Source organism: Falco cherrug, chromosome 2 (genome assembly GCF_023634085.1).
Source record: "Falco cherrug isolate bFalChe1 chromosome 2, bFalChe1.pri, whole genome shotgun sequence".
NCBI lineage: Eukaryota > Metazoa > Chordata > Aves > Falconiformes > Falconidae > Falco > Falco cherrug.
This window is the reverse complement of record NC_073698.1, coordinates 91,628,024-92,204,739: the sequence shown is the minus strand read 5'-3', so window position 1 is coordinate 92,204,739 and position 576,716 is coordinate 91,628,024. Positions and strand designations below refer to the sequence as shown.

Below are 576,716 nucleotides of genomic sequence, written 5' to 3'. Positions count from 1 at the left end.
ACTTCTGTGTCCTTGGAGAGGGAGTGAGGTTTACTTCAAACATTTTTAATAAAAGAAAATGATGATAAGCCATTCTCCAGGCAAGAGATGTAAACGCCGCTGTGTATATTGGCTTTTGAAGTAGAGACATTAGCCAGAATATCTCAGGCTGTGTAATTTAGGGTCTTTTATCATTTCATCTTCCAGTTACAGAATACCAAAAGAAGCCTGGAAGATAAATCTCACATGTGGAAGAAAATCCCTCACTTAAAATATATTTAATACTTGAATGGTGTAATAGAAAGGCCTGTTTTATTGTTTTTCCAAAAAAAGACTTAAAAACTGAGTACCTCCTGCAAAATGGCTGAAGTTTTGAAAATCATCTAAGCTTTTATGAGCTTCAGATCATTCCCTTCTTCAACATCATAGGGAGCAAAGTTATTGCAGTCTGAGAATCCCAGTATATTTTTCATGACACATCGGTGTGCAGCAATGCATTAAGCAGTGGGTTACAGCAATGCCTATTTCCCAGTAGAATGGAGGATGCAGACTTCACAAGTGTCTGAGGTTAAATTACAACAATGACTTTGACTGGTCTTCAAGCTCTTGTACTGAAGCAGATGTTCATACTTTACCTCCATGCGTGATATAGCTATTGAACAAAATGAAATGGCAGAGCAGATGCAGTCGATATGTGACGTGTGCGATTTGGTGACCTTATGGAAGCAGGGAGGAAATCAGACTTCACAACTTCGTGGTCTGTTCATTGCTTGTAGAAGGTTAACACCAAAACAGGTGAAAAAAACAGGGAGGCTGTATTGAAAACGGGGTAGTGTGAATGAAAGAAACATAGTCTCTGCCGTGCAATCTATAGGTAACCTGTAATTATCAAAATGGAAACCTGCTTTTCACATGGCATGTAGGCAACAGACCATCACAGAAAGCAAGGAGTATGGCAGCTCTGCATTTGTATTTCACCTAAAGAAAACATACAATTAAGCCAGCCCTAGCAGAAAAGTGCATGGCAAATTAACCTTCTCTCAGAGACAAGAAAAATCATCCCAGGGACTGACCAGCTCAGCCATGCCTGTGTGTTCTGGAGGATGATCAGATGTGCAGAGGCACAGTGGGTGAAGATAAGGCCAACCAGCAGGACCCAGGAGGTACTCTGGCCATCCTGTGTTCAGGAAGACTCACCAGGGAGAGTGCTGAGGCACCAAAAAATCCTTTACCTTATGACATACACTTCATGATGTGCGAGTGCATAAATCATCCAGGGAGAAATTTGTTCCTCCGATCTGCCATGCAAATCACAGTCAAGAGGCAGGAGTGCAACGTTTTCTTGGCTGCAGAGCATGAAGGGGACTGAGTCCTCCACACCTCCCAGCTTGGTGGGCCAGGAGCCATTTCCTTCCCACCACCCCATCTGGTTAGGTATCAGCGCTGCAGGCAGCATTTGCCTTTGCTCTGAGAAGCCAGCTTCCCTGTTTGCAGTAGGGCTATATATACGCCCTGACTGGTCCTGTGCTGGTACCTGTCCTCACTCTTGATCATCCTGGCCAGACCTACATGCCCCAGCAGACTGACCTGTGCATCAGCTTATTGGCGTTAGGCACCTGAACCACAGAGGAGACGTCTGAAAATCTACGTGAAGATGCCCTTTGTCCATACAACGCAAGTGGCCTGGGGTGCTTCATTCCCTAGTCCCTCCACCCCACCCAGAGATGCCTTGAAGAGAGTGGGGGGTGTGTGTGTGTGTGTGTGCGCGCGCGCACGCGCGTGCATGTGGAGGAGCTCCATACTGAGTGAAGACAACAGATTTTTGTCCTGCACGCTGCTGTTGGAGACATATGGGTTTCATAGGAGAAATCATGCTTCTGTGAGCCTAGAGGTAAAAAAATTCCCCATAGGTAGGTGTAACCAGAACTATAACACATCCCCTAGATGTTGTCTCACTTACACATGGGACAGCAGCATTGCTATTTTGCCAGTTCCGCTGGAAACACCTTTCCTACCACTTCTTGGAACAGCACCAGCACTTGGTACCAGTGACACCCAGCCATCCTGTGCCTGATCAGCCCTCCCAGGCTCTTCTGCCCGATTTATAATATCTCACACAGAGCTTCCATCTTATGTCAGCAGTGCTTGTTCAGTCCCTGAGAGCAAGACCTTCGGTACTACTGAATTTTATTTGCTTTCTTACTCTGGCTATCAAGGCCACCCAGGGTTTCCCACGTGGTTGAGCGCTGCACCCGACCAGGGTGCTCATTCCTGCCAATGGGAACACATTTTTTTGAGACTACTGAGAATGATTAGGAGCACGTTTCAGGAAATGACACCAGTTCCCAGTGTATCTCCCCAGGCCCACAGCGTTAGCTCTAGCCCACAGAGCAATCAACTCAGATAGTGCTTCTGGAGCACAGGTTTACCCCAAAATGCAGTTTTCTGCCCAAAAAGGGCTCTCCTGCCACAGCAAGAATGTTGAGCCAGCAAGCAGGCAGTGGAGCCAGCTGATGAAGACCTCATCCTACACCCAGCTGAGGTGAAATGGATGTTATACTCTTCAGGAGAGTTCGTTTTTCACCGAGTATTTTCCAAAATCATGTTGATGGATGACTGACAGGGCATCTCCCCCCTCCATCTGTACCCACATGTGCTGTGGGAGGAGGTTGGAGTCCTTGCCTGCAGTGCCATTTCAGGGTCCACATGTGGGAATGCTGGCATTTTGGTCAGCCATTTTCAGCACAGGTGTAAAAATCCTGATTTTAGACTAATTATGGCAAAGTAATTATTTCTGAGCCACAATGGCAGGCAGTCCCAATTAGCTCTAAATAGGATATAAGTAGCAGGGGGGAGAAAACCTTCTGTCAGGGGGATCTAAGCTAGAAGGGGCCGAGGAGAGCCCAGACGCAAGAAAAATAAATAGGAATCTTCTTAAGCAGAGGATTAGGTTGTGTTATTGCTTCTCAGTTTCCAATAACCCCGAGTCCTGGAAAGAAGGCAGGCAGAAGGTTGGGCTTTCTCTGCCCTGCTGCAGATGGGGAATGGCCTCTCAGTAGACCCTGCCAAATAAAAAATTAATAAATTACCTTTATCAGGGTAATTTTCTGAAGGGCAGCTCTACTGTTGTTGCCAGCACCCATATCCTGGTAGCTGCGTCTACAGCTTTTCATGTTCGGCACATTTTATGTGCTCAACAGAAACCCATCAGACAGCATTTCCTTCGGCCAGCCAAAGGAAATCCTGCTTGATTCCTCCCCAGTTTATTCCAGGCGCAGCCTTATGGCGAGCATCTCATGCCTTTGGGTTTCCTCCTGATCAATAGACCCAGGCTGCTGGGCAGCTGCATTTTCAAGAGCTAAACGTAAAGATGTTCAAGAGGATTTCAGACTCATTAATAATGTTTTACAGTGTTATCTCAAAAAAATATTTACAGCTTTCCTTAAACGTTACAACTAACTTTCTGATTTTAATATACATTTGTCCCATGGGGTTTTCACCCATTAAGATAGATTAAGTGACTATTCTAATGTACAATAGCAGATTTTGCCCTGTGGTTTAGTGGCTGGCTGTGGTTGACTGATACCCAGCCCTCTGAATCCCTGCTGAGTTTCTAAGCTCTATGAGCTGCAGTGAATGCATTTAATCTACATAAAAAGAACACAAATTGCATGTTAGCCTTTTTGAGCCCAGTAATCAGTTTTACAGTTTACTTGGTATGCTTCTCTGCAGTCCTAGTGGCTCCAAGGAGGTTCCAAGGATTCTTCCTCTTTTTTTTTCCCCTTACCCGTTCCACATAGAAGAAAAGTGTTTGCATTTTGATTGTGCTCATTCCCTGACCCCTGTAATTTAACCATTGTTCATATTTAGTGCCGACTGGAGTCCTGCGGGGCAGCTGATAACAATAATTTGTAATAAAGCATACGCAGGCTCCATTTTTTTAATCCTTGTTTTCCCTAATAATGCAAAATTAAATTTGTTAATTAAAACAGATGAAATCAAATAGGATTCTGGAGCTTCAAAAATACATGGATTATCCCGGCCTCACATTTAGGATGATTATAATATTTGGCATGTATATAGTGCTTCAAAATGGCATCACAGTTAATCCTCACCCTACCGCCCCTCTGAAGTGTGTTGTTATTCCTTGGTTTGCCGATGAGGATGCCCAAGCAAAGAGGTTAACTCCAGAATTAGCCAAAGCCTGCACAGGCACGAGTGGCTTGCTGCAGCTCCCTGCCCCCGCCTCACCCCCCACTCCCTGAAGCCTGATTTTGGATGATCAGGAAATTACCAGGGAAGCCCACAGGTCCCCCGAGCTTCTGCGGGGCCGGGGATTTGGAGGCAACGATGCAAAACAGGGCTCAGAGGCTGCAGGTTCAGCCAGCGCGCTCCGAGCCGGAGGCACCGGGCACGTCCTGCCGATCCTGTCGCAGCGGCATCGTGTGCAGACCACAAGGTGCAAACTGAGTTGCTCATCTGCCAGCTGTTGCCCAGCGTGGCATGCAAATGAGAAGCTCGTCCCAAAATTATTGTAAGCCCAAACACACACATGCTTTTTGGAACTCAGAAAAAAAGCAAAACTAAACTAACAACCAGGGGGGGTGGGGGGGTGGGGAGGAGTAAAAAATACCCTTTTGACCAAACAGTTCTCTGGCAAAATGCAGTTTCAGCTGAATATTTTGTAAAGCGATGTTGATACTAGTGTTGGCAGACAAGAAAATATTTTAACCTTCCATCTTGACTCAATTCCAGTTCAGGTCATTTTGATGTTTTTTTGCGTTACCGTTTTCATACACAAATATTCTTTGGTGTGCAAGGGGAAACAAAAAGGAAATTAAACAGACCAAAACATGATGTCTTGGCAGCTCTGCAATTTATTTTGGAGGAGAGCTGGATTTTCTGGGGCACTGCAGGACATGGCATTCCCTGCTAGGGCTCAGTGCTATTCCCTCCCTCTGCACCATGAATTCCTGAATGGCAAAATCCTGGTTCCTGAGCAGCTCTGGTGGAGATAATGTGTGAGATGATGGGAGTGTACACAAGCTGGGGTTAAGAATGGTGGTGGCCCGTTTTCTCCTTATGACTCACGGGCTATAAAAGTTCTCTGCAACTTGGTGGGAGCGGAGCCACAGCCTTCAGCTTCTTCTGCAGCGAGCTTGCTGGGGTGGGAGCTGGTTCTTCCTAGAAGGCTCGGGTTTGCCCTGTTGTGGGGGAATAAAGGGTAACCCTGAAGCTGTGGCCCTCTGGTGAGTTTGCCGAGAGGGCAGGTGGCCAGCACTGCCCCACTGCCCGCAGGGCTGGGAAGGAGGCATGGGGCATCTCAAACAGAGACATGAGTTGGTGGCAGGTGACAGGGCTATCCCAGAGAGATCAGCCTGGGTATTCCTGATGCGCTGCCAGCTACCCGACGGGGTGGGGAGACACGGGGTATCCTTGCTGAAGGGGACGGTCATAAATCAGCCCGTGACATGAGCTAATGAGGAACGTGATGAGGGGTGAAAATCTGAGGGTGGCTGATAGCAGACAAAGCTGAGGCGGCTGGGAACGTCTTGTACAGCCGGGAAAGTGGCTTGTAGCCTCTGTTGGCTGTAACAGGCAAGGTTAAAAGGATCATCTCCACATTCTCCCCAAAAACATGTACCTTCAGCAGACAGTAAATTCTGGCAGCTTGAAAGGGTGAACTCTGCAGAAAGCCGTGAGGACATCGGAAACTGATTACATCTTTTTTCCTTAGAGGAAATCTCCAGGACATCTGGAGGACAGCTATAAAATTTTCCTGTTTTATGTTTTAATTACATTTTGAGATTGTTAGGGTAAGCATCCTGTGATTTAAAAAGAGCAAACTTCGTGCTCAAAGTATACAGAAAATTAGAAGATCTACCGAGAATTGTAGCTATGTTTTGGTTAGTTGTCACTTGTAACTCAGTGTATTATAAATAATGGAAGAGGGAACATTAAAACATGAGCTCCAACAATTTTCACCAAGAGTTCAACAAAGAAACAGACTATAGGTGTTGACAAGAATTGTTTGGTGGAGAATCATATTGCATATTGCAGAGCCTGTGAACATCAGCTTTACATAAACTTCTTCCATATGAGACGTTAATCAGGACAGAGAACTGAAGGATCTGAAAACAATCAACATTGCTCCTTTTAAACCCCCTAATGCTCAGCGTGAGGAGTTCATGGTACCCCTGTGCAGTGGGAATGCAGGAGGACCTAGGGGAGCCATGGGCTAGTCAGAGCTGGGTGCCTCTTGTGAGGAGTGCGGGCAGGTCCTGAGCCAAGACCCCTGCGCCACCCGGCCTGAGCCAGCCAAAGGAAGGGGCTTCCATGGGGTAGGGGTGCAATAAACTTCCAAACTAGGGCAAACCAGACCTGAATGAGCCTGGGACAGGTGTTTCAGTGGTAAAAATAGAAGGAGGAGTAGAAAGTGCCTGGGAGGTTTTCACTTTAAAAGAATAAATGCAAGGGGGAAGCCAGCAGCAAAAGAGACAGCTGTGGATGTACACACACAGCTTAGATAAATAGATGGATTACTGTCGTTCCTACAAATTAACTTTGGTGATAAGTGGAAGTATTCACAAAGTTAATGGAATAGCTATATGCAAAATATGACTATATTGTCAAATACACAGATATGAATATATTTCATATGTCTATGACTATATGAAAATCTATAAGCGTGGTTTGCATATCTTTTGAACCAGAATTTGGAAGGAAGGAGTAATTTTCAGAAAAGTAAACAACTGTATTCGACAGTTTCTAAGCCAGAGTGCAATTTTGCATTTTCAAATTACATTTTCGTTTTCATAAATGCAAAATGTATTTGGAAAAAAAGGAAGGGGCTGGTTGCCCTATTTACCTTTGTATAAAGATCTAGTGTTGGGATATGGTTTGATTGCAAAATATATGCTGTTCCCAAGGGAACTGCTGCTTTAAAGGACTCACTAGCCGTGATTAGACTGATCAGGCAATGATTTGCTCTCAGCTTAAGCTGGTGTAAAGCCAGAGAAAGTCAATTGGCTTGAAGAACCTGTGTTACAGTCACATGGCAAGCTTCTCTTCCTTGAGCAAAAACAAAGTTATTATGACCAGAGTAGTGCTCGTAGCTCAGAGCAGCACCCCAGCTGAATTCAAGGGCCGGATCTGCAAATGCGGTTGATAGTGCCTTGTGATGTGCTCACACCATGCCCTTTTAAACGAGCAGTGACTTCATCAGTTTGCGTTAGGGGCAAACCTCACCTCAAACCACGGGGTACAGCAAGTTCCTAACAATAATGACTCTGGGGTTTTGGTGCTAAAATGATCAAGGGACCACCCCCCTAGGAATGTTCAGGGGGCCACCATCCCCAGATCCCTTGCACCTGCTGTCAGTCTGACTTGTCCATCAACTCTAGCCCCTAGCAGGGAAGGGCGCCGGGCCATGCGTGCCCTGTGCTCCCAGCGCCTGGCACAGGGATGCTCTGGAGGCTGGCAGGACCTCTCTCCCTCCCTCGCTTCCTCCCAGCCCTCCCCACTGGGGCTGGATCGCCTCTCTGCTTACAGCTGTGTATCAAGTGGGTCAGATCTTCAGCAAGCACAACATGGAAATGCACCATTAAGCGCGATACTCCAAATTATCTGCACTTTTTTCATTTTTTCTTTTTCGGTCCCTCTAAATGCTCTTGGGGGATATTTGTGGAGTTTTAGTTGTTGTTTTTTTTACCTGCAAAATGAATCTGAAAGATTAATGCAAAGTCAAGCAACCTTCTTTTACTTAAACAAAGTCACTCACACATACTCTTTCACTCCCCGCTTCTTGGGGAGCAAATATTTATACATTGAATTCTGCAATAATAATTTAACTCCAGTGTGCCCACTGCCCACCAGAAATCCAGCGCTGCACTTACTCTTCCAAGTAACACAGCATCTTTGGGACTTTAAGTGAGTCAGGCTGGAACAATGCCAAAATCAGAGTGTTTAATCCCACAAGTAACTACACAGAGCTAGGTGGGAGTGCCTCTGGAGAGCTGCAAGTGTCTGTGCTCTGCAGGATGAGGCTTGGGATCAGAAAGAGAAGAGAAAATCTCTTGGTCGTGTGCCCAGCTTCCCTCTCCCACTCTCAGGGCTGTCACCATGCAACCCCAACCCATGGTCTTTCTCATCTTGCGCAGCCACAGAGATGTGCCTTGGCCTCTGGTCTCTGCAACTGTGCTACATACCAGGTACTTTCCCCCCTCAAAAGTCTAAACTAAGTTTTCCTTTCCTTGACCTTTGGCCAGCACTCACTGTCCTACTATAAATAATTCCCCACCTTTGTTTAAACTGTTAAACTGAAAGTATTTATTGCTTGTCATCATATTCCCCAGGATTTTCCGCTCTCTCTGCTAAACATACTGGTGATCTGTGGTCACTCTTCTTAAGCCCTATCCTTCTGTCTGTCTGTCCTTCCATCTGTCCCTCCTGACTTGACCCCACAAACAAGTAACGTGTTTTCAGCCAACCTACAGGGAAGACAAACTTGTCTCTGGAGGGATGGAGAAGGAAGGACATGGTGGCGGCACAGAGGGCAGGCTTGTCATGCACAGCTTTCAGAGCCCACTGCATCGTCACCCTTGTCACTTGATGAATAGTGACTGATCCCATGTAACCCTGCTCCCAAACAAGGCTGTTATACCCAAGCTGCAGGACAGTCAAATTTCATTATCCCTTCTGCAAAACATATGGAGGAAACAAAATATTGGAAGATACTCCAGTGACAGCTAATGACATTACCGAAATTACTATAAATATCATCTTTAATCTAATCAAAAACAGTATATCAAAGGCATTAAAGCTGCAGATGCTTACTGTGCCAGGGGGGAACCAAATGAAGCTTTACAGATGTGTCATACTGTGAAGTTATATTTGCATAATAGAAAATGAATGCTGGTTGTATCTGGTATTTCTGCTGCTTTTTAAACTGGGGGGATCTGAATGTTACATTCAGTGAAGATCTTTTTAGGTAGCCCAAGGTTCAGGCAGACAAACAAAAAATACAAATCAGCTGCAGGCCTGACAAAAAAATTCCCAATGAACGGTCACTTCATCCCTTGCTAATTATTACCTGGGCTACTCTGTCATGTATTTAATTAGCATCATTTCTCTTGAAAGCACATTTTGCTGAACTGATGCTGCCTGTAGGGTGAGAACCAACTAAGCAACATCAATCAGTTAATTAACTGGTTAACACATTTCCTTCCTTCTTAATTTCTGCTTTTGATTTTCATTTAGCTGCTTTTAGGATCTGAATTTTCAGGAGGTTTGTTTCTGGGCAGCTGGAGATAGTGATGGGTGAGAGGGGCCCTACCGACATGACCTTTGTGATATTTTGCTGCTGTAGGGAGAGGATGCTTTTGTGCCCTCGTGGGGTCTCTAGCACCACGGTGAACACTTCTGGGAAATAAAATAACAGGTGTACATTTATTAAACACAGGCACAATCCTGCTAACCGCTGGAGAAATGAACAGAGACAGCACACCTCCCACTGCTGGGCTCAGGTTTCCCCTCCAGTGCATGCAAAAGCAGGAGATGCTCCCGGATTTCAGCACAGCGCTGCCTGCTGAACCGGAATATTGCCAAAATGGCAGAGCTACAACTACTTTGGACTTCTACGAGCATGAACCAAGACGGACTGACTGACCTGGGTGATGCACTGCTTCCCTCATGGCGTGCTCTCCTATGTCAACCAAGAGCACTACATTGTCAGGACTATTGAAATCTCATTAAAACAGAGTCTAATAACACATTCATGTGACCTTATTCCAGCAGAAGGTACAGAGCTAAGAAAAGAAGAACGTGGTAGGGGGTTTTGTTTTGCTTTAGGTTGTTATCTGCTCCTTTCTTTGGTCACCCTGCTCAGCAACGCCTCCCTCCAAAGACTGTTTAAACCGAAACCATGTCCTTGCCTGAGCTGTTCTGGTCTCCCAGCAGCCCTGCCTCCAGCTGCCCTGGCTTCAGTCACACTCCAGCTTCTCTCTTTGGTGGGATGAGAATAGCACTTTCTTTTCTCATAGAGCAATCCAGTTCTATGTTACATATGTGTGATGCTGGTATAAAGGACCAGCCAAGTGTTCCCTAGCCAGCTTGTGCAGTTGGGCTACGGAGGTGTGGGTCCATCAGCAACGTGTTTTGTCTCCACACACACACACACACCCCAGCTCTTTGGAAGAAGATTTTGGGGTTGTCCTAATTGGACCACGGTGGGAATATGCATTATCAGGGCAGAAAAAGGTGAATTGTCCTGGTAACTCAGCATGAGCTTTGTGGAGTTCTGTGGTCACCCCTGTGTTCATAAACCCCAGTTAGGAGCATTGCATTGAGCAGGACAGCAGAGCTCTGTCTTCATGGGGTGGCTAAGGATGGATTTCACTAGACTACACACTAGACTTTATCTGGCATGGGGCCCACATGTGGTCTCTACCGGAAAAAATGGATTTTGCCCTAAAAGATTATGTGCCTGGATTTATTTAGGCTGCAACTTGCATGAAGATATTAGTTTTAAAATTAGTCCCCCAAAAGCACAGGAAAAGAAAGAGGTTGGCTGGGAAAGGGATTTCTGTTCAGCCTTAATTTAAAGCGGAAAATAATGTTTGTACTGCTGCATGCCAAATATATTAGAAGGATTTGAGATTATAATATAGAGTAGGTTAATGGCAGTTTCGTAATCTAATCTGCTGTTGAATTCTGATTTTAGCAACCATCTTTCCTCCTCGGGCTTAGAAGGTCTTTGTGTTTCTGTAAACTCCAGCAGATTGAGAGAGTTCAGAGTTGAAAGCTCAGTGATTTAAATCCACCATGCTGCTAAATGCTAAGGCTTAAGAGCAGTGAATAACTGCAGTGCGGAGTCTGCTATACACCAGGACTACTCCCGCTCCCTGAGCCAGCGATCAAATCCATCCCAGAGATTTGCACCTTGGTCCCCCGCAGGATGCTGCCCATGGAGTGCCATATGCTTCTGCCTCTTTTGCAATGGTGCTCACCAGGAGTGCCTGCACACCTGCACTCGGATAAATCCTTGGAGGCAGGACACACCAACAATTTCACTTGTAAACATAGCTGGTTTTTTTCACCTTCAGTGGACAAGGATGTCAAAAAGCAAGCCCTGGAAACACAGGCCATGTTGCATGGTGCTCCTGGGCATTCTCTTCTCTGAGGGGAGATGGGCTGCAGGCAGCTAAATTCCTCTTGGTGCCTGTTTTCTCAGAGAAGACAGCAGGCAGGGAAGGAGATCTGCTGGTGTGGACTTCATGGGGACCCCTGGTATGTGAATCTGACCCAGCAGCAGGGCCCACAGGTGCTGGGCGCATTGTGCTCCATTAGGAGCAGATCTGAGGTGCAGAAGCATTGGGTTTTTCCAGCTGCGTCAGAGGACATGAGCTGGCTGTGCCTCTTAAATGATGCTTTGAACTCAGCTCAACAGAAAATGTTGACAGCCACAACATGGATTTAGTACTTTGATACTTATAGGGAAGGAACTAGGGAAGGAGGAGGGGGATGTCCGGCTGTTCAGAAGGGGAATATTTAAGGAAGATGCAGAAGAAGAAGCAGTCAGCAACTGGTACGCCTAACCTACAAATGTCGGCTTTACAGAGTGAGTCAGTCTAAAAATAACCTCCAATTGTCTCCCAGCTACTCCAGCAGCACAGCGAAAGTGCAAGTGGTTGAGAAAAATCACCAGAGGGGAGAAGAAGGATTCTCTGGCTTTTTTAAAAAAAGCCTATGCTTTTGGAAATTTCTGATTTAAAAATGAACCAAATACCGCCTTCCAGAAGTCTAGATACCAGTTAACCTTGTTTCATTGTGTTCACTCTATTTATTTTGCCTTTATTTATTTTACCTCTGAAAGGCAGCAGAGGCTGAATTCCAGATATTCCCCGGCACCCTGTAAATGCAGAATTGCACGAAAACATATCCCGCTCATCCAGACTAGACTGCCTTTCTAGACTCAATATTTTAAATGAGAGTATTGAATATCTCTCCCTATAATTTGCATACTTTCTTTTTTAGCAGTCTCCTTGTTCGTTTACGCCCTAGGAACTATTCCTTTCTTTTTTCAGTGATCATTGTAACACAGTCTGTCTACAGCAGCATTGAATTAATCCATGATAGTATTTCAAAATTATATTTAATGCATGATCCAGAAATCTGTAGATGCTCTGTTTCCCCCCTGCCTCCCCAAAGCCATTGCTTCACAACAGGTGCATATTGGCTTCAGATGTAGTAAGAGCCAGAATAATGCCAGCACCATTCCATCCCTATGTACTGCCATTTGGTACAGTAAAACAACCAACAAACCCAAAAGGAAAGACCTAAAACATGTGACATTGTAAACAAACAAGCAAAACTGCTTTTGAAAGGCATGAAAGCTAAATACCTCTCCAATGATGCATAGGACTGCTGCCTATCTGTAAATGTTCCTGAGATGTAACGCACTGCTGGAGGTTAGAGGACCTGTTTCTCCTATTAATGCTACGTAATTCTCCGATTTAAGGTCTTCCTCCCAGCTGGGAATGAAGATACCATGGGGTCTGTCCACCCTGGAATGGGAGATTTTCCAGAAGCTGAGCTTTTAAACAGTTACTCCTGGAAAACACCATGTTTTGACTTAATACATTCCTCATCTACTCTGTGATATTTCTCTTTTCTACTCTGTAAATTGAAAAAAAAACTGGTGGGGTTCCTAATATAGACTCCCAATGTCTTGTGGACCCCAGTGGTACATGTACTGACATAGTCAGCGCAGACCAAAAAAGGCCAGGCTTGCTTCTGGTGATGCTGGTCCTCAGGAAAGATCAGCCACGAGGATGTGGAGAAGCATACAATGAGGGAGGTGAGGTACCAGGAGGAGGGATGATGCACTGAGAATACACTGTGCCCAGGGTGGGACTATGGCAGGGGCTGGTGTCCCTCTGGGACCAGTTCCTCAGATGACATGTAGTCATGCTGCTCCATGATGGATTTGTACCAGTGGTAAGACCAGTCCCTCTCCTCCTAACACTGCGTGGGCAGGTCAGGTAAGAAGGACATGGATGATAATGTCACACAAGTGACTCTTCCTCATGGGGAAGCAGTGTGAGGCACCTTCACACATTTGCCCTTACTTGAGCTGTACCAGGCTTTAATGCCCCATGGTAGTGTGCCGAATGTATTAGAGCCTGGGAACACAAGGACAGTGCAGAACTGGTGGCAGTCAATCACACATATGGGCACACTGGAAAGAAGTGTCACAAAGCACTGCAAAGCTGTTAATCGATTATTTGAATTTTCCCCAGATTCACTGGAATCAGCCCCAGAAACGGACTCACACCATGGAAATAACGCTAGGCTTGGGCAGACCACCAGGTGTGGGCTTCAATCATTCAACATTTCAATGTTGCAGGAGCTCCATATGTGGCTCAAACATGCCAGATGGCTTAAAACACACACTGTCCCAAATACTCCAACACCTCTCCCACCCTGCAAAGCCACTGAACACCAGGCACGTAGTAAACACAGGACTGAATCCCCTCGGATGTGAGCTAGCAACAGCAAAATCGAGTACTCAGTTCAAGAGACCTGTTCTCCAGTTTGTGTGGCAAATTGATTTGTTTTACTCACTGATGCCCACTTCCCTAGTTCATTTAAATAACACCTCTCTGGGAGGGCTGATGGCAGGAGGCTTTGGTGACCGAGAGCCAGAGCTGTTTATATTTACATCATTGGTCTGAATCCAACAGAGACTGATAGTGAAAGACAATATTAGCCATCTGCCCAATGCTTGTCAGCCTTGCTAGCAATAAAACCAAGAACAGACTAGATACAGAGGTCGTCTGAATATCCCTTGCTATGGTTGGCCTTCCAGCTTGGAGGGGGCCTTCCTTGACAAAGCGGAGCCTTCAGTCTTCTTGCCACCCTTACCACCTGCTGTCAGACCAGCCAGCAGCGCTGGCAGCATCCACCAGAGCCTCAGCTTTTCTGAGCATTGACTTGTTACAAATATTGAAGGAAAAATATTGAAGAGGGGGAAAAAATGTCTCTGTATAAGCCATTGCTCTTTCTGGTGATGCATCACACTGTTTATGAACTAACAGATGCCACATAATGTCCAGTATTTATGGCAGCGCTTACAAAGGCACAGTTGGAAGGTAGACTTTGCCCATAACTATGTTATTGCAACATTCTTCTGTGCCAAAACAGAGCCCTGTATTTTAATATTTCCTACTTGCAACTGGATGTTACCACATACTATAATGCTTTAGCTGTAGAGATAATACCTTATGGCCTTAGGCCTGAGGTGTAGGTAGCTGCCATACTCAAAGTGTCAGCACCACCAGCGGATGCCCCGGAGCTGGAAGGCAGCTGCCTATGGCTCTGTTTCCCCTTTGCAGCTGCAGTTACAGCAGAGGGACTGCCTTATCATGGGGGTTACGTCTCTGCCTAAGAGACTGCCTGTGGGACTGCTGTTGGTAATAAAAGACTAGTGGGGCCACATCTCACTAGTTAAAACCTCCCTTCTTGGTTTGGCTAAGTAGGTAAAATATCTCAAACCCCATTCAGACAGGGGGGGTACACCTAAGAATAGATGGTGCTTTGCACCCTCACAAGCTGTTGGGCTTGTAGCTGAATCCAGCAGCAAGGATGGGGTAAGGAGAAGATGATGTTCCCATGCATGGATGGACAACATGGTCCATCTCCCCTCCTTGGCTAGACCACGCTGCTTGCCTGGGAAGCAAGGGGAAGGGCAGTATGCCATGCTATGACCCAGGAGTTTAGTGCCCTTTGTCCCCTGGTCTCCAGGCAGAGACCCCCAGCCCATGTCTGTGCATGTGTGTTGGGAGGGCACACATGTGCGCTGGGGTTGCAGGCCCAGTCCTTTGCAACGTGCCGAGTAAAGTGGGCAGGAGGAGCTGCAAAACGGCTTGCTCCCAGTGCAGCTGGCCTCCCCCAGCGCGGAGTGCAGTGGGCAGCACCGTGCTCACAAGCAAAGCATTTCAGCTGCGAGCAGTCGTTGGGTGGCAATGTATTTGTCCCTGTGTCAGGGCCAGTGAGTTTCAACAAATAATATGCCTTGCTTCTCACACAGCATTCCTGTGGCAAAACGTCTGCACCAGTTTGCCTTCATTGTGTGTCTCAGCAAGAAAGGTCCCTACCACAAATGATGGACTTATCTCGTACCGGCTGCACATTATCACATAAGGCAGTAATAAATGCATGGAGAAGTATCACGCCTCAGGACAATTTGGGCACTGTGCAAAGGTCACTCTCTTCAGACCCCAATTGCTGCACACAAGTGACATTTAAAATGCATATCATTAAAATCATAACAAATTTATTTACCTCCTCCCTTACTAGGATTGTTTTTGCATACATGTTTGATATATTGCATGCTATGGAGGTCAGAGTGTGTTTGCATCATAAAATAATGTCTCGTGGAATCACGATGACACAGGGTGCCAGGCTCTGAACATTACTTATGCACTGACTGCTCTTGTAGGAGCTGTCACAGAATCCCAACAGCTGGAGCGGGGCCAATGCTCTCTGAGCTTTGTAGGAAGACAGTATGGCAGCTGTTTTAAGAAGAACAGGTAATATTGCAAACAGCGGGCAAATAATATGGTGAACTCTTTTGGACAGTGAAAAGAAACTTGCAGCAAGAAGCACATGTTAAAACATGTGCGTGTGCATCTCTGACTCAGTCCTGAAACATTTCTTCAGTACTAGCATTGACTTACATATATACATATGTCAATATCTATGTATCTTGCTTTGTGCCACCTGTATATATGTGTGTATCTTTACACATATATATATATATATATTTCTGTCTCAGAAACCAGCGTTCAAGCCAATATTTTTTAGGAACTGGATACATTGCTCATCTAACATGTCTAATAGTTGTTTCCTCTCTTGCGTCCCATTAGACTTCAAACACTGCATTTTAGCTTCATCAGCCCGAAAACTGCATTCGCCAGGAGAGCTGTTATCACAGCACCTCTATGTTCCTATTTGCTATAATATGATTAGTTGAAGGCAGACAAGATAAAAGCAAGTTCAAATAAGACAGAATTATTTCAGGCAGCCTCAGTGTTCTCTATTTCACTTATGTGCATTCATTTATTTTGTTGATGGGGTTATTTACTTACCTTTTAATGTACTTTGGGACACTTGCAGTTGTCTACCGTGTAAGAGAAAAAAGGTTTTGAGACTATAACGTTGACAGCCTGATGTCAGTGCCAGAGGCTAAAGGAGATCTGGCTTGCCTTCTTAACTGAATATGAAATAAACCTAACTAGGTATTTGTCCATGTGTTTAACATTCTTCTTCTACACAGAGACTGTGGAGATCCGAGGAGTCGTATGCTCCCCTAAAGCATGCAGAAACTTTGTTTGCTGCTTTAAAAGGCCTGAACCAAAGCCTACTGGACTCTTTCCAGTCCATTGAATTTTGTTTGGGGTTTTTTTTGTTTGGTTTGGTTGTTGTTGTTTGTTTTTTTTAATAAAGCTGGGAGAGTGTTTTTGGCAAATAACAAATTCGTCAAAAAATGTAGTTTTGAAGAAGCAGCTTGCAGAATTGAGTCCAACTTGGTAACCAGATTTAGCTGGGAAAGAAATAGAAAACATTCATAAGAATATAGCTGAGACTTTCCATGCTTTTCTTTGGAAATGATATATTTATTCTACGTGTGACATTATTTAAAAGCTACAAAAAAGGGACTAGGGTGGTTAGAACCTGTAGAAAAATCTTTTTCTTTGGTTTTCCAGACTGGCCACTGAACAGATGTATCCCTTGTGAATTTCTTACTCCTTTCCATCCCACCTTCTCTGTTCGTATCACTTTTGCTTGCTGCTTGCTTCTTGCTGCCTGTCTTTGTAATTTCCAATGCTCCTGCCCGGTATGGATTCAGCTGAAAAGATTCTAAATTACTAATCTCCAGATTTATTGCAAGCCAGATATGCCACCATTGGCTGGCAGCAACTCCTCATATTATAGCTTATGCAAAATATAGCAAACACTGGTGGCTTGCTGTGCTTTCCCATATCGATGTCAAAGCACACTGTAAAGTAGACTAGAGGTAAAATCTGTAACACGTGCAAGATTTGCCAATAGGCCAAGGTATTATCTCCCCTTCAGTACGTATAGGGAACAGTGAAGAGCCAAAATGGCCTAGTCTCTCACCCACAACAGAGCCTTCAAAGTCTTCAATGTTGCTGCCAGGTAAACTTACAGGATAATATCCCGCGTCTCTGTCAGGCAGGATTCCCTCTGATCAAAGCCAGCCAAGGCAGCGAGGGCTGCATTTTTCATTCCCCTGTTGGCCTGTTGCTGATCCTGGAAGATGTGTGAAGAATATTCCAGTCTGAGACCAGGATCAGACCCCAAATTCTTGGGTTTTCTGGATACCCCCTTTCTGAGGTCCCCAGTCCACCACCCAGGTGAGCCTTGCAGGGGCTGGATGTGTGTGTGTGGTGGCAGGGGTTTGCTTCTGCAGGTGGGAAGGGTGATGTGCAGACTGGCATCCTTCTGCCAGTCCAGCTGCCATACTCCTGGCAAGATCACTTGGTGATGCCAGCTTGCCGCTCCCGTGCTGCATGGAAAGTGGGAGCAGAGGAGCAGCTCCCCATGGGGTGGTTTGGCTTGCACTGCAAACTAGGAGCAAGCTCTGGAGCTGGCTGCCCTGCTGGTTTTGATTGACTGCAGCTGCTTGTTTGCTCTCAGCTAGGTCGCTTCTGGAAAGCCTGTCCGTTTGACCTGTCTGCCTCCTTCCTGATGCTGAGCTTCTTCTCAGCTGCCTCATTTCCTCCCTGCGAGCATAACAGAGGCAGCCTGAAATCTCTGCCCGTTGGGCTTCCAAGTGACTTTCCATCTATTTAATCTATCATTAAAACTTAATGCAAGGACTTCCTTTCAGAAAAAAAAATAAAAAAATAAAAGGAACAGAGCATTCCTTTCCTTTTATGATGTTGCCTGATTTTTAGCAACTACGCCCAGACACTTGTTTGACAGCTATAAATCAGGAACTCAATCAAATGCCCATACCAACCATGCACAGGAGCTTCCCTGGGACATTGTGCTCTCTTTCTTCCCTTTTTTTTCTTCTGCACAGCAGGAGTGAATGGCATAATAGTGGATATTGGAAATAAACTCTTGAGCAGTAGAAGGGCCATCATTAGTGCTGACAAAAGCAGCTTTTGAGGCTGAGCCAAGATCAAATAAATGAAAACTGGTAGGAGAAGCTGTTGTGTTTATGAAGAGCTTGTGAATGTGAGGTTCAAGTTATCACTTTTTTTTTAATCAATTAGGTTTTGTGATATTCTGTATAGATGGGTCTAAGCTGAGGGTGTCCCTTTGATTTAAGCAGAGATACCTTTGTCCTGAATTATTAATTATTTCTCCTCGGGTGGAGCAAGAGGCTTCTGCTAATTTACTTCCAAGCTGTCTAACTCTAGTCATCACTGTCCTTTCTCTCCCCTCTTTCACAGCTCTCCCACACGCAGACTTCCCCTCTGAAAGCACCTGACAGGCCGACCTCACCCCGGAAGGACAAGGACACACTTATTTTCCTGCAAAAACACAAGAGGAAAGGGCTGTATTACTCTTTTCAGAAGCACATTTGTTATGATATCCCTGCTTCCCACAGCCAAAATGTGCACTGACCACAAGGACCCTACTTTCACCTTCACCCATGGAAGAATTTAATTAATCTTTCCATATTGGCAGGCAAACAACATTTCCTGAAGAGAAAAATAAATGTTAATTTCCAGAGGTAATTAACAGTCACTGAATGAGACTAAAGGGCTTTCATCAAAATTACCAATCAGCTCAAATTTGAAGAGATTCTCTCTTCCTCATTGCTTCTTCATCTCATTGAGCCAGTCCTGCTGAATTAGTGCCTAATAGAGTCTCAGACATATTCATATCCTGTCAAATTCCCATCCTCCCAAGGAACTGTCCCTTTCAAATGGTAATACAGAGGGCGTGTGATGTGCGCTCGTTGCTATTTCGGATTTAACAGCTGGCTGCATTGCACCAAGGGTAGCTGTGGAAACTTAAATAAGGGATGTGTGCACGCATGTGTGTACACGTGTGTGTGTGTAAACGCCTACTCTTTTGAAATTATACCCTTTATATGAAATAATACTCTCTTTATAACTCTTCCCAAGCTAATTCTCTTTTTAGACCACCACGGCTGCCGAAGGAGAGCATGGTTCAGCTCTACAGCAACCAAGAGCATGGTGTCACCCCGGGACTCAGCTGTGCAACCCCTTTCTCGCACAGGTCCCACCCAGCTGATGACTAGCGCCATCATCAGTACTGGGTCGCTGGTGGCCCTCATCAAGATCTGAGGGTTTAAGAAAGGCTCTCCTCAGGCTATCCTCACCTTGGCTAAGCGCAGGACAGCTCCAGGGGATTCCTTTTTATAACATGGCTTCAGATGTTCTCAACACAGCTCAACACACATGCATCAGGGTGCCTGGACGAAGGGACAGATGGTCTCAGGGCTGGTCTCCACAGAGCAGTATGAAGACAGAAAGCAGGAGTGCTCCCAGGTCACTGTAATATAGAAGGTTCCCTCCTCCTGCTTTATTAAATATTTTGGGTCGGAGCCAAGGACCCATGGTAGTCGTAAGGACACTTCCACTGACTCCAGCTGGATCTGGCCCTGTAATACGGACATACTGGGGGACCCCATGGTGACAACCAACTGGCAGAATTTCTAGTGAAACCTTTTTGTGTGCTGTACTAGGGCACTTCTGGAGACAGCAGTAGATGGGCAGAGTATGACCTCTGTTAGCAATATACACTACATGAAAGCTAATAATTCTGGCTAAAGCATATTCAAAATAGGATGCTTGAAGCAAAACTAATGCATTATTCACTGCTTGTTGGGAATACAAGAACATAGAGATAGACATCTGAGCCTTGGGCCTTTTCTGAGATGTACTGTACATGGGCTCAGTGGGCTTATGGCAGTACAGCGACTCTCACTGCCATAGATTTTTCATTACTAATAGTATTTAAAATCTTGCCCTGTGATCAATCAAAACCAAAAATGTGTGTATTCAGCCTTGTTTTCCAGTCATATACAGTGATGAGAGATGTTTCTAGTGCTGTATTCATTTCCTTGGTGTAAAATATGCCCTTCTTCCACCTTTACATTAAATCAGATAAGTATTTGGCGAAAGTCACAGGGTAAAATAGTGTAAAAATTGTCAATTTCTCAGAAGGCAGCTGCAAACAGTTTTGAACACAGCACTAACATGATCAACTTCAACACAACATGCAGGCCCTGCTAATGTAACGCTTCTCAAAAATAAAGACTGTAAAAGGAGAAAAACATGTCGTTTTATGTGCTCGCGATACACAAATAAAAATCTTTGTAAAGCGCTTCAACAGCCATCGTGAGAGCAGCATTGTAGAAAAATCGGTTTGAGATTTGCCTAATTGCATGTGGACAGCCTGCAATATAGGCACCTGCCTCTGAACTAATCACTCTCTGGTCCTTTTGTGGTCAACAGAGAAACACAGGCACTTGGGGGAGTGATTTATCTCTTCCTAAAGTAGATGTCTAAGAAAGGTCAAACGAATTGCATCCTAGAAGTGCCTATTTCTCTCCGCTGACCATTAAGGTTGAGGAGTGACTAGCTCAGATGTAAATTAATACACTGTAGACATGTAAGTCTGTGGGTTGGTGGGGCGGTGGGGGATGCTGAAGTGCACCCCTATACCCCCATCTGCCACAGATGAAAGGTCTGTAGAATAAAGACAGACAACTCCTCTTCCTCTTCCACAAAGACAGATATCCAAGTTTTCATCAGATGGGATATTTTTGGTTCATTTTTCTGCACACCAGCTGAAATGGTATTGTATGCCCAGACCTGCCCCACCATACCATGTCAGACAGATAAACTCCTTTAGCGGGTGCTGCAGAATCTCACGCAGTTTTGGATCCCAGCAGTTCCACCAAGCAAGCCTGATTCACAGCACTGGTAAAGCCGCCTTGGAGCCAGAAGCCTGCTCAACTGGATCCCAGTTACTGTTTTACAAGGTATCCCTTGTCAAAAGGGTTTTGAGGCCAGCTTCTGATCCTAGCCAATCTTTAAGTGCAACTGCAAATTGGCTTCAGTAGCACATCTTTTTTGTGGCAAATTCTCTTTAAGATCTCTTGCAGTGCTGACATGGGCCCCTCTTTCTGCAGGAAAACAGACTGAACTGTAAAAAACAATATAATTATATGCATTACGGTTATCCAAAATTCTCACTTGTCGTTAGCTTCCCTATGGCTCATCCTTTTAAAAAGCCACATAGTAATGTACCTGACTCACCTGTAATGTCTTTGCTCTTCTCTATAACTGCTTTCAGGATAATCAGATTACAATACAATTTCTAATGAATGCTTGCACATTTCATTGAAAAGAGAAACAATTGTGAGAACGGTGTTACCTGAAGACACCGTGCTTGATTTCAATATCTTTGAGTTCATATTTTTCATGTTTGATGCCAGAAACGTTGCCTAAAAACCCAGCACTTGAAGTTCAGATGACCTCAGAAAAAGGTAACTTTTAAATGTAAAAGAAAAGCCAAAATAGGTTCATCTCTGTTAGGGTGTGCTCTTATTATAAAGTAATTTTAAAAATACAGCCAGATCAGGCTGACAATCACTGCATCAAAAATCAGTAGGTACTATGGTCACATTACAAGCAAAAAAGCTGAGCTTGGTGATTTATGATAATATCACTAAAACCTCTTGATATATTTAGCAAGTGGTAATGGTAAAGGTTATAATTCCTCTGAGGGACAACAGTGATGAAATAAACCACGAGGGTCAAGTGGATTATGACCTCGTGAAAACTCAAATAATGGAGATGGAGCTTTATAAACTTCCTTATAATAGATAATGCCTTAAACAATTTTAAAGCTGCGTAGTACTCAATTTAGACTTGCCACGGGCTTCCTACTGCCTGTATATTATTAAAGGAAAAACTGAAAATTACTTCTGTCCCTGTGAATCTTGCATCTGCTCAGAACCCCCATTTTTGGGTGCAATGAGCACTCCTGCTGCGCTCTGAAAGTTCACAACAGATAGTGTGTGTGCACCCATCTGTCGGTTCCCCCCACCCAGCGTTTGTAGTGTGGGTGCTTATATGGAATTTTTGATTCCAATTTAAAGCTTGCAATGCACCCTGCACTGCTATGTTAATAACCACACCTGGAAGCACTAATTTTACTACTGTATGGCATTGTCACGGGATCAAAGTGTTTCTACAAGATCAAGTAATGGGGCAAAATAAATGGTACTGCCAACTGTTTTACATGCTTCGCAAAAGGAAGTGTAACAGCCCATTGGTATGCTTATCAGCACAGGCAATGCACAAAGTCCATGCAAATCCTCTCCATATAGTTAGTTACTTTAGCCACCCAGCTCTAGAACAAAGCTTATATTGGAGTTCGTAAGTGCCACATGCCTGGATCTGTGTTGAGATTCAGGTGGAGATGGGGCGACCTGACAGGCAGATGGTGACTATCCTGATCTACCTGAACATGTTTTCCTGCGTAAACACTGTGAAAACAGTATGTGGGGTCAGTCCCATAAAGGGTTATGTCCATGAGTCACTCGTACACAGTTTGGGCTCCTTCATTTGCGTTCTTGGTGTAGTTTGCCTCCTGTATTGTCAAGCCACCTCACCAGGGCAAGTTTTCCTCCTGGCATTGTATCATGACACAAACTGTTGAACTGGTAAATTATGGAGAAGCTGCATGGATAAAGCAGTCATGCTAAGGCACACCTGTACAGTATTTATAAACTAATGCACAGACAAAATTCCTCTGTCAGAAACACAGGGAAGTATCTGAGGCCAGGCTATCTCAACTTCAAAGACATGGAGGAAGAGAGGAGACAGGAAGGCGATACAATGCTACCCACTTGTGTAACAGCACTGACGATGGCAGGCCTGGGAGAGCATCAGCCTGAGATGCAAACAGGGCAATCAGTTGCCATTGACAGAGGGATTTTTGATTGATTTTAAATTAAGGTCACTGTCCCCAGGCCACAGATAGATTTGATTATTTCTGTCACATTTTAGAAGGGTGAGAGAAGCTTGTTTGCAACCAGTGACTCTCTCTTCAGTGGCTCAATGCATAATGATGGTTTTTCCAGTGGGCTTTGACACTTAAAACTTCCACAACGTGCTGTGCGTTGGTACAGTGTTGCCACTCTCTCACTGAAATGAGCAGACAGCTTCTTCAAAAACTGAATTTTGAATTACAAGTTTACACTGTTAAAAGCTTATGACATCAGCACCAAGGTCATCCTCTCTGCTCCTTCCCAAGAGCATAAAACAACAGGCCCATGATTTGATATCTGTACACATTCCAGTCCACACATGATGTCACATGGTCTACACATGCCTTAATGAATACATTTGACAACATCATTTCCAGTTCTTGCTGAGAAGGTGGTAATGTAATCCAAGCACTCATGTGACAACTGACAGTCCTGAAACAGTAACCCCTCCATTCTTCCAAACCAGAACCTTTTTCCACTCTTAAATAAAACTTTTAAAACCTGTTTTGCTCTTGTGCATTTGAGTCACCACCTCCCCGTCACGTTCCTGACCACTGTCCCAAGCAGCCCACTTGGCTGACATCATTCCCAGTTGCTTCTCTGCTTGCTTACAAGATTCCTCTACCTTACTGTCCTGGTACGTTCCAGAAAGCACTCACCCCTTTTAGTACTCCATTCTATGCAATATGGGCATTAGGAATGCTGTGGGCAGCACAAAATTAACCCAGATGTGTCATTAAACCTGAGAGGTGTATTCACTGCCGGCAGGTAAACGGTAGCTATCAATGGCCCAGGGGAGACTGCAAGAACAGAGCAAGCCCAGCCACGAACCGTTCGGGATGGAGGACCTTCCTCAGCCAGCTGTGATTTGGCTGCCCTCTGTGGATTTCTGTTCTGTAAGTTCATCCATTCTCCCCTCAAAATGACAACAGCTGCCAGCTCTCAGATGGCAAGGGGCTCCACAGTTGTGTTTGTATGAAGAAACGCCTCCGCACGGTCACGTGAAGCGTCTGCCCGTTACCTTAATTTCATGGCCTTTGCTTCTTGTGCTGGAAGTCAGGGCCAGCAGTGCCTGCTCACGCTCTGCGCCGCTCGAGAGTTGCAGGACATTTGTCACATCTGCCCTCAGGAGCCTCTTGCCAGGCTGCAGGAACCTGACTGGAAAGCCATTTCAAACCATGGATCATCACTGCTGCCTCCTCCAAACTTTTTCCAGCTCTACCATGCCCTTTTTGGTATGGTGAGACCAGAGCTCTGGCAGGATTCAGGGCACAGGTGAACCACGGGTTTACAGAGTGGTGTAAAATCCGTTTTTCTCTCCATGGCTCTCCTAACAAGTCGTGACACTGAGCACAGAGATGACATTTTCTCAGCTGTGCTTGTCCCTGGGCTCTCAACCTGGGCAAAGTGATGGCCAAAATCTCTCCGTGCTGATGGGCAAGAAAGAAATGAATGAGTACAACCGCACAGTTGTGCTGTTTGGGAGAAAAAACCCTCCTTGGAATAACAGCAGTGGATGTTAAATCCCGAGATACTACAAAATTCATTCTCAGGCAGCTTGACCTAAATTCCTATGGGTGATGAGGAAGCCACATATTTGGAGCATTTGAAAGAAAACTAGACAAATGCCCATAAATTATCCTAAGGGGGACATTCCTACTCTCCTTCAGAAGATGGATTAGGCAGATGACCTACTAAGTATTTTTTTTTTCTTCTTTCACTAATTCCTACGATGTCATGAGTGCGTGTGCTTTACCCTTTCTTAAATCATAATCTGTTTGATCCAGCACCAGTCAAAGGTTTTGAAAAGCCCATTAAACCGCAAGAGGAAATCTCGAGCAGTTTGCTAATATCAACAGAAATCCAGATGGAATTACAATCATCTTTTATGTACATTCGAGGGCATATTATGTAATACTAGCCACAGATTTAGTTTAATGCACCGCACCTTCCAATAAGCTGCTGGCAACAGTAATAGCGATTTGGAACCTACCAAAAACTCTTGTGCCCTCGACAAAACCATTTTCAAGCCCAGAGTCTGTGGTCGAGCGGCTTGGGAGATTCAGAGTCTTATGGGAAAGCGGGGACAAGGGAGGTCAAGGGTGGAAAAGATGGGGGAAAATTTTTTTTTAAAGAGGGGGAAATAAAAACAAAAAAAGAAAATTTGAAAATGTGAGATAGCAGCAGAGGAGACGAGGTCAAAACTTCAAGCAAGCGGGGAGCAAAAAATCCATCCGATTTATCAAGGATGGCGCTGCCTGCCGCAGCATCCTCCCGGGCGCCGGGCTTGTTCCCGCAAAGGCTGCGGCGGCTCGGCGGGACCCCCAGCGGGCCCTACCCCACGCATCCCTCCCCTGCACGCCGGCCCCCCCACCCGCGCCCCCACGGAGCTCCGTGGGGGCGCGGGTGGGGGGGGGCGACGTGCCGGCGGGAGGGCGGAGCGAGCGGTGGTGGGCGTGGTACAGTGTGGGCCGGCCCCGCCCCCCGCCCCTCGCCCCGCCCCGCCCCTCCCGGCGCGGGGGGGAGCGGGACGCGGTACCGGGCAGGGCAGGGCGGCGCGTCCCCGGCGGCGGCGGCGACGGCGGCCGGGTTTGACAGAGGCGGGCGGCGGCTGCGGTCCCCATGGAGCCCAGCTAGGGGCTGCCGCACCCTCCACCGGAGGTAGGTGCCGCGGAGCGGCTGCGCACCGACAACCCCGGGCGGGCGGAGCGGTGACAGGTTGGCCGGGGCGGCGGCGTTTTGCGAGAATCCCCTCCGCCGCCCCCGCCTTGCCACCGGCGGCCGGGCTCTGCGGTACCGCGGGGAGGGCGGCGGCGGTTCCGCCGTCCCCGCTTCGGCCCGTGACTATTGTTTCTGGTGGCGCCGAGCGGGCGCAGCGAGACCCCGGCGGCGGCTTTGTGCGGGTTGTCCCGGCAGTGGGGCTGCGGCGGTGGGGGGGCGCGGAGGACCGAGGCGGGGAGAGGGACGGGGCGAGACCGTGGCCACACGGGCAGAGCAACCCCCCCACCCCCATCCCTCCTCCTTCTCCTCCTCCTCCTCCTGCTGCCTGCGCAACTTCTCCAGAATCACGCCCGTGGGTGCGCGGCGGGGAGCGGTGCGGGCGGCGGGGAGGCATCGCCCCCCGCGGCTTGGGGCTCCTGCCCCACGGGCAGCAACACCCGGCGGGTCACAGCGGCTTCGGGCGCCCGGCTCCGCGCTCGGGAGGGAGGAGAGCGGAGGCGCAGGGTGGGTTTCAAGATGGGCGGGAGTGGGATGCTTTGGGGTCCCCCCCTCGTAGCCGATCACGGGCGAGAAGGCGGATTTACCCTTCCGAAGTTGGGGCTGAAATTCCTCCCGCTGCCGCCCGGCTTCTCGGCCGAGGCTGCCAGGGGGGTGAGCTGTCACCTGCGTCCCCCTTAATGGCTTTTTCTGGATGAGGCTGTCGCGGGGCGTGGGGCATTGCGCCGGCGTCGCGGCGCTCGGGGCGTGCGTGGCGGGGCGCTCGGTGAGCGCCGGGTGCCCCAAGTTCTGCGTCCCCCGGGGGTGCCGCGGGGTGCGGGCGCCCTGCGCAGGGGGTGCAGGGCAGTCGCTCGCCTTCTCTTATTTCCCCCCTGTTTTTTTAAGAGATTGGCTTGGATTTAGCCGCTGTTGTGGGCGATAGTTTTCTCGCATGCCTTTCTCCATCAGAAGTCATCTTTTAAAATAACGCTTCAAATGCAGAACTGAAAATAAATATAGTCTAATAGGGGTATGGCGTTCGAGAGGAAGGAGTATCTGGTTGCCCATTAATTCTTCAGGTATTTTCCGTTTAAACTTGATGAGGAAATATTCTTAGTTTTTTCTAAGCAACCTTTCATGTTGTTTATCACCAGCAAATTGGCTTAACATTTAAAGTAAAGATTTCCTCACCAATATGCTGCTGATTGGAGTGTTTCAGGCATAAGGCGAGTATAGGATGGAAAAATCAGCACGCTTCCATTTTTTTTATATGTAAATTTGGAAAAGCCTTTCCTTCCTTGTCATGACTCTGTGAGCGGCCCTGGCTGATCAGATGTAACTACAGTAACTAGTGCAGGAGGCTGCTGGTAGCCTGCACATTTTCCTGTGCAGCTCTGCTAAAGCAGCCTGTTTAATTAATGCACCCTCACTATTTTGTCCTTGGCGTCTCTGATGAATTTGTGGCATTTCTGTGGTAAGCTCCAATGGGACTCTCGTGAAGAGACACTGAAATCGCTTTCACCTTGAGAGATGATTGAAGCCAAATTTGAAGAGGGGATAACTGCTTGAATTAACTGGAGAGTGATGCTGAATTTCCATGTATACATTAAATTCTGGAGGTGCTCCAGTAGCCAGAGCTATCCGGGTCAGACTGGGAATCACCCCAGGGATGGGTTTTGCAGGCTCCTGATCGCTTCCTGCCAAAAATGCAAGCGATAAGCTTTTGCAACACACGTGCATTGCATTGCAAGCGCGGGCTGGAGGACGGAGCTAGTCATGTAGCAGGCATGGTGTGTAGTGAGCAGGTCACGCTGAACGCGCTACAACTTTGGGAAGCTGGCGTTTGCTGTGCTGAGCCTGCAGCGGTGTGAATTACAGGGAAAAAATACATTTGCATGTAACAAAGGCGGCTGGCTCATCTCCTGTGCAAGGAACTAATTTTTTTAGAAAATCTGGCTCTTGTTTCTGCCTCTGCCACAAATTGCCCGTGTAGCTTTGGGCAAATCATTTAATGTTTCCCTGCCTCCCCCTCCTCATTTTTGCCCGTGACCCACCAAGGGCTTGCCTGTACTGGGCTGTCAGTTCAGACCCTCATTCCTTTACCTTTCCGAACTGCTTTGCACACAACCCTCTGAAGCCTGCAATAGGTGGTACCTAGCTGCTCTGAGGGCATACGGTTTGACATTCAAATGCTGCTGCTGGAGCCAGTAATACAGACGCAGCAACCTCACAGCGATTCATCAGTCTCTAATCCTATCCCTATTCTAATCCAGTCATTCTCTGCTGCTAATCAAATCGCCAGGCATCACTTGAGAGGTGTTTGGCTGCGTGCTCGCCCTCGTGTCGTCTAGCCTACGTCAAGGCAGGGAAGCGGTGGCATGAAGATGGGCTGAGTATCACTGGCTCTTCAGGACAGAGACCGTCTGTCACTTTAGGTTTGCAAAACCCGTGTCACGAGAGAGGGCCAGTGTGATTTAGTAATACAAATCATAGCTGGAGGGTAAATTGCAGCAACATCACAGAAAAATGGCCAGAAAACGGCATCTCGGGCATTCCTGCGCAGCCAGCTGTGAGCACGTTGGGAGGGAACGGAGGTGGAAGGGTGCAGCTTCTCGGCGTAACAACAGCATTCTTATTTTAGCATGGAAGACAGCCAAAGATAAGGAGTGGTTGTCATCCGGCTGGTTGGAGGATAAAAAAAAAAAAAAAAAAGAAAAAGAAAAGAAAAGCTGTGTGGAAATAGAAGTATTTTGATGTAGGTACTAAAGGAAAAAAAAAAGCAGATAACCTTGCAAGTGATGGACTAGCCACATAAAGCTGGCAGTACAAGATTTCTCCCATAAAATCCAGAATGATCCTAATTAAGCCCAGACCCTGTTAAATGACACATGGCTTTATTTATTTCAGATGTTTCTAGGTCCTAAAGATGGGGCCAAATGTGAAGAGTTTGATGTGGCAGATAGTTTAACCCCAATTACTTCTACATAAATCACGTGATTGTTACAGGAGCTGAGTACATCTGATGGGTGCCCCAGGGCTACTGATAAAAAAATGTATGTATTTAAAAAAAAAAAATCCCTTGAAAAGTCTGTGGTGGTGCAGGCAAAGGTCTGGGCGAGAGGGGTGGCCACCCTATCCACAGGCAGAAGGATGGAGATACAGGAGCTGTTGTGGCGCAGTGTGCCCACGGGTCTGTATGCACAGGCAGCTGAAATGGTGGCTTTGTAGGGCAGGCAGCTGGAGAAAGGGAAGCAAAATGGGAGCTGACAAATATTCTCGTTATGAAACTGGGATGGATGAATGATTTATGGGGGTACTTGCCTTTTTTTTTTTTTTAATATATTTTATTTTGAATGGAAGGAGTAGGTTGGCAATGTGTGGTGCTAGCCACGAATGGCTTTGTTTTGAGATCAGGCTGTGCTGGGTCACGCCTCCAGAAATGGCATCTACAGAATAACAATACAGTAAAACACTTTTCAGCATTGCTTGGGTTTCATGGACTGTCTTCAGGAAGAGAATTTTTCCTTATTTTTTGTTCAAAGCCCTAGGCTAAATTCTCCCAGCGGACTCTAGATTTCAAAAAGAAGGTGGCTGCGTGAGAGGTCCTAGGCTGCGAGGGGTCACTGTTAACCTCAGAACTGAGAACTGTCTCAGTTCTCCTCAGGAATTTCTGTTCCTGGGTTTGCAATATTGCCCATCCCTCCCAGGGCACCAAGCAGCTCTGTAAATAGACCACTCTGTGGAGGAGTTGGTCTGCCAGACGATTTAATGTTTCTTGTTAGTTCTGGCTTTCCCTCCCTCCTCCCTGCACCCCCCTGGCCCCCAGCAGGTCTATCCATGCTGTCCTTTAAGGTGCAGAGCAGCACTGTGACATGGGTGGGGTGAGTTTACAGGGTCCAGTCCCAGAGTGGCCGGGTGTACTGGGGGACCCCTGCGGCAGCTGCCGCTCTGCACTCAAGTGCTGGCTTTGGGTGCGAGTGACTGGAACCCTCTGAGCTGGACCTGTTTCCAGTACCCTTTTATTTTTGCTGGTTAATAGAGTCATAGAATAGTTTGGGTTGGAAGGGACCTTTAAAGGTCATGTAGTCCAACCCCCCTGCAATGAGCAGGGACATCTTCAACTAGGGTCAGGTTATTTGGAGGCCAATCCAGCCTGACCTTGAATGTTTCCAGGGATGGGGCATCTACCACCTTTCTGGGCAACCTGCTCCAGTGTTTCACCACCCGCATCATAAAAAAGGTTTCCTTCTTATATCTAGTCTAAATGTACCCTCTTTTAGTTTAAAACCATTACCCCTTGTCCTATTGCAATAGGCCCTACTAAAACATCTGTCCCTGTCTTTCTTACAACTCCCCTTCAGTATTGAAGGGCCACAGTAAAGTCTCCCTGGAGAACTTCTGCTCTCCAGGCTGAACAACCCCAACTCCCTCAGCCTGTCTTCATAGAAGAGGTGCCTCAGCCCTCTGATCACCTTTTTGGCCTCCTCTGGGCTCACTCCAACAGGTCCATGTCTTTCCTGTGCTAAGGACCCCAGAGCTGGACACAGCACTCCAGGTGGGGTCTCACCAGAGGGGAGTAGAGGGGGAGAATCACCCCCCTCGATCTGCTGGTCACGCTTCTTTTGGCACAGACCGGGATACAGTTGGCTTTCAGGGCTGCGAGCACACATTGCTGGCTCAGGTCCAGATTTTCATCCACCAGTACCCACAAGTCCTACTCCGCAGTGCTGCTCAGTCCTTTCATCCCCCAGCCTGTAGTGACACTGAGAGTTGCCCCAGGTACAAGACCTTGCACTTGGCCTTGTTGAACCTCATGAGATACATCATATAGGTCCACTTCTCGAGCTTGTCCAGGTCCCCCTGGATGGTATCCCATCCCTCAGGTGCACAACTTAGCTTGGAGTCATCTGAAAAAGCTTGCTGAGAGTGCACTTTATCCTACTGTCAATGTCATTGATGAAGATATTAAACAGTACTGGTCCCAGTACAGACCCCGGAGGGACACCACTTGTCACTGATTTCCATCTGTGCATGTAGTTGTTTGGAAACGCTTCTATGAGACATCAGATATGGAGTTAAGAGTTCTCAAGAATTAACCAAAGAGCCTAGGACAGGTGTCCTGTCCTCTTCATGCTTTTCAGAAAAAAAGCGTCCTTCAGCTTAGTGGCTAACAGGTCCCTGTATTGCTTGCACTACCCTTAAAGTGGCTAGAGAGCAGCCGCTATAGCAGGAGAAAGGTGGCTGCTGTTGGCTTGATGGGCAAGCTGGGCTTAGGTTTGGATTCCCCCCCACCTCCCCTATGGCAGGTGCAAAGATCTCAAAACAAGCCCCTGGGCTGACCAGGTCTATTAGTGTCTTAATTATCTTGTTGTCTTTGAGCCAGTGACAGGGGGTCAGCTCTGATGGGCAGGATCGTCAGAGGGAGTTTGTCACTGAGCTTCAGTGGGGCTACTGAGGGCAAGCGCCCCCCTGAACATCCTAGGCTGTAGCTCCAAATTCAGTTGGTCAGGCTTACTGTTGAGGAGCAATCTCTTCTCTAACGTCTGCATGTGCTTCAGCCTTTAAATTATTTCTCTGCTTTTCTTGTGGCATAGAAACAAAGAGCTGGGAGAAGTGCAGTGGCCACCAGGAGGGCCAAGAGGACAATGGCCCTTGCCTACCCCGGCAGACAGTGTGCTCCTCATGCCAAAGGAGTGCAGGTCTTGTATGCCAGTGAAAAATAATTCGTTAATGGCCAGAGAATAATCACTTTACTCCATAAAGCCTCTCCAGCTGCATTGCACCAACGTTCTTTTTCAGCCTCTGAATCCTTAATGACAGTAGCAGCTAATTTCTCTTTCTGTGTGTTTCTAGCTGCAATGTCCTATTTTCTCTGAGTTTATTGAGAAAATAATAGAAGTCATTACATAGCTACTTGTCACCTTTCAAAGATGAAAACTTCTCCCTGGTTGAATGGCCAAGTTAGTTACTTGGTGACTGACTCAGACAATAGCGACTTTTTGTAGCTCATCAGTTATTCATCTGTGCTTAGTGAATAAACTAATTAGCTAGAGAAGTGTTACTTAACTTACAGTCCATGAATATCAGAAGATGGTGAATAAACCAGTCACAAGCAGTATAACAACAGCACGTGTGCATTCTGTGGCATGCAAGCAAAAACCCCAAAATACAGGGTCGTGAGTGGCAAAGAGAGACGTGTGTATTCATTGTGTTTATTTTTATTAAAATTTGATTGTCTTTGAAAGCTTATGTGACAATACTGCACAAAATGGTCCTTGGTTTAAAAAATAATTAGGTAGTCCATATATATACACATATATATATATTTAGATATATATATAAATAAGGTAAAGAAAATATATTGAGGAGCGTTGAACTGGATGATGCAGAAGGGCAGTGAGAATGGAAGATACGGGAAACTAAGTGAAATATGAAGTATTTTTGTGGCTGTATAATATGCATCTTTCTGGTTGTTGGTGATAGATCACCTGCTGTAGAGGTGGATCCACGGAAGGCCACTGCAAAGCAAACAGGAAGGGCAACGTGTTGTTTTTAAATCACGATTTTTCCTAATGGAGCACTCAGGCATCACTGTCTGCATAATAGATGCCCTCATCTCTGGCCTTGGTGATGGGGCTGGAGATCAGGAGACAGCTCTCGGCCAGGAGGTCTGCCCCGCAGAAAGGTGGGGGAAGACAACTGCTCACATGGCTGAACTTGCTCTCTAGACTGTGGAATACTGGGGGGATGCCAGAAGGAATTAGGAACGTATATACAGATATGTGTTATTGTACTTTCCCCCCCCCCCGCCTCCAAAGCATTGTGTACTTCCCAGGGAAGAAAATGAGAAGGAGCGTTCCTTGTTTGGAAGATTCTTGTCTGTGTTACTGTCTTGGGCAGCTGTCTTTGGGGTCCTCAGAGACAGTTGCTGCAGGTGCCAGGCCCGTTGGACCCACTATGTAAAAAGCGTGGCCTTGGGGGAGAGTTTTCCACAAGCCCCATGGCAGAGAAGTTGGATCAGATTGCTTCACCCAGAAGATCAGTCAAAGCATGGGTCTGCAGCCCTGGAGGGTATCCTGTTGCAAGAGCAAAAGGTCCCTTTGGCACAGGATGCTCTTTATTGGAGAGAGCGTGTAATCTGTAGTTGTAAATAAATATCCAGATGCACAGGCAGATGTATGCATTTGTACTTGAACAAGTGGATCCTAGAAGAAGAACACGTGGAAGAGCCTCGCTGTTGTAGCTGTGATGTGCTGCTAATTCATCTCTGGTCTCTGGGGGGTGGATGGAGTTACCTCTTGTCATTCCACCACTGGAGGAATCACGTATGGTTAGGGTGGATTCACAAGGCTTCCATGATGGAAAAAGCTGGGCTCTGGGTTAGAGCTCTTCTGTGTTGTGCGTGCAGGACACATGAAAGGGTGTCGTTCTCTCATGGGGCTGGTGGTGCCAAGCTTGATTATCTTGTGTCTCCCCCCACTGTTGTACTCAAGCGGGTGTTCAGTTTGTGGAAGACTGCTTGGCCATGCTCCTGTTGTGCTGGAACCAAAGTAATTAGAAGTAAATGGTAGGTGGAAGAAATCAGCTGCAAGGAGTTACACTTCCCCACTCACTCAAGGAATGCATCTGCCTTTGGTTTGGCTTTGCCATTTAGATCCTTAAGCGATTTTTTTGGATGCTAGGGTAGCGGCTGTGTTTAGCTGCAAAACTGTCCCATCACTTGTCTTTTAGGATACATTTTGGCTGTCACGATAGCTTTCTGTCTTCTAAAGGGGGTTATTAAATTGATGGGGGTATCCCTGGATGCCATCAGATGCTACAGAAAATAAAGTGAAAGCAGCATATGGCTGTGTGCCATGGATCTCCACATTCATAGCGTGTAACTGCAGAGGAACCTAGTATAGCTTCCCACCTGAAATGGTTAAGTCAACAGTCAGGCGGATGCCCTTGATCACGAGCAGGCTCCAGACATTTTAGGTTTGCTTTGGTTACTGGAGAGGCTCGTTATCACTCTTGCTTCTTATTTGCTTTCTGGTGGAACTGAAGAGCTCTTTGCTTTGAAGCGTAAAGGCCTGAATATTGTGGGACCTGGTGCTTCTGAAACCACTTTTCTTGAGAAGAGGTGCCACTGCATTTCCAAAGAGCTGGGGTTCTCAAGCTAGCAGCCTTTTATTTTTAAAAAGGAAGGAAGTGTTTTTATTAGAGTTTCCTGTTTTGAACTCTTTGGTTAAAGGGTATGAAGTGGTCAGAGGTGGGAGAGTTATCATTTAGGTCAGGGTTGTCTCTTTGTATTTTCATACTTGTATATGTAGTGCACGTATATGAATTATTTTCTTATTTACATTATATACTTTGTGCAGTTTTTTCCAGTTCTATTTAAGGCTGCTACTTTAAGGAAGTCTAAGTAAGGTTTCCTGTGAGGAATGGTTTGGAGAGAGCTGGTCCTGCCTGGGGCAGAAGGATGGGTTAGGTGACTTCTCAAGGTCTTCTTCAGGACCTTTTCTGTGGTTCTAGGCAGTTAGCCAATAAAAAAAAATCATGGTAGGTTGTGCTGGCTGTGCTGATGGGGTTTTGCTATAGCATTTAACGTGGCTTTTGAAAAGGAAATAATAGCTAGTTGTAGCATAGTTACTGCTGCAGCATCGAACAAATGTTACTTGAAATTAAAGAGGAAAACAACTGATGTTACATTTTTAGACTAGCATCGTGATATGGCTATGATTAATTTTTCCAGGAGCTTTGTGGTTTTTATATCTGCTTAAGTGTATTAACATTTTAAAAGGTCAAAGGTAAGCTTTAAAATGGATGCCAAATTAAGATGGATGGGAGGAAAATGACATTTACTTCTTGTTACTGCACATTGTTTGAATTTGACCAAAGGCAAAACCAAAGAACAGCCCTCCTCCCCATACACACACACACGCACGCACGCATGTGTGCATGCACAGACAGACAGACACGTTCCTGCCACCTGCCTTCCCTGCACACCTGGTCTGGGAAAACCTTGTTCATCTAGGCAAATCATCATCCTAACAAAATCAGTAGTCCAATATCTTGATTTCCAGACAGCTTAACTATCCTTTTTGAAGTATCTAACTAGTGTGAATGGGCTCCATAAATAGAAGTAGCTAAAATATTTATATTAGAAAAAATACGGCTAATGGGAACCATAACCACGTTATCATTTCCTGTCCTTGCTGGGTTTGAGATGATGATTTCATCAGGGAAGGGACTGTACCCTCGTCCCTGTTCCTGCAGCTCCTGGCACACTGAGTCCCTGCGAAAACAGAAAATAAAATATGGTGGAAATGATGCATTTGCTTCCAGTGGGAACGGTGACTAGTCCCAGCGAAACACAAGGCTTTAGCGGAGCTGCTGGGTGAACATGCCAGTGTACAATAACTTTGGTTTTGGAGAAAGCAGCATAGCTTGAGGGAGGGACCAAATCAGATTTGTGTCTGTCATTTCCACTCTTGCCCTGAAATGATGACGAGGAGCTAGGCCAGCAATGCGCCCCGTGCCTCGGGAGTCACAGCCACTCTCTCCTTCAAGGGACCTAGCCCGGTTTTGTGGATGTTTCACAAGATAGATTTGCTCCCAATCACTTCATGACACTTACTAATTCAATGTTTTAAAAAAAAAAATGTAGGGAAAAAATCCTGTAATTTCTTAAAATCCTTCTTCCCGCTGGTGGCTCATCAGTGAGAATTCAGGCTGCCTCATCCCTGTGCTGTAGCGCGGAGCACATACCCACCGCCTGTGGGCTGTAGGGGCTGTGCCACTCTGGGAAGAGCCACACGGTGCATGGGGTCATTGTTGGTTTTTTGATAGGCAGTTGTAAATCGTTACAGCTGTGGAAGATTCAAGGCAGTTGCTTCATCCAGACCCAGGTGCTCAGTGTGGGAGTACTCTTGTCTCCCAGGTCCGTGGGTAGCTTCAGCCTCCTCTGTAAAGCATGTGTGCACCTCCCTCCCACCTGAAACCCACTGAAGTGTCCCCTGAAGCACTGAAGAAGGAAGATGTTTCAGTGTAGGTGGCTGAAAGAGGGAGACAGAGGCAGCCCTGCCTCTGAGAGGAGCACGCATCTTGCAGTGCCTGGGGTACCGGGGTCATGACTCCCCAAGGTTTCTCCAACCCTCTTCTTCTTCAGCCTGATCTCTGTGGGTTTAGTCCTTTTATTCTAGTCGGCTTTTTAATTTTATCACTAACTTTCCTGAGATCAGAACTGTCCTTCCCCAAAACCAGCGGCCAGATAATCAACCTCATTAGCTGTTGGTTCAAAATATCACGAGTGTAAGCGGGATGAAGCTTTGGCCCGGTATCAGTGAGGTTGCTTAGATGTGTAAGCTGTGCCTGGGCTACCGGTAAGCAAGAGATGGTGACGCTGCTGTCCCTGTAGCTGTACCCGCCCGGCACCCTTTGGCACCACGGGGGAGAGCAGGAAGGTTCCGCTTGGGCTCCCGGAGCTGGGGGCTGCCCAGAGCGTGGCGCCTGGCAGCAGGGAAGCAAAGGGTGGCGGTGGCTTCCTCAGGGAAGAAAGCTGAGTGCTCAATCCTGCCCTGGCAAGAAGGCCTGAGATGTGTCTGAGGTTAGGATAAGGGATGGTCAGATCCTTTCCTTCCTCCCCCAGCAAACAGTAAGCTCTCCAAAGCATCCCTTTCTGGGTGCTGAAAGTGTTTGTCTGACAAAAAATGAAAGGAAAAATGTCAAATGCGCAAACACTTTGTTTCGTTGTGAAAATGTATTTTTCATTTCACACTGAATGGATTCTGTCAAGGCTTTGCTGCCCTCTGAGTGGAACAAACAAAACAATTCTATTTTTTCATTTTACCAAAAAAGAAAAAATGGTTCTTAAATGGCTCAACCCAAACACTTCTTTTTAGGTTTCTTTTTTTTCACCAGCCTGGCCACCATAGCAAACAATTTCATTATTTGCATAGCTCTAATTGCAGTGATTAAACAAACACAGCAAACACTGACCCTTCACAGAGCCTCATCACAGCCCCACAGCCAACTTGGTCTGTATTTTGTCAGCAGAGAGGGAGATCGCTGTGGCTTTGTGCTAGACTGAAAATAAATTATCGAATTTTTTTTTTTTTTTCCTCTTCCAAACAGATACACTATCAGTTCAAAGCCAGAATAATTTTACCCGTTCTCTTGCTAGCAGGCTGAGGGATATCACCATCTTGTACATTTTAAAACCTAGTACAGTTTAAAAAACATTTGGATTTTGAATGTCTTGTTTATGTGTTACTTTTAAGTTGCCACCTCTGTTGCTGTTATTAGAGCAACATGTAGGGTTGATAATCCATTAGCGATACCCATATTAACATAGAGGAATGAGAAACAAACATCTACAGGTCTTTATTTTTTTGTTGTGAAGATGGCAGATACCTGAACACATGGTGAAGGAAATTTTTTGTCTGGCTGCGGTTCCATCAAATAGGAACAAACAATTTTTTGGACATTTTTAAATGACATTTATTTATAGCAGGTAGCGCGCAGGCAGCTGCTATTTCTCAGCGTGCTGGAAGAATGTTCTCCAGATGGTGCTCACTGTTTATGCTTTTATTCACTTCGCTTGAACACAGCAGCACTCTACGCAAAACATGGAAAATTGGAAAATAAAAACAATTATGTTTTTACAAAGTGCCATGTGATTTGCTGAAATGTCTTAGTTGACTGATGAGCGATGCTCGGGTGCAGTGTGGGGGATCATGCCTGTCACAGAAACCCTGCGCCTGAGTCCTCAGATGGGTCATGGGCATCGCCCCAGCTTGAGAGGGATGCACCCTTCTCTCGGCGAAAGGTGGGTTTGCTCAGGGCTGCTCATCCTACCCTCCTGTCTGAGCCTCTTCTGCCTCCCTTTTGCCTCGCAGCGATGTGAGTGAATGTAGGAAAGGGGTTATCATGGCAGTATTTTTGTTGGGTTTTCTGTGGCTGTGCAGCCCCAAGGTGGAGGAGACACGAGACAAAGCATTTCATAAGCCTCGCCTGTGCTGTCGCGTTCCTTTGGCTTCTAATCTCAATGAAAAATAAAATACTGAGGCCTTCAGCTAGTCCAGCTGAAAGAAATAGCAAAAGTCAAAACTGGTTTCCAAAGGACCGCTCTGGTCCATGATTTCTGCTGGTTACAGTGGTGAAAATACATATCCAAATGGTGGGCATACTCTTGCAGGCTTTTGTTATGCAGCTTCTGCAGGACTACTCACACAAAACATTTGCAGGCTGGAAGCTTTAAATAAAAGACTCTGGAATCTAAAGAATTGTTTTTATTAAAAATCCTTAGGAAAATTGGAAAATAATTTAATTCTTTCAATTTTATTATAAAAAGAGAAAAAAGAAGGCAATCATCAAAATAGATGTCAACAAGCAGGAAAAAAAAGTGGTTTTTTTGGTTTTTTAATGTATTTTACATACATATATATAAGTACATGTATAAAAGAAATAAACATTTCTGGCTTCTATTAAAAAAACAGAACGAGAAACAACAAACCTACAGCACATCAGAACAGTTTTTCAAATAGCAAAAACCGTATCATGTTTAAACTTTCAAACAGGACACAATTATTATTTCTTTGTAAACAGGAGCCTTCAGATTCTTTCAAAATTGAGTTTGAAGCCAGTAATACTTTTAGTGAAATTAAATTTCAAGAAATTAATGTATAAACAGTTGTTCAGCTGGTTTGGGGGATTTCTTTGCTACATGGGCAATGCTGCACGGTGCTTTGGTTTCTTTCCCTTGCCCGTTACCCAAGAGACAGCCCTTTCCCAAGCAGAATTCTTGCTACATCAGCTCCATGCTGTTTATCTTCCGTTGCTCCCTTGGCAGTTATTATTTCTTAATGTGTTAATTGTAGTTCCTGGACCCTCGCGTGTGAGCGTGTGTAATGTTCATGGTAATGATGCCGACACGTTCTCTAGTTCCTGGAATTGCAGAGAGAAAACCTTACATACGGTTTGGGTGCAGGGCATCCAGTAAGAGAAACCAATTACAAGAATTCAAATAGCATAAAAAGAATAAAGCAAGTAATTGGGGAGAGTAGGCATTGGGTTGAGGAAGAGGGTTTTTTTGCTTTTTCGGTTATGATTCCTTCTATGGCTCTGGCTTTGTGATATATATGTTTTTTAATTAAAACTTGAATTATGTCACTTGCTTTCCACCTTTTAACAGTATTTCACAGTAAATTCATTCCTAATAGCAAGTAGTCAGGGGTAAGGAATGGCTTTGCTGAGCGATGGGGACTGTTAATTATTAAAAAGAAACCTATGGATTTAAAACAAATTAGACCTCATTAAGCCTAGGTCTGTTTCCACACAGACCAGCTGACATGAAAAAGCCCATCTATGAGTGTGGAAAATCACACTTTTAGCCAACACAGCCCTAGCAGAGATGAGTCTGGGCTGGCACAGGGTGCGTTTGCTCTTTTGGTTTGTGTCAGAGATGTCCAGTCTCTGATCCCACTTCAAAACCTGCAGCTTTCTTGCATCTTTCCCCTTTTCCTTCCATCTCTCCTGCCACCCTCAGCCGCCCACCACGATGCCACCCAAGCTCGTGTGCACACAGGAGTCTCACCTTGCTCCTGGAGGTGCTGCTGGCCATCAGCAGCTGGAGGCCACCAGGCTGGCTGGGTGGGTGAGCTGGCTCCTGGATGATCTTGGTGCTAAGCCCAGCCAAACAGGTTGGCAGCTCCAGGCTGCAAAAGAAGAAACACAGGAGAACTCCTTTTTTCTTCCTTGGTTTTGGAGGGGAGAGAGATCTTTGACTTCTGCCATGGGGCTCTTGCCGTGGCTGGGCTGACAAACTCTCTAGGATAGATCTGCTTAGTCTCCTTTAGAGACGGGGGGGTGGGGGGTAGGGTGGATGTTTGTTTGGGCCTATTTTGTTACCCAGACTTGGCTGTGACTCTTCAGTTGTTTGTACTTAGAGGCTTTCTGTGGGACCTTAGGGAAGATCCAAAGGGCTGAGGTGGTTGCTGGAGATTGTACACTCAAACCTACGTAACTGCGGCATGTTTTAAGCTGCTTGTCTGAAATTTTTTGGAGGCAAGGGGTAAGTGCATCCATAGAAGAATCCTAATAAGGAGAGTGAAAGGTGGCCTGTAACAAGCATTTTAATTATATGTTCACAGGCATGCCATGTATGGACTTTGCTGTCTTGCTGAGACATCCCCCAGATCTTCTCTGGCATTACAGGCAGTGACAGACTTGTATCGGGAGAAGAAACGCCCATTCTGCTGGCTAGAAATCAGCAATAACATTTTGACATCTGTGCAACAGTTTAAAATGAATTATTCAGCACATAGATCGTGCTGTTTGAGCAGCCAGCACATCTCTGCCCATTTACTACTGTCAGTCCGTGGTGGAGATATCATTGATGCCAGTGGGAACTGAGCACATGGACTGGGGGTAGGTTTTGGCCCATAGCCTGGAACAGCATTTGACAGCACCCCTGCAGAATATGATAGGAATAATCTGCTTTGCCACCAGCAAAAGACTGAAAGACAATGCCAGTCTGTTTCTTCTCTCAGAGTATTTTAAACACATGCAGAAGAAGGACCTTAAGAATTTAAGAAATCATTAACCATCTGAATGTTTAAGTTCAGCTTTAGAGTGAGACTTGCATATAATTTTGATAATCAATGTGTTGCACATGACTCTCCAGAAGTCCTGAGCATCTACTGCCTGCTGGGAGTAGACCCAGAGCACAAACTGGCAGCAGGTCCAGGCCAGTCTCCAGCTTCTGCCCAGTTAGAGGGTTAAAGTCAAGCAGTTGCTAATTCCTATCAGCAAAGAAAATTCATGAGGTTCACAATGTAAGCAGCATTTGATTTGGAAATACAAGCCTAACTTCTGTAAGAACGCACTTTGGGGAGCTGCAGATGGGGAACTGGGAGGAAACACACATCAGCCAAATGCCAGCAAAACCAGGTTTGCTCAAGACAGGCATTCAGGAGAGAAGGTGAACATTTGTCTTGTATTTAGCTTCCTAATTCAGCAAGGTCGTCTGAATTAAAGCAGTGTATGTGCGGTGAGAGTCTAACATCTGTTATTTCACAGGACGCCTGTTCCCTGTAGCTGCATTTTAAATATAAAATGCAGAACACAGTATGGAAATGTTCTGTGCTATGGGTTATTGTCCTTTCCTCACCTTCCTTTATGGACTATGTTATAGCTGTCCGCTGATGCTTATCTAGTGGGCAAAAATTTAGGAGCACTCGGATAACATTGCAGTGTGGAGCGGTATCATCTGCCCATCATTGTCCATGTTTTTCAGGTGGCTAACTAAAAATCCAGCCTGCCTCAGTTCCTGCCTGCTCTTCTGTTTACGTGTGACAAAGTACAGCCCAGTGCTGTACTTGGAAAGGCAAGACATATTATCCAGGTAATTATGAAACAAATGGCTAGTATATATTAAAGTTCTTGTGTAGGAAAGCATATCTATTGCAAAAAGACACTTAAGCACATCATGAAAGTTAAGCAGATCCGTATGTCCCACCGAAGTCAGTAGAATTTAAACATGTAGTTAAATCTTACATGCAGTAAGGACATACGCTGTGATAGTAACACCATAGCTGTAAGGTTTTTGAACCCGTGTGTGTGTGTATGGCTTTATTTTCAGAGTCCCCAAGAGCTTTGCAATTAGCAGAAAGATGTGAAATCGTGATGAATTCCAGGCAGCTCTGGATACTCAGGTGTGGTGCTTCAGCAGGAGGTGGGACCTGGCTTCCTCAGCCAGTCCTTGACAAGAGCAGTTCTGCAGCTGCTGCTGCTGCAGCTGGATGCAGGCCGGAGTTTGCATCCACGGTCGCTGTGCAGTCAGCACCACCTGCGTGCGGGTACGCGTGTGTGGTATTTTCCTATGGACTAAAGTCTGTTCCAGCCTTTGTAGGGCTGCCATCACCCAAGTGTCTGAACTGTCTTGCCATCTTTGATCTGCTCACCATCACTGCGCTCCGCTGGAGCAGGAGGATATTATCCCCCTTGGGCAGAGAGTAAAAGAGGCACAGAGAGATGTCAAGCCCAATTTGAATAGTTACTTTCGTGTCTGCATGTGTGGAGACATCTCAGGGTGTGGGGATGTGGGGGTGTGGGGAGTTCCAGACCTCCTGTCGGTGTAGTTTGTAACCTGTCTGCCATTACAAACCTGGCTCGGAGGGGCTCACTCTGCCCCACGTGGGAAGCTCTTGAGCGGGGACATGAGTGTGCACATCCCTGATCCCGGAGCAATGGAATATCATTTTGCTAGTGTAGGTGTGGGGTGGTGAGAGGAGTGGGGGTGTGCAGCAGTCCGAAAATGAAGGGAGGAGGGTAAAGAGCTGAAGTAATATATGCATGAGGGTGAAGAAGGCTACCTGGTTTTATTGCCACTTGATTGGAAGGATGTGTGTAGCTTGTGAGCATCCATTAATTAGTCATGCAGTTGCTCTGTGCTGGTATCAATAAAACCTTAATAGTACATGATACCAGCCTGTGATTGCTTCCTTTTTTCCACATCCCCTTGTGAGGATGCATGTGTATCAGCGCAGCTGTGCACTGTATACAGTGTATATGTGCTGTGGCTGCTTACGTAAGAAAGGGACAGTAAAATCATTTAGTGGCTAGTTACCTCTCATGTGATTTTCCCAAGCGTTTATAAAAGGATCTTTGATACGCAGCACTCTCTCATGTGCACAAAATAGCCAACGTGGTTTTCTTCCTTTTGCTGAGACATACTAATTCTTAAAATGGCTCCTGAGCAGGCATTCCTAGGTACATGTAGCGACTGCAGCCTGATGGGTTAGCAACAACAACAACAAAACAGGCTCTCCTTCATTTCCTTTATATGCACATCGTGCAGCTTTTCAAACAGTGCATCAAACACTGCCGGCTGGAAATTTCCAGGCCCATTTCCTGCCTGGTGCATGCTCATAAAGCAAGATTGTCTGTACGGTCCGTAGCTGCAGTACTGCAGAAAGTCAATAAAGAGCTGACCACCTCACCTCTATCAAAAGCAGTTGAGAAGCCCTGCCTCATCTGCCTTATTAAAACCACACTTGACTCCCGCCGAGAAACCTAGCTGGGAACCTTGAAGAGAGGGATAAAAAAGGAGGCTGAAATTGCAGTGAGTATTCTACAGCTAGGTCTTGCAGTAAGGTTAAAGAGTGCTTATTGTAAAATAAACCAAAAAGGCAGCTTCATTAAAACAAGGAGGATGCCTGCGTTTAATGCAATGAACTTCTGACTCTCCCTCCTACAGTACGGCACAGAGATGATTAGTTATTGCAGCAATGAGCAAATTTAAGTAGCTCCCTAATGGATTTGTATTTTGAATTTAAATATGTATATGCTTATATAGGTGCATGCGTGTATGTACTTTAATTTTTGCAAGAAAAGGCATGATGTAGAAATAGATGCAAGAGCTAGAATTTGTACTGCAAAATGTATTTTCATATGTGTTTGAAAGGATGCTTCTTTTTTTCTTGCCTTTATATAAGAGTAATTGATTGAATGTTTGCCAAGCTTTCAGTAGTATCCATCGGGAATCCCCACCCCCACCTTCCCCGGGCCCACCAGCTTTTTCTCACCTTAAAATGAAAAAAGAAAGAACTTTAACAGAAAGATCGTTGCTCTAGCTTAATATTGTAAGATTTCAGAGATTGAATTTTCTGATAGTAATGAAATGAACCCTGAGCTGTGCCATGAATTTGATTGCAGTTAATTTGATTTTTGAGATGCTCAACAAAGCTAGCCCATTAGCTTTAACCTCACATAGTTTGGATTTGTACAAAATGGTATTTTTATATATATATGGGTATAGATAATACGAAAATCTCTCTTTGCTAATCCAGTTGTTTGTAACACTTACTGTCGATGAGTACTTGCTAACTATAGCACTGTGGGAAGTGGTATCTGGTGAGTTGCTGACCACTAATCGCACTACGTTTATTGCTTTGGTGGTACAGGGTTTGTTTTCCTTTTCACAAGGAAAAATACAGCTGAACAGCTCAGTTAGGAGAAACATGCACACTCTGTCCTGCAGCTTTTTCCATTTCTCATTGATCTTAATGAGACTAGTCATATGAATAGGGGTGACTCTTGTCAGAAAGGATTTTTTTGGCTGAAACTCACAATTTCTATTTATTTGATTTGCTTCTGCAGGCTTCAGAATGAAAGTGCTCCTCTTCATAGTATTTGCCAAGAGGCAACAACTGTGGGGTGGGGCATCCCCCAAGGTGGTCCCAGTGCCTGGCCTTTTCTCCTTACACAGTTTATTCTTGGTCAGCAGTTAATAAGATGGTGGAAGATGGCCTTATATATGTATATGTATACATATGTGTATTATTATACCAGCTTGAGATAAGAAAGTATTTGGTGATGTCAGAAAACTAATGACACAAGGCTGCAGATAACTGGGAATAGTGTTAAGGAGCTGATTGTGTGTGGGAAAAACAGGAGGGGAATTCTGCAGCTGGGAGGAGATTGGTCGCTATGGGAAAAAAAATACAGAGCATGAAGTTTCCAGAAGAGGGGAAAAACAAGACTGGGGAGGGAGGAGATGAATGGTGGGGCTGTGCAAGTTGGGAGTGATATTGAAAGTTTTCCAGGCAATGGGCAGAGGTTGAGCTGCAAAGGAGATAACTGCCATGAGCTGCTTGTGGGAGGTCCTGTAAGCAGGGGGGTGCAAAATCTCACCAAAAGTCAGGGGATGTATGGCTTAGCAATGTGTGGGAGGGAGGGTGCCCATAGGTGGGAAGAGGGTTGGACACATGGCTGGAGGCAAGGTGTTTTGTCTGGATCCGTGCCACTGAAGTAGTGCACTGAAGTGAAGTGCATTTGTGGAGCCAGGAGCAGGGCTGCCTCCCTCCAGCTCCATCATCCCCAGCAAACCTGCTGGAGGGTTGTCTCCTGGTTCCAGTGCAGAGGGGCCTGGGGCAACCCTACTTCTCTCTTGGGTGCTTCTGCCTGTGTTCCATGGAGGGCTCCTTGAGGTCACAGCCAGCTGCCTATGGGAGCAAGAGCAGGGCATGCACGCACAGGTACCCTCCTGCCTGCCTGAAGCGTTCAGACATCGAGCCTGGGGTAGAGCTGGGGACTCGTATTGGGAGTGATCCAGAAGGTCCCTGGTTTGGGCCCAGTGAGGAGCCAGGTACTAGGATGTCTCGCGGCAGGGAGCTGCTGGAGTTCTGGAGGATGCTCGCATGCCCACACCTCTGCAGCATCTTCTTGGGTCCTGCCAAGCCATAGTCCAGGTGTCTCCCTTGCTTGTTACAGGGCAAGGAGAGGTTTTATTATTCCTAACTTACTATTTTAGAGGGTTTGGGTTGGTTCTTTTAATTCTCTTTTCTTCATGCTGTTTTTGGTGGCCCAGTCTGAAGGCAAGGTGCCCAGTTATTTTGGCAGGAGTTAGTCAAGCCCATTCAGCAGCAGCGGAAGGGGGGGAAAAACATTAAAGAGAAAGCAGTGAGGACCTCACCAGAGTCCCATAGTGCCAAATTTAGGACCAAAAATCAAGGGAGGGAGCAGAAACCTCGTCTCTATCTTCAGGCAGTGCTGAAACAGTGCCCTGGAAACGCTGAGGCCACAGAGACCATTAAAACACACTCCTGGCATGGGGCTGCCCTGTGACACCGGCTGTTTTGCTCCACAGCAGATGATGCTTGCTGTTCCGTGGGAATCGATATCCATAGGTTCCTTGCTGCCAGCCTGCGCCCAGCGCAGCAGAGACGTGGGTCCACACGCTCCCCAGAGGGATGCCCCTTTCGCCATGGCCAAGGCTGCAAGTGGTGTGAATCCTCACCAAAAATGATGATGCAGTTCCCATACTACCACTAAGTTAGACTAATTCAGGGGGTAGTGTCTGATGTTTCTCAGCCAATGCTCGCTAGAAAGGAAACAATTTTACACATCAGCAATTTTTTATGATTAATAATATTATCCTGCCTTAATTGAAAAATGGGCTGGTGCCCTTAAGAAAAAATTAAGCTGCAGGAATTAGTATCTAACCTCTTTATGATGAATGTGTATTTTTACACACTGCATATTACTGTCAGTGCTTTTAGAAGTAATAGTGCTGCATATTGTAATAAAAAATTGTCCTGTGTTGTTTGTAGTTGCGTGGCACCATTCTGTCTGGCTGACTTGGCTTTAAGAGTCTGAACGCTTGGGAAGAAGCAGCGTGAGGATGCCGGAATCCTTTTAAAGGGAATTTATGTACAAACAGGAGGATGATGTGTAGGCTCTGAGCTCTGCTATCAGTTGTTATTGCTGAGAGATATTCACGGGGAGTCAATGCCAGACGGAGCATTAGCGATTGCCGGCCTCGGTGCCTTCGTGGGAAGTCGGTCATAAAGTCGGTGAGGGCTCCTGTTTGTGGGATTTTTAAACACCAGTGAATCATTTTACGTAGTAAGGCGGTTGTCGTTAGGGTGAGTTTGTACAAAGGTCTTTGTGAACCACTTTCTCTGCCCAAACAAAGCCTGAGAAGGAGAGAGAGCCGATGCTGAAGGACAGGGGTATTTGTTATGGCCAGCAGAGAGCCAGCTGCTGGGCTTTGCCGAGGTTTGCCAGGCAGCATGCGGGACTGGGGGGGTTGTTGCCTGCCTCTGCTCATCTGCCTGTGATTGCAGGCGGTCCTGGAGATGGGACAAGTCCTGACTTCAAGGCGTCGTGCTCCTTCCATGTGTCTGGCCCCAGGACTTTGTCTTGTGCGAAGCAGCCCAAGAAAGCTGAGATTACAGAAGGTGAGAAGGTCTGAGTCTCTGATAAGGACAGCTGAGGACAAAACAAAGTCAATAAAATCCCTTTTGGCCATACTGCTGTCCTGGCATTGTCCATCTCCTGCAGGCTTCTTGGAGGACCAAGGCTTCAGCAGCAGGCTCAGAACAAAACCATGTACACGTGAAGGATGTGAATGTGGTGTGTTACAAATGCCTTATTCCCCCAACCTAGAGTTCTTAAATGCTCTCATCAGCTTAAATATTGCTCACCCAAACATTTGAACATTGTGAGTCAAATCTCCCTGGAAACGTGCGGTGAAAAATAGATGCCTGTGGTGGGATCACCAGTGCTTTCCAGTGTCCCTGGCTGGCAGGGTGCGAGGAGCCCTCTCCTCTTCTCCTTCCTGGGAGGGTGGGAGGGCCCTGGTGGGGAAAGAAATGCTCTGGCAGTGCCATCTTCCTCAGAGGGCAACCTGCCCGCGGTTTGGGACTGGGGAGGGAGGAGGAGGGTCTGGTGAAGGAGCCAGGACCATCCCCAGGTGGGGGGGACACGCTGGCTCTGTGGGGGCATGTGGTAACGCAGTGGGAGCAGCCCAGGGAGGCTCTCCTTCCCTGTGCCTTCTCTGCCTTCGGTCTGTGCCCACCCAGAGAGGACCCCGGATCCTGCCTGACCCTGCCGAGGAGGCAGCAGCGGGTGGGCTGGTGGTGGTGGCATGCCATGCCGCATCCCAAATCTGTTGTCCCTGCCTGTGTAGGCTGGCCCTGGTGAGTCCTCACACCCATTCTCTGGTGTCTTTAAATTTGTAGTAAAGGTCTTTTTAGCTATCTCTTCCTTTGTATTTCAGCCAGGGTCCCTATTAAAGCAGGCCATGAGGAAGTCTGCATTAAAATGCTTCCTTCCATCCCTCCGTCCTCCCCCCGCTCCCAGCCCCATCCTCCTCGTCCCTGGAGGAAACGCTTGTCTCTGCCAAGATCCTGCCTCGCAAAAGTAAACAATATGAAATTACAATAAAATGTTTTGATTTGCTGGGCCTGACATTCAGGAGCTACATAACAGAGACTTATAAAAAGGATCTTCTATAGATAGCCAGTGTGAGAAAAAAATAATTTCTCATTTGGGGCATGTTTTGGAACCAAGCATCAGGGCAGCGTAGATGGAGAACGGGATTTCTTCGCCAAACCTGAAGGATATTGGGAGGTTTATACTGCAGCATCCGTCAGCAGCTTTCTGCCTGGTGTCTGTGGGTGACTGGCCTATCGCACAGTAATGCCAATATTTGGGACTCTGTGTGTGTGTGTGTGCATGGGCTGTTGTTACTTGATGCTTTAAGACTGGTTAGTGGACTGAAAGCCTTGAGAAGGAAATAGATGAGCTGAAACTTGTTTCCTCCAGGGCTCTTCCAAATAATTCAGAGGAAGGCAAACCTAAATGGAGGTATAATCCCTAGGAGATGAGTTTCCTTGGGCGCTTGCCAGTTTAGCAGGCTGAGTAATCTGCACTGTCATCAAGATTTGCGGATTAGCTGTAGTGAAGCTAGTTGGCTTTGACATTTCATTAGAGAAGTTTTCCGTAGTTTTTCATCCCCAGTCTTGATGCTGTGAAATATGGATGATGTAGCTTTGCTATCCTTACACCTTCTAACATTTGTGCAAGTTGATGCTGAGACTGCAAACATCTCTTATCCGCTGAGGATTTTTTAAATCATTGCTTGTTTATGAAAGACTAACTGGGTCAAAGGCTAATTTTGGAAAAGATCTGCTTTCCCCAGTGCTAACCAATAAATTTTCGTCTGGGTAACGTAAGTTACCGAACTGTTATCTCCCAAACATATCCCAAAAGGGATAAAAGCAGACACTATTTATCCTATAATCTGCAAATATTTTGAAAAGTGAACTGGAATATCAATAAAACAGCTTATCATCAAGGTCTTTTTAGAGGTCTAAAGGACATTTATTTAGAAATTGAAATGTTATATTTAGAGGCAAGAACTGTGCAGATGAGGAGGGAGTGTGTACGAGTGACAGCATTGTAAATTGTCTGGGGGGTTCAAGGGACTGGGGAAGGACACTGTGTCCTGAAGTCACTCCTTCCCAGAGACGTCTCTGCTGATAAGAGCCAGTTTGTTGTTCCTGGTGACAATGATCGAGTGGGACAAGGCAAAGGATCACCCTGTGGGTTCCTGTGGTAGTGTACAGAAACAGGGATGTGGCCTGGTTTATTTATCACAGCGAGACGTGCCCTCACTCTTCCTGCCGCAGAGGATGAGTGTGTGTCCTTGGAGCTTCTGTTGTCACCGCTATAATCCTCTCCCGACCCTTTTCTGATGTCCCTCCAGAGGCTTGCAGCCCCAGGGGCTGTGGAGGATGTGCTGCAGAGGCATGGCCAGCCCGGCACCGAGTCTGTGCCGTGGAGGAGTGCTGGTGGCCGCCCAGGCTGCAGTGCCCACCAGCTTTGGGGTTCCCCTTGCTCTCAGCTCCCCCGGCACTGCAGGGTGTGTTGTGGGACCTTGAATGTCTTTGCCACCTAAGGTGACCATCCTGAAGTCTAACCTCGGTGCTGTGGGGAAAAAGGGAGGAATAACCAGGGCAGGACTTTTGGGGACAGCCAGGAAGGATGCATGGCACCAGGTGTGCAAGGGGGGTTGACAGGGACAACATGCTAGGTTCCACCTTGCAGAGGGACATCCTTGTCCCTCTCTGGCCACGTTGCCTTCTCACTTCTACCTGTCTCTCCTTCGCTGATGCCATCTGGCATCCTTTGCTTCCCTGTCAGACTCCTTGCATGGATGCTGTAGGTAGTGGCACATGGGCTTTGGTACCTGAAATCTACCTTAACATGCTGCTTTGTACTTCTGTTGCAAAATTGTGAGTGAAAAGTAAGGTTTAGTTAAAAAATTATTTACTATGCTGTAGTCCGACTGAATAATACAAATAGTGTTAACGTAAGTGTTGGACTGCATGTTTTAGGGCTTCAGTGATTTATCCATCAATTATGTCATTGTAAACTGAAGGTGAAGTTACGCCTTCGTAGGTCTGGCATAACAAATGGTTGAACTTAACCTCTGCTGGGTACTTCTGAATTTATTTTACAATAGAATTTATTTTAGTGAGGGAAATGGGTACAATTAGCAGAAATGTCCTATGTGAAGGGCTGGGCGCCTCGCAGCTGCATAGATCTTGGTTTGGGATAAAGCAGCAGTTCCTGTAGCTTGTATTGCGGTGAGCCAAAAGATGAAATATTCAGAATACAAGTGTGTGTGTGTGTGTGCGTGTGCACATGTAGATATACATACACATGCTGTTCCTGTAGAAAGTAAATATCAATCTTGATTATCTGAATATCGATGTAGCAATTTAGAAATAGCTTTCCAAGAGAAGGTGTCTGCACTGTTATATTGACCAGCATAATGAAATCAGACAACCTTTCAATCCATAAATCACGGTACAGTATTTGCCGTTACAAGCTCTGTGGTTGTACTGAGCGAGCAACACTGTCCAAAGAATTTTATTAAGTCAAAGTAATAAAATTGAAAATCCGTATTGACTCTTTTACATTTTGGCCTGAGAATGTATTTTGTTTGTTTTTCAGACTCCATTTTATTTACTTTAGTTACTTTATTTCTCAGATTGGAGGCCGTCTGTTAAATCACAGTAATCTTTTGTTGTGAAGCCCGGGATGTTCTCCTTGGTGTTTACTGACGGCAGCGTAACGCACATTTCCTAATCATCTTTGTTATTGTGCTGATTGAGAATTTGAAGGACAAAGTGGGTCTGAGCAGGCCACAGGAATCTGTGGCTTCAGGGGAATGATGAGAAATTTCTTAATGGCTTACTAAATGACAACATGCATTGAAAGTTGGTTTTCAGTCATCTCAAGATATGTTACTGCTTAAGAATGGCTTCAGTGTAATATTCCTCCTTCTAGAAGACAAAATGCAAGGGGATTTGTACTTGCTGAAGAAAAACATTCTATTTTCTGTCTGCAACAACCCTAAACATTATCCTCAATATATTTTCACTCCACACAAATTCAGCTCCTGCAATTTTAGCTGAGAATAGTTTTGCAGACCTTACTGTGGAGGTGGCCTGGGACTCCACTGCTTGCCAGTCACTTCCATCAGGCATTTGATTCAGATCAGATCTTCACACCCAGACTGCGGGGAGCCCATGGAGGTCAGTAAAAGAGAGCATGGATCTAGCCAAGGACACCTGTTTGCATGACCTGGCTTTCTGTGATATGATCAAGACACCCCAGTTCTTGTCCAGCTTTCAAAGTTACGGAAAGAGATTGCTTCCTCAGTTGTGGTCAGAGGAGTTTTTCATCCATCTTTGGCAACTATTGTAGAAAGACAGTAGATGTCCCTCAACAACTCTTTTTTGCAAGCTAAGGGCACTGCGCAGTAGCTCTTTATTTGTCACTGCTTTCTGTATCTTCCACCTACTCTGCTTCAGGTGTTCTCTGAAGCTTCGTTCATCTTATCCCTTGTGTCAGCAGCTCTAGGTTTTTCTCCTTCATTCTCCTCTTCACCTTCCCTACAGCAGTTGTACATTTTTTTTCTGGGTGTTTTGTTTTGTTTTTTTTTTTGTTTGTTTGGGTGTTTTGTTTTTTTTAATGCCCAGAACTCTCTGTGTCTTGTAGCCTGCACCATCTCCACTTTTTGCAGCAGTACCGTGTGTGTCCCCAGAACTGGATCCCCCAATCTCTCTGCCAGTGCCAGTGCCAGGTCTCCATGTGCTACCACTTCCTTCCTTTGCAGCTACTACTGGGAATAAATCACGCAGCGTGTCAACATAGTGGCCTCTTTTGGGAAGATGTGCAAAGGATGAGGTGAATGGTGGTGTTCTGCTAGAAGGCGTTTGGTGACTGCTATCAAGTTGTCCTTTGATCTGGAGACAACTCAGAGGTCCTTGCAGTTCTGCGAGACAGATGTCAGAAGCTCTGCATCCTGCCCTCCTTCCCTCTCTTTTTGCCCCTTGCTTCAGTTTTTTGGGGCAAGCTCCTGGTCACCAGTGGGACCTGTTTGCAGAAGTATCTGCATTACTGGGATTGATCCAATACAGCTCTCTGAAGCTGTTGCATCAAAATGCCACCATGTTGAATGTAGGGCTTCACAACCTGCAGGACCTAATGTTAGAGCTAAATGCATTTTTCTGTACAGACCAGTGGCAGACTTCCAAGGAGCTTGAGGAGAAAGTGATCATGCCTAGGTGTGTAAACCCCTACCCAACATTTAATTACTTGTTATAGCCATATTTTCAAGGGGTTCCAGTGATCTCAGATCATCTGAAGAATGACATGGCAACTTGATCTTGTAAATATGTCAAACAACGCTTGTGTTCAGTCACTTGTTCAGACACTCATCAGCATAGTGATCATCTTTGGCTTAAAAATAGCTCCTTTTTTCTTTATTTATCCCCCAAATTTACCCTCTGGTGGAAACCATGCCTGTCACATGTTTAAAACAGATTTTCTTCACTGTGCTTATGAAGGAAGGTAAAGGAAGTGATAAATCTCCAAAAACAGTATGATAAAATAAATCCTCTCTAACTAAGGGGCCAGATACTGAGTCTTTTACTCCTTTGGGATCTTGATCTATAGCTGGCCCCACTGACTGTGAGATGACTTCTGCTGCAGCAGGGCTGGGAGTGCCAGAAGCTGCCCCCTTGCAATCAAATGGGAACTCCAAGGACTGAAGTCATAGATCACTGTATCCAGTGAATAGCTGGTGTGCTGCCTGTCAGCAAGGAATAGATTGAGGGAACTGAAAAAAACAAAAAAGCAACCCTCCAAAAACTGGAAAAAATCTGCTGCATTTGAAAAAAACTAAGTAAAAACTTTGGGGCTTTGAGAATTTATGACTTTCCTTTTTTTTGCCCCCAATAATCCGAAGAAAATCCATCATCCTTCCTCCCTGTTTCTGACACGGGAAATAGTTTACAGTTAGTTATTTCCCTCTGTTAGCATTGAATCGATAACAGGATCAGACTACCGACTACACACTTGTCCCTTTCCTCCCCATGTTTCTGCTGTTTGGATATGGGGAATAAATAACTGCAGGTCACGGTGATGCGGCTGCTGTAACCTAAAGCGTCCGTCACACCAACACCCTACTGATGGATGGACAGTTGTTCTGTCATAGAGAGCATGGGGCACGTTGGGCCAGGCACTGGGCACCTCATCCTGCTCCACTGCCGTGCCAGGTCTCCGCTGGCTGCGGTTCGGCAGCGGCAATGACAGCTATTTCCTCGCCTGCCCTCCTCCATCGACTAGAAGAAAGGGAAAAGAAGAGAAAGGCTTTTGTTCCTGGGGGATGAACTGCTCCAGCAGCGGCCGCAGGATGCGGTGCGGATGCTTTCTGCTTGCAGTCCTCCTGCTCCACCACAGATGGGCTTCAGCTAAAATAAACCAGCCTTCCATGAACCTTTGAAGTGTGCTCATCTTCTGAGTCACTTCCCTGTCACCCGACGGGCAGCGTGATGCTGAGAGGGATGTTCTCGCATCACACAGGCGTGCTCAGACTTTTATCTCGCGGTGGCCGTGCAGCCTCCCACGTCATTTCCCATGCGAGTGGCAGCTTCGCCTTTCCTGAACAACATCTTCCTTTCTTCTGGCATTTTCCAAGTCAGTGGAAAGCTAGGACCATTGGAGACACACAGAGACTATGTTAGGTGCCTCTCCTGGCCTCCGAATGTGTCCCCCTGCTTTCTTCTGTCTGCAGAGTATTTGTATCTTAGTGGAAGGGTCTGGGAGCAGTGCCTTCAACTTTTCCCCCCATCTTCCATGTTGGCCACTACATGGCAAAGAAGTGCAGCCTCTCAGGGCAAACCGACATGCACACTGGCACTGTTCCATGTACGTCAGATAGACCACCATGATCAGGAATCACGTTCTTCCATCATTTGTAATTTTACATCATACCATTCAGGAAAATCCTGATGTTGCAACGCTCGTGGTTCTCTTTTCTATACCTGAAATTGCCAATTACATGAAATAATTTGTGACGAGCCAAAAAGCCCCAAAACACTGAGAGCCTTTTGAATTAAATTGCCCAGAGGTCTTTTTTTTTTTTTTTCTTGAATCAGTCCAAAGACTTTAATTGATAATGTTGAGATTTTTACCTTCCAAACAATGTAATTCTTTTGGTTTTAATTAAAGAATTCTTCTCCTTTGCACTAGACTGATGCTAAACTGGCTTCACTAAATCTTCTTATGCTGTAAGTAGCAGTGACCCAGATAAACACGTTTGAAAATGCGACTACTGAAACTACGGTATGTTGCCTTTGTAGGACACAGCAAGAGAAAGACTAAAATAATTCTATAAATTTATGAGTGTAGCAGGTAGCATCATATCATTAAAAGCAGATTCAAAGACCAGTTTATTTTTTTTAGATTATATGTGCAAATCTGTGTGAAAAAAAGTACGTAATTTGGAGTCAGAAGCTTGAAAGTTACAAAGAGGCCTATGAAAAAATAACTTTTTCCTTTTGTGTATGTCCTTTTGCAGCATAACAAGGCCTTTTGGAAAAGAGGGGATAACTGTATTTAAGAATGCATTGTAATGCAGCCCCACAGAGTCAGGAGCATGCAGGTAACCAGGAGAAGGTTGCATTTCAATTCTCCTCAGCACCTGAGTTTGCAGCTTTGGTGGCTTTTTAATGTAAAGGCTGAGCTCTTGTCCCAGCCAAACCCACTCAGTCCCCAGGGCCTACCTGAAGCCAAGGCCTGGAGGAGAGCCCTGTCCTCCACTGGCCGTATGAAAGACATAGACATTGCCAAAGGGCCTTGTGTAACTATATTTAGGTAAACCCTTTCTAGAACCCCCAAAATTGTGGTTAAGGGGACACTGCCCATTGTTCCAGATGCACATTTTGTGTCTGTGTGTGTGTGTGTACGAGCGCTGCCCAGGATGCTCTGGTAAGGACTTCACACTGCTGTTGGAGTGCACTTGCTCCAATACTTCATTAAGCTCTGATTATACGTAACTACTGCTGCTCTGAGAGCGAGTCCTTCAGCCAAACCTTCTCTTCTTGGTAGCTATTGCCCAAGTCACGACCGGCATGGAAGAAATGGATGGAGCGCAGTGCTCAGCCTGGCACAAGTGGCTGCAAGTGCCTGTGGCTGCCGGCCGGGGGGAGCTGGGTGCTGGCAGCATGGGCTGCAGGGTGTCCCTTGCACCCCATAACTTGCTCAAATGTGGACCTTTCCACGCCTTTTGGTTTTGTGGGCTTTTTTAGACATCAGCATCAGCTGTGTTTACACATAGAAGAAATATACGCTATCAGGAACAATCGATAATAAGCAACCTTTAATTAGCGCCAGAGGTGCAAAGGGACCTGATCCCTCAGTGCCTGTTTAGACAACTAAACCCAAACAGCCGGCCTCCAGCACCCCATTGCCAGTGCCCTGTGACACTATGCCCGGTGCTGCTGCTGCTGCGCATTGGTGGCTTTGGTGCCACCAGCACCATGGGGGGTTGGGGGTGCCCACCACCCCCAGGCTGCTCCTCTTCCTGCCCCTTGGCCTCTGCCAGCTTGTGCTGGTGGCTGGGTCCTGGTGAAAGCTTCATCCCAGAGCAGGGGCCGAATCATCCTTGATCACTGTAAGGATAGTACAGGATTTACTAGGTGTTCAACATACTGGGTGACTTTGGGATCTTCAGAGATCCACCCCACCTTTAATTAATTTTTGGTAGCAGCATGGTCTGCTGCTTACTCTGGTTAGCATTAAGCTGTAAAATTGCTAATGTCAGACAAAAAGCCAATGGAGTCTTATTGATTTTTCATGCTTTTGCAACATGCTGCAGGAGCCTTTTCACTGGACATGGAGGACACCCGGGGATGGCGAGATGGGTGTGTGCTGACCCACTCTCACGTACTCTGTGAAGCCATGGGCACCAGCGCTGATTTTGCCAGTGGGGTCCAGCCAAGAGCCCTTGCCTGAACAGAGGCAAGGGCTGTACCCACCCGAGCTGGCTGCCACCCCTTGAAATTACTGGAGTTAACCTGTGTGAAGTGTCCTCTGGGAAATGCACAACATGGAGGTGGCCCTTTTAGTTGTACAAGGCAGCCAACGAAATGCAGGTTGGTCATTGCAGCCTGTCCCATCCTCCTCACTGTAAAAATTATGGATGCTGAGTTTTGGGCAGCTCTGGCACCCTTTTGGTGTGGAGCACATCTTGGCAGAGAGCTCAGCTCCTGGTTTGTGGTCACACTTGCCTGTCCTGGTGGCCACCCTGCCAGTGCAGCTGTGGCCAGCAGCTCTCTGGTTTCTCAAACTGCAGATCATGACACTTTTTTGGGGAAGATTCATTTGGGGTCGCAAAGGATTTGTGCCTACCAGGGGACCGCTTGGATTTGGCTTGTGCTATTCAGATGTTTACCCAGCTTGGCCAGCAGTTTGGCATATGCGCACATCTGCCAACATGTGGTAAAAACAGAGGTTTTTCTTGGTTGGTGCCTTAGCTCTCTGGGCTTCTTTTGCAACCCCTGTTGCAGTGCAGCTTGTTTCTGATGTGCCTCTTCTATTACAGACTCCTCTGATTTCCCTCATCTGCCATCCCGGGCAAAGACTGGCCAGCGGTGGCCCCCGGGAACCCAGTGGCCTGGCATGCACTGCTTTGGCACCTCGCAGACCTCCCAGCTGCACGTGGAGTGCATGGGCAGGACAGCCCAGCTGGAGCCATAGAGGTTCTTGGGGTAGTGTGGGGCAGACCCACGTTCTGCATGCAGGAGGAGCTGAAAGGTGCAGCAGCCCCTCTGTCCAGCAATGGCTTAGTCCCCTGAGCAGGGGCAAGTGCAGAGACTTGATGTTGACTGCCCCGCTGGAGGGATGGTGCAGAGCTTTTTCAGGAGGCAAGGGCTGGGGGCATTTGCCCTCCCACTTTGCCAACAGCAAGCTCTTAAATGAGCATGGTTGTTTTCTCTAACACCCCGCCAAGAAAATACTGAATATTTTGTACTTCTTGGGTGCTCTTGCTGTTTCTATCTGCGAGAAAGGGTGTAATTTTTGTAGCTGAGCTAGTCTACCGACATATGGATTTGCCTGAGGCAAGACAAGCGTGTGCTGTTTTTCACGACTTATGCAGGCTATAGGCAGTTTTTATTCCCTGAAATCATTATGTAGTTAAAACTACTTCCTCCTTGTTTTGCTAATCTCCCAAACTCCATTGTGCTCCCTTCTGGTTACTATCAGGTACTCGCTGCTGCAGGAGCTGCAGTAGTTCAAGCTGTCGGTCTCCATCCCCACGCCTCTGGCCAAACCCAGTGCACCCATACTGAGACAGTGGGAGGGGTTGGTCACCCTGGGAACAAGGAGCTTAAGGACTGGTGCATGGGCATGGGGAGGGTTCGATAGGCGTGGGCAGCACCCCAAGGCTGTCTCCATTTCAGGGGCATGTATGGTGGTGGCCCCATCCTGGTGGGGACAGACGTTGGTGTTGATGCCCTTCCTTGCATTGGGTACCTGGGGCGAGGGAGGAGGATCACGCATGTCGTCTGTGGCGTTGGGCAGGTGTGGGGTAGTGTGGGTTGGGTGGTGAAAGCTGGTGCCTAATGGAAGAAAGGACTCGAAACAGTTAAGCCTGGGAGTAACAATGCTGTGGCAGATCCTTACCCCCAGTACTGCACCAGGAAATACTTAGCTCCAGCTACGCGAATGGTGTATCAGGAAAATATATCATTGCCTGAAACAGAATATACGCAAAGTGGGAGAGACAAAAGTGCCCTCGGACCCACTCGCTCGCTGCTGCCTCTCAAAAGGGCTTTGTTGGGACTGACCTTCCCCTCCGCCTGCTCTTACGCTGCTCCTGTATTTGCATTAGCACGAGAGATGAGGAGAGACAGCCTCAGGTCCTATTCTCCTGTTATTACAAGGATAAGCTAGGACATGGTACAGCCATAGAGGATTTTATTTGTTTGGTTTTCCTGAAGGAAGAGCCTGTGAGAAGTATGTTCTTCACTAATAGAGCGTCACCTTACATTATCATGGCAGACAGTCTGCTCTACCTGCTGAGGTGGCCTGAAGAATCAAGAAGATTGACAGCAAAAAAATGTCCTTCAGAGCCACACCAGTCTGCTGGCAGGTATTTCTTTTTATCTGTTAGTTTTGTTCTTCTTTATTTTTTATTTCCTTTTCTTTGTTGTTGTTGGTAAAGCAATGAAGCTGCACAGTCAGCCTTCTTCCTTTGCAGTCTATGATCTGCGTACCGAAATTCAGTTATTTGAAGAGCCAGCCGTGTGGGGAATTAATACCAGGCTGTAGCCCTGTGTGCCCTTCCATGTTGGTGTGCAGGTCCTTCTACATCCAGAGCTTCACGGCTGTAGAGCAACATCACCTCAGCAGGAGACCTGAGCCGTAGTCACGCTGCAGAGTGTGTTGCTAAACTGCTTCCGAAGGCTGAGCTGCACAGCCAAATATGAAATCTCCCAGTCAGATTTATTGGAGTGGCCTGGTGACGTTCCCCAGAGGACTTGCAATCTATGGTGATGGATGATGCCGATCCATTAACGTAGTAGTCTCATCTGGGAAAGATGTAATTGTCGTTCTGCATCCTGCAGTTTCCCTAAGTTTTTCTGAACACATAATAGCACGCAGCACAGCGGAAATTGCTGGTGAAAAATGCTGCAGTAAATATGTCAGGCGCTCTGTATCCTATGGCAGTGCACTCCTCTTCTGGAACCATGCGGCCATCATTAAGATAGGGGAGGTGATAATAACAAAATTTGGTATACTGCATTCATCATGATGTATGTGCTCTCCAAAGGTTTGATGGAAAAGTATGGGTAGGCCTGACCTTGTTTCCTCTTGCAATACACGTCTGCGAAATAAGTTCATGTTGACTGGTTCGTAGTATCAGGAAAATAATATTTACTTTTACCTGCAATAGCAGCACTATTTTTGCAGCACTGGTTGCCCTGCCTGCATTTCCTGAAATACAGCCCTTTTGTTCTGAGTGGTCAGAGTCTGCATCCATGATGACAAAAAGCATTCTTACTTTTTTGTGTAGAGTTTGGAATAGTCTTACCTCCACGCAGTGCGAGCAGTGTATCGGTTGGAGTCAGGGTACCTGGCTGGAGAAGACTCCTTTGAACTGGCTGGAAGGTTTCTGTTCATATGCCATCAAATTATTAAAATTCATACATTAACATTCACACTTAGGCAAACTGTAAGTGCTCCGGCAGCAGAGAAACATGAAGAGGGAGGAAAAGGTACACTGGAGGAACACAACCACAAAGTAGTGTCCAGGAGCTAGGGAAGGCAGCCTTGTGCCACCTCGGTGAGTGTGTGTGCCTGTGCCCTCTCATCCTCAAGAGTGATGGATAATCTAGATTGTAGCGGTAACCGGAGTCCCAGATGAGGCCTATTCTTTGTGCTAATCGTGTGCCAAAATGATCGCTGCCCAGCAGATGTCACAGCCAAATGGATGAGGCAAAAGGCACTAGAGAAGAAGTACTTGCAGATGTGCATGTGGGGCATTTGTAGATGTTACAGGTACTGGACAGCAGTAACCTCAGTGGCACTGAAATGCAACAAGATTTTCAATATTTTCTGTCATTTACAGATATATATTACTTGAGGTCAGAGGCATCTGTACTTCACAGTTCAGAATGGGGTCTTCTAGGAAGGCAAAATTGGTCTTTGTGGGTGAAAACCTGCTGAAAAGTTGTGAGGTCTTCACACTACATCCATCAGCACAATTGTGCTGCACCTTATGCTGGCATTATCCTCTATTCAGTCAGAAAGCTGACAACTCGCGCATCATGGCACAACAGAGAGGAGGTCATCTCTCTGCCCCTCAAAGTCAAACCAGGAAACACTTGGTACAGATGCTGTGATGAAAGCGAGCATGTAAAAGGATGTGAAATTCAAAGAAAAAATGCTGCCTTTTCCGTCAGATCACGGGAGTACTACATTTTTCTGGCTCTTTTAAACAAAATCCTTGCAGCTGCTTACAAATTTTGCAAGGATGAAAACAAGGGGCTATTTTTGCTTGGAAGTTTTTTCCATCCACACATTTTTAGATAAGGTGGTGCAAGAATAGGGCATGCTTTCTGCTGAGGATTAGTGCTGTCATGTAGCTGATGACATGTTTGGCTTGGTTTATCAAAGTGATGGGGTTTGAGAGAAGGAGAATCAGTCTAATAAATCTGAAGCTGTGAACATAAAACTTGATCTTGAGGTGGCGAGCTGCAGAAGCATTTGATTACTTGTGCCAGTGGGAAAGAATGAAGTATTAAATAACCCCATTTTGCACCAAGGAAGACTCCTCTACCTTTTTGCTCCCCAAGCAGCACCCCAATGCTCCTGCACCTTTGTATCTGCCTGTGCTCCCAAGTGAGACCCTGTCCCACAAGAGAAGAGAAGTTGACGAGTCTGGTTTTGGTCCCCAGCATTTTGGGCCATCCCTAAATCTTGTCATTTGGGACAATATCTGTGCCACTGAGTACAGGCAGGAGTAGGGGTTTGCCCTTTTTGGCCCGCCATGGCAAGCTGGGTGGCACATGTGCGTGTGGTGAATCACCTGCATGTCCTTACCTGTGGCCTTAGATAGGATTTGTACCTCACCAAAAAGGATCTGTGAGCTGGAAGGTTCCTTTTTTTTTACTTGGTTTTGCTGTTCTCATTATTTATTTATTTAAGCCAGACTATGTTAGGACAATGAGAGGTTATGTGAAAATTTGGCTTTCAGTTCATTTAAGATGAGTTACAGAAGCATCAGGATTTGCTATTCTAACCCCATGGCTTTAAAATACAATAAAACTGGTTGCTGCTTCTTCCTCTCTGTCTCAAGAAGTTCTAGAAAGCAAGACAAGCTTAAGAGGAGTCCCCTCAACGGTGCTGAGGCTAGCCCTATTCCGGCCTTGTCTGCACCGAGGAAAAGTGGTTTTTGACTAGAGCTGGCGGACTGAAAGGAGGGGGTGGGGAAGGGTTTGCAGCACGCCTGAGGGACCGGGGCTCTCAGGGGGCATGTGGTGCCAGTGGCACCTCACTTTGTTTATGGGTTTTGAGCTGGTGAAGCTGGTTTACCCCTCGAGGGGTACTCTGGTGTGCTTCTCCTGCATGCTAGCCGGGAGACAGCCAAAGTGGTTGAAACCACATTGGTGTAATGGGGCAAAGTCAGATGTTCCACCTGAAAAAGTGCCGTAGCAGTTTAAAAACTGATTTTAAACTTTACCTCACTAAGCTGTTGGCTGAAACTTGGTAACTGGTCCATGAGGAGTCCCTGTCCCTTGTAACCAGGCGTGAGACAGATCCATGTAGGCAAGAGGAGACGAGCAATGGATGGCGGCCTTTGCCACACCAATACCAGTTCTCATCTGGATGTCGGAAAAGATCAAATGAATGTAATAAAAATATCTGAGCCCGGGATCAGTTCAGAGGGTCAAGACAAAATAGCAAGCCAAGTGTCTCTGAGCAGAGAACAAACCTCCGCCGGGGAACTAATGAGGCTTTGAAGTCGTTTCACTGATATCAAACTTGGAAATCCTTTGTAAGAACTGAGATGCTTTAAGGTCTGTTTAATAAAGCTCTTGACTGGGAAAGGAGCAAATATTTTATCAGGCTGACAGTGAGTGCTTTTTGTTTCAGGTTTTGGGGGAAGTGGGGCTGGCAATTATGTTTAATTGGTCTCCTTTTCCTCTTGTTATCATTGGTGTATCGATTGCTGGGAAAACAAAATGCATGATTTTTAGAATTTACTGTAAAGTAATGGCTCTCTTGTTTGTTTTGTTTAGCTCTGTGTTCTCGAAACAGCTCATTTTTCTTTGCTTTGCTGGCGAATATAATGTTTTGATTGAAAATGATACTAAATAATCAGTTAAATGGGATATTTAATGACAGGAAAAATTGTTTAAAATATTTTTTCCCATAGGAAAATCATGCACTTTACTTTTCAAGCCTACGAGGTCTTTTAATGATAGCGTGACTCTGCATTCTTCCTACAATCTCGCTCTGAAAGTAAACATGTGGGTGCACCACATGTGTGAAAACCATGGAAGTCAAGGTATAGTAAATCTCAGGAGCTCTGATGCAAGAGGGATCCCCGGAGTAAGTCAAATTTTTCTCTGATATCATTTTAATTTAGACTTTCTTAGACTCTCAAGCCACTGCTAGTTTGCCTTCCCCATGGGAAGCTGACCAACTGTATGAGAAGCAAGCCTCATGGATGAGAGGAGAGCAGTGGATATTGTTTACATGGACTTCAGGAAGGCCTTTGACAGCGTCTCCCATAAGATACTCACAGACAAGCTGCTGATGGATGGGCTGGAGAAGCAGACGCTTGCGTAGAAAACCGGCTGAATGGCCAGGCCCAGAGGATGATGACCAATGGCACAAAGCCTAGCTGGAGGCCAGTCACTAGCACAGCACCCCGGGGGGCAGTACTGGGTTCAGTCCTGTTCAGCATCTTCATTAATGATGTAGTAGTGGGCAGAGCATCCTCAGCAAGTCTGCAGATGACACCAGACCGGCAGGAGGGGCTGATACATCAGAGGGTCATGCTGCCACCCAGAATGACCTTGACACCCAGGAGAATGGGCAGACAGGAACCTTAGGAAGTTCAACAAGGGGAAATGCAAAGCCCTGCACCTGGGGAGGAACAAACCCAGGCACCAGTATGTGCTGGCAGCACCCAGTTGGAAAGCAGCTTGGCAGGAAAGGCCCTGGCACGTCCTAGAGGACACCAAGTTGAACATGAGCCAGCAATGTGGCCTTGCCACAAAAAAGCCTCACGGTACCCTGGACTGCATGAGCAGGAGCGTTGCCAGCAGGCTGGTGGAGGTGATCCTTGCGCTCTGCTCAGCACTGGTGAGGCCACACTTGGGAGCGCTGGGTCCAGCGCCGGGCTCCCCAGTATGACAGGCACAGCCATACTGAAGAAAGTCCAACAAAGAGCCACAAAGATAATGAAGGGACTGGCGCATCTCTCCTGCGAGGAAAGGTTGAGAGAGCTGGGACTGTTCAGCCTGGACAAGAGAAGCCTTGGGAGCATCTCACTAATGTACAGAAATACCTGAGGGCAAGAGCCAGACTCTTCTCAGTGGTGACCAGAGACAATGGGCACAAACTGAAACACAGGACATTCCTACTGAATTCCCATCAGGAAACACTTTTTCACTGTGAAGTGACCGAACCCTGGCACAGGTTGCCCAGGGAGGCTGTGGAGTCTCCATCCTTGGAGACACTCAAAAGCTGTCTGGCCATGGTCCAGGAAACCGGCTGTAGGTGGCCCTTCTTGATCAGGGCAGCTGGACGAGATGACCTCCAGGGGTTCCTTTCAGCCTCAGCCTGTGATTCAGTGATTTTGAGCAGGCAGAGGTGCTTTATGGGGCTGAGAGGTGGGGAGGGGAGTGCAGCAGGGCTTTCCCTGGAGCGAGCAGCCCTCCAGTTTGACTTTTGGGAAGCTGCTGGTAAGAAGATGCTCCCCCAGGGCCACACAAGCAGCACCTCTCCACATGCTCAGGGTGGGGATGTGATTGCTGGACCACTGACACGCCCACCCCAACACAGCACTGCAGCTGCCCACATCCCCATCCTAAGGGACTACATCACACTTTGAGAGGAGACACCTGCATGCGGCCAGCAGCATTGAGGGGAAGCTGATTTAAACAGATACTTCTGCAGTCACAAAAGCGGTAACTTGTCCTCCCCGTTCAAACATAATTTTGGAGCGCAAGAGTGGCACTGAGTCAGAAGAGCCTGCTGCGTTGAAGGGACGTCACTGAACTGGGCGGGACATGACTCAGCAGTAATTACGGCTGGCAAATTTATATTTGTCCTTCACATGTCAGGTGTAATACATCAGATTTCCATGCACTGTGTCCACCTCAGAGTGTATGTGCAGCTTACTGCAGGCTAAGGAAAATGCTGCTGTTCAGGCAGTTCTGTACTACGCCAAGGAAAAAAAATAAACCACTGTTCAAAAGTTTTTATTTTTGGAAACTTGCTGCAAAGTTCCTCCAAGCGTGCCAGTTTAGAGACCCCAGGAACTGGGATGTGCTGCAAATATGAGAAATTTGAGTATTTGGCAATAGCAAGATCAGCCTCAAATAATTTCAAAGTAGCCCTGTTTTTATAGCACCTGCTGATATGTAATACTATATATCGCATGAGCAGTGGTCCTTTTGAAAGTAGGAGACTGTCATTTAAGTGTGATACCCTTAGTGGGATAGTTGGTGAATGGAACAGAGGAAGGGAAAAAGCAGTATGGAGGCTTGTGCTATCTCCCTTACACTTGGGGTATGTCGCAGTTTCTGCTGCAAATGTAGGGTTTTTTCGTGAGGCTTTCAAACTGGGTATAAAAATTCACTACAGGTTGAAATTTGTCAGGCAAATGCTCTATTCCTTCCACAGCATGTATCGTCTGTCTTGTATATATTGCCCTTGGGAGTAAAGACACTGGTTTCAGGCCCATGACAGGATTTTTTTTTTTTTTCCAATTGGTCTGATTTGTTTTTAAATGAGAAGAAAGTGAGTTCTCTCCTCCCAGGAATGGATTGCTAACTACAAGCTGTTGACAACAGCAATATAGTTAGCAAATATATGACTCTAACGTGGCTCTTTGCAGGCGATTAGCCTGTGCAATAGGCAGACGGCCATGGTATTTCTCAACTGAACTGTTGTAAAGACCAGAGTACGATCAGCCAGTCAAGCTGCTGCATTTGCGGGCGATCATGCTGGGTGCCAAAGCAATGTATACATATAGTGTCCCATCTATAATGTGCCATTTTGCGCTGCTGTAATGATTTCCCTTCCCCCCTTGTTCCCCCAGGGCTTAACAGTCTGGATGGGAGCCTTGACACAAATAGGTTTGCCTCCCAGAAGGTTCCATAATGCAGTGGTGGAAAATAAAATAGTGCCTGTTGCATGAGCTGTGTTGGAACCTTATTATTCCTCCGGCATCTTCTGACGTTGTCTGTGGAGATGCTCTTTATTTTAACTCTCCTCGCAGCACCCAGCTCACCCTCCATGGCATAGCTCTCATAGAATGAGAAGTAATGTGGGGCAGCATGTAGGTGCATGGTGAGCAGGGGACGTTGGTGGAGGGCTGGGGAGCAAAGGCTGCGGGTGTAGCTTTCATACTGGCGAGGATACCCCGCTGCAGCCCTCTCTCCTCTCTCTGTCTGGAACCAGAGTGAATCCTGCCCATCTTTCCAATGTCTTTCTCACCTTGCCCTGGGTCACTTTTGAATGGTGCCTCCGAAATTTTAACAGGGAGTTGCTGGGTATTTGAGTCAAGGGAACAAGGGGAGAGTTGCAGGCTTAAACTGGGATGTTTTCTCAGTGCCTCTTGGAGGGGTCAGAGCAGTGCATCCCCAGTGGTTCCCCTTTGGTGGGGGTTCAAGCCACAGATGAGACTGCATTTGGGGTCCGACTGTGAGCCGGCAGGAGAGTGAAGGGCTGGTTGCCTTAATAAACGTCCTGTGGGTCTCCTCTGCTCTGCCTGCCTCATACCTTGGAGGGGGTCACTGTCAGCCCTCCTGCGAGCAGAGAGGGGACAGAGCCCACCAGCCCTCCTGGTGCCTCTGCACCTGCCAAGGTGTGTGTGGTCTATCAAACGCAGCGCCACGAATGGCGAAACACAGGGGAGAAGGCTAGTTCACCATTAGCTTTGAGTTGGTTACTTCTTTGCCCTTTGGTGCTGGAGGATTACACTACTAAAAGGGTATGCAGGATGGCCAAGATTGTCAGTCCAAGGTGCCTGAATATGTGAATCAGTGGAAAATGTGAGAGGCAAACGCTGCTGAAATCATCTGTGCTTTGTGTCTATGAGAGAGCCCACCTGTACATTACTTGTGCAGTAATAGCTCCACGTATTTGGTGAATGAAAGCTCACTTCATTCAAATACATCTTTTCTCTTCTAGCAACAAAACACCAATAACAATATGGTAAAACGTTTATTTGTGTGTGGCTTGAACTATACAAACATTTTGTAGGATGGACGATGATTTATAGTGGGTTGGTCTGTGTCAGTATGTGTCCTTGCTGCCCACTTGCATATCTACTGCAGAAAGATGCAGAAAGACGGGTCGGGCTTCGGCTGCTGAGACTGCTGAGGACAGGCAGGCCCAACCCCGAGCTCCTTCAGCAACCCATGTCTCAGTAGGACGCAGGTTGGGTGCATGGTTTCATGGTGCATTGAGGGTGATGGGGCGTGCTGCCATGTGGTGGCAGGACCAGCCCGCCTGGTCCCCAGCGTGGTGCCCCGATTGGGTGCGTGCTGCCGGTGGTGCTCGGCAGGCTTGCTGCTCTCCGAAGGGGTGGCGGGCCCTCCCGACTGGGATGCTCTCACCGTGGCCCTTGTCAATGGGCTTCTGCAGAGCAAAAATCAAACAAGTGGCTTTGAGCAGGAGGATCGGTGACAGCAAGCAGTGAGTTCTGGCAAAACACTGAGGCACAAATCTATCCATAGTTTTGTCCCCAAGCTGTTCCATTAAGTCAAGATGTCTAATTTTGGTTTGTGTTTCATACTGTATTTAGAAAGAAGGGAAAAGGGAAAACCTTTTTTTTCCAGGAGATACTGAGCAGGGTGTCCCACAAAGGGAGCTTCTGAGTCCCTTCCCATAGTGTGCAGAGCATAATTTGAATTCTGTGTAGATAGCGAGGTACAAGCTGTGGCACGGACAAGCGAGCAGAGCGTGGGGATAGCTGAACACGGTACAGTGCCGCGATCCCACAGGAAGGCACGCAACAGCCCTGAGAAAAGTCTGTTGCACGGCCATCAGCAGGAGATAAAAAAAATAAGCTAGAGTTATCACCACCCCTTTCATTGGCATTTCTGTATAGCTAACATACCATTTCCTGTACAGTTACACACATCATTGCATAGTGCCATGAACTTAACTTATATCAGCACCCTGGTGAGAAAGCCCGGTTTATTTACAGTAGGGCTTATTTCAGTGTTGCAAGCTTCTTTTCAATTAAAACAAACAGCAAATTAAATATTAAATAGATAAGTAGGGAAAGGGAAATTAATTGATTTTCCAGCACTGAGGTGTGGTAGACAAAGGAAACTTAAGGCAATCTCAGTGAATTATATTACCTTCATTTGTGTATATTAGGTACAGGAAACTTGTTTTAAAAACTGTATAACTCTGAATAATTTATGTGCAATGAAGCAGCAATCTTCAAAAAACCCCAACAAAAACCTCAAATCCAGCACATACTTCAGGTTGATTTTTATAAAAGGAGAACTATAGTATAGCTATCGCTGTTAATACCAACACTGAAAATTTACTTTAGTTTAGGTCATCTCCATGTTGACTTAACGGTTTTGTACCACATACTTGGTGTACATAGTATAAAAAAGGAGTCCAGGAACAACAAAACACCTCTTTGGACAACTTCATCCTGTCTCTTGATCCCAGATATTCAAATGTTTCTTCTTTTGAGGCTTGGGGACTTGGAACCTTTTCACTCTGTCTGCTTACTGACCTTGATAATAGATGTTTAGTGTAATTCATGTTAGGCAGCCCTGGCATTGCCTCTCGGGTGAAACGGAAAATTGCTTTACAGGGCATAGGAGGCAGTTGCTCTGGGACTCCGCTGTACCTGGCAGCCAGCTACCACCAAGCTGCAGGCTGCAGGCAGGATCATGAAATATTTTTAAGGAGAAATGTATGTGTGTGTGTGTGTATATTTGTATGTTGGGTTTTTTTTTCATTCAAGAAGCAGGTGCATGGGAAATATGGGAGGGTACATTTCCACATAGGAAAGGTGAGGGAGGAAAAACCCCACCCCAAATCCATAAACCTGAGTCCAAGGGCTGTACCTCACCCTTCTGACCTCCTTCCCCTTGCACAGTGGAGCTCTCCTGGAGGCAATGTAGGACCATGAGCTCAACAATACATATTTATAGATCCCAGAAACATAGAGGATTCAGTGTGGGAAAAAAAATGTTTGACTATGCTTTAAAAAAACAGCCCAGCCAAGGGCACAGGCATTTCGTCAAGGTGTCTAATGGCGATAGATGAGCTCTTCTTCCCTTCATCTAGCTATTTCCTCTGCCTCCAGCCCTGTTGCCTTTTAAAGCAGCAATGGGGGATTTTACTATGTTTTATACTTTCATCTTCAGCAGTGATCTGTCGTTCTCTCCATGGGTTTGTACAGCATGCTAATCCCTCAAGTCTCTTACGCAGCATAATTTTCATCTTAATTTTTCTATTTCTCAATGTTAAATGAGTTTGCCAGGGGAACAGGGGGTCATTTCCTGTCCCAGCCAGACCATTAATTCTCTATGAAAACACCACAATCTCACGCTTCTCAAGCAAACAGAAATGTCGGGAAGAGTCAGTGTCCTGTGCAAAATACTCGGCTGTGCTGCAGCCTCTGGAGGAGCAAAGATGCTGGTGTACAGCAGAGAACACAGGGGTTTAAAATGGTCATTTTAAAAAGAGGGAGGGAGAGGTTATATAAGAGCAGTAGAAGTGGCTTTTTAATTCCTTAACAGAAAAAACATAATCTTTTTTTGGTTTTGTTTTTTTTTTTAGCTTGAATCTGCGGAGCAGTCTCCTCATTGTCTTTATTTTTAGAAACAATTGCTCTTTGCTCTTCTGGTTGTAGGTTTTTTTCCAACATAAGACAGACCCAATTTTTTTGGTACCAGTACTTGTCATTTTCTGAATAAGGGATTTGATATTTGCTCCTGGTTTTTGGTGCTTGGGCATCTCTGCCTGCCTGTAGTCTGTCTCAGCTGAGGCTGGGAAAGGAAACAAACAAAAAAAACCCCCTCAACCCTGTATTTGTGAATGTTTTTTGCAGAACATTTCATAAGTTGAGAAAAATCCAGAATTATTCTTCTTAAGCCAGCAGCAGGAGGAGAAAAGAAATGACTCATCTGTTTACTTTTAAAAATCCTTTTTAAGAACTCCGATGCGCCTGTTAAATTATTAGTGTTTTACCCAAGCAGTCTCCGCTATTAACTTGTGGCATTTCTGTAGTCTTGTGCTTGCTGTAGCATCTCTCTGCCAAATCCAAGGATTTACAATTCTCAGGAGAGACTTGGGAGATTTCTCGCTTCCCTGCCTTGGCTGTTTTTTAGCCTTTGTAGTGTTTGGGTTTTTTCCCCTTTTCCTCCCATCCCTTTTGCAGGTTTTTGTTGGTCCTACAAACACTTATGCAACTAAATCATTTCTGTAAGTGCCAGAGCTGGCGGAGGTCTTTGCGTGCTCTCAGACACAGATACATCCCCAGGCTGGGACTCCTCAGCCATCTAGTTTCAGTGGCATTGCCCTCCGTATCGTCCCAATGCCGGCATGCCTGTGGGACGTGGGGACGCGCCGCACTCCCACCAGCCAGGCCAGCCGGGCAGCAGCAGTGGCACACATTTTGCTCATAGGGAGCAGGATTCGGCTGTATGCAGGTGAAAAATGTAAATTTGGGGGTTGTTGGTGCTTTCCCATGGTAACAGAGTTGAAACTGGACAAGTTTCCATGGTGATTATTACCACGGCAGGATACACCACACACTTTGGGAGAGGCATGGGCAGTGCCAGGTGGAGCGGCCAGCCCCCAGCCAAAGTCTGCCAGCGGCAGCTCTCAGGAAGGAAATTATCCTTCTAAATAAATGGGTGTCGAGCACCATTAATGAGCTGCTTTTTTTTTTTTTTCAGGGGTAAGGGGCTGTTAATCTTTTTAGGAAATAAGCTGCAAATTTCACTGCGATCATGAATGGAAACCATCGCTGCCCTTTTCTAATTGCCATTTGCTTGGTTGATATGAAGGGTTGGGCTGTCAAAATAAATTTGAAGAAGCTTTGATTTTTTGTTATCTTTAATGTCTTCTTTAATGAGTCAGGTGCCTGGTTCATGTTACTGTGTCTGTCTATCACTGTGGCAGGGTGTTTGGTTTGGGTTTTTTTGCTTTGCCATTGCCTGGCCACGTTTCTTTCTCACCCTGCCCACAGCAGTTTCAGAGGTGCTGTACTCACTGTGCAGTGGTCGCCTGCTTGCCTTTAGTAAGTCCCACCAGGATGAAAAAGGGATGAGTATTGTAGGGGTATCAAGTACCCTTTGCCCATGGCTGAATATTTCTTAACCGCGATATTTTTAGAAATGTTTGTTTTGGGGGCTTTTGTGGAGTTAAAACAGTGCACTGTTGCTTGGCTCTGCCATGCAGTGTCATTACATGAAGCTTTGTTTAAAAACGTGAAATGGATGGCCTGAGTCCCTGTTGCAGGCTGCGTACCAGGGTGGGTGGGGGTTGGCTGTAGGCAGTCCTCGATTCCTTTTAAATTATCTGTGTTTACGGCTAAATATAAGTTCCTCAAAACTCTTCGTACAACACTCACGGTTGTATGTATATCCAGCATCTCTGTATATACAGTACACTGTACTGTGGAGCCATTACCCTGAAGCGTGGAAATGTTTAACGACTTTTCTTTGGTGGTGGGGTCTTTAAAGGCAATTGCAAATATTATTTTAAGGAGGAGATTTATGCTGTGCCTAAAATATGTTTCTGGCTTGCAGGCCAAATTATGTTGGTGCTGATGCTCCTGGCAGCCTGGAGCCGCCGCGGGTCCCGCTGACGGCAATGTAGAGACAGCGCTGGCAGAGCCGGAGAAGCCCTGCGACATGGAGGAGCTGTACAAGGACGCCCCAAACCTGCCCATGGATGTTACCAGCTCGCCCTCAGCGATGGCCAACAACAAGCTGGAGAATGGGGTGGCCCAGCTGATCACGGCAGAGGCCTGGAACATCAACTCAGCCGACCTGATGAAGAAGGCCCTCTCCCCTCTGGTGACAGTCCCCGCGCCCTCCATCCTGACGCCGCCAGCCGAGTCGCAGAGCGGGGTTGCCCTGAAGGTGGCGGCCACCGTGCTGCAGCCCATCTGCCTGGGTGACAGCCCTGTCGTCCTGCCCATCCACCTGCAGGTCGCTGGCAGTGCCGCCCCGCAGATGCCGGCCACCAATGCCACCACCCCCTATGTCATGACCACCCAGGGTCCCGTTCCACTGCCTGTCCTCCTGGAGCAGCATGTCTTCCAGCACCTGAACTCACCCCTGGTGCTGCCCCCGGGGGCCACGTGCCCCGCCAGCCCGCTGCACACCGGCCTCTTCCCCGGTGCTGCCGCCCCCGTCGGGCAGCCCCAGCTCCTGGACCCCAAGCCCTCTGGCCAAGCCCAGGAGCCCGTCCTGCCCCCTGTCTTTCAGACGCCGGGGTTCGCTGCCGTCCTCCAGGACCTGTTTCCCTCACAGGGTGCCCTGGGCTCTGCCCCCTGCCAGCCGCCCCCTGACTATGCTGCCCTCCCACCCCAGGCCTTCAGCTCGCCCCTCTCCCCGCTGGTGCCCCCCGCCACGCTGCTGGTGCCCTACCCCGTCATAGTGCCCCTGCCCGTCCCTGTCCCCATCCCCATCCCCGTGCCCATCCCCGTGCCCCACGGCGCTGAGGCCAAGGCAGCCCCCGACCCGCCCAAGCCGCCGCTTTTCACCCCCAACTCCTGCAAGGGCACCCAGACCCCCCTGGAGAAGGAGGAGACCAAGCCCTTCGACCTCCTCCACCCACGGGAGTTTCCCCAGCTGAGCCGTCACACCGTCATCAAGATGAGCGGCGAGAACGAGGCGCTGGACCTCTCCATGAAAGGGCCACCTGCACCCCGGGCTGGCGAGGCTGCCCCACCAGCTGAGGACGGGGCCCTGGACCTGTCCCTGGCCTCCTGCCGCAAGCCGGGGGGACCCCACGGGGAGACAGCTGGCCCTGGCCCTGCCACCTCTGCCGAGGCCGGCGCTCACCCTGTGCCGGACAAGCTGTCCCCAGGCCCAGCCGCCCCCTTCTCCCCCTGCAAGCCCCAGGAGGCGCTGGGCAAGGCGGAGGGCAGGGTGGCAGGCGGCGGGCCGGCCGAGCTGCTGCGGCAGCCGCAGAAGTGGCTGGTGGAGCAGGCGGGCAGGGCGGGCTGCGAGCCCAAGGCCGGCAACAACATCGAGATCGTCAGCACCTCGCAGACAGCCAAAGTCATCGTCTCCGTCAAGGACGCCGTGCCCACCATCTTCTGTGGCAAGATCAAGGGCCTGTCAGGGGTCTCCACCAAAAACTTTTCCTTCAAAAGGGACCTGCCCCAGGACTCGGTGCTGCAGTGCTACGACGTGAAGAGCCCGCCCGAGCCCCGGGACAGCGCTGAGGCCCTCAGGAAACCCGTCAAAAACAGGAGCGTAAAGCTAAAGAAAATGAACTCGCCGGAGATACATATTCTTCCAATCAAGAAGCAACGGCTCGCTGCCTTTTTTCCAAGAAAGTAAATTATGGGTTTTTAGAATTTTAAGATTATTATGAGAAGAAGAAGAAGAAAAAATAATAAAAAAGATGCACTTGGTTTTAAACTCATTTAAAACTTTAAACTATCTTTGTAAGTTATTTTTGGGGGAAGGGGGAGAGGATCGGATGTAGAGTCCCTATAAGCTGGGTTGGTTTTGTGTTTTTTTTCCTTTTGGTATTTTTGTTATCAAATTTTGACTTTTCATGGGAAACTGAATAAAAAGCAACCTATTTTTCAAGCAGATTGCACATTTTGCAGCTTTAATGGAGTAATGGATGAGTCAGAGGGGTAAGAGCTATTTTCACTGCCATAAAGTGCTTTGATGATGTAATTCTTCATAACAGTCAGAATGGAAATTTCAAAATAAATGTTTGTACGTGCTAATTGGTTGCGGCATTTTTTGTCATTTCTGAATTGCTTTCAGTGTACAGAAAAGGCTTGGCAAAAAGTCTGTAAACTGTAAAGCACCGCAACTGACTTGTGATGAACCTAAAATGTTAAGAAAAAATAGCAGGCTAAGAAAAATTATATTGTCCCGCAGCACTGTCGGAGAGAACGTCGCAACAGCCCCTAACGATGCACCCAAATGAGCTTCTGGAGAAGCAAGAGCAAGCGAGCGGTACAGCCCAGTGCACACCTTCATTGCAAGAGACCCATAGGAAACCATCTTAATTAAGTAATGTTATCAGTCATTTAAAAGAGAAAAGTGTAAAAGCCAGGGGAATTTGGCTGGCGGGGGGCAGGAGGGGAAGGAAAAGTCGCATAATTTTTCCCAGCCTGACTACAGATATATGGAAAAGTTGTTTATTGTTAGTTTTCTAAGTTTCTTTGATGGCTGAAATCAATGCACAGGAAAGAGCAGAACTGTGTAACTTTATCACTTGGCAGTGTACAAGCCGCCCACGTCAATGGAGAAATGTGAATGTACAATTAAAATAAAAGTTCTGGTAGGTCATGGTTTTGCACTTGTGTATGGAAAGGAGCTGGAGACACATTACTTTGTCTGCTGGCTTTTAAGTTCACATCTCACTTGTAAAAACCTGTCCTGATGGAAGGACCAACGTGAGAGCAGAATAATTTTCAGTGGGCGCTGTGGGTTTTTTTGGCTATACCTGTTACATAGAAAAACTTTTTCGTTATATTTCAAATGACATGTTCCCAGCACCGCACCAGTACTGTCTAAATAAAAAAAAGCCATTGTAAGCCCATCAGCTGGATGCCATCGCACACTAACTGTGCCTTCCTTTACCCATCTGCAGCCAAGCTACTTCCAAGACTCTTCTTGGATAGTTTTGGGAAGGTTTTTGCGGTTGTTCGTGCAATGAGAAATTGCCCAGAGAAGTGGCTTCAGGGTTAGAAGTCTAATCACACCTTCAGGCACAGGTATCGTGCTGAAATCTGTTGAAACTTTTGACGCCAGCAGACACACCAATTCACTATTCAGAAAATGCATCTGCATTAGGTTAGGAAAGGCATGCTGTTTCTCTTTTCCTGGGCTGAAGGATCACTGCCCTCTTGCCTAATGTGAAAATGGAGGGCTTTCACGTAAGCGTTGCATCGAATTCTGTCAAACTCTTGCTTGTAAGTATTTTTAAAGCCTTTTATTTTTTCCCAAAGCTGGCAGAACTGACAATGTTCAGAAGCGCGTAAAGTGTTGATGGATTCATTAATGTTTAGTCATCTGACTGTATTTTTTTAAATATTTTTTTTTCTTAATTAAAAATACTCTGCTACTTTGTTTTGCTCCTTCCAAGAAACTGTGTTGATGAAATGTGTCATCTTCTGGTTATTGCAGTGCAGAAGCTCAGGATTTCAGCATCCCTTGGGATGGCCATCCCAGTTGTCACTGCTCCACTCTGTTTCAGCTGGGCCTGTTCCAGTGTCAAAAAACCTTCTGAAAATGTAGTTTTCCCCAGGGCTTCACCAGATTATTTGAAAAGGAGGAGGTCACAGCATTAGCTGCTGACGTTTTTATTTTGCAGTTGACAGAACAAGTTCAAAAGAAGCTGGGATTGCTTTATTTTTTTATTTATTTTAAAAGTATGTTTCTCACACTGGTGGTTACATCTGTAACTGGGGTTACAGCCCCAGTCCCCGCCGTCTTTGTGCAAGCATCGTCCCCTGCAGCATCCTCAGCAGGCGGAGGGAGGGCGTCCAGCCAAAGGCGCACCCCTCCTGCCAGCGCAGGGCACCTGTGGCAGGCAGAGCAGCCAGCACCTCTTGGGGACACTGGCTGCAGGTGCCGAGGTTTTCCCTCCTCTCCTTTGCAGGCCTTTACTGGGAGCTATCCGTGCTCCCAGGTTACCTTCAATACCCAGGCTACCTCCTGCCCGGCTCTGCACGCAGTGGTCTGGTTTAACTGCATTTAGACCGCAAGCCCCAGAAACCCTGACAACAAATTAGGCTAAATCAGCTTTATGCCATTATAAACCCGTACAAGCACTGTCAAAACACCCGATGCCTACAGGCTACTCATTCAGCTTAAAGCCAACTGGTACCGGTTATAAAGGCAGACCAGACCAGCAGCCTCTGTGGCTGCATCTTCCTCCAGACCGTCACAAGAGTAACTGCAACCTCCCCGCTCTGAAACAGGGCTGAGGAAAACCAGAGCAGGCTCCAAATACCCTAGCGACCTCCTTTACATCCCCAGCTTTACGGGGCTCTCTCCAGAACGGCCAAGCTCCCTGGTACTGCTGGTCACCACCACCATCCCCACTGCCACAAGGCAACACAGGCTGGAGCCACCCCACTAGAAACGGACGGGCAGAGCAGACTAGGTCACCCACCCAGTGCCTGGCTTTCCCATTACTTAAACGGCAATGGCAGGGGGGAAAATTCTGATCGGCACCTTTCCAGGAAGGCTTAGGGCAGCTCCTGCTCCCACCCCTGCTACGCTTTCCTGCGACCCCAGCCTTCAAGGCTGCGCACGGGAAGAGAAGCCACACACTGGCACCTCTCCTGAGGCTTAACTGCTGGGCAAACAACACTAAGTAGGGACCATTTGCCTCCCACCATCCCTCGTGTGTGAAGCACAAATCCTACATCCCACTGACACACGGGAGAAGTGGCCACAGAACAAGGTACTTAATTATACCAAGACTGAGCATTTCCACCTCCTCACCTCTAGCAGCAATTACAGATTTTGTATATTGGGCCATTAATTTTCTACAGGGCTACATTTTAACTGCTTCTGAAACTTCTGTATGAGGAGAAGGACGTGTAGCTGCGCTCGTGATATATGGAGCTTCCATTCCTGGCGGCTGTTAATGCAGACATTAATACCTCCTGTGAAGTTGAAGGGAAAGTCATTAAGCCGTAATGGTAGGAGGACAATGTTTGACAATGCTGAGTATATGCAAGGTGGAGAGGAAGGAGCAGTGCAGACCCTCAGGGCACCCCTTGGCTCCAAGCTTCCTTTGGCTTGGACTTTGTCTTGGGCTTTTATTAGGGGGCGGGTGAGAGGGGAGAGGGTTGCAGGGGTGAGTTACCTTCCCCTCTGCTCTCTTCCCCGCATCAGGCAGGGGCTTCACAGGGAGCCAGACCCCGAATCCAAGGAGGGGAGCAGGGCTGTGCGTCTCGGGTGAAGGCCACGGTTCGTGGCAGCCTCGGGGGTGGGAGAGCTCAGATGTTCCAGCCTGGAGCTTTCCTCCGTGGGGCAGCCGGTCCCGTTCCCCTACGCTGCCCAAGGCACAGCCCTGCAGCCAGGGGTGCATGGCTAAGGCTTTGGCACATGGGGCCAGCTGTTAGCAACAGAAATGAATGCAAAGGAAGCGTGAGCAGCTTCTCGGCCAGAGAACTCACCTGGATTAGGCAGTTTTTAGGCTGAGAGAACAGACAAGCAGTCAGGTGAGCAGCAGACAATTAGGAGCACAAGGAAAAGGTGGAAAACACAGAGATGAAAGCAGGCAGTGGAAGCAGAGATAAAAGCCACCTCCAGGCCTGTTAGCATCACACCTTTATTAAAGTTAGCAAGCAGCCAGCCAGAGAATGAAAGCGAGAAGCTCAGCTGCAGCCCTTGGCCATAGGCAGATGACAGACAGCGAAAAGGAAGGTGTGGGCTTCAAAGATAAGGCTCTTGGGCCAGTCGGCTTAGTGAGAGCAGGAAGAAAGGTGAGCACTGCGTGCTGGGAGGGTAACACTTCCTTGGGCTGAAGGCAGCTGAGAAGCAAGGGCCAGGGGAGACTCTACATCAAATCCCACTCATGCAGAGCATGCAAGGCAGCGTGGCCTCCCTGCTCCTGCCCGGGCACAGCAGGTGACGGGGAAGAGCAGCAGCAAACCCAGCTGGGCGGGAAGGGGAGGGGAAGGAGAGCAGCAAAGGCGCCCATTTCTGCATGTCATGGGCCTGAAGTAACGTGTGTGACTTAGGCTTTCCTACCACCCATGCTCCTATCTGCTGTAACATTGATATGCCAATATGTCTCCTGATCAGTGCCAACTTTTTTAACCATTTCTACCCATTTTCTGCTCAGCTGCCCCAGAGCACTGGCATTCTTACACCACCTTGCAGACATATCCCTCTAAGGGTTTGACCCACAGGGGCTCAAAGAGCAGCTTCACACACTTCTTGCATGTGAAAGCTTTCAGGGGAAACTGAGTGGCTCAGAAGTGGCCACTGAGCACTATAGAGAGTGATTGTCCACGCCCCTTCACTTGCACAGAGGCACCTCAGGACAGTGATCTGACAACAATAAGCAACTCATTAACAGCCCTCATGAAGAATCTTAGACAATGAAAACAGCATAAAACAACATTGCATAATATCCTGGCGCCAAATGTTTTAGTTTCTTTTTGTGCTCAAGTTTGTAAAAATATGCTGAAGGTCTCAGTCAAAGATCTTGTTCTCTGGCTGGGATTGATTCCTGCCTTCCCAAATGCAGCCAGCCTGCCATCATGACATTAATGGCATTAATTTGTGCAGTTTGCTTTTTTCACTCATCTTTCACTTTTTTTCCCCGATGCTTCCCCATCCTCTCATTTAAACTTGCATTTCTCTTAGGCTACACCACAAACCCTTAACACTGAAGTTTGCAACTCAGCATACTGTGGGGCAGTCCTACACACACAAGCAAATCCCCCAATTTTAGTGCGGAAAACATATTTTCCACAGTTGTTAAAATCCTGGTATTGCAGCCCTGCTAGGAGAATCCATTCTGTTGTTGAACCATCTGAAACATTTCTTCATGTTTGGGAAGAAAAATTACTAATAGCTAAAATATTTAGCACTACTCCTAGAATAATAGCATAATATCCTGGTACTGAAATTATTAGGATACTTTCAAACTAAGAGGGGAAAATCAAAAGAGCAGACTGCAGGGCACAATCTAATGAAATATCAGGAAGGGAGCACTATTCTCCAGGTAAAACGTTAGTTTTCACTGTTAAGACACATGTGTTTCCAGTGAAGCACTGGTAACAGACACATCGCATCCCTGTGTCAGCCTGTGTTCAGCCTCCCCAAGCTCCTGGGATTACTAATGTTCCTTAGACCACAGCTGTCTCAAAATGTTCACATTTTCTGCATTGTTTCAATATCATCCTTTCCACCACATCCTCATCAACAGAGTTCCCATCTTTCTTTGCTTAAGAACTGAAGCTAGGCAACATTTTGTCCTAGTCTGGCATCTCGCAGACCAAGGGTGTGTCACTGTGACACAAAACAAGGAGGTCCTTCTTTCTGGAGTTTACTTATGGCAAGGAAACCCCTAAAAGTCCCGTTATTAAGCTTTAAGGCTTCTGGTACACAAGTAATTTCTTGCTTATTGAGAAAAATCCCCAACCCTACCTGCATGCACATTTATGAAGGTATCAAGTGGATTTATCATTCTTAAAACTAAAGTTTCAAAACAAGTACCTTGAAAGCTTGGTCCACAGAGCACAGCCCAGCATAAGCGAGCGCATGCCTGCCCTTCAAAGACCCTCCACAACTCAACTATGATGGCATAAAGCCGCCACACTCTATTTTAAAGCCTGATGACGCATGTGCCACACTCATGTGTGTGGCATGTGCGCTCATCACGCTAGCACGCTCTGTATTAGTGTACAAGGGGGGTCAGAGCAAGGTTAAAAAAAGACCAACAGAATATTTACATGTTCTTGTCCACCTTTTGCCACTTTACAAGAGATATGCAACAATGCTCTAACTGTGCAACAATGAAGATCTAATATTCTCCATGGATACGCTTTTTGGGCTAGATTGATGAGTTTCACATTGTGTCCACTCGTCCAAATCCAGGTCAAAGACGTACCAGCTGGAGGCTCAACGTTGACATGCAGCATTGCCTTGGCAGGCACCTTGCAAATGCTAGCAGACATAAGCACTGCAGAAACAGGACCTCTTTCAGAAAACTGCAGGTGGGGCATTTGCTCAGCACCAGACACGTAGACGTGGTGATTAGCAACATGGTTTAGAGGCAGACTTCGCAGTGTTAGGTTTACAGTTGGACTATATAACCTTAAGCGTCTTTTCCAACCTAAATGATTCTATGACATCTGGACTTTTGAGTGAGATCCCTTGTGTGGCAGACCATAGGATCTAGCCAGCATTTCTTGGTTAGTACAAAGTGCACCTGAACATTTCCTTCTGAACACCATGAAGGGCTCAAGTAAGGAGATTGTTCCATCTTACTTGCAACAAACGGCACTTTAGGTGGGGAATTAGCTCACATGCTGAAATGAGATGGGTATCGAGGCTCCCACGGTAGATACTGGAAATCTAGTCAATCAAACCAATAGAGTCAAGAGAGCTATTCATCTCTTTGTAAAGCAGATGTTGCTTGGTATCTGGTCAGAGCACTCATACCCTCAAGTCGGTCAGTAGACCTCCACGGACTACCATGAAAGGGTCTGGACAACTGATATAAACACATGAAGTTACATGAAATTAAACCAAATCCTGTATTCCTAATTTTGGCTCCCCAACTGGTCTGTGTTTAAGACATCACATCAAAAGGGAGTTGGTAGTAGCAGTGCATTCAATTAGGAAAAAACAATTTAAGGACAGAGGGAAGATGCCCCAAGAATTGGGTAGGGAATTACAAGGATTCAGACCACGTTTTCAAATGAAATCATGTTAAGATAAAATACTTCATATACCTGGCATGGTTCAAAATGTTAATTTCTAACTTTCCTCTTTAAAATCCAAGCTCAACACAAAGACTCAAAGACACTAGTCATGACTCAACAGTCTGAAGCATCCAAATCTGAAACAGTTTAAGTTAGCATATCCACCCGGTTTTCTCCTTTCTGATTTTCCATTACTTCCTTCTTCATATATTTTCCTTCCCTTGTTGTTTATTGCACACAAACCCTATCACTCATCCCAGGCTTCCATTTCTGTTTTCTTTCAAAACATTTAAACTTTCCCCAACCTGTTCATTTCCCGTAGCCAAACACCACCCAGACAAAGAGAGTTTACAATTAATACACTATGGTGAATACATGGTGAATACAAAGAGGTATGAAAGTAATATGCTTCCTTTGGCTGAGCTGGTCTCTTGAAAATAAACAGCTGATGGTATTCAGGTAAAAAAACCCAAACAAAACACACACACACACCCCCCAACCTGAAACCAACCAACCACTAAAACCCCTAACCCTGCTACGTTGCCCATTGAGCCCAATAAGCAGCATCTCCCATGTACATTACAATGACCTAGCTAGGACCGCACCCCTAAAGCACAAGCATAAACCAAGGGCATACTAAAACTGAGCCATTTATTTATTAATTTCTCCGTCCTTGCTATTTTGTTCATGCAAGCACAGAGACTTAAAAAGAGAGAGACAGGCTGACAGACAGAAAAGCACTTTGCAGACCACACATTGAGTGGCATTGCCCAGGTGATGGGCATCTGTTCATAACGGAGCACCACCACCATTCCCAGGCAAGGACTGAGATCAGTAGCAATAGTTGGTTGCAAAGGTAAGTCAGCAAGCTGCAAAGTCCTTTTCTTGTTTTTCGAAACATGCAGGAGTAAGAAGCAGATGCAAAGACCCTTCCCTCAAAAGGGTCTCCAATAAGATGACCAGCTGTTTGGCAGCACTGGTTTGAATAGACGGACGTTTAGGGAAGAAGAGCCCAGACCTGGCTGAAAACCCCCACTCTTAGGGATCCGGACAGCATTAGCACAAGTGCTTGGGAAAACAGAGTGCCTCCATAACTGCTGAAAAAACCCTAAATATGAGAAAGGGAGAAATCTAGTAAAATTATGGCCTTTTGCAGTTGAACACCAGACTTTCTAAGATGTGCCACCATTCATAAAGATTTTTCCCAGTGCCCTGCCAATTGCCTCAGCTTCCACCTGTAGATGAGTCTTTGCCTTTCTAGTTCTTGACCTCAGTGCTGAGACTGCCAATGCAGGATAACAGCAATTACCATGGTGGTTTTGTGGTGTATTCATTTTCTTCCAGCTGTCATAACTAGAAAGGAACCATTGGCAAAGAGGGTTTCTGCCAGCTTCAAGCTGCACATCTGTTCGTATTTGTCTGTTCACACAACATGGGATGCAATCTCCCTTTCCTCTTGTGCTGGCATCTGTTTGCTCATACTGTTTGTCCTGGAAGGGCTTTGATTTTAGAGGCTGAAAAGTGAATCTCTGTGGATGAAAATGTCTTAATATATTTTAAAAAGAAGAGAAGCCAAGGTGCGCAGCCTTCACTGTCAGCACTTAACAGTTCCTCTGCAGATAATGAAAGCTGAAATAAAACTAGCAGTGGTCCATAAAGCTACGATGAGAAGCAGCTCATGCAGGACTCCTCAGCTTGTACAGCAGAGCTGGGAGATTCTCGAGCTGGTAGAAGCTAATTCTGATTCAAATGGGACAAATTACAACTAATCAAAATGATCTGCTAGGACAGGGATGGATGATTCATGTAAGTGAGGGATTTAAAAGCCTATTGGACCACTGTGATAGCATAGTTTAAGTACACATAGGACTCCCATCATCTACACAGCCACAGTAATGAGATTTTATTTAGGACAAACCATCAGAGAAGAAAGTAGCAAAATATTTTGGTATTTAAAATAAAAACAAACCCCCTCTGAAGTACTCACTGTAAAAAGAAAATGACAAGATTTTATAAAATGCCTCATAGTTTGCAGACTCAACATACAGTGCGTTTACAACAGACTGTTCAGATCTTAAGAAGATAGTCTCAAAATAGCTCTGTGTGACCTTTGAAACAACAGGAACACTGACAGTTGGGGAACACAATCCCAGGATTATGGACTAGCTAGCAAGCTTTACAGAGCAAAAGATTATCAACAAAGCTTGAGAAAAAAGCAGCTATCATTTCACTACTGAAATGGACATGAAATCAGCTTCTGCCTCCCTGCATCACTCTTAGGCAGTTCCAAACGAGCACTTTTTGCTCACTCCAATAGTTTTACATGTAATAAAAAAGAGAGGAGGAATATATGACCTTTGAAATTGATCTCAAGGGAATCTCTTTTTTCTCACCACCACCCCTCCCCTTTAAACTAAACCAGCCTAACTCTACACAGCTTCAACTCAGCAGAAAGAGCAGCAGAAAGATGAAGATGCTCATAACATTTAGAACAGGTTCACACATCTAATGTTGGAATTAAATGTTCATTTACTCTATTACATAACTAGCTAGCCAATCACAGGAAAAATACTTCTATCCTCTTTTAAAAATGTGTTTTGTTACGTGACACTGCATTAAATCAGACTACGCTCTATAGGTGACAAATGGAAGACGGGAAAATGTGGGCCCACTGCTGCATGAGATGGAGGACCTTGTTATTACAGGAGCTGGAAAAGGCTGAGGCGCTTTTTGACTGCTCTGCCTCAGTCTTTACTAGAAAGACTAGGCTCCAGGAATCCCAGAGACCAGACGGAAAGGCTGGAGCAAGAATGATGGACACTTGGTGGAAAAGGATCAGGTCAGGGAATACTTCGGCAAACTTGACATACACAAGTCTAAGGGGCCTGATGGGATGCACCCATGAGTGCTGAAGGAACTGGCAGATGACATTGCAAGGCCGCTCCATAGGTTTTGTTTGATCATGGTGAATAGCAGAAGTGCCTGGAGAGCAGAGGAAAGCAGATGTCCATCCTATCTTGAAGGGCAAGGAGGAGGACTCAGGGAACTACTAGCTGGTCAGCCATACCTCATGATGATCATCAGTAATAGTCAGCATAGCTTCACCAAGAGGAAGTCATGCTTGCCCAGCCTGATAAACTTCCATGATTAAATGACCAGCCTAGCAGATGAGAGGAGAGCAGTGGATATTGTCTACGTGGACTTCAGGAAGGCCTTTGACAGCGTCTCCCATAAGATACTCACAGACAAGCTGCTGATGGATGGGCTGGAGAAGCAGACGCTTGCGTAGAAAACCGGCTGAATGGCCAGGCCCAGAGGATGATGACCAATGGCACAAAGCCTAGCTGGAGGCCAGTCACTAGCACAGCACCCCGGGGGGCAGTACTGGGTTCAGTCCTGTTCAGCATCTTCATTAATGATGTAGTAGTGGGCAGAGCATCCTCAGCAAGTCTGCAGATGACACCAGACCGGCAGGAGGGGCTGATACATCAGAGGGTCATGCTGCCACCCAGAATGACCTTGACACCCAGGAGAATGGGCAGACAGGAACCTTAGGAAGTTCAACAAGGGGAAATGCAAAGCCCTGCACCTGGGGAGGAACAAACCCAGGCACCAGTATGTGCTGGCAGCACCCAGTTGGAAAGCAGCTTGGCAGGAAAGGCCCTGGCACGTCCTAGAGGACACCAAGTTGAAAATGAGCCAGCAATGTGGCCTTGCCACGAAAAAGCCTCACGGTACCCTGGACTGCATGAGCAGGAGCGTTGCCAGCAGGCTGGTGGAGGTGATCCTTGCGCTCTGCTCAGCACTGGTGAGGCCACACTTGGGAGCGCTGGGTCCAGCGCCGGGCTCCCCAGTATGACAGGCACAGCCATACTGAAGAAAGTCCAACAAAGAGCCACAAAGATAATGAAGGGACTGGCGCATCTCTCCTGCGAGGAAAGGTTGAGAGAGCTGGGACTGTTCAGCCTGGACAAGAGAAGCCTTGCGAGCATCTCACTAATGTACAGAAATACCTGAGGGCAAGGGGCAAAAAAGAACAGAGCCAGGCTCTATGAAGTGACCGGACCAGAGGCAACGGGCACAAACTGAAACACAGGAGGTTCTCGCTGAACATCAGGAAACACTTCTTCACTGCGAGGGTGACTGAGCCCTGGCACAGGTTGTCCAGGGAGGCTGCAGAGTCTCCATCCTTAAAGACACTCAAAAGCCATCTGGTCCAGAACACCCAGCTCTAGGTGGACCTGCTTGAGCAGGGGGTTAGAGCAGATCACTTCCAGAGGTATCTTTAAACCTCAGCTAGTCCTTGATTCTGCGATGCACTCCTCAACTCTTACTTAGAACAGGGCAAATTCAAGACAAACCTAGAAACACAAAAAGCTGCAGATACAAAACCTGCTATATTTAATTTGAAAACTCTCGCATCCATGCTGAGCAGTATTTTTGGTTTTCCATGTAGCATTGTTTTCTATACACTCCTCACTTCCAGTTACTATTTTAAGTCTATTACAGAAAAAGCTTTAAAAAATTATATCGTTTCAGAGTAACTGGTATAGAGAACCATGAATAAAAGTTTTGTAAGTGTCCTAGACAAAAACACCAAGCAGACTTAAGATAAACTTTGATAATGCAGAAGAGAAAAAAACCCCAACAGTCAGCTCAAAATGGAAACAAAATAGATAAATAGTATAACCTAAATTTTCTTAAAACTGGGACTACCAGCTTCTGCTTCAAGGTGGCTGGACACAGGCTGCTCTGACTGCTTGATTCTGGATGTCAGGCCATTTAAATTAAAAACCATTTACATTATAGAGTCAAATATACAAACATATGAATAGACTTTTATTAGTTACTCATAATTAAAAGGAAAACATGATCCTGAGTTGGCCCACCAGAATAACGCATGAACAGGAAAAGGTGACTGGAGCCCTTCGAGTTAAGGAGGAAGAGAAACTATTCATTCAACAGTGTACCCATGTTTCAGTTCTCTGACTTTCACCTCCAATTAAAGGGAAGATAAGCATAAAGAACCACGTGTTTCATCTGACCGGGTTCAAACATCAAGATTTTGGTCACCCTTACCCAGGGCTTCATTCCTCCCCTACAGGAATACTCGAGACAATCAAATGCAGAATTTTTGTATCACATTCAGGGCATAAATGATCACATCCACAGACTCACATAAACTTGACAGAGTTACAGAGAAGGTTAACATTGCTTTTCAGCAAATTACATCCCTGAGTGACTGGAAAGGAAGAATACCATGGGCATTCAGCTGAACATCTTTGTCCCTGTGTCTACCACCTGAAGTAAGAAATGGTGTGCCTTTATTAAAAGCAATAAAAAAAGGGGAAGAGGATCCTTGATCCTTTGAGCCAACATTTATAACATGATGTTGCTGTCTTTCACTGTCATTCCCGAGAAAGTCCTACAACATGTATACAGCCACAACAAACTTGCTAGAAGTGTAGTGATGGCAACTGCAACATGCATTCACCTTGCCATACAGCACTCTTCAATTTCAATATTGCATAGGTCTTCTGTGACAAGAATCGTGAGAGCTGCTAGTCCTCCCAGACATCAGTATTTTAATTTCAAACAGAAGAAATCTTATGACGTACTGAGGAGTTACGGCACTGTCTTGCAAGATGACTGAAAGATACAGAACCAGATAAGCAGATGAATTCCTGTTGATAAAAAAGCAACTCAGAGAAACAAAGAGAATACATCACGTTGTCATCTTCATTAAATATGCACCAAAAAGATAATTCAGTATCTTCTGAGAGATATCGGATGCAAAATGCCTCTGGACTATTGTCATTACCAACTTCCAAGTTCCATACTTTGTCTCTGAGGGATTTGAAGTTACCATTAACCCAATTTAAGTTGCTTCTCAAGTGAACAGCCACTGGAACAGATTTCTGTATCACAGAAATAAAAAAGCATGAAGTGTATGAAGTTGAAACCTATTGCCATCAACTGCTTTGATTTAAAATACTGCAGGTCTTCCTCTGAACACAGGAAAATCAGTTTTTAGCAGTCTCTTCCCCTGAGTGGTTATATAAGAATCCTGTAAGATATATAAGCGGCAAAATGCTATATGTGAAACTAAATAGTTGAATATATTCCTATACTGTTATTTTGAAAGCACAGACCAACCCAAGTTCAAACATTGCTTCAGATAAACAGCGTTAGAATGATTTTACCCTTTTGATTAAAACTTCCTTACATCAGATGTTTACATGAACTGTCAAGAGCTGCCAAATGCCAGATAAGATAGCTACCCTTGCCTACCCAAACAGCGCTCACACATATGCACAATGTCAAACAAAAAAGACAGTTACAACAATGAACAAACCATTTTATTTTTGTTGATAGATAAGAACATCCCATTGAAAATAAAGAATAAAAATTATATTCTGCTACAAATTTTGAATGCCTGAATCTCACTCTATAGCACAAGGTGAAATTCTGGTACTGCAACAGCACAGTAATCCTTGTGCACACGGGTGCACAGAAAGCCTCGAACAAATATTTATACCCATAATAGTGCCATGTAAAAAAATGTCATTCCATAAAGGCAAAACACAAAACTTAAAACATCTTTGTTTTTCCTATGCTAGTGGCAACATAAAAAATGAAAACTGTTTTCAGTCAATTATTTCCACTTAAATTGTATGAGATCTCTTTGCGCTAAAGAACTCTGAAATTCAGCATAATAAAGTGTGGAAGAAATAAGGTATAAATAATACACTGAACATGTGGGGCATGCTGTTTTCCTCAATATGTAACTAACTTTCATATGGTTACACCAACAATCAAGTCAGTATTTTCCCAACACAAAGAGAAAATATTCTGTTTCTTCAGTCAATGCTCTGACCTTTTCTTACTATAAAGAACACCCTTGTATTATTCATCTAAGCACACATGCACCACAAAAGATATGCAAAACAAACAGATATAGATAACCTTTAGTGTCAAATGTCTAATGATGTAACAATAAAACCAATTCTCAAAGTCCAAATGACTTGCTAAATTAAAATTGCACTGCAGTCACTTAAACTAACAAAATACTCGGACGCTTATGAGCCACAAAATTTATTATTTTGCAGCAGTATCTCTGCTGAAACCTGAGGAGTATCAGACTATTGGTAAAGCAAGGCATTTTCAGAAAAGGAATTTGTAAGAAATATATTTATACTATATGCTTTCACATAAAAAGGCAGTAAGAAATACAATAAAACCTACCATTTTAGGACTACACCTTCCCTAGGAAACAGTTTTTATCACTTGCACTATTACATATAGTACATTCAGTTTCCTACACAGAAAGTGTATTTTCTTGTCCCTGATGTATATTACAATTGGCAGTGACAACAAACTGCTTTATTATCACCACTCGTTCATGCAGCTTATAGAAACAGCACTGATTTTACCCCAAAAGGGCATATCGGTTACATAGTAGCACTTTCTTCTAGGAAATACAAGCCCAAAGCATCAGAACCAAATGTGTCTTTCCAGAAATATACCAGAATATATGGCTCAGAGTTAAGGGATGAATAACCAAGAGTATTGCATAGTACAGGGATCTTACCTGTATGAATAAAGCCACCTTTTGATTGTTTGTCACCTTCTGACTGGACAACAAATTAAACAGGTGCTAATGAAAGTAGTACACAACTAAATTTACTGGTAAAAAACCAACATGAAATTGTACAGTTCTTTCTGGCACAGTGCAAAGTACACGTTAAAAAACTGAATACATATGTACAGTGTGTATATATATTTTTATATATATATATAGTATGTATTTCCCGACACATACACATGTATATATAAAAAAGCATGAACACACATATCCATGCCAAACTCAGCAAAAAGATGGAATGTTTAAAATGTGGATGCATTGTTCCAGTTAAATTAGTCTGTCCCAGAAATGGCTGTTTATACAGCCAATATGCCCTTCCATGAAACAGAAATATTTATTGTCTGCATAAATTGACAATATACCGTACATTTGTCCTCATAACTTACCAAAGGACTGATAATCACACTTTATAAAAGCTTATATTTGTATTAAACCCTCTCCTCCATAACCCTTCCCTCCCCTCACCTCCATCCCCCATGACCAATTCATATGGCTATTCCCTTTATGGAAATCTAGGAAGAATCATCTAGAATAATATACTAGAGTACTACTCTGCTGGAGGACCAGACACAGTATTTTCACTACAGAGATGAGATCTTCTATTTTAAATTTTTCTTGCAATATAAAAGTTTACAATCACCCCTATAAAAAGTATTAACACCTGATGCTGGTTTGTTTTATTACTTTCATTTGGGATTCAGCTGTTTTGGTTCTGAATATGAACACATTGGCTGAAGTCTGTAACGGAGAATGCACTTTCCAGAATTCAGAGAGCACTGTTACCTCACCTGCCCGCCCCCAGTACGATCAACTGTCCTTCCCTGAAAACTTCCTGAAATAGTTCGCAAAACACTAAAATCATAGAATAGTTTGGGTTGGAAGGGACATTAAAGATCACCTAGTTCCAAGCCCCTGCCACGGGCAGGGACACCTTCCACTAGACCAGGTTGCTCAAAGCCCCATCCAACCCAGCCTTGAACACTTCTAAGATGTCATACAGATTCCCCGGACCCCCCCTCTTTATCCTGAATGTCTTTTTTCCATTTTGAGAACACTTTCAAAAAATAAAGATTATTTATATCAGCAAAATAAGTTTCAAATAAAGGCAATGGCTGTGAACCTGAGAGCTTAGTGCGATACAAACACACATATTTGCAGTATCCCCGCTGGCTAGTACTTTCCTTGTTTAAGTCTTTCAATGTGGTAGCACAACTTTAGGGCAGGCCCCAGCTTCAGTCCCATATATTTCATTATCATATCACTCCTCAGTAAGAGTAGTGCCTTCCCATCAATTTCCTGCAGAAGGAAGAGAATAAACACAACAACATACAACTACTTTAACAAGCTGCATGGTAAAACTGGACAGTACATTCTATTTGTTTATACTGTAGTAAAAACTTATCTAATATATATATAAACAGTAACTCAGTATAATTTGATATTTACAAATGGCCACTGAAATTTAGTTTATTTTAGCATTTTTTAATGTATGATTAAGGCATTTGAGATGTTAAAGAGAACTATAGTAAGTAAAAGAAACAACCAAACTGCCCTCAAAATTAGATACTGGCTGGGAAAAAAAAGTGAATGGGTCAAGGGAAAAAAAAAAGAAGCTGCAAAGGAAGGTCTGTGCAGTTAGAGATTAAATGATCCAAGCACTGAGGCCTTGCACTGAACCTTGAACACAGCTGTGGGAGGATTCTGGCATGTGCGTGCAAACAGGCACACAGAGGAAGGGGTTACAGACCAACTAAATCTGTGAAATAAGACAGATCTAAGTCCAGGTTAAACCAGACAGATTGTTAGTATCAAGACCAAGGACAACTTAGATTTCAAGTGCCTGCCTGAAAAGCTGCTGAAATTTGACAGTCCTAAGGTCTTAGTAGCATTACATACTGTAAACAGGCAATCAGTTCCCTAAAACACCTTAAGGAAATCCAACCTGTTTTGGGGGGTTTGTTTGGTTTTTTGTTTGTTTTGTTTTTTGTTTAAACACAAACCTGACAAAACAAGTCACATTTAGTCTTGTTGTACAACTAAAAATAAAACATAAGACAGGAAGTTATTTTGAGTTTTCATTCCAATCCAGCTTACCCTGATATTTAACTGTTCGTAGGAGCTGGCACAAAACGAGGGTGAAATACTACTAAAGAGAAAGCAGACCTCTTTTTGGAGTGCCATATATACAATGAAATAAGAAAGCAGCTCTTTGCTGAGCAACCTGCCATAGAAAAGCACAGTGAGAAGGAAGAGGGGAGACCAAAAACAGCACAGAGAAATTGACACAGTTTATCTCTCGAAATACAACAACTAGTTAGAGCTTATGAAACCCTACACACTGTCTTTCAAAACAGATCAACATTTCAACTGATTCTCTGAATTTTAGTATTAAAGACAAAGAGGAAAGCTTACAAGGTATAACAGCATCTCTACTTCAGGATAATCAGTCTCCAAAACAGATTGTCTTAGAGAGGTGTCATCTATGTAGGCCAAATGCCCCAGACCGTACATGAGAATGCCATCTTCTTCTCTAGAGGTACCGGGGACGACAGGGTACCATGGATGTTAGCCATTAGAACTTGTATACTTCCAGTATTGGCGTTATTCCATATAAGCTGGAACAGTGGGTATTTACTTGAGTCTAACAAGAGTGGAACACTGAGAAAATATACTGCAGGAAGAGTTTCAGAAAACATACTGCAGGAGTGGAAAAATAATTTTCAGCCTCCCTCTAATGTATGAGTAGAGTCTATTCTACCTTCAATTGCAAATAGTGATAGACACGAAAGCTGTATTTTAAGAGATTAACGTGACACACAATCTACTAGAACAGAATGGATATGCATCGTACATGTCTCCTAAAGAGTTCTGCATGTGGAGCTAGTGCCTGTGGATCAGCTTCTTTCACAAAACGCATTACTTCCTCTATTGACCAGGTGGAAGGATCCTTATTCAGTATTCTTGAAGGTTCCCTTTTTAGTGAATTCAAATCCGGTCCAGTTGTGGAACTTGCAGCTTTTAGTACAAAAATATTGTGAAAGGAAGAAGTATCACTAGTCTATACAAGGATAACACATTCCATTTTATGAAAGACATTCTTAATATTAACATGCAGCTTTTATTATGCATTCTTTGCAATATATTAAAATGAAAGATGGTTTATTTTCCTCCAAATAATATTGAACTGTTCCAGTTGACTCTAAATGCCTTATATAACTGCAAATATTTACAGCAGCATAAACACTAGCACTATGACATACCTAGAGGGATTAGTTCAACTTGTACTTGGCTCCTGTATCCCAAGATGCCATTAAGTGGGAATGTGGCAAAGGCAAAAGTTAGGCTGTGCAGACAGAGGGAGGGACAGGAGGAAACTTTATCCCCATATTTCAGCACCACGGTAATAGTTAATAAGATGCTCAGGAGGTGAGCTGCATATAGTTAGCCCCCTCTGGTCTGGCTTGCTGCAGGGTCCACAACAGCAGTGAGAGGAAGGTGCAGCAGGCACGACCTCCCTAGCTTGCACCACAGTATTAGTTCTAACAAGCTTAAGTTCTGCATTTGCAGTTATGTTAGCAAGCTTGACGTGCTTGGCAACAGCACAACATTTCACTCCGTATGCAAGTTTTTCTATGGCAAAGAGCTTCTTTATGCATAACTCACAGACTTTGTATGTTAATAAAAAAGTCACATATTTTTGGCAAGTTTAATTATATAGCATACCTTCAATCCGCCCCTGTATTCGATTCCTACTAACTTCATAGTAACCACTGCTCCCAGCGGAGCTCAAGGACAGCCTGCGCAGGACTGGGGCTGAATTTGAGGTAGCAGTCACTGGCTGAAGGGAATTTCTGTAATACGCTGCACTTCCTGAAGTACGATATTCAGTAGAATTTCGACGGGTCGGGCTTGAAGGATTTACAGAATTAAGTGCAGAATCCATAGAGTCCTCAGGAAATCGGTGTTCTTTGGAAGTGCTGTTTTCCTCTATAGGTAATGTTTCTGCTACAGAAAAAGCAAGTATCAATATGTTCAGAGTGATGGACATTATACCTTTGTTATTTAACTCCTTGCTGTGTTCTCCCCTGAAGATACTGACAGCCTGTAAGCCTATTAACAAATCTCCTGTGAGGCAATCACTGCTGCTGAATGTTTGCCCCTTTTCCTCAAGTAATCGTTGCACTCTTACTGTATTTTTAAAACTTTTTTTTTTTTTTATGTTTTAGAAGAAGCAGAAGATTTAATATGTCAAGTTTGGGAATCTTCCATAAATCATTTCAGCTGTATTTGTTAACTACTACGAACCGGGAAATGACAGAGGAAATTTTTTTAGGGGTAAAACTGTCCGATGTTAATATTGATACATCAAACAACCTTAGTCAAGCATTTTCATTACCTTTTAAAAAATATATTCTCAAAAAGCTAACCAGTAGGAATGCTTTACATTTGTCTTGCAAGAAAATATTAATACAAACAAAACCTCAAAAAATTGTTAACAATTGTTTAATTTGCTCTAAACAGCAGAGGGAGTCAGTAACTTCACGAACAAAAGAAGTGGGCAATTATCATCGATAGATCCCAATACATTCAGACACAGAGGTCATCATTAAAAATTGAACAGGTTGCAGGCAAAGCCACAGAAGGCTGTGAGTGCCAGGTATGGCACAGTAATGTAACATGTTTTGACCACAATGCTGTATCTACATACAGTTAGTTCTTTGCACAGGGCAGGGTCTACGAGCACAGACTCTGGAAAGCTGAAGATACACGTAAATTATTGAACCCACTGAGCAAGCTAGAAAAATAAAAACGGGTCTCAGGAAGGGAGTGTAACATTCCCCTTTTTAGTTCTTTCTGCAAAACACAAACAATGCCCACTTAGAAGACTGAAGAATTTTTAGAGCCTGTCAATACTGTTTCTAAGCCAGATGAGCAGAGTTCAGCAGGTCCCTTTTCCCGGTGCCATGAGACAGGAGTCAGGTTTGCTTGATTACTGAAAATTCCACTGTTGGTCAACCAAATTCAGGTTTGATTGGCAGAAACATGCTATGTGAGATTAAAAAAACAAACAAACCAAGCCCAAATCAATGAGAACACTGCTCCATTCCCTAGCAATCACATGTATTCTGCTCTGTTTGCACCAGACCAATATCTAGCCCAAGAAAGAAGTTGGAAGCATGATGTACAAATCTGTATGAAACAAATGCTGCTTTGGCATGAGACTTAAGAGCTGGAAAATACAGATAACAGGTTCACAGAAGTGTAAAACCCACACTACCATCTTGAAAATTACTCTAGTGAAGTTATAAAACATATGCTAGTAAAGCAGCATATTCTTTGGAATAAGAACTGGTAAGTTCTGTAAAACAAGTTCCTGAAATAAGCTTTTACTACCCTCCTTATATGACAACTTTCAAGAATTTCTTGGGTGAATACCCAATTAAAACTAAAGGAAGAGCATTTTCCTAAAAAACCCAGTTAGCTTCTCAAGTGGAATGTGGTGAAGAACTGTTAAGCATATTTTGGTCTTCAGACAGCGTAATTCTCAAAGGGAACAAAAGCACTCAGAGCGCCAGCTTGCTACTCTAGTGAATTTGGTAAGGCAAGTTCTGCAACACAAGGTAACATCTTTTACTAAACTTGACAGTCATGAAATAAAGAAGCTTTTATGGACACAAGTCCTTCTCTTTCATATACGCAACCCTGAAAACAACCATGGCCACACTTAGTCTGTTACATTTTAATCACAAAAGCAAAGAAGCAGCTACTGAGGTTTTCAAAGAAAACAAGAAAATTAACTTCTTTACATTTGTCAGCTTGAAGTAGCTGCAGCAACTTACCAAAATGAAAAACAAAAGCCAGCACTCTATATAATTTAGAGAGACTTTAAGAGATGTAGTCAACAATACATACTATAAAATTAAAGGGTAGCCAGCCAAGGGAAAATTATAGCTGTAGAGAACAAAATCACCAACAGAAATCTCAGTCCAAGACCAAAAGGCACAGGTGGTATCTTTAAATACTTACAGCAAAGCTATACGAAGGAGCCTAAGGGTTAACTGACTGAACCTGTAGCTTCAGTTTTCGAAAGACTTAAAAGGTAGGATGAAATAATGGAGCCAACAGTCCCCAGCAGAAAATTTCAACTAGAGTATTTAAGCATATACTGGACAACTCCATGTATTGTATTACAAAAAAAATTTTGTAGTTTTTATAGTAAACAGAGGTCCCAAATACAGGTTGTTGTTTTTTAAAAAATGTTTACATAATCCTTGTCAAGGTATCTGAGGACAAAAATATTTTTTTTAATTGACTATATTACAAAGGAATTTAGTTTTATTTATTCCAATTATATCCCACATTTCTGTCTGAGGATATATATCCTAAAGAAAACAATAGTAAATAGGGCTGGGAAAGATGAACTCTGCTGTTTTTCCCCCAGGTACCAGCATTTGAATTTATCTTACTGTAAATTCTGAATTCACATACAGAAGGTGGAAAAGCTGGCATATTTCATCTTTTAGAGAAGGTGTTTCCATTAAGCAACTATGGTGCCCAATCCACTTTCCTTTCTATTCATCTAACCTCTCTACAAACAAAAAGCAGCTGCAATCTGGTTGAAAAAGTGGTCAACAGCTGATTCAAAATTGGCATCTAGCAAATGGAGCTTTGCAATCCATGCAGCAATGAATGACACACTCCTGCCTTGACATTTTGAGCAGTTGTGGGTAACAGTGGTATGGAAAGAGACAGGAGGTTCCACAACAGAGTACCTGATCTCTGGGTAGATTAATAAAAGGCCAATAAAAGGCCTTATGTTTCAAGTCTAAGGACGACAACAGACTGTTTAAACACTGAAGGCCTTAGCAGGAATCAGATGTTTTGCTTTCTTGAAGCTCTTCTGGGAATTAGAAGCCAGTTGTTCTGCCTCATACATAAACAGGAATGATGTAATCAGCTGCAGCAGTAAGAACACTGTTTTCAGGGGGAGGGAGATGAGTTAGCCCCTATTCGCTCCTCCTTTATCTTTCATAACTTTAGGAAAAAATTGTTAGCGAGCAGGAAAGACAGCAAAACCTGCAAAACACATCCATGAGCAGATCAGAAGGAAAATGAGCTGTTTAAAAGACCCTTTCCCACAATTATTCCATTTTGCCTTTAAATGGTATTTCAAAACAACTACTTCAAGACAACCGTGTCTTGATGGAACCAGAACTTTTTTGGGGCAGATCCTTCTTGCTAACCAGCCCATGACTGACTTATAAAATTGTCTCCAGATTTTCAGAGGACCTTGCCCTAATGTGAAACACATAACTCTACAGAACACTTTGCCTCCTGAAATGCACAAATTCAAAGCTCTGAAACTATGAAAAAACTGTTATTATTTTTTTAATCCAAGTAACTTTACTTTATAATGAACTATTGATCTTAAGATGTATTTCAAAGACTACACTGACTTCATCTGTAAAAGGGTTACATTGGCAAACAAGGATTAAAAAGCAGTATGTGCACACGTTTACTTTGAGGAAGTTTTCTTACAAGATAATGCAGATCTACTCAAACATTTGTTTTGCTCCAACTGAAACTACTCAATTTGAGTATAATCAAGTGCTCCACACTTATTAAGTTTCCTACCAGAAATATCTGACTTAGGTGTACAATATATCAGGGGAATGAAGCCAGTACTTCTTTTGGAAAGACATAGAAATCAATAATCAATGCAGAACTGTATTTCCTGCAGCTGTTATTACAAAGACATGAATGTGCTGCACATATATAACATAATAAGATGTAGCATTTAAAACAAGCTATTGTTGTGAGCTTTTTAACTTTATACCCTTTTGGCCTTAACTGTAGTCCTATGACTTTTTAATCTGCATAGAAGAGATAATTCTGCCCCGATGATGCTAATAGACACAAAATGACCCCAGGATCTCCAAAAAGAAGAAAAAAAAATTAATATGAAGGAAAAAATAACTAATCCTCATCGTATTTCAAAAAAGCCTTTGAAAATGCTGTGCAAATGTTTTGCAGCAAGAGAAAGTATGTATCAGACAGGACAAGTCAACATCGACAAGTCAACATCAAGAAGTTACTGTGGCTTAACCAGTTAAGTAGCAAATGCAGGGTAAAAAAACCAACATGTTTTCCTAAGTCTCTCTCACTGAGGTTTAAACCTAGATGCTTTACTTCACATCTGTGGCAGCCTAAGACTAGACACATGCTCAGTTACTGCAGCTGAGCTGCAGTGCAGGAAAAGGTGCTATTCATCAGTGACCTAAATCAATCTAACAGTCAGCTGCCACAGGGAGGCTACAGTGCTACCCAGGCCACAGCTGCATTTTATTCAGCTCTTCCCTGCGCTCATCCAAGTCCATGGTGCATCAGTCCAGAGAAGTAAACTGCAAATGACTCTGCACTTCACTAAAATGTTTTCTGTGCTTTTGCTCACTGGTTCAGCTCACCACCCAGCCAGGGACCCACTGCAGGAACAAGGAGGCAAGGAAAGCAGGAGCAGCACAGCTTCCACTGGCAGCTAGCCATAAACTCAGCCGCACTGTATCATGAAGCTACACCCTTACTTAATGCCCCCAGCCTACAGTTATTAAGAGTTGCTTCCAATTTGTCTCCTAATCCATTTCAGGGCAGTTGGTTTTCTGCTAAATAGCCATATATGAAGCAGGAGGCTTCATCTGTCACCTATTTGCCTGAGCCTCTTCACAAAAAAGGCTAGCAGGTTTAGGAGAAGGACTGCTGGAACTTGCAGTAGATCCTTCCTAAGTGCAAAATCTGTGCCAGTGATCAATAATTAACATACTTTCACCCTGACCTGTCAAAGGCTAGAGACAAACCAGACACATATGTTGTACTCGGTCCTTTTTGACTGGAAATACTGAAGCCATAAATAATCCTCATATATAATCCCGACATAATGTAATTACCTTCAGATGGATGAGCATCATTTCTGGGAAGCTTAGGGGAAAGAGGAGCAGTATATGGTGGAGAGTCCTGAGAGTATCGTTTAGCACTCCTGTTTTCAGGTATTTCTTCTTTTGCTGTGAAGAGGAAAGTCACCGCCTATTATTCTAGCATAAAGCTGTTCATGGGGAAAGTCCAGGGACAAAAGCAAAGACATACATCAGCCATTCACTAGGTTACAGTTCATTTTCTTGTGTCACACAGACTCAGTCATTTTGACACAAACTTTCAAAGCTGAAGTACAGAAGTACAGCTTAGTTTATACTGTCATCACCCAAATTACCCTGATCCTGTCTACTTTTCTGAAAAGAGTTAAAACTAAAGATTTTTATATGACAGACGTAATTATAAACATAATTTCTCCATTGGAAAAGGGGCAGGAGGACTATTTTATTTTCGAAAGCAGCACCCAGAAGGCAGACTTAGCTATCAGACAGCTGTGAGGAAGGTTCACACCCAGTATGAATCTTCTGAATCTACCCCAACATCAAGGTTTTCTCAGTTATGGCTCCTGGTAACCCTTGGGCTGGGACTTGCAATACCAGGCCCTGCAAACAACCCGATTAAAGATCCTGTGCAAGTCATTTCATTTCTCCCTCGCTCTACACTCCCACCGCAGCAGACAAACATATTGGCCTCAAACAAAACATCACAAGCAGCCACCCGCAACCCCCACCTTTTCTACTAGAAGACTGGATGGTACATAGCAGGATGCAAAATTTTTGGAGCCGTCACTGAGTAAGGTGAATAAAGCGGGAAGGAAGGACCTTTTACCGGTGCAGGAAGGGCTCTCAGGGCAAGCCCCTTCTCATAAGGCATTAACTATCTTTTTGTAAGTTTATTTTATGATCCAAACATTAATTTAACAAAAGAAATGTGAAGTTTTGAGCTTGTCCTTTTGGTGGTATCACAGTGGTACAATACATACGTTTCCTGGCTTGGCTACAAGGAGGAGTTTCCTGAACAAAATGATTTCTGCACATGTGGTATGAGCTATTCCATCCTGTCAAAGCACTACCACACTGGAACCAATTCACTAAGAACTTAAGCATATTCATTTCAATCAATTCATGTCACAGAAAGACAGATTTAAAAGTTACATTTCAGAAAGTCATCACACTTCTCAAAAACGTCAGCACTTGAAAATAACAGCTGTTTAACAGTACCTGGTTTGTTCCTATCATATTCTGTAGGACTATGTGCACATCCCCTGTAAGGGCTGAAAGGTTGGCTACTGAAGAGATTATCACACTGCAGGCTGTGGCAGAGTTTCTCCAAGAAGCGCAGGACAAACGATGCACTGTTTACAGAAGGAAGATTGATGGCATGCTTTTCCCCATCAAAGGAAGCTGTGAATAAGAAGATGATGTCAAACACCTCCTAAGCATCATGTAGTAAAACACCATCATTAACTTAAAAGGAGAAGACGTCCAGATTTGATTTAAACTACACATGAGAAGATTAAACAATCATTCTGGTAGTTTAACAAATTTACATCCAAAGGACTGATTTTACCTTGCATTGGATACATGCTAGTTTAAATTTGCTCTATGGGCACTTATTTTAATGAAATAATTTTGGATTCACACCAGCATAACAAAACTTGCAACTATTCCCTCATCACCAAAACCTTATGCATAATTTCTGTTGTTCACTTATAAACCAGCAAGCTCTCTGCCACCTATTTGCAGCAGATTACACAGAAAAGACCATTTACAGTACTTGCCAGAAAAAAATTACAACATTTTTTTTTTTTAAAAAAAAAGGAAGGAAACAACTGTAAGATTTTTTTTTCTCAGTTTCTAACTGAACTGAGAACAGTTTTGGTAATATGCTGGCATCCGTCACCATTGAAATTCTGACTACAGAACCTGTTTTGCCATTTGCTATTTTATCACTAGAGAAATCTATCCTGCTGTCAGCACTACAGTGGTCAAGCTCCCTTTTTTTTCAACAGGAGCTAGATGGCAGAGATACCACAACAGCCACAAATGGATCTGGTGTCTTTTAAACTGAGTGATCACAAAAAAGCCTGGACATGTGCCTATGTCTTTTACTTGCTGACCTCCCTCCTTGCCCCCCAGAGTGTTGCAGTTGATGGTACTTTCCTTTTTTGTGAAAACTAGTAAGATTTTGAAAAGACTCAATACTGCTCAATACTAACAGATGAATAATTACCATTACATTAGCTGAAACTTTTAGTTACTTCTGATTAGAAAGACATTACAACAAAGCAGGAACAAACTTGTAAGGTAATCCTAGGGCTAGAAAGAAGTGACATAAACACCAGGTTTATGCATCAATTTGTCTTCTTGATTTTCAGCCTGTCATGCAGCTTTCTGTTGTTAACATGTTTCCAAATGATAAGTAGAGCTTTAAAGGATCACATTTTGTTGGTAGCAGATGCATTTAAAAACAAAAACCAAAACCCAGAAGTGTCAAGAAAGCCTTTATTCACAGATCTGAATTAAGGAACATTTCCATATTGTGTTACAAAAGAGATAGATAATATACACAAAACCAAAGAAAACACCCAAGTTTAGCATATTTTAGGCTTCCTTAGGAAATCAGAAGTGTCAGTTACTTACACTGTTGATGTAAGGAAGCTTCTGATTAGAGTTAACGCAAGCTAACCAGCTGGCATCAACAACTTTTCTCATCTCCTTCATGACATCCAGTGCAAGTGCTTAAGGTTTAAGAGTCAGTACTACAGAGACAAATCCCAGACCAATGTGTTTCCATGGCCCATTCAGTTTTTCCAGGCTTCAGCGTTCAAATGAAATGCTAATGATTCACAGTCCCACATGTGGCTCAGACACAAGGTCTTCTACCTCCTGTTAGGGGAAGGGGTCTCTGAAGGCAAATTTTTGCTTGGAACTCAACCAGCTCTGGAGAGCAAATGGGCTGTGAGACCTAGCATGGCCCGATCTCCTGACAAATTTACTGCAAGGTAGTAGTCAGCTACAGCAAACATTTAAAATGCTTTATAATAGCCTTATGGATCTTCTTATATGACCTTGGGGAAATCACTTATTCTCCATGCCTTAATTTCTCATTTTGAAAAGAAGCATTGAAAAGAACAATATTATCCTAGAGCTGTCAGGAGGATAAAGCAAGAAACAGCTGAGGCAATGTGACTGCCCCAGCAAGACATACCATGGGAAAAATCCACAAATAAAAATTCAGTGCAAACACAGCTCCCTTGTACTCTGAACACCTGAGGACAACCATACGAACTCCAAGGGTGTAGGACCCAGATCCATAGGCTCAACTGTCTGCTCTGCTTGGGGACAACATAAGCCTCTTACTTCCCAGATAAATGCTAGGGGGAAAAATAAAAAGGATTACTTCTGAGGTGCAATAACCTCAACCTTTAATGACAAATAAACAGAGGCTGGAGCTTGCACATGCAATCCCAGTCCCTGGGGTGAAGAGTCACTCTCATTTCTTCACCTGCCGTTCATTGTATAAGCATGTTTTAGATACCAACTTCAAGCCAGGACAAAGGCTGAGAACTAAACTATCAGAGAAATGCATTTGTCTGACAGTAAAGAAACTCACCCAAGAGTCTGATTTTAATTCTCTGCTTGAGAAGATTTATCTGAGTCTATTTCATCCCACTGAACACCATAGTCTCTGCACTACAAGGAGAAAAAAGGGGCTGACACCACCACCACCATTACTGGCTTGCTAATCAAGCCTTTAATTTCCTTTCAATTATATTTGCCTGAATTGAACCATTATGCATCAAGCAAAAATAAAATGGTTTGTGCTTTTGTTTGAGTACTAAAAGGTGGAAAAATCCTAAAATCTATTCTATTCAAAACAATTATTTTCTTTGGCAGCTGAACCAAAAGAACCACTATTTATTCACATGTATTCAAGCAAGATTATTTTATCCACAACCTCATTAGCATACAGTTTCCTCCTAAAGCAGGTATAATACTTGTCATGAAAGTATCAGTCCACAAAAGATTTAGATTGCTCATTCTCTGCTGCAACCTTTTTTTCCTGCCAGTCTAAAAACAAACAACCATCACCTGAATAACAAACCACACTCCAAAGCCAGTTTCAAACAAAAACTCTACAGGAAAACGCTCTCACAACTTCATTCTGTAATTTCTCGTTTTATTCTACTGTAGCTTTCCTCTTCTTCCTTACTGTTCATGTGCACAGCTGGTTGTAATGTGCTACATTAACCTAAGTCACATTTTTGTGCTTCTCAAAATAGTTCACAAATTTCTGATAACATGACAGGGAGTGTTTGCTCACCCACTTCTCAGCGACCTGTTTGACAAACTGATGAGAAGGCAAGAGCTCAAGAACACTGGAAACCCACTGGCATCTTGTGGCTCACTATCACCTGGACCAGGACCCTGCTTCAGGAGCAATCCACATTGCCAAGTCCCTCAAACCCAGGGCTACAGAGCTGGCTGCTCCGAATCCAGGCCTTGGGGTGAAGCCAGGTGCAGAACAGTAATTTCTTTTTGTACAGAATTTTTGAATGTAAACAAATCACAATACATAAGGGCTCTGAAATTTCTCTCTCCTCTGTGAAATAATTATTTTCAACTACTCAGTCACAGATATGCCACTGGCCTACGATTTACTCCATGATAAACAATCACAAACAGAATACTGGTGATATACATCTCTGCATTTTGTTCTAGAAAATTGACTTGTCTGAATTAGGTACAGCAAGATATTAATAATGTAATAAGTTTTCACATATCTTGTAAAAATAAAGCAATGAGTTCCAAACCCACACATACACAATGCCATTAAACCTTTACTACGCAGCAGAGAAGTAGCATCCATTTTGTGAACAAACTCACGGGGATGCATAAGCAAAGCTTACTGTAGTTCTGCTATACGCAGGTTGGGGTGCTGCTCTTTAAATATTGTTAGCAATATCTTTATGAGGATTTAATTGAACCTGTATTCCACTAATCATCTTTCACATCTGGTGTTAAAGTAAGGAGATTAGAGTAACAGAAAGTCTTTTTATCGCCAGTGATAGAATTATGAATTGATGTGCTAACTGCTATATGGATACTTCCCAGCCTAGGAGGAAGAGAAATGTCAAGCAGCAGTTACTCGGTTTAAGATACAGATAATTTATCTATAAACCTGCCATTAATATGTAATAGAAATAAACCCATTCCATAATAGGGGACATTGGTGGATGAACACTGACCTAAGATACTGCTACAATTCTGGGAAACAAGGGAAGGGAAGAAGCAGCTACTTTAACATGTGGAATCACTTGCCTGGAAGCTGAACAGATTAGTTGGAAACTTTTCACTCACTTGGTTAAGGCATCAAGAATACAAGCACTACGTATGGATAGGATTATGTGAATGACTTGACTTAAAGCTGATTATTTCACTTGTACTAAGTTTACTTGACAAATGTTTGGCTACAGCTACTAAACGAGGCACATGAGCTCCACTTAAGAATCTAACTGTACTGCGTATATGTAATCTAATGCTGCTATTGCCAAATTCTAATTTAAAGAATTGTTCAAATCATCCTGGACTCCAAGTGAGACAAATCACATCCGCCAATACTCCCTTAGAAAAGGAGTTCACAAGTATATGTTCTTGACTGTGCTTAAATAGTTAGAGAAGTGATACAAACTCATTGCAGCTACTTCAGTTCTGCCCTACCTCAAATTTGCAACCAAGTGAAGAAACAGAAAAAACAAATCATCTTCACATACCAGTTATCATTTCCCCTCCATGATGGCCAGATCTCAGAAATCCAAAGACTGTTTTGGATTGATAGGCACAATCCACACAAGCCTGTACAGCCTGCTGAAGTACCACATTGACAGGACCTGGTCCAAAGTGATCTGGAAGCTGCTGAACCTTCTTCTTATCCAGGTGAGGCCCAGAATTTCCATGCTTGTTGACATAAACACACACTGAAAAAGAAGAAGCCATGTTTACTGCCAGGGAAAAAAAGACATGTTTCCAAGCTAGAACTGCAAACTGTCTTCATAGTTTTTAAATTTTGAGGAAAAGATTTACTGATCAACTCAAGAAGCTGAACACACATATATACTTTCAGAGCATGCAAAAAGTGCTCTGTCTTCTGTTCTCATGCCTGAGTCCTAAACCCACTTCTTTCTGGTCTCTAAAGCCCTTCTACATCTCACTAATGTAACAAAGCTGTCATAATCTGTGCTTACCTTTTAATTTGACTAATCTCTGTTCATACACTAGTTCTAATAAAGGAGAAATTTCTGGCAGGTACTCTAAACTACGATGCCATGGTTCTTAAAAGCTGGCCTTACCAAGTTACTGCCCTAATTCTGCTCCTGTTTGAGAAGCTGCAACAAAGTCAACCCTATGGTATACACCTACCACTGATGCTCAGTTCTGAAGCACACATATAACGCTAACTTGTGCATGTGTAATGGCTACTGAAGGTCTGTACTTTCAGAAGCCCCAAATCACTCATGTATGATTTCCACACTGCAACTTGGCCTTCTCTGCTAAATAAAATTAACATATTTCTCTAAAAAAACTGTAAGGTGGTTTAAAGCTTAGCACAAAACAATCAAATAGAACTTTTGAAATTACTTTTTATAGAGACTATGCAAAACTGTCTTTCAAAAGGAATGGCGAGGCAGAAAAAGCATGGGAAAAAGCCCTAAGTGAAGATTTTTTCCTTTTTGGCCTTGGCTGTCACAGGACCAGGAATGCACCCAAGACATTATCACAGCTTCATGAAAAAACGTGTCCCTGTGGTAATTAAGCAGACAATCTAAGCATTCTGTTATACAAAAGACTGCCATAATTTCTGAACTGTGGTATTATTTGGGCTTAGTTAAAACTCTGTCGTTAAAAATGAAATATTTCTGTAAGGTTTTTAATGATCTTATGTCTTCATGCATATCTGCTTACTCTCTGATGTCTGCAAGCTGAAAGAACCTACTTGTACAAATAAAGATACAAATCAGCAAAAACAGTTTTCATGGCATCTTCAGCCTGGCCTCAGCGACAACTGCCTCTTTACAGGTTTATTTTCCTAGGAAACATACATATTTTCCTGTCATCCATGACTGAAGTTGGGTGTGAGAAGAGCCTGACAACTTCTATTGTTAATACAGGTTTTAAATGTAAAAAACACCCCAAACAAAATTATCATAATTTATGGAGTTTTTAGAAAGTTCTGAGATTTCAGTTGACAACAAACAACTTGCTTCACTACAGGGTTACAAGTTCTTCAATGAGTTAGTTCATGTACTAGCTTACTTTTCTTTCGCCAAACCCTTCCAAGACACATTTCATTATATATCAAAACCAAGCAAACATAAGAGGAAGGAGGAATGTATTTCCTCTGATTGCCTTCACTTCATTTAAACAGTCCGAGTTGTTTCTTTTAATGTAAGGCTATACAGAGATAAAATCTCCATTTTGTTATATTATAGTACAGCCTGCACGATATCAGACTATCATATGGGGTTTTAGCTACATCTATTCCCATTTCATACATTAAGGAGTGGGACAGACATGAAAGAGCTGTACAATTTCCTTCTTCAGGCAGGAACAACTGCCAGGTCTAGCAGATCTATCAAAAGCCCCTGTGCTCCAGCACTTCCTGCTATAACGCAGGCATCAAAATACTAGTTCTGCAAAGTAACACTAGCACCTGCAAGTATATTTAAAAAATAAGGTAGCTGGATAATGACTTACAGTAATAAGTTTGCAGCACATTTTCCATAAAATGACACTGCTAGTTTGCTTGAAATGGAAGCCATTTCACACTAAAAATGTAATTATTTTTTTTCTTTTCCTTTTACCTGTGGATATAACTGCTGCAGTTGCACCAGTCAAACCAATTCCACTTTTAAGTATCTGTGTAGTGCCACTGTCCCCCTCAGGAGAAGAATGAGGAGAAGGAGATGCAGGAGTCAGTTGTTCCAGTAAGACTTTTTTCTGTTTAGAGGAAAAAAAAAAAAAAAAAAGAAAAAAGAGAAGTCAAAATGTTTAATGTTGTTTAGGGAGTCTGCAAATCCTTTTTTGCTATCAGTTACCATCTTACTGAATATGTGGGGTTTCTTATTACAAAATTAATACACACAGCAGAGAAGATATTGTCCAGGAAAGGAAGACCAGAAACTGTCAGTTTGCATTTACAGCTACTTAAGTAAAGCAGTGGAAGAAAAAGGACTTAAAAAAAGAACCCACCTCTATCTAAAGAGTAGGAAAAGAATGAGCTTTATATATCAATTCACAATGTTTCTAAATCCTAGGAAGCACAGAAGAGGTGTTTTAGATTATTTTCCTGTCCATACCTTCCCAATCATCTGGGTTTATCACAACTCAAATCAATTAGTTGGGCTGTGTATTTATTCCCATATAAAATTTGAGTCACATTTAGGTGTCAACTTTACAGTGTACCCAGATATTCCCTCAGCTCGTTTCAAAGAGGCTGAAATTCTCAAGTAATCACTTTCAGGAATTGGTGCTTTACAGAAAATATCAAATAAACGAGTAGTTACAATCCAGTTACATGGCTTGCCAAAACCTTTTCCTTTCCCAGGTCAGACTTACTTGCAGCTTATTATACAACAGACAACCAGAGTTCTCAGCACAGATTTAGAAATTGGTCAGTGTGCTTTACCTTCCGCCTGAGAAAGGGAGAGTTTTCTTGCAATTTGGTTTGGACTGGGTTTTAGAAAAGAGACATGAACAAGGAAGGCATTTCTAATGTGCTTTGACATGCTATGAAAATATATGGAAATAAAAGAAATAATGAATTGAAGAAAAGTTCATCACCTCTCCCTTCACCATTTATTCTTGCATGAGAACAGATTACATTCTCATTTTCTTACCTATCAAAAAAAATTAGGAATATAAGAGATTACCCAAGGTCTTGGCACTGCTGAAGGCAGCAGTGACTTGGCTACTCATATGGTAAGGATATACTGCAAAAATTGATCTATAGTGAAGTGAAAATTCAGTCAAGTTGCTAAGGGAAGCTAAGCCCTCTTCCACTTAGCAGTATTCATCCTTCACACTTTTAGAAGCAGCATATTTTCCAAATAATATATTAAAAAACATGTTGAAAGCAAACAAAACATACAACTTCTTAACAGTTAAGCAGTGCTTAACTTCTTGACAACACCTATGAAGAATAAATTAACTTTCTTCTGAAATACAAGGCACTTCTATGAAAATTTCTGTGCCCCTTTCCAGTTCAGAGAAAATAGGCGTGGCTGGAGAAACTACTTGACAATATGGCACTGCATGGAATCATCATGAACCTAAGGAGCAGACTGCCAAGGCTACTGCGAATGAGACGAGGTGGCTCAGGTCAGACACCGAACCAAGCTGTGATGTATTACTTGTCAGGAATTGCCTATGTATCTTAACGTTGGGTGACAGAAAGGTCTCCATCCTTAATACAGAGAGCAAAAATGCACTTGGGAAGACTCAGCTTTTGATCGGAAGTCTGACATTCCTGAAGGCCCCTCTAGAGCAGGGACTTTTTTTTTTTTTTGGGGTGGGCACAGTTGCCTGTCACTGCACTACAAAAATATGGGTGGTCAAGTTGAAGGGAAAGAGGAAATGGGAGAAATGGAAATACAAAAACAAAAAGACAAACACTAAACTGTAAGGCACCCTCCACACCCACACTCACACATCAGTGTGGTGAGGCTACCCAGCCATCTTCTACCTTCTCCTTCAGAAGCAAGAAGGAGCACCTATTTTAGAGATACATCGTGTTATGCTCAGCTGAGGTTCTCATTTTGCAACCCCAAACTGAAGAGCAGCAAATTGCGATCCCAAAGCCATGTTGTTTCACAAGGCAGCCCATGTTCCCAGCAGGACTCAGCACATTTGCTTGGTCAGGGTGTCCTGGCTGGCCCCTGCCAGCTGGGAGGGCATGCCAGCTCTGTTTGCCCACATAAAGCAATGCTCACAGTCTGGCACCACATGGCCAACTTCACAGGCTTTACCCTGATGCTTAAAATTCTCTTCTTGTGGGGTCGAATTTAGGGCTATGATCCACACTTAGACAAGGCACCTCTTCAAGAAATTCTGGAAGGATGTATTTGCATTGTTATGCAAAGTATACTTTAAAAATAATGAAAGAGATTCAAAGAGATTTCTTCTCCATTATGACACAGTAAAACATACAGTGCAAACTGGGGGAGACAAACAGAAAACAAAACCCAACATGCATCTCATGCTTACAGAGAAGCTTAGAAAACTTAGAAAACTAGAAAAATAAAGGAGAAAAATGACAACGGCTCAACATTCCCACTGTATAACAGAAGTTAATACCTGCACAATGATAAACAATGCAACGTAACAAACATAAAAGGGCAAGGAAAGTCAAACAGCTCTACAGAGTATCAGGCATTGACCAATCTCCCTAAATACACAGGTTTTGAACTACCACAAAGCCAGCTCACACTTGAAGCACAATTACTTAGCCTGAAATCTGGAGGGTTTTTCTGGATCAGTATTGGAAAAGAGAGAGGAAAAAAAAAAAAGGCACTTTCAAATCTCTAGGCGCATACCACTTGCATTATATTTGCATATGTATTGTGAGGTATATAGGCTCTATGGCACTCCATGTCAGATATACCCTGTGTGTGCAGAACTCCCACAAAGCCCCATTTCTTCTTTTTACCCTCATGGTAACAGGTGTAACAGTCCAATGAAGACCTTGCAATAAGATCTTAGCAATTTAACCATGTACCAAAGCAATAACAACCTCCCGTGGATTCTCAAAAGGAGCTTGTTTTTTTCGAGTTTTTAATGCAAAACTTAATGTAGTAAAACTCCCAAGTTAGATTTATCAAACATAGATTCTGCAAAACCTAACTTTGAGTTGCCTGGTCCCACAGGAGAAATCAGGAGTGAGTAGAGGTACTTCAGATTCACTGCCTCAAGACATGGAGTGTCAGCAGTAACCCCCATTACCAAATCAAATCCCCACAAGCACCTCACACAGATCAGGTGCCAAATGCAGTGCTCCAAGCAGACACTTTCAGACACCCAGTGTTTAAAGCCCAGAAGCCTCCTCTAAGGGTGACATACCTCTAACTATTCTTTCAAAGGATATGCAAAGCCTCTCAATTTCTTTTTCATCAAACACGGAGGACAAAACTCTTACATGAAAGTGTGCATCCTGCCATACCTGAGTACATCCTGAAGATATGAAAGTCCTGTGTTCGGTGCTCTCCTTTAAAGACCCCCAAAGACTTACAGAGAATACCCCATCCACAAGCTGTGTCTGGATGGGAGCACCTTTATCCCCTTAATCTGTGTCTCTGTGCACTTCTATACACCAAGCATGAAATAAAGCTGGAGACCACTTGTATCAGTAGCCTACCAGTCTGGATGCCCAACTGGAAGGGGCAGGCAGCAGAGGAGACAGTGCTTGCCTTTCAATTTCTGGTTCCCAGAATAATTTCTTACTTTGTGGTCAACATTTCAACAAAGTGCCTGCTTCCAGTTTTGTGCTAGAGCCTTCTGGGTATACTCCAACAATGTTATTTCCCTAGCACTTTACACTGATCAGCACTATCACTGAAGGGAGAAGTCCCCCTGTGCCATGACTTCACCCCTTCCCTCATACCACTAGCAATAGATCCCATAGCCCAGTGATCCAGACTGGAGGAGAAACCCCCCCAAACTTCAACTTTTTGAAACTTGAGGGTGAAGGAAAAAAAAAAACAACAAACCCCAGAGAAAACAGTGCCTCCTACTCTCCCATTGGTGCTAATGCAAAGGATGAGGAGCACAGGGACAGACAACTTGTCTGGGGAAAGACACTGCAGGATTGCTACTCCTGACAGCCTGCAGTGGGTGAGCCAGCCTCAGAAAATAGATTTTACTTCCACAGCAATTCAAATTGCCTTAAATCTGCCCTGCTGTGATCCTATCCTTCTCTGCAGCAGCCACAGCACTTGTGCTTTTTTGGGGTGGAGCAGACACAGAAAGAAGTAAGAGGGATGGATGCTGGGTTAGCTGTCTGGCAGTTCAGCTCCTCGAACTAGCTTGCTCTGGGATTGTTTACCCACCAGTGGTGGCATCATGAGGGAGTGGGAAGAGGGGGGTTTACAGCAGTGCCAATTCATACCTGATCTAACAGCTCCAGAGGAGCTGAAGCTAGAGGCAGCTGCCAATACTCCAGGTCTGACTCAGCTTGGCAGGGAGAAAAAGCAGAAAGGCATCATGGCTTTCAGACCAGGGCAGAATTAGGCCCACACCTGCAGAAATGTATTGCCTGGAAAGAAGCTTCCTGCATCATGCCAGTACCTCAAGGATTAGGGTGTATCTAACAGATTTCGTTCGGCAAATCCAGACGTATGCTTAAAATGCCTAAACTCTGCAACAAAGCCCTCACTGTTCCTAAGCCTTTGTTTCTAAACATGAAACAGAAAAAAAAAAGAAAAAAAAAACAACACCAAAACCGCAAACTATACATATGGTTCAGTAACAAAATAACCCAGACTAAAAAGCCTAAAGGCTTCCCTGGCTTATGCAATTTCACTGGAAATAGCTGTCCCAGAATAGTATTCTTCAACATCAACAACTCACCCATAAATAAATCAGTAATCTTGTTCTGGAATAAAATAATCCACAGAAGTTTATACTGAAATATTCCAGAATATTTATTCTAGACTTTTTCTTGTAATCAGTTGCTGAAAACAGTAAAGCCCTGAAGGCTGAAGACAGAAAATTAAATAATAATTAAAAAAAAAATCTCACTACGAAATTTTGCAACATAAAATAAAGTAGTAGATAAGAACTAACCTTTTTTCCAGGTTTTAAACTTTTTTTCCTTGTTTTAAGATTTTCAGTATGAGAGGTGCTTTTTGTCAGGGGAATGTTTTTAGGAGACCTGCCCTTCTTGGGAACTGCAGACTGTCCAGGGGGTTTGCCCCGACCTGGTTTCCTGCCCCGTTGCGCTGGTACTGGAGCAGATTTCTGTGGAGACTGCATTGAACGCCGGGTCACTTTGGAAGGGGAAGATTGGATTTTTGCACTGCTCTTTGTAATGGAAACTGAAGAAAAACAAAAACAAAAGGGAAGGGGGGGAAAACCTCAAAATGAACGATGGAAAGCAACTTTTCTAACAAAGGCTTAAAAAAAAAAAAAAGTAGTGCACAATTTACATGGTAAAATAAATATACTGGATATTTTGAACTTAAGTGGTTGGCATGAAACTATGTAACTTCATTAAAGCCAAAGAGAACTCTTCATAATCGATTTTTAAGAGGGGCTTTCCTAAGAGAAAAACATTCAAATGAAAATTAAAAAAAGAATCCACTCACCTTATAAATGCTTCCCATAATTTAATTACAATAAGATATTTCTAAAGTGCCATTCATCAAGAAGGCCTTCAAAATACTTCACAAATTATACAGCCCATAATACATCTGTTCTCCTCTAAGAGCAGTTTTCACAATTACAAGACATGTCAACTACATCTAGGGAGCTACAAACCAGTTTTAAGTAGCAAAGAAAATCCCCCCACTGAAAAGGAGAAACCAATGATAGGCAAAGTATCATTGATGAGCATTTGTCCGAGATGCCAGTTTAGAAAGTTAAGTTCACATATAACTATACCTAGATTTTTCTACCTGGAGCCATCCAGATATAACATTTTATTTGGAAGAAGGACTTCCAAAAGTCAAACACAAAGTATTTTTTTTATGCATTCTTAACACTGAAGTGCTTCTCTGTTGAATATCCCATCCCAAAACAAAATTGATCCAGTATGTATATGATCTGACTGTTTTATAATGTGGTGTGAAGCTGCAAGATGTTACCAGATTTCATTGAACAGAACTTTCTAGTCAGCAATGTTTTCCAACCAATTCACTCTTCCCTGAAGTAATAATGATAATTTTATTTTAACAACCTGTTTTGCAATGGACAGTTTAGAACACCAGAAGGATGCCAAACAGAACCTAAAGATAAGGATGTATCTTCAATGTCCTGCATCCTTCAATGAAAAGATGGACCACACCATGCTACAGTAGCATCTGTATCCAACAAAAAGCAATTACTAAGTCCAAAACTCCAATAAATATTCTGTTTTGTTGGTGTGATTGCTGGCAGGTAGACAGATGCATAAATTGTGGAAAAGGTAAGCAGAAGATGAAAATGGGAGATTTTGTGACTTCAAACCACCCTTGTGAGCGGTGTGGGAAAGGCACATGCAACGTATATGAAATAATTTGAAGGCTTTACACTAAAATTAGATGGCTTTCTAGTATAGCACTGCCCCTACCACAGCCTTTTACATCTCACTGATGAAACTCTTGTGATTCACCCTAACCTTAGATACTACGAACTAAATGTGACACAGCTTAGAAGCATTAAAAGTTAGGGTTCAAATGGGCTTTGACTATGCCAGTCATCGGTGTCTGAATCAAAGTGCTACTACAGACTTAAAGTGGAGTGTAAGGGGCTGCTACTATTTAATTTCCTGGATCTTTGTGAATTTGGAATATTTCTTCTCCTAAAATACTACGATGTTGAGGCTTACTGGTAAGCATATAAAACATGAAATAAAACACAAAGATACATTTGAAATGAGATCTTGAGAGACGAACATACTTAAAGGTAGAGTAACAGTTTTAATGTCTAGCTCTATGAGTGATATTTACCTTAACAGTCCAGCACCTAGCTTTACAACTGTTACTTTAGCTCTGAATTTTTATTCAGGAATTAACTGTTATTAAGTATTTGCAATAGAAAATGTCACAGTAAGATGAAATACACACTGCAAACTGACTTCTTATAAAATACAAGTACTACTGACACACATTTTTAAAGCTGCAGAAACATTTACATACATTGCTATTTGTCTGATTCAGTTACTAATCTAATACTCCTAAATGGCAGTTCAGAACAAGTCTCTTCATTATGGCTGCTTGCAATCCTAATACATCAAATACAGACATGATATCCCTTGGTATTTGAAAAGGACCACCTTCTGGATGTGCAAAGTGATCACTTCCCTTTTATTTATGTATGCTGAAACTTATTTTCATGTGCAATGACAACTTAAAATAAAATGAACAGAACTTTAACCAAATGCTGGCATAGCATTACTTTTATGTCTCTGAATTGCTGAATGACATCTTGCATTAAGCTGTACATCTGGAAAGCAAAACACTATCAACTGTATGCTGTACAATACAGCTCTACATACTGCATCCTGTATTATGCTTACACCAATGTAAAATGCAGCTATTTTTTTATTTATTTTGCCACACAACTAACTATATATTTAACGAAACAATCATGACCTCATAAAGAAATGTTCTTTCACAAATTCTTTGTGCCTCTGCCTACGCTGAAATCTAGCAAATGCATTTCTACTCTCACACAGTAAAGACACAGCTAAGGTTAAATACACAGCTAATTGCAATGTCAACAGGTTCTAGGAGCACAGGTATGAGTGTTGGGATACTGGGCAATCCCTACTCCCTTACAGAAGGACATTTACTGGACAAAGAGCAACAATGCAAACAGCTCCAATCACAGGCTGCCCTCTTGAACCACACACACCAAGTACACTTATGTCACCATCTTCCTACCTGTATACGCCAGAGGACCAAATATTAGCAGCATTAACCATTAAGGGGAGGGTCAGGTCCCATTTGGTATTTTTCCTTCTGCCTAGGGCTGAAGCTGCTCTTTTCAATAGGCAGGACTGCAACAAAGCCCATGCTGCCTGGGCAGGCTCCTGGAGATAGCAGCAAATGAGGAGACTGCTATTTGCATTTGTTGATTTAAGAGAGGATGGGGGGAGCGCAAGGGAGTGGGAGACTGCTAAAGTAATTCCCATATTGTCTGCAGGCTGTATTGACAGTGATCATCAGTCACCTGCTCATACTTCCTTCACCCGGGCCTTCAGAAGGAGACCAAAGGTTACACTGGGTCACAGGATCTGGAGGGAAATGAAAAGACATGCAAAATGGAGCTGCCAACCCACTGCATCTGTAGACAGAGTTATCCCCACTAGGCCACATGTTCCAAAAACTAAGACATTTTAATAGTCTCATGAGAACTTGTTAAAATATAACGATGAAGAGAATAGAGAGAAAAAATGCCAAGCTCTGCTTGCAATTACTGCAGTATTTAGCTGGGATATTTACAACCAAAAAAGCACATTTGCCTTTTCAGGATGCTGCTTTGCATCACAAAGGCCTTCTCATTTGCACAAACAAAATCAAGCATTTGTGTCATGTTGCTCTTCCACACAAATATCCACTGCTCCAGCTTCAGGAACAGGATGCATTGCATGGCACTCTTGTTTACACCCAAAAACTGTACTGGCATCCTTAATAACTGAAGAGCACAGATTACACTACACAAACACACTTTAACATAGTAATGTTAGCAACGGCATTGCTAATGTTTAATGCAGTTAAACACCATTTTCAAAGTTCAGAGCTCTAGTTATACTGTCACATTAATGAGGGCTATAGGTGACTACCTCTATGCAACACACAAACGGCTTTCATACTTTCAATTATTGCTTATTCAGAACATTCTCATTTTCCCCCCAAACTGTTCCATGAGAATTCCAATACCCACAAACTTTGTATCCAACACATGTAAGAGAAACCCCAAATCCAGTACATTGGAACTCACAGCCTAAAGATGCTTTGCCACAACTCAGTCCTGGTTCGAACTAGCAGATCCACTGGAGTCAAACAAGCTCATTTGCATGAGAAGGACATGAAAGCTTAGACAGCCAAATTCTGCTTGTAGAAGCAGAAAAACTGCCCAGACACATGCAGAACTGCAAAATTTGACCCCAGAATGTTATCCCTGATATCTCTTGCCAGAATAAGTCAGATATTTAAGACAACTGTGAAATCTGAAGCCACTGAAACCTCCAGCGCTTGGGAAGGGGATGGGACAAGATGACAGCTCAAAAGCCTGAATTCTCATGCAATTCTAATTAGTAAAATACCCTCAGATAATCCACAGTGATGGTTTAGCTCCCTATTTTTACAGAAAGTGAGGGAAAAGAGGTTCAGATTTTTAATATTTAAACATTAGAAATCTACATTCAGGTAGTGTTACAGAGCAGCAATTACAAGACAAGACTTTAAAACGCTTTTACTTTTTAGTGAAATTACATGCAGCAAGGTAGAGACCGATTTTGCCATACATTTTGTGAACACAGCATTGCTACCTTAGGTGAAGGTGCCAATTAGGACAGTAAAAACAGTAATCCAGTGTTTAAACCAGCATTGCTTTCAAGACAGAAACAATTCTAATTGTATGTCAGTATTGCTCCTATGCTCCCACTGAGACACAAGCCAAATGTTCTTCTGAGAATAAAAAAACCTGGCTGTTCTCTCACCTACAGATAAAAAAAAGAGGCTAAGAGATTTAGCAACCTACCCTAAATCCATGTGAGTATTCCACAGCAGAAGTAATGGAAACTTACCTCCTGACTTTTAGCCTGGGATTTTAACTGTAAAATTCACTTTCCTTAATACAGTAAGTTATTATCATGATAGTTTTGACAACTGGCAAAGGAGGTGGAAAAGATTAGCAATTTTTCAAAACAGCTTACTGCCAAGGATTATAAAAATTTATGCCCTTATGTCTCAATTGAACAAGAAAGCCATACAAAAGCGTAAATATCTGTAATACATGCCACCTCTTTCTATCTGTGTTTGGATTACTTCCGATTAAGAGGTAGCTGCAAGATCCTAATTGATATGTTGCTATGATACAAAATCAGTTGTAAGTCATCGTTTTGCCATCTAAAAAGCAACATTGCATTTGGAAGCTTCAATATCAACCTTGGCAAGACATGGACGTTACGGCTTACAATTTTCTTCTTTCTAGGTTTTAGTTTCTGCTACCAGTACAACAGAAGGGAAAAAGGAGGAAAGAAAAAAGGAAAGGAAAGGAAAAGAAGTCTCTTGCTACCTTCTGTGAAAAACCCTAGCCTTCCTTTCACAGCCCTGAAAGGTGAAATGGAGGGCTCCAAGCAACATAAGACCAAACCAGAGGAAAGGAAAGCATTGCTTTGCTAGTGACTTCCCCAGGCAGCGCTGTAGCACCACCTTTGGTCCGTCACCCCACCCCAGCCTCCCACATTTTGTTTCAAGAGCTAGGCAAGACAGCACTTATGGAACAGACCTGTGAAAATACTAGTTATGCTCCATCAAAACCCACTGCTAACCAAACTAGCGTGCATTACTTCCAAAAAATCTACTTTTAATAGCTCAGCTGGAGCAGGGGGTGTGAGGGAGTGCAGGGTACAAGCAAAACAAAAGAAAGACTCCTTGGAAGATCTCTCCAGTTAATCTCAAGAAGTGTGAAAAGCCAGCTTCTAAATCTCACCCTTCAACAAAGCATTCCTTTTGCAAATTAACTAAATTAACTGTATTTTGTTGATAAGCTGAGAAGGAAGAGAGCAAGTAATTACCCAATAAACTATCAAAGCAGCACAAACTTGAGTTAACTTAAGACGATTTAGGTGTGCTAATGATGAATCTGTCAATAAGCCTGGCAAAGCCTAGCTCTACACATCAGGTAAGAGTTTTAACACGCCGATTCTTCGCCCCACCATTACTGATTCTGACCAGGTTTTGCCATCATTTTTCCCCAAATAGCATCAGCAGGATGAAACGAGGGGCCAAAATGAAACAACAAAATGCAACAAGCTTCAGGGGAAGAAAAAAAAGAAACAAAGAGCATGGGTAGTGCAATGCCACAATTTGTTTCATCTTGATATCTGAATGACAGAACCCATATTCTTAACATAGCTTATAAGTACTAACCACGTATTTCAAAAAAATCCACTCAATCCCATCCACTAGTTGGGCAACACAACTACTGTTGGTATTAGTATACACAAGACCTGAAAAAGAGCAAATAAAAAAAAATTTCTCCATGTAACAGTTAAAAATACATGTGTTGCAGTACTTCTAATTCAAAAGAAAATTACAACTACCTTATAAATAAACATGGTAAGATGGTGAGGAAACCAGACTTACAGTAAGGTCACAGCTCTGGGAAAGGCAAAACCTTTATTTTTTCTTAAGTGATTACTGCCCTGTAGCAGCACCATCCAGGCCTTGCTGCAAGATGCCAAGAAACATTAATACCAAATAAAAAAAGCTTAACATGTGAGAGAATGTGGCAAACCAGATTTTAGCCTGAAGCACTCGAGGAGTGTTTCATGTACAATTCTGAAGACAGCATAAATCTGCTTACTGTACGTGCCTGATTTAACTACTGTGACCTGCTCATGAAAAGACGCTGGCTGCACTGAGAGAAAAATGAAACCTTCAGCAGTAAGAAATTGTACCATTTACCAACATTTGGTTTTTTCTTTGATGAAACTTAAGAATAACCATGCTTATCTGATTTTTTTTTTTGGCTACTTTAAGCAACGCGGAGTCTTTTCACAGATCTAACTGTAGCTCCATCTAAAGTTTCAATACTTCTTTTGTTTCACCTGCAAACATATGAGTAGTACTTATGTTTATATTGATGTTGCACATTTGTGTACAGTTCAGCTGAAAATACAGCACAGCTATTTTGACATAATTTCATTCTCAGTAACAGAGAAGTGCATCTCCAGTATCTAGCTTGGAAAAATCTGCACAAAGTAAGCATTGAGAGCACGCTGAAAATTAAATAGAACTAAACTAAGAAATCATAAAACAGAAAAATGAGATACTTTTTAATCTCTGCTTGAGCCTGTTACTCTTATTGTTGCAGACGGCTTTTGAAGGAGACCTTTAACATCATAGGCTGATTAGCGTAATGAAAGAAGATTGCTCTCACCGACAACAAATGCATTGAATTGGGAGAAGAGCAATGAGGGGACACACAATGTGGAAGGGATGGGAGACAGAGGACAAGGACGGAAGGAAGGACGGATGGAAGGCAAGCCACCAAGGATAAAAGCTACAGTGTACCACTGTTTTTATGGAGATTACTACAATATCTTCCTTTGGTTACCCAAATTCTCTCCTGTACAGCGCAGACAGCAGTTCCTCCTTCGTGAGTTCTTGTATCACCTTTATCCATCAAAGATCCAGCTTCATAAGACTGTGGGGATCAAGGATATACAGAAACTGATCCCTCTCCAGACGCTGTTCACATCCAAATGGTAGATACTATTTTATACTGAAATCAATCTTTGCAGGTGAAACTACTTATTTCCCACATGGCTTGTCACCAGTTGTTCTTTTGTTTTCTCTCTTTTATGGAAAAGGTTGTACTTCTATTATAAATAAAAAGGTGGGTTGCCTGAGTAACTACCATTGACATGTAATGACTAAACAGTAAAATGAATTTATATAGAAAAGGCAAACGGAAACTGCTCTGACAATATTCAGTCATCTGCCATCTACTTCAATCATAAGCCTCAGATACGACTAGCTACAGTGCAATACAAGAATATTCTTAGGCATAGTAACAGCTTTATATTATTCAATTGAGTAAAATAAAAATTACAATCTATGGTGATTAAACAGAAAAGCATAATATGTTTGGCCTGGAAAAAGAGTTAATAGAAAAACATCCAAAAGATATCAAACTTTAAAAGCCTTTTTAAAGCATATCAAAAGCAGTGCAGAAGTTACATGGACCCAACAAATGGTCAAATTTCAGAATGAACAAATGTGGAAGATAACACTACAGCAACAAGATTAAATGGGGTTTTTGTGTTCATACTCACTCAAGGAAACTCATCCCATCAGTTCCCATATCAGAACTTCTCCTCACAGGGATTTGAAACAAGCGCCCTGACATGAAGTACCAGTGGGAGAGGTCAGGAAACAGAGATAAAACAAGCAGTAAAGAGATGGCAGGACATATAGCACTTAGGAGTTTTAAGGAATTGAAAAAATGGAACGTCTAACCTACCGATGGTACTGTGCAAGTTTGCGCTTAAAACTGCCTCAAGTTCAGAGGCTTAAAAAGGTGGTTAATGTGATGCCAACAGTTTAGCCAGCAAGGTATGGACAGGACAGCTTATGTTTGTACTGGCCAAACGGCTAAAAGCACTTGTACAGAACAGAGGTAATGAACCCAAAGATAAATACAACGTATTGGGAGAGAGCCAATCATAGCTTTTGTAGAGAAAAGTCACATTTTGCAAATGTATTATTGATCTTTTTTTTAAAGGAGTCAATAAGCAAGCAGATAATGGAAAGTCAATTGATGTAGTCTCTGGATTTGCACTTGTCAAGATCTCACACCACGATCTTTTAAAAAAGTCCTTAGCTGGCAATGGATATGAGGGAAGATACTCATGATCATTCTAAAGAATTTCTTGGAAAATACCAAATGGTGGCCAGGAATAAACACGTTTCCACAGTCAAGAGAAGACTCTAGAAAATCCTGATGAGATCTCTGCTTGGGCTTGTGCCATTCAGTTCATATATGATCTAGGACAAGAGTAAAGCATAAGATGGCAACAACTGCTGAACAATTACTTGAGTCAGTAAATATGTATAAAAAGATCTTGCAACCAGTAGAGCAAGTAAAAGATTAAATTCAATGTCAAGCTAGATCCTGTGATCAATGATGGGCTATTAGCTGATGTATACAAAAATGACATCTTAGCATTAAAATAAGTATTTCTATGACAGTATTAATTCACTACTCAGTAGTAGTCCAAAAATCCCAAATCCAATTCATAAATAACTACAGAAAGAACAGAAAATAAAACAGAAACCACCACTATGCCACTAAGCCTTAAATACCTCATGCACTTCTGTTTCCAGTTGCTCAAAAATGCCAGAGCTGAAATGGAAACTGTACAAAAGAACAAGGGTGATCACAGGAATTAAACTATGTAAAAATAAAAAACAAAACAGAACAGGATTTTAGAAGTTTGAAATACAAACAGGTGAGGGAAGCTAGAATAGAGGTCTAGAAAATTGTGATGAAAAATTGAGAAGGCAATTAGGGAATGACTATTTACTGTCTCTTCCTGTACAAGTACTGGAAGTACAAGAAGCTATTTTAGTACAAGAACACAAGGGCACAAGTGAAACTACCAGAAAGAAAAAGGATATCTCCTTTTCCACAGAATATATACTCAAGTACACAATTCCTTAACTACAGGATGTTTTAGGTGCTAAAAGTTCAGATGGATCCAAAATCTAACTGAACAAAATAGATCAAGCTCCTGCAGGAGGTACTCAAAAGCATTATTTTGGGCTTGGGTGGTGCTGGGTTGTAGACGGCCAGATATTAGGAATACTTCTGCAAACCTCTCTCCTATGTGCTTATGCTTTTCTTCAGACATCTTTCAACCACCGCTGGAGAAAGCCTGCTTGAGCAGATGGTCCTTCAGACTGATCCAGCATAGACATTATCATGTCAACTTTTTTCACCAGCTATAGTTCACAATTATGTTCCTGAGTGACAAGTAATCTCTAAAAGCACTTAAGTGACTGAGGAGCCAACTGAGAGCTTACGGGTCAGTATCAAAGCAAGGGCAGGGACAGGTGACATTATACTGGGAGTCTGCTATAGGCCACCCAACCTGGAAGACCGGGCAGATGAGGCCCACTATAGACAAGACAGGAGCAGTCTCACATTCACATGCCTTGGTCCTCATGGGGTACTTCAACCACCCCGGTATCTGTTGGAGGGACAGCATAGCAGGGCATAAGCAATCCAGGAGGTTCCTGGAACGTGATGATAACAGCTTCCTTCTCCAAGTGTTCTATGGTTCTATGACCAAAAGACACAGAATATTAACCTTGGGCCAGAAGGCCAAGCCAACATCAAGCACTGTTGTCAAACCATACCTAACATAAATTACTTCTATCAGAGTATTTCTAAGAAAATGAGCTACAATATTAGCTAACTGAACACTATATCGCACACCACTGTACACATACCCTGACACCCAGCCAGGTCCACTTAAGTCACACCATCTAATAAGGACCAGAGACAAAACATCAACATGAAAATTAAGAATGCTAAAAACAGTTTCTCCGAAAGAACTTTTCACCTATCCTCTCCATTTTATCTGCTATTAATTGCATCTTAGTTCCTGACCTTATGTGTCTAAAGCAGTTAGACAGATAGTGAGTTACAGAAGGAAAGGCTATAAAGACTAAACATTCCACATAATCTGGTCTGAATACATTCATCCACATCTAAGAAGCCTGTGTTTAAACTGTTCTTAAAAACATTCCATGACAGAGGTCCTACATTCTCTCCAGGCATCCTAAACTGCTAAGATAGTAAACTGCTGAAATAAAATCTTGCCTGCCATCTTCTCTCCCTTACTGCATTTCATGTCTCTTTCAAAAGGTTAAATCAGACCCCAAAATATAAGTCTCAAGGCAGGGAATTGTTGTCCTAGGTATGGATGAAATTTAAAGCATCCTTTATCATTTTCATACTTGGATTGCAGGATATTGGTTTTGCTTGTCCCCTAAAATCTGAGGGAGTGTGTTCCCCCCCACCCCAGTCCTTTAACTAATGATTAAACACATTTAAATGCTTTCAGGAGAGGTAGTTAGAAGAATCAAGAATACTTCTCATTAGATTCACTCTGAAATTTAAGCCACACTCAGTCAATTATTTTCACTTTCTATTGCAGAAATTCAAGGCACAAATACTAAATTAACCTACAGGAAAAAAAGTCCAGGCCAGAATAATACTGTAATATTTCAAGCGAATCCCTACAACACAGTATCTGTCATACATTTCTTCCTTAACAGGAGTAGTCAATGTTAATGTGACTTAATGAAGAATCCTGACAACATCATCATATTTCTGAATTGAAATGACTTGATTACACTTTACATCTTAATAAAGGACTATCATTACAGTGCTTTAATGGCTCAAAAGCTATAAAGTAACAGTGAAAAACATAACCTGAGAGCAAAAAATATTTCATCTAGCTATGTCAATTTGACTTGTATGTGTATGACATGCACAAACACCACAAAAAATAAGCACATGAAGCAAAATTCGAAGAACAAATTCTTCATGCTCTGAACAGGGGAAGAAGGAGCATATGCAATTTTAATAAAACTGCAGTTAACTTTGGGCTCACTTGTAGATTTAAAAACAACAAAACCCCCAGTCTGCACCTCTCTGCACTCTGTTTCTACCACACGTCCAAAATTCTCAGTTTTGACTACAAGTCTGTAAGACCCTTGCTTCAAGTTTTATTAATGCCTAGCATTATTGTTTTGCATAACAAAGCAATGGAATCCATAAAAGTACCTGGGAAGGTATTTCAAGTATTCAGCAAATTTGAACATAGGCAAGAATATTGTTTTATTACATATTCCAGTTGTTCAGGTAATCAACTTTACTAACTAATTGTTAAACAACTCTTTGATCTCTATCAAGCCCTAATCAGGCAAGAAAAATTCTGTATGTATTATCTCAAAATATTGCTGGTTTTCCAGCTGGAAAACTGGAGTAGACTAAACAATTTAATAATACATCTTTCCAGAAGATGCAATTGGACTCAGCCACCTAAACTGTCACAAAAATATCTTCTAAAATTTTAATTTTACGCCACTTATTTAGACAATCTCTTTTGTACAAAGCCATTTTATTTCACCACAATTAATGTAATTAACTTACCATAATAACACATCTCATCATGATTTCTCGAGACAAGGTCAACCTTCTGAAGAAGCTGAGACAGTTTCCAGGTTGGGAGCACAGAAACATTAAGACTGAGGTCAGCTTGGTACCTATTAGATGCCTTCTGATCAAATGCAGATTGCCCTCACCTGCCTTCCCCCTGCAGGTTTGTACTGGCAGGTCATCCCGGATCTGCCAGTACAGCTACACGCAGAGTTGCTCCCTTGCTAAAATCCACCAAAACAGACTAAACTACATTACAGGTACTATGACCACTGGCAGTAACTGTAGACAGTAAATACAGACAGGCAGATGAGGGCAAAGATGCAGAGGTACACTTAACTCAATTTCATTTAGATTTTCCATATGGTTCTCGACCTGCTGGCAAGAGATTGAGAAAAACAATGGGGATGGAGAGGGCAGTAAACATGACTGATTTCTTGCCTTCTTGCTTCTGTTCATTTAGTAGTTCCAGTGAGAGTTCTGTGATACTGGTCTGCTAGTTCCTTGCTCACCTAACACCAGCTGTGAAAATGCTCACCATAAGAACAATTATTCTGGTCCACGATATTAAAGTAATTAACTAAAATATGGTACCCCTTTTTAAAAACCTCTCTTTCTGTCAAATTTGAAAGGAATGGAAGAACTCAAACAGCTTGAGAGAAAAAATGCCTTATAGTACAGAAACATGACAAGAGGTCCCTAGAGTAGCAGAGGGGTTGCATTCAGGGATACCCTTCTTTATGCCATTTCCCTTCTTCCTAAGGTAGATAGCTGTGTATTATAAAGCACAGTGGCCATTAGTTAAAGGGGCTCTGTAACTCTATGTACAAACCTCCTTAAAGGCATGAGGATGATAACGCATTCAGAATAGGCAGCTTCAAGACAGAATTTTTTGAGTATGAAGGAAGAAACACTAAATATATAGTTTAAACTTGCAATCATCACAGAGGCAAAGACTACGTTCTTAAAGTGCTGCTGGAGCCAATATATTAGTATCATTAAACAGCAGCAGTTAACTAACTAGAATACAAACAGCAAAATCTTGTTTGAGTCCCAGATTCTTCATAAGCACACAAAAAATAAAGATTATCAAAAGCCCTCCTAACAGTATTAAATCAAACATGTTCTCAGAGTTACTATGAACAAAATTGTTTCCCAAAAACTACCCTATTAGCTTTAAACTTCATAAAGAAAATTTAACAACATTTCATCCTCATCAGCTACTCACAAATCAAATCTTCAGTCTTATCTGCATACAGCCAGCTGGTTTTTACAATTCTGCTGTAATTGAGGAGGAAATAATTAAGCAATATTATTAGTCCTCTTACCATTGTTCCCTGGTGGTTGTAATGCATCTCCTGTCAAGCTACACCATCCAACGGGGAAAATATCTCGAGAATCACATCTGCACCAATAGTCAAATGCTCCTCTCCAGCCATCAAATGTAACAAAAACTTCATCTCCTTTAACATCTCCAATGGTTGCTGGGCAAATCAAGTATGGGTTTTTTCTATCTATAGCTTCAAGTTTCATTCCAACTTTAAAGCAGTTTGGCACAGGTTTTGGTGGTTCCTACAAAAGTAAAGAGTAGTAGAATATTTGTATTTCTATGGCCTCTTAAAAATAAAAAAACAAACCTCTATTTATCTTCAAATCCTTACTTCTTACACCCACTACTCTCAAAAAGTTATAGTAGACATTCAAGGACACCTACTCATATTTCAAATTTGGTTTTGCTCTTCTGTGCTATAAAAAATCCAGATTCTGTTCCCAAAAACACAGCTGGGATAATTAGCAAAATTCTCCATGACAGAAAGACCCTGCTAGAAGTATTTACATAAGCAGTAGGTTGCACCCCATACATTATGTCGGAGCAGCAAGACAGCAAAGACACTAAAATGAAATTATTACATGCTAATAAAGAAGAGAAGGTTTGCAGGGAATGGATATTTCTGGGGACTGATAACTGCCTGGTAAAAGCTTCACCTCTCAATTAATCCATGAAAAATTCATTAGCATTGGACATTATTTACAGGCCTCTGTTAACTCAGTTGGCCTGAGACCAATTCCAAGTGGACAAAAGAAAAACAAAAATCAAGTCAATGTGACCAGCATAAGTGTACCCCCACAGCAGGAGTTGTGACCTGATGGAACGTGAATTACCACCTCAGTCTCAGGAGCCTCATTACCCAAAAGCCACCTCAAACATGCTGGTAGGCTAGCACTGGGAAGCGAGGCTCATCACGCCTCAGGAAATTTATATAATCTTACATAAAAAGAAAGTATATAATTATATAAAGTTAACACGCAAGCAATGTAATTGCAGGTCTGAACCCAAGTGTTTGATTTGCTGACATACTTGTCAGTGTCACTCTCAGTATCAAAAATGAAGTCACTCAATGTGACAGCAGGGTTTTACCACCTCGACAAAAAAATGAATCAACTAGTCATTTTAATATTACTGTTAGTTTTGTATAATTTTCCATGTTTTACACTAACTTACTGAAGAGACATGTTTAAAAAACTGAAGAGCTTTTTCTGCTGTTTTCAACTACTTTCTCACTACATTTAAATTATGACTATGTGCCCAATGAAAACATTTAATAGAAGCACCACTGTATTCCAATGACTCTTATTCCCCATTAATTTTTTTTTTACTCCTGTGCGCAATCACATTAATATGGTGCTATTAAGAAATACGATATACGTAGTATCTTAAATCTACAAGACACAAAAAATGAGCTAACACGATTTTTCTAAATAATACACCATACTTTGAAGTCTCAGCTCAGGAAAAGAGATGCCTATCTCAATGGAGTAGAAGCAGATCACTTCCTGTCCAGCTTTGTAGCTTGCCAATCCAGTTCAAAGTAATTTCAAATAATAGTCTTGCCTTCCCGTGCTGCAGACAACAGAGTAACATCTTGGAATCCTCATTAAAAAATGTAGCTATGGACCAATTGATCAAAACTTGTTTACTAGCAGTCCCTTTCTTCTTACCTTCTTAAAGAATGCTGCAGGTGCCATTTCAGCTCCATTGAGAGTTCTTAAGAGAAACATTGGCCAAGAAGATGCATTCATCTGGAACCCTGAGTAACAAACAAACAAATAGCTCTACTTTCAATATGTAAAATAAAATAGGAGGATATAAAGTCTATTTTACTAACACCTCATTCCTTCTATTTTGGACTGGGCCAAAATGAAAGTAGCCAAGAAGGAAGAAACAGGGTTGCTGCCAGTGCAGAAAGCTATTCGATGCATTTCCATTCTGAGTGATTTGCCTGCAGAATCACTCACCATAATTTGTGATATTACAGATAAACATCTAGGACTTAATGACACGCCAGTTCTAGTACTGGAGATCATAAGGTTGTCCCACATGATCTCTGGTCCAGTGAAACTTGCCCAGCACAAGCATCTGGCTTACTTTTCATGTCTGTTTTTTGCTCTCATTCTAAAATAACGTCCTCCACTCCAGCTCCTCTCATTTATTGAGAAGATACCTTTTTATTTTCAAGACACTTTTAATTCTTTCACCAGACCACAGACAAAAGAAAATCATTTCTTCTCCCTTCCACATCAAATAAAACAAAAAAATAAATAGCCTTACAAACCAAGGAACATATATGAGGGAAAAACAAAAATACAATTATTTTAATAAATGCATGTATCATATTCAAAAACATAAACAGGAAAATGTTTCCACTTTAATATTCTTCATTAACAAGTGAATAAAAAGCACAAATGATAATCAAATTTGTTTAGATGAACTACCCTATTCAAGCAGAACAAAGGTTTGGCTGAAAACATTCTCGTTCCAGATAATCTTCCCTTACGATCAACTACTTTCCAGTTAAATTAAAAAAAAAAAAAAAAATCCCTCTCATTTTGCTTTCTGTGCTTTCCAGATGGATGTTTCAAAGTAATGAGTAAGATAACAGACATAGTGGACATTTTTTCTGTGTCTTTAGTAGTTATATGTCTGGCACAGTTCTACAGAAAAACAGACATAATACAGCAAATTGGAAATTTTTCCACAAAGCAAATAGTACCAGAATCTGCCAGGAACTGATGAGTTCTCTCATAACTGAGCCTCAACAATTCAACTCAAAAAATGTAACTAGAAAGGTGCAACATATCTGCAATTCTTGATCCTTTTAATCATTAAGTTATCTAAGATTGGATTATATGCTATAATGGTTCTTTATTAGTAGCTTTAAGCTATCTTCAGTTGAATAAACAGTTTTCAGGTTTTAAGTATCTATGCAACACCTAAATGAATACAAAGCTCCTATTTGATAAATGGTGTCAATCTGAGGACTGCTGAGCTCATTGATTATCAGTCCTGGTCTGACACCAGTCTTTACACAACCTAAACACATGTGGTTACTGAAACACAATATTCCTAACCAGCCAGCCCAGAAGAGACATATACGCAAAACAAAGAAATGACAACTAAACAACAGTTTCTATTAACTTCATTTGGCCTTTAAGTTGTTCTGGTAAAGCCAGAGAAAATGTTATCTTCAACAGAATTTGTTGAGAACATTAAGCTCTCAACAACAGAGAAGCTCACCTATGAAAAACAGAGGCTGAAACAGGAACCCGTTGCTACATTAATCACTTTCTCAAAACCCTTATGCAACATGCATAATTAAACCTATGTAAAAATCAGGTAGGAGGGGCTATTTTAGCTTGTTATTATGATAGAAGCGGAACATTAGTATCCAGAAGGTTCCCTACTACTCAGAAAAAAAAAATTAAAAATCAGTTGCTTAAATGTCTAACAGGAGGTAATTATACACCCAATTAGCTCCCAGCTTTGCCCAGGAACAGGATGCTGTAAAACTGCCAAAAAGGCTTTTTCAAAAATTTATCTAGGTATGCCAGAACGTTTGATTGCTGGAACTTAGCCTATCTCTAGAAAAATCTAGGGCTGGAAGGACAAAATAATGGCACTCACATTCTTTTCTGAATAACCAGCAATTGTTCTGAGGGCAGGTAAACTTACATGCTGGGGTGCAGGGAAACAGCTTTAGGTGCTGCACTACAAGCAGCCTGAACAAATAGGAGTAAGAAACAGCACCCAAAGAAGAAGGCATCAACCTTTACTGACAATCATGGAAAGTTTATCTTCTTAATGCATCAACTGCCCCCATTATACATAACCAGAGCTGTTTTATTCAGACTGGTTTAGAAACACCTTTTAAAAAAGCATTAAGCTCCTGAACTGAAGCCATATATTTAACATTGATGAAGGTGCCGCTGAAGGAACAGGTATACTCTTCTCTGTTACAGCCCTCTTGCATACTGGTATCACTGCATTCATTTTACAAGGTTATACCAAGAACTTCAGAGAGGTTAAACTGAGTAACTTAAAAAAAAAAATAAAAATCAGAATCTTTTCCCCCCAGGTCAAGACTATCCAGTGCTTTCATTCAAAACCTCTATATATCCACAGGAAAGAACGAAAAAAGCCCTTCTGGGCTCAAACCACATCTATCTATCCCAAATAATATTCTTCTAGACTGGCACCCTGGTTGCACAGCTTTCCTTGTGTTTCTAAAGCAGCACAACAGCACAAAAGAATCTACCCTTATAATCTATGTGAAGTGCCTTAACGGTTACATCAATTGCTCCTGTGTCTGTCTGCCTCTCTACAAGCAAATCAGGTTTCATGCTGTAGTGAAGTGATACTTTTCACTTCATCTTTCAAACAGAAGAACTGAAAGTGGTTAACAAATTGGAATGACAAGTTTTTTCAGATGCTACTAAGAGAAAGCATACCTATGTTCACCAAACCTCTAATGAGAAATCTGTAAGTTACTGATAACCCCAAACCAGAAGCAGGTTCATAACGATACAATGGGAAACTAGCAGTAACCAGTTCTGCTTACAGTTTGTTTTTTATATTAAGAACATTATTTCTTGCGTCTTCTAAAAATTACAGAAGATAACAGGAAACAGGGGAGGGGGTGTTGCTGCTGTGGAGGTTTTAAGATAGATTTTTATCATTTTTTTCCTCCTTTTTAAAAGCAGACCTATTTTCAGACTAATGTGAAAACTGTGTTTCTTTAAAGATTTCCACACCTAGAAGTTTCCCTACAACAAATATCACAGAATCATAGAATGGTTTGGGTTGGAAGGGACCTTAAGGATCATTAGTTCCAACCCCCCCTGCCCTGGGCAGGGACACCTTCCACTAGACCAGGTTGCTCAAAGCCCCATCCAGCCTGGCCTTGAACGCTTTCAGGGATGGGGCATCCACAGCTTCTCTGGGCAGCCTGTTCCAGTGCCTGACCACCCTCACTGTGAAGAATTTCTTCCCAATACCCAACCTAAATCTACCCTCTTTCTGCTTAAAGACATTACCCCTTGTCCTATCACTACATGCCCTTGTAAAAATCCCTGGTACAAAAATGCAGATCTAAATATACAGGACAATCACAGCAAGGTGATACCACACTTCATTATCCCTAGCAGTCAGTCAGAGTTACCTCTGACTATTCCTTGTATAGCAAGGAACTGTTTGTACGGTTCCCCGTTTAATAAACTTCCTCAGTAAGACTAAGACCATGCATTATATCTCAGTTTCGGAAGACACGTGATGTTGTCCCCCATATTGCTCACAGAAGGCAAAAGAAATTCTGTGTACTATTTCTAAGCATAGGAAAGCTACACCTTGTTCACGAGCATTACTTGTGCTCACACACTAGTCATGAAAAACTGAGCAGATGTTCCCCAACATGTGTTCCTTTGAGGAAATGAGAATCACACACAATATAAGCTTGTAGTTTCCTACAGCTCTGGAATGCTGTTTCTCCTATCTTAGAGCAGAAGGCTGCAATATCACCACTAACACACCCTATCCTGCCTTTCCCAGACCTCAACCCATTTGCCCAGTGCCCAAGAAATCATTCAGGCTGTCCTGAACTGCTGCACCTTCCGCCGAGGGCTGCACAGGTTGGCTAACAGCGAGCACCTTCTACTGAGCTGCTCTCCCAGTCACCAAAGAGGAACCAGGCAGGTCAGCTTTCCCCAGCTCTTACCAAGGTCTACTCAAAGGAGCACACACAGCATCAAGCAAGAAAACATGGTATCTGTACACACTCCAAAGACAGGGCGTGTATGAGGGAACATTTATAAAATGTGCACGACAGTGTATCTCATCGTCAACAAAGCTGTCAGACACTCCCATTTAATGTTAAGGGACTACTTTAAAAACCCCAAACACAACTCAAACTAATTATTCTGCTCATTCTTATGTCAGAGGAATCCAAAAAGAAGAAAAAGCCACAATGCAATTAGCCTGAATCAGTTTGCTTACATCTTTTTCAATTAAATAATAGTTTGGTGAAATGTTTCACCAAGACAAAAAGGTAAAATCAACTTGTCAAAGCAGTACTCCACGCACATTAGTTCAGAAGTTTTGTTTCTTACCAAGTGGAGGCTGGAGCATGCCCCCTTTCTTTTCGCAGGTCCCAATGGGCTGTATGTCTGAGGAATCCACAAGCCTCCAAAAATCATTTTTGTTGTCACTTCCATCCAGCCGCAACCTTAGCCTGGCACCAGTGATTCCAATTACCGTAGCTATACAAACCGAGGTAACATTGCGAGGATCATGGGCTTCCAGTTTCATACCAACTTTGAAATCGTTTGTAGGTGGAATTCTAGACTACAATAAAAGGTAAAATTAGTACAGATAAATTTACCAGCCAGTTCAATATACAGCTTTCATTCATCCAAACATATACAAATGGTAAATATAAAGAAGCCTTTGAACTTGTGTTCACCAGCACGTGTTTAATGTTTAGCAGCAAGTCAGAAAAGCCAGCCAACAGCTACCATTTCAGATACTTGATGTTCCTACTGAATAAACATGACTGATTTCTAAAACAAGACTTACGCTAAGAAGGGTAACAAGGGAATCTGGATGAAGATATGAACATAAAGATGGGGGAGCAGCGATTAATACTTGAAGTGAATGGAAAACAAGGACATCCGGAAACATGCCAGTCAACTGAAAAAAGCCTCCAAACCAACTCACACAAAAAAAACAAAAACAAACAAACAAACCAAACTCAGAAGCCCTTTTCTGCAGCTCTTCCAGAACAAAGCTGCTCTTGAACACAGATGCCAAGAATTGTAGGCAGCCTTCCTCCTGACACTTAAACCCCATAGCTATCCCACACAGACTAATACAATCTGAATCCTAATATGGGAGGCAGGTAGAAAAACCAAAACCATGGGCATTCATGCTCACAAGATTCACATGTTCCTTCTCCTGCCTGCCTGACCAGGTCAGGTGGGGATCCCATAGTAAGTAGACAAGGGTGGGCTTATTTGTCTGGGTACACAGAAAAAGGCTGAAGAAATCTGCTACCGTAATAAGTGTTAGTTTGTCTCCACCACATTTAATTTTTTTAAATACATCTTGCTCTATTTGCTGTGGTGTGCAGGTGCACTACTTACAACACACCCTAGATCAATAGCAGTAGCCCTGGAGGAGCCCAAGCCCAAAAACAGAGGAGAGTAATATTCAGTGAACACTGAGTGTAGCATCTGCCAATGCTGCATTTAGACAGCAGGCTGTCTGAAAGGGGAGCCTAAGCATATTAAATTTAAAGGGCAATTCAATTTCAGAATATTGCTTGTCAACCTGTTATTTTCTACAACCATGAAAAGCAACTGAAACTGAGAAACTGGGGAGTTTGTTTGTTTGTAGAAAAGGTGAGCTTGTTTAAATAACAATAACTCAAGGCATTCTACTCAAAAGGTAACTCCCCCATGCCTGTCCATCCTTTCAGCAAAATAACAAAATCCACTCAGTGTTTTAAGCTCTGTTCAAACCACAAGGGACCGAGTTTTTTAATTTAAAATTTTCAACTGCTTGAAAAAACTTTCAGGGTGAGAGAAAGGGATGTGGAATGCACCAAAATTGTAAGTAGTAATTAAAAACAACTTAGAGCAACAGATAAAATACCTTCTAAATTAAGATAAATACTTTAATCAATTTCCATTAGCTGTCTGTGCTTGTATCTTAATTTATGGTAGAGACTTTAATTTATGGCTCCCTCAGTCATTTTTAATTACTACAAAATTAAAACTTTGTAGAATTCCCACAGGTCACAAATTCTGGATATAATTGTCAAATTAAGCTTCTCTCTGCTATTTGTTTTCTGGGTGGCCACAGCAGTATATTTCTTTGCATTACACAGAGTGATAATGACATGTAGAATTCATGTGTAACCCAATAAAAGTCAAATTAGTCCTACAGAAATCTCAAGCACTTTAGTTTCTAAAATCTGCAAACACTGTGTAGTGAGAGGAGCTAGCTCTGCACTAATTAACTTTGCATATCACTTTCTACTTAAAGGTCAACTCTTAGAAAAACTGAAAGTCTGCATATGTAAATTGTTTTGAAATTTTCTATGCACAAAAATTAAAGCTTTTCCTTCCAAACCACACGCTTCTTAAGCAATCCAGGTCACTTGATTTTATCTAGCTCCAGTCAATGCATGTCACTTAAGCATCTTTATTTAAGGTGTTACTCAGTTGCCCAGTTTGGACCTCTTGAGCAGTAGTAGAGAAAAGGAAGGTGCAAGAAAGGCACAAAGAAAGGCTTCTGAGCGGCTTTCTGCAGTAGCTACATCTCTCAGGAACATACACACTCTGGTCATGGTGGTCTATGGTCTGCGAGTATGGCATTGACCTCAGAATGATCCAGGGGTACACTACTGCCCTCTGCCCCTACCCAAGCAGAGTTTGAGGTCTCTGCCTTGAGCTGCTATCCACTGTGAAAAACACGCGCTGTAGAATTAATTTCTGAAGCTGCACTCAAACAGAGCTTTGGGCACTACTATTCTTAGCCATCTCTCATCAAAAGCAGCACGTGAGGGGCTCTTTGACCTTCCTCATCTGCAAACAGCAAGCTGAGATTCAAGATCTACTACAAGGAAATGCTCCCACCTGCATTTCTCTCTCCCTGTTCTCCATTCCTGCAACAACTACAGATTCACTGAGTGATGGTTCCTCTCCTGAGACTATTCCATTTGCGTTGCTTTTTGTTTGGTCGCCAATGGAGGCCAGTAAGATTTACAATATCATCAGACTACCAATGAACCCTAGAAGATACCTTTCTGAACACGTCCAATCCACTAAACTAGACATGCACCGCTTGTCACACCTATTACAGTTCTATCAACCTGAACTATCCAATTCCTTCAGCATCTATTTTCCTAACACAGTGAAGGCATACAGACCAAAATTCATCCTATTTAACTTTACGCAGCTAAGATGCTCCTCAGATTGGAAAAACAGTGGCCCCAGCTCCTTCAATAGTGAAAAAGATGCCTGCAGAGGTCGACTCAGTCTCCAGAGAGCCGAATAACCGGAGGTCATTAGCTCACACAAGATGGTAGATTTAAACTGCACCTGCAACTACATACCAAACCATTGCGGGGAGGGCAGGGAAACCAAACTTGTAGGGCACAGCATAGAATATGAAAATAGTACATTAAACACCCTTCATTATAAATCCAGTATTTCCTTTGTATTCCCATATATTCCTCTTGATTTATTTTTTTTAACTTCAGTATCTGTTACTCCTTTGAAAAAAGCACTGTGCTCAGAAAGAGACAAAATTAAAACGTATTTGAGAGATCCAGAAAAGTGGTGAATAAACTCCACTACACACCCACATACATCTTGTAGCTAGCCAGAACTGAAAGGACTCTTTCAAAAATGGGGCAGGAGAAAGGCTCCTCTGATGATCAGCCAAATTAATTTTCACTAAAACTATGGTACCTCTAAGATTACTGGAAAAAGTAGAAAATACTTTTGAACTCTGATAAGCCTAGCGGTTTTCATTAACTAGTCTTTTTTTAAAAAGAAAACAGAGTCCAAAGCTACAATTTTAATGAAACCCTCAAAGTTTGGCTTGAGGCGGACACCAAGTATGAAAAACTTCAGCAGCTAGCATCTGCCAAAACTGTAAGCTAGTGATAACTCCAGATCAAAAGAAGTCAAATGGGAAGTTTGCAATCAGTCTGAACATAAAAATTGCTCTAGGATCACCCTGTAACACACACGTACACACACTTGCAAAATAGTATCAGGCATACCTGTCTGAAACAATGTAGAGGAGCAGCCACTGATTCAGTTTCTTTCAGATAATCATCCCAATTAAACTGTTCTGGAAGACATAAGAAAAAAAAAAAAAAAAAAAAGACCACACAGACCATTTTTAAAGGCAACTTAAGTTAAAAGGGGAGTTAGGGAAAGAAAGGGACAGAAAACCCCAACTATCTTATAGAATAATCTTTTTTTTTCAAGAACAGGATTACTCTCAAATGGAAAACCCCCCACCTTTGAAAAACATTCAACCCTTGAAAGAATTTTAAGAGCACCGTTAATTCATAGGTGCAATCACACAATAGGCAAAATCAATATAAACCTTCCAGATTATTTTTTTGTGGGGTTTTTGTTGTTGTCCACATACAAAGATAAACGTCAGGGTACCTAGATTCAATTCTCTGCATAAGGACGTTCCAAGCATCCTCGTACAAATCATGTTACCCTTTCTGTATTAGATCCCCTAACAGCAGGACTGATAGGATAACCTGATAGGAATACTGAGATGATATATGTTGAAAAACATGGACATGTAGATTCTGTTGAAATGTATTTATTTCTATATATACTACCCCAGTCCACTAGAAAGCAAAAGGATTAGCACAGCCTTCCAACTGCATCTTTGCCTCTTTTCATCTAAAGTCTGGTAAAGGTTTCTTTTGGTCCAGTAAATATTATTGCAATGTTCAGCAACAGAATCATGGTATTTTTTCCAGTGTTAATATTGTCATTGTTTATGTGCATGGGTGAGTGTAATCTGCATTTAAGTTAATCGGTGTTATCAGTTTTGCATGAATGGAACAGTATGAAGTACTAACGTCAAAGATATAAGCAAGCATTACTTACATTAATATGAAGCACAAGAGAAAAACTACAACGGAGCAGCTCATGTTTTTGTTCCTAAATTATCTAAGTGAGCTCTTTTGCTTATTTTTCTTGTTTGGACAGCTGGCATCTTGCTGATGTTCCTGAACAGTAAAACATCCATGAACCCCAAAATGATGCAGCGATGCCACCCAGTGGCCCAGCAATGACCACTCACACAGCCTGTCGCAAGATCCTCCGTGACAATGGAGGGACCGCACCAGGCATATCAGTAATTTTCCAAAACGCCACTGGGTACAGGAGAGAGAAGCAAAGAAACAACCAGAAAATGGCAGCATTTTCCAGCACTCGCACACTGCTTCTCTGAAGGATGCGCGGTGGCTCGAACCCAGTCTGCCTGCATTAGCAGAGCACTGAGTTGAAAATACATAGTGCCTCAAGCAGAAGGGAACTACTCCCTTGGCCTGCCGAGATCCTCTTTTTTTGGCTTAACAGACTCAAAAGTGTACGAGTGATTTGTCCTTGGCACTGCAGAGGCCATGGGGTTGTTAGCTATGTAACAAGTCAGTATAATCACAAAAGCTGTTAATTTGCTGGTCTGAACTGTACGTAGGCTGGTAACAAAGACATTTCCATACAGTATCTTGGAAATCCACTTATTTTGGAATGGAAATTTTATTCACACATTTATACAGTTACAGTTACATCAAATTTGTATTACTTGCAAAAGGCAGGGCAAATTAACTTAAACATATGTTATATATTTGTATTTCAGGAAGGCATGCTCAGGAAAACGACTCTTCAGAGCTTTCTCCAGAAAGCAGCCTCAAGATCCATTGCTCTTTTCACTGACAGGCTAAGGAGGCTGCCAAAATTAGATACAATTAATTGCTAGCAAAGTTTCATCTTCTAAAAAGTCTTCTTTGAGTCTAATAATGCAGTTTCCACTTCAGGTTGACTTCTGTTGTGGGTTGTTTTTTTTTAAAAAAGTTGTTTTTTAAATTTTACCAAGGTAAAACTCTGATTAAAGTAAAACTAAATCTAGCCAAAAAAACCCCACGTTAGCCACATCCCAGCTGTCTCGGATCTAACATGACGTAAAAGCTGTAATCACAAATCACAGCCTCACTGTGTTAAGGACCATATAAATGTAGATACTTCAGAGACAGCAGCTTTCACCAGGAGAAACCCCATTCACCTTCTCCAAAAAAATTATCTCTATATACCAGCATTTCCCAAATGATCTCAATTATTACAACAGGACTGTAAATTTGGTGGGATGACTCCAGAGGGAAACAAAATAGTGGCTTTTTTTTTCCAGGGAACATTTACTAGAAAGACACATAAGGTAACATAAGCGGTCAGCTGCACATAAAGCCAAAAGGAAAACAGCATTGCCTGGCTCCCTGCTTTAAATCCTGAGTATCAAAACCTCTTTCATCAGGCAGAAATGACCTGAAGTTTAAATTAGAACCTCTCCACCTGTGAAGATACGCTGTATTAAATTAAAGCCAGGCTCTCAGAGATGGTGCTAATTATCATTTAATTACTGCAGTCATAGAAATAGGAGATGAATGTATGCTTGCAACATGTAAGATGCATGTCTAGGAAGATAATCACATTGAAAAAAATCTCTATGCAGAAAGCTTCTCTGTATTCTCCATGTGCACATGTAAAGAAGCAGTTGTTTTATATATATTTCTAATTCTAAAGCTCCTGAAAACATGTGATTTTTGAGAAATAGAAATCCTTAAGAAAATAAGCTCCCACTAAGTGACGTAACATGCAGTCCTCTTCCCACTCAAACCTGCAGGCTGAATTAAACAGCTTACAAAAAAATCCATTATGCAACAAGCAAAACTTTATAACCCACCAGTGAAGTATAAACTAGAGAGAGAAAGGAATTTTCACAGTGAAGAACAAATCAGCATATACAAGAAACAGGGAATACCTGTTGACCCATGGGTCAACAAACCTTGTTGCCTGCAATGTTGTATAAATACCCTATTGCTTCTTGTCAGACCTGCCAATCACAAAGTAACTCAAGCTAAAAGGGACCCCAGGAGGTCTATAGTTCAGCCTTCTGCTCCTTCAGGGTTCCATCACCCTCAAAGTGAAGATTTTTTTTTTCTTCCATCAAGTGTGAATTTCTTGTGCTCCAAGCCAGTGTTTGCTGCTTCTCATCCTTTCACTGCACTTCTGAGAGAAGCCTGGCTCTGAACCCTCTACAGCTGCCTGTCAGGTAACTGAAGATAGCAAGACAATCTCCCATGAGCTTTCTCTTCTTTTGGCTGAAGAAATCATTTTTCTAGTTTCAGTACCAGTTTTCTGCTTACATATTGCATTCCAGCTCCTTCATTTTTTTCGTGGACTGCCAGCCAGTTTGCTCCAGTATAGCAGTGCCTTCCTTGTTCTGGGGAGCTCAAAAATGAACACAGTACTCCAGATACAGTCTCACAAATACGAAAAAGCAGCAAATCCCGGCTCAGCCTGCCGCCTACAGTCTTGCTGACAGGACCCAGTATGCAGTTGACGTATTTCACCACAAGAGCACACTGCTGGCCCATACTCAGCTTGCTGCCTGCCAGGATTCCAGGGCCTTCCCTGCAAAAGTGCTTTCCAGGCAGCCAGCTTCCCTCCTGGGCTGCTAACAGGGCTCCAGTCTGCCCAGGAGTGGGAGAGGCTCTCTATTTGCCTTTGAATCTTACAGGGATCCTGCCAGCCCATTTCTCCAGCGGGGGGTGTGGTGTGTGTGTGTGTGTCCATCTGAAGAGCAGCTCTGCCTTCCAGCCTACAAGCTACACCTCACAGTTAGATGCTGCCCACAAACTAGCTGACAGCAATTCCTGTCCAACCATCCCCGTCTGCCAGTACACCATAAAATAGCATCAGCCCAAACGCTGACTTCTGAGAAACGCCACTAGCTATCAGCTGCCAGGTGGACCTTGTACTGTCTGGCAGTTCAGTCAATTTCCATCCACCTATCCAAACCACAGCTCACAAATCTGGCTGAAAAGACACTACAGAAACTATACCGCAAGCCTTGCTAAAGTCGAGGTGAACCACTGCTCTGCCCTTGTTTACAGAATCACTTACCACAAAAGGCAATCAGTCATGCATGGTTCACACTCAGCAAATCTATCTCAGCTGTTCCTAACCTCATCTTTGTCCTTTTTTTGCTTGGAAATGACTTCCACAAGGATTTTCTCCATAGTTTTCCTGAAGACTGAGGTCAGGCAGACCAGCCTGTAATTCCCCGGGTGCTCGCTTCTTGTCCTTCTTGACACTGGGCATACAGTTTGTCCTTTTCCAGTCACCATGAAACTGCCCCTATCACTATGACCAAATGAGAGAAGCCTCACAGTGACAACAGTCAACTACCACAGCACCCTTGGAGGCATCCCATCTGCTCCCATGATTATATGAAAGGCCAGTTTGTTGAACCGGTCCCTGTCTTCTACTGTACTTAATGCCTCATCTTCATTTAAGTCAAAGTTTTACAAAATTTAAATTGAAAATTTAAGCTCTGAGTTAAGCGTCACTTGTAGGTAGGCAGAATTTAAGGTTCTGGTTTATTTAGGTTAGTTTAATACAGTATCACCATAGCCTAAACACTGTTAAAGCTGACAGAGCACCCTGTGTCTTCTCATCTCATCCTTAGGTTCCCCTGGCATGCATCTGAGACTTCTGACGCAGAGATGTACCTTTTCTAGTCTTTATCCCACAGTCTCTCTTGGTCAGAGATGAGGTTTCCTTTTAATTTTGGTTTACATACTCTTGCACACATAGTACTTTAACTGTAAGGTACTTCATACCCTGCTTTATACCATGTACCTCCTTCTATATGTTGTGATCATTCAATTAGAGTTTTTCTCCTCCTCCTGTCTTTCTCTGCCTTAGTTTCCTTTTTCACCAGTTCTCATATCTCTGTATCTCCCCTTCTCTTTAACTTTTCCTGTCACACATCCCCCTGAAAACTCTGGAGATTTCCTGTTAGCATTGTATTGCATCTTTCTTCATCCAGCATCAAGACACTCGCTCCTCTTCCTTGCCGCTAACAAGCAAAAACACAGGATAAAAATCTCTGTCTCATCTATAGACAAATCAGAGATCTTGGATGATCTTGAGCAAGGCACTCATCTAAGTGTTTGACAGAGCCTGGACTAGAATTCATGAGTAAATTCAATGCTCAGACACCAGATTAACAGCATAGTCCTGAGCGGAATAACAGATGATAGAATAAGTCTTGCCTGCTTAGCCCCGCTTTTCCACAAAGCTTTTTCAACACCTTGCTCTCTACCACAGGAGGCAGGGGTGTCTTCCAGTGACTCATAAAATATTGTTATCTATGTATGAAAAGCACTTTGCTGGTGGGGGATGTCTTATGGGGCTCTGTCATGTCAGACAACATTATTTTAAAACACAGACATGCTACCTGAGTCCAGTTTGACTTGGAGCTCCTCCTACACCGCAGAAGAGCAAAACCAAGACACAAATACACTTCCTTTCCTGTCTCAAAGTAACAAGGAAAAATAACAAAGATGACTGCTAGGATCCCAAGAAACAGAAGAACTAAGTCTGGCAAATGTAACAGCTGAAAGCTGTACTACAGCTGGCGGTAACAGGATAATGTATCTTTTATGCAAAGCCATCACCCCAACTACCCAGCCATGGTGTCAGTATCTCAGCACATTTGTCCAGTGACTACACTATTTGTAAGGACTCCTCTGTCACTACTCAAGAAAAGCTCTGAATCACACCATCTATTCGGAGTCTGAGGGCATGGAAATGTAAGCAGAGTAAGAGTTTAAGCAACCCAGTGATATTGAGAACTAATTAACAACTCTAAGAGATTTCTGCTTCCGTCAACAGTACTCATGACACTTCTTACTGCTGCTGCTCTCTCACTGCAGCCCACAAAAGCTAAACTGCCAGCGATTCAATGTATAGGCTTGCCTTGTTGCACCTGTTGAGGATAGTAGGGGCTAAGTTTGATAAGAAGCTGGATCATTTCTGGCAAGTGTGTAGTTTCCTCAGGTTATTATAATAAACACAACTGATTTGAAGACAGAATTTGTTTAAAGTAAAACTAAAATCCTTGACAATTCAGTCCAGTTAGCAATCCTAAAAACTCAGACTTTGGGTTTCTTTGGTGCCAGCAAACATATTAAGGAAAGAGAAGATAATTGCAGCAGAAAAGGCATGCAACTGGGAAACACATGATGAGAAGAACAGAAAAATCAGTAATGAGCTAAAAAAAAAATAATCATGTTTACACAGCATCTTTGATTATATACCCAAAAGCTACTTGTTTTGACTAGTAAAAGTATGAGGCTCAAGTCAAGCAGTTTCAACCATCATTTTCTGTACCAAAACATACTTTCTTAACAGTTAGACAAAAGCAATGTTATAACTACTAACATCTAGAGATGGAAAAAGAAAAAAAAAAGCAGCTTCAGGAAATACAAAGTACAAAGATTTGGTGCAATCCAAATACACACTTTTTCTTTTAGGATACCTTAACTAATAACCTGACAGCTGCAATACCTACCACTTTTTAAAGATGTGTTGTTTCCCTGCTGATTCTGTCCATCTTTCTCTTTTTTAATATTCTTTGAATCTAAAAGACAAGATTCCATTACATAATAAATGTAATATTCACATCATAACGATGTCCAGCATAACACAGAATGCTTTCAAACAATACAAAATGCCTTATTCCAAATACTGACTTTTATTCATTTCAGTGCATAGTCAAAAAGGTATTTGTACTATAAATTTAATCAGTGCGCTATTTTTCTTTCAAAACATATTGAGAAGTACAGCATGAAAAAGCAGAGCTTTTGTCGACTTATATTACATTATCAGAATAAATCTAGCTGCAGAAAATGTAGTATTAGCTCCACAAAGAGCAACCCTGCCCTAATTTTTTAACAGCTTTACTCAAGCTACATGCAATTTGAGATCCTGAAGATCACTGGATATCTTTTTAAATCTTGCCTAGACCACTATGAACTGAGAAACAAGAAAAAAAAACAAATCCAACCCACGCTCAAAGCGTATTTCTGAGTTAAAGATTCCATTCTATATTTAAATTCTTCAATATTCAAATGCAAGCAACACAGTGCAAGTCAGTTATTTATAAAAAAAAAAAAAATCAGAAGAATCTATCTTCTCTGTCATTCATCTCCCCACACATACAGAAAGGAGTCAGTCATATTTCTTTTTTTGTCATATTTCAGCATGAATAAAACACATAGGGATACAGGGAGGCCAGAATGGAGAGAATTGAGGGAGTCAGTTCCACATGTTCCTTTCAGTCTTTAAAATACACTGGGGTTTGGTGACCTGCTTTTGACGCTCATGGGCTCAAGCACAATTAAAATATGACACCGAGTTGGCAACCAAATGCAAGTACATTTTCAGATTTAAAAATGTTATCAGCCTCTGTGTGTCAGAATAACTCTCTTGGTTTGCGAACGCCTCAGCATCGGGAATGGGGCTGCTCCTCTGGGAAGCCATACGCCTCAGCTCATGCCTTGGGTCATCCTAGTTAGCCTGAACTGTTACATGTGAAGGGCTGGCTCGCTTGTATCCAAAGATCATGTTGATAGCTGATTCCTGGATTTACTCACATTTAAGTCTTTAGCTATCGATTGGGTTGCTTTGAGCAGGGTGGGGAGAGGCCCCAGGTGGGGTTGGTCAGGGACATTAAAGCCTGTTGGTGTACTCAGAGTCAAGACACCTTTCAGGAATAATCCAGGTCCCACAGCCCTAGAAAATATACCTCCAGCTACATACCTGCTCAAAATATGCTGCAAAAATATTAACCTGTTAATATTAATATCTCCTAAAGCAGGCATGGAGAGTACCACAGTTCCTTTGAAAAGAAAAAAAATGCTATGTCTACTCCTTGACAGTCTTCTTTCTTGAGTTACAGGCTCTTTCTTTTGGAAAAAGCTTGCTTTGCAACATTTTCTGCTTGATAGGTTCCCAAAGAAAAATTCTTCAGATGGACCCGATGAAATGCTTCTGGATGACACGCACAGAGCTCTGATCCCAGTACTTACTCAGGAGTAGGGCATTAACACACCCAAGCGGACACCCTTTGTCCTCACAACTACTGCCAGTGGGAATCTGAGAAAGGGGTAGTGTTAAAGCTAGCTCAGTAACAACAACAAGACACAAGGTTAACATGCACCTCTCCTTCAGCCTCTTTAGGATTGAACTGAATCCAGCTAGTTTTCTACTGAGCAGTGGCAATCACCAGCAGAGCCTTTTGTGATGTTCTACAAGCTGAGTTAGTCAGGCTTTCCCTGAAACAGTCATGAGACCATTGCACACATGAGGCTGACAGTTCACAGAATAGATAACTTCCCAATCCACTTATTTCAGAAGAGGAAATCCAATGGAGACCCACATAAGAGACTTACTGAAGAAAAGAACTAATAACTGTTTCCTGTGAACACCCAAAACTTGAAAGGACAGTCATGAACAATGCCAGATTTCAAACCAGATCACAGCCTTTCACGAGACATCAAGAACAGGTGAAAGAATGAAAAACCACAGCCTGGACACCAGATGAGTTCTCGCCGACAGCCACCACCCAAATTATTTATTTCCTGTACTAGTTTGGTTTAGTGCCTGTCCCACAAATATCACAGCAAACATGAATGTTGAAATAGAACACCCTTGAAAACACGTTTTTCTTATCATCAGCCATTAGAAAATTATGAGAACAAGAAGAGATGATGACATTAATGAGAAGAAATGGATTCCTCAATAGCACTTTAAAAATCTATTTCATTTGAGGTGGAGGCATCCTCAGCCATATAATGAACTCAAAGTACCATCACTACTGCTTGTTTTTGATGGCCAGAAATTTACTCTCAAAACACTCAAGTACAACTTACCCAGCTCATGCAGAAGCATTCAAAACTAAGTCTGAATAAAACCAAGACTGTTTTTTTCAAAGAGTCCACTTGCTTTTCTGCATTCCAGTCTTCAACACTGGGAAGACTGTTACAAAGCTGGAGTGTTTTGTCTAAGCAGGTGAAAAACTACTAGCAACAAGAAGTACTAACCTGTTTTCACATGAGATACCCTGTATCTACTATCACCTCAGAAAACTTTCCTGCCCTCTATACTTCACAGTTGCTATGATGTCTTGGCCTGGTGTGCCTCTTCCAATGTCAGTTGTTAGGGTGAATAAGAACGTAAGGTTTATTTCCAAAAGCAACATTAAAGAAAATAAGATTTTATTAAAATCAAATTTTATAAATATTAAATACATTGCATTTTTCAAAAATGTGTACCAATCTATATTTGAAATTTTGATATTCTAAATTCTAGTAAATTTAGTTTCAAAAGATCACTGAAAACAAAATTAAGACATGGAAGACATATTGAATCACTGATTACTTCTTCAGCATATGACCCTCAGCTTGGTCAAACCTCAAAAATGAGGTTATGAAAGAGGGAAATACTTCTGCAGGTACAAAGAGTATTTTCTTTTCATCTCCTTCACCTAGCCATATTCGATGACTATTCCTTGAAACCTGAAAAGTGGTCCTGAAAATGGGAACTTTCTTTTTTCATGTTAGAGACAGAAGAGATTATTAGTTCTAGTCTTGAAGCTCATGATGACAAAAAAAATGTCAGTTTAATTCATTATCTATCTTCCTCTGTTCATGAAGTCCATTTTGAAAGAGACAAGTTTCAGTCTACTTTCCAACGTAAAACACACTATGCTTTAGATCATTTATCAGAATATGAACAAAAATGAAATGCTACTTAATCACATGCTACTCAGCTCTCTGAAAAAAAAAAAAAAGAACAAAAAATAGGATACCATTTTCAAAGAAAGCTTTTAAAATACAGTAATACATAAAAGTATATAGAGTTTATATATTTGCTATGTAAATATATATATTCAGCCTGTAATACATACAAGCTAAATACTTATTTCAAAGCTTCATGAGGTAGTGATTAGAATACAGGACATACCGAAATTACAAAAGCAGCACATTCTATTGTTCACCAACTAACCATTTTTGTGCAGTGCACTTCATAAACTAAAGCTGTAGATACAAAACAAGATTAGAGTATTTAACACAGTGCTTTCTGCTTACCAATTCAAAACCCCATGTGTTTACATTACTCCCACCCCATCTGTAACTACAGAATTCTTCTGGCTGATAAGATTACTCAATAGAAGACAGGCAAGGGCAACCACATCTATCGTGCAAGAAATTGGAGACAAGGAAGGAAAAAAGCTATCTCGACTGACTTGTGAATGCCAAAAAAAAAACCCAACCCAAACACCACCAAAGAAAGCCAACAATCAGAAAAGGCACCTTTAGAATATAAGGTCTGGTACAGATAATCCAGTGTACAGTTCCTCTTACAAACTCCCATGTTGAACTCCAGCTTCTTGTCCGAGATGCTTTAAAAATCCACAACGCTTCTTTCTGGGAAGAGTTAACCTTTCAACAAACAAGGTAATTCCTTTGTTCATGTGCTGGCAAGCATCATGTCTTTCCCACAGAATGGTGTGCTACATAAGGAGGCACATGTGTTATCTTCTCAGATTTGCTGTTTGCTTGCTGTCAAATGTGGGGAAAAAGCAGTTCAGTCGTGCTTCCAATATTTTTGCAGCTATTTCTTAGCCACCTTAATGTCTTCAACTTTGATGAGTGTTCAAAAAATAGCAGGAAACCACGTTTTTCAAAGAAAACCTTTGTCTCTTCCTGATGGACGTGAAACACCTTTGGGTGACAGAACATTTGCTCTTCCATGCCACAGAGTTGCTCACTTTCAGATGAGGTTTATTAAGACAAGCCCAAGACTTACCATCGCTCAGGAAGGGGCCTTCTTAACTCCCTACCACACAAGGTTGTGAGCACCTTTTAGCTACCCTTCACAAGCCTCAGTCCACATAGTTGAGGATATCAAGACAGAGTGAATATGAAATGACTCCTTTCCCTTCTTTTTGTGATTCCCTAGTGAGATCCTTATCTTATCTGCCCAGAACAGGGTGTCTCTTTTCATATATTTAGACAACAGCCATGCAGAAAACCTGCAAAAGAAGGAGATAGGCTTCCTCCATAAACTCTGGGTGCAACAATTAAATGGATGACTCCTGCCATTACAGAAAATCTATTACAGCAAAAGACAATTATTTACCAAGGGAGCACACAAGCACATAAAGCATCTTGAGCTGAAGGTGGAAAGCTCAAGAAAAGTACAAAAGTGTTAGCAGCCTTTTATGGGGGAGGACTACCCATCTGAAAGCTTTGAAAAGCAACAGCAACCTGGTTTCAGACAGTGGGTCTTTCTTCACATTCTCTTTGTTTCACGAACTCAAACACCCTTGTTTCTTCTTTAGTCTCACTATTTTAGCACTTAACTCACAATTAACTTCTGCAGACATGACACAGCAAAAATCACACCTTCGTAGTACACTGTGCATTTGTGGATAAATTTCTTTAAAAAGGATTATTTCATCTTGAAGAGACAGCTGCTAATGCCATTCACTGTGATAAAATTTGATTCCCTGTACTACTCTGTTATCATCCTGCTAAATTATATGCAGTTACAGAATAAAGCACTACATTTTATTTAATATCACATCTAGACATATTCTTCAATTTAGAGTAGAATAATAGCTTCAAGGCTGTCACAGGACAAAATCTCTTTGCCTGAACTTGTAGAATTCCAGGATAAGCCAAATTTAGCATACTTACTCTAAAACAATGTGAAGTTTAAATTTACCTGTATTCAGTACGTATCATAAACTGTCTTCTTTAATCTAACAGCACAGTAATTGTCAAGTAATATACTACCACCTTCAAAAAGATAATGTAGCAGGTTTCCTATTTTCTTTCCTCTTGGATAAAAGCTACCAGGCCTTACCTTTAGCTGCTGTTCTCCCCATGGTAACACTTCTGTGATCTCCTCTCTCACAATAAAAAGGCTGAAGTTGAAAGACCAGTTAATTCTTCCTTTCAGCACAACAGTTTCCTGTGGAGTAGTAATACAACAAGTTAGGGGGGAGGCTGTTGTTGGGGTTTGGGTTTTCTTTTTTTGGAAAGAAGGATTTTTTTGTATTGGTGTATAATGATCTTGCTGCTTTCAAGTTGCGAACGTTTAACAAACTGTGTGTGGAAGAACAGCATGTAAACAGTCGATATTTCAAAGTAGCAAGAGAACCCAAACTCTTATTTCATTTAGACAGTTAATTCTATAATTATTCGCATTCTCTGTGGATTACTAATAAAAAGAAGGATATCAAATGTGCTTTATTCCTTTTTCCCCAACAAACAACACTGAAAAATGGAAGAAAGAAGACTTTTATACATAACCCACATGTACTGCCTCACTTGTACAGGGTTAAATAATCATCAATTTAAACATCTTCAGGCAAAACACACTATCTTGTACAACTACAGTGGAAGGGGGAACAAAACAGCCATGTAAGAAATCCACACAAAGGCCCAAGTGCACACTGATACCCCTGCCCACTAGGACTTGTAACAGCGCAGAGAACTTTTTAAGGAAACGCTAACTGCAGATAAAAGCAGCAAAACACATTCTTGTAGCATTTAGAAACCAGAAGGGCCAGATTAGTTAACTATTGTAAAACAGCAAAACAAACTTGTGTGTGTTACTGTGATTTTCTACTCCACCATCTAGGTTTTTTGAATTTTGACTATTTTCAATTCAAGTCAAACTCATTTGAAGCTTTCTAGCCTTGAAGTAACAAAGCTAGCAAGTTTATTATCCTTTTCCATCAACTTTTCAAGTAATAATGGGTAAAAATACATTCAAATTCCTGAATTATCTTCTTTGATAATTTCCTTTCAAGGAACTCTCGTGAGGTTAAAATTTACTTCAACAAAAAAATCAAGATTTATTAAAAAAATGTTATATAGGTGCATACTTTTCCCAAAATAAATTTTGCCAAAGGTAACATTTTTAGAAGCTACAGCTTTGCTGTGTTATTTAAAAAAGTTGAAAAACAAGTTATCAACACAGAATTTCTTGAATCTTGTATTCGCATGCCAAAAAAATACATGTACATGTTACATATAACAAGATAGGTATCATACAGCTGAGCATTTTCCTGAAACTGTGACATTTCAGTGAAATTTCTAGGAACTTGCACACTATGGTGATGGATTGCATGTTGAAAACTTTATACAGTGCATGTATACCATGACTGAAATTAATTAAATATGGTTTTAAAAATGCCAGTGACTGAAGAATTAATTTAGGGTCTGTGTGCTGTGTGTGAACATGCTGGATGGTTACTACAAAAACTCTCAAGACTGAGACTTGGAAACAATTATAAATAAAACTGAATATTACCATAAAATAAGCAAGTTTTGCTACACAATAGCATTCATAGCATAAGTGATCATCAGGATTAAGAATAGAAATCCTTTTAAGCAATCAAATTTTAAATACTTGATACTTTAATAGACTAAAAAAAAAATTCAAAGCTTTTCCATTGCAAGTTACAAATTGTGAAAGGTGATGCAGCGTCAAAGTTACTGTTTTTACAGATTACTTCAAAACAGTGCATGGTTTTTATCTTTTTGTTCGAAGTACCAGATTGCACTTGGTGCAGTAATAAAGATTCCAACCCCGCAGTGATAGTCATCAAGTTTAGCACAACCGGAGTGTCTGTCAGAACATAAAAAGGATTCCAGCTTTTCATTAGCTTGTGTTGTACCAGATCGGCTATTTACAGCATGCCCACCAGCCTGTTAAAAATATAAGACAACTGAAAGTTCTGAAGGCACTACTTAAAATGAGGCAATCCCAACTGCAGGAATACAGTATATCACTGTTTCAAAGAGGTGCTACTTAAAACTCAGTTACACCTAAGTATTCAGTAGATAGCGTTGTCACAGAAGACATTCAAAACTAGTATTTCTGAGCCTCTATCTAGCAACTGCTACATGCTGCTCAGTTACAGCAATCTGGAAACTAGTTACCACCAAAACAGAGCCAGATCAGTCTGAAACAAAGTGGAACTTCTTTTGCAGGAACAAACCTAGAAAGAGCTTTCCATCGCCTTGCGTAATTCAGCTGCAAACCGTAAGCAAGGCAGTTATGTCCTTTGCTAACCAAGAAAGACTCCTCTTAGGCTGTGCTCACCATCACCAGCCTGGCTCAACCCACAGCACACCCATCACAGAAGAGGAGAAAACAGGGAATACAGGGAAGAAACCTCCAGGGACATTTTGGCAAAATTACGCAGAAAGGACAGAGTTCAAGGCATTTGTGCATGCTCACCTTGACAAGCAAGTCAAGTGAGTGATACAGAAAGCCGGAGTTCAGAAATGAATCTAGCAGCTTCTAGAAACAAAGGGGGTAAAATGAAACAAAACAAGGTCAGGTATATGTAAGCAAACAAAGAAATGCAATGGCAAGGATGAAGCATAATGGCATTAGGGTGCACAAAGCAGCAGGATGAAAACCAAAGTTACAAAGACTAAGCTAAGCACAGTGATTGTCAGTTACAGACAGAAAACTGCCAAAACCTACTGATTTAGGGAATGGTGGTAAAGAATCCATATCAGACACCAGTAAGAAACTGTTTGCTATAAATTAAGGAAACTGAAAAAGCTGAGAAAAAAAATAATACATGAACCTAGGACAGTATTGAATTCATCATCAAAATATCTTCAATTTAAGGAGCCACGGAGGATCTCCACACTCATGAGGTCTATTATTTACATCATTTCATCACTTACATCTCAGTTCATCCTGTAAACTGAATTTTATCTGTGATTAGCACCCCCTACATCAGTTACATTTTCAAAAAAACAGATGGAAAGCATTCATTCTGCCTTTAATTCCTTACTGAAGTTTTTATTGTTAATCCCCAAATCACTTCTACTAGCCACCTCCCACTGTGTGAGCCCTTCCTTTGTCAGAAGGCAGCATATTAGTAGACAAGCCTAAGCCTTCACCCTCTCTGTGCTGCTACTACATACTACTAGGTGTCAGAAAACAGGATGGAAAACAATTTTCCTGTCTAACCTTACTCTTCTCATTTTGAAAGAATTACTCAACGGACATGTATTGCTGCATTTCAAATAAGCTAGTAATCTCAGAAAATGTCAAAATCATTCTGTTTTGCCTGCTACGCATCTGCATTATCCTTCCCACTGTAAAGCAAGCACTCAAGTAAGCCAAATATCCTGAAAAAAATCATGCACATTTAGGGCTTCCCAATGCAAGTTCATCTTGACAGCATGCCTGCTCATAAAAATACATACTACAGAATTATGGAGATAAATATAACAATCAAAAGAAGCCTAAGCAACCACTAGATTCTGGGTTAGTCCCCACCAAAGAGATTAAGGTTTTTCTGTCAATGATGCCCCCAGAGGTAAGACAAAGACACCAATTTTAAAGCCAGTTTGCTTTATTTATAAATGCAGTAACTCAGACCTCATCACTGCTGTCCTCAGGGGAGGAAGGGACAGTTGTCAAAGGGCAGTCTCCACTGGATAAGGACTGAGGCTATTCTTTTAGAGAGATAAACAGCACAGAAGAGGAGTCTAACAAAACATCCACTTTGAAGCATCACTTAAGTTCTTCTTAATTTTAGCTTGAAATACAGGCAGTCATTTTTCAGGCTTAGTCCAAAAAAGGAGTTATACTTCCCCCTCTCTTCATTCTTTTTCTTTTACAAATGCTTCCAGGTCAAATTTCCATACACAAGTGGGGAAAAGAACTACACATAGTTTGAACAGCAAAACCAGTTATAGACAGAGAATAGGTGCAATGTAAGCAAACAAATATTCCCCCACAACTCTTTCGTATAGTACGAGACCTACATTTGCTTTCACCACCAGCATTCATGTGCTGTTACCTTTAGAAACATAAGACACCAGTTACAACTGCTGGCCAGTATCACCATACTCCCATCGCTGCTATTGCTCCTCACCTCCTTCTTGCTGTTTGTTACAGACAATACTGCAGACAGCCCTTCAAGAAAAGGACCTACAGAGCCTCCTCCATGGACAGACACACAGTCCAGCAGCTGCGGTTCCCACTCCAGCTTCCATGCATGGGTAACATGTACCCACAAGCACCAGTCGCTTCCCAAACAACTGTGACTTCACTGCATTCCTTCAAAGTTATCCTTCATGAATCTGGAATACATTTTTTAAACCTAATCATCTATTAATCTGTTATCTCTTACATAAAAACCCTATTTCATATCATTTCCACAAGCCTTTAAGGGGTTGAAAAGAAGCAAATAAAGAGAGTAAGACTTAAAAGGAATATTTCTATAAGGTGCAATACTTCCAGATCTCGAATACTTGAAAATTTACTTTCCAGGATATCAGCCAGTGTGTAGACTCATTTAGTATACTTCAAGACACAAGAGCATATACTTACTTATTTCTGCAATAGAGATAATCACTTTACACCTTTTAAACATACTGTGGCATCACTATAGAAAAGTAAAGTCTCAAAGGCTAAAATAAAAAGAAAATACTTAAATGAACATAATCAGAAGTTCATAAAATGTAACACAAGCTTATCAATATTATTTAGCGTTACACTTATATGATTTCAAAACAAAACATAAGATCAGGTCTTCTTTCATTTATGCACACAAAATATAACCAGTTGGTGTTGTGACAAGAAACCTGACCCAATTCACAATCCCTTTTAGTTCACATTCTTTGTAAAGAAAAAAAAAAAAAAAGAAAAAGAAAAAAGTTTTTTGCTTTCCTTGAAAGAATATAACTTCCATGTTTTCATACAACAGAACTTTAATAAGCTGATATGTCTGAATTTCTAGAGACATCTCTTCTCTCTAGAGATATATCTTCTTTTTTAGTTGATAAAAACCAAGCTAGGAGAGAAAGGCTTTTGTCAAGTTAACAGGCTTTCAAAAGACCAAATATTAGCTAGCCATATGTATTATTACGACAACTAAGTTTGAATATTTCTTAATTTGTTAAAGGAAGAGAGGGGATACTTAGTGCTTTACAAACATAATTTTGTAATGTCATTTTCCTTAACATCAAGAAGAAATTTTCTGCACTTGCAAAATTCCTCAGAAAGTCACCAACAGTGTACTGCTCACTATTTATGAAGTGATTAGCATAAACAAACATTTAAGCTGTCAACAGTAAAATACTGCCTGTAAATGTTCTACCCTCTCTCCAGGTAAGTTTACGATCTGCTTTAGAATATGAGCAACTGTAATTACATTAAGTCATACATTTCAAGACTACAGAAATCTCTCTAAGCTCTCAAACAGTACTAAGTGTATTATTCAGTACAGAGCAAGGCATTGTGTATTTTAAAAAGCAACACTAACAAGGTTTAGACCAAAGATTTAACAAGGTTTAGACCAAATATTTGTCCCCAAAATTCCTGAAACAAGAAATAAATACTTATAAATGAGAAGAGCAGATAAATAAGGTCTCCAAATTAAACAGCATAGCTTGTATCAATGCACAACAGAAAGAAATCTGTCATGTAGATTCAACATTTACTAATTTGAAAGCAGTAAGTTTAGAGCTGCTCTTTGGCTACTAGTGGAAAATAAAAATAGTTTTTCTCCTCTTTCCCTCCCTCCCCATCCTGCTTTAAAAGTCAGAAGATGTGGGGTTGTAAAAACCTGAAAAAGGAAATGGTATGTGTGAAGTCAGCAGTTCAGCAAAGCGGCTGACTGGCCATTAACAGCTCTAAATATTCTTAAAATGCCAGTCTTCCCACATGAAAGAGCATTTTAATGTTATATTCAAATAAATCAAAAATACAGCTTGCAGCGCATTTCTGTCTTAAGTAAAACTGCCAGTTATAGTAGTTTACTAGTATATATTTACAGTAGCACAACAGTTTGACAAATTGTTTAAACGTTTTGGTGAATTCAGCTCACTGAAACCTCTGCTGTTTTCCACTTCCCCCTTCAAGCCTGGAGTACTCTTCCTGAAAACATTCATCATCATCATTCAACCTGGCTTTGTTCAAATGCCTAACTCAAATTTCTTTCATAAAGCAAAAGAACTATATTATGCACAAACCCCCCCAACAATTCTGTATGATTAGCACTAGCTAAGGGCTACATACCTGCATGAAATATTCTCTACAGCCCAATGCATCTCCTCTGCCTTCAGCTCAGCCTCCTTTGACACAGAAGAGAGCTCTTGAACTATTTGTTCTGTGAGGCACTGAGCATGCTTTCAGCACAGAGTAAATACAGCAGGTAAGGGAGAAAAGAAATTGCTGTTGCAAACACAGGAAGAGATGCCCAGATGCTAGAGATCCCCATAGAGCTTTTCTGTGCTTGTCTTTGGCACACAACAAGCAATACCAGCAGCTTTAAAAGCAGCAGTCAGAGTATGTGTAGATAAGTGGACAGGGGGGAAAAAGACAATTAGAGGAGGGATGGTGGAAAAGGGGATTTTACAGCCTCTTAGGCAACTTTGGCTTCCTCCCATCTACATTACCTCCAAACTTGAAAAGAGCTGAGGAAGCTCTGTTCAGATATGATCTAACAGAGCTCTCTCCACATACTGTGTAGCCGACAAAACCATCCCTGTGGTCCTGATTTTTATTCATCCTACAGAATATCTAGAGAAATACAAACAACTTCAGTCTAACGCAGAAATCTATGGAAGTCAAACAGTGTGCACAATTTATTTTTTTCTTTGAAGGAATGGAGAACAGCCTTGGGACATTTCTGCACAGGATCAGTCTGCAGCCAGCACCCCAGGTGGAGTTAGCTTTTTTCAGAGCAATACGCTTGCCTCCCCTTGCTGTCAGCAGCAACATACCCCTGCTATCATGCTCTTAACAGCACTTAACATATCTGTTTCTCTCTCCCCACTTGAGAATCCAAACAACATAATGCTGGCTGGGACTCCCTGCCACTGTATATTAACAAAGACAAGAACTTGCCTCACCACATCTGTCTGCTGCTGCAACACTGCAGTGTACCCTGGCTCACATAATGGGACAACTACACTGGTCCCACACACTAATAACGTGTCTAATCAAGGCACAAAACCAAACCAACCAGTCTTAAAAAACCCTTAAGCAATTTCCCAATAGCTCCTCCTTCCAGAGGATGTTTCTGAAGGGATAAAACCCCATAAAGCTGCTTACAGTCTCCAGGCACACATCCCTGTACTGGACTCACCTGTGCTGTTGGTACTGATGGCTGTGCTGTTTCCCCAACTTTTTATTTCTCTGACTAAAAAGGAAAAGCCTTCTTTAATCCCCTTACACAGGAAGGGAGTTCATCCTCCATACAGATGCCACCCAAAATATTTATTCATCTATTTGGACAAACATTCATAAGCACCACTCAGTGCTGCTAGACATTTCTGCAATTAAAATGCTGACAGGTCAGAAAAGACAACTCCTAAGTGCTCAAAGGCCTAGACAGCTGCAAAGACTCAGCTGTAGTATTTGCTACATTCTTCAAAAATGGAAGAAGATGAAAGACCCAAAGCATCAGGAACATCCAGAGCAAATCTGTATCGCTTTTTCACTTCCCAGGACAACTTTCAGACTATATAAAAAAAAAAAAAACAAAAACAAACAAACAACCAAAAAACAAGTGAAACAGGCTGTAACAGCGCAACCTCCTCTACCTCTTCAGCACAGCTGTCACTGGTTTTGTGCAGCTCTAGCCCAGGACAGACGCAGAACATCTCGCTTTCTGCTGCTTCTGGAGATCACGTTTCTGCTACTTCTAGAGATCACCTTTCTGGAAGCAATCCCTGCCCCCCCCCCGCCCCCCCCCCCCTCCCCTCCACCCAGTGCCTACACCATTAAGCACTGGAGAATATTCAGACAAGGACCTGGGTAACATTTACCTACGAGCTGAAAATAAAAAATTACATGTCACATACAAAGTTTCCCAGCTAATTATAACACTGTTTATGTACTGGATTTAATCATGAAATATCTTCTGACCTTTCCAGAAAACTGCTGTCTGCCTCTTTATAGCACTCCAGGGCAAAGTACACATACATGAGATTTGGTATGACAAGTGCCATCAAACATGCTACAGCTCTTTTAATCTCTGAGCCTCTGACACGGTAGTGACAATAAGGAGCTCCACCAAATTTAGCAGCTCTGATACCCTTTCACATTCCTCCACGCACAAGACTCACTTTTACAAACTGTGCTTTTTAAATGGGCTTTTAAAAGTACCCTAAGAACTGCACTCCTTCCACTGAACCTTCCAGCATTAATCTCTGATAGATTCCATACAGTACATAAATAACGGTACGTGCTTCATTTTAGGTACGCACCTCATTAAAATGGTGTTACCCTCTTAAAGGATGAAAGGCTAAACTTCATCTTTGCCCTATCCTAAAAGGAATCATATTACCTTGAGAAGACCACAGACTTAAGACTTCCATCAAAGAAGTTCATCCCTTTCATGAAAAGGCTGAATTTCCTTTGTATCTTAAATAGAATTTGACATGATTTGTGAAGCTGAAAGCCTAGAATCAAATTATTTAACCAGGACATCTACCTTTAATGCAACGTCTTGCTTGCTTTAGATGATGACATACAAATGAGGAGCTGCACAGAAAATATACCATTTAAGGGTAAAAAAAATAACAGTCCAAAACTCTGTTCATAGTTAAACTGCATATAGCATTATTCTAAAAAAAAAATCCAAAAAAAGAAAGAGTACTTTAGGATTGGTTTGGGCATAAGATACCTCCTTGTGGAACAGAAAGGCTACTACCCCACTGCTAAAAGAAATGAAACAGCACTAGAATTCTGTTGAAGGTTTTAGTATATCAGAAAGATTTTGGTATTAGGCTCTGCAAGTAATTCAAAAAGGCAGGAAGAGAGTACATGGAAGAACCACTAAGGACACACTTAGTATTGCACCAATTTGGATCCTAAAATTATCAACCACTATCCCTAAAGCAGGCGCCTTTGTTAAAGAAACTATGTCCAGAACTATGAATCAGTCTTGAATCTCCACTGCTGAAATGAGAGACATGTAACTTCCCATCACAAAGAAGCGTATACTTCTTCAATTTATATAGATCTAAGATACGAAAGTACTGGATTTTTTGGTCCTATTCCAAGGACACCTGCTGCAGATAAAAGGGGAGCCTGCTTACTGTTGGCTCAGGTACCTGAAGCCACCCTTCCCCTCCTGCAAGCCCCCCGTGCCCATTCCAAAAAACAATACACTTGAGGAGATCACAGATACAAGTTTTAGGCAATGTGAGGAATTTAAACAGATTCCCACACATGGACTGAGCTGGTCACTTGCCAAATCATCTCTTGCTGCTCCCAGGAGCAAGAGGCAACACTGCTGCTCCATGGCTATTGCTGCTGCAGGAGGGAGAGGTGGCAGAAGCTGGGTACACATGGTCAGCCCTCACTGGCCATGCAGGTCAAGTCAGCTGGCAGGCGTGTGAAGGTACAAAACTGGTATTTACACAGAAATATACTCTTAAAATAAACTACAACTCACTTAAGGACTTAACTGTTGCACTTTTAAATGGCTTCATCTGAAGCAAATTGATTGCTTCTCCACTTAGACATTGTAAGTAAAGCTGTTCACACACATCATGTACCTCACCATCATCAGTCATGGCTACAATGCAAAAATAAACTTAATTGCATATAAAACTAAAGCTTCCTACCACACCAAGGTATCACCAAATTATAGAACACTCGGGTCTTGAAAGAAGTCTCCAAAGAAGCCACACAAATTGTATTAGTAAAAACACTCTTCTATACCAAAACACAAAGAACAGGAAAAGTAATTCACCAAATCCTATCAGAACGTTAACAAATATTCTGGGACTTCAAATTACATTGAGCAGCCAAATTAAAAATCAAAAGTATTTGCAAAAATACCAGGACTACTACATGTCATGAAAACACCACTAACATTCAAGCACAAATAATTTTCCATTTAACATTTCCATTGCTTCATATTTACAAACTGCTCTATTAAGTCTCAATAACTTCATACAGGACTTGCTGGCTTTTCTCACATGCTAGGAAAATCTTTTGAGTTCTAGGCCACTTATGTTGCATGTCTTACACTTTAGAGATCACAAATGGTATAGTCCTTTACGTTTAAGATTTTAATCTCTGGAAGAAGCAATCAGCACTAATGCTGGGTGCCTAAGGCTATTTCTTTCAAGTGGGAATGAACAGAACTTTAAATGTCCTGCAGAGGTCAAGGAGTTGGTTAACAACCCCCCTTGTGTAGACTCTTTGAAGCAGCATCCCTGTCTCTACCTGTAGTATGTTTGTTCTATATTTACACTTAGAAAATATTACAGTAGACTGTCAAATGATATTTTCAAAGACTGTCTTAAAACATTCAAGAATAACTGTGTATTTCACCCATCCCTGTTTCAGGTCGGTGTATCCAGACAAGTAAGAAAGCCAGCTGCAGTGTCCTGGACAGTTAATGACAAATGTCTTTTCCTGATACTATTTAATGTCCAGGGATAATTGCTTCATTTCTCCCCACACATCCACTCCATTATGGATCAACTGCAACAGTGAAGGGAGTAAACAAGGCTTGCTCAGAGCTCACAATCCCATTGGAACAGCAAAAAAACAATGAAGCAAAATCATGAGAAAGACATCCGTGGCCAGAAACGGCTATCTACATTTGCCTCAGGCTTTTGGACATTCTCTCTTAAGTAAAGCTTCGTCATTGTTTTAGACTGACATTGGAATTAATACTTTCTCAGTGCTACAAATTTCACACTAGTGAAAACAAAGTTACACTTGCTTTTCTAAAGGAAACACTCCGCAATGCTGCTTTTGACCTCGAGCAGCTACTGCATAAAACTGTACCTCTGCCTTACGAAAGCACCATATCTGGATGCAGCAAGGACAGCCACAAAGGAAAAAAAGGCATCTGCGCATCCAAAGTAGGAATATACAGTCTGAGGAAACATTTTAGAGGACTGTCATTGCTTCTTCCCTCACCTTTCTACATCAAGATCAACACTTAACATATGACCCAACTTTAAAAACAATTTAGAGACATTCGTTTGTATATCTACACAGCTTCTAGTTCATACTCGCAGCTACAACACATAAATCAAAAGCCAGCATTTTTTTTTGCTGAATATGAACATTAATATAAAAATATACAACACTAAGCAACCTGAAAGATATTATACAAATATTGCTGCCAATTCACACCAAATTGAAAACTACAGCAATAACTCCAAAAGGTGTCTCCAACAAAAAACCAGTAAACATTACTTTGATACTCAAGACCAGACCATTTAAAAGTTAAAAGTTACAAGTACTTCCAGATCTCAATTTCATTTTTACCATATACTCTTTCCCGCTCCCACTCGCATTACTGTGAAAATTCCAAAAAACAACCAACAGCAGTGCCTTCAATGTGTTTTTTCTTTACATCAATTCAAGTAATATCATCCCTAAACAGTACTTACATTTTATGATACCTTAAGGGAGAAAACCAGCTCCCCCTGCCCCCAAGCACGCAGCCTGGTTGTACAAGTAACTTCCCTGGACACGCTACCAGTGAGCCCACTCGGTTGCTGTGGACTGAGCAGCACTTGACGGTGGTCCGTGGAGAACTGGTATGCTGCAACGCTTCACTTTCCTGTTTACTACCCAATGTTAATATGACATCTTAAAACATAACTGTAACACAGCGAATGCTTTCCTGCCGTTACTCCTCCCATCTGCCCAAGTGCCACAGATGTTACTGACCCCAAGCGCCTGCCTCACTGACTGCTTTTTCTCTGCCACTTCCAAAGAGTAAGGTGCAGTACAAAAGCTTTACAAATCCGAAGGTTTATGACTGCTACTCCGAATAATAAAAAATTCATAACCAGTCAGACTTGAAGAGCTGTTTACAGGTCAGACATAGGATGGTCTGAAAAGCTACCATTATACCCACAAAGTCTACGCTTTTAAAGTTTTAATCACAAAGCAAACATTAGCTAGAACATGCATGTTATAAGTAAGGTTCACATTACTAGAACTCAGTAAGTTATCAGTATTTCACCTCTTCATTAAATCTTCTGGGCTTTAGAATTATTTTTGGCTGTCTCCTATAGCCTAATTAATCAGTGAGAAACAGAAAATAACCGTAGGGAAATGTTTCAGCTTTAAATTGCAATAAGTAATTAGTCTGCAATTTTTAAAAACACTTAAGGTGTCTCTCTACTCATAAAGAATAACTGAGCATAAAATTTAACTTGAATATCGATGTCATTACGACAGCACTGCACTCGGCTTTGCAGGTTGTCCCAGCAGCTAAAGACAGTGATGATACACAACACTAAGAAAAGAACTCTTCGTACCTTAACGACCTCATTTGGACCATGCCACATCTACGGAAAACACAATTCCCCGTGCAAGGTACTCCCAAGTCGGCTGCCCATGTACGACCATATACGCAGTTTAACTGTAAAGAAAACGGGAATGGTGCCGCAGCGCAAGCCAAGTGCCCCCCAAACTGGCCACCCCCATCACCCCGCAACCACAAAGCGGCACCCCCAACCCCCTTACCAAACACCAGGGAACGCTCCGAACTACTCAGTTTTTAACGTGCATCCCGGGTTTCAGGTTAACAACAGCTTCCCAGGACCCCGCCAGCCTCAGGGCTCTGCCCGCGGTACCGAGGAGCTGGGCGGGCGCAGCCCCGCCGCCCCGGCCGGGAGGGCGGGCGGCCGGAGAGCGGAGACGGCGGCGCCGGGGGAGGCAGCGGGGCCGCCCGGCCGGGGGAGGCGTGTCCTCCCGGCGCTCCTGTCAAACACCGCCGGCTCCGCTGCGCCGGCGGGCGGCAGGGAGCGGGGCCCGTCCCGGCAGCAGCCCCGCCACGGAGGCACCGGCGGGGCGAGCAGGCGGCGGGTCGGGGACCTCCTGAGCCGCCCTGGCTGCGCGTCCGGGGAGCGGAGCTTTGTCGGTGCCGGGAGGCTGAGCCGCCCCGCTCCCCTCGCCCGGGGAGCGGGTCCCGCCGCGTCCGCCCTCGCAGCTGCGCCCCTGCCCCCGCGACCGGCGGGATCCCTCGGGCGGGGGGCGGCGGGACCCGCGGCGCCAGGAGCTCAGCCCGCCGAGGAGGGGAGCGGGCAGCTCCGAGAGGCCGGGACGCGGCGCCTGAGCCCGGGGCGGCCCCGGCCGGAGCCGCTGCCGCCTCCAGCGCGGCGGGGCTGGCGGCGGCCGGCAGCCGGAGACTCTCCGGAAAGGAAGAAAGGGCACAGTGACGAGGGGACGGGGCCGCCGCCGCTCTCCTTTCCCCGCGGCGCCCGGTGCGGCCACGGCGGGCAGAGGTCGCGGTGGGAGCCCGGGGAGGGGGGCACGACCCCCGTTCTCGCCTCCCCTTCTGTCCCCGCCGCTGCGGGCGGCACCGCCGCCGCCACTCACCGGGCGGGCGGGAAGCGGGTCCCCAGCCTCCCGCGGCGGCTCGCGTGCCTGTCAAGCCGCTCCTGCCATCGCCCGCCTCACGCCGCCGCCATGTTCTGGGGGCACCGCGCATGCCCGGCAGCGGCACCGGGGGCGCGGGCCTCCCCCCCGCCGCCCCCCTTCCGCTCGCCACGGGGGAAAGCGGCTCCCGTGGCGCGACCGGAGGTCTGGAGCCCCTCACCGGGGCCACCACGTGCCGCGGGGCTGCCGACATACCCGCACCTCTCCCGTGTCTGCGGGAGGCGGCCCCGCAGGAGCGGGCACGTTAGGGGCTGAACCGCCCCCTGAGAGGGAGCCGTGAGGCGGCGCCGAGCGCAGCGCGGCCGGCGTTGCCCCCGCCGTTCCCCTCCGCTGCCTCCCGTCGCCCTCCCGCCGCCCTCCCGCCTTCACACCTGGCGCCGTCCGCTGGCGGGGCGAGGCGAAGGCAAGGGGCGCCCCGGGAGCCATCTTGCGGCGGGGTAGGGGCCGGCCCGCGCCCAGCCGCCCTTCTCGGGGAGGGCGGCAGGCGGCGTTGGGGGGCTTCGGTGGCGACGGCAGCCGCGGCGGCACCTGTCCCCCTGCCCTTGCTGCGGCGGGAAGCGGCGACACTTCGGGGGGCGGCCGGCTGCGGAGGGTTGGGGTCGGCGGGGTTCCGCGGTCCTGTGCCTGCGGGCGGGGCCGCCTGCTGAGGCGGGAAGGTTTCCCCATGGCAGGTGTTTCTGTGGGAGACTTGGGTGCCAGCAGTTAATGTCTGGAAGATGCGTGAGGGATTAAAGACAAAAGTTTTCTGCTGGGACGCGTAAGGCGACGCGCTGCAGCCGCGTGTGCGGTGCCGGCGTGAGGGTGCAGCCGCGCACACCGCACCGGCCGCCTCAAGGAGCAGCCCACGTTAACGTGCGCGAATGGCCACAGCTGTATAATGCGTATTGCAGTCGGTGCACGTCTACTTCAGAGGTTTTACACAATTACTTTACAGAGAACCGTGCTTATAAATACCGCGTAATCGCTGAAAAGCACTTCCTTGGCTTTTTTGGAGGGTATGTTCTCGGTTTATAAGCGCTAGGTGTTCTAGTTCAGACCCCAAGAGGCGTGTAAGCCTAAGTATGTCTGGTGAGAAATCATCTTTAAAATACTACCAACGTTCAGGACTTTCCATGCCCAAGTTTCATCTCCGGTACTTGAAAGTGACATTTTAAATTCAAAACTAAGGTTGTGAGAGTGAGATTCTGGGAGGGTTTTGTTTTGTTGGTGGTTTTTTTGGTTTTTTTAATGGGAAGAAAAAAGGAAAAGGAAACTCAAATGTATAAAAAACCCAATAAAACCACCTCAAACTCTTCTATATGAAAGGGAAATTCATATAGCCTGCTTCAGTATCCTGCATGTATTGCAAGTTGCTGCTAACAATTTATTTTAGGCACTCTCATAAGCAGAAAATGGTTCTTTGGAAGGAAGGAAAATGAGTCTTTGCCATAAATTATAAATATTTAATATTTAGACAACATGAGAGAAACAAGTAAAAATATGCTAATCCAAGTGAGTAAAAAATATACAAGAGAAAGACAAAGAAATACGGAAACATGCTTGCCATAAGTCATGATGGCCAAGTGTGTGGTACACTCATAGCCAGTGCAGATGGATGCTGCTTAATTTGAAGTATTTTCTCCTTTCTGTCATACTGAACTTCTGCAGGAAATCGAGAGATTATGTTCATATAGAGATGGATACAGAAATGTGCCAAGTGTTACAGAATAAGTCATTGGGAGACAGAGAAGAAACAAAAACATATTTTAAAGATATCGTTTAAACCCAAGCCAGTGCTAGATATAACATCGGAGGAATTTGTTTGCTGTGAGCCAGTGGGACACCGTACCGTTGGTTTCTATCGCTATTGTTGCAGATCTTGTCAAATAAGAGCTGGTGCAGTCCTCTACCTGCTTGTAATTTTCCCAGGAGGCTGAAATCAGGAAGCATGGCCAGCATTAATCCAGCTTCTTAGAACCCTGACATGGTGAAACTGAGAATAAACAATAGACATAAGAATAAATGTCTACAACATCACAGATAAATCACCAGTAAAAAGAGCAGCATAGAAGAAAACTTTTAACACTTTTCTAATCCAGGAGCTAAATGCCTTCACATGTGTTCTTCACCTATGAGCTACAGCTGATGTAAAGCAAAAATTTTCTTTACAGCATTATTAGAAAAGGAATAAGAAGTCCTGCCTGCTTCCATTTTTCAGCAGAATGATGAATTTGTTTTCTGGTGACTCGCACATCATCTTTCATTTTCTTTTGTCAGTATTAAACTTAATTATTTGGGTCAGAAAAGCCAGGCAATTTCTAAGTTCTTACTGTTCTTCACAAAGAGCAACATAAACATGTGTGATGTGTATATATGTATGTACGTATACATCTGTGTGGCTTTCCAGTTTTTTTGCAAGGAAAGTCCATGATTTTAGAAAGAAGCAACAACATCAAAACAAAGCCAAGATGTTTCATGGAGCTAGACCCCAATGAACTCATACCACCAGTTAGTATGATATTCTGGGAGGCTGATGCAGTTGAAAAAAGATGTTTAAGAGAGCTGGCAGGTCCTCCAAGTAGTAATGTTAAGGGTGTAAGTAACTGAACAATCCATGCAGAAGAGGTAAGGGGCACAGTAAAAGATCAGCCTGGCTGTTACAAGCTCTTCCTGAACCTCAGATGGGAATGAAGCATGCGGAAAAGAGAAGCTCGGTCAGGTTACTTGGGAGAGCTATGAAAGTGTAGTCAGATTGTGCAGGGATGAAATCAGAAAAGGCAGCAGAAAATGAGATGCAACTAGCAAGGGATATCAGGAGTAACCTGAAATCGTTAAGTACATTACCAGAAATGGAACAGAATCAAGCAAATGATTACTCCAGTATCAAGCAGAACTGGAAAGTTTTTGACAGATAACACTGAGAAAGCCAAGCTTCTTAATATTTTTGCATCTAATTTTGATTTTTTTTAAAAAAAGCAGGCATTATTGATACTTGGGAAAACAGATGGATATCAGACTTGACTCAAAAAACCAAGTGAGAAATTATCCAGACAAAATTTGCTGCTTTTCCATCAGCTGGACTTAAAGGACTGGCTGGTGAAATCTCAGTTACTAGTGGTTATCTGTGAGAGTTCACAGTGGAGGGATATTACAGGACAGAAAGGGACAAAGAATATTGTTGAAAGGAAAGAAGGAAATAGGGAGTTGTATACCAATCTAATTTCAGTGCCCAGAAAAGATACTGGAGCAAGTAAACAAGCTATTTTTAAGAACTTGTAACAAGAAACAGCCAACATAGCTTTGTCAAGAACAAAAGATGTCAAACAAATCTATTCTCTCTTGCAACAAACTAAGAGGAATCGTCAGTGGAGGAGGAACATTGGGTGTCATGTTGGATGTCAGTTTAGTTGGATTTTTGATATGGTTTCATATGATATTCTTCAAGTAAACAAGGGAAACAATGTAGATGAAGGTATTTAGGGAGCTGGTACAAGCACCTTGTTGTCAGAAGGATGTTAATGAACTCAGCGATGGTTTAGAAAACTTGTTTACATAACTGCAGATTTTATCAAACTGGGAGACTTTAGCATGCTGGAAGACAGATGCAGGATTTAGAAGGATTTTCACACGCTAGAGATTGGGTCTGAAAAAAGGAGGATACTATTCAACAGGGATAATTGCACACTACTGGGTGGAGGCAGATATGATCAGCTATACAAACAGGAAGAGGGAACTACTGGGTGTTCTGCAGGGAAAAAAAGCTGCAATTATGTGAAAAAGAAAAAAAGAAAGAAAAAAGAAAAATCACAATCTGTACAAAGGGGATAATGTCAGAGAGGTGCAGTGAGAAAGTCAAATCACATAAAAAAATACAGAAAGAGAAGCACAAACATTTTGTGAAATAGCCTGATTTACACAGCCCTAGAAAAGCTCAGTAGCTGTGGTCTGTCTGGCTTCAGTAAATGTAGCCCATGAAGAGAGCAGAAAAGAACATTCATATCTATAAAATATCCCCTATAAGGGAATTCTAAAAGAACCCAACAGGGATTTAGGTTGAAGGGGGTAAAGCAGAAGAAGAGAAAATAGCATACATAGCTATACAGTACAGATAGGAATGTGTATTAAATATGTGAAAGATTGCTGTAAAGAGAAAAGGATGGATTTGCTCTCTGGTTCCATAGTGGATGAGTCAAGAAAGAACAGGTTTAAAACAGAGCAAGAAAGACTTGAACATACAAGTTATGAGGATAGGGAAGAAGATGGGCTGGGTGGTTGTGCAGCTTCCAACCTCAGACGCTTCAAGAAAAGCTGGGCACCACTGGTCAGAGCTGGCACAGGTAGACTGGCCCTCACATGGAGGGTGGACTCAGTCACCTTTCCATGGTCCCTTGCCAGCAATACGATGCAATGAATGCAAGCTATCTTTAAGGCCATTGGAAAGTATCAGCTTCCTCAGAGAAAGGATTTTATTGTTTCTGCAATGAGCATGCCACTAGCTTCTAAAAATGAATTGTTTCAGTAAGAATTTTAAACTTCCTATTTTCTGAGTCCTCCTTCTTTCAAGCTGTCACAATATGGTTGTCCTATGTAACTAAGTATATTATAGATACATGAGAGGATGCACAGTTTCACTACCTGAGGGGAGCCGTAATTCAGACATAAATAGGTCTGCCTTCTACTCTCAGTTATGTGAATTCAACAGATATTGTAGATTTTTATCTGACAGCAAGTTAACATTCTGTTCTTTCCCAAGAATTAATCTACCTTTTCCAGAACAGCCTCAGAAGTCCTTCAAGACCTGAAGTGTGACAATGACATATTCTTTTAATAACTTTTTTCTTTTTTTTTTTCTTTTCTGCTTGCTTGTAGGAAATGCCATCACCTCCTTCACAATTTTTAAACTGTGTAGATTAAGAAGAGGAATAATTACAGATGACAAGTGTAAAGAACACTCACTGTGACTATATTAAGTAAAAATATTCAGACATTCTATATGTTTCCTATAATCCTATAACATTACAGGATATACATAAGGTGTTTCAACATGCATGTAGGAACTGGTAACACTGAAAGAAAAGGAGTTAATATTATTTTCATTTGCATCTCTCAAACCTGAAAATAAATTCTCTGAGGTACGGGAAGCTCACAGAAATAAGTGGGAACAGAATATTGGCCACACAACTTGTTAAAATATTTTGCTGTATTAGTTAGGAATTGATTTGTAGGGGAAAAGCAGTGAGGAACCAATTTCAGGTAAGATGGACTTAAGCTATGGGTAATCTTTTGCCTTTGGATGGATAGTGATTAAAATTGCACCAGCAAGGGAAAACAGTTTTGTTTTATCTGGTTTTCTATTATCTAAAGTGAATGCTTCCTGCAGAGTGATAAGCAAAAAGAACAAAATGCTTACCCCCAGAATGTTTGGGACAAAAATTTGCAATAGATTTGTAATACCAAAAAAGATAAAATATGAGATGATAAGGGGGCTCTTTTCCCTGCATCTGTCAAGTTCTCTGGAGCTTCAGGCTGCCCCTTGGTTGAATAAATAATATGCAGGGCTGGACAGAAAATGTTTTTTCCTTCCCTACAACTTTTCCATTTCTATGGTATTTTTTCCATAGCTGAAATATCAAAATCCTGAACATGTTCATATGCGGACTGAGTAAAACTGTTTCAGTAAATGGAAATGTTTTGATTCAGTATGTATAACTCCTCTGTTTTGACCCTTTTTTTTCCTCATAAATTGCATTGTATTTGAATTGAAATATGGTGAATCAAACATTTTCAGAACTTTTAGCTCTAAATATCCTATTTTGAGAGTTAAAATAGCCAACCTTAGGGTTTTTTTTTCTTTGGATCTAGGAATGGCAGAAAAATCATCCCTTTACTGGAGGCAATTTCAGTGAAGCACAACTACTTGTGTGAACATAGTAGGAAGCTTTCCAACTAGTTTAAAGTCCATGAATAAAATGGGAGAAAACATTTTATGGAATGGATATGAACATGAGTTTTGAAATAAAGCAGCAGCACCAGAAAACAAAACTTCTCCTTTTGGGTTACAATAATCTGGATCAGTGATTTGTATTAGGGGGCCAAATGCAAAAGCTGTTATGCACGTGCTAAGTCACCGATCCTGATGCATCAACAAATATTTTAGCAATGTATTTGACCCAAATTCCAATGAATTTTGCAGCAGTTAAAATTCACGATTAATTGTTCTCATTCGGTTGAGGCACGCCACAAAACAGTATGGAAGGTGGTATGACTTACCCCTTTTCCCTTAATGCAGTTGATTTCTCTGCATACCTAGGTAAGGATGGATCTCTTCAAGGGATACTGCAAGTGTCATCCAACAGGAGGGTAATGAATGGTTGAGCTTTTTAGTTACCACAGAGGAACTGTTCTGGCTCCAGGTTCACATTCTGGCAAACAAAAGCATAGTCTCCTTTAATGTACTAACATTGTTCCTTTGGATGCTCTTTAAAAGTGGAAAAGAAATTCAAGTAAAATAGAGCACCCTCTTCCCTAAGGTGCTAATAATCCCTGCCTTTGAATTCAGCGGTTGGAGCCAATGCTGCCATATCCGTGCCACTGGGGCTTATCCAGCTGTCCGGGAGGATCACTGCCCAGTTCAGTCCCAGGCATGCAGCAGGAGGTCTGTCTGGCAAGGTTTGACAGCTCTGTGGGTGGTTAACAAAAAATAAAAATTGAGCTCTTCTGTCTGTGCAAAAGCTTGCAGAAAATGAACAAATTTAAGCAAGTGCACTGCTCTCTCCCAAATTTTTTAGGCAATCTGGCATGGTCATACAGGTACTTGTGAGGGGTGAATTTCTCTCCTATGCAGCCTTTGGAACTCGTGATCCCACAGCTTCCAAATCCAGTATGGTTTCTGTCATGCCACTGAACGGAGCACTTCTGCCACGGGATTTGCCAGTTGCTACCAATAACTCCTTGACATTTTCTTTTGTCTCCCCGCTTCACCAGCGCCTGCTGGCAGCCTCCTGTGGCCCCTCAGCTCTGCTGGGGCTGGAGGAAGGCAAAAGGGAGGCAAGACACAGAGAGATTGAGGCAGTGAGGGGGAGCCCAGCTGGTGAGTGGGAAGGGGGAGCAAGCCAGAAGCTCAAGCTGGCCACTGCCTGGGCTGACTTTGGGGCAGGGCAGCAGCTGTGACCTGAGGGAGCCATGGAAAGGAGTCACTCTGGTTGGCAATGGGATCCCAAATTTGCCATCAAATGAGTCAGGCCTCTGAATTACGGCTGTATAAGTCCTGCTTGTGCTATACCCCGTGGTGAACATGTCCCAGATGAAATGCAGGTGGTAGGGAGTGCCATGGGTGGGTGAGTGGCTAACTGCTAAATAAATGTGCTGCATAAGAATAAAACCAAATTGTGCTTTTCCTGAAGCTGGGTGTTATCAGGGTGTTTGAACCAGGCTGCTATGTCTTTCAATTAGCACCCTAAGACCCAAAGAAGAATTAACTGATAATAACAGCGTTAAAGCACTCTTGAAAGTTTAGTTTCAAGTCAAACATTGTTTGGCATGACGTGACTGACCACGTACACCCTGAGAGGCCACTGCAGGCATGAATAATATAATAAATGCCATTCTTCGTGTGAACAGCACTTATTTCCATTTCAGTGCAATGAAACCTGAGATGCCAAAGTGGTTAATCCTGTTTAGTGCTACCGTCAAGTCAGAGATCTGTCAGCGTTGTGTTTTCAAATGATGACAGAGGCAGTTTGCTTGCAGCTCCGGGCTTGCGAGCTCACAAGCACCAGCAGCTTCTGTTTTCCTTAAAATGATATTCTTTGTAAAGAGAATAGCTTGGTTAAAATAGAATACATAAAGCGCTATTTAATTTATTCAGTTTCTCAATCACTTGTCGTTTAGTTCATTCAGCTATATTAGGAATAACGCTTCTGCCCATGAGGGTGCTCAACACCCACCTTTGGAGCAACGCAGGCGCCGGTGGTGGTGGTGGGGGGTCTCTGCCAGGCACAGCCTTTCTCAGCTTTCTGGGGACAGAGCCCCACCGAGCGCAGAAGACCCCAGGGTGTACTCTTGCTGCTGGAAGGTGTGGAAGGAGAGCGAGAGGGCAGGTGGCTGGGGAAAGGCTGTAGGACAAGGGCCAGGAGCACAAGCGGTGGCTGCCAGCACCTCTGTCTTTCCCTTTCTGGAAGGTAAGAGTAGTCACCTCCTGCCACCCGTCCCTGTCCTTTGGGCTTGCACCTCATCTGCACAGTGACAAGACCGAGCCAGGGAGGGACAGGGAATGTCTCAAGCTGTGGAGCAGAATAACAGAGCCAAATGGAGCATTCTTATTAATATTCATAAGTAAGGATTATTTTTCCCAGGGCAACTGTTTGAATTAACAATAGACAGCCCTGAATCAGCAGTACATAGAGGTAATGTTTTTTTTTTTTTTCTCTGTGTCAAAACATTACTGTTAAATACTTTGAACATATATATAGTTTAGTTTGTTAGTGTAAGAAACGATGTTACAGCCATTGAAGTATTTCTTAAAAAGATACAAAAATTATGTGCTTTTCCATTCTCATACATATACACCACCTTACCTTCAGCTTTCAGCATTTGGGTGAAGAAAATGAAGTGTTTCAACTATTTTAGCTAGCTTTCCATTTTAACAAGATTTACTCTTGTTACATAGTTAAAAAAACAATAACAAGATTTTCTCTTGTGTAACATTTTTTTAATATGTAAATGTTCTTCATTAAAAATATAAGAATATGAGTAAAATTTAGGTGTGAAGGAGGGTAGAGACAGTAAGAAAATGTCAGAATAGCCCTACACCATTTCTGTTCTACCTCCCGGTAGTAAAGATGAAGTTTGAGGAACTGGAGGGAGAGGTGTTGAAACAGCAGGATAAAGTGAAGGACAAGTCCTCACGGTTAAATGGTACATTCAGAGAGTTTTGAAATGAATGGTGGAACTGCTAAAATAATATGCTCTCACTCTTAGGCAAAACAAAGAGATAACTTCTCAGGACCTTGGTAGGAATACTTTTTCTGCCTAAGGGTTTTTTCCAAATGTTTCTCAACAAGGGGTCAAAGATGCCACTGGTCCCTAAGGCAAATCATACCACACTGGAATTGTCTCTGTAAAAGGATTATTATCAAGCTAGGCCTACAAGCAACACAAAAATAACAGTGACTATATGCAAGCATTATTTAAATCAGAGTTGTATTTTCTATTGTGTTTAGTTTTATTCTTTCTGTCTCAAAACAATGCAAATCAAATTATTTCAAAAACAGATGATGAAACAAATTGGGAATTCTCTTGAGTCTTTCATACAAGGAGAGACTATATACATGGGGCTGTTTAATGTAGAGATGAATGAGGGGCAATAAATAAATACTAAAAAGAAAATAAATACAAAGAATGTAAACTTATATAGTCTTTTGTTCCAAGCGTAAGAACATACACTGAACTTGAATATCAGGAAATGTGAAGAGTTAAGGTAGAATAATTCTGAAAACCCTTACCACAATATAAAGTTGCTATCAAGAATTAAGAGGATATCACAAAGGAATAGACCTGTAGAGGTTAAAATAGTCCTGACCATGATTTATGGTGATAATAATAGAGATAATTTTAAATAGGGAGCATCCCTTCAGGTTTTTCTTTTGCAGCTGACAGCTGTTGAGGTTAAGAAAGAAAATTCTTTTTTTTTGCCTGTAACAATTACTTGTTCCTTTTTTTGCAATCAGTTGGGTTGTCATTGTTAAAGGAAAGTCATGGGACTGCATGAAACTCTGATCTTATAAAGTACAAAAATTCCTTTGTTCTTAAAGATGAAAAACTGTCATGACCAAAATACCAGCTGAACAGGAGGCAGGGAAGGAGAATCATATTTCTAATGGAAACACCAGGGACGTAAAGAAAATTAGTTGCATAAGAAGTAAGATACCAAATATCTGAATTATCAGAGTATAGTGTTTTTCTTTCTAGTAGTTCTTTTTTTGTGAGTGTAACTTCTTGCCCACTTGGCATTAACAGCTTTTTCTTTATTCTTTCACTATGTCTTTATTCTTGTGCTATGTCTTTACTCTTGTTCAGTTGCTTGTGAAATCATTCCCAAAATAACTGCACAAAGTGAGCTCTAATGGAGAAATTCTCATGTATTCAAAATAAAGGAGGATATAAGCACAGTGACAGAGCCAAAACCTTTTCAAATTAAGCCCTCTGTGCTTGCACCCAGTTGTTGGTGCAAAGGCTGATGTTCCCATCACAAGTGGAGTATTTCTATACATGCAATAAGGATCCTTCAGCTCCACTACTGACTGTGCTTGGGTAGAGAATTCTTTACAACAGGATACTGCTGCCGCCTGGGAGAGCAGCAGTGCTATATAGATATGTACATATCAGATATATGTATACGCAGTGTAACACATACTTTTTATGTATGTAAATTATATATAAAATTGGAGGGAGCTGCGAGATTGGAATTGGAAATGGCTGGAAGGCAAAATGGAAACTGAGAAACGGAGAAAGTACAGTACGAGTACACCATGTGACCATGTAATCTGACATGAAATAAGATGCAATACCAGTTCTGCAGTGCTAAATCTGTGCTCCACTCCGGGTGGCGTTACCTGGTGTGTGCAGCCCGTCGGAGGCTGTTAGCCACTTTTGCCTGTTATGGCAAACTGTATGAGCTGCATGAGTATCAAAGCACCCCTAAACTATAACTACCTGCTGGTCAGTGCTCTCCTCTCCAGATGGGAGCTCCAGCTAGGATCTGGACCCACTGATCTGGCATTTCTTTGTGTATATGAGAGGAGTTTTGCCCATTGCTTGTTTAAAGTACCCCAACCTCTTAAAAGGAATGTGAAGTATTAGCCCCTTGGCCCCAAGCTGGTCAGAAATGCCTCAGTGTCATTAGTCTTGCCAGCCACCTGTGTAAAACTGTCTTAGCGGGAGCTGAGCATGTCTGAACACAGTTTGGACATTTTTGTGCTAGAAATTGTCTAATCCAGTCAAGAGGCAGTGTACTGAAGGGGTTCCTGCTGACTGAAGTGGCAGGTGTGATCCTATACCTGTTACAGGTCTTTTCTTACCTCTGTGGAACACACGGAGTTAATTTCTGCACGTCTTCTTACTCAGATTAAAGATGCCAGTAGCTAAGGAAGGAAAAATGATTTACCTTCAAATAGTTCAGCTGACCTTACACATATATCACTTTACAGGATTTAATTTTTCAAAAGAGTCTATTGTTTCAACACCATTACCTCCACTTTAAGCAAAGACAATTACAGGGCATTTATTTATACACCAGAGACACATTGCTTAGATTCTTACATTCTTTTCACCTGAAATAGTGCTGTCACAAAACACTTGTTTGTCTCAAGCAAATATTTTTTCTCTCAAAGTTGTACTTAGAAATACTCAAATGTCTTTTTATTTGCACAAGACAAAGACTTTTTTTACTGACTGTGACAACTTAAGAACAAGTTGCAGTAATATACTGACAAGACATGGATTGCTTAGCTAATGTCATACCGTTGCACGGACAGACTTTGTTTGAGGGTTGATGGGGTTTCTCCCTCTCTTAGTTGGGCTAAAAATTATCTTTCTGTCAGACTGCTCATGTAAACAAATAGCAAATGACTAATGTCCTACTTACAACAGCTTTGTCACAAGGAAAAATATAGTTATTTTGGATTTCCAAAATATTTCATAAAACTTTCCACTCCTCCCCAGTCCCCTGCCACCAGCACTGCTATAAATAGTGAATGTGTATGGCCACCTAAATAATTTGAAGATTAAAAACCCCACTGTTTTGTTTGTGGTTTTTTTGTTACAAAGTGGCATGTTTCCGTGTGTGGAACAGGGCTTTCTATGCCCCTGACTTGCGTTCACAGTGGACCTTTGCAGTTCATTGCACCATTGCTGTATTCGTGCCATCTACCACTCTTTTGGCCATGGCCAGCTAGCTGTGGTGATGCTCTGATCAGACACACCACAGCAGCAGAGTTACAGTACCCTCTTAATTCATAATGTTTGGCTAACAGCTGTCCCTTAAATACATTTATAAAATCCCACATATGGTGGAAGTGTGCCAGGATATTAGCCCATAGAAATCATGGGGACAGTAATCAATTTTTCTTGTGGACCTGAGCCCACATTTTGGGGTGTTTTATGCTTCCAGCTGGAAAGAGCCCACCACAGAATAGCATATATCTGTGATTTATCTGGTTGACTTTTCTCATCTGAGCCAATAAAGGAGGGATGTTGAAGGACAGAGAGCTAGCTGTAATGCCCAAGTAGTGCTTCTGAGATCATGGGTTAGGAAAACAGTAATGCCACTGCACTGTCCCCATCCATGTATCACTACTCCGTCCAGTCCTGGTCACAGGAAACTCCTTTTGAAGACAGAAAGTTTTCACTACTGAAGAGACTGTAACTCAGTTTATTTCAGTACACAAAGTCAGGAACATTTATTTTTGATGTTTCTTGATGTTCGCTCAGTAATAAAACATCCTTTGCAAAATGATGCCCTAGAATTTTTTGTTAGGCCAAGTTTAATAAATTGACATTCCAAGATGCCTGAGGCATTTTGAGAAATGACTACTGCATAAAGATGACACAAAGAAGTGATGGTTTCTGTTCTTTGGGTTATAATTAAACTCCTGTACTGCCCTTTAATGAAATCTGCTCTTTTGTGCACATTTTCAGTGCTTCAGTAGCTTTAGGAAAAAATGTTCTAAAGAAAACATAGCAGTAGGACATAAAATTGCATTAGTCTGAAAAGGCAAAGTAGCTATGAAGGAAGTGGGAAGGTAAACACTAAACCTGAAGATTGGGCTACAAGCTCTTGTGAGAGGGTGCACGGTCCAGCAGAAGAAAGAAGCAGCAGACTGAATGGAATCAAAAGGAACTGCTGTTCTCGTTTTGCAGCTTTGGAAATCCACCGCTTTAGCTTTACACATGCTAAAAAAAAAAAGAGGTAAACTAGGACCAAAATGAAAATCAGATACCAAATTCGATTAAAGGATGCTTATATTCCGACAAAGATATATTCACAGGGAGAATAATAGGATTCAGCCCATATTAATTTTCTCTCGTGAGTCAGGACTATGGTAGCATGGCCTCAAATAACATTGAATCTGAATCATATTGCTCTGAACAACTCCCACGTAATATCAGCCCTGACATGCACGATGTTACAGGTCCCAGTGACCCCACCTTCGGTCTATCTTCAGTCTGAGTATAAGCAAACCCATAAAAAAGGCAGATTTATACATGGTTTTAATTTGTTTGTTTTTTCTTTTAGCTACATTTGAAGTTTATGCACCACAGCAGATTTATATAAATATCAACAATTTTATTATATTTATCAAGACACTTCATGTTTTCATTAGATAGTGTGTGTACAACGATGTGCTGCATTAATTCTTAGGGTTGAAAAATTATTATACTGACTGTTAAATTACATGGCTAGCCAGTATGTGGGGCTTTGTTGTGTATTTCCACTAGGAAGAAAGCTAATTACATCAGTCATTGATTCCATGAGTATTTCTTCGGTTCAGTACAGAGACTTTTTGCATATCCGTGTTGCCCTAAACACAGGAGTCGTCAAATAGGAGGAAGGTCTCCTCCACAGTTCCAAGCCTGCCTTTCCCAAAAGCAACCTGATAAAGCCTCCTGGCTCTATCATGCGCCAGTGTTTCTTTTACTGTCCCCTAGTTCTACATGGGCTTTTCAGCTGCCATCACCAGTCTCAGCAGAATACAATGCCTTATGTCTGGCTCTGTCCTTCAGTGGTGCCTCCAGTTCTGAAGCTACTCTTATGCAAATAAGTTTCTTTCAACTCTGTGCATCATACCCAACATATTCAAATAAATCTGCAACCCCCAGACAAAGATATACCTGTTCAGAGCTATTAATGTCATCTATAACCCAGAATTCTTAACAACGACTTTAAATCCAGCATTGTGCAGATTAACTGGGACATTTATTACTACAGGCTGACTGACTTCTCCATGTTCAGCACCTCCTACATACTTTCTTCCCTCTGTTCACATAGCAATATATTACAGAATAACAATGCTTAAAATTTTAACATATACTTGATTTGGCCACTTTAGTTCTCACAGGAGTCAAAAGTTAGAAAATGCTTCAAAAATGAACTAAATTTGACAATCTTTCTTTAACGGCTTTTAGACTATTTTACTACATCACCACAAAATCCCTCCAGAATGCAAGAAGCTAATGCAAAATGAATGTTCCATTGAAGGTGCAATTACAATTGCTAAAAGTAAGGCATGAAAGAGAGCATCAGAAACATCAATCAATGTATAACTCAAGTCAAATAGAAAGAAATCTTCCTGTTTATGGGAAAAAATGACAGACATAAAATGAAAATTTCTCCACATTGGTTGTGCTAAACATAAAAGAAAGCTCCAGAACTGTAATAATACTACTACTAACAATAATTATAATAACAACAACAATAATAACAAAAATAATAGTAGGGAGCTAAGGTGCTGAAAAGGGCTTAGCAGCTACCTAGAAACATTCCAACCTCATCAAAATTACCAGGAGCAAAAATTTTAATTCAAACCATCATAATGCAACCGCGGCAGTAATTTTTAACTTTTTAAGCAAAGAAAAATAGTTGGGAGAATCAAACAAGCCGTATTTCAGAGGGCAGGTCTGCATAAGGGAGTCACCATGGCAGAAACTTCAATAGCCACTGCCTTTAGGTACAAAATACAAGACAACATATAGTGCAGAATCCTGTTGAGCAAATGCTGAAGGAGGTTTCACATATGACATGGGCAGAACCTTTCACAGCTTTTTACACTGAGGTGGACTGAAGCTGGATCTTCCATGAAATGGGCACACAATATAAGGAATGTGAATCAGGCTGATGGTGTTTGCAAAGTTACTAAGCATTTTCAATATGCTGTATGCAGTGAATCAGCAAAACAATGGAAAAGCAGAAAACTGAGGAAGATGCATATGATACTGGCATGAAATAAATAAGGTGCAATCTATGCAAACTGTGTAGCTAAAAGGTTCATCCAACACATGGTTTTCCATGAGAAGGGCACCATCAAAAGTGACACCTAAGATTTTCGACCCAGTATTTAACATGACTCCATATGAAGAAAAGAAAAGCAAAGCAAAGAGAAGGTAGCCTTATAAAAAATATCCTGATCCAACAACATTTCTGTTTTCCTGCAGTCGAGGACAAGATGGCTCAGAAATGTTCATCTACCAGCATCACTTTGGCATTCCTCCCAGAACTTTCAGAGTCCACTTGGCAGAAAATATGAAGCTGAATAATTTTAGTATACTCAACATCTCTCATCCCATGGTTCACAGCCACCTTCGTGGAAGCTATGCTTAAGCTTAAGGTGTGTAACCACCAGCACCCTCTGTATTTCAGCTTCCTCAGTGAAGAAGAGGAATCACTGACAGACTCTGTGGCTACTGCTTTGCACGGCAGGCTAAGATAAGCGTTAAACAGCCTGAATCATGCATGTGTGAGTGCAAAGAGGAAGGAATACCATTGTGGTTTAACCCCGGCTGGCAACCAAGCATCACACAGCTGTTCACTCACTCCCCCTCATGCAGGGGGATGGGGAGGAGAATCGGAAAGGAATGTAAAACTTGAGGGTTGAGATGAGAACAATTTAGGGGACAGGTAAAGCAAAAGCTGTGCATGCAAGCAAAGCAAAACAAGGAATTCATTCACCACTTCCCATGGGCAGGCAGGTGTTCAGCCATCCCCAGGGAAGCCGGGCTCCATCGTGTGTAATGGTTACTTGGGAACACAAACGCCATAATGCCAGATGTCCCCCCCTTTCTTCTTCCCCCAGTTTATATACTCAGCATGACATCATACGGCATGGAATATCCCTTTGGCTAGTTTGGGTCACCTGTCCTGGCTGTGTCCCCTCCCAATTTCCCGTGTCCCTCCAGCCCTCTTGCTGGCAGGGGCCAAAAAAATGAGAAGTCCTTGATTTAGTATAAACATCACCCAGCAACAATGAAAAACATCAGTGTGCTGTCAGCATTATTCTCACACCAAATCCAAAACACAGCACTGCACTGGTGACTAAGAAGAAAATTAACTTTATCCCAGCTGAAACCAGGACAGATACACATATGTCACACCAGAAACAGTGACTCTGATCATTTGACCTTGATAATGAATGCTAGGGAGGATTATGATCAATACAAACAGTACCAAGAATGCAGAGACCTCCAGCTTTTTAAATAAGAGATCATGATCAGCAATATCAGTATCAATTGCAAAGTCCATCATACCCAAATAAATTTACTGATCTTAGAGTAACATGTAGCCAGTACTCAGGACCAGCATGATCTTGGTTCTTCAGCAAAACCGAAACTGAGCTTGAAATATAACCCAACTGTAGCAGAGGTCAAGTGCCTCAGGACTGAAGGAGACCTACCCCCCCGCCCAATCCCTCTGAAAATGAGCACGTGGAGAGGTAAAAGTAGTTGGTGAGGACCCCACACTCAAGGTCATAATATTTTTTTCAGAAAAGGTCACACGTCTTCCTTCCTTGGGCAAGGCATGACAGCAGGCGTGCCAGCCTTGGCAATACTGCCTTGTCTAACTGGCACGGTGGTAACAGACCAGGGTTAGAATTAGGAAATCCAGAATATCCAAAACATCTTCGTCAGAGACCAGATTAAACCCAGGAAAAGGAAGAAGTCTGTTGTAACTTTTGGCTTCTCATGATAACCAGGTAAGTTAGTCCATGCTTTGTATTTCCTCAGTGAGTCCTTTCTGCTCTTCGATCTGTCTATGCTGTTCGTTGAGATTTAGACCCTTTTTGTGATGCTAGTTTGCATGATTTTCTGTTTCTCTCACACAAAAACTCTTCCTTTACTGCTCTTCGCCCAAGAAGATATCCTCACCTTGTTCATGCTGCAGGAGAACCCTCACACCAGGGTGGGCAGTATGCATTCCCCACCGTGGGATCAGGTCCTGCATGTGCAGAAATTTGCACCAAGATCCTCCTCAGGAACGAAACTGAGTGTTGTATCAGGACTTCCCCCTGCACACCTCAGCCAAGGTTTATAAAATGGCATTTCAGCAGCTTCTGTTTCTCTGAATATTAATTTCCTCGTCTTTCCATATGACCTGCTTAAGGGGATCAGTTAAGATATTGAATCTGTTCAATTTAGAAAGTCTTCCTTCTCAAAATTAAGGATAGCTGTGGCACAGAAACTCCTTGTGTGATTCCTGGGGTGTGCGTCAGACAATCGTACCATGGCCAGTACCTGGGGCACATCCAGACTGTTTCCAGAGCTAGCCTACAAGAAAGTCAAGTGGATGCTTTCTCAGAAGATGTCCATATGCTAGATGGAGTAGATTTTAAACTGAGTTTAATACCACTGCTCTCCCCTGTGATTAAATAATACAACTTTAAAAATAAAGTAATGGTCACAAAAAGAAAATAGTTTGGGAAAAGAGGAAACTAAGCAAAAAGGAACTTAAAGGAAATGTTCTAAGGAAGTTGATGGCTTCCATATAGTCAATGCTTAAAAAATTTCAAAGCTGAAAAGCACTTTGCAGGCCTCAATGCTAGGTAAATAACATGGCAATGCTCCTTTTTTTTCATAACAGTTTGGAAGATCTAATCATCAGTAGAAGGACAACAGAGTTGTGTTATTGTTTCACAAACACAAATTATTTGAAGAGTTGATGGATGTTTACATATTGGGCGTAATCCACAAGCTACAGGCAAGTCATGGTTAATTCGTATGACGAGGTTTATTTCCTCATTTCACTGTTCAAGACTGTTACAGAGGGTTTGCATGTTTTTATTTCTTTCCACACCTTTCCACCTCCTCACTGCCAGTTTAGGAGCTGTTAGTCTCAGTTCATATTAATTGTGAGAAAATAAAATTCCATCTGTTTCTGTCAGGAAAAGGAAAGATAGGGAAGGGAATGAGAGAATCAACAGAAAATTCCACTCGCTAGACGTTATTTGCTGCTAGCTATTACTTTTCTAAGGGATGCCTTGCTCAGTTGTATTGCACAAAGTACCTACCACTTAGCATATGCACAGTACTTTAATTTTATATATGTCCTTAAATTCAGCACTTCCAAGAATATCATGTCAAGCACTAATCTTCCACTGTTCATCTAAATCCGAAAATATGGCTCCCATGTGCAGACAGTGCCATATAGAACTATTTAACTAATAAGCAGCCTGAAGCCCATTTTTCCCTCACTGGGTTTTCGGCTCCAGACATATTTTTATATAGGAATGTGTAGGAACTCGTGCCAGAGTTGTTGAGCATAATAGCAAAATTCAGGCTTCTGTCTTTGCAATCTGTCTTTCCAATAGCTTTGGAATGGCTTAAAGGTGAACAAATAATGAGAGAGAGAGACAGAGAGCGGGAAGGGGACACACACACTCAGAGAGAAGCAGAGAAAGATTTAGACTAAAAAGCCATTAAGAGTTAAATGATTTGCAGAGAGGAAAGCCTTGAAATTAAATTTCACTCAACTTCAAATAGGAGATTTAAGAGTGGTATGTTAGAAGAGGCTCCTTTCATGAAAATGCAAATAGCAGCAAGCTGTTTTAATTATAGGCTGTAAGTGTTGCATGCTGGGAGACTAGAAAAAAAATGCAGAAGAGAGAAGAACGATAAAACCTTCCCATCACTGTTTTCAGGTCTTTTTCAAACAACAGTAATCTCAATCGAGCAAAATTTTGCACCTACATTATTCTTTTTTTCTAGCTCATTGATGGTTTGGCACATGCATACACTGATGGATTTTCTTCTGCTTGGAAGTATCCCTTCAAGAAGGGTCTTGCAACAGAAAGGACAAGATGCTATCTGCTTCAGAAGTAGAGGTGCAGGCAGGAATCCCACTTTCCTCCTGATCCAGAGACCTGCAACCACTGCTGCCAGTGGCAGGAAGGTTAGAGCCCATAATCCAGCCCCCTGGAAGAAAAAGATGGAAGTATCCAGGTAGGGCAGCTACAGACCACAAACCTTCCCCAGCAAACAAGGTGGATCTTGCCTACAAGCAGCTATACGTAACACAAGTCATTAGTCAATAAAAACAGGGGTTCAGTTTAATGTCCGGTAAAACCAGTGCTTGTTGGCAAGAGGAAAGCATAAAGAAAACATGTCATCAAATACTTTCTAGATAAATGGAATGCAAGTACAAGCAGTTCACCTTAATAGCAAAATTTTTGTCCTTTCCACCTCTTCCCAACAGCTGAGGAATGCAGGTCACAGCCAGCTCTGTCTGAACACCTTGTAGACTTGCCAGCCCCAAAATTCTCATGTCTTCCCTCTTTCAGTGCAAAAAAAATGCCTTCACTTCCATTTTCAAATGGAGAACAAACACAGTCTTTCAGGAATCAAATATATTTTGCATACAAAACAAGTTGCAGGATACATTAGTTAGGTATGTGTGTGATGATGGGTTCTGAGTAACGATCAGATGATAATAGCTCTGAAATATTCAACAGAAAAAAAACCACCTCGATATTTAAAAAATATTAAAGCTTTAAAATGATTGCATTTATGTTTTGAGTCCAACGCTGCTTTCCTAAGGCTTTTTTCGCTTTTCTTCAGTAGATGTCACTGCAGTACAGGATAACTAGTTCCAACACAGTTTTGGGGAAAAGGGTAACATTAGTTTCACCAGGGAGTGTGGTCCACAACTGAGAACTGAAGCCTTATGCTTTCAGATTTTCAGCAGCACTGAGTATCAGTCCTCAATCCAAAATTTTTTCTTAAGCTTTTGCGTCTTGGTTGGGACCAAACACAAGAAACTATTTGCTGTCATGGTCGGATGCAGCTGAAATCACATCATGGAAGCTAATGGGGACTGATCATTCTGAACCAAAACCAGCTTTTGTGCACTTCGCTTATTTTGCTTCTAAGGACTCAAATCACAACCTTCTTTCTGATGCAGTCTCCAATCAAATCCTTAAGCCCGTGTATGCATTATTCTGATGAAGATATGAAGCCTTCTCTCTGCATTTCTTGATATAACTTGAAAGCAAAATGTCTACCAGATTATTTTTTTCATATTTCTGATTTCATGTATTTCACTTTTAAGATGGCTTTGCTGATAATACAGTAAAACAAAATGTTGCTTTTAACCAGGGTCGAGGGGTTTTACTTAAAACAAGAAATCTTCAGACATTAGGCAACAGTGAAAATATTCAAACATAATAAGTTTACTAAGTTGAAAAAATCCATTTTAAAATATTCCTGGAAATACCTGTATGTCAAACACAGAAGGACTGAAGCTATAAAGGGAAAATAACAGAATGTGTGTGAGAAGCAACATCGGAAACTGAGGAGGGTTTTACAAGATTAAAAACATACTTTCAGCAAGCTCATGTACAGTTAAATAAATGCGGTTGCTAACAAAGTCATCAGAAATGACTCCTCCTCTCTTAGTCATTCCTAGAAAACAAACCAGAACCGCAGTCCGTGGCTCCCCAAGCCTAACAACCAAATCCCTTTTCAAAAACAGAAGGGAGAAAGCTTATCTTGGAAACAGGCTTTGTAGCTTCAGGCTCTTTTGCAGACATAATGAATGAAATACTAATGCTGTTCAAGAGCACCTTCATGAGCACGAAAGGTATGAGATCAACAGATCTTTCCCTGGTATGAGAGAAAGCAGAACCCCTTCACCTGAAGAACCTCAGTTGCTGAGTTATTGCGAGGAGTGAGTGGTGTATTTTGATCGAGAGAGATCCTGTCCCAAAGATTTGCAGCGCATGTAAAAACACACGTTTTGAATTTCACAGGAGCCAAGGCTGCCTGCTGGGAACATTACAAGGAACTCACTTAGCCAGTGGGCATTCTGCGCTCGTGTATTCTCTTTTGATTTCTGAGCATGGTTTTATGGAGCACTCTCTGCAAAAACCCAAACTCCAGGTGACAGAAGCACGGAGAAGTGGCAAGGCCTGCACTGAGGAAAAAAAGTATCTACTTCCAAGCAAAGCTCTCACTGAAATAAGTTTTCATGGCTGCTGCTACTTTGCAGAAGCAGCTGGAGAAATAGGAAAGTCCCTAAGACAGAAAGGAACACCATCATCAAGCAGCAGAGCCCTCCAGTGCAGACTGCTGAGGTAAACCTGGTCTCAGCCATTCAGACCGCATTCAAGCTGAAGTCCATCTTAAGCATTAATACAGACATCATCCAACCAGACCTGCCACATGTGATGAAACAGAAAGATCTAAATTTGTTTAGGAATGATGCTGTTAACATCTGTGCCTTCTCTCAGCTAAATCAATCACCTGCTGCCTAATTAACAATGGTTTCTATCAGCCTTTTCACCAGCGTAAATGAACACATTGAACAGGAGAGAGCAGGAATCAGTAGTTCATTTCCCTCTGCCCTCTCCAGAAGAAAGCCCGCACTATTTGCAGATGATCTCTTGAAAGAAAAGTGATAAATGTTTTGAGGGGACTATGCTTTAAAGCCACTTTCTATTGACATGACTGAACAGAATTGAGGACCATTATTTTTACCACCCAAGTTGGAAAATTTTGTCTTACCTTATGCTACATCTTCCTGTCTTGCTGCTTCTACCTGTCTTGTTTCAGAGCTTCAAAATTCACACCCACACCCTTCTTTCCTCCCACTCTCTTTGTCTCTGTAAAAAAAACCCTGTCACCCATGACTTCTTCATATGTCGCTCCTTTCAGCCTCACCAAGTCCTGGATCCTTTTGTTTCTCTTCCCTCTCTTTCAGAGGTCTCTTAAATGTATCTTGCCCCTCAGCTTCATTTCACGGCAGTCACACTGGGCTTCTGCTCTCTCCCTGCCTGTGCTCCTCCCTGGCTACATCCCTTACACTCTTTCTCCATTTTCAGCAGCGTATGACCCTTCTCCACTCCCCCCTATCATTTTCTTGCTGTCTGCTCTCCATGCAGCTGTTCTTCTATTTCAACTCAATGCATTTTTATCTTCACTGTACGCCTTGTAAGTCTGTGCTGATCCATCCATTCTCTTTACTGGAGTCCCACATCTCCCTTCTGGGTTCAGTGGCCATTCCTCCTTCAGTTCACCCTATGCCAAAGCCAACTGTACTGCAATGATTTTCATCAGCCATATTCTCAGGTCTCTGATGTGATGTTCCTCCCTTTTAAACAATGGTCGTGTATCTTTCAGCTTCATACTTAAGGTCTCCTTCCCCCTCATGCTATGTCACCCAGTCTTTCCACAATTTCCAGTTCGTCGATATTTATCAGTATTTGTCTCCCCTCTCTTTTCCTACATTCATTTTCTGTCTGCTTCATTCTTCACCCTTTTCACCCAAGAGCTGTCTTTTGCCGCTACAAGTCTGTTTTTTCCACCTTCAGTTCTTCCAGTTTCCTAGTTAAGTAATTCTCCATTCTCCAGTTGGAGAATATCTGTCACTTCAAGGAGGTTTTTTGTAAATTTATGATTTATAAATTATAAATTTATAATTTAAATGATTTACCCTAAATCATCCTCCCGCTTAGCCTGCTCCTGCATTTCCTTCACTCTCCACTTTGGGATCTCACCCATGTCTTGTACATGAAGACATCTGCTTTCCATCACTTCCCTTTCTGTAACTCCTTTCCTTCTTCCATGTCACATATTAAGAATTTCTCTTTTCCAACTCCTCCGTTTGCCTCAGTTCTTTCATCCTGAGCAAACTGTTGTTCACTCCTCCTTCAGTTCTCACACTCCCAGCAAAAACATTCTTTTTCTGATCCCCTTTTCTCACCAGCTACAGACTGCTCTGCTCCTCTTTCCCATCTCCAAGCTCATTAAACATAGCTATTCTCCAGTTTCATGCCAGAACCTCTGTAAACTAGCCTTCTCCCCTTAGACACAACATAGTCCGGTCTTACCTGTGTCTCTCATTGGTTTTGAACTGAGCCAAAGTTGAAAAATAATAATCCACCATCAAAATCTTGTCCTCCTTAAGTTCCCATGTCTGTCCTTTTTTTTTGTTGGTTTTTTTTGTTGTTTTTTTTTTGTTTTCCCTCTGTGCATCTGTCCATTACCACTTTATGCCATTTGGAGCTCTTTCAAGACCCACCTCCAGCATTTATGATGATCTAAGCTTATATTGATTTAGTTATTATTTTGAATATTCATCCCTTCACTCCAGATCTGTCTGTTTTTATTCAAAGGAAAGTCTCAAAAAATCTGGCTCAGATTTATTCTTCAGGGACATGACCCCAAGAACAGTATGTTTGAAACAACATTTTCAGTTGCATCTCCTTTGCAGTCACCATGACAAATCATATCTAGCCTGCCACTTATCTGCACTTTCCACCTCCATCTTTTTTCTCATAGCCAAATTATGCCATAATCCTAACACGACTTTCTTCTAGCATTTCTAGTAGAAGGCTTTGTGCATTCATCTGCATACTAAAATCTCATCCGAATTTTCATTATGCCACACACTGATAGCTGCAACATCTGTTTCCTTACCCTTGCCATGCACTACCTTAATAATTCATCACCCTTCAGGGAGATGGTAAGTTCTAAATCTTCCTCCCTTACAATCCTTTCTTTGTTCTCCCAATCTTTATGGCATCAGTATATACTGTCTTAATTTTCAAGTCCATTTGCAATCTATTCCCACCATATCATCTCTCAAGCTCTTACAGCCAGCCTACTCAGGATGACAGTTATCATCTGCTTGTTAAAATTCCAGGTAGGCACATCCACATTATCTCCCATACTGCTCCCACGTGCTCTTGCCAAATTTCTCATAAATATCAACAAAGGTACTTCAGTATTTTGCTTAAGAAACTCTATTTGAAATCACCTCTGCCACAATGCTACAGATTTGGATCTAGCCAACTATCCATCATGCTGTGTGAACTACCTTGTCCTTTCCCAATGCTGTCACCTGTTACCTTGTAGTGGGTTTGCGTGGCAAGGTTTGGGGGTGGGGCACTACAGGGGTGGCTGCTGTGAGAAGATGCCAGAAGCTTCCCCCATGTCCAACGGAGCCAACGCCAACCGGCTGCAGGATGGAGCTGCCGCTGGCCAAGGCCAAGTTAATCGGCGGTGGTGGTAGCACCTCTGTGATAGCATGTTACGAAGGAGAAAAACAATAATGATCTGCAGCAGTGGGAGAGAGGAGTGAGACTACGTGAGAGCAGCAACTGTCTGCAGACACCAGGGTCAGTGCAGAAGGAGGCAGGAGGGGCTCCAGGCGCTGGAGCAGAGATTCCCCTGCAGCCCGTGGCAAAGACCATGGTGAGTCAGGCTGTGCCCCTCAGCCCATGGAGGTCCACACTGGAGCAGATATCCACCTGCAGCTTGTGGAGGACCCCACAGTGGAGCAGGTGGGTGCCCAAAGGAGGTGACTGTGACCCCAGGGGCAGCCCGCACTGGAGCAGGCTCCTGGCAGGACCTGCGGCCCCATGGAGAGAGGAGCCCAGGCTGGAGCAGGTTTGCTGGCAGGATTTGTAGCCCCATGGGGGACGCACACTGGAGCAGCCTGCTCCTGAGGGGCTGCACCATGAGTGAAGAACTGCAGCCTGTGGGAAGAACTCACACTGCAGAAGTTCATGGAAGACTCTCTCCTGTGAGAGGGACCCCAGGTTGGAACAGGGAAAGAATGTGAGGAGGAAGGAGCGGCAGAGACAATGTGTGGTGAACTGTCCATAACTCCCGTTCCCCTGCGCTAGTCAGGGAGAAGTAGAGAAATCAGGAATTAAGTTAAGCCACTGAAGATGGGATGGGTTGGGGGAAAGTGTTTTTTCTGATTTGACTGGTAATAAATTAAACTAATTTCCCTGAGCTGAGTCTGTTTTGCCCATGATGGTAACTGCCGAGTGATCTCCCTGTCCTTATCTCGACACACGAGCCTTTCGTTATATTTCTCCCACCTGTCCTGTTGAGGAGGGGAGTGACAGAACAGTTTTGGTGGGCACCTGGCATCCAGCCAGGGTCAAACCACTACATACCTCTTGAACAATGAGGTTTTGGGGGCAGGGATCATCTTATTTTGTGTTTGTACAACACCTGATCCACCTAAATAAGAATTATGACCAAGAACAGGACTCTTTTAAGTACCATAGTGATGATAATACATGTTTCAATAGGTAGAAATTGTAACATCTCAGCCATGTTGGTATTGTGCAACTCCTCTCTCTCTTCTACATTAAAATTCGTATTTTAGAACATAATCTTCTATATGTCAGACTACAAAAAATATACACATCTTTTCCCTTGTTAAAAATATATTAAAACCAAGTTACAGCTTTGATTTAATTTAAGATTACATTTAGCAGGACAATGTCAGCCTAGATGCAATATTTCATATATTACTGTTTTGTACATAAAGTTTTGGGGTTCTCTATGCAGATGCTCTACATCAAGCTTGGCTTAGTAAGACAGTTCATAAATTCTAATTCTTCTAGAGAGGAAGGGTGATTCTTCTTTCTTATGGAAACCTATTCTCTTAGAAAATAGGTCAAAAGAGCTCCAAGTTGGGGATACTGCTGGTATAGCTGAAATCAATAGTAACTAAGTTTAAATGCAACTAAAAGAGAAAGGAGTGTGAGGGACAAGTCAGACAGAGAAGGAAAACAGAATACATAAACATAATGAGAGGGGCATGCTTTGAGAAACTATTTATGGAAAGTTACAAATGTTCTGAAAACAAAACTCGTCTTAAGAAAATAATAAACAGAAAAAATACTTAGCTATCCTATCTAATCTGCTTTCTTTCTGACATCATTGCTAGGGAGACCAGAGCTCCATGGGGGGAAAAAAAGAGGTAGAAGGCAATGTGATCTATGAGACTATAATATTGTATGTCAGTACCATTATTCTGAGATGGGCTGAGAACTGAGGCACTGGTGGTCTAGACATACAGGAATTGCCCTCAAGAGCTTAAGACACAGACTGCTGCAACAGAAAGCCACCCTACAATCATGTCGTCTTACCCCTTGTCTTGTTCCAACGAAATGCTGACATAAAACTGTGAATTATACTCAAGGATGGAATACTTCACGGGCAAAGCTACCTACGTGCACACAGAAGGTGCCTATTACACACAGTAAGAGATATTAGGATGAATGAAATCCATTAACCATAACTAGTCATTATTATTGAAATAAAGGTGTATAGTTCTTTGAAATGTCAGATTTTCTAAATTACTGTAGTCTGGAAAGAAATATTATTTAACTTTATTCTGTGTACTATTTTCTTGTCATGGAGAAGTTATAAAACCACACTGGCTTTAGAATCATAAAAGAACAATTGAAGTGTTTTTACTTTGCTAGAAGTCCATTTACTTCATTGGAAATACAATGCAAATGATGGCTTGCATAGATAGGTCATTTTTATCAGGTATCAGCACTGTCATAAACACAATAAATTACAGTAAAAAGTGGACTGAGCTCAGAATGTCTAAACAAAGTAAATGTCAACAACTCAATTATTCATCTTTGCTTCTGCAAGTCAAAACAGTCACATCCTGATCTTGCAGGTTATAATTAGGCTGAGTCCTGGCTCTGTAAAAGCAGAATATGTATCTTGCAATCTACCCACATATGTTTAGGAAGCCAGAAGAAAGGGCAGTGGTAATGCATAAGAGGAGAATACAGCAGGTGGCTAAGCAGCACAGAAAACCTATTTTTAAACCAAGAGGCAGAGAGTAGGTAAGCTCTAGATCATTGGTACTTTTCATAGCCTAAACAAGTCTTGTTAAATAAGACAGTAAAACTATTTCTTATAGACTAAGGACTATTTCTTCTGTTAGTTCCTCTCTCCTGGAAGGGGTGTTTGGCTTAAAAGTGCTGGGCAGACCAGCCTGCAGTTCTGTGGTGGGGATGCACAGAAAACCCTCATCCCTATTGAATCCCCACAAATACTCATACCAGGCACATCCTGTGGAGTGAACCACTTTCTGTTTCGGTGAAGGATGGTTGCAGCACCCACCAAAAGAAGGAGGAAAAAATTCGTTTGTAGCCCTTGCACAGAAATGATTGCACAGGGAGGAATAAAGCTGTAACTCTGATCATGAGCCCTATCTTCAAAATTAAATAATCCCATTCAGGAGCTATACTTGCAAATTACACGTTTTAAAATACATGTTTTAAGAAAAGCTTTGTAAAAGCATGTCAGTGCTGTTATAGAAGACTCCACCACCTGAGAATTGCTACTGTTGGCCTTTATTGCTTGTATTAAATATGCAATGCTGTATAGGAAACTAATGATAAAATTATTTTTAAATTATTTCTTGTTCAACTGAGAGCTTGGTTCCTGGGAAAGGAAGAGTGAGTTTGTAGAGAATAATAATAAAATCAGCATCACTCCCTTTTGTTACATTGTTTTCTCTCAAGACTCTAGGAAAGAAACAATATCTATTCACTTCTTCATGGGTTTTGTTTCCTCTGTATGTAATGAAATGTCACTGCAAGAAAGAAGAAATGAATAATCTGCTCCTATCCATGTGCCAATTTCTGCACTTTTCAGCTAGGCAAAACTCCCATTGATTTTTGCCTGTTAAAAGGCTCTTATGCTGTGGTACTATCTTGCCCTATGTATTTACATTTCTATCTGCCTAAACTGTGTGGGTAATGCTACTTACTCAGTATCCTCTTGCCATCCACTTCTACTGATGCTTACATTAAGTTTATTCCTACTTCACTCTTGGAGTCAGTGGCTTGATACAGATGCAGTGGGTAAGCAGCTCTTTCCTACCGAGACTGTGTTACACTGGTTAGCCATCAAACTGGTAGCTGCCTGTATGCCTAGCTGATACAATGACTCATAGGCACTCCTAGAGAAGACGTGCATAGGACTTGGCACTTCACGCCGTTTCCAGCAGAACAGATCAGACTGCTCTGATCTGCACTGGAGGGCCAGCCTGACACTGAGCCAGTTAGTTTGTGGGACCAAAAAAGGAAGCCAAGACAATCTGGCTGCTGCCTTCAAGTGCTTGTCTCTGGCCTGGATTACTCCACAACCCCCTTCGGAGTCCCTGGAAAAAAACCACAGGTGGCCCAAACTTTGGCATTTCCCCTCCATGGGAAAAAAATGTCTAAAAATGGTATCTTGTTATGAATGAGATCTGCTGCTTATTTGTATTCAGAGTCATATATGCTTGTTTTACCTGGTAAATAATATTTTTTCCTGTATTTTATTTTAGTGACTTGGTGGAGTCTAGTCTAGCTTCTTAAAACAAATTATCTATTATAGACCATGATGTGCATGTCAGAAAAAAAGGGCTTGGCCTCCACAGCCATGCCTGGTTTGCAAGGGTTCATGTTAGAAAATGCCATCTTTATAGTTGAGTGAAATTAGCCTTAAACTTTTGGATGCAGTAAACAAAAATCTGTTGTACTCTAACAATTCTGTTACAACCACAAGATGGGAGAGAAAAATATTATGAATACTGAAGAAATCCAGAAGACAAGCTATGAGGTTTGATTTCAGGCATGTAATGTTATGGACTATTGTCCTTATTGAAGCAAAGCTCAAGATTAAAATGTATTATAAAGTGTTCTATCTTCCCTATCACATATTGTATGAGAAATAATAAAAAAAAAGGCAGATCTCAGTAAAAAGAATAACTATACCATGTTAGCATGTGAAACTGGCTACTTGTGAGAAGCACTGTTGGAAAAGGAAATTGATTTTGTATAGGTTATAACAAAAAATGCACGGTTCTCTGCTCAGATTTTGCCACAGCAGTGGTTCTGTCTATGCCTTCTCACAAAAATTCAACATGTACTACATCACTTACAATCTGGCCTCATATTAAAATGACAAGATACACTGACAGCAAAAAATTGTTTTAATTGCTAGCATATGTTGCTCAAAATTAATTTTGTTATTTTTAAGCATTAAAGCATTACCCAGTCATTTATCTTGATTTTTAACATGTAGCACCTCTGCCTTCTATCCTGGACTCAGTTACAGGCATAGGGAGGTAATTAAGGACTACAAAATCCATTGACAATATCTAGAGTAGCAACACTGGTAGCACCTTTTCTACCATTTAGACACAGCATTGTATCTTGAACTTCAGTTCAAGTTGTCCTTATTGCTATGGGTGATATGTTGTACTCCTGACAGAACTACATAGGAAGATTCATGTGAAAACTGCAAGTTTTGGCAGACTTTTAAGCATCAAAGTTTCAGAAGATCAGTTCACCTGCCTGCCGTGAACCATGAATCAGATCTTTCAGATGTTACATTAGAAATCTTCTGGGACCTTCCGAACTACAAAGCTCCAAGTCTTTGACTATACTGGCAAGCACCATGGCCTAACAGAAGACCTGTAGAGTGCAACAGTTGGTGTTGAGGGCCTGATCTCTAAGCTAAACTAATTTCAGGGATCCCTAGTGTTCAACTAGTTCAGTTTGAGTCCTGCTGAGTGCTCATTTGTGGCTGGAACGCATTAGGTGCACTCCTGGAGCACCTCTGCCAGTTTAGCTTCGTCCTAAAGGGACCTACTTCATTGCACTCCAACACCACATCACACTGTGAAGCAAAGCACTGTAAGCAGACATGATGACAGCATTTACTTCAAAATTGCATCCCTGATCCAAACTAAAACACTTAAGTGCCCCAAGGCTCATGAAGCAGTTTGTGTGGAACGACAAATGAAAATGAGAAGCCTGATTTTTATGCACTGCAATGCCTTAAGCTCTGTTATCTGTCTACGCAGATTTTTTTTAAGGTTCATAGCCTTTCAAATGAAATACACTTTCAGCTAGTGTTAGATTAGCAATCCTCAGCTATCACTGAGCCCTACGGCATGTTATGTCCAGTGGGCTTCATAAGACTTTTCTAATTTAAATAAGCATTCAAGCATATCAAGAAAATGGAAGCTAAGTTCAAGCATTCATAACTTGCAGAACTGCATTTTGCCATGATGCCTATCTGATAGTCGATGTTTGCCTGAAAGTGGCTTCAGTTTTTAACTGTCTTTTTGTGTGAGCAAACCTGGGAAGTGCAAGCCTTACAGCTGCTTGCAACACAATCTGCAAGCCGGGGTTATGGTTTTCTAAAGGTGGGAGAAACGTTTGCATGCTGGAGACATTTTCACCGTTTCAGGAGGTGATCTGAGGAAACAAGGAGATACTGATTGTTGACTGCCCGTCTTTGCATCCAGCCAGCAAAAGCAGCATCAGTTCCTACTGCCCTTCTGCACCCCCTCCCTGTTCCCCACACGGGTGACTAACGGCTCTGCGTGCCGGGGGCGTGGGCCAGTTTCCACGCCAAAAAAAAAAAAAAAAAAAAAAGAAAAAAAAAGAAAGAAAAGGAAGAAGAGCCCACCAGTTAGGCGAAATCCCCTCGAACCAGAAGCCACCTGGCCTTCCTGCCTGTCCAGCGAGGGCCACGTCCCTCACAGCCCTCGCTGCTGCCGGAGGCCGACACCCCGCACCTCCACCTGCCTGCGCTGCCAGCAGCGGGGCTGTCACCCGTGACTGCTGCCGCCCCTCCCGAAGCCCGACCTGCCCTCAGCCGCCGCCTCTCCCCCGACGCTACCCCCGCGGCCCGGGCCCGCCGCCGCCCGCAGCCCAGCGTCCGTTTCTCGGCGTCTGCGAGGCAACCGAACCGAGGCTGGGGGCGGTGCTAGTGGGGGTTGGCGGGGCAGGATCACGGCCAGCTTCTATTGGTCGAGGAGGTTGTAGGCGTAGCCTGAGGCCGGCTCATTCCTTTGCTATTGGTGAGAGGGGATGTCAGTGCGGGCTTGAGGGCGGGGCCGGGTGGCTAGTGGCATCGGTTGAGCGCCGCGCTAGGGAGGGATCGCGGCGGGCGGGGGAGCGGAGTGAGGGGGCGGCGGCGGCGGGCGAGTGAGCGCGCGCCGCCGGGTGTAACGAGAGCAGCGGCGGCGCCGGAGCGGAGGTAGGGGAGCTGCGCGGGGCCGGGCGAGCGCCGGCAGGTCGCCCCTTGCCCTCCGCTGCCCTCACCTGTCACCTGCCGGGCTGTTGCTGCGGCGGCGGGGCGGTCCCGCGCCTCACCCCGTTCCCTCGGCTCCGTCCCTACTACCCCACCGCCGCCCGGCCGCGCGACCGCCGCCGCTCGCGCCCCCGCCGCCGTTGGGCGGCCGCCGCCCACCCCCCTCCCCCCGCCGTCCCGCCGGGAGCCGTTCGCTGGCGCTGCCCCGGTGGGCGTGGGGCCGGTGGGTGTCCCCGCCGGTGGGGGTCTCCGCCGGCGGGGGTCTCCGCCGGCGGGCAGGGAAGCGCCGCAGCCCAGGTGCGCCCGGCCCGGGGCCGAGGGGGCGAGGGAGCGGGGTCTGGCGGCGGCACCGTGTCCGCTCGCCGCCCCTCTCGTCCGGGGCAGAGCCGGCGGGCGCGGCCCCTCTTCGGTCCCGCTGGCCGGGGTTGCACTGAGGTGCCCCGGGAGCGGGGCGGGGGGGGGGGGCGGCCGCCTGTGGGATTCCGCCCGTGCTCCCCGCCTGGCGCTGGCCGTGCCCGCTTCCTCCCCGTGTTCCCTTCCGCCGCGCTGCGGGCTCGGGCTTTTGCTGTAACGATACTCCCGAGGTTACTGCCATCGGGGGGAGGGAGTGTTTCCCTGCGGGTTTCTGTGTTGGTTTTTTTTGTGTTGGTGGCGGTGGGTTTTTTGGTTGGTTTTTGCCTTTTTTTTTTTTTTTTTATCAGTCGCACTGTCGACGGGCTTGTGTATTTTCTGTGCCAGTTATGAGAAAATATAGCTGGCTGTTACCCGGCGGGTGAGCGGTGATGGAGAGCGTGAGAGGGGCCAACACCCAGGAGGGAAGGCTGCTCCTCGGCCGGAGCCGCTAGGAGGAAGAGGGATGCCGGGATTCCCGTTGCTGGGCTATTCCTTGATTCTCCTCTCAGGTTTCATCTTCAGTATTGCTCGGTGAGCAGGGAGAACTCGGTTGCTATCCTCGGACTTGAGCGTATGGAAAAGAAAAGGATTTTTTTACAAGCAGGGTTTTGTGTGGTTTGTGTGCGATGCCTCTTTCCTGGGCTGGAGGAGCGAGCAGCTCTGCTCCTGTTCGGTTCCCTTTGGTGTATGTGAGGGCTCTGCGTGCTGTTGCTGAACTACTCCAGCCTCCCTCTCCGAGATCCTCCTCCTGTCTGCATCGTGTGCTGCTGCTGCGGCAGGTACTGCCTGAGACAGCAACAGCCTGAAACTGCCATAGTGAAATTAGTAATGATCATGCAAATTCCTGTGTGCCATGCCTTGGTTGAGGGAAGCTGTTACCTGACTTCTACCCAGTAGGTTTGTCAAGATGGTAATGCATTAGTTGCGGTTCTACCTGGAAGAGTTCTTATTTATTGCAAATATGTGTTTATTTAGCAAAGCTTCAGACCTTTCAAACAGGCTATGGGAGAATATAAAACAGCAGGGCTAGGAAAATCCTTTGGCATACTGATAGATTGCACATCATGAATGGCTTTCAGGTCCTGCAGTATTGCAGGACAGAAGTTTTAAATTGTCCTGTTAGTTTCTTTTGTTGTTCTCATGTCTCTCTGCTGTTGAGCACTACCAGCTTCCAGTATAATGAGCGATCAAATTGTATATTGCCAGTTGATAATGGTTTCTTGGCTAGCACAACCTACAATTCCCTCTTGATTTTACTGTCTATGAGAACACTTAATTATTTTTTTCCAGAGATCTCAGTGCAAGAATGTCAAATCTAACATTTCAAATAGTCTGATGGGTTTACGTGAAACAACATGATCTTTAAGATTTTTCTTGGTTTTGGTGTGTGTGCTGACTTAATAGTGAAGATGTCTGCAGTTGCAAAAAAAAAAAAAAAAAAAAAGGCAAGCTTTTTATAAAATACATACCTGCCTGTAGTAGAAATAAAAAGCGCCATTTTAACAGGTAGATTGAAGAATAGAAGTATTGGCTTTTTTTATTGTACAGACTTAAATACTACCTCTAGTTGTGTGGGTGTTCAAAGATTTCTTTCATTTTGCTCATTTGGCAATAGGAAGGAAAATCTCCCCCTTTGTACTTCTGGCAAGATGTTCTGCTAGGAGAGAGCTCTCTGCCTAAAGAAGCCTCCACATTAAATAACACACAGGAGCATGGCCTTGTTTGTCAGTATTTACCTAAAACTGTAGTGTTTAAGGATTTAAATAATTGTATCGGAATTTTTGTAGCCATGTTTTAGCCCCTTAGATTTTTCTGGCAGGTCAAAAAACGGGATCATATATTACAATGGGTGAAAGACCGTAGTTTGTAGGAAAGGCGAGAAATCTTAAACTGTAGCAATCAAGTGCTGCAAGGAGCAAGTGCTATACCATATTTTGGAACAAAATCTTTTTAATTAATTTCAGCCAGTGCTTAGACCTGTAGTTGAAAGCAGTTACCACGCAAGTATTTTTTCCATCTGTGTTTTTGAATTACGGCTGATTTTTAACTATAATTGAATGTTAACAATTTTAATTAACTTGATACATAATCCATTGTTGGTTTATGTTAAAGATTATTTTTTTAAATGCTTTAAATTTGAACTTTATGGAAGCTAGAACTAGGTGATTCCTTTTGCCTGACCTTATAGTGAGAGTTGTAACAAACCTGTTGTAGCTGATCTGCTCTGGCTTAGTGTTCAAAACCTGAGGTGTTGAAACAAAGAAATTGCAGATCCATTTCAATGTTCTCGTAGATCCTTTCAGTTTAATAATAATGAAAAAATACACTTTGCGATTTAAATACTGAAATGTTTACTGTAGATCCATATTCCTAACTAAATCATTGGGAATATCCATTTCATGAGCCTTTTTTAGTAGTGAAATAGCCATAGGTAAATAAAGAAATAAAAAGTGTGGTCTGTATAGAGAGAGCCTCTTTATAAAAAGAGGTTTGGGCTAGTCTGTTGGAAAGTATTATTGGCCCACTGCTATAGTTAACACCATGTTCCAGTATTAAAAGGGTGGTTACAAAGAATATGGAGACTCCCTTTTTTTACAGGGAGTCACATGGGAAAGATGAGGGGTAACAGGTACAAGTTACTCCTGAGGAGATTCCAACTGGACACAAGAGGAAAATTTTTCACAATGAGAACAATCAGCCACTGGGATAATCTCCAGCGTTGGACACTTTCAAGATTCAGCTGGACAGGGTGCTGGGCCATCTTGTTTAGACTGTGCTTTTGCCAAGAAAGGTTGGACCAGGTGATCCCTGAGGTCCCTTTGACTCTGGTATTTATGATTCTATGAACTATAGTGCCAGTGTGGTTTGACACTGGCAGTGGCTAGTTCTGTTGTATGGAGCAGGACTACGTGAGTGGGAGGAGAGTTAAGACAGCAAGTACAAGGTAGAATAAGAGAATAATTTCTGTATGCAGAGAACACCCTCTCTCTATATATAACAAAAAGTCAGTTCAGTGCTGTTACAAAAATAGCTATTTATAATGCTGACTATATATGGATGCTCTTGAAAACTGTTCACATATAAGCATTAGCTTTCTCTCTCACTCGAACACACAACGTTTCAGCAGTAGAAATCTGAAAAGAAAGAACTAACCAGCAGTTTCCCTAGGTATTATTTAAGCTCTGGATAAGATATGAATTCTTATTTTTGAGAATTTTCTTGAGCTTATACGCTTACCCTGAGCAGAGCATAAACATGGGTCATGGAACAGTAATGAGAGGGAGCCACCCTGAAAACGTGTTGACATGGAGGCTAAATAAGTCATTGTGAACTGTGTGCTCATCGTGTGAAAGGAACAAGAATGGCTTACATTTGTCATAACTTCTGTTTGAGACTTTTGGCACTACTCGAGCTAAATCTAGCAACTTAGATTTTTTTTGTCTTGATTTTTCACATCAGAACATCAAGGCATGAGAATGATCAGTTACTTGCTATCACTAAAGAATGTATGTAATATAATGAGTAATAGAGTTTATTTCCTGGTTCCAAATTTTGTATTGTAACTATAATACTTAGTTTCTAGAAGAAGATTTGTTTGTGAATGGTAATACTGGCTTTCTGCATCAGAAGCAATAAGAATTAATTTCATAGTATGTATTGTTTTAATGCTCACTAATTTATAAGTAAACTAAGGAAATAGCTGTTACATCAGCCCTCTTGCTGAGTCTGTGCAATTTCAGAATATTAAATATGGATGAAGAAAAAATGTTAATTTTCTGAATGTTCACAACACTAATGTATGCAGCTTTTAAAAATAAGGGAGTTTTATTTAGAATGTGGTAATATGTTTCCTTGTCACTGTGTTAAGATACTTTAGCATAGCAGAAATAATTATGTTAAGATCTTGATGAAATCATGATGAAAGAACAAAATAAATTTAAAAGGTTCTACGTGTCTTAAACTGTGTTGCTATAGAAATATTGCATTTTTTCCCCCTTCTCTTTGCTGAGGCAACCATGAGAATTCTATAGGAATAGGCTAGCCTTCAGAGAACTTCCATGATTGTTTCTTTTAGGCAAAATAACTTTCAGAAATGAATGTATGGGCTCTCAAGTTAGAGTTGGGTTCTGCTTCTCTGTTCATTTGAAAGTTCATACCTAAGTTCTATTTAGTTGCTGTAGAGTCAAAATAATCTGTTGCTGTGTCTTAAAATGAGGAAAATGTGTATGAAATAAGTAGGTATAGTTAATATATGATGCTATGATACTTACCTGGTATACTGAAGTATTTAGGTCTTCAGAAGCTTTTAATTCTAGCTTTAGTGCAGTTAGATTTATTTTTCTAACATCACTTCAGAAGAGATATTAGTGTGTTTCAGTTTGGCTTCGAAATTTGTGTTCCTAATCTAAGAGGGTTGGAATTGCCTGTTGATGTCTTGCAAATTAATCCTTTAGTTGATTTATTTTTAACAATAGGATAAATTAATTTATCACTGACACTTATTTTGGGAAAAGAAGATAGTCATGGTGTGGATGGCATTCACAAGAAATAATTGCATGGCAATATTTAAAAAAAAAGGTGGGGAGGGAAGCCCCCAAATTGCTTCTCTGAAAAAACCAAAATGCGAATCAGTTCTTAACTGAATTCGCATTATGCCATCCACATAGAGCTCTCTTATTCTGGTTAGTTGTAGCACTGTCTGTTAACTTTTTTTTACAGATGACTATAGAAGTACAGATGTTAATGGTAACACAGTGCTTCATTCAGCTGAAGGAAAGGGAGGATATGGCTGTAAGCTTCAGTAGAATAAAATATTTATCCAACTATTAAGTATAAAAAAAATGTAAAATTCTTGGGACTTGAATATGAAACCAAAACTTTTTTCACCCCTTCCTCCACTTTTCTTCATAATTAGATATCGGTGTTTAAAAGTTGTCGTGTGTTGTAGGAACTGTACATTTCCTAGTGAATTCAAAGAAATGGTTAACACTTACAATGATTTATTTGTAGGACAGAGTTCTTACTTAGCTTGGTTCCTTAGAACTATGTTTTGGTTGATCTCATGGTCTAACAACTAATTGTGAAGCCCTTGTGTTTGTGAGGAAACAGTTTTCAAACTCATAGAATTTGTGATCTTTAAATGGATTTTTTAAAGTTTCTACTGAACTGATAATTATGTAGGGTAACTATCTGGCATAGAATCAGTATGTCTGGTTTACTTTGAGCTTAATGCTTATGAAGTGAGCAACTACTCAGCTGTGAAGTCCCACTTACATATGAAGTAAGTGAATAGCTACTTGAATGTACATCAGTCTACATGAGCTTTACAGTCTTATCCCTTTATGACCTTGAGAAGGTGGATATTTGTTTAGTCTGTATGTGATAGACTGGGTGACGTTTTAACTTGTTAAATTACCTGATTTCATGGCCAGAAAATAACTGCCAGCTGGTAGCTTTTTTAAGCTTTGTACCAGCAAGTGGGACTTTGTACTTTGTATATTTATCTTTAAAGCATAGAAACTTTTGAATTAAACTTGAGGGCACAGTAAATTTATGTTTATAAGCTTTCTACTTGTTGCTACATTTCCCCATCTTAAGAAGGCCATATTTGTGTGTAATTCACATCTCACAAACCCCCTGCATTTGCCTGTGTGTGCATCAGCCCTATGCTGGTGTTGGTAGAAAAAGAAGTTCCAGTATGCCCTGAATGTTGCAGACTCAGGATGCTTGGTGGTGTGCACTACTCTTTTTCTCTCTCCTCTCCCTTTTCATGTGGACAACATTTCTAGATGATGGTGAAGAGGAAAATGTGTTCTGGTGGGAGTCCTGTTGTAGATAAGCCCCAAATGCTTGCTGGAATGATTTGGATGTTACTCTCTGCTGGTTGTTACTCTTACAACAAAATTCAGTATGCCTGGTATCTTGCTTGCTGCAGCCTGTCATGTTAATTGCAGGTTCATCAGAGTGGTTTTCCATGAATAAACGTAATGTAGTTTGATTGTTCTGCATCTTTCAGGATGGTGGGGTTTTTTTGTAGATTGCATTTTTGGCCGTTAACTTAAATAGTAATAGCAAAACTGAGGTCCATGGAAGTTGAGGATATGTCATAGCCAGCTCTTGTAAAGCTGCTCTTGTTAGAGCTATTACACTAAATTCCTGTTAACCTGCTGTGATCAGTAAAAACTTTACAGTAGCTGAAAACAAATTACAGGAAAAGTTTCCTCTTCTGTTTTCTATTTTGAACACTTGGCAACATTTTGTTTATTCCCTGGAGCCACTTAAGACCTCTCTACAAACATTTGTGCACATGTAATGAGTTAAATGTATGTTTAGCTTCAGTTGTATTGTGTATGGAGAAGTGTATGCAGGGTTGGGGCCCAGCTAACTTCAGTTTTAGTGACCCCCTTCAGAGGTGAAGAAATCTTAAAACTGTCAAAACATACAGCACCTTATATAGTATATTAAACTGTTTTTATTCTCACATCTTAATTGATATTTCAAATTTGTGTTGTTCAAAATAGTTGGTAGATATACTGGCAGCTCTTTAAGTGTTTTCTGTGTTAGAATATATTTTGAGTTTGAGAAACAGGGGATGGGCATAGATCTATGATAACTTAGATTAAGTTTAGATTTTATGTTATGTACCATTTGAGATCAAAAAAGTTTAATTTGCTTATGGGCTACTTATGTATAGAACTATTCATCCAAAAGTTAAAGCTGCTTATTAGTCTAAGAGTAGGCAATTGTCATAGCAGTGACAGTAGATGTTAATAATTTTCAGCTGTGAACCTCAGAACATACACTTTTTAAAATTATATCTTTTTTTATTGCAAGATGGAAGTTTGCTGAAGTGAGGCTGAATCTATTAACAAATATAGAATACCCCCTCCTTGACTTTCTGCTGCTGTTTTTAATAGGGTTGCTTAGGGATTTTGAAGTGATAATTGACATCGAGGATGTAAGAGAGGCCTCAGGAGCTTGCCTGGTTAGACCTTCTGCTCAAAAGCAGTATTTTCCTAAAAATATGTTTATTCCTAAAATGTCACTAGGAAAAAGTTGTATAAAATGAAGTTATTCTTCTCTTACCAGGGCACCTTTTTCTTCCCCTGACAGTGCTCAACTAATTTTAATGACACTGCCTGCATTATCTTATTTTGAGCACTTGAAAAGAGAATTCCAGCTAAAAGGAAGCAAAAGGTCTTTGATGCAAGCAGATGTGTTTTGGTTTTTTTCTCCTCTTTTTGGCTCTGATCTTCCCCCCCCTTTTTTTTTTTGTTTCTACTCTTAATCTGCCACATCAACAATGTTGCCATATGGTTGTTCGCTTAACCTCTGCAAAAATGCTTCCACCCTTCTTTGCCTTACCATCAGACAAGGATGGAGTTGCAGTATCCCAGAATCCACCATTCCAGACATGCACACATGGTTATGCTGTTATCTACCTACATCTATAAGTTTTAAAAAAAAAACTCTAAAAGAAAACCCCCAAATCCCTTACCTTAACTAATCCTTGTATGAAAAAACCTACAATCAGTCTATGCTTGCTTCAGAAGTTTTGTGCTTTAAAAACTTGAGTCTACCTTATGGACCTCTTCACACTTTCCTGATCCATCTGTTCATCTAGCACAGCTTTTTCTTTCATCCCTTCACACAATCTTAGGCTGTTGAAATGCAAGACGCCTTTGCAGATCCTTTAATTGGTAGTAGTCTTTATTTTTACTTCTCTACATCTTTTTGTATTTCTAAAAAAAGAACCAAACAAACAAACCAACACCCCCCCAGCCCAACACAAAAAACCCCACCCCGGAAGTCTTGTTTCCTTTCTCCTTTTCTTTTTTGACATTATTATTATTACAAAGGATGTTTTCAATTAGATGTCATTATAATGTTTTTATGCAACCATTCCTTTTCTACTTGACTGAAATCTTGTTTGGGTGCAGCTTGCATTTAAAGACAGTTATTTATGGAGAACTTTAGCTGTACATCGTGATGTACAGTCAGTAATGAGTTGATCCGGTAAGTCTATAGACTGAAGCTACTACTTTATGCAGTATAACCTATTATAAAACAGAAAACCTTGAAGTGGGGAGCGGTAAGAGCTGATGAAATTTTTTGTGGAACAGGTGGGACTTCAAAGTTTTATTTTAGTTTGAGGGAAGGTTGCTTATGCAATTGTTCCATCTGTCCATCCATCTGTCCATTAGCCTGTCCTCCCACGATGCCAGTAACTTCTGAACCACTTGCTCAATTCCTAGTCAACTTTGGCAGAGGGACAGCGTTCTCCAGGTCTGTTGCAGACATACAGGTCTTACAGAAACAGGCAGATGGTACAGAAGAGGCTGAGCAAGAAATGGGGAACCGTTCAGTGTCTCTGTGGTCAGCCTGTAGTAACACCTATAATGGCATTTGTGCCTTTTGCCAAGGTATAGTGTGCAAAGTCAAGGTAGTATGAAAAGTAGGAGAAACATCAAGCTGACAGGATAGGTTATTGCATTGTGCGTAATGGGGTGGGGTGGGCATGCCATTGAGGGCAATAATTTGGGGAAGTTATTCTAGGAGGGAAGTAAGGGTGTTCTTATGATTGGACATGGGACGCAGAGGTGTCATGGGAGACTTGTTTGACAGCGCCTTGTGTAGGTTACGCAGGAGTGTAACATGTTTTTTAAAGAATTTCCTATCTTTAAAAGAATTGGGGGAAGAGCTGCTCTGTTTAAACCTTTGGTAAAGAGCAAAGCAAAAAGGAGGGAGTTGTAGGTGGAATAGAAAACATGTCATCTGATGTATGTGGGTAAGAGTTTGTACATATCTTACGAAGTCACTGACAGAAATATGGACTTGATGCAGGAAGAAGAGTGGCAGCCAGCCAGGAGGAACTTCAAACATAGAACTTCATGTGTCAAACATAGGGGGATTACAGAGAAAAGAGGGGCTGTAGTACAGGAAAACAAATCAAAATCACGGAAATATTTCTTGAAAAACTGGGAGGGTGGAAATGGTCTTTCAGTTTAGGATTTCAAGAATTCTGCAATTTCAACAGAACAAATGTGTTGCTTGACTTTCTTTAAAAACTGTACTACTGCTATAAATAAAACCAGATTTTGGTATGAAGGTGACGATGTGGGATGCCCATGGTAATAGTAACAAAACGGTATTTTCAGAAGGTGAACCTTGACTCTGCTTTTCCTAACCAAATAGCTATTGCTGTCATTTGGAGATCATTAAATCTGTTTCAGTAAACTCTTTACACATTGACATTTTAGTTGCCTAAAGCTCTGTGAGTGAACACTATATTTGAAAAACAACAACAAAAAATGCTTTTCTTCTGTTAACCTAAATGTTTTTTCGGTTCCTTCTGCAGACTCAAATTATGTGATGTAATTCACAGCAAAAAATCAATGTATATTTGTAATAAATGTATTTGAAACTTAAAATTGGTTTATGTATAAGTTTGGATGCAGGGAGATGTTTGTATTTTTTTCCTGTGGGATAAATCAAATTTGTTTATACAAGTCACTGTAAAATACAGTGGCTAAATTGTGTTGCAAATACTATGTATGAATGAGGGGAGATAAGAAGATACTTGTATTAAGGCCAAAGTCCACTTGCCTTTGATCATAGAAAGTACTGAACAGCCCTGGGAGGGTAGGAGGCCCATACTGTATTTTTCCACACCAGTAAAATGGGTGACCTTTTGTTTGACTGTTCCAGTTACATTCACTTAAAATAACATTTGAGCTATTGTTGGCTATTTCATTGAAAATGGAATGGCAGATCAAGCTCGTTAGTTTGCTGCTCTTCAAAGAAATTAACAAAGAGGAAGTATGCTGTCCTTTTAAATAGACTACATAAAGCTTCAATGCTAGTGGAAAAAAGATTGTTAAATTACATAAAATATGAATAAACAGTTTTATTCTAGTAAACTTACTTTTCCACTGTAAAAGCAGTGGGTTTTTTTTAATGCTAGTTCTTACATTCTTTTAATATCTCAGATTTTTAATTTATTAACAATAGTTGTAACTGTGCCTTTGTGACCATCAAACTATTTTCTGGATTTTTTTCTTACATTTCTTAGTTTAATATAACTTCTCTTGCTCACTTTCTGATTTTGATCATTAGTTTTAATTTTAATGTCTTTTTACTTTGTGAAGTACAGCATTAGTTAGAACATTCCCCATCAAAATGCACAAGTTGCCAAGCCCCATGCACCTTTACTGTCCAACAGGCATACATACCCCCAAATTTGGGGAATAATTTGTAGTATTCAAATGTACAAGGGTGATGGTGTAGGGCATGTAACGCATGAAAATAAGAGTCTTGAGGGTAGGGGATGTATGATGAGACCCCCATCCTAATTTGTGCTTATGGAATTTGCTGTACAGATAAATGCCACTTCAGTTTCTTCCACCTGTTGTGCGTGTAACTAATACTTAGGAAAATACGGCATCTTTCCTGTCCTTAAAGCTGGGTTTGCATATGATCCTGAGAATTAAGAAATGGAAGCAGGGATGAAAATGAGGCTCTTGTTGAGCATATTTACAGATTTTTCATCTGCTGTAGAGCCCTCACATTGACAGACCTGTGTGCTGGGTCTGATGGAAAGCTGCCTTGTGCTGGGCTGTGTAACCGAGAAGGCTGCGGCACAGGGCTGTGGTGAGAGGTTGCCCCTGTGGATAGGGCTCCCACTAGCCTTGAGTCTTCCTGCTTGAGGTGAAACACTGCGTGGGCAAGCTGTGCTGCCCAGGTGTGGCATTATTCAGTGGACAGCAGTCCCTGTGCTGTGCTACTGATGGCTCAGAGGGTATGTCATGCTAAAGGTTTAAACTGGGGAGCTGAGGATTCTGTTTAATGTTCAAGGTGTGGAGTTTGAAAGCTTTGTATGTAGCATGTGTATTTGTGTGATGTTAATTTATGGGCTTTTTTATCATTTCATCGCTCACTCTTATCTCTCAGGATGAAAATCTAGTCTGCCTATGAAGCTGAAATAATTGGGTTTTTTTTCAGGTGCAATGATAGATGAAGATTAAAATGGACCTGTAGAATCAATTACCTTTCTGATATGGGTGGTGAATTTTCCCTGCTTCCTTTTCCAATAGACTTTTACTATTTTATTGAGGAACTGCAGGACAGATTAAAAGAAATTGTAGGCTTTAATTTTCATTATGTATGGCAGACTGTGGTGGTGAAGTTCCTCTGGTGAAAACCAGCAATAAATTTGAATGTGATGTGGATTGCTTAATGTCTTTTAATGCCTGATAGTTACATAGGACAGATTTTCATCATGATACCATAGCAGAAGTGGCATTAGTGTGCTTTAGCTTGGAGTTTAAATCTAGAAGCAAAATATCAAAAGCCAAGATTGTTTTAATGTGTAATAACGCTTACATGAAAATGCTTTTGTCTAGTTGTGTTCTGCAAAACAAATCACAAGTATATTACTGCAGCATAGTAGGTGCTCATGTTTAGGTTGTGTAGGACTAGTGGTAGAACAGCAAATGGTGCTGGGCACGTAAGTGTTTGTAGACTAGAGAATTCCCTGTGATGCTTGCTTTAAATCTGACTCTTAAGGAGTACAAAAATGTCCAAAATAGACCATTAATGCTCTACAGTTTTATTATGAATCAAATTATTTGTTACAAAATCAAATTTAATGTTACAAAAGTCTTATTTCATATTGTACTTAATCTAGCTTGGCTAAGAAGTAGCTCTTAGGGTTGTCTTGCTGCTGTTTCTAGTATTCCTGCATGCCCCCGACATGAGCCACTTCTGTAGTCATTTATGATGTGGGACTGCCAATGGTGATGTATTGATAGTGGGGAAAATACTGGATTTCTTGTTTGTTTGTTTGTCTTTGTTGTATAATATTTAAGGAATGGAGAAAATGAGAGCATACTAAACAAGCTTATTTTCTTCCGATTGTTTGTTTGTTGGTTTTTTTTTTTTTTGAAAACTGAAAGCACTTGCACAAAGGCTACAGATTATATTGGAACTTTTCTCCTGTAAATATGCTTCCAAAATACATGAACTGGAGAGAAATTATCTAAAAGATATATGGAACACTAGAATATGAAGGAATGTTTTAAAATAATTTTCAAGAAAGTAGTCTTCTGGAATATGTGCCTACTATATTACTTTTTTCCAGTAACATCTTCAGTTTGATATGTCTTTTTCCATTTTCTGATTCAATGAAGACAAGTAGACAGTCTTTCAAACATTGTTCCTTAACAATACAGAACAATGTATGTCGTGCTTGTCAGTTTTATAGTTGTTATAGCTCGCTAAGATGCTTTCTAATAATTCCACCTGAGGAAAATACTGTTATTTAATTAATAGCAAAAACAAATAATTGGAGAAGGAGAAACATAGCTCAAACTAATCTAAAAAAAGAGATGAAAGTAAGTGTTGAGCAATTGCACTGCAGTACTAAAGAGAAATGTAATCCTCTTGAAGGAGAAACATAAGTTTCCAAATTGATTTTAGGTAAGATGTCAGTAGTGGGGTGAGAGAATACTGTGCATGTGCCAGTGCTAGCTGTATACGGTACAGCTGTGACCAGAGGGCAAAAAAAAGTGGAACATAAGTTAAGGTAGCAATTGGACTAAATTCCAGGTAAGTAAGGGTTCTGGTGTGCAGCTGTTGACTAACATTTATTTTGTACATTACTCTGCTTCTACAATGCTATGAACGAGTCATACCTGAATTAAAATCTAAACATATTAAACATATGTCCTTATGACCCTTCTCTTTCCGTTAGGTAAAAATAGGACTTGGTCCTTGTGTAGTGTGAAACTGATTACTTAAATTGCCAGATAACAAATGCAGGTTAAGTAATTCTTAATTATACGTTGAAAGCTGTATCTCTTCTGTCAGCACTTTTGAGAGTCAGTTTTTGCAAACAAGTAGTCTGAGCTTTTTGGTTAAAATCTACCAGAATTATGGGACATCAAGTAAGTATAGTATATGTGTTTTTAAATTGCCTTCGTGCCTTTGAGGAGTTTAGACAATAAAGCATTGTGCAGCATGGTATAAATGACTATAAACAATTGTTCAAAGATAGTAAGTGGAGTAAATATTGAATTTGGAAAGAGTGGAAAAATATATGTGGTTTTAAAAATCTGTGCTGTATAAGGAGTTGTGCTGAGCATGACCTCAAACAATACTTTGAGTTTCATGAATGAGCCTATTTAATTGCCTTGTGTTGCATGTCTTATTTTAAGAGGTTTGTGAAACAAATTGGAGAAATACAAATTTGAGCAAAACTTGAGAAAACAGAAATCTGTAGCATGCTTATGCCTTTTGGTAGAAACTGAATGTTCTGGGCTGTATCTGAACTTGCTATGTGGTTTTCACTGTCATTGCTTGGCTCTGTTCAGGGTGGTGTCTTTGTTCTTTCATGCACTACTATTCACATGCCATTGTTTGTACGTAAGGTAGAAAAGTGGTCAGTGTTTTCTTTGACATTTACTTGTAATGATTCTCTCAGTTAAAGAGTATAATTACCAAGTAGTCCTTTTGCAAAATATCAAACGTGATTTCCCCCTCCTCTAATTATATGGTAATACTATAAGCTATCCCTATATTCTGTTCTCTGCAGTTGAGGCACAGCTTAATTGAATCAGAGCTGGAGGATGTGAACAACAAAAGTTTTCATCTATTCTACTTAAGAAACCTAAAGACAGAGCTTATGTGGAAATGAATTTTGCTGGTGTATATACTGCGGATGTAGATGTTGCAGCTTTGCCAGTGACATGAGGTGGGGTGTTCTGGGCAGACCTCAGAGTGTTACTGCTCCTATTTCTGAATATAAAAAGTTGTTTGGAACTTGTTCATTTTCTTGTTTTGAATTATAGGTATTTTATATAGAGTTCTTGGCTCAGCATTTGAGATTGCTGAACAGGAACAGAAACAAAAAAAGACTCCCTGGGCTGTAGACTGCTTTTAAGATAGAACACTGTAATATGCTGAGCTCTTTTATTGAGCGATAATTGTCATTTCTCCTAGAATTTCCGGTAATATGCCCTTCACTTTGTCCATTTCTATTATAAAGTTATGAAAGGTTAGGATGTTGCTTCAGGGGATTTGCTTGTAATTAGTGTATGTTTTAAATTGTTTTGGTTGGTTTGTTGTTTTTTGATTTTATTTTTTTTTTTTTTTTCCTCTCTGTTGCAATTTAATGGAATCTTGCAGGCTGCCATTCTTGTTGGGAAATACTGCTCAAATTATGAATGGCGAGCTGCTTAGTGATGCATTTTAATGAATATCACCATTTTATGCTGTGATCTGCTTCGAATAAATTTGCTTATTTGTAGGACATTGGTGTGTCTTCCAGTGAGCCTCTAGAAGGTATGATGAAGATCAGTGGTAGAAATGGTTCTTTTTTGTCATGCTTCTTTTAGGACTGCTGCCGTGGAGGGTGGATGTTGAATAGGGTAAGTTTAGGAAGTGAATGGGGATTGTTTTGTCTAGTAACAATTATTTTAATGTGACAGTGAAGGTGTTACTTGTCACACTTCTCTAGTTTTGTTTGTTATGGCTTTTTTATGTGCTTTTCAGTAGCCTAACCATTGACTTCTAGAAATGATTAAGACTATTGATTGTTGAAGGAAATTTGTGGATGGTAGTCCTTTTTTTAGAAAATAAGCAGTTCTTGTAGGATCTAGCTAAGTTTTTTTGATAAGCCTTTGTCTTTGATATCGTAATGTATATTTATTGAATATTAACCTCAAAACGTTTGAGTTCTTTTTTAACAACTGTATTTGCAGTGGGTGTTTAATAAGTAAATGTAGCAAATGTTAGGAGTTGGATCTCATAGCTCTTCTGTATCCAGATTCTCTGTACGGAGAGAAATTAAGAAATTTATTACCTAATTTATGCTGGTTTGCAAAAGAGATTAATAACCCCCAGCACCATAATGAAATCAAGTTGGAGTCCTAAATCTATATAGTGTTGGAAAGTTGTTATTTATTTGGAAGTTACAATACTCTCATCTTCTGCAAAGGTAAAAGCGTTTATTTTGTGACTGTGTTTAGATAGTGGCTTAATATAATTTACTGTGAGAGGCAAGGTGTTTGTTTTGGTCTGTATGATGACCTAAAATGTGAGCTGTCCTTTAGATAAGTCATTCAAGTGTAGGAAAAAAAATCCACATTTAGTATGAGCTGTTCAACTGCATAATGCGTTTTTTTGTTCATGCATTTAACAGTTTTGTTCTTCTAATTAGGATGCAAAAAACCACTATGAAGTTGGTAATTTTTTTTCTTGAAGAGTAGAGGCCTGGTAGTAATTAAGTTAGTTGCATAAACTACATTTTTAGCTCTCCAGTTTTGTTGTACTCTTGTATATGAGACAGTAAAACAAATGAAGTTTAAGAGTTTGTCTTATAAAGGTAGTGTATGTTTGGGTTTAAGCAATAATTAACGAATGAGGTGATAAGATGTGGAAGTACCAAGAGGGGAAGCATTGATTGTGAGACTGGGGGAGGAGGGGGTAGCGTTTTGCTGTAGTACAGCTATAAACACATTTTACAAATACTGTATTTCAGGAACAGCAGGCTAATTTGCTTTTTCAACAGTGGGAAATACATCTTTGGTGAGATCTGGTCTTATACTCTGTTTTACAGACAGTTTAATCTCTACAGTTCTTGAATTTTCCAGTGTGGGTTATTCTGTTTGGTAGGCTTTTAAGGTTTTGTAGTTTTTTTTGGACTTCTGCAAATGTTGCAGTAAATTAGGGAGACTAAGAAAAAGAAGTCTTCGTGTGGATAAAATCCTGGTGAAATATCAAACTCAACACTTCTGTGTTTATTTTAGCAATAAAATTTAAGAACTTAATGCTTAGATGCCAGTTGTGTCTTGTGTCAACCTCAAATAGGGAAAAAAAAAAAGTCAGCCTGCACAGCACATACATTCATTTTCACTAGAGCAAAAAATACACATGTGAACTTGATTCAGTCCATTTCTGTTTCTCTGAAGTTTTATGGTTTTTGACAGTCTGAAGTGAAGCCTAGTTGTTTTTTTAACTTTTAAATAGAATTGCATTGAATTTTGTAATACACAGTATTAAATTAGGTTAGATGATTACATTCTTACAAATAGGCCACTTGTATGATATAGAAATAGTATGTGTGTAGTTTATAAATGGAAGATGATCTTCTTAAAGGAAGAAGTCTTTTGTGTGGTATATGGGTTTTTAATCTTTTTGGTTTTGTCTTACATAGCCCACTTTTCTTCCCCAAGTATGGTTTTGAAGCTCTTCAGTTGTAATAAGAAAATGTCTTTGAAAAATCACAGTGAACTGTTTTATCAAATAAATGAATAAAAAAAAAAAGGGACTGAAACTAGTTAGCTAATTGTGTTTTATTCCTGCTGCTTTTTTGGCAGTTACCTTTAGATATTTACAATACACAGCCAAATTTTTAAGAATTAAAAACCTCTAGGCATACTATTTTTGTTTAAAGATGTGGCTATGATAGCTTATCTGTAATGGCAATGGTAACGAAATGAAATACTGAACTAGAACTATTCTACAAAGCCTTACTTACTGTCAGATATCCCTGAAAACACAGAATGATGCAAGGTGTTGTAATAGTAAAACATATTTTGTTTATAGGAAGTCTATCCCCAATTATCTGGAAAAGCTGATGCTTGTTTTCTTGTTCCAGATGACACAATAATGCATTGATCAGGTACATTGAGAGAGGGGAAGAAACAAGAGTTCATTCACCTCTAGAAGACTGATAGGCATACATAAAATTGACACTAATTAATAGGTTCTGCTAGTGGGTATTATGTTTAGCAAGTTCTGTTTTGTTAATGATCTTCTACAAATGGAAGCTCTGTTGTTACTCTGCTGCGCTTCCGTGTGGCTAACATCTTGATACATGGTTGTATTAATGAGGTTTTTAACAGCAGCCTTTAACGTTTTGAATTCTGATTATTTTTTTATCAAGGTATATTTCATAACTGGAACTCATATACATATGATCTCTTACTTTCTTTTACTTGCCTGAGAATAAAAATTCACTGTTACTGCCTATAGGGTTTGCTTTACAGCGTAAGATCATGTGACAGTGTCTTCAATATTAGTGCTTTATTGACGTTTTTCTGCAACTGGGTCTGTATAATACTTGTTCACTCTGCATATTTATGACAGATAAGATATAGTAAAGAAAATGTGTATTGTTAAGGATCAACTCTTTTTACAAGACATAGTTTGTCTGTAGTGAGTATAAGATTCTGTTTGTCATGTATTTGTGTGCTAATCAATGGAAACAGATTGAAGGAGATCAGAAAATATTTAGAGTGGCAACTCCATATTGTTTCATGTTCTTGTATCAGTTAGAATTGCTTTTAAACCAGAAAGAGCAAGTGTATCTTCCTTTTCAGGAAGACTTTAATATGTTTTGCTTACAATTTCTAAATATAAACAACAGTATTTCTAAAAAGAGAAATTAAAGCAATTTAATTACAATCCTTAATGAGTGTTGAGATGAATGGATCAAGTAATTTAAACTTATCAAAGTACTGAAAACACACCCTATTCTATTTCCATTCTAATTCCATTTAATTGATAAAAGAAATGGAGAGTCAAAGAAGAACACATAGGACTGCTGCTGTGTACTAACTTGATGCTAGTGTCAGGATTCCATACTCAAATGGGATTTGCACCTAATAGCTATTAGAAAAGTGTAACAGTAGTGTATTTCAAAGGACAATGGTCAAAAGCCACTTACTGTTGTTTGGATGTCACAAATCTGCAAAAAACCAAAGGGGCAAAGAATTCTTAGAAGATGTAAGTAGGTAAGGAATGTTCTGTTTCTGTTAGTAGACTGAAATGAGAATTTCACCGTATTGAAATTGCTGAATTTTTAAACAATTGAGAGGAAGAAAGGGAAATCTTTTTTACTTGAAACACAATTCTACAAAAGTGTGCAATAAGTGTGCTATTTTTCCTTCTCTTCCTGCCTTGGTCAGCTCCCTTCTTGGGGTACAAGTTCTAATTCATTGTTATAGCTGAATTGCTGCACTTAATAGCACTGACTGATAAAATGAGAATAATCACTTCTGACTAGATGCAGTTGTAAGAACACAGATAAACTGACTACAGCTATAACTTAATAATTTTTGAAATTTCTAGGTTCCTTTGTTCTTTCAGACAGTTACCACTAAGCACTATTTTCAATATTCAGTGAAAGTAATCTAAAGACATGGTAGAACTGGAGTGTTCTACTGCATTTCATGTGGGCTGTTGCCAGTGAAAAATAGTATAGCCCTTTGTTCATTTATCTGGGATCCTCACCTTTTTTGCTGACCCTTGGGTGTAACCAGTTAGGTTCTTCAAACAAGCTACATGCTTTGTGGCCTTTTAATAATGCATGTGATGTTTTTAGGAAAAAATACTTTGAACATATGGCTGAATTATTACTCAGTCTTTTTGGATTAGCTGCTGTGACTCTTGGTTAGCTAAGGCAGTTTGGTTTTTTAGCTTGCTCTGTTCCTTAGACCTATGGTCTTTTTACCACAGGGTAAGGCTAATAGGTTTTAAGTCCTGGAGTAACTGCCTCAGTCTGCTACAAATTAGTTTATAAAACTCCATCCAGTAACTTGTGTGTGTAAGTATGATAACATCACATTTGAGCAAAACTAGTCTTTACTTGCTAATCCATATTTGGTAAGTTATTCTTGTATTAAATTACTCTTGTTATAACTGTCTTACTGTCATATATGGCATGAAATTATGCCCTTTTTAGCTTTTGGGCTGTGTTGTTAAATAGATACTATTTTGTCAAAGTATGCAAAACAGGACTGTACTGAAATCTAGATCCGAGGAAGAGATTATCTGACTTGAATACAAGGACAATAGGATGTTTAGGGATGTGTGTGTGTGTGTATGGGGCAGTGTCTTCAGGAGAATATTTAGGGTTGTCTTTACATGCTTATACCATTCCTATAGTGTACTCTGTATTCCCTTCTGGCTGTTGTCAGAAACCACGTGCTGGATTTGCAAGACCTGTAGTCAAACAAGTATAGCTATTGTAATGTTCTTGAAAGATTGGATCTTAGTAAAGATCCATTTTTTTAGGCAGATGGGAATACTACATATAGACTTATACGATGTCATCAGTTCCACGTATCTTTGAAATACCTATGGCCTCCAGGTCTCACTAGTGTTAATGATTTACCTCTGGTTTTTAAAAAAAAAACAAACAACCTACTACTCTAGGAGCATCTACAGATATCCAGCCTCCACCCCTTCTTTTACAAGAACAAATCCTATGCTTAGGAAAAATGCATAACACTTTTTGAACACGCTGCCTGTGTTCTTTCTTGACTGGGGGCCTGGGGTGGGATTTTTAAAAGAAAAATTTGCTAACCTAGATTGATTAGATATTGGGTCCCTAGTTTGATTCTGTATTTAGGCAGACCTTTTTTAGTGTTACAGATAGGATTTTTACTTTCTTAACTTAAAATCTGAACTGGTAGCTGTGAGGAAACCTTTTGACTTGTGTAGAACACAAGGTGACTCTCAAGGAAAGTGGAATACCCCTACTAGAAGCAAATGGAAGAGGAAAGAGTAACAGTATCTTTCCCTGGTCGTTAACTGGCAAGAGGGCAGTAAATAAGCTTTTTATTTTATTGTTTTCATTAACATATTTGGAAGTGCCAATCTTAACCTTTGCTTAAGCTGCGAGTCTTATGCTTAACTGTTCCCTGCCTGTATTACTGGTTTTATGATTGTTTTGTTTTAAATGAGAAGATCTGGGTGTTTGTGCCTATCTCTTCCAAATATTTGAATGATTGCTTGTGGTAGCAAGACATTTTGCATTCTCTAATAGTGAAAGTAGTGTATCTGCCTTCAAAAAATTCAAGAAATTCACTAACTGAAGTTATGTAGATCTTTATTCCATGTCATAAATGCAGTAGGAAAAAAAAATTAAGCAAAGTGTTTTGGATAGATTAATAAATTGGGATCATGAGAGGAGGTTTTTATTGGTGCCTCTATCTGCTCTTGCATGATTTTGTATTGTATCAGGAGCAGGTTATGCTGAAGTAACTTCTCTAATACTATCCTCTCGGTCAGCAATTTAGTAGAGGAATTTAGAGGATATCATCAGTAGATCACATTTTATTGTGAACAGGATGGAGGAATTTGAGGCTACTGAAAACTTCAGGAACTCTGAGAGATGGTTTTGATTTAATCCATCATAATGGATTAAAAATTGTGATGGAAAAGCCTTCAGCAGGTCAGAGGCAATGGTTTCAATGTCAGTTATACTCAAACTACATACCTGGGAGAAGGACCTCAAACAGAATCTCTCTCTCAGTTTATATTGTTTTATTTGATGTATTAAATGTTATAATAGGCATGTGATGTGTATAAATGGACAATACTTGGACTTTTTCCTCCCCTAGTGCGCCTCTGTGGAGAAGAGCGTTTAAGCGGTTCTTTGGTACGTGGATGTGATTTGATAGCCTTTGAGCTGTGCCTTGGCAGTCTAATTGTAAAAGGCAAGTAGTGCAGGCATCAGTTTCAAAACAAAGTTAAGAAGCTTAGAATCTGTTTCCTTAGAGCTGTATCTTGCGCTGAGTGCCAAGCTGGCTGTTGCCATATGCTGAAATGGGAGAGGGATATTAGAGAGGAGGGACCTTCTAAGCGAAGAGTTTTCTCTGGATTCCCGGCTTACTCGGTGTGGCAAGTAGATGAGACTATAGAAGCCAGTCTTCCTTCCTTGATTATGTGTGGCTGTCTTTTCTAATTTGGAAAAACTATTGCTTAATCAGCACTGGTACACTCCAGAGAAATCATAAATACAGTTACAGTTAAGCAAGGAATGGAAAGACAAAAACCTGTTGTTCTTGTGGGAACAAAAAGTTTGGTCCCTTTCAGTAACTTCTCACTGGAATCTTTTCTCCTCTTTGGTGGTCCAAATAGTAAACTTTCACCCATTGTTCTGGATTTCCAAAGCAAATTAGAAAGACGAAAATCCTAAGGAGAATCTGAGATGGTGTCACATTTTTGCATGTTTGGTTCATGGTTTGATCAATGTCCTGCTTGTAGGCCTGACGTTTTATAGCATTATGTCATAGTACTTTCTGAGTTCTACTCCAGTGTTCTGTTACAGCTTTTTAGACTTGATAGTCTTCTCTTTGTAGTACGAAGTCGAGAATTTAAGCAGCTAAGTCATTTACTATGCAAATAAAATCACTAAGGTGGGATAATCCCCTGGTGAAGCAAACACTGGTAACCTAGAATATCTTGAAGAGTCGTTTCAGGCTGTGTGCAGCATCTTCAGGGGAAGTTAAAGTTCATCTTAAATCTCTGTTTTACTTTATGATCCTGAAGGACGATGGCACAGCTCCTATTGCTTCTTCCAACATAGGAAGTTAACAGAGTGAGATCATTCCATTCCTGGGGGCCTCTGATAGGGATTGTAAGTGAATAATCTATTACCTTAATTTTATTACCATTTTGGTGATGGATCATTGAAACTATTTTAAAACAAAAGTTGCGATTGCTGAACCATCCCTGAAGTTCACAGGCATTTGTGAATTTCTGTTTGCCAAAGTAACTGTTCCTGTTGTGGTATGCACAACAGTTATCAACTGCCCTTTACTATACAAGTTAACAAATTGATTTATTTAATGTAGAAGATATAAGGAGTAAAGAAGCAAAGCTATCAGGTGTTTTTTTTCGTTCGTTTAATGGGAAGCTATGAAGACGTCTGAACAGTCAGGAGACACTTTGTGTTGAAAGAACAGGCAATTCACCTTTGGCAGAATAGGTATCTGAGCCAACATTAGCAACACTTGAGTTTAAGAACTGTCTTAATTTAGGTGCATCTGAAGGGATTGCAGATAACATCATGTTTAGAAAACTGCTGGCTGCCTTGAAGTGAGGGCAGGAGCAAAGGAACATCTCAGGGCTAAGGGGGATTATGGCAAATAACAATGTGGGAGTTAACCATGGACCAGGACACTGCAGGAAAAGAAAGGGATAACATGAAGTTTTACACTCTTGTTGAACTGGATTTGGGAAATGCATTCCTGTTGTCATATAACATCATGTGTTTCTGTTCTCCAGCTTGAGATGAACCCTGCTAATTTTGCTTGTATTCTGAAAGTGCTTTGAATGATGGAGGACCATGTTGAGAATTTTCTTCTTTCTTGGCCATCAGTGAAGTTCACAGATGTTGCTTATGCGGTTATAAACAATGTTGCTCAGCAGCTTGTAATCTGATCACAAGACACTGCCATCTTTTTTCAGTCTCATGAAAAAAAGTTCAACCTGCAGCTGGTTAATTATCTCTTAAGCAGTTCTTCTCTAGTTAATTGGTAAACTTTTTATTTTCTATTTCTGTGAATTAAGCTTCTGAATGGCAATCTTATTGATACAATCATAATGATGAAAGCGAATGGGTTAGTCCATGGCAGTGTGCTTTTCATGCTGATTTTTCATCTCAGAGGTGAGAGTTGCTAAAGATTCTAGTCATGAGCGAGCGGTGTTATTTATTGTGAGATTGCCATGGTGATCAGGTAGGTTGTGGAGTGCACTGAAGAAATAGCTTTTTTTCAATTTATGAGCCTATGAGAAAGGGGAAATTTGGGAACCCCTGTTAATCTGAAGCTGTCAGGATTTTTCATGTCCTGCCAGTACCATTCTACCATTGTTAAAACTGCAAGGGGCAGAGCACAATAGCCCTAATGTTGTTCTGCCAGTGTGAAACTGGCTAGCTGATGCTTGCTAGCTTTTGAGCTGATGGAGTATCCTTAGTCTGCAGGTGCTGGTGGTGCATGCCTGAGTAACTAGGTAACCTCAGGAGCCTTCTGTTAAGTGTCTTTTGTCACAGGACTTTCTAGTCATTGCTGGAATTGTGAAGTTTCTATATAATTTTTTTACCTTTTCAGCACTCTGCTGAACATTTTTTAGTGGTCTCCTCTTACTGCTACGTCAGTTGGTCCAAGAACTTTTATGCTGTTATTGCAACTTGCTTGCTATTACCGAGGCTGACTCGTAAGGTATTATGTTTGTCTCTACAAACCACAGTGTATTTGCAGTGATCACTGTTATTGTGGGATAGTATAGATTAAAGCAGTACTCTTTTTATCAGTACAGACAGAAGTAACTCCTAGTTTTCTGACTGTAATGTGGCATTATGAATCTGTGTAGATGTCCATTTATTCTTGCAATGATCTGCTGTGTAGTCCCTAAAGTAGGAGTTAAAGATGTGTAGAACTGGATCATGTGGAAGGGGACTTAAAACAGTAAAAGTGCTATGTATATATGTGTATATAAAGCAATGAATTAGACTTAAGTGAGACTGTGCTAGAGTTGCTGCAGAGAATATTACATGTATTATAAAATCCATTGTTATTGCTCTGTATAGACAAGCTCAGCACCTGTGGTAGAGACATAAGCCTTCTAACAGTGGTTTCATTTCTTCATAATGAGTTAATGAAAACTTAGTGTCTTCTCTTGGAATTTTATAGTTTGGCCTGTAAAATGACTATGGACAGTACTGAAATAATGAGGTGACTGACTTCTTATATACTGGGTTTTAAAGGTAAAAATCCTGCCAGAGCGGGACAATTTGTAGTTATTTTGAAGAAGATAGGTGATTATTCATATTCCTCAATTTTTATTTTGTTCTCCCAGGGTAAAGCAGTGTAGAGAAAAGTATTAATGCTGAAAAAACCTAATAACTGGATGGAATGCAGGCTTAGTGCCCTTCTTGTGTGGTCGGATGCAAACTGATTTGCCTACCAAATTGTAGTGGCCCAAGAGATAGGAATAAGAGAGACAGCATTGCAGTACAGTGTTTGAGATACAAATGAAACTCAGGATTTTGCCAAAATCTTGGTTTCTGGAAAACTGTATTACCGGTAATTAACCAGTGATCAAAAATAACTTTTGTTTTTCTCCAAGGCTGCAATTTCTAGCTTCAGTTTAACTAAGCTGCAAAACAGGTTCCATGATTAATATTTAAACAGTATTTATCTGCTGAGGATGCTGGTCCCAAATACTATTCTCTACTTCATTGTGTAACATTTCCCTCTTCACAGGAATGCAAAGTAGTTCCAAAATTGAATCTGATAACTTTAAGTTTTATAATTACAAGCAGAATTTCTCAATTATATTAGGAAAATGTGTTGTTACAATTAAGCATTACTTTGTAACTTGTTCATTTACTGTAGCAATACTCTTCATGTGGTCCCCACTAACCATGCGGATACAGTGAGTGATGCTCAGACTTAAGAGAAGTAAGTATTGTTAATGAACATTGAATCACATTTTCCTGGCAGAGTGATAAATCAAATTATCAAATATTAATCTGCAGTGTTAATCCAGGAAGCAGAATTTGTTAATGTTTTTCATGGTAGTGAAATGACAACGTAACATCATCCAGAAAAATGAGTTTTGAAGGCTCTGGTAAGAGTATGCAGTCTTTACTTAGTACAAAATAATATGAAACACTTAAAATGTGTCTTCTCAAGCTGTAGACTTTTCCTTGTTGTGACAAAACCAAAACACTTTAGAAAGCCCAAGTAAGAAGAAACTGTGATAAAAATGGGTATAAAAGGCTAGGGTTTGAGGGGTTTTATCCCAGTTGCCATTCCAGAAGATGCCAGTTTTACTAACGAAACTTCTGCTCCCTTCAGGTAATCCTGAAAATGTCCTACTGAGTAAGCAATTGGCAGTCTTCAGCTTGAATTACATTCACATCTGTTTTAAGTCTTATCAGTTTACTGATCTAAGTTTTGTGGTAAAGAAATTATACCCATGCAATAGCTAATGAATTGCAGTACTTCAGAAGGGAGTGGTTCCTCCATCCCATATGTAGGATTTAAAACACTTTGCTTGAGTAATTGCCTTTAATTTTGTAGCCAATTATCTTTCCCTCTTTTTCTGTTGTATTCTGAGCTTTTGTGTTGTTACAGTTCTCCTTTATTTCAGCCTTGCCTGTTTCACCAGCAGCAACCCATCTGTTCTTGATTGCAGGTCTCTCCTTTATTAGACCTAGCAGAAGTCTATTGTATTCATGATTTTGCATGAACTGCTTTTTTGATTTAACTCCTGTTTTGTTTCATTTCACTGAGAGAAACTTACGAAGAAGCAGGATTATGCTGGAAAGAAATGCTTGGGTAACTGATGGGCTTCTTGGTACAGTTTTAAGCTTGTAGCAGAGCAGAAGATAGTTTAAGAAATTAAAAAAAAAAACCAACAAAAACTCAAAACAAAAAACCCAGATCCTGGTTTAATGCTTGTGCAAAGATGTGGAGTTTTTTAGTTTGGGTTTTTTTGAGACCACTGGCTGCTCTGTTTATGATTTGCTGTCCTTAAGCTCATTTTAAGAACTTATAAAGATTATAGTATATACATTTAAAGCAACCTTGTTTATCTTGCAGTGTCAATTTTATTTGTCACTAAGAGCAAGGAAACCACCAGTTCCATACTATATGGTGAATGCATCCCATTGTCTCAGATATCTGCTCTGAATTGAGCAAAGCCTTCATCAATATCATTGTCAGCTTGAAATTTATAAATTTGGTAATTGAATACTGCAACTGTACTTGTATCCTGTGATATATACAGATTTGGAGACAAAATGTGAAATGAACATTGAATTGCATTTTCTTGGCAGATATATAAATCCAATTATCAATATTAATATGCAGTGTTAGTCCAGAAAGCAGAATTTGTTAATGCTTTTCATGGTAATGGAATGACAACTAGCATCATATAGAATTTTATTAAAAAGTTATTTAAATCCTATTAGTTTGGAACAGATATTGAAATATATGGGAGTTTCTAAGCTTATTTAAAAGAAGATGTTTCTTTACTAAATGCAGGAAAAGAAGAAATTGATACATCTGATCATACTAGCTTTTTGGTGTGTTTTTTTTTTGTGGTTTTTTTTTTGTTGTTGTTGTTAAGTAGACAGATCTGGAACTGCTATCTATAATTAAGGTTCCCAAAGCTTCCCCTTTAAGACCTAGCTTTTAAATTGCTTATAGCTTTTGCCAAATGTGTCTGGGCTGAATTTTTTTTTTTCCTCTTCTCTCCACCCTCCCTATACTGGATGACTGCCTCAGCCTGATTATTTTATGGATTTGCATGTGGTTTGGTTCTGACTCTCTTATTTAATTCAAGCCAAAGCAGTTATTTGGTGAGAAAGAAGCTACTTCAGAAGAAAAAATTAGAAGGTTTCTTTTAAACACCTTCAGTGCTGTTACAATATTTAATAAGGAACAGAAGGATCACCTTCTCATGGGTTTGTATTTGGTCAAGTTTTCACTAATAATGGTTAAAAACCGGCCAGGTTTCATGCACTTGAATATATGTTTGTGTGTGTATAGAATTCCTATTTGAGTGGACTTATTAGAATTTAGCAGTGACCTGGATCCAAAGATGAAAAGCCTGAGGACAGAAGAAAATTGATCTGACTTGATATGAAGACAGGGCTTAGCCTATAGGATAATGGCGTGGGAAGGGGAAGGAGAAGAAGGTGTTTGAGGACAACGTAGAGATAGATTATCGAGAATGGAATAGAAGACAAAAAAGTTGGGAGAAAAGGGTGGTGATTGGAGGCTGCTGGAATGCCAGATTTTGGAAGGGAGTCTCTTCAGTCTGCATCTGCTGTGACCAGAGGCAAGGTATGTCTTTTATTCCTGTCTAGCGCTGTTTCTTCACAGCATCACAGACTGATTGAACTTGGAAGGGAATTCTAGAGGTGATCTGGTCTAACCCCCCCTGCTCAAGCAGGGCCACCTAGAGTCAGTTGCTCAGGACCATGTCCAGGTGACTTCTGAGTTATCTTCAAGGATGGAGACTGCAGTCTCCCTGGGCAACCTGTGGAGGGCTTGGTCACCGTCACAGTGAGAAAGTGTTTCCTGGCGTTCACATGGCACCTCCTGTTTTTCAGTCTGTGCCCATTGCCTCTGGTTCTGCTGCTGGGCACCACTGAGAAGCTGCTTGTGAAAGCTCACTTTTCAGTGGGTGCAATGATTGCTTGAATGTCAATGATATGTCTGGGACAGTCAGAGGTTCTGACTAGCCTTTGAACTATCTACAAGCTTCATGCAAAATGACTTAATCTGCTCTTTGAGTTTTTGCACATGGTCTAGAGAACCTACATAAAGCTATGCCTGTGTGCACGTAGGCAAATTGTTAAAAATACTAGTGTAGCAAAATAGACTATTCAGTTAAGAAATGAGAAAATTGAGGTGCCAGTGTCATCTGAATTTGTGGTCTACTGTATTTGCTTTTCAGTAATTGTATGGTTGCATACCCACACCAAACAGGAGTAAAAAAAATGAAATCTTGAATAACTGATTATTAAATGAGCATTGTATATTGCACAGAGTGAGCAAAATGGTAAAGAAAACAGTATTTACAGTGTTTGAACACTGGTGGGAAAGCAGATTTGCTTGCTTTCTTATAGGCTCGGAGTGTCTTGATCACTGTATGGTATGAGCACTTGGTACAATTCTCTGATTTTGTGTTCTACTTGGAAAGGTGGGTGTTCCCATTTGACCAGACTTGAGTGGGCACAAAGTTTAAAATATTTTTTAGTATTTAGTGTCTTATTTTAGATATTTAGTTTTTAATATTTAGTTTAGTATTTCATACTTTAGTTTTATTCTTCCTGAGATCAGTTGCAGCTGTGAATGGTGTACATGCTTGGAAAAACCTGCTTAAGCTATCAAGGTGGGAACCCAGGGAAGAATGACAGAAGAGTTTTTCCATGCTGTACAGATTTTTTTGGTAGCATTTGTTTTACAGAGCTTCAGTGCAGTCCATTTAGAAATAATTAAATTTATTGACTTGTTTGTCTTGTGTAGAGCTTCTTGAACTTAATTCCAGAAACTTCCTGGCTGGCCATGTAACTGGCTTATTTGTGCTGACTTCCTTTGTTTATTAGAGAGTATAGTTAATCCGTGGGAGGATGAAGATAATTTAATTTTTCTTAGATGATATTCAGGAAATTTGGCTCTTCCTTAATAGCTTGCCTGTACTAGAGTAATTCCTTTAACTGAATAGGCAAGGGTCCTAATACGGGTTCTTCAAATGTTTAAATATATTTTCAGTCATGGTAAGTTAAACTTCCACTTCTTGGAATGCTGTAGGGGTTTTAAGAAAAAATATATCTATTTTCTCAGAATGATTCTTAATGCTTCAGTTTGTTTATATCATTCTAAAAGTCTTAAATTTTGAACTTATAAGAATGTTCTACCTCAAGTACTAGACTAATGTTATCCTTCACACTAGGAAGAGAGGGATGGATACTACATCTTTATGACAGTTACCTTGTAGACACGTATTCTTGTATAGGTTTATGGAGATGCTCATCAGTTATGTTTTCTTTTCCTTTGTCCAGTTCCCTCATCACGGTACCTTAATGATCTATATTTAGTATCCGCAGGCATTGAATTAAACAGCATGGAGTAGTGATATACCCAGATCTAAGTATGTGACATAGGAAACACATTTGTAGCTGTTAAAACTAAGTGAATTTACTGCTTTTAAAAGTACTTCTGTCTTTCTTAATCTTTGTTCAAGCTAATCAGTGTTGCATTGGAACAGAAACATTCAATTATTTTTTTAAACAGGTATGATTTTTACCATTGCAGTTGTCATGCTACTGAAAAAAAATTGTCATGCTACTAATCTGTATCTAACAGTAGCGATTAAGTCTCCACTACATCATTAACAGAACTAGAAGACAACCATGAATGTATTTGTAGTGTTGAAATATTAATGTTAACCTAGGCTGGGTTAAGAGTAGGTGTGTGGGAATCCATGTATTCTAGGTAGCTTGATCTGTGAATTGCCTGTAGTGATACGAGGCTGGAATTGTCATCTAGCAAGAGAAAACAATGGCAGGATACTCCCAACAGCTTTGATCTCTTTGCTTAGAGTCATTGTATGGAACAGCATTATTAACCTGGATCCTGTCGGATCTAGATGGCAAAGCTATTCCCAAGAGTCCCCTTGAGCCTGCTTTGATGGTGGCGTAAAGGGAGAGCAAAACTTTGGGAGGGGCAGGGAATCTGCTCTCTTATCTTCATTGTGTAATATCTTCTGGACTGAAAAAAAAATATAAATTTTATACTAGGTTTATTGCAAAGGTTTTTGGAAATAGTATCTAATTTCAAAGAAGAAAGCCTAATAAGTGTATGGGGATTTCTTCCTTTTAAAAATAATTACATATACTTGTTAAAACAAATAAATTAGTGTAAAAACTTAAACTAGAACAGCTGCGCTTTGCGCCCAGAGTGGTAGAGCTGGTAGAAATAGGGATTTGCAGTCAGCAATGGATACTTGGATTTGCTGATGATTTTACATGGATCTGTAGCAGCTAGAATTGAGTATCTGATTGTATCCTAAAACATTTTACTATTGTTTCGCAAATATTTGTGGACACTTATTTTTGTTATTTTTATTTTTCAGTTCTATGACCTTCTATAAACTCAGCCAAAAAAGCTAGTGTACTGTACAGGCTTCTTAATGCTTACATAAAGAAAAAAAAAATCCCTGCTCAAACATCATAAAATAATATTAGGGTGTTTTAACCTTTCAAACACATGCTGGTCTTACCATGGTAGAGACTGGTTTTTAATGATGAGGTGTTGGCCAACTTCTGTTATGTTCTTTCTGAGTGGGCTGACCCTTGCAAGTATTGGTTTTGCAAAACAACAAACTCAGTTTTCTGTGTCTGCAAGGTTCATAGATTTTTGTTAATGTTCTTCTTTGAATAAAGATGAAGGCTTTTTAGGTGGGGATTTTTTTTTTCCTTTAAGGAATAAATAATGTAGTCCTGTGGGTTATTTTTGATGCTACATGAAAATTTTCATATACTAGAGCCCTGAAGTACTTTAACTAGAAAGTATATTAGGGAAAGGGGAGAGGAACTGACAAAGGTGATGACATGAAAATAAATTATACCAAATTTACATAGACAATACTTAACCTCACCTGAAGAATCTGTTACATTACCTGAGAGTTAATACTAATTAATTCTAATAAGTAAACTTGGAAATATCCTTGAAATGACTGCAAGTGTAGATTTGAATCAAAACCTGCATAAACTGATATCTGAGGAGAATAATCAGTAGGTTCCTTCGTATGTGTTCTCATGTAAAAATTAGGAATATTGAAAATTGTAAGGTCTTGGAACACTTTCTGCTTAGATGAAGTCAACAAGGATAATTGAAGTCCAGATGGAATCTGTTGCTGATGTTATTTTGCACCTTTTTGCCTGCACTGTACTGGCCTGTCAGTCATTACAGCAGTCCCAAAGCCAGTTATCTGTTGCTGTTTCATGTATAATGTGATTTTTGCAAAATTTGATTGATACTCAAAAAGAAGCATGTGTTTGCATATGGCATTTTTTCCTTCTATGTCTGAATTCAGTGTTGCTTTTTTGTGAAAACTTAACTCTTTTTTTAAAGGTGCACTGTATAGCTGTACGTATACTGAATACTTCTTTCCATGTACAGTATGTTAATGATTTGAAAAATACAGTCAAAACTTTTGTAACAGCAAACCTAAATGTTAAGCTGTATAAAATTAATACCAGCAAGGCACCTCAACATAAAACACTGTGCTATTTCCAAGAAAAATAAAATCTGTAGTATTATTATATGACTTAATGTCTAAAAATAAATACCATATGTCTTGCAAAATATCATCTGTTCTCTGGAAAAGAAACTTTGTCAATGCCTTTTGCTTACTGTACTTAGTTGACTGTAGTCCCTTATTACAGTCATTGTTCTGGATACTGATGAAGCTATTTTAGAGCACAGTTCTTCAAAGTTCTTTTAAGTAGACAAAAATATTAGCTTTAAAAAAGTTACTTTTTCTTAGGGCTGAACAACATGAAAATACTAAAGGCAAATTATTTTTCTTGGGCCTGGAGAAAGTACATGCTTTATAAAATTTTCTGTGCGGAATTTCCAATCAACTGTTACTGTTCTGGTTTATTCAGATGGGTGGAGCAGATGGGTGGAGCTGTAAGTTCTGTGGAAAATTTTGCTAGCAGTGGTGGAACACCTGAAAAAGCACCCCACGATCTCAGTTGACCTTGTTTGATTGTTCAACTCATCTGGGCCCTGCCTTCTCCTTCTGGAACATGGTGATTGTGTACTGAACTCACTTAAAAAGGAGAAACCAAGTAAGCACAGGGCTTTTCAGAATGGTAATTTTGAGGATTGACAAGCACCTTTTCTTTCTGCGTCTTGATTTGTGGGCTTGGAGGGGTTCCCAGTTGGGTACTGGGGTTTTACCTGAGTATGAAAAAGAAGCTAATTGGCCAGAATGACACTAAAGAAAAGAAGAGATTTCATTTCTGTTCACTGCACATAAGAAAATTTTAGTTTTCCTTTAGAGATTTTTCAAGACTAATTGGATGCCATTAGAGAAGCTTTTAAGAGGAGGAGATGGAATCAAATTTAGAAGTACTTTTGTAGACTTCAGTTTTCCTAGCATAGGCATATTGCAATAGGTTGGTGTGATACTGGGAGATAGTGCGAACAATTTAAAAAAAAAAAAGAAAAAGCAAAACAACAAAACCCCAACAATCTTTGGACAGTTCAGTGAGCTTTTTTGTTAAATGTAAATGTGTGAATAGAAGAATGCTAAGTGCAGAAGCTCCCTTGAGACTGAATAATTGTCTGCTTCTCCTTGCACTCTTAAATTTGTTTTGGTTTTATGTGGATTGTTTTCTTGTTGTTACTGATTTGGCTGTAAATGTGTTACAGGTTTATTTTTTTGCTTCAGAAACTACGATCGAAGCACTTTGTCACCTTGTTGTTCTAGCTTGTCTTGTTAGAAATGCTCAGCAATCCTAGTAAGAATTATAGGCTAAGGCTTGAGCAACCTAATTGAATGCCTTTGTCCTGCTTTGAACAAGAGCAGACCGGGCATTCTCGTTTGGTTCCTTCCAGCCAGAATGATTGTTTGATTCCAATCTGGTGCACCTCCTTCTTCATAGCTCTGCTGCTCGCTTCTGGAAACCAGTTTTGTTGTTTTGTTTTTGTTTTTTTTTTTTTTTTTCACGGGCTGGGTGTGTTTATTGGTATGCCGTGCAGACATTCTCAAAGACAAATGCTTCTTTGCATTTTCCCTCCTATTATTTTTCCTTATAACTAGGTATACTGTATAGTGTATATATATTTATAAATATACGTGCATCTATAAAACTATATACTGTATGACAAGTGGCATGTTTCTGGCTGCTAAGACTTGGATGATGTGTCTAGAGCTTCTTGCATCTTTGCCTCTACTGTCTGACAAGTTATGTGGTGTCAAGAGTTTATTACATGAAAGCTGATACTGGCAGCTTCAGTTACGTGTGTTTAGAAGCTGGTTAGTAAATTGGTCAGTGCTTTCCAGTGAATTAAATTACATGCTATAAAGGTGAGCATTTTTAATTAAGATAGTGCATTTGAGTGTAGCTGGTTTACACGCTGATGCCAAATAACCTATGAGTGTTCAAAAGCATGCTGATCTAAGTTACATGTTGAAAGAGAAGCTCAGTGTAGGTGTAGCTTTGCTGGAAGCCAAGCCCTTAGCAAATGTTGATTCCTTCCTTCCAGCTGTAAAAACTCTTCTCTGGGTTGTCTACTCTTTTCAGATCAGATGAGCTGTTGAAGCTGTGTTGTTGTTACAGGCACGAACGTAAACACTTGTTTTACTCCTAGTGGAGATGTCCTTGGCAGGTTGACATTTCTCTGGTGTGGCCTCTGTTGTTTTTCCTTTTCTTGTGTCTACGTGTGGAGATAACTAGAAAGACTTTCCTGTTTGAGGGGAAAATGTGTGTCGCTATCTTGCTGAAATGGTGGGTTGTTACCTGTTGTGCCCTAATGACATGAGGTTAGATTGGACAGTATCTCTAAAGGCGCTGTAAAACTGTACTACTGTTGTACTCCCACCACCCAAAACCTCTGTTATATTTCACTTTTAGAGTAACTTACTTGGGGGAATATTAAGATTGTATGGCTCTTCTGAGCTAGGTTTTTGAAGTTGGTTTTCCTTACTGCAGCAATTTTTTTGGTATGGAGGTTAGAGCCCTAGTAGGATGTTGGGACTGAGACCCTGCATGTCTAGTGAAGGCAATGGAGAGGACTAGAGCCTTGTGCTCATATTTCGTGTTGTCTTGAGTTGCTATGTGAAAGTTGGTTGGTGTTAATTGAAGGCTTGTCAAGGCTTTGGCTTCATTTCTCTGTGGAATTTAAAAAACATTAGAGCGTCTAGACTTGGCTGTGCTTTGCTCTTCATTTCTCAGTGGTCTTTTGCTGATTTATGTGTAGAGTTGGTGTAACACTCTGGAGAAGACTTTTTTTGAGGATGAAATGTACTTATCTCAAACTGACTTGGATTAGATTTAAAAGAAAAGTTGAAGTAATCTTAGGGGGTTTCTTTTGTTTGTACTTGGGGTGAGGAGAAAGTGTTCTGAGATCAACATGGTCATATACTTTGGTGGGTGCTGGGGTCATTACTCTTACCAGTTAGGTAGCTTGCTGGTGAGGGTAGTGAATGCTGTACTTCTATGGCTGTGAATGAACTGGATCACCACACCAGTGGCTGATGCTTTGTATTGTGGTGGCTTTGGTTTGTAGAGTTTTCCTAAGTAGTTTACATAATCTTACTATAAAGAATATTTTCAGTACTAGGCAGATTTGACTTTTCATAGCAGTAGATTATCTTTAAAAAAAGCTTCATACCTTTAAATATTGTATAAATGTTATTGGGGGAGATCTTGACTTTTAGTTTAGCGTAAATCTGCCATCAAAAAACTTTATTTTAACTAATTAGGTTAGAATTTAAAATACATCAGGCTTTATGTATTAAAAGTATGTTTTCCTTGCCAAATTCAAACTGGCACATTCTGTGTCCAAACAGTTTACATAAACTAAGGTGGATAAATTTAGATCAGGCAAAGAACTGCTAAAAGGACATAAATTAAATTAATTCTGGGTTTTTGTACGAGTTACACTTGCTTAATGGGCACCTCTAACGGTACCTCTGTTACAACTGAAATGTGTGGTATTATAACTTAACTTTTAGTCTCTTAAATTCTTGTACCTTGAAAGTTTAATGGTTTGCTATTTTAATTGGGTGCTTGAGACAGGGTTAAATACTATTTCACCTTTTTATTGTTACATTTGCTGAGGAAGTAGACACAAGTTTACAAACAGCTTTGAGGAGAGCTTACCTGTGTACAGTGTGTCTGGGGAGAAGATTTTCCTTTTCCCACACAAAAGAAGTGGATGCAAATTTTTGATGGCATGGCGCATTTAAAAAGCGAGTGAAGATAGTTTTTCAGTTCCACTTTTGGAATCAAGTATTGCAAGATCTCATTGCTTCAGGTTTGTGTGCAAATATATTTGTCTTCCTAATAATGACATACCATTTAAAAATTATTAACAAAACTATGTACTGAACACAAATTAATGTAACCTTATTTAGAGAAAGTCCATCAGCACTTCTCTCAGCAGACTTAACATAGTTGCTTTTGTTTGCAGTATGAATATCTGTGAATTTTGGATTAAATATTTCACTGATCTTTTTCTTGTGTGATGGATATAGGTGTTAATGTGTGCTGGGGAATCTTTCAGAATCCCTGAAGTTAACTGCATTCCATGTTCTATTTCTAGTGTTACTTAGCTGCTGCTGCTGCTTACAGGCTAAATTAGAAGTAAGATCATTGCATTTCACCACCACTAGAGCTAAGGGTACAAAATTATTTAAGTTTTTAGTTGGCCAAGTGCTCAGCTTGCCAAGAAACAAGTCTCTAATAGCTGGAAAATGTGCTGATGGATTCCTCGCCCCCTACCCCCAATTAATTGAAGTTCATGAGATAGAATATATTTCTGAAGTTAATTGAGAGTTTATTATTGGAGCAGATTCAAGTACTATAAGAAGTTCTTGTAAGGAAAGAGGGGGGAAAAAAAAAAAGCGGCTTGCTTTTACATAAGTAAAAGAAAAGTGCTGTTACCTCCCCCTCACACCCCCAAACAAGATGAGAATGGTATTAGATTTTGCATCTCTGTTTTTAATTGCAAATTAATAAAAATGGCAGTATAATCTGCTTTCACATCTCAGGGCAATAATGACAGACTTCATATTTTGAGAAGTTGCCTCAGTGCAGGAGACAGTTGATGTTTTTCTTAGTTGTCTTCATTAAAGTGGATATTATTCTCCAGTGTGCTGGGCAAATCTGCTACTCGGATTGTGGTAGATCCTGGTGTGATCTGTGTCTCTGTTAAACCCTTATGCAGGTGCAGTTCCTTTGTTAATGCATAAGCTGCTGTCTTTACAGGTTTGTAAATACATTATTTCTTCAGTCCAAAGCGTTGCTTTATTTTAGAAGTGTGTTCTATGCACACCTTTCAGAAAACAGTTGTCTGTATCAGTCTTCCAATCCATAGGTGTGGGATCTGGTTTTCTCTTGTTTTCCTCATGCTTTTCCTGCACTGGAAATTGTCGTGCATTACTGTAATGGTTTAGCCTTTTATAACAGATCTTCCAGCCATGGCAGAAGATATTCATCGGACCCCTTCTTCATTCTTGTAGAGTTCAACTTGTGAACTTACACTATAAAAAAATGAAATAAATGTTCTTTTTCTTGCTTGGGCAACTTGGGATCTGTTTAAAAGTGCTAAAAATAATGTCTTGATTTGACAGTAAGTTAAGATTTTGGCTTATGTATGATTCATTTCTAGAAAGTAGAGAGTAGAAGTAGTAATCAAATTTATTCACATTCCTTTTCAATAAAGAAAAGAAAGGTGATAAAAAAAATTTAGCTGAAGTTCTAAGAAAATAAATTTGCTGGAAGGAGTAATTTGTCGCCTGTCATTAAAAATAGGTGCATGCATATGTACATTTCTCTGAATGTGTGTGTATATATATATCTGCAGAGATAAAAACCCCTATAACTGTATATCTGTATAGCTACTTGTGGGTGTATTTGTGAGGGGTTTTTGGCCATTGGTTTGCATGAGAACCAGTTACAAAACTTTCCAGTTGTATTTCTAGGAATAAATTGGACAAACGATCATTTTTGTCAAGCTGAGTGAAGTGTAATCATGTTTTCAAGACCCATGATGGCAAAAGATGTTGCATTATAACTTTTTCTTGTTGAATTTCTTGAAAAAGGCATAGCTATTGCATACACACCTCCCTGCCAATGACTGCAGTGACAGTCTTCAAAAGTTACTTTTACTCCCTCTCTTCCCCTCACCCCCCACCTTCAATTAGCATGTTAGACTGTTTTATCCTCATCCTAGTGAAGTTTAGTTTTCTTCCAGATGAAGTAATTTAAAGGTATTGGTTTAAGTTTTCCTGCGAGCCAGGGTCGGGGAGAAGAATAACAGAAATCAGGTAACACAACTAAAATTCTGAAATTTTACTAAATATGAAAATTGTCATTACTCTCTATTTTTTCTGTGTTCTGGCTTTCTGCAAGTACATATCCATAAGGTGACAATAACAAATTTTATGTCCATTTTACATTACAGGCAGCTAATTAGATTTATTCTTCTAAAAATTAAGACAGCATGCAGGGAATATAGCCTACTTTACCATTATTCAGTATTAACAATGGAGAAGAGAAGGTGGTTTCTAAAGTTGGGTACTTAATGCAAATTCATTCTCTTGCATAAGCTACAGAGCAATAGAACATTGTCATTAAAACTGACTCATAGCATTCAACAGAAGGTGTGTTTCAAGCTTTAAAAGTGCTAAGAGAATTACTAGACTACTAAGTGCAGTCTAGTAAATACCTTGCAGTGGGAAAAAAATACTTTAGCTGGTTTTTGTTGCAAAATGCTGTTGTGCCAATTGTCTGGCAAGTATTTTGCTTTTTTAATAAAATCTGAGCATGTAAGCAGAGAAATCGAGTTATTCTACGCTACTGAGTATTTTGATCAGTTTAAAAATGGATGCAAATAGGCTATGAAATGTGTTTAACATCCATGTTTGAAAGTCTAGCTCAGGATGGAGACTCTTACATTACTTGATTGTCTTTTAGTTCTGTTCATTGGGGATAGGAGGAATGTCTCCTGTACATAAAAAAGTCTCTCTAGCAGTAGGTATTCAGTTCTGTAGAGTGGTGGGTTGGGTTTGATTGGGTTGGTTTGGTTTTTTTTTTTTTGAGATACGAGTAGACAGGAACAGGAAACGCCTATCTAGTACCACGAGAGGCTGAAGTGTTAAACTTGCATGTAAAGTGGTTTAGTATGCAGTCTCAGCAGCAAAGTGGTATAAATTAGATAATAAGAATTATTTCTGACTTTTTATCTGAGTACATAGTGTATCCCCCGTTCTACCTGGGTTGCAAAGGAAAGCGGAGATGATTCTTCCAGTGTTAGAAAGGCACAGAGAAAGAGAATGTTAGTGGAAAGAAATAATGTGGTGCAGTTAAAACTGTAATCTTGCATGTTGTCTCCCTACCTGTTGGGCAGTGGCTTCTTTGGTTGCATGTGCTGGGTTAGGCACGGGGTCAGTATGCTGTTGCTTTGTGATTACTGCCTGTGGTGGATGATGAAATGTTTCAGTATGCACCCATTCAGTTATAGTTTCTTGATGACTGATATTTAGGTCTGCCATTATATGTGTATGGTTTTGTACAACTTGCTTACCACAAGCAAGAGGTGGCTCTTTCATCTTTTTGATTTGAGCCTTTCACCTCAGAAGCTCCCTAGCAGCTTTCATCACTAGGTATAACTGAAATTCGGGAAGTTCTTAATCCTCTGAGACATGGTATGCCTCATACAGTTGCCAGCCCTTATTTTCTTAGATTTTGTTACTTGACTTTTACAGGAAGTAAATAATAATGATTTGCTGGGAGCAGACTTTTGCGTTCAGATCTCCCAAATTACTTGTGTTTCTCTTAATGTTACAGGACTATGTGTATGAGAAGAAACTAAATATATTACAAACAGGAAAGTCAGTTATGCAAATATTGACTTTTGGGTGCTGCAGATCTGTTTTGTTGGGTTTGGGTTGGCTAAAATATATCTCAAATCTCATTATGAACTTGTTTATGCCTGAAACATCTTCTTAAATTTTTGTTTTCATCTTTTCTTTCATTCCAGAACTTCCCTATATGCCAACCTTTCACCGTTGTCTTCCATGACTCCATGGAGTAGCTTCCTTTCCCTTCCTCCCTCACCCACCCTTCTTGCCCTTTGCTGGGGCACTGCATTCCTTCTTCTTCCCCCTTCTCCTGCCACCCTCCCCACGCTATAATTAAACTTAAAAGAGTCAAAGAATAGAGAAACACGTGAAGGATGAAAATCAGGATTACGAGCTTTTTTTATTACCTTTCTTTTGGTAAGCCTGCCAACATTGTTTACTGTTTAGATGCATCTGCCTTTTCTCAAGACCTGTTTTTCAGGTCCTCTTTTGGGTCATTTACATATCCAGACATGCTTTTGCTGCCATGGGAATCTCCCATGCAAGAAGCCGTCAGCATACCAGAGAAAAACTCTGTTGGCGCTTGTGAAGCAGTCTGCTTGGAAGAAAGGTCATGCACCTGCCATTTCTTACGTATGTTTAAAAAATTTTCCATTGAAACATAAACTTCTAATCTAGATGATTCTTCACTTTAGATTATAGTGAGAAACTTGTAAATACTAGTCTTTCACTTTTTTTTTTTGAGGTAGCTCATGCCTTTTAGTTTCTCTTTAATAGAAGAGAACTCTTTAGTTTAGAGACCATTTTGCGAGAATAATAATGTTGACTAGGGCTGTGGCATTCTTTCATTGGGCTTTTATTTTAAATACTAAACTTTTGACAAAAATACTAGTTAGCTGTGGTTTGTTGGATATGTATGTTTTGCCAGTAGATTGATGGTGGTAGATGAAGGTATAGAACAAGCAAAGGCTGCATTTGTGTTAAGGAAGTTTGTGTGAACATTCATATTCACAATTATTGGGATAGTTTCCTTGTTACGTGAGATTGAAAATATCTTTTTTTTCTTTTAACTATTAAATGGAAACTGCTAGGCTGGTATAGCAAGTGAAGCTATTACTTGATTTTATTTTTTAAAGTCATTATGGAGGCTGGCATTGAAACAGTGTTGTTTATTATTAGAAAAAAAAAATTATTACCACATCCTGTTCCCAGAGATGAATCAAATTGCCTTTGAATGTTTTTGATGTTTTTTTTCCCTGAGTCATCTGGTGAGGCTTTCATTTACCTCAAGACTTACATTTTACCACAATTGTGTTCATGCAAAGAACCATAGCATGGTTTTAAACATTGCACCTTCATACATTATTTTATATACAACACCCAGAGGCTTATCAACACAGAAAAAAAGTTTCTTTATCAAAGAACTTAATACCTAATGAAAGGCAAGACCCAACTAATTAAAGGCAAGACCCAAGAATGTATCTAATAGTTGAAATAAGCAGGAGAGGAAAAGTGAACCTCCTAAGTGATTAAAGTCTTTGCAGTTAGGCTTCTGTGGTGGGTTGACCCTGGCTGGACGCCAGGAGCCCACCAAAGCTGCTGTATTGCCCCCCTCCTCAGCTGGAGGGGGAGAGAAAAATATAATGAAAGGCTCATGGATCGAGACAAGGACAGGGATAGATCATTCGCCGATTACTGTCATGGGCAAAATAGACTCGACTCGGGGAAATTAATTTATTACCAGTCAAATCAGAGTAGGATAATGAGAAACAAAACCAAATCTTAAAGCACCCCCACAGTCTTGTCTTCCTGGGCTCAACTTCACTCCCAGATTCTCTACCTCCTCCTGCTGGCAGCGAGGGGGACAGGAATGGGGTTGGGTCAGTCCATCACAGCTGTCTCTGCTGCTCCTTCCTCCTCAGGGGGAGGCTCCTCACACTCCTCCCCTCCTCCAGCGTGGGGTCCTTCCCATGGGAAACAGTCCTCTATGACCTTCTACAATGTGAGTCCTTCCCACGGGCTGCAGTTCTTCACGAACTGCTCCAGTGTGTGTCCCTTCCATGGGGTGCAGCCCCTCAGGAGCAGGCTGCTCCAGCGTGGGTCCCCCATGGGGTCACAAGTCCTGCCAGCAAACCTGCTCCAGCCTGGGCTCCTCTCTCCATGGGGCCGCAGGTCCTGCCAGGAGCCTGCTCCAGTGCGGGCTGCCCCTGGGGTCACAGTCATGTCCTTTTGGGCACCCACCTGCTCCAGTGTGGGGTCCTCCACGAGCTGCAGGTGTGGACCTCCATGGGCTGAGGGGCACAGCCTGACTCACCATGGTCTTTGCCACGGGCTACAGGGGAATCTCTGCTCCAGCGCCTGGAGCCCCTCCTGCCTCCTTCTGCACTGACCCTGGTGTCTGCAGACAGTTGCTGCTCTCACGTAGTCTCACTCCTCTCTCCCGCTGCTGCAGATCATTATTGTTTTTCTCCTTCGTAACATGCTATCACAGAGGTGCTACCACCGCCGCCGATTAACTTGGCCTTGGCCAGCGGCAGCTCCATCCTGCAGCCGGTTGGCGTTGGCTCCGTTGGACATGGGGGAAGCTTCTGGCATCTTCTCACAGCAGCCACCCCTGTAGTGCCCCACCCCCAAACCTTGCCACGCAAACCCAGTACAGCTTGATAGTAGGGGTTATGGAGTCATTTAATTTTGAGAAATAAAATAATAGTAAGAATGTAGTCTGTTTTAATATAAATTACGGATACCAAGTTTAGAAATGGCAAATAATTTTTCCACTGTAGATTAAATTCATAATGTACGGGAAAGGTATACAAGGGGAAGTATTCTATGTATTTCAGTATTCTCAAACGGTCTCATTAAGGGAGTAAGTCTCTCCAGTGCTCCAAGCCTGTTTGCAGGGTTCATGTTCAGCCTTGCTGTGATCCACCTCTATTCTTGGATGGTGTGTACAGGATGGCAGACCATCAGCCTTCATAATTATGTCACTGGTTTCTCAGTTTCCTTTCGTCTTCATGGAAGGTAGTTCTTCTACCTGTTTCCTTGTAGCAGAACTGCTCCCTGCCTTATAACATACTAATACAATATGTGTCTTCCAACCTGGAACTCACCTGCAGCTTTGCAGTAGGGAGCACAATGGTAGATTTTTTTTTTTTTTTCCTTCCAGAAAAAGTACTTCTGTTTTGGCTAATGCTCTAATTACGTTAAATCTACAACCACTAGATTTTATAATTTTTAAGCTGCTAGATTTTATAATTTTTAAGCTGCCAAGCTCTGAACTGTCCTGATTGTAGTAGTTTTATTTTATGCTGTATGAGATGAAACTGGATCTTTTGATCATTGAAGAGATTTTTGAGTACAAATATTCAAAAGCTGATAAAAATCACAACAGCCTGTTTTCTCCACCACAGCTCAGTTTCACTATAATTTCAATGGAATTTAAATGTTGTGTTTAGGTAAAACAAATGGTACGTGAATGAGTATGAGCAAGTGTTGCTTCCAGCATGTTTTTTCTTGTATACAGATGAACTTTTCATTAGTATCCATTCACTGGTGCAGTTAGCAGTAGTGGACATAAGCATATGATCTTGTGCAGAAGATAATATTCTGGTCTTTGTTGCTTTTGCCTGATTATTTCCAAGTTGATTTTTGCTGCTTTTAGATGACATCACTAAATTAAATTTGTGGGTTTGTTTCTGTATTTTTTTTTCTTTGCTGGAAAACTGTTTACACGTTTTCCAAATAAACTTGATCACCTTAATACATCTTCCAAATATATTTACAGTATTTATGTAGCAGACTGAAGTTCCCTTACCTGACGATGTTCTAGGTGGCCTAGCATGAGGGCATCTGTCGTAACAGCACAAGTTGATTGCTCTGTTGCTGTACTTTCTCTGTAGTGGATTTGCATTGAACATGAAGTTTATTTCAGAGTTTTCAGTTTAATGTTCAGAGTTCATGCTAGAGAATCTGATACATTGATGCTGCCCCATCTATGGCATGGCATTCCAGAAGACTCAAAGCTCTATTCTGAATCCTCTGTTTCAAGGAAGCTTATGTTAATTGAGAGGAATTGTTGAATTTTGCTCTCCTGTTCGGTCTCCAGAATGTGAACCTCTTTTATTGAACTTCAGCTTACTGTAATGGTTATAAGATCTTAATGCAATCAGGGCCACTTTGGTGTTCTGTCTTCTTGACTTGGGTTTCACTTAAACTTACCCAGATAAGTAAATCAATTAACAGGTTGGTTTTTTTCATCTACAAAGCGTGGCAAAACTCACCTTTTCTTTAAACATGGTTAGTTTTAATTTCTTTAATAGACATCAAAACAAAAAAAATCTATGAAGTGTTAAAATAAGCACGTGCAAACGTTTTCAGTATTGTACATGCTGTTATCTCTGAAATCTGTAGAATTGGAGCAAACATCTTGTAATAGACTTTTACACATTGAAATAGTAGCAATACCTTCAAATTCAGATGAAACTTTGTATGGAGAGATGTTTCTGTAGGTTTCAATTTCTTTATGTTTTTTGAAGCAAGCCGCTTTGAGGTTGGTGGAGTTAGAGAATTTTTCTAATTAAAAAAAAAGCAAACTCAAACAAAACAAACCCCAGCACTCCCCCCAAAACCCTCCACTATACTATTTGCCCACCATGTGATTTAATCACTTGTAATGACTTTTGTGAAAAACTGCCAGTGATGAAAAGCCTTTGAGTTGTTTCTTTAAGTATGTTTCCTCCACATGTGCTTGTGTACTAATGTGAATTTATTCTTGAAATTACCTGTCTTTGGGTGCTAGGACAGTTAGTAATTGAGTGGCTTCTTTTTGTCTTTTGTTGAAAATTTCTTTCCAAGGTTCACTTTGTGAAAGATGGATTGGTATTATTTAAATAAAATGCTTCCGACTATTTGTCTGGAAAACACATCAAGAAGGAATGATAATTAATTTTTGTAGTGTAGTTAGAATATAATTCTGTTCAGTTGCATGTATTATATTTTCATATTAATTTATTATAAAATTCTGGAGGACACCTCCGTCATATTTTTATGTTTGTTCTATATCTTTGGTATGCACTTTTAAAGGAAAAAGTGATTTTTTTTTTTTCTTTTTTTTCTCTTCAGAGAGTGAACCAGTAATCTGTATTTAATTACATGTTTGAAGTTTACAAGTCATTGCGGTTATTTTGATCTGCATTAGAATGCCCACAGAATTTAATTTCGGCATTCATTTCAGATTTATAAATACTTTATATTCACCTTTACTTTTCTATTCTCTTATGAGAAAGCTCTATCCCAGCCAAAGCCAGTGCAGAGAGGAACATCTGACTTTTAGAATGTGAATGGGAGTTATTTTTAGAACAATGAAGACAAAACTGGGTTGGTCGGAGGGAGAAGGTTTGTCAGATCAGAAAAAAAATCAGTCTTTTTTGTGTGTGTTAGGAGTCTTTAAATCACCAGTATGCTTTGTATGTATGTAGGAAAGATGTGGTGGTTGATCCAATTAGGAATGCACCAGAGGATTTTTTTTTTTTTTTTTTTTTTTTTTTTCCGAAATGGCCAGGTCTTTTCCACTTGTTTTGTCTGCTGACAGCGTGGTGGCATAGGTTTGCTGATGCGCAGTTTGTGGCTGCTGCCCTTGTGCAGAGGAACCTAGCAGTGCGCTCGTTGACAGTAGGCTGCTGGAGAACAGAAGGACTGGAAACCATGATGGAAGAACTGGAGAGGCCCTTTCTTTCCACAAATACCCTGCTGAGCTAAAATTTAGAACAGTCCTTCAGCTGACTTGCTGCTCAGTGCTTCGAAGTTGTTCCCTTAAAGGTAATATATTGTACTTTTCTTGGACAGGAACTCCCTCTGCTCAAGACTATAAATGTGCTGCTTTTTTTTTTTTTTTTTGTGGTAAAGGAGGAAGACTTTTATGTTCAACATTATTATTTATTTTTTTCTTTTAAGCATAAATCTTCAAACAAAAATGTGGAAATTGAGTCAGAAAGTGGGTCTTAATGTGTAACTCTATTCAAAGAGTAGGGGGTTTTGGTAATCATTAAAGATGGGAAAGATATGCCTGTAATATTATTTTGTAGCCTAGGGCTTTACAGTCTGTGGCAAATTGTCAAAGATAATAAGGGACTAAATAGTAAGCAACATGACAAATGAGTATAGGATATTACTGGAGACTGGTGTTCCGAGAAGAGAAAAGGAAAGATTAAAATGACAAAACCAACTTCTAAGGAGACCACTACAAATACTGTGTAGATAAAGAAATATTTAGCTCCTTCCACAGGAAGATATTCTGTTATGCAATAAGACCTTCTATCTAAAAAAAATAAGCTGGTTTTTTCCTTGCCCCCCTTTGCCTAACAGTATCTCAGTAAGCAGAAGTGTGGTTTTGCTTTAACTACAAATGTTGGGCGCTTCTGTGTGATAGAAGTGAATGCTCCTTGTGCCAGATGAGACTGCAAAGGCTTTGGTTTTAGCAGATTGCTGTTGAGAGCATTGTCCTCTGAACAGTGGTTGTTTTTCTTCAGAGCTGCTGCAGGTATGGCGAAGACAGCCTAGCATGCGTAAGGACCAGCATAAACTGCGTAAGAAGCTGTCACACCCCCAACAGACACATTTGTTAAGGTTCTTATTGGAGAGGAAGACTAAAATGGAAGCAAAATTCTTTCCTGTCCTCCTGTTATGACTCATGGGAGCTGCTTTTGTGCTCAATGCTTTGATAATCAGTCTGCTTATTTGTCAGTATGGTCTTAGAAGCATCGTGCTAAGCACCCACTCTTTTTGAGTTGGCCACAGCTGTTAGAGAAGCTCATGAATCCTGCGTTTTAACTATGAGAAGTGAATTCAGTTCATATATGCAAGATGAGATGAATTTATTTTTGAATTGTTACTTGCATACAAAAGGAAGAACAAGATTTTTAAAAAAACCCAAATCGTTAGTGGTGCCCTGGTCCTCAAGCTGAGTGTTCCTTTAGGAATTTAACCAAACGGGTATCACTAATAGTTGGGACCTGATTCAATCCCTTTATTTGTTGTGTGCTTGCTGCGTGATAGGAACTTTGTTCGGGTTCTTCCCCCCATACACCCCTGGCCCTTGCTGCCATGGAGTCATTCTCCCTTTTAGGCCAGTTATGTGACAGTGAGTTCCTTTGATGTATAAATTACTCAGATAAGTTTGCAGGTTTCAGTATATCAACAGCTATTAAAAAAAAAAACAACCAAGCAACAAAACCAAAGGTGAAAACAAGTCCTCCGAAACCCAACAACAATGAAGTTAAGTTCCAGTGATGATATTAGCAATGTCAATAAAAGCTTTCTGGAACTGAATTTTAAAAGCTGTGAGCTTGTGCAAGCAACCTTGGTGTTTTGCTTTTCCATAATTTGTTCAAGTTTGACAGTTTTCTAAATTTTGTATTTATTTTCACCAGCTGTTCTTTTCATTCCTAATTTTTTTTTTTTATGAGCAGAGGAGGATAGATTGAAGCTTGGAGTATGAAAAATGACTTGCTTAATTGCAAGTTCTTGTTGTTTTTATCTCTTTTTCAAACTTTTCTTTTTTCAACTTCCACTTTGTGGGTTTCTTCATATTATGAAATCTTGATGGCTCTTCCTGCAGAACTGTGTCCCATTAGAAGGTCTACTGTCCCTCTACAAAATGGAAAAACAACAAATGGTAGCTTTTTTCCATATGCAAGAGCAAGACTGGCAAAACTTCACTAGCAATTTAATTACATTTTTTTCCCCTCTTCATTCTTAAAGTTAGAATATTACTACTAGCTTCCTTACAGCTGTTTAGATACTGAATTTGTTCTTTCTAATCTGTAATCCCTCATAATACTCCTGGCACATTCTTCTATATCAGTAAATCCAGAAAATTTTCTCCAACTATTTTCTTAACTCTGTCATTTGTATATTCTGGTATAACACTGGATCAGGTGCTTATAACTCTAACTGAAGTTTTCTGGAAAATCTCAAGAAATAGACCTACACATACAAAGGGGAGAAAGAAAGATACTGTAGTAGTAGTAAATCATGACTGATAGAGGTAGCTAAGCATCCTTTCACGTGTGCAGCTTGTACGATAGATGATGTGCCAGGGTTTGCATTAATGTGTAAACATCAAAGATAGATACTTACGTGGTATAAGTTCTTTACATCTGTTTACTAACCCACTGTTTTGTTAGTGAATGGATGAAAATGTACCCAGCCCCTAGAAATCCTTAGTTGTATCTTCTCAGTAAGTAAAAAATAATAGATAAAAAGACTGAATTTACTACTTGTGTTAGGAGAGCAATAGGGGGTGAGTGTATTAACTCCTAGCAAGAAGCTTGTTTGAAAGCTAATGGATGACTTTGAAGTCAATTAGAAGTTTGTAACTAACTTCAGGGTGCAAATTGCATTCTGTCTTGACATATGAATTGAACTGTATGCTTGATATACATTATACTGATACACAAATATAACTGTATATTTATGGAACAGCTTTATTTCTCCAAATTTTGTGAAGACAAATGTCTGTGTCAAGTTTTTTATAATTCTCACTCGATGTCTTAAAATCTAACTATGTAAAAGGTGCTTCATCCCTCCAGCTATCGATGATTATAAAACAATGACGAGCATTTTTATTTAGGATTGCGACCTTGGAGTGAGTGCTTAAGTGGGATCCTTTTGGGTGATGCTTTAGGATTCCTAATGGTCATGAAGGAAAAAGGAAGTGGGGAACAGCTGGAGTTTTCCCCATTGTTTTATTTTAAATGAAATGATCATATACCATAATGTTGTAGTAGTTTGTATGTTCATTCCTAGAATGTTTATACAGTTTTTGCTTTGCACAGATAAGCCTTACATGCTATTGCAAAACAACTACATTTGTATTAAAATCTCACGTTATTGTAGTTCTACATTAAGTAAAACTAACTTGTTCTTGTTCATTTCCTGATGTTTCATTTTGCTGAATTGGCTCTGCATTTTGTAGAATGCTACGGTAACATTGAGACCATTTCAGAGATCTGTTGGTTTAATTCATAAGTTGTTGATGTATTGAGGCAGCCAGATTCACAAAAAGGGCTGTTAGGAGAACGAGTGCTATTTCCCTACTGAGAACCTCTGAGCGGTAAAGAATGGCCTTATTTCCTCTTCTGCAAGTGTTATCATTCTAGCCAGCAGGCAACTTATTAAAACAGACCTATATGGTACTCCGTGCAAAGAACAAAATTGTGGTTGCCATTAATATGATTTTCCTTGCTATTTCCAGTATTCAGCTTGAAAGAACCCAAGCTATCTTCACTAAGTTATGGAATAATGTTATTCTTGCTATGGATCAGTTCCTTGAAATAACTTTTTTTCGTTTAAACTTCTAGATTTTTTTCTTTTTTTATTGTTGTTACTCTGCTGTTTGCAAGACTGTGTTGTTTATGGAGTTTGATTTCACGTTACCAGATTTCCTACAAGAGTCAGTGATTTCAAAAATAGTCTGAACAAGGCCAGTGCCATTCAAAAAGCAGAAAAATCCCTAAAAGTTCAGGGGGTGCTGCCACTCAGCAAGTATTTTCAGCAGTTTATCTTCAATCTTTCAGGAGCTTTTGAAAGCAAAGATCTCAAATAAGTGTATACTTCTTGTCTAGGTATTAGGTGGGTCTAGCTAGTCTGGGTTCACTAATGTTGCAGGAGAGAACTAGTTTGAATTATTGCCTTGCTTGAGGAGATGTGGCAAAAGGAGTTTGGGTATGAATCCATGCTATTGCTGCATGTCACTTGTCATCTTTTCATTAGCTTTCCCTAGGTCAAGATTAGGTTCTCATAAAATGCTCTCTGCAGAGGAGTTGTGCAGGAACTCTGGAGTGAGCATAGAAGAGGTGGGTCACTCAAGTGTAGTTTTCTTTTGGGAGTCCCCCTGTATCCATATTACCTTTGCTGTCAGTCATGATGCATTTTGGAGAGAATTCAAGAAGCTGGTTTGTGTGTTTTTGGGAGTTACATATGAATGCTGCTCCAGATGCCACATGTCCAAGGAGCACCACTGTAACAAGTGGGTCAGCTTTCTGTGGCTCTTAATTTTTATGGAGTGAAAAGGGAAAACTGTATTGTTGGTGCGGAGAAGATGTGTAGTACCGAATTTCAGAGAGGTGGGTTAGCTGCTTGCAAATCTAACCTTTATTCCCAGTTAAAAAGTAGCGTATGTACTGAATACACTTACAGACTCTTTAAAAATAGAAAAATAAAAATAACGGATCACAAGCTGTCGGCGTGTATAGCTTTAAGTAGTTTGTGAGAAATTTAGAAATTATGAATGAGGGACAGGAAACTGCATCTAAATTTCTTGTTTGGTTTTTAGTATGTTATCTCATAAGCTTCTTCACTTTTGTCATAGATCCAAACAGTTTTGCATACATAGTAAGGTAGAAAGACAATGTATGGTAATAACATTAGCAGATTAAGTAACAAATGTTATCACAAACTGCTTTTAAGAAAGACGTGTCAGCGAATAATGTTGGGAACTGAAGTAGCAAATTCGTTGATGTTATTGAATGCTGCTAATAGAAAACAGAATATATGTTTCCTGACCGTTCCTTTCTTCCTGGCAAGTATTTTCGCTGCTTTCAATGTGACTGAGGTGGTTTTTTGTGTCTTGCTTATGTTATGGCATTAATGGTTCCTTAAAGGTCTCTGCAGCAGTAGCTCTGTCACTCGGCTGCAGCGTAGGGACAGCCAGCTGTGCCCGTGTGCCTGGTACCAGCCGGTTTCGGTAGAAAGCCAGAGCAGCTCAGTGTGGGCTCTGTTCTCATGTTGATGGGTGCGACTGAACAGATGCTCCTGTTTTTCTAGAAAGCCTGGACAAATAACACAAAGGCTTTTGTGAGAAGGAGATGCCGAGTGAGATAGGAGAAGATTATATGGAAGGGAAAGGAAAGAGTATTTTATAAAATACACAAGAGAAGAAAAAATTATTAATTAAAACAGTAAATTAAACCACTGAAATAATCCATTAAGGAGTGGGTAACTGGTAACTCCTAACTCTTCGTTTAATTCAGAAGTCACTGATCTATTTTCAAAGTTTGTTTCCAAAGTACTGTGGTTGATTAACTCTGAAGTTGCTTCTAAAATAAGTCTCTCCTCAAAAAATTGTCTCCCTGTGTCTTGCTGGAGGCTAGTGCTGTTTCCTTCCACCCTTGAGTCATCCTTTTTGTTATGTGTGACTTGGTCAACACAGGTCTTTTGGCCATCACCCCTAGTTTATAGTGAAATCCCATCTGTGTAAGCTGAACTCAGTATTGTTAAGTCACACTTGCCCATTACACGTAAGTTAGTGAAATGAATTCAGTTCTACCCTGCCATCTCACTTCTCGTGAGCAGTCCCGTTCTTGGAGCACCGAACTGTGGAAATGACATATTTCCAGTTTGTGGTGAAGCTGCTTTAGGTTTTCGCCTATTTTGGAATGTGGGTTGTATGCCTTTAATATTAGGGGGGGAAATGAAAATTAGCATGAATTAGCAAAACTGAACTTTGATGTGTTTAGTTTGCAGAGTTCTAAGATTATAGGAGAGATGTGGTGAGCGTAAAACAGGCACAAAAAAATTTGTTCTTCTGCCTGTGTATAGTTGCTTGATTTGACAAATTACTTCAGTGTTTGGGAAACATGAAAAAAAATCCTGCAAAAACATTTTCTTTCTGTTTATTACATTTACATTAAATAAGTTGATGATAGAAATAATTTTCTAAATCTGATTGCTAGTCAGTCTAGCTAGTAATTTCCTTTATTTTCTTTATACAGGCACAGAAAATAATAGTAGAAGAGTATTTTCTATTGTTTAGTGTTGTTTCTGCCTTACCCTTTTTGTCATTACGGTGGACAAATAATAAATTGATTAAACACAATTTGTTTTTTATACCTAGCTGTCAGCATTTACCAAACTGAGAACACAAGGAGTTATAGGTGTTTTTTTGCTCACTGTGGTAGTTCCTATGGACATTTTTGTTTGCTTCTGTCCTGTAGAAAATGTCTGTTACAGTAATAACTTATTTACATAGTTATCCTACGTATGGGATTACAAGGCCAGCTGTTCTGTCAGATATGTTCTCAATAGGTTCTGTCCATTATACACGCTGCTAAGCTCTCTTGACCTTAAAATGTGGAAGTTAGTAGTCTGTTACAATTGTTGGACAGTATATGTGTGATGTATATGTACCACTGCTTTCTTACCGAAATAAAACAAAGTACTAATTACTTTATTTTTCTCTTTTTTTTTTTCCCCAGGAAGCTACTGACTGCCTAGAAATTAAAAAAGGGCGTGACAAGTCTGGTTGACCAAGGTGTAGTCTTGTTTTCCAAGAGCCTTTTCACAATTGCCTTTTGCAAAATCTTTGGACGCTCCCTATTGTGCCATGTTTTGTGGCTCTCACCGTAAGAGGAATTTGTCTTGATGAAGATTCCTAACATTGGTAATGTGATGAATAAATTTGAGATCCTTGGGGTTGTAGGTGAAGGTAAGTAGTATCTTTAATAAAAAATAAATTAGAATTTTATGTAGATTTGACTTAGTCCTCTTAATGGTACTAAGTTTTCATTTGCAAAATACTGCTTGTATGCAGATCTTAAGAAACATCAGTTTATTATCTGCAGCACCTTCTAATTCCATTCTCAGGTGGAAGGAGAAGTTTGGAAGATAAAGGGAATAGAAATGAGATGGTTTGGGGGGGTTTTGATTTTTTGTTTGATTGGGTTTTTGTTTAATGTATTGCATTTCTCTGTAGTGATACTGGAGAGATGCAACTTAACAAAATTCTCTGCAAGTATACTTAAAATAATTTCAGCACTATTCAAGCAATTTTTATAAAATTATTTCAGTGCACAGAAATTTAGTCCAAGTTCCTATATGTGCAAGTTCTGAATAATAATACTTAGAACTATAATATTTCTATAGCCAGAAGGTGACTGAAGACTGCTTTGTCTTTTTGCTTTTTACTTCTGCTTTGAGATGGTTTATCTCCTTTCTTCTTTGTTTCAGGAGCCTATGGCGTTGTACTTAAATGCAGACACAAGGTAAGTAAATTGCTTTAAGTCAGAGATTAATATTAGTATTTGTTTGAAACAACTTTTGATGAGAGCTGAAATGTTACTAATTATGAGCTGTGGCAGCTGGGGTGGGCTTTTCCCTGCTGTCAGTTACTCAGTTTTCCTAATTGCAATACTGTCGAAGGAAATGGCTACGTCTAGTACCAAACCTCCATTTTTTGGTGTTTAATATTTGTCTGAAATTAATCACAACTAAGATGTTTTAAAAAAAGGGGGAAAAAAATGTTGCTTTGGAAGGCACTTTACACTCAAGCAGTCTCAATTAGAATGTCAAATTAATTGCCAAATACTGCTGTATAAGCACTTACCTGTCTTGGTGGGAGGAAGGAGTGAGATCCCTGTGGAATTTCCACAACTGTTGGACAGTCAAACTGTAGAAAGAAAGCACTGACTTTTATGCTTATTTATTTTTAATTTGGAAGAGGAAGAAGCAAAAAAGGAAAGGAAAAACGCTGTTTCAGATTAAAATGAAGTCTGGCAGCCTGTCTACACTATTTTAACTACTGTGTAAGTTAGGTGTATCTGAACTTACTGGTCATCAACAGGGAACTGGCATGAACTACTTTGCTGTTGTTGGAGCTGCAGTGTAGTCATATAACAAAATAACTTCTACTTCTCTGAGGCAAAACGCTTCCGAATCATGGAATTATTCATTTGTAGTGACCCAGCAACAAAGGAAAGTTTTTCTATGTAGTTCATACCTCTTTCTAGAAAAAGTTAACACTATGCAGAGGGCCTGTGTTCCTGTGGTGGCTTTTGTAGCATGTACACAGAAGGACTTTTGCCTAGGACATAGTTATATTTTGAGTGACTTGCGCTATTGTACTGACTTAAAGTTAAAAAACGAAAAAAGAAAATTAGAACTTGGAAAGATCCTATCTGAAGCTGAAGCAGTGTCAGGCTTCGGGGAGACTGTTATGCTCAATAGAATGGCTTTGGTAAATTGGATATTTTTTGGATAGTTACAGAATAATAATTCAGGGTGAATAGTTTGAGGACAATACAGTTTATACTGGGCAGCTCTCTTTATGGAAGGTAACCTCACCAGTATCAAGAAGTTTCTAGGATTTCCTGCATTGCTGAGTGAAATTTAAGCTCTGCCTGTCTTCAGTCATGTCGTCGTTCTAAAGAGGTTGGTACTCTAAGAATATAGTATAATGGCAGGGTAATCTGTTGTCTGAGTTCCTATAAGAATACTTTATAATATACCAGATGACTAGAAAGGAAAGGCTTTCCTTTAGCAGAGGGAGGTGCTTCTTCCTACAGCCTGTGTGATGATGCTAAACTGCTTGTGAAGCTCTAAATTTTTAGGTAGTTGCATCATTTTTTTCTGCAGCTTCAAGCTTAATTGAAACAACTGTATTGAACTTCTAAAACAAAGTGGTATTTATTAAAGCTTCTAGCAAGTGAGTTTGCTAAGACCTAGGGTTTCCAGTATTTGGAGATATGAAGAAAAGGCAAGGTATGTTGCAATTTTAGACTTATTGATTTATGATTTTCGCTTACTTAAAACAAGCTGCACCCACCCTCTAAGAGCAGATGACTTTAGGGGCTGCCTGTTTTATTAAAAAGAATAACTATCTAAAAGTTAAACTTTGACATGCATCTTTTTTCTCATCCTTCCCCTGGCTGTATGTCATCTTAACTTTTTCCTTTTATGCCTTGGTAAAATATGCTGAGAAACACCTGTCCGCAGCTCTTTTGCAAGGTACTGCACAGATTCAGCAGACATGTCCCGCTTGTTGCCTAGATAGACAAAGTTCGTTAAGAAAACATTTGATAATTGCTGCAAGAGTTTTGTTAGTGTTCAATTGTAAGCATCATAATAAGTAGAATTATTTATTAGTTTCTACATTTTTAATTGATTTATTTTTTAATTTGGTTTATTCCTTTTAAATATGGAGGTGAAGTGGCTATGAAGGAAGAGAGTTGGAGGGACAGTATGAGTTGGAGCTTTAAGTAAAGTGAAAAAATGCTGCCTGTTTGCTCCAGATTTTCATTTCCCTTAAGACAGAAAAGTTTCAAATTATAGACAGAAATTGTAAGGCTCTGATGTTAATCATTGACTAGAGTGTACATGATAGAATTGTAGTTGTAAGAAACACCCTTCTAATAAGAAGGCAAGGGGAGGAAGAAAAGGGGAGAAGATTCTAATTCTTGTGACATCAAAGATGTTATAAACTAAAAGGGTGGGTTTTAGGTGAAGCCTAAAACCAGTCACTAATTAGCTAAAAATGGGGATGAAGTCCACACAGAATTACCTGGAAATGCAAATGCAAGGATATGTGTTGGGTTTTTTTGGTTTTTTTTTTTTTTTTTTGGCTGCTGATGGGCATGCATATTTTAGTATAGACGAAGAGTTAAGTTCTTCTACATATCTGACTGCAGGTAGCACAGCTGAACTTTGAGTGCATTACATAGTAAGTCTATTCAGCACCACATAAGAAGTCCAGAAACAAAATGAAAACATAGAGGATGTTGCAGTATTTTTGATGTATGTGTGGTATATAACAAGCCATCCTTGGTCATGTACTCTCAGCATGTACTGCTTTTCTTTTTGTGCAAAGTTAGCAATTATGTATAAGATTTGAATGTAGAAGTATTTATATTCATCTTTAGAATAGTGGTAACATGCTAGGGAACAAATTATCAGGTATTGTAAGTCAGTGTATTGGTGGTGAGAGGGTAAATACAATGGATTGTATTGGTGAGAAGGTAAATTTTGTGTGAAGAACTGACTCCTAATTGCAACAATTTTCCAACATATAATCCACTAGTGCTTCAATAAATATGTAGCTTTTTGCCCCAGTGCATTTTGTTGGCATCTGTGTATGGATTTAAATTAGAGGGAATGGCATAAGGAACAAATACCTTGCCATTATTATATGTGTTTTTTCTTTGCTAAGGAAACATTATCAGAAAAGCTAAAGTAGCTTCTCTAGAATGTGTGTGTTATTATACAGCGAGTTTTTATCACAAATCCTTTATGGCTAATTGTGGATTGTGCATAAAGATTACTTGTTTATCTGTGTTGGTTTTGTTTTGTGTTTTTTTTTTCCTGATGTTAAGCTAATACAAATAATGTTCAGATAAAGCATATCTGATGTTTTGCAAGGCTTTTTCCTTCTTTTTTTCTTTTGATGAGAGGACTTTTCATAAGGAAATATAATGGAGTACATTGTGTCTGAAAATATTTGAAAGGTATTTTATATTCACAAACTCTAAAAGTATGTTTTCTTAAAAGAAAAACACTTGAGCAGTTCAGCAGTGTCAGAGATCATGGCTGAGGAAAAGAATCTTTGCTTATGTTCAAGACTTGTCAGATATTTGCCCTTTCAATAAAACCACTACCCCCTTTACTTTGCAACGTGTGTTTGAGCTTCATGTGAAGTTATCCTTTGCTAATAGAGACTTAATGCACAAATGTTAAGAGGACTCTGACATTAGATACAAAATTAATAGGACAATATTGTGACTTAAAATCAATAAAATGATAGGAAGGTGCTGTGGGAAAGCCATAGGTGTCCAGAGACAGGCACACTGAAGAAGGAAGCCTAGAGGAAAAAATTAAGCCAAAAGTCAGTGTGAAAAGGGAATGTATTCATATACTGTAGGGTAATAAACTGTATATAGAGGAAACATTGAAAATTGTAGCTGCAAGTAGGAGGAGTTTTTGGAAATTGGGTGAATACATCCTTGCATGACTGAGATAAGTGAAAACTCTAAGTAGACAAGACGATGACACTGGAACAGGGGGTCATTCATTAGAATGAGGCAGAGCTCACCACCAAGCCAGGCTAGAGAGGCAGCAGGATTCGTACTAGCAGGCAGTCAAACCATAGCTGTTCTACCGATGCTTTGAAAGCAGTGTTTCGAACTTCTGCTTTAGTTCCCATCCACAGAGCATGCATAGTGGTTTGCTTTATCTAACCAGGGTTTTATCAATGTTCAGTTAAATGTTTGAGAAGGACACAGATGCAAGTCTGTAAAAAATAAGGTCTTTTTTTTTTTTTCAGAGCAGAATTTCATTATTATTTGGTAAATAAGGAATAGACTGCATCTTAAGAAATGAGCGTGAAACACCTAGACACCTAAAGCTGATTGTTATATAAATAACAAAGCATGGTAGCTGATGGTTTTCTGCTTTTAGACTTGTCGATGTGGGGAGTTGGCAGAAACTTGCAGGAAAAAAACGCAGAAGGGAAGATGACTATATATGTGTATCTGTATGTATAAATTTGAGTTTTGTTTTAGGTCAGCTAGGTGTGCAGGAAGATGTGTGGTGATGCAAGTTCTCTAAAAGCACAGTAGAAATTTATGAATTCTCCTAGAGTTATCCTTTCTCTTGCTCTGTGCTGTGTGTTAGCAGAGTCCTTGAGCCTGAGGGGATACATTTTAATGATTTAGAAATTTAATGCCAGTTGTTCTTATGTGTACATAATCTCCTGCCTAATAAGATGTTTTTTTCTGGTTTTCTGTTTTACATGTGTGTCTGGTTTTGGTTGTTCTTTATGGTACAAGATATCTTTAGACCTTTTTGTTTAAGATAAACACCACTGAATTCCCTTATTAAAAACAAAGAAGAAGAAATGTTAGTTTACAGAATTATTTGGCCACTTCAGTGCACTGAAGAATAATGGAAAATAACCTTTCTAAGAGGTTTAATACTTCCAAGCAATTTCCTCTTTGCCTAGTATTTAATTTTGTCTTGTTTGAGCCAAGTAATACTCTTGCATTGTCTCCTGGTGAGTTTTGTGTGTGTCTCAAAGTATCTGAAGGAAACATTTACTGACCTCTTAAAAGAAAGGAATAGTTTACTCATTAGAAAATATAATGGATATGCATATGTAACAGAATAATTAATTTCATTTGAGTATTTCAGTCTTTTCCATGTCTTTTATCCCTAGATCCCTTACTGATCAGCAGGGTCACAGTTTCCTTAGTTTTCCCTTTGAAACCAATGTTTTTCTGTTCTTCCAGGCAGCTCACTTCTGCTCTCTTTGCACTCTGTTTGTGTTTGAGCTCAGTCAGGAATCCCCTGTTTAGCAATGCTGGCTAACTCAAGAAACTTGTCCCAGCTTTCTGTGTGTGGGAGCAGGCCGTTCTGGTGCTTTGGGGAAGTCATCTGTGTAGACCAGCCCTCCTAGATCCCTTTACCCTTTAGAGCTGTCTCTAAGCAGATCCTTGAACAAGATGAAACCTGTTCTGTTGAAGGGCCAGGATTGTAATTCTACTGTCCTTCTTCCTTAATTCTTTCAGGATCCTAAATTCCACTGTATCATGGTGTTTTGCATCAGGAGATGCTGGTCTGTTGTAATCCCAGTAAGAAAGACATTCAGACTCCGTAAAATGTTGTTTTAAAGTGCTATTTCCTTGTAGTACTAGCTTCAGTAAAGTAAAAACAGTACAGGTAATCTTACATCCCTTTAGACGCTGGGAACCTTGAGTTGTGCAGCATCAAATGGGCCTCTCATCAGGGTGCAGCCTGCTGTGCAGACAGCGTCTGTAAGAAGGGGTTACTCCATTTTCATTATTCAAGCAATTACAGGTTTTTCTACAAGGAAACTATTAATCATTTCTGCTGTCAAACAAAATGGATCTTCATATGCAAACGTCTTGATGCGCTTTTAGATTAGGCAAGGCCAGGCAGGTGATGTGACTGGGGGTGCTGGGTGGGAGCACCTCTGCTACAGCCTCAGCTGGCCAAGCTTGTCCTGTGGCCAAGGGAGCTGTGCCGCACAGTCCTGGGCCTCCTCAGGTGAACTCTGATGTGGATCACCACCTCTTCAATGTGCAATGGTCTTCTAGTCAGGGTGACTACACATTGTCACTGCCTCTGAGGTTACTATCAGCCTTCACATTCCTGTTGGTTCAATGGTCAGTTGTGTCAGGAAATTGCCTTCTCAGTCTTCCAAAAATCTCCTGATTGTCTCCATCATGCTGTATTAACCATGCAGCAGATGCTGGAGTGCTCCAAGTCCTATGTGAAAACTGGACTTTATGGTGAGGCTTCCCTTAAGGCGGCTTTATCTATTTCACTCTCCTGATCAGGTGCTTTGAAGCAGACATCCACCCTAATGTCACCTGTGTTGTTCTGTCTTCTAACCCTCATACATGTACTGCAAAACAAATGTCCGTGCATTCAAGCCTCCCTTTCCTTTGCAAGAAACTCCTTGCCTAAGATCTTAGCTAGGCTTCCCCAAAATATCCTGAATCTGGTTTTGGAAGTGCTCTGGTCATGCAAGCTATATTACCACACTTTCTGTAATCCTAATGAGTGATTTCATCACCTGGGATGACGGGTAGTTCAGACAGCACATATTACTATTAGCTGTGCATGGACGCTTAGTTCTTCCTGTTTATTTCCTGTGACACCTGCATTTTGTGTACAGGCACTTGGGACCTGGTCATGTTGCTTTCACAGAGGGAATGAGAGCTTCATACTCAGAAAATTTGGGGCATCTCTGATGTTATAAAAACAAAACTCTGAATTTGCCTGGTGGAAGTTACAATCCCTTCTCTAACTTGTATATCTGCTGATACTATTGTCTTACTTGTCTCACTGGAAATCTGCTAATCCTTCTTTTTATGTTGATGAGTTTCTTTTTAGTGTCAAAATTATAAGGTAAGTGTACTTGTTTGTAAAAGTTGCATTTATCTTCAGTGTTGCGTTTTCTGACATTCTTGCTTTAGATCTGGCTTTCAAGTTTCCTTAGCTCTCCAGCATGTTTTAAGCCAAGTGCTTGGACTGAAGAATACAGTCTTAATTGCAATTTATCTGCGGCTTTTTTGGGGTATTAGCTTCTATACTGAAAGGGATACAACTTTTTTTTTTTTTTTTTTTTGACTTTGGATTTGACAGTCATTCTTGTTTGGATGACTGAGAAACGGAATGATGAGTAAATGAAAAATCTGAGTTCCCAAAACAAGCACCAGTTGCTGTCTGCATTTTCCCCCCTCAATATTTTTTTTGTATAGTAGAGGTAGTATGAGCTTATTTCAGATTTTGACTACTCAGCTAGCGATTAAGCTAGCACTGTCTGGTATTTGAACCATAGAACACTAGCTGTGTGTGTTTAGTAGTTTCTAGGTTTTGATGTTTGTATTTCACTAAACTTTTTCTAATACGGTGAGTCAAGGAGACTTGCTTTTGACAGAGATACTAGGTAGAATATTGCTATTCAACATTTTAATGACTGATCTGAAAGTAAATATGAAAGTATTGCTGTTAAGTTACGGAAACAGACTGCAGTGGTAAGCAATAGAAGATAATGCAGAGCATTTAGCGTTACATGACAAGTGATTAAATTCAGGCAAAGGATATTTTAAATATTTATCTTCATATACTATTGACTTTCAAAATTAGAACCTTCCAGCAAAACTTGAATTATGTTAAAGTATTTTGAGCACTCAGTTTTTTCGTTTTGGAGTGAAGTGGAAAGCTGAGTAATGCATAGCCTTCTTCCAATCTAATACCCTGATATACACAAGGATGGTCCTTTTGAGTCAGATGAGTTCAGCTAGCTCAGGATCTTAAAAGTGACTTTGTTAGAGGTAAACAATGGGTTAAGAACAGGGCAGGCATGTCGTTATACTCCTCACAGTATTCACAGTTTCTAATTGTACAGTGCTACTGGAAGGTCATTATCACCAAATATTCTAGCACGTACTATGCCAGCATTTTGTTTTTAACCACATCCTGTAGCTAAAGCCATCTTCCTTTCAGTCTTCTACTTGCCTGCACATACTGTTTGAAGTATTCACCAATTTTTTTTGGTACACTGTGTAAAGTGTTCTGTGCTTATGCGTTTTTATATATACCATCCATTTACGTATAACTATCCTTTACCTAAAATGAGGTAAAAAATACAGTGCCAAATCCTATTGATCTATGTTTGAGATGTCACACATTCTCTCATTGCTACTATTGCTATCTTGTTGCTTTCTCTATTTGGTTACATCTTCACATTTTTTTGCCAATCTTTTTCATTGGTATTTTTTTAATGTAATTTAAAGCAGCATTGTTAATTTTCTCTTCTAATGAAGTATGTTTTTGCTCTCTGGCAAGATTTTTGGGTTTAGTCATGGCCAAGGGCAAATCCCTGTGCAGAATACCATTTTCTTTCAGTAATGGCAGCTTACCTATGGAGGATTATTACACTTAATGCTGTTGTTCCTCAGGCTAAAGTACCAACTCACTAATGTGTATTTGTGCCAGAACTTTTTGAAATACATACAGTAAACATAAGACCTGTATTGGATTTCTGAAGTAAATAGTGTGCCAGTAGAAAATGTTTACAGTAGTCAGTGCTGAGATCTGTCTTTGAGTATTGTGTGAGGGGAAATAGAGCTATTAGGCAAGATGTAGTGCTGAAAATTGTATTAACTCTTTAATAGCCATTTTCTTCAACTTCATCATTAGGCCATGTATAACATTTTTGAATTCCTTACAGAATTCTGGTTTGAAATATTAGGTATATAGTATTTCTTTCCTGGGCTTCCATATTCTGCTCCATGGCATTCCCATGAGAGGCAAGCTCGATTAGTGCTAATTCACTTCAGTTAGCACTTTCCTATACGTATAAATAAATTACATGCAATAAACATCTGTAACTACTTGCTATGCAGGGTAGATGCTAATGTGGTATTGAAAGTTTCTAAACCTTTCATTTTTCTTGTCTATACCTGAACCTGAGCCTCTTCCATAGTCCTCTCTGTTTCCTGTGGTGGGGGAAACAGGCAATCATATTAGCATTAAAGTAATATGTTTTGGATGTCATTGATGTCACTGAAGTCCTGATTAAGTGGAAGATTCATATGTGTACTGTTTCTGCTTCAAAGTTCAGGTAGTTGTGCAGCAGAATGGAGGGTAGAAACTTGAGTTGCTGAGATCCCACAGGTTGAGAAGACAGCTGACCAGTCTCTCTTCCTCTCCCGCCCTCAAGGTGGGCTATAATGTATAATTATATAATAATATCACAAGACTGCTGACTTTTTTCCCCTCAAAGTCTAATTCTCAAGTCTGTCTCTGCAGTTTTTTAAAAGCCTTTTTTGATAAGGTATCTCTTAATAAAAACCATTAAAGCACTAATTTTGAGGAAGCTATCCAACTCTACAATGACTTACCCACTCCAGTGGAAAAAAAAAACAAACTAATAAAATTAGATCTGTTTGGTGTTGTCCCAGTTTCCTACATGTCTGAGTCCTAGGACAACAAAACTAAACATTTGCTTTTCACACTTTAAGGCTACATAGGTTGAGAGGATAAAGTAAGATAGTCCCAGGTGTCCTTTGATTACTTTTGTTGCATTTGCTGTCTTTTGTGGCTGTTACTTCTGCTACAGATTGCTATATTAAGGATTTAAATTTTTCATATTTAAGGATTTTAATTTTTTTTTTCATATGAATCCTTGTTATCTTTTCCAGTCACATACAATGTTTTCTTTGAGGACCTGGCCAGGCTGCATGAAACGGGCATGAAATAAATGCATTAAATATAATAGTTTTCGTTGGTCAGTCTGTCTATAGCTGTATCGGTGGAACAGTGCTGCTTTGATGTTTGCAGTTGTGGTGTTTCCCTTTGAGTCATTTATGACAATCCAGACTGCTGTATGAAAGGTCCCTTGTAGGATACTCCATTCCCTTACCTCCTTTTTTTGTACTTGTCATGTCACGAACCCTGCTCAGATGTGGGTGATATTCAGTATTCAAAAGTCATTCCCTCTCTCCTTTCTCCCCAAAGGTTAATTTAGAAATGGAAGTTGCAGGGGAAAGATGAGAGTGTGCTTTCAGAGGGAAGAAACTAACTTGCTGTGGAAGGGAATATTAAGATTATATATTATTTTTTTTTCAGTTTAAAGCAGTGCAATGTGAAGGTATTACTTTCAGTGCCACAAATTAGGATGGCTTTAGTTTGGCCATTATAACATTGGGTAACAATTTCATGGAGCACAAAACTGGGCTGCAGAGAGACCTGATGCTGCAGAACATCTTCAAAAGAAGGGGGAGAGAAACAGGTGATCACCTTTATACTTCAGTAATGCAGGTAACTGAAGGAGGCATAGAAGCCTGAGTTAAAAATAGCAGGAGTGGTTCATCATATCTTGGGAAGGATATGTGAAACATATCACTGATGGTCTTCCATGTACATTAAGTCAAAGGTAAGTAACTTGTTACAGTCACAGTATCTCAGATCAGTATTTCTTTTGGTCACACAGTTTCTTCCAGTTTGTCACACTGATGGCTCTAGATTAACCAGACATCTGTTACACTTTTTCTTTTGTTTCTTAAAGAAACTTCTTTTTCATAGTCTTTTACATAATATATTGCATGAATTCCTGCTGTGGGTACTGGTTTGACTAAGTGAAAGGTTACTGCTTATGCCACAAACAAATGCCAATAAATAAACATGCTCCTTAGTAGTTGCTGCACACTCCCATCTGCAAAGGGTTTATGTATCATTACACTTGTAATAATAGAGGAATCATATGCAGACCTGCAGCAGTGTGTTCTGTGGCTGCCCCTAATGGCTCTTAATTTCAAACAGCTTGTAGTGCTAGATCTCATGCTAATGCACTTGTACATGAAATCTTATTTTTAAGTGTAGACGCAATGAGCACACAAAGCAAGACTACTCATACAAATTGTTCCTTCTTGCAAAAAGTTGAAAATTTTATGCTGAAAATTAAAGTTTAAGGGTATGACTACAGTATTTTGTAGAAGCAGCAGCACAATAAATTGAAATAAATGAGGATTTGAGACCTGATGTACGGTCTTGGATCATTAGGAAAGTAGTGGTGCAGGCTAGGGAATTTATAGTTAATGCAAATTAATATATGGGAGAAGAAACAACATATGGCTAATTATAGGACTACATCTGTAGTAGTATGAAATTGCTTGAATATTGGATTACAGTCTAGTCTTGTCATCAAACTGCAAATTACTGCATAGCGTAACTGATGCAAAGAAAATTGTGTTTTTGAATTTTTAGGCTAATTGTTTTCCTGTGAGGGATTCTTGTGGACTTTAAACTTTTGTAGGACATGTGAGCAGCTCTAAGAGCATTAGTTTAATTGCTGATCTCTGGACACTCCGTGTATTTAAATGAAGGCCAGTAAAACAGAGCACAGTTCAGTGTTTGAGAAGATTGTTAATGTAGATTACTAAATGTACCATGGTAAAAATGGATCGGGATCATCTAGCTGCTTTCAGAATTTTTTGTAGAAGCCAAGTTGATAGAAAATGTTACTACACTAAAGTCTCTTGAATATACCATTACATTAACTTTTCTTAATTGTTTTTGTGAATTTAAAACAGTTTTTTTTTTAAGCCAGGAGTCCTGGAAAAGGAACACTTGACAGTGTAGGTAAAATACAGACAATAATAATGAAAACTTTCCCAGCATTTCACTTTATCTGAAAGCTATAGCTCTTCTTGACACATGTTATCTTTTCATCCTTAAGGATTACAGTGTGTTTTTTAAATACTGAGTTGTCCTTCAGAATGTCTTGGTTAAAGTAATTTAATTTTCCGTGATTACTCAGTTCTATGTAACTCCTAATTGGTGGAATACCCTCCTAAAAATATTGAAAACTTTCTATTGTCCTTGAATAAAAATTCCTGCAATATATAACTTCTTCTCAAGTGAGTATTTACTTCTCATTCAAAGCTGGATAACAATAAATGGGGGAGGGGGGAAGGAAAACACTTTCCATTTATAACATTACAGCTGTTTAAAATGTGTACAAATGTGTGAAGTTTCATGTAAAGAACTTAATAATTTCACTTAACAGTGTGTGGTGTTTGATCTCAGCTAAAAGCCTAAGGGACTGGACAAGCCTGGCATCAAGAGTACATTGGATACAGTGGGAGGCCAGATTGGGCTCTGGAGTAGAGGCTGTATTTTTTTAAGACTGCATAGTGCTCAGTCTTTCTTCAACTGATAGCAATTGTTACAGGTTTGCACAGAACTAGAAGCATCCTTTACACTGTATGTCCCTTCTTACGTATATTACGATTCTGAAACTCTCCAGAATACATACTCCTGTTTTGCTGTATTTAGCTGGTATGATATGGTACCTGGACCACAAAGTTCAATGAGTCTGCTGCTTGCTTGTGATAAATAGTCCAATTGCATGCTATCTTCTCCTGTTCTAAAGGGAATTTATTTAAGCTTCTTCAAGTTTAAAAGGAAAACCAGAACACCCTCTGGATTTATGAAGTATTTGCATTTTTATTATATTATCCCTAAATTATGTTAGCTTAGACTGCTAAATTAGACCAGTCTTCATGCAAGTCCCTTTTAAATCCTAACACCTTACAACATAATGACTTGACTTTGCCCATTATGAAAAATCACCCACTTTTTGGAATTCTATTTTTATTTTTCCAGATGTGTACCAAAGTGTGGGTTTGTATCTGAACAGCACAGGTAACTTTTGTTTGAAGTGGATACCTCTCTCTGGTTTATAGTTGCTTGTGCCTTAAAAACTTTGAGAAAGCATCTTCTATTCTTATTCCATGTGAATACTTCTGTATTCCAGTATATCCATGTGAGTAATTTCTGTAGAGTACTGCAGCACAGAATGATTAGTGTAACAAAATTCAGTGTAAATCTTATGGAGGGGGAAGATGAATATTTGCAGGATCTTGAAGTGGAACAATTGTACTCAGACGCCCATTTTTTCATGATTTCATTCACTTGTACCCTCATACCCACACTCCTAAAAGTATTAAGGCATGAGTGTGGCTGTGTGGGCGGTATCTGATTTCAGCAGTCTCTCTAACATGCAGGATGGAGGACAAGGGTATGTAGCTGTCAAGTCCCCGCTACATCTCTGGAGTTCCTCTTGGTGGTGATGGCAAACGAGTTCTTAGATCTTTTTGTATATATTTAATGTTTAGAAGCTGTCCGTTGTTATGGAATGGTCCTTAGCCTCATCGTGCTTACTTCAACTTCCATGAGCCTCTTACGTGTTTTCTCGTTTGGAATTTGTTTGAAATGTGTGTCTGTAATTGGTTTCCCTGATGGGCTAGCAGGAGAAAGGCTTGCATGTGTTCTAAGCTGCAACCTTGTTGCTGTTCTCCAGTAGTTAGGATGCAAGGTCTGCTTATGAGCCAGCTGTGCTGCAACCTTCTTGGCTTGGCATAATATTTCACGCAGTTTTCCTATTGGGAACGCTATCCGAGGAACAGTTATTTCTTGTTACCAATAAAAATTGTTCTTGAAAACTTGTGCAGTTTCTCCTCGTGCTTGTGCATGCTTGTCTGCATACTCTCTCAGTGCCTCCCCCAATATCCTACCCATACTTACCCTGCTCTGTTACATACTTCTGCAGCAGAAACAAGGTGCAGAAGTGCATATGCCCTCCGAGAGGTCTGTTATTCTGTTCTTGCTGTAGAATTGTGCTGCTTTATTAAACTAAGTATCAGTTGACCATAAAATGCTTTGAGAGAGAAAGCTTAGTTTGGGTGATGCTATATCCTGACTTTTCAGTCTTGTAATGGCAAATGGCCTTTATAATATTTAGAAGAATTCCTTCCCAAATGTGTTATGAAGCGTATTTTTACATACTGTTCTAATAACAAAAGATTACTGCAGATTCCAGTGTGCTGAAAATTAATTGCAAAGCATTTTTCTTAGACTTAACGTTGGCTGAACAAGGTTACCATCATTATCAATTTTCCTTCTGGCTGTAGAGAGAGACTTTTTCTAAGTTGTGAGGTTTGCAGGTATAGCAGAGGTAGTTGACATTTGTGAGTGTAATCACGCACTGAGGTGTGGAAAGATGCAGTTCTATAGGACCAAAAAACCCCTTGGTTGGCTGGTTGCACCTACCTCTTTTGACAGTATACATTTTGACCAGGAGGCAAGCTATCTTCTTGAAATCAATTAACATTTCCAACAGAGATGGAGTAATGCCATGTTTATGCACAGAAATATGTTGCAGGCAATGCCATCTGCAGACTAAAGCTGAGTAGCTGATGCTTCTACAGGATCAAATTTCCTGTGACTGTTTGTGTGAAAAATTCATCGTAGTGGTGCATACCTTCTCTCCCTGCCCCTCTTAAAGCATCAGCTAGTGAAAACTGGTGTTACAAGATAGTATCTGGTGGAATTGCAGCCTGGGCTCTGAACCTGCTTTAATTTTGTAAGCGTCTTTATGCGTTCACTGCTACACATGTTGCTGTAGTGCTAAGGAATCAAAACTATTTGGGGAGCTGAAGAGAATCAGTCAGAATTTCACTAGTGGCCTTTAAGAATACTTAAGAGATGCCAAACAACATCTATCCTATGGACTGTAGGACGTTCAACCCCCCTCCCCCCCCCCAAAAAAAACCCCCCACAACCAAAAAACCAAAACCAAACAAAAAACCCCCACCAAAACCAACCCCCACCCCCCAAAAAAAACAGGTGGTGGTGGTATTTCTCTTTAGAAACTCTGGGGTGTAGCTCCCCATTCATCCAGGTTCCCCAGATCACATAAAACAGAAACTGCAAGCCAGATCTCTCAGATGTCAATATCAGAGACGCAAATGAAATTTCAAAGCAATGTCAAGGGAGATCGGCCTGTCTATAGTATTTCTCATTTTCTATTCATGTGGTTCTCAGTGAAATTATGGTTTTTCATTTGTTACTGAAGATTAGCTTATTTTGCTTGACCAGCATCCTTTCAGTTTCACGTGCGTATGTGTACAGAGCCGTACACAAAGTGTATACACACACACATTTGTTTTGTTAATGAGTTAGAGCAAGTGGTCTCTTCTGGTCAGTTTTCTAAAACTGATACTTGCCCATTCCTTCTGTTGCCTCTTAGCAGCTTTTTGTATGTACTAGTTAGCATGCTGTTAGGCTGATCCTTTTTATTTTTGTGAATATGAGAACTGAATGTTTGTGCCTCAATATGACATACAAATGCAATGATTGTTGCTTTATTAAAGTATTTAGCAGGAGTGTACAAGTCTTTAACCAGAATCTGAATAAAAGTCACAACTGAAGTCTTGCGATTATATTTTCTCAGCTTTCACTTGTCCCTTTGTCTGAAGACCATGTTTCAGGAACTTTCTGAAAAATTATCTGCATTGCTGAAGCATCTTGTGCTTTTTTCCCTAGACATGTTGGCGTTCTGAGCTATTAAAAAAAAGAAATGAAGTTGAAGAGTCTATTCAATATTGATAGCTCTATTTCTACAGTAAACACTAAATGCCAGAATTTTTCAATGGGAGAACACGCCTTTTCTGAAAATATCTGGCTAGGAAAAGAATTATGAGGAGATAGTTTATTCTTGCAAAGAATAAATCTGTGGAAAGACAAAAATAAAGGAATAATAATGTCCAGGGATCTTTTTTCCATGGATTTGTTTGCTTTTTTTTCCTCTTCATTTTTAGATTATGGTAGGTTAAGGATTAACATTCTGCAAGGGCACCTTTTTCTTATTTGAGGAGGTGATGATAATTGACTACTCACACTGTGGTACCTGAGTGAAACCTGTGTGAGGAGACCGATTCATTTTTTTTTCAATGAGGATTTTAACTGGATTTAGAATAATTGATTCACTTGTTAATGTTCTTTTATATTACTCATCACACCCAGAGCTTTGGCTAGATAATCTTATATTGTAATGTCATTAAAAAAAAATCACATCCAGAATCATGTTCTAATGAAACTAGATCAGATTTAGTACACTCAAACATAAACGCTGGTCAACAAACTGCTGTTGGAGCTATTGTTCATGCTCTGTACCACCAGAAGGCTTGCTACTGTATCAGTTTACAAAGGACAGAAGGCAACCTTTCTCTGAAGAAGCTTTGTTTAGACCAAGTACTGCCATAAAGCTCCAAACATTACAGATTTTAGCTTTTGGATTTTTGCAGTGCTCTCAAATGTTTCGTATCACTCCCCCTAATCAAATCTGAAGTGAGAGTACTATGAGCTATTAGTGAGAAATTTTACTAAGTAGAAGACTTGAAACCTTTATTCCAGGAAGAATCCTAAAGCTTTTCCAGTTGTTACTTTTTCTTTTGCTTCCATTTAAATGAATCTTTATAGTGCCTTGGAACTGAGAGAAATATAGCTCGAAGAGATCAATATATATCATACATTCTAAATCCATATTTTTCCTATGACAACCTCTCATGTTAATCTTTGTGCTCTTACTTAAGGATCTTATCTGAAATGTTCTCCTGGAAGCTTAACATAAAGAAGGGAGCTACTTCTAATGGGGCCTTCCCTGCAAGTTATTTAAAGCTATTGATCTCAGGTAGTACCTTCAATTATACCAGGAAATGGAATGCTTGTAGCAAAGATATTTATAGCTTCCTGAAGATACTTGCCAGAGAAGATTTAAATTATTCTCTAATGTGCAGGTTAAAGAAGGATGAGCTTCAGAAATTCTGGTCTTGCTGCTAGTTATGCCAGATTGCTTTGTGGGATGTGAGAATTGATGCTGCACAGTTACATTGGCAATGGAGACGTTCTTACTTCGGTAGCAGAGCTGGGAATACTTTATTTGTGTATTACAAACACAATCCAATGGACTGTGATATTAATGTAGCAATGGAACTCAAAAGAATACTGATACAGAGAAGTTAATACCTCTGAAATTACTAGTGTTGACCACTATTTCTGAAATGTACCTTAAAAGCACATACATGCATGTAAGTTTCTGCATCTGTGAAAAAATAAAACATACAAAGGGCTGCAAAGTCAAGTAACTTGGGTGGAATTAATCTCACTCACTGCTGCACTGTGTAGGTCTTGTATAACCAGTCTCCCTAGTTTGTATGAATTGAGAGAGCCCAGCATCTGAAAAGCCATTCTTGTCATCTGGAAATGATTAATTTCAGCATCCTTCTGGCTGAATCTTCTCTGCCTCCCCTGCTATTAGTAGCTGTGGGGAAGGCCTTGACAAACACACACGAGATATGTAACTCGGAGCTGGCTAAAGCTAAATGAGATGGACTCTAACTTAGGAAATATTTGAGGCTTTCTGTAGATTTGTTGAGTCTTTTTAAACACAGAATATACTTGTTCTTAGTTTAAATTTAGCTTTGGGGATTGCTGTTTCTATTTTAGACCTGGAGAAGGGCTTCAGATTCTTTTGCATGCACCAGTAGTTCTAATAAAAGAATGCTACCTTTTCCCCTCAAATACTGCCTTGCTTACATACACTGTGATAAACCAACTTCGTTGCACATAATTTTCTAGGCTTCTCAAATAAAAAATTCATCATATAACACCATATGGGTACCCACGCAGTTGTCACACAGCTGTTGGCTTCTAGTATTTGAGATGGTGTAGCTAGTAACCTGTTGCCTTCATCCCCCATGCATCCGGAACATTGTGAAATGAGAGTCATCTGTGGTTTTAGGGGGTTTGCAGCTATCTTTGAATTCTCACTGATACTCTTTTTTTAGGTGTTTTAGGTGTTCAGATTCATTTATTTGTTATGCTGGTTTTAATACTAACTTCTGAGTCCAGGTGCCTTATCCCAGTTCTCTTCCAATCTCTTCAGTTTGCATTTGTCCGCCACCTTTTCTTAGTCTCTTTAGCCCAGGTATTCCTGGCCCTCGGCTCTTCTTTCTGAACTTTTTTATACCCTCTTGCCACATACTGTTTCCAGTGTTTGGGACAATAAACTTGGTGAGATCAAGATGCTATTTTCCTTCCCCTTTTCCCAAGAAGTATTCATTTATCACATTTGGGCAACCTTTCACAGTGAACTTAAATTCTGCATATCTTTTTTTTCCTGGCTCCAAAGCACATGTGTGTGTGCGAGATCTAAAAGTGGGATGTGTTAGAGTTAGTGTTATCAGTAGGGGCAATTTTTATTGGAACAGCTTTATTTAATCTTCCTGGAGCTTGTGTGATGTTTAGACTTCTTTTCTTTTTAAGATATAAGAGAAATTACACTGATTTAGTCATGAGTCTTCAGATGCTGCAGAAAGTGCCTGAAATAAGTCTGCAAACTCTCCTTCTCAATTTAGCTCCAAAACTGAATTTTCATTTCTAGAAATGCTATTTTTGTGAAGACTTAGCTGCCATTTCATCTTCTTCTATTAGTAGTAACAGAAGCCTTCCTTGGGTGCAGATTCCTATATTTTGTCATCTACATTCTGCTTCTCAAGTTAACTAAATTACCATGCAGCTTGTGCAGAGGCAGCCCTCCTGTTCCTCTGACCTCTGCAACAGCGATCAGTAAAATCTGAATGTGTCTGAGGTATGAACTTTGCCTGCTGTCTTCTTTTAAGTAGCTTGAGTTGAATTTTAATCCTTGATGCCATTCTATAAAGAAAACTGGCAGAGCAAAATGGCAGTTTTCTTAAGAGGCAAGAATTTATCTCTTATTATCTAAGGAATGCACTGTCCATATAATCCTAGACAAGAAAAGCCTTTCTTTCTCTGCAAACCTGAATGTAGAAACTTTGAGAAGAAATTAAGGTGTCCATTGAAACCCATATCGATATACAGACTGGAAAAAACTTTTTTGTAAAAATAGCTAAATGGAAAGGGAAGTAGGAAGAAGCATTGATTTAGGATTCTGTAGAACATCCATCAGGGTCGTAGGGAAGGAGTCAGAAGTGAGGAGAACTGATCAATAAAGCACCAGGAAAAATGATCCTGCTGTATTGTAATGCTGAACCAAAAAATCGAGGACAAGAAAATAGTACCAACTTGCAACTGTAGAGCTTGCGCTATTACCAGGTTGCCCTAGGATTTTGCTTTGCTAAGAGCATAATGTCAGCAAAAATACCTCTTGAGGTGAAAAAACGCAACAACTTAGAGAGCAAAAAGTATTTTTTGTAAAAAACAAACCCAAAATCCTTGGCGGGGCAGGGGGAGGCAGATTATTTTCTCTTCATATTACTGTTGTCCGATGGAAGAAGTAGCCAAAGAACTTAAGCTAGAAAGCAGGAGTGACAATTCCTGTTCAAATTTATCATCCCTTCATTAGAGAACAACACAAAAATATTGTCATTAAAGATCTGAAAGAAGTGAAAGGGGAGTTCATGAGCCTTAGTGCTACTTGAGGAGATGAGAGAAGAGAAACCATGTGATGGAGAGGACATGGAATAGCAGATTCTTAGGGTTAATGTAGACATCTATGAAATGTTCCATAGCCAAACCTATCAATGAGCTGAGACCAGATTATCAAAGGTGTTGGTTACATTCAATAACACCCTTTATCTCCTAAATGGCATGGACAACACTGTTATACTATTTGGGTGCCCAAAATGATGGGTGGGGGGAACAGTTTTCAGTTTAAAAGATTTTATTTTTTTAATTGGAAACACTAAACATAGACCTTCTCATCTTTAGGATTCTAGACAAGAAGAACCTTGTAGCTTGGGCTTTTCTCCAGAGGTAGAAAGCTTGTCATTGCTAACACATACTCTTTCAAATTAATGTATTAAAAAATAACCCCAGCCATGTCTCTGGCTTCTGCTCCAGAGCAGATCGGAATGGCGGTTTGGTATCTGAATAGATGATTACCACCTCTGGTGATTTAAGGCCCACTCCAGAACACAGAGGAGTCGTTGCTGCCATTTGCACGAGAGGAAAAGTTAAAGTTAGGGCAAACCTCATGTGCAAGTCTGCAGCATGGAAATGACAGTACCTGCTGCTGCTATTAATTATTTATTTTCATCCAGCAGCAAGATAGACAATTTTTCTTTCTAAGGTAATGGTAAACTGAGCAAAGTAAGCTTGAGCAATCTCTAGCTTGCATTCTGAAATGCAAATTTACTTAGTATTTAAAATTGTTGAAACAACATTGGAGCTTTATGGTGGATGGATACAAGGTATTCAGGAAAGATGGGCTCAAAAGACAAAGAAAGGTGAATTTTCCCTTTGTGTGAAGAAGTGTCTCAGATACATGGAGGATTTTTTGGGGTGGATGACAGTGTGGGTGAAAGCCTGTGGTTCAGAATCAGAGGCAAGGCCAGTAACTGTGGCATTGTGTTGGGACTTTGTTGTAGACCACCTGATCAGAGGGAAGAAGTGGGCAAAACCTTTTTTTAAACAGCTGATTAAGTTTGTGAATCACACCCCCTAGTTTTCGTGGGGGACTTTAACTTCCTTGGCATCTGCTGAAATGGTGAAATGTAAGCAGTCCTAGAGATTTATGGAGAATGTCGGGGAAAATTTCTTGATACAGGTGCTGGAAGGGCCAACCAGATTATTACAATAATTGGTTACAATGGCTGTGAAATAGTGGAGTACAAGTTCACGAGTACACTGATGGGGAAAAAAGTAACAGAGCACAGACCTTCAGCAGAGAGTATTCAAGAAACTGGTAGGTGGGGAGCTCGTGGGCAGCAGCTCTAAAAGGCGAGGGAACCTTTTAGAACTTAGAAGTCCTCAACAAGAACAGTCCGTCTCAGTGCTCAGGAAAGCAAGCAGCTAGCTGGAGACTGACTTGGCTAAGCAGGGAGTTCATAATGGAGCTCCAAGGCAAAAAAAGCAGCATACAGGAGGTGGAAGCCACACATAGGCTGCAAAGGAGGAACTGAGAAACGTTGCTTGGCTCGATCTGAGTGGTGTCAGGAAGGCTGATGCTCAGCTGGGAGTTAAGACTTGCAAGGGCAGCAGGAGGGGTTTCTACTGCTACTTTGTTAGTGAAGGGCTGAACAAGAAAAGTATGGGCCCACTGCTCAGTGGGGCAGGCAATTTAGTGACAGCAGAGCCCGATGAAGTCTGAGGTGCTCAGTACCACCTTTGCCTTGGTTTTCACCAGCAAAGTCTCACAGGTCTCTACACTTAATGAGGAAGGAGATGAATTGCCACCAGTGGGTGAGGATTGAGCTGGGAGTTACTCAGGAGAACTCAGCCCATACAGTTTAATGGGACCAGATGGGGAGCATCCAAAGGTACTGAGTCCTTGCAGCAGGACAGCTCTTGATTGTCTTTGAAAGGTTCTGGAGACTAGGAGAGATGCTTAATAAGAAGAGAAGGGACCAACATTTTTATTTAAATGAAAGAAACAAAAAAACCCCCACCAAACTAACACTCCAACTGATTTTACCTGTGATTAGAAAATCCAAATGTGATTTCCATGCATTTCTCATACATGCTTAAGGTGAATGTGTGCTTTGCTTTGATTTTCTTTTCATGTGCTGGTGGACCTGGAAAGATGACATGATTAAGATACAAATTTAGGTATGTGCTTTAGACCTGTACAAGTGTCTGAACTCCCACTATAGTCAATGGAAATCTGGTCAAGGGATAGAGGGAAGTTCAATTCATGCTTCCTTAGGAATGAAAGGTGCACTTTTGCCTAAGCATAAGCTCCTATTGCTGTTGGTGATATCTGGCATGCTATGTCTTACCTCTAACTTCTGCTCTAAGACATCCACATTTCTATAAATCCTCTGTCATTTCTGCCAATACTGTGTGAGTGTTGTAGATATCTAGGGAATCTTAAATGCTACTAGATGTCTATGATTAGGTTATTGAATCGTGTGTTGAGTGACTGGTAAACTTAGAGCTCTCTGGCTCTGCTTGTTGTAGTAGAAGCTTGAACGAACAACTTGCGTGCCTCTGAATTTAGGTGTCTTAATCTGAAACTGAATTCCACCTGAAGAGTTTTGGCCTCGAGAACCTGCCTGGCAAGTCTGCCTCTGGTTCGTAGCAGATCTTGTTTTACAGATTAAAGAAAATGCCTGTCAGACTGTTGATAAGTAAAAAGGTAAAAATTAAAAATATGAAAGTACAAGATAAAAAAATAAATTGTATCAGTTGCAGAAGTGAAGATCTCAAAATTAAGGCTTGAACTGTTATGAACTTTAGAAGTTTAGCCAATCATGCTAAAACCTTGTTGATGCTTAAGGTTTGGATAGTAACAGTGAACTTTGGTGCTGATGCATGTTTAAAAAACCAAACAAACAAAACAAAGAAACATTTTCCAATAATTTCTACCTACTCTTAAGGTAAAAGGTGCTCAGGGAAGGAGCATTAGATAGTAGCAACAAAGAATTAAGAAATACAATGTAATTATAAATGTCTTGCTGACCTCTGTATCTATGGAACCAGCAATATCTTAAAGGAAGCCATAAAGGTAGTACAGGTTGTCTTCCTGCTTTTACCACTTTATCACCACTTGTATTCCAAGTGTCAAGGTTATGCTGTAAGTAATTAAATAAAGCCCATATCTGCCCAGTGCAGTATTATGCTATTTATATCTTTATTTTTATTCCCCAGAATTTTCACAGTTTTCAGCATTTACAGGCCAAACAGAACTGAAAGAGGACTGAGGTCTGAAACTGAAATGACTTATTCACATTTCGATATCGGAAAAATTTTATAGCATTTAGTGAATTTGGGTTCTGTTTTACATCTAGTGTTGGGATTAAACTGCTGTCAAATTGTAAAATGATATAGGTTAGTACTACCGTAAGATGAAATGGAGGCCATTTTATTTTTAAAAATTGCTACAATAATGCTAGTTCACCATGAAAAGCCAGAATAGCTGCATTTATAGTGTTTAAAAGCTGCTTTTTATTCCAGATACTTTCCATTACACTGTTGTACAAATTCTTTGGGAATACATATTTACTTTTTTGCTTGAAGAAAATTGTGAATAAATATGGAACAATGGAGGTTTCAATGCTAAGCACTGTCATCAGCCAAGCAGTTAGCAGAAAGTACTGAGTGGGTTCACTTCCTTCAAGTGTTCTTTTCAGGGTAGTATTTTAGGGGGTGTAGGACTGTTCAGATGGTAATGTTACTACCTTGGGTTAAAGAAACTACTAATTCCCAATGTATATGAAGAGCCAACATTCAGTGTAACATAAAAGAGGAGGCAGGGAGAATTTGCACAGAGCCAACTTCACTCTAGAGAGATGAGGCCCCCTAGGCTTCCTTGGGAGTCTAGGGAAGTCGTGTCCTCCATTTATGTGGAGGTGACTGAGAGCACCTTAACTGTAGTCCTGCTCTGAATCACTGCAGTGGGGTTGACCTTGGCTGGACACCAGGTGCCCACCACTAACCCCCCCCCTATCACTCCTGTCCTCAGCAGAACAGGGGCGAAGAAAATAAGATGGAAAAAAAAACCTTGTGGGTCAAGATAAAGGCAGTTTAATGAAACAATAGCAAAAGTTGCACTCATGGAAGCGAAGGAAAACAAAAGATGTCCTTCCCTATTTCCCATCAGCAGGTGATGTTCAGCCACTTCCCGGGAAGCCGGGCTTCAGTATGTGTAGCGGTTGCTCTGGGAGGCAAATGTAAATAGCAAATGCCTCCACCCCTCCCTCCTCCTTTCTCTTAGCTTTTATTGCTGAGCAGACACCATATGGTATGGAATATGCTCACTTTGAGTCAGCTGTCCTGGTTGTGTCCCTCCTGAGATCTGGCCCACCCCCAGCCTGCTGGTGAGGGGGGAAGGTTGGAGAGACAGCCCTGGTGCCGTGCAAGCACCGCCCAGCAGCAGCCAAACCCCTGGTGTGTTACCAGCACCTTCCTAGCTACCAATGCAAGCACAGCACTGAGGGATGCTATGGGGCTCAGCCAGACCCCATACAGTCACTCTTTGCGCCTCTGCCGATCTTAAACGAAAGTGGCAGGGACTAGCCTCCAAGGCTAAGATTAGTCTTTGTAACTTCTGTGGAAAGTAGAAGGAAAAAAACCCCAAAGAAACTATAAAGTGGTAGATTTCAAGTTTTTTAAGAGTATAAAATGCATGCATTGTAATGCGCTCCTCAGGATTCAGGTGTGCCTCCTAATAACTGCTCAAAGCAGGTTGCTCCACATCTTGACCTGGTGGATTCTGAATATCTCAGAGGCTATTCAGAATATCTCCAGGGCTGGGGACATTCTAGATGGGTTGAGAGGTGCCTTCCAGCTGTGTAATTGTCCTGTGAGCATGTAAACTTGGTGCAGTCTGGAGAGCCTCTGCTGCCCGTGGAGCGGGGGTGGGGGTGTCGGGGTGTCTTTCAGTCTCTCCTGCACCCGCCGCTCAGGGCTGGGGCAGTTCGAAGGGGTGCGCCCCGATCTGTGAGCCTGGGGCTACGGGTGGGCCACTGACTTGGTGTACAGATTTGTTGAATGGCTGGGTGAGTAATAATGCACTGTTTATGATTCCCTTAAATTACACTTTTATTTAAACCAGATTGGTAAAATTGTAACATCTGAAGGACAACACGGTTGTTGCAAGTGTTTATGACAGACTTAGATAAAGAAATAAGAGAAACTGTTTCAATCTGCTTGCATTTTTTTCTTTTGCAAAATCTTGGTTTCTGTCATTGCACACACTTAGTGGTCACTTCCTGACAAACGGGTGGCTGAAGGTTTCAGCCTTTTCTTATGCATCTTTCCCCCAGTGGAATAGCTGAGCTTTTATAGCTGTTCCTCCTTGGAAATCTTCCAGTGGGTCCTCCTTTTGTTCTTCCCCACCTAGGAGACAGTAGGGCCATGTTCTTTCAAATGGGCATCAGAAGTACATACATCTTTGTTCCATTAAGTCTCCTCCTACACTTAGCTGGTTAGTAAATAACATTCTGCTTTCAAAAGATAAAAAATTGATTTGTGGTGATTCATTCTAGAGGCTTCTTCTCAAGTAATCTGTAACATGTATGTGTTGGAAAAATTCTAATCAGTTTCTCCAGTAAAGGCATTGTGATAACCCAGACATACTGTTCTGTCATTATTTACCAGAGGTTCAATCTCTTCCTAAAAATAAATAGGACACTTGAATTAGGAAGTAATTTCCTGAAAGTGCTGCTGTGCTAAGTGATATTTTCTAGATAAACTAAGTGTGAGGGGGTTTTTAATTGAAAAGTAGGAGTATTACAATTTTCTCAAAGGAGAGAGAGAAGTTTAAAATAGAGAAACACCTCTTGAGGGAAATTTCTCAAAGCATTGTAGATGTACAAGAATACACAGTGCTATGACCTATACTTCCCGATGTCAAACTGTTTGAAAAAATAAATTGAATCCATCATCTCGCACATCTCTCTTTCTACAGAGAATATTCTAAGGTACTCTACTAGATTTTTAAAGTGATGTTGCAAAGTTGCCAGAACAATAGTAGAAGTCTTGAGAAGACAGGAGGCTGTGTTCTGATCTGTCAGTACTGTCCAAAGGTAGCAGCATTTTAAGGCAGAATGTAAATGGAGTCAGGACAGTGTCTGAGTAATGCCTTAAGGACCTGATTCACATGCAGGTAACGATGCCTGTTACCTCTCAGAACTTCCATTGCGAGGTAGATTGGCCGAAGTTTAAAGACTTTTGCAAAGACACATGTAACATTTATGCTACATTGATCAATACAGAGTTGTTTTGATACTGTTCTTGCTTTTAGAGTAACTTTGAAAAATGAATTTGTGGGTTTTTTAAAAGTTTCATTTTAAATGATTCATGAAAAATAAATGCTTTACTATCTTGTAATGGTTCCATGGACTTCTGTTGCCATGTCAGTGATTGCTTAATGTTCTGTGATTTTTGCTAGAATCAAGATTATTGAAAAATCTAATCTAAACACTTAAATGTTGAAGAACATAATAATGCTTATGCAAGTTGAAGTAAAACTGTACTACTTTGTTCAGAAAAGATATTAGCCATAGGATATGTTTGGCTGAATTTTGTTGATTTATTTATTTTTTTTTTAATGTGTGTCTTTTTTTGTGGTAAACTAAATAGTATGGATGTAATTATGGATCGGTGAGGATCAAATAACAGTTTCTTGCTTGCTTCTGAATTATGTTTATAAAATGTAAATATTATCTGTGAGTAGAGAATGCAAATGATTTAACTTTATGTAGCAGAAGTTAAGCATGCATTTATCTTTGGGTCTTATAGCCTCATACTTGTAGAGACAGAAAACATGAGCCAATCACAGAACATGCCATATCATATCTTCATATACCACTTAATATATCAGTATAAAACCTTGATGTGATGTACTAGATATTGCTTGAGTGGCACTGCCTGAGTAGAGGGAGCAACATGCTGCTTCTGCATGGCACGTGCTCTGTAGTGACTACTGCTGTCTCTACTAAGGTTTGTTGATTTTTATAAACACTTATTCTTTTGGTTGCTTAAAAAATCCTACTTGAGAAATTCTTGTAATCATACAGGGTGAGGCAGTAAAATTATAGCTCAATGATGTAACTTTCTAAAGGACATAATTTTATTTTTCAAGAATCTTTTTTTATCACATGATATTTTGAAGAACAGCATATAATTTGGTAGGCTATGTTTCTCTTTCCAGAGAAGAATGTTATAGTTCTAGGATCTTGAGTTATGATGAGGGAGCACCTTTGTCCTTGAGTATTCCCATCACTAACATCAAAGATTTTTCTAGAAAACAACAGAGGTACTTCACGGTTTTGGAAAAACACTGTCATGTCATATATATTACGTAGAGGTAACGGAAAGATAGGGGACCTCTGTCCTTTAAACGAGATAAAATGAAATGCTTTTGAAGTGGGGAACCCCCTTAGTTTGATACTGGTGACAGGAAATACCAGCTGCTACAATCTTGTGACGAAACCTGGGACACAGATCTCTGGGTGGATAACAGAAGGGCTGTGAGAGCAGCTGTGCAAGCATAAGGATACTTGCCTCTCATCTGTGGCTAAGTGGACAGACAGCAAATCACATGTTTTCTTCAGATGCAATTGCCACGCATATTTTGCGGGAAAGGAAAGGATTGAGCTCTAGCATGAAGTCATTCCCATCTCCAGGACTGGAGATATCTTCTTCCCATGAACAGAACAGATATCTCCTTCTTCCTCTCTTTCTAAATATTTTTATATAAAGCAAATAGAACAGACATGGATTAAGAAAATTGTCTTGCTCTTATTAAATGGTATTAGCAGGTGTGTACATGGAGAAGAGACATGTTTTGCCCCATTTTAGACACATGAAATTATGGGGTCTGAATCATCACTTTCTGTATGTCCTTAACTTTTACGTAGTGTTTTCAATAACATTCATTTGTTGTTGCATGCTTAACTGTAAAACAGTGGTTTTCCTATAGTTTTATAACGCATTATGTTTATCATATGTGTGCTCAATAAGCAGAGGAAATACCAATCCTAAGAGAGGCTTGACTTGTTCATTTGCAAATTTGCCTTTGCCTCAGAATGTAAAGTGAAATATTGAGGCCAGAATTTTTTAGTAGACCAAGATAATGAGATGCTTAGTAATAAATGTAGCTGAGTGAAGCAAAACTACAGCTGAGTGAACTCAAATTTTCATACTTCATGATGTAAGCTAGTAGTAGTAAGTAGCAGAGATCAGAAAGAATATTCTGGCTTCCATAAAGAGCACAGAATATTTAGGATTGCTGAGTTTTTTTCTTTCCTTGACATTCATTGAAATCTCGAACACTGAATCAACTAGTAACAGCCTATCTAGCTAGAAGATACTTTAACTGAATATGAGAAATTTCCATGCTAGGAGCTGGATACTGAGCTATTGTCTTGAGGAGGGGTTCCACAATTAGACTGAACATTGTTTTCAGTAATGTTCTGTTTCAGAGTACATTCTTGAAAAGAACCTTTTGAAATGCAAAAAAAATATATTTTAGAGAATGGCAATTCTATTTTGGAGAATTGTAATTTGTTCTGGTTGTAAGGAGCAGAGAACCAGATCCACAAAAGAGCTTGAATTTCCAAAAGGACATTTAAGTAAAGGTTTAAGTAACAAAGTCTAAATTTGATCTGTAAAGAACCTTTCAGATTCCCACAGGAGTCTGAATTTTTACTGTTGAATCCCCTCTTTGCTCAAAGCTCTGCTATTCTTTGTATCCCCAATTCTGTCAGTCTTCTTAGGGCTTAGCAATGTGGTATCTGTTTGCTTTATACCTCGTGTGTGTCAGTACTTGTATGAAACTTCAGGTTTGCCCTGCATCATCTGACATCTCTAGCATCTGTCTCCTAACCCAGGAAGCGTGCTCTTACCACCCCTACTATACACCTGCTGAACTGGGCCATATACAAAATGTATTCCATGTTTACCAATCTCATTCTGCATTAGTTTGTGTAAATGACAGTTATGTGCAATGGCTGATACAAAAGCTCTGAGTGTTAGTTCTTTGCACAGTCTACATATGCTGCTTGTCTGCAACAGCATACAGTGTATAGGAGATTGACTTCTTACTGCTTTCTTCCCCCAAGGAAGGATATTCTATATATGGCTGACAAGTTTAAGAAATCTTTTTTAAAGTTTCTCATTTTTAAAACTCACATTTCTCTGTAAAATTTGGTTGAAATTGGCTATCTAGTTCAAAATCACTGGCAGTGATGGCAAAACGTGAAACAGGGCATTTCAGATGAATTCTTCCTTTGTAAACTAGTTTAAAAAATGATTGATGAGGAGCTACTATTTTTTATGTCACCTCATATAAACTATTTAGTTGGTTTAGAGCACTTGACCAAGAAGTGGGAAATATGCACTCCGCTTCAGGTTTCTGTTCTGCCTGATGGAGCACTCTGAAACCCTACTGTTTTGGAGGTGTTCCACATCAAAGGAAAGTTACAGACCTTTTGTCAAGCAAAAGATTTAAAAATCTATGAACAGTAATGTTCAGTATCCTTGTATCCATTTCAGCTTTGGCTTGACTGCTGCACCGGTAGCTGATTCTTAGAGAAAACCATTTGGATAGAATGAGGTCCTCCAGGAAACCTAGACAGGAATGTCCCTTCCTAAGGAGGAGCAACACGTTACTAGTGCGACTCCTCAAAGCACCTATTGTCTGGTCTCATTTTAGTGGTGTTTCTCTTGAGCTTATTTACATGTATTATTTGTTGGGTTTTTTAAGATCGGGAATATGTCATGTATAAATTCTTGGTTGCTCAATTATGACACCATTAATTAGTTTAATGAAATAATACAAATAATAAATGATAAAGCTTTTCAAATGACAATTTCTTAAATGTTACAGAATTTTGAACTGTTTCTTTTCTTGGTAACTTTTTCTTTCGTATGCGTGTTGCTGAAATCTTTATGTTCCTGTTCTTCATAGAGCCACTCAGGCTTTAAATACTGTGAATAGTCAAAATCCTACAGGACATTTGATAGCGTATCTTACATAAGTCTTTGCAATGCTGTGACCCAAGAAGTTTTAAAACTTAATTTCCAAATTATCATATTCACTGTACACGTCAGGGACAGCAGCATATGGCAGAGAATTCACGTGGACTAGATTTCTTGAATGGTGCAGAATTGCTGTCTGTGTGAGGCAACAGCTTTTAACTCCTACATTTATTTCAGTGTACTTAGCCATTACTTTGAGAATAAAATACAGCCTTTCGATGGCTGCTGAAACATCTACACTTTTCTTCTTTTCTTTCATGTGAAATAGGAGTGTAATGCTAATGGATAAATTTGGCTCTTTTCTGAAGTGGCGTATGCGTATGTCTAAACACAGGCATATTACAGTTAGCAGAGGCTTTTGAGGGCAATTAGGATGTTCCTTTTCTGAAAAACCTTTCAGAGGCTTAATTAGCCGGAGCACCTAACAGTAGATACCAGAAGTCAAGCTAAATTTGCTCACCTTCTTAGCTCTGTTCCTTCATAGTGCTCGTAACTATTACTATACTTAGAGTTAATAAGTATAAAAATACTATAACTTAGCAGTAACAATACAATTAGTAAAATAGTCTGTTCAGTTTGGGTTAGACCATTCAGTTTGTAAGTGTCCAGAAACAAAAATATTTAGGAACTGTATTTGACATAAAAACTATAGACAAGCCTTTCAGAATCACTCAGAACTTGAAATGCATATTATCTTCCCAGTTCTGACATCTATTCCTTTGCTGTTGTGTAAACTGGTTCAGCAAAAAGGGTAGTGCTTGGACTTCTGTGGTATCTCAGCTGAATTTATGCAATGTATCAGCCTTCTGATTAGGCCAGGGTATACGAAGGGTAGATCTCAGTAGCAGAAAAGCAATGCAAGTCCTCTCTAAGAGTTAGTAGCATGTGCTGCTTCTGCTGAACTAACTTTCTTCAATACAAGGAAGATAAAATTTGGCCACTTAAAACAATACAAAACATGTTTCCAAGTTTTTCTGATAGATTTTATAAGTGATGATCAATTGATTGTTTTTATTTTTTTTAAAACATGCACATTTTGTACACACATATATATACTTAAGTTTGTTTGCAAACTCATTTTAATTGATTTTTATTCATAGTGGTATTCATTTTCATTTGAAAGGCATTACTCACTATCCACAGTAGTTCTTTCCAGGTGCTTTTATTTTAGATGGTTTAGATGTTTTTTTACAGGTTCATTTGTTATGATGATTTGAAATTAAAAATTGAGTAAATGAGTGTGTTACTCAGTACTTGGTTATGCACATGTCTTCGGGTATTCCTGAATGGCTTTGCTTTTTTATTGCTGTTCTCCAGTCCAGCTCCTGTATGTTGTTAATAATGGAATATTGTTTGGGGTTTTTTAAGTGGTGATATTTGGAAAAGGTGTGTAATCTACATCTAGGTCATCAAGTAACCCAAGTGCCTGTCTGCTCATATGCCCTTGTTCTGTGACCCTTAAAGCTTCTTCCCCATCATGTTACTAAAATTCAGGTGCTGCATCATTGCATGAACAGACCTGCACTAGTCATGTCACCCTGGCTACATTTTGGCTAAATGCATTCCTGCTCACACAAGAGAAATGTCTTTATTTAAGAGAAAAATGTGACCTATGATGATCAGGTTTGGTGAGAATAGAGAATAATAGAGGCATGCCAAAGCATGCAGGCATTAAGAAATTATCACCTATGACCATATAGTAATCATGGATTAAGACTTTGAAATGCAATTGGTGATTCTGGTTTTAGATAGGCTCCCCTTAAGACAACAACTTTTTTTTAAGGAGCCACAGAGAATTTCCTAAAATTGTGTTCTTTATGGATATTTGAACTTTGAAATCCAAAAACTTTTGGCAACTAAAATTACAGGTCTCATTGTAAGCCTTATCCACATGCTAGTACACTATTTTCATTTCAGCTCACAAAGACAAGCACCCACACTCATACTTTGGTAAGATAAAAGACTGTTTGACTTTCAGAGTAACTAAGCAACAAGAGTCACAGGAACAACTCTTCTGAAAATTTAATTTTCAGAATTTTTATATATATTTTACATATATTCAGGTATTTTATATATATATATATATGTTGGGCATTTAACTTTGTTTCTTCATACTGGGATTCCTAATTGTGAGGTATCTGCTACATGTGGTTTTCTATTGCATTTGGCCTGATCACTGAGGTGTTTGCCAGATTTTTAATTCATTTTGTTTTGCATTGTGAACTTTTTCTGGATGCTTTTGTTTTTCTTTGTCTGATGCTCAGAGGGAAAAAAAAACCACAAGAGAAAACACACAACAGATCTTGCTCATTTCCCTTTCTTCATTTTTGTTTTACAGGAGACACATGAAATTGTGGCGATCAAGAAATTCAAAGACAGTGAAGGTAACCTTTTCTGCTGCATAATCTTTCATGTCAATAAGTACGTTGTTAATATCTCCCCAGTTAAAGTAAAATGTCTCATATATCAAGACATGATTTTAAAATTATAATGACTTACTAGCTCTCTGAATATTCAAGGCACTTGATCCTTCATAGCTGCCATGGGGACTGCATTATACACTCCAACTGGATAACTGCTTTCTTTCTTGGGGCATCTATCTTAATATAGCTAAGGTTGTGGTGCTGTATGTGGTGGTAAGATCTACCACTTGGAGATGGGATGTGATAAGTAAATGGCAAAAATTCCTCTTGTAGTAGTGGCTTACAGAGTCTTTGGGGCTTTATCACCCTCATCTGTAGGAGGGGATCTAAATGGGGGGGACAGACAGGGGGACATGAAGGAGTAAATGGAGGAGACCGGGAGAAGTCACCGAGAAGTTCAGTGTTATGAAGAGGAATCAGGGAGCTCTCGGGAATCTGTGGGAGAATTTGAGGGAGCCGTGTGGTGAGGCAGCAGCTCTGCCCTCCCTTCAGCAGGCTCCACTCTCCAGAGGAAACTTGCTCTTCGCCCCCAGAGCAGCCTCTGTGTGCTCTCCCATGTTGCCCAGTTCACTGCGAGGCGGGAAGAGCTGGCTCCTGCGAGGCTCACTGATGCTGGCAAAGGGAGTAGTGGCTGAAGGCAGGACACATGGAAATCATTGCCAGTGCTGCACACGCTTATTTCTGACCCAGCAGTAATAAACCCAAAGATCTGTACAAGATGACACTAGCTCTCTGACCTGAGCTTGTTGGCGGACAGTGAATCCCAGCATCCTATCATAGGCAAAACTGGCAATCAACCGTGAGAGCAGCTGCCTGCCTTGCGTACAGCAGAAGTTAACCCTGACCTTAATGACCTAGCACAAACAGAAGCCAAGTATGAAGTAATAAGAGGCATCATCCCAGTCTGAGGCAATGCAGCTATGATTTACCATATACCGTGTTGTTTTATGCAATGGAAACTCTTTGCTTTGCAGCTGATTTTGCCAGACACTTCAAGAGTATATTTGATGAATTTTTTAGCTCTGCTGTTAAGAAATCTGTTTTAAATCTCTGTTAAGGAATGTAGGAGGTAATGTAATTGTGGTGACCATCTTGACCAGATTGCGAGAGTACTTTAGAACTGCTTTTAGGAATTGATATGGCTATTCCGTACAGATCCTAGGTGATGAAGCTCAGTATTAAGACCTAAATAGATTTATTATATTAGCCTGTCTACCCCAAAAAAATGAAAACAAAAAATGCAACATTGCCATTAGGTCTGGCTTTCAAAAAGTATTGCATAATACCAGTTTACATGACTGATGGCTGCTTTTCAGAGTTGTAGCTAGTTGTTTACAAGTTTCTGGAAATAAGACACAAGTTCTTTTGATGGATTTGATTCAGCCCATTTCACATCTGTGTCGTTAATATGGTAGTTCATTAGGAATCTGAATGTACTGTAATTGTTTCTATTACCATTTTTGTTTCGCTGAATTTTTGCTGTTGTTTGACATATGCATGCTAAATGCGCTGGAAAGAGTGTGTCTAGTTATAGATGAAATTATGTAATCAGGCTGATGTAAGCCAACACCGAGCACTCAGTTTTAAAAAGAAATTATTTAGATTGCACTAAATTATATATTTTTTAATCAAAACATTTGGGTTGATAGTATTTTGTTTTCCCCTTTCCTCTTTCTACACTCCAGTTTTTTATTTTTAGTTTTTCCCCTCTTCTGATGACAATTATATGCATTTGTATGACCTGTGTTATTCTCTCTCCCCTGCAAACCTGTTCTTGCCTTTTGCTTGCTTGGGAAAAGAGTTTCTCTTCCTTGTTCCTTCTTCTTCTGTCTCTGACTGTCTTTGTGGTACCTGACCTGCAAAAGTGATTCAGCTTTGCATTTATGCAGTCATATCCCATTTTATATCCCTCTGTTGTGGATAATACTTGTAAGAGTTTCAGAACCCTGCTTCTACATGTGCATGGAAAAAAATTGCTGAATTAATGGATTTCATTTTACAAAATGAAAAATAAAACTTAATATAGTCTGCTTTACTTGACGTTTTGTTGGTAGTATCCTTTAGAACCCAGTCAGTTCAGGGCCCCTTGATGCTAAGTAGTGTACAAAGCGTTAGTGAAACATTCCTCCTTTCTTGAACAACTTTCAGACAACCAAATTGTCAAAACACAGTTAAATTTCTTGACTGCTCAGAATCAGATTCAAGGCTTTGTTGAATCAATACTTGCTCTACCGCCCTCCATGGCTGCTACACTGACCTGCATTTCAATGGCAATTCATTGAAAGCCATGTGGGGAAACATAGGATTTACAAATTCTGCTTCAGTCTTAAAATCTGTCATCGCTTTTGAAGAATAAAATTATTTTAGAATCAAATAGAGTTCTTTGACATTGATCAAACATGAGCTTTGCATTCCAGTGTTTCATCTGAGTATATATTAGCCTTGCCAGTGTTTCATGCATGTGACATGTATTTATGGGGTGGAGGGTATGTCTGTACACATACATGCACGTTTTTGGTAGTATATTAGTGCTCTTCATAATGAAAAAGATAGAAATGCAAATGATTTGTTTCTTATGACTTTTTCTGCCACTGAAAACCTAGATGGTAGAGATGATAGTCTGTGAGGGTTGCATAATGATAGCACAGTCACCAGTTACCTCTCTTTCAGTGCAGAAGCATCCAGGCAGCAGAGAGAGTCCCATACTGGAAAATAAGCCTTTTTCTCTGTAATATCTAGAAACAGAACTTAATCATGGGTTCAAAATAAAAAAATACAACACTTGTTACTTGGGGGTTTTGTTTTGTTTTGTAATAAATTTGTCACTTTTACTTTGCACTCTAGAAAATGAAGAAGTCAAAGAAACCACTTTACGAGAGCTTAAAATGCTTCGCACTTTGAAACAGGAGAACATAGTGGAGCTGAAGGAAGCCTTCAGAAGAAGAGGAAAATTATACTTAGTTTTTGAATATGTGGAAAAAGTGAGTTGAGTTTGTACTGTCCTTGCCACAGTTAAATCATCAGCTTACTGGAAAAATCTTTAAAATTGCTTTTACTTGTAAAAATTAAACTATACTAATCTATAAAGAGGAACTGTAGAAATTTTAATACGGTCTGAATTGTAGTAATTAGACATTCATTGTGAGAAAGCCACACTGATAACTTCACTATTGTTTTTACTTCATGTGTTGGTATTTAAAAAAAAGTTCTTCCATATATGAACACAAACATGTTCAAATTATGTAGACTGGAAAAGATGTCATTTGAAGAAAAATTTCCATCCAAATGCGATAGTCCAGTTTAATTGTGAACCTGATTAACTGTTCTGTGTTGTGTTGTGTAATAAATCTTGACGTAGTCTTTCAAAACAAGATCATAGTCTTTTGACCTTGGAATCTGTTTCAACTTTCTCCATCCTTCCCTGTTAAAAATAGGATTTATTTGTATATTTCTGTTACAAGGCCAGTATCAATAGTTGCTTAGAAGGATTTGGCAAAGATCACTGTCATTATCTCCAATCCTGACCTCATTTGAAACAATTCCAGAATTTCCTTAGATTGGTGTGCTACTGCCAAGCATTCTGGTCTGTTTCCAGGGAGAAACAACCTAGAACAGATTGGTCTTTTCTTATTTTTGCAACCTTCATGATGAAGGTAGGCCTTCCCTCTGAATTCTAACCATTTAGCATTTCTTCATGGAAATAATTAGATGGTATTCAGATACACACAGTAAAAATAAACAGAAGCTTAAATATATATATCTCTAGCTTTCATGAGATATTATTGTTCCCTTGACTGAAGTTTTCATTTAATATCCTGCCAGTGTGATGTTGCAGTCTAGCTGAGTGCTAGTGGTTTTCACTCAATTCTCTGTCGCATAAAGATTCCTCATACTGTCCTAAATACTGTCTCCTTGACCTCAGTTTACAATTTATTATGTCATATAATTTTATAGCATAATGTGAAGTGACCCATATTAGCCCACAGTTTGGCAGAAATCAGTTTTTGCCAGCAGATCAGTGGCTTCTTATGGGGTAGATCATACTTAGATCAAACATCCAAAGCTTTAATTGTTCCATTCATGTTTCTTGTCATTGATCCAGGCACGTGGAATGTCTTTGATCATATACCAACTCAGAACATACGTTTAATTTTCTATTGTAGTTGACTTGGCTAAGCTCTCCATAGTAGTGGGTTGGAAGAGCAGCCTAAGTAAAAAACATTTAATTGATCTGATGAGGAGTGTGCTTCAAAAATTAATATTGGTAGAAACACCAGGTTGCAATATCTAACATTATTTGCATCAGAATAAAGGAATATAATGATAAAGGTAGCCGTCATGTATAGTCGGTGCCTAATGTCATTTCCATATTAATGGTCACCTTTGGTATTGGTTACATTTTATAGTCCATGAATGTTTCTCATTTTCAGGTATGTCAGTTTCCACAATAATTTATTTGAGGACCAGGATGATTTCTGTGTTTTTGGATGGGGGAAAGGTAGAAGGAATTAAATAAAATATGGTATAGTAGGCTAATTTTTGTTTTAACTGGTGATGAGCACCTTATGTCCTTTAGGAAGTCTTAGTTCTGCACTGCTCAAATCCAGATTACTTAAATTCACATTTAGTCTAATCTCCTTTATTCATCATCCCCTTAGTTAATGTCTTCATATAGGATTATGTCTTGCTGTGTTGATACTACTATTTTGGTTCGTATTTGTAACACTAACTCCTTGATTTACTTATCCAGACCCACAAGCTTCTGTGTGGACAAAAGTCTAACTAAAATCAATATGATTCCTTAACAGAAAATTCCTTTTCTTGGATCTGAGGTGTATTTCTAAGGAAACTTATACTCAAGCACATAAGTTCCAGTATTCAGTCAAGATTGCAAAACTTAGAAATGTTTTCAAATATTACCAAAGTCTCCATTTGTTTTGTCTTATATTTGTGTTCATTAAAATACCTTACAAGACAAACCTTAAAGATTTTACTGTACTGCTAAAGAAAGTGTTTGTTACAGACAAGATAAATGAAAAACCTACAAACGTTCAAATGCATAATTAAATGAGTTGTGTAAGGCAATATAGCCAAAATACTTATTTCTATTTGAGTGTTCATTAAAAGAGACATTCCTCTCTTCAAGTGGGCTGCTGCAGCCCATTATTCATGCAGGATTCAGAGTACAAACTCCAGTATACATCTAATTGTGCAAAATTGGAGACATTTGCTAACATGATGGGGTTCTAAGTGTCCTTTTCCAAAGAGGAAATTTATTGGTATAAACAATCAGTTTATTTTCTTCACTAGGTACAGCCATAAAACAGTTAATAGGGCCATAGTTACTGTAGTGCAAATGTCTAAGATCAATATAGCTGATATATAGCTATGGGATACTCCCTAGCTGCTATTTATGCTCCTGTGAGACATTTTTGTACCTGTTACTTCATTTGCACTAGCAGGCTTGAGTTGCTTTAACTATAGCCATTCCTGTACAGACACGGTTTGTCATTAATCATGGCCCTGCTATGCTGAAGCAGCAGCAGCAGCTTAATAATGAAGAAAACAGTATGTTAAAGCACAGTCAGATATTTACAAAACCCTGTGTTCTGCTAAACACTTTATATAGCCATACTGAACCGACGTTTCTGTTTAAGCAACTTTTTGGAACTAAATGGCATTTTAGAAGTTTTAGGGTAAGTGGCTTGATGACAGTCTTTTAAGCACTTGTGGTATGTTTGTGGTTCACCTTTAAGGATTATTGTCTTCACAAGTGCTCTAGAATGAAAACAGCTAGTAGTATGCTTATGATTAAAATACACTCCTTAAATGTTAAACTACTAATTTTGCATAGCTAGGCTCAGTGGTGCAAGCATATCGCTTCATAATGCTGAAAGCATGTTCTCTTCTAGCAGCTACAGTATAACTCTTTTAAATAATGTATCTTTTAAACATCTAGAATATGCTTGAATTGCTAGAAGAAATGCCAAATGGAGTTCCACCAGAAAAAGTGAAAAGCTATATCTATCAGCTAATTAAAGCAATTCATTGGTGCCATAAGAATGACATTGTTCATAGAGGTGAGTAGTTCTCCACATGGAAGTAAGTAGGAATTTGCTTTCTAAAGGGAAAGATGTTGCAGCATGAAGTATTTTGCTGTTCGCATAAATACAAGTAATTGCTTTATATCAGCAGAAAAAAAAGTCAGTAAATTTGGCTGGGTCTTAACTCAGCTGCGTGAGTTCAGAATGTTTTAAAACTAAATTGATCTGCATATACAGCTTGTTGTCCACTGTCTTTGGGGTATTATATAAAGATTGTATCATATGCACAGCGAAGTGTAACTGCAGTACAGATGTTGCCAAAGGAAAGGGAATATTTTTAAACATTTCATGATGCTCAGTCATTTCACTTTTGAATCTGATAATAGAATATTAGAAGAAAAATAACCCAAAACTTAAAGCTTGGTCTCCTGTGTTTTACTACTTAAGGCAGTTCCTCCAGCTCCCATGAGTTCAGCTCTGTATATTTACTTTCTCCTTTAAGCTTCAAGCACTTGGAGTACATATCTTGATGTGTGACTTTATCTAGTTTCCTGTCTTTTTTCCTGATTTAATAAAACTGTATTTTGCTTTATGGCTTTGCAAGGGTAACATCTCTAATTAATGTTTCCAATAAATTAAAATTCTCTACAGTATGTAATTTATATTTAAGGTTGATCAAACATAAGTAAGAGTCTGAAAATATTTTGTAAAATATAGTTTGAAAAATGTACCATATATGGATACCATAATATCCATACAGGAATTAAAAAAACAGGCTTAAAACTAGACAACACATTTGTTTCTAAACAAATGACAAGAGGTGATCAGGAGCAGCATCATAACTGAAAATGCTGAGCACAACACATTTAACATTTTATTGGTTAACTGGGTAATTAAATGTCAGTTCTTTGTATTATTTTGCGATATGCAGTATTCTGCATATTGGTTTGCTGCCCAGGGATATCTGTAAGCACCTTTTATCTTTCTGTATTTTGTTGGGAGACGCTTTAAAAGACTTTGAAAGGCAGAAAATTAATTCTGCATGTTTACAAACTGAATTGCTGGAAGCTGTTTCAGCAGTTGCTCTCGTAATGTTTCATTTATGGTTGCATGAATATCTCTAAATATGTTATAATGAAATAATATTTGTTGACAAAGTTCAAAATTAAAAAGAGAAGTTTAACAGCATTTTTTTTTTCCTCTCTCACTCTGATACTCTAGATATCAAGCCAGAGAATCTCTTAATAAGCCACAATGATGTTCTGAAGTTGTGTGACTTTGGTAAGTTCAATACCTGCCTGGAATTTTGCCTTGTTCTTGTAACAGTTCTACAGTATGTACTGTTTAAAACCCATTTAGTTGTCAGAATTGATTACTTCCTCAGGCTTGTGGCTAGTACTTTCATTTGAAAGATCTCTGGGCTTGATTTGCACACCCTGTGAAATACCTGTATTAACATGTCAGTAGAAAAGCTGCAATTATCTCTTCCTATATTCAACAAGGTTTTTACCAGTGGTGCTGTTGGCACCCAGCTGAGAACAGTACGGATGATAAGCTGATTAGGAAGCTAGCAAAACTGTAGGTTTATCTGCCCTGCATATTAAATGAAAAGGTAATTCTTCCTTGTTTAGCAAAGATGCAAAAAAATTACACTTTTTCTATATTTTTTGGAAAAAGTGGCTTTCATGGACTGTTATATGTGTAGTTGTAGGTTAGCTTTTACTGTTATTTATGTTAATTAAGGACTCATATGTCCACATATTATTAGCGACTGAATGTCTGGAGGTTAAGAGTCAGCACTGTACATGTAACGTTAACTGATGTTTCCTAACCTATCAATATTGTTTATTGTCAGCTTTAAGACTTTGAAGAATCAGCACCCAAGCACGAGGCGAACTTTGCCCATGTTGCATAATCCTCAGAAGACGAGAGGGCAGAGTATATACATGGTTCCAACAATCTTTGTTTTTATACTAAATGCAACATAAACAAAGAATAAAATATTGTTCCCTCTAAAAAGCTTACAGTTTGGCCTGGCAAATAAAAACCAATTCCGTAATGCTACCCAAGTACACTTTTCAATGACAGCAGTTTGAAAGCTGTCTTTTCAAATCTCTGCAATTTTGAATGAGAAGAAGAACTGCTAAGAAATAGATTAGAATAGGCTTTTGTGAACACAAAAAAGCCTTTTCTCATTTGCAGTGCTGCTAAATTCTTTTAATCCTAAAGGCATTTGTGCTTAAGCATTCAGAAACAATAACTGTTTTAGGAAAAGCCTTAGAGGTTTTGGTCCATACGAGTTCTTTGAATTAAGAGCAATTTATTCTACCCTGTAAGGAACTGCACAGCTCCGACAGAACACCAGGGTGCTGTTGCACGGCACCCTCAGTTTTTTCACTATCCACAGGCCTCCTGTCTGCGCTGCTGTGGCCACCCTTCCCTGGCAGCTCCGTGCTCAGGCTGCCCCAGCGCCGTTGCCCAGAGCTGGTGGGGCAGGATTGTTCCCTTGCCCTACACGTATTTTCAGGGCCCTGCCCCTGCAAAGCAAACCCGCCCGGCAGCACTCTCCCAGGCTGCGGAGAGGCCTGGTGCAGGTGCCCCTTGCTCCCCATCCACCCCTTTGTCCCACCCCCGCGGAGCTAATCAACCAATCAGCTGGCAGTGCCTGCCCCTGACCTACATCTGCTCCAATCGGGGCTGACGGCACCACAAGCAGGAGCAGCCAATGGGGGCGTGGGTAGGTCCTGATGGCAGGGGCCATGGGGCAAGGGGCAAGGGCCAAAGGCCAGCCCTGCTCCTCACCCTGCTCCCTCCTGGGTTGTTGTTTGTTTTTTGGAGGAGGGGGATGTCCCCCCTTGAAAGTAACGTTCACCATTAGAGTTGACACACGCCATCAGCTGACAGATCTTTGCGTGTGGACTTGTCTCAGCGTCCTCTGTGCAGCAATATTACAGGAAAATAAAAAAGCTGAGCAAATGGTACAGTTGTGTTCTCGGCATTGTTTTTCCCGCTAGGGATAGGTGGTGTGAATTCTGTTGGCGGTGGTGTTGGTGTGGTCCCTTGGCTTGCTCACACTGTAAGCGCCAGCTTCATTCTCTTTCTACTGTTGGAAAAGACATGCAATCACAATATACTCGCAGTGCTCAGCACAACCTTGAGGAGGCAAATGAAGCTGTGGGAATTTCTGTTGTTCTTACTGTTCATGGGGGTTAGTTTGAATTTTGGTCAATGTTTCAGATTTAGTGGAATTTAAAATTCCAAGCAATTCTGATAATTTTGGGTCAATTTTAGTTTTTCAGCCTTATTGCTGCAAAGTGGAACAGGCTGCCTAGGGAAGAGGTTGACTTGCTGTCCCTGGTGGTTTTTAAAAGATGTGTAGATGTGGCACTTAGGGAGATGATTTAGTGGTGGATTTGGCAGTGCCAGGTTAATGGTTGGACTTGATCTTAAAGGTCTTTTCCAACCTAAACGATTCTATGGTTCTATGACATTATTGCTGGTTGCTTAAGCTATTACAGTAAAATGTCGGTCAAAATGGTATTAGCCACAAGTGTTTCCTGAACATGTAGAGATTAGGATATAAGAATTTGCCTTTTAACATGATTTAATGTATGCTGTCTGCCTACCTAACCTCATGTTCTGGACCACAGGTACTTGTCACATACAGCGCCACATTCCTTATGTGATAACAAATGCAAAGAAAAGATCTATGCATGTCCCAATGCAGATACTGAAGTAACTGGATGTTTCCAATGTTCCCAGTGGACAAAACAGTTTGAATAGAAAAGTTCATAATTTTTTAACAAGATAGTTCTTCATAATCCTTGTGCCATGTGTTCTGTACATATCGTGCTAGATAAAAATGAGATTGAATGTGGTGGTTGCCTGGACACATGTTGTGTGGGTGTCATTTCTGCCAATAGAAGTGGAAAAAGAACAGTACAAAATGCCAATTACAGCAGATGCATCTGACTGTTGGAAATAGTTGGGCTTTCTGACTAGTATATGCTGTTTCAACACGAGGGCTTCAAAATTACTTGTTTTAGCAATCTCTTAATCTCTGTATGATGTGTAAGCATAGAAGTCATGAAACACAGGACTGGAAAAGACCTCAAGAAATTCTCTATTTCTCCCACCTACTCAAAGAAAGGATTAAGCACGTCTGTGTCATTCTTGACAGGTGTTTGCTTAGTGTATTCTTAAAATTCTGGTAATGGAGGTTCCCCAGTGTTCCCAGGCGTCTATTAAAGTACTTACATGCCATTAATGTTAGAATGCTTTACTTTGTCTAGCTTAAATTTACCTTATTTCTCTATAAGAAACTGACAGTCTTCTCCTTTTTTCCTTACACCTTTGCCCTTGACACCTCCTCTACCATGTTCTGAGTTGTTTAAAGTCCCTTTTAAATTTTTTTTGGCTTGCTCTCCCTTCTTGCATCATGATGCATTTGCAAACACTTTTGCTTTCATAGTTGCTCTCATTCAGATCACCTTCTGTTTTCATCTTTTAATCTATTCCTTCTCACTGTTTAGAGTTTGGTCTAACCTTCTCCCTAGTTACCTTCTCTTATTTTTTATCAAAATATTATTCCTGATACCTCAGCACAATTTGGAGGAAGGCGCTATAAGCTAACTCCACCACGAAGAAAGAAAAAAAAAAGTTATTGTGTTCTCAGAAAGGTATTATGCTTTCATGAATTCTGTCCATCGTCTTTCAGCATGGTGTCACAGAGTCAGAGCAGCAGTGAATCCATAAAATGGTTTCTTACATCACCCAACAATATATAGATGACACTGAAGCCCATGACAATAATTTTCCTTTCTGTGTTGCCACATCAAATCTGTACTGTGCCTAGCCTGTAAAGCTGAGGGATGATTTTTCAGACTACGTTAGCTGCTGCTTGTTGCTGGACACTTAATACCTGGCTGTGACCAAGTTCCAATAGACTGGCCTGGAAGGAGGAGGATGCATCCTTGACTTGTTAATTCTTCTGGTGCACGTGGGCTCATGGGCTGCTAGGCTTATGTGTTACATTAGGACATGTGTTTATTTATATCAGGCAACACCTCTTCTTTTCTTTCTTTCTTTCTCCCCATGCCTCCTCCCCGCCCCCCCCCCCCCCCCCCCCCCTTTGTGGGGCTTCCTACTGTTCATTTTGGCCATCCCTGATTTTTATAAGTGTAGCTCCTGGTTATCTTCCCTCGCTTCTTTAAATACATGAATGAAGGACTTTTCACTGACAAGATTAATCAGATAGGTCATGTAATTTGAAACAGAAACAGAGCTGCCTAAGTAGTTCTAAGTATAGTAACGTTTAGAAATTTACTCAGTCCTAACATTGAAAGTAATAAAAAATTACTTTCCAGCTTTTCTCCAGCAGCATCAGTAGTGTTCATTAGACTTTATGGGAACAGATCAGATTTATTATTATTTTGGTTCAGCTTTGAAATATGTGTTCCTCAGCACACATGCCTTTTAGTTTACCAAGTCTTGAAAGTAGAGGTATCTTGCAAAAAGTAACAGGAGTAACCTATGTCATTAACAAGTTTATCAGTGTTTTCTCAAGTCACTAATCTAATAGTAATAATAATCTGCATCCAAACTTTTACTTCAGTTTAGAGTAAATTAGCGTTCAACAGGGGTGCGTGGGGCTGGGTGCATTCACACTAAGCTGCCAAATGGGATACACTTTCAGAATACTGGAAAAAAAAATATCAAAAATTTACAACTTTACAAGCATAGTTGTGTGGGAAAATCAATTTTGGCAGCTTCTGCATAAGAACTGTGATATGAAGAAAATTTACTGTTGGACTTAAGTAGCACTTATTGATTCTGAAAATGAAATTATACCTTAACTCTGCAACACTCTGGAATTCTTATACTTTCTTCATCATTCATGAAGTAATGGAAAGACTCATAGTGATTTCACTGAAGTAAATTTTGGACCAAGTTTTAATGCCACATCCCAGTAAGAAAGCATTTTTATAATGTTGCTTCTGCATTTCAGTCCCAAAAACTCATCTAATTTTGAGCTCTAGTAAGGAGCCTACACATCTGGAGTCTTACTGCCGAGATCCATCTGTCCTGTCTGGCCTTATTATTAATTATTTGTTTGAGAACAATAAGACACTACTTTTTCTGAAAACAGTGCCAGCATCTGCCCTAGAGTACTTCTACATGAAGAATCCAGTAACATCATTACTGTGGGGCTCAGCTGAATTTTTGTAGATGAAGGAGAACAAAAACAAAAATTAAATTATTACTACATCTGGGTTTTCCAGTATATGCACTCTTCTCTCAGTCAGTGGTGTTAATTGTTATGCCTTAGGACAGGACTTAAGTTTTGATATAATTGCAAATAAGTATACTTTTTATTATTATTTATTCTTAACAAAATGATGAGGAAGTTAATTTGGACTTGGTTTCTGATCCTAATTCATTAAGAGCCTTGTTATGAATGTGATGCTAAAGCAGGTGGGAGGCTGACATATGGAGTGAGCCAAATGCAAATATAAAGCAGTTTTGCTGATATTTGGGAGACTCCTGCATTTTGTAGTTTTAGGGAGATGACCCTGTTCCTTTCCAGGTCAGGGAGGGAGTGCTCTTAAATGAGGATAATACATAGTTTCTTAGCTAGTTTAAAAAAATTAAGGCAGTAAGACTGTAGTAGTTGGGCTCAATGACTGGAGAAGTCTGCTCCCCATGCACGTGTTACGTTTCTGATGTTATGACTCTTCTGCAAACAGTATCTCTGTAAAACTTAGTGGCAGTAGTTCAATAGATTGCATGATATACTGTCAGGTAACTTTTATCAATCTTTTTTTATTTTGGCAAGGTCCAAAAGTAATAGCAAAACCCCGTAGACTAATGAGGAGAGTATACAAGTGAAGTAGTCATTAAAGCAGACATGCTGACTTGCACTGTCGTATCAATAAAAGCTTGCATTTCAGTAGACAAGCAATTTTTGGAGGCATCATTCTGTACTAGGGATTGTAAACAATTTGCTTCTATATAAATAGGTGTGACCTCTTGCTGCAAAAATCAGTGGTGATATGCATATTGCATTTAAAATAGGGTATAATCTTTCACACTGTTGCTTTGACAGGCTTTGCTCGTAATCTCTCTGAAGGAAGCAATGCTAACTACACAGAATATGTGGCTACCAGATGGTACCGCTCACCTGAACTCTTGCTTGGGTAAGTACAGTACAGTTTGTAGAACTGACACAATAAATCTTGACTGTTTACATTTTTTCAAGTGCCTTTTGTAAGATTGACCCATGGAGAACTGTGATTGATTAAAGGGAAGATTTCAAGAGGCTTCCAGATTTTCGTTGATTTTTGTTCATTTCCAGTACGTCAGCATGAATCATTGATGTGTTGACCTCTCTCGAGGTGAACCGTGTTTAAGTGATTAAAATATGAAGCTGAATTATAACAGATACACTTCACGTTCCTGCCTCCTCCACCCCAATTCCTTTCAGAAGAGGTTTTCATGATAGTCCTGTGGCCTGAAATGTTCCATCAGCCTTGTGGTGGACATCACGTAGCCATGGCAGTGCCTCTTACACCATGCTATGCTCCTAGTTGTCTTCATTCTTTGGGTCAAAACTGTGATTTGGTTTTCATTCCCAGTTGCCCTGTACCAGCACTGCTGAAGTGGCTCAGAAGGATGGTGTTAGCTTTGTACTAGTCCAGAAGAATTTCTTGAAGGAAGCTGTATGAATCATTTCAATAAAGCAGAGAAGTCAGTGTTCCATTACCTGTGAAAGCAGTAGTTTACATGAGTAGGTTGAGCCAGACAATTTAGTTTTACTTTTTCATTAATCTCTAAAATGAGTGTTTTACTACCTCACAGGGTTAAACAGATTCTCAGATACTATATGAAGAAATTCATAGGACCCAAAAGGGCAAAGGAAGAGACAAAAATAACTGGAGATCTACTATATGTGATCTTCCCATTGTATTAATTTTAACACTGCATTATTCTAAACCACAAGAACACTCTCACAGAACACATTTTCTGTAGGCATAACATAGATGTATTTGTATACACATATTCTAGAAATAAGAAATTGGTAGCCACAGAATGAATCAAAAAAGTACTGGTCATTCCTAAGATTCTTTAAGCAACATGTTTCACGCTGCTGAGAAACAAGTCTTTGTTTCTTTTGATTAACAATGAACTAGACATTTCTTGAATAGGTAAAGCATTAGTCAGTAAAGTCACCCCAGTATTCCCAGAGCTGTGCTACTCTTAACCAGATTGGTAGGCAGTTGTGTTATTATGTGCAGAATAGTATGTAAAGTTGCCATTAAAAATGTAAAAGCTCAGGTTTTCGTATTTTGGAGAAAACAGATATTATTAAACTTCCAAGAAAGTGTGTGTGTGTGTGTGTATATATATAAGTATGAAAAAAGACTTGTAAAGAGAGCATCCGTTTGGCCTTTTTAGTTACACATTTTACTCTTTTGTCTCTAGTAGTAATGAGGATTTAGGAGGAAAGGCATGGAAAGCTTGACAGACTTATCGTTAATCTAACCTGCAGTTTTCAAAACTGTTTCATTACCAAAGGAAATTTAACAGGAATTATGTCTGTTTGTAATTGACTAAATTTGTTTGATTAGCTTGTAGCGGAAGGGAGAGGGTATGTGTATTTAATGCATATCATTCATAAAGGAATGCTGGTGTATTCTTTTAATGCCAAGTTTTTCGGGCACGAAGTGATGTATGTTTCTTGGCAATCCCATTCTATTTCCCAGACACTCATCTTACCCATTCCCCCTTCCCCTGCATTTATCAAATCTTCATAAGCATCTAATATTCAAGAGCCTTGCCAGGATTATTAAATATATACATTTTAATGAATACGGGTTTATTTTTAATTTTTTTAAATGCTCTGTTTTGCAATAAAGTTCAAGACTTAAATTTCAAGGGAGGAAGGAAATAGCTGCCTAATTATTCACAGAACATCCAAAATCTACTCACTTTGGAGAGCCTCAGGTAACTGTTAGTGGAGTACTCTGTAGCCTTTGGTGACAAAATATTGCTAAAAGCCAGTAGATTTTAAGGCATACCAAATTACTAGATGAAAACATGTTTTGGAGAATCTAATTTGTGTGGGAATAGACTATAGTACTTCTGAACTGTGGTCTCTCTGACCTACAGGAGTTATTTCCTTTATCCAGCCACAGCACTCTTGCGTTGTTTGCTGGTTGTGATCTGACAAGACCAATCCGAGCAGTCAGCAGGAGTTCTGAGCATGCCTTTTTAAACAAAAAAGTTGCAGTTTACCATGCCACTGCCTTAAGAAATGGGTATTTTCAGAGTTGTTTCTGTTTGACTACAGAGCGGAAACTTCTTAAACTGTGATTCAGCTTCCTTTATTCTTGTGAGCAAGGAAAGATAACTGTCCTTGCCTTAAAGAAGTTTTAGCCCATTCCTCAGTTGTAACTGTAGCTTGTTCTCCAATGCCCCAGCCTACTGCAACCTTTCCCCCATTTTACATTTTAGTGGAGAAACCTGCCTATTAAAGGGGTTGCAAAAAAAGATGTGCTTGTTTTTCTGTCATAATGAAAAGGTAGGTTTATTCAGTTGTACTCTCAACAAACTGTTTTGCTAACAGAGCCTCAGTTTTCCAGGACAGCACAGAGTATCTTCAGAGCAGATCCTTGGCTTTGGAGTCTGTTCTTGTTGTGTTGCCTTTTGCAGTGTGGAGAAAAACCCGTCCTTTTTTCACACTCAGACATGACCTAATAGGTGGGTTGGACTAGCAGCATCACAGAAAGGACCAACACTGAGTCTCTCAGCAAATCCATGAGCAGTCACTATGTGAGATTAGTAAGGGAATTATGAACCCACAGAGACATTGTAGTAGTACTTGGGGAGTTTTGGCATGCTCTGCTTTGCCACTGGTGGTTTCTTGTCAGCAGTCTATTCCAATGGGGCAAACTTTGATTTTGTGGTGGTTGTTTATGAAGGGACTGCAGTGTCTCATGGCAGATTCTGAAAGGCAAATGGTTCCTGAAATTTTGGTGTCCTACTGTAGCTTTACTGGCTACTGCAGACTCCTGCACTAGGCATCTCAGTGGGTATAGTTTCACTCAGGCCAGTCCAGCTAGAAATGCTTTCTCACCTTCACCTAACTAAATCATCATAGGGATTACAGAGTCCTCTGGCCAAGTGTCCTCTAACTAATCATGAGTAGTTAATGGGGAAGTGTCAGATATTTTTGTCTTTAGTCTGAGGGTGTTCTCTCTCTAAACATCCAATCAGCAGCGTAAGGAAGGGATGAAGGGAACAGGTTTAGGATACAGTTTCTCACCTGCAGTTCCTGGTGCTGTCTTATTCCAGAAATCGGCAAGCCAGCTGTAACTTAAAAACTTCTTGAGAGGTTGAGTTGTTGGATTACAAGTTTCAAAAAGAAGAGACACAGCAAAATATGTTTTCAGTTCAATCTTTATCCCAGTCTTCTTTTTATATGCTTTTTCTTTGACACAAGAATTTTCTGGTTGTTCTGCTCAAAATCTAAACATCTAAAGGAGATTCTTGGAGTAAGTTGGATGTTTACAAAAATTTTTTACAAATTCAACAAGCAGGCATACAGAGTTGCTTCAGTCTACAGTAGGAACAATGAAAAGCCAAAAGTGTGTAGTGCATTAACTGTTGCATAGTTGAGGTGAGCCGCTAAGAAAGCTTGCTGAGGCACAGAAACTTAGAGTGCAAATCAGAAACTGTCCAAAAGGATTCTGTGTTCCTTCAGTGTTCATGCCTTTAGATTGAATGTTTCAGTGGTCTACCACTCTTTTCTTTTCATACAAAACTTCTGCTCTCTACATCCCAATTTTCTGTCCTATGTGTCTTACAAACCATCCTCAAGCCCGTAGTCTCTCCCGGCTAGAGTATCCATATTGCCTCTTCTTACATTAAATACCCTCATATATAGTCTCAAGAAAAGCTGGTATATCTCTTGCTGGTGTAACACTCACATCACTCTAGTTTTATTTCTGATGAATTCCCTACACGGCTCCATTGCTGACCTATCTTCTTTTGGCACTAGTAAAGTACCAGGTGCTATCCTCCCCACCACACAACATTGCTTGCAAACACAGAGGCCACCCATCAGAATTTCTCCCCAAAACCCCACCTGGGGCTTTTGTGATGCTTTTGTTGCTTCTTCACCTGTGTTTTTTAAGGAATATTTTTCAGGGGCATTCTGTTTTCAATTAAAATTTCACTGTGTGAATACTGAAAGAAAGATTTCATATGATTTCTGTCCTCCCATTGGCCAGACCCCGTATGCCTATTCATATGTTAAGCACAATGAAAAAAACAAATATAATGCAAAAACAGAGCACAGTCATTTACTCCTAGAGAGAAGGGAAGTTATTGCTGGTTTAACTGGGAATGATTACTGCTTCGCAGTCAAAAAGATTATTCTTGTACGTAAGATTTTTCACGAAGGTAACCAGATCCTTGGGGGTACTTGAGAATTCCTCTCCTGGCTTTTCAGCAGCAGCGGTACATCAGACAATCCAGGGGAGAAAAAGTGAGCTTGGTATTTGAAGTAGTTCCTTTAATATCAAAGTTTATTTGTCTTTGTGCTAAGGAAGCGGGCCGTAGGAAATATGGCAAATAAATTGAAACAGCTCAGTAAGAAAACAGTGTCAATGGGTGAAAGACATTGTATGTTCACTTTACAGAGCCCCTTACGGGAAGGCTGTGGATATGTGGTCTGTAGGCTGTATCTTGGGAGAGCTGAGTGATGGGCAACCCTTGTTTCCTGGCGAGAGTGAGATTGACCAACTCTTTACCATTCAGAAGGTGCTAGGCCCACTGCCAGCTGAGCAGATGAAGCTCTTCTACAGCAACCCACGCTTCCATGGCTTGCGGGTAAGAGAAAGCTTTGTTCTTTTTTTTTTCATTTTATTTACTGACACAGTATTTACAGGATTGTCGTTGTTGCTGTGAAGGTTCTTCTCATTTACATTGTACATTATCTATTGCATGTGTTTCTGTGTAAATATAGGATATTTAGATTATAAGGCTTTCATAATTCAAAGTAAAATTCTGATTACACCAGTATTGAGTTTTATAAATATGTTTGTTTTACTGTTAAAAGTCGATTAAAATTTTCTTTTATTTCTTTGACTTTTTTGGCTTGCAGGTTAGCATTTATACCCAGCTTAGCATTGCCCTGCCAGATTTGCACTGTGAAGTTTAGTGGCATAGCTCTGTCAGTTCAGGGTGTGGAAAATTCATGCCTGCCATTTCAGGCTACTCTTACGGAAAAATCTGACTCGTAGATCATGGCAGAAGAGCTTTTTGCCTTTTGACTTGCATTCCTGGGGAGTTGGTGTTGGCCACGTGAGTAAAAAAGCTCTTCCTGCTGACGGCATTGTTCTCCTTTCAGGGGTTTGCCAATACCATGTAATGACTTACTAGTGTGGAGAAGCTGCTCAAGTTGGGACATGCAATATGGCAAAATCCCAGGAGCAATATATAATAGCTCTGTTATCTTTAACAATACCTGGTCATTGATTGTACTCATGTTTCCTTGTCGTTCAGTTTTGATTGTCATTTTTTTATTAGTGAATATTGCTTAGAAAGGTGAATTTGTGATCTTGATAAATGGTCTGAAACTGTTAGTGTAAAATCCTATAATGAGAGATACAGAGGATTTAGGAGACGTGATATGTGCTAAAGGCTCGAGATTTGAGTTTTACTCTGTAAAAGAGAAAACTCAGACAATGAGAAAGGGAAAGAGGAGGGTCCTAGTTATGTTAAAATGTGTTAAAAGTTGCCATAAATTGAGTTTAGCTGATGATGGTAAGAAAAGAAATAGTCGTCTTAAAGCGTTAGGATAATTATTTTAACTACAAGGATAGCCAACGCATAAGAGATTTTGTTGAAGTTTGTAGAGCCTTCACCAGTGGAGGGTTTAAAAAAATGCTTAGACAAGCATTTCTTGCAAGGTCCTATTTGTATTTGATCCTATTTAGAACAATGGGCTGGGTGGGATTTTCTGTTTTAAAAAATTTATAACCCCTTATCAGGAAAGCAATGCTTTAAAAGTTGTAAGCAAAGTAAGTCCACTGCCTGTTCAACATTATTTTGCAGCAGTTCTAGTTGTGCAGTGTAATCTTATTTGGATAAATACTCTGTAATATCTTAGAATGAGAAGGAAGTATCTTTGTTGCTTTAAAATACAGTAATTGAAAAAGACAGTGTGGACCTAATGTAATTAGCATGGGTTTAAAGTTTTGAGTCTCTGTTATCCTGGATCTGGTTTATTACTTGGCCTCAGACATGTTGCTGCCTTCGTAGCCCCATCTGTAAAGTCAGAATACTAATGATGACGACAGTGACATATGCCTTCCAATAGAGAGTAGTTTTTGAATAGTGAAGCGCAGTCTGAATAATGGCTTAAACATGAAAAATACTTCAAAAAATACTGGTTCAGAATGTGATATTCATTAGTTAATTCATAGGAAAAAATTATTTCGTGGTATAAGACAACCTTAAAAGTACATTTTTCTGAATGTAGCATAGTGCTTAATAGTGGAAGATTATCTGTTGCATAGCAGATCATGCAACATATTATTTACGAGCTGGATCTGGCTCTGGATATTCACAAGATAGAAACTAGTCCATGATGTAGAATTGTTTATCCATATGTTTGGGCTTTGTGATTTTCTGCATTACGGTAACTGTGAGTACAGTGTTGTAGCACAGGATTTTAAAATTTCTAATATGAACATTCCAGCACCACATACACATGTATACAGATGAACATTTGCAAACTTTCTATCATCTCTTCCTTCTAGTTTCCTCCATGCATATATATAGACACAGTTTTCCTCACTGCTGAGGTTTAGGGAGTATTTAGTGATCTCCTTTCAGCCCTTTTAAGGAAGAAAACATCCATGGTATGTTGAAGGCCCAAGGAAATAAAATAATATGGGATCAGAAAGTACCAATAGGCTCATGCTTTTATGGAAAATGTAAGTGGTAATATAGGGCTGCAAATATTGTTCTACAATAAAGTTATAAATAAGCTGGAGAATCTGAACAGTTCCAGTGACTAGCCATCTCTTATTACTGTTTTGCATGGCTTTGGCACATTTTCATGTTGCCCTGATCATTCTAGTTGTAAAATCTTCTTTATTATGGTCATTCTACATGAAGACAAGAATATTTTGCCATTTGGTTTATGCAAAAAGCGGAGGAAACATAGAAGCCTTGGTTCATCTAAGTCACTATCCAAAATCAACGTAGTAGACTTGGACTTAAAATAATTCTTAATTGTTAGTAAAGCACTTCAAAGGAAAGCACAGTAAAAAGAAAAATACAGAGACAATTTAGGAACAAACACATTCAAACTAATGTTCTTTCATTTTCCTTCAAAGCTCACATAGTGTAATTGATGAAAAGTAATGCTAGTACAAACAATGGGCAACAATCCGTAGTGGTCGAACGCTTACCCCTATACAGTGAATATGCAGTGCATTTTGCTTCCAAATAAAATGCATTTTTGGAAATGAGTGTTTGTACTAGGTTGCTCTTTAAAGCATAGGTTTGAAGCTACTGTTTAATCTGAGGGTGAACATGTAAATATATGCACCTGACTAACAATCCCTAGAGGTAAGGGAGAGCTGGAAAATGTACAAGTGAAAGTAAAGGAATAAAGGTCTTTAAGACTCCCTGCTCATTGACACTTTAGACCAAACATCTAGTTCTCACATGTTTGTATACTATAACAAACTTCCACATAAAATGTTTATCTTCAAGTTTGTTGATTTTTTTGTTGCTGTTGTCTGTCTTAATCACTGACTTGAACTTTGTTGTTTTCTTGTATTTGCAGTGATTTTTAACTATAATTGAGTATTTTATGTGGGTATATTTTGTGTATGACTGGAGCCCATATGGACATACAGTGATGGCTTTTATGTGCCAGTAGACAAGAACATTGCATGCTTCCTATTGTTAGTATTCTTTGATGTCTTAGCTTAAGAGGGCTTTTTAGAAAATGCATGGGATGTGGGATCAAGCCAGGCTGCAGCTGAAACACTTGCATAGTATTAGGCAAATTCCACAACTCTGGGAACTGCTAACAAAGTCTCTGGATCTCAGTTGTGTACATTGGGATAAACTGTAATTAATGCTAATAGGCTAGCTGATCATTTGTTTTATTTGTTTTGTGTTTTTTTTTTCCAGAGGCTTCTCTGGTATTCAAATACATAATTTTCTCTAATTCTCTAAAATCGGCATAAGTTGGATCCATGAGGGTTTTTTTATATCTCTGTTGGAAATCCAGCCTTTCTTTCTAATTCTGAAAACATTGGCGTATGTGTTTAGTTTTGAAATTTGAATTTACCTCACTGAAATCTGTTTGTTCTCTGTCAATTCAATATATGATATGGTCTGGAAATGGTTCTTTGTTATGTTTCTTTTCAACTGGTTGTACTAGACATTACATTATAGTAATGAAATATTGAGCAACTTTTCTTTCATTTGATAAAAAGAAAAGATTCTGTCTTCATTTTATTCGACTGTTGCCTTGTTTACAAAGCAAGCAAAAACCCCCAATTCTGTGGTTTTTTTTTTTTTTCTTTCTTCAAATCATCCCTGCCTGTCCTGTTCTTTCTAGACAGGGCTAGTTTAAAATACTGCCTTCATCAGGTTTTGTCTAGACTCCAGTTGACAAAAGAAGCCCTCCAGCCATGTGCGCTATGCCTCGTGGTGTTGCCAGTTCTTAACTACAGCATGACCACAAGAGTAATCCTTAACCTTAAACCTTTGACAGACAATTCCAAAATTTTTAGTGAAAAACCCAGTCTTTGGTATTTCATCAGTACTGTGTTTGCACTCTCAAATTCTCTCAAAGCTATTTTTAATCTTTCTCTAAAGTATGTATTACTTCTGTTATTTCTGAATCTATTTTAAACCTCCCACTTCTTGTCAGTCATAATGCCACAAACACATTTATAGATCTAAGTTGATTATTTCTCATTTAAGAGATGTTCCTTGACTGCCCTACTAATCAAGTATACTTTGTCTGGTTGACTGGATGCAAATCATACACCAACAGTTATTTGTTTCATTATAATGTTTTATAACGTTTCATAAACCAGTAACTTTTTCAGTGCATATGATTCCCATTAATTACATGCTTTGATTCACTATGGAGTTCCTTTTTTTTTTTTTAAACATTATATTCATGTATACCTTGTTTACATTCTCAGTATATTTGTGCTGTATTATTTTTACAGTTTCCAGCAGTCAATCATCCACAGTCTTTAGAGAGAAGATACTTGGGAATTTTAAGTGGTGTATTGCTTGATCTTATGAAGGTAGGAAAATGTATTTTATTTTCTGTCTGTAATATGTAGGAAAAATGTAAGTGACACTTTTTTTTTTTCCTAATATAATACGTCTTAAAGTACTTGTGAACTTCCTTTTGAAATGTTTTTGATATCACCATTGCTTGTAGCAAGGATTGATATTTCCTAGAAATCAGGAAAATACCCTTTGCAAATGTCAGGAGAGTCTGTTCAAATTTTGATAATTTGATAAACAGTACATAGTCCAGACAAAAGAATCACCATCATTTGCAGCAATAGGCATTCACACTGACAAACATTCAGATAGATGCACAGGTTGCCTTTGTAATGGAGCATGAGCTCTCAACCCATAATAAATTTAGATAAATCCACAGAGTATTAAGATAACCTGAGTTGTTTTTCATTTGTTGTTGGATAAACATGAAGATGTGGACAGTTGTCAAAGACAAAGTTGATGCACCATAGTATTTTTTTAACCCAAGCCTTTAATCTGCTTGCTATCACTCACCTCTATACAGTGTGTATATTATGTTACTCTTCAGTCCTGTTTTGGAACAAGTCAGCTAGTTACCCATGGCCAAACTGGGATGTGGTCCTGAGATGGTTTCTTACAGGGGATCAGTAGAAGCTGGCTCCCCTCAAAATGGCCAAACACTGTAAAGCATTGTGCTATGCATTTTTTGTACCTTATTCCTGGGTGTGCAACACCTATTGTCCTTGTTGTACTATAAAAACATCACCATGGTAAGATGCAGTACAACCCTCCAATTATTTCATCCACAGTAAGCTGAAAAAAGAAGTCATAGTGTCAAAAATTAGGTTTAGAGTCACAGAAATGTCACCTAAGAATTCAAGGTGATCGGGACTAAATATGAAGAGTGGATATGGTTAATGAACTCTACATGAATTGTGTGGTGCCAAGTCCATCTGCACCAGTTGTCTTGGAAACCAGAGGTCATTTTATTTGGGCTATACTTTGCTATTTACTTTGTTGATGTAGCTAGCAGAAACTCACCACATTTGCTCTGCTCTTCTTAAATGCAACTGGTTCAAATCACTTCCATTTAATCTCCCTGCATTATGAAGAGAGTCAGCATAACTTTTATCTTGGTTTCATGGAGTCCACAAAATTAGGTACCTCGGTGCATGTAATTGCTTGGTTTGATATTTTCTATTCACAGAATTCCTATTTCTATTTTCTAATTCACAGACACTTTTTCTGGTTATCATAGTTAGCTGTAGCTCAAGCTGTAGTAGCATAATTTGCAGAACAGCAGTTTCAAGATCATTCTTCAGGCCATTGTTACACGTGCTGGGGCAGGGTTTTTCATTTTATCCTGATTTTTATGTTATATTTCAATGTCTTTTGGGTTCTTTTGGTGTGATTTAGAAGTTATAAAGTTGTAAACATAGCACTTGAATTTTAGGGAAACACAGGTTTCCAAATAATTCCATTCCACTTCAAATAATTCTTTTCAACCTTTCTGTCTGTATTTCTCCCTACAAGGTGAAAAAGGTCAAGGATTCTGTAGAGAAAATATTTTGTGTTTGACTTACATAATTCAGGAATTGGAACATTGTTAAAGAATGAGCAAAAGACTGCAGGAAGAGAACAGAAGAGATCTGTGGTTAAGTTGCGTGCTGCAAATGCTGCACATACTTTGCTGTTTGCCTGTCTCTTCTCCAGGCACTGGACAGTCTGGCATATGTCCCTGCTTGGTGTGTTCCTCATTATCTGCATTCCCAGGGATCTCAGGTCTGGTTACTAGATTGCTGAATAACCCACACTTCAACTTATGCCAGCTAAAGTAGTGAGTTATTGATATTTAGAGAGCATTTCTGAACTGAATTAATGAAGAGGCACCCGTTTGGCCCTGTGGCTTTGTTGCTCCTCTCTTCCCCTCTCCTTCACAAATCATGCTGTTTTGTAAGCACGCATTTCGGAGTTGGGAGCTGGTTCTGCATGTGGTGTCTTGGGCAAAAAAGATGTTGAGTATTTCAGTCTTTTTCATATCATGTGTCATTCAGTTGTCTTCTCCCATTCAGCAGCAGACGTGCATTTTCTCTGACCTTCTGTTTACTGCTAGAATACTTGTAGAATACCTTCTTTTTACCCTTGATGTTCTTCAGATGCCTTAGCTCCAGCTGGACTTTGGCCTTCCAAAGTGGTCTAACCTTTGTGCTAATGCAGTGCTTTTAAAGTCCTCCTTTGTATCCTGTCCTTGACTCTAGCTCATGCACACTCCCATTTTGCATTCTTGTTCATTAAGAAACTCCCTGTTTAGCCAGCCTGGCCTTATGCAAAATGTTGTGGTCATTTGTACAGTAAGATGCTTTGTTCCTGAACTCTCAAGAAATTTTCTTTAAAAATCAGATGGCTCTCCTGTACTTTACTGCTGGTGAGCAGCAGGTCGAGTCAAGTCCTACCCTTGGCTGATTCTTCAGCAGCTGCACTAGTAATTGCCACCAACATAGTCTAGAAATCTCCTGAATTGTCTATACAGGCTGGGTGTCTGGATAGTTGAAGTCTGGCGTGAGGATGAGGACCTGTGATCAGGAGGCTTCTGCTTGTTGTTGTAGAGAGTTGTCATCTTCATCTCCTTCATGCTTTTCAGTGCATGGTTTAACCCCCAGCATAACGTCACAAATGTTGCTTTCCCTTCTAATCCTGACCTAGAGACTGTCAATGGATAGACCTTCTGTTTCATGCTAGCAGTTGATACCATCTAGGAACTCAATTATATGGAGTACCAACTCTTTTGCCTCCACACCTCCTTCCTTCTGAAGCCAGCTCTACCCATCAATGATCATGCCTCAGCCATGAGCCCTGTCCCACTACTTCTCCGTGACTCCAGGCAGGTTCACAGCCTTGTGCTTCCCTATGGACTTCTGGTTAGCCATGCTCATGGTTCAGGCTCCGCAACTTAGTGTACAGGCACTTGAGGGAAGCCTCTGGACATCCTCTTTTCTGAGGAGGAAATGTGGGTATCACTTGTGGCCTTCTCATGTTTGTTTGGCCATTTGAGCCACCATAGTGATGAGCACCAGAAAAAAAGAGGGAAAGAAAAAGTTAATCATTCAGTACACAGTTTGTCACTTCAGAAAGGAAGATACTGCATACCGTATGACCAAACTACGTAGGAATGTAGTTTGCCTCTTGCTTTGTTTGCTGTGCATTTTCTAATTCGAAGTGCAGGGATCCTGTGAAGGGAAAACCAGTTTGTGGTCAAGTGGCTGAATACTATGTTAATACATATACAGATATGCATGTGTATACACACACAGAGTGCATATATACACATGGAGTTGTTCTCTATTCAACCTATATAACCCTAAAAAATAGCTATTCTTTTTACTTAATAGCCATTCATACTTTTATCTTTGCTGACAGTCATGCGTATTCAGATATTCCAAGATAAGTTTTTTATTGCCCTGTTCCTGCAAGAAACCTTTCAAAACTGTCAAAATACCCAACCTACTGGTTTTCAATTTTGTGATTAAATATTTTCTACATGCCAGAAAGTGACTTTGTTTAGAATCGCAGCAGATCTAGCAGAATTATAAGGCAAATGTTATTCTGAGTGCATTGTAAACAGTTTAGATGATTTCTTAAAATTACAGGTGGACTTGAACTCTAGCAGTAAAAAAACGGAACTCTTTTATTTGTGTATTTTTTAAAATGCTAACTTTAAAATATCTTTCTTTGTATAGGATTGTTCTTGTGTGCTTGTTCTATTTATAAAGCCCGTTTTGTTGTAGCATTTTATTACTGGTAAATTTAATATTTTTAATTCTAAAAAACATTTTTGTAATATATATCCTGGGAAAATGTTTAAAATACTTACATCTTAGGCATGTATAGTTATATAGATAAAACATTTTTTAAAATTTAGATATTTTTGTATTTTAGACATATTTTAAGCACACATACTTAACTACTTATGTATGTGTATGTATATTCATTATATACATATAGCAAGTATATATGTTTCATAATAAGCAAGGCTGAGACCTTCCATCTCTTAAGTAGAATACAGGTTTTGTAAGTCTTTGTTTTGTATCACATGTAGTTTAATGCAACATATATTTGTTCTAGCAGTTAGATCTAATCACAGAAACTCTACAGATTAAAAAGCTATCCCAATGATATTTATTTTGTTATATTGTTTGCTGATGCAAATACAGATACTAACTTTTAAACTTTGGGATTTGTTTTCCAAAAGAACTTACTGAAGTTAGATCCAGCAGATAGATATTTGACAGAGCAATGTTTGAACCATCCTTCGTTTCAAACCCAAAGACTCTTGGATCGCTGCGGAAGCTCACCTTCGAGGTCAGCTAAGAGAAAACCTTACCACGTGGACAGCAACACATTATCTAACAGGTAAACTTAGTTATCTCACCATCATCACTGACATTTGCTCTGCCAATGAATAATGCTCATGATGCCATCATGCTTACATACATCATCATCTACAAGAAAAGAGAAGTTGTATTTGAGAGTTTAGGCACATTGAGAGGTATGTACTGCTCCATGTTGACTCACTAAATGAAGGAAGTAGATACAGTTTTATGGTGTTATAGTTTTGGTAACTTTCTGCATCAGGTGAATGCTTCTTGAAGAGAAAAAAACAAAGGCAATGTTCAAGTATCTCTGCATTTGACAAAAAAAAAAAAAAAAAAAAAGAGTTGGCTTACCAGTCTTAAAAAAATGTTAACCTTTTTCTTGAACAACATTAGGAATTTTGTGGCTTGGAGTATGCCTGAGATTCCAAAGGAATGCCGTTTTCTTTGGAATGCCGGCACTACTGTACATGTGCAACCTGTCCAAGGTTTTGGTGTTTGAAAGTTCAAAATTCACCCAGATTTTTAGCAGCTAAATGTCCCAAAGTTGCATGGATTGATCATGCTCCAAATTGGCAATGAACAGAGTTTTGTCTGAAGTTGCAGTTACGAGTGAAGTCTAGTCTACTTGAACTTAAAGCAGGGCATATTTGCCCAGTGACTTCCTTGCTGGACACACAGAGCTTGCGAGAACCCACTTGATTTTAATACATCAATGAACCAGGTTTACTGGTGGATGAAATACTTCAGTACAAAAAGCCTCATGGTATTCCTCTGACAAAAGCTCTCCTAAAGGTCGCCCTCTGAAGTACGCAGAATGATAGTGGCTTTTAATTCCAGCCATGTTTTTTCTTTAGCTTTTCCTGTGAAATTCAAAAAATTACTCCTCATTTTAAGATTTGGGATGATGACATTTATGATCTATACTTTTTCAGAGATAGACACCAAAAAGTTTTAGCTGCCCTTATAGTTATTTAGAAGTTTTACCATTAGAAATGTGGCATCAGAAAGGAGAACCTAGATCCATGGGAAACTTCTTATCTAAAAGGCTTGCCTAGCTGCTTGATCTAAAATTACTAGGTTCCTTATATCAATAAGTTTTTTTAAAAATACACTTCTTTTTAACAAAAAATATTTTAAACTGGCATTAAAATTGCTAAATTTCTAGAAACTGTAATAGTTAATTATAATAACACAATTAGATCACTGGAAGCAGCTAATACAAAAATCCTAGGTATAAAAATGACTAGCATCATTCAGTTATAATTATCAACAACATCAACAAAGGTACAAACTCATCTGTACAGTGAGCTCTCACTTTAACACTCAGTAATGTATCTGAGTTACATTATCATAGATTTGATACAGAGATAAGTTAACTTGCTCATAGCTTGCCTAGGTCCGTCAAGGTTTACAAGTACAGCTGCAGCACTGCTTAGTTGTGGTTAGTTTGCAAAGACAGCGTAAGCCTAGAAGCAGAACTGGTTTTATGCCAGAAAACCTGAGATAATAAATCCTGCTAAATAATAAATGAAGTCAGACTGAATGTTTGTAGAATCCAATTCATATCTCCGTCCTGCAATCCTAAAACCAGGAAAGCTGGAAGGTAGAGTAGAGGTTAAGGACATCACCAAGTAGCTCTGCACCAATTCAGTCTGGTTGCAGAGCATTTCACATGCAGCTTTGGGGATGAGTTAGTGTGCCCAGAACTGGGATGGTGCCAAGTTCCACAAAAATCGGGGTTCCTGTGGTAGACCTGGTTTGGGGTTTGGTGTTTACAGGGCTTTCTCCACTGTACTGGGCTCAGGCTTACTCTGGATGCCTTTACCAGCACAGTAACCTCTTTTCCCCCTCCCCTCCCCCTCCAAGTCAGACATACATTAGATGGCCTGGAGCATTGATTGTATCAGGTTTTCGTGACAATGCTGGCATACTTTGTTGTTCTGCATTCACTTTGATATGCCAGGTGTATTTAAGAGTTTGTTCAATGGGTATACAGCTAATTTTCATAATGTAGTGTTACATTATTGATGTGCAGTTATATTACATGCATAAATGTGTAAATATATGCTGGAGTTTCTGTTTGTATTTTATATCTTCACTTCTTTTTGTTAGCAAAATCTATTAACCAAAGCTGAGTTTGTCCATCAGGATTTAAGCAGAAAGAAACTGCAATGTACTAACACTTGCAAATCTGTTATTTTAGTGGAACTTCTGATGCCTAGTTGGCAGCATTTGATCTTACTGCAGTTAAATTTTGTGGGTTTAAATGGCAGCTCCTTTCTGAAATGAGTATACTTTTGTTGAAGTTATTAATACATGAATATGTAATCTGGTATATTAATGCTTCTTTATGCATTTTAATGTAGAAATCAAGCCAGCAAAAGTTCTGCTTTGCAGTCACACCACAGATCAAACAGCAAGGATATACAGACGTTAGGGGCTGGCGGGCCAAGAGAAGAGGGTCTTCCAGCAAATGAAAGCTTTTTAAATGGAAACCTTCCTGGAACTGCGCATAGTCCAATGCATGCTAAAAAATCAAGCAACACACCTGGCTCTGGCAACAAGGATCTAGCCAATAATAACATGCCGCATCTTCTCAGCCCAAAGGAAACAAAGGGAAAAACAGAATTTGATTTTAACGTGGACCCAAAAAGTTCTGATGGTTCAGGCACAAAGTACCTGAAGTCTAATACCAGATCTCAGCAGAACCGTCACTCATTTATGGAAACTTCTCAAAGCAAAACTGGGACGCTGCAACCCGGCGATAAGCACAGTCGCCACAGCTACATTGATACTATCCCGCAGTCTTCTAAGAGTCCTTCATATCGGACAAAGTCAAAGAGCCATGGGGTTCTGACAGACTCGAAATCCGTGGGCAACCTTTCTGAGGCCAGGGCCCAGGCTGCAGAACCAAACAGCAGTAGGTATTTTCCATCCAGCTGTATGGACTTGAACTCTCCTACCAGTCCAACTGCTCCCCGACACAGTGATAACAGAACTTTGCTCAGTCCATCCGGGAGGAATAACCGCAGCGAGGGTACCCTGGACACCCGAAGACCATCAACAAGACACTCCAAAACAATGGAGGAGTTAAAACTGCCAGATCACATGGATGGAAGCCATTCCCACTCTCTGTCTGCTCCACACGAATCTTTTTCCTATGGTCTAGGTTATACCAGTCCTTTTTCTTCACAGCAGCGCCCTCATAGACACTCTATGTATGTGAGCCGGGACAGAGTGAGGTCAAAGGGCTCAGAGGGTGGCTTAAGCATAGGGCAAGGGATGGCAGCCAGAGCAAACAGCCTGCAACTGTTATCTCCACAGGTGCAGCATAAGTCACTCACAAGATCTGTTGGCTCGTCACGAGAAGACTGTACAGAAGATACTAATAGGGTTAGTTCAAAATATTGCCTATTATGGGAGGCTTACTATCCTCTTTTTACTTCATGTGGGGACAGTGTGCTGCTTTCTCGCTTCTGTTTGTTTCTTTGCAGTTATTCATTGATTTGTCTTGTTGTAAGATGAGGGATGTTGGGATGTGTTTTCAGAAGGGCTAAGTATTTCAAGGGCAAAATGAGAGGCTTTTTTTTAAAAATGGGCTTCGAATACTACTATTCTCTTCAAGTACTGAAATGCGAGAACGGAAAAAAAATGAAGTTAAAACTTCGTTAGTAGTTCCTAGACTTTGGTTACATTGTCTGATTTTATTTTAATCGTATTGTTTTGCTTAATTAACCTTCTCATTTGTGGTTTTATTTAGCTTTTCTTGTATGTATTTGTCCTGGTTTCAGCCCCATGACAGTATTTCTGTTATGAAGGCTAATGCTAATTGTTGAAGTGAGCTTTTAATCACTTAGAGCAGGGCATTATTGCTGAAACACCATCATTTACTAGAGGAATATCAAAACTTGTAATATTTCTCTTGATTAGTATGATATGTAACTGATGTAGTCTAGGGATTTTATGCTGGAGAAACCCACTGGTAAATTGAATCCTTACAGTGTCACTAGATGCCTTGTTGTGTTTTACTGTGATAATTATTTAATAAGTAGAGGAAGGCCTAGTTCTGGTGTTAATTTACATTTCTTACACAACATTTCTGAATTATCTGATGTTTTACTCATCAGATGTGTAAAGATGACTGCATTGGTCCCCAGATCTTTAAATTGCTGTACCATTGATCCAGATTCGAGCAAAACAGTGCAGGGAGAAGTAAAAAAAAAGAGTGTTTGTTTCTCTATACGGACATCTGTGATAAAGTGACTTCTTAGAAGACAACATGTAGTTCAGATTTGTTGACAAATTAAAGGAATTCAAAGAGCTGCCAATATTACTTAAGGTCTAAAAATTGCGCTTTGTTGTGAGAGACTGAAAAACTCTGCCTACTTAGTTTATGTAAGAAATATATGTAGCTGAGTTGTTAGTAGAGGTCTACAAATACCATAAAAAAGAGTTTTCATGTTGTGGTTGCCTCTTCAGCCCAGCAGGGAAAAAAAGGCACGATAAGTTTTTTGTACTTACCTCCTCCCTTCAGGTTTATGTGTATTCACACATGAGAATAGATCTCATAAAAATGGGAGAAATACAACGTAATATAGACAAAAGAAAGCCACTTGGAAGGGATTACAGCAGCTCCATTTCAAAACCTTTTTTTTGTTTTTCCTTGTGTAGTCATTTTTCTCTCTCATTTCAGTCAAGTGGTATACTTAATCTGTTAAATATCAAGTGTTACTGTAGATGGGCAGTAACACCAACATTTGAGGGGTTTTTGTAACAAAAGCTCATGCTACCTTGTATTCTTCAGTGCATGAGGAGCTTTTTCTGCATTCTGCAGCAGATATTAGTCTGATAAGTAATTTTAATTTTATTCCATGTTATGTAGAGGCAGATTGTTTTTATCAGATCATTCTTTGTCTTGTGAGAATTGGTTGACAAATTTTTATTTTCATTACAAAAATGTACGTATATCATAATGCTTATGTTTTTGTTCATTTTTGTTTGCTTTAGAATGCCTAATCATTTGGAAAAAACTTATCTTTTATGGTCAGTGTTTTTAAATTTAAGCTTTCAATTAATGCTTTTAAATCTGTATTTCAATAAGCAGAAGTCTGAAAGGAAAAATACCCTTCTGAAATGGATGGCAAGTCTGTAAATTCACAAAGTTGTTTTTGTTTGTTTATTCTACTTAGTAACAAATCAGAATTAAATTGTCAATCTTCTTATGCCTTGTAAAGGCATTTTCACAAAGAAGTCATATTTGGCTCCTTCCTAACACTCCCTTTTTTCTCCTTTTTTTTATTTTTTCCTTTTACATTCTGCATTAGAAATGAGAAAATTTAATTTCCCTCAGGATTACTGAACTAAAAAATTCAGGAATAACATGAGTGTTCTCAGAGATTCGTTATTGTTTTCCTGTTATTTTTTTCCCTATCAGTTCTACTGGTTTTCTCTCTCTGCCCATGTTTTGTGAAGTTTCCTCACTTCCATGTTTCTAGTTTCTCACTGATTTTCTCTTTAGCTCTACCAAGTCTTTTTAAAAAGAAACATTCTTTGTTTACCAGGCTTTAAATTATAATTAAAAAAAAAAGAAGAAGAAGAAAAGTCTCGCATTCAGTATTAGTTTTGGGGCTTTTCCAGTCTCAGTACAACACTTTTGCTTTAAGGTTTCTTTTTAATTTTAAATTAAATGTACTCAAAAAGGGACAAGCCGAAGAAAATCAAGTACAAGTTGCTATTACTGTCTTATATTTGTAACTTAACTGCTGAGAAAGAAGAGGTATGTTACACAAGTAGCAATTTACTCAAATGCTTCAGTCTCTTGTAAATTTTAGAAGAATCAAACTGTGATTTAAAGCATTGTTTTAGCTGCACTTCTCATCTTGGCGCAGTTTCAAGGGTTGTTTTATCTGTGAGAGTGAAGCCAGATCTTCATTAAAAAAAGGCAAAATAGACTCTGCAAATCACTCATATATTGAGTTGAAATCCCCTCTTTTAATTCTGGTCAGGTTTTTTTTTAGGTTTTGGTTTTTTAACCTTTGTCCTTCTTGGACATTTTAGATTTAAATTCGTGTAACGTTTTCAGTGCAGTTTCGTGTGCGGTCTTGTAGAGAGCATTGAATTTTATCTGGTTGGTCCATTCTGTGGGAAAAATTGCAGCATCTGCTTCGTTTAAGTGTGGGGTTAAGTCATGTTTGGTGGCAAACAAAATGGATGTTTTAGTGGCTTGCTTAAGCTTTTGCATGAAGTACTTCCAGGAAGTACTGTATTCAGGAAAATAGAGTAAATTGGAGGTAATGATACTTTCTTTGATGTCCTGTCTAACTTAACTATTTAGTTTATAAATTTCCTAGTTCAGCGGCTACCTCTTATTTTGCATATGCTAGATTTTGTGGCTGTTGCTACCTCTAGGTACTACTGGATAACAGCTGATTAAAGAAAGTGCTTTGGTGTTGCAATTATCACAAATTATATACATTTCCTGTTTGCTTTTTAATATTCAGCATTAGCAGTGTGACCAGATTCCATCAGCAATTAATTTAACAAGACTTCCAGTAAAAGATTCCTCCAGAGATATTACAACTGCATTTCATTCACAGCAAAAAGCTGGGGGTCTGAATCATGCTCGAGTCTTTAAAATTACGATTAAGAGGCAAAATGTTGTTAATGCCATATTTGTCATTTTGGATAAAGCAAGCAGCAAACCCAAGTGATTGTTGATTACGCAGTCTGTGATTTGATATTGGCAGTTATTAATAACATGAAAGGAAAATTGTGTGTGATTAAGGCTGGGGTTTCTTGCTTACGTATGTTGGTTAAAAACTGCATATCAGTTTATAATCTTTAATTTTAAATATTGATTGTTCTTTTGTTTAGGGTGGAGCATATCATGATCCACACACAGAAGATGGAGCATCTACTAAGGAAAATAGAATTCTGTATAATGACCCTGTTCCAAGAAGAGTTGGCAGCTTTTACAGAGGTAATTTTATGGTGGATCTTTCAAAATTAAACCAGAGTTTTAACATGGAATATTAATTAAATAATAGGAATGGATACAGAGAACTAACATGAACAACTAAAAAAGTCTGTTAGAAAAAGAATTGTTACCTCACTTTCAGAGACTGGGTTGACCTGCCTAGGTTGTATGCAGTAACTGTGTTAGTATCATATTATTTATTTGCAAATGATAACTTGCTTTGATTGAAAAGTATATCCAGTGCAGTGCCTTGTAAAGCAGAAGATAATTTATCAATGGGAGTTTTAACAAAATGAATGAATATTTTACCAGAGTAAGCAGTTCATTAATGCTTTCAATTAGTATTTTAAATTCCTACTAACGTTATATCTAAACATCTTTATACTTGTAACACATTGACATACTTACTGATCTATTTCAAATACTGTGGTGCATGGAACTGTAACACTAGTTTTTCATTGGTCAAGACCTATGTTCATTTCTTTTGTTCAGACTTACTAAAGATCTGCATTTCCTAAAAGCAAAACACACTTAGATAATCCCAGGTCAGAATAAATAATAAAACAGGACTGTGTATCTGCATATATATGTATGTATGTGCATGTGTGTGTGTATATATATATACACACACAAATAGACCCTGTTCTGTTATGGTACACAAAAGATGATTTCTGAGCAGCTGCATCATGGCTAAACCTGGGTAATCCTTTTGAAAAAGACAAGGGTAGTAAGAAGCCACTACTGTCCTGCAAATGTTAGGAGGCTTGTGGGGCTCCCCTGAACCTTAAGAAGTCCCAATCAGCTAAAATTCGATTATGAGTCACCTAATAACCTTAAGCAGAGTCACAAATCTCCCTCTGATCCTCTTCAGGTTGATCAGTTGGCTGATAACCTGATTTAGACATGTTAAAATCTGCCAATCCTTGCAAGTGTCCCATTGCAATATTAAAACCTCTAAGCAATATTAAAACTTGTACTGTTTTGAGCAATGCTTTTGAGTATAAGGTTTTGTATCACGTACAACAGAAGATCCTTACAAATCCTTAGTCCTGAATTGCTTTTATTGATCCTTAAAATGCTCCTAAAATTGGATGTGGATTATCCTTCTTTTTTATACATAGTGAACAGAAGTTGCAAGGAAGAAAGGCTTTCCATAAGTCATGTGCTAGGAAAACTGTATGTCTCGGGTTTATTCAATACTTTATTATAAAGGAGAGGTTTCTTCCTCTTTAACTATGTTTATGAAACAAATATATTTTAGTTCACAGTTAATTATTGCTTTGGGAAAATTATACTCTGTGTAAATAATTAATTGATAATAGTATATGCAAAAACCGTTGAAAGAAAAAGTTACTATGAAAAAAGTAAGTTCATATTTATGCAGTTCTTAAGTACTGACTTAACACAAGGGTTATTAGCATGTACTTTTGTACTACAGCTTGAACAAAAACTTGCAGATTCGATTTTGATATATAGTGCAACTAGTATCTGATCAATTTTTAGTCTAGTGCAGGTATATCTGGTGGTAGTCATAACTAATAAATTTAAGTTGTAGGTATTTATAACCTATTTTAAAAACCACAGTATATCTGTTTAAAAAATACATAATATCTGATTTTGATCCTTTTATTTTTAGTGAGTAATATCTTATTCTTCGTTATCTTAAAATCCAACATAACTTTTTTCAGGATGAGTACTACCTTTTTTAAGGTCTAAGTGAAGACAAAGTGTAAGCTGTAATATTTTGTGTCTTTAATAACAGTATTCCAAGTTTTTATTCTGTATCCTGATTTTAAATATCAGTTGCATTTGTGGCTGCCTACACATAGAAATGTTCTCAAATCTATTAACAGCTTACCCAAGTTCTGATGGTGGTCTCATTTTGTAGCTAACGTTACCTTGCAAGTATCACAAAACAACAGCTTTCCAAACTGTAAAAAGTATGCTGTTTTCAAGTCATACATAAAGTACAACTGTGTCTTCACTCTCTTGTTTCTGTAAAAGAGGTAGAGAGGAAGCAGACAACTGAAAGATTTGGGATTTTTGGCAGAGCTTAGTATACATTGTTTGCTGTTTCTCTGTTCAGTTCCATCTCCACGTCCAGAGAGTACGTACATAGAAAACAATGTGTCAAACAGAGCCTCTGTGTTACCAACAGACAGCAGCACGGTGGCAAACCACTCAAAGAGACAAACCACCTTTGATACCTGGTGAGTTGTTATTTACACAGATGTGTAGAGAATGGCAGGGAAAAAAAAGGGATTTTTAACAGGAGGGAAAAAAACTCCACATTTTTCTCAAAATTTGTAATTGTCTGTATGTGCATAGTTGCTTCCCCTGACTATACTGACATAGCACTGCATGTTTTCTGTCCCCTTCTGAGCAACAAGAAATACTTCATTACACCATCACACTGAATGCATTAAAGATTATATATTTTTGCCCAGTTTTTCCTGATTTTTTTCCGGTTTTTGGTTAAAGATAATGCAAAGTGCTTGTGTGCGTATAGTATGCATAGCAAGGCTGTAGCTTCATCTGTGGATTCCAGAAGAATGAATTGTAAGGCAAATGGAAAAAATATCAAAATGCATGTTTTCATATATAAAATAGGACTGTTTTAATGAAGAATATAATATTGACCCTACAATGGGGACTGCTGCTCTTTTTGCTTACGCACCACAGAAGGAAATGAGTACATTCTATGGGAAAATGGACTAAGCAACATCTTAATGGTGTATATTGATTTTAAAAGATTAAAAGCATCACATGGCTCCATTATGTAACATAGAACACAACTATAATTATGCTAATAGAATGACAGCATATGCGTAGCTTTGCAGGACTTGAAGGGGAATATCTTAATTTTGTTGGTCTGAGAGCTGTTAAGCTCTAAAATACTCTTAATCTTCTACTTTGTTCAATCACAATAAAGCACACTGAATAAAAATAAGCAAATGGAGCTTCAAAGGATTGGTGGGAGGAATGGACTGTATGCATTCGCATGGTTCAGCTATGCTTCATACCACTGTCTGAAATACTGCTCTCTGAAAGTGTCATAAAATCATGCTATCTGAAGAACTGTTTCAGTGGTTTGTTGACTTACTGTGTTTTCACATGACCAATCTGTGAATTACCTGCTTAAAAAAGAAATGGGTGGGGGGAGGTGGGGAGGGAAAACAATTGGTATTTCAGCTTGTGTTCAGGTTATATACCCATGTCAGTAATAGAAGATATTTACTCCAGAACCCTTGTCACCTGCTCTGATTCACTAGTCTGCTTCCTGTCCTTCAGTAGCTCCACCTACATCCATTTTGTGGAAGTTAGCTGAGGAATCCAGTCATTTATGTAAAAAGGTGGTATTTATGTTGTGACTTATTAAAGAAGGTATTTATTCCTGCTGTTGAAGCCTTTTACATATTTTGTCCTTCATATCTGAATCTTTCTATCTTGCATATAACATAAGACAACTAGAATGTTGTTTTGCTTTATATATCATTTGGCAGTATATTACCTTTTATTATGTGGTCACTCCAAAGAAATATGTAATGTTATTTTAACTCTGAACTGAAATAATAGCGTATGTTATTAGAGCTGGTTGGGAATTTTTTGACTAAGGTTTTTTTTTTTGGCTTACAATGCCAAATTATCGAAACCAAAACTTTTCAAAGGAACAGACTGATATCCACTAACCTTTTATTGTGAAGATTCTTCAGCTCCAGGGTGGAATTGCCAGTCAAAACCAGAGATACTCTCAAAACAACAAATATTCTGGGGTCAGTGTTATATTTTGGAATGTGAGGAACTTGAGTGCAGGGCCTTTGTTCTTCATTATTTAAGCCGGGGGCTTGAATCAAGATCTTTGATCTAACAAGCGAACTCCCTGAACCAGAAGTTAGAGATTATTCTGGAGCACTTTCTCTGTTTCCCTCAGTATATTCTCTTGAAGCTGTTTCATCTTGTTGAAACAGTGAAAGTACCACAGAGATGCTGAGTATGGCCTAGTGAGTAAGGCCCTTCATTAACTTTGAGACAGTTAGATTGAAGTCCTTGCTCCAATTAATGTACTCAAATATTTTCACAAAGTGGAACAGCTCCTTTGAGAGAAGAACTCACAGAAGAATAAGCATTTCTTATTATGAAATGGGAGGCATGGCAGTGCCCGCAACACCAAGTTACTGCTATGCTGGCATATGTTTCTCTTTCTCTTTGCTTTTCCTACTCCCTATTTTCCTGAAATGTTTCCTGCCCAGCTCTACATGTTAACTCTGTGCAAGTTGTCCTGGCAATAGTCTAATGTTGTTGCAAAATTGTTCTGTGCCATAAATACAGCTTAATCAGATTCCCGAGTGATGTAGAGTCTATGTTCCTCTACTTAATTTTCTGTATAGAAGTTGTGTAAACGCTTATGAAAATGTTGAAAGCTCTAATGGAATGTGATTCTGCTTACATCAATTTTATGATGAAGTAAATATTTGATGTTTGACTGACATACGTAACTGGTACGTGACAATTCATCTCAAATTATGAGTGACATGTATTCCACATGGACTTGCCACTACTGTAAAATATTGCTTCTCACATATTATTGCTCTGTGTTGCCTGCCTTCTGTCAAAGATTTTGTGAATGTTTGCTAGACTGAATTGTCACAGATGTTCCCTTGTCTTTGTGTGCATTTCTTCACTCTGTCCCCACTGTCCTGCCTCTTTAAAATAAAGATGTTATAAACTCTACTTTTGTCACCAGGTTTTACTCTTAAACTACTAGATCATTTCTGAACTTTAGACAACTTGATATGAAAAATGGCAAATTTTTCATCCTTTTAGAAAATCTTTTCTTTCCAGAGTTTAATTTCCTGTAAGTGACCTTGAACTTGCTTATTTTTTCCTTTTTTTTCATGCAAGACTAGGTGTTTTATTCTCCTTCACTTGTACAAGCTTTGTCTTGAGCTGGGCAGAATCAGTAGGTATAGGCAAGATGCTTAACCTTGTTCTGCCAGTGTGCCAAAATGTTGGCATAAGTTATCTTGACTGTTGTTATCATTCTAAATATCTCTTTGGAATAAACTCCAACATGCAGTACTGTATCTCACATCATATTGGAAGTGTTTGCATTGATTGCTTGCAAGATATCTGGAGGCTTCTGGAAAGCTTTGTTGTTTAGACCTTTTATGTCCATAAAAATGTATTCATTCTATGACAAACAGCTTGTCATATCTTCTCTAGCATATGTAGGACCTTACTGCAAAAATAATAAGAAGGGAAAACATCTAATATTTATTATTATTTTTATATGTATATAATATATATAACACACACAAACTGTCATTCAGAAAAGAACCAAAAAAAAAGAACATCTTACTCTTAGGAGTGTCAAAGGCTTACAATCATCTATCTACCATTAATTTTCAAGACTGCAGAACAATACCATATTTTGTAAACATGACATGACTGGCTATATTGCTGTTTCATTATCAGTGTAAAAATGTAGTCACACTTAATATTCCTGAAACTGGGTTACCAATATCTGAGCAAGCTAGTTTAATGCTTGTTCAGCTGTGTCTGCAGTACAACTGTTGCTGCATTGTAAATACTTACCGGTTCTTTTACAGAATTCTGAATGTGTAAAAAATATCAGGAAATTGCAGATTTGTAACTTGCACGCTTAAAAATTACCTGTGTGTGTTACATTGCTTGAGGCTTTAGGAATCTGCTCTGCATAGCTTGATGTTCAGCTTCCTAATGGCACAGCTTTCCCTCTGACATTTCCTGTTTATGCCTCTTCCCTGTGCATTGTCATCCAGTATGTTTGCTTTATTGATGTATTTGGCAACATCTGAGCCTCCCAACCAGTCTCTTCTACTAACCAGTGCCTCTTACTTGACACTTCCCCCATCAACAGTGGTTTTGGTTTGTACTAAAAATTAGATGATGAGTCTAATGTTATCTGCAAGGAAGCTTTCCAGAATTTGTATTCATCAATATTGTGTCCAAAAAATGAACCTGGTGAAGTATACACTTTATAACTTTACAAAACCAGCCACTTCAAATTTTTATGGTAACTAATGTTGAACAGTACTGGGGAGGGGTGTAAAATGTATGTGTGTATATATACATTTATATGTGTACATTTTAATGGTGCCATAAGGTCAGGTGATCTAGTGGCTTTAGTGGCTTCTGGGTAGTATTCAGTATATAAGATAGTAGAACTGGGGTTTATTCCAGTGACTAAATCCTCCTTTTCTGTGTGAAAATAAATAAATAAATTTGCTGTTCCAAGCAAAGTTTAGATTTGACCTCTGATTTTTAAGCTTTCAATGCCAGGCTTTTAGACCAAGAAGTTTTACTATGGGCTTCAGCTTGTGGGACTGAGATTCTTACCTTAAGTAAACCATCCGTTTGAGGTGCTTTGTTAGTTTCTGACATTTTCTTGCTTTCATTTATGGTAACTATAACTGCCAAGTGTTTTACGCAAAACCAAAAGCTAACTTGGAGAATTAGTGTTGCTCATTTATCTTCCGAAGAAAACTTCAGACATTTCAGTACCTCCTGCATTAAACCAAAATCTTACTCTTGTAATTGTGAACGGTTCAGTAAAGGGGGTAGTATACTGGCGATTAAAGAGGATCTCCAAGCCAGACTGCCCACTGAAATTAGGGTTGCTCAAGAATGACTGAAAGAAGCATGAGGAATTGCCTCACAAAAAGAGCTGTCTGCAATACAGATGTATCTATGGCAGCATGGATGCAGCATGCCTCCTGTTTATTCTTTTTGATTTATATTAAAGCACATCAGCTTGCTTGCCCCATGCATGTTTGCTGCTACACCTCATTGTATCTGCATGAAGTTGGATACCTTTCCTGTCAGTGGCAATGAATGCTAGTGATTATCACAGAATTTCGGTTTATACCTATGCGTTTTCCAAGTGTCTCAGACCAGAATAACCAGTGTGTTCTACATTGTATGTCCTAGGTGTGCAAAAGGCACGCAAAGATAAAACAGCAAAGAACAGCACGTTTTGCCTTTGGTTTCTGCTTGAGGGTGAGCTCTCTGAAGAATGGGGCTCTTCTCTAGGGCTAGTCTTGCTAGTAAAAGAGACACTGGGTAACAGGTTCTGGTGTAACTGTTTGATTTCAAGGGCTGAAGCTTTATGCAAAATACCAAGATACCTGCAGTTATACTGAAAGAGTTTAGTGTGAGTGACTTTACCATACTGATTTTTTCTGGTAATGTGAGTTTTTTCCTGTACTGTCCATTGTCTGAAAACCATCTTTTGGAATGCCTAAAATATCCCAGTGTTTCATCTCAACGATGAAAATGTTCTGCTCTATTTTTACTCAGTACAAAATCCTGGTGTTGAAGCTTCCTGCTATAATGCTATATATGTTCACACTCTTCACATAATGAGCATGTTTTGAAGCAGTCACTTTCCAAGGTCAACACTTTTTCAGACAACTGTACTGCAATATGAGTCATAGGAGTTAATGACATAAACCAGTTGGTATAAAACCACTGCCTTTTGGGTAAGCAGCAACCGAAAATGAGCAGAGTCCTCAGCCCCTTATTTTCCTCCTCTGTCTGGTCACTGTAGTCATAAATAGGAAGTGATGGTGCAGAATTTCACTTCTTTCCTCTCTGCTCATCTGCTGTAGGGACCAGTTTTCTCATCCAGGTTCACTGGGCCAAAGAAAAGAATCACACTTGAGTGAATCTCTAAGTATGGCAAAAATTGTCCCAAGCTTTATGCTGAAGATTAAGTTCACCTTTAAAAATACATTGTCTCCGTTTTGGAATAGACCTTGGAACAGAAAAGCTATAGCAAGACATTGAAAAAATTTTGAAGGACTATGTAGAGTAACCACATGGGGACTTCCTTATGATCTGACACTGGTTCCTCAGCAGACAACATAGTCACTGGGTTGGTAATTTGCACTGGGGCTGTGGTTTGGGGGATGGATGCACAGCAGCTCCTTTGGGGAAAGGCTCAGAAGATTCTCAGCCCCATTCACATGACTTTTAGAGTACAAGCAGCATCCTTGACACACATTCTTTCCTCTGACTTTTCTAACAAATGAAGTAAAGATCATTTAGTAAATAATTCAATAGGTGTTTTGTCCGTGTTAAGTCAGTCTCGTGAGTTCACCGAGTCTGTAAAGCCGTCAGTAGTCTTTACTCTTGGGCTTTCTCCTTAGTGCTTTAAGTGGCTAATACAAGACTGCCTTACTGCCATTACATGGTGGTACCAAATATGGGGACATGCCAGAAACAGGAATCTTAGCAATCCGGTATATTTAAAATATGTGTTAGAAATCTTATAATTGTATTAAACTTGGTATTTTTCCTGTAGTGTTGTAATTTTCACATTAAATCTAGGTTGTTGTGCACCTGAATGTGTTTCTTGATCTAAATGTAAGTTCTAAAAAATCTAAAATAGGAAAATCTCGAACATACTCTCTGCCTATGAATCTTTCCTCTAAGCCCATTCTCTTACTCAACAATTGCACTTTATTACAGCATTTAAACACTGCATGCATTTATATTTAGAACCAGGTAGCTTTTCAAGCTTGAGGTGGTTTTGTGTAGAAATTGAGGAACTGATCAAACCACGTATCAGAGTGAAGATGCTGTTATCGATGAGGAAGATGACTCCGGTGATTCCTACCCCAATTATGTGTTTCACATTTGCTTGGGGAAAAAAAATAAATCTGCTTGGCATGTAGTAGCAGCTGAATCACCAACTGATAGCATAGCATTTAAAGCCAGAATTAGAAGCCCGGCGATAACTGTAGTAGACAGCTAAGTGTTGCTGCATTACAGTTACTCCAAGAAAAGCTGCTCCTGTTTGTCATCCAGAGCCCTTAGAACTGTGGTTTTCCTTTAAGTTTTCCATCAAGACAATGGAATGACTTCAGTTTTTGTTTTCATACAACTTAAGAGTGAAAAAAGACTATTAAGACTAAAAGACCAGTATGATTTTCTGTATGTTAGTTGCCAATAAATGTCATCCATTCTCCGGGGTCCAGGCCTGGTAGCATACCTGACTAATGTGCATCTCCCAGAAGAGTATGAGGTCCTGATTTGAAATGTTGAAGATGGGAAATCCACTTCTTAACTAAGGAGTTTGTTCTGGCGGTTAACAATTCTTATTGTTAAAATCAGTGCCTTATTTCTAATATGTCTTCTCTGGCTTCATCATCCACCTACTTGTTCTTGTTACGTCTTTGCCCTTTACTTTGAAGATCCTTCTAGTATTCGGTAATTTCTTCCTGGATAAGTATTTGCGCACCACAATCAAGGAAACTAAATATTGGGGCTGGTTTGACTGTGTTTATTAACATACTAAAGAGATTGAAATCTCTGACACTTTTAACGTAGGCCATTTTTCCTATTTCTGAAATTATTTCCATGACATTTTCCTGCACCATTTCCAATTTTAAAACTATTTCAAAGGGCACTAGAACTTCATTCAGTTGTCTCACCTACATCCTATGTAAACCATCTTTTTACTCCATATCAGTACTTTAAATACATAGTTTACCGTGTATACCTGAAGTAACGTGTTCTTTATCAGCTGTAGTTAATTCAGCTGTGTAGATAAGTTGAAAGGTGGAGATTTGGTCTTCAGGCAAGTCACCTCTTCCACTTTCGGGTCATCTTCTTTTGCCAGCACCGTCTCACCCACGCATAACAAACTAACTGAAGTTGTTAAGTTGAAATGGACAACAGTAGATCCCCAGCTCCCCCGATGATAAATTTGGAACCATGTCAGGAAGTCTGATTGAATTTGGTTCTCTCTGACGAACTTGGCAACTCCTGGCTCTCCAGCAAGCAATGGATAAATCGGACCTGTGATTTTATACATCATCACCATTTGTATGTTCTCTCAGATACAATTTTCATTTTTCTAAAAGAACTTGTGTGTGCTATTTTGGTTTGAATATTAAAATCTGGCTAAAAAAAAAAAAAAAAGACATGCATGCTTTCCTTTTCCCTAAATAACTATTCACTGGTTTGAGCTAATCATTTTAGCCTAACACTGTGTTCCTCCTATCCCATTTAATAAGTCTATTTATCCGGTATTTGTGTAGTAACTCTTGAACCAATGAATGCTAAAACTTTAAGAATCTTTTTGCTTTAATCAATAATTTGCATTCTTTGGCATCAGATCTCATTATTACATAGAATTTATATAATATCAAAATGAAATATCTCTTACAATACCTTGTTTCATGTTTAGGAAAAGTCCTGAAAACCTTAACAGTCACTCAGAACAGCTCAAGGAGAAAGAAAAACAAGGTTTTTTCAGGGCAATAAAAAAGAAAAAGAAGAAGTCTCAAACTGTAAGTAAACAGAATTTCTAATAGAAATATATCAGTTTTGATTTATACCATTTTAATATGCTAGGTTAGTACAGTACCGTTGCATTATTTATGATCGTGCCCATGTGTATCTATTTGTTCTTTTATTTCCTCTCTTCACTATATGAAATTCAAATTCTTTTCCTGTTCAGGGTTTATTTATCTGCCCCTTCAAATATTTCTTTATCTACTAGTCCTGTGCATCTGTGGTTTCATTCAGACCCTTTGAGAGCCAGTTTTGATGTGAGTTTTAACCTGATGTTGCAGCAAATTCCTTTGCAGGATACGGTGATACCATTCCAAGAATAGCAAATGCATTATTGTGTGTCCTCAGAGCTTGGATAATTTCAGACACCCATTAGGAGGAGATCAAACTGTTATAAATGAGAATTCTTTCCAGTATTTTTCATGGAAGTGTCTTGATAACAGCCTCCATCTTCTTGCTGCACTCCGTGGATGGAATAAGGATGATGCGTCTTAACCATTTTAATGTTTTATGTTTTGATGGGGAATGGATTATGGTTTTTGTTATTTGGTATAAGCCTTTGGTGTCTTTTATACATTTTCACATTTTCATCTAGTTTTGGGGAGGGGAAAAAAGAGCTTTCTTTTGTCAGAGAGCAGTGGTATATTAACATTTCACAAAGTTTTATAATGAAAATCTCCCTAAGAACTGAAGTAACCTAAACATAATCTCATTCTCAAAGATGATTCTGGAAACAGTCAAATATTTTAAAATTCTATTCACATGAAGTTTCAACATCTCTGTAAGTGTAACTGCAGTTACAGTGTTGAAGGTTCTCAGAGGGAGTAAATAACACTTTCTCCTGGTGAAGAAGAGTAAATGAATCAAAATATCTACTGTCACAGAGTGAGGTGGCATGACTCTGGGTGTTGGTGGAAGGCTGGTGTGTTGAAAATTGGGGAGAGGAGTATTATCAGGCTTTTTTCCTTTTTTTTTTTTTTTTTTTTTTGGTTTCTTTGAACTGTATGGAACGTGCATATATGTGTTAACTAGCACTCAGAAATGCACCTTGCCTTCGTGCTGGGCAGGTTTTATTTCAGCGGCATCTACCTCTCCGTTCTCTTCGGAACTCATTCGTCCTGATACCTGTATGCAGTTCAAATATGATCATTTGCATTACACAGCTGAATAAAATGTGTAGATTATAACTCTGGGATTTTTTTGTTATCAACGTGTCCATGAAAGGATAGCATGCCTAAGGTCATTAGTTCCAGTGATGCATTTTCCAATTTAAAAAACAAAGGATGTTAAATTTGCACTGTTCTGGTCTACTGTGATTTCAGCCATTTGGACATGGTGGCAAGGAACACTTTAAAAGGCCAGATAAAAATTCTAAAAGCTGGATGGTGTATCAAACTACTTCCAGATTAAACTGTGTGCACTTTATATTAAAATATAGACTGGATTGTGTTGCATCTCAAAATCCATCACTTTCTAAAACATCTAAATCACAAGTACCTTGATCTATAGCTACGAAAACCATCACTGATAGCAAGACTGGGCAGTTTTATACATAATCCTTACTCCTGTTTCTTCTCATTCTTAAGAAGAGGGGGAGGGGGAGAGAGAGGTTTTGCATATGGGAAAAATATGTTGGCTAGTTAGAAATAATATATCATAGGAAGATGAATAAATCAGTGAAATGAGGTAGTGATAAAACTCTTACATCCTCAGCTAGAAACTTGCTGACGTCAACTTGATTTTTAGACCCAACCACAGACAGAAAAACCTCTTTTCATTTCTACTTACAGCTCTTTAACAGGACAGTATCTAGGGATAGACAGTACCCACTGATACACGTACAAGTGTCTGGTTCAGACACAGTTTTTTGTTCTTCTTTGTCAGTTGAGGACATCTACCTAACACATTGGGATGTTCATTAGGATCTTCCAGCACAAACAAAAATTACTACCTTCAGTTCAGCACCAAGTTTGACTTCAGTAGTGAAAGCTGTTAACAGCACTGTAATATTAGCTCTTCAACTACATGAATAATGTTTTCTATGAATTCATGTTAAAAATCTAACAGATAGCTTGTGACCACCCAGGGTTTTTTCTGATGCTTATAATTCTTAAGAGTCCTAGAAGAATGAAATTCCACTTATTTACTCTGACACAGAATTTCTGCAGCAAATAACAAACTAGACCTAAGAACTGTCACAACACTGAGAACTATTTACTAGCTACTATTACTTCTGATATCCTTTGGCAAGTCTCATTTTGCTGGTGATCATTGTAAGAGTCATAAAAGATATCTGAAATTGGATTGAAGACATCTTAATAATGTCATTCTCAAAATCTGTAATAGCCCAGAATGGATCCCTATTCCTGACACTTGCTCCTGCAGAGCTGTTCCATTAATCGTTCTCCCTAGAGTTCTCCAGGTGCAGTTCCTCATGGGATAATAATCGTTACTGCCTGCTACAGGAATTCTTTGCAATATTGTTTTTGCAGAGCTGTTCTTATCCATTCTACTTTTCATCTTGTTTGAAGTCTTTTAGTTACATAGCAAAAGGTTTTGAGCATTACTAGAATCTTAGTTGTTTTCTGTTATCTGCCACCAAACAATTTGATATCCATGAGGGTTGTGCACAGTGTCAATAGGGGCTATTTTCAGAGGAGCCTGAATTTTGCAAATTTTGGCACATATTGCAAGCTACAGGTCTGAAGAAATTATCTGCTTTGGAACCAAACAGTTGCAGGTGAGCATTTCTCCTAGCAATGCTTTGATTCCTTTTTAATTTGCTGAACTTGAAACAGGAAATTCTTCTGACCATAAAGTTCTTCAACAGGCCGTGCTAATTAGTGACTCTTTCTTTCGTTAACTTGTATGGAATCTAGAAGCTGAGAAAGCTCTTTGAAAAACCTTGCTTTGGTAGTGCACCCATCATTTTCTTTTGTTATATGATCATTACATTATATTATAATTTTTTCTTTCAGTAGGCAGAATAATGCCAGACACAGCGTATGTGTCCTATGCTTGTTTGTACCTGACTGGGAGAGAAATAGGCCTGTTCATAATTTTAAAACTTGCTAGTTCTTTTTGTTGTTTGTGCATCCATTGGTACACTCTTTGGTTGCGTTACAATTCAAATAAAACAGTCAGTGTCCTTGCAGTTATACTTGAAGTTGTTGACGGCATAGTTTTGTCAGAACTGAAATAATTCTTAGAGCCCTAGCTCTTTTTACAATTTAAAAATAGAATGCTTTTATTTCTTCTAGAGGTAACTATCAACCGCTCATTCTGAAGTCAATTGCTGTTATTGTCAGTGTATCTTTGATATTTTATTTATGTAATAATAGGAAACGTCATACTGCTTTAAGTCATTATCATAAGTAACAAATAATTGCCAGAATTACAGCATTTGATCCAAAACTTAGTAAATCAACAAGACCTACCAATTTTTTCCAAATGCACTCTGCATTCCTAATGAGCATAGATGTAAGAATAGGTGTACTGATCTCTTTTTACATTCTCTATATGCATTGAGTTCCTTAATTTTGTTCCATATGCTTTTTTCGTTCAATCACTATTGTATTTTCCCAAAGCAAATTATAGGATTGAGACCATATATTGTCTGATTTATTTTTAAAAAAAAAAAAAGGAAAAAGACTTAATATAGTAAGGACAGATCTCTTGAATTGAAATACTATGCATTTAGTCTTTGTATCTTATATTGCAGACAGACTCAACCAACGGGGAGAATCCAAGCATCAAGAAATCCCTCTTTCCTCTTTTTAATTCAAAGAATAATTTAAAGCATAGTTCCTCTTTGAAAAAGCTTCCTGTAGTCACTCTACCCATGGTATTAATTTTTAAGTACAGTAGCACTGTAAAATGCTCCAGTAAACTTGTTTTACTGACTAGAGCAGCATGTGTTTTATTTTCATGGGATCACTTTCTCTTCATGTCAGTTAAGTATCTTGGGCCAGTTCGATAAATTTAAGTAAAATTGGCAGTTCTGTTGAATTAAATTGTGCCTAATTTTTTTTTTTTTTTTTTTTTTTTTAGTATTTGATATACTGAAAATATAACATACAAAGTTCCAGACAAAATGAGCCCTGGAACTAAGATTAAAGGAAGAAAATAATTGTGAAATTGTGTGTGTTTAAAATTAAACTGTCTCATTCTGTTTCAATCAGGAAAAAAAAATAATAACCCGGTTTGGTTTATAGCTATATTGGAAATACATTTTTTTATGCAAACTGCTCCTTTATATATAAATTTAAATGATCAAATATTAACAACAGATTATCTGAAAACTAAATTTTCATGCCTCTGCTGTATTTTGTTTGTCCTGATTGTACATGATAAAAGACAGCTTGCATTAAAAATAGGTTGAGTTTTAACTGTCCTTTTTGGATAGAATTCTTGAAATGAGATAAAACTAAGTTTGAAGTTATCCTTCTGCCTTATTTTTTGTGGGGTTTTCAGCTTGTCTGAGGGGCAGGGAGTTTCTTAATTTTTGCTTTAGTTAGGGATATTTGTGGAGGAGGAGAAAGATGAGGAAAGGAAAAGCTCTTGGTTTTGTGGTAGCAAAATCAGCCAGACATCAGTTTAGAGAGATTCTGGTCTGCTTCACTCAGGAGCAAATTTATAGAACTGATCCATGGTCTTAACTGCAGTATGGAATGCTTTTTGGATGAAGATGAGGCTCAACAGGTTTTTGGGGGTTTCTTTTTATTATTTTTGAAGCTTTGTTTAACTGCTCTCTCTTACAGCAAATAACACTAACAGCATGTGAATGCTTTAAGGGCTAAGGGTATAGCAAATCTGCATGATATCCACAGCCACTTGCTCTTACTATGGGGAAAAATACTGAAAGGTCATTGATTTCTGCTGCAGTAATGGGCTTCACTTTTATTCTGTAATTAACTGGGGGAAATAATTTACAGCTATTCTTAAGAATATATTAGGAGACCAGTATTCAAAATTTTGTTGCAGATGCCTAGCAGTGATGGTCAGGATCTCTTGGCATTACAGAAAGCCATTCATTCTTCTAATCACCAGAGCAGCAGGCAGAAGGATTGGCATCCTGAGAAGATGACAGAAATCCAGCCTCATGTAAGTGACATTATCAAATTCCCTGTATTTTAAAATCACTGAGGTATCTTGACAGATCTTTCTCTGGTGAATAGAAAAATTGCTTTTGACACTATTTCCCAACCTTCCCATTCCCTGCTCGTTGCATATAAAAAATCATGTGCCTGCAGTCCTGCATAATTCTTTCAAAGTCCCGCCATGAATGGCAAGGAAAAGGAGAGAGACTAAATGTCCCTGTGTCAGTCTTCGAGCCTTTCAAAATACTGCTTATGTTTTTGTATTCGAGGCAAGCAACGTTTGGGTGCGTGTCTATGGTAGCTCTGCAGTGCTGTAGAAAAGCGCTCCAGTTAGCTCTGCAAGGATCGGTGAATCCTGCAGGCGTACTGCTACTCGGCACAGCGTGATACTTCATGTGGTCACCAGAGCGTTGTGACCACGTTACGGTGCAGCTGTACCTCAGCTGGCATGGACTGCAGTTTAAGCAGGATGCATATTATTGGAGCATAGCACCGCAGTAATGCAACTTTATTTTCTCCGGTTCTAAAACCAGCTTGGGGGACAGGGTTTGGCAGGAGCTTGAGTGCCATGCTGTGTTGCCATTACAGCGCTGAAAACTGAAGAAGAGGGTTCATTGCAGCTGAAGTGTTTAAAGAAGCAAGTTGCTCTGTGAGCTGTGGAATTTGATGAGTCTGTTTTCGTACCACTGTGTGCTCAGGCTTCCCCAGGCTCTTGCAACCCTTTTCAGTAACCCCATGTCTCCGTTTTCTTCAACGTGCTCACCAGTTAGAGAAGCTGTGAGGGACTAGAGCAGCTTATCATCCAGCTGCCAGCAAATAAAATACCTAACTGCTGAGTTCTGCCAGCCCTTATTTCAGTGCAGATGATTACTCAAGACTCTCTCTATCCCCTAACTGTTCACAAAAGTTTTAGGAACTTCATATTTCTGATTTCTGTGCCTCATGAAATGTGGCTGAGGTTCTAAAGTTAATAGCAGGACTAGTGACAGATGGACAGCTAATGCGATTGTCTGTGCCCCCATTTTCCTAGGATACAAGGTTAAAGTAATAGATGGTAACAATTTTTTTTTTCTGATGTACAAAGTGTCCCATCTTTTCAGGTAGCTAATAGATTGAATCATAGTGAGAAGACGTTTTCTCAGGTGTGTAGTCATAGCTTGGAATGAAATATTCCAAATGAATAAAAATTAAAAGTGAAGGAGTCCTGTGAAGTTCAAGATGTTCAGTTCAGGATATGATGGTTTTGTTATAGGAAGTCCGATATGATGGAGAGCAGAAGGTCAGGTGCTTTTCTGTGTGTCTTTCAGAGTCAGCCATTAAAATCTCTTCGAAAGCTCTTACACCTCTCCTCTTCAAATCATCCTGGCCCTGCTGAGCCTCGCTTCCAGCCCTTACCAAGTCAGCCAGCCAAAGCTTCTTTTTCTGAAGTGCGAATTCACCCCATGAGTCAAAGCTCCAGCAGTGGCAGCAGCAACGTGCGGCAGGAGCCTCAGCCGAAAAGCAGGCCAACGCTGCAGATACCAAGTCAGCTGGAACCTACCTGGCACGTCTCCCCAGTAAACAGGAGCACGAGTGATGGGCCTCCCTACTCCGATCAGCTGCCTTCCAAGAGCGGACAGAACGGGCACACGTACAACCGAACAAACCGATCGCGAATGCCAAATCTGAATGATTTAAAAGAGACAGCCTTGTAATTGCACTCCAGAAAATTCAGGTGGAGATCAGCGTAGGGGAGTGGTAGTGGCTCTGGTGATGGTAAGACTGCATTTTCAGCTTCATAAAGGTGTGCAATATGTACATGTGGAGCTATGCTGTTTGGCACCACAGTGAGAGTCAGGGATTATACAGTAAACCAAGTTGAATTATGAATTACCAGTCATCAGAAATGTTGCTGGATGCCAGGCAGAGTGTGCCAGTCAGGGAGAAAAATGCATTTTGCCATTTTCTCTCATTTACATTCCAGCTTAGTGCACATCTCTGTCTGAAAGCTGGGAGACTTCTGGTACGTATTGGCACTTATAAGGGTGAAAACATTCATGTCTAGACCTAGGTCCTTACTACATTTTTTGCTGCCTAGTTAAAACAGTGGGGTTTATGTGATAGAAGTGTATCCCCGTTAAGGGTTTAAAGTTAAATTGTATGTCTTAATTTTTTTTTTAAACTTCCATATTTGATAGGATTTGTAATATTTATTTATGATGACCTAATATCGTACTGTTATAATCATATCTTTTATGTTATAATGTAAAGTTATTTTGAGCTGTTTGAAACATTGTGAAGCAGTGCAACAGCTACAGTAGTTTCTATAAAAAACTAACAGTAACATTTATATATTGCATCAGGAGTATTTTATTCTATATATAAATATATATATAAATGGAAAATAACTGTCTGTTTTTTAAATATACTCATTTAAAAGAAAAGTATTGTTATGACACTATCTGCCATATTTTTATACATTTGTGATATAAAGTGCAGTATTATACTTCTAATAAAAGGAAGTTGAATGTGGATATAAACGTGACTTTAACAGTATGAATCTTGCTCAGCTTATGAGAGCCCGGTATTATAGGCGTTACTGGTAACAAGCAAAAGACAACATTCAATTCCAAGCTTTATTATGGGCTATTTTGTTGGAAGTATTGGCTAAATATAAGAGACTGCAGAACTGTGCAGTAATCTAAATGTGGTATGTTCTCCCCTGTGTCCTTAGCTTTCCTAGTAATATTAATGGGATTTCTGCATCTGCATCAAGAGCACAGAGCCCCAGTACCAAATTTTTGTTTCTTCTGAAGACATTAAGTGCCCCATGACTACAAGCTAAAGCAGGTGCTCTTCCACTTCATAGCAGGGGTGAAAACCAAAGAAACATAGCATGAGTTGCAAGTGAAATGCCAAACTTTGACACGCATAGCATGGCACTGCAGATCATGGTATAAGCTTTTATGCGTATGTGTATTTTACATCTTGTTTAGCAATCTGTTAACTAATAAGATAAACACTGTATTTAAATCTAAACTACTCTTGCACTTTTTATTATATTTCAGGATGTATTTAAAGCTACAAATCTGGTATTTGGATATGGAGGGAGAAGGTTGCCAGGCAGCTTAACTTCTCCTTAGGTCTTACTATCCGAATATTCCCATACACAGTTCAGTTACCAGTCTCAGCAAAATACTAGATCTTGGGTTCCAGTCTCCTGTACAGCATTGTTAAAACTGCCTTTACGTTGGTGAATGTTGAGTGTAGCAAATACACAACCTGACTCCTCTGTTGCTACCGGTAAACTAACTCAATGGTGAGCCAGTAGGAGTCAAAAGTTTTATGCCAGTCTAGACTTTGTGCAATAAGAGGAGAGTCAGGCCTGTAGTGTCAGAACAATACAATCTTTCCTTTTTAATCACATTAGTTCAACTCCGTTACTCTGCAGCATAGTTTGTTTTCTAGATGCTGTCCTCATAAGACACTTGTACTTGCAAATACATTGTCTTTTCCAAAAAGAGATTAACCTGAAGGTAAATGTGATGATTTAGCCATAGATGTAGTTAACAGAAGCAGCCAGGCAGTAAAAGCTGAACTTCCTACTTGGGTAACAATGCAAACTGGACGTGCTGTTCAGTTCCTCTCAAGTCATACCAAAGTTCTAAAAACAACGGCAAATTTGGCAGCACTAGTCTGAGAATCTTTGTCAAAACATACAATAAGGATGTTACATCAGGTTTGTCCAGGGCTAAAGGTTAGTCTAGTAGATTTGAAAAATTACAGAATAAGAATTCTTTCTTTGTCAATTGCCTGCAAGAAATGTGCATGTGATTTTCTATAGATCTATACGATATCTAGCTATATATGATATATACTGTGTTGATATATCATATATATGGCATATATAAATACAGTAGACATGAAAAGGTATTCAGTCTTTTGTATGATTAGTGGGCATCCAGGAAAGGCATTGTGATATTTATTGGTCATCACTACCAGAGTTTAGCAGCATATTTTAGCAATCTCTTTTGGATTCACCAGTTGGTCACAACTAGGTTAGTCCCGCTAGTTCAGCTTTGAAATGGGCTGATGCCTCTGAAATCCCTCACAAAAGCAACGTCCAAGAGTGGGACTCTAAGCAGCATGGTTTGAATGTCTCCGAGAGAGCGTTCAGACTAGACTCTTCTGTACTTTGTGGTTTTGTATCCTTTTGCCTCTGCCAGACTTTTAGCTTGCTGGTAAGAGCTTCATGCTGGAGGTGACGATATGGGAGTGTATGTGGCTATTCTGATTTCTAGCAAGGAAAAATGTTTCCGAAGGATTTTTTTTCTCAGTACCCATTAAGTTAAATCAGGGTAATCTCTGACTGTACATATAGCTGTTTAAAGTAGTTAGCAAAGCTTCAAGGGTGACCCAAGGAACGTTCAAATATTTGGTGGCCCATATTCACAGAAAGTTGTTTCTACTTCATACTGCATTTTCGTCCCAAATTCAATAAACCATAGTAGATTTCAGTCAAATACTCAATTGTATTGAATGTATGTAGTATTTTCTTCCTTCTGTTGGAAAGAAATTCCAGCGGCTCGGCCAGCTGGTGCTGGGATAAATTGTGTGTTTTTAACCTGGTCTAGCTTCCCAACGTTTAGAATATTGCTGATGTAATTTTGCCGAGGCTTCCAAAAGAGTCTTGTTATAGTGACTGAGATTTGCTGGCTCAATAAAGGGGAGGAGATTTACAGAGCAAACTGTTTTGTAAGTGTGAGCTTTCCTCTTCACTGGTCTGTGAGTCTTGTGCTACATGTTCTATAGATTTACTTAGTATAAAGTATCTTAGTTAAACTGCATTTTATTCTTTGGCAACCTGTTTTGCCTTATGGCATCATTAATGATGTGAATAGAAAAGCAACTAAGTTTCAGAAATTAATTATAGTCATTTTGCAGAACTCAAGCTGCCTAAACGTGTTTATATGTTTTTACTATAGCTCTTGAGCTCTTTTTAACTGAAAAAGAAGCACCTTAAGCTCATCTTAACTGAAATTGTATATGTGTTTATGCTGTACTTTTAAACTGCCATGTAAATGTATTAACCTAGAACATCATCTTTTTTTCAATACACCTGACCACAGAGAACAGTCCCTTAGAGCTATTTAATGCTTTTTTGCTCCATTTATCACAGTCCAAGATTCATTGCTCCTCTGAGAAGTCACCAGCATGGAGCGCCAGGCAGTTCTTGGCAGGAAGTCAGCGATCCCAGATTCAGTCCCTTCTTCCTAAAACATTCCTCATCCCACAGGGCTTGGGACTGATACTAAGGTTTGATTTCTGATACTCAGTCAGAGGCACCTAAATGCGTGTGTGCATCCTGACACCACTCTATAGGTACTTGCTCTTTTAGATTGATATTAAAGCAGGCTTCAAACTTCCAAATGTACGAGACACCTTCAGGTCATCCTTAGGCTTGTTGCCTTTCTCTCTGCTACTCCAGCTTGGTTTCTGGGAGCAAAGCTGGAGGGATTCTTCAAGAAGCAGTGTCCTGTGATAGGCTTTAGCCATTCCTTGTCATTGCAGTTAGATCTCTTACTAGATGAATCTTACTAGTGTAAAAAGCTACATACCAACCTTGGGTTTTTTTCTTCAAAAGCTGCTGTAGCTATTAGCTGAGTAGACTCCTGTGCTCACCCAGAAAAAACCTATGTATTCTTAACAATCCAGTGCTGCAGACCTCCCTTACAAGAATGGGAACACAGATCGTACAGCTCTGACAGCACTGTTGTGGTCTATTTAGCTAAGGCAAAACCCAGCCGCTTTTGAGGGGAGCCATGCTCTACAAGTGTTCGGGGTGTTTATTCATGTTTCAGTTTTTTGTTGTCTTGCAAAGATTTCGTAGTGAGACATGCTTCAAAAATATCTGCATGTAATTAATTCTGTATGTGTTGAACACTGTCAAAGTAGAGCTGGGAGAATATTTGAATCCCAGTCACACAAAGAGTATGAAAAGGATAGCCATATAAAATATACTGCAAATTGTGGGGTGGCAATGAATGTCTACTTTTTCCATTCCAGCTAGCGTACATCATACATCTGTTAATGGGGTTATATCATAGACCATGCATCTGGGCTGTTGTTCATGTGAGTAGGCCCACCATTCAAAATAAGATAGAAATGTCACAGAAGGTGATTGGAAAGGTGATGTGCCCTATTTAACCATTTTTAAATGACCTTCAAATCAGGACACTATTTAAGAACAGGTGCCTTTCCCTACACAGCTCTTTCTAGTGGTGTCATGATGTTAACCATTCATTAACTGGGTTTGTAGTGAATGAGGAGAAAAGCCATTTAACTTCTGGCCTTTGTTAAAAAGGGAGCAATTTGAGTAAACCCTTTTAGTATAACACAAATTGGAAGTTCTAGATGTTGGCTCCTTCTTCAAAGGGTCAAACAGAAGCAGTGCATCAATGCTCAGGCTCATCAGGCAAGTGAAGGCTTGTGCCCATCACTTGGTTCAGCTGTTGTACTGAAACTGAAGATTCCTCATTGTGCAATCTTGAGGCAAATTTCTTGAAGATTAAGCAAAGCAAATTTTATAGGAGATCCTCCTTCAATGGGAAGAGAAAAGCTGTGGTAGGTCATCTGTTCTCTCGGTGGACTGTCTTAACAGCTACTGCATGAGACAGCGTAGGTAAATCTGATGGATTAGGTCTGAATTTTACTTGCTCCAAGTTCTGCTTGGATGCTTATTTGTTACCTTGTGTAGAACTAGTTGTTCAGTGCAGAAGTCGGCTTTTGACAAACTTAAGAGTGGAAGATGCATGAGAGGAATAGCCCCACTATGTTTGGATGCTTTCATTCCACCAGATTAGATCGCTTCTCAGGCTCTTTTAGAACATAATTCAAAATATGCAGCCAGGCAAAAGTGACTCTTAAGACGTGGCCCAAGAATCTGAACATGTAATTTTTGACTTACATGAAGAGTAACTCTACACTTCTCTTGTCTTCTCTGCAAGTCAATCTACCTCCTCGCTCTTGCAGAATGTGGTCAAGGTTTGGTTTGTTTGTTCTGAGCTTATTATTGACTCCCAAATTTTGAAGAGACATCTAAAAAGATGCTTTCTCTAGGTACTGTTAGCAAACAAGTAATAAAATCTTGATGGGCCTTCATCTGATACACTTCTGAAACCTCCAAGCCATCTGAGCTGTCCCTCTAGAATCCCAATGCCATCGTTTGCACTGCTTTGCAGTCTTCCCTTGCCCTTCCCCTTGTGGTTCTCAAATATTGCAGTTGCCTTGTTCTTTGTTGTTTCTCTAGTGCAGATTATCAGGGAGTTAGAGGCCTTATCTACTACTCCACCCTGTTTGCTGTTTTATTCAAACAGCTATCCTTAGACTTGCTCAGGATTTTCTTAATTTTAATTTTCCATTTCATCTGGGTGAGATACTTTACCTCATTGTGCCCCCACCAAAACACGCTGTCTACCAGGCTCTTCGTTCCACCAGGTCTCTGTTTTCACAGGGCATTGTTTCTCTGGATCCGTTCTGAGAAATGCAAGGTGGCATCTTAATTGTACAGGCATAGAAATGCGTTGTGAAGTATCTGCTGTGTAGAGCTTTCCATTAGCAATGTTAAAGCATGTTCATAGCACAAGATGGAAGCCGCTATTTGAGTTCTCTATAGGATATGAACCTCTTGGTGTAAACTCTTGACATGTAAATCCAATGGCAGAGCTTTTAACTGTGTAGTAACAAGGTAAAACTTCTAAGTGTAGGTAACTGTCTCGACTTCCCTTTTCTTCTTTTTTTTTTTTTTTTTTTTGCTAGTGTACATCTTAGACTCGTACTACTGAAGGATATGTCTAATTGAAAGAAGTAACATATATATATTTGGTTTATATGGAATAAGCTAAAATCTTCCCTGAAACTGTAATTTTGTTGGAAATTCTATGCAGGCATTTTAAAATCTGGTTAATCTGCTAGGGACTTCCACGACTGCGTAGATCTCTACTGTGAAATGCTGAATTCTGAATTTATGTCATTTAGGAGAAGGAAGGAAGAACAAGGTTTAGAAAGATGTGATCTTCTTTCACAATCTGTGCCAGTATAGACTATTCCAAAAATAACAGGCTAGGGAGGTAGCTTTCAAAACTTCTAAATTCATGGATAAGATTCCCTGATGTTTTTTAACAGCTACTAGAAATCTAAAGCGCACAAACTTTTAAATCTGCCATGCTCTCTGTTGTGGAAGAGATGTGATGTGGTGTTAACCTTTTTAATCCTGGAATACAAATTGATTTTAAAATGTGTTGAATATTTAAGGATGACTTCATGCAAGTTGATAAACCATTTGTAAAGTGTTTGTACAGAACCCTTTGTATCATGTTGTTGTTACACCTTACCAATTTTTTTTGGGGCATGTATTCCATTCTTAACTTCTGTACAATTTCTATTGTTGCTGTAAATATTCTAAAACAGAAAAAAAAATCCTGTGGTAACAGCATGGAAATGGTTAATTTTTACTGAGCACAATGTATTTTTGAATGGGCCTTCCAAAATATGTCTTTAATAAAAATGCAGATTTTGCACTAGAACACTGGCATTGCTCAACATCTGACCTTAGTGATGACGTGTCTCCTCTAGAGCACCTCCCCGTACGTTAGCTTGTCCTTGGATGAGCAGAACGGGCCAGAACCACACCAGGACTCCTCTGCCCGACAGGTCACTGCCAGGTTGTACAATCATTAGGTTGGAAATAACCTTTCGTTAACCTGGCACTGCCAAGTCCACAGCTAAACCATGTCCCCAAGTGCCACATCTATACTTCTTTCAAATACCTCCAGGGATAGTGACTCAGCCTGGGCAGCCTGTTCCAATGCTTGACAACACTTTCGGTGAAGAAATTTGTCCTGGCTAACACCCCATCTGAGAAGCTGGTTTGTATCTGTCCACAGGCCTGACAACAGGAGCACAAAACAGCTCTGGGACACCTTGTTGTCCGAGAGCTCTTGTTGCCCACCATTCCTGTCATCTGATTGCAGACATTGGGGGTTCTTCTTCCTTTCAGGGCAAAAATCTCTGTCGTTCTCTCTTTTGAACAGTGTTGACCCACCAACTGTGTGCAGCTTTAAAAAAAACTTTAAATATTTCTCTGCTTGTCTCTCATTCTTCAGGGTAATTGCAAAGAGAGGAGCAGGGACCACTTTACCTTGGCCTCCCTTCTTTCCCTCTGCGCTCCAGCAGCAGACGTGCTGAAAGCCAGGACTTGCAGCCTGTTCAGATCTTTCCAAAACAGCCTCCTGATGGGTTGTGCCACGGTGCTAGCACTGAGCTGCACCCATCGCCTCCCAAATGGGGAAACTGCCGGCCTGAGCTAGTGGCTTCAACTTCCACCAGGACAAGCAGCCCACCATTTCAGCTGTCCCACCCAGAAATGCATTTAAAATGCCAGTTTCCCTGAGCGCCGAGCTCTCTGGGCACTTGGCTTTACGCTTACAACCTCATGGTGCTCTTACTCTTTCAAGGATCTCCTTGTAGTGACCCCAGGCGCTCGGTGCCCTTTTCTGTACCACCTGCAGAGCTCCAGAAAATGGAGTGGACATCTAGGAGAAGTCAAGCACCTTGCCATGGTAGCCCCAGCCAGCGTAGGTCAGCATTGGTCCCCTGTGGGGTGGGGAGCACGGTGGGTGTAGGCATTCTTCTCTCAGACTGAAGTAAAGGGATAATTCCTGCACGGACTCAATTAAGAGAAAGGAGCTACTGACTTACAAACGTGTGGCTGGTCTGGAGGCCTGAGGCAGTCTCATAGCTTAGACTGGGCAAGCCTGACTTCTCAGCATAGCTCCCTCACTTCTCTGTACGCATCCCAGACTAAAACTTCAGGTCACAAAGCTGAAGGCAGCTCTTGGTCCTGCCTCCTATTTCACACCTGTTGTGCTTTACACTGTTGCAGAGCCATGCATTGGTCTCCCTACCTCTCCACGTAAAGAACCACGGGATTTTCACTCCGAGAAGATAAATGTGCTTTTAGCACTGCTTTGCATCATCTCCTGCAGCCTGAGTCGCTGGCTCTGTTCTGGGTGATTGTGATTGGAGGCAGCTGTGCCAGTAAGTTAAAAGGATAGCAATATGCTAGGAAAAGTTAGACTTTATGAGAAAAAGCTTCATATTTTTGTAATTGTATTTTGGCTGGTTCTATCCTGCTTTCATAACACCCTCAAGACGCACTGTTACTCCAACATGCTGCATTTATGCAGAGGTGGAAGTCAAGTGCAATTCTGAAAGCATTTTAGGACCACTTAATTAATTAAGCCTCTCAGCACTCTTCTTTTTAGATAAGAGGCAGAGGTTAAGTGAATTTCCAAAGGTCAATTAGCAAGCAAGCTGCATAGCTAGGATCGTAACAGAAAGTCCTGCTTTACCAGGAACCATTTAGACATCGCAGATGAAAGCCAGAAGTAGGTCCGTTCCCCATGCAAGCTGGAGAGGTTGAACGGCAGGCAAAGGACAGGGTGAGGCAGGAAGCAAATGAACTGTGAAATGCACTGTGTGCCGGTTAGTTCCACCTTATTTATCACTGTACATTTCAATCTGGTAAAAGGGTCTAGTGAGTTCTTTGAAGCTGGGAGGCTGGAAGAGTGATAGCACAGGTCCCTTCTACCTAGGCAAGTGTTTTCTCCCTCCAAGGTTTTATTATATGCTATATATAAGATCAGTCATGTGAAGATACATAATTTAGTGTGGTGCCTTGGTGTATAATGGTGTGTGGTCCATCCATTCAGGCTGTGGATTAAGCCTGCGAGCTCTTCCAAATTATGCAGGAGCTCTTGGCCCTTGCCACAGGGTGTATTTCCAAAACCAGACAACTTAACCTGCAAAAACCTGGGCTGTGCGTGGGAGCTCTTCAGAGGCCGGTCACAGCCAAGGCTTTGAGCATAGCTACAGTCAAGCTTAACTGCTTTGGGGTGCTACAAAAAATCATCAGCTGGTGCCCAGTCCGTCCTTTCAGCCTTCAACCCCACCCCACCACCCCTCAGTCATGCAACAAAACAACAGCACCAAGCCTCCTCCCCTCTAGTCACCATCCGCCAGGACATGGAGCAGAGCTGCTCGTGCTACTTTTAGGGAAGGAGAGCAGTGTGTTAATGGGATGGCAACTGTGTCCAGGGCCTGGAAACGCTTCAGCTTTCAGCGTTGCTGTTACTAACTCAGGAGCTGTGGTGGCTGGTAGAGAGCTCTTGTCCCCCTGTTGTTGTACGTGCAGCGCCTCCAGGGAGGCTCTTACCCCACGCTGGTCCCACAGCTTGGCTGCATGGAGGACTTGCCTCAAGCTCAGTGGACCTACTCAGCAGAGCTTGCCTTAATTGATTACCATTAGAGAACCATGGAAATTCACCCATTTTCTACTAAGAAAATGTGTCCTTAGACCCATTTGTGGATAGGCAAAACTCATTTGGGGGGTGCAGGGGAAGCAAGGGAGTGATGGTGACCTCATGGGGACTGGTCTTTTCTACATCTCTGTAGACTTCACATTGTTTGTATAGTGAAGCAGAAGGTTTCAGACTCGCCAGAACAGCTTATTTTCCTGACAGCTGTTATTTGTCTCTATATACAAGAAAAAATGTGGCAGAGACATCTGCCCTCAAGAATGAAAAAAATGTGAAAAATTGCACAGACATCCAAAGACTTTTCTCATGGTTTTGGTCACATCTCATTTGGGTTTAGTCACATCTTAACTCCTGTCCTGCACACCGAGCATTTGCCTCTCTGCCCATAGGGATAAGGAGAGGGCATGAGGCCGATGGCCTGCCGTGGTGCCGTTGTCTTCATGCCTCTCTGCTCTTCACTGAGGCAGTTCAGATGCCAGTGCCGTGACTCTTTGCGACGGATGCATGGATTGTTAAAAAACAGGGAAAAGGCTTCCAGTGCCTTGCCAGGTTTGTGCCACAAATGTGTGGAAAGCCAAATAGTGGCTGCTGCCCCAGAGCCCCCCGCAACCCTCTCACATGGGAGGTGTGGGGGCTGCAGTGCCCACCTGGGGCATGCTGAGCATTGGCTCCCAGGCAGAGGCAGGGACATGAGCTGTAGCACCCTGGCTGTCACCCTGGGGTGCATCACCAGAGCCTCCACTTGCCCCACATTACTCAGGCACTCAGCAGCGCTGGGGATCGGGCCATGGAGATCAAGTCAGTTGATGAGAGTGAGTTCCTGTTCCTGTGCCCAAACACCCACACGGAGTAAAGCACCCTGTGCTCCTCGGGACATGTCTGTGCAAAACCAGAGAGTGTATGGGAGGGGGGTTGGCCATCCAGTGTGCAAGGGACCAATGCCTGTCCCAAAAACAGCCACAGCTGCTCAGGCCAGGAGGTGTTTTGAGAGTGTGAGAGGCAGGCAGGGCTCCTGGTACTGGAACAGACCAGATTTGGCCCAAAACCCTGTCCCAAGGATGGCAGAGACCAGCAGTAGGAGCATGAGGAAAAGCAGGGTAAGAGGTCTGCTCGGCATGAGAACGCTCGCTGGTCCTGGTGGGGTGGTGGGGGGTGCCCAGGTTCAGGGACAAATAATCAAGCACAGACCTGTCCTCCCTGAGGGAATCCAGGCCCTGCCTTTGGACCCCTTCTGCATTTGCTTCAGCTTCACGGCATTCCATGATGGTGATTTCCCCAACCTAACACCCAGGGCCAGAAGCACATCTCATGGGATCAAAGCCACAGCCACGATTCCTCCCACCTTCCCCGATGCGTGCCCCATAAACACTCGACGGCTTTACCGCAGGGCTTAGCTTTATCACCAGGCATGGTGTGAAGCAACATTTTATTCAAGACGGCCCGTCCCTCTGCGGGCTGGGCATTTACACCGTGGGAATGCAGCCACAGCCGGCATCAACGGTCAGGCAGGGCGGCTGCACAGGTGGACACCTACGCATCTATCCCAGGAGATGGTGCTCAGACACACTTGCCCAGGCACTCGAGGAGCTCCATGCGGATGGCGATGCGCACGTGCCAGCCCAGTGGGATGAGGCGGATGTAGCGGGCCACAATGGGTGGCCGCAGCAGGTTCTGCACTGAGGACGAGCGGTCTGAGTTGCCGTAGAAAACCTGTGGGGAGAGGTGTGGTCAGGTGGTTAGGGGGGCTGGAAATCCTGCCCCATGAGTTTGGGGTGCCTGTGCAGAGCAGAGAGGAGGCTCTCTTGCCTCCACCCCCAAAATAGAAGACTTTAAAAGTAGCCAGATGTAGACAATTTTTGTCACATTGACTGGGTTTTTCTGAGTAAGTCACTTCCCCTGCATCATTCCTGCACTACTTCTGATTAGGCTAGACTTAATCTCACCCTATTCTCTCCTACTTGCCCTCTCACACCAGGGTACCACACATCCAGAGTGAGCGTGGTTGACCTTGACTGTTTGCAGTTCATGAGCTGGGCTCCCAGACACACCAATATAGACAAAGAATGTATTTGGGGGCCCTTTCCACCATGCTGCCATTTCCACGGCCATGCTGCCACATCTCCTGCTGCCATGACCTGTGTTTTGGGGAAAGCTCAGCATCTCCCCAGGGCTGCAGGAACCAGTTACTTCAGTAAAGACACCAGAACCTCCCATGCTGGGACAGGGCCATCCCCACAGATGGACACTGAGGACGCCTGGGAGGCAGCAGCTGTGGCAGCCCCCAGCTCAGCTGGGCTGCACAGGGACTGTAAGGTCTCCCCAGTGCAATTTTTTGCTTCAAACCCACCACTAAGTGCAGCATGAGAACAGTTCACTGTTTGTGACTTCACTGGTTGCAGATTTTGTCTTGGGTTTTTCTGCATCATCGTTGTGCACTAGCCCTGGACTTAGGCAAAAGAAGGAGCCCCCGTTCCGCAGTGCCCAGGCGTGGCTGGCGTTGTGTGGCCACAGCTAGGAAGGGGTTTTATCATGGAGGTGCTGCCTCCCGTGTGATGCCAGCTAATGCCTCCAAGCTTAATCCATACTCCATTATCATCATTAGGAAACATAAAAAATGTATTTTGTCCTTCTGCAGCTGGTCAGCATGGCACTTGCTCTTTCCACAGGGGGGATGCTGCCCCCAGATGTGGCATGAGCACCGGGCCCCATCCACCCTGCTGCTCTCACAGGACCCCCCTCTTGGGGCACCCCCCACACCAAGACCTGATGTGTTCATGTCACCAAACAGACCACCCCTCCACCAGTGGTCAAAGTGCAAAGTCCACCAACCCGGTTGTTCCCAGTTTGGTCTTTGTAGTAAACCCAGTTGAGGTTTTCATCAGTGCGGTACTGCATACTGTACTTGGTCATCCACTCATCAGCGTCACAGCGCCCTTGCGTGAGGATCCCCGAGATCACCTTCACCTCCTTCAGGTCAATCTGCAGCCACTGCCCATTGTCCTGGTACTTGGAGAGCCATGCACACCTGGGGGGACACCACCAGCTCTGCTATGTCCTCTGCCACTGCCCTTCCAGGCAGACCCTCCTGCCCCCACGCTGCCAGGGGTCCCTGGCCCCCCCACCTGCCTGCCCACAGGGCTCCTCGGGGAGGCATTTTTGGACTCACCCGAAGCCTTGGCCGTTGAGGCGGGCCTTGTTGGCTGTCCAGGAGGAGTACCAGCCCGTGTACTGCTCCGGGTTGGAGCAGCTTATCTGGTCGGGTGTGACAGCACCAGACTCAAAGCCCAGGGGCTTGTGGTAGGGGCACTCTGCAGAAGAAGAGAAAAAATACCTTAAGGGACATGAGTGGCTTTGTTTCCTGGGTGTGTTTGCACACTTGTCAACACCCTCTGTGGTTTCACTGCTCCCTCTCCTCCCTGGCCAGGTTACTGGGGATGCTCTTAAACCCAGACCAGAACCCCTGAAGTATTTGCTCTCCAGGGGCCATGGAGTCTTCATGTCTAACTCTTCTCTTGTGAGAATTTCTAACTCTTCTCTCTGTCTCAAACTTACTAAACCTGTGCTGCCTGCAGCTTTTTGGAGAAAGGTTTTATTCAGATGTTGCAGTCCAAACCTCCTTCTTGCAAGCATGTGGAAGCAGGGCCAGACTGGATCCATCAAACTGGACCTAGCCTCCAGGCTGTCAGCTTCTGCCCGGTCCTTGAGAAATGTCTGGCACAGTTTTTCTTGCTGGGCTTTATCTTCTTCTGCTCCTCCATTCACTGTCTTGATTTACAGCCATGCCTGCACAGCAAAATAGCTGAGCCTGCTCTGATCATCCCTCCACAAGCACCCTCAGATGTTCTGCATTTTCTGCTATCTTTGCATCAGGAGATGGTCTTGCCTTGTGGAAAACCTGCGGGCACTCTGGTGCCAGTGCGGTGTAATGCTTGGCCCTGCCAAAGGCTCAGGGATGTCCATCAGAGTGTTTGCTTTCAGATCTTCAGGCTATCAAACCTGACCCCGCAGCTGTCTTCTGCAATAGCGAGAAGCTCAGCAAGATTCCCGCTGGCTGTGAAACCACGTGGGCCAGAAACATTTATTCATCATTAAACTTTCTGTGGTGGGTCACCACACAGTGCTCTGGAAGGCAAGCCTTCAGTGATGCTGCCATGACTGTGCCTTACCTGGCCCTAGTTCTGGGGTTTTTTTTGTTACGATCATTTTTTGTGGCATCAGGTTATCACTACGTATCTAGCTACACATGAAGAAGGCACTCACAAGCATCACATGGTGATTGCCTGGGCAAACACCTGTATCAAGGGCAGCACTTTCTAATTTTGCAGCCTGTGAAGCAGATGTGGTGGCCCCAAGGGTAGCTCTGTCATGTTTTCCAGTTTAGCATAGTCTCATGGGTTTTGGCAATAAAGGAGCAAGTGAAGCTCTGTGCAGCTTCACTTGTGGGTAGGATGTTTCCTCACCTTAACCATGTCTGACTGACCAGTGTGGTGCCTCATGTTAAAAACGACTCACATGTGGGAAGCATCAGTGGGTGCCCAGGGCCTGGCATGACCACGGTCTCCCTGGTGCAACGCCCCAGCACTGCAGCCACGCAGTCAATGTCTCATTAGCAAGTTCCACTAGGTCGATATCATATGCATCGATATCTCATTAACATATCTTGCTCAGCTGGTACCTCATTAACATGTTTTTCCCCATGGAAACACATAACTGCTGTCCTGCCTTCCTCCAGGCATGGAAACATCACAGTTTTCCACCACGTTAAAGCCTTTGCTTCCCTTGTGCAAGAGAGCGGCTGGGCTGGGGTGGTCCCACGTGTTTACTACTGGGCAGGCTTATCTCCAACACCACGCAACTTTACTTTTAGCAACACTAATCCACAGACCACACTATGGTAATGCAATTAGCGGGTCACCTTCTGGCACGTCTGGCTGCACCACACACAGGGACCAGCAAATAGATGCCTGGTGCCCAGCCGGCCAAACCGGCTAAGCCATTTAACACTGTTACTGCTGACCTGGAGTAAACTTCTGCAGCAGCTGCAAGGCCAGTTGCTCCCCTCCGGCCATGCCAGAGACAGCTCAGCAACACCTCAGCATGCCTGCTCAGCATACCACCCCCAGGTAGCGGGGATGCTGGGCCACATCGCCATGGCTGGGCTGGGCGAGGAGAGCGCAAAGCCCCCCTGCCTGGGGAGAGAGACAGCTGGGAGATACAGTGAGAACATTCATTATTCAGGAGAACAGCCTTCATTAGTCAAGGAAGATGCATTCATTACTTAGCTACGTCATGCTGATGTGTGAGAGCACCCCACACACCTAGCCGGGAAACCTAGCGCTGCTCCTCTCACACACATCCCTCAGCCATGGACAGATCAACCAAACCTGCCACATCTCCTTTCCTTCCCTGCCCTTCAAGGGGCAATGGTTTTAAATGGAAAGAGGGTAGGTTTAGACTGGACATAAGGAAGAATTTTTTTATGATGTGGATGATAAGCCACTGGAACAGGTTGCCCAGAGAAGTTGTAGATGCCCCATTATTGGAAGCATTCAAGGTCAGGTTGGATGGGACTTTGAGCAACATGGTCTAGTGAAAGATGTCCCATGGCAGGGGAGTTAGACTAGATGATCTTCAAGGGTCCCTTCCAACCCAAACCACATTGTGATTCTGTGTTTCCTTGGTACAAGTGACAGCAGAGTGGTACCAGGCTGCAGCAAGGCTTCAGATAGAGAATTGTACACTGTTAAGGTTAAACAGCAAGAAAACATGCAGTAGGACCAGACTGGCATGCCAGCTCTAGGTGCCAGTACGGAATCATGGTGAGAACTTCCCAAGCAGCTGGTTAGGGATATCTGCTGGACCAGCTGCAATTCAGCATTGCCATAAGGCTCTGCGGCGTGTGTGAGCATGCCGATGCCACTCCTTGCACATGTCAGAAAGCAGGGGGATCCTATATGGTGACCTGGAGTGTGTGTTAACCTCTGATTGCCCAAAATATGCTTTACTGCAGTTTCACGCAAAGGGATAGTTACAGGTAGAGGGTGTGCAGGTGCAGAGGGGCACCTTCCAAATGGAGAGAGACCCAGGCAAGGATGAAAGCACTGCAGGGCCCTGGCCATCACAGGTGGGCTTCATGATGATGCTGTGACAAAAAAGAGTTGTGGTGGCCAGCCCTTTGAAAGGGAGTGGTGAGCTTGAGCTGGGCCACGCCAGCTCAGACTCGTGTTTGGGGTCACGCATATGGGTTTCTTTCATAAGAGACTGGAGGAAACCCCCACAACAAGAGATATAAAGTGTCATCTCTGGAGCTCCTATAAGCAATTCCTCTGCATCACAGGGGCTGTCTCCAGCAAATGCTCTCTTCCTTTTCATACTTGCCCCAGCAGGCAGCCCTGTGGAGATCTCAGCTGCAGAAACTGGAAGGACAGAGCCTGAGAAGCCACAGTCCTTTTACTGGGGATGTTTGGGGCTGCTCCACCCTGGGGGAAAGACACCATCCATGCAGAGCAAATGAATCCTCTCCTTGCAGCTTCTTTGGGCAGGGAAGAAGCCTGTGGGCAATGCTTAAGCTGGCTGAGCCCCAGGTGGACTTGGCCTCCACAGGAGCAGACTGCACAGAGGGAGAGCTCAGGGGAAGCAGATGGCCTGGCAAGGATGACTGGAAAGCCTCTGCTGCTTCTCAGCTCCCTCACACTGTGGGAGGGAAATCTGCAGGTCCAACACAAGTGTGGGATAGAAACACCTGGGATTTTCCCCTCTTGTTTCTGTTTGCGTATGCCTGCAAGCTCTGCCAATGGTGTCGTGTCTTCTGGTCAATACACTTTTTTATTTGCCTCCTAGTCTGTCCTGGCTTCCACTCCGAGTTCTTCCAGGGTGATTCATTAAACCCCCTCCTCCTTCAGGGTAGCCGTGCCAAATGCTGAGCACTGCAGGGACAGTTTCCTCCATGTATCTCACCTGGGGAACCCAGGGGCAGCAAAACTCCCCTCAAGTTGTTGCATAGCCTCTTACAGGAGCTGGGAAGAGGTGGTTGCTAGCAGGCATGGAGCTGGTACCATTTTTGGCACTCAGCTCCAGAGGGGGTGAACACCTCTGAACATCTGCATGACAGAGGCCTGCACAGGAATGCAGCTTCTGTGGGACACTTGAGCTAAACCCGAGGATCAGCTGGGCACCGATAAGGCCTTGCTGGGGTAACACATCAGGGACAATGTGGCAGTTGCAGAGAATCATGACGAAAGAGCTTGATCAGAAACCTATCAAACATGATCTGTGAGGAATGGCTGAAAGTAGATGGGCAGGGGCAGCCTAGAGAAATTGTGGTCTTTTACTGTTTAAAAATATGCTGCAAAGAAAGAACAAACTGTTTTCCTTGACCGCTGGAGAGTGAAGATGTCACAGGCTAAACTATAGCAAGGGACAACGAGCCTAGGTGGTACAAAAAGTTTCCTACAGCAAATCCTGCACTCAGCAGTAGCTGCCCCACGCAGTTTCTGGGACCATCAGTGCCGAGGGCTGTGGGGACGGGGCAGTCAAGCAGCCACCAGTACCGGCCATCCTGGGTGCCCTCCCAAGGCCCAGGCACAGCCCCCACTGCGGCTGCCCCTCTGCCTGATGGTGCAGGGTTACCCTGCCACCTCCCACCGGCCCAGCTCCGGCAGCTGGGTCTGGAACAAGTACTGCCATAATGTGCCACCTCTGCATGCGGGGTGCAATGGGGGAAGCTGCTGAAGACCACCAGACAAACATGGCTAAAAGCACACTGGCCCATTACCTGGCATGCACTCTAAGCTGTTAGTCCCACTGGACCACACCGAGTTAGGACCTCCTTGGCAATCGCATTTGCACGCCTTGCTGTGCCACAGGTCCAGTCTCTCATCCTAAAGGGAAGGTAAAAAAACAGTAATAAATGAACATAGTCATCAACAATAGTGGCATGAGGCTTAATCTGTGTCCTGAAACTCAAAACATTTGTGTCTTCCTGGGCTGCTGCACCTTCTCTGAGCCCCTTTCTGTGTGGCAGCCTGGCATGAAACGTGGGATGACTCTCCCTTAGATTCAGAGGTCAGAGCACATGTCCTAGGCTTGGAGGGCCAGGTGCCATCCTTCCTTCTGCTCTGAGTCACTGAAGCCAGGCAGTGCTGGACCCCCAGCATTTACCTGGCAGCCAAACCAGCTGGAGAGACTTACCTCTCCTGGGGAGAGGGCCATCGCAGCTGTGTCAGCGGGCATGGAGGGAAGAAGAAAGAGAGAGATGTCAGAAACGAAGATGCTGCAAGCAAACATCAGGAAATGCAATGAACATTTTCTTCTGAGCTGGGGACAAATAAATCAAGGAAGGACTGGCGGAATCTACCATGTTTCCCCAAGCTGATTGCTGGGGGAAGTGAGAGGATGTGGGCAGGAACAGGGAACTGCGTGTGCCCATGTCAGTGCTACTACTCCACTGCGTGTTCTTTTTGATGACTTTGGCATCTTCTCTTTCTGATCAGATATGTCTGAAACATTTTGAGGAGAAACCCATGCCAGCCCCCTCAGCCTCTGCTAATACAGCTGATTTTGCCCCTATGCCTTTTTTGCTGTCTTCCTGCCCCATGGTTTCCCTTTCCCATCTTGCCCTTAAAATGTGAGCTGATGAACCCCAAGGGTGAAATCCCATCCTGGTGCCACTGCAAATCCCCAGTGCCTTCAAAGGAGATGGGACATCCTGTGAGGTGCCTGGTCTGAGATCAATCTCTCTGGACCACATGGAGGAAAACAAAATTTAACTAGGACTTCCCAATCTATCTTACATACAAGACTCCCTTTGGTTTTTTTCTTTCTTAGAGAAAACCGGTTGTGGCTGTAGAGGAAGAGCGACTACTTTTGTAACATCTGACTTGTTTTGTCACCTGCTTGTCACTGAGCAATAGCTTTTTTATGAGCCCTTTCCTTGATGAAAGGGCTTTCCCACTTTGCAGTGAAGTCCAAAGCAGACGACATTCATAGCATCTGGACTGGCAGAATAGTGCCCACACAACTATGAATATAAAATAATATTTTAAAAATAGTCCATGACCTCTGGTAACTCATCAACACAAGGCAAATGTCAAACATCATGTTTTCAGTGCCAGCAGGGAATATGCAAACCACTAAGGACCAAGTTATTGAGCAGGTAAGAACTTGTGTACAGAAGCCGAGAAACCTACCATCTCCAAAAAGAGGTTTTGTGAATATAAAAATAGTATATTTTCACCAAATGAATTAGACTCTGAATTATTCACTGAAATCTAGTTATGATTTATTCATTCATACACTGCCACTTTGCTGAGCCTAGGAAGCTCCAACTAATGCTGGGAATTTACATCTCACATTTCTATAGCAAGTTTCATCTCAAAAGACTCACAAACACTGTGCAATTATAATCAGTTGAAATATAAACTATATACAAAGCTCTGTTTATTACTGAAATCCAACCGCTCCTTGGGTGTGACACTGAGCCTTAATGTATCAACAGTCTGAAAGAAAGACCCCAGAAAAGAACAAAATTATAAAGACTTTTTTTTAAATTCCTTTCTTTAATGCAGAGATGGTCTTTTTTACTTCAGTGTCCCAGTGCAGCATTTCTGGCATCAGGAACGTACCACATTAACCCAAGGCATCAGCCCTGGCAGAAGTAAACAGTCTACAATAAAAGATGTGGCTTTTAGTCAGGGCCAAGAGGGAGGCAGGGGGCACCCAGACCTCATCAAGCTGAGGAGGAAAGCATGGATGCAAGTCTCTGGATCTGGGATCTTGGAAAGTGTATGCTGGGGGCCATGCACAACACCAAGCTCCACAATTCCCCGAATAGATGTTACACAGCCAAACCCTGTGACTCCATTGTGCAACGAGAAAACCAAGGTGGAGGTACAAGCCCAAGGCCACGTAGTACATTGCCACCTCCATGCTGTGCCACACGGGGCAAAGCAGGTCGACTGAAACGGGTGTGAAAGTGGTTCTAGTCAACACTGTCTGTTGTCAGATCAATATAATACAAACCAAGACTTTATCACCAATCAAATCTATATCATCTATGCCAATAAAAGCAATGTAGTACCTCTCCTGCCTGCTTGATGCTTTGTTTGATGATGATGATGGAGCAGCAGTGGCATGGGAGCCAGGCTGGCAGACACCTCTCCTGCCCCTTCATCCCACGGCACAGTGGCTTTTCCCAGCAGGACAGGCGCCCTGCTCTGGGAGCACCAGCTGCAAGGGCTAGATTCATTACCCTGGGATTTGGGAGCCCAGCTCCCCACCCAGGGCAGCCCACCATGGGTCCCCGCTGCCCAGCAATCACTGAGCAGGTCTGAGCTTGCAGGGTTGCAGGCTCAGCTCCTTCAGTCTGTAGGCATTCAAGTTTCATTTAGAGATGTGCATTCACTAGGTGTGTCTTAACCTCTTTATTTTTGTCTTTAGAAGACAAATTTTTGTGGAAAAAACTTTTGTGGGGTGTTGTCTATTTTCTTTACGGTGGTAAAATGCACTTTGGCCTGGCAATGTCCTCACAAGTAAGTGGGGCCATGCAGAGGTGAAAGCCAAGGTGCTTGCACCCCTTTGCCTAAAAACTTGCTCCCCTGAAGCACCCAAAGGTACCTTTAGGGGCTACAGAGAAAACCTGGTAAACAAACTAGCAAATTAATATACTTTGCATAGCAATAAAGTATTTGACTATATGTGCGTCGGGTCCATTTGTCCAGCATAAGGAAGACTGTGTTGTGGTGAAGCTTACTCTTGCACAATGTGTGCTTGTGGTGGGGAAAGGGGATGTGAATTACCAGGCTGATGTAGGGTATTGCTTTGGGTCCAGACTGAGCTCTTCAGCGTCCCTGCCTGCGTACATGAAAGCCAAGGTCAAAATTTGGCATGTCATTGACACATGCAGCTGAAAATTCAGTGGCTGTGAGTGAAACAGCAGGAATAAAAGTAATACCTTTCAGGTCAGTGGGTGTATGGTAACACAAACTCAACCATCAGGAATAAATCCCCCTACCCAGGTCACCCCAGCATTGCTTGGGTGGCTGCACCCAGACAGTAATGCCTGCTCCTGAACTATGAGAGCAGCTTTTAGGGTTTTTAGGCTCGTCTGCCAGGAGACATCACTACAAATCTGTGAATTTCAAGCACAAAAGCCCTTTTTTCAATGCCATGTGTTACTGAGTCAGCCCTGCGACATGCAGTGGTGCAAAGACAGTGCCAGGGCAGGGGCACCGGCGTGCAGCCCCTCTGGTTGTCTCTGCTGGGCTGGGGGCCTCCATCCCTTGCCACATGGCTCACTGGTTCAAACATCTCAAATAGGAGGTCAGCTTTGCCTTTTTGAGCTAGAAGAGGTTAACTGCTAAGGGCTGGCTCCCATCCCACCACCCACAGCCACAGCCTGCGGCACAGGGGAGCAGCAGCCTTGCCTTGGGGTAGGTATAGCATCAGATGGGCCAAGGGCCCTGCCTGGGCAGCACAGCCTGATAACCTCTGGTGTCGGGAGAGGAAAAGAGAGGAAAAGATGCCCTTGCCTGCAGTCGGCCAGAAAAAAGTAGTAATTGATATATTGGTGTGTTTACAACTGTGACGGGCCCTGTCCTACAAAGGAAATGAAGAGGAAAGCTGGCTGCCAATAATCTAAAAATGTGATGGCCAGCATGCTTTTATAGTGAGTGTGTTTGCCTTCAAGGAAGGTTACAAAGATAATTGGTAATTGTAGGTCAGACAGAACGAATTGCTGCAATTCATGGGAGAGTCATAAGTCCTGCATAGCTTCCGGGGGCTGTTGTTTTAAAAGTACAGGACTGAAAAAAGACCCAACCCAAACCCAAACCATTAAGAGCCCTATTTACAGCCCCCTGGGACATTCAGCAAACCAACAGTTCAGTGAAATAAATTATTATCTGTGCATGTTTGTGAGAGGCTGGGAGATAAGGCATGTGCCTTTCCTGTCCTGTCCCACCCTGCAGCACAGCATGTCCCACGCAGCACCGTGCACAAATGCCACCCCGTAGCACAGGATTTGGGGACTGGGGCTTGGGCAAGCAGCAGGGGGTGATTTTGTGTCAAAACACCCGTCATGGTGGAGCTGGGCTGGAGCACGGGCCCTGGCATGGCTGCACTCAGCACCTGCTGCTGACCAGGATGGAGGGGAGAGATACTCCAGAGACTGGACCAGGTTTGAGGGACAAGGGAAAGAGCTAGCAGAGGCAGTCCTGGGATGGAGGGAACACAGATTTCCCAAGGTGGAAGTATGACGAAGCAGCAGTTGCAACTTGGGGCTAGGTGGGGAAAGGAAATAGCAAGCAGTAGCAAGTAAACTCAGCTGCTGGCATTTTAATGACAGGAACAGGTGACTGAGTGTCTCAGAAAGTTTGTGGTTATTGCACGGTTAAACAACAGAAAGAAAGGAGGAAGGTAAATATGGGCAGAAGTAACACCGCCAAAGGCTGAGCACATTTCAATAAGGTCAGCTCTGAGAAATCATATTGAATATCCTGACCATCAAGCCACGACAGCTAGCCATCTTTTTTTTTAATGTGGCTAGAATTAATGGCAGATGTACAAGCATGAGAAAGCACATTATAAAATAAGCCAAGGAAATAAAATATAACACAGAATAAATGTCAGTCACTCAATTTACTAGAATAAGTTCACATAAACTTGGTAATTGCAGGCAAAATATGTGAAAAATGTTAATGACTTTATTTATTGACTTTACAATTTAGGTGGTCTAGAAGCTTCAGCTGAATATTAGTTAATTTTGCCCCTCATTTCTGCAAGAAACTTAGCAGTTTAACAGAGCTCAGGGAGACAAGCAAAATTATTTTCTCTCCTTTTCTCTCAGTGGAGAGCACTCCCCCTGTGATGCAGTGCTTTCCCAGTGTGGTGCATAGCCAGTCACCTGCTTCCCTTATGCACATGCGGGCCATGGGGCAGGAGAAAGGAAAACAGCTTTAAAAGCAGAAAAATGTGACTGGAGCTGTCACAGAAATGAAAAGAGGTGACTGGAATGAATAGCACTGGTTTTATCACATTTACTGAAAGGCACACCACTGCAAGTCCCTGTTTTCCTTGAGCACCACATTAGAGACCCTCAGGAACAGAGTTAGGTGAGGTGGTCTGTAAGCAACACAGAGGGTCAAGACACTGAAAAAAGCATTGTGGCACCTCTGTGCCTATAGGGGTGCCAGTTTGTGGGTTGCTATATTATTAAGCTATGCTATTTTTACATCCCAACCCTGGAAATCGTGCCAGGCAAGGGAGGTGACTCACATCAGGCTGCACCAGCCTCGGCAGCAAGGTGCATTTGGAGAACCTGCTGCATCCCAGGCCACCGTCACATGTGGCATTTTCCCCATCTCTCCTTGCCCCTGCACCAGTGGCGATGGTCCCAGGGACCCCTGCTGCAGCCATGACCAGTCCCCAGGTCCCCTCAGCAGATATAGCCCCCTCAGTCAGTCACTTCATGGTTGCTTTTGCTGTTTTTCCCCGAGGGCTTTTTCCGTGGCCATGCTAAGCAGGCTCCATGGGACCATGTCGTGCAAACAGTGCCTTTATTTCTAAAAAGTGCAGGCTGTAAATGGTCCTTGGGAGCTATGTTGGCAGGCAGAGACCCCCAGGGCACATGCAGGTCTGTGTCCACCAAAAGATCTTGGAAGCCAGGCTAGCCTGGTGAAAGCAGGGTGTTCAGCCAGGGGCTCCCAACACCTAAAGCCACATTGGCCCAAATGCTCAGCCTGTTTCCCTTGTAGATGATGATATTCTGGCCCTGGCACTCCCCAGGAGGGCACCACTGCCCTGGCACACATCAGCCTGTGAGGACTGGTCTCTGTTGATCACTGACAGGCACTGTCAGGGCCAGAGACTGAAGGCCAGAGGACCAGCACCAGCACCAGTCTGCAAAGGGGAGAGAGCTCATACTTCATGTTAAGCTCCTTTCTCATGCTGTAACACAGCTGCTGTTTTCCTCATTCATTTTGTGAGTATTGTTCATGATTTTATTATTTTTCATTTCCATTTAATTTTCTTTATTTTAATTACTCTTATTTGGTTTGCATTTTCATTCATTCGAATTGTGTCTTACTTAATATTTACTGGTATTTATCTAGAAGTGATAAACCCCATATTTAAATAATGACAATTATACCTATTAATTTATATTAATTTCTCTTTTATGCCTGCTGTCTTCATAATGTTTCCACACAATTTTTGAAGTTGTGAAAATATTTGAAAAAAAGTACATAATTTGAAAAAAATCAACCTTTCCCTTTTTCTTCTTAAGAGACGTATATCTTTTTTCCCAAAGTGTTCCTCTGAAAACTTTTGGCAATTTCTGATCTTATTGATATGTTGTTCCTTCCTGCTTAGAGCTATGCAGAACATTACCTGCATAGTAATTTCATTAGATGTATCAATTATGCCAAAGGGTGGCACTAAAGATGTTATTTACAATGATCCAAAGGAGGGTTTGGGCCTTTGATTTTGGGTTTTTGTTGTTGTGGTGTTTTTTTTTCCCAAAGCTCCAAAAAACAGAGAGAGAAAAAAAGAAATCCACTCTTTAAACTGCTGAGATGTGCTTATTCCCCAGTGTGTAGTGAGCATGGATAGAGTAATGCAGCACAGGCATGTCACATTCAATGTGCTAAAAGCATATCCATGTCAATCCAGGGCTCGGGGTGCTCCCCCTCACCATATGGAGGGGGCCCAGCAGCTGCTGTGGCTCTTGACGCAGGAGCCTGCCTGCTGCACCATATGCTACTGCTGCTGCGGTGGTGTCCCCAGCAAACACAAGCCCAGCCAAGGCGTGGGGGCTGGGGGTGCTCCTCTAAGCCACTTGCTCTGCCAGAGAAAATAAGCTAAGGAGCTTATCACTGGCATCAGGGCACATGGCTCAGAGGACTGGCCTGGCAGCACCTTCCCTGTGGTGGGCGAGGCAGGAGTGTGAGGGGGACCTGGGCAAAGGGTCGCTGCTTGCTCTTTATCCGGAAGAGGATATTTAGATCGTGAAGCAGAGGAAAAGTGTAAATTAACAAAACCAGTAAATTAAGAAAATAAATCAAATTCTGAGGGAGTGATGCATGGAAAGTGATCCTGCAAGTAATATTTCACTGCAGGCTCTCCAAAAATATCCTGATGTGTGGGTGTCTATTAAAAGCAAGCTGTGTCTGGGATTCAGAGCAAGGTATGAACTCATTCCAAGGGCTAATTGCAGTTATGCCACCCATTGGGAAAAAAAAATTCTGGACTCCGGATAAAAACAGCCTTCCAAGAAGCTCAGGCACCAGTAACCTTCCCATGTGAAACAAAGGAGAGTGGAGAGATAAGGTATGAGGAGAATGAACAAATATTTGCCCGAAGATTAAAAGGAAGACCTATTAATTAGACAAAACAAGGTACAGCCAAGCATAACAGGGTGAAGTGAAGGCATGGCTAGTTGAGGAAAACTTTCCTATCCGTGAAATTTGGTAGACCAAGGTATTCAATGGAAAGAGAGAAGGATGAAAAAACCTAGACAAAGCCAAACACTGAGTATTCAACTTCCATGAGGGAAAAGCTGGACTGTCTGATGAATCTGTCCCACACTCTGACAGATCATACCCTATTCACACATTAATGTAGTAATCACACACTCTATATACACAAAACGTAGATATTGCCCAGCACTTAGCGAGAACAACCCCAGCCTTGTTTAAGATAATAGTATCTTCGCCTTTGGCTTTAATGAAGCCAGAAGTTCAAACACAACCCAGAAAATTTATCTCCTCGTTCCCCAGCTGGGTTACTTAAAATGGAAGGAGATCGTGACCCTGAATTTTCTGGCCTCCTATAGATGCTGCTTACCTGCTTTCATTGCTACTTTTCTGAGAAGTAAATTTGACAAAGCCTCAAAACTGATAAATACTTTTCCCATTTTCTTGATTTATGATTTTTTTTGTTCCTAAAGTGCTTTTGGTTGTCTTTTCCAGGCCAAAATACCTGAAAGAGCCTTTAAAAAAAGGAAGGTCTTGATCAGCAATGTGTTGCTGCTAGAGAAAATGATCAGGTTTTGATTAATGAAGGACCAGTCTTTCATGTTATACTGTACCTCATTTTTCAAATCAGCATTATTATTTACACACTGGCTCAGCTGCACTACAATTTTCTTTGCAAATTCATATTTTGACAAATTATATGGCAATTTTTTTACACTGCAATTATTTTGTGAAACAGTTTTACTACTGAATATTCATAGAGCTGTAAGAACGCTGCTCACTCATGTACATAAATTACAAATCTCCTCCACAATTTTGCCTTTCCCCAAATTATTATGCTTCCATGAGAATGTAAAGAAGAGCTTGTTCTGTACCCTACAGCCCCTGGCAGAAGAAAGAAGCATGGATGAAACAAGAAATGCAAAGAGGGACATCTGAAAGTGCCTCTCAGGAGGCAAAGTGCGTACCTTTGTACCAGAAAAGAAGAGACAGCAGGACGCTTCCCATCTTGAACCGCATCTTTTCCTTCCTCTTTTGGGAATAGCTCCTTAGCGTGCTGCTTGGCTTGCTGGGAAGGCATGAGATTAACTTAAGCATTGCCTAAGCACCTTACTCCTCCATTCTCATGATTTTATCAAGCACCATCAAGCCAACCACACAAGTATTACTGTCAAGCTTCAGCATAGAGGATGTGTCACATGTAACAGTTTTTAAAAGATAAAAAGCACTGAGGTACTGACACTGAGTGCAAATCTGATTGTGTATGCAGACATATGTACAAATAAACAAGCATATACCTACCTAGAAACCACATATACCCTCACAGAAATGCAGATGCCTAATACTTATAAATAAATGTCATATATATTGTCTATTTTATATAGTATGTATTCATTATCTTCCACCCCAATTATTTACCTCTACACTATCAATGCCTTTCCTAATAATAGCTGTGTGTAGAAATCTGCCCTGGCCTTACTGCTCTTTCAGTCACCTAATTGCAAGGGGCTGAAAACTGCAATTAGTAGATCAAATGGAAATAGCACATTTCAGTTGTTTACTTGCTGAGCTGTAAAAATCTCAAATGAAAAAAGTAAACCTCCCTTTGCTAACAGTTCTACCTATAGTATCCTCTCAACCAATTTACATCAAAGAGAGTTACACATTTGATTTTAAAATGACTGAAAGATTCAAGACAACAACAGACTGCTAGTCTTGCCAGTGGATCTTACACCCGTTCCTCCAATCTTTGTAAATTACGTGCAATTAGCAGTGAATTTTTAATGGAGGTTTTTGAAAGCAATTGCTTCAGAAGCAGCTTTCTTTGTTTCCGAAAATCTCAGATTGCATGCTCAGGGAATAGATTAAAGTGCTGCATAGAACGTGTAGGCTGCTATTGAATTAAGCTCGACCTGTCTCTAGTCTTCTGGTCTACATTCATTCAAAAAATACTGCACAAACAGGGATGCTGACTCTTCAGAAACAGTCTCCTGGGCAGGATTCATCTCACCTGCCTTTGCATACCCACACATTTGGAATGCCCCATAAATGGGATGTCAGGTACCACATCCCTCTGCAGTTGCACCTCCAGCACCGATAGATCCCAGCCTCGTCAGGGCATGCAACATAGATGGGACAAGTTTCCTGCCAAGGAGGCTCAATGCTTTGCTCAGCCTCGAGCAGTTTAAAACCTTCTCAACACAACACTTTTCCCATTTTAATCTACCCTGGGGGAGAGGCAGGTTATTGCAGGCAGATATCCCTTCATGGACATGGCCATCCTGCTTCGTGGACCTGGGCCAGCTCACCACAAACACTGGGGAGTGTCAATGCATGGCAGGACGAGCAAGCAGCGTGGCTCATCCTAGGCACTAGGAAAGGAGCAATTTTCCTAAGGGGAGGAGGATGCTCCTGTTTTTTTCTCAGAGGCCTCACACTCATATGCAGCACCCCTCTTGGGGCAGCAAGACCCACCAGAAGGTCCAGCCAGGGGGTGAACAAACGTAAGCCTCATTGAGGGTACCAGGGCAGCCTCTGGGCATCTGCTGCAGTGCAGCATCTTTACTCCAGGCTCTTTGTAGTATCTGGGCAATGCTCGCTCTCTCCCTCTCTTTGCTGACCGGTCCAAAATGGGCTGCCACAGAGCCACAGACTTCCAGAGCTGCTGAAGACACTCGGATATCTATTCCCTCTCTGCATTGATGAGCACTTGGTATCTAAATCCCATGGGCCTGAAAATCCCAGCTTAAAAATCCCTAAATACCTTCATCCACATATCTCTTGGAAAACCAGACCAGGGCTTCAGCCTCTCACCATATGGTCTCATAGGCACAGGTCACTGGGAGGCAGAGCTGTCCAAAACAGTAAGAAATCACCTGCCATATTTGTAAAAAGTGAAACTAAGTTCTCTCCCATCACCCCAAGCAGTTTAAAATAAGCTTGGTTTATGGTCAACTCCACCTTTCAAATAGGTCTTGATTTTATGTAGGAAATGCAATATCTCAGGGATCATGCTCATAAATAGTGCAGCTGTTATCAAAGGACATTTCATCCAAAGGGACTCTCTCAAGACTGGTGGCTCCCCAGTTATAAAATCCCCTCCCCACAGAAAAAAGGGAAGACTTTGCTTAAAAATGTGCCAGTAGCATTCAAAAAAGTAGAAGAGCCTTAAAATCAAAGTCTCTGTATAAATACTATGCAGTTCAGACCCACTGTGTCTATTGGTGTCGATGGTCCTTCATTTTAATAACTGTAAACAGCAAAACTGTGCTGCCACTGCAGACATTGCTAAATGAATCACACAGCTAGTTCCTAGCAAGCACACAAATACTTTCAGGTACAGAAGACAGAAAACATTTTTAAACCAGTACACAATACAGCACCAGAAAGGGCTACATTTGCCCTTAAAATAAAAATAAAATTTTAACAAGGATAAAAATTACCCTAGCATTGATTATGGAACAAAATTGTGACTGGTACAAAATGGTCCAAAGTAGGACAGATTGGTCACATCCACACTGCTACAGGCAGGAACTGCCTGGGCAGGTTCACCCTTTCGGCCACACATCTTCTCCAGGTTCAGCTCGTGTTCCATTGGCCTGAAGACATTTTGGTGTGTTTTCATGGCCCTCTTGGTGTTTTTTCTTCTCCCAGACTGTGGGAAATAACACAAAGACCATGCTGCATCATTGGGATGCTCTTAGCCCATAAAACTGAGAATAGAGCTTGTGTTTCCAAGGGTGTGATGTGAAGGCAAAAAGGTACGTAAGGGTGCTAAGCCCCTGGGATGGCAGAAGGGGGAACAAAGCTGAGTGAAGGCTGTTTGGCACCCTGCTGAGGATGTTCCCTGGCACATGTCCTTCCTCAGCTGGCTTAGATGGCCCGAACCACAATTTTGCCAGGAGTTTGTGAAGAATTAAACAGCATAGATGACCAGAGGCCAGTGCTCCAGTCTGTACTTTGGCCTTCCTTTGTTAACCGATATACATATAGGTCAGCACTGTTTGAGAAGCCCCATGACAGCATCTTATGCAGACTTAATACTTTCTGTCTGTAGCTTTCTCCTTATAAGAAATTAATCTGCTTCTGAGCAAGGCAGAGCTGTGCATCCATGAGCTCCCAAAACACATACATAAGCACGGAGCCCTCCCTGGCACTTGACCGACTGGCAGCATGTGCGTGTGTCCTCAGAGGGGAAGGAGGAGGCAAAAGCACTAATCTGTGAGACAGAAGTGCAACTGCACGTAGCAATTTAGTGTTTCTCACAGAGTGCCAGACAGCTAAATCAGAGTGGCACACACAGATTTCATGTGTCTGGGAGCCAAACGCACATGACATGCGATGTCTCAGCACAAATGTGTGAATGGCACGCTTTGGTTTTAGCAGTTAGGGAACGTACAAAATTCACGATTATACATGTACATGTGAACCATAAGCATGTCTCAGAAGCAGGATACTGACGTGCTGAGAAACCAAGACTATCAATGCTTTCAGAGCTTGAGTCAAACTATCAGGAGCTGGATCCCCTTGAAATGGTTGGAGCTATGATGGTCTACACATGCTGAAGATCTGGCTCTTGAAATAAAATATTCTTTCCATAAGTCTGAAGTGTAAGCTTAAGTCCTCTTCTGAAAATGAGCTTTTCCTAAATGTAAGAAAACACCGTGCAGATAGTTACCTGGTACTGGCCACCAGGATCAAGCCCATCCCTGTTAACACATGCACCCGGGGGAGCTGTGGCTGTTGTTGGCAAAGTAGGCACCATAGGATCACCATCTCTATTAGAAGTAGGGGAGTACCTACAATGTAGGCTTGCATAGGAGAAGTCTACCTACAGCTGATTCAGCTTTGAGCCTGTATGCTGAAAGCAGTGCATCTGTAGAAAACAGTTTACCCATGAGGCGGGATTGCTTTGGCTTCACCCTCCACGGGCTGCGTACATGCTGCTAATGAAGCTGAGCAGAAGAAAGCCAGACCTGAGCACATCTGCCCTTTCAGGCTGCAGGACACACAAGCCCTTAATGTTGTTACAGTGCTTAATGTTATGGCCTTATCCTGCTGGGTCTCACTGTGTGATGTATGGGTGCTTTCTACTCAAAAGAGATTTTCAACCTGGCTCTATCCTTCCATTGCACTGCAATCTCTAACTACATCTTGTTCATACCCCAGAGTGTTTCTTTAGTAAGAGAAAGCACTGACAAAGGCTAATAGTTTTTGTAAGATGATGATTAAAGTAAGTTTCTTAATGAGACCCTGATTAAAGTAAGTTAAGCCCATTTTTCTCTTTCATCTTTAAGACAGGTAAATCACACCCTCCCGCTCTGATCCTGCAAAGATATTCAAGAGCAAACTGCAGCTCAGCGGAGCTAAGGGATCCCCTCCTCCTCCTGCAGAGGCACCTTAGCCCCAGCACTCATTAGGGCTCCCACGCACAGATGCCATAGCAGCATCCATGCCCAGAGGTTATCCTTTTCCAAAGGCTTGCACGTGCAAAATAAGACAACATGTTATAATTCAAAAGTTAAACTGCTCCAAGTCAGGCTGAGATGGCTCTTTCTTTCTCAGTTAATCAAGTACAGGGGAAAACAAGGACGGCATTAACTGTGCTTGCTAGGTATGTGCTGTGAAAGGTGCTGGCCTTCTCCCAGCACTCAAACACTTCTCCGAACACCGAGGTGAAGGTAACAGTGCTCCAGTCTGCGCTGGTGAGATGTCTTCTCGGGGGTGCGTTGGGCTGCAGCTTCCGCCACCGCTGCACAGGCACTCCCATGCCCTTGGCACTGCGTGGAGGAGGCACACTGCTGCTGCCACGGCTGCCTCTGGTCTCTGCAGTCTCCTTAGCTACCCAGCCAAGGGACCACAGCAAGGTGGGGATCCCCCGCCTGCGCTGGCAGGGAAAAGCTCCCCTTGCGGGTGGGTGCTCAGCACCCCTGAGGATGGAGCCTCTGACCTGCGGCAGGGAGCAGCCCTGCCTGCGCCTTCCTGCAGCAGCCAGCCTGGGCCTAACCTGCACCAGTGAGAAGGGGCTCAGGGGACGGTACAAAATGGCCCCTGACGGCCCGTAGATCAAACAGGCTTACAAGGAGGGGTGACACTCCTTTACTAGGCTTCCAGCCACCCGTTCCCCCACCTGGGCACCGCACAGCTCAGCAAGGCCTCGGCGCAGAGGTCCACAGCCCCTGCGCCACTCCAGGCTGCCCCCCCACACCAGGGGCATGGGGGCTACGAGCCACCACAAAATGGCGCTGTGCCAGGCAGGTGGGTGGTGAGAGCGCGGGCTGCTTCAGCACCTCAGGGTGCTGGGTCTCTGTGCATTTTGGTTGATGTTGTTGCAGCAAACAGAGCTTTTTAGGGGATAAAAGCAAGCACTGCAGCAACATTGTCTAAATTATGTTCATACCCTTAGAAACACATGATTGCACAGCGCCTGTGGAAATGACCCTGCTGGGCCAGGGTTTCCTGCTTGAAGGGCCTTCCTGTTTCCTCTGCCACACACTGCACCCCCTCTGCCAGAGGCAGGACCCCACTTTCTTTGCAGTTATGAGGTTGTCCGTCTTGGGCAGGAAAAAACCAGAGACTCATCGCTTCAACGGAAATGATAAAAAAAGTAAGCAAAAGTACAAAATAGAGAGCTGGCGATGGTTCCACTGGGGCTCGAACCCAGGACCTTCTGCGTGTAAAGCAGACGTGATAACCACTACACTATGGAACCGCCACGCCAACTCAGCGCCGCAGCAGTGCCCCTATCGATAAGACGCTGGCGCGCTTCCCCTGCCGACGCGGATGCGGTGCGTGACGGGGGGTGGTGTCGTGCGTTGCCCCCCACACACACCCGCGTCGGCGGGCAGCCGTTGGGCACGCGGCGAGCCGTTGGGCTGTGGGGAACAGCTTCTGAGGGCGGGGCGGGCCAGCTCTCTGCAGCAGCAGCCCCTGGGCTTTTCCTTGTCTTTTTTTTTTTTTTTTTTAATTGCTAGTTAATTAAAAGTGTAGTGATTAACAAATATCTTAACGCGTTTTCTGCCCCTCGGATAGCTGCAGAGGAGCACTGAAGGGAGTAAATCACTTTAATAGGGCTCATGGCATCGGAAAGCAGAGGTAAGGTGTCTGTGGGAGCGCTGCAGGCTGCCCCTGCGTGTGAGGCCTGCCAGCCCGCAGCCTGGGGCCCGGCCCTCCCCGCCAGGCTGGGCCCAGGGAGGCCGGTAACAGCCTGAGGGGCAGGGCCCCGTTATGGCCTTATGCCGGCTGCAGCGGGGACCCTGAGCACTCCCCTCCCCTGCACGTGTTTGGTACATCTCTGCTTTCAGCCTATGCGCTCCTAACCTCATTGCCTCCAACCCTGACTTTGGAAACAGCTGGCAAGCCTTCCTGCAATCTGCTCGGCTGCTCGGTTCTCCCAGGTAAGTGGAGAACAGAGGTCGCTGGGTTGGTGCGTTACATCTCGGTACCTGGCAGGTGGCCCAGAGCATGGGAAAGGCAGGCTGAGCCCCGTGAGAGGTGTAGCAACACCCCCACTCCTTCAGGGGAACCTGGCTGCATGGATTTTGTGTAAATCACTCATGGGAAGGTGCTCTGCTGCTTACTGTGGGGTGTTTCACCTCTCTTTTCAGCTGCAGGAGGAAGGTGTACATCATTTCCTCAGCGCAGGAGACAGTGTCTAAAATAATGTACTAAGAGGTGGCAGAGCCTGAAGTTTGTCAGTGACTCTGTAAAGCCCTTGAGGAAGGTGTGTGGTGCCTAATGGATCTGCAAAAGTTGTGGTTTATCCCTTCAGACACAGCATGGGACACACCAATCAGTGTTTCTAGAACGAGGTGTGAAAGCGAAACCATATGCTTTCTAAAATCCACCTTGAGAGCATCGAGGACCTTCCTTTACAAGCCTGGCAGAGGCCCCGAAAGCAGACCCTCCCCCACAACGCTGCTGCATCTCGTCGCGTAGCACGTAAAGCCTGTGTGGGCCTGCACGGCGGGATCGGGGCGGTTGGGGTGGCAGCGGGGCTGGGCTGCGCTGGGCTGCGCTGGGCTGCGCTGGGCTGCGCTGGGCTGCGCTGGGCTGCGCTGGGCTGCTCGGAGCGGGGCAGCTGCCGGTGCGGCGCCGCCAGCAGGGGGCGCCCCGCGCTCACCGACTCACCGCAGGGCCCCGGGCCGAGGCGTTTGGTGCTGCGCCGCCCGGTCCGTGGGGGTTGTGAATGACACCCCTTTGCAACTGGATTTTTTGGGGGGGAGGGGGGAGGGGAAAGTGTTTTGTTACAAGCAGCATGAGAAGGCCTTGAGTGTGCGTAAGCGTGTCTTTACTAAAGGGAAGCTGATGGAGTACTGTCTGCTAACCCCCTACTTCCATCCAGCAATATCCAAGATTACTCAGGTTGTGGATTCACGGTGCATCTGCTGCAGAAGATGGCTCTTGGTGAGGATGCAGAGTAGCGTGGCTGTTTCTGTGCAGTTCTGTGCCCATCTGCATCAGGTATTCATTCATTCAGGGACTTCTTTGTCTTCTGTTATACCACACAATAATTGCCTTATTTCCTCTATTATGTTTTACCTGGGGTTTTGCACTATTAATTTTACCTCAGTCCCCACCATACTAAATCTTCACATCCCAAAGGGAGTGGCTTCTAGAAGTACAAATTAAGGCACCTGTACAGTGTTTATAGGGCTGTGATTAAAAGTTACGAACAGAAACTCTTATTCGAAATATAAAGGTAGGTTTATGAATTTTCAGAAGCACGTGGTGCCTGTGGGCAAAACTGTATTTTTTGTAGCTAAATATTGTAGTTGCCGTGAATTTTGAAACTAATATTTTTGCTGAAGCAGCAGATGATTTACCATTACAAGGTAGCAATTCTGTCTTTTTGTCATTAGAAGCAATTTCATAAGGACAAGATTAATATGGAGGTGAAGAAATTTGTTTCTATAGACTTTGCTGACCCTCCACCATGTATGTGATGGCTTCACTTTGTTGACAGGTCCCAGTCTTAAAAAAAAAACCAATTAAAAAATTTAAATCCTTTTACATAGTGATCCATTAGTGTATGAGTCAAATCTGTGTACTCTGCTGACCTGGAGATCCTGCTTTAACCCAGAGGCATCTTTTAGGAAGAGACAATCTGGTAGGCTTGAGGCTTCAGAATGTAGGTTTTGCACTCTCTGTGCAGCTTATGGTTCACGAGACCAACAAAATGCAGACCAAGCTGTCATTAGGAAATTCTTGAACCCATTTATTTTTCCTTATGTTGCTTTACTAAGATTTGGCAAAACCTGAGTGCTGTAGATAGCTGTCATCTCTATAGGTCTAAGTGGAGGCTGAAGCTAACGTGAGGGAGGTAGAATTGTACAAATTAGGTTATTAGTCATTGCTTCCCAGAATAATCTGCATTCAACTAATAATTTGGGAAATTCTCCTTTCTTAAAAGAATTGTTCTAATTTTTACAGAAGGTATCCTGATGCTTTCATAGAGTTCTGGTCTAGTTTCTTGGCCTTCAGGAGTCTGGAAGCCCTACATCTGCCTTTCTTTCACATTTCTGATTTTGTGTGTTTTGATGTCTTTTATTCATCATCTCACCCAGAATTGGGGGGGGCAGGGGGGGAGAGATTTCTTTTCCTGTTCATTCACCCAAATTAACCTACTCCTTCTGATTGTGAGAACAGATTTCTGTCGTTTCACTGACTGAGACACAGTTTAAAATTGTTCTGGAATTTCTTTCTTTCTTCATTTCTTCTATTCCTTTTAATCTTTCCGTTTGTGATTGGACAGCCAAGTCTCTCAGACAGGGACTTGTCCCCTGGCTAGTATTTTAAAATACTTTATTGGGTCACATAAAAATAATTCTTTGAGCTTGGTAGGGTAAGAGGAGGGGAACCATATTCAGGGCTCAGAAGGAGCACATTCGCTTAGACTATGGTTATCTTCAGTCTTTCTGAAAAATAATGGTTACATCACTTTGTAGTGGGAGTTTCTGAGAAATAAGCCTGAGGCAGAATTTGAATTATGTATGTCGAATGCCTGCATGGAGGCTTGGTCAGGAGGTTAATGTTTCCAAAGTATTTGGAAAACAGAATATGTGCTTTTACATTGAAAAGGGCTTCTTGTAAAGGGATGTCCCAATTTCTGCACTAGCAACATAACTGGTTTTTTTCTTGTCATGCTAGACTGCTCAACAACATATTGTCAGAATTTCTGGCCTACTTTCTGTTCCAGCTTTTAATGCTAAAACCCTTCTCAGTATCATAAGTGTGTGACATGACTGCTGAACAAAAAAGCAGTAGTATGTGTGACCTTGTTGGTGGGACTAGTATGTTCTCTTCGCCCTTTGTAGGAAGGAGAATGGTCTTGTTTGGTACAGCCTATGTCCTTGGACTTGAACAGGAAAGGTTAATTTGGAAATCACATTTGTGTTTCCTCAAGTTGCATGTTACTGTGATCCCCATAGGTAACTGGAGAGGTGGCTCAGTCCAGCAAGACTGACTCTTTATCAGGTTGCTTAGTCATGGCTGACCACTAAGACAGAGGATGAACAGCTACCATGAATAACAAAAGAAAACATGCAGCGGGGACTTTAAGGCCTACAGAATCTAACAGCCAAGGGTTTGATCCCTCTCCCAGTGATCTTGGATGAAATATTTCTGATGGATTTGTTGGCCATTGGAACAAACCTTATAGCCTCTAATTGTGCAGAGATCTTGGTCAATGCCAATATAGATGCATTTATCAGGTACTGTAAATGTTTTATAAATAATGTGTATCCCCAGAGTGCAGTGGAAAGAGTTTATGACGTATTTTTGCTTGCATGCATTTTGGCGGAACAGTGTGATCATACATAAATGATTAGCTACTGTAACCCTGATCAGGGAAAGTGCACCCTGCCAGAAAAACAAACATCAAAAGTCTTCTGGGTCATGCAGAATTGCCTGGTATGTATTCCACTTACTATCTCGTCTCACAGGAGAGGAACAGCTTTGAAAGTGGAAGCTTGTGTCTGGGACTCCAGAATCTCAAAGGACTAGCTCAGTCAATCAAACCAGTGTATTCACACAGTGCCTTCTGCTCTGCTGTTTTGGCGTTTTAAATATCTTTTGCATATTAACAACTGTATCCGTTCTGTCACGGTAAGGGCAGCTGTCTGTCTGTCCCAAAAGACAATTGGATCACTCTGTCCTTCACAGCGGTGGCTGATGGCAAAAATTTCCTTAAAATATCACATTACAGTATTATTAGTACTTTGGGGCAGGGGCAGGAGGTAGAAGATCTTGCTTTGTTTGTCTCTTTTCTCAGAAATCTTTTGCTCTTTATCCAGTCCTGGTGGGACTCCGTTATGTGGAGAGGCTGCAGGGCAAGGGGCACAGTGATCCCCCATCTTGTGCCCATCCATGTGAAGCTTTCTCCCACCACAGCGTGCTTTATAAACCATGGTCCTCTTTGGACCCACAGGCCTCCATGCTGACTGCACAGAAGTGACTGCTGTGCTCTGTTCCATCACTACGCGCAGCAGCAAGCAGCCCCTCCCCAGCTTTCAGAGAGGGACAGAAGGACAGACCGGGGGAAAAGTTGGTGTGATGAGGATGTGGACGAGTGGTGTTGAAGACTGGGCCCAAAACTGTACCGGTGATATTACAATACCATACTTCTACTGACACCTCCTGGTTTTGAGCGGTTTGTGGTGGATGTGTTCAATATCGCAGTGTCCCCATCGATACACTGCCAGAAGGGGCAGATTCCTCAGGGGCTGTTGTGCCAGCAGTGGGCAGTGACAACTCACCTGCGGTGTGATGGCTCTGCCCTTCCCCAAGCACCCGTGCAGTGACTGAGAATTCGTGGTCAGCAGGGTGAGGAGCCAGGGCAGAGGTGCAGACCCTGCTGCTAGGGGTCAGGATTTGATTTCAAAGCATGCAGCACCATGGCTTCCTGACCGCACAGGGGAGCAATGCTGCAGCCTTCTCGGCTTGTCCCATCCCTTTCCAGTGGTTGCACAAGGAGCAGACGAGCTGAAGCATGAACCGAGTCCACTGAATTCACGGTTTAAGAGGAGAAACATGTGCATGAACATGAAGAAATAAAGTGTACGGGCATTAATGCAGTGCTTCTGAGCGCAAGATTTGAGTGCTTTGTACTTGCCCCGTTATCTGGGTATGACTGAGTGTTTCAGAGGACACCTATATCACTAATGTGCAGATACAATGCCTCATGGTAAATTCAGTATTTCTTTCCTTAAGGTCTTTCATAATCATGCCAATCACATCCAATAACCAAATACCTAGACAGCCCTTAGGTTTTTTCCTGCTGTGCTAGATCTGCTAAAATGCAGATCATTGCCTCAACGCAGCAGAAAGACCGTTCCTCTTGAAAGAGATCATGTGACTCCAGATGCGAAGCAGATAACTTCAGCCCATCCCTTTCTCTGCCTGAGATTCAGGATGCATGGTGACAAACCAGCTCTTCAACAGCACGCACACAGTGCAGCTGGAGGGCTGCAGCCATGAACTTTCACATCAGGCTGGACAATGAATACGGTGTTTTCCCCTGACTGTTTCTGAAGAGCAGCGCTCAAGAAATTTCCTCTCGGGAAGCTGTATAAATAGGTGGAGGGCAAGTGCATTGCAGCTCCTGAGCTCCAGAGCCCCAGAGCGAATCGGAGCACCTGTTCCGCAGAGCTGTGCCCCTCATTGTGCAGTTCTGCTTCCAAAAAGGGGCTGCTTTCTCTTAACAAAAGAATCTTCTAAAGGTACTCTTGTAGAAAAAATCCCGATATTGCTGAAGCAGAAAGAAAAAAACAGGTAATATCTTTGGGTGGGGTGTATGTATATATTTTAGCTCACTTAAAGAGAAAACTGACTTCATCCTAAGTCTGTGTAGGGAATGAATGACGGTTGTATGTGGACTATTTATGATAGAAGAATCTGTGTGCTTCAAACTATAAATTTTGACCTGGACTAGATCAGTTATCCAGAACTTCCGAGCACAGATGAGGTCAAATAGCTTTGAGAATATTTCATGTGCTTTCTGTTTAGGAAGAAGTATTTTATAATAATTTTGAACCTTGTTCTGATGCTTAACTTAAACTTTATTAAAACCAACATGAATTTCAGCTGAAGCATGATTTTCAGTTTTAAACTGACTCAGAAGTCAACACATATTTATGCTGGAGCTTTGCTTTTTCACCACTTTCCCTCTTCAAGTAAGGAGAATTGAATGGGATGTCATTAAGACTCTGCTCATTAACTGCAGAACAGTGCATGATTCGGATTTTGCTTACAATGGGTGTTAACTTTTATGCTCCAGTTGGATCCAGTTTACTAGAACTAACTTGCCGTCAGGATTTTCAGTTTTTTCCTTGCTTCCTATAGGAATCTCCCCCTAGAGGCATTTAACCTTTCTGGAAAGTGATATGATGGCTTTGCTTATACTTCAAGGTGATCTGCACCCCATTTGTCTACTTGTATATGCCATTTCCCCTCTTTTTAAAAAACATTCTCCCCAAAGTCTTGCTGCACAAAAAATAAGGCTGCTTGTTTTGTTTGCTTATGTTCCATACAAAGAAGTGCAAATGTTTTGTTTAAATGTATCCTTTATTGATTTTACATAGCATGAACTGGCATTCTCCCATCATTTTTCTGCAGATTCTCTTTGGATTTGCCTGCAGTTCCTGCACTCAACAATTGCTCAAACAACCTCTGCAAGTTCACACTTTTGTAGCTCTTGCTTTTATTTCTTTTTTTGTAGTGCATTTTTGGGGTCAGGAATATGAGTACACCTTAATGAGCTGGTCTGTCTTATTCTCTTTCAGGCATTGCTGGCTTTCCAGTATCTTACTACATCCATTCCGTATTGATTCTTGGCCCAAACACTGAGATCTGTCAACACAGCCATCGCTAGAAATTATTCCATCAGTTCTATATTAAGCTTAGCCTTGCTTCTCTGAGCAGGCTGAAGAAATTATCTGTAAACAAAAAGGCTTTCTCATTTCTTTCTTTCACATATATATAATCACTGAAAGTCACTTGATAGAAGCATCAATTTGTCCCATGGATGTAAAATAAGAGAGAACTAAATACATACTGCCTTGCCTGTGTTTGATGTTCTCGTGCCAGCCTCTTAGCACACCAAATTCAGTGTCGGTGTCAAAATTACAGCTCTTGTGCCATAGCTAGGTTCTCTTTCACTCTGTTAGTTGACTGTGGCTGCTTCATCCTGCTTTTTGCTGAGTGGGTCTTTTTAGCTAATGAAAACTTTTAACTCATCTCTAGATTCCTGTCCTTGACAATCCCAGCTCTGGCAACAAGACAGTTTTAAAGAGTTGTCCCTCTACAGGTGCTACCTAGGTGTTGTGATTTAATGTCTGGGCTCTCTTCTCTAGGGTATTTTTCTCTTTCCTGCTTCGTTCCCTCAGCAATGCACAGCAGCAAATCCATCACAAACCCATGTTAAAGGATCTCTCAGTTCTCTTCAGTCCTTGTTTCCAAAGGAAAACAACTTTTTCTTGGAAGAAATCTGTGAGTCACAGAACATTAAAAAATAGATAGCATTGGAAGCATCCACCCATCCATCCACCTGATCCTTATGGAGAAAACTCTCGCTATCTCATCACCTCTCCAATCACATGTACCTTCTAAGACATGAGAGTACCTTCTAAGTCATGGGAGATCATAACTATCTGTTCACAAATATGTTTGAGAAAGGAGCAAGTAGGGAAACAAGGCACATTGCTGGTGGTAGCTGTTGAAACAACTTGTAGGGGAAGTAGCATAATTGTGGAAATCCCATATTAACAAAAATAAAGGGAAGAGCCTTTCATTCTTTGCTTATCAAAGGTAAGAAACAAATGGGACAAAGCAAGAATAAGAAGTTAAAGCCTAGTGGCTCTTATTCATATGGCTTCCACATCCTCAGGCTTGACCTAGCTTACACTTGTCCGCCAGCAGCACAGCTCATCTAATTTTAAAAGATAAGGTACGCTTGAAAGGATAGCTCCCTCCCAAAGGATCTTCAGGCTGATTTCATTAAAAATCAGCTATAAATCTTTACAAGATTTCCATTATTCTTGAGGCAACCTGGTCTTTACATGACTGACAAACTGGAAGCATGATTGATTTTGGGCAGCACCTATCATATCCAGATCAAATGGTGCTGATTCATTATCTCTGTAAATCAGGCTTTCGACAGCTCAGGTTCTGAACCCCAAATTTCTGAGCACTTGCTACAGTGTAACCTTCAGTGACTCCTATCCAGAAAAAGAGCAGCATATGCCACTCCAACTTAGCTTGATGCACGTCTATTGGCGTGGTTGGAATAACATTTTATTTTGCTTCAGTGGATGGGCTGTGTATTTAGTGCCTGTCCATCACAAAAATGCCTTTTTGTTGAACTGAAAGGTAGCAATTTCTTGGAGTTATGTCTGAAAATGGGACAGGTCACTGGCTTGTAGAGATTGAATTACTGCCTGCTTTTTAGTGGGCATGACAGATTCTGTCTTAAGGGTGAATTAGTGGTATAGTATCCAGAATGCTAACAGAGCATTATGTCCCAAATTCTCATCCAGCTACCTTGGCTCTCTGAAGCCTTTTTCAGTACCTTGGTAATCACCCAGATTTCCATTTCATCAGCCAACATTTGGGGAAGTTTTGTAATGACAAATGATTCTTCACCAGACATTGCTACACTGCATGGTAAATAACTCACAGAAATTACTCTAATGTTTTAAATGCTTGGTTTTCAACCTTCTTCCCTTTGGAAGGCCTTCATGGCCTTTGCCCAGTATTTTTTTTATGTCTTTGCCCAGGAAGGCAGGGTTTGGCATGGAGCAGGAGTTGGCTTGAATAAACCTACCTAAGGAGGGGGAGGCGAGGGATTTCTTCCTTTGAAGCGGCTCAGTCAGGAGCAATGAAGAGCCCGGGAAGGGGGGTGGGGGGGATGGGGTAGCACTGTCTCTTTCTGCAGTGGCTTGTTCCCCTCATTCATGATTCTTACAAGAAGGGAAGAAAGTGAATTTGCTGAGCCTGGGTGGGGACCCTGCATGCTGCAGTCTGGACATGCAGGTTGGTGGCCAGGAGGGCTCTGAAGCAGCTTAAGAAGCCATCAGGAAATAGGGTAGTAGCTTGGATGCTTACTGTGTCCAGCTTAGGATGCAGATATTTGGGACTGAAGGTGATGATTATTCCCCTGTACCAGCTCTTTGATGCCAGATTTGGCTTTGTTAAGAGGTTAACGATAGACTATGTTTGTGCAAGTTTTCCTCCAAGCTTTGAGTGTATGTTTCAGGTTTCATTTACTATCACTATAAAATTTCTGTCCCTATGTCTCTTTTTTATTTCTTTGCTCAAGGAGGTGATAGAAGTCCATGAATTTAGAGGTAGGTGGAAGGAAGAGTGGGAATGACTGGGAGAAAAGCTTAAACTGTTGAAAGTAGGGTGTGACAGTGATTCAGATCACCCTTTCTTGGGCTATTCCATTGTTTGCTAGGGCTTGGGTGGAGTCCTGAGAGGTGTGATGGTTCTGTTTGGGGCTCCTGTTGCCCAGTCGCTGGGCATACACTGACGTGCCCTTTGGTGAAGACAGTCTTGCTACAACAGGACTTAGATTGTAAGCTCTATTTTGCTCTTGGTACTAGTCTTCAGATCACAATTCAAGTCATGGCTGGCTGTTTTGAGATGGAGCAATGAAAACCTGAGATTTTCCAAAGAGGGCAAGTGCAAAAATGTTATTCAGGAGAACAACAATGGTTTGGAGAGAAGACTGATTTGAGCTATTGGCAATATCAGTGCTGTATTTGATGCTGCCAAAGCCACGGATTGGCTCAAAATTAATGTAACAGCACTTTTTTGGTTTTCATGATAGCTCCTTCAGAGAGAAGAAAAGCAGTCCATTGTAGGGAAAAAACCCTAAAATCCTTCTTTTCTGAAATAAAAACTGACTCAGAAGGAGACAGAACCAGTTCAAGTGTAGGATACCCTTGTGTTGTGGGACCCTGAAAAATAGCCCCACAGGTATAAAGAGTCATATGTTATTAATATAATATGTCATGACATGTTATAATCTAATACAAAATAATAAATATATTAAACCTGCAAATAGTCCCACAACAATAAATGTAGTCTAACTATTGAAATTGAAAATAGGCATTTATGTTTTTCTCTCTCTTATCATCCTGTTATTTTTACTTCTGCTAGTAAAGCCAAAGGAAAAGAATAGTAGTTAAGCATTCATTATATGGTAATGAGTTTCTTCTTTGTTTTAAAATTCAAGTTAAAAGAAAAGGAATATCAATGAAACAAAACAAATGTAAAAATGTAGCTGTCAGACATGCTAGAGAGAAACATGTATCCCTGGAGACAGGGAGAGAGTGGGGTCACTGTGATCATGTAAGAAATCTTTAGCTACAGCAAAGTTCAGTCTCTCTAAGAGCATCAGTGACTTTCTTGTTACTTAGAAATTAATCCATTTTCTATCTCAGGGGGATTGCATTCATTTAAACTTGTTGATTAGGAAGTGTGTTGCATTAGTGAATGATACCATTGAGTGAAGGGCTGAGCAAGTGCCAGGAGAAAAACCCAAAAGGCCACACTGCAAAATGTACTTTGTTCATTTATTTAATGAAACCCGATCGTTTCTTTAGAATGTTTCAGTAGAAATGCGACAGAAAATTGGATGGTTTATTTAAATGAAATCTGATAATAAAGCAATTTACAATGGCGCTGTTTCCCCTTGTAAGTGCGGTGGTGGTGACACTGTGGGTTAAAGTAATAAATGGGGTGGTAGGGCACCTTTTCAAATCAATAGTGTTAGGAGGACTGAGGTTTGGGGTTTTTTTAGCAGTAGTATCAGATGTAATTTTAAGGCCTTAAAATTCTGCAGTTCCGATTTTCAAATCACAAGAATGAAGAGTAACATGCCTCTGTAGTCCCTTGTCCCTGGTAGTAAGGCTTTAAACAGCTATGCTTCAGATTAAGAAATCACTGGTGCACGTTAACTTTCAGCTAACATATAAGGAGTAAACTGTATTAATTACTGAGTTCATGTCTTGAATGCAAGCTGATAGTAATCAAATGTGAAAAAGAAACCTAGTGTGGTTCATCAGGTCCAGTTTGTGTAGAATGTGCTGTACAGTAATTTGTTATGAGCAGTAGGTAAGTGCGATTCTGCGTTGTCACTTTTTTTTTTTTTTTTTTTCCCCCTCCTCCCCTCTCCCTCTCCCCCAGTCCGCTCGTTGGGAGTGCTAGGAGGTGCCCAGGAGCCCCGAGGGGTGTAATCCTCATCACAGAAGGAGCAGACAGGAAAGTGTGTAATGCAAACAGCTGACAGAAACATGCTTCGTATCAGCAGCAATTAAAACTGATGGGCAGCACCATTGGAACCATGGGGTGCAGCAGTTCTGTAGCTGACAGAAGGTCAGAGAAAGGTGAGTGCTGCCTTTGTCTTCAGGGTCAGTGGTTGTTCTCTCTGTAATACCAGAAGAGGATTGCAAGTTAATATTTCTCCCTAGTCCTGGTGTCAAAATACTTATTCAGAAAAAAATATTTTCTGATAGTCCTCTTTTTAAAAGACTGTGCATAGCTTTTAGATGCTGGCTGCGGTCAGAGGGCAACTGTAGACAATCTCTAACATCTACAGATTGAGTTGGAAAAGATTCACAGCATCTGAGACAGAAGCTAAATTTCAGATGTGTCTGTGCTTGCTCTGTCACCGCTAAAACATATGGGGTAAGGTACTGAGGGGGACTTCTTATGCCCTTTCACAACACAAGATTCCTGGGCAAACTGCCCCAGTTTCTTCCCTGCTGCTGGGTGACCCCAAATAAGAAACAACTGTAATAAAGCAGAGCTACTACAATGACTCTCAGAATCAATTTTCTGCCATACAAGTGCCTGGCCTGAAATTCTCCCTGACAGTTACCGGGGCTGTCAGTTGGAAGTTTCTACAGTACCTAGTTAAACATACAATTAAAAAATTAATGCATCATCTCCCTGCTTTTAATCATACCACACCCTGATGTGAACACACGGGGCTTTGCACAGACAGGTGGATTCCAGGATTAGCTCAGACCTTTGTTCAGACTCTTTGTGTTCTCTTTCAAGGTTTGTCATTAAAGCACAATTTACAGGTCTGCCGAGAGCCATGTTATTGTAGCACTGTGCATAGTTTTAGGAGATTATTTCACTCAACAACCAGGACACAAGTCACAGGAAACTCATGACTAAGAAGCTGGAGTTACATGGCTACAGGGATCCAAGCTGACTGGTTTAATGTAGCCCTCAGCTTTGTGTACACTACTTGGCTGTCACAGCACCATCAGTGCTGTGTCACAGCAGTGAAAGTAGAATGGAAACATCTGGAGTCACAGACCTACCTGTAACTGGGAAGCAGTCCATCCTTTTTGGGTTTGCATGCTGTGCATATTTGTGCCTTGCAAGGCCTCAGCGATGAGTTAGTTGGGAATATTTCTGAGGGTGTAAAAGCTTGGAGTCGTCACAAGGAGTTGTACTCTTTCTCATCTTACAGTCATCAATACACATTGGCATGGAGCCAGGCTTCACTACTCCAAAGCTGGCTTATGATTTTGTGTGCTTGTTTGACAATGCTTTGTCCTCTCCAGTTGCTGGATGGTGTTCTTTCTGCACTTCAGCAGTAGTCAAATGATGTTGAACCATAATTCCATCTGCAGCCTGAGGCTGTACGTCCCTCTAATGCATTAATAACATGAATTTATCAGGTATTTGCTGATGTGGGGACCTTCTGCAGCTGTTAATTTCTTTTACAGATGCGGTTTAGCCTAGCGTGAAAATCATATTCTGATTCAGTCCTGAGAATAACAGGACTGTAATAAGTACAATTAAAAAAAAAACCACCAGGAAATATTCTGTTAGATTTGCAACATTAACCATAGTGGTCGATATATATCTGTCTTTTGTAATACCAGTGGAACTGTGCTGTGTTAAGTGCTCAGGACCATTAAGCAACCCAGAGGGGCTTTAATGGGAAGTTTAATGGTTCTGATGCTGGAATTCAGTTTCTGTGCTGGTGGCTGCGCTTTGCCCCTTAGGTACTCTTCTAAACAGAAAAGCTGATGACAGCCTTGCTATGGTGTGTCAGATTTTCAGGTCTGTAGTGGTGGTGAATTCTAGAAAGGACAGAAAATAAGAGAGATTTCAGGGTTTATGTAGGGTATGAAGGATGCTCTTAGTCATATAAGGATTACGTACCCTTCAGGCAGGAGGATTTTTCTAGGTTGGATGTGATACCTGTAGGATGGGAGTCTTTACTGATTATGGCTTTGTCTGGACTGGAAAACTTTACCACTTTAACTATACTGTATACTTATTAACGGTAAAATATACCAACAACGTGCTATTATGGCACCTGTAAGCATTTTAATGAAAAAGCTCCCTTAATGTTATACATTTATTACTCAAATCACTTTTCCATGAAGGTGTTTCTTTACCTGTGTAACTGTCAGTTTAAGAAAAAAATCATTCTCGCTCGGGGGTACTACTCGTCCGAGTCTCAAAATTCCTGGTATTTGTGATCAGCTAGAATAACTGACTAGTATAAACTGTTGTCCCTCTAATACAGAGCTTTTCTTTGCTGTTTTGCAGGGAGAAAAAGCATTAATATGAATTGTTTGTTGGTTGTTATTTCTTGTTTTGTTTTTCAGCATCAACTGTTCATTTTGGCAACAGTAATAAAACAGAAACATTTGTGTTAAGACATTAGTGTTGGTTTTCGTTTCCTCCTTTTTCATGAATTTGCAGTGCTGTGCAGTGGTGATTGTCAAACTCTGGAATTCAGGGGAACATCTCAGTTTTGTTTCTGTGCTTCTGATCCTCTGTTCATCTGCTCAGAAATGAGCTCTAGCTCTTGGGAGTGTCAGGAGCTAAGATCAGTGTACCCCTTTGGTCCTTGTACTTTTGACAGTGGTGCCTTGCAGGTGCTTTGGCTTGTTCCCCCAAGATCAGAAGCGTAAAGACTTTTTTTCTGTGTCCTATGCTGAGCTATTCAGGATTGAGTTCCTTAGGAAACTTCTTAAAGTGAGGTGTTAGCTGCAGGGCTGGAGGCAAAGGCTTGGCATTGCTGGCCCTGTCTGTTTACTGGTATCCTGTTGAGAGTACAGGGGGAAAGAGATAGGGAAGAAGAGGTAGGGAAAATAAGGTAAGGAACCAGCTGACAAATACTTGTGTTCAACTTTGAGTAAACTTGTCATCTCTTGAGAGCGGTCTCATACCTTACTCTATTTTTTGTTGCCAGGCAATATGGTAGCGGCAATGTGGTTATATTGGGACAGGTATAGGAAGCAATACCCCTGTGCTTTATGTTCCTCTCACCATTACGCAGTGATGCATGTAATGCCTCTTGACTGCCCTTGTTAGTGCTCTGTAGGGCTAAGCACATTAATACTGAGTCCCCTTCTGACCATAATTTAAGCAAATGACTAGATTTGAATTTACCATCTTTTCAGCTGCTCGATCTTCAAGGCAGTAGCTGCATTTTTTTCCAATTTTGTATAGTAAACGGTGTCCTCCCCTGGATGATAAATCCATACTTACATATGCCCTAAGTATCTGAAAGGTGCATTTATTCCTCTGTAGCTGACCTTAAAAAACCCGTTAACAAGTGACCAAGGAATGCTTTTCTCAAAGTTAGTTGATTTTTCTGAATAAGCACCCTTCAACAGCAGAAGTTACTGCTGAGGTTACCTGTTCCTCCTTTCCCAAGCTCATGGTTAATTCAGGCTGAACACAGCCCCTCCAGCCTTCTGCTTTCACTCCTCCCTCTTGTCTTCCTGCTAGCAGTGCTACTGCCACCCATGTTTCACACCCCGTCTCCTTACAGCTGCTGCCCTTTGGGTAGCAGGAGTAGCAGGAGGGATTGTCAGCATGGTAGTGAGGGATCAAGTGGGCATCAGCTCCTGGAGCTCTTGTCCTCCCGCATAGCTCTCACTGGTGGCCACTGTTCATGTGGCACTAACTGCTTGATAAAGGTGTGAGGAGCTCCCTGCACAGGACAGTGCCCACTCTAGGACCTCTTTGTGCAACCAGTTGTTGATCTGGTTGATAAACTTTTATCTGAGCAGCTAAGGGGATGTGATCCTTTTGTGGCATGAATGGGTCCTGTAGGCAGCAGGCCCTTTGCTCCAGGCTGCAGTCTTGGTGATTGTCCTTCCGTGATGTTTCCAGCAGTACTCCAGACTGAGACAATAGTAGACACAACTTCATAAAGTGCTGAGTGGGATGTGTATTCAACACATAGTCCAAAATTATCTTCTGGCATGTCCCACTGAATTCTTGTGGCGAGCATTCCTTTGTTCACCAAGCTAGCCTTTTGGCACGTCTATTTAAGCAACATATGCTGCCCTTCAGTACTATTAGTTAACATTTTATCCTAAGGTTTGAATTTTTCTGGCTTGGTGATACAGCTGTGCAGGCAAAAACTTTCTGTTAAAAGAAGCTATTACAAACTGTGTCATTACATGGTGTTCATGTTACAGCTTGCGAATTCTGAAGCTTTTTACTGCTGCTTGGTAAAGAAATACATTTTGTTGGTAGGCCAAACTGCTGCTCTTCATTTCCTCGCCTTCCCAAAACCCACATACTGCCCATCAGCTGAACATGGCTGACTTCTTAAATGAGTACTGTCTTCAGGACAATGAAATGGGGAAGGTTTCTAACAATGTAGGCCTGAGCAAGTCAGCTAGTTTGGGATCTGTCCGTGAAGACAGAAACAGTAAAAGCATCATGTGTTCATTATCAGAAAACACTTTTTCAGTCTCACTTTTGCAGTTTCATCTTAATGTCAACTGTGCACAATGGACTGAATTTGTCATCTGTCTGCAAAATTCTGCAAAGGCAGCATGTGTGTTTTCATTGTAGATTATACTGCCTCCATGTGTACTCCATTGCTTTCTGTTTTGACAGCCATTAGAGCTGCTATCCTCATCCAGAATTGGTACCGCTTCACGATGGCCCGGCTAGAAATGAGGCGCCGCTATTCTCTGAATATCTTTCAGTCAATCGAATATGCTGATGAGCAAGATCAACTACAGGTTTGTAATCTTCAATTCTTCCTGTATGAACAGTTATGTTATCCCCAGAGGACTGAAGCTGCACAAACAAAATGGACATGTGGTTATTTCTTCCTACAGAGCTGTGTCTGCTTCCCTACCTCACACATAAACTAATTATGTTGTGTGTATACATACATAAATATATGTGTGCTGTGCGTATATATATCTGTATACATGTGTGTGTACATATATATATATATATATATATATACACACACACATCTAAGCAGCAGGACACCATTCTGCCTATACAGCCATATCTAGGTTAGAGGTTCCTGCAGAACAGCTCTATTAGCCAGGGATTGCAGGTTATCCCACTATGGGTGATCTTAATCACGTCTGTGAGGCACAATACATGCAACAGAGACATCCGTGTCTCAGCATGTCAGCGAAGGCTTCCTTTAGGATCAATACAGGGAATTAGGAACTTCTAGGGGTTTGTGTTCATCCTAGCATCAGTGTCTAAAGTCAGTTCGGTGCGTTGTAGCAGTATTTTTCTATTGACTGCAAGGAAGTCTAGGCAAATAGTCTAGATGAAAGCTAAGACGAATTACACCCAAAACTGTCAGCAGCATTGATACAGTCCTGGAACTTTTGTGTATTCATATAGTGTCAAATTCATAGCAAAGAAGGAAAGGAGTAAACCAATTTTTGTAGTAGGACACAAGTTGTGTCATTATTGCAGGTTGATGATATGGGAACTTACAGTAGTGTTTTAGATCCCCGTAAATGGGAAATCACTAGTAATTGAGTAAGGAAAGAGAATGTTAATGCTTGTTGGATCCCCTAAACTGATCAGTGTGTGTTTGTTCTTTTCTTTTCCACACTCAGCTATCCAACTTCTTTACATTCATGCTGGATCACTGTACTCAACCTGATTCAGGTAAGGATAAAAATCAAAGTAATATGGAGATTCTGTTTGAAAAACCTGATCTGAGGAAAGTTAATTTTCAATGTGATGTTTACAGCCTATGGCATGTGCTGGGGCTGAGTGTTAATTTCCCAAATACTGTAATAACAATTTGATCCTGTAAGTGTTGACTCTGCTCAATATCCACTCAGTGAATCAAGATGTAAGACAGAACATAGACCTGTTGTCCTTATGAGAATACTCAGAGGTGCTCAGAGTGGTTTCTTATATGTTACTGCCCTTAGGCTGTTCTCCCAGTATTCTTACTGACTCCAGTTTTCACAGCTTGTTTTCTTAAACTGTGAGATGAGATTATCCAGAAGGCCTGTCTAGTTGGTTTAGGGCAGGTATAATCAAAGAAGTTGCCTTCAAAGAGGTTGCTCTTCTTCTTTTTCTTTCTTTTCCCCCCCTGAAGCAGTTCTGGACCACTTTTTAATTTAGTTTCTTCTAGACTTCACTGCAAAACATGTATCAATATGTGATTAAAAATAAAATGCATTTCAACTTCTGGAGATAAATCTTTAGAAACCATCTCAATTAAAGCTCAGTTATTCAAAGAAAACCATTAATTTTTGAAGTATTTTGGGATCCTTGGACAAAACTTACTTTTGAGGCCAAGCTTTACAGAAGGACACACTGAAAGTGATTCCTAAGTCCAGAAAACAGACATGACTTCCCTGAACAAACTAAGTATAGATCTAATCCCAGCAGAATTAAAAAGGAGGCTGTCCCCTTCTTATTGAATTACAAGAGAATGTCCTTTCTCTTTCATCTGGTCCAGCCACAGGTTATTCCAATTAAAATTTGCACAAGACACTTTGATAGCAGGATAAAACCACCATCAAAACCGTAAGTGGTTCCGTGTTCTAATAACAACCATTAGAAAAGGCATTTTTTTCTCTCTTAAATACTTTAGAGTACCTAATGCTCTCTCTGTGCTCTGCAGAAAAAGAAATTATGTTTGAGCCTTGCTCCAAAGCCAAGGCAGATGATACAACAGTCCTTCCTTTGCTTTTTTTTTTCCCATTACCACTGTATTCTGAAAAGCAATCTGCTTTAGTCATTTAACTTCCTGGGAAGGAGTTGGCAGATTTAAAGAAAAATCAGAGACTGTTCACTTTGTCTATTTCTACATGCTGATAGCACACCTCAGTTCATCTTTTCCACCTGAGTGGGAAAGAAAATAGTAATGCTACGTCTGAGATTTGGAAAAATAGTGTTAATCTCTATTTGCATGATAACATTGAAAGAGAATTTTATAGCTGCTCATTGTAGATATGATTTATCTACCTTTATGAAGTGTCTATTGACAGTAAGAACAAAGGTGAGGTGCCTCAGTGACTTGCTAGGGTTCAGTACGCAGGTGGTACAGAGCAAGCTGCTGCATGCATAGGCTGTTTGTGGGCAGGTAGAGACGCAGGCACTACCTGTGCACAGGGAGGGATGGAGAGTACTGTGGGCTGTGCTGTGTCACCAGTGCGTGGGTGACCTGTTTCTTGGTCTTGCAGATATTGGGAGCTGTGGATGTGGTTGAGGCTGAACACGGGATAAAGTGTATGGTTTATGGCAAAGCTCCCCTTCATCTGGCTTGCTTAAAACTCATCTGTTAGGACTGAAGTTGTTAAGACTTGGTAACTGCTCCAGAGGCTTTATTTTCATCTTGGTTTGTTACTTCCCCCTTTCTAACACGCCGTGTTACAGATACCAGAACCTAAAATGAAACAAATATTCCATAAAGTACATGTTTAATAGAGAGATGGCTGAGGCCGTCTATGTAAAGGAGCTGACTCAGGTCTCTTTTGAGAAATTGCATATCAAATTTGTGTTGTGTGGTTTGCGGTTATGTTTGTCCAACTATTGGCTGTGTGCACTCTTTACTTCAAGCTCTTGATTGCTTGCCCCTGTAAGTGACCTTTGCAGCACGCATGCTAGCCCCACTGTTTTAAGCAAAATCAGTGCTGAATAGAGTGATTGTTAACAAACTGCTTCCACTTCTGCTGAATCATGGTCTTAAGATGTGAGCCATGGTGAGTGTAAACATAACAGGTAGAGAGGCTTTAAATTGGCTTTGCTATTCTCAAGCATGTTCTAAAACCCATGGTTCTCTGGCTTTTTTTTTCATCAGTCTGTGCTCACTTTAGTTAGAGTGATAGCATATGGTTCAAAAGCCCTCTCCAAGAAGATAATATATAATATTCTTACCAGAGAATAGGTTGCCTGTTCTCGGTATGTGATGAGAAAGCTACTTGAAGATTTTCTGATCTGTGTTTTTCCTTGCATTATAAACCACTCAGTCTCCACAATTCATCTTGTCACTTTCCTCTTCTTAATCTTCTTTTTCAGAATATGTTTTTCAAAGAAAGAAGCAGCCACCATCTCATTAACACAGTAGTGCTTTAGATGTGATTATTTATCTGTTGTACCCTGAAGCTTTTTTTCATCCTGTCATCCTGCTTAAGATGTCAGTGTTGTTTAAGTTGTGATTGGGATATTATCTAGCTGTGTGTCTTGTTCTTGTTCTGCTCCTGATTAAAGGCTACTTTCCAAGGGTTTGTGGGAAGTAAAAATTAAAACCTTTTCCGCTTTATACTCTTCTTCCTCCATCACCAAAAAACCTTCATAGCTACTCAGCCTTTCAATGGAAAGACCTCTGGTCAGAGAAAGGTGGAAACTGCTTTTCTAGCAAGAGGTGACCCATTTACTCACTCTTTTGTGGGCGCATTGAGGGTGAGAAGGCTGCAGATATGTCCTGGGCAAAGTGATAGGACTGGGAGTCCAAGGTAGTCCTGGCTGTGCCTCTCAAAGTCACCAGGGCAGGAGCCACACGTTCTGGAGCCTTCCTTCAAAAGGGAACAAAAAAATTTGCTGTTTTCTGCAGTTTCACTCCCCATGATGCCTCCCTTACATCGTGAACACCCTTTCAAGGCTTTTTGTATAGAGTGATTCTTCCAGTGGGGAATTACAGCTGCTTGCAGCTCACAGTACCAGGAATGGAGTGAAGGAATACAAATTCGGAGAGAAATCTTTATCCTCTGAGTGGGCTTAAGGACCATCTGGCTTTGACATGGTGGCTGGGGATCAGCGTCTGGCAGGGATAAGAGCACTTCTCAGGAGTCAGAGGTGCTCTCAGGTACCCCAATGGTCTGAAGGTGCATGGATGGTAGCAGAAAAGAGAGCTTATTTTGAAGCTGCAGAAGTAGCGGATTCCCTATTACCCCAATAGTGAGTACATCCTTGGCAGTGGTGTCTTTGACTTGCCTTGAACAACTCCCATGGCGAGGTGGTCTTGCCAGGAGAACCAGGTCCCTGGACTTTCTGTGCCCAAACTGACTCCACATAGCTCTGGGCTTTCATGTTTAACATGGAATATGGCTACTGTCCTGTAGGGTAGTTGTATGGGGTCTGCTAACAGTGAAGGCTCAACTCGCTGAGCTTGGGCTAGATCTCTGGTGTCAGAGTACAAAGCAGGTCATCGCCTGTGCTCTCTGTAGTGAGTGGAGAGATGCAGATACTGGCAGAGGGTGTTTCGTTCTGTCTTAAGACATGTGCCTGAACTAGACACGTTGAGCGTTTTTGTCCCTGTTGTTCAACATGGACTGAAAGAGCCTTGACAGTTTCGACTAGAAGATGACTAAAATGAGAGGGGTGCCAAACCCTTCAGATTTTGTCCTGTATGGGGCTTGTGGTGAACTGGGGTACTTGTTGGCCAGTGAGTTAATCTCCAGGCTGCATTAGGGCATCCATTACTGACTGCTCTGAGACAAGACACTCATTCCGTGCAGGAAAAAGCCTTAAAATCCCGCTGAAAAACTGCCTGAGGCGACGTAAGTGCACTCTAAAGCTAATGACCATGACTGGCTTTTGACAATTCATCCAGAAGTAGAAAATGAGGTGTACTTTGCAGAGATATGCCCTACAGAGAAGGAGATTGGGTTTCCCAGCCTGGGTATATGCCAAAATGGAAGCAAGGCTGTGAGGAAGGCAGGGTTCACGTTCGGAGGTAGCCTGTTGTGTGCAGGAAGGGAGGGCCGGAGTAGAAGCAGGCATGGGCAGGTGTCTGCCTGGCTTGAAACGCTGAGGAGACCGCTGACTCTGAAGGAATCATGTCAGATGAGGAGAACCTCTGGCTAGAAAAGGCAAGCAATGAGGAATTTGGGTGGTCTGAAGAACTGGCTCAGTGGTCTGCAGCCACCCACTTCCTGAGAAATAGGGCACAGGGGGAGATGCCGTCCAGAGACCTGCTGCTAGAGGTGGGATGAGACTTGGTGCGGATGTGCTTGGCTGATCAGTATGTGGGAACCAGCAGTTTCAGTCCATGGGTGATACTCTGGCATCCAGCCAGTCAAAGCTGTCATTGTGGTGGAAGACTGCAAAACAGACTGTACTTGGTGGAAACGGTGAACCCTGAGCACCTTGCTGTTACTTGATGCCTTTATCCATTTACATGGCTGTACACTGAATGTGATAATCAGCTCACAGCAGAAGAGCTGATAAAAAAAAGGGGGGAGGTTTAATCCAGAGCTGATTAGAAGTGTATTTTTGTCTGTTTATTTCTTTACTATGGATTTTATCCAGTTACAAGACAAGTTGGCCTTTATGAATTTCATAATTTATGAGGCCACATGCCAGTTTTGGCTGCTGTGAGTTCTGAGTCACAGCCACAGGTATTCTTCCAACAATGAATAATACATTTTTATTTCCAGTTGCATCTAATCAAGGTTACAGAAAACTTACCCGTGGCCCAGCAAAAAGTGTTTACAACAATCATCTCACAAGAGCAGTTCTGCAGCAGCAGCTGCCAGAACACGGTCCTCTAGGGTCTGGTTCTGTCTTTTAGAATGATGTATGATAAAGACAATCTGCAAGAAGAAAACACTGAAAATCTACTGTTTACTCAGTTACATTTCAAGGGTATGTCAAGAAAATATTGGATGGAAGCAATTAGCAATGTTCCTGCTTTGTCTATGTTCCAGGAAAATTAGAAGCTATGCTCTACTTTTACTGCTATGTTTTTGTTTACTTTATTTCATCCAATGGTTTTATGGCAGCCAACCAAAAGCTGGCATTGTCTCCTAGTTGTATCAGAAAGGAGTGCTTTGCAAGCACTGTAAATAAATAGGATTTTGTTGATGACATTTTAAATAATCACTGACCTGCTGGTATTTAGCCTAAAGATTTTATGTAGAAAAGCAATAAAAATGAATCTTTAAAAACTGTTTTAAAAGTGTAATATTGCACTTTAAACAGGTGATTGTCATCGAATGATCAGCCATGACTTTTGAATGTCCTTGCTTTGTGGGGGCAGAAGAAAAGTCTGTAACTGTAACACGTTGTGTTTCTCGTTACCTATAATAGAATATTTCTCCACAACTTCAGTGCAAAATGGTTTGCATCCTGACCACAGCTACTGGCTGTTGGGACAGAGGTTTTGCCTGTTTTTTTCATTTGGTTGGTTTTTGCTTGGGGTTTTTTTGTGTGTGTGTGGTTGGTTGGTTGGTTGGTTTTAGTATTGTGAAACAATTTAGGGAGACCTGGAGCTCTTTCACTGTACAAGGCAGGAGTTAGCCATGGTAATACTGCAGCAAGCAAAGCATCAGTTACATTCAACCGGTTCTGGTCCTGCTGTTACAGCCCTATGGGGGACTGCTGGAGTTTCTACATTGATTGCTTTTCTTCCCTCTTGTTCCAGTTTCTCACATTTTCACCAGCCCTGGTGTTTCTCAGATGTTGGATGAAGGCTTATGTTTAACAGAATTTGAAAAGAAGATTGATGTTCCAGACTCCTATTATGGACCACGACTCTCATTCCCCCTTACTGTTAAAGATGCCAATGCTCTTCTTCATGCTTTCAGGAATGAACAGGTAAGTTGCAGCTGGTTTGATTACTTTTTACTGATTTTACATGTCTGTTAAGTTGTAGCTACACAATTAGTTGAATCCAATGTAAGGCTAAACTGTTGCCCAATGAGATATTTCACTTTTTCCTTCCATCCCATTACCCTTTCCTGCTAGCCCCACATGATCATACAGGTACATAGTGGGATGTCTTGGGAAACCGAGCTGGCTGGAAGGTAACACAACAAAATCAAAGGCAGTCAGTTCTCAGCCGGATTGGTTCCCAGATTTGATTCACCACCAGATCTGCACACCACCAGAGCCAGCGCTGGGGAGGGGCAGGGACTAGTGGGAACCTCCTCTCTAGCACTGAGATTACAGTGATCACGAAATGAGAAACCTTAGCAGCTGCAAGGTAGGGGTTATCAGTGAGGGTGCAGGACTGGGGAAGGTGTCCTAAGATAACCTAGAAACTAGTTGTCTTTTTCTGGGTTAAAAGTGCGCCTTGTATGGTCCTTGTTCTTTTTTTCTTTTTTTTTCTTTTTTTTTTGCCTCACATCCCATTCTTTTCAGAGCAATTGAGGTGTAAGAGTTAATCACCTCTTTCCAGTGTGCAAGACTGCACCCTAATGGAAGACTGACTATAAGCATTGCTAATGTAGTGGAACAGGGTGACAGCACAAATCTCAGGAGCTTGCTGTCTACAGCTGCCGAGGCACTGAGAAAGCTGTTGCTGACTCTCTGTGTTCCCGAGCCAGCCCCTATGCTGCCCTTTTACAAGATGAGGGTAGGGCAGGGTGGCATTACATTAGCTTTAGTGGAACTTGTGATCATTTGTGCTGAAGAATATTCTGTAAATAAAGGATAAGGGTCTATCTTGCTTTTTAATTTACTAAATAATGGTGGTGGTGGGGTTCTGTAATTTTCTGTGGAGGTTGATCTTACAATATAAAATATGATAAATGAGCCCACCCAAACTTCTCCTTACTGTCATCTCTCCTTTTACTATGGTTGGCATTTTATTAAGGAAATGATTATATGTAACTGACCTTTTTGTTTGCTTTAAAAACATGAATCTTGAAAAGTCAGTCTGTAGCTCATCTATCATCTCCTCTACCAAATTTCCTCAGAGCTGTGTTTGAATTAAAAGCCTTAAAAATAACTGACAAAATTTTCATAAAAAGCATTAGCAGAGAAGACCAGAAGCTTCAATGTTGCATTGTCGTAACATCTTCACAGTAAACAGGAAGATAACTCTTACCAAGGCAACCCTTGCTGGAGTTTCCCTCTCATTATTTTTGTAATTTGCTGAAATGTCATTTATGGCCTTCGGGGGTTGTTTTCATTGGTTTGTGGTCTATGTTTTTACTTACAGCTAGAACTACAGCCTTCCCACCTTCCCCCCCGCCACCTTACTTTGAACAAATGACCTTATGCAATGATGCTGAATGCTATATAACTCAGTCTCTCATCTGTTCTGTAGATGGGAAGACTAGAAACAGTACACTAGAAATAAAAAATGAAAATATGTAAAGCAAGTTCATAAAGGCCCCTATATCCTTTCACTGGGAAGCAAGTGCAAAGCTAGGAACACTCATAATTCCCAGCACTAAACCATACAGACTATAATCATGTCTGGAGGTCTGTAGTATAAATAATCTTGGCAATACGTGTCTGATGTTAATAAAGCAGGCAGAGATATTGCTACTTCTAATAAGTTCCTTTTCTCCCTGCATTTTTTCCTCACAGCTGCTTCATGCCCGCTATGTACTGCAGCTACTATGTGAAACCAGGAGGGTTCTCAAGGAGATGCCAAATATCACCCATCTTTCAACTTCTTACTCCAAGGAGATAACTATCTGTGGTAAGGTGCCAGAGAGGATAACTGCTTTGAGCTACAGGTTGATATTCTAGAGTAGTTAGAGAATGATACAGACATTTCCAAATGTTGCCATTGCAAGAAAGTTCTTGGTGCTTCCCATCCCCCCACTCCCCCACCCCTCCAAATGCATAAATGGGAACAAACAAAAAAAAAAGGTTCCTGAGCCACACTATATTTTAAGAAAGTCCCTCACCTCCTCTTTTCTTTTCTTACTAAACATTTCTGAATGAGTCGGTATTCATTCAGCTAACACTGCAGTTTAGCTTAAATATTCCTGCACTTCCATCTCTAAAATGCCGCTGAGTATTTTGATCACTGACTGCAAGTCTCACTGCTTTCTCCTCTTACTGAGAAAAAGACTTTACCATCTTAATTTACTCAGTAATGGTTTTAATGAGGGCTTAATAAGGGTGGCAAACAAGACCTTTCATTGACAGCATGACTATCTAAAATAAATTGAAATTATAATAAACCCTCATTTCTAAAGGGACCCAAGAGGATAAATCAGTCTTTATACAACCAACAAATTAGTCTCACAGAATGATGTGATGTGTCATAAGGTAAAGAACCAAGAGCTCATTGCCCATCTATTTTGTTACGCTTTTGTAAATTATGGATAAGGGGATGCAGTATCCTGAATCACCACAGAACACAGTAGCTGCAAAACAGAACAGTAATGGTGACATTAACTCTTGATAGCTAGCAGTGTGTGGTATAAAACGGTATAAAGATGGGTACTGTCACCCATGGAAAACAAAAAATGTTTTTTAAGATGTGATTATGCACCTACTTTGATTGCCGAGAAATGGTTTGTTGAAATGAGGTTTGTATAAACAATAATTCATTAACCAAACCAACACAACCTCTCTTCAAAGGAAGGAAACACAGATTCATACTTGTTTGCTACACAGCATGTTTTTACTAAGCAAACGGTACGTCCTTATGTTTGTACTGCATTTGAACTATGTAAGCAGTGTCTGAAGGGGTCCCTTTCCTGCCATTGAAACTTAACAGCTTTTTTAACCAGAAAGATCCTCTGTAGAAGATGAAAGACCAATTTTTAGATATAATTGGTCCAAAATGTTCTTTTCCTTAAAATAAGATATCCCTCTCCCCATTTTCTTTTGATTTCAAATGAATAACACAGATTAAATACACACCTGAAATGTTTGAATCCACAACCTGTCATAGCCTGAAGGATTCCTTAGAATGACTTCAGCAGGATCATAACTGGTAAAAAGTTGCACAGAAAATATGTAGGCAGGGTAAAAATGCCATTTCTCTTTTGCTACTCATTGGTGGTGAAAGCATATTATCACAAGATAGGTTTTGAAACCGTTCTGTGGCTTTGTGGTGGTGAGTCACAGATGTGAGAAGGTTGTTTCTGTGAGCATGAAATTCAGTGACATACAGAGGGGAGCTATGCTGCAGTGATCCTTTCTGTTGGGGTGAAATCCCCCTGCCTAATATACCTGCCAAAATAAACCTCTTGGAAAGGCCAAATCTGTCATTCCTGTAGCCTTAGCACTGAGGCATACAAATACAGACAGTTCTTGACACTCTCCATCAAATCCTGCCTGTAGTAATCAAAACCTGACCCTGAATCAGACAGATGTTCAATTGTGCTGTATATAGTGAGCTACGTTAGAATGTAGAAGTCTATCATATTTGTAAATGTATTTTAGTGACATTTTCTGGTTTTCAAGTTCATAGTATGTTTGTTCATCTCACTCCCATTTGCCTGAGTGAAATTTTGGCTGTGTGACTAGTCTGATCTTCAGATCCAGCTGGAAAGACAAAAACTTTATGCAAGACAATTGTATACTCCTTTAAGTATTTAATTGCCAGATTTTACAAGCAGCTTCAGCACGTGCCTTAAAAAGAAGCTAATCCTAATACAAGGCAAATTACTAAGGAAAACATGGGGAAAAAATTGTTAGGATTAACTAATTCCAGTTTTATAATTTCATTTTTTCCCTCCTCTGTGAGGAAAAAAAAAAAAAAAAGAAAATCATGTTTTTGTTTCCTGTAGGAGATTTGCATGGAAACCTGGATGATCTTTTGCTGATATTCTATAAGGTAAGTAGGTAGTCTGGGACGTAGCATTTTCACTTCACGACTTGTTGTTGAGAACACATATTTATGTCTGATCTATTTATCACTGTTAGAACTGTACATGTGCTGTGTGTGTACCACGCACCAATTTGAATGGTGTCTTTATCATAGCTTTTCCTTCTCTATATTCTCCTCACTGTGCAAGGAGATCCAGGAGATGTTTCTCTTCCTAAATGTTGAACTGGAGCACAAACCAAAACTTTAGAGGGTTTCTTGCAATGTCTCCAAAGTCTTGCCAGTGTTTCATATTCCATATTGACTTAAGTCTTCTAAAATCAGGAGCTAACTTAATTCCTGATGTAACAGTACACCATGGATAATTTTGGCCCTCCAGAAAAAATGCAGAAGCTTTCATTTAGGTTCTCCGTTGATACCTGCAAAATGTTTATTATTGTTATTTGTTTACATGAAACAGTGCTATCTGTTTAAAAGCTTTTTAAGGCTTGGAAGCAGTCACATAGCCTGCACAAAATGGAAGTACCTTGGGCACTCTTCATATATCTTTGAACAGCTGATCACTTTTTAATGTTAAAAAAGCTTAGCTCCATTTTACTGATGTGAAAAAGATTAAGCTCCAGGCTATCTTTTGCACAATTGTATCTTTAACTGAAGATGGGGGAAATTTCCTGTATTTAGTTTCACATTTATCTTTAGCGTGAATCACCACCTTTCATTTAGCAGATACTCTTTGATTTGAGCTTTCCGGGGGAAAGGGCTTGTGTCTGGTCCTTATACATTCATCTGCACTGAATGGAAACTGAAGTGAACTAAACCAGGTGTTTAAATGATGTATTCCCCCCTGCTTCCAACTTCGTTACACGTTATCTGACATTGGCTGAATGGAAACTTGCCCAAGTGCATACCTGAAGTCTGTTGAAATATAATCAGACCTTATTACAGAGTTCTGCTTTTCTTATTAATCAATCAGTTACGTTTAGATGGTCCTTGGCTTGCAGGCTTTCAGTTGTTATTTTAATTAGACAATCTCCGTTTTTGAAACTGGAATAGGAGTATGATACAAATTGGTTTCATACACTGGAATGTGAAAAAGAACTGTTTTGAAGATAAATGCTGGACTATAGTTATATTTACAACTGCAGTCAGCCTGGATTTTACCCTTCTGGGGTAAACAGATGATGATTCTTTTTCCCTGCTTTAATGGATGTTACAGAGAAAACACCTCTAAGCAAGGTGTAAATCCTGACTTCAGTAAATTCAGAGCCAAAACTCCCACTGACTTCAGGGACAAGAGTTTACCCCTAGTTGTTCTCTGTTAAGCTTTTAGTGGAGTCCTTCCACCAAACCAAATAAAATGGATAAATACTTTGTCATTTCAGAGTGGTTGAGAAAATGGAGAGCGCATGATAGAGCTGCTTAGTTATTTAGAAGCAAATTAAATGACACAGTATTTTCCGTCCCCTCTGAGCAGTTTACTCAGCTGAGCAGTGAACCCAGTCAGCTTCTGGGATCCATTTGTTTTCTGGTTCCCTAGCTCTGTTTCAGCTGGAAGAGATTTCTTCCTTCAATGTGGTATGAATCACCTGTAACCTTAAACAAGAGGGTGCAATCCTAAACAGTGCGATGAGGAGCGTGGTGATCTCCGGAGTCTGTGCAGAGCTATGCAGAGCTGAAATCGCTGCTGAAGTATTCTGCAGTCCTGCATGCAGACCAGGTGCCTGGAGCATGTTTGTCCAGGGAACTTTTGTCACAGCACTTTTACAAACTGCCAACAGCAAATACACAGAAGCTAGCAGTCTACAGTTTATCGATAGAATACTGGTTGTAATAGTGTGTATAATTCTTAAACCTGGTTTGGGTAAGACTAAGATAATTACTTTTTTCTCGACAGCCAGATTGTAAGGTTCATTCAGTCCCTGCATTAATCTCCATTAAATTACAACATTTCTGAAGTTCCTTGAAATGCTTGAATTTTACATTATGTATTGCTAAGTTTGATTGTTAAATGGATGCTATGGATAGAAATAGCCTGAAGCTGTAGAAAATGCAAAGGACAAATGGAAGTTAATTAATCACTAACCCAGCACATACAGTAATGATGCTCAGCAACAAGTTGCTAATCATTAGAGGGCCTTGTTCACCTCTTTAACAGATCAGAGGCTGCAACAGCTTTTTAATTTAGTTTTGCTCTTATTGTTGGTCAAAACCACAGAAAAGGAAATTAAAACTTTGCATGAGTGTGGAACAGAACTAAAATGTTCATTGAAGTCGGAAGTCTAAAACAAACTCTCATTTAAAACTAAGAATTGTGGGTAAACTTTTCCAAAAGAAGAATTATAGAGTCTGGCAAGTGCTTCAGTAGATCTATCTTTCGTGAGGACTGCAGTTACAGAGTGGCTGTGTGTATAGTGAAAATCTGCTGGTGATTCACATGCCTATTGGTTTTTAAGGCAAAGCTTTTGTTAATTCATCTTTCCAGGAGCTGCTGCTGAGTCTCTCCTGTCTGTTCCACTCCTGAAATCTGTCCTTTCTTTTTTAAAACCACTACAATCCACTGCATTAGCAGAGTCTTAGAAATTTCCACTCTTGTGAGCACAGAGCAACCACAGGCCTCTTCTAAACTTGAAGAGAGCTGGGGAGAAGCTATGGCAAAATCCAAGCAAACCATATTTACAGCAGTCAGGATTGTGCTGCTGTGAGAACTGAGAGACCAGGATTCACTACTGCATCCTGACATAACAGCAGAGGACACTGATTGGGACAAAAAAGATATTTCCTAATGGATTCAAATGAAACATTTAATTGAGTCCCTGGCCCAGTCATGCATTCTGCAATAAACCTGCAAAGGCAGTGCATCAGGGAACGCCACAGGAACATAGGAAATGCTGGACTCTGATGCAGTGGCTATATTCAGGAAGTGGAATGTCTTGCAATGCTATCAAACCTGTTAAGAGTGGCTTACACAGTCGTAATGTGATTTTATAGATATGTTCTATCGATAATTCTTGTGCATGCCAATAGTGAAAAGAGAGGTTCCTTTTTCTGGCAAGTCAAAATTGAAATAATATTTCTGATGTTCATGACTGGAAATGATGAAGCTGCGTGTAGTTGCTGCTATACTTTCTGTAAGCTGATGGCACCCATTGACGTGTTGATAACTAATCTAATGAAACGTGACATCAATTCGCAATACTAGCTTTTGGTAAGTCACTATTTATAATAAAGCATTGCTCTGTATCTTCAGGGAAAAATAAGGTAAGAAATACCTGTAGGTACAGCCTCTCAGATTTGTGAGCGTTCCAGTATTTGTGAGCGTTTGCCCTGGGTGGGGACAAAGTGCAATATGAGTAAAATTCAAGTAGTGCTTTCAGGATTAAAGCAACTTGAATCAAGTTCCTCAGAGTTCTGTATTAAGATTTGATGTCCTCTGGACTAGTCTTTCTCAGGAGTTTTGGAAGCATACGCTGCAAACAACATAAATATATGAAATCCATTTTCTTACTGTGTAAGGAAGCATAAGGACCTGCAGACTTGCATCAGAAGATAATTTTCCATGGATTTTTTGTCTTCCATTCAAAAATTAATGACTTCTATTTGCAAGTGCATAACTTCCTGGCAGCAGCTGCATTAACAGAAAAGTGTATTTTATTGCAAGAATCATGTTCCTTTTGGTCCTTTTCAGTTTAACTTAATAAGTAGAGCAAAGGGTTGGGGACGGTATCATAAGAACAGCTAAAGAGGTCACCTCTTCTCTGATGGCTCATACAGATTGTCTCATATGGAGATTTTTGTTCTTAAGCAGTGGAAATAAAGAAATGCTGCATTTTAGATCTTGGTATTAGGCAGGTTTTCTGCAGATTTTCTAGCAATGTGATCATCATTTAAATGCTATTTCCTGTATTACAGTAGCATAGCAGCATCTCTAAATGTCCTTGTTTTTGTTTCTTTCTGCAGAATGGTCTGCCTTCAGAACAAAACCGTTATGTCTTTAATGGGGATTTTGTTGACAGAGGGAAAAACTCTATGGAAATACTTATAATCCTCTTCGCATTTCTTCTTATCTACCCCAATGATTTACACTTAAATAGAGGAAACCATGAAGACTACATCATGAACCTGAGGTAGATTTAGGGGGAGGGGGGAGTATCTGGCCTTTCACTAGAAATGTTGAAGCTTTTGAATGCTACTTCAGCCACTGTGACACTCTGTAGCAGAAATAATGTTTTATTAGATATTCAGGTGTAGCTTTGCATCTTCAAAATGTGGGAGGGAGACAAAGAACATCCTCATTACACACAGACACTTGAATGGCGGTCATGTGTTGTCTCTGACCTAACCACAATCCATTGAAGTCAGTGGGCTCAGTGCAGCTTCCAGAGTATCAAATTTGAGGATGACATTTTAGTTAAAACATTGGCTTTTTCCATAGCATAGCAAAAGACATAATAGTATGCAATATAATGGAACCAGTAAACCAGGAGCTGATATTTCACTTAACTTTAGACTAAGATGTCACTTCTCAGACATGAGGGGCAGGTAAATAACCCAACTTCTACACAGTGGAGCTCCAGTAGCTGAGAGGTGGCAGTCTGCCCCGTTGCAGGACCAGCTGAGACCCTGTTTTCTAAAACAGGCGGTAGCACTCAGCTGTACAGCCCTGCCAAGGGAGCGAGCACAGCCAGTGTCTCTTGCCATAGGGGAAGTGTGACTTGTAAACAAAATCATCTCACAGACACGAGAACGCCTCAGTCCCAGTCCCTACAATTCTAAGGCACCCCAGTAAGTCTTTGGGTGACTGGCTGGGGGGTAACCTGTTGTACCACTTCGAGCATTTGATGCATGCTCACAGAATACGTTGCAGTTTTAACACGGGCATAAACCTGGGTTAGAGGGCCTGCCTGTGTTCAAATCCTATTAATGATACACCTAAGAGAATCAGTTTCACATACTTCCTTTTTCCAGCACTTAATTTAAAAGAAAATAAACAGCAAACCAACATAAACCAAACCAGTTACTTTATCTACAAGGTAGGAAAATTCCCACCCAAAATAACGGAAAATACTAACTAAGTCTGTGATGGTACGGAGTGCAAAGATGCATTCCTGCGTATGGCTCTTTGCCAAGCGTTTTGATTAGCAGTGCTGCATATCAGTAAATCTGAAAACTGAGTTAGGGTGTTGTGAAAATGCCTCTTGCTCCAAAGATATCTTAGCGTTAAAAGAACAAAGTATCTAAATCCTTGTGGGGGAAAAGACGTGATAGACAACATTGTCTAATCAAGTTGAGCGATTTAGAACAAAACCTCTGTGGAGGTTTTGTGAGAATTTTTGCCCACCGTCAGTTAGGTTCCTTTGAAATTTTTCTCCAGTATCTAAAAAGTAAAACTGCTAAGCTATTTCATTTAGATGTGAAAAAGATGTGAAAAACTTAGTAATTAACTGGTCTGGATTCTGTTCCTGATCCCTTGTATGTACAAGGAATCGGTTTAACGCAATTCTCGAGACAGAGCTGAAGAAAGCACATTTAAACTGAGGTGAGACAGAATGGCAGGAGAAAAAGAGGTCTAGAAAAATCATGGCAAACACTATAGCACAAAAAATCATGCAGAAGAAGCATACTGAAAACCAGTTCACGATGCTGTCCTATTTTCAGATATGGCTTCACAAAAGAAGTTTCGAAGAAGTACAAGGTAAGGTGGTTCCTCCTCCCACTGTATTTTCTTTGTAGTCTTGCACATGTAAAATGAAACCTGTGTAAACAAGAAAACTTCCAACCAGTTCATTTAGGTGTAACACAGAATGACTTTAGTAATGTAGTTGAGATAATTTTGGATTGTCAGTGGAATAACTAAAAATACAGTTTTAACTCTTTTATGCTTAGAATTCTATGGGATGAAATAAATAACGTCCATAAGGCCACTCAAGAACACAAAATGAGGTGAACATGAAAGAAAAATGAAATGCTACAGAGACAATGTAAATGGCTCTAAAGTAAATATCAGAACATGTTTGTCAGTGTTGCAGTTTGGGGTGTCTGGACAGAACTGTTCTTACAGACTGTGGCAAACACTTCGGCAAAATCTTAAATTTAGAAGCAACAGCATCTGCCAGAAATAGGATCTAATATAAGAGTATGTTTTACAGGACCACGGGAAACAGATTTTGTGTCTTCTGCAAGATGTCTTTAGCTGGCTTCCCCTTGCCACTATAATTGATAGCAAAGTTCTTATCCTACACGGAGGGATTTCAGACACCACAGATTTGGATTTCCTGAATGCACTCAAGAGAAATAAGGTAAGAGGTCATATTCATGTGGGGGTAATTTTGTTTCTTTACAAAATTTAGCAGTACAAATGCTAAGATCAAGTTGTTTGCAATAGGAAAGGAAACGGCTGCTGTGTAAGGCATGTAAGGAAAAAAAAGTTTTGTTTTTGTTCAAAACCAGTGTTTAGGAAGAAAGGTTTTAGTAAGTGTTGGGAGCCAATTGTTTGGCTGCTGTAAAACAACATGGGTCTTTTGACTCTGAAATAACTAAACCCACTTTGGATACCTCCTTCCTGCAGTGATGACGCATTAGCCAGAGAAGTATGAAAAGTACTTAATTCCCAGCCATTTCTAAACACTTTAAAATCAATCTAGCCACATCTTTCTAGCATTGCCTTTTGTCCTGGGGCTGTGCTTCTTCCATCTGTTGTGTGGGGAAAGTTCTCCAGCTGTGAGGTGCTCCTTTGGCAGCAGCTGAGCTTTGCAGATGTGGGAGACTCTTTCCAGCAGAATCAAACTTCAAGACCTGTCCTTGAAAGAACAGAAACTACTGTTTTTCAGGGATTTGGAATACAGAAATATTCATTTTTTTTTCTGAAATGGTGAGCAAACACAGCTCTTTCAAATCGGTGGAAAATGGTGTGGGATTTGGTCTCGATTTGGACAACTAAATCAAGACGTCTGCTTGTGATCAGGGTGCTTAGGCTCCTTATAATCAATGGAGATCCAGGAGATCTGGTGGAGATCCTGGTCTTGTCATTGCTCAGGTGTAAGTCTCTGTTGCTGTTCATGGAAGCACCCTGTAGCCTAGGGATGTCCCCTCTGGCCTCTGGAGAAAGTTGTCTTTGCAGATCTCCTCCACTGGTCTCCTTTAGGTCTGATTCGCATCTGTCCACCTCATGGTAATTCACAGGCATGGTAGAGCATCCCAGGTGGCACAAGATACCTATGTTTATGCAACCTTGTGTACCTTGTCATTAGCATCGGTGGAATCTAGAGCTATTTCTTTCATGCTCGTGTCTTCTAATGCAGAATTAAATGCTTTACAGGACAGTCAGGTGAATCTGTTTCTTAAGGATGTGAAAAAAGGGCAATGAATACTTCTGGTCATCGGAGCCTAGGCTCTGTTGGCTGTACCACTGTGCACTAAAATTGAGTGCCTAACTACAGATTTAGGTGTGTCAACTGCGAGTTGAGTTCTGCCCACGCTTTCACCAAGGCTGGGCTCAGCGTGTTACCGATGCGGTATCTGTGAAATGCAGAATGAACAGGTCAAAGTTGCTGCCACGGGAGCGCATTGCTAATGAGACATGTGTGGGCCACAACTCAGGGCGATATCACTCAAGGCCAACTGATGTATTTTAATTGGTACAGCTGGCAACTGACAGGTCTTAAATACTGGTCAGTGCACAGGGGAATAACCCAGTGTTTTGCATGTTTGTTTTGCATCAGTCCTTTTCTTTGTTAAAGAGTAGAATTGGGGGTGTGTGTGCAGTGTATGTGTGTGTGTGGTTGTGCAGTGTGTGTGTTTTGTTGCTGGGGTTTTTTTTTTTGTTCCGGAAATGAGCTAGTATGAGAAAATTTCAAATGAGAAGAGAAGGCACTCCCTGGAGAAGAGTCTGTATTAATGGGCATTCATGGAGCCATAAAAAGCAAATGCCCATGCACAGTGGAGGAGGCTGATTTAACAATAAAAGGGCCTGATGTAATACTTCATCAATTTTACTGTTATCCTCCTGATATTACATTTATTTTAGCCAAATTGACCTAGCAGCAAGTTACTGTATCAGACCAGTAGTGAATGCAGTTTCATCTCAGTACAATAAATGTACTGAGTTTTCAGTTTCCAGTGAAGCTGGGCACTTACGTGTCATCCCTGAGCCTAGGCTGTACTTGCTGTACAGTGAGACCTTATGATTGACTGTGGCTTGAAATGAGTTTGTGCATCTGGATAAGAATAAGAGAGCAGCTCTGAAGAGGCTGTTCACTGATAGATATAAAGCAAAATTTCTGCAAGTGCCAAAATCTGCAGCTTCCACCAAACCTGTGAGTTCAGGACATTACAAGAGTTCAATATTGAGTATAGGAAATGGGAACTGATGGGCCTTTCAGCTAACATCTCTGTATCTTCTTTATGTTCTGGTAACAATGCTTTTTGTTTGTTTGTTTTTGGTTTTGTTTTTTTTTTAAGTTGAAGTCTTTGATGCGGCCACCGAATTCAGTGAGAGACACACAGCACCAAGGGAAGGAGAGAATTCCCACAACCAGACCCAGTAAACATATTGCCAACCAGAATGTTGCAGGGAAAACACAACACATCTCTTCATCAGGCTCCACTGAGCCTTCAGGCTCACATTTGCCACCAGACCCTGCCCTGAAGGAATGGAAACAAGTAGGTGAAACCAAAGACAGGCTGATACCCAAACCCCTCCTGTACAAAACCAGCCCATGCTCTATTCAGGCAGTATGTTTGAGTCTGAGGGAACTGTCTCTTACGAAGAAACCCATCATTTTGGGGAGTATACTAGCCAGCTATTTGTTAGTTGGATGCTTTTTGTAGACCTGGCAATAAAGGCTTGTGATTTTATATCTTACAAGTACAATTTGCCCAGTGTTTCCTTTTCTTAGCCGTCAGGAGGGGGAAACGCCGAGTGTGCAGTGTGTTTGCATGCCCTCGTGTGGCTGGATCTGTTGGGACATACGTGGTTGCTTTAAATAGGTCAGCTTTTGCAATTGTTAGTGAGAGCGAGCACCTTTTTTTGGCCCTGGTTTTGACAGCTGAATGCTGATACTGTCCAAAAACCCCAGCTCCTGAGACCTAGAGACTGATTACTCAAGAGTGGGAAGATTTTGTCCTCTACCTCTTTATTTCCTCTTGAGTGGTTACAGGTAATATGGAGCTCTTGTTGTACTACAATTTAATAAATAGTGACAACTTGAAAAGCTTAATTTGCAAGGCAATTTAGAAGTTCAAAATTTAGTTCTGTATAAGTTTATTTTTCTGAGCTTCTCTTCAGACAACCGCTTTAAGGGGCAGACAATTTTCTTTTGCTTCTTGGGAAGTAAATCTCTCTGAAAATGTGATTTCCCAAGATACCTATCTGACCCACAAACTAACGTAATAGGCACAAGCAACCCCCACTCCTTCCCAAATCTGTCATTCCCCCAGCTAACCAAGTGTTCACTGAGCTGCACTCACAAATGTGAAATGGAATGTGTTCATGTAAACCTTGTCCAGGGAGTTTTAAACAAATGTCTTTTGCCTAATGTTTGCTACCGACTAGAATTATTAGGTTAGGTGACTTCGAACCATGATAATTCGTCCTCATGTCTGAATCCTGCTAAAATGCTAACATGTAAAATCTTATTTAGAAATACGAGTTAACCGAAGACAACAGAGGCAAAAGCAACTCCTGTCATGTTCAGAGCAGGCACTCCCAAGCTTAGGTAGAACCGCAGACCCATGTGGTTATCAGGTCTGTGCTGGGAAATAGAAAATGCCTCTCACCTACATCCAAAGGCGGCAGCTTTTGCACTCTCAAATAGCCCAGGTACCATACCTGCTGCACCTACGTGAGCCTGGAAACCTCAGCGTTAAAAGGAGGTACGTTTCTGAAATAATATTTATCTGAAAAAAGTTCACCCAAAGTCTCCATAATGTTTCTTAAGAAAAGTAGAACGGAAGTTGCAGCCCAGAAGAATCCCCTACTGAAAGGAAGGAAGAAAACACAAGACCTACTTGTTAGCTCAGGTGTTTTCTCTGCTGCGGGGTTTTTGTTATGGCCAGTACTTTACACAGCCATAGCCTGTCAGTCCTCACTTGCTTGAATTTGCCATTTATAGATCCTTGACATTCTCTGGAGTGATCCAAGAAGCCAAAATGGCTGTACACCAAATAAGTGTCGAGGGGGAGGTTGTTACTTTGGTCCTGATGTCACTGCCAAGCTGTTTGAAAAGTATAACCTGAAGATGCTCATCAGATCTCATGAATTTAAGCCAGAAGGTTATGAGATCAGTCACAATGGGAAGGTAAGATGCTTCCATATAAAGTAGAACTCTCCTGTAAATTTCACAGGCACATTCGCAGTAGATTTGTCTGCAAAGTTAATTAAAAAAATGAAGATGGGTTTGCGGGAATCATGAGCTAGATAGCTGTTAGAATGAGTTACGGAGTTCTGACAAACAAAATTCTTGACAGCTTCAGGAGTGGGGAACTAGCTTATTTGTGTGAAAACAAATGTACATAAACAAAATCCCTGAGGAGAGTTTTGTGTAAATACAGTGCAAGAGATACTCTAAGGCTCTAGAAGTCTTTTAGTGTCTGGCCCTGCTTTCTGATATGCTGTATCAGGAGGCCAGCTAGAATCCTGAACAACAGGTCTATCTTAGGAAGAGGTTTCTGTTAAGCAGCACGTTGTATCACACTGCCCTCTGAACAGAAGTCTTCCTATGACAGGCCAAAAATACAGGCCTGAAGCTCTGACTCAAAAAATATGAGCAATTTGGTCAACAACATAGTTTTTGATCTCTGGTTTTACATGTAGACACTTCATTTTGTAACCTGCATGTTTTTCTAAGATCAGTTTCAGAAATTGGTCACAAGAAGAGTTGTAGCCAATCCAGTTTCTTTGTTTCCTATGATCAGGTTATTACTATATTTTCTGCCTCTAACTATTACGAAGAGGGGAGCAACCGGGGAGCATATATCAAACTGAATCCCGAACTGATTCCTCGGTTTGTACAGTATCAAGTCAGCAAGTACACACGCAGGCAGAATCTTCGGGAGAGGTAAAGCTGTGCGTTGTGTGCAGTGAGCACGTACCCACTTAGCATGCGAGTACCTGCCACAAATGTATAGCTTGACTGAGTAATTGAATAAGCATCTATCTTCCTTGGGTTTCCTTGGTTTTTTTCTATTTTACAATTTACAAATTAATACAGTAGACAAAAATGTGTTCTAAGTGCTCTAACCTGGTTTCCTGAGAAACTCCCGAAGGTAAGTGGTTAGAACAGACAATTGTCATGGACTCATAAAAGGGCCTGTGCCTGTCTGTCAGGTCTGTGTTAAGGCTACAGCCTTAATCTGGACAAATCCTGTTACGAATTGAGTCCAAAAAGTTTATCATGACAGCTTTGCCATGCCTAGCACTGTGATAAGACTTACTAAAGCAAAGCAGCTTAGAATTACCTGCATAAACTCGATTATCTTGTAAATTCAAATTATTCTTATTGGGCTTTCTTTGTTTTGTTGGTTTGGGGTTTTTTTTGCCCCAGTCTTGTCTTTTAGGATGACCCTAAACATACTACATGTTAAAGGACATAGCAATTTGGCAAATCATGTTAAAAAGCATAAAATGCTAGAAGATTTAAATCCTTTAATGATTTGGTCTGCATTTTTTCCCCTCTAGGGTGGGTACAATTGAATCATCTGCCTTAAAGTCCTTACGAGAGAAGATTTATGCTCACAGATCTGAACTCACTAGTGCTTTTGCACAGTATGACCTCAAAGGCACAGGTAATGCTACCTCTTTGTCCAGTTGCCACCACGGGGAAAACAGCTTCTGTGTGTGGGGGGGCAAAGGGGACAAACCCCATAGACAAAGGTCCTGCCTGCCAGCGTAAGGCTGGAGGGCAGAGAGACTGGTTGATCTCGTCTTCTTCCTGACCACAAAGGACAGGTATTAGCAAGTGTTTAGCCCCAGAAAACAACTTGAGGGGATGAAGCTTTAAGTAGGAAGAAGAAAACAACTGAAACACGTGGGCAAATAAGGAAATGGTGGTTGTTGTTGGGCAGAGTTTGGGTAGGCAAATCCAGCTCCAGAAGCTCAGAGGGCACCACCTTTCCTTACGAGCACCTTCAGAAGATGTCAGGCAGGGAACTAGGGTCTCAGGTGAGGGGGAACCGGTCTCCTCCTGAATCTGGGAGACATCCATGGAACGCTTACTGGTTATGCCACTAGCAGACACACTCATGCATCAGCTGAAGAAAAGTCAGTGGCAAAATTATACACAAACGTTTTATGCAGGAGCAAGGAGTTGATTTCTAGCACAAATACAACTTTTCCTCATGATGGCTTCTCACTTGACTGGGTTATCTGTGTCCCTAAAAGGGCAATCGATAACTTGATGGTACTGTTTCTTAGGCCGCTGAACAACTGTTTAACGTTTTTGTCTGATTGGGTTTTCAGCCACTTAGGTCTCTCTAGCTGCAGCTCAGCTCAAACCAGAACTACTCTTTATGGCATAATCTGGTTTTCTCAGAAGCTATTAAAACATGCCAAACATTGTATTAGCATCACAAAGTTGTTGAGGTTTACCTGTGGAAACAAACGTGTAGCCCAATGCTGCCGCTCATTGATCTGAAGGTTTTTATCCCAGGGTTAGGAGACAATGTTTACATCTTGCAACTGTTCTTAAAAATGGCAGGTGGCTTGCTGGTGACTGATGCGTGCCGTGTCACGTACCACTCGTAACCATGAACTGACCCTTTCTGACAGGCAGGATTTCTGTCAACAACTGGGCTGAAGCCATGGAGTCTGTCCTACAGCTGGAACTGCCCTGGAGGATGCTGCAGTCTCAGCTAGCACAGATGAACCCAGATGGAGAAATTGACTTCATGTCATGCTTTTACGATTTGAAAATAGGCCAACCTATAAAAGAGGTAAGGAGGAAAACTCCTCCTTGTGAATCTTGGAGGAACAGCTTTTGGTGCAACTTGAGGCACAAGACTATGGTTTGGCCAATCAGGTAGACATCTACGGCTGAACTAGTTGCTGAGCTTCCTTTTATAGTCACTGGAGGGAAATGAGCACTGCTAGGGTACGACTCATCATTCCCTGCTAAGGTAGATGCTGCCTAAAATAGGTTGGATGAATCACATGCTAGAACTGCTTCTTAACTTTCCCCTGACTTGCAAGGGCGTTTAGATAACGTGGCTGAGGAGATGCGTCAAATCCTACCCAGAGCACTCAACCCTCACTCTTTGAGATGAGCTTTTCAAGTGTGCTCCAGAGCCAGTTCAGGCACCTGTAGGAGAGTCACATTTGTCGATGGACTTTTAGATGTTTAATGGTAGCTGAGGTCTCTTCTTCAGAGGCCAGTTGTTACCCGGTGGCTGTGTAGTGCTCAAGTACTTAGCTATCACCATCATTTTTCTAAACAGTAGGCTCCACTCACATACATACAGCAAAAAACTTTGTACGAGTGCATGGTATACAACATCTTCCCTAGATTATCCGTATTTCCACATATAATTACTGAAAGCAGGAGGTGTGAAAGGCTCCTTCCCCATGCCCTGCCATCTGTGACGGGGTTTAGCTGATTATTCCTCAGGGCAAGACACAAAGTATCATTTCAGGGAATTCAAGCATAAGGATTTTGTTCTTGTCGGTACATTTGACAAGTTAAAGTGAGGAAACAGAACTGGGATAGTGCCTATTCTGCTGGTTAGACTAACTCAAACTGAGGGCTGAGTGGTTTCCTGTACCCAATTTCAGACCCAGGTTCAGCCAGCTTTGGTGGAAACACTGTGCAGATACAGAAAGGATCTGGAGATCATCTTTAATGTCATCGACAAAGATCACTCAGGTAAGTGTACGTAACCTCACTGTACCAGCTCTAGGAAGCCCTACACTAGTTATCTTTGCCCACCGTGTTTCCTCCTTAAGGCTTCCAAATATAGAGGAACCAGAGGTGATGTCATTTTTTCCCCATTTAGTGAAGCCTAATTTAAGCAGTCGGGCTGTAACACCATATAAGGGACGGCGCACAGAGCCTAACTTGAGACAAAATTCTCATGTATCCCATCTTCAGTACTGGCTTCATTCTTCTGGGGGCTTTTTCTCCCCTTGTCCACCCTCAGTATTTACTACTTTCCCAATTCCACTGTTGAAAACAGATCATCACCTGAAGTAAAAACATACTTCAGTCATGAAACCACAAAACACACCCGAGGCACAGTAGGCAGGTAATTTTCTTGCAGTGCAGGAGCGTGCGTGCATTGCATGCATGCAGGAAGGGGAAACAGCACAGGAAAAAGGAACCTGCTTTCTTTCTCCTTTAGGTCTGATTTCTCTTGAGGAGTTCAGCCAGACATGGAAACTCTTCACTTCTCACCTGGGCATTGATGCAGATGATGAATCCATTGACAAGTTAGTCCTCAGCATAGACTACAACAAAGATGGCCACATCGACTTCAATGAATTTTTAGAGGCCTTTCACGTGGTTCATAGACTAGAGAAAAAGGCAAACTCATGAAAGGGCAGAACGTCTTCTGGGCTGTTTGGGAAGCTCACCTTGCTGTCATTTGTCGTAAGCGGTCTGGGAAACCCATTTCCAGACTGACAACAAATGGTAAGCACTGTGGTCACCGTGTAAGCCTTTCTTTAGTCCCTTCTGGGTGATATATACCTGCTAGTAATGAGACAGGAGAGATGAAAACCCAGTACTTAAGAGTACTGCCACATCAGTGCATCACAAATTACTCCCCCTCCCGTGCTGGCATCTCCCCCATCAATCTCACCTGTGAACACTGCCGAGGTCGCACCTACAACCAGGAGAAATGTTGGTACATTTCTTTCAGCAGCCTTAGCGACAGCTGAGAAATAGCACTGGTGGCTACAAGGAACATATCAGACCCTCCCTGGCAACGTTAACAGGCAGGACAGAGGCCGGCGAGGGGCTAGCCAGCTCAGGAGAGGGAAACGGGGAAGAAGAACCATCTAGTTCAAATGGGTAGTTCTGCATTTAATCTTGCTCTTTGCATGATGCAGCGGAAATAAAACATTCCGGGTCACTGTATCCTCCTTGAAGTTTACAGACACAGCTTAAAGGAGCTTAGTTGAAAAGCATTCACACTTGCACTAGATTTCCTCTTGCCACTGGCTACTTTTCCCTACATTTGTTGGGGTTTGGAGTTAGGACTGTTTCTTAGCTCGTCACCTTAATAAAGGCTAAACCCATAGCATGTTAATGTAACGGATGATAGATCACAAAATAAAGCTTTAGCTTTCACAGTAATGTTTAAGTATGGTGTCTTCTTGCCTGTATTTTGGTATCCTACACATAATCAGAGTACACCACACTTTTCCTGAGATGAACTGGATATCTTTTAAAAAAAAGAGATGAGTAAGAACACAAAAGGAAACAAATTTTGATACTACCGAACCTAAATACTCTTACATATAGTTAAGCATAAATTCTTTACCAAGTAAACCGAGAAATTCTGAAACTCAGTTTTTGGAACACAGCAAGATGGCAGAGTCCAGTGCCCCTGGCCTCCCCCAAGGCTTCAAGCCAAATGTCAGCTCCTGGCGGGGAGAACAGGGAGACCTGGACCTCATGCTCTTGCACGCCACACTCCGAGAGTGACACACTGGTATGAAGTGCCACCAGGTCAGGAGCTTTTTGAAAACAGTACAACCTAATTCTGCCTTAGTAAAAACAATGTGCATAAAGTGCTTTTTGGGTAGAAAAAGGTTCCAGCCTAGCCCATCTTTAAATTTTAATAGTAAAATATGAGCAAAGTACAGTATCTAGGTTTTATTTAATAACAGTGTTGACAGTACAAAAAAAAGCATCCTTCCCAGTTCATCATCACACAATGTCACAACAGCCCAAGCTTAAGGTACTGCTCCATCTTAAATCTTATTTTCTACAGTTAAATACAAACTACTTTTCCGTAAGTATTTTGTAACTTGACAGATGAATGAATAAATATGCACACACTTATTTCTGTTGCCTAGGGGAGGGGGAAAGTAAAATCTTTAATAGTGCAAACAAGATTTACAGTAAAATTTTAATGGCATTGGTAATACTGAATGTGTATTTTTTAGCATGCATTTATTCTGATCTATGCACCCTGAGGATGAGTTCCACCTTACTCCAGTGGGGTGACAAAAAGGCTCCACCCAAGATAAACAAACACCGTGTGTGGTGGGCTCTCGCTTCCCACTGTAGGTTTCCTTGCTGTGGGCGCAAAGCAACAAGGTGGAACAGGACAGTGGCAGCTCCAAAGTCCTTTGCCACCACCCCCCACGAGAAGAGGGCAAAGCTAGGGTGTGCAGCAAGACGTGGGAGCCCAGAAATGGCTGACAGCCTCCAGCTTGGATGTCCCCCTCTCGTGACGTGATCCTGAAGCTACCCTAACACGGAGCTGAAGGATGCTTGCCTTGAGGGATCGCTTCAGGAGAGGAGATGCGAAGGTTGCGGTGCAGCGCTTCCCTCAGCAGGCAGCGAGAAGAGGCTTTCAGGGATGCAGTACTGAGGTATGAGAGGAGCTGAGTCACACAGCCAGAAGAGGAAACAGCCCGTCCTGTCAGCTGCCAGCGGCACGCTAGAGCATCTTTACCCCTAACAGAAGAAGGGGGGGTGGCAGGGGGAGTAACTGTGAAACATCTAATGCCAGGAATAAAAAGCCACTCGAGACTGCAACTGGGAGTGGGAGAGAGCCCGGCTACTTGTACTTAAAAGCCGGACCGTTCAGCTGAAGCTCTTCTTCCATAACCCCCACGCACAAATCCTTTATTTTTATCCCACAGTTTTATTGCAGCGGCTACTTAATGTTACAGCTGGGAGTGGTCCCTTGAGCAGGGACTGAATCAGTCCCCAAACTCTTGCCCTACAGGTGCAGATGCCACCGCTGGTGGCATCCTTCATTCTCCCACTTTGTGGGCAACTGCTCCCATCCCCCGGCCACACCAGGAAGTGCCCGGTGCTGGGCCCAGACTGACCCAAGCTCTCGTGTCACTCAAGCCCCGGGCCGCTGCCGAGGGGTGACGCTGCCCTGCAGTGCCCTGTGCCCAGGGGTGCAGCCCAGGTGTTTCACTTCCAACCACAGAAAGTGACAGTCCCCGTTTAGGGCTGCTCAGCTCACCTTCACCTTCCATGAGCAAGCAGGGCTCTTTCCCTGGGGAAGGAGACCACAATACGCAGGGCAGAAACCAGATAAACTTTGTACCCCCAACCATGATGTTTGCACATTTACTTGGAGGAACAGCAGCCGAGGGAGATGAACGCTGCTTTTGATCTGTCTAGTATGACACACTCATCCCCTCGGCACAGCGGCCGGGAGAAGGAAACAGCCACGAGGGCGCTGGCCTGGAGGAGCTGGGCTGGGGGCCATGCGGTACGTGTGCTGAGCTGGGCACCGCTCATTATCCTGGCCCCCAAGCGGCCCCGGTCTGTGTGCAGGCGCGCCTGGCCGCCCCCACGGCCGTGCCGGTGCTCCTGTAGGTGGGTCTATTTTAATTCATCAGTGCCCTGGTTTCGGAGGCACAGGACGTGTCTGTTTACCTTTCCCTTGTTTCCATAAATGAATTTTCAAGGACTTGAGGCTGGCCTGACAGCCAAGCCGCGCCTCTGCCAAAGCGCTCAGCCCCGCACACCTGCGAAGCTGTCAGGCGACTTAACCGGGAGCAGACCCCCGCCAGCACCACCGCTACCTCTGCTTCGCAACAGCCTCACACACACACACACAGGTGGATCCTCGGCAAAGCTGGGGGTCTGTATAAAACCTTATGTGCTTAATCAGGTTTGGGCTAAAACGCGACTCTCCAGCCAGTGTGGTTCTTCTGCCCGAGCAGTAACGCAGCAGCAAGTCGCAGCTGGGCCCGACCCCGGGGTAACACGAGTGTCCCTTCTACTGGCCCAGCGTTTCAGAATTCTACCCTCCGCCGCCAGCTACCTAAACTCTTCAAATTACCACATAAATAGCTTCTAAGTACTGGCACTCCATGTGATAACTGATCACGATGAGCATAAACTACCGAAACCTAGGTCATACTATGAATTTCAAATTAACGATACGCCCATTAAAACAAAAACCGTGTTAAGGGGTGTCTGGGTATGTTTGGCCAGAAGCTCAATTGCTTTAGACTTCAACGCAGCTGCATGTGAAACCAACATCACCCTTCTTGTTTCCAAAAACAACACCACAACCTTGGCAAAGAAAATAAACTAAGAGTCTGAGGGAAAATCACCTTGCAACCCTCACAATCTAGGATTCAACAAGAAAAGCAAAAATAACTGCTACTAATGACTTTTTGTATGATACTGGATAGAACAAGAAGCCATCACACAGGCTCTCGTGTGCTCGTGCTCTGCACTGTCACAGCTGTCTGCTTACACTAAAGGATTTTACTTTCATTTGCTGGGAAACAGGCTCAGTGATCTCTCACAATACCTATGAAACGGAAAAAAACCCCAAACCATAACGAAGGCAAAACCCTACAGAACAGGCACCTTGCCAATAAAATGACTTCCACATCCAAGTGCTAATTGTACCCAAACCGTACCTTTACGGCAGACCCTCAACAAGCCCACGGTTTTCACAGTGGTGAACAGGGCACGTGCCTCTCTCGGAGCACCCGGTCCAAGAAATCCCAGACCCTTGGACTGCCAGACTGGTCTCTGCAAAACCACAAAGTCACCTCCTTAGGCCTCCCCACACCTTTGCTCTCTTGAGCCAGCGACCAGACGTTACCGCAGCAGCGACTCTGCAGGGGGACAGCACGCGGGGTGGCACGGCCAGCAGGAGCTTCGCTGCCCAGGACCGCGGCTGCTGGCAATGACAAGTGAGACAGGGGTTTACTCCCTTCCCTTCATCAAGGTTATTTCAGATACCTGTACAAAACTGGAACCAAAAACCTCTTTCGCAAAAGCACCACGTGTTACTGTCACAAAAAGTCTCATTTCAAACCCTGTACAAATGGCATAGTTATGTTTCGAAAGAGTGGAGGAGGGGTCTCGCAGAAATTGCTTTTATCAGGCTTATTAGCACAGAAAATACTTGCTTTTAACAGGCTATATCTGCTCTTTTCCCCTCTACCTGGCAAGACAGAACCACTCCAATCCCCCCTGCTTGCACGGCAGCAGTGCTGGCGCACCCCCACGCTGCTGAGGGAGCCCACGGCCACGGGAGAGGCGAAAGCCACAGCCACTTTCCTCATCTGTCAGCCACAGGCATGCTGGCTGGTGGCAAAGCCAACAGCCTGGCACAAGGAAAACCTCAGCTGAGGCCTGGGGTAAAGCAGGGGTTCCCCTCCAGAGGCAGCAGACCTCTGTTTTCAATTTCAGTGGCCACAGAGCCACCTCCCTGCAGGACACAACCCTTCTTGCAGCAGCTCCAGAAAGTGGTTTCCGGTTGATGGGTTCAAGGTGCAGGCACTAACCTGGGAGCTGTCTGAGGGGAGACTTCCAGGCAGCCCATCCCTAACCACATGCTACAAGTGCAACTTCAAATTAAAAAAAAGGGAAAAAAGGAAAGAAGAAAAAAAAGGAGAAAAAAAAAGGGGGTGGCGGTAAAAAAAGGGAAATAAAGAAAAAAATAGTGGGGAAAAAGGGGGGGGGGAAGGGGGAAAAAAAAAGGGGGGGGAGGGAAAGGGGTGGGGATGTGTGAAGAGAAACATCAAAGCCTTCCATAAATTCATGCTGTGCTGGACTGCCGGCAATTAGGCCATTCTGAACTCTGAGGCTATTTGCAAGGGAAAGGACCGGGACACTCAGGTGCCTGAGTGGAAGAGGTTTATCTTGCTGCATTCAGAGGAAAGGATTACAGGCATAAAACTGTCTGTCACCCTGGAAGAGCTGGAGTCCTGACATTTTGCCTCCAAAGCCTTGGGGATGCAGGGAAGGAAGCTATTTTGTTCAGATTAAAGACAGATGCAACTTCCTGAGGGAGGCTACCTTCTCAAATGAGTGGATATTTTAAGACATTTGTCTCTACTGGCATTAGCCCTGAACTGGCTAGATGCAAATGCAATGAGAGTCAGGATAAAAATGTATCAGAAGTATCACCTGGTTATTTCAAGTTATTCCTATTCCTCTAATTTACATTTCCCTGGATGTTTCACACCGTGCATTAGTGATTCACAACAATGCACATTTACACACAGCAGGAGAAAAATTAATGAATTCCATCACTTCTCTTATTTGGGAGGCTTTATGCCTGAGATACAGGGCTCTCGTTTTATTATGCCTTTTGATCTCCACAGAGTAATCTGTCCTCCCCTTGGCAGAACTGTGTAAATTCTTGCTAATTTAATATGAATTACATTTATGCACTTTGGGCAGAATAAGCCTTGTTATTTGTTATTTCTCACACACTCTCTTAAAACCAGGCCCAATTCCACCTACCTGTCCCCCACAGGTAGGCATGCACGTAGCACGATCACTAGGGTAAAATGCTGAGGTAGTGCACGGCACACAAACATGCAGCAACCAAACAAGAGGTTCATGACAGGGAAATGGGGAGAAGGAGCTTCTGAGCCTTCCCTCCTGCATGAGGCATCGCTTACTGCATCGTACAGCCTGTGCTAGGCAGGAAATCATGTAAATAAATAATTATGGCTTTTGTTAGGTATGTCATGGTGCCATAGGCCCCACTTGGTGCACTGTCATAAAAGAAGTGGCAAATTCCTGTGGCTACGTCTTTCTCCAAGATACAGCCAGTAGCTCCAAATGACTTCTGAAAAGATACAAGCAAAGTAGTAAGGGAAGTTACGCGTGCATGCCTACTTATCGGAAAACACCCCACCGCATTATGATTTGCATTTGTGCTGAACACTGAAAGCAATTCTCCTTTTCCTCATGAAAACCTTAATCAGGATCATTATAGGACCCACATGACATCGCTGGATCAGCGTAAGTAAATGAGGAACATATAACTTCACAGATTTTTGTTCTTTGCAGCAGGATTACTCAAATATTGGTAATTCTAATGCTGTGGTAAAGCAAAACTTCACTTCAATCTACCCACTTCAGAGCTTGCCAGCCACTACAATTTTATTCCCTTTAGATCTCCTACAATCCTTAAATTAGTTTTCCAAATATATTTCCAGAAGATACTTAAGTTATCTGGTCTCTCTTTGTAAGGCAAAGAATCAGATCAAGCTCATCACACGTATCAAAAAAGGAGCAGGGCACAGTTTTCAGATGCAGAGGCTTCCTACCGCTGCCCCCTGAACTCACCAGCTCTTGCAGAAACAAGTCGTTGGCCATGTGCACAATTCGATCTATGTGGATGATGCCCCCGATGCTGTTCACCTCGAGGTCAGAGAGGAACGTGAGAACAAGAATAGCTTCCACCAAGAGCTGCCTGTACTCAGGCTGGGGTACGTGGTTCAGCACCGACTCCACGTGCACAGCAAACTTGATTTCACACGGGGTCATCTGGCGAGTTTGAGTGGAAATGGAAAGAAAAACTGACAAATCACAAGACTAGATCCCCACGTCCTGCAAGCACTTAAATGTATGCTCCTCTCTGCACACGGGGGTAGGCTGACTGAAGCGAGCACCATTTCTGTGCAGCTTTAGCACTTACAGAGATTTTTTGTGTTGCTAGACCCTGATCCTGTGAACAGGACAGCTTTCCGAAGACTGCTCCAGCCCTGCGATCCATCACACACACGTTTTAGTTGCATACAGGTCTGCTGATGCTTAGCTGGCAAATTAACTCTTTGCTCCTCATGCTGTGGTCTCACAACACACTGCCTTGTAAGTATCTTTCTGGCATTGCAGGTTAGTTGCAAAGCCGAAAGTATTGTTGAGTTTTAAAAATAACTGCTTAGAGTGAAAACTCTTCAACACGGAGATACAGCTGTATTTTTGGTAAAGCAGCCTGATTTGCACTGCCATAGCTCTATGGATGTTATGTGAAAGGCTGCTGCCTTAGGAGGTTTGTGCTTACTTCGATGGACTCCTTTAAATGCCAAAATTAGATACTGTCTAGGTCTGACAGGCTGAAAATATAAGCCTATTTGTCTACACAATAGGAATAAATAAAGCTCTCCATTCTGAAAAAAAAAACATGTTTAATTTTGGCAGAAAATTCCAGCTCCTCTCTTCAGCTGTTACCACCATCCCTCTGAAGAAAAGGAAGCCAGAGACAAATCTGAGGGAACCAGACAGGAAAAAAAGTCTCAGGCACACAAGCACCTCTCTTCCACTGATGGGTTACAGTTCACAAGAGTTCATTTTATAGGTGTAAATTCAAAGCAGAGCACCTAAAGATAGAGTGGCAATCCAGCTAAGGAAAAAAAAATATGTAAGGAAGGGTTTACGGATATAAGGAGTCCAAGATTTGGTTAGAAACAATCGTCCTTAATTGGTATTTACTTTTGAGACTGTAATGCCAAAATACACTGGCTGCTGTTGCAGCATATTAAAAAAGAAAAGCGGCAAGCAATGTGCCTGCTTCCTTCCAGCAAGGCCGTGCTTCCTCCTCACCCTGCCCAAGGGACTGCCATCAGCCACAGGCGCACGGGGTCAGCGAAGGTGTGCAGAGGGAGGCCTGGGAGACGGGAAAGCCTGCACACAGCTGCTCTCCCAGGCCTGCCTGGCAGGAACTCATCGGCACAGCCCCAGGGAAGCTGGCAAGGTGCTGGGGGAAGGACAGAAGATCTGGACCTTCTAGAAACCAAGGGCCTGCAGCATCTTACACTGTCAAACCAAACATTCAGTCATGGGGCTAGAAAATCATTGGCATTGTACTGTACCTCTCTGGTGGTTGAAGAAGGAAGGACGTACCCTTCAATGGACAGACCATGGCACTGAAACATTTTGACAATGAACAGAAATTACAGTTCTTGCAAGAAATCCAAGGGCTCTCTGCTCTAAGCCAGTATGTAACAACTTTCAGTTTAAAAAAACACCACCAAACCCCCCCAAACAAAAACCACAAGACCTGTTAAAAATATGATTTCATCTTTGCTGAAAAAGTTATGTAACCTGGCAAACATTAGAAATAGCCTGACATGACACGTAGTGAGCGTGCTGTGCTCCAGTTCAGCTACTAAAGGGGAAAAAAGTACTTAGAGAGCCACTACAGCAGGAAGCACACAAAGGAGAGAAACAAATCAATGAGAACATTCTGTGGGAAAGGATGTGAAAATAAATGATAATGTAAAAGCATGACAACAGACCACGAAAGTGAGAACCTTTTTTTTTTTTTTTCTTTCATTTTCCCTAAAACAACATGAAGTGTTTTAGATCCAGGGCACCACAACTCCAGCATGTCAATATGTTGTGGCGATGGACATGGGCCACTAACAGTGGGGGTGAGGTAGTGTTAGAAATACCAAGTGGTATACAAGAAAAGAGTGACAAAACCTAAATGGTGAAAAGTAGGCAGGCTAAGGAATAAAACATCTGGGTACCCAAGGTATCAAAAATGCACCAAGAACAAGAGAGATATTTTACGAATCGTCCAAAGAGAGTTTAAGAATTAAATGTTGAAGACAACTTAAATAAGCACAAACGATTTTAACAGCCAGAGAAAACCATTCAAATACTCCCAGCTATTACATTAGGGTCAGGACAGAAGTGATGCTCACTCTGCTGAAAGATCCCCTTAGCAAATAGCCACGAGGTCACATATGACTCGTCTTGGCTAACATCAACACTAACAGCTTCAGCGTAAGTGATTTTAGAAGGACAACCAAAATCAAAGCTGGTGATACACATTCTTCCCAACTGTGTAGGCATGAACAGCTCAGTGCTGCAACGTGCCGAATGCTGGCTTTTATCCAGCAAATCAGAAGAACAAATGTTCTTTGAAATGAATAAAAATTCCTAATTCTTCTCTCCTTCTTCCTGGAGAGCTGTTTCAAAACATTTCCATATCCCTGGTCTTCAAGGTGCTGACAAGGACTTACTTTTCACTTAAAAAAAAAAACAACAAACAAATGTTAAGAATGCCACACAGCTCAGAAGAGCCAGCAAGAAATCTCAAGACCTTTTGGAAGAGCCAGTGCAGTTTCCTACTTCATTCCTCACAGCCTTTCTGAACTGCAGCACACCAGCTGCACTGCATCACAGTGTCCCTCAGCAGCACTGACTGTAATTTGTATTGGGCCACAGGTGATGCAAAACAGTGACAGAATAGAATCATTCAGCCAAAATTCAGTGCTGGTGGTTTCAGGGAAAAACACTTTCAAACACATGAACTTGTGTTAATGGAGCCCTTTTATGTTCAAAAGACACACTCCTACTGACTCTAGTTTCCACCAGACTTCCAGCTGAAGACCAGCTTAAACTCCCATCAACATGCCACCTCTGGACCACCACTTCCCCAAGTCACTGTACAGCTTGCTTGCTTCCTGCCCTCCGCAGCTGTCAGCTTACCTTCTGAAGGATTTTCCACACTTTCTCATAAAAGCCAACAGGAACTCTGTTAATAGCACCATCAAGCCTCCTTCTGCGCAGCCACTGCCCTTTTCGGTCACCCCAGCTCGTGTCTCCACTGGACCGAGTAGGAGAAGTACTAGTGGGAGATGATGGAGTACTGCCCCTCTGTAAAAAAATTAAAGCCTTGGTTAGCTGCTTACTACCACCCCAAGGGCTCCTCCTGGGGAACACATCATTCTGTTAAAATGTCACCTTAAAACCAGGGGAAAAAAAATACAGGGCATGTCGTCATACCAGATGATGGAGCAGGCCTGACCCCTTTCTATTCCCTTCACAACAAGCTTTACCTCTCCAGTACTTCAATCATTTCTCAACAGAACAGGCAAGCAGTTCAACAAGGCATAACCCAGTAAACTTCACGGCTTGGCTCCACACACGGCCCGACTGATTTAACAAGCATAAGCTGTCGGCCAGGGCAGCATCACCGGTGTGCGAGACGATGGGATTTGCAGGCAGGTCTGACTCACTCGGACTTCAGGCTCAGTTTTGTAAGAGAACCAAAGGGTCCATGCATCCAGCAAGAGAGGTCTTCAACGCAAAAAGCTCCATTAAAGTAAGCAGATTAAAAATTGACTTAATGTGGTCATGTAATCATCATGCCTGCCTCTGTGTATCAGTCAGTCTTATTTCCCTTCTCGCTATTGCTCTATTATTTTACTCTACCAGACTTGAAGATTAAATTAGGCAGCCAATCACCTTCAAAGCTGTGGCACTACCACCAACTTCTGATTCCCATTTCCACACACGCAGTCTGCCTGCTCTTTGCACTCACGGAGACTGTGCTCTTCTGTTTCCTTTCTCTCTGCACATCTACTACTTTCAGCCCAGAAAGGACTTCACTGACCGCCCCATCTCAAATCCCATCATCTCCGAGTAAGTAACCGCCTGAGCAAAGCACTTACGAAGGAGAAAACTAAGATTGAAAACTGTTTGTTTGCTCACTGATTCTACACAACCAAGCTCTGCACAGACCAGCAAATGAGAAGAGCCCATTTCTACTACTACCAGTATCAGCGAGGCATAGGTGGTGTTCCTTTGATGTTTTGATGCTTGCTGTTCCTTTCCACTGCACACCGATCAAGACAGACAGAACTTCCTCCACCCTGCTGAGCAAAGCTAGGGGATGCAGGAGGTCAGCAAGAGGATCAGTGCCAAAGTAGAGAAATCCATCTGCATACAATAATTAATCTGGCCATTCAGGTGGTTCAGAGAAGCAAAGATGTCATTGAACAATTCTGTGCACTTGAATCAAACACACAGTTGAAGACTGCCTCTCTGCACTGGTTTGTGGGCAGACAGAGACATCAGCAACCTGGCAGTTGTCAGGCCAGGCCACAGGGCTAGTGGTGCTCTGCAGATGTGTATTTAGGACACTTGGCAGGTGTGCCACTGACAGCAAATCTGCAGGTGCAGAGAACCATAAATCACAACTGCCAGTTCAAGGTGCATGTATAGTTGCAAACTTTCCATCTCTTCACAACAGACTTGGAGCCTCAGACTTACTCCAAATTGTTGAGGTCTCTGTTGGTAAAATATTTAAACAGTAATCTTCCTTCTTAACAGCGAGAGCTAATGAAGAGCTACAGTTCTCTGCCTTGAAAGAAGGTAACTGTGTGAGGAGATACTCATGCCCATAAACCCCCCGTCTCAGCAACCTGAAGCCATTCTGGGTTCATTACTGCCCAGAGACTGCCAGCATTTATCAACGCTACGTTACTTTTAAATACTGATGACACCTGTAAGGTAATCCACCATCAAGTAGCTAAATCTGCTATAATGTTTTATCTGCTACAACTGCTTAAGCTTCAGAAGAACCAAGTAGATCTAAATGCAAGACTCAACCTCTATTAAAAGATTACTAATGAGAACTGGTTATCAATTAAGATGAACAAAAGAAAGAGGCGGGGTTTGAAAAGAAGTTTGTAGGCAGGAGAAGTCACAGGAGGTGTCTAGAACTAAAACCCTTGGGAACACACACAGGGTGAAGAGCAGGTGCAGAGCTGCAGACAGTGTTTTACCATGGAAGTGAACATGCTGCTGGGCATGGAGTGGCCCTCATGAAAGAACTACAAAAAAACCAGACAGACACCAACGTGTCAGCCAGCCAGCCATGACAGAACAGGATGCAAACAAGGTTAAGTAACTCGTTTGTGCAAAGACAAGAAACATGGATTAAGCTCAGGTACTCAGGGGAAAACTGCAAGGGCCCCTGGGCCCCTTGCAGTGCTGCACATCAACTGACCTTGGGGCAGCTGCTCATTCCCAGGGCCACCATGAGGCAGACCCCACGGTGCCAGGAGCCCCCACGCCATCCACTGAGCTCCAACGCAAACCGCCACAGTTTAAGACGCAGGTAGAAGCCTCCCTGTGACTTACAGCTGGCAAAAACCCCAAGCTCCCTCCTTCCATTCCCCGTTCACTGCAATGCCAGGAGCTACTCTGCACGAGAAGGCCATCCTGCTGCAGAAAGTCTGCGGGCTGCCAGCTGGGAGGGGGCAGCATTAAACAAACAGATGCACAGCAAAAAATTCTGCTGAAATGCAGATGCAGCACCGCAGACTTACAGCACTTTCCTGTAACTGTCCACCCCAAGCCATGCCTCCTTATTCACCATTAATGGTTCTGACCCAGGCAAAGGCTTGATGTTTGGACTTGAGAAACAATGGCAGCAAACAAGAGTGCCGCAGTCACTCAACACCTGAGCTCTGGTGCAAAGAGATGGTAGCACAAGTACTTGAAATGTTCCTTGTAACACAAAGTTGATTCCCTCCCCACCAAAATGACATTAAATTTATATCTAGCGTATTATTTGAAGGATGCAGTGAGATGAGGCAGGAAGCAGCATGAATGGCAAGGTGGGGGGAACAAACATGCAACCATAGAATGGTTTGGGTTGGAAGGGACCTTAAAGACCATTTAGTTCCAATCCTCCTGCCCTGGGCAGGGACACCTTTTCCAGTAGACCAGGTTGCTCAAAGCCCCATCCAGCCTGGCCTTGAATGCTTTCAGGGATGGGGCATCCACAATTTCTCTGGGCAACACAGCTCCAGTGCCTGACCACCCTCACAGTGAAGAATTTCTTCCCAATACCCAACCTAAATCTACCCTCTTTCTGCTTAAAGACATTACCCCTTCTCCTATCACTACAAGTCCCTGTAAAAAGTCCCTCTCCAGCTTTCTTGTAGGCCCCCTTTAGGCACTGGAAGGCTGCTGGAAGGTCTCCCTGGAGCCTTCTCCTCTCCAGGCTGAACAAGCCCAACCCTCTCGGCATGTCTTGTCTTCATAGCAGAGGTGCTCCAGCCCTCTGATCATCTTTGTGGCCCACCCCCGGACTTACTCCAACAGGTCCATGTCCTTCTTATGCTGGGGGCTCTGGAGCTGAATGCAGTAGTTCAGGTGAGGTCTCACAAGAGCAGAGCAGAAGGGTGAGGGGCAGAATCACTCCCCTTGACCTGCTGGCCACACTTCTTCTGATGCAGCCCAGCATACGGTTGGCTTTGTGGGCTGTGAGTGCACATTGCCAGGCCACGTTGAGCTTCTCATCCATCAACACTCCCAAGTCCTTCTCCTCAGGGCTGCTCTCAATCCATTTTCCACACAGCCTGTATTTGTGCTTGGGATTGCCCTGACCCATGTACAGGACACCTTACACTTGGTCTTGTATTTCATGAGGTTTGCGGGGGCCAACCTCTCAAGCCTATCCATGTCCCTCTGGATGGCATCTCTTCCATCCACCGTGTTGACTACGCCACACAGCTCGGTGTTGGCAAACTTGCTGGGGATGCACTCAGTCCCATTGTCTGTGTCACCAACAAAGATGTTAAAACAGCGCTGGTCCCAGGATGAACTCCTGAGGAACACCACTCATCACTGGTCTCCACTTGGACATTGACCTGTTGACTGCAACTCTTTGAGTACAACCATCCAGCCAATTCCTTATATACCAAGTGGCCCATCTGTCAAATCCACGTCTCTCCGTTTTAGAGACAAGTATGTTGTGTGGGACAGTGTCACATGCTTTGCACAAGTCCAGGTAGATGATGTCCAGGAGTCCAGCCAACTCCTCCTCTGTGCAAAATACCAAGTTTCCATCTAATCTAATGCAGAAGCCACACAAGAACGACATTTCCAACCCCAAGAAAGGTCCAAATATTTCAGCTGGGGTGCACCTCTGTATTTAAAACAAATTGTATTAAAACAAAATAATGCTGCCACCTAGTGCCTAGTCTTTCTTCCTTCCTGGAAGGGCCGAAGTCAGACGCCGGCAGTGCAACTGTGAACCCCCAAAGCCACTTCAGGGCCCGTGGAAAGCCACCAGCAGCACCTCCACAGCCACAGCCACAGCACGAGGCTTGGCTGTGACAATGCTGAGGCAGCGGCATGACTTAAACACCACAAGCAGGTCTCATAACAGACACTGCGTTTCACAGGTGGCTTTGCTTCCCTGCCTGGTCATGTCCTACGAAGGATCATTAACTGATCTTTATTGTCACCATGTCAAGGCCATGCAGAAATGCCACTCCTTTCTGAAGGCTCATTGAGCAAATTGTTTCACAGAAAGGAAAACATGAAATATTTCCTTCAAAACGTGCAGAAATGGCCCCAGATTAAATGATACAGGCTGCCTCGTTAAGACGGTCTTTAAACAACAGGTTTTAATACAAAATCATAGCATAGCTGAATTGGAATTCACCTTTAATGATCACCTAGTCCGTGCTATGGGCAGGGACATCTTTCATTAGGTCAGGTTGCTCAAAGCCCTGTCGTACCTGACCTTGAACACTTTCAATGATGGATGGCATCCAAAACTTGTCTGAGCAACCTGTTCCAGTATCTCACCACTTTCATAATAAAAAAAAATTTTTATGTCTAATCTAAACCTACCCACTTTCAGTTTATAACCATTGCCCCTTGTCCTGCCACTACAGGCCTCCGTAAAAATCACATCTTCATCTTCTTACAAGCCCCCTTTATATAATGAAAGGCTGCAATAAGGTCCCCCTGGAGCCTTCTCTTCTCCAGGCTGAATAACCCAGGCTGGAAAATATAGAACCATTCTTAGAAATGCATTTTATTTGACCACTACCTTCCTATTTATCTAGAGCAAAAGAAAATTACTAATAGACACACAAAACAGAGAAATCAAAACCACTCGTAACAAAACCATCAGTCACATTCATTCATAATATTTTGTTGGGTTTTCTGTGATATCTCCCCATATACTCTGTTGCTGTGTAATTTAAAGTACTGAAATTAAGTGTATTCTAGCAGCAATCATCCCACATTCCTGAAGAAACAAAACAGGAAGAAAACAGACCAACATTTCTTTTCCAAGTGTATCTTTTCCAAAAGGCATGTGGACCACCTTAGCAACTTGTACGGAACACAAGAATGAACACTGTTTGCATGAAAGCTTCACTTTGTGCATCTGACTTTTCCTTAGCTAAAGATGATAAAAGAGCTGTTTTAAGTTGGTGCTGTGAATGCATTAGTTTGTTCAAGTTCTGTATTTAGGCATGTGAAACAAAAACAAAAAAGGGAGCACATTTTTGGAGGAAACATCCCCTTACTGCCTTCTATTTAGTTACCAGCACATCCCCTTACTGCCTTCTGTTTAGTTACCAGCTTTAAATCAGACCCTTGGAAATTTCTGCCATTTACCAAGAATAAAACCTAACATAACACAGTTCCAGAACAGCTGCATTTTCTGATGAGCATTGACAGAAAACCCTCACCTGCTTCATCTCACTCTTCAATTTAGTAATACCACTTCTTTCTGTTTTGGTTGCTCCAGAATGCCCCATTTCATGAATAGAAATTGCAGGGCTAGATGAAGAGGAATCTACAGGTCGCACTAAAAGAAGCAAATGGACATTTTTAAAATTCTAGGGGTAGCAAAACAGATGAAATTGTATCTAGAATTTAAACACATATCCTTTCAGAAGTGTACAATGCTCTTCATGACAACATTCTTTGAAATCACATCAACAGTTCAAAACCTGATTGCATCAAGTAAAGGGCCTAGTTCCATATTGGGGTCTGATTTTCCATGACACTGAGCAATTGTAGCCTTAAAAGATGTTAGAGTTACAATGAGTCTGTGAGGGCCAAGAATGAACCCAGGATACAGTTGACATGCCAGTTGGGAATATGTGGGCACCAGAGACAGGCTCCTGGAAGGCAGGCTACATGTGACCTTGTTATGGTTTTCCTTATGGTCTGTTGTGGTTTAACCCCAGCTGGCAACTAAGTGCCATGCAGCTGCTCCCTCCCCCACTCCACCCTTCCCTAGTGGGATGGAGAGGAGAATCAGGGAAAAGGTAACATTCGAGCACCGAGATAAGAACAATTTAGTAATTGAAATATAATAACAATAATGCTAACAACAACAACAACAATAATAATAATGATGATGATGATAATAATAAAGGAGAGAGAACGGGAGAGGAATAAAATAAAGCAGTGATCAGCAGGCCCTGGCCAACTCCCCCCAGTTTATATACTGAGCATGATGTTCTATGGCAGGGGTCCTCAAACTACGGCCCGCGGGCAGGATACGGCCCCCCAGGGTCCTCAATCCGGCCCCCGGTATTTACAGACCCCCCGCCGGGGGCTGGGGGGGGAAACCAAGCAGCCGCAGATGACGGCCTGCCACTGCATCCGCGCGCCGGCCCCCTGGTTAAACAGTTTGAGGACCCCTGGTCTATGGTATGGAGCTCGGGCTAGTTCAGGTCAGCTGTCCCGGCTGTGTCCCCACTCAATTTCTTGCGCCCCTCCAGCCCTCTGGCTGGCAGGGCCTGAGAAACTGAGAAGTCCTTGACTTAGTATAAGCATTACCTAGCAACAACTATAACCATCAGTGTTACCAACATTAATCTCATACTAAATCCAAAACACAGCATTGTACCAGCTACTGAGAAGAAAAATACTATCCCAGCCAAAACCAGGACAGGTCATATAAAATTTCTTCATTTTAAAAGCTTGCCTTCATATCAGTGAAAACTTGATACAACCTTATTCCAGTGCACAACAGCTTCCATTGTACTTGTTTTGTTTATTCCACAGCAGGCAGACACAGGTACTGCCCACCCATAATTAACACATTACATATACCTCTATTTTATGTGCTGAGAGAGTAGATTCCTATTCATAAGACAATCTAACTTTATATTTATAGTTCTCACTTAACATACAAAAGTGCCCAAGTGGACAACTTACAGCTTCTTTCCACTCCAAACTCTTTTCCACTGAGAATATGGTGCAGGAGATTTTTCATATCAAAGGGGCTTAGATTCATCAAACTCTCTGAAGCTTCTTCACCTAGTTTAAAAAAAACACACGCCAAAACCAACAAAAGAGACAAATTATCACTATAGGTGGCTTTACAGCTTGTTTTCTTAAGTAAACTGCTAATGAATGAAGTTCAATCACATTTACCTTTGTAGCTAAGACTGCCTTTAAAAAACTAATATGCAGAGTCAGATTTCAAAAATATGTTTCAGGACTGAACAACAAACACTGAATGGAAATAACACTATTGGCACAGTGAATATTATGCTGCACCTTGTGCAAAATCTTACTGAAGCTGCTGATGAGAAAGCAGTTGCTCCTTTGTAGGGCAAGACCACTTGGCAAGGCATTACAGCCATCTCCCAAAAGCAGATGACATGTAGATCTCAACTACAGGCCAGAGTTATTCTATAAAGAACTGCATGCGTGTGGATTAAACGATCATGCTTGTAAGTGAGAGATATAAAAAGCACATGCATACACATGAGCACACATGTATACACAGACAAATCTCCCATAGGAGAACACAAAAAAAGGCAGCAATGAAGCCGAGGGCAGTGTACAAAGCAGCTGGCATTTAAGGCTAAGGAATAACAGCAGGGACCCCAGGAAAGACAGGCTTTGACTGTGAACAAAACAGCTTCCACTATTCAGCTACAGATTTGGGGACAACAGGGCTTTCTGTACATTCTTCACACAGAAAAATTGTCCCAGAAATGACTTGGCTCCTTTTGTCAACCTAAGGGAGAAACCTGCTATGCCCCAGTGGCAGCTAGCCGCTGAAGTTAGAGAGCAGTAGCATTCAAAGTGGGCTCCATCTAACCAGCTACCAGGGACCCCCCCTCTTCACTACATGAGGGAGAAAACTGGGGAGACCAGAAAACATGCTTCTACAAAGTTATCCCCCTTTAGGATGTGCTAGGGCATTAGAAATGGTAACAAGAGCTGACAACATAAAAATATGGCCCAGATCGTGCTCCTAAGTGTCCTACATATGTTTGACTATATATGTCACTTCAATTGATTACTTTTCAAGACTGGTCCTTCTTAGACTTCTGACCCTTTTCAATGGGGAAAACTCTTCAGTGATTTTTCAGATCTCTCTTCAGTCGTGATTTCTCTCTAGTTTCAGTTTTTTCTTCCAAAATAAGTTTAAAAATACTTTTGTGTTGCACCATTTGTTTGTTACTTCTTGGGTTTTTGTAGGGCATATGCAACATCCTGGGGGCCTGTGAGATTATTTTGTTTACTGACCTCCTGGCAAAATAATGTTTCACTAGCTGAAATCTAAACAGCAGATAGTTTTCAACTAAGCACATTCAAGGGGAGAAGGCATACACATAAAAGGAAGATGATCAGCAGTTACTTTGAATAAAAAATGACCGGAACTATGAATTAAGGCTCAAATATTCAGAAGATACCTAGGGTCCCATTCCCATTGACATTAATAGCACAGGCTCCCTAAATATACACACACATGCAATTTGATGACCTGGACCTCAAACACATACTGAGAGTCAGGGGACTTAAGTATTTAATATCCACTTCAGTTTGAATAACTGGGGGATGGAGGGACAGGAATCTTTCATTGAATCAAAACGAAAATTATTTTCAAAGTTTTTTTTTTTTCAAAGCAAAAAACTGCATATGCTGAATGAAGAATTTAATAAAAGGATTTAACACACAAAAATGAAAAATCAACCACTGAGGTGAAGCAGAAATAATACTGTAAGTACCCTTATGATAAAATTGCTCTTACCTGAGCATTTCAGACTTCGAGCCAGCTCAGTGGCCATCACCTGAATTATCAGACCAATTCGGAGCCTGAGCATCTCCACAAAAAGACTAGGCTGTGACCGGACATACATCGCCAAGTACATAATTATTTCCTGTAGGGACAAATCCATAAGGGCACCTATTCAGAGTGGGTCCTCTTGGCTTTCCCAGACACAAACACTGGCATCACGCTGGGCACAGCTGAAGGAACCCTTTTTACACATGCTGCATACCTGTGTCAGGACTGCAATACTGATGTCTTGGCCGCTGGCTTCATAAATAAGATCTGTGAGCTCCTCAGGTGGCAGCGGGCTACAAGAAGGCAAACCACAGTTAGCAGTGACTCAGGCATCTGCTATTAACCTCTTGAACAAGCACTGGAGCCAAGTCACCCAGAAACCCCTTTGCACCACAAAGGTCCTATGAGTCTGCCTGGGTGGCTGCAATTCCTTCTGAAGGTGAGGAGTAAGTTTTAAGCCACGGTAACAGCAGCAGAACGGTACAGGCAGGAAGATGAAGGGCAGGCTGCTTCTGTAACTGAGGCAGAGCTCCAACTTACGTGGTGATGATTTTCTCACGGGGTTCTGGTGGCAGGCCCACTGTAAGTTGCTTGTGGTGCGAGAGAAGGTCTGTGCATGCCTACCATAATAGGACAGAAAGCAAGAGACCTTTTTTGAGTCATGTGGACGTGACAGAGCTTTTAATTCCCAAAAATTGAAAGGTTGGACCAGATGATCTTTGAGGTCCCTTTTCAATCCGGTATTCCATGAAATAAGCAATTCTTTAACAATTTTTAAGCGCATTTCTATTAATTACCAGACATGCAGATCCAGCAGAATGCTGTTAACTAGTTGCCAAAGATCCCCTGAGGCTAACAGGGCTATGAGAGTCTGCCCAGGCTGAAAGCCTGCTTCCCTGTTCAGTGAAATCAGCAGCATGATGATTAGGGACTCCAGTGGGGCTGGCAGATCAGTAAAGGACTTTCTCATAAGATAATTCTTTATTTAAGACAAAAAAAAACATTTTTAATGAATGAAAATTGGTAGTATTAGCTAAAAAAAAATTCTGCGTACTAATAAATCTCTTCACACACCAAACATATTGCATCACATTCCTGAATTAGGCATCTTGATATATTCTGAAATAGGTGCTTCCCCCAGTACTACAATGTTTACTCTCTTGTATCAACCTCCTTTAAAACTAGGTGTTCAGTTTACCTGTTTTAGCATCCTGAATCAAAGACCTCACAGAGCACTGATCGTCTAATTTTTAAGGGTCTGTTTTCCCTCCCTTATGTGGAACAAAAGAGATCATCTCTACTCTTTTCCTCCCCAATTCTTTGTTGTTATCTTCTTGATTTAACATACCCAGCTTTCTGTGAGCATGTCTGTACTGGTCCATCATGTCTTCAGGATGGAAAAGGTTATGCACTTAATGAAGTACTGAGCAGGGCGATTACCACAAAGTGCTCTCCGCAGATATGACTGTCACCAAAAAAAGGCATCCTAGGTGTGACAGCCAAAGCTTTGAAAATGGCCAGGAATTAGTGAAAGAGCTCTTCAGAAATATGCAGGGTAAGCAGGAAATTAAACAAATACTTTAGAGTACTTGAGAGGAAACGTTTTTGTTATGTTCAAAATAAATATGTACCCTTACAGTCAATCCTTCTTCTTGCCATATAATAGTCCCAGATATTTTAATGCCTTCAACCATTCATATCCACACACAGAGCAGACTGTCTGCCCAATGGGACGGAAATTGGCAGAACATGCTTTTGCATCACTGCTAGCATCTTGACATAGTGATGCTCCAAAAGTGTTCATGCAACCACAACAGCAATAGATAATTACCAATGACAACTACAGTTTTCAAAGCACATAATTAAACTTCTCCAATTAACTGAGATGAAATGAAGCCTTCACAACCATTTACAGTATGACATTCTTGGTCCATGCCAACATTAGCACAGTTCATAGTACAGATGAAAGGTAAAGATGTCAAAATAAGATTTTAGATCAGAAAAGTGACCAATGTTATTGAAAAATGCTGCACTATGTATGTTGTGAAGTAAGATCAGAAGGGCAAGCACAAGCCCCACCAGCAAACCGGTAGTTTATGTTGGTTTCCAGGCAGGGAACTGAATCAACATTATTTATATTTCATACCTCAGCCAGGACTTCTACTCTTTTCTTGAGTATACCAGAAATGTAACGGATTAAACCCCACTCTTGATTGAGGCCTGCTTTTCTGTAAAGCTCATTGAGCAGGCAGTGAACAGTAACGCCGTACTGTCCATCCAGCTCTGTGTCCCAGTCAGCGCCTCTGCCAGAAAAGACACAGAAGGTAACAGTCATTAGATAAAAAGCTACACTGCTTAACCTTACCACACAACAAGCAGCCTGACTTTGATCCCATTACTCATTTTGGTGACAGAATTAAGTAGTGCATGGGACATGTGGGCCTTCACCAGAGATTGGTTGTATGTGGACAAAACCCTCTTGACACCAGGAACCTTCATATTAACTTGAGCATCCTCTTAGCCATGAGCCTGTGACTCCAAAGCAATCACCCAAAGGATTTTCCACCAGACTTCAGAGTATGCACGCAGATAGTTTGCTGGAGGAACACTGCTGCATGTGGTGCTTTTTCAGAGCAGAATTCAGTAATGTCTTCAGTACTGCTGAAGACTGCACCCATTTTTTAGATGTCTCAGGGGGGCCTGCCTCTTTCTTAGCTATTAACTAAGCTTCTATGCTGCTTAAGCCATTACTGAAAAAGCAAAGGAGATTTCTATTCCTCTCCTGGTTTTGAGATTCACTGCAGTATGGCTTCTCTTTGATAAGATTTTGCTGTGTCACAGAATGACCTTCCAATCCCTGCCAGGGGGGCAGATTCCACCAGAAGTCCACCTGCCTGCCCAACAGAGACTCCCACAGCAAAACAAGTCCAAAACAGGAAAAAGAAGGGCGTTACATGTAGTTAAACAACAAAATGGTATTTTTTTCAGGATCTCCTTTGCTCTTAAAAAGAGGCTGCTAAACATTTTGTTTGGGAAATCAAGATGATCAAAACAGAGTTCCTCATGGGAGAAAATGAAAATAAACAGAAGTACAATCTTTGTAGCAGTAAAGGAAGATCATCTGTGATTAATACATGCTTGTCTTTGCACCCAAAGCTAGCTTCCTGACAGGTTCCAGCAGTGTTCTCCTGCACATGGAAAAGGGCCCAGAAAATGCACTCCAGAAGATGATTCCGATGGCGTGTATTTCCATTTTGGTCCCATCAAACCTGTTTAAATAGCAGCTGTTTACTAACCCCAGCAGCTGGGCTTAGATGGTTTCCAAGAATGTTCTGAAGAACGTCGAGTTTTAGCCAGTGGTGCACTTAAATATGGAGAGGTATTAGAGGAAAAATAGTAATTAGTCATTAAATAGCATTTTGCCTTTATTTAGAAAATGACAAGATGAAGTTTCCCTCCGCTTTTCTTCTTGTGCATAAAACTCACACCAAATCTTTGTGAACTTAAGAATGCCACAAATACAGCATAGTGTGTTCCCATTCATGGAAAGGATTTGTGCATTTCACTTGTGAGCCTTGCAGCTTGTATGTATTCACAACTGTGTGCCAATCAACTCTGAAATCTGCATGAGCATTTTTTTTTGTATCCAAATCATTTATGTAATCAAGCTAAATGAAAATATGCTTGTTAAAGCTCAGAAAATTTTAACCTCTCCCCTCAACAACCCACCCTGAACAGTGGAAAGCTTTTGTACAGGAATAATCAGACAGTTGTGACCAAACTCAAAAGATGCTGAAGTTTATATTCGGACAACTCACTTTAGTATATGCAAGATATACAAGATATCTGCTTGATCGTGGAGCGTTGGACATTCCTTCAGCTGCTCAACAAGCTTCCTACAATCCAAATCACCATGAGCATCTTTAGGTAAGTGCAAAACATTTCCACGGTCCTAATAACAAAGATGGATGAAAAATCAAAGAAATCATCTTGAAAAAAGTAGTGAAACTGTAACTTCCCATTAAACAACACAACAGACTTGCAACATAACCCCAGCTGACATACGGACGCATCACATAGTCCTTGCCAGACCACTGCAGGCATGAAAAGGAGACTAATCCCAGGAAAGTTCCAGAACGGAACTTTGCCTCTAGTTTTGGTTCAATCAACAAAGAAAGCCATTTTTTGGATAAAACAAAGAAATACTTTGTCAAAGAAGGAAACCAATTTATTTGCATGCTCTTCCTGTCATTTGCTGTTACTTGTAAAGAGAAAAGCACAAGGATACTACCTTTTTTTAGCTAAAATAATTCAGAGGTTTTTGAGTTCCACCTCCTACCAGTATATATATATATGGTGCTTTATGAATGCAGATGTTGCCATCATAACTTTTACAAGCTTATGAAACTAGTATGTTATGTAATGAGATGATGCAATCCTGTGGTGAGATCTTGGATGAAGAGGAGTTTTGCCTAATAAGCTATTCAGCAATTTATACGATCCTAAAATATCATTTCCACAAACAGAGCCTGTAGAGCAGAATCCTTTAGGAGGCTGGACACTACCTCCTGTAACCATTCTCAGCAACTGCACATATATATTAAGACAAAACAAGTGCCAAGCACAACCCCATCTTCATGCCTTGTAGTGGGATGTGACTGGTGCCTTAAGGACATCTGTCCCTTCACACACTACGCTGCTCCCCAGACATTACTGTAAGTAGCATTTCTTGGAGAACGTCTCTAAAGGCTGTGAACATCCCATCCTTCCCTTTGTGTGTTCAGTTAGAATTAAAGACAATAGCATTTGGCCCTTCAAAACAAGCACCTATTGTATTATTTTCTGGTTTGCACACACAATTAACATTTTTCCACTTGATAATGTCTATTTAACCAGAAAACTTTCACTTGGCCAAAAAATAAACTTCAAACCAAGGCAGCAGCTATCCAGTGCCTCAAGCAAAATGGCTTGTCTGTGAAGGAAAATGAGAACTAGCATAGGGTTTGGCTGGAAAACACAGGAAAGGCCACAGTATTGCATCCTAAAACTACAAATAGCATAAAAATTCCCACAGCTTACCTTTGTCTCAAACAAATGAGGATTATCAACGAGATTCAGAGACTTCCGGTGCGTATTCAGAACTTTAGTGGGAAGAGACATAGACACAGCTGGAAAGCAAAGCCACCAGAAAAAAAGATTTTAAAAGTCCATTTCATAAATATGAAAATCGAGAACACCTACACAAAGCAACTATACTAGGTAAAAAGAAGAGAAATACCTCCAAGAGTCAAAATATAGAGGCGATGCTTCTGAGATGCTGTACGTGGAACTCGGGAGACAAGCACGCATTCTGAACATTATTTCCTTCCAGGCTTGCCCCCAAAGCTTCTAACATCAGCACGTCAAAGGCTCAGGCACTACGTCCTCAACTGGTATCCCTTCTGATTGCCCATGCCTCAGAAATCCTACAGCCCAATGACCTGACCCTGCCAAGTGTTTTAAACACTCTAACAGGAAGAATGTGGAGAAAACGGTCTAACCGGCAAAGTGTCATAATCAAAGTGGTGATGCTAAATACAGGCTAATGCTCTGTTACCTTCATATACTGAATTCAATAGAGGATCAGATGATGCGGCACATGAAAGATGGGTGAAAAAAACTAACAAAAAAGCTTGAAAGTTATTAATTTACACTGAAGTTATGGGAAGCCTTCCCTTGACCAGGGCATCAAATACTACGTACCTACATATAAAACAAGGTATATGTTTTAATCTATTTAGAAATTCAGTCAAAGCATTATTTAGGTGTAAATCCTCCAATCAGTCTATTAAAAATGTAGCATTATTAGGAATAATGTCATCTCTACTCCATTTGTTCTCACAAATTTAGAAAGTACCTGCACATACTTCTATTTTTCTGGCACTGAAACATTTAATTTCACCACAACTTTATTAAAACAAGAAAGTACATTTTGAAAGCCTTTTTATAAACAAAGACCAAAAAAAATGAGTTCACTGACTCAGGTTCTAAAATTCTATCCAGCTGAGAAGTTGTAGGAGTTTCCATAAACCTAATTTTGATTAAATGTTACATTTCATAGCAGGTTGTCTATGCATACACCAAGATACTGGATACTGTGGGAACACAACAGTTACAGCTTCAGACTCATTCCTTGGTAACAACATACTTGTGCCACCAATTCTTTTTCAATGGCAGAGTTCTGAAGTACTTGAACTTGCCCCTTGTAGGTAAACAGGTTTTCTATTATTATTATCACTAAGTAAATAATAGGGAGAAATACCTGGAACCTCTAAACCCTTTGTCTTGGCCATTATTGACAGTATCTCTTCTGTAGAATGGTTTGCGCTGAACACAGGTGGTTGATTTGCAGTCTTTGAAGTTGGAGGCAGGTATGACTTCAGTGCTGTACTCTGCAGGACATTATGTATATACTGATCCAGCTCATCCTGGCTTTCTAGTGTGACATACAAGGTTTATTAAATCTAAAATCATAATTTATCAGTGCTTTCTGTTTCAAACACACCACTCTATTCTCACTTATATAGAAAGGCACACAAAAATGCAAGAGATTTTTAAGCTGAACAAATTGGAAAGAAAAAAAATAATCAGTTTTTGACACTTTGAAAACAGTTATATTAAGAAGTTGGTTTTCCCTTTCAAAGGAAGCAAAATAGTTTTTATCTTGCTGGTAGTCCACAGATCATGGTTGGACTTGATGATCTTAAAGGTTTTTTCCAACCTAAATGATTCCATGATTCCGTCATCTCCTCCATGCAAGCCCTTGTCTATGGCTCCTCACAGGCCCTTCCTCCCTCTAGCCTCTTCTATGCCCCCCTCCATCTGCTGACTCTTCAGACTCAGCTTTTACAGCAGCAGTTACTGGTCAATGCCATACTATGGACGTAGGAAGAATAAGCACAAATTCCTTCTGCAAATTAAGTCATGCAGGTACAGGACTGATACATAAGAAACCTGTATGATTATCAACTACGCACAAAAACTCTGCATTGTAGGTAAACCCAGGGTCTGCGGATAGAACTTGAGAGAGAAAAAATCTGAAGTGAAAAAACCCTACCTTTTTCACAGAAATCTGCTGGAAAACCTTCATATTCACTGTCAGGACTATTATGGCCTTCATTATGGTCATCAAACAGTTTTAGATCACAGTCTGGATCCAGGAAGCTCAGATACGTGTGAAAAGAGGTGGTAAGAAATTCTGACAGCTTACCTATCTTCACCCTGCAAACAGGAACACATACCAAAGAGCATTAACAACCACCATTTTGATATTGATTAATGCTCAATGAGCTTTCAACAACTCCCAAAATTCTAAGACCTACTGTTAAATCTGCCTTTAGTAACTACAAAGCAGCAGATACTGATACTGAGAAAAAAAACCCCACAAAACAACAGTTGCGGATCCATCTGGGTACTTAACTGCTCTGCTTGCTAATTGAACCTAACTGCATTACACCTACAGGCCTAACTCAAAGTTTAATGATGCAGGGTGCTGTATGTTTACATGAAGAGAGACCCTAAACAAAGACTGCAAGGATAATGCATGAGGAACTGGGGCTGAGAAGTTCCTCTGAACAGCAGTAGCTTTTCACAGAACTGCACTGCTGCTAAAAAAAATCAGAAAGCACATCTGATTGTCGGAGGAAAATACTGATTGAAAGACGGCAAGCAGAAAGAGAATAGGAAGGTACAATTAAATTGCTTTTATATGTTGATGAATGGAACACATAAGCTTCTCAGTACTACACGTAATTCATGTTTAAAATGTGTCCGATAACTGTGAAAGATAATTACTTCTTAAAAACAGAAGCCCGGCCAAGATCAAGTTTTTGTATTTCTTAAGTTTGACATTTGTTTTTCCTTATCCACTAATGGCAGTCAGAGATGCTACACCTTTTGGGAGACAGATCTTTCCCACTACATCTGAAGTCCAGCTACCACCTGATCGCCAAATAACAACTAAAGCTGAAACTCCTCGCTCTATGGAGTTATAGTACAAGGTCTGTGCACTATCACGAGGTCAAAACTGAGGCCTGTACAAGATTTAATTAAAAAAAAAATAAATTAAAAATCATGGAGACAGTCATCTGGGGTTTCTGACATTACCTTGCACCTCCAAAATAACCATCCTCTAATTTTCTTATGGTGGCAAGAACTGCTGGATGAATGTCAGTACCATCATCAACTGAAAAAGAATAATGAAAGAGTTGAAGCTTACCAACACATCCTCAAATTATCATGTCCAGTGGATTACTGGGTATTCTCTATGAAGTAAATCAGACAAATTTAAAATAGAACCCACAACTGCTACCAGTACCAGCTTATTCAAAAAAACCCAAACAAGCAAGCAAACAAAAACCAGCCCTCAGGCAAATTCTAAAGAGATCTCTCAGGACAAAACCCAACCCACTCAAGACAAGTTCCAAAGGGATTTCTATCAAATTTCTTTGGACAGAAATAGTATGGAGATGATGGGGAGATGCAAGATTATAAAGGGGGAGTAAAACCAAAATGAAATATTACCATGTCATACAAATTCAGCGTATACTTGAGAAAGTTAAATTGTACTTCTGATGTTAGAACTCAGATGTTGAAACAGTCATGCCTCCTGCCTCCTCTCAAACTGACTTCCATCCTACTCCCCTGCAGTAATCTACTTTGCTTGAAAATCAAGTTTACCAAGCATTGTGTGGGTGATGGGAAACGTCAGGGTTGGTCTTCCTGTCATCCTCCAACAAGAAGTGAGGTAAGCCAGCTCTGTCTTGAGCATCTCCACAATCATCTGATTGTCTAGAGCCAGATAGAAGTGATGCTGGTCAGTAAACTAGAGAACAGAGAAATATGGTACATGAGTTGCCAGTGCTCTCATTTATTCCCATTTCCTCCCTTAAATCATTCACAAAAGCCATATGAGCTATTCCTGCCCACAAAACAGACTGCATGAATTAACCTAATAAGGCATGTGACTGTGAAAATGAAATCCATACTTATGCAGAGTCCATTTTCTTACACTTGTAAGCTGACTGTGAAAGAAGTAAGCCATACAAACAAAAAGTAGACAAACACAGCCATGAAGTAGAATCCTCACAATGACGAATTACAGTAACCTATGATCTGGAAGACAGAAGTACTGTAAATGTGGAAGAAAAAAGCTAACAGTAGCATGTTAAGGACTGGGAACTAGTAACCATATGTCTCTTGGGAACAATCTGAAAGTCAAGCAGAATACAGAAAAGCTGGCAGTTACTGTGGATAAAAGGTACACTAGATGTACAATGGTAAAGCGTGCCTTTTCCGCTACAGAGAAAAGCCAAGAACCACAATAAGAGATTATCATGGCTACTTCAGGAGCTGGAAACCAAAAAAGCTAGATGAACAGTGGTAAGTATGTTAAAGCTGCCACAATAAAAGTTAAGGAAGCATAGAAGACTTGGGGATGGGTCAGCACATAAAAAGCATGTAAATTCAAGCTGGACAAGTCCAGAGAAATTACTTCAGGGAACTTAAGGGACTAGCCAAAACAATCCCCGAGCCACTCACAATTAGTTTTGCTAATTGTGGATGAACAAGTCCCAGAAATACAGACAGAAGCAACACACCGCCCATCTTTAGAAAGGAAAAGCAGTGACAACATAGACCAGTCAAGTCAATTCCAGTGCCTGAGAGCACATGACAACAAAGCCAATTTGAGACTGCCAAGATAATTACAAAATGATAAAGCAAAATGGATAAACAGTCATATAAAAAAATATCAGCAAACGAGTCCAATTTCCTTCTCTCAGAGCAACTACATGGTAGGTACAAGAAACTGGTTGATATCTCTCAACTCCTGCAAATTTTCACACTAGGGAAGTGAAGAAAAAACATCTGATGTGGCAGAACTGCTTGAAAAATTGTTCTCGAAAGGTAGTTATTAACCACTTTTTTTCAGAATGAGAGGGTATCTAAATGGGGTCAGCCTTTGCCCCACACGTAATCAATTATTTCATTAGAGAACAGGATGAAATATAATCTACAAAACCACGGTATTTGTGGACATTAGTCAAGATCAACACAGATGAGCTGACTAATGTTAGGACTAATGCTGAGCTAACATTAGGAAGGTGAAATTAAACATTAAGTCATACTCCCCTCAAAAAAAAGTCAGGAGAAAATGTCTGGCTACACAGTACAACAGAAAATGTTATGGAGGTTTTAGTCAAACACAGAATAAGCAGGAACTGTCAGTGTGCTGCTAATGCAACGATAAATGCCATTTTGGAATATATTAGTATGCCCACACTTGACACATGGCAAGATTTTAGCTGGAATATTGAGTCCTACTTACATAGTAAGATGTGGACAAAGATATTTTGAAAAAAAATCATGACTAAGGAATTTTTACCTAATTTGCAAAAGTGAGAACGGGTTGGGGGAACAACACATAAATGATCCGTCATAAAGCTGCTTGTGATCAATTGACATTGGGAAGAATGGGAAAGGATCCACATTTTTGGCAGTAAATCTGATGTTTGGACATCATGAAGCACTGCAGAAGCCATCTATGGAGTCCACTGAACTTAAATCTTCCACTGGAACTTAAAGACTAAATTAATCAAACATCTATTTAGGAGGGTGTGAGCATTCTTTATACTACTTCAGGTGCACATGTTTGGAGTAGGAGACCCCTTGGCTGTCTAGTACCAACTGCTAGAATAAATCTACAGGAATAAGTGTGTTGTATTTCATTACATGCATAAGTAAGAGCCATTGATTCTGGGGGGATCCGAACTTTGAGTAACACTGAAAAAGGCACTAAACAGAAAACAAAGACAAAATATCGCTTCCTCTGCCCTACTGACCCTTTCAACAATACAATGAAAAGATCACATCTTAGGCTCTTGGGGTTACAGTACTTGGCACACTTACTGTGAAACAAAATTTTCCATCAAAGCAATCAGGAGAAAGATACATGAAGTGCCCTATCTCTGGAGAAAGTATTTCATTAGCTGGAATGTTGGTTCAGGCAGAGATCAGTAACAACTTTGTACTATTGATTTGCTGTGTCCTCCTAAGCCAGAAGCCAAAGAAGCCAGATTCTGTATGACAAGGTATTTATCAGCACTCCTACCATGCAGATCATTCAACACTTAAAAAAACCACAAAGCAAAGCACATCTGCTTTATCAGCTCTGCTCTACCTAGAGTGACAGCACAGAACAGCAAAGTGCTTCATTAACGATTAGCCATTAAGTAAGCAGTGATTTCTCTGCCAGCTTTACACGCTCACCTGAGGGGTAAAAGCAAATATTTGATTTCTTATCACATACAACTTGGAGGTGCCTAACACTCCAATATGTCGGTGTGGCCGTCCACTTAATTTCATGTTCTTGTTCCGGCCTGTAAAGAAAAGGGGAAGAAAAAAAAAATAATCACATAATATTTCCTCTATGGTTTTCCACAACAACCAGTTTAGGTAAGGAGACCTACTTCATTGGTATCAGCAAGGCAGAAGACACATAAAGATAACAGTGAGATGCTACAGACTGGTCCATTTGTAGCAGCCATCAATATAAAAGCTAGAGTTCTTCAAAAGCCTAATTAAAAATAGAAACTTTGGCTTCACTGACACTGACCACTGGATCAGGTTTTTCAATTACAGTCATTGCTCAGCACCCAAAGCTTCCCCACCAAGGTCAGGTGGTACACCCTTTCAAAAAACAAGGCCACCAACACACAACAGAAACTGCACTGCTTTCACTGTAGAACCTTAAAGATTCTTGCCTGAAGAAGGCTAAATCTAAATACAAAGTACATCTAAATACAAAGACAGATTTTTATTCTTTTCATCAGGCTAATAAGCTGCACTTTTCTCAGCAGAGCTTACTAGTGAATGATCCACAATGCACCATTTGCTCCAGCAGTCAGGAGCTGACTTGAATCTGTCTGACAAGGAATCTTCAATCTGTTCCAAATAACCTTGTGCCTGAAAAAATACCACTGTGAAAATTCCCAGAGAAGGCATTGTTAAAAACAATACACCAATGTGTCAAATCATCCTACTCACTCCCCTACTAGTGAAAGAAGGCTATTATGAATTATTATGTTTCCTGTTGGAATCCCCTATTTAAGACAAATTCTAATTTTGTTAAGCTTCTTCGTACAAATGCATTTTTTAAAAGTCAAAGAAATTGATTTATATAAATTAAATCAAAGGAATTGAGACAGTGTAAAGCAAGAAAAACAAAAAACCTCAAAACATCACCCTTAAAAAATACCTTGCACAGCAGCAGAAAGAGGTTTCCATGTTCAAATACCTACCCAGCATGGTGTAGAGGTTACTCAGGATGCGAGCTGGCTGCACTCTGAGTGGATGGATATCAGCCATGCTCTGAACATTGATCCCATGGTCTTGCAAGAGGTTCTTTATTTGATTAGATTCTGCCAAAACAGTTACTGTAAAACCGAAAATGAAAACACAAGTAAGAATCGATGTTCTGTTCAACTGTCACTACTGTCACCTCTCAACTAATGCATTTGGTTGACCAAAGAGGCATGAAGACCTTAATTCTTTCTGAATTTATCGGCCCGTGAGATCAAAAGGGATTGCAAGAGTGTCAGACAGATACTGGCTCTCTGCTTCTCAGCAAGTCTTGCCATTCTTGTCCACTTTGGACCACAGGATATTCCACGTTGGAAGGGTCCTCCCTCATGAGGCCTCTACTCCAACTTCCTGCTCAAGGCAGGGTCAAGCTCTGAGGTTAGATCAAGTTCTTTGGGGCTTTATCAGTTTCTTCCGATTTCTTTCAGTACCGCTGGTTTGGATCACGCAGTCTCTTTTAGCAGATAGGGCTTTCCCCCCATAAAACAAGGGGAAACATGACTTGCAAATCTTTGTTGTTTTAATACAGCGTACTGAAACAACACAGCCAAGTCAATGAGGAATAAGTGCTGTCACTTGTATAGTAACTTTACAGAGGCCTCAAAATGGCAGAGGTAAGGAATAAATACAGTCTCAAAATAAGAGGAATTTACAGTCTGGGACCTGATTCCACATCTTGTCCTGCTTGAGGTTTTGCCCATGTTAGGTGGTTTATCGGTTTGGGACTGATAACTCAGTATTCTTCTTTGCATTATAAATACTTGTGAAAGAATGCCAAAAATAAGCAAGCACTTTATTTCTACTAGAAATTAAGCACTTCGGAATAAAAAAATATCACCCCCATGATCCACAAACATGGGGTAAGCAAGCACCTGCCCAGGTCACAGTATCATTGACAGAGGGTGCTCCTGATAAACGAGCTGGCTGCTCTTCCAGAGCAGTACGAGCCCTTGAAAACCCTTTAAGCCCTGATCAGCTGGTGTTTGCCCTCTACTTAATTTTCTGGTTTTGGCTGTTCCTGCACTGACTAAGGAAGTCCCATCCTGCAGCAGCCAATAGATAGCCATAAGTCTGGCCACCTCACCTCTGTTTATAGAGATCCTCCCCACTCATGGCTCTCTGGTTCCTCTGAAAAGGGGCTGCACAGAAACCTAACTAAACTGACCTGTCAGTCCTGCTCTTTCTACCTAGAACCCACCAAGATTTTCCTTTTCACTACAAGTTTGCCAGTCTCCCAGTCCCTGACAAGCCTTAATGTTTTATCCACTATTTAAAAAACAAAAAAAGTTGTTAAACCTGATCTTCCCTCCTGTAAAAAGGCAGCTAGGCAAACAACCCCTTTCTCCTTCTCACAGTATCATCAAAGCATCTATATCCCATGCAAAAATCCACATTATTTTTAAACATGTCTTTCTTCCTTCCTGTACATAGGGACTTCACCATCACATGATCCAATTCACCCAGAACGTTCAAAAAACTCCCTCACCTTGTACCACAACATCAGGTTTAAATCCAGTGGAAAATCTCCTGTTTAAGGGATCAATTTCACCTGCAGCAAGAAACCCCTAGAATAAATACAAAGGAAAGAAAAAAAGAAAGGAAACAAACAAAAATTATGTAAAACGCTTCTGATGACACCCAGAAGAATTCTTAACTGATTTCCATATTTTATCAGGAGACACAGGACTTAAAGCCTGGTTTATCTACCCCTTCCACTAAGTAGTACATTCAATAAAAACAATGGCTGCAATATTTTTCAGAACAACAAATAAAAGGTTATGACTGACAATCTGCATGTTCAGGTTTCCTATTTTAGAGTTGCAGCAACTGACCAATTTTGCCAGGCCGGTGATTTTTTTTGTAGCTCCACAGAGATATTCAGTGGTTCCTTTAACAAGTCCATGGCTAATAAGGGACAACTCCACAGGCAACTTATGTCACAGAGTAAGGTATAGCCTAGTGGAGTAGAAACAATGCAAAGTCCTAGCTCTGGAACAGCCAAATCAGCCTGGGCATACTCCTCTAGCTTAATTATACATCCAGTTCATCTGACAACTTATTCAGCTCGACTAGAAACAGATATCTATATATAGCAAAAAAGCTCCTGAAAGCTCGGAGTCACCCTTCCATGGTTCATGTACATGTTCCTACTGGAAAACACACTGAACCCTGCCTGTCAACAGAACTGTACTTTAAGCACAAGCCATCTCAAAAGAAAGTGAAATACAAGCTCACCTACTATACAAGAAACAATTACCTCTGCTAATAGGCAACTAAGGATATACAATGATTGGCCCCAAAGATGAGGCAACTTTCCCACTGGAACACGATCCACTGAGTGAGGATTTTCATACTCCTCATCTACCTGAAAGCAAACATATAAACAAGAAAAATTACCCTAAAGTTGTGAAGAACAATCAATAACATGGAAGTATTTGAAAAGAATATGGTCTATCATCTAGCCTTTTTAACTTGCTGTGACATCGTGATCTCTCTGGTTTACTTTTAAGGCTGTATGTTTTCTGGGACAAGAACTGTGCTTTCTTATAGTACACTGCCCCACCCTTCAAAGCTGGGCATTGAATGGGGACTCTGCGTGCAGTTACAGCTTTGGTGTTAGCACTTCCCCTTTATTCTCACTATGCCTTTGCTGCCTTCTCTCTGGACAGCTTGTCAGTAATTGTGTGTCTGCTTTCTGATCCCTTGCAGGACAGCACTTAACTTCATTAATGCCCAACTAGATTCCTGAAGTAAAGGTGCTATCCAAAAATAAAGACTTTTTCACCTTTCCTGTGTTAGCAAGAATGGTCAATGGAAAAATTCGGAGCAGACTCTTATTAATTTAGAAAAAGGAAAACTGTCTTGGTTTTGAGGTATATAGATCTATTAAGGGTGGGGGAAAAACCCTCCTAGATAATATCTTTACTGTAACCATTTTAAAATTTCTAAATGACAGGCAAAATCTACCCTGTTTATTTGGCACATTCATCCGATCATCATCACCTCAAAATTCCCAAGGCGGCTCTGAACTCTTACATGCTTGTTCCCACTAGGAAGGCAATTCACAGTTCCCACCTCAGATCTGCAAGCAAGACATCAGCTGTCAACACTCCCTGCTCAAACTCAGACCAACCCAGGAGGCTCCACACCCTTAGTGAGTGAAGGCTGAGAAGTCTGGAGTGGGAGAAGCTGGCAGGGAGTGATATGAAGGCAAATAGCATGGAAAAGCACATAAGCTCATCTGAATTTCTCTCTCACAATGGGAGAATGAGGTAAACAGTAACAGCAAAGATGGGGTGGTGGTGGGTGGAAACCCAAACAAAACAAAACAAAAACCCCAGCCCAAACTCTAACTCTAATTTGAGAGCCCATCTGAAACCTGTTTATCTCTCAGATACAAGCTCTGGAAAAGAAATAGACTATCAACAAATAGACTACACAGGTAGGACAGTATGCTTTTTTTTCTTTCAGCTTCAGCTCCTAAGTCAGCATCAGCACTTCTTCGATATATGCCTTGCTACAAAGATTTAAAACTTTAGACCTGCTCTAATATTTCCACAGGCACCCAGATTCCCAAATAAAAAATGTGACCATTTGGACACCTGAAGTTCATCATTTCTCAGCAGGAGCTGTGAGAGGTCTCTTAACTTTTAAATAACGTGCAGTAGTTTTGTTTTTTTTTTATTGCTTGTTTAAATTTATCAGCTACAGGAAAACTATAAAACCAACGTTCATCTCGGTATCTATACTTTGCGTACTGAAGTGGATGCTGCATTTTCACAATACCTTTTCTGGAGGGACAGCATACAATTCAGGCATTAGCACTATTCCACTCTTCTCTCTAATAAGTATTCCTTCCAGAGCCTCTCTATACTCTTGTACCTGGAAATATTTTAAAAAAACAGTGAGAATTTACATTACATGCAGTCAGCAAACCCAAAAGAGTAAAGTTAAAGTTTTAGTACTTTTTAACAGTACTTTTCTGCTGAAAGTTCATTTAAAAATAAAAAGGGAGGGAGGGGTTGATGACTTGCTGATGGAAGATCAGGGTTCAGATTCTCAGAGACTGTTCCAGCATCTCTATTACCAGCCTCAGAAACATGAAGACATACCTTTATAACACGCTGCTGCAGTACAAAACTTCTAACATATTCCTATCAAGAAGCCATTGGAACAAATCCTACATGAAATTTGCAATAGACACCAATGCAGTGACACGGACACCAGGATTGCCAATATTCATAAAAGTTATATCAATTGTTAGCTTCCTACCATGCACATTTGTCTACCATCTTCTGAATTCTCATTTTCAAGTTCGGGAAATCTTTTTCTCTTACCCGATTTGCTTAAAAATTTGCCCGATGGAAAACTTAGAATAAACTGTTTAAAAATATCTAAGTTCACTGAACTTAAAATCCTTTTTTTCTTGTTTGTTAGACAACGTATTACGGACAGGAACGCCAGACTGATACAAGATAAAGAACATTTAATATTCTTTTTACCAGATCCCTTATTTTGTTCCATTTCTTAACTACCTCATTACAAACCTTTACTTACAGGGGAACTGTTTTCAAGTGTTACCAGCACCCACCTCTGAAATGCTATTTCTGCTATCCCTTCTGAGTAGTGGAACATGCAAAGTAAAGCAACCACAGGTTCATATTATGGTAAACTGATTTTTCAGTATCCTGTCCTTCTCCACTCTTTCAGTCCTCAGGGTGCTTCTTTTTCTACCAGTTGCTGCCATTGCAACCAGTTCTCTGCAGATCAGACACTCACCTGAGTGCCTCAGTGACTCATTCAACCATGTTTAAATGGTGGGAACTGGGAGCAATTGCCCAGTCTGACCATACCCTAGCACAGCCTGTCTGCACACCATAAACGAAAACAGGTATATACCATGCCAGATAATCCAACTAATTTCTAGAGACTGCTTTGTGAAATGGTATTTTACTCACATGACTGAATTCTGATACTCCTCTTCATGACCTAATGCCATTTCTCTATCAGACTATTTTTACTGTGTTCAGGAAAGCAACTTATATTTTCTAGTGTCAGTAAGTATTTCACTTGATTTACAACATCTGGTACAGAAAGAGGGCTTTTTGGTCTGAAACTCTGTTTTGTTTCTGATTCCATTTTATTTTTTAAGGGGTTATGTTTAGCAGACTGTTGTCCCTTTGCATACTAGGCACTTCTAAATCACATGTATTTTTACTTCCTTCAAGCCACCAATCTACAGAAGTCCTGGTATGAATACATTTAGTCTTGGTTACTTGTCACTCTTTCATTCACCAATACTCTCCAGGTGCCACTATAACTTTGGAGGGTTCAACCAGTTTGGCTCCCCTGACTACTGAATGCTTGACACAGTGAAGGCGTGAAGTAACTCAGGCAATCAATGAAAATGAAATGGCTCCTCATAATCCAATCTCAGATCTCCCTGAATGTACAAAAGGACTGAAAGCACTATGAATCTTGTTCTCAGCAGCCAAGTCACAGAGGTCAGGGGAAAAAGAAGCTGGTCTCATCCTGAATTAATTGGGAAAAGAGCATCAAGGTTGGTGGTAAGACAGAACCAGGCAAATAAATCCCATTCAGCCCAGTTTGACCACACCAGCTAACAGAGCCACTCAACCTCGTAGAGAGCGGGCAACAAGGCCTCAGTGTGCACAACGCTGCAGCCTCTACCATGTCACAAACTCCCCAGGAACGTGGGATTGGCTGAAGACTACTCCCATCCTGCTGATGGGGTATCCAACTGATACCCAAATTAAACACAGAGCAGAGCTACAAAATACCGTGGGTAAATGGCTTTGCATTTTCATTGAAAGTAATTTCTCCTTTCCTCACCTGAATTTTGTCCTCATTAAATACTCCATCAATTAGGAAGTATGTCCAGAACACTGGCCACTCACATTCTATATTCTCAAAGAGCTTGAGCTCAGCGGGATCATAGTGCAGCCTGCTTGGATCCTAGAAATTCAATCATACTCATTTAGTCACTAATATTCCAATCATAATGGCCACCTATTTTATACAAGTAATTAAAACGAAGAAACCAATAAACACACCAGAAATAGCTTCCACAGTCTCTTGGCTTCTTTTTCACATTCAGTCCCAAACTCACTTAATCGCTCCCTAGACAAATCAACTTTTCCCAGTCTCAGAATCTAGGCGTCACCCAAATAATCTTGGCTCTGTCTCAGTTCAAAGATATTTTGGGAGACATCAGACACCGCTTCCACTTAGGTACCATAAGCATAACTAATGGTTCATTTCTTACAGGATTATTAATAAAGTTCTGTCCTTAATTTGTTTTCAAACCCTTAGTTTCCTTCAGATGTGTGTCATCCATTTCTAGGGTGGATACTCCAAATCCACTAAGACGTCTCAACAGCGATACAGACAGAACTTCACCCCTTCATGAAAATGAGACAAAGATTTCTATAAACAAGAAATAAAATTATTCCTAATGCCTACTGAAAATATACATCAGAAGTACCTCTCTGGGTGTCTTGTAGCCATCTCTGAGAAAGCGACAGCAGCCATAGCGGCCCTGTAAAAACAGACAAAATAGAAAACTTCACATACTGTTCTTCCTCACAGACTAACATCAGCATAAAAGTTATGTGCCGAGTTTTAAGTGTCACTTGGGGTTTTTCCTCCTTCTCTTCCACACACGGATGAACCAAGTCTGGAAACCTTTGTTTAATTAGGATTTTTGTTTAAGAAAGGGAGGTTCTGCTTCTCTTTCCCTCTGAAAAATAAAAATAAAGGGAATCCTTACCTGCAATTTGGATATGATTTCACTCTTCGTTACATTAACAAGGTTTAGATCCTCCACTGCAAAAGCCGGGTAAGAAATAATAGACAGAAGGCCAGCATCTATCTCCTTTGATGTGGATGCCCTTGGCAACATGGAGTATAGAATAGACTGAGCGAGACAGGAACAGAAGACAGGGATGTAAAACAATTTACCTACTTCAAAAGACTATGTCAAGTGCAAATGGAATAGACTATACTACCTGCAAAGTGACAAAGAACTCACTGCATGATTTTTTTTAACTGAATTAGAAAGAATGCTTCACACCACTCACTTTCACACAATCTACTAGAAAACAAGGTGAACAGCATAGTCTGAAGCCATCCTTATTACGTCAAGTGCTTGGTTCAGTTAATCAACATTTCATTTAAAAATAAAAGGGAGCAGGTGGTTGGTTTTCCCCTAGCAAAGGGAACAGAAGACTAATTTTTACCTGACAATGTTCTACTTCATCAGGAAGAACATGAATCACTGATTTGTGTCCTCCATGAGCTCCAAAAAGATCTAGTTCATCAATTGCTTCCAAAGCAGCCTTCAAGAAAAACAAAACAACCACCCAAAATCACTGAATACCTTTTAAGCCAAGTATACATCCTAGCACTTGTGCTTATCCTCTGAAGGAAATTACCTAAGACAGAAGTTCGCTCCACAGACATTTTTTCATCTTCAAAGGGAAGCCTGGCAGTATTTTAGAAAAACTAAGTATTTCTGTTTTTCTGCTAGCAGGATACAGGACTGATGCACTGATGACCCTTCTTACAATTTAAAGGCAACGCAAAACAATGGGGAGACGGGTTTCCACTGAGATAATGTCTAAATATCAAAGGACTTACTAATAAATGCTTCTCATGTCCTATATTCCAAAATAGCCCCCACTCAGTGATCTTTCACTTTTCCTGTCTGAAAGGTTGTTCAAAGAGGAAGGCGGCACCAGCCTCTGCTGATTCTGGGTCCCAACAGGAGAGCATCACCACACTCTGACACTATCACTTCTCGAGGGAAAGAGAAAAGAGATGTCTGCCTCTCTCCACAGCCAGTCAAGGCACAGCACATTCCGTGTCAACAGGGGAATCGCCACATCTCATACCTCTTGGCCATAATGCGTTTGCCTACTGAAGACATCAGCAGCCCAACCACCCACTCCATCTGGACACTTCTACTTTAACCTAGCAGGCCACAAAACCTGGCTTTGAAGCAGCGAGGTGTGAAGCACCATGCAGGGAATGTGCCAGGAAGACAGCAAGGACTGGCCAGAGCCAGGCTAGCAAAGCCCTCCTCTGAGATGTGTATTCACAGGGTTGCAGTAGCACTGAACATTGCTCTGTGCCCATTTTTCTCCTGCAGCTTCACAGTAGTGTCAGTCTCTGACAAATGAAGGATTGTACAGCACCACCTGCCTTATCTCTCTGCAGAGGGACAAGCGTATTTTTCTTCTTCCAACACAAACATGGGTTTACTGGCTCTGCAGAGCCTCTCTAGCTGAGTGCTAGAGCAAGCAGTTGTTCCCGATAGCAGCAGAAAGCCCCACTGAAGAATTGATAGCCTGGACCATGGGCAGTCTTAACAGTACAGAAAAGACACTTGAGAACCACTCAAAGGCCTGTGCTCTGTGCTGTACTGCTGTCGTGGGTAGCCACACAAAGCAGATATGAGGCATAAATGTTAAGAGGGAATTCCAGAGGCAGATTACAAAAAAATAGCATCTATCTCACCCTCTGCAGCACGGCTTCCAGTATGCCCCCCAAGTCCCCACCCCAAACAGCACTTTTATTGGACTCAGAGCCACAGAAAAGCAAAGCTGTGCAGCGAGTCCCACGGGTCATCCCGACATCGACATGCCCAGAAGTTGTGCAGAGACCATGGCAACCTGCACCAGACTGTTCCCTGCAAGAAATCTCGTAATGGACAGCTAAGAGAGAATAACCTCCCCCATGGACACCACCCCATTGCTATCCAACTGAACTGTGGCAAAGACCAGCAGGTTTTCCCTCTTGCAGTTACACAAGATCTTGGTAACTAATATATCCCACTGAAATGCAACTAAACCTTTGACCTTAGCTACGTTTGGCTTCTATGAGTCCCCCAGACACCACGTGAAAAGGCAGTTGCCAATTACACATTCACATTTATGGCTTTCTGAGTTTCATTTGGTATCTCTGTGACCTTGTGCTATGGGGGAACCAGAAATATCCACTTTCTTTTAATTACTTATTAATTTTTTTTCTCAAAGTTATTTGTCAATAATTTTTAGACTGATAGTCTGTTGTTTTCCAGAACTTACATCCAACTTAATCTTACTATGAAAACATCACATATAATACTGGGTCTGGAGAATTATGAATGAGGGACAGAAAACTAGAGGCCACTTTATGAGACTGCACCTCACTGAATCTATCAGATTAATGGCTCAATGAACCTGCTACCCTTCTTGCAATCAATCCCCAGAACTCCACTGAGGTCCTTCAATGAAAGCCGTTATCACAAGGACTTGACACTAACAAATATTCACTCACGCCCAAATAAAAATTCTTATACAGTCAGTTAAATATTGCAGTAGCCAAGACCACCATGCAAAGGAAATAATCACGTTTGTCAGAGCCCTTCAGCATGACAAATCAACCATGAAGAAGGTATCAGGAAGACATTCTCACTTTGGCCATCCCTACGGAGCTCGCATTCAGTTCAGGGATGCCCTGGTTTGTCTTATCACCACGTTCCCAAATTCCATAATCCTGCAACAACAACATCATCAAGAAAAAACGGCATGATTATATATAAAAACAATGTTTCCCCCCCTCACCCCCAACAAAATCAGACCCCTGCATGAAATTTGTTTATTTGACTTAAAAAAAAAACAACAAAAAAACCCCACAAAGAAAAACAAAGAAAAAAAGAAAGAAAAAACAAAAGGCTTCAAGTCTCCAAAGAGCTCCTCCCCATATTTAAAGAGCAGCACATAAAAACATACCCTAGCAGGATCAGGTCTACAGTGATGAATCACTGTCTTCACAGAACACACAAAGCTTTTAATTCCTTCCTCCTGTGTGTGCTTCTCCCTGTGCCACTTCCAACTTTTCACTTTCCAAAACATTTTTTAACACTTGGTTCTTTTTAGAAAGAACCTTAAGCTTTTAATGAGACATCAGGCAGTTTTATTAATTATCAATAAAGAAAAACTATTATTAGATAGATATAGATTGAATATATACACCTCACCCGGGCAGCAGTAAATCCTCCACAGCCCTCCCACCATCTCCAAAGATAATGCTCACAATGTAGAGTACTGACAGGTTCTGATACCTTACAATGGAAAAAGAAGCCTGTATTTTCCTTCTCCATCAATATATAATTTTCCACCCACATCTGAGCAGTGTTCAGGTGATTTACACACAAATAACTACTTACAGCAACTTTGTAGGCAGCTTCTATGTAAAAAACAAGATTCTGAATAAAGGTAACTTCATCGAGGGTGAAGATAATACGTAGCCCTGATTAAAAGAAGAGAAGAGAGTAATTACACTGTATCAGAACTGAAGTATTTATTCTTCAGTGAGTTTCATGCTTTTGTTTATTTGCTACCATCTACTCCCCACTGAAATCAATAGAAAAACTCACGCTGATTTCAAAAGATCAGGCAGCAAGTCAATACTTGCTACTGATAAAATACTTCAAATGCTACCAACACATACTGTTTCGAAGTTTCACAAACCAAAAAACACTCCTGGGAGGGTGGCATTCAGACACAGTTGGTACCAAGCACAGACATCTGAGCTAGCTCTGGCGCTTGAGAGCTGTGCATCCCAATTCCCACAGCTCCCCATCCCGCCTCGCCCGCTTAAGAGTTCTATTGAGGGACCATCAGGACAAGCAGGTGTCCACTCTGCAGGGGTCAATGGCAAGGGGCTCTGAGGACAGAAAAATACATAAGGAAGTAAATCCTTATCCTCACAGGAGGAGTACCGTTCAGAAGGGCACAAAATAAAACAGTACCAGCAAGAAGTGGAACACAAATGGCACTAGTGGCACCTGACTCAACATCGCCACTCTCTGAAGAAACCTAGCTGTCCATTAGGATGTCCTACATAGTCTTCAAACACGAAACTCTTCTCTGACATGACTCTGAATTTTTCATGTATTTGTATGCCAACAAACATTAAGGGAATGAACGTTGTCAGTTACTATAAACATAAAATCGTAACTAAGTCATATCTCTTTTCCAGAGAAGTATTTTCATCTGAGTAATAATTAAGTAAAGGTCTCTGAAGATAGTTACTTTTTTTCCTTTTCAAGTGAATGCTAGAATGGCAAAAGAGTGCAATAACAGTCAAGGTTAAAAGGACTCCTGCTTACCTGATGCAGTCATCTGTGCCAAGAAGAGCAGGTACAGTGAAGTTGCATCCACTTGTAGATGCCCCCACTGGTCATCTCCAACCACCGTGGCACAAGTTGCAGAGTTATACTTGGCATGTAGGCAGTCCTTGGTACTCTGGGTGCGTTTGAACTTCTCTACCTTATCTACCTACAAAGCCACCACAAATATAAAATCTGAAAGATTTTGGAATAAATTCTCCAAACTATTTCAAAATGAACAACTCTTCTCAGGTGAGGAGAAACTTAAAGTCCTAATTCCTGTTAACTCACTTCTGTGTTCAGATTGATCAGAGTGCTTAAACACAACTCTAGCTTTAGGCTCCAGCTAAATCCACACCTCTTCAGGAAAGAAGATGTAATTACCTTGCTTAGTTCAGATCTTAGTTACAGGTATGCATCTTGGTGAAAATCAGTTTGCAAATGCAAAACTGTGATTCACTACAAGCACAATCTCAAAAAGGTGCAAGTAAGATCAGAGTTTTGCTCAAGAGTTTTAAAAAGACTCCCCACATCATCTACACATATGCAAAAAAAAAAAAAAAAAAATCACTCTACAGAAAAGACACAAGAAATACATGCTTCAGATGAAATGCTTTGCAAATACAACATGTACCAATTCAACTCATACCTATGACATTACCTGTCTCATCATACACTGTAGGAGTCCCCGCATCAGCTTCACAACATTCTGCAGGAACGAAACAGACCAGTGACATGGCCAGCCTCATCAGCTGTTACAAACAATGTTCAAAAGTGACAAAGTTCACACACCCTACTAATGTCCCGCCAAAGGTAATAAACCACATATTTGCCTGAAATGCTTTACATACCTTTATTTTTTTTTAGTACAATGGTTGAATTTTATTCCCACATCCCTATCTAAGAGAACAATCTTTTCCCAAAGGCCCTCTTTAAACAGTGCAGCAACTCTGTGGTTCTTCTATCCAGCCAAGGAAGTAATAGGAATGCTATGTATAACAATAATAATAGTAATAATAATAATTTTTAGAGTGGCAGATCCAGGGAACACTCAGACATTGACATGACTGGCAAACCTGCGGAGTTTCTTCTGCTTTTTATAGAGTACAACAGAAAGCAGACAACTAATGTAAAGAAACGGCCTTTAGTGCATACAAGGATAAGCGCAGGATTTTGCCTTAAATGAAGAAATCAATCCCATCTTTTTACCCCCCAAAAAACAGAGCCTTAAAATATGATGGTGCAAACTGAGTCAAAGTTATTCTGTCACTACAGGCCTCCCTGGTCTGAACTGTACATGTCAGCATAAAATCTACTCAGTCCCTTAAAACAACAGCAGCACACTGACACCATCATTCACTCCTCATTTAACCCACCTCCACACTCTTACTTCTGGTACCCACTTTCCCAGCTAGAGATTATAGAAATTAACGGTGTGACTTACCTCCCCTTCCAGTTCTCCAGCACATGAGACTTACCAGCTTGGAGACTGTTACCTTGTCTGTTTTGATCAGACACATGTACAACTTCCACGAGACAAGTGCACAATTCAAAGATTGCTGCTTTAAACAGCATGCTTCTCCTTACGGGGAAGAATGGTCTAGCAGATAGATTGTCACCCTACGATCTAAGCTACCTAGGCTTGATGTTCTGCTGCATTATACACCTCAGGAGGGATCACAAGGTTTAATCAGAGACTTGTACACCCGGGCATAAAATCTCTCAGAAGCCTAGTTTTCAACAATTGGCCAACTGATGGAAATTTGACCCCTCAATGCTTTTGTTTTGTTTATATTTTAGTTCAGATGCTAGTCTCTCTGCCACTCAGTTCTCCAAACCCTGCTTGCTAGAAGGCTCCAGGAACCCTGCACACCACATGCTGCGTGGATGCTGCTGTCACAGGAACAAGACACGTACTCCAAGTGGCAAAACTGTGCCAGATCCTATATACAGCAGGAATGCCAATGTACCATTCAAAACCACTACTATATGAAAAAAACCAAACAGCATAACTGGTTAATGCTAAAACTTTGACATACCTGCTCGAGCTCATAGGCTTTGGCCTTATCCTCATCCCGGTCCGCATTCTTCCGATAAGCCATTCCCAGCCCCCACACAGCCAGGATGCTATAGATGTTGTCCCGTACCCAAGCATCTTTATGGTCCGCACCAGCTGAAAGCAGCCCTGTAACTGGATTCTAGCCATGGTAGAAGGAATAAAGAACAAACATTACTGCCTGAAATCCCATCTATTAAGAAGCACCAGTTCTTTCTGTATCAAAGAGTTATAAAACAAAAGAGAGCGCCAAATATGATTGAAGATGATTGCATGCTGAGGCTGCTCACAATTTCACAACAGAAGTGAGGTCCCATCTTTTCTTCCCAAACTCACACAAGTGAAATGCAAAATTTCTTTGAACAGTTCAGGATGTAAAGCTCATAGCAGCCAGCTGGGCTTCTTCATCCACACAGGATTACTAGCTAAGTCACTGAGTGAAATTTGAAATACATTGAGGAAATAGGAATTTAAATTTTACGTATCTGTAAGGAAAAGATGGTACTGAGTTAACATGAGAAATTGAGTCTGGGATCTCTTCTTCCCTATGCAACTGGTCTGTGGCACAATCCTGAGGAAGTAAAAAACCACTACTTCTGTCCTAGGAAATTAAAAAAGTATTTCTATTTATTTACCTACTGGATTTATAATAGCTAAAGCATGAACGCATGTAAAGCCTTTTTATATTCTCCTTTGGAAAATGTACAGAAAGACAAATTCTGATGGTGTTGAAAAGCAACACTTCCTGAAAACCAGCACACTGAGTAGCCTCCTGCATCCCAAATACTCCATTAAATTTTTCATTGCATCATTAATTCCCATTGCTTCATTGTCATAATTTTTAAGACCATCTTTCTCAGCTCTATGTTCTTTATTAACAAAAAAAAAAAAGAGAGGCAAAAGACCAACAGAGATTTCAATCAAATCAAGCCTTTACAGAAAACTTCAGTGAACAAAGACTAATTGCCAGGGCTGCTGTGACAAGGGGTAAAGATTACAATAATAAAGATAAGCAAAATTAAAAAGAATACATACACCAATTTTTTATTTCTGCCACACACCGGTTCACTCTACTCCTGTAGTTACTTTTAAGAAAGAAGTTTTGAGAGGGAGGAGCGTCAATTACAATTTCCTGGGCTTTGCAGCTGTCAACTGAACAGGACATGGGTGACAGCCTGACACATGTCACTGGGCACAGTCAGAGCTATTGTTATGGTTTAAATACAGCAATCTCTAGTGGCTCGTGGAGCGCTGAAACATGTAGTTCTGCTGAAACAGTCCCTCAGCATAATCTTCACAAACCAAATGGCAACCAAAGGACAGCTTACTTATCTATTTGATGGGGAAAGTTGCACACATGAACCCAAAGAGCTTAAAAAACTTTTTGAACTTGAAAAGTCAGACCAGGGAGTAACAGAAGAACAAATGAGCAAGCAAAGAAAGGAGACCCCGATCCCAGTTTATCACTGTGCCCACGTGATAAAAGCTAGGATCTCGAAAGGCAGACTACACATTCCCAGTATTTTTAGAGGGCACTGTGTTTCCCTCCCTCCCACGAAGGACAACAAATGCCTATGTACCTGCAGGCCTGGCTTGACAGAGATCGCCCTGCTATCTGAGAAAATCATCATTTTGGCTTATTTTTCCTCCCACACTGGGCTGGCTGCCAGTTGCAAAATAAAAATGCCTCCAAGTAACAAGATGGAAATCCCAGAAAAATGGCCCATGCAAGACTTTAAAAGACCATTCAGTCCCCAGGGAGGGATCTGCCCATCTTCAAGAGGCTGCATTAAATACATCCAAGGGCAGCTATCACCATTTCAGTGCCTTTGGTTCCTCTACAAGAAGGTCCCAGTTCTTGGGGCTTATTGGGGCTGGCTTTCACAGACTGACAAATTAATGTCATTCCTCATGCACATTCAGAATGTTAGCAGAACACCACAATATATTAATATTTTAAATAGTTTTGGTTGGGCTTTTTTCTTTTTTTTTAGAAAGTGCTTACTCTTAAAAACTACAGTTATTTTTACCTGCTGACACCATATGAAAAGTACAGCCCTTACAGGGTGCTAAAGAACCCAAAGAAATATTGAGTGTGCTTAATGCCAAAGATGTCAAAGGGATTTCAGCTCAGCTAGTACTTCAAAGCATTATGTCTACGCAGCGATCACTAATTGGACTAGCAGGTCTCATCCTGCAAATCACACTGCACATACAGATCCACACAGCAAAGAATTTTACCAGCACCCACGGGCTCTGTCAGCTGAGAGCACTGCAACAGAAAGCTGATTGCTGAACTAAGACTTAAACTGTTATATCATGCCAAATACTACTTTTAAGTCTATCTATTAATCCGAAGACAAAAAAAAAAAATCCCCAAACACAACACCAGATCCTACAGGGGACCAGATGCTAATAAGAACTTCAGCAATAAAGGCACAAAAATAGCAAGGTCGTAACCAAAGCAGCAGTACAAGTAAGCCCAAATTTAGCATCTTGCTGAAAATCTATTTATTTTGCATCTGTCTCTTTGATACATCAAACAAAAAACAATGTAAGCTCCAGCAAAGTTTGCTGATGGAGTGTTTGCATGAAACCAGCCATAACACAATTGGGGTTACCCATAAGTGTATGTGTGCTGGTTTTGGCTGGCGTAGTTAGTTTCCTCATGGCAGCTAATATGGGGCTACGTTTTGGATTTGTGCTGAAAACAGCGTTGATGATGTTTAGTTCCTGCTGAGCAGTGCTTACACAGAGCCAAGGCTTTTTCTGCTTCTCACACCACCCCACCAGCAAGCTGGCTGGGGGTGCACAAGGAGTTGCGAGGGGACACAGCAGGAACTACTACTAACCCTGACCGACCAAAGGGATATTCCATACCATATGGTGTCATGCCCAGCATATAAAGGTGGGGGAAGGAGGAGGAAGGGGGGAACCTTCAGAGTGATGGTACTTTGTCTTTCCAAGGAACTGTTACATGTGATGGCGCCCTGCTTTCCTGGAGATGGCTGAACACCTGCCTGCAGATGGAAAACAGTGAATGAATTTCCTGTTTTGCTTTGCTTGAATGTGCGACTTTTGTTTTACCTATTAAACTGTCTTTACTTCAACCCACAGATTTCCCCAGTTTAACTTCTCTGATTCTCTCTCCCATCCCACCAGGGGAGAGTGAGCAAGCAGCTGTGTGGTGCTTAGCTGTTGGCTGGGAGTAAACCACGACAGTATGCCAGATGCGCTTTCCTTATCAGCTCCATATGCTTTTCTCTTATAGTACCCTACCAATATTTAAAGTGTATATAGATGATAAGTTTTGCTATTTCATGGACATACCTTATCTCATGCAAATTAACAAGTGTAATAAGCAGCCCAGAACAGCCTTCTGGTGATGCTCTTCAGCGCTTGCTCAGCTACAGTATCGAAGCACTCCTCTGGCTCGGGTCCCCAGGGGCACATGCAATAGCTGGCAGACTCTACACCACAGCAGGCCAGTATAAGCAAAGCAAGGGCATGAGACAGGAGCCAGTAATTTGGTCTTAGCTTCCTTGTACAACCTTTAACAGGATTGTACTTATCACTGTGCATGCAGCAGAGACTGATCAGCAGAATGCAACACTTGCAAAACAAGAAAAAATTTGCTACGAATGCAATCCTGCAAAGTGGCCCAAGTCTGCATATCCGGCATGCTTGTGGATGCGAGGTACAAGGTCAGAGTCACACGTCACCCCTGTGCTGACCAGCAATCTTAAATGCCTCCTGCCTCTTCTGCCAGGCTGCTCCTGGGCAAACCAATGGCAGAAATTTCCACTCCCTGGCTCCGTCCTGAAAGGCATCAGGAAGGCACCAGCAGCAGTGAAGCAGCTGCCCAGCCTGGGCTATTCTGGTCCCAAGCAAGACAGGGCATGTAGCCCAGAGATAATGGTCATAACTTGCCCATGTCTAACTGCATCCTTTCACCCAGCTGAACAGGACATTTACAATCTACTGCGGTGCAAAACCATAGAGTATAGGTACAGAAAACAAATCTAGAAACACATCTTGCAGCATCTCTGGGCCCTCTTGGGATATCACTGTCCCTCTGCCTTGCTGCTAGCCTGTGACTGGCTTTCCACACACAGAAAACTTACTTATCGCCTCCCCCCACCACTGAGCTCTCCCCAGCATTGAGCACTTAGTGGAAAAGGCAGCACCAAGTCATGAACATGCATCCAAGCACTGTAAATAGCAATTACAAAATTCTAGGTCACTGGGATAAACTACCATATTACCATTAAGTTACCCTTATTATTATTAACTATTAATATCATTAAGGCATAGCTTTCATGGGGCATGTTTGATCTCAGGTTCCATCTCTCCCCTAATGGAGGCTGTTATCAGCATCCTCATCCTATAAATGTGGAAATCAAGGCAGGCACTGGAAGCCAAAGTGACTTGTCCTCTGTCATTCTGCAGACAAAAGGCAGAGACAGGAGCACAAGACAAGGCATCTCCTGCACTCCAGCACAGCACTCACACCATGTCCTTGCATTTCCTCCTGTGAGTTTACAGCAATTAGTACACAAACATTAATTCACAGGTGTCTGGACCCTGTGCACACAACAGCCAGTGACAAAAATCTTACTGCCCTAAGCCAATTTGGGTCCTACCCTCTTATTTCACTGTTTTCCAGTTTCTCATAACTCTCAGCAACTACGTCTATTTGGGAACCGATTCGTGCCAGAACACTTGTTGCTCTCATCTTGATGTACTGAACTGTTTTAAGCAAAGTATGGTGCTGCAGAACACACTGCAATTCCCCGCTGCCTGCCTGGGCGAAGTGAGCACATTAAGCAGCCAGCACTACGCTACGTGCTCCTCTGTACGGCCTGGCCAAAAACCAGAGCGGGTCACAGGTTTTTTCCTACCAGCCCCGACACCTTCATTCTTGTACAGCTCACACACCGGCAAGCCAGAGCCCAGGCGGTGTCACATCGGGTGATGCTCCACCGACACCGGGGCTGCACAAGCTGCAGGGCAGCGGCCCGGGAATCCCTGGGACGTGCCCCGCCGCACACACGCCGAGCCCCACCGGGCCCCGCCGGCCCCGCACTCACACCGCGCCGATGCTGACAGGCAGGTTGTGAAGGCCCTGCCGGGGAGCTCTGTGTCACTGGGCCTCAGCGGTGTTACGCGCACGTATATACATACAGTCTTACAACGGGTGGGCGTGTGTCATATCGCCATGCGCTGTATTATTGTTCGCAAGCTCAGACCTGCTGTATTTTCCACGTATCTTCCGACGTGCGTTTATGTAAGCGGCTAGCGAGCCCCCCGAGGACCCGCGCCGCCTCCGCGCTCCCGCACCGCCCCAGGCGGGGACAGGAGATGCGGCGCAGAGGCCGGCCGCCGGCCGCAGCAGGTATTTTCCTCCCCCGGCCCCGCCGCGACCCTTGCGCACCCAGGTTACGGTCACCGGCCCCGGCCGCTCCAGCCGCTCGGCGCAGCCCCTCCGCGACCCCCGCCGCGGCCCCCCACGCCCCGGCCGGCCCCCCAGCGCCGGGCACCCCCGGCCCCTCACAGGCGTCCCGCGGCGGCGGATACCCTCACCTGGTGGCAGAGGATGGTCCGCTGGACCAGGCGGGCGTAGCCGTCCAGGCGCACACCCGAGTTGCTGCGGCTCCTCATCGCCCCACGGCCGGCCCGCGCCCCCCGCCTCAGCCGGCCCGGCTGCCCGGCCCAGCCCCTCGACCACAGCCACGACCGGCGCGGCGCCACTGCCTGATGGCGGCCGCTGCCTCCTCCCTCCCTGCCGGCCTGCGCGGGGCGGGGCGGCCCCCGGGCTCCTCCCCCCGGGCGGGACGGGGCGGCCCCCGGGCTCCTCCCCCAGGGCGGGCGGTGGGAGCGGGCGGCGCCGGCTGTGGCGGCGGGCACATGAACGGGAGCAGGGGCAGGGGCAGGGCTGCTCCCGCGCGGGTAAGGTGCTTGAAATCCCACATTCAGCTTTTCCGAGGAACCAGCAGGCTTCTCCCTGCAGTGTTCGCACCAAGGCCCAGCGCGCTGCCCTGGGAAGCGGCAGGGGAAGGGCAGGAGGCGCCGCGGGGGTCCGTGCTCGAGGGACTGCCTGGGAGCAAAGGCCCAGCGGCGGGAGCCGCAGCGCGACAAGTGACAAAAGTTAGGCTTAACTGTCAAAAATAAAGGAGATTTTATACATCCTCATCGTTAAGTTCATAAGATAAAATGCAAAAGGCCAGAACATTTGTTGGAAGGTGGATTTTTTCCCCCAGCCTTAAAAAAATACCGTTTTGACATCTGAGAGAATGAAAGCCTTGGAAAAAAAAAAAAAAAGGCAAGAAAGCAAGGCTTTATCAGGTGTCGTCACACCCCAGTCTTGGCTTTCCAGCTTTACTAATGTAAGGATGTAGAGATTCCTGCTGTGAATGAGCCTGCTGTTCCCACAGCACCCGCTAGGGGCGCCAGGCAACGCGCGGCCCTGCCCGCCCTGCGCTCGCCGGCTGGCGCTGTGACGCCGCAGCTCCCGCACACGGGTGGGCCAGGAGCAAGCGGAAAGTAGGGGAGTCAGGCAAAGAGAACCGAGACTTGGGAACTTGACAAAGGCTTAAAAGGAAAAAAACCACAAACCAACTAACCGACCAAAACCATGTGTTACAGTTGCAAAATCTTCAGAGTTCGCTCTGTGCTCCTGGCAGCAGGGAGACACGATGGTGAGTGTGGATGGACAGCCGCTGGATGGACGGCTGCTGAAGCACGGAAAGGCTGTTGCCGAGTAGCTGAAGGTGTGGGATTCACTGAGACTTCCGAAAGGATTTTTTTTTCTTTTTCCTCATGTGAAATTACAGCATTAAGAGAGTTAATTTTGTAACTAACTGATGCTTACTTCATCAACTGTGTAACCAACAGCCATGGCTGAGAAAGCAGGCTCAAAAGCAGATGTGTTCATTCAGCAGTGGCGGCAGACAGCATTTCTGTAGGGACTGTGCAGCAGGCAGGTGACAAGCACTACTCACAGGTTTAACTCCATCAGCCAGCACCCTGCAGCTGCAGTTCGGTGAAAGCTGTGCAGTCCCAAAACAGACCTGTCCACTCTCCCCTAAACTCTGCATGAACTTCCTTCTTCAGGGCACTACTTTTTACAGAAAAGATTGCATATGCTTAGGGAACAGGTTTGCTCAGCAAGGTGGTTCCAGCTGTACACAGCCTGTTGCTGTTGATCTATGACTAAGCTTAAAACTTCCTTAGAGATGTCCTCCAGTTAGCTTTGGCAGCCACAAGATGATGCACTGAATCTTACTCTGTGCTCTGGCAAGCGGTTGCAGCTTTCATCGAGCCCTGGGCTGCCATGGCTAAAACGCTAGCAGTGCACAAGAGACCAAGTACCAAAAGGATACAACACCCAGTGTGCAAACACTTTTTTTTGGCTAGTTTAATGATGATAATTATTTACTGCGCTAAAACAGTATGCTGCTGTGGGTGCAAGATTTTACTACAGTATATGTGTGCTTTTAAGTGGCAAAGTCAGAAAAGACTCCTCACCCCCAGGAATATATCAAATAAAAAATGATTAAAAAAATTCTAACATATGTTAGTGTGCAGGAATAAAAACAAAGGAAGACTCTAGTGATAGTGAAATATGCATTTTCATAGGTAAGTTAATTACTGAAGCCAAAGTCGCCATGGACTTTTGCTCATAGCATTCTTATGGAAGAGCTTCAGCAGATGTGAGTGTGAGCATTGGCTGGGCAGACTTAATTTCGGGTTTTCCCGTGAAAGGCAAAATATGTAGAAGACAATAAATGTTAAGGGCTAGGGTCTGCACTTTCTCCAAGAGGTTATGTACTACAGCTCATATAATCTGAAGAATTCTAACAAAAACCAGCATAATGAGGCATTTATCTAAAAGACAAAGTTTATATTTTTTACGTGTTTTACTTGCTGTAATATTTTTTTTACAGTTGAAAATATAAATACAAGAACATTAAATAAATTTACAGGAAACAGTGCAAAGGCAATTAGCCAAACAGTTAAAGCATTCACAGAAATGCATTCCAGCTACTAGCATTCCAGGAGAGTCTTTTATTAACATGCAGTGAAAACCTTCTGGATAAACACAACAAATACTTTAAATTCCCATTTTAAAAGCATATTCAGAGTAGTCTTGGACATAGATGACCAAAAGAACCCATGCATTGCATATAAAACCACAAGCAGGTTTGAGTACTGAAGAGGTTCAATTGCTGAAGTACAACAGAACCCCAAATAGGAAGCACTTAATCGATGCTTTTGTTGAGAAGATCTTTACAGGGCTCCCTAGAGAGTCCTCTGGGAAAGCAATGCCCTTTGCTCCCCTCCAGCATGCACTTGCCTCATAAAATCCCCTTTATGGGGTCTGGCACTCCACAGTGTGGCACCAGTTTGTTCTAGCTCTTGCTCCAGGAGCATCCAACCTTTGCCCAAGAACACAAGGGGTGGGGAGGAAGTAATGGCCACAGCTGCACATTTGTCTAAGGAAGAAGAGGCACAACCAGGGCTCAGGCTAATTTCTGTTCAGGAAGAATCCTCACACCGTTGTATGGGTTTCGGCTGTTGTGCATGAAGAGCCAAAATCCAGCATTTTCAGACAAATACCATAACAGGAATGAAATTTTGCCTCAGGAAGCACTGAGCTAGGGCCTCAGGATTTGGCTTGCCAACCAAGGGCCAAGGTACAAGCAGAAATATTCGTTAGAATAGCTGAAGAGCTGCCCCTTAAAAAACAGCCACACAATGGAACAATTTCTCAGCTCCTAAATATAGCAGCTAGCATTTACTCTATTTTTTTCTTCAAAAAAATAACACTTCTCTACTTTTCTTTATCACTGCAAATGAGAAATGGCAGTGTGTTTAATCTCTGGAACCACAACTCAAGATAAATATTGACCCTGCTGAAATCAATGGCAAAAGCTCCCACTGACTTATTCAAGCCACTAACATATCTTAGTTATATTCAATAACCTATTGACTACCTTATTTATCACTCCCTCATTCATGGCACTCTGATGACACCCAGTTTCTCTCCCTCTGTGGTGTACTAAGAGGTTGCTAAAGGTTCAAGATTGATAGTGTTCGTATTTACACTTCTGTATCTAGTGATATATTTAAACCACTGTAAGTAATTTCACTTACTGAAAAAATTCTGTATCATGCTATATTAATTATCTCAATTAAAGAAAAATGCAAACTTACAATAAAAGTTAAAACAAAATATCAATTATTTTTCTATACATAGGAATATTTAAATTTATATTACAAGAAATAAATATAAAAGTATCATTAAGATGCTTAAAAGTTGGTATTTTTCTGTTTATGTACATCACTACAGTTTGCTACTACAACATACAAAAAGTTGTAGACAGTGTAGCTAATGTTTTTAAAGATAACATCATTTGTATGCACAAGTTGTAACTTCCTACATTTATACAATACTACTATGCATTATATCCAGATAAACATAGTTGTAATGAAAAAGTCTAAACAAAACCTTCCCTTTAAATGTAAAAAACAACATCAATAAAACCTCTAATAAAGAACTGAAATGGAAATGTGCCAGCTGTAATTTGACATCCAACATACCTTGTCAAAATAGTAGCTTTTTTTTGGTTGGTTTTTTTTTTTTTTTTTTTTAATAATTGTCCTTGTCAATCCATTGCATGGCTGCCTTGAAGTTCCAGTACCATATTATTAAATAAAATCAGTTCTTGGTCTGCTCACATTATGTAAAACTGTTAAAGTAAATCTCTACTTCACACTGTAAAACAATGTGCTGTTTAAAAGGAAATCACATTTTCTCAAAAAAAAGTTAGGCTTCCCCTCTTTGAAGTCCTTCTGAGTGAGATATGGCTTTTTTGGCTGCCTGTATCATCCTTTTCTTGAAATACAAGTTGTTTGCCTGAAAAGTCACGGAGACACACATCACCATTCTGTACAATGAAAGAAACACTGTTCTTCTCACTGGGAAGATGGCCTGTTGAAACAAAAAAAAAGAGCATCTCCTATCAGAAAGGTTCAGAATCAAGTCTCCCATGCTTTTTCAGTCACTGTAGGGTGTTCATGCACTCTTGTATTATTCCTGCAACAATCTCAAAATGTGGGCTTTTCTGTACATACTGCATATGTATTTCTTCTCCTGTGCAAAATCAGTAAGAGATCTGAGAGATGTTAATAAATTTTTGCACAATAGGATTCCATATTTTAAGCAGTGAAGGTCACAATTCTCAGGATGTAGACTTCGACTTGGTATAAATATAACTAGGTAAGATGCAAAACACTTTTCATTCTAGTTTTGCTTTAACAAGTTAAGTTTAAAAGGTCTCTCAGGTTTGCTATGCATCTGCAACAAAAGTGTTTGAGAAAATAAGGATTTTTTTTTCCTTTGAAAGGCACTCAACTTGCAGGATTTATTTCTGGAGGACAACTAGAATACGGCCTAGGTCCAATCATGGGTCTAGGATATATTAAGACTGATTCTTACACCTTTAGGTTAATCTACAATGAACACGTGTGACACCACTGCTGACTGAAGCCTATTAATGAAATGCTCCACAAATGCTTAGTTCACCGGATAGAATCTCCTACCTCTATGCATCACGTTCTATATAATTCTGATGAGAATCAGAATTTAATTTTTTTTTATTGTAAGTATTTGTGCAAATGCTTCTGGTTGGATTTCAGTTTGATTTTTGTTGGGGTTTTTTTTGTTTGGTTGGTTGATTTGTTGGGGTCAGGGTTTTTTTTGCAAAGCAGTCAAGTTTAAGAAAACTGCCAGGACCCTGGTATCATATGCATCACTATCAGTAGGAATAAACTACAAGGAATAGCGCAATGGAGAAACCAAAACCAGAGCTAGTATTTCTTTTGGGAGGGATAATTTTGTTAAACACTGAGAAGTGAGTTCACAAACTAAGATGCAGAGCTGTCATTTACCATTTATACCAGACAAAGAATTAATAAAAACCATAAAGCACCCAAGTTTGCTATTTGTGTTAATATTCACAACAATTCATACACAAGCATCATCATGATTTGGGAGACTTCAGTAAATCTACTGAAAAGACACAACAGTGAAGGTAGAAACGGTTTGTGGTTTATGGTTTAGGAGGAGAAGGAAAAACACTAGTGAGAAACCTCTAGGCAGTGAAAGATGATTCTGTTACAGGGATCAAAATCTGATCCTCTCTAGTAGTACAGTTGTAATCAGACACAGAATACCTCAAATATCCTGGAGCGGAATTCTGCTTTGGCTCTGCCTCCCCTTTCACTCTCTCACTACCTCAAGCTCCTGAACTCTTCCAGAAGCAGCAGGGCCACATTACAGGATGCTCTTCAACTATTTCTTGTTGGGGTCACCAGATGGGGAACTATTTGGTGACATCCCTCCCCTGCACTTAATCCTTCCCACAGAAAGGATTCTACTGCTTGAGTGTCTGGGCTGGACTGCTCCTCTATTCCGCTTGGGCCAGATCCCCCAAGCACACAGGTTTAGTATCAGTTTACCCAAACATTTCCTCCAGAAAATAATCCTTCACTTTAGACAGACTGCATACCTTCCAGCAGTTATCCTACTGATTCAAGCAGATGTCAGCATTATCAGCTGCATCGAAGTCTCATTGGCAAACTTGTCCTTGGAATGAGAGATGGCATTTTTTTAAATAAAATGTGAACATGTATTTCTAGCTGATAAAGCTTACTACCAGTTTGAAAATGTAATGCATATAAATTTGACATCTCCAGATGGGAGTTTAAGAAAGTGGGCTTGTGGTGATGGCTGCCAAACAAAGATCACAAATTACATGCACAACTTCTGAGCTGCCACTGGACCCACAAAATGGCAGCAATGGCCCAACAGATTATGCAAACCCTCTTAAGTACAAAATCTAATATTTAACTATTAATTTAAAAGTCCACCAAGCACTTAGGCACAAATGTAAACAGGGCAAGACGAGCAGAAGAGCTTTGCTAATTCAAATCAGATAAAGACTGAAATGACAGAAAATAACCATACTTGCTGACACTGTAACTGTGTATATATAGCTGTTTAAACCCCGTCTGACTACAACTGTTTCATATTTTAGAAGGAGTGTTCAAAATAGCTGTGCCCTAATGCTAGGGTAAAATCTGAGAAGAAAATAAGGCTATTCTGTGAACAAATTCAGAAAGGTGGGTTCTGTTCCTCAGTTATGAAATCTGCAGGTTCAGCCATGTGATACCTGATGGTAGGTCCCCGAACATGCAGACCTGTAAAAGAAAAACCAAAACCAAGGAAATACTAGTATGCCATCAAAAGACGAAGTTACACAGTCGAGTAGGCAAGCAAAGCCACAGGTTGTATAGACACCCCAAACTTACCATGGCGAGTCATTCAATCCTGCATCTGGAATAGCATTTCAGTGGAAGCAGTGAGACCAAAACCTTTAAGTGTTTACAGCTCAGTGCATTATGACATAGGTCTTAATTTCTACAGTGTTTTCTTGTTGGAACTCTTTTGAAATAAGGCATTGGAATGTTAGTTTGAAGTTCTGGCAGTGAGAGTGGGGAAATCCGGTACAACTAATTAGGCTTCATGTTTCCACCTAACACCAGTCAACTACCTTTTGCAGGCATTTGCTCAGCTCTTCTAAGATACAGCTGCCCCATGTTTGGAAGATTTAAGTGTAAGCTCAAAGAGCTTTGCTGGGAGGACCAACTCTACCCAAGTATATGTTTAGCGTCTTTTTGTGGGAGTCCTAAAGACCCAGAAGAATTACTTGATCAGTGAAACTATGCAGGCAAGGTATCATACAACCCTTCATATGAATGGAGGCTGTGGTACAGGGTTCACAGCATCCAAAACATACCGTAGAATACAAAAAGAGATGAGGTGGGTCACCCGAGATGTCTGTGTTCATGAGTGTATAGGAACAAAGTGCTATTGAAGTTCTTTTAGCTGCTTTGTCTGAGAAGTTGGCACAGGACATACAGGCTCTCACCCTGGAAAGATCTAATTATATGACTAAACTAGGACGGAACTGGAGCATGTCACACAGAACTGACATCACTCAATGGTTTAGACCATCAATTTTGCATCTCATTCTAAAATACTACCCAAATCAACAAAAACTTATTCTAGAAAGCCACATCAGGACCATTCGCTCAGCTGCTGCAACAACCAAGCTCAATAAAACATTTCTGCTATCTTTCTTTCTGTTGAGAAAAGTAGCCAAAATGCTTTTGTATCTGTGTACGAGCATGTCAAATGTCGCAGGGAGAGGTGGCACCTTTCATGAGATTAACTAACATGGCTGGAAAAAAACCTGCAAGACATGCAGGCTTTTGTGCCTGAAAATTTCTCTTTGAAAGAGAATTGGAAAAGTATTACTTCTACTGAAAAATACTGCCTTGCTTGTATTTAATGACAGTGAGAGTTCTGGTTCTCAAATGATCTGTTAGATACAAAGTATGTTAATTATTACATTGTGTGGTACCCAAACAGAGAGGTTTGACAAAAAAACCCCAAAACCAAAACAAAACAAAAAAAAAGCCACCCAAGAGGAACTAATTTTACAAACTCAATTTGGAAAACTATTCAGGGCATGTCCAAATGCCATTTCCTGAAGTGTTGCTATTTCTTTACAATATGCAGCTAGAACACCCAAATGGACAGTAACCTATTAAGAGGGCAGCACATTCGTATTCCATAGCTTTTACTCTGTACATCTTAGAGATTATGCACTGGGATTATCCAATTGATTATCTGCTGTCTTCCAATAGCATATGCCAGGAAACAAGGACAACACAGCCTCTGTCAGCATGTTCTACAACTTCATACTATCAACAATCTAACTGATAGCATGACTTCTTAGCCTCAGCTCTTGATCAGTTGGGAAAAATACCTCAGGCACACAGGAGTAACATCCTCTACATTTTGCTCAACTTTGGCTTTTATACATTACAGATTTAGAAGTTATTTTTCTCTTTGAAAAAGTGATTCTCTTTACTGTAAGAGCTCAAATCATAGGCATGATGTTTGTCCAGCAAGAGTGTGGAAAAACTAACTAGATTATGTCTATTGAAAAAAGATAATTTTTTAATAAGTACATTCAATGGAGATTCATATCTTGTTTTCTCAATACACAAATAAGCCACACTAATTTGCAAGTGAAATTGAAGTGCTACCTACACCTGCATTTCAACTTCTCAGGAGCAGAGGAGAGGGTAACAGTTCAGAGGACAGTACTGTGTTAGAACAGGAACCATAGAGAATTTTACTTCTGAAGAATTGTTTCCTGCAACAACGATATATCTGCTAGGCAAAAACATCCTTAAAAACACTACAGGAGAAATAAAGAGCTGTAGAGAAATTAAGTTCCATTACTTAACTCTGTAGCCAACAGTGAGCCCTCCTAGCAGTGCTCTCTTCACTGAGGTGATTTTGTAAGTCAGTCTCTATTTTCTCTTTTCCTCTCATAAGCAGCTACCATGTGAGCATTCCATTAATGTTTTTCCTCATACTGCCTCCTACATAATTTCTTTCATACTTTCAAGCTATATTATTATCTTGTATGTCTTTCTTCTTCAAGCAATGTTTACTTTAATAAGGTTTTAAATATGAACTGTTTTAAAACACGCTTGAAGTTTTTTGTCATATACTCAGGTGACAAGAACAGTTTTAACAGCAGCTTCTGGTAAGTAATTGGTCTAATAACAAATATTACTTAGTATTTGATAGATAAATCAAGAGTTCCCACTGAGTAGGAGAAATGAGCATTTTAAAACTGTCTGTAGTTCCCTAAAACAGATGCGTGGTATTGTTTGTGAGGACCCCCTGAAATACTCGGACCTGATACTTATGAATAATATTTTGTCAGCACTTCACTTTACATCAGCATGATAGAGTGCAGCACTTCTGTTTTAAGACAAGAAAAAAATAGCTGAGAAATACTATTTTGCATTATACATACCATTTCCATTTGCATGCACTGAGTAATCATTATTCATTAGCAGTGTTGTAGAGTTAGTGGAGTTACTGTTTGACTGTAAGGAATTGGAAGAACTGGATACTCCTTGATTTACAGTCTGCTTCTTTAAACCATTAGTAGCAGTTCTACTCCAGTCTACAACAGATACATGTTACAGAAGATAGCAGAACTCATACAAGCAACGTATAAAAATATAGATAATAATGTAACTGAATTAAAACAAAAACAAGGCTTTACCCGCTCTCCTCATAGTATTCTAGACAGAATTTATTCTCCTAAAAATTTAATGATTCTTGGTGTGTAAAATTATTTCAATCTAGTTCCTTTTTCTCTTGTCCCCTTTTTAATACAAGCATCCAACTGTCATAGTTTTATGACTACAGACCAGATCAAAAAAGTAACTGAAGTACAGTTGATCCTTTAAGTTAAAGTGTATAAAAAGTATATAGCTTTATGAGAAGTCAACTACTGAATAACAAAATAACAAAATCATTTATAGTCTTTTTAGTTTAAACTGTCTTCATCTTGTTTTTATGGAAGTCATTGGTAAAGCTACAGTTGATTCAGAAGCCAGAACAAATCTTACAGTTTCTAGCTGATCAAAAGTCTTCTGCAAAGACATGCCTTTATACTGCAGTGGAAGAGATCAACTGCAGTTAACAGCTTAATGCAACAGCCTGTAAGAACTGCATCAACTACCACCTTCAATGAGTAATTTTTGAGGTTTATTATACCTTGGATAATAAATTAGAACTGCAACTGCAGCAACATGATTTACTGAGTATTTTTTTTTTAAAAGACTTACAAAATACTAGGAACTTAACACCAATTAGAAGTATTCAGAAATAAAAGGAAAAAAATATTAATATTTACCAGAGTTTTCAGCCAGTCTGAACTTCCCACAACAGAGATATCTTCTCCACTGTTTACGGACATTCTCCTTTGTTACACAATAGAAGATAAAAATGAAGAACCCTGCAAAGCAATAACATTAAAGAATGTTGCAAAATTTACTTTTACTGCTTCTTAATGAACAATGTTTTGGTTTTCTTCCATTTCTTTTAAATTTCTAAACAAAACTAACGACACCTTTCTTTGGTGAAAAAGTTCACAACTCTGAACACTGAATAGTAGTTTCCCCTTACATAGATGAGAGGAATCATACACACAAAGGCAAGAACAACAAATACAAACAAATCCACAAAGAGCATAAAAGCTTCCTTCTATCAGTTAAGAGGGGAAAAATTCTGTAGATCCTCAAATTTACTTAACACTTTTGGAAAATCATTCAAAGCAATGCTGAACAGAGGGCCTGATGGCACTGTCAAGCTATGCATCTGTTAGCACAAGGTGCAACACTGCTCCATCTTTTATTAGCAACTAGCCTGTTACCACCAACTGTAACAGAACCAGTAAAATTTTGAGCATTCATGCAAAGAAAACAGCTTGTATCTAAGCCAGTAATAAATAGTATCCCCTTTACCACAAATTCTAAGCCAAATATTTTCTAGAAGGGCTGAGGCTCACCCTTGTCTCTTGGCAGTGCCACATGACAGACTCACTGCCGGCTTCTCATTCACTTCTGACTGACACAGGGTGGGACCTAACTTTCCCTGCTTAGAAGTTGATCATCATCATCCCCCTTTAAGAAAAAGTGGCTCTCAATTTTTGCACAATTTTCCAGCTGTAATGTGTCCCTGATAACAGATGTGTTAGGTTTACAATTAATAGAAAACAATATGAAGAAAAACTAAATGATCAGACTGGTGCAGACACACGTGTACGTTATGTTTACACTGTTTTTAAGGCCAGTGAAGCATGTAAAATCCCACTAGAAGAGATTACTCACAACTTTCTTAACTTTGTCTTTTAGGATGAATTTTTGAAAGTAACCAAGTGTTGTTCTACCCAGATGGCTCTATACCATTCTCAAATGCAGTTTTGAAACACTGGCATAAGCTTAATTAAAGTCAATAGCACCTAGCATCTAACTTAAAACCCGGTAAAAGGGGAACGTAGCTTCACATAACAGGTTACTCTGACCACATAAAATCTAGTCTTGTGTTAGTTCAACACATTTGCATGCAAGACCTGGGAAGATACGTGTTCAACCCGCCCAAGTTACCAGAGTAAGGTACTCAAAAATCAACATACCAAACAGAGGAGGGGTACATAAACTGAACTGTAATTTTAATTGCTTTAGTCTCCCTGGGAAATCAGCCACCCAGTCATCTAAAGTGCCACTGAAGCAGGAGTGTGGATCCAAACTTTAGTAGGGCAATTCAGGTATACTTAGATAACTGCAGGCACCTACAGTACCTCCTATTCATATGAAGGCTTCTGCAGCCTCTGAAACTCTGCTTTTGGATATGTCCAGTAGCATCTTGGCCTTTGCAAAGCTACATGCCTTCACACCTACTTCCTGTATGTTAAGAACTAAAGGTCATGCTTAAGAGTTAGACCACTACCTCTTTTTCGATGTTGCACCCTTTCCTGTCTTGATGGCCCGTTTTTGACTGTCACACCTCACCCTTAAGCCTTAGGGGTAAGTGGAGAAATGATACAGTTTTCACTAAATTAATTGCATTATTATGTGAACACTTAGAGTAATCAAGTATTTACAACTGATCTGTTGACTAGAGAAATACAGTCACTTCTAGTGGTGTCTGGTTTGCATACATTTTTAAAATGACAGTATTTATAGATATAAATATACTATACCTATAAAAAGTAGCTACTTTCCCATACCTTACTGTAACACAGCTGTAACTTAAGATTACACTAAAGCAGTATCATCTCTAATTTAATTAGTATGTTAAAGCATGTTAAATCACATCTTCATTGCTGAATCAAGAAAAGGCCATTTCCAAATGTTTTGTTCATTATATTATATGCAATGGGCTGTCACACAAAGGATGAACTTACCTTGCAAAGTGTTGAAAATAGTAAAGAGGTAAGTAAATACCTCATTTACTGTGAAGAAAGCAAATCCCCAAGTAATTCCCAACAAGAATGTGAGGCCAGCAACACTCCTAAGGTCTTGAATGCTGGTTTTTCTTTGAGCACCAAGTTGTTTTTTCTTTTTGATACGACAGAGCTGGATCAGCACAACAATGAACATGCTGATATTGATCAGGAATATCAGGCAAAAGTATCCCACAGCAGTAATATAAAAGACAGTTCTGTTTTTTATCCAGCAGCTAGAACACAAGAACAGTCTGTCAACCATTATCAGAAAGAGAAATTATGTAAAACAAGCATGAGATAAAGGTGTAGTTTGTTGCACATGCAAACCATTTTTGCCTCTTTAGTAAAAAGGATTTTTTGGCCAAAGGGTAAGAGCTTTCATATAGGCAATAAGCACAAAATACATGACATACTGCTGAGCTACACGGTTTCAAAGCTCTCCCGCTGCTTCCCTCCCTTCCCCACCTTTACTTTAAAGAAAAGCAATTTTACAGGACCTCCCTTCCACCCAACCCACAGAAAAGCACCTCTCTTTAACTCACAATTCATCAGGTCTGTTTATTGAAACCTTTCCAGTGGTTATAAGTCCATAATTATCTGGTGATATTGCCAACACAATGGACACAACTACTGCTGGTAACCCTAAGAGATTATGAGTAAACACATATTAAAGGTCTTTTCAAACCTAAACAATTCTATGATTCTATAAGTGAAAATCATGACAAAGACAATATTATGAGGACTTGAAATTACTCTATTTTTTCTATGAAATCTACAACTTGTTTCTGAAATTCATCTGTTGAATTCTGTTGACTACTGTTGTCTGAAAGAATCTAAAAACTAGAGCATTCAAACTGCTCAGGAGTGTAACTTCCCAAGAAACAAGAGTTATTCTCCACAGCTAGCTCCAAACCTTTCTGAATCAGGCAATAAATACTATCATTCAAACTGATTTAAAACATCAAATACAGCATAGCTGATTTTCTTTCCAACATCTGTTCTAAGAAATTGTTTTTAGTGCCTTCATTCATGTTTACTTAAGTAGTCAGAGAGAATAATCAGGTCCAGAATCTCTGCATCCTTTATCCAGTTAGACCTGTTTTGCTGCTTTTTGTTAGTAACACCAGTATCCCAGAAATGGAGTTTTAAAACACAACCGACACTATCTGTCTGGTAAATGGAAATATGCACATTCAAAATTGGTTCTATTGTACTGGCACAAGAAAAAATAATTATCAGTTTTCATTGCAGCAGCTTCAGTTCTGCAGTTAGGGCGGAGTTCCCTCCCTCAGAAAAGTGGAATATATAGGATCAGGTTTACTGATAATGAATACCTGATCACTGCAAGGTCGTAAAATTAATAACTGCTTCATTTTCATTTCTGAACTGTGTCACATTCACTGAAATACCTGATAAGAGGATTTATCTACATAGCATCCAAAAGAAAAAAAATACATACCCCAACCAACAATGCAAAATTTAAGAATGTATTTCCGCACATAGGTATTAAAGACTTTCACAAGGGCTAGATACATGTGGAAAGCTTCCAGGCCCATCCAGGTGAATGAAACCAAGAGGAAATAGTGAAGAAATACTGCAACTGCAATGCACAGGCCTTGTGTATCATACAGTGCAATCCATGAGTCAAGGAGGAAAATTAAGTTGAGTAGAAGTAATGCAGCACACAGCTGAATAAGGATTTTGGAGGGGTAGTCTCTCCGGATTTTCCTAAAAAAAAAACAGATTTGTGAGATGACATCAATTACCCATGGATCCCTGGCTCACCTCCTATCTTGTAGTCCTTAGTGCACAAACGTTAAGAAAAAAATCATTTATGTATTTTCATTCAGGTATATTGCTTCATATATTGCATTTATACACAGAGAGTAATTTATAAAAGATTTCCAAATTAACAGTCTGTATGAATAAATTTTGTTGTAATAAATAAAAAAAAATGTGGATTCTTAAGATTAACAATTTTTAGTACCATGATTTTTTTCTTTAACATTGTGTGTTGGACTTCTTGTTACAGTACTTCTAAAACACAAAATGGGACTATTCTTTATTGCTAAGATAGGTTAGGCTTTTGACTGGGCTTCTAAAGCCTTGATAGATACAAGTCCTTGATAACAGGATAATGAGAGAGTAAATGTGTGCTGAATAACTTCGAGAAGGATTTCCAAAACACAGTATGGAGGATTCAATAGTTAAGACTCAAACATAACAAAATGTTCCAACAAACAAATAAGAATACAAATTTATTTTTAAATGCTATCATTCTGCACTGCTCTCTGTATGTTATACTTTAAACACATTCCTTCACACTTCTATTATGATAATCCATTATACTTAAGAGTGCTACTTCTTCACTTCTTACTGCATAGAGCCCCATGATTAATTCACTTGTCCACAAGATTAACATTCCTGAAGACTGAATCAACACCTTCCTGGTAAACTGGACAAATTTGTGCATTATTAAGAGACAGAATTTGTACCTATTGGAAAGGACTTGGCAGTGAAGACTACAAACAATCACTATTGAAGAATAATGGGAACTTAGTTGAACAGGTACTTACTCAAAGGCTATGTAGGTCACAAGAGTAATAGAAAGAAATATTGCAGAGAGGCCACATCCTATATAGGATATAAAAGTCAGTACCAATTCTTGTGTGGGACTCAAAGGAGCATTTCCATACAAGTTCTAAAATGGAAACAGAACTTAATTTCAGAGAACATGTTTATTAAATGGAAAAAGAGAAAAAAACCAAAACCAAAATGCACCTTTCCCTTTGCAATTAAAACAAACAAAAATAAGGAAACAGTTATTTTCATCATGGATCTGATAAAACGTTAACAGAAAAACTGAAAATCCAATCTAATTCTGCAAGGAACCAGGAGTTGCACTCAATGATCCTTATGGGTCCCTTCAAATCTGAGATATTCTATGATTCTAATTGTGAAATTCCACTTGATTAAAAACCTGTTTTAAATTTGATTTATCCTAATTTTTATTTCCTACAATATAAACTGCTGAAATGTAAAAGCTGCAGTTCAATAAGTCCTTAAGAAATTTTTTACTCCAATGGAACTCATGGGCCACCATTCAACAGCTTAAGCATGTGACTAATTGTATGGCTATATGTACTAATACTGCAGTGAATAAAACCTGAGTAGCATTTCATAGGTGGTATGTGCTGTATGTGCTTACTGAATACTCATTTGCTTAAGATAACACATGCTTCAATGTGTTCTTGAATCATTGCATAATTTTTTTAATAATTACCATCAAAACTGCAAAGCTCGTGAGGTGGTTGCATGAACAGACCGTTTCATTTACTCTACTTTCTTTAACTATGCAACCTTCGTATGACCAGCCTCCATGTCCACCTGTTAAGAAAACAGCTTTTTTATTCATAAAAGCCTTATATTAACATTATTAACATGAGTTAACATAGCATGGTATATAACATAACATCAAGTACTTACCATTTTTATTAAAATCCCAAAAAGCACATCTAACTGTTGAGTTATCCTGTTTAGGAAGTTAAAAAAAAGATGTTTTACTAAACTTTGAGTTTAAGATCAAGTAATTTATCTACAAAATGCAGGCAAAAATAAATACTGTATACAGCAAATATACCTGGTTTACATGAACACAAAATTAATTTAAGTGCATAGAATGGATTCATATTGCAACATGCATGTGAAAATGTGCTGAACAAATCTGCAGTCACCATACGGGAGCTAGCTTTTGTGCTTATGCTAAGATTCCATTTCTGGTAGAACATTATGAATACTCTTCCATTGTCTTCCCACACCATATAAATTATTGGGATTTCTCATCCTTCCTGATTTTGTAAGTATAAAGAACATGACCACACAGAAAAGGAAAAAAAATCATTTGCAAACATTTGATCACTTTATATTACCATGATGATAAAGGTTTTATGTATAATTTCCCCCACACACACGAAAATCCTAAAAACAGTAGCAGTAATACACTAGACTGCTACGACTACTGATGCTTCTACAGTTACATCTCAAAACTCAGTTTTATATCAATACAAGTAAAGACTACACTAAGCCAGCTCTTGAAAAAAGCTTCAGGTACATCACTGGAATTGCTACAATTTTCAGTTTATAAAATTTTAGTATTTAAAACTCTTTTAAGATATGGTATAGAATATTTTAATCCTTGATGCTCATTTAGGAAAGAGATCCTGTATATGAGTACTAATACTTCCAGATGACAGAATCCTGTGTTCCAATCTAAGGAACAACATTCTCCCTAAGAGAAAAGTCTTATTTTGCTTTTCTGGCCATGCAGCACCTACAGATGTCATGACTGCAGTATCTCCATAGCAACCCCCACTGTCAGGCCTTTATCTAAGAGGTTTTTTTCTTTGAAGAAGTAAACAGAAGGGTAGATAGGAAAGATATAAACTGGATGGGTAAGTGACAGAGCAAAATTACCTAAAACTATTTGAGAACAAAAATTCATATGAGTCATAAATAAGCAAAGATGAATGATTTTGAAAGTCCAGATGGAGATGAAATGTCCACACTAGTAAAGCAGAACCAATCAATCTGTATTCTTAGTACAGTATTTCTTCAACAACAACTCCAATGGAGGCACTGAAATGTACTTTAAGTCTGCCAAAGTGTAAATCATACCTGATTAGGTTTGATATTCTGTAAAGTGACAGTAACGTTTGCCTTTAAGTTACTAATTGTGAGGTTAGCAACACTTGATGATATAACATTGCTGATTAAACATGCATTCTTCAAGGACAGATCCTGGAACGGCAAAAAAATCATATAATTTTAAAATATTAAAGGAAACAATAGTAAAGTACAGCACCCACAAGCTCAATTCTTATGTGGAATGAGCACTGGACAAAAACAATTACTTTTTAAATCAGGAAGCTGTGAAATGTGTTTTGTGGGAAAAAAAGTCCAGTCATGTTTTATTTTGCTCTAGGCTTCAGTTTAAAACCCTTATGAACAGAGGATCAGAAAGATACCTGGAACACGGTGGTCTTTTTAAAGAAGTTGAATATAATTCTAGAAGCTAAGTCCACCTCTTCAGGGGGTAAATTTGTCAGCAATGATGAAGGAAGTGTAATTGATCCGAGATTATTTAAATCATGAATCGTACTAATGCCTAGAGAGATCTGGAAAACAAATGCAAGGATTATACTTCATTTAAGTCCCTAAAGAAAAATGAAATTATGACTTGTTTTCAGTTTAGAACTTTGAAATACGTATCTCAGCAATCACTGTCAGGAACTCACTGCTGCTTTCATTCCTCTCCTGCTCCAATGCATAAATAGCATCTGCAGGCCCAAAAAGGATGCAACTCATTTCAGGTCTGCCTACCATTGAAAATGCTCTGGCTTTACCTGGCTTACAGGGACAGAACACATCACTGTGGTGAAAAATAGTGATTTGAAAAAGGTGAACAGCAACAACCTAGGTAGGTCTATGTAACTCTGTAGGGAGATTAACATTTCACCACACAGAAGCCTACAAAGGCAAATAATTTTTATACCCCATACGAAGTATGCCAGAATTCAGAAAAACTGTAAACAGTCATTGTTTGCAAACAGCTTTTTAAGTGCAGTAGGTTAAGCAAAATCTAAGAACATAAACTGTGCTTTTATGATCATGTGGCAAAAATGACAAAAATAAAACTGGATAAGCTACAATTCAGATATCTCAAGAGGTTAGTGTTCTAAAATTATAAAAAAAAGGTTTGAACTTTCACCAAGTTATCTGTGCTGTACTTACGGGACAGACAGCTTCATTTAGTACAAAATCTCTAAAGTTTTCTTGTAGAATGAGTCACTTTGTATTTACACACAAATATCATCTCAGAGTTCCTGAGAGATGTGAAACATCAGCAGAAGTGAAGAAATAAATTATCTACGTATGCAAAGAATGGCTGTAGTAGAGTAGCAGTGTGAGCTCCCCACAGTGCCCTAACAATATGGGGTTTAATTTTTCTGTTTAGACCAGTAGTCTCCAAACTATTTTGATCATTCTCTCCCTAAAAATTTTTTGAGCATGCACCCCAAAATGTATCTATTTATAAGTTATATGCATATAGTACTGTACTAATATATTATGCACATTACAAAACACAAAAAAAGAAATTTTAAAAGGATGAGATAAAGATTAAACATATTTTTTTAAAAAAATATTTTTTTTATTAATCATATAAAAACATTTTCTTCCCACACCCAAATGCACTGTTGTGTGTATGCCCTGGGGTACTCACACCCCACTTTGGAGATCACTGGTTTAGACAGTCACCAAAGGAATCACAAATCAATTCCACAAAAGTACTCCTGGTGCTTTGATTTGAACTAGATGATACTTGTTGAAAATTCTCTGTATTTCATTGCCAGTTAGATGAGATTTCCAGAAAAGCATTATTTAGCAAAAACCTGGTTTTCAGCACTATCACCTCCTAGCCACCTCACATTCAGGCACCACATATTGCTAAGAAAATAGAAAAGAACTCAAACGTTAGCATTTCATATAATTTTCAGTATCACAGAACAGTTCCATTACTACTACAAGTCACACTACATTAAGATATTCCCTTCTCTGAGAAGCCAGAACGTGCTAAAATTTGTTCAGAACTTTCCATCTCTTCCTTGCTTAAGCCTCCAGGACTGGCACTGTCCAAAGTATTACTTCCTCAACCAGGAGGGAGGTTCTGAGTGAGACAAAGTGGATCCAAACTTTCTAAGCACTTCTTTCTTGGTGAAACCAACTAGTCATGAGTGACAAACAGATGAATGTCATTATCCAGGCAGCATAATATTTCTTTCCTGGAACCTGCTGCAGTTAACCTCTAACAGATGAAGCCATCTGGGAACACTCCTTGACAAATTTCAGCGCTGTCATGGTGGGTGATTAAATGACTCCTGATTCAGGTGTTTTGAAGCAAAATTGTTCCACCAAGTGCTCTGTCCATTCTGGTGTTGTGGCTGTACCCTCTCTTAACAGCTTCTTAGTCAAATGCAGGTTTCTGCTAAGTCTGTTACTTATTTACACAACAGAAAATTAAAGGAAAAACTATGAAGGGCTACAAAAACTCTTCTTCTCAAACTACCGTGAACAAAAGATCCTGAAATTGTGACATGAACACAGAAAAAAACTCATGCTATATATAAAGATAAACCCATAAATACCTAAAAATAAATGTTTGAGAATTTTTAAGTAGTTAGAATTATCAGTGTTTAACCTGGAGATCAGTTGAGTCCTGGACAGCAAAAGACATTTGGTTGGAGCGGATGCTGTTGGTTTTGACAACTGCCAGAGCCAAGGAAGGGGATGCAAAATCAGCAGACATTGCTGAAAAGTTTAGTTTTAGGCCAATATAATCCACAAGTTTTATAATTCTGTTAAGAAAAAAGAGATACTTAGTCTTACCAATCACATACACCCAAAATTCTCAGGTCAGTTGCAGTTATGGAGCAGCAATCCAAGCACAGTGTAAAATACAGCTGACTGCTCACTTATAGCAGTGTCAACACAAAAAAATACACTGTTTTCCATGGTATGATATTATAGTACAACTGGTAACACTAGAATGATACTCCCTTCTGTTTTGCATTAGTACATTAAAGAGTAAGAAATATTCTTTTGGTTATGATTATGAAATAATGAAACTTGCTGAAGCAAATTTATCAAGACAGTCAATACAACACACGTTTTAATGTACTGCCAGAATGACCTACCTGTTAGAAATTTGGGGTGGTAATGGTTGAGAAGCAGTTAGGACTTTGCTAACCTGACTAACCATCCTTTCTACATCTTTTGGCTCTACTTTTCCAGCTGCTAAATCATTTTCTATTTTGGACACAATTTGCTCAGCTGTGGTGACAGTAATGGTGGTATATACAGAAGTTGTGTATGCGGTTGCTGATAGTATCTTTCCTGTGACAAAAGAAAAGTTGTGCATTTATTTAAACATGGTGTTCAACAAATGAAGTAAGCTTTGAGAAGCAGAAAAAAAAAGCAGTTCTCTTGACCAGTAAACCTTATCACAACTGTAAAGTCTCTAAACAGAGACAATCCTTTTTTCTCCCTACCAGCTACTTTGCAAATAGCCATACCTCTAATCTAATGAAAACATAAGGCAATGTTTCAAATGGCCAGCATTAATTTCCATTTTTGTTGATTACAAAGTTCCTCACATCAGACAATTAGTGATGTTAAATAATCTATTATTTTGGATTTTTAGCCACTGGATGTCTGAAAGCAGAATAAAATCAAGCTAAGATCAGCAATTCAAAAAGAAGCTTGTAAAGATGCATACAATCTTCATAGGAAAATACATACCAACTAAGAATATTTCTAATCAACAGCAATATTTTAAGGAAGATCCAACACTGACTTGCAATAGTTTAAATACTAGCTTCGTAAAAAAACCATAGCTACCTGGCTCTGTGACTTAATTTTTTCTGCCAAAGGTACCTGCTGGGAACTCAGCACAGTACCTATCTATCACAGTTACCAATCAATTTGTAGAGTGAGGTATCGCTCATCATGGCTAAAGGCATCAGAATGTATTTTAGAACAAGTATATACCTCATGAGAGTTGTCTCAGGTTTTTCACAGTAACTGGAAGGTCACAGTTCAGAAATATAACCTTGTTTAATAAAGTTCAAAAGCAAATTCAGTATATGGCATTCAAAAAAAAAATGTCATATTTACCTGTGCTTCCATTAGGCAGGCTACCATGGCCATCAGCAGTAGAATGAGGATGAGAAGCTGAGACAGAATGGTTGATAGGACTAATAGTAGGGGTCAAAGTTATTGTGAATGGAGTAAGGGGAAGAATGGGTGCTGTAGTAACATTTTTGTTAGCAGGACCACGTTGGGTCGAATCTGTAGCAGGATGAATTTGTGCAACAGATTTGGTGGTAGCCTCAAAGTGAGGAATTGCTGTTGAAGGTTTGGGGGGAAGCTCTGAAGAGGAAACTGCAGAATGTTTAGTGAAACCTACAGAAGGAGAAATTGTAATAGGCTTGCTAAGATATGCAGCCTCAGATTTAACTGAGAAAGCAGCATTAGTGAAAGATTTTGTTGCAGGTGTGGAAATAGCAACAGATTTATAAGAAGCTATGGAAGGAAAAGTTGGCACAGTAGGTTCTGCAAGAGACTCAGAAGAGGGAAGTGTAGTGGTAACACTGGTGGAAAACTCAGAAGTTTCAGCAGTAGATGCAGCAGAAGTTTCAGAGAGAGCATCTGTAGTGGGAGATGTGGAGAGAGTTTCAGAAAAAGAAATCTCCGTGAATGGTGGGATCAGTGGTCTAATTATGGGGCTTTGTTTGGTAGTAATCATTGTAGGGGAAAAAAGAGTATTAGATTTGGGGGAAATCTTTTTAGGGAGAGAAGAACGAGGCAAATGAACCCGTATAGAATCAGGTGGCATTTGTATAGTACTGTAAAAAAAACAAAAAGCACAGAGATGCATGTTAAATTTAACATTGTTTATATTGTAATTAAAGTGAGTAATAACAGAGGAATATATATGAATGATATGGACATAATACTAATAATCTGTACTGTAAAATCAATCTGATTGGATATTTCATGAATTCCGCAACATTTTGAGTGTTCTGCTATTTTATTTTGCTGTAGCCATTAACTAGCGAGTCCTATACTACTACTGCCTTTGCTGCCTGTTCTGGAAGTGACCTGATCCTGAACACAACAGCTTTCTGCATCAGGAGGTTAAAAAAAGGAAAAAAAAAAAAAAAGGCGGAGGGGGGGGGAGGGAGAAGGGGAAGAGAAGGAAGAGAAGGGATGGGAGAGGAAGAGGGAGGAACAAGCAGGCAGCTATATACAGCAATGTCTGTCAGGTTGTTCTAGTGGAGTCCTTCCTAGCTATTACACTACAACATGGAAGTTGAATCTATTAATGCATTAGAAAATTCAGGAAATAAACAAGTCACATTTTGTATTTACACTTACTATGTGTGTAATTCTTCAGCAGTCAAGGAACAATACTTCAGTGATGAACAACAGCACCGTTCTGACAAATAAGCATTCATCTAGTTTATCTTGAAGTATAAAAATTGCTAATACTGTTAAGTAGGATATTCAAATAAACATGTGTTTTATGTTTTGTAAGCAATAGCGCATATTGCATATTTGATTTTGAGTTTTCTTCTGAATTTACATTTGCAAAATAGATCTTGACCAGTCAGAACACTGTAATACCTACAGATTTTTGCTCAATGTCTCACAAGCACAGATTTCTCTTTTTGTCTTTGGAAAAAAACCCCCAACAAAATGCAAAGATACATCTTTGAAACAAAGAGACAAATGGTAAGAATCACCACTCCATACTGTCACAATATCACTAAGAAAGCTTGGGTACTTTATAAACTTTTCAATTCAGATCACCTTTTCAGTAACACATTTAAGTTCTCAAGTAATTTTACACCTAATCCTTTCACAGTCCACTTTATTAATTTACTCAGCAATTTTATACCGATTTTTTTTTTAAATATTTCTATCTCCCCCCCAAAAAAACCCCAGAAGGCTGCATTTTTGATGTATTTACACTGTTCAACAAAAAATTATTTTTATCTAAAAATAAATAATAATCTTTTCTTTTAGCTACTTGGAGGTCAAGTATAAAGAAAGGAAATTTAATCTGAAGGGGTAACTGTGATGAGAATGTGTTTAAAGCATAACTTACCAAGTTGGCTTATTTCTGCTTTGTCTTTTAAACTGCTTATGTTCTCTCTCTCAGCCAACTTCATTATAAAACTGCAGTGTAGACTATAATGAGAAGAAAAAACTTTAGACTTGAGAAACAGATCTGCCTCACCTTTGCAACACATTATCACATGCTAAGTGAAAGAACATTAGCACAAATGCTAATTGTGAAAGCATATTTTTCCTAGGCTCTTTCAGATTTGGGGATATTTTTTATGCACATAAAATACTAAATAGAAGAGTAAAACATCAGTTTGTGGCAGCTTATTTTCTCTTTTCTCTATAGACACTGTTAATTCTTGAATGGGGTCCTCCCTAATTAATATTAGCCATTGAAGATTCGATAATTTTGTTAAGATAATAATGTAATCTCCACTGCTACTCTGAAGAAACTCCAGAGAAGAACTAGCAAGTGTTCTAGGTGGCTATGTCAGTGTATATCAGAACTCTATCACCTGGGGAAAGCCAGTGTCCTCACTTTAGACTAATGACCCACTCAAGCGTATAACTACACACGTACTATTATAGACTGATCACTTGAAACCCTGCCTAAACTAGCAAACCTATAGTAAGTATTAGTGTTCAAACTCAAACATATAGGTCAAAGAAAAGGCAACACATAAAAGATGAAGTGAAGCTTGTTTCCAACTAACAAGAATGAAAAGAGTAGCCTAATTACTGCCAGTATATGACATGAAGGTGTGATCTGACTGTCTATTACTATTTGAGTGTTTTAAACTTCTCTTTCACCCTTACCCAGGAAGACAAACCCCAAATTCAAGTATCTAGGGAAATGAAGTTACACATTTTGTCTTTATTAGCATATAGTGTTTCCAAGCTGATCAGTTTAAAGGACCAGCAATTTAGTGGTCCTTTGGCAGACATTAACTACATTTCAGGGTTTCCAGGATCACCTCTGTGGAGCTGCCCTGCCATTCTGATACACCATGGCATCTGAACTGGTAACCTTCTGAGGCTTCCCCTGCCCTGAGGATGGCTGGTTTCCCAAGCTGAAAAACAGCAGCTTGGGATGTCTGAAGCAATTCCCTCATAAAGACTGCATTGTAATCACAAATTCTGGACATTTGGTGGTCTGGTATCAAATCCCATAGTGGTTAAGTTGCTGTGTGACTCAGCTAATACAAAGATGCGGAAGAAATAGAGCAGGCAGCCCTGTACTTGACCAGAAGATTAATAAAAAGCATTACAGTTTGGTTAAAAAAAAATCTAAAAAAATCTTTAAAAAAATCACTAATGCTAAGATAATAATGAGATCAGAATTTCTGGCAGTCTAAATACATTTCTCCAGTCTGTTTCTCAAACTTCCTAAAAAGATTGGTTTTCTTCTGTTATATAGCCATTCATATTTAATTTATCACAAGACAATATAGGAGCATTTAAAAAAACAAGAACAAACCTCTGGTTTTCTGCACTGCATTCCATAACAGAGGACTGTAATGACAAGTGAAAATAGAAAGAAATTTTTTTATCAGGAGAAAATGGGACTGTTAGATAATGATATTATCAGAAATAAGTTGGAAAGAACATTTCCAAGCAGTAACAAGAATTAGTAACCTTACCTCACTTATTGCTTGCAAGGTTTTGTTGAACTCTGCAATTCTTTAAAAGAAAAAGTTACCATTATGGAGGCTTTCTAGCAACACTTCTAAAGACAATTACAACAGTTAATAAAAAACCCCAAGCAATTACTGGGGAAAAAATATTTCCAGTTGATCAGTGATTTTTAAAAATCATGCCAGTTCTAATATTGTAAAACTGCTTTTTAAAGGATTGAACATTTTAGAAGTTGCGTTTTATTAGTCACTCAAAAAACTAAGTTTAAACCTCTGTTAACATTACTCCACTTCTTTAAGTTATTTAAAGAGCAACAGATCAATCTCAATGTTGACTTTTGGCAACCAAACATTTGGAACGGAATTTTAAGTTTATACTCAAATGTACAGAAATAAAATTGAGTAAGAAATACGGATTTCTTCTACAAACAAGACCTGTTGGCCAATTACATCTTTTTGATTTTCAGGGCAAGTTTTGGAAATAGCAGTAAATATTCACTCATTCAAATCTCCCCTTATAAAGAAGAAACTACACCAAAATAAAAATATGGGTATGACTATGACAATATGTATTAAAAACCATGCAGCTATGCAAGTTTTCTTAGTAATTCCTAAGAAACAGACTGAACCCCTGAAATTATATAAAAAAAATATTCACGAAGAGCAGCAGCCAGACTGGCATTCTCAACAATCCACAGCTCATGTCCTCAGGTATTATTATTATTATTACTACTATTAAGATCACTGGCATATAAACGACAAGGCCTTTGGGCCTTGATGAGCCCCAGGGAAACTGAAGGACCTAAAAGAAAACCAACAAGTCTATCAGTTCTTAAATAAACTCCAGTGGTACATAAAACAAAACTAAGGCTATTCTAACCAATATGAACTTTATGTTAAAGGAAGTAACTTACAATGCCTCAAAATTTTAATTTATAAAATGCAGGGATAAGAGAGTCTGCTAACCACGTGGAAGGTCTCACTATCTTTTTCAAATATAACAGGAATTTCAATCCTTATTCAAAACTAGTTACCTCAGTTCTTGTGGGGTAGGTGCTGGAATTGCAATTACTTTCGTAACTTGATTGTTGGTGGTTATGTTATTAATCTGTTAAAAACAAAGATTCCATAGCTGTAGTAAAACCACTAATTTTTAGCCTTAAAAGAAACATGTTAATTTCACACATTTTAACAGTCTGAAATTCCAAAGATAAGCACATTTTCTCATGAATACCCTTCAAAAAATATTTACCATGACATTGTTTTCACAACTTATGGAAGACATTGGCTCAATCTAGTATAGACTGAATACAGGATCTGATTTGTGAAAGATATGGGCAAAAGGATAGTGACCTCACCATATCTCATGTTGGAAAAAGAGGAATTTGGCTTAGTTTGCAACAAAGAGAGCTAGGACCAGACTCCAAACAAACTTTTAAGTGCAGCAATGGGACAAGCTCCGTAATAGGTGTAAGGTAGAGACAACATTGAATCCTGGGAGTAAGAAGTCAAGAACTGAGGTGAAAGACATGTTAAGAATGATATGAATACCTAGCCTTAGGGCTGGTAGATACACTAAGGTTTATCTAAAGGCCCTTTATAGATCTGCATTCTGATGTTCTTCTGGTTGCCGCCATTACTGGTTATTTTTACATTTCATGCAAGCAGCAAGTACCATGATGAAAACGTTATCTAACATATATGGTATTGACATTACCTAAGAAATATTGTGCTAAAAAGTAAAAGTGTCTCAAGAGACAGGAAACCCATTTTTCTAGTAGCTGTAAGCATAACATTAATATACTAGGATGGTTTCAGTAGGCATTATCACCACTGAAATGCAACACAATGCAGAGGTGGCTTTTGCCAGCTGTCTACCCTCTACCAAACTCGGTGCTCTATGTGCACCTGTTCAGTAGTTCTCTGCGGTGACTTTACTCCTTTCAAGCTTGCAAAGATTGGCATGTGAAATCTCAGACTGAGGGCAGACAGGGTTGTGCAGGAGAAAGACACAAGGTCCTTTACAAGCTAATGTCTTTTCCCTCCCTTAAGCTTTGCATCTATGACAACTAAACATTCTAATCGTCATAGTATTACCTCAATATTGAATAATCTATACGGCCATTGTTTTGCATACCATTCTCTTAAAACTGTTGTGTGGTATAAGTGGACACACTCATGTCACATAGGCCTATTGCAAAATTAATAACTGATATACCACATGCCAAAAAACATAGAATGATACTCTCAACATGAATTATTCCAGGATGCAATCCAACTTAATTTAGGCCCACATTGTTGCCATCTAATGATGCTCACCTTCTAAAGTAAAGTGCCTAAATTAATCTCCAAAGGAATATCCTGTATGCCTAAATGTAGATTCTTTAATTAGACAGTTCCTCTCTCCAGACTTCCCAGCGCTTCCCCCTCCTTTCAGTGACTATATAGAGAATACAGGCCCTTACTGCAGGAAGTTTACTTAGTTGAAATTCTAAAATTTAGCGGCAAAGCAGTAAGAGAGAGAGTAGATCCATCCACTGCAAATACTAACTTGTCCTGCAAACTGTATTTGAAATAAAATAAAACTATATAAAAAAATCATGTCAGGATATCAGCATGTTAATTGTAGACCAAGAAACTCATTTCAGCTTTCCTTACAATAAAGTTTTAAAAGACAGAGCACTTACTATTTCTACATTTAGTGATGTGTTACCTTCTTCGCTTGCCTGAAGTTTTACCTTGCCCACATAGAACACTAAAACCAAAAGACAAAAAAGTTAAGAAAATCAATGGAGAATGGCATGACGTAAAATTATTTGAGAATTTAAAAATTCACTATGTTGTTTTAAAATAGAAGGGAAATAAGAACACTTATGCTAGCTTTTCTAATATTTCATTGGTTTTGCAATTGTTCTTCCATTTCTTCACTTACTATTTCCACAAATGAATTAGTCCAATAACTTCATTATTATCTGTATACTTATTTTTGCTTGCTGTTTCTAAATTCCTTCTATTTTTTTTTTTTGGTTGGTTGGGTTTCCCCCAAAACAGAAAAACTGTACTGCACATTACTATTACTGCAACTCCAACTCCCGCAACAAGAACAAAATGTGTGGATAAAGGCAAAGTGATACTGTGAAAATTATTCCCTCATGAATTTAAGAACTTTCAGAATACCATAATTCAAAGCATCATTCAACAGTCCTTGAGAACTGGTAGGCCCATCTTGGAGACAAAAAGTAACTTCTATGACATTTCTCTTCCTGCAGCCACAAATTCAAGTGCAGGGTATAGAGAAAGACCTGTACAGGAATGCATACATTACATCACCCAAATCATCTAGTAGTTTACTGTGTCAACCAGTAGGGAAACTTTTGGGCAGTGGGGAGCAGATACTCTTTTTACTCTATGAAGTACCCAGCATATGGCTACTTGGCAGAAGTGACTTCATTTTCCTAGGTATTTCTCACAGAAGCCATTTATCAAAGTATTTTGGAAGGCAGCAACATGTATCAACAAAATCTTCTTTTACTAGGTTTTTGCTAACACACGTAAAGGGAACGCCACTGCCCTTTCCATTTTCCTTTGTTTGCCTGTTTTGTCACATCACACTTTTAAAATACACACAGGCTTTTACAATTAGTCACCTAAACACTATTTCAACTTCTATTCCTGATACAGAGTTAGGCCAAATATGGCAAACAATGTCTACAATAGCATACTAGTTTCTTGTTTTTTCAAAGAAGTTGTATAAAATCTAAATTAGAAAAAAACCTGATATGCTTTTACATAGCAACTAAAAGTTGCCTTATTACTCCGAATAGAAAATAGTTGGGACATTTTTTTAATAAGAAAAAAAGGAAAAAGAAAACTACTGACCTGAAAAATTACAGACAGGTGTTATGTTGCACAAAATAGTTTCTCCCGCTATAGCTTCTTTGGGGAAAAAAATAATTTAGTGAGTAAAAAGTTGGACTTAAACCCAGTACTAACAAACGTACATATTTTACAATCATTTCAGTGTTTTAAAGGTAAAAGTCCTTGCCTTTTAGCAATATTTCACATACTGTCTAGGCTTCACTTCTCTCGGGCACTTACCATGACATTTTCCAAGACTCTGAATACTGAGTGAAACATGCTGATTTTGATTAATTAATTTTGAAAAATTTTCTGTAACAGTTTCCATGGAAAACCTACATGCAAGCAATCTTTTTTTTTTTTAAATCCAAATAAACCAGAAATCAACATATATAAATAAGCCCTTCAAATATCACAGTATTTAATCACTAGGTAGCAAATTATGTGCTTCTGAGGATCCTACTATAGATACTTACGATAGCATGAAACTAAAACTGTTCTACCTGATAGAACCAGAATTATGATGAGCAAACACATATACTCTCATCTAGCTGAACATGTCTTTAGCTAGTTACAGCAAGTTTTTGGCTGCTCCTATATTTTTAATACTACCTTACCTACACTGCAGACAAATAACACTGATCCCAAATTAAGGATACTGTAAACAGCTGGCTCGGTTGTATAAAATCAAAATAAAGGACCAGAAAGATATTTGCATCCAAGACAAAAACTTATTCATACAATATACACTTGTTTATAAAAACAACATGGCAGCACAACTTTCCTTAATTAAGCAGAGAGATCAGGCTCCATTAGCAGAAAAACAAATGGTCTTTTATCTGCTGTTATCATTAGCTAGTACCAAATGAGATGGTAATTGTTTGGTTGGGATTTTTTTTCTGTGGTATAAAAATTTGCCTGTTATAGCTTGATGCTTCATCAATTTTATTACCATCAACAAACAGCCATCAGAGGGTACAGACTGTGAGCTGGTGACAATATTAAAATTATTAGGAATATATTATTTTTTCAGACAGCAATTTAAACATATTTGCCTTCCCTTTTGTTGGGAAGTTGTCAGTGAAATAGTTATGAAAAATGTGTCAGCACTTTTTTAAACAATCCTTAAATAAATTAAACGTTCATAAAGAACTGAATTTGTCAAAATTATTAACTATATAAAGAATAACACTTATAACAACACTTATAAAAACCCAAGAAAAAATCCAGGAGTGACTCAAAAATAGCATAGCATCAGCCTCTTTTTTTTTTTACAGAGCACCCACTTGTGTGCCACCTAGTCTTGCTTAGGATCTCTGCATGCCACCAAAATCGATAAGCAGTTTGGAGGATAAAAGACTGATCAAAAATCAGTAGAGCTTCCAGCCCCCAAAGATCATCAGATAACACAGCTGCACTTTCTACAGGTCACATTCACACAGTCAAATTATACCAGCCAGTGTGGCTCCAAGCCAGTTCCTCTACCACTTGCACTAATTCAAGGCAAATACATTCTAATTGGTCTACCAGGCTTGTACATGGATAATAAAAAAATTAAATTCAGCCTGCTCCTATAGACTGGATCTGCCCTGAGAACACTGTGACTGCATTCAGTCTGCTTCAATCTACTAAAAAGCATGAGGATTTTAATTTTTTTTAAAGTAAACATGGTCCCTGAGACTGTGTTTCTTACATCTTTGTGGTAACCTGCTGCTCTGACTTACAAAACAACCAGGCTCTTCTGTATGTGGCCATCTAGGCAAGCATTGCAGAATTAGACCTTCTACCAGACTGGAGATCAATGCAAAGTAAGGCAGACTGCTAATATGACACACCATAATACCAAGAAAAAAAGTCCTTTTAAAAATATTTGGGAGCAGACTTCCTGAACTCACGCACACTTACATTTTGAGGAGCATAAGAAAAGATCAGTGGTGATATACAAATCTTACCTGGTGTTATGGTGGAGTAATAACCAGTGATGTTAAGAGCTTCTGTTAAAAAGAAGGAAAAAAAAGGTTTTAAAATTAAGTTTTCACATTTCAACTTAAAAAGTCTATGAAATACATGTCACAAAAATAAGTTTCCTAATTTCTACTTAAGACACTGTCTTCCCAGAAGTATAAACACATGACCATTTACAAGGAAATTAAGTTACTTTCAGCACAGGCAATGAAAAAGCAGCATTCAGAGCGAGATCCATCCAGTCAGATGTTCATGTCCCCATAGAGGCCAGGCTCCCTGTTATTCAGTGGAGAAAGTGGTGCTTTTAAGCTGTGAATCATGTTTGAAAAACATGTCTTTCTCTCCATCCACTATGAAGGCTAGCAGGGTATCCAGGTCATACACAGACATGTAAGAATCTATACTGATATGGGATGAACCTACTTCTTTTCAGATGTAAACATCAGGAAAAAAAGGGGTAGTATGTCTTGATTGAGTCTTTACTGATCCTATTTGGCAACTCATTGCAAGAAACTGTACCACGTAAATGCCTTAAGGAATGGGGTGTACGTTCTAGTTCTTTGAAATACTTTAAATAGTATCAGAAAGTATAGAAAACATTCTATCTATAGATGTACCAAAAAACTACATACTTTCTGAAAATAAATATGTCCAGTTTTGGCTTTGGTAAACAATGTAGTATTTTAAATAAAAAAGAAAAGTTAACAGCTCAGTGTCAATGTGCTCCAAATCCCTAGCCATACAGACTTAAAATACAAATTGGAGATAAATATAAATGTTAAGATCATGTAAGAAAAGAATTTGGACTAAACAAATCCCAGTTATTAACAAAAAAAGCAATCTTTCACGAATGCAACAAACATCTCCAGAACCTAACTCTCTTTGTGCTAATTCTCACCTGTAGTTTGCGTAGTCTCCTCTGAAGTCATATCTGAAAAAGAAAAATTAATAACAGTAGAAAGAATAAAAACAAAATAGCAATTTTAAAAATCTAAATGTAACTGAATCTAAATGTAACTAAATCTAAATAAGAGAAACATCAATAAAATCTTGCCTGTAGGAATTACAGGATAAGTGATAAAGGTAATAATAGAGGATTCTGGAAAGAAAAAAAAATAAAAGACGTAAAACCTATTAATATAGTATTTTATGTCTATGAATTTTGGAGAAAAAAGATCAAGCATGCAAAACTTTAAATAGGAACTGAATGTTATTTATCTAAATTCCATTTTAAGAACTGCAGTGCTCGTCAAGAACATTCACAGTATTTCAAAATTAATATTTGAAATAATGTTTACATTATATCAAAAATCTGAGTATCTGAATACAAACAGCTGGTAATCAAATTCATTCAGTTAAGTTGCTTTTATTGGTTTCATTCTTTCAGAAGATGCAGATTAATTTGGCATATACAACAGCAATAACTACTCAGCCCCAAGGACTTTTTCCTGCACACACAACGCATGAGCAGAGATGACACACTGGGTTTGGCAAACTGTCTCTCCAAAAAAGCCATTTTTGCCAGTAACCATACATAAGTAAAATACAGTGAGGATGCAATTTTTTTCCCCAGTAACATCAAAAGGAAAAAAACAAACCCAAACTGCATTAAGACAATAGAAGAAAATTTAAAGATTGCTCAGGAAGGATGTCCTCAGTAAGAATATTTTAGGTGCTAGTGCAGGACTACGAAGTGGTTAAGAGGACCACTTGATATCACTCCAAAATGACAACTTAGTGACTTGTTTAAAATGGGCCACAGCACCTTTATAACAGAAGAACATTATGCTTTCCAAACTTCTTCAATAAAAGCATCAGTCATTAGTAGATGCAATATCTTAAGTATAATAAAGAAAAGTTGGTGGCTCTACATAAAGATAGTTGCATATCAAGAAAAAAAAAAGCAATCTACTTCATTACATGGAAAGGGAGCTTTTCTTTCTGATATATTTATTTCAACTCAGAATAAAAGCTAAGCATATTTGGTTCTTCAGCAACAACCCTGAAGACAACCGGTTTTCTAAGGCAACTAACAAGCAGCCAAAATATCAGGAATCAGAGTGAAGACTAGGTACTGATTTCATCTGTATTATTTGGCTTGGTATAAACTACAACAAGTATTGAATTGGCTGCAGTTGAACCATTCAAGGGAACCAAGATGAACCATTCATAGAGAAAGATTATGTCTGTAAAAGAACAAAAGCACATGTCTGTATCCGTATTATTTCTTTTTTCCAGAGCACAATATGTCAGTATACATTAGAGCAAGAAAGCAACTGGGTTTCACACAGCTATTTCTGTGTGTCTACATTCTTCATTTTTTAAAAATGCTTTCATAAACGATGTTCATCACCTCTGGTCCCAGAGTTATCACAGTCATGTGTCTGTGTTTGCAGTACACCACACTGCATGAAATGACATAAGCACATCTGCTAGGGCAGCAGGAGATATAAGGGAGCTCTCCCACTACAGTATTCCTCCTCTGACATCTCTGCAAATTGTTAACCGTTTAGGTTACTGGACAAAAAGCAACTCACACCTATTACATCCCCAAGCTTCACTGCCACAAACCATGAGTGGTCCTACAAGGTAAGCTATTTCATTACAAATTAGAATGAAGAAATTAATTTTCTCTTAAAAAAAACCCAACAATGAGAACATTAAATGTTGGAACTCATTTATGTTACAACTTTTCTCCATTACCTGAGGTAAAAGAAAAGCAGATTTACCTAACAGCAAATAAGAAACATTGCAAAAATCAGTTAAGTCCTGATTTTCTTACCAGAAATGACTGTTGCAGCCGATTCTTCTGAACTTGCATCTTTGTTTCAGACGAAAAAAAAACCAAAAACCAAACCCCAAAAAAACAGAGGGGAGAAAAAAGACCATAATGAAGTTTCAGACACATGCATAGCCATCCACAGCAGCCTTTCCTTGCATTATCAAGCGTTTATTGCATTCACCAGAAGAGGGCAACACCTGCTTATCAGAAGAACACTTCCAGGTGTTCAAAAAAGGCAGATGTAACAATCACTGATAAAAAAATTTACAATTTTTATTAATTCAAACGGAATTTAACTGATGATGATTTTTTTTCAACAAGGACTGGACAGTTAGCATTGTATAATGTTACGAAAACAAAAATCATTGACCCAAGATACGTGCCACACTGTATCTGAAAGCTGCATGCCTACCCTGGAAGTCTTGCTAATTCTGGGAATGGGAATCAAGCGTACATAACAAGATGGCTAACTACAGTATCAAGAACTGTTCTCAGGCTTTGCATAATAACACTAAGACCTGCTATTTCAAATTTATCCTATAAATATCTGTTCTCTTTTTTTGTCCTGCAAAAGGCGGCATTACAAAAAGCTAATTCATTTCAACGTTGAACCTCTGATCTTGATAGGAACCAGCCAACTATTTATACAGCAAAAATTGGCCACTAAATCTTTGATGTTGCTACAGTCATTTTGATCAAAAAGAAGTTAGAAAATTCAATACCTGGTTCATAGCAACTTCAAAGTTAGCCCTTTCGTTCACTGAGTGTTTTTTGACAGTGCCATGGACAAGTCAAGTCACAGTTATCACAGAAATATAATCTAAAGAATAGCTGGCTGCAAATATGATACACTATTTTAAAAAATAGTTTTTCAACTTCTCTCAGAATTCAAAAGTCATTGTATAATGTTACTTACAATATACTAATTACACTGTAAAGCCTTTCATACTGTTGTAGAAAAGTTAAGTCAGTGATACCAAAAGTCTCTGTGGAAACCCAGTTCTTTCTGGTTAAACATAGTATACAAGGAGTTTCTGAAATGCTAATAATTCACATGATTCCTTGTTCAGACTATTCTGCTCGCCTTACTGAAAACTAGTAGTAGCTCCTTTCCAAACAATAAATATAAATATAGTTTCTGCAATGAAAGGAGAATAGGAGTCACCTCAGTGACCTTATTTTCATTTTCTCTGGAAAATTACTGATGTTACTTGCACCATGTAATATGCTAATAAGCCACAAGGATGATATGGACAATTAACTTGCAGATATTTTCATATTCTTAACTATTTCCATGAATTAAAAAGTAACAGCAGAGCAATCTTCCTATGCACTTTCTAAAATACAAGAACAATGGGGAAAAAACGACACAGAACCCCCACATACCTGTTATCCATCTTCTGCCAGGCAATGTAGCAGTAGTTTCAACTACAAAGGAAAAAGAATTTTAGGAGCAGAAGTTTTTATATATTTGTACACACCAATATACACACACACTTTTTTTAAATGCAACCATTTTAGATGTGCTACTCACCTAAAATCAACCTGATTTGCAAAACTACGCTGCATCCACTGAGAAATGTCTGACCAGTCTTTTTGAAAGCTGACAGTTGAACTCTTTAGAGTTCAATTTTTTACTGTTTATCACTTTTATACTTATGGAAGGCACAGATTAGGCTTTCAGCTTTCCCACTGCACTTCCATTGTCAATGTCTTCAGAAACCCTTTCAGCACATTTGCTTGAGTGAAGATAAGACTAAATAGCAATGAAAAATGTAACAGGTACAGACATCTGTGCTTTCGCACAGATATTTTTGTAAAAATATGGAAAAGAAATGCTGATGAATACTCAAGAAGCAAGATTTTATTAATACAAAGAGAAACAGAGAAATTAAAACAAAAAAAAAAAAGAAGGGGAGAAGAGTTGGGTAAGACAGGGATGCTTTATTCCATACACATTTACAAGTAACGTGAGATGTACTTTGAGAATACGTCTACATCACGATGTGCATATACATCATATAGACACTCACATGCCAAACAGCTGTACCACCAAACATCTAAACAATGAGCAGATAGATCATGCTGCCAGAAACAAAGCATCTCAGGTGGACCTGAACTGGCAATGTAAAGCTTAATGGGCCCATAAAACATGTTCCTAGGGACACCTAGGGAGAGATGCAACATACAGATGGGCTCTTGATCAAGGTGTGGATCTGACAATTGAAGCTATTGCACCGGCCACCCACAAATGTGAAACATGCCATAATCAAGTGAGCCAAGTGACTTAAGTCTCCCTGGAAAAGATGATGTGTCTGGGCTATCAATATGAGGAGGCCTAGCAGATCAATTACATCAGACCACCACTGCAAATCCACCACCAGGGCAAGTGCTATGTGCTTCCCACAGTGGGGGCAACCAGCAGGTGGCTAGAAATGTACCCTGCAGCTTATGCCATCAGCTAAAACATCATCCTGCAACTTTAAAAAACAAGTGGTAACACAGCAATACATCATTAAGGCACTGTCTCCTACTTCAGCACCCTTGATAGATGAGACCCTGGCTGCTGGGGCAAGGAGGAAGAGATATTCTCTTCAAGCCACTGAACCTGGTGGGAAATTCTAGCCACAGTCAAGATGCAGGCCCTCAGGGCTGCAGGGAGAGATTCTCTTTGTATTGCCAGAGCTGGTGGGACAGTTTCTCCACAGTTAATGCCCTGATACCTGTCCAGTCCATCATCATCAGGTGTTGGTATATTACACTGGCGCATACTATACTAACCTCTGCCACATGGCCCGTTTGCAATGGACATCATCCAGATCTTTGGAGACCTAGTTGCTGCCTAGGCTGCTGTAGACCACCTCCACCACTACTAATCCCCTCAGATAATGGACACCTGCCTTCTTTCATCAGTAACCTACAAGGCTACCCTCTGACTCTGAATCCAGTGATCCAAGTTCACATCTCTGTGGGACTTCCAGTAACCAACTAGTTGGAGATGACACACAGGGAAGTGCTCTGAGGCAGCAAATTCCTGGGTAGCAAGGTGTGTGGGAGAATCTGGGCAGATGCTTACAGAAGTTTTCAGCTCTGATGGCCTGAGAATTCACATCTGAACAAGCACAGAATCCTGTTGAAACACCAGACCACTTGAAGGAAGGATGTCTCGCTTACACCAAAGACAGAGACTTTTGGTGTTGTGTTGGGCCCTGGCCCACACCAACCAGGACTGTGTCCAACACCCTGAAAGGAGCAAAAGAGTGTCTGGATCTAAGGACATACAAATGGATGCTGTGGCTAATCCAGCGACATAACCCTAACCACAACAGTCACTCCTGCAGCCCACAGGGAACAGTGGAAGCAGAGGCTGACCCAGTTAGTGAAGGCTGAAGAAGCTTCTCTTGAGGGGATGCAGGAAGAAGGCTCAAAAGAGGCAGCCTGTTCTGCAGGACAGCCACAAGAAAAGGAGGGGGAAGTGCCAGAAATCATAAGAGTCAGAAACCACCCAGACTCTGATTGACTATGCAGATAGAGTAGGCAGTGTAGACATAGTCATCCATATTTCTGCGTGAGCTATGACATATGCACAAAGATTACAGCTGCCAGCCAGGTAAGCAGATTGCTGCCTGGTTGCTCCAGTGCTGCAATACTGGGGCCAACGATCAGCAGTAAGAGAGTACATGAAAGCTTGATGAGATGTAAAGAAAAGTCAGTTCATTTTTGTTGAATGTCATCTACCGTATGAAGCTAGAAGCAGCAACTCTGAAATACAGCAGGATGAATTCATGGAAATCAGATTAATGGCACTATGTTTAATTTTTTAGGAGTCTTCCTTGAAATTAACTGTTAGTTTTAGTTGATTTGCATCCTGGGTAGAAATTTTCTCATGTAAAAGAGAGAGAGAGAAGCAATACTCTAAGTAAAATAACACACATCCGTTAAGTAAAAAATGTAAGAAAAGTATTATACCTTCATATGTATCAGTCTACTGAATTTAAACTATTTCAGTAAAGACAAAACCAAGTTACATCAAACATCTCATTTGAGACAACTAGGATTCTGCCTACAGAGAAATACAATTGGCCTTTTTAACACCTAGCACTGTATGAACTTCACAGATCATGAAAATTTGGCTATAACCTTAATGTTTACAGTAATTTTTCAGGAAAATTAGGACTTCTCACTAAATGGTAAGTCGAGTTAAAGCACCTGATCCTATAAGGTAAGTGTTCTAGAGCTCTTATGTAAGATAAAGATATAACTGTTCTGTATTGTTTAAACAGCAGAAAGTTCTTTAAGGTAGAACAGGGTGAATAAAAGTAATTGAGTCAATTCTACATAAAGTAAAGTGAACTTCCAGTTAGAGAAGAAAGTATCCTTCCACATGTGGGCAAACTGGCTTTTCTACCATAGGAAGTTAATTCCATCTCCAAAAATTTACTTGCCAGCAGTCCTGTCTTACTAAGTGGCTAGCACCTTGTGCAAAAGCCCTTATTTCCAACCAAAGGACCCTGCAGGAAACTAAATTCTCCAAAGGAACCCACATCTTGAAGTGTGCAGCATCTCACAAAAAAGACCACACTGCTGCCCCTACCCACTAAAAAAAAAAAAAAAAAAAAAAAAATCTGCCTGGGGAATCTGACCTTAAGATCTTTCTCACGTACTCTTGAGGAGTAAAGTGTAGACACAGTCAGTGTAGACAAACCACACTTCCCATCCTCCATATCCCTTCAACTTGCTATGTGAATTTTTGAGAATACAAGTAGTATCCTGAGGTAGGTGAGAAAATTGTCCACTAACACATTTAGTACTGTAGGTTTGTAAGAAGACAGTGAACTCTAAAAATGACAAATGCTTTTAATAAAAAAATTCAGCAGTACAGGGAGCAAAATAAGCTAACACAAGCTCTGAATATGGAGCTGGCACACGCAGCAAGTGATGATGGCATGCATAATCAGAGAAGCACTTCCTTCTGGACACAAATCTAACCATGACTTCTCTTACAGCACAATATTCATGTCCCTAGTTACTAGAAAGCATCCATGAGAATGAGACTTGTCATTGATCAAGGTGCAGCTTTAAGTTCACTAACCAAGTCTTTAATCAGAATCAATTTGCATACAGAAAGGAGGAAGGAGAGGCTGTTATACATTATTTAATGTCACTTACATTTGTCAACCCTCCTCCTTTGTGTTTAAGAACTAGAAAAGAAAGCAAATAGAGTTTATTTGGAGAAGGACTAAAGTCCAATCTAAAACATCCTTAAAGTTGACATGTAAAAAGAAAGGTAAAGTAACTCAGCACCTGCTAGTTACAAGCTAGCAGAAAATTTATTTCCCTGAAGTTGTTTACCATTGAGAAGAGCAAGAAAATCTTAACATATATGAAACTTCATTTTATTTGCTCCATGCATTTTCATTTGCAACTCTCTTAGTTTAGGATCATCCAATCAACACACCTATTCCATAAGGAGACATTATGTAGCAATGTAAAAAGTATTGTAGTAATAATTTTCTACATTTTCTCTAATAGAGAACATTCCTGAGGATCCAAACAGCAAATAAACAGGCAAATAACATTATTCAATATTATTCTTTGCTTTTGCTGCAAGGGAGACACAATAGGTCTCCATAAGAAATGGGTTGTCTTGAAGGAAAAGGGACCTCCATTAAATAAGCATCAGTTTCTGTTACTAGCATGCATCATTGCAAACAAAAGCAGCAAGTCTCTTACTGTCTTCCTATCACTTTGTACTCTTCTGACACAGAGAGGAGATTCAAGAATCCCATTTGTATAGACAGAAAAAACTGTTCCACTTATATGGAATCTGTTTAGCAACTCTTGCCATTGCGGGATACCACAGCTGCAAAAAACTTACTTAGGAACCAGTATTTGCATTGTGACAACCTTTATTTCCCATAATGACTTTGTATGACAATGGGAAACAGTGTAACTTTAGCAGCCCTAGCCTGGTAGGAGACTAAATCCATTAACAACAGTACTTAAGGCTACATCCACAAACTGATGTAGCTCTGAAAGAGACCAGTCCCTGGCCCTGTCTACAAAATAGCCTTGTGCTTACACCATTCCTTAGCATGACAGATCTTAACCATCCAGATCTTAACCATCAGTCTACTGGCTCTTTTATGATGGGATGGTCTCCATGTGTCCTGCTGAAGCTGTTCCACCAAGCCAAGCAGAATTCCTAAATCAGTTCAGCCAAAGGGAAAGAAAGGGTGAAGGAGGCTTTGTAAACACAGTGGTAAAGATGGGATGGGATGGTTCTGGTCCTTGCACCAAAGGCACTGTCACTCAGCATGCCTTTTGTTCAGTAACTTAGACACAGGATACAGAAAAAGCCCTTAAAGCATGAACAGTGTACAATGTTCTATCTCCAACTGGAAGAATGACAAATACCCTTTCTTTTTTTGTCCCTACCTCCTATGTAAATTATCACCAGTACACTCTTCAAATTTTTGGAAAGGCAACACCCTTTCTGATTCACCTGTCTTCAGGCAATCCACTCTGCCAGAAGCAGGTCAGTTTTTCCAGGGTGGAGGAGTGGGAAGCAGCTAGAACCTGGCTGCAGGTAACGACATTGTGCAAGAACTAGGTTACTGGCAGCTGCTTCTTGCTCCCCTGTCTCAGGGGAGCAGTGTTGCTGTTAATACTGCTGTACCTAACACTTCATCATTGCCTTCGAACTTTGGCAGAAAGCATCCTTTGAAAAAGCCTGAAACAGCAACTAGAGTGATTACTCAGAAGAGTCTGAACTGTAGTGAACTAGAGCCTCCAATGGACACCCACCCTGCCCAGCCTGTGCAATGTGGAGGTGCTGGGGATGGTACAGCAGGAAGGGGCGTCCTGCTGGCCTCTGTCTCGCAGGAAACATGGTGAGAGAATGCAAGGCACAGCTGATTTCTAGTCAGGTCCAGACACAGAACAGGCACTAAACACTTAAGGAGTTGCAACAGCCCTGTCAATCTACTGGAGCACAGACAACATTACTGGCAGAAAAACATACATCTATGGACTCAGATGTTCTGGGGCCTAGATGACAGGTTTATGAAATGAAATTTTACTCATTGTAATTGAAAAACATGCCAAAAATCAGAACAGTTTGTATTATCACCCACGACTACTCTTTCAAACTAAAGGTACCCTTGACCACGTCAGCTCTCACAAACAGATCAACAGCAGAATCCAAATGGAAGAATCCCAAGGGATACCTTGGTGGCTATATAGTATGTTTTCCCCATGCCAAAGTACTTGGCTGACACCACAGAACGGCATTAGATAACCACAACTGTGCACTGCTGGTAAGATCAGTTTTGACTTACAAATACACACAAAAATACCAGGAAATTAATAAAAATCAGATTTTCTAAATAAGATGTGATAGGAAACTTAGTGCTGATTTTTTCACCGAAAATTCAACTGATTCAGGCAGGGGAATTGATTTCCATTAAAAATTCCCATCAGAAATACCAAAGTGCACATTTTCATTCCAAACAGATGCATAATATCACTTTCTGGCTTAAAAAAAAAATCAAACCATTTTTCATTGAAAAGTTGATTCCAGACTGCATTTTCAGGTCTATACAAATTCTCTTCTAAACATTCTCACAGGCAACAGTTATCAGTATAATTACATCAGTTACCAGGCCAGTGTAGCAACTACCATCCATTGATGTTCAGTGTTACTAGGATACAATCATATGAAAATGCCTGGCACTAATACATTTCATAGGACTTGCTCATGAACAAAACTGAGTAGCCCAAACAACAAAATTTTAAAATGGTACTGTTACAAAATCCACCTATTTAGTGAAATAAGCACCAAAAATATGACATGCAAATCTCATATTCAAATTAAATTGTTATTTTCTATTAAGAGATTGGGTCCCTTTAACATCTGATAAACCTTCCAGCTGGATAAACATTCTGCCAAAATGAACCATCCCATCACAGAAGGCATTTGTAACAGTAACATGTAAAAATCCTCTCCAACTGTTCCACTGTTGACATTAGCCCGTGTCAAATTTTTATGCAAGTCAGATTTTGAGGCACATTGTGTAAGTACAATCTTAATTGTACACTTTGGTGCCTCTCATGACACCTCACATCTGCTCTGACCCTTAGTGGCGGCACCAGGGATGAAAGGATGAATTATCACTGGCTATTGGACAGAAGCAAGCATAAGAAAACAATGCAAGTGCTTGTTCACATCAGGCTCTGTCACTTTGGCCAGTTCATTTTAGTAACCCGAACAGAAAATTTAGGTGAAATATTTTTAACTCAGCTTTGATTTTACACAGGTTTTTAGGATATTAGGCTATAAATACAGTTTTTATCTGTATAAAGCTCTGTTTGTATAAAGCTGTACATTAGATACTGAGGTGAATCAAATCACCTCTTATCTGGCAGGCTGACTTCCAAAAAGCTACTTCCTTTGATATCACAGAAAAGGGAGGCAATGAGGGCAAAGAAAGAGGTCAAACATACACTCAGTGAATAGGTACAAAGTGAAGTGGTACATGACTCATCAAATAGGCACTCCAGAGTTCTGTTTCCTCTCCCCACCCAACGCCCCCATCACATTTACTTCCTTTAAGAGCTTCTAGAGGTTTCTGCAGTATCCTGTCCTCACAATTTCAGAAAGAAAACGGTATTGGGGAAAATAATTTATTTTTTCATCTCCAACTTCCATGATTTGCTCCGTAAACGTAACAACATGGCCCAAAGTTTGGTACCCAACAGACTGCGATGCAGACTGATGAGTGGCAGCTACTTTTCCACCTTCTGTCTGAGAAGGTAAAGCCTTGGAACTCCACCCTCCCTTCCAGGAAAGCCGATCCTGTCATCAGAAGTACACACAGCCTCAGAAATCTTAAAAAGGGATTACACAAGCCTCTTATTGCCCACACCTACAAAGCAGAGCAACAGCCCAAACTGAAGGTTTCCTATTCCTTGAGCATGCAAAGGCAAAACAGTCACACAGGGCACATTTCTCCCATCAGCATTAGACTGCTTTGTTCCCACAAGCCTGGAAACCTCCTCCAGCACCACCAGTAGCAGGCTCAGCAATATTGGGAGTGAAAAGGATACATGCAAAATAGAGGGCAACACCTTGGTCTTGAAAGTTGGACAGGACAGATTAGAAAAGCCTAAAATGCCACAATATAAACACTGAATTGTATTCATGCAAAAAAATGCAACCAAAAGCAACAGGCACTGGACTCCTGCTAAAAGTTAGGGCACTGATACCACCAATGAGATGACAGTGCTTTACTGTCAGTGATACTATTTACAGTTATGCCATAAATAATCTATTTTATTTATTCATTGCAATTTGTAAAAGATACTCTGTCATCTCAGTGCTCCTTGCATAAATGCACAATGTAACAGTTTGGATATTTATATTTGGATTAAGAATGTTCCTGTTTAACAAGTAACTGAAGTGATTAATGTTTAAACAGTACATTTCTTCCAGTTGTCAGGTTATTATTAAAGGCAGCTTATTAAAGGCAACTTGCAAATACCCCATGTAAAAATGACAATCGAAGAGCTGGTGCTCACAGATTACTAAAATTTCTTTTCAAGCATTTAGCGTTTAAACTTGCCTCTTTTCTTGTGGTTTTGTATTCTCTTAAATCACCCAGCACTTTATATTACTTCGTACTTCTTTCCTGGATTATGTAGAGACAATAGTGGTATCATTCATATTGTCCACATTAAAGTATGTAGTTAGATAGGAATCGAGGAACAAGCTAAAGAAATTTTCCAAAGCTGGCGTTTGGAACAGTGAGCACTTCTTTCTTCACTTACGTATTTTTAAATACCAAGAGATAATCTCTAAAGTGAGATACATCCGATCTATGGCACTCTTTCTCCATATCACAGCTGTTAAGCTACTTCTCATTCTCAGCAAAAGAGGAATTATCAGAGAAACCTGAGGAATGCAAGTGGAAGGTTTAGTGACGCACAATGTCTGGGGCCTCCTTCCCCCTTTGGCCCTACCTGCAGTACTTACACCTGCTAGTGCGCAATGGCTATACAAACAGAGGAGAACTGGAAGACTGTGTGACTGGAAGAAGCAAGAGTTGCACCTTTAACTCAGACCTAAGAGTTTGCTGTTGCTGACTTCCATTAGTCCAAGAAACACGACCAGCCCCCATCATATACTGGGAAGTAGTCAGATATGTTCTTTCTTGCAAACCTTCAGATGCATAAGATACAGAGCTACCTGGTTAAAGTAAACTACTTGGTTAAAGCTGAGCATGCCTTTAAGCACTACACATGTGCGTACCTCTTAGCAGAATCAGGATTCTGGTCTTTATTAGACCTCACATGGTTAATAAAAACTAAATAAATTTTTGGTCATCTGAAAAATTATTACAAAAGTAAATGATAAAACCAAAAGAAAAAGAATCTGAGGAGCCAACAAAAAGAAAGGCAGGAAAAGGAGGTAAGGAAACATAAGAAAATAATGTGAAGTTAAGTAAATCCAGATTTATTAATGGAGTGCATCACTGCCTATGAGACACCAATTAGGTAATGGCTTCAACTGCACAAAGATTTTGAGTGGTTAAGCAAAGGAGAAATCACAGAAATCATGGTAATCTTTGACTGAACATTTTATAAACTGTTGTTTTATGTAGGCACAAAATGCCAACCAGGTCATAAAAAAAATTCTGAAACTTGTCCTCCAGCACAATGATGACTACAATGAACCACTTCCTTTTCACCTTTTGTGCCTACACAGGAGGCATAGCACTTTTCCAAGCTTTAGCCCTTTGCCAGTTATGTTCTTTGCAGATGCAAAATCAGGTCTTTCTGAAAGCTTACTACCCAAAGTCCTTCTGTTTTAACAGAGAAGCCCCCAAAATCAGGTATTTTTTGCATAGGTGTACAGAGGAACTAGAAAGCTCTACAACTGTGTTCCTTCAAACACAGTCACACATGAGCAAAAGAAAGACATCCTTTCTTCAGCTCCTCTCCCAAATCACACAACCCAACAGAAAAGATGTGCTCCCAACTACAGCATGAGGCCAGCAGAGGCATTTCATTCATTATGACCCAGTGTTAGAGGCATTCTCCATGAGTCCTGGTTTGTCAGACAGATTTCTTTCTCACCCAGAAAAAGAAATCTGGTCACCTTATTTTAATGCCTTAAGATATTTTTAATCTACCCAGTCAGGCAGTGATTATAACTTTACATAGCTAAAAGATATTTTTTAGTCTGCACAAAACAGACAGGTACAGTTTTTAAATATAAAGGTGATGAAGAGTAAGATTGGTGCCACAGTTTAACTGAAGTACCTATATCATGTAAGAAATTTAAGAACCAATTGAGTTAGTCACCTTAAAATCTCTGAAGGTCTTGGGGGGTAATACCATTTACTACGGTTGATAAATTGGATCTTGCCCAAGCTTGATTCATGTTTGTCTTTTTTGACAATAGATACAACAGCAAAAGCTAGAAAGATTATTCTCTTGCTTTAACTAAATTTCTCTGAAAAAAAATCTTGTTTTGGTTTGGTTTAAAGCTTTTTATGGTTCTTTTTCAAGGCAGAGAGGAATTTTGATAAATGCGTGAGAAACCATTTGACCATTTTAATAAAGGAAGGCATTACTGGTACAGAAACAAGAAATCAGAGCCTCCAGTCATCTTTACAGATGTATGAGCTAAAGATGGTGCAATGTGCCAGTGAAACAATGAAAAGTTGCACTCATCGAAGTTCTGGCCCAGTGAATATGCAGAATGAGGATCAGCAATGCTTTCCTCTATATTTATTCCCTGAACAGAAGGTGTGAAAATTAATTATTTTAAGATGACATTGATAGAAAGCCCTAATACTCCAAGGAGTTTTGGCTGGATGCATCCTGTTCTCATTACCATTACATGGGCAGTAGACAGACACAAAAGTTGAAGCAAGCTGAAAGTCTTCAAAGGACTGCTGCTATGCTTTTTATATATGGATAAAAGCTGATGAAAGCTGCAGATCTTCACATGATCTCATTAAGCATTTACCTAGAAATGGCTAATAGACAAATACTTTGTAAAATCTGGAAGAAAAACATTAGACATGTTCAGATGAACTTTTGACAAAAACACTATTTTAAAAACAGGAGTGCAATGGCACTTACCACATGGCAAAGAGTTATCTTCTTCTACTGTCTTATTATAGACCCAATCCTCCTTTCTCCAGCGTATAACACCACTGTCTTCACAGTCCAGAGACTGCTTTATATTTGCTTTATCCCACATCCTGAACATGTACAGCTCCCCGGTCATACCCAGGTGAGGTGACATAGCTGTACCTGGCAGCTTTGAACAGCCAAGTAAGAACTTCCCTTTTCCAGGAAAATTAATTTTCCCGGTTAGTTTTCTGTTTACTTTTTTTTTTCCATTTACGAATACCTTCATCTCCCCATCTTCACTTTTCCACAGGATACATATTTGGTTCCAAGTGTTTTCATGAAGTCTTGCTGCTGCATTTGTTTGTTTTCCAAATAACCATATCCTCAATTTACCATGATCTCCTGTAAGTCCAAGATCATACTTATTTGCAGAGAGGTTGGTGTGAAGAGTTTCTTGATTGTATACATATGCTGTCCAGGGACTATGTGAGGAATAGAGCTTGAGGTGCACACAAACAATGAATTCTTTCAAGGGACGCAGAGAAACTCTTGCTGACATAATCCAAGGATCTTCGCATGCAGTCTTAAAGACAGCTTTATACTGTCCTAGAAAATCCTCCTGATCTAAGTAAAGAAAAGGTGATTTGTAAAATCATTTCAGTTTTTAAAAATCTTCTATATGAACGTTATTCTTCCATACAGTACCATTCCTAGGCATTTACCTAGGCGTTTTCAAAACAACACAGTAAGAAACAATCTTGTATCTTTCTCTTTTTGCTTTATTTTTGTGGTGGGAAAGCGGAAAATTTGGAGGCAATCAATAAATCGTAGTTGCCCATGAAAGTTTTGAAGTAAAGCTCATGTACAAGATGAAGGACAACCATGTAGCTCTTTAAGACAGCACTCAAATACCAAGTGGGAGGCAAAAAGAGAATCACAGATCCTAGTTCCTATGCCCAGGACTCTGTAGATATTTTGCATTTAATGGATACTGGGAAAAAATATAGAAACAGAGTTAGAAGAAGGGACTGTACCCTTAATGCCTTCTTGTGTCTCAGCATTGCATCCTCCTTCTCTGAGCAAGATCGTGCTTCTCCATGTCACACTTAAAAACTAAAAAAACTAAGACCTGGGGAACTACAGGCCAATCTGTCTTACCTCTGTGCCCGGCAAGATCATAGAGCAGATTCCCCTGGAAACTATGCTAAGGCCCATGGAAAATAAGGATGTGATTCATGGCAGCCAACATGACTTCACTATGTGAAAATCATGCCTGAAAGATTTGGTGGCCTTCTACTATGGGGCTAGACGTCATTTACCTAGACTCATGCAAAATATTTGACATTGTCCCACACAATATACCTGTCTCTAAAATGTAGGGACATGGATTTGATGGATGGACAGCTTGGTGCATAAGGAAATGGCTAGGTGGTTGCACTCAAAAAGTTGCAGTCAACAGGTCAATGTCCAAGTGGAGACCAGTGATGAGTGGTGTTCCTCAGGAGTCCGTCCTGGGACCAGCGCTGTTTTAACATCTTTGTTGGTGACACAGACAATGGGACTGAGTGCATCCTCAGCAAGTTTGCCAACACCGAGCTGTGTGGCGTAGTCAACACGGTGGATGGAAGAGATGCCATCCAGAGGGACATGGATAGGCTTGAGAGGTGGGCCCCCGCAAACCTCATGAAATGCAAGACCAAGTGTAAGGTGTCCTGTACATGGGTCAGGGCAATCCCAAGCACAAATACAGGCTGGGTGGAAAATGGATTGAGAGCAGCCCTGAGGAGAAGGACTTGGGAGTGTTGATGGATGAGAAGCTCAACGTGGCCTGGCAATGTGCACTCACAGCCCACAAAGCCAACCGTATGCTGGGCTGCATCAGAAGAAGTGTGGCCAGCAGGTCAAGGGGAGTGATTCTGCCCCTCACCCTTCTGCTCTGCTCTTGTGAGACCTCACCTGAACTACTGCATTCAGCTCCAGAGCCCCCAGCATAAGAAGGACATGGACCTGTTGGAGTAAGTCCGGGGGTGGGCCACAAAGATGATCAGAGGGCTGGAGCACCTCTGCTATGAAGACAAGACATGCCGAGAGGGTTGGGCTTGTTCAGCCTGGAGAGGAGAAGGCTCCAGGGAGACCTTCCAGCAGCCTTCCAGTGCCTAAAGGGGGCCTACAAGAAAGCTGGAGAGGGACTTTTTACAGGGACTTGTAGTGATAGGAGAAGGGGTAATGTCTTTAAGCAGAAAGAGGGTAGATTTAGGTTGGGTATTGGGAAGAAATTCTTCACTGTGAGGGTGGTCAGGCACTGGAGCTGTGTTGCCCAGAGAAATTGTGGATGCCCCATCCCTGAAAGCATTCAAGGCCAGGCTGGATGGGGCTTTGAGCAACCTGGTCTACTGGAAAAGGTGTCCCTGCCCAGGGCAGGAGGATTGGAACTAAATGGTCTTTAAGGTCCCTTCCAACCCAAACCATTCTATGGTTGCATGTTTGTTCCCCCCACCTTGCCATTCATGCTGCTTCCTGCCTCATCTCACTGCATCCTTTGAATAATATGCTAGATACAAATTTAATGTCATTTCAAACTAAGAAAAACTCCTATGGGACATGAAATGGAACTACAGAAAAATGGAACAGCCTGGTAGATGCTCAGCCAGTGCAAGAGAACATATTACTGACACCTTTAGGAAGGTATTTATTTATCAATATATGCAGAGCTTTTATGTACCCTCCAGAGGAGGTATATGATTAATCATGATAGGTCAGGGTTGGATAGCAGGAAAAGATCAGTCAATACAGGAAGAAAGCTTTTCCATTAGCTCCCCTGTGAAAAGACAAATTTCCAGGCAACTTGGATCAGTCTGTGGGGTTTTTTTTCCCTAGGTAGGTTACACTCATAGTCCTAGTTAGCTGTCAAGATCACAGCCAGCTTTTCTGTGACCTTCTCAACCAGCCAGAGCACCAGCTTTCATCAGGCCAATTCTGAATCAGGAATGTGTTCAACTTCTCTGTCTCTTGAGCACAGGGCTCTCAAGTTTCTTTTTCAATAGCAACAAATGGAAAACAGGAGGAAGTTCCTAACTTCCAAGTGTGGCTTGATAGGTATAAGCTACCAGAAAAAGTATAAAACAAACCCCCACTGATAACTATTCTTGTTGCATACTATAGCTTTGAGACTCCCTTTGTGATACTAATTAGCTGAAATCTGTAGGCATCTTTCATAACTCTGAATCATTCCTGAAATTCAACATACATCATGAAAGTGCCATACAAGGCTACAGACCAAACAAAATCTCTCAGGGCACAGGCTGAATTAGGCGAAAATCCTAACTAGCAGACAGTGAATTTTGAATGGCAAGGTAATATTTAGCATGGTTCTACGGTAATGGAGAAGAAAACCACAACTGGCCCAACAGCAATCAGTAGAACTACTTCCCCCCTGTCCAACCCTACAGCATGAATTCTTTCACTTTGGCCATTTGTCAGAACCCAGAAGCAAGATACGGACTACTCAGCTAACCACATGGAAAACTAGTTTTTAAAACACGACTTAAAAAGTTGGTGTGAGGAAGATTGGGAGGGACAGGAAAGTGTCACAGAAGTACAGATTTTTAGATAGACTCAAATGTACCTACAATTAAAATAGATCTGCTACCTTCCAGTTTGGACAGATCATGAGGAAACTGATTTTATAAAGGAAACAGCTAGCTACATATACAGTTACACGGCAACACTTGTGACATCTCACCAAAGAAAAATAATTTCTCGAGTCTTTCATTATCAAGTAGGAATTATGCTGAAGGTTTTGAAAGATTTGATGCAGCTGCTGTTCCTCAGAGAAGATATGTCAAATATACCTGCATGACTCATATACCCTGCAAAATTTCTGTAAGCCGTCTTGAGCATGCAGAGATGACCAAAGTCATTGGTTAAGGAAGTTTCCTGACATAGCTTCAAAACTTTAAGTCACTGTTGACTACCCAGATTGGAAGAATGGAAGTCCATTCCTGAGAATAAAAGTGTTCATCAAAACTTCAGGTACCGTCAGACAACTTGATTCTGGAAGTGAACAAATCTTGAGTGAGGCTTAATTTCATGTTAAATGTTAAATCAGTGTTTATGCATCAACAGTGAATTAATTAAAGGGCTGCAAAACCCAATCACATTTTTTAGAGGAGTTGACACTGTAGAGTTGTCAAGGGAGTCAGTGTGGACTGACTTGCAGATAAAAACAGTTCTAAGGCAGGTAACCAACAGAAATTATGGAAAATGACATCAGTCCTGTTGATGATTCAAAAAGACCACTACTGATAGGCGTAAAAGGCCTGACAATTTAAACTACCAAAAGAGGTTACTTAGAGAAATCTACCCTTCCAAAACCTGGAAAGTCTGGCCCACTTTGCTCTAAAGAGTTAAAAAAAAACAACAGGTGCCAAACAGGGGTGCCAAAGTTAAGAGAAGAGATACCAATACTATCTGAGTTGTAACAAGAAAGACTCAGAAAATTTTATATGGTTTGTCTACCCAAAGAATGCTGAAAAAGTACACAGGAAATCATAACCATAGTCAGAAAATGCACTTCACTGTTCCAAGTGGAACACACGGAGTACAGCATTAAGTTAGAAATTCATTATCAAAACAGTCTTGGATAAGTCTGATATGTGGGTGGATGCAATGCATGTAGGAGATGACATTACTTTAAAGCTTTTGGAAGTTCTGTCAACCATCACTTATTTTCTCTAGTAATGGTACTTGTGGGCTGCAATCTACCCTTGAGCGTAGAACTGAGGAGCTGGAATTGGCTGTGCTCTGACAGTGGCATTCCTAGCTTACAATTAGGTCCTTTGGGTCCAGACAATACAAATCACATTCAGAAACCTTACCATGAACATACCTTAATCACCCCAACACAGAAAAGGTAGCACAGTAGAAAGAATGCTCAAAACATCTCCAGAGTAAGAAAAATACGCAAAAATCACAATCTGGAGTCAAGGAAACTCCATGCAGTAGTAATTGCAGACTGATTTTTTTATGTCATTTGCTGTATTCTGGCACTTAACCTCTTTCAGAAATACAAATTGTTCCTTCTTAATATATTTACCTCTAATAGAAGCAAGAACTGGGTTTTTTAGCCTCACTAAAAATAAAGAGCATTCACTTAATAAACATGTTCTCTTAAGCCCTGAAAGAAATCCTGAAATGTATGCTCATACTTCCAAACATTTAAAATAAATTTTCTGAGAATGGCAAGATAATGCAAACATAAACCCCAAATGTAATCTCTCTTTTTTCAAACATTTTCAGATGGTGATAACTGATAGCTTTACAAGACATAGCCAACCATACGTAGTAAGAAATAGACATACAGGAGCAGATTCTCTCAGTACATAAGCACTAGCACTATTTTCTATTACTAATTTTCTATTACTGATAGCTACTTTACCAGTATAGTTGAGCATTAATACAGCTGAGTATTCTCTTGAATAAAAATACTCACGAATTTATGTATCTGCACAATCTGGCTTTTAACCAGTAACAACAATAGTCATTAATTTCTATGCAAGTGTTTGCCACCTGTAACAAAGTGCTTGCGACAGGCCATTAAAATGACATCACAAGAATCTTGTATCTTAATGTATTCTGCCTAGAGCTCATAACTGTTCTTTATAAGAAATTGAAAACTCTAAACTTTCTACATGTGGGTCACTTGATTGTGCTCAATGTTTTGGAAATCTAAAGCTAAGAACTTATTCCTCACAATTAAATTCATCCCTCCTTTTTCATTCACAGTTGTATTTGGATAAACTATGCCACATTATGCAGAGTGTCCTAGACATCAGGAAGAACACAGGCAGTTATTCTCTCTTTGTATTTCCTGGAGAACACAAACATACTCTGGCCCCTTAGATGGGGGAGAACTGAGCAGAGATGCTGCTGACAGTGCTAACAGCCTTAAAATAATAATAATAAAGAAATAGGGTGGAACCATAAATACATTCTTGTGCTAGTTCAGCTTTTCTTGAAGGATTACTGGCACTCGCAAGTGATCGTTAAAGACGAAATCCCTCTTTGCTTGCTTACTTGGAACCCTAGATGCAGTTGCATTTCCCCTGGAAAAATTCTTGACATTTGCCCATCTGCTGAGCAGCCCTGTCCTTTTTACTATTGAAAGTACATGAGGTTAAAACCTCACCATCTTAGTAAGAGTTTTATCACCCGAATCTCAAATTTTGTCTCAAAAAGAGCTTCTTTCTATGAAAATTACTACATTTGGGGAATTAGAATCGGAATTAGTCTAGTCTGTAAACATATGAAATTTCATTGCTAGAACAATGTCATTAAGCAGACATACTTACAAAGTACCTTTGAACTGCAAGAAACTCTGACCTTCTGGAGTAAAGTAACACAGAATCATAGAATGGTTTGAGTTGGAAGGGACCTTAAAGATCATCTAGTTCCAAAGCCCTCACCATAGGTAGGGACACCTTCCACTAGACCAGGTTGCTCAAAGCCTCATCCAAGCTGGCCCTGAACACTTTCAGGGATGGGGCATCCATGACTTCTCTGGGCAAAACAGTTTCTAAAACTAGTCATTAAGTATGTGGCAAAAAAACACTTCTAATTTTTTTAAATTCCATGCACATTACTAACATGATAAATGTATTACACACTACTGATATAAGGAAGATTTATGAGTGACAAGCACTGTTACCTATATCACTTGAGGTCCAGAGTAGCGACAAACTTGTCTCTGCCAGCTTACAGAACAGCCATGAATAAACCACAAATTACTGATTCTACCACACCTCATGCAAAAGCATCACCATGTCAGTTAAAAAATTTGTACAAGAACCTTATGAACTTATCTTTTATTTACTGTTATTTAAAGAGCATAGGCTGTCAAATCCAAATACATCATTCCTGTTACACATTTTGGACCCTACTACTTTTTCCTTCGCCGTATTGAGATACACAACAAAAAGCAATGCAGCAGATGTGCTGTACTCAAACGAGCACTAAGTAGAGTGAAGCTCAAAGGATCTTGTGGTGTTTGTGCAAGAAGTGTAAAAGATTTAACAACATATTCCGAAAAAAGTAACACTTCCAGTTCAAAAAAACAGCAAGGAAGTTAATTTATCTTGTTATTACATGTTGTGTTTACATTCGCTCCTCATCCATAGCAGAAAATAAGTTACTACTAATTATTTTTTAATGAAAACAAATACTGTAAACATAGGGTTTATGTGCTAAGTTTACGTGCTAAGCACCAACTGTTTTAACTTCTTGTTAATGGCAGTTTTTCCTCTTGATTTCAAGAGGGCAGAAACTTGCTAGTTCTGAATATATTGAGCAGTGCTGTTCACCATGACTAATGCTATTTATTTGGAATACCAACACTAGATAAATCAGGAAGAAATTGTCTTACCTTTGCCTGCTGTAGCCAGGAACAAATGAAGTAAAAGGACTGCTAGAACAAGCCTGAATCTCAAGAAAATGTCCTGTATTCTGCCAACACAGCAGTGCTGTTTTCCCCAGGCAACCATTCTAGGAGAAAAAAAAAATAAATAAATAAACCACAGTGACTAGAAAAAGTGCAGGTGTACAGATATTATGACAAATTATGCTTCCAACCCATCAGTGTAAATCTTTTCAACTCTATTATACTATTGGGTATATATCGTACAGAAATGCACAAATACTCTGTGTATTATTGCCAAGTTATGGATAAAGAAAGAGCTGTTTGCTGAAAGAAAAAAAAACCCACACAAAAAAAAAAACCCAACAAAAATCCCGGACACTCAAGCTCTAATTCTGCAAGGATTCACAAATACATCAATGCATGGCCATGATCCTTGCTCAAATAAGGCTTTCAACATTTGAAGAACAAAACAACAACAACAAAAAAACCTAACCCCCCAAAAAAACCCACAAAAAAAACCCCAAACCACAAGCACCTAGTGAGCAAGCTTGAAGAGCTCATCCAAAAGCTTTGCTCATCTCAGTAAGTATATAGAAAGTATCTCTTCAGTTCCCTACCCACAGGTTCCATCATCTGACATTTCAATAGCAACACTGTGAACTCCAACAGAAGAAGCAAGAGTTTGATTCCTGCTCCCCATCTCATTCTCAAGACAAGAAGCTACCGCAAAAAAAAAAAGAAAAAAAAAAGAAAAAGAGAAATGCCACAAGACATTGTGGGCTGCAAATTCATGGGGTGTATCACAGAAACCTGGTTTGTCCACATTTCTTTTTAGCGATGGTTACCTATTGTGAGCAATAGGGCACAGTGGTAGAAAAAGAACTACTATAAGAGATAACATTTTATGTAATGATACACTTTTTGTAAAGAGATCTTTTCAAAAAAGGTACATCATCTGAATATTTTGCATGCCGAAAGAAAAATCACATGAAACATTCATTTGCTTTTTGCATGCATTATTTCTTAAATAAAAAGGCTTAGAGATACATAGTTACAAGTGATTCTATAACTGATTCTTGAACAAATGCAACGCAGTAAATTTTTTATATTGTTTATCTTTGATGTATCAGCTTTATGGCAGGCCAGAGCATGCTGCATGACACCAGAAGTTCAACTTTACTATTGTTCAGTTTGGTGCATGTATGAGTGTATTGGTTAGTACTCATACTGCTTGCAAACTTTACTGTATTTTCATACATGCTGTATAAGGCGGCAGTTAAGTTCCCTTCTTTTCAGGGACTGTAAATTGTGAACTCTTTCAGAAGCTGTAAATTCAATTAAGGTTAGGGCTAAGATGTATTTTTTGCAAGCATTCACATTAACATAAATATTTATGAGCATTAAATGGTTACTATGGGCTGAACCTTCCAAGAAAGTGCTACAGAAATAAACTGAGAAACAGTGAAGTTGCTAGGTATTTGACAGTTTGGAAACTGATTAAATGTACGTGCAAATAAAGTGTACACATATAATAATGTAACATAGAAAAAATAAAGCAAAGGCTTTTTAAGAATTAGAACACTGCAACACTGCTGCCAGTGTTTTCAATAATTACACAGTATGTGATATTTCTAGCTGAAAAATAAGATCATACTGATTCCATTGAAACAGGCCAATCTGGATGATGACCCATACTGCTTCCACTTCTCAGATTCTGGATGCTACACTTAAAATTGAAATACACTAAGGAAATAACAGTCAAATTGTGGCAACACCATGTACGACATCTGCATGGGTGCTGGAGAAGTTAACCAGCAGGAAGAAAGGCTATTGATACAAGGAATACAAAATCAAGCATACTAAAGGTGAGAGAAAATAAATGGTCTGCTAAAACAGTGGACATAGCTAATACACAGAATCCTATGCAGGAACAGACAAAAACCCAAAGAAAGACAAGCAAAAATAGCAAGACATGTCAGTGGCGGGCTAGCTTTCCAAAGATTCACAGAAAACTTGTCTAAACATGTCCTTAGCTTGCGTCTCTTGAATGCCTAAAAATCATGTATTAATAAAGTAGTTCAGTCAGCAAACTAAGTAGCAGACTTACAGTAATTATACTAAGAACCTAATAATGAAAAATGCCAAGCTTAAATACATTTTACAACTTTAAGGATTGTGCATCTACAATATAATTTCTTAGGGTGAAAAGAGGTGCCCATCCAAAAGCTGTGTTTCCTTTCTTTGCCTACTCATGCTTCCCACTCTAGTCTGAAATTAGGTCACTTCCAAGCAGAATCAAGCTGCACATCTATTCCTCCATTTATGGGGAAATGTCTTCTTTTATACAGTAAACCATCTATCCATTGTGATGTATTTAGACAACAAACAAACACTAATTCCAGCATCCCTGGCCTCTACTAGAGTTGAAATATGAATGGGATGGAGCCCAAAAACACTCAGCGGCACCCAGAAGTTTAGCCACAGATGTTGGTGAAGCAAATTCCTTGCACGTGTCACATATAGTACTGGTTCAGAGTGCTCTTACATTTCCTGCATTTAGTTGCCTCCTTAAGCCTCAGTTCTGCAAGGAGATACACATGAAATGAGCTGACTAGGACAAAAGTTTACTCTTGTACTGCCAAGCGTGCCTTCTATTTAGTCTGGTAGACCTCATTAGACAACCACGTTAGTGCCCCATCCACCAGAAATAACAACTGAGAATGACAATTGAGTCACCAGAAATAATAAGAGTCTAAATTTGAGGGCAGGAGCCTAGAAATTCCTGGTTCTGGCTCCAGATCTGCCCTAGTGCTAAGTAGCCCTGAGGAGTTCCAACAGACCTTCCTCTAACTCAGGTCTTCCAGAGTAAGCTTTGCTAATACTTGTCCAGTGTTTAAATGAAAAGTAATAAATTCTTCCAGCACATTTAGCTTTTGTCTCCTCTGGGTTTTTTGGACACTGTTCTCACTTCCTGAGGTGAGCCCAGCAAAGACAAGTGGGGACAGAGGCACAGCTTCTCATTTGCAAAATAGTCACAAGAACTCCGAAACTATTCAGAGCTATGAATGCAGATTAATGGTCCCAGGGACAGCAATAAAATCCAGACAGCAGGAAAGTGAGGAAATATATAAAGTGAAATCCTGACACAGATCAGATGACTTTTTGCAAGACTCCAGATACTTGAATGCTAGCTCAAGATTTGTTCCAATGTGTGGATAAAAGATACTATTAAAAGAGTTAGGAAAATAACATTAATGTTTCTTTATTTTTGCAACAATGCTGTTTAGACACAACCAAAAAAAAGATGCTGCTGGCCTTGATGGATTTTTTTAGATTTTTTTTAAAAAAAGAGAGATGTACAATACGATTTCATCATATCTATTGAAATGAAGTTCATAGGATACATTCTAAAACATTTTGATGTTATGTTTATCTTAAACTTACTTAAGCCCTTCTTTGTACTGGAATTCTAAAGCTCTGCTCCTAATAATGATACTGAAAAGTAATGTAATTGTAAATATATAGTTGTGGCCATTATAAAATTAGGCATAAGTGATTTTTTTCATTTGTTATTCACTTTGTTCAAATGAACATTTTTATTGTTCATTATACTAGATGAAAACAGCATGACTCACAAAGCTCAGCATGAATCTGTGTAGTTTTTGCAGTATGATGAAAAATTTTCACTTGTAAATCAAGCATATCCAATAAATTACAACAGCTACTAGGCACAACTACTGAGCCACCCAAGTGTGGGAAGGAATTATATGCACAGGCTACAAGTAAAGATGTAACTGGCTGTCTTTACTTTCTCACTTACTATTCTTAAATAATGAAGTCACTTTTATTCACAAAGAGCTAACTCCCTGAAGAATATATATATATATAAAATAATATATATATATATAAAAAATATTAATTACTTCTCTTCATGGTCAGTGGATAAAATGGAAATTCAGAAAACAGAAAGTAAGGGCTCAGCCATAAAACTGTTCCCTCTTGTTTGCCCTCCACGAAGAATGCTCTATTTTGACCAGCGATGATCTTGTAGCATTGGTACCCAGGTTTCACAACATTTTGTACCACGTCATTAATTTGAAAGTAAAACTAGCATTGACAGAACTTTTTTTAAAAACAAATGAACAAACATACTTTGAAAAATTAGATGGTTGTGTTGTATGTTGTGTTATACACATTGCATTTGTGCATTAGTATCACATTCTCTGGAAATTGAAGAGGTTACGGGAAACAAAGACAGAAAGATGGTATAAAAAGGAGTGTGCATTCTTATCACTTGTATTAATTAGCTTATGTCATGCTATTTTTCTAGTCTTTTGATGGAATCATCCTTCAGCACCATGGGAGTTCTACCTGCCTAGAGAATACAGTTTCTGTAGAATTTACTGAAATTTAACAGGCTGACCAAGACAAACACTGTGACAGGAAGCCTGCTGCTCAAGGATGGGCAGAATACAGGGATGAAGGTCAGTAAGCCAACAGCAACTTACAAGAGCAGGCTAAGATGACTGTTAAAACCAAGGCCTGTAAGGCTTTTACCACATTTACTCAGTTGTACACAGCTTTGTACCTCTGAAAGATGAGTAACATTTGAAGTTGATGTTTTTAAAGCCCTTCAGCTAGCTGTTCAGCCACCGGCATCCACAGTGAAAGGACTTTGAGGTGTCCCAAGAAACTGGGCTTGTGTTACAAATGCAGCTGGAAGGCAGAGGAGATGGGAGTCCGTGCCTCTGCAAGCAGCCTCAAGGGGGACTGCACGGTGCAGCTCCACTCAAAGTGCAGTATGAGAAACCTGGACTTCTTTCCAAGTGTGCACCCATGTATCAAGACAAACAGGGCTTACCTTAAGCTACTGATTACCTTGTATTACAGCAGATACACTTTCAACAGACTTAAAGCCAAAGAAAGTGCAAAATGTGAATACAGCTGTTCCGTGCTGTAGTGTACTTTGTTAAATCACTTTTTGAGAAATACATTCAAATTTTACAATTCCTGTTGAATATATCTATTTACTGGCAGTCTTTGAAAAACTATTAGTTCTTTTATGTCAAGTTTTAGCCAGAGCAGGTCCTCATTGCCAATGCATAAACTGTTAAAGGCAGAAAAGAGCAAGAGAAACATCATACTGCCCAGGTATGAGAACTTCTTGATACCTTTAATTACTTTCAGAAATGTAAGACTGTAGACTTCTTCCATAAGCCCTTTATATTTTCCAGACTGGAACTAAAATGTAGTAAAATTTATATGTTATTTTTAAGTTTTGGCTGAAACAAGTTACATGTAATAGGGAGGACGCTTATGTTGGAAAGTCTTATGTCACTGTGAGTTTTGGCACATACAGTATTCACTGACAACAGCAGAAGTAACACCATTGACTTAAAAATGTTGTTCCATGGGGTTTATTTAAATAATTTTTTTCAGAAGACAGTAATAGGGTTATTACTATCTGATAATAGTTTGGCTGTCATTAATTTTCTCCAGTCTTTATCAAAGGCTGTAAAAACTGGCATACTGTGTTCTACTTCTAGTCACTTCATGAAGAACACCAGCTTCTTCTAAGACTGCAATGGTGATGTGTGGAGCTAGTTCAAAGACCTTCCAAACATGTCCCTCTGACATAAATCTTTACTGTTTTCAAAGATACTAAATATTTTATTTTTTAATAAGTTGGCTTACAGAGAGCAACAAGCCACTTAGCTGCAGACATCAGTCCTCTGCAAAACTCCTAACTCATTAGTTCAGTTCTTAAAAGAAATGAACAGGAGGAAAAACTCTCCCAGAAATCCATTCTTTTTTGCAGTCTTTCAACTGCTGCAGAATACTGGTATTAGAAAGATTTCTTTTTATTATATTCTACAAATAGCAAGCTCTGCAAGCCAAGGTCTTCCCTCAGTTCAACTCATAGATCTCCCATTAGATTAATGTAAAAGTGTAAGCTTAATTATTAAGGTTTGTAAAAGTGGATTCATGAGTGTAATATGCTATTGGATGGTTCTCCGTTACAGACCTCAGTGCCAAAAAGCCCTTTTGGTAGTTAATTCTCTCTTACAGTAACTTGTGTCTCCATATATAGTGCAGGGGACAATTTCAAGCAAGTTTTTGTTCACTCTTACCCAGACTGGCAATGTTTCACCTCCTTATATCCAGCAGTCACCTGGGAGATGTGCAAGAGGTGTCCTCCTTACAAATACTTACAAATAAGTTCTACAATATCCAAGAAAACCTCTTCTGCGTTGTGTATCCTCTCAAGACAAGAGTATTATCCACCACACACTCTATTATAACTTCTAGAGCAAACTAAAAAGCCCATCAGTGACAATACCTGAGCAGGTTTCCACTTCAAAGACTTTACAAATTACTGATGAAGCATAAGAAGCACAGATATAATAAAGTACTTATTTTTGTCACAAGTCTGGTTACTGCACCTACAGGCAGGTTGTTTATATTTTCATTAATAAAACTTTGGAGTATAGAGGTATACAAGTTTCATGGGTGGAGGGGAATAACAAAAGAAGTGTTCTACAGAGTAGAAGACAAAGTACAACAAAGACTACATTTAAGCTGGCATATAGAAAAAGACTAAAGGAATGCTAGACATGCACCTTGAGCCATGTAAAAGGCATGAGGAAGGGTGTACAAAGGCAAGCATAGAAAAGTGGACAAACACCAAGTTTTGCAAAACCTTATATTCAGTTTGATGCAGAAAGGAAGATGGAAGAACAAAGACTTTTCTAAAGCTGGAATATTCAAACCAGATTCAAACCAGTGAACAATGTAAGCAGGCTGTAAAGAATCAAGTGTGGGCCAGGCATGGCAGAAAGAAGAGTGTTCAGGTCATGCATGCAATTTTCCTACTTTTCAAAAATGGGATCTGAAAGTTTATCTCATCTTACTGTAAGCGGGGGGGGGGGGGGGGGGGGCAGCGAGGAAATAGTTCTTCCTGTTCAGTTTACACTTCCTAAGCTTCACTTTGCAGACTTAAGGACTTAATAGGTCTCTTGGAGCTGTCAAAATTTCTCTCGAAGCTAAGAAGCACAATCCTTGGTGGAGTTTGTTTGTTTGTTTGTTTTAAACAATCTCTCAGATTATTTTAATCAACAGCCCAATGACCAAAATTAATAGTTTGTACCAAAGAAATAAAGCTTATCAGTTTTGAAAGACAAATGCACTAAAGAAAGCATCTTCCAGAGTCCCACTACAACTCTGACTAGGAATACGGCATCACTACCCTTATACAGCCTAAGGAAATACAGTCACTTTGGCACCTCCGTCTTCACACAGGGTAAATATTTAGCGGTCCTCCATTAAGACATTCTAGGCAACAGGGTTATGCCAGAACAGAATTCTGGGCCTCTTTTAGCATGGCTCCTCCTTAGGGTACAATGCAAGTCTATGGTGCATACAGGAAAGGAGATGGTACCATTGCCAGGACAGGCCCCGTAATCAGTTGTTAGGGAAAGAAGGGGAGGCAAAGTTCCGTCTGGAAACCATGTTAGACTAATACAACTACAACAAGTTAATCAATAGCAATCATTCTTAAATACTTGAAAGTTGTCACACAAGAGAGTAGTGACTTCAAAGCAACTTCATAATAATTCATTTAAATCAGCACCATTTCTGTGTGCAGCCCCCAGGAACATATCAGCTCAGAAAATCCACTTTGTACAACTACACTCCATATAGTTTCTTCCACCATCACCACCTCTATAAAAAAAGTGATTGGCCTTCTTACAAATAAACCACCCTAACCACAATGCTGAGCTGCTGAGACATATATAAGGGTGAAAAAAAGGATGCATTTTTTAGCTCAAGTTATATGAACGCTTGGACTATGCTATGAATAAATAATGATGGAACAAAGTCCCTCAGATCTCAAAACACCAAGTAACAAGTATTATCAGAAACCCATTCAGCCAGCTTACGTCCATAATTAATTTGGTGCAAAAGAAACAAACATATTAAAAGCCTGGTTGGGAATTCGTAAATTAAATGTGGAATTTGGCGACATTCACAATCAGCATGCCCAGATGTCTAATAAATCCAGGCAGAACACCACAGTAATTTTTTCTCTGAAGAATATAAAAGGGATTTTTAAGAGAACATTTCAAACACCAAAAGCATCAGTAAAAAGATGTTGGGTTCTATTACATGTGCACAATAACGTTTCCATAATCAGCATACACAACATTACCTATTTTCTTGCTAATTCTACCATTTCTAAACGTGTCACATCCTGTCAAACATGACAACTTCCAGCAAACCTACTGATGGATCTCTCAGGCCTTCGCTCCTCAATGAATACTTAAAGCAACACCATAAATGAGAACATATAGTGTTTAATTTGTGAGTGGTTGGGGGTTTTTTTGGAAACTAAGGCATCACCTGAGTTACTCATCTCACACAAATCTCAGAAAACAAGAGATAATGTAATAATTTCTAGTAATTTCCTCTATATGATGTGCAAAAGTATTTTAAGCAGACTGGGGAACTTTACAACCTGTTTCTTTTCCATACACTGTCTCATCTAGTATAACTGACTTTCCACAATTTTCTTCTAAAGCAAACAAAAATAAGTAAATCATGTTACAAACTACAGTTTTTGTCTGAGATTTTAGGAACACTGTATCTCAGTAGCCAGCAGAAGAGGACCTAGAAGGGAAGAACAAAATCACTGTTTTAATAAGGCACTAGCTGAAAAGCAGCTGTTATGTCAAACAATAATTAGATTTCTAAGCTACAACTCTCTGCGATAAAAGAAAAACAGAAAATTATGAGGGTGGGACTTTAGCTACCAAATACACTTCTAAAATCTTGTATGAGTTCCACTACACATTACCTGCAATAAAACTGTCCTGAAGCCAATGTAAAAAAGACTCACAGGCTGAGCACCCGTAGTAACAAGACGTTCAGCTCACACGAACAGAGGCTCACAGAGTCAAATCCATGTGACTTGTGCAGGGAGGAGTTTGAGATCCATTTTTTTGCCTTCAATCTAATGTCAACTACAAACGATATTTTGTCCACACTGACCAACAATAAATTTTAAAGATATTTTGGCACAAAAGGAATGCAAGGCTCCCACATAACTGAGTCCTACTAATTACCATATAGTTACACAAGCCTATCTTCTCATAGAACAAGTACTGATCCTCTCCAAATTGTACTTACACCAGGAATTTATGACTGGAAAGAGTAAGATCCTCATAATCAGGACTACCTATCTAATAAACATGAAATGATTCACTCTGCTCCTTTCTTGTTCACAAGCAGAGCAGCACCTACCAGTGTCCTGCAAAAAAATAATATTCTTTAAATCCATGCACCTCAAAAAAAAAAAAGAAAAGCTTTTAATTGAACCTAGATACAATAATGTATTTGTAGTTATACTACTAAACTTACCATTTATCAGAAAGCTAACATTTCAGGCCAAATAGCGTGCCTTATTCATGCCAATTTTTCTGTTGAAGTCAACAAGATTCAATTTTAAAAGCTACCCTGATTTTGGCCTTCAAGTAATCTAATCTATTTCCACTGAAAACACAAAATTCCAAACTTTGTAAGTGTAGTGATCAGTTTAAAATCTATACTGTATTTGCCAAGGCCACTGATTATGTTACATATTAAGAACTAAAACTTGTCCAAATTTAACAAGTTATTCTTTCATGAAGTCCAAAATTTTCTCAGTCTGCCAATATTCTAGTTATTAGTGAAAGACCTGACTAAAAGCATTCACAGCACAAAAATTGTATAAATTGAGCAATTAACTTGAGAATGGGAATTTGGTCCTCTACCCCTCTCCAGCTGGCTCTAATTTGAGCCAATTTCTGTTAATGTATTAGAAATCGAAGTTTAACATTAAATTTGGAAGGCACTGAAGAGAAAACTCCATCTACAGAATTACCTTGATACTAAAATAATATTTATAAATATACTAATAACATTAGTTCACTTGGTGTCTGACTGCCACTGCAGAAATGATACTAGCTTGTAGTGTAAGTAGAAAATTTTGTGGCCCCATTTCATATCTGAGCAAATTTTGTTTATATGCAATTTCTTTCCTGAATCTTCTTTCAAACCATTTCACTTTAGAGATTGCCTTTATCACTAAGTTGTCAGTGTGCTTCCTTTGAGAAGACAAGCACTTGGAGACGGTCCTAAGTAAAGACATGCTTTCTGTTCACCAGTTCAACACATTTCAAGTCAACCAGCAGAGGACCAAATCCTGCTTGTTCCCCTCATGCAAACAGTTACAGAAAGTATACTTTCCAGCTTAGGAAGGAAGGGCTTAAAGCTTAAGAACAGGAATATCAACTTGCACAACTCTCTTCTAATGATGATGTACACTGTTAGCCTACGCAAGCAAAAGGAAGAAATATGTTTTGAGACACATGACGCCAGCTTTACCTTTTCAGCACAAGTGACAGAGCTGAAGCCCCAACGTATTTGCTTGGGGACTGAACAACACTCAGATCTGCATGCCTGAGGTTGTGAACTCTATTTTGGCTCATGTTGAAGCTCATTCTACCACGTCTTCAGCATTGCTATAAGTGATTTCATGTAAGTCAAAACCAGCTCAGGCTTATACATCCCCGTTTAATTTGCTGAGCAGGCACGTCTTTAGAAGGCTAGTGAATTAGTTTACAAACATTTCTTCAACATTTCCACATAAGTCAACACAAGACAATCACAGAGTAAAAGCAAGAGTTCAGCACCATTCTAAGTACTACCCATGAACAAGAAAATCTATATATTTGCAAAGCAAAGCAAAAATAAACACAGCCAGGGAAGAAAGGTTCCAGTACATCCAGCCAGTGTAACAGGTCAAGACAAAAAACAAACAAAACCCTCTGCAAAGCAATTATTGTGTGCAACAGGTCACTCTGAAGACATTTCACTTCCAGTGACACAGGCTATCTTGCAGAACATACAAGGAAAAAAAAAACACAAAAGACTTTTGAGCTGAACATATTCTCAGCACCCATTCCCACAGAAAACGTGTGTGAGAGCAAAACCTGAGCCAGCCTGGAGATACAGTCCCAGCAGGACGCCGCCCGACCTCCTCATGGCAAACCGCATCTAGACCATACTGACGCGTCACGCAAAATCATTCACTTTTAAAGTCTATTTAAGTATGTTACCGATGTTTTCATCACCGTTAATTACGCGCTTCAAACAAGACTGGAAACCAGGAAGGCCCCTTTCCCCCAGCAGCACCGAGAAACGTACCTGGTAAGGAGCGGGTCCCCCCCCAAGGCGAACTGAGACGCGCGTCCCCCGCCGCCTCACACCCGCCAGCGGCCCCGGGGCCCGCGCCCGCCCCGCTCCCGCAGCGCGCTCTGCCCTCGCAGGCGGGATCTCCCCTCAGCGTCCCCCGCCCGCGCTTCCCTCGGCCAGGCGACACCCGCCAGTGCCGCTCCAGGGGAGGGAGGGAGGGGTCGGTCAAGGGGACGTGACTAAACGGGAGCGTCGGGGCTCGGCGACGGAGCTCGAAGCTCTCCGACCTGCCCTCCTCCGCCCGCCGCCAGCAGCCTCGCAGGCAGCTTCCCGCGCGACCCGCCTGCCCTCAGCCCCATCGTCCCCCCGGGAGGGTCGCCGGGAAAGCCCGTCGCCGGGAGGCGCGCACCTCTGCCGCCCAGCCCCCGAGCGCCGCTCACCTCAGCTCAGCAGCGCAGGGCGACTCCCGCCTCCGCAGCCCGCCGCGCTGCTGGTCCCTCCTCGCCCTCGAGAGCCCGCCGCCTCCGGCCGCCCCTGCCCCCGCCACCCGAGCCGGCGCTCACCTGTCCCCGGGGAACCGCCCGTCCCGGCCCGTCCCGGCCCGCGCCGCCCGCCCTGCCCGCTCGGCGATCGGCGCAGGAGAGGCCGCCGCTGGCCCCCGCAACTGGGGCAGCCGCTGGACGCGGCCGGAGGGCGGAGGCAGCCGAGGGAGGTGCGGCGAGGAGCCGAGAGGGAACCCGGCGCGGCGGCGGCCGGCGGGGCCGCTCCCCGCGGCAAGGCGGGCCCCTCCCCGCCCGGCGGCCCCGCGGCGCGGGCGTCGTCCCGGCCGCTGTGGGCAGCGCGGGGCTGGCGGGGCAGCTCCCCCGGCGTGCGGCTGGCCGGGGCGGGGGAGGCAGCGAGCAGCACCGGCCGGGGTGGGAGGAAACGCAGGGACACTGCGACCCTGGCTACAACAAGCTGGGGGGGAAGGAATTACCGCTCTGGTTAAACCGTTTTGAATTCGTTGGTGGGCAACGTGTTCAGCGTTAAAACGGCCCTTTTTCTTGTATAGCTTTAAACAGGCTTAACTCCATTAGGCCCTAATGGCAGTGTAGTTTTTCAGAATTAGTACCCTTCATTCAGTCCCGTTTGAGATTCATACCTGCGGTCAGCGGCAGGGTAAAGGAGCACCACTTAGCCATCAGGCCGGCCCACTGTCAACTGCAGCGGTGGCCCTCTTCTTCCCTCTTTTTAACTGCTTGGGATGAAGCTGTTCTGAAAATACAGCATTTTCAATTCTTTTTTTTTTCATTTTTATTATTACCAACATGTTTAGGAGCTGCTTTCAGCGTGTGGACTGGAGCTTTAGTCAGTAGGCACTGCTGAGAAGTGCCTGGCACCAGGGCACAGCTCGGCAAAGCCGCTCACACTGCACATCCTGAGGGAAAGGCTGGAACTTTGGGAACAACTCTTCTCGGTGTTACTGAAGTTAAGATAGGGGCAAATTCTACAACCCCCCCAGACACTAGGTGTTCCTGCTGATGCAGGGTGTGATGAGTCTACATGATGTGCAGAGTTTCATAGAGAAATACTTGTAAAGAGCTGGGGTTAGATGAAGAAGCTTGTTTCATGTTTGTTAGATTAATGGTGTCTTTGGATGCTTTGGAGCTAGCATCTAGTGGAATGCAAGGCCAGTGCTTTTGCAGTTCCTCACACAGGAAAAGACAGGAGGCATTTTTTTTCTCTGCCTTGCTTATTGGATTATCTTCCTCAAATGTTTAAGTATCACAAATGGCATTCTCTTCCTACCTTATGCAGCCTGTGAGAACTGTGTCTCCTTTTTCAGTCCTGATCTGGATGTTTGAGGTCAATAAGGAGGAAGAGTAACATTGTCCTGAAGTTAATGCTGGGTGTCCGATATATGAGAGTATTGTTCATCTATGAAAAGACTTGTCTAGCAGTTCTACATCAGTGCTCTTTTGACACATCCACAAACAGTGGGCTTTACCAATGTAGCTTAGTGGTATCTCAACAGAAAGGCTAAAACATTCAATGAGGGTGGAAACTGAGGCCCAGCTCACCCCTGGGCACCTTACTCATTGGCAATGTAGGGTTAGTAAGTTTACTGTGATGCTTCTTGTGCAAGTAGTTGCCAGCATACAGATAAATGGAAGTCTGTCTTTGTCCTCCCAATGCTTCTGACAAATGATAATGCTCTTTTGAATAAAAATCAGTTGTTGATTTTCAAGCACTGAACTATAACTGCAGGCAAGGGAATTACCTCAAAATACCTATTCCCTTTCCACTCAAACCAGCTTCATTTACTAGAAGAAAATACTGTGTAATTCAAAAAAGGAAAACAATTTATATCAATAATTATTTATTTACACTGTGTATTACCTACAACTGGGTAGTGTCCAGTAACATACAGAGAAACTAAACAGAATTGATTGGTAAAGACCTAAAAAACAGGACTAAGTAAAGAACTTAGTTCCCAAAGTGCATTTTTATAGCTGTTGTTAACTGGAAAAGTCCCTGAAATCTATGCAGATTCACTCTGATACCAGCTGTATGCCAGCTATACAGTTCTGCGACTACACTGAATCTGGCTAGTGTTGCATGGAAGCCAAAGACAAACTCCTGTGCGCTTCTCAAGAAAACGTAGACTATAGCAGGTCTGAGGAACAAGCATGGATAGCTGAACAATAAAGAACTTTTCAGTCCCGTGAGTTTTGTCATGTTTCTGAGAAAATGCCAAAAAAAGGGTTGTCTTAACTCAGATTGCTCAATGCCTCCTTTGTTGTACACTTGTGCAATACTGAACACTGGTTTTGTAGGAATGGTGGGTGACATACGCAGGTTTAAGAGAATAATACTCCCTTGGAAACAAGGAGACAAGTCTCTCCCCAGGAAAAATGATCATATTAATAACATCTTGAAAAAAACTAATAGTTCCTGGAGCGGGAAGTCTCCAGAAATGTTCTGACCAAAAGGCGACTAACTTGAAAATGGGAGCATGGATACCATAAACTGGTGCTGATGTAAGTTTGGCAATGCATCCTGCTAGTGGAGAAATACTGGATTTCAAGGGTTTGGCAATTCAGGCATTTTATTTTCAACTGTGTTCAAGAAGCTTGAATGTAGAAACCCCAACAATGACTCCAGCGAAGCCAGTGCCTAAATTCCCATTAACTTCACTTTAACCAGAATTTCATAGTATGCTTTTTAATTGGTTTGGGATTTATTATGATTCTGTTTTCTTTAAATTCTTTCTCTCTTTATTTATGTGTATGTGTATATGTGTTTCCTAGAGAGGTGAGACATTACTGCAACATATTGCAGTATTCATTTCATGTTTATTTATCCAAATGGGACTTGTTCTAATGTTGTAATTCATGTCTCAGTAGGAAAAAAACTTAAGTAATTGACCATGAAAGGGGAGAGGAGGGGTGGTGGGAGAGGTGAGGTCTGCTTTTGTTTTCATTTATGATGTGAATTTATGATGCTGTTGTTTCATAAAGGTGCTTGGCAGAGCATAGTTGACCTGTGCTTGCTTCTCCTTGCTCCTTCACTATTCCTAGTGCACGGGATTGGAGATTGCTTTGCCCAGTGGTATGTGTATGTATGGTCAATCCCAGAGATTTTAAGTAGGTTATTCTTTTAAAAAGAACTAAGTGTGAAGTTAGGGGAATGACTGTTTCAATGAATCACATTAACATAACACCATTTACATCAGATCTACTCAATTTAAAAACAAAGCAAAAAGACCTGATAATTTCCATGGCTCTGGATTTTGTGGGGATTTGTCATCCTCTTTGCCACATTACAGGTTTCTGTGAACACCAGAAACTGACTGGAGGTACAAAGCAGCAGTTAAAATGGTTTCACTTCTCTGTTTCATATATAAATACAGTGCCCCTCCCCCCCCACACCTCAATCACACATGCTTAGTTCCATAATCTCTTGTACTAGTTAGAAGTCAAGTAAATTACAGATTATTAGGTAAAAGATAGGTTATGTGGGGGTTTTAAACTGATGGTAACACTGATGTATGTGTCAATCCATTTTCTGCTTTCAGCATTGCAAAGATGTAAACAACAAGTAAGCAATTTTAGGATAAGGAAATGATACAGACTAGCTGTGATGCTAAAAGGAGTTAAACATAGCAAGGGAAAGGGCTCTTAAATCTAGTCTTAAAACTGCACTATTTAACACAAAGTTGAGAGCTCGGTTTGTGAAAAAGAGGCTGCCTCTGTTCAAAATTTGTGCCTTACCAACAAATTCATATCTTACAAGAGAGTCCTTGAGTAGATATATCTATCAGCATTCTAATGGAATAACTACTTATTAACGTTCTTTTATCAGAAAGTAGCATATAGGTGTGGATACCATGAGCACAGTATTTGCTGAATGTTAACTGAACCAATATGTAAAAGAAATCGCCTAGATATGTAATCTTTAAATAAGGAGGTTTAGTCTATCCATCTGTGATTTTACACCTGTTGTCAAATACTAAGTGCAACGCCCAGGGTAAGATTTTCTTTTGACTCTTGCAGTTTCTGAAATACGTAATATCTTCTCGACTGAAGGTCCAGGAAGGGTGGTGCTGGTAATAATAATAATAATAATAACAACAATAACAACAACAGCAATAATAATAATAATATCACTGTGGTTAACTTCTAAGACTTAATTCACTGAAGAAACATGTGTTTCACTAGTTCTTAAGAGAAAACATGTTTAGAGAATTGTGTCCTGTATCATTACTGATGATGAACAATATTTATGTTTACCATATTATCTGGCTCTATCAAATTCCATCTTGCAGATCCTCCTGTTTACAGACACACAGCCATGTCACAGCAGACTGTATTCTAGCTCAGTGAGCTCAGTGTCCCTGTTGCATTTACATTCCAAAATGGGATAAAGGTGGGAGGCACTTTGTTAGGTACCCAAGCCAGAAGAAAATAGAAATCTTTGATGCTGTTTTGTTTAGCAAAATTTCATGCTACTTGTACGAGGAGTGAGTGGTTATATGGAGCAGCAGGATGAGCATCCTGCTTTGGTGGGTGATCAGCCCTTCAATACTTTACCCTCTGCATATGTTTTCATGCAACACTCCATTTTGTGGAGTTGAGAGCCCTCCTTATTACCTTGGAGTTAAAAGTGAACAGAGCACAAACTGAAATGCAAGAAATTCCATTTAAACATAAGATTTTTATTATTTTTTTTATGGTGAGGGTGATCAAACAGTGGAGCAGATTGCCCAGAGAGGTCGTGGAGTCTCCACCCTTAGAGATATTCAAAAGACATCTGGATATAATCCTGGGCAACCTGCTGCAGCAGCCCTTGCTCTGAGCAGGAGGTTGGACTAAATGACCTCCAGAGGTGCCCTGCAGACTCAGCCAGTCTGTGATGCTGTGAGAAGAACTGATGCTTACACTCTGCTTTCCTTCAGTATGAAAATATATTTTTAGCCAAGCAAAGGACAATGATCCTTAAACTGTAAAAAACTTGCAGGTGACAAAAGGTTCACATGCCCAAAAGCCCAGACCGAGGTGTTAATTAACATTATGGGAAACTACAAAGAAGAGTTGCCAAGGAAGAGAACACCTGGAAAAGACTATAAAACCTTTCAATTCTCTATTTATGGCACTCACTCTCTTTAAATCGTACCAACATTTGTATTTCCATTAAACAAACATTTTAAAGGAGTTGTAACTTGTCCATAAAAAATGAGCCTGTGTAGATCTTGGCAGGCAAATTCTCATTCTGAGAACATTTCACATTTTTACTTTTCTTATTTTAAAACTTAATTTACAAAAAAGCTGTGTTAACCTCTGAAAGTTTACACTGACTCTAGTGATTCCACATTAAATGCTCTTGTGTAGTAAGACCTTGATCATAGCATGAACTATTAAAATAAAGCCAATGGGTTGCTATACCCCTGTTGATTCCCAGGTCTATGTAAGTTGTAAAGCAACAGAGAAGTATCTTTTTTCTTTTTTTTTTTTTCTTTTTCTATCAGGCAACACTTTTCTGATGTATGGTCTGCAATGTGTATCTTTCACGTACTAAGGAAAGGATTTTAGCTTTCACGCCAAGTCCTTTCCTCCCAGACAACACTTTTTTCTTCTCTTTGAGAGGAAAACTTGCATTCGTAGTTGTCCTGTCTGAACTCTGTTCTTGGCTTTGCTGTATCTGTTTTAAAAAGTATGTGCATCGTAGCTGTAAAATAAGAGGTAGATGGTGGCAAATAGTGTGAAATGTGAGATGCCATCGTGTTTTCAGGATTAGTGAGGAAGGCAGACTGCTTTTGATGTAGCAAAGGAGAGGAGATTTCCTATTCCCAGGTTAACTATAATTTATTTCCCTGTTTTTCAATGTTGAACTCTGCCCACAACACTTTACAAGAAGTGATCAAATAAGGGAGTGGGGGGAGACCATAGCAAACTGTGGAAGACCTTTCTGGTGAAGTTTCAGCTCCTACAGTTTCAATGCCACTGATCATGTTCCTTTTCAATCTCGTCCATTTTTCAGTCTTTTACTGGTTTGGAAGTTAGGAAAGTAGTTCCTAAAAAGTCAGCTAATCCATGATGCCTTTGATTTTACACTAGCATAAATCTGTTTCATGAAGTTTCTCTTTACTCATACTAGAACTTTTGGGAGGAAAACCAGAGTGTGAAGAGCCCTTCCTCCATGGCTCTATCTGAGGTGCAGGAGTATATACATATGAAACCTGACTTTTAATACTGGTATTCTGTAGGAGTATTAAGGCAAAGGAGATATCTGGCTTTCCAAAGACTTCAGTGTATGTATACTTTACAAGAAATTAGTTCTGATGTGAATACTAGAATTTCAAGTGCTATTCAGGTGGCAGGTTCTGCGACAGGCTATGTGCAGCTAGACAACCTACTACAGGTCATCTGCATGTCAACTATACTTACATCTGGTTGGAAGCACATACAACGCATGGTAACAGCCACCACATAAGATATGGCTAGTTATCTTCATCCAGGATGCACTGAAATCACAAGTGGCGTGTCTGATGGAAAAGGACAATAAAATGGTAGACAGCAATGTGGCTGTTCATCTGTAGAACAGAGATAATATTTCAGTCTTTTTTTCTATATGCATCAGTTGTTTTATATTAAATATATTTTTATTTAATATTTTAAAATGTTAACAGTGATGCTAATATGTCATTCTTGGTGGTGCCAGAAAGCTCTTTGGCTAAGTGAACCACAGGGGTTTTAATAAACCTCAGCACTGCCATTAGTTGTAATTTGACTGACGCTATAAATGCTCTGTGCAGAAAATCCACTTGTTTCTACCTAGGTCAAATAATTTGCAATATTAAAAATTAAACAGCCTATAATACTGGATGTTTGAGATAAAAAAAGAAGTGCGTAAAGCCTCAAGTGCCAGGAAATTAATGTTTTCTTTTACCCTTATGTGCCCGTCTCCTCAAATAGTTTGGAATGTCTTCTCAAAACTTCTAGATCTTTCACAAGACTTTATTTTATTTCAAAAAAACAGGGCTTCCAACTGGAATAACTCAATTGAATAAAACATGTTTTTATAACAGAAGCTATTACATTTTGTGTTATGGCAGGGGGAATGATCTTTTGTAATTTGAAGAATTACACCTTTTTGGCTGTAGGGCTTTTCTGTATTGAATCCCTTAACTAATATTTTTGGTGTTGACTTTTCTTCTTTTGCCCTGTTTTTCACATATTGTATGTGTTTATCTAGATGAAAGCCTCCATTGGAATAAGCCAAATGAATCTCTGCGGAGCTTAAGGGAGTAAACCTTTGAAAGAAAACTGTCAGCCTGTTTCTAGACCATTGTATATTTTCTACAAATGCTTTTCTACGCCTGAAGCCTTACTTACTCCTATTGCTTGACTACATTACTTATTATATTGTATTCTTAACCACTTTTTGTATCTCCAATTCATTGTTATATTCCCTTTTCCTGCCCACCCTGTTCTGGTGTTCAGCTAAATGCAATAATTTGGCCAGCCATGGAAAACACAGGATTGTACTACCCTAAAACCAGCTTTACATAAATAGAACTCACTTTAATGCTGACTTTGATCCACGTGCTAATTATTGTACTGAAATTAAATGGGCATTTTACTGAGCACACAGATACATACTTTTGTATCTTTTGTGCTTTGGGGACTGCTTTCCTTGTCTTTCACAGCATCTTAGCAAAATTCTCCCTGAAGCAAGTAGTCATAAACCTATACATCATATTACACACACACACAAAAAAAATATTATATTGTTATATTTCTTTATACTAAATAGCAACTTTAATTACTCAGTTTAGGTTAGCATTATTTTATGAGCAGTGAAAATAATAAGATACTCAGGAGAAAGTAATGGTTATGTCTTATAGTCCACCTTGGCACAATGGCAAACTCATGGACAAACTAGTATTGTCTCTTCATGTAAAGTTTTTGGAACATACAGATCTAGAGAAAATAAATTCAGAATTTTTCATAACTTTATGCAACCCCAAATTTTGCTCCAAAACTCTCATTATTTTTTTGTTTGTTTGTTTGTTTCAAAGTTCTGCTTACATTTCTGTGCATTATATCGAGTTCTTACCCAGCCTGGTAGCTTTGAGACCAGGCAGCTGAAACATGGAGTAGAGTAGTGGCACTGGACTTGCAGTGCAGAAAAGTAAAATTGAAACCACCATAGCTGATATGTAAATATGGTATGTTAACTATCTCCTATAAAATTTGTTTTGCTAAGATTCCCTTTTTGTAGTCCCTAAACCTCTTTGGGAGTTTCAGGAGTTATCTTTTTAACACTTTCAAACTTAGCCTGGCTCTGACACAAATTTGGATGTCATATAATCTTCTGGAATGTATTACCTCCAAGTTTATATTAAAATTTATCAAGGTTCTTCTCCTGAATCTTAATATTATTCTGCGTGAACAAATCCAATATAACAGCATATGTATTTCAAGTATAATTCATTCCTATTCAAAAGGCCAGGAGAAAGTTTACAAATGGTTTGTGGAGTTAAACGTTTGTTTTGAGAACTTAGGTATTACTTAATTACTTAAGTGATTACTAGGTCTTATGCAAATTTTCTGAACATGGGTCAAATTCATTCTTTGTATTTGCATTTTGGATGTAGAACTGGATCTGTTCCTGTCTTTTGGAAAGGAGGTACACATTGCTGAGGATAGTGTTTTGTAGCTACCTTGGGTACTTTTCATATTCAATGGCATCTGAGTCTGACTTTTAACCTGAGATACATGTCAAAACTGAAGAACTATGTGATTCTTCTTCGTGAACAAACAAGAGATTTCCACAAAAAAACAACTTTAACATTACTTTTTTTAGGATGTTTTCTGTATGATACATTATTTTCTTTAAATTATCTCATTCTTTGGTTACTGTACTGGTGAGAGATTAATTTTGCAACGATGTAAAATACCCCTCACTAATCTTGACAGAACTTTGTTCTGCCTTTCAGGAAAGACCCAGTGGTTGTCCCTTGTATCTCCAGTAAAGTATTGAACAGAAACTTCTTTATGCCACTTTGTATTAATATCTTTGGTTTGTCAAGTCTCACCAAGGTCTTAAGAGGAGTTTTGGTTAGTCCTCTTTATTCAGAAAGGTCTATTCAAATGGAAATGAGCCTGGAAAGGTAGTTGATTGTGCTAGGTTCCTGGGTCAGAAAAATGCCCATACCTGTGGCCAAAAAAGAAAATAAATAAATAAAAGGGACAACATATGTGTTACATGCCTGAAAATAATATTGCCAAACAGAGTTAATGTCTAGCTGAGATCATGATGTCAGCTGACACCTGGAACATGCTTCCATAAGATACAGTTTTGCTGAGCTTGATGTAACTATAGTTACTTGGAGCAAACCAGAATGGATATAACAATGGCCTTCAATTTTCCAAGAATACTGTGGAATAAAAGAATAATGTAATTAAAAAAGCAAGAGTATGGATGCTTGTACTCAGACAGTAGAATCTAATTTTTTTTTTCTCAGTAGTTGCGTTTGGCCTTACATTCCTAACTAATCTTAAATTCATTGCACGCTGAGATTCATATATGATCTTATGATCATATATGACATCTCATGAGATCTGGTCTTGGCAGAAGTTTTCTACCCATAATATAAGGGCTAACCTTATACCTTCTGGTAACTTCAGGAAAACCATATTTGCAATGTCTTCTGGCAAGTCTTGGGTGCCTTGCATCTTTTTTACCTGATAAGTTTTTACTTAACCACATATTATTTGTGTTTCTTTGTTTGCTGTTAAGTACATTTTAACCACATTCAGTGGTTTAGTAAATTAAAATATTCCCCCACAGAAATATTTTAATTTCAGAATAGTCGTATTGAGTTAATGGTTGATTCTTTAAAATATTAACTTAGTTTTATGGTATCTTCAAAGAAATGTCTTCAAGATTTGTCTTTCATGATATTAAAATATTTGAAGTTGAATAATTGGATTTCAAATGTGTGACATTCCTGAGGTAATTACTGGGGTCTCTTGGTTCCAGAGACTGTATCAGGCATTATAAGTGTAAGAAACTAAGGTCACTAAGGGCAATATAAGCTAAAAATCATAGTTAGCATCTGGCATGTATTTCTGCTGTGTCTGCACAGTTCTTGAGTTCCATATTTTGCAGCACTGTGAAGTGAGAATGTGGTCTGAGCTGCACTAAAAACACTTAAGTGGCAGCATATTGTGAAAAAAAACAGATATTGCTTATAAAAGGTAACAGAAACTATCACAGAGCATGTGGCGGGTTGGCCTTCTCCAGCTGCCAGGTGCCCACCCAGCCTCTCTCTCATTCACCCTGCTCTGCAGGATGGAGGAGAAAATATGATGAAAAAGCTCATGGTCAAGATAAAGGCAAGGACATCAGTTACCAATTACCATCAGAGGCAAAACAGACCTGACTTGACTTGGGGAAAGTTAGTTTCTTTCCAAGTAACCAAGCTGGATGGTGAGAAACAAAGTAAAAAACTAAAACACCTTCCTCCCACCCCCTGTTCTTCCCAGGTTCAAATTCGCTTCTTCGTTCCCAGCTCCTCTCCCTCCTCCCTGCAAGCGGTACAGGGGGATGGAGCATGGAGCTTGTGGTCAGTTCAGAACAGTTCTTCTCTGCTGCTCTTTCCCTGCTCCAGAGTCCTTCAGAATAAACCTGCTTTGGCAAGGGTCCACCGTGGGATGCAGTTCCTGTCAGGAGAATCTGCTCCAGTGTGGGCTCTCCATGGGCTGCCTTGCCTTCAGGCATACCTACCTCCACAGGCAGCAGTGTGGATATCTGCTCCACCAAGACCCTTTCCATGGGCTGCAGGGAAACACCTGTTCCACTGGGATCTCCTCCAGAAGCTGTGGAGGAGTCTCTGCCCTGGCACCTGGAGCACCTCCTTCCCTCCTTCTTCACTGGCCTTGGTGTCTGCAAGGGCTCTTTCTCTCATACTGCCATGTGGCATTTTGCGCTTTCTTAAACACCTTTTCCCAGAGGTGCCACCATCTTTGCTGTGGCACCCAGCCGTGCCCTGCCGTGAGTCCCTTGGGACTGGCTGAAACCAGCTGTGTCTGGCATGGGGCAGCCCTGGCCGCTTCTCACAGAGGGCACCCGCAGCTCCTCTGACGCCAAACCTTACCACCGACACCCAAGGCGTTGCATTATCAGTATTGCTATTCAGGCAAGGGTCAATCGGGGTTAGTTTTCTGAGCTCCATGGAGTTAAGTTATGTCCGTTTAAGAACAGCTCTGAATGAGAAGAGGATGGACCCCCAGACATCCCCTAGTAAGGGACTGACACTTTGGGGTACAGACTGTCACCCTAATGCCACAAGGTGTTGCCGAAACAACAGATTTATTATGGTTCATGTGGCAGTTGCACACTGCTACGGCAATAAAATTCTACCATGGATTAATGAAGTATTTTCACAAATTACCTAAGTTGGAAAACATGATTTGCACATCCTAAGTTGACCATTTTGCCAAGAAAACATTTCAGAGTCGATTACATTTTTGCATGAAAAAAATGGCCCTTTGTTTTTCATGAAGCCTGAAAGAATGGCTGGTTTTCTGCAAAGCTAATAAAAATGTATTTCTCTCAATTTAGTTGACTATCTCTAACTCCATTTAATTTAAATTTGCTGATACTTCAGATTTCTTTTATGGGTACTGGCTCCACAGTTCCATTGAAAATATAATTGTACTTTAAAAGATGCAGCTATTGGAATATAAAGATGTTATGAGATCAAAGATAATGTAGATTCGTTAGGCCCTGGTAACTCATCTAATCCTGGTAGCAGATGTTTCAGCTCAGTCTTCAAGCTATTGTGATGTGACCAGGGGGACAAAAAGAGATTTCAAGCATTCCTGCATGACTGGAATTTATTTTCACAGTTGACAGCTGGAAACCAAAAATCTTGAGAGTGCTTATCTAGAAATACAATAAACCTAGCAACAGAAAAGTAAGTTACTAGGAAAAACAGAACTTGCTGCCTGGGTTATTCTGACTCTTTTTGTGATATTGTGGTTCTTGACTTGCAAATACCTCTTGACATTTAATGTATAATTTATATAATATGTAATTAATACGTGATGTCTATCAGCCTGCAGTATAAACTCTTAATGCCTGATTCTCTTCTCAGTTTGCTTTTGTAAAAATGTAAATTTAGCCTGAGTTACAACCATGAAACATGTATCACTCTTTGTGTGAGGTATATACCATATTTAATATCCATAAGAATTTATTGTTATGGTTTAGGTATGAGTATATATGAATAATAAAGGATAATCATCAATGTGATTAAAAGGTCTGATTTGGCTTTAATAATTTATCATCCTAAAACCAGAAAATCATCAACTTTTTCTGAAATGAAAAAAAAAAGTGAGTTTGATCATGTACATATGTGACTACACATATTCAACAAACTTGAATTGAGAAGTACCCTTGAGTGACTGTTCTCAGCACGTAGTTTACCTGAAAACATTTACTTTTCTCTGAAAATTACTTTTTAATTTGCTTTTGAATTACTTTCAATTATTAGGTCACTATTATTCGTGAGAAGTAAAAGAGAGTATGGGATTGTTGAGTAATGGTATTCACTTTCTTTGGACAAATTAATTTTTCTGCAGTAATCTGAAGTACTGAAGTATTGCTGGTGAAAGAAGGAAGCAAGTTCATCTGTGTATTACCATTGCGTAGGCTACACACCCAAGTCTTCTGGCTTAGATCCATCGAACTGGCGTATCTCCACTGACTTCATTGTCAGTGTAAACTGGATTATCATTCCAAATACTTAGATGCATTGATAGCTTCAAGTATGCTATTTACAGACAATGGCCAGAGTGCAGAAGTGAAAATTGAAACTTAGCTTACTGGCCTCAGAAAAGTATTGAACTGTTCATGGCTCATTTTGCTTGCAGGTAAAACAAGTATATAATGCTCGGGCCGTTGGTGAGCAAACCAGGGCCTGATTCTGTCCAAATACGGAAGCAAATGTGGCATGATGCTTGGCTAGATGTTATGCTCACCCCTCTTCATCCTCTTCCACTGAAAAACAAGCTAAAGGTTTGGAATTTGCTGTCAGACATGACGGCTTGAGTGAAAGCTTTTTCACAGCAGTTGGTTTCTCCCAGGCTCCTTACATTTTCTTGATACCCTTTTTCCTGAAGGAAAAGGTGATGGCTACTGTAGGCTGTCTGTAACACAGATTATAGCACAGGTACAGTAAGTGATTTTATCGGCATTCTCAGGAATTAGCCTGCTCAAACAATTTTAATCTGAAAGATGCTCATGCTTCCTTGTATCTTACATAGCCAGGGTATTTTACTGTATCATTGGAACAAGAAAACCACTCCTTTTCTGTTGGCAGACACATGGATAACCCACTACCATTTGAGCTTCATCTGTTCTGCACCTTATTCAGGATTTTTGACTGACTTCTGTTTGGAGAAGAGGAGGAAGAATTTCCTGGAGATGGATAAATATCTCTTCGACGCACATGGTTTTCAAAAATTTCATCAGAGGTTGAAGAACAGCAGTGTAATTGCAAGCAAGTGGGTGGATCTGGGACAGGAATAAAGATGACCCTTTTTCTTTCTAGTGACCTGCCAACAGTAGATGAATGCATCTTGGCATCGTTCAAAGAGCAGGAGAGAAAATCTCTTTCTGGTTCTGGCAAGTTCAGACAAGATCTTGTAACAGAGTCATGAGAGAGTGAAAAGCTGAATGAGAAGCTGCCCAAGTACTCTGTGAATGTGAACTGGAGATATGTGGGCAAGCCATTATCTGCAGGTCTTGTTTTGACTTGATAACAACAAACTGTGTGCTCTTTTAAGTTTGGGAGGAGAAAAGGATGTAAAATGTGTCCCAATCTCAAGTCATCAGAGCAAACAGGGGAAGGACAAATCTCAGTCCACAGGCAATAAGCTACAAGGAAGCATGATTTACAGTAAATGTGCAGGGGAAACAAAGGGATCATTTGTCCCTCCTGCCTCCCAGCCCTGTGTTTGGGTGTAAGAGCATTCTTTTCCATTTATAATGGGTGTTTCTGAGTGAACCAACTGTATTCTCTAAAAAAAAAAAAAAAAAAAAAAAAAAAATTAAAAAATTACTTATTTGCTCCTTATTGATTAAAAACCTGCCACCATTCTATGCCAAAATTTGACATATATTGAATCAGAAGCTTGGCAGCCTTCACTAATCTGTCGCCTTGAATATTTTCCCATCATTGAATTATTTGAGCAGTAATGAAATAGAGAGCTGGGGCCTAATACTGCTACTTCCAACTACTACTTTGACCAAGAATGACAGATAATGACATTGTTAAAGATGAATGAATGAAGATTAATAGAGATATAGCTGTGAGGATTAAATAATCTAGAAGCTCAACTGGATGGAGAAACTCTCATGGAACGTGCTGCGAAAATGTAATAAGCATTTGAAAGAACGATTGTCAAAGATAAAGCATTTTTTTACTGTTTAGTAATAACTTTTATATTTAGTTTCAGGAATATTAAAAATTTATGTGAGTTATTCCATATACACGACTTAGATACTGCTGTCCCCCACACGAGCAACTGATAAGCATAAATGGCAAGTCCTCACAAAGTTTTCTACAGGGAAAAGTAAGCAGTGAAAGGCTGTTACAATTAAGGACTGATTAGAAAGTTTCTGTGGGTAAATTCATTTAAAAAGGCAAGTGTGAATTCCCAAGGCATACCTCTCTCTGTTCATGGATTTTCAAGCTGGTCATACTTGCTGCAGAGTGCAGGATCAAGAGATCTGCTGATACCCCTTGAATAATTGTTCTTTGTGAAAAGACGCTAACCACGAACTACAGGATTTTCAGTTAGGAAATTGTGTTTTGATTTTTAATAATGTTATTGTTCCATAATAAATAACTGTGAAGTTGCTAAATACACCTGAGCTTCCTCAGCATTAGATAGAGATACCTGATTAGAAAGAAGGCAATTATAAAGAAATTTAGTCCCTAAGCATGCGTGAAGCAGAAGTCAATGTTTGTTGCTGTAGTTTCTTGTGACATCTAAGACAGGCTAAGCCAGTGCACCACATCCTCTGCTTTTTTCCAGTTGCCCATCTCTGTGGCTCCTTCTCCCCTTTTCACATCACGTCCAGCTTTGTACCAGCACATCTACTCATGTGCCCACCCAGTGAACTGGGGTTGCTTTCACCTGGGTTTGTGCCTCAACCCAGGGGATGAGGGGCCACGTGGGATGCTTTCACATGAAGAGCAGAGGATGGCTCTGGGCAGGAGCAGCGAGCAGCAGGGGTGGGGATGAGGCAGGGACACTTTTTTCAGTGGCAGTCTCAGCCTGAAGCACTCATGGGACTGCTGTGTCAGTTAATACAATCATTTCCTGTTCTATATTTAGTGAAAATGGTAATGCCAGATACGGCTCTGTGGTAACTGTTAGAAAATTCCTCCCTTTTGACATAATGAGCACCAAATGTGCAGCCAGTTAGACATTTATATATTCAAGTTAGGCTGAGGGCTCAGTCACAGAAACAAGCGTGTTCTTAACAAGTCCATGGCATTTATTTTAATTTCATTTTTGGTGATGAGACTGTGTTAACGTCTTTCTCAGGACACTCTCCTTATGTCCTAGTATTGAGTGTGTAGGCTTTCTGTATGGAGATTCACTTTAGAAGGTACCTTCAAAAAAGTTATACAAATAAAAGCCTGCATTCAGGTAATGTGTGCATGAGTGATTGGAACATGACTGAATTCCCAGTCTCATCTATATGCCACATATATACATTCCAAAGAAACAGTGCCTAAATTACAAACACTTGAGTGCTGAGAAACTTTGTGGTCTGCATGGGAGGAGAAGTCAAGCAGGACCTAATGCCTGAATAGAACAAGTTTACTCATTTCTAGACACCCAAAAACCAGAAAAGTGTATTTTTTCTGTAAGACACCGTGGTCTAGGTCACAGGTGGTAGAAAAAAACGCCTTATAATATCACAGGTTTTACTGCATCTCTTTCCACTTAACATATTTTTTTTCTGTGATAGGGTGGCTTTTGAGAGTGTTTTCATTCATTTGACTTCAACTAAAAAAAAGTGGAAGGAGAAAACAGATCTTGTTCCAGGCTTCCTGCCTGAAGACATCTGAGCCTTCATTTAATTGCTTAAGTCAGTGGTTACCAAAGCGAGGGTACAAGCCAGTGAAGGCTTACCAGGCCATAATAAGAGGTTGGAAAATATGTCTTGCTACATTAATAGGCAGAATAGATAGATTTTAAAATGAAAATATTTGTGATAAAAGCATGTGAATATTAATGATAATCTGAGCCTGTCTTTTAGTTTGTGGACACAGACATAAGAAAAATGCTCAAAGGAGATGATAGTTTCTTAGGCAGCTATTGCAAATGATTTGATTAATTCATGGTAAAATCACCTCACTGTATATAGACTATACATTCCAGGGGTTTCTCTTCTTTTCTTTAAGCATCAGAATGTCTGAACAATGACTGAGAACTTTTTCATCCTTTACCAGGTAGAGACTGTTTCCAGGAGCTCATGGTGTGTGGTGATGACCCAAGTCCTGCTGATTCTGTCTGAACCCAAAGAACTCTACCCCACGGTATTAGGGTAGATTGCAATTCCGTGTGAATCTGCTTCTCGCTAGAGTAAGAAATGATTTGTTGGGAAACTTACGTAAAGTCTTTTTTTATATATTCGAATTATCACATGCTCATGGGAAGGTAAAGAGCAATTTCAGTAATGTATTTTCTCATGCCCAGCCCTGCCCATGCAGTATGTACACAAGAAATGAAAATCAGAAAGCTTTAAAGACAAGGAGCCATTGGGATAAGAAAAACAGGTTAGGGCAAATCACAGGCAAGGAGACTATCTTAGATAAGACGGGTTTGGAAGAAACTTCCCCTTTACTCCCATGTTTGTAGCCCACAAAGCACTGAATGTTGTGTGGGGAGAGAAGCTACTGCAACCTTCTGGTTTTCCCCATAGATATCTACTGGTTGTTTAAGTAGAAACACAGAACTGGGAAGCCAGTCAGTCCCCTCTGAGAACAGGCACGCTTCCTAGGTGTGGGAGTCAAGTGTACAGGTTGATGCCAGACGCCAGAAGCCAGGTTGTACTTCTGCAGACAGGCAAAAAGGTGTATGCTGAAGTATACTCAAGCTCACAAAGTTTAAGACTATGGTCTTCGTGTGGCAGGCCTGAACACAGTAGTTCAACAGGTACCTAGTAAAGGAAGCTTTACCACAGGACTGGAACTGTTACCAAAGTTTCATGAAACTTGTATCAAATGTCAGCATAAGGCTGTGCAAATGCTTAGAATTCCTACACAGAAGATCTACAGTCAGTATAAACTAGCCTAGTTTTTTCTTAAATAATGGGATCTTTATGTTTTGATTACCTCGTCTCCTAAATTAGAGATTTTAACAAGTGGATTTTGCAGGCTTTCTTCTAAATAACTGATGACAATTCCAAGGAGTATTGTGAAATCAACTTGGGATCTGCAAAAAATACAAGTTAGTTTATTTTCAGTGTATCCCAATTATGACACCCTCTTGGCTCAGTGATATCTAATGGTGCCAAGATAACATCTAACATATTTTGAATAATTGGATGATTTCACAAAAGTATCTAAAGTAATCTGATTTTTCTTGGACAGCTTCCCAAGATTTTTCAAGTGACAGAATAATGACCTAACTGCAGATGTAATGTATGTTGCCTACTTAGAAAATGTATTCAAAACCTTGCTAAACCCCACCATCTTGAATTAGTAATGGAGTTTTTAGGGAACTGGGGAAATTGTGTTACATAGAGGATAAGTTTCCCCCCTTAGCAGAATTAATTTCTCCAGCAGAGATAAGTCCCGAGGTATTTCTATGATCACTCATGCCTCATAGTCAAGGAAAAGGACCATCAACCTGATCCAAAGATGAAGTAGAACTGATTTTCAGTGTTAAAGCCACAAATTAAACAAGTCAAGTTCTTTCAGTATTTCCTCCTGGTAAATCATTCACTCTATCTCCTAAAATAAAACATGCAAGGTATTCACCATGGCAATTTTTGCAGAGGCAACTAACGTACTCTGCTGCACACTGATCTGACTTGGCAGCTCTGCATGCCAGTTGTTAGGCATCTGCACGAAGGTGGATCTCTGAAATGGCAAATTGACCTTCTCCCATGCAAAAAAGACCTAGACATCTAAATCCAAATGTGGAAGCCCAAACCTATTCTGTTACAGGAAGATTACTTTGAAAATTATGGCCTCAGCCTGCAAAGCACTTTAAGATTTTTTTAACTCATCAGGTATACATAAAAAGGAGATAACAAATGATGTGAACTATTTAAAGCTTGCAATAAGTAATGGTGAAACAGATATTTTAAGGCCTCTATTTAATATGAACAGTGTAAAGAAAGCCTTAGGAAAAAAATAAGAAACTTTTCTTTTTCCTCTTTTAATTAATAGAATAGTAAAGGTTGGTAAGATCAGACCTACCATTTCTGCAAGATGTGGTGCTCTGAAATAATTTTTTCGGTTACCTAACTACACATTGTTTAATAAATCATTCATCTTAAAATTCAAAGCATATTTTCATAATCTTACTTCTAACTTGTTTTGCTATTTCAAAAAATTCACCCAATGTCTCCAGCAGATCAAGATGTTTAAAATTCTTTTTAGGCACATTAATTGTATTTCAACTTTTGTCTAAATGCACCTTCACATAATTCATTAACAAAAATACCAACTAGTGCAGAAGAAACATATCATAGAAGATTTGCAGTAGTTTCTCTTCTGTGCACCACCAGCAGTTTTGACTGCAGAGGGGTCTACTAAGGCTGGGGGTGTGTTCAGAACAGGGGAATATTTTACAAAGTTTTAAACAGCATCTTTGCTTCCTCTAATTTAGACAAAATCATAAGAATTTTCCATAATTCACATTTTGGTAAACTGAGAAGATTGTATCGTTTTTTTTAGAAACATTACTTGTACAGCATCTTTGTTGATCTCTCCCAAAGTTCTCAAGAACATCCAAGGACGAAAAGTGTTTCATGGCTTATTATGAACACAGCAGTGAAGTATTAGGGAAACTGGTTGTCTGATTTGGAAATGAAAAATTCTGTACAACTTAACCTAGGGCTTGGCACTCCAGAATGCTGGAATTCTGAGGGCTTCAGCTTTCTACTAAATAAAGCAGTAGTTGCCAAAATGCTCTGTATTTTGAACCATGTCTTCCTAGCTATATATTTCGTAGCCAGTTACCAGCAGCATCCATCATGTACAGTAAAAAGTTTATAAAAACAAATTTCTATTTCTAAAACTAAACAAATTAGGGTTGTAATATGATTAAGTTAAAGAAGTAAAGCGTCTCATAATTACTGAAGGAAAATATTTTCAGAGACTTTGTAGTGTTTTCTGGTTACATCAGAATATGTAAATAAAAGCCATGAGCCAACATAAAAATATTGAAACAAAAATGTTGCAATATGAAGGAAAAACTATTACATGAGATCACAGACACTATAATTATCAAATTGTATTTACAATTTGAATGTGCCAACTTTAGTTCTTGTTTCTCTAAAGCTATTAAAATTTCTGTGTCACAGGCACAGCTGCAAAACTCCAGCCCTTCATTGATTTCAGGAGAGTGATTTTGCCTGCTCTGTTAAATTGGATATTTTACTCCAAAACTTTGGAAATTAAATATATAGTCAATGTTCTACTTTAATAATCTTGATGGGTCCACTTTGTTTGGAAAGATATGCACAAGCGAAGTGGTATAAGAGCAGACCCTCCAGCATTTTTAGTGTTGATGTGCTAGTCTTTCCATTCTAAACCCTTACTTTGAGGTGTTTCTAACTATACTGTAACATTTGTCAGAGAAGCTTTTAGCACCAGGAAAATTTTTATTTTAAAAAAAATAAATACATATAAAACTAATATGGCTGTTCTATGTTGCGAGGCACGGAAGAAGAAGTTAAGCCTGTGGTTCCTACCTCCCTCAAGCTGATTGTCTTAAAAAGAGCTCTGCTTTTAATATGTTATAAATATCTCAGGCCTCACATGTGTACTAAAATATTTATGAGTTGGAGACAACGGAAAAGGATAAATGGCAAGAATAAAAGCTAATTGCTTTTCTAATAAGTGGTGAATTCATGTATTTGTAATGAATAAGTGAATTAATTTATTCAACATGTATCCGTGATTTGAAGTGAATCAACATTTGATAAGGGCCCAGGATCAACATACCATATGTGGGTTAGGAACAGGTTTTTGAAAGCCTCGGGAACTGCGGTGGTCTCTGGGATGCATTAGGGAGTGGCAGAGCAGAGCTTGCGACTGGACCCAGCAGCTGCATCTCATTCTGTTTTCCTTGGACTGCACAGCTGCTGCCTTTGCAAAAGCAAGCCCAAGGGTGTGGTGTCCCAGACCTTGGAAACTGTGGCCAGCCCACACGCTTCCCAACCAAACGAGGCCTTTTCAACACCTACTTAGCATCAGCTGGAGGCCTCCCTCGTGGCCTCACAGCCAGGATCCGCTGCGCTTATCTCTGGGTCTGGGCTTGACTTCTGGTTGGGGACTTCTCAAGAAGATGTACCAGCCAGCATCCAGCCACAAGGCAAGATGAACCAACTCATGAACAGAGTTGAAAATGAGTCCATAAAAAAGTAGGTAGCTGTCAGAAGAGCGGCTTGAGCCATTCAACCATGTGCTGCTGAATGATTGCGGCTGCCAACACTGGTGTTACGGTAGGAAATCGTAGCTGGGGCAAAGTGGAAGGAAGGAACTGTCCCCATCTGCCACAGCATGACCGCAGGGGGCTGGCTGAGTGATGAAACTCAGCTGGGGGGGGTTCTCATCCGAGCTTTCCTTAGCCTCACACAGACAACCCCAGGGAAGAAACTCAGTGTACTTTTGTCAGCATTAACTGCAAAAATCAATTTTTAAAAGTCCACTGAAATGAGCAAGTAAAAATCATCAACGGTATTTGGTTGAAGAAACCCAAAGACAAGATTTTTTGCTTTTAAACCTTTTTAACTGTTATGCCCAAGTTATTATACGACATAGTATGGTTAGCAGCTTGGCATAAACATATAAACAATGAGAAGACCTGTAGCTAAATGCACAGCAACAATGAAATGCTGTAATAAAAAATTACTTTTAATAAAAAAAATCAAAAATAAGGTCCAAGCTCACCATGGTCAAAGGAATTTCAGACACATTGTGGATCAGAAACTGAGTGCTGGGAAACGTGTTCAAAAGTAAACAGTTTGTGCCAAGACAGCTGAGGGAAAGTCCTCTCTACAGATTTATTTTTTCTCCTTACCTGATCAGCCAAATATGGAACATGATGGCCCACAAAAATGTTGTATAAACAAGTTCTTGTGGTGTTTCTTCAACAGCGTACATAAATGTGACAGTTCAGAGAGAAATATTGTAGGAACCCAATACTCCAGTCTAAAAATACTCCAAGGCTACAGCACTTTTATTCCATTAAGACGTACATTCAACTAACAATCTGAAAGAAAATAATCACCTCTTCTCTATTTAGGCCACCACAAGGAAACAAAAAGCTAACATGCTGTAATGGAGTCGGGGATATGTGAAGTGAAATACCAGTCAGGTTTCAGGAGAATCCAAACACCATTCAGGCCTATGTACTCTCTAGGACTGGCAGATTTATTTTCAAAAACTCTCTGGAAAGGGGATGGGAAATCTTTTCACCTTGAGCAGGCCACCCAGTAACACATGTATAACTTTGTGCTTATCATGTGACCTTAGCCAGTATCTGTTCTGGTCTTTGCTAGTTTTACTTACCTTTCATGCTTTCTTATCTCCAAATTACAGCTCAAGTGTTTCCCTGGGGCGGTTCTCATTTACTGGACAGTATCTCTAATTCTTGTTAGCGCTACTTAAGCTGAAGGTAGGTGGCCATCAGCTGACACTTGAGCTGGTGTTTGAATTGGGGATGCTGCTTCATCCAGCAGATTTTAGGCAGATGACCTGCACTCCCAGTCAGATCAGGATGCAGCTCTCTCCCTGGCTGGGATTGCTCAGACTCCCACTAAGCTAATTCAAGTGAATTTTTTTTTCAAGTGAGGTAAGTGCTGGATACCCAGGACGCTGCTCTTACTGTCAGTTCCAGCTAGGAGGTTCTTGTGCTTGTTAAGCTTATGAGGCTGGGTTTCTTGAAAAAAGTCTTCTTCCTACCTGTGAATAATTCACCGGTTCACCATGATCACTGTAAACACATTTTGCTATCCTTAAGCTTCTACCAAAGAACTTAGGAAATAAATTTCAGTTTGGTTTTTGTTTAGGGTTTTTTTTTGTTTGGTTTGTTGTTTGGTTTTTTTTTTCCCCCAAGAGTATTTAATTTGACTATTGGCTCTTCACTATCAATGGTATGTGATTAGTCACATATGTCTAACAACATTTTCCAGTTGACTGCCCAGATGCCTGAGAGCTTTAAAGCAGGAGGAAAAGGAAGGTTATTATCAAATACTCAATAATCAACAAAAGTACATTCTTGAAAGAGTTTCTTATTGCTGTATATTACAGTATATTAGAACATGTACTCTGTAAAACAAGACACTGTGCACCAGAATATATGTAAAGTTACATTCCACTGTAAAGGGAGTTTAATTACAGCTGAAGTCACTTACATCAGTATTTTCATCATTCTACTCTAGGTAAAAATTGGATTGTGTATGTTTTATAAAAGCTAGTTTGGGTGTTCCCAATTTTGGCTCAATGACTTTCTCATGTTGATTATATAATGACACATATTTCCAAGGCTGTGGTTGGGTGCAGGTGCTAAGATCAACTTCTTGGTGTTTTGATTCCCGGGAGGATCTTCAGAAAATGAAGCATCTGTGGTTACATTTATGATTATAAATCATGCAATGAGATCATTGTAAGTCTCTTTGTTTTCATAATAACAGTATGTAACATTTTAAAGCACATAGATTGTATACTGGAAAAAGCATTTAACAGGAAATGTCCCAAGATAAAGTGCCTTGAACATTTCTGAAGCATTAATTTTTATATACTTTGAGGTAGTTTTAAAGTCCTCTTGCCTCTTTTTTTTTTAAGGCAACTCCTTCACAGTTTGTTTCCAACTCTTTTCAAAGTATACAAACTGCAGTGCAAACAAAGGCAATACCTAAGCTGTGCACTAGTGCAATAACCTTAATTTAATAAATGAAGTTAAAGTGTGAAAAATCTGTAACTGCTTTAATATTCTGTAATGAAAATAACGTTTTATTGGCATTACTACCTTTTTGCTCTTATTAAGGAAGTAGCAGTTTGTACACAGTGCTGTTTGCGCTACATGATACCAATGGAAAGAATAAGCTAGTGGGTAAATATTTACTTATTACATTCTTCCCCTATATGCTATTCACCAAGTCATGTGACTTGCAGTTTTACATAGGAAGATGATCAATGATTAACCACAGGCTACATCAAATTCCCTGGACAATCCTATAGATTTCTGCAAAAAGACTAATGTTTGTTAGAGGTGGGCACACACACAAAGATTATGTCCTCTTTTTCAGGTGAATTCCTTCTGTGTCCAGTGTATTGTTTTCTGCCATATTTTTTCTGTTCTATAATATTTGGTAGATACTAGAAGACAAAATTGCTAGTCCATGTATCAAAACACCAAAAACACTCACAAGATCTTTTTAAAAGTAGAAATACTTTATAATAAACCTGAAGTACTTTCAGTCAAAATAAATGTTTAGGCTTGCAGTGTCCTGAAAAATTGCTCATTTTCTTAAGGGTGGCAAATGTTTCCCACAAGATGCTTTGCTCATCCACACTATTTCTATGAAGCTGTGAAATGTGCCGCTGGGAGGCATGGTGATGGTGAGGAAAAAAAAAAAGGGAAAGATAGAAATGTGTCTTGGGATAACTTGGAGAGAAATGGGAGTACAGCACATGCAGGTGACAGTGTTGCATGGAACTGAGCAGGGATTTGATCCTCTGCGTCGTATGCCAGCTGGCTTCACTGTGCCACTTGGGTGGAAAAACAGAATGTGCTCCACGTCATGAGGCAGGCAAATGGCCTCTGCTGATCTGGAAGGGAGTACAGAGATTTAGTCTCACCAAAAAATGGCAGCCCTTAAGAGCTTCTTGAGGAACTTGGCACATTTTTCCCTGAGTACATTCTCTCAGGGACTTCTTTTGCCATTAAGGATGTACAGACCAAGAAGTTGTCACTCTGCATCTCTCAGCTACCTGAGCACAGTGCCATACACTTCACGGTCTGTTGACCACTTTCCCTTGGTGAATCTAGGAACAAATCATCACCATCTTCCTTTTGATGGAGTGATCTGTGGGAAAGCTGAAAGTTAATTTGCTTCATCTCCTGGTCTGCGGCCATGCTTCACTGACTGATGCATGTGTAACTGTTTATACTGCTGTACCATACCACATATCCACAGAACATTTCTTCTGAAACCCAGCTAACTCCTTATTCTCTTGATTTGAGCCTCATGTAAAAGTCAAGGCAAAGTATACAGGGGCAGGAACAGGTTTACAGACTTTTATCATGTGAAAATAAAACACCTTTCATACACCTCTGTACATGCATACACAATTTACTATACCACACTAAAGTAGCTATAATCTTACTCCTAAAGAGATTTCTCCACATCTACTTTCATCACAGCAGTGTCTGTGCCACAACTGCAAATAATCTAGTGATGGCAAAGGTGAGGCTGAAGTGACTGTATTGCTTCCTCACTGATATCTACATTATCTATTCTCTTACATCACTCCCAGGAGAGAAAGGGTGCTAAAACCACCTGGAGTTAAAAATAATAAGTGACAAATATAAATTCCAATTATTTTAGAGGCTACAGGAAAAAAGCAGGAAGTTACAGACTGTTATGTAGAGTTCTAGATATTTATCTGAGATATGCACTGAGTCATGGAGTTAATGGATTTAAAAGATAGCTCAGCACTTCCACGTCACTGCTAGTGTGGAATTATTTCTTATATTACTTTCTCCAGTGGTTTAATACACTACTATATTAATATTTTCTATTTATACTGATTTTCCTTGAGTGCTTTATATTGATTTTGCATTTCAGCACACCACAAAGGCTTTTGTTGTCATCAAGGTATAAAATAAGCATGAAAAAAATCCCCCTATCCCAAGTTGAAAGGTTACAATGTAAAGCCACAAAATGCCATGCAGAATTCTAGGTATTTATCTGAGACATTCCCTGAGTCATACAGTTATTAACACATTAAGGCACCTGTTAACTTCATGTGTGTGTGTAGTCCCCCTGAATATAATGAGAATGCTTATCTTGGTTCTAGAAAGTGTTAATGTCTAAATACTGCTTTATGTTCTTTGCCAGATGTCTAACCTCTCTTGTTCAGCAGCATCCTAAAATGGGAAATATGTACAGTTGAACAGTCAAGACATGATGCTTTAAGAAAGCTTCAATGCTGCATTATAAATATTTTAAAAAAACAAACAACAAAAACAAAACCAAAAACTAAAAAAACCCAAAAAACAACAAAACCAAACAGAAAGAAAGTTCCTTCTCCCATATACAGAGAAATTCACCCTCAGCAGAAAGCTAGCACAAGATTTGTGCACTCCTTGAATTCAATTTGCATAAATGGGCCTATTACTTACATGGAGTGTAGTATTTGGGGATTTTACTTCTAAGGCAAACAACATGCAGGTTTCTCTATTCTTTCATGTAACAGTATAGATTATCTCATTTCACTGGATTCTGAAATCAAACAAAACATCCCCCCTTCTGGCAAGCAGTATCTATGGTCTCCTGTGAAACAGCTGCGTTTTCAGATTCTGAAACTGCTGCCATGAATTCACTAGTAAGCTCCAACTCCAACAACTGAATTTCTCTTATCAGCAGCATTCTTCCATGTTGTTTCTAGTTTAGTTATCAAGAATAATAAGGATATGCACTATACGTGACGTTTTAAATGTTTGCATTGGATGATTCCTAAAACAGTTTACAGATTGCTTAGCACCAACATAAATGTTAGGCCTAAAAGACGACTGTGTTTGTAACCACAACTGATTAGTAAGACTCTGGAGAGGGACAGACGATCATAGGAAAATACCTGTGTGTCCGCTCTGAAATTTTCCACTTGGAACATCTTGAATTTTAACAGTATTTTGCGGAATGGCTCTTAAAATGATCCTAAAGCTTCCTGTTGACAGTCCTCACCAAGACATGTTATAGTCTCGTTGTGCTATTCTAAATAGAAACCACTGTAGTTTTTAAAGACTAAAGTTTTCATTATAATTCACTTTAAATCTGTATGTCTTTGTTTGACTAAAAGCATCAGGTTGGTAACCTCACAGTGACTAGTTGAACATCTGAGCTGATTTCCTGCAACATCTAACTTAGTATAATTACTCAACTTACTTGAAGCTGATGCACAGTACACCAGATTTCGCCAATGAAAAATGGGGTTGACACTTTGCTGGAGTTTGGTTGGTCTATAATTTCCACTGGTGTTTTAGCATTCTCAAGCATAAAATTAGATTTTCCTTAGTTCTTACATATCTGTGCAAAAAATTAAGCTCCACAGAAATCACTGAATTCATGCCTTCCCATAATGAGCAAGAGGCTCAGTCTATCAGAAAGGTGAATTCCATTATTCTTTTTATAACTACCCAGAGAAGAGGCACAAGACTGAAGGACAAGCATGCAGTGTGCTTATCCAGGGAATAAGTGCACCTTTGAATGACTTACTCTCTAAATAAAATTTATGCTTGGAAAGATTATGCCATCCTCTTATGATGTGCAAGTGTCCCTGGCATATGCATCTGTCGTATGACCTGGCAGTAAAATCTTGCAGGTGTGCATTTCTGCTGAAAATATGTAAGTTATTTGGGAGTGGAGCAGAGGAAGATGAGTAAAGAGGTAAGTTGAGGGTCTTCTCCCTTTGTTATTTCCCCTTTCTGCAGTCCAAGCCCCTGTGAACAGTGAAAGGGAGATCCCATTTTCTTGGGAGGACTTTGCATCTCCTGTGGCTTGTCTTCCTGGAGAAATCTCCAGTGTTTGGCAAAGGTATGTATACTTGCACCTCACAGATGCACATATTTGCACCTAGGATATATTTATGAATTGATGCCTCTTCTTGGGTAGTGGAATATAAAAATTTGTCCCTAGAATGATGTGTATTATTTGCTCCCTTTTCTGCATATACCTAGACACAGAAACATAAATTAGTGTGTGTAATGATTTGTGAACAGGTTGGAATGTTCAACCTCTTATTTTACTCTGGTTTTAAAATGTAGATTAAAAATAAATGGAAAACATAACAGTAAGTAGCATCTATAAGACAACTGGGAAAATCAGATAAATGCTAATAGGTTGGTGGACACATTGTCAGAAAGGTACAGTCTACTATTTGGTCATTAACTACTGCTGCTTAGTTTTAGCAATACCACCTTCAAATCGATAGCTCCTTTTTAATATTTAATGTCCTCATACCATTAGCCTGTTCTTGTGTCCCTTTTTTATTGCTAATCAAAGCTATTGGCAATGACCTTGACATTTTTCTGGGGTTTTAGTGTCTCAGGTTTCACTTAAATTAGCAAGCACAAGAACAGCTTTTTGTTGATGTAAAATTCACCTACATTTTAAGAACTTTTGTTGCACATTGTTATTTCACCAGCAAGAAATTCTATCATTTTTATATGAAATACAAGGCTTAAATTAAAATGCTTTGGACTTTTTTCACTGTACATCGTAGCCAGAGGCAATCAAAGTGACTTCTTATCTATATCTGTGTTATGACTGCAAGATACCAAAAAAGAATTTCAGTCTTCCACTGTAATTATCCAGAGAAGCCATTGTCATTTTTGTTCCCAGTTTGGGTTTGCAGTTCATTGTAAAGGACATTTGGTACATTTTCTTATTTCATGGTTACTGTGTAGCTGTGGTGGAAGGTATACAAATTTGATGATAAGGTTTTCTGTGTTTTATTAAGTGTGGAACATACTTTGAACTGAAAAATTCTTAGTTTTAGTAATGGAGTTACTGCGTAGTTACCTGCATCTCAAGCATTGCTTTGTACATTGAGGACAGCACACAATAATGTTCTCTGTGACAAAGAAAAGCACACAGCATCTCATTATTTAAATTAGGCAGGTAAGAATAAGGAACAAGGTTCCAGAACTGAAATCACACAGCAATTAAATAAGCATCGATCCAACACTGCTTTTCACACAGACTGCTTTCCTGTTAATGGTGTTTTAGCAATTATCTTATCAGTTGCTACTAGCCCAATAGCGATTTACATAATTCTGCCCATGTAGTTAGACTGGTGTTAGATTATATCCATTGAAATGAACACAGCATTGTATTAAATAACTCATTTACTTTTCAATGAGTCACAGGAAACACTTAAACCAGTTTACTTTTTACTAGCAAAAGCTTGTACTAAAAGTTAAAAAAAATGTAGGATCTGATCCAAAGCTTATTGAAGTCATTCAAATCTTTCCACGAACTGCAATCACCCTTTTATATATATCTCTGCATAATGTTTTAAAAAGTGTTGGTCTCCTTCTGTAATTTCTCCTGTCTACAACAACTGCATTTTTTAGCATGTATCTCTCGCTGAAGTTAATCAGATCCCAACAGAGAGCTAGGCTGAGAGCTCAGGTGAGCGTGTTGTTAATCGTCCTCTATGCTCAGGGCTGCACCCGTGCAAGCGAAGTCCAGAGGGGTCTTCCAAAGTAGGCTTAGCTGGAGGCAAACTTGGCAGATTTCCTAGTGTTATGCAGTGCTTTAGCAAGACACTGAATAGATTAAAGGGAAATGTTAGAGCGGAATTGCACGTGTTCTGTGGGAAGGCATCTGAGAAGCATGGAAGTTGAATGCTAAAGTCGTGACTTTGTCCTGCAAACTGCTGTTTATATGAGCCAGCCTTACAGATGTGACTCCACTGAGGAAGGTGTATTCATTGCTCAAAGACTTACAGAAGCCTTGTTAGCAACACTTCTTATGGACCAGAGCCAAATACAAAGCTGCCCACAAAAGTTAATGAAAGTTTTGACAAGGAAGCAATTGTGGAACAAATTCCATTCTGTATACTGGAATAAACATGGTATTACATGCATCTGAACAATTCCTTTCACACAGAGATCTCAAGACACTTCCCACACATGGATAAATATTTTCTTTGTCTGTGTGCAGGTGCAAATATTAGTTGCAAAGTAGTGGCTTCCCACAAGTGACAGTGAGGATGTGTGGTAGACCTAAACAAAATTATGTTGAACTAGCGTTCAAGAAACCCTTACTGCAAACTGAATGCTATTTATTTCTGTTATTTCTTCCATTACTGCTCTTTTCCAGAAGTATGCCTAATCCCTTTTCACTGATCCTGATCAACACTAACAAGCGTAGTAGCTTCATTGAAGTTACTTATGCAAGAAAACACCAGCAAGAGACCTGTATAATACTGCCTTTTAACAAGAAGATTATTTCTGTGTCCCCAAGAGTCTACATTTTTATCTCCTGCAAAAGCAAACTTCTTCTGTTATGAAGCCTGTATGAATTCCAAAATCAGTGGGACCCTACAAATGCTGTCTAACGAATCCTGTGAGTTAACCTTAAACAAGTAAAAGAATTGATATTTTGGCATCATGGGTCATGGTCTGTACCACCACAATCTGGTTATTAGCATCACTATCTTAATATTAAAAATGCTAACAAATTTCAGGGGTTTATTATATGACAATCTAGTTATTAACATAACCATCATAATGTTAAAAGTGCTAAGAAATTTCACGGGTTTATTATATGAATCAAGTGCCCAAGAAATATCAGAAGGGCCTGATTACTGTGTGCTCACCATTTCTCTTGGACATCAGGCTTTGTTTAGATGTCTCACTCTCAAAATAAATATTGCAGATCATAACTCAGCCTCAAAAATATTGGCAGCTCTCTGTAGATGCACTGGTCAACGGCTCAGTTAAGCGCAAACAGTTTTAAGGCTAAGTTACCTTACTGTTGAAATGAGCAAAAGTTGTGCTGAAGGCTCAGTTTCTGCTGGCTATTGGCATGCTAATGATGTTCAAAGAATCAAATGTATTTGCAAGGCCTGTTGCTGATGTTCCAATTGCTTAGTAATTTTCAAAAATAACAGAATATAGAGACTGGTGATGCTGGGCCAGGTCTGAAAAATTGGAGCTGTTCTTAGATATGCACATTCATTTATATACTTAGAACCAAGATACATTATTCTCTTCTGGAATGAGGTATTCAGCTCCTGAGTATGATTTTAACCTAGGACTTCCATGTTCAGATAATGATGAGACATTTTGATTATGTTTTATATTAACATCCATTTTATAGCAAAGGCAGGATAAGTAACAGATTCAGCAGTCATATGTTCTGGATTGTTACAAGCACCATACCGGAGGATATATATACATACTATGAAAATAAACAATATGATTATCTGTTGAACACTTAACAACATGTTGTAATAAATCTGCAAATTTTTTGGCCATTTATTAGTTTTATGTACACAAACCTTTACAGAGAGTGGCACTAGATTCACACTGAAGGAATGTTAATAACACAGCAAACGTGCTCCTAAAATATTCATATTCCTCTCATGCCTCAGTGTCTTCAGAAGCTGTCACAAGGTATCCACGTCAGAGGCAGTTTTAGCAGTGCACAAGCACAGCAATTCCATCGTATCCCACGCTACAGTGTGAACAAGGGACTGGAACAGGGCAGAGCGCTCAGTCAGACAGCAGTGCAAGTCATCCATATAGTTAGGGTACGTCATCCATATAGCTAGGGTACAGGAGAAAACACAGCTTTTGAGGGCTCCCACTAATCAAACTGTGCATCACAGTAAAAAACAGGCTAACACAGCCAAACAGCAACTCAGCTTCTCAGTGTGTTGCTGAAGAGCACAGGGTGATAGGCTCGTCTTCTCAGAACGTAACTCAATTTCCTAGAAACAGCCCAGCAAGGAGCAGAAAGGACATGCTATTTCTATTACAGAATTGCCTCGTGCTCCTGGGACACTTTGTTCTAAGTATGGGCCAGTCCTAAGAAACAGGCCAAAGACAGAAATGTTAATTATCCTAATTAAGACATGGCAGTGGAATCAAATTTACACCTTTAGCTCTTCTGTTGAATTTCAATGCTAGTATGCACCCCTCCGATGCTGTCAGTGGAGTTTTATTTTGACTCTTGAAGTTGTCTTTCACTTTGGATGTGCTGGGGGCATTTCTGACAATACTTATTTGGAAATTATGCATCTGAGCTACCTCAGATTTCAGCTACATTTGGATCCAGATCAGGATCATGTAACTTGGATTCATCTCTGCAATTAAGTCCTCAGAGGAATACTGAAAAAGCAAGTATGAAGGCTGCACTGAGTACAACAGGTTACGGTAGTTTATACAATCTTTGCCTGGCTTTCTTGTGGGAAGGCATTGTGAGAATATATTTAACTACATGCTCTCAGCTTCCTAAAAGTAGGTCTCCCATGTAAAATTTTATAGCATTTATCACAGCGAGTGCCTCACATATATTAATTTGTTTTTAAAGTGCCCTTTTGTGGTAAATATGTGCTATTATAGTCACTTCAGGTTTGTATCGATGAGTACCCAAAAAAACCCGAGTTCATCTGGATACTCAAGAATGAAGTTGAGCTGCCCTGGTACTTTGTAGCATAGCAGTTTCGAAGTCCTGATATTTCCTGGTATAGTAACTGACAAGTACCGATACGCAGTGTATTCGTTTTGCAGCCATACCAGAAAAGTGATGATACACACTCTTTTAGGCACCAGAATGACATCATGGGCCAACAGCTATATGCAGGCATATAAGCCCCTTCACATTCTGCCCACTGTAGTATCGGAAGGCCTCAAAACACCGTTTTTTTCAGCACCACACGGGAACTCCATGTAAGTGCGTGAAGTTTATGTGGGTTCAAAAGGGACAGACCAAGTACCTGGAAGAGACATCCAACCTGGGAGTTACTAAATAAGCCACAAAGGAAAGCCACAAAAGCTCAGAAAATCACTTGAGATGCAAATGAAGGCTAGGAGAGTACTGGGCCGGGAGAAAAAAGGAAGTTTGCTTTGTGTTGTTCTTCAAAGGGTCTACTTCTGGCTCTTGAGGGAGATAGAAAACTGAGCCATGGCACCCATGGACTGAACCAGTATTTCCACTCTTATGGAAGCTGCCATATGGCAGCTGCTTTCAGTATGAAACATGTTTCCTGCTCCTGCAATTCCCTGCCTCAAAGCATAGTCTCCTTCATATCAAAGCTCATCTGTTTCACTTCCATTGGGAAATGGGTGGAAGGATAAATAGTGTCTGACCAGGTGCAGCTACTGTAACCCAAGAGATACAAGGGCTACAAGGATTACAGAGCAAGAGAAGTGCCTGGACACTAATGGGGAGACCCCGTTGTCTCCAAGGGCAGTAGCATCATGAAGCAGCAGTTGTTTGCCTGCCTGTGGTGTCCTGCATGTCAGACTGAGGAGACCCTGAAGAAGACGATGGAAAAGTCTTCTGGCTCTTTGGCAGCTGGAATATAGATGTGCAATACAGGGTGTGTTCCTTAGTAATCAGACTGGTGGCAACCCAGAAATGTTCCCACTGAGTGTGGTCAGACTGCCTACCTGATGCTCTCCCTCAGCATGGGTGCTGAGGCAGGTGTCAGCTGCTAGGCTAGTTTAGCCATCCCATACTTCAAACAGGTGAAGCGCACTCTTTCTTTTCTTCACCATTGTCTTTTGTAAGCCTTTTAAGCTGCATGGTCTGCTTGGTTTCAGTGAATGAATGCTTTATTTGCAGCTTTGGTTAACTAGGCATGCATTAAGAGTGATTTCAAGATGACTGAATAACAACAAGGCATTCCCCACCCAAATATGTGATGAATATATAAACTGCAGTACCTTAACAGCACCGTAATATGCATCTCCTGAGTATCAAACAATAACAGGGTGTTCTTCACAGGGGCCAGAATAGCCTAGTGATCATTAGGGAAGGGTCTCTGCCAGGCAGCAAGACACTGGAAGCCATGGCAGATTCCAGAAAGCAATCAAGCAATCTCTTTCAGTGGCACAAACACAGGATTTGCGCTGTTTCTAATAAATGGAAACCAGGATTTATCCTTGACATCAGCAATAAAAGTTACAGTGTTATAAAGACACCTTGTTTCACGGAGGGCAGGGATGAGGAGTGGTTTTTGTTTGTTTGGGTATTCATAGGGAATGAGGGACAGGACATTTCAAGCAAGAGTGTTTCAGGAGGCTGGGATGCAATTTCATACAGAAATCAGTGTAGAAACCACTGATTGTATGGGGAGGGGGAACAGTCTTTCTCTGTGAAGGGCTTTGATCTGTTTCTATTTGCATTTGATGTTCAGTGTATACGTGGGTGTTTAGATCTTCCAGGCAGACCTTCAAGAAATGTGAAACTATGTTAATTCAGTATTCTTAGGATCAGACAGATAGAGCAAGGTTATTCCCAGAAGATCAGCAGCCCTGTTCTGGGAAAACCAGGAGTACTCTTGAAGCTGAAGTACAGCTCTTTGCTGAGACAACTGGAAAAGATGCTGAAGAAGAAGGGAGCTAGAAGAAAAGAAAAAGCAACCTGAAGCCCTGCAGAGAATTGAAGGAGGAGGGACGTCATGGCCATGATATGAAAGTTTAGTGACCTAGAGACCCAAAGGGTCATTTGACTTTGAAAGACTCTGTGTCTAGGCTTCTATAAGGAAGGTTTGTGTTAAGGCACACAGTCTGAGCAGCCTGAGACCCTTAAAAGAAGGATGTCACAAAAGCTCTACTGTATTGATAATATTATTGTTGATGTTGAAAATACGCTTGGATACTACAACACTGGGCTTTACAGAACATACTCCAGAAAAAGAAAGAAACTAAATATTTGCACATGCTGGAGAGAGAGTGAGTCAGCAACTGAGTGGGAACATTAATCAAAACTTAACAATGAGCAACATTGTGATGGGTCTTGCTTCAAGCATGGGATTCACTAGAGCTTTCTCCTAAAATGAAGTTTAAAGGAATGGGCTTAGCTGGAAATTCTTTTGCACAAAAGAAGTGCAAGAAGAGGTGATGTGAAATTATTATTATTTTAATCTGTGGGTATATTCAAAGGACTGGGAAAGAAACAACTCCACATTCACTCCTGAGACATCGTTTGGCTGTATGTCAGCTATGGAGAGAGGTTAATTGGCTAAAAAGACTCTTGGGTCCTGTAATAACTCCTGCCTGGAAAACTGCTGCTGCCCAGACAAAAGGAAAGAAGGCAGTGAATGGAATCAGAGAGGCACAAGCCAGGAGAAATATTTTTTAAGCCATTCCCAGAGTTTAGAATAGTCAAATAACTCAGTTTTCCCATTTGTCTTGGTTATCCAGATTGTAATTTTGATACCCTGCCACATTACATATGCAAGCTAGTGAAATGAATACATCCTGTTCATAAAATAAAGCCATCAGTCACACAGTTGTGTCTCTACAAAACAGATAAACAGCATTGTTCAAAAATTAGCCAGTGTCAGAAATCATCCAGCCTTCCGTATCAATAGCATTCTGGAAGAAGTCCAGACCTGTCAACACCAAAACACGTAATATGATTTAATAACTATAGCAAAAAAGTTTGGGTCCAACCCATCCTTAATGAAGATGGAAAACTGTTGTTCCCACACAGACTATAGCATGTTTAGTTTGCATGTGATTTTATCCTGAAAACATGAATTGTTATTGTGAAATCTGTTAGCAAATGTTTGCTGAAGAGGGAGAACCTTGTTCAAGTTTTTTACTGTGTATTCACTGAAGATTTCTGGACCATGTTCATGCCTGACTAACCTGATCGCCTTCTGTCACAAGGTGGCCTGCTTAGTGGGTGAGGGAAAGGCTGTGGATGTTGTCTGCGTAGACTTTAGTGAAGCCTTTGACACCATTCCCCACAGCATTCTTCTGGAGACAGTGCCTGCTCGTGGCTTGGATGGGTGTACTCCTCACTGGATAAAAAGCTGTCTGGATGGCCGAGCCTGAAGAGTGGTGGTGAATGGAGTTAAATGCAGTTGGTGACTGGTCACACGTGGTGTTCTCCAGGGCTCAGTATTGGGGGCAGTTCTGTTTAATATCTGTATCAATGGTCCGGACAAGGGGATCGAATGCACCCTCAGTAAGTTTGCAGATAAGTTGGATGGGAGCGTTGATTTGCTTGAGGGTAGGGAAGCCTCTACAGAGGGATCTAGGACAGTCTGGATCAATGGGCCAAGGCCAATTGTATGAGGTTCAACAAGGAGAAGTGCCAGGTCCTGCACTTGGGTCACAAGAACCCCACACAATGCTACAGACTTAGAAGGAGTGGTTGAAAAGCTGCCCGGCAGAAAAGGACCTGGGGGGTGTTTGTCAACAGCTGGCTGAATATGAGCCGGCATTGTGCCCAGGTGGCCAAGAAGGCCAACAGCGTCCTGGCTTGTATCAGAGATAGTGTGGCCAGCAGGACTAGGGAAGTGGTTGTCCCCCTGTACGTGGCACTGGTGAGGCTGATCCTCGAATACTGAGTTCTTTTGGGCCCCTCACTATAAGAAAGACATTGAGGTGCTGGAACATGTCCGAAGACACGCAGCAAAGCTGGTGAAAGGTTTAGAGAACATCTTCTGTGAGGAGCAGCTAGAAAAAAGGAGGCTGAGTGGAGACCTTCTCACTCTACAACTACCTGAAAGGAGGTTGTAGGCAGGTGGATGTCAGTCTCTTTTCCCATGTAACAAGTGAAAGGATCACGGTAAATGGCCTCAGATGACACCAGGGGAGGTTTTAGTTGCATATTAGGAAAAATTTCTTCACTGAAAGGGTGGCAAGCATTGGAACTGGCTGCCCATGGAAGTGGTTGAGTCACAATCCCTGGAGATATTTAAAAAGTGTGTAGATGTGGCACTTAGGGACATGATTTAGTGGTGGACTTGGCACTGTTAGGTTTACAGTTGGAGGTGGGACTTAATAATCAACAATCTTTTCCAACCTAAATGATTTGATGATTGATTTCAAAATAGATATGCCATACCAGAAATACTTGATAAAAGTAGCAAAAATGAATTATAGAATGCTTTTATAGGCTACATAATTATTTAGCTAACAGTCTATGAAAGGCTTGAATGCCAAAAGCTGCTATCCAAGGGTGTTTTCTGGAAGAGATCTTTGCATATTCTAGGTAGAGGAAGAAATCAAAGTGTTCAAAGAGGTTTCTTAGAATTTTAGAAAGTTGAATAAGATTCCTATTCACAGCTGAAATGCAGTGAGCATCACCATCTAGCTTGAATTGTCCTGACTTGTACTAGAAACCAGAATGACTGCAAGCCAGCTTCAAAATCTGGAACACCCTGAAGGGAAGGCCCTTACAACTCAGCCTTTGCTTAACTTATTCAAGCTGAACTGCTTTGAGGCTATAATTGTGTACTTCCACAGACTCAAATCTTTGATTTACTTTTGTTTTGGGGAGAGAGTTTATTACTTATGGGGTCTGTGTGCCTGTTAGATATGCAGTCCTTAGTGTTACTTTAATGTTCCAACACACTTGAAAGTATCTTCTTTCTCTCCTTCCCAATATACAGGGAGGTGATTATGTGATTGAATACTCAATTCATAAAACAGGTAAAGCAAGAAAATGCTCAAGTTCACACAATCAAGAGCAACAAGTATAAATCTTCCTATCTCAGGTATTCTCAATAGCTTTTCAGAAGTCTTACATGTCTATAACAAGCCCCTGTGGCTAGTATGATGTTTCCAAAAATTTCTTAATGCAAACAGATGGCTCTGCTGTAAGTTGTGGCACTGTGCTTGTTCTAAACATTGAAGACGAAGTTTTCGGTCAAATTTTAAAAATAGAATACTTTTTTTTCTTTAACGTATGTTAGTAGATGTAAAAGAACATAAAAGGAGATTCAATATAGGCCTCTGATTACTTAGCTAGAAGTGTTACTGTTGATGGTCCATCATATAGACCAAATATAATGGTTCAGGCAGCCACCAGTTTCTCCCAAGGGCTATAGCATATGGAAAATAGGCCTGGTCAGGGTATATCTTATGATGTTTTGTTTTAACATGTTGTTTTCCTAAAAAAATTAATATTTCACAAAGACACACCTCATTTTGACATAACCCTCAGTGTTGTCATAGGAGGTCTGCTCCAAATCAAGAACACTGCTTTTCAAGCAGGATTCCCAGCAGCCACCTCTGCAGAAATATTTCTGTTCTTAATTTAAAAACAGATATTTTGATACTGTTGCATTCTCTCAAATATTTTTGAAAGGTTTGGTTTTGTTTCTATGAACACACATGCACACAAAAACAATCCACATTTTGAAACATCACTGTGAAATGTGATTATCTTCGTCTGAGCAGCACCAGTGATTATTTTAGCACAGAGCACTTACTCGTTTTAGGTTCTGTATGAAGTCTAACAGCAACTAGAGAGAGGTCTCCCATTGATCAATTGTTCTGCAGAGGAAAGTGAAATCTGGTAGTGTCTGGAACACTTGGCTGAAATTTGCAAGTTCATTAACACAGTGTTTCAAACATGGCAGTATAAATGTGAAATAAAATTAAAAAAAAAAAGGAAAAAAAATGAGAACTGAAAGTTTTATCATTATATGGAACCATGCAGGCCACCAAACTCTATTACTGATAAAGTTTGTATCTTCAGATCTACAGCAGAGACTTTTATTTCCAGAACAAATAAAATAGTAGGCAACAGTAAAATGCTACTATCCTCCCCATGGGGCAATCACTGGAAAGAGATGAGAGACCAGTATATGCTGCCAGCAGGTTAAAGAGCAGAGAGCTGTAGACAGTTAGGCTTGACTCATGTCTTTGGCCCCATCCTGTTTATTCCACTTGCCCCTGTGTGATCATCTCATTGTTTTTACTTCCATACTATCAGTTCTCCATCCAAGAGATCACTGAGAAATTTTTCTCCCTTTTAATCTGCAAATACAACGCCATAGTAGCCCTTGCTGATACAGGACTCTTCAGTCCTAAGATTTGCTTGATCATCCTGTTAGGATGGCACATTTGACGCTCCATTACACACTTACTGAGTGTGTGGATGGCATATGTTCAGTGCAGATAATATTCTTGAAGAATATGCTTATCACACACCTACATTTCCACTGAGGATCCATGAACAGTTGCCACAGTGTTAGAGCTAGGTGAATTACCCTGTGGGAAATAGAAGAGACGTTCTTGAAACAATAACCTTGATTTTACTGTTCTCAAATGCTTGAAAAAAAGCACTATAATATTTAAACACTTTTGTTTATTGGGAAGCTCGATGTTGGCAAATATTCAATATCAATTCTCAGGTTTCACCTGAAAATTCAACCGTATCACCTGGAAATTTCTCCATAAAGTTCAACTTGAGGAAAAGACCTATCATGAAAAACTCCATTTCAACTCCTTAAAGATAAAATTGTGTCAGAAACTGAGAATAAGTATATACAAATTAAAAACATTGGGAAAGACTGAGTCACCTTAGCTACAATCCCACATATGTCTTCTCCTAAACTATGTAATCAGAAGCTTGCTTTTTCTTATATCTTCCCTTTCCTTATTCAGTCTGCTAATTGCCTATTATGCCTGAGCTATGTCTCTTTAGTCAAACTATATACCATGCTCGGGACGGGTTCTTTCCACAGCTTAAAAACTCATGCTCTACATTTGAGAAAAATCACAGCTCCCTCCTGCAGAGCATGCAATTGTTTTTGTAACTTTTGGATAACCAGCCACAAAATCAAGTCTATAATGGCCCCACAGACATCAGAGTAAGCTACCAAGGCATTTGGTGCTGTAGCACTTACAACAACATTGGACCTCTAAGTATTAGCACTAGTTTCTCTGAAACAGTCTGTGTCTTTCTTTTAATTAATTAATCGATTAATTCATTTAAACCCAGGTAAAACATTTTCTCTGAATTGATTTCTTGTACCTGACCAAATATCATGGCTGGTGCATTCTAGTTAACAAGAAATAAATCAACTTATATTCCAAAATGAATTGTGATGAAACATTTCATATCTAGGAAATAAAAAGTTGGAAAATCATTCCTATTTTCAGTATTCATTTAGCATCCTTTGGAAGCTGCAGGTCTGTGGTAATGATGTAAAGTGAAGATAGATAGATCGCCATGTAACACTTGGAGAAAGACTTTGGTTATATTAAGGAGATTTTTGCCCTGGTGCCTCTCTTTCACACACACTTCTAAGTATAAGAAGCATATATAAATGTCTAAAGAGAGCAATTTAAAAGTTTCCAAAAGAATATTAGCTCTATATGTCACACCTTTCTAAGAGATGGTATTATACAACATTTCTTACGCAGCAAAAAAACTAGGAGTAAAATGTAACTGCAAAGGACAAAGTGAAACTCATGTATAAGTGCTTGCAGCACAGAAGTCCAAGATTGTGGCCAGTCTGTGCGAAGCACAAGTTATGGGAAGTAGGTACCTAGTATCCATATTAAAGAAAGCACAGTCTAGCCAAAAGTAAGATCTTAGTTTAACTGGAAGGGAAGATGGGGTTAAGAGAGTGAATGTAATACTGGAATTACAATATTTCAAAGCTCTGGAACCCCAATCTTTACAAATAATACCATTGATTTTTTTGCATTTCAACTTATTGTCTTATTGCACATCTTTGCATTTCTGTGTGTCTGGTATGTGGCAACTTTTCAGTTAAGAAAGCTGAGATGTCAGTGAAAATGTACTCTTGACTTGCTGATGGAAATAGAAATGTTTTGAGGCAAGTTTTGGAGGGAGGTCATATTTTTTGTGAGACTAACAGAGATGCCTGGGAGAAGATGTATACTTTTGGCCACACCAGCCTTTCTTCCACCCTGAAAGAACAAGTACCTTCAAGGTTTAGTACAAGTTTAACTTGTTTAACAAGCTGACTGACACCTGTGGAGCTAGAGAGGAATATTAGCAAAAAAAATAAAAACCAAAAAACAAAAAAAGCGATGTCTTGGTTCTGAGCCACAGCAATACACCTGAATTGCTCAAATTATCCATACTGGAGAGTACACAGCACAATTGATCTCCTCTGATATACATACTGAAATTTCTTTGTGGTGGATGCCATGGTGCCTCAAGAGGGAAGCCCAAGTGTAGTTTCAGAGATCACAGCAACACAGAGTTTTTATGTGGATCTGGGACACCTTCAGAACCAGTAATGGAGAAATATTCCTGGGCCAGCACACAGAGGTGGTCATTGACACAGCTGGAGATAGGTACTTCTTGCCTCTCAAATATGGGAAGTTTAACTACAGCAGAACTGACCAGAATTATAAAATAAGTATGTATCACAAGTTCAAAAGTTTTACTGTCAGGCAGAGTTTTGATTTTAAATTCCTAGGCCTGCAATCTTAAGGTATTTTTTAAATCTCCCTTTCTGTGTCAATCCTTCATTCCTGTTTCATCTCTCCGTTTTCACCTCTTCTCCCTTCAAATTGCAGGGAGGACTGTGGACTGTTCGGTTTCTTGAGACTTATTTTTTTTCTTTGTTAAGAATTTGGTTGTTGCTTCCAATCAGACAATTACTGTCTCCCTCATACTAATTGCTTTAGCAAAACCCCAGTAATTGCAATAACGTTGCTCCAAGTCTCTTCCAGATCAAACCATGTATGATAACAAGGGGTGTGGTTCCATTAGCCTCTGCTAGAAATCTTAGCACATGCCCTGCAGCAAGCCTGGAAATTATTTTTCAGACTCTTATAATTTTTATTGTAAATGTTATTTAAATGTTGATGAGGGTTTTTTTCACCCTGAAGCCAAGGGATGCACACCCTTTTCAGTCAGTAGCATGTGCCTGCCAATTTTAAAGATTATCCAACTGCTGCCCTAGCCCTGTTGTGATTTAGTTTCATTTATTTTGTTTTGAAGCATGGATTGTTTGGGTTTTTTTAAAGAGGATATGTTCGGGTGTTCCTAACTCTCATGAAAACCAGAGCAGCCAAAGTGACTCATTCAAACTTGTAAATGAAAAAGTACAATACAGAATTTTTTTGGTGTTAAGACCCTCCTGCTACTTTAGGTCTAAAAGAGGAGATTGGAGGCTTGTTACAGTGTAAATCAGATGTCATAAACCTGTTGCAAGCAGCTGAAATGCAGACCACAGGTTACGTCTACATCACCTCATCGTGCTAGCACTGTTACCCACATTCCCACCTCCAGGAGGAAATTAGAGGCTGTGGGATGGTATGCTGGGTCTTCCCTCCATGCCTCAGTGGCACACTGCCCCCAGCACCTATCTACACTGGGTTGCTGACATTCCCGGGAGCCACAAGCAATTTCTGATGTGACTCACAATCAAAACTTCTTTTCCTCTCAAGTTTCTGTGGTGCATGTAGTTCTTGGCCATGTGAGGATTTCTGATGCAGAGCTAAGAAGGGTCAGCTGCTTCCGATGAGTTTCACCTTGCCATCACCTACTCTCCTCGGCAACATCAGAGGAGCTCTGATCATCTTTGGAGGTCTACTTTGCACATTGCAATGATTTGGAAGCAGTTTGTCTTCTTACAGTAGAAAAAAAGGCAAAAAATACAATAAACCAAAACAGAAGGGCAGATGTGAACATGTAACTCCAGAAAACACCAGTTACATTTGCTGCAATTAATAGGCTTTGAACCCCGTGGGACTAGAACATGAATAGTCAAATTATTTTGCCAAGCGCAGCTTTAAGGCGAGGTTAGTATTGCAATGGCTTTAGTGGGTGTAGGGGAAAAATAAGAAATCTGGAAAATAAGAGTGACAACATTCCAAGTTGTTTGTGCCACCAACTGTTTTATTTTGCCCAAGGAACTCCCCAAATATCTCACCCTTGTCTAGTAAAAGCAGCTGCTGAAAAAACACTAGCAGAGCTGCAGGGAACAATGACCTAGAGACTTTTGGCACAGTGGAGAATTGATGGCATTCTGGGGGGTGGTTTTTCTTCATTTTATGGAGTTCATCACTATGGAAATTATGCTTGTTGGTGTTGGTAAAGGGTGGCAGCTCTGATGAGGGAATAGCTTATATTCTGTTATTTATGGTATGCTTTCCAGTGAGAGAACAAAGGGAATTAAAAGGAGAGCAATAAAGCAAGGGAAGACGTAAATCCATGTAAAGAAAAAAAAAAAAAGGCAAATTTTTCAGTACATAAGGAAGGAGTAAAATACAAACCCCAAACCTACAACAGATAGCAATTTATGTTAATTATTATCAAAATGGGATACAAACTTTAGGAAGAAACTCCAGATAGTTTTTAGTAATGGCAAATTCAGATTTATTATCTGTAGATACAGTTAGTATTTTGCTTCTCCACTGTAGATGGTATTACATTTCCATTTGGATCTTCTGAAAATATGGATGAAAGAAATAGAGATCCATGACGTATCTGGTACTGATTCTTTTCAGCCTGTTTCATGCATTCGTAGATGTGAAACTCAGATAGCCTAAAGTTGTATTCAAGGTTTATGGAGCAGAAATAACTGAAAGGCTAAGAGGACTTTTCTCTGTGGTAACCCAGATATTAAAATGGAATGGTTTAGACTATTTGTATGTGGAATGCGCCTGCTGCCGCAGGCCAATATACATTACCATGATCCAAAAACCAAAAACTTTTGCTGGTGTTGCAAAGAAGAGAATGTGAAATGTTGGGTAAGTATTTTCAACAGACACAGAACCAGCAAGGTAACACCTTTTCTTTGCTGGCATCTCCATTCCTCTGCTAAGCACAGACCTGTCTGTAACTTCTTCAAGAAATCAAATTACATACTCCAGGAGCATTTGGATCCTCAGGCTACGACTACTGCGGACTTCTCAGTATCTGTAAATGCACCTTTCTGGCACTCCTGTCTTGTAGGTGCTCTGGATGACAATGCCGACATGATAACTGAAAAATTTTGTAATGTTTCCAAAATGCCAGTTTCTGTCTTTTTTAGGTAATATGACAAATGTACAAACCAGACAATATTTTAAATGATTGCATGCATGACTTTTCCATGCCAGTCTCATAAGCCCTTTTGTCAGTATCCTCTCAAGATTTTTCCTTCCACACATGCCTTCTCCTTTGATTCACAAATTCATAAAAAGCAGGGCTGAAAGGAACATGAGGAAATCATCTGCTGTACTTTGGCCCAAAGTAATATCAAATGCACCGAGATTATTCTAAATGGACATTTGTCTGATATCCATTGAATAATTTTACGCTATCCAAGCAAAATATTCCAGTTCTTCTGTTTTCTTACTATTAGAAAGATTCCCCAGTTGTCTAATTTATGCTTTCCTTTCTGCAAGTCCATTGCTCTTAACATAGGAGAAACGTGTAGATGTTATATAATTTTTATTTTCTGTGTTTAGAGATTTTTATATTGTGTCTCCCATCTCCTCCCCTCTAAACTGAGTCGTCTTGTCTTCTCTCTTGTAAGCCTCTTAGAGTTCATCTAGACCAGCCCCTGAACAAAGGAAGGCTCTCCTATATTTAAGACATTTGTGTTTATCAGATCAGTGTTTGTCTGTCCTCTCAGCAATACAGATTTCACTACGACTGTAGTCATAGTAGTGTTGTTCTTGGTTTATGTCTAGTCTTTCCCTAGCAATTTACCTTCTGACTTACCCAATGTCCGTTAAACACTTCCTAAACCTGTAACGGAGTATCTCTGCCCGCATGCCTCTCAGTGGGTTTTCACATATGGAGGTGTGAAGTCTCCTTATGGCCAAGTAAGATGGAACAGCAGGTGCTGGTCACTTTTAATGTAATTTATAAACTCTTCTAAAGTGAATATAGTATTTTTCTTGGGTCCACTTCAGAAGCAGTGCAGACTGTATCTTCCCCTCTCTCACAGAGCTCTGCAACATTACACTGTGGTAACTAAAACAAAGTGAGCTTTATGTTTAGTGGTTCAAACCCAATTTCAATGCTTTTGAAAACATTCCACAGAGAGTTTTGCTGTAACTTACAATTCTGCAAAAAGCATTATAGTGATATGTGATATATATCATGCCTGATGTATGGCTCTGCCATTCCTCTCACATACGAAGCCCTAAAACAGAGACACTCATGCAATATTTCATGCATAAGCACTGCTTAGTGCCTCCAGTGCCTTTCTGATAACTGGGGATAATTAATAAGGTATAATGCCACAGACATACGCTGTCCTGTGGCAAGCAGTTGTAAGAAAATAAACTAAGCATTGTTAACATCGAGTCATCTACAGTAATAAACCATAAAATAATACAGACTAGAGAGGGAAAAGACCTATTAAGTCTCCATCTCCTGCCAAAGCAGACTTCTTTTCTGCCATATATTATTAAGTGCTTTGTCCAGTCTGGTTTTAAATGATTCAGGCAATTTGATTTCTATTATTTCCTTTGGGAGAATACTCTACAACTCAGTTCAGAGGTATGTTTATTTATTCCTTGCTCTTTAAATAAAATCTTCTTTGCCTACCTTCACTACTTCAAAAACTAATTTCCAAACTGTTTTTTAAAAAATATTTCATTTTCTTACTCTTGGAGCTGGGATGTAAAATTGGGGACGGAAAGGACTTTGGATGAAACAAAGTGATGAAGTTCTCTTGGGAAACTAAATAAAGGGAATGTGGCTTTGGGGTGGGGTTTTTTTTGTGTTTGTGTTTTGGTTTTGGTTTGTTGTTGTTTTTTTTTTAAATCTCACACCGTATCTTTGTATACCTCACAAACCAGAGCCAAATATAATAGCAGCCTTTACACACTCGTTGAATAATTTCTCCCCACTCTGCCAGTAACCGTCCGGTGACAGTAAGCATCCCAAGCAACGGCAGGGAAGATAGTTTGGGGTCTGTGCCCTGGGGGAGGCAAGGGGGCAGGGGAGTACGGAGGGGTGACTGCCCAGCACCCTGCCGAGAGAGCACACTGCCCGTGGACTGCCCTCGGTGGCAGCTGCGGGGCCACCCACATGGTGGGACTGGCTGGACTCAAACGCAGCAGGGGTTCCTAAAGCTCCAGGCTGCTGGGATGGTAAGGTCAGCTCAGGAACGCCCTGCACGCTTCACAGCCTCGCTGGGTCCTGCACATCGCTGGGCAGGCTGTCACAAGGGGAGCCACCAAGCACTAAAAGTGCAGGACAGTAGAAAACACAGGTAAATGATTACAAGGAATGATTAAAAGGCATGCGCGTGGCATGGAAGGAGAAATAGTAGACATTCTTAATTCCAGCTGTTCAGCTGTGCCTTGTCAAGTGTTTCAGCAAGCCTGTCCCCAGCCCTACGCTCCGGTAGACTTTACAAGAAGTTTTCGGGTAATGGGAGTTTAAAAATTAACCAATGCACCCTGTGCTGTATGCTCACAAGAGAGAGCCCTTTGAAGCGGGCAGAAAAATCCCCACCAGTTTCAAAGGGCTTTGAAGCAGGCCCTGAGCACATGGAGACAGTAGTTATTTTTACACATATGGGACACAAAGACACCCCGCGCGTGAGTGGCACAGCGGCTGGGACAGCGTTCCCAGTGGGAACAGCTGCTGGGGAGGTGACGGGGTGCAAAGCCAGAGTGCGGCCACCCTGCACAAAATGGGAGCCAGCCAGCACCCACCTCTCGTTAGCTAGATTAAGGCAATGCAGAAGGACAGGGAGAAAGAAATAATCTGCCTTTCCTCTAAGAGAGTACAAATGTTCAGTCTTGGGAAGAGCAGCAACTGCAAAGTAATCCACTGGGAAACCACCTTTGCTTGGCAATGGGAATGGAGAGGAAGGTAAGCTTAGTACAGGATAGCTGAAAATACCATGAATGCTAAGACACACACTACAGGGTAAAACAGCCAGGGTCTTGGAGTAAAGATCGCAATGTGGCAGCAGACTGCTGCTTTTTCTACAACAGCAAAAAAAAAAAAGAAAATAAAGGTCCCCTTTGAACAATCAAACAGAAAACTCTAGGATTAGGTGGCAGCCAGCAGCAGTAGCTCCTTTATTTAGGTCTCCTTTTCCTATCTTCTGATGGAGAAGAAGGTATGACCCCATGCTTGGTGGAACAAAAGTAAAAAATCTTGCTCCTGAGCACCTGGAGGGCACCGCAGAGGATGAGGGCAGTTTCCCAGTCAGCCCAAGGCGGGGGCAAAGCTAGCTGTCACCTAACATGGCCACCAGCACACCCCACCCTGTTGCCAGACCAGGTCCTGACCCCCTCAGCAGCCTCTGCTGGAGACAAGCCGGCATGAGGTCCCCCAAATGCTGAGATACCCCACCCTCCACCCAGTGCCACTCGTGCTTCAGGGCAGCAAGGGCTTCTTCCACACCGGACCGTTTGGGCCTCCCTCCCCACATTGCTGTGTCATGGCCCCAGCCCTGCATCCTTGGGGCAGCCTCAGTCCATGCTAGTGGCACCACTGAGATGCACGACACTGGCTCTGAGGTGCCGGTAAGGGACTAACCAGAGCCAGGGAGTAATACCCAAGCATCACCATGTGGATATCATACTTGGACCCCATCTTCCGACAGGATTCCTTGTGAACTTGTTTTGGTTCCCCTTGCCTGATGATATGGCCACCTCAGCGTCCAGGCATACCCATCTCGAGACTAAAGGCTTTTTGTAAGCTGTTTTCCTTTCTTATTGATCGCTTTCAGTGTTTTAAAAAGGCCATTTGAATTATGCTGTGCTGTTGCTAGTGTCTTGATTGTACTGCTTAGAATAGTTTTTTTAAAAAGTAAAAAATAACATCTTAAAAGTAATAATTCATAGTATAAAATACAAAGATGCATCAAGCATTTCAACAGTTACCTTGAAAATATTGGTATGTGTTACAAGTTTCCTGTTTGTAAGAAAACACAGATGTTTCTAAGGAAATCATTGATTTTTCCAATTCTTGCGAATGTGCTTGAGCACATTAATAAAATCAGTGGGTTTTATTCAAACAAGATCTTCTTCTTCTAACTCTGTGAGCTCTCTAACATTATCCATCTGGATCTACACAATTTGGTGTGAGATCCCACAAGGACAGCCACCATTTCTGGCACGCCACAGGAACAGCTGCATTTAAGCAATCCAGTTTGGGATTCAGGCAAGTAAAATTCTTCTGAGCAAGGCTTTGCCCACTGCAGCACCTGAGTTGAACACTAATAAGTGCTTCGGGTTGTTCTAACTATAGTCATTACTTGCTTCCTTGACAACTCTGTTTTAACTCCATTTATGCGAAAAACACAGAGAACAGTATGAACTAATGGAAAAAAAGTATTTGGTGAACTAAGAATGGGACTGGAAGTACGAAGTACATAGGAAGCCCACATATGGCATGCAAAAGTTTCCATTATTAACAAATGTATTCACAGTAGTCCCTTAGAAATAGGTTAAGAATAGTTGACCCTGCCCTGGGAGAGGAGGATGGACTACCATGGTGCCTTCTAGCCTTGGTCTTTCTATGGGGCACACAGGCTAACAGCAGAACAATGCCACGTGAGGGAGAGTTCAGTGGATGATAGGTCTTAGCAAAAGGAGTAGAATGCTTTGTGAAAGCTGTTTATTCCTGCTTGATCATTAGACTTCTCTACTCAAATATGTTTTGCTCTATTCAAATATGTTTAGCCATTTTATCATAAGAATTACATGAAATATAGTCCTGGATTGGTTTGTGACTCTATATTGCTGACAGGCTATCCGTAACTTGTTCTGTGTTTTAAATATGTCAAGTAGGAACCCCTTAGATGATATAAAAGACATTTTCAGCTACCAGTAGAAAAAAAGGTCATATTTGAGGTACGCTATTTAAAAAGAACTTTTACTTCCCAAATATTGAAGAATTTGTGATTTTGTCTTTTATAGTTGGATAAATATTTTTTGTCATTAAAGACTTACCTCACAGTGTCATCATTATGACTCTGTGTAACACCTTTATAGCAGCTTCAGTTATTTCCTGTGCCATACAAATGTGAGAAGTCGTCACCACAGATAGTGGTCTGTTCTTAAGCCAGGCGACCAGTTGAAGAAAAATGTTTTAATTGTTGTCATTCATTATATTAATATTAGGACTATGAAAAATGAAAACACAGTTTGTTTCAAACTTGACGTCTAATTCTTCAAGCTAAGAATTTTCTTAGACTCTTCATGGTTACACTGCCCCAGTCAGACGGACCAATATGCAGACTTCAGCCAGCTCCTGTATAAGATGGAAGCCACTTGCACTCTCCTTGATTTCTTTGTTGGGAACAAAACCCAAGACTAGGGTCTGCCATGACACTAACACCTTGCCCCTGGCATGAACAGTGCTTTTTTGTGGAGTAACATTTGATATAATTGTTACAAAATCCAGCTCTGGGATTGAGGGAGTGAAGGTATACAAATAACTTGGTCCATTACTTCATGTCATCACTGCCTATCACTACACACTCTTTGGGACTGAAGGGTAATGTCTACTCTGTGCCATATAGCATGGAGCAAAAACCTCTAAACTAGCTCCCAGAACTTCTAATGTAACTGTGTGGCATCACATGTTCTATAGAGCTCTGTAGATTGCAACACTGGTCCTGAGCTAAAGTAGCCATGCTCCATTATAGAATTATAGAATCATGGAATCATGCAGGTTGGAAGAGACCTTTAAGATCATCAGATCCAACCTTTAACCCAGGACTGCCAGATCCACCTCTAAACTGTGTCCCTAACCACCACATCTGCATGCTTTTTAAATGCTTCCAGGGATGGTGATTCTTCCACCCAATGCTTGACTGCCCTTTCAGTGAAGAAATTTTTCCTAATATCCAATCTAAACCTCCCTTGGTGCAGCCTGAGGCCATTTCCTCTTGTCCTATCACTTGTTATCTGGGAGAAGAGACCTACCCCCACCTCTCTACAACCTCCTCTCAGGTAGTTATAGAAGCGAGGTGGTCTTCCCTCAGCCTCCTTTTCTCCAGGCTAAACAACCTCAGTTCCCTCCGCCACTCCTCCTAAGACTTGTGCTCCAGACCCTTCACTGGCCTTATCACCCTTCTCTGGACATGTAGTTTATATGGGCTTGTATGGGGACGTTTTCAAATGTTGTGAGTATTTCAGTTCAGTGCCAGCATGACTTAGGCAGCAGGTTGGGAGATGAAGTCAGGAGGCTCCCATCAGGCCAGGGGCAGCTGTAAGCTGGGATACCAGAAGGCGGCAAATATTTGCAATGCTATATTCAGCCACAACAGAAATCATGTTTTTTTCTGCAAATGAATTTATTTTCACCTGGTCAAATGTCTTTGCGGAGAGTAAACCAACTTACATGTATTGGCCTCTCTCTCCCGCAGCACTGCACTTATACCAGGGGACTTTCTATCAGGGTTATGGGACTATGGGAGCTGCTGCCGAAGCAGGAGTGCCTGGCCACCAGGTGGGAGCTGAGTGCCACCTTCAGACTAACACATTTCTTTTCCTTCCACTAGCTCTCCTGTGTGGGGCAGCTGTCCCAGAGTATCCAGAAGCCATGATCTAGGTAAGACAAACCCATCCCAGTGGTTCCTTGTGTACTTTAAGGCCAAGCTCATCTGCTAGATTACACATACGTATGTAAGAATACAGTTAAAGAAAATATACATACTTTGTCCCTGGAAAAGAGGTGCAAATATTTTTAAATCAAAAATATGAGCTGGTAGATTCCACTGAAGAAAGAGAATTTTCAGTAACAGAAAAGTTTCCAATTAAATATATTTCCAACCTCTTCTGTTTATTAAACAACATGTTCAGTGATTTTACAGGGATGATTTATGTTCTAAAGTGTCTTGCTCTCCTTTAGCCTCCATTGTAGTTAAATTTGAGACATCAGATATTGCTATAGCAACAGTTTGCTTTCAGAAAAACAAAATTTGTTGGGGAATGTTTCACTTCCCTACAGAATTAAGGAGTTGGTAAAGAATAAAACAGAAACATCTGAAATCACAGGTTAGGGAATATAGAAGCATGATGTACTACTACAAACTTCTTATTCCGGAGTGTTGCCAACTTCCACAATAATTTAATATCTGAAAGCCCCAGCACTTGACATTCTTCTATTTGATTTTTTTTAAAATTAAAAAAAAAAAATCAGAAAGCTGTTTAAAGAGAAGATAAATAGAATGTCTTTTGTAATGGAATTTGCTGTTTATAAGGAAATCTTTGCCTAGTTAAACTACCTGAACAAGCAGCTTGGAAGTGCTAGTATGCAACAATGACTACTAAATAAAGGACACATATACTACAAATGTGTTTGAGAAACTGAAAGCCTCACTGAAGTTGATAGATGATATGAAAGAAACTGTAATAATGAATTCTAGTGGTTTATACAAGAATGCACAACTTGAAACATAATGCATCCATATAAAAAGTTTTACATATTACTTATAAAACCATATAAAAAGTTTTACATATTACTTATAAAAGTCTAGTGAGTGCCATGTGGATACAATGCATACCCAATGCATGCCACAGGGTTGAACACCTCAACTTCATGCATCTTTCTCCCCCAACAAATAAACACAGTCTCTGGATCCCACAGTCACAGGTTTTCATTGTTTTGTTTTGCGGTTTTTTTCAATTACAAATGTCTGTAAACTGAGCACAGTATTAGTGCTGGAAAACTGGAATTTATAGAAACATCTTTCAGGCATTGGTAAACCTAGAAGAAAGCACATTTTGAAGCTCGACTATATGACAACTGGTAATCAGTTTTAAACAGCCAGCAATGAAGAAAACCTTTGCCTGAGGAAATGTTATAGACTGTGGGTGCCAGAGCTACTATTGAGGATGAGACAGTAGCAAGTGACACAGCACACTAGTGGAACAGGAAGCTAACACAGTATCGTCACAGACCCCTGTCAGACAGAGACGGAACAGTCAGTGGTAGCTGGAGTCCCACTGAAAAGCACCATGGAGGTGATGATGCAATGCTGCAATATTATAACATCCACAACTGTGTTTTAGGGAAAAAACCCCATAGCTAAGAACAGCCAATTCTATGTGTACATACATATTTACATCCCTATATCTGTATGTTAGATTTCATACAAGCAGTGATATGGTGAACAGCTTCTAGTATGTTAAAAAAAGGACGTGATCTGGTAAAGGAACTCAGGACACTAATGCATATTTAGCACTATTAAATGATAAAATGACACCAAGAAAGCATATGCTGTCACCTTTAGAAAACTAGTTCAACTGAGCATTGAAAATCAAAATGACAGGGCATACTTCATATAACCTGTCTAATTGATAAAATAACTTGTAATTGATAAAATAGCCTCTGAACCCACAGGTTACAGAGATGCTCTGTGCATTTTTAGGAAAAAAATGGAGAAAAGCCAATTTATTTGCTGAACTCTTTATAAAAACAGAGCACAATCAGAGGCTGATGTCTTAGATTGCCTGCTGTTTAGAAGGTGGATAAAACACAACAAACCCCCTCTGATTAAAAAATGATTGCAAACAGCAGTTGCACCATAGCATGTAGCTACACACAAGCTATGGAGTTGTAGGCATCTTCTTCACGTCCCAAAAGTGTGGGAGATAACAAGCACAGGGCTGCTGCTGCTCCTGAAGTTTACGAGGGAGAACAACTACCGCAAGCTGTGCAATCAGACGGACAGATATAGCAACATCAGGAACACAGGTATCTTTGGGGAGACCCGCTGATCTGACAACAGTTCTGAAGTGCACTGGTTGAAACAGAGATTAATTGAATGTAAATTGCCTATCTGTATTCAAAATTTTGCTTACAAAAGCATGGCTAATTAATTCCATCATTGTTGGCTTGGAACAGGAAAAAGCACGTAACTGAGCTTTCTTAGGAGGCAACTGCTGTGCTAAACAGGGCTGGTAACTGAGTGGTCATCAGTTCCTGCTCAGATACTGAGTGAAGCAAACCTCTGCCAGGTGGAGTTATGTGTAAACAGCACATTGTAGGGGGCCCTTGCATTCTGCTTTCCAGGAAAACAGAGACAGGATGCCACCTACCCCTGCGTCTACCAAGAAACTGAATCAGTCAATAAACCCAGTATTTTTAATACTCTTTAAGTTTCAGGTACTGGAGTGCTGTATGCAGAATCTGAACAGAAGTATTCCTTTCTATCCTATACATACTTCTGATTTCTCAGAATACCCCTGGAAATGGGTACCAAGCTTGCTTCTTGCAGAGTAGGCTAGACTGTCAGAAGAATCATCTTTTGGATACCCTCATTATTACAGTGGGGAATTGCCTGGGGAACTTAAACTCAAAAGCAGAAATAAAAGATTCTTAAGCCTTACTTAAGACCTGTAGGAAATGTTAAGCGGAGTTTTAGCTGACTTCACTATGTATTTAACACTAACTTATTTGTCCCTCAACTATACTAAATCTTTTAATAGCACTTTTTCAGGATTGGAGCAGTCCAGGAAAATTCCAGACTTAACTTTGGCTAAAAAAGCCAAGAAGAAAAACAATCTGGAAAGCAGAAGTATGTTAGCAGGCAAAACCTGAGGTGTTCAGATGCCAGGGAAGGCTGGATTTATTTTCTCAAGAGAACAGGGCAAAGGACAGCTCTACACAGGTGCATCTGGCCAGCATCTACCTGAAGATTATACTGGCTATGTTCACTTTTTAGGTTTACTTACTTTTTTCATTTGGACAGCATCTAAGGATGATCAAAGACCATACTGCTTTTCTAGAACACTTACAAGAGGAAAATATTGAACAAGAACAAAGTGAACTTGTTCTAGTTATAGATAACGTAAAGTATTATAAACATACTTTTTGCTGAATGTTTAACCTTTTGTAAGGTAGGGGGAGAGACCTATTATCTCATCACTGAACAATAAAACTATTTTCTCAGAGTTGCTCCTAAGAACCAAAACTTTTCTTTCTAGTCCCACCAGGAGTCTTCACTTTCCCAGCTGATGTTACATGAAAAGTGCTCCATGCAGGTAGCTGGTCTTGTAACAACCCACGTAGACACCTTTACAAAGGTAGGTATATTTATTGTTTACCATCATGAATATAATACCTCCAATCAACCAGATTATATTTTGCCTTCTAGAGTCTGCAGACATCTGGAAACAATTCCTCTGAAAAAATGTACCTGTACAAATAAGAAGACCACATGAGAAATAGTTAATGGAAGCTTTTATCCATGTTATTATCCCAGGCTCCCAAAATTTACCAAATTTAGCAAATCTTGGAGAATTTAATGTCTTAGACGAAGACTTTGGGTACAGTTTACCCCAGTATACATAGGCATTGTGAATAATTCTGTATTTAGTTGCATTTGTAAATTGCTTAGTGGCTTTGTTTTGGATTACATGCGTTCTGTGGTTTGCTGACATGACAATGTAGTCTCTAACTTCAAAATCAAGTCCAGAAAAAACAGATAATTTTAAGCCCCATGCTCAGGCTGTCAAACAGCCTCCAAACTACTGTTGACTGTCTTTTCTAATAAGGCCAGGCGAAAGCCTTTTCATAATCTGGGTCATACTGAAGTTTTATATTTTTGGGAAAAGTATTCCTAACTTTCCAAACAAAATGCATCTTTCAGCTTTTTAACAATACAGCATACATAAACCAAATATCCATATCCAAGCTCTGCACTTCTGTTTCATTTTCTCCTGTGTTTCTTCTCTTTAGTTATCACTCCTTTAGTTTATGTTTTCTATATCAAAAGATCTTAACAATAAAACTTTGGTATGTAGTCATCTAAATTCCCTCTCTTCCTGGTTTTGACTACATTCTTTTGTCTGCGGGAAGAGATAAAGATCAGTGGATCTCTAAAGCCAAGCAACACTTATTTTTCCATCATTGTCCTCACATCTTAAGATATGTAATCAATTAGTGGAGGAAGGTATAGTGCTTAGAATAACAGGCAAGGCCCGTGGTGATAGCAGAAGAAGGTATGGGGTGGAAGCAACAGGACATTGCTAAAAAAACTGTCAAGTGTACAGGTACAGAGCCAGGCTGTGACACAGCAGAGATTAAAGCCTCCCACAAGGTGATGTGGGATCTTCCAAACTGGGATGGACAGTGAAAGGAGAGAGATGAAGCTGCTGGCTTCACTCCAGAAAGAAGGGAAGGGATGGCAATAGCAGGGAACAGGTCTTGCTGGAAATGTGTGGGGCTTTTCTTGGGTTTGTCTGTAATTTTGATTAAACTGTTCTATGAAAACACCTCTTGCACAGCCCCAGAGAGGAGGGACTAGTAAGTCTGAACCAACACTGAACACTTTTACAAAGTTATTTGTTGGAGACTCAGACCAGTTTCACTCAGCTCAATCTTCACAAATAGAGAAATTTTTGAAAACCTCTTTATCTTCTGACATATTCCTTTTCCATCTCACATTCTTCTGGGCTTGCTTACTCCATCACATCCTTCCTCTTCTGTCTGAACTGCCCTTTTATCCTCTGTTCCTCTTTTCTCCTGACTTCTTCTCATGACAATCTTCTGACTTATCTGGCCTTCTTTCACAAATCTGACCCCCTTTGTAGAAGACACTTTCATGTAAATGACTTGGAAGATGTGAGAGAAGAAAAATGAAGACATAATTTTGGAAAGAGCTGTCAGCACCTTCTCCCATTAATTCTATTTTTTTCAGCAATTATGACAGGAAGATGCAGTAGGATGTTTTGTCTTGTGGTTTAGTGGGAACTTAAACAAGATTTTTATCATGATGGTCCTCTCTGACTTAGAATCTATGCAGCCCTGGCTCTTCCCTGGATTATGTTCCCCACACGGAGATACCCTAAGTTCTTGCTTTTCCCTTTTTCTGTCTGCTGTTCAAAGACTGGGTTTACCTTCTCTTCTTTTCAAAATAGTGCAGGATTCCCATAGTACCAGTTTAACTGATGTGATTTTTTTTTTCATTTGCAATGACAGTCCTAGAGACTTAACATTCCTGGTTTAATTTCAAACCACAACATTAAATCGGCTTTGATATTAGGCAGGGAGAGTCTGCCCAGCCAACTGTAAATAAATGTAAAATGCTTACACTTATTCCATTACAGCACACATTGGTTATTACATTAAATCCTTAATAAAGTTACATTAAAAGGCTTGTAAGAGTGAGATGGAAACTTCCCACAGAAGGGAAATATTGAGTAAGTATTTCTGCTGTGTCTTTAATTCCTTTTGTCTAGACATCACAACAGCCGTTAGACTTATCCTGCCAAAGTTAATAAAGTCTCTTGAGGATACATAGTAAATTAACAAATATAGCAATAAAAGTAATGGGATGAGGATTACCTAACTATAATAATAATACAGAATATATTAAAGAAATATACAGACACACACATGCATACAAATGTATGTACTTACAGGCACATATATGCATATGTATAACTTATAAGCCAAAATCTCCAATTTGCATCATACCATAGCAAACCCGTTTTTTCCACATAGATTTGTACATGCGTAGTTCTTTACGGCAGATGGATCTGATGGTTAGGCCATGATAACATCTGTGTATGAGAATAACAACATGTATGCACAATGCCAGATCTACGCATAAGCATGAATGTGCCTGCACACACTGCCACAGCCACCCTCCTCTGAGGCGAGTGAGCCCAGGCACTCTCTGAGTCTCAGTGGGTACCTGCATGGTGGTCCCTAGTGTTCCTGGTTTTGCATGTTGTCTGACCCCCAGCTGAGCTCAGATGGTCCACTAATCCCAGATGCCCTCCTTGCAGATGGAGCTCAAAACTGAATAAGGGGCTTGTAAAACATTTTTTCCTCTTTAAAATGAGAAATCTCCACATAGACTGCATCCCACGCTATGCCTTTCTTGAAATTGTTAATAAGAAAATGAAAGCGATAATGAAGATAGTTATGACCTTATTTTTTGTGAGTTTTCAGGGAGTTTGGACCTCTCTCAATACAGTGCAATGTATCATACCTTATTTTCAAAACACCCGCATTAAATATTATAGTTGATTGCAGGTTTTAAAGGTGTTGTCAGCACTAGAGGAACACTACCTGCACCAACAAGCTTAGATTCTGTCTTCACTTACCTCTCTAAAAGACAGTGGGGTTTCACCAAGTTTAACAGTGTTTCATGTTGTTATTAGGGAGATAAACTCCAGATTTGCTTGAAATAATTACTACAGGTTGCAGTCTCTGTAGCTGCAAAAATTTATGAGATGTGTGAAACAGTATCTCAGGAGGAGCCTTAAGATGAGGCCTAAATGGCCTTAGGACAGTATTACACTTTAAGTCTTTCAAAAGAGACAAAACAAAAACTTCTGAAAGTTTTAAACTTGGATGCTGTCATTAAATGGCTCTGACCAGTCCTGAAAGAGTTCATGATTTTTTTCTGTTTGTTGGTCACTGTCACCCCAGCAACTAACTGGTTCTACATGAAGTTACAGTGCAAGCCAGCAAGGCTGTAATGGAATACATTCCTTAGCGTGAGTCAATGCCTGCACTGAAGAGGAAGCACACTATTTTGGAAATAGGCTCTAAAATGGGGTGTTCTGTTCAGAGACTGGAAATAAGAAATTGTCTGGAATCAGACTTCTCCCTCTTCCATGTATTTTTAATTATAAGTACTTTAGTTATGCTTTGTTTGTGATGGATCAGGAGTCCTGCTCTTACAGTGTGACGGCAGCAATGGAAATGAGGGAGCTGAAGCTGAGGTTGCTTTATGCCCTGCAGAATAGAGAGGGAGAGATCTCTATCAGTCACAATGTACGCTGGCAATTATTTCCTCTAAGAGTAGCCTTTGGTGCAGTTGTTTTCACACTGTTTCCCACAGACCCCTGGGATTTGTTGATTGCTTCTGAAAGGTCTTTAAAATGGGACTATAAAACCCAGGACTACTGGTACTATAATTTAAATTCACTATCCAGGGATCTGTATTTCCCTTGGAAAACTATGAAAGGTCAGCAACTCAAAAAAAGTTGAAATTTGCTGATATGCAGAATAGAATAATACCTACCGTGTAAAGTGAGTCTCATTTTGCCTTTATAAAGCAGCATCAGTCTGGAGAAACTCTGATTGTACTGAGAATTACACTGGTGCAGATGTAGAAGGCCAAAACTTTTCACTGGCCAAACTGCTCCAGCTCATGTTGTCTGAAAACTTTAGACACTGATTAGTAAAGAATCATTAGTAAACAAATACATTTTGTCATCCAGTTTTGGGGGGGAGAGTTATGGCTCAGTTTTAAGTCATTTTAAAGGCAAATTTGGGGAAAAACAAGATCGAATTGTATTCCAAACAGCAAATCACAGTAAGGATTAAAATTAAGTGAATTATTAACACAGCACATTTAATGAGATGCATTTGGGGTTACTAGTCTGTGAAAGGAGTTGCAAGAATTTTAGATTTCTGTTTTAAAGCAACATTGCAATGCCCAATTTCGTAAATCAGCAACCAGCTGAAACCTTAGGGTAGATTATTTTTACACCAGTCAGTGTAATTCCCTGCGCAGTCACAGCTACTTTGGATATTTTTTTCTGAGAACAGAATGAGAACTCACTTTGCATCACAGATGTTATGTCATCTGCTTAAAAAAAATAAATCTACAACTCTAACCACAGGCTGTTAACCTCAAATTAAACCTGCCATATTAATCTTAATAAATACAAAACATTAATAATCATAATTTTAATAATGACATCGTCTTGGAATTGCTGTTTGCAATATGATTTACTGTTACTTTCCCTCAAACTTTCCTTGAAGATATTATAAATGTCTTAAAATTGAGCTGCAATTTCCTCAAAATAAAACCAGATGACAAAATACATTTGTTCCTTTAACAGTCAAACTTAGGGAAGGCTTAATGAAAGCCTTATGTGAGGTATCAGAGTTAGAAATAAATCGGTCGGTAGATACATTATTTTTTTTCTCAGTTTAAAGTAACTGTTTGATCTCATTTTCTGACACACACCCCCAAACTACATTTTTACATATGACTCTATAAATCTTGACAGTTGTGAGGCTTATTTTTATCCTAACACTAATGGGCAAATTGCAACCACAGTCATCTCATGAATATTTTCAAGCAGACTTGCAGGGGCCACCGTAACAAACTATGATTCATCAACACTCTTGGGTAGAATACTTCCTCAGAAAATGAAATTAAAAAATGACTTTGCCTTCTTTGTTGCAACATATGAAGACAACACATAAGGCTAAATAGCAAAAAGTAATTTGCAGTTTACCCCTGTCACTTTCATAAATACTAATAATAGTATTGAAATCTGCAAGAAAGTACACAGGAATAGCAGAGTTTGGCCAAAAAAATCTTGTAGATTCATAGCTTAGTAAAGTTAGCGCCACCAGCCTGAATTCCTGCATAATGCCATGCGTGGAATTGCATCCAGTGATTCATAAATTGAGTCTAATAACTTGTGTTCGGCTCTGGAAACCATTTCAAACAACTTCAGTTAGAGCATGGGGAACCCCACGCTCCTATTGGTAACTTGTTTGGGTGTCATTATCATCACTATTAAACATACATGGTTTTATTCTAGTAGCTCAAATTTTCTGGCCATTGGTTCTTGTTATGTATTTCACTACTACATTGTCCATGGTAAAAGTATCAAGGGTCATATTTTATATATGAAAAGCTTATTTTGTGTATATAAACAGGTTGTGCTCTTTAAATTTCTCACTGTAAAGCATTATAATGATTTTCAGTTATTTGTCTTTCGTTTTCCTCTCTCTGTGCAGGGGTATCAGAACAGTATACAGCATTCCAGTGCCAGCACTATAAACAAAGATGAAATAATTTTCCTGATTCTTCACACCACTTCCCATTTTATACAAGCATGGATTATAATAAGTATTTCTTAATACTCATCTGTATTTCCACAGTGATGAACGAAACCTTTCCCAAGCCTTCAAGGCTACTGCCCCAAAGTTCAAAATTTGCAAGAGTAACAGTCTTCTTACGTAACACTACCAGCACTTCTGAATCTTGGCATTAATTTTCCGTATTTCTTTGCTTCTAGGAAGTGGTTAAAAAGTCTGACCTCAAAGCTTTTGTTGAACTACCAAATGCTAGATATTCCCAGAGTTCTGCTCAAAGTGACCCAAGGTGCTGTTCAAGTTCATTCTGCACGGTTTCTTGATTTTCTCTTAGAAAAAGCAGGACATTCCCTCCTCAAAAGGACAGTTGGCTCTTCTGTATATCAGCTGTGTCCAGAAAGGGAACAATAAATCATAACTAGATGTGAGCTCTCCATCTCACTTCTTATTTTTTTCAGGCATGAAAGCCAAAGGTCAAGGGTTCCTTAGAGAATGTTAACTTGTGCTAATTCACATATGCAGAAGAAACAGGGCTCTTGTAGGGGCTGATGAAATTAATCCTGTTGCCAATTAGACCATATGGCGGATGAAAAGTCCCTTCAATTCAATTTGTAGATTACAGAAGGAAGGGGACTGAACCAATTTAGGATTTGCTTTCATCCTGCCTCTCTCCTTCCCCACAACTGTGCAATCACTAGACATATGCTTGATTTTACTAAAATGAGCAAACCCGTAATGGAATCTGCTTCCCTGGATGTAAAGTTAAGCCTCTGCAAAAGTGTTTCCAGGTCTGGTACTAATTTGGCTGGCAAGCTAGAGAACTTCACTCTGATTTCCACTATACTTATTTCAATATTCCAACAGACTTATTCCAGAGGCCAGAAATGTAAAGTTTTTTAGAAATGGTGTAATCCTCAGTTAAAAAATGCTAGTAGTAGTGTTTTGTCTGATTGGAAAGCTATGAATTGGACTTGTTGTTTACCTGCCCTCTGTCACTGGGATGACTTTATTTCACAAAGTACTAGCCTAAGGAACCAGGTCCAGATTCCAAAAAGGAGAGTTACTACAATAACAGTGGTATGATGTATTTATTTCAGAGAGGGAAACCTGCATGTTATAAAATGCACTTCAAGAATCTCTCTGCTGCAATGTGTAAAATAACAGTTCAGAGGTAGATGTAGACTCTTGCTCTTGACTACATGGAGAAGAGACTGTTTCAAAAGCAATGTACGTTAAGTCCAAGGAACCAAGATTACTTTAGCTCAGCCTTCCCATAGATCTATTTTCCATTATTGGCTGGATATGGAGGATAGTTGCAGAAATATTTTTAATAATAATAGAGAATTAACAAGATTTCCATATGTCTAGTGACTAAGCCAAACTCCTGTGCAAATTTCAGCCTGTGTAGCATTTGGCAGGGTCAGAGCATGAGGAGATGGCAAAATTCCCCTTCTTTTTTAGTGTTCTTTTAAAAAAAACCACTAGAGGTATCTGCATTATTCCAGCGCTAGCCATACCAAAGGGGAAAAAAAATCCATTGGGAGTGCAGTTAAAATGTTATTGTGTGTTTTGCTTCTTTAACAGGAGCCATGAAAAAGGAAATGAAAATGCTATGTCAGAAACTAGTGGAGAAGGTAAAACATGGGTATCACCAAATTCCTGGATTCTTTTTGTCCTTCTGTTTCTCCTTAAATGAAAAAAAAAAAAAATTGACAGCAAATACCGTAACATCCTCTGATATTTACTGAGTACAAATGCACCAATGAAATGAGGGTGGTGAGGCACTGGCACAGGTTGCTCAGAGGGGCTGTGGATGCCCCATCCCTGGAAGTGTTCAACGCCAGGCTGGATGGGGCTAGTGGAAGGTGTCCCTGCCCATGGCGAGGGCTTTGTAACCAGATGATCTCTAAGGTTCCTTCCAACCAAACCATGCTATGATTCTATTGATTCTGTGAAACCCACTTACTAACCTCTCTTTGCTGTGAATTTTTGTTTAATCCTAGATGCATATAAGCATGCATTGTTTTGAAGCTGTGACACTGAAGCTATTTGTTTTCATGGTTGAGAGGGTCCTTTTAACATTTTCTGGTTTATCTACTTAGTACAAACTAATGTTTAACTCCTGCCTTTCTTTTCTATCATGATCGAATTACATGTGAATCTTCTCACCCACATATGGATGTTTCAAATTAAGTATGTGTTCTAAGCCAGTCTCTTCCAGAGGGCCATTTATTTTACTGGTGATATTTTAGGGTAAAGTAAACCATTCTATAGGATCATTTACCTCTCTTCAGTGATTGTAAAGTCTAAATAATGAACTCAGACAGCATGCCTCGCTTCTATATATATGAAACTATATACGACCCTACCATTTTTCACATACAACTACGAATCCTTTCATTTGGCCTTACAGTTCTGAGTTCTCACTTACATGATTTTTGTTTCTAATCTTAAATTGTTGTCCATAAGTTATTTTGAATTTATTGTATATTTCACTCCCATTTAAATCCTATTTCTACTACGAACTTTTGCATGAAATCACAGGCTTTTATTGTCCACAGTGGATGGCTATTGTCAAAAAATGACCCCCAAGAAAAGAACATATCATCGCTGTTAACCTTTTGTCCTTGGAGGCATTCTCCAATATCATGTGCTGCATTCCCTGTACTCTTCTGTCTGCCAATGCAGCATCTTCATGCACATTTGTTTTGAGGTACGTTTTCTGTATGTTCCTAATACTGGCATTCTTTCTGTTCTGCATGACAGACATTTATTGGAAACCTTTCTCTGTGTGCTTTTCCTCTGACTGTATGCACTGTGTGAACAGGACATACTTGCCTCCTTCTTTTTGTTTTGTGTGCATTGGATTCTTGTCTGAGAAAGTTTGCCTGTAAAAGGCAGAAAGTTCTCATTATTCAAGAACATATGCTGCCTTCAAACTTCATTTCTCAGAGGGCAATCTATACTGTTTGTGTACCATTTTATGTACTCACACATGCACACACAAATAAAGCACAGCTGCTAAGCAAAAACGTCCAAGCTAGCTCAAATTAGCAAGATAGGGAACCATGTTAGCACATCTGAATTTCTTCTGGCATGCAGATTACTTGATTCAACTTCAACTCAGTATCTCTATATGATGATGCTTTTCCATGACAGAAGATCTTTTAAAAAGAAATCTATTCAAAACATGGATTTTTCTAAATTATTCTTAATGGATCTCCATTTGAGGGAGCAATATAAATCAAGACATGCCAGCATTACCTGCATAGAATTTCTTAAGACTTACTCCCACCAGCAAAAGTCCAAAAGCATTTTCCTGACGCTGAGTGAAGTTTGACAAATGTGAAACAGCTAAGGAGAAAGAACATAAAAAAAAGGCAGTAATGTTAAAATCAATTTTCATTATGATCTGAGTTTGTTCCCACTCTCTGAAATATATGGATTGAGGTCTGCTGCTTTTACTCACCCAAGTAACCATTTCTTATGGGACTAGTCAAATTAGTATCATTATGTCCTTAATTGCAAAGGGACTGTTTGCACATGGATTGCTACACAATTATGGGTTTCTGAAACAAGCATGGGTACTTTTATATTGCTTTTAATGATGTCAGATTTCAGTTTGACAACATCAAATGCTCAAATCGATTAAGAACCTAATCAGCTGTCTGCCTAGAGATTTTTCAAGAAGCCTTCATGGCAGGCAGGCAGATCCACAGCTTCTCTTGCATATAAACATGCCACTGATACCAATGCAGCTTTGCACATGCAAGCAGAGGACACAAGCCTTTGTTTTCAGAATTAATGTCCCTGTAACAATGGCTTGAAAAGAAGTATTGTTAGAAACTCTCATTCTGAGGTCCTTGTGCTTGGATTTCTTATAGACTCATTATGTTCTTAGACTGGTCATCTGGTATTACTAAGAGTTACAATTAACTGCAACTTGCCTGATGCTGAATGATATTGTGTTGTTAACAAAAATCTCTCCTCCTTAAGTGCTCATCTTATTTACTCAGTTACAATAACAACTCGGTTACAGCAGTTTTCCAGCTAAGGAATAATGGCCTTGCAAAACTGAGGTCTGGTAAGAAATAATACCAGAGAGTAACAGTCTAGGTCAGAGAAGACAGCTGACAGCTTGTGGGGTGATTTTACTCAGCCTTTATCAGTTCAGACTTATCCTACTGTGATTGCATATGCTTGGGCCCTTTCTTTGATAAGCAGCAATCCCATCTAAGTGAGTTGAAAGAGCAGCACAAATAGACAGCAGATGTGCCCCAAACTGGCATCTGTCCCACTAAATTGTTAAGTAGCCCTGAATGAAGCTGTAATGAGCCTCAGAGGGTGACAGTGTCTCACCCTGGCTTTCATGGAGCTCATACTTTATAAAAAAAAAAAAAATTAAAAATGCAGTCTTTAACATAAAGTGCTACAGTAATAGCCTCAAGTGCTTATTTCAGTGTCATTGTGGGGCTTACATTAATTCTAACATATTAACAAGAAAATTAATTACACTTATGAGGGCAGAATGGCACCTTCAGTGTCAAACGTTTAGGCTGATACAAGGCACACTGTTCTCTGCAACATGTTTTGGTCTTCCTACTGACATCTTTTTTGCTGGCACAGGCAGTCCGTGAGAGAAGCATGGCTGAATCAAAACTGCATGCGCTGGGAGAAATGAAGAAGTTATTCCAATCTACTGTCCAGGAAAAGTCAATCCAGAGGCAAATTTTTGAGTATTTTATTCCATTCCCTTCCTGAAATAATTTAAGCTCTTGAACGTTCTTTAACAGATAGCTAACAACCAAGTTTCAGACTACATGAGTCTTTATAAATACTTCCATTATAGGTAGGTCAAGTGCAGAATCTAATTACTAAAATTAGCACCAGATTAAGGCAAAGCAGAAAGAAAATCAGTTGAACAGAACACCCTGAAGCACCAGCATTTCTATTTCCACCTCTGGGCCTTCTTCTGTCGTGCAAGTGGAAAGAAGTGTGCAAGACAAACGGGGGAGCTCTTCAGCTGACTGAATGTACGTGTTCAAAAAGTCTGGAAAAATAACAGGAAAACTCATGCTGGCTTAGATTTCCTTTGCTTCTGTTTTCTGATCTGTTCTTTCAGCTAAGCTTCTCCTAGAAGAGCTATAAAAAAATCCATGCTGGAAATCTACAACACTGACACTGCTTTGGGTCAGCCAGCTGGATCACTTGTCTCAAATGCTTTTCCAGCCCTTGAGAAATGTTCTCGCACAAATTCTGTTTGTCCATCTTTCTATACTAGCTTTTCAAGTGGTTGGTGGCCACACATGACCCTGTATACCAAATTTGTACAGTTGTCTTGTCTTCCTCCATTTCAACAGCCTGCCCAAGTGAAAAATAGGTAAAAATAATATTCTGATATTGTGCATCCCTCTCTGCAAATCTTAAAAACGTGTATTCTAGTCTTTGTGGAAAACAGATGCTCAGTTTGCTTGTCTACTTTTACTGAAAAATTTAATGGAAAAAAAAAATGAACCCATTTTGCAGAAGGCTAAAACAAATTGCTATGAGCCTTGCTGAAAAATACTTTCATGGCTGCTGTAGAAAAATGTAACATGCATTTTCCTTGCCTGTAGCCACTCCATCAAACTCACATGGTACATTTCTTGACCAAAATGTACTTGCTGCAGGTAAATGGGCTATCATAATTTTACAAGTTTGCTTTACTTAGCTAATTTGTAAACAAAAATAGTTGACTCACTGGAAGTATTAGCTCTGTTTGAGAAAAAAAAACAGCCACCTGCAAAAAAATGGCAGACGTTCCAACAAAAATAATTTAAAACAAATGAGTGACTATTGAGGTTTCTAATGGGAAAGAAAATTTGCTGTCAGCTGTATTATATGGCACCAGCAAGAGAATACTAGAGTCTAGCTGGCAAAGGATCTGGGAGAGCACTGCTTGTCGTATGAAATAGGAGACAGATGCTTGAAGTAGAGCAAAGGGACGTGGTACTGTGTAGTAAAAAGATCCAAGGCATAATTGTTGTATGAGGTTTATGGTACTCCAAAGCAGTTGAAGTTAGCCAGACAAAGATAAATAAATTCCACCTTATCTGGCAATTTGGCAGACACTGCAAAATTAACAAACACTTAAAAATGGTTTGTATTCAAACATGAACTTTTCTTCATGTTTACTTACTGTTTAAGTACCGCTGAAATTAATGATGCACTTCCAAACTCTGAACAAAAGGACAAAAAATCTTAAATGATTTTATTTTATTTTAATTATTAACCAATTTTAATGATTTGCCTGCTTTATGTCAAAGTGTTATAGGCTTGTAAGTTTGACTGCAAATACACACATATTGATACAATTGAAAGCCAATACACAATGGGTTTGACTGAAAATATACAGAAATCAATAGGAAGCTTCTCATTGATTTTGATTGAGTCTGAAGAAGACTTATAAACTGAAAACTGTATGGTAAATATTCTTCTTATCGAGATGGTGGATTCACAGGCCTTCCTAGCCCCCACCAGCTGCTTTCTGAAGAGATGTTCCCCTTTTCCTCCTTCTCCTGTGGCTTTACAGTGAATTACTCTTTACTAAGTATTTTTGCAAGCAAGTCTGGGTTTGCAGCACACCTTGGCCTCTCAGGCAAAGACTGCTAGGATTTGTAGGCAAGAGAAACACATCAAGGAGATACAGAGCTGGAATAAAAAGCTATCTTTGTGCAGGGTCAACTGGAACCATGGGCAAAGCTGGGATTTGCCTAGGACACTAGACTGTCAGAGGCAACAACATTATCATGGCCCTCCTGTGTCTTTTGCCAGGGCCCTGGAAAGTCATGCTGGTTGCTGCTGGTGGCAAAGAAGTGGATGAGGCAGCAGTACTGCTCAGGCGGGTCATGGTGTCTGTGCCCCACATCTCTACCCTGGCCTCAGAAACTGAGCTCCATACAGCTCTCCTTACAGTTTTATCTCTCTCTCCACTCCTTCCTGTCCCTGGCCCAGGACACAGCTCCAGATTTTGTTTAGCCAACTCAGCCTCCCCAAAACAGCTGAGAAGCCTTGGGCTAGCACTGCCTCTGGCTGCTTGTTCAGGACTTGCCTTACTGATAATAACGCAAGCAAAAATCTAATATCCAAATGTAAACCAATAATACAGTCAAAATGTTCTGAGTTTTTAGGCCAAAATTATATGGAAGGTCCTATTTAATGTTACTGAGAATATAACATTTAGAAAAAAAATGTGTAGCCATTGCCTTATAATGCTCAGGACCAGGTGACACTAAATTCAGTTCTAATAAAGCTGTAATTTTAAAACCTAGGAACAAAGTAATGAGAACGGGTTCATTCTACTCATGCAGGAGGTCACATACAGATTACTAGAAGAGATTCAGCAGTCTGATGAAAGTTAGCTAAGTTCCCTTAACAAATTCTTGCATTTAAATGCTTTTCAACCGTCCTAAAGAAAACAAAAAATCTGAATGGAAAGTTGTCAGACTGGAGGGACTACTTCTGACTTAATTCGCTCCCCGCTCCTCATTGTGTTTGATGCATTTGGAGCAGTCTTAGTGACATAATCAAAGACAGTTTTGAATGCCCTTAATGATGGCGGGAGAAAAGAATATCTGAAAGTGTGAGATTAAAGAGATGAGGTTTATTCCTGAGTCCTGCACAATGGAGCATGAGTGTATTTCAGTATCACAGCTCAAGAAGCCAAATTAAAGAACATCCATAATTCTGTTATTTGTTTGATCCGCTGTCATAAGTGTTTTCTCCTATAATTATTTGCAGGTTTTCTGCACATGGATCCAGATACAATTATGCTAAAGCAAGTGGCATCGTATCATCACAAAACTAGAAAAAGTAAGGAATAAATCAAAATCCGCTAAGGGCTGTCAGAGGCAATGTGGCTTAATGAAAAATGGCCTCAGACCATTAAGTCTGGTATCAAATTGTCATGACACATACCTTGTGATATATGACCCTTACTGTAAACCATAGGACTGGCTTGGATTTTGCAAAGGTTCAAAAAGCTTTGCAACCAGCACGGTTGTGTTTCTTTTGTGTGGGGAGTGGGGAGGAGGGTTGTATAAATTTGACTCCACTCAAATCTATGAGCTTCATTAAAGCCAAATAAACATCAAAGTTACGGAAGGACAAATCTAAACTAAGCACTCCTTTCCCTGAGGGAGCCCCGGGACTGGGGGCAATGGCAACAGACCGGGTACTAAAACATCGCTTTCTTGTACTCAGGGAAAGGAAATTAACACCACAGATGCAACCCGGGAAGCAACACCAAGCAGTCACACCCTTTCTAGTGTAACCAGTTTATTTTCAGTTTGTTCCCTTAATATTATCCTAACATTACTTTCTCAAGTAACCAAGCAACCTTCAGTGCCCTACTGCTAAAACGGTTTGAGTCACTGCTGGGACCGTCCGTAGCTTTGGGTTCACTGTCGGATGCGGGAGAAAGTGCAGCGGCTGCTCCATCCCTGGGCTGCGCTGCCGCCTGGCGACACTTCTGCACAGCTCTCCTCTTCCCCCGAGGCTCCAAAAAGCCCCTAAACAAGGATTCTGCCGGTAACATAATTCTGACAAAGGGACAGAGGTTTAGAACTCAGAGTTATTTGTAAAATTTGAAGAGTGGTCTGAAAGACGGGATGTAAATCAGTAGTTTATACCTGGAAGCAGAGAGCAGAACCCAGCAAAGAAAAGGCAGGCAGGGAACAACGGGGCTGGCAACAATCCTGCAGAAGAGAATTTGGAATCGTAGTGGCTCATAAGTCAGTGTTGTTCAAAAATATCCTGCCACTATGAAAAAGGCA

The 576,716-nt window shown here is 40.9% G+C and overlaps 7 protein-coding genes, 1 long non-coding RNA gene and 1 other non-coding gene across 35 annotated transcripts; 3 read left to right on the top strand and 6 right to left on the bottom strand.

The window, feature by feature from the left end:
- The first annotated feature begins 25,535 nt into the window (after positions 1-25,535).
- On the top strand, positions 25,536-72,645 carry RAI2 (retinoic acid induced 2). 3 transcript variants are annotated; one of them, XM_055702951.1, is made up of 3 exons: positions 25,536-25,708; positions 41,022-41,129; positions 69,907-72,645. In XM_055702951.1, exon 3 carries the CDS (start codon positions 70,012-70,014, stop codon positions 71,671-71,673), a length of 1,662 nt encoding a protein of 553 aa, XP_055558926.1. In that variant the 5' UTR covers positions 25,536-25,708; positions 41,022-41,129; positions 69,907-70,011; the 3' UTR covers positions 71,674-72,645. The 3 variants fall into 3 exon arrangements, with proteins under 3 accessions (XP_055558926.1, XP_055558925.1, XP_014138547.3); XM_055702950.1 differs by lacking the exon at positions 41,022-41,129; XM_014283072.3 differs by lacking the exons at positions 25,536-25,708; positions 41,022-41,129 and adding an exon at positions 57,417-57,524.
- Positions 72,646-85,087: 12,442 nt separating this feature from the next.
- SCML2 (Scm polycomb group protein like 2) lies at positions 85,088-156,850 on the bottom strand. Of its 11 annotated transcripts, XM_027810879.2 has the most exons (16): positions 155,493-155,623; positions 155,285-155,388; positions 142,857-142,964; positions 137,494-137,562; positions 131,108-131,178; positions 127,425-127,659; positions 122,985-123,073; positions 121,313-121,556; positions 108,165-108,415; positions 103,190-103,325; positions 101,102-101,305; positions 96,546-96,728; positions 95,343-95,456; positions 90,124-90,405; positions 89,252-89,415; positions 85,088-87,696 (listed from the first exon to the last, which is right to left on the bottom strand). In XM_027810879.2, the coding sequence occupies exons 3-16, from the start codon at positions 142,876-142,878 to the stop codon at positions 87,571-87,573; spliced, it is 2,190 nt and encodes a 729-aa protein (XP_027666680.1). In that variant the 5' UTR covers positions 142,879-142,964; positions 155,285-155,388; positions 155,493-155,623; the 3' UTR covers positions 85,088-87,570. The 11 variants fall into 11 exon arrangements, with proteins under 11 accessions (XP_027666680.1, XP_055558382.1, XP_055558379.1 ...); XM_055702407.1 differs by lacking the exons at positions 155,285-155,388; positions 155,493-155,623 and adding an exon at positions 156,779-156,850; XM_055702404.1 differs by lacking the exons at positions 155,285-155,388; positions 155,493-155,623 and adding an exon at positions 156,348-156,636.
- A 985-nt stretch (positions 156,851-157,835) lies between these two features.
- LOC129735445 (uncharacterized) lies at positions 157,836-161,283 on the bottom strand. The gene is made up of 2 exons (XR_008731095.1): positions 161,151-161,283; positions 157,836-158,379 (listed from the first exon to the last, which is right to left on the bottom strand). It is a non-coding gene; the product is annotated as an uncharacterized LOC129735445 (long non-coding RNA).
- A 25,868-nt stretch (positions 161,284-187,151) lies between these two features.
- On the top strand, positions 187,152-327,844 carry CDKL5 (cyclin dependent kinase like 5). Of its 5 annotated transcripts, none has more exons than XM_055701819.1 (18): positions 187,152-187,238; positions 237,854-238,083; positions 238,605-238,639; positions 270,046-270,091; positions 272,975-273,111; positions 276,090-276,210; positions 277,396-277,455; positions 283,280-283,370; positions 287,877-288,066; positions 292,446-292,526; positions 296,741-296,901; positions 299,231-300,257; positions 303,738-303,843; positions 305,927-306,050; positions 314,075-314,177; positions 317,903-318,025; positions 319,165-319,284; positions 320,588-327,844. In XM_055701819.1, the coding sequence occupies exons 2-18, from the start codon at positions 238,020-238,022 to the stop codon at positions 320,972-320,974; spliced, it is 2,976 nt and encodes a 991-aa protein (XP_055557794.1). In that variant the 5' UTR covers positions 187,152-187,238; positions 237,854-238,019; the 3' UTR covers positions 320,975-327,844. The 5 variants fall into 5 exon arrangements, 4 of the variants coding, with proteins under 4 accessions (XP_055557794.1, XP_055557793.1, XP_055557797.1 ...); XM_055701818.1 differs by lacking the exon at positions 187,152-187,238 and adding an exon at positions 188,019-188,216; XM_055701821.1 differs by lacking the exons at positions 187,152-187,238; positions 317,903-318,025 and adding an exon at positions 188,020-188,216.
- Positions 327,845-332,049: 4,205 nt separating this feature from the next.
- On the bottom strand, positions 332,050-347,214 carry RS1 (retinoschisin 1). The gene is made up of 6 exons (XM_005443074.4): positions 347,076-347,214; positions 338,828-338,853; positions 338,412-338,517; positions 333,804-333,945; positions 333,467-333,662; positions 332,050-332,347 (listed from the first exon to the last, which is right to left on the bottom strand). Exons 1-6 carry the CDS (start codon positions 347,203-347,205, stop codon positions 332,195-332,197), a joined length of 753 nt encoding a protein of 250 aa, XP_005443131.4. The 5' UTR covers positions 347,206-347,214; the 3' UTR covers positions 332,050-332,194.
- Positions 347,215-352,746: 5,532 nt separating this feature from the next.
- On the bottom strand, positions 352,747-352,819 carry TRNAV-UAC (transfer RNA valine (anticodon UAC)). Its single transcript has one exon. It is a non-coding gene; the product is annotated as a tRNA-Val (tRNA).
- A 604-nt stretch (positions 352,820-353,423) lies between these two features.
- Positions 353,424-395,502, top strand: PPEF1 (protein phosphatase with EF-hand domain 1). Of its 4 annotated transcripts, none has more exons than XM_027810868.2 (17): positions 353,424-353,504; positions 364,297-364,496; positions 369,007-369,134; positions 369,987-370,038; positions 375,755-375,927; positions 377,650-377,764; positions 379,815-379,861; positions 383,810-383,976; positions 385,508-385,544; positions 385,999-386,148; positions 388,310-388,510; positions 389,962-390,147; positions 390,764-390,906; positions 391,527-391,633; positions 392,616-392,779; positions 393,615-393,705; positions 394,181-395,502. In XM_027810868.2, exons 2-17 carry the CDS (start codon positions 364,433-364,435, stop codon positions 394,372-394,374), a joined length of 2,019 nt encoding a protein of 672 aa, XP_027666669.1. In that variant the 5' UTR covers positions 353,424-353,504; positions 364,297-364,432; the 3' UTR covers positions 394,375-395,502. The 4 variants fall into 4 exon arrangements, with proteins under 4 accessions (XP_027666669.1, XP_027666670.1, XP_027666666.1 ...); XM_027810865.2 differs by lacking the exon at positions 353,424-353,504 and adding an exon at positions 354,453-354,570; XM_027810867.2 differs by lacking the exon at positions 353,424-353,504 and adding an exon at positions 358,335-358,878.
- A 130-nt stretch (positions 395,503-395,632) lies between these two features.
- Positions 395,633-444,803, bottom strand: PHKA2 (phosphorylase kinase regulatory subunit alpha 2). Of its 5 annotated transcripts, none has more exons than XM_055701734.1 (31): positions 444,601-444,802; positions 439,001-439,159; positions 437,623-437,670; positions 436,962-437,130; positions 436,017-436,099; positions 435,263-435,343; positions 433,045-433,143; positions 432,576-432,722; positions 432,291-432,344; positions 431,639-431,761; positions 429,572-429,667; positions 428,043-428,150; positions 427,272-427,350; positions 425,725-425,859; positions 424,694-424,803; positions 422,105-422,249; positions 421,532-421,610; positions 420,483-420,646; positions 419,688-419,861; positions 418,466-418,554; positions 417,205-417,338; positions 415,533-415,689; positions 413,927-414,006; positions 413,601-413,679; positions 413,351-413,480; positions 411,520-411,621; positions 410,037-410,155; positions 404,239-404,406; positions 402,612-402,665; positions 401,086-401,286; positions 395,633-400,582 (listed from the first exon to the last, which is right to left on the bottom strand). In XM_055701734.1, exons 1-31 carry the CDS (start codon positions 444,676-444,678, stop codon positions 400,409-400,411), a joined length of 3,618 nt encoding a protein of 1,205 aa, XP_055557709.1. In that variant the 5' UTR covers positions 444,679-444,802; the 3' UTR covers positions 395,633-400,408. The 5 variants fall into 5 exon arrangements, with proteins under 5 accessions (XP_055557709.1, XP_027666664.1, XP_055557710.1 ...); XM_027810863.2 differs by lacking the exon at positions 444,601-444,802 and adding an exon at positions 440,053-440,166; XM_055701735.1 differs by lacking the exon at positions 402,612-402,665 and having other exon boundaries at positions 444,601-444,803.
- Positions 444,804-446,910: 2,107 nt separating this feature from the next.
- ADGRG2 (adhesion G protein-coupled receptor G2) lies at positions 446,911-509,248 on the bottom strand. 4 transcript variants are annotated; one of them, XM_055703074.1, is made up of 29 exons: positions 509,124-509,248; positions 497,458-497,576; positions 490,044-490,661; positions 479,280-479,321; positions 477,894-477,932; positions 476,010-476,042; positions 475,099-475,140; positions 473,168-473,224; positions 471,976-472,043; positions 470,323-470,396; positions 469,295-469,334; positions 469,132-469,166; positions 467,695-467,777; positions 466,962-467,022; positions 465,699-466,429; positions 464,720-464,918; positions 464,224-464,380; positions 461,993-462,142; positions 461,643-461,765; positions 460,455-460,500; positions 460,252-460,355; positions 459,545-459,669; positions 458,428-458,696; positions 457,511-457,610; positions 456,927-457,201; positions 454,875-454,976; positions 453,984-454,136; positions 451,254-451,281; positions 446,911-449,011 (listed from the first exon to the last, which is right to left on the bottom strand). In XM_055703074.1, the coding sequence occupies exons 2-29, from the start codon at positions 497,573-497,575 to the stop codon at positions 448,996-448,998; spliced, it is 3,888 nt and encodes a 1,295-aa protein (XP_055559049.1). In that variant the 5' UTR covers position 497,576; positions 509,124-509,248; the 3' UTR covers positions 446,911-448,995. The 4 variants fall into 4 exon arrangements, with proteins under 4 accessions (XP_055559049.1, XP_055559047.1, XP_055559050.1 ...); XM_055703072.1 differs by lacking the exon at positions 451,254-451,281; XM_055703073.1 differs by having other exon boundaries at positions 448,869-451,281.
- Positions 509,249-576,716: the final 67,468 nt, after the last annotated feature.

Bases quoted from the DNA above. Each gene is read 5' to 3' on its own strand.
- RAI2 (XM_055702950.1), top strand. From the start codon at position 70,012: ATGGAGGAGCTGTACAAGGACGCCCCAAACCTGCCCATGGATGTTACC.
- SCML2 (XM_055702400.1), bottom strand. From the start codon at position 141,359: ATGGGAGTTTGTAAGAGGAACTGTACACTGGATTATCTGTACCAGACC. The intron at 131,179-137,493 runs GTAGGTATTGCA...TATGTCTTCCAG, and splicing joins CAACACATCTTTAAAAAGTG to AACAGTTTAATTGGGATGAT. The intron at 108,416-121,312 runs GTAAGAGGACTA...GTTTTTCTTCAG, and splicing joins ACAACCACCAGGGAACAATG to TTTCCATTACAAAGAGCAGT.
- CDKL5 (XM_055701819.1), top strand. From the start codon at position 238,020: ATGAAGATTCCTAACATTGGTAATGTGATGAATAAATTTGAGATCCTT. The intron at 238,084-238,604 runs GTAAGTAGTATC...TCTTTGTTTCAG, and splicing joins CCTTGGGGTTGTAGGTGAAG to GAGCCTATGGCGTTGTACTT. The intron at 306,051-314,074 runs GTGAGTTGTTAT...TTTCATGTTTAG, and splicing joins CAAACCACCTTTGATACCTG to GAAAAGTCCTGAAAACCTTA.
- RS1 (XM_005443074.4), bottom strand. From the start codon at position 347,205: ATGCTTAAGTTAATCTCATGCCTTCCCAGCAAGCCAAGCAGCACGCTA. The intron at 338,854-347,075 runs GTACGCACTTTG...CCGCTGACACAG, and splicing joins TCTTCTTTTCTGGTACAAAG to CTGCGATGGCCCTCTCCCCA. The intron at 333,946-338,411 runs GTAATGGGCCAG...CTTCTTCTGCAG, and splicing joins CAGCTTAGAGTGCATGCCAG to AGTGCCCCTACCACAAGCCC.
- PPEF1 (XM_027810868.2), top strand. From the start codon at position 364,433: ATGGGCAGCACCATTGGAACCATGGGGTGCAGCAGTTCTGTAGCTGAC. The intron at 375,928-377,649 runs GTAAGTTGCAGC...TTTTCCTCACAG, and splicing joins ATGCTTTCAGGAATGAACAG to CTGCTTCATGCCCGCTATGT. The intron at 386,149-388,309 runs GTAAGAGGTCAT...TTTTTTTTTAAG, and splicing joins ATGCACTCAAGAGAAATAAG to TTGAAGTCTTTGATGCGGCC.
- PHKA2 (XM_055701734.1), bottom strand. From the start codon at position 444,678: ATGAGGAGCCGCAGCAACTCGGGTGTGCGCCTGGACGGCTACGCCCGC. The intron at 437,671-439,000 runs GTATGTCAAAGT...TCGTTCCTGCAG, and splicing joins AAGCCTATGAGCTCGAGCAG to AATGTTGTGAAGCTGATGCG. The intron at 411,622-413,350 runs GTAAGAGCAATT...TTTTTAAACTAG, and splicing joins TCGAAGTCTGAAATGCTCAG to GTGAAGAAGCTTCAGAGAGT.
- ADGRG2 (XM_055703072.1), bottom strand. From the start codon at position 497,575: ATGGTTGCCTGGGGAAAACAGCACTGCTGTGTTGGCAGAATACAGGAC. The intron at 467,023-467,694 runs GTAAGTTATGCT...CTTATTTGTCAG, and splicing joins AGCAGAAATAAGCCAACTTG to AACGGTGCTGTTGTTCATCA. The intron at 461,766-461,992 runs GTATCTTTCTGA...TTGCCGTTCCAG, and splicing joins AAAAGACCACCGTGTTCCAG to GATCTGTCCTTGAAGAATGC.